This window comes from Cavia porcellus, unplaced genomic scaffold (genome assembly GCF_034190915.1).
Source record: "Cavia porcellus strain 051 isolate PalLab524CR breed Dunkin Hartley unplaced genomic scaffold, mCavPor4.1 scaffold_9, whole genome shotgun sequence".
NCBI lineage: Eukaryota > Metazoa > Chordata > Mammalia > Rodentia > Caviidae > Cavia > Cavia porcellus.
Genome location: NW_026947492.1, coordinates 73,427,851 through 73,949,153, shown reverse-complemented (window position 1 = coordinate 73,949,153; position 521,303 = coordinate 73,427,851). Strand labels below are relative to the sequence as shown.

General features: G+C 39.9%; 4 protein-coding genes, 1 long non-coding RNA gene and 1 other non-coding gene across 17 annotated transcripts; 3 read left to right on the top strand and 3 right to left on the bottom strand.

The window, feature by feature from the left end:
• Positions 1 to 38,578: 38,578 nt before the first annotated feature.
• On the top strand, positions 38,579 to 198,776 carry Dennd2b (DENN domain containing 2B). Of its 6 annotated transcripts, none has more exons than XM_013144181.3 (21): positions 38,579 to 38,673; positions 93,896 to 93,983; positions 145,251 to 145,355; positions 164,126 to 165,385; positions 168,769 to 168,905; positions 176,734 to 176,885; positions 178,721 to 178,936; positions 179,811 to 179,907; positions 180,509 to 180,553; positions 181,585 to 181,769; positions 182,810 to 182,919; positions 183,095 to 183,164; positions 185,782 to 185,859; positions 186,819 to 186,959; positions 190,527 to 190,675; positions 193,939 to 194,116; positions 194,389 to 194,430; positions 195,310 to 195,421; positions 196,013 to 196,252; positions 197,241 to 197,327; positions 197,969 to 198,776. In XM_013144181.3, exons 3-21 carry the CDS (start codon positions 145,276 to 145,278, stop codon positions 198,001 to 198,003), a joined length of 3,414 nt encoding a protein of 1,137 aa, XP_012999635.2. In that variant the 5' UTR covers positions 38,579 to 38,673; positions 93,896 to 93,983; positions 145,251 to 145,275; the 3' UTR covers positions 198,004 to 198,776. The 6 variants fall into 6 exon arrangements, with proteins under 6 accessions (XP_012999635.2, XP_012999634.2, XP_012999636.2 ...); XM_013144180.3 differs by lacking the exon at positions 38,579 to 38,673 and adding an exon at positions 38,976 to 39,120; XM_013144182.3 differs by lacking the exons at positions 38,579 to 38,673; positions 93,896 to 93,983 and adding an exon at positions 94,189 to 94,319.
• On the bottom strand, positions 82,581 to 82,992 carry LOC134477716 (uncharacterized). The gene is made up of 2 exons (XR_010049866.1): positions 82,802 to 82,992; positions 82,581 to 82,727 (listed from the first exon to the last, which is right to left on the bottom strand). It is a non-coding gene; the product is annotated as an uncharacterized LOC134477716 (long non-coding RNA).
• A 4,786-nt stretch (positions 198,777 to 203,562) lies between the features above and the next one.
• Rpl27a (ribosomal protein L27a) lies at positions 203,563 to 206,440 on the bottom strand. Of its 2 annotated transcripts, XM_003462426.5 has the most exons (5): positions 206,203 to 206,440; positions 205,778 to 205,841; positions 205,284 to 205,359; positions 204,526 to 204,700; positions 203,563 to 203,751 (listed from the first exon to the last, which is right to left on the bottom strand). In XM_003462426.5, exons 1-5 carry the CDS (start codon positions 206,203 to 206,205, stop codon positions 203,623 to 203,625), a joined length of 447 nt encoding a protein of 148 aa, XP_003462474.2. In that variant the 5' UTR covers positions 206,206 to 206,440; the 3' UTR covers positions 203,563 to 203,622. The 2 variants fall into 2 exon arrangements, with proteins under 2 accessions (XP_003462474.2, XP_023417452.1); XM_023561684.2 differs by lacking the exon at positions 206,203 to 206,440 and having other exon boundaries at positions 205,284 to 205,375.
• On the bottom strand, positions 205,005 to 205,135 carry LOC111754732 (small nucleolar RNA SNORA3/SNORA45 family). The gene has a single exon (XR_002789395.1). It is a non-coding gene; the product is annotated as a small nucleolar RNA SNORA3/SNORA45 family (small nucleolar RNA).
• A 2,213-nt stretch (positions 206,441 to 208,653) lies between the features above and the next one.
• Positions 208,654 to 264,907, top strand: Trim66 (tripartite motif containing 66). 4 transcript variants are annotated; one of them, XM_063256701.1, is made up of 21 exons: positions 208,654 to 208,814; positions 215,823 to 216,129; positions 230,125 to 230,228; positions 231,722 to 231,869; positions 232,795 to 232,927; positions 233,227 to 233,343; positions 233,693 to 233,807; positions 234,370 to 234,516; positions 236,548 to 236,665; positions 239,240 to 240,144; positions 241,538 to 241,690; positions 253,520 to 254,041; positions 254,194 to 254,386; positions 255,640 to 255,700; positions 256,184 to 256,358; positions 256,680 to 256,969; positions 257,445 to 257,571; positions 257,872 to 257,946; positions 258,427 to 258,579; positions 259,002 to 259,220; positions 259,810 to 264,907. In XM_063256701.1, exons 1-21 carry the CDS (start codon positions 208,803 to 208,805, stop codon positions 259,867 to 259,869), a joined length of 4,134 nt encoding a protein of 1,377 aa, XP_063112771.1. In that variant the 5' UTR covers positions 208,654 to 208,802; the 3' UTR covers positions 259,870 to 264,907. The 4 variants fall into 4 exon arrangements, with proteins under 4 accessions (XP_063112771.1, XP_063112770.1, XP_063112772.1 ...); XM_063256700.1 differs by having other exon boundaries at positions 241,538 to 241,699; XM_063256702.1 differs by lacking the exons at positions 208,654 to 208,814; positions 215,823 to 216,129 and adding exons at positions 223,628 to 223,805; positions 224,338 to 224,506 and having other exon boundaries at positions 241,538 to 241,699.
• Positions 264,908 to 280,411: 15,504 nt separating this feature from the next.
• On the top strand, positions 280,412 to 487,076 carry Stk33 (serine/threonine kinase 33). Of its 3 annotated transcripts, XM_063256698.1 has the most exons (14): positions 280,543 to 280,789; positions 413,118 to 413,187; positions 414,089 to 414,464; positions 415,475 to 415,588; positions 418,589 to 418,702; positions 421,240 to 421,344; positions 425,754 to 425,892; positions 428,601 to 428,689; positions 437,176 to 437,260; positions 442,207 to 442,282; positions 446,309 to 446,421; positions 447,181 to 447,266; positions 467,357 to 467,560; positions 486,242 to 487,076. In XM_063256698.1, the coding sequence occupies exons 3-14, from the start codon at positions 414,255 to 414,257 to the stop codon at positions 486,452 to 486,454; spliced, it is 1,548 nt and encodes a 515-aa protein (XP_063112768.1). In that variant the 5' UTR covers positions 280,543 to 280,789; positions 413,118 to 413,187; positions 414,089 to 414,254; the 3' UTR covers positions 486,455 to 487,076. The 3 variants fall into 3 exon arrangements, with proteins under 3 accessions (XP_063112769.1, XP_063112768.1, XP_003462479.1); XM_063256699.1 differs by lacking the exons at positions 280,543 to 280,789; positions 413,118 to 413,187 and adding an exon at positions 280,412 to 280,532; XM_003462431.5 differs by lacking the exon at positions 413,118 to 413,187.
• The last annotated feature ends 34,227 nt before the right edge of the window (positions 487,077 to 521,303 follow it).

The window sequence follows — 521,303 nt, the reverse complement described above, 5'->3', positions numbered from 1 at the left end:
CGGCCTGCCAGGTCAGCATGGAAGCACAAGCACAAGACTGGATTCCTGGGCCTGAGGAGTTGTGGGTGTAATCACCTCACCCCTCCCACTCTGGGATGGATTCTTAGAGAGCTCTTGGAGTCTGGATCCACTTTTTAAAAATAATGCCCCCAAGTTAAAGTAGGGAACCTTGGTCACCATTTACTCCACTGTCTGGAAGATGCGCACAAAGCCTCGGTGCCACTTGGTGTCTCAGCTGCACCACCTGTGGGCAGCAAAGCCTTGATGCCCAAAAGGGCCCCTCATGGGGTACTGCGGGGTGGGGCTCACTTTAAGATAACCAGCTAGTCACACATGGGCTTGGTGAGTAGTAGTTAGCTAGCTGGCTAGTATTAGACCACGGTTACAACCTCCGTCTACTTTTGTACATTTCCAGCTTTCCTTCAAAAAGAAGGAGTGAAACCCTGCTTTATCCTTGAGGTGATCTTTCACTTCAGAGGTATTCAGAACTTTTCCTTCTTTAAGTGTTTCTCAGTGTCTCCTTTAGAACTAGCAGTTATGTGCATAAGGTCCTGAATAGCCGGTCCGGACAGCTGGTTTGAATTCTGGCTCTGTCACTTTTTTACTACGTGATTTGGGGCAAACAACTTACTTGTTTGAGCCCCTCTTTTCCTCATCTTTTTATATGGGCATACCGATATATCCTAGACTGTCTTTCTAGACTGTCAACTTCTTCAGGGTAAAAACCGTATCTGTCTTGGTCACTGAATTTAAGGTGTATCTAGATTTTTATCTCATCGTAATGGCTGAAAACAGCTATTGAATTGGGTTGTGGTAAGGTTTTCGTGAAATAATTCCTTTAAAATGATTACCATAATGCCCTTCTTCCCTAGAGATTTAGCATTATTACATGACAGGCACTGTTCAGAGAGTCAGGAGAGTAGCAAGTGGATCAGACTAAAAGGAAAAAAAAGTAAGAAAAAATGATGCATGTAAGATCTGTAATGCCAGGACAAAATATTATGACATAAGATTGATACAAATAGAAATTCTGTGAAGCTTAGAAAGTGATGTATATTCAGCTGGGAGGATCAAGAAAAGCTTTGTAGAGCAGGCAGTATTTGAGCTACACCTTGAAAAATAGACCAGGAATTAATGAGAGAAGAGGTAGATAGGATACCTGGTAGCTGCTTTTGCAGCTCAAGGGTGAGACAGAATTTGATCTTCTTCATTATTTATTGATTTCAAGAACCTGGCTCTGTAACTTCTAGTTGTGTCTGTTCAACCATGTGCAGGTTTCTTAATCTTTCTATACCTCAGCTTTGTCATCTATAAAATGAGTATTATAATAGTACATCCCTTCCAGGGTCCTGAAGATCAGATAAATTAGTACATGGAAAGTCTTTAATAGCACTTGGAACATAATAAATGTTTGATAAATATTAGCCTGCATTATCATCTTAAACTTTAGTCTGGTTTCTCCATGTGTTTTCATTTACTTGGTACTGTAACACACCTCACTATGCTTGACCTTTTTCAGTATTCTACTATTCTCTCACGTGTTTCCAGTCATTCTAGCTGAAGAATTAATTTGTCAGGTCTGCTTTTTAAAATCTTTTCATTATTTCCAGTTGCTACAGATTTTTGTTTTTATTTTTAATATTGTGCTTTTCCAAATCTAATAAAGTAGTTATGGTTCATTCTTTCCCAAAAGCCTATAAACTTCTTGAAGGTGAAAACTGTTCCTTACTGGTGCATAACTATTCCAAGGTCCATTAAGGAGTGAAAGCTCAGGGCTAGGGATTTGGCTCATCAGTGTAAGTGCCTGCCTGACAAGCACGAGGTCGTAAGTTAGATCCCTGGTACAAAAAAACCAAAAAGGAGTGAGTATTCAATGCACATTTCTCAAACTTGCTCTGATTTAATTTTCACTTAAACAGATCCTTGTTAGACCAGATAAGAGTTGACTCATCAGCGTGGGGGTGCATATCTGTGATAGCAGCACTCTAGCAGCCATCTGGGCAACTGGGTGACTTAGTGAGACCAGTTTCAAAATAAAAAGGGCTGAGGGTGTAAAATTTTTTAAAATTCTTACCTAGTTGTACTTTTTTCCTTTAACAATATTTTTCTTTTAAATTTTTAAACTTAATAGCTTAATAACAAAACACCTGTGTTCATATGTGCAAGTCGGTATGTTGAAATACTGTTATTGATAATTACTGTGTCTAAAAATATGGAACACTTACTAAACTTGTATACCATACTTGCACAGGGTGCACGCTTATCTCTATCATTTAATGAATGTAATGAATATGTTGTTGTAACTACATTTTCCTACAATTTAATATTAAGAAATGTAGGTGGGGGAAATGTGGTTGGAATGAAACTGGGGCCTAAGAGTGATACTAAATTAAATCTTTGCATTTAAAATTTTTTACTGCTTATAAACAGTTTCAAGTATGTATAATTTCAAGGTTCATTGTATAAACCACAAATTGAGGAAACTCATTTTCTCTTTTAAAAGATTGGTTGGGGATAGTGATGGAGTGTGACCTGCCATCGGGCCCCTTGTTCAATAAATACAGCCCAACTCAGGTACTCCATTGGTGAGTCTTGGGAATGGACCAGTAAATGGGAGGAAAAGTAATCGTAAATGTGTCTGGACCACAGAGAAAATATCCACGTTAGTCTTTCATGATCTCTCTTTTCAAAAAGTTAATTTACTACCACAAAGAATAAAAGAATTTGTGTAGGTTATATGTTTAGGAAATACATAAACTAGAAGAAATCTTTATTCTTGAGATCTGAGGGAGGAAGGAGATTGGGACTGTATTTGAAACTTCTTTGAAGAGAGAAAAACCAAGTCTAGCTCCTTCCTGTGGGCAGGCAGTGTGGGCAGAGAGAGCTAGCAGATCTGCCTCTACCTTTCAAGTGCACCGGCTTCCTATGGGCAGCCAGTACAGGCAGAGAGTACCAGCAGATCCGCTTCCACCTGCCAGCCTGCACCACTGGAAGGCTCCTTCCTGTGGGCAATCAGCATGGGCAGAGAGAACCAGCTGATCCACCTCTGTGTGCCAGTGCCGCCAACCAGATGGTTCCTTCCTGCAGGCAGCCAGCATGGATGGAGAGAACCAGACAGATTTGCCTCTGCCTATTGGCTGCCACCACCAAAGGGCTCCTTCCTGTTGGGCAGCCAGCAGGAGCAGGTAATCTCCATGCACCTGTAGGCTACCATTGTAGGCCGTTGGGTCCTTCAGGTAGCCATCACCTACCAGGAGAATCAGACAAACAGACATCTGTGTGCCTGCCACCATCATGGGAATCCCAGTGTGGACACACAGGCTGAGAGAGGCAGTCACACCTCCATGCACACCTGGTCATTGGGGAAGCCCCAGTGTAGCTGCACAGGTCTGGAGAAGCCCACTTCACGCCCTGATACTCCCTGTAACTTTGGAACTTCTTTGAGGGTCAGAGGAAACCAGGTGCCTGTCCCATTCCCCTACACTGTGGAGGTGCAGTCAAATTAAGAAGTGCATGAGGCCCACAACCAGCTTGTTGGGAGGAACCCAGGAGAATGTCAAGATGAAGGAGCAAAAGGCAATCTCAGACCTCCAGCTCACACAAAACAAGTCTGGGAGATACAGTCATGGAAGAAAATGGAAGTCACACACTTGAAGTCTCTGAGAGGATAGCAACTGCAGTAAAGAAACACTTCATGAGATTATAAAAGCAATCAAATCAAGAAATAATGTCAGAAATCACGAACATACTGAAAGAATTGCTCCACATATCTAAAGAAGACATAGACAAAGAAGAAGAACATAGGAAAATGATGGAAACCTTGAACGAACAATATAGAAAGGAATTACAATGCATGAAACAGATTCAAAGAGATATCCAGGTAATTAAAAATTCAATCAAATTCTAGCAAAACTGCTTGAAAGAGACTGAAGATAGATTTTCAAATCTTGAAAACAGGATTTCAACTAGTGATCATAAAGGAAAGATCTCTTAAAAATAACAAGAAATCAGGAAATAATTCAATAGCTGAAAGATGAGCATAATCTAAGAGTGATAGGTATCAGTGAAGAAGCAGGGGTGAACACAAATGAAATTAAGATGCTATTTACAGAAGCAATAGTAGAAAACTTCCCAAACATGGGGAAAGCATCTGTCATACAAACAAATGAGGCATATAGAACTCCAATTAGCCATAATCAAAGTAAATCTGTACCCAGACATATAATCAATCAAGATCCAAGATTCAGCACAAGAACAGAATATTTAAAGCTGTTAGAGAAAAGAAGTAGATCATCTATAAAGGAAAACCAATCAGAATCATGGCAGACTTCTTAACACAAACCATCAAGACAAGAAGAGTTTGGAGTGAAATGTTTAAAATCCTGAAAGAAAACAACTTCCAACTCAGACTGATGTACCCTGCAAAACTATCTTTCAAAACTGATGGAAAAATAAGATACTTCAATGATAAAGAACAACTGAAGGAATTCATGACCACCAAACCAACTCTACAGAGAGTGTTAAAGGATATTCTAGAGAGAGATAAAGATGACCATGGTTCCAGGAACAGCAGCAGAGGGGGATCGCCAAACAAGACAGGCAGTTGAATGAAGGGGAGAAGTGGGGGGCCAGTAACAGGAGAATACCTTTGCAGAGACAACTAATGGTTGTAACCATTAATGCAGATGGCCTCAGTTCAGCAATAAAAAGAAACACACGGAGAATGTATCAAGAAACAAGATCCATCAATATACTGTATACAAGAAACACACTTAACTGGAAAGGAAATTCATAGACTGAAAATCAAAGGAGATAAAACAATTATTTCATGCAGCAGGAGACCAGAAAAAAACAAACAAACAAAAAAAAAAAACAGGATAACTTGCCCATCAGTCACAGAATGGATAAAAAAGATATGATCTTTTCATACAATAAAGCTACCTAGCTATAAAGTAGAATAATCTCAAGACTCTTGTAAGTAAATGGATGCAACTGGAGATCATGTTCATCGTTGAAACATTTTGAACTCATATGAGTAAACCCTAGCATGAAAACTATAACGAGTTAATGGGATCCAAAAAGCAAAATAGTTATTGTGAAAGTGATAGGGAAGGAAATACCTGGGAGGGAAAAGTGGTAACTACTGTTGATTTCTCATTGTCCTGTCTTGCACTCTTGTATTGTTTTCACAATTTTGTTAGGTTTGTCTTTGTTCTGTCTTGTTTTGTTAGTTTTACTTTGTCTAATGGCAAGGGCAGCTATTTTGAACATAATGGGACGTATTATGGTAATCATGGTTGGTTTCTTACTATCTTATTTTGAAGTCTTATAATGCTTTAATTCATTTGTTTAATTGGTTTTATTCTGTTTTGTGTTTGATTTTATTATGTGTGGTGGTATGAACAGCTATTTTGAAGAAAATGAGACATTATGGTAGTCATTGCTGATTTCCTACCATCTTGTTTTGAAGTTCTTTCATGCTTTTATTCATTTGTTTTGATTGGTTCTATTCTGTTTTATTTTATTATGTCTGATAGTATGGACAACTATTTTGAAGAAAATGAGACATTATAGTAACCATTGTTCATTTCCTGTTAATGTGGTTTTGAAGCCCTGTACTGCTTTCATTCTTTAGATTGATTTTATACTATTTTGTTATGTTTGATACTATTGGGTGTGAAGGTATGGTCAACTATTTTGAAGAAAACAAGAGACGTTAAGGTAACTACTGTTGATATCCTGTTGTCTTGTTGTGAAGCACTGTATTGCTTGCATCACTCTTCCGATTTGATTTATATTGTTTTGTTTTGTTTATTCTCTTTAAAATAAAAAAAACAAGTCTAATGAAGAGCAACATAATTTTTTTTCTATGTGAAGGAAGGTAAAAAATGATTAAAAACCCAGGATGCAGAAGTATCATGCCAAAGGTAGACAATGATTACTTGTACTGTGCATGCCAGAGAATATATAATTCATTTGCTTTGACAGGTGGTATTTTTATTTCTTCAGCAGATTTCAGGGCTTTAGGATCACTACAGCTTTGTAAAGCATTTTCCCTGATTACATCAACTCACTGGATTATTGAGGAGTGAAGGAAACTCATTATCAAGTGTCATTATGTGATTATTAAAATGAATCAAGTTTATGACAGCTAGTTTTCCCAACCTGTTAAAAATTTAATGGAAGTTATAATATTGGTTGCAGAGTAGGAACCATTAGAAAAAAGTTTTGTCATTTTTAAAAATCATAGATTAAAAGAAAAATATTTGGAAGATATAAACAGTTGAAATCCATGTAGCATTTTTTAAAAATTACTTTATTGAGGTATAATGCACATATAAAATTCACCTGTTTTAAGTGTAAAATTTAGTAATTTGTAGTAAATTTATAGTGATGCCAGTATTATGACAGTCTACTTTGGGAACATTTTGATTACCTGAAAAGATACCTAGGGCCCACCTTGTATGATCATTTCTCAGCTTCTGCTTCTTGACCCAGATAACCACTGTTCAGTTTAACATCTATAAATTTGCCTCTCTGTTTTTGGTATTTCATATAAATGAAATTATATGGTATGTCACCCTTTTTGACTGGCTTCTTTTAGTTAACTGTAGCATTTTGGGGGCTCTTCCATGTTGTACCATCTATCAATACTCTGTTCCTTTTTGTTGCCAAATATTCTATTGTATGACTACCCCACATTATTCATTCACCAATTGTTGGCTATTTAAATTGTTTCCAGGGAACTGAGATATAGCTTAAGGGCACAGGCACTTTTCTGGCATGGTCATGAGTTTGATCTCCAGTACCAAAAATAAATAAATAAATAAATAAATAAAATAAACTGTTTCCAGTTTGGGAATAGTCTGATAATGTACATGATGTTGTGTAGGTATGTTTTGGTTTCTCTTGAATAGATACTTAAGAATGAAGGATACAGTTAACATTTTAAGAAAGTACCAAACTGTTTTCCAAGATAGCTTGCATGTTTTATAGTCCCATAAGTGATGTATGAGGGTTCCAGTGTTTCTTTTTCTTTTCTTGTACCGGGGAATCAAACTCAGGACTGCACGCTTGCAAGGAAGGCGCTTATGCTGCTGGGCTAAATCCCCAGCCCTGGGTTCCAGTTTTTCTCTCTAGTACTTTTTTTTTTTTGGCCTGGGAGGTATGTTTCCTGGAATCAAACTCAGGACCTTGCCCTTGTCTTGCAGGCACTGTACCACTGAGCTCTATCCCTACCCCTGTACTACTTTGTGGTATCTCTTATTATAGTGATTCTAGTGAATGTGAAATAATTTCTTATTATGATTTTATTTGTGTGTATGCATGCATGCATGTATGTTTGTATGTGTTTTGCAGTACAGGGCTACATCTCTATCCCTTTTAATTTTTTTGTTAAATAAGATATAGCCTCAATAGGTTGCCCAGGCTGAGCTTGGACTTGTGATCCTCCTCCCTCAGCTTCTCAGCCTGGTAGGATCACGGGGATGCACCACCACACCTGGCTTTGTATTTTCATAATGAGTAATAATGTTACATACTTTTTTTCTTGTAGCTACTAGCCATTCCTATTTCTTCTTTGGTGAAATACCCCTTCAAATCTTTTGCACATTTTAAATCTTTTTATGATGATCTAATTTTATTTATTTATTTTGTGGGAACAAGGAATCAAACTCAGGACCTTGTACTTGCCAGGCAGGTGCTGCAAGCTATATCTCTGGCCCCTTTAATTTTTTAAATTATTAAATTACAAAAGTTCAAATTCTGAATGAGATTTTCTTATCAGATATATGACTTATAAGTATTTGTTCATAGCTTGTATTCTGTCTTTTATTTTCCTTTTTATGTCTTTTATTAACAGTATCTTTTGCAGCATAAGCATTTAAAAATTTTGATTCAACAAAGTCAGTTTATTAATTTTTATATTTTATGGATTATGCATTTGGTGTCATACCTAAGAAGATATTCCCAACCCAATGCCATGAAAAGATTTATCTTATCTTTTAAAAATTTTATATTTTAGCTTGAACAGAAAAGAGGATGCAGAAACAAACTCAAGTTTATGCAACTCTTTGATCTTTGACAAAGAGGTCAAAAACACACCCTGGAGGAAAGGTAGCCTGTTTAATAAATGATGTTAGGAAGACTGGCTATCCACATGTGGAAGACTGAATTTAGACACAATCTCTCACTATGTACTAATCTACAGTAATGTGAATCAAGGAACTAAACATTAAAACAGAAACACATAACCTGCTGGAAGATAAAATAAGTAAAACTCTTGAAGTCCTAAGAGTAGGCAAGGGCTTTCTGAAGAAAATCCCAGTTGTACAGGAACTAGTACCAAGAATCAACAAATAGGATCATAACAAATTAAAAAGCTTCTATGTAGGAAAAGAAACAACCAACAGTGAAAAGACAGCCTACAAAATGGACAAAAAAACTGTCACCTCTTCCTTAGAGGACTAGTATCTAAAATGAGAACCTCAAAAAAGTAAGCCCCCAGAATTAAAGACCCAATCAAACAAAGTGGGCAAGTGAAACGAATAAACACTTCACAGAAGAAATATGGATGACCAATAAATACAGAAAGAAATGCTCAGCGTTATTGGCCACTAAAGAAATGCAAATTAAAACAACATTTACCCTATCTTACCCCAAAAAGAATGTCCATCATCAAGAAATCAATAAATAACAAATGCTGGCAGCGCTGTCGGGGGTTAGGAGGAGAAACTCTTCTGCATTACTGATGGGAATATAAACTAGTACAACCACTATGGAAATCAGTATAGAAATTCCTCAAAAAATGAAAACTAAAAATTCCCTTTAAACAGCTGTTCCTTTTCTAGATACTGCATCTTCCTGAAAAAGTTAAAGACATATTACAGCATACTCATGTTTAATAGCAACTCAGTTCATAATAGCTAAATCGTGGAAGCTATGGGTAAAGAAAACGTGATATTTATACACAGTGAAATAATGCTACTCTGCCATAAAGAAAGATGAGCTTGCGTCATTTGTAGGAAAATGGATGTACTTTGAGACCATAGCATTAAGTGAAATAAATCACATACAAGCTTAAATATGAGAAACCAAAAATACAAATAAAGAGCAAAATATAGATCCATGGGAAATAGGGAGATAGATCTTTCTCAAATGGGAAAGGGACCAAGAGATGGAGGGAGGAGGAAGCAAGGGATGGGAAAGAGAAAGAAAAAGAAATCAAGATGTGCTATGTGTGTGTACCAGCTCCACACGGAATGTAAACATTAAGTCCTGCAAAGCTGTACTACTAAAAATAAAGATTCGAAGCACAAAAAGTTCTCCCTTTTGAGGCGGGGAATCAAACTTTCATTTTGCTTTAATTTTTGTTTCAATTATGACATAAGGGCCTAAATTCATGTTTTCACGTGAGAGCGTCCTGTTGGCTCAGTACCATTTGTCTATAAAACTGTTCTTTTCCTGTTAATTTGTCTGGCACCTTTGTCAAAAGGCATTGACAAAATTCAGCATAAATATAGGAGTTAATTTCTGGACTTTTAATTCTGTTCTATTGCTTTATATGTCTGTCATTATGTCTGTCATGCCACACTGTCTTGGTTATTGTTGGTTTATAGTAACTTTGGAAACTGAGAAGTTTAAGTCAATGAACTATGTTCTTCACTTCCAAATTGTTTTGGTCTTCTCAGGCATTTGTATTTCCAAGAAATTTATCAACTTCTGAATAATAACTGTGGGTGTTTTGGAAGGGATTATATTTAATTTATAGAGCAATTCAGGAAGAATTATAATCAATAATATTGGGTTTTTAAATTTGTAAACAATATCTATCCATAATTTTCTTTAGTTTCAGCAATATTACATAATGTCTTGCATTTATTTTAACAAATTTTCATGCTTTTGTGAATAGAATTGTTTTCTCAGTTCCATTTTCAGATTTATTATTAGTATATAGAGATAGTTGAAGTTTAAATGTAGATTTAGCCTATGACTCATTAGCAAGTTCTAGTAGGTTTTGGTGGATTCAAGAGAATTTTCTATCTATAGGATCATACCTATGGATGAAGAGAGTGAATTTTATCTTATATTCTATTAATATGGTGTTTATATGAGTTGATGTCAGATATTAGGCCAATTTTATTTACCAGGAATAAATCTCTTGAATACATCTGGTGTATATTTGTTTTCATATGTTGCTAATATGTCATAGAGAAAGTTTGTGGTATATTCATGAGGGGTTTTGATCTCCAGTTTTCTTCTTTGTGTCTTTATATGTATTGGTAGATAAGGCCTCATAGAATGAGTTAGCAAATGTTCCATTTTCTGTAAGAGTGTATATAGAAATGGTATAATTCTTAACATGTCTGAGTAAAAGCATCTGGGCTAGAACTTTTCTTTTTTGGAAGATTTCTAATTGCTAATTCAATTTCTATATTTGTTTTAGGTCTACTCCTATTTTCTGTTCCCTTCTAGGTCAGTTTCAAAGGTCTATTAAGGTCTATTCCATAACCTAATCAGTGAAGAGAACATAAAAGAGTTTCTATCACCAAGTTTTTCTTTTCGATCATCTATTCATAACTAAGGCAAAGATTACATATCGAGAGGATATTTGAAGTTAGTGACTGATGGTTATGGAACATAGGGAAGATTCCTGAAGTTGTAGTGAGCTCAAACTTGTTACTTGATGTGTTTTGACTATAGGATTAGACAAAACGAATGTTTTTGTTATCTTTCATATTATTTTGTTCCTGGGTCATGGAAGCTTTGTTTCCTGTTGTAATAGTATTATTTTATGATGATCATTCAAGGAGTTAAACACAAAGAGAGTGCAGGAAATCTGTCCACAACACTAATGACCTAAAAAATCCAGCCAAGGCTCTGGATCCCATGGTAATAACCTGTATGAGTTCAGCTGAAAACCTAGAGCACACAACAATGATCCATGCAAGCCTATCCCTTGGATTTGTGCTAGGAAGGCCCAAAGGTCAGCAGTGGAAACTAAAATGTCTATGCCAGCCAGGTGAAGGATCTGTGCCAGCAGGCCAAGAGCTCCATACTGCAACCAAGAAGCCACATCTAAATAAGGACCAGGGTTCCCCTGAAAAGTAACACAGCCATCCTCAGTGACAATGAGGCCCCAAGTTCCTTCAACAACGAGAACAGCCAAGTTCATATCAGGAAGCTAGATGACAAGTTTCTCCTGGAGATTAAACAGCACACACTTCCCCCTCAGGAGCCAGGGGGCGATGCTCAAAGTAAAGACCAGAGCTCCTCTAAAGTGAACCACAGACATTCTCAACAAGGTCCTGAGCTCCTCCGATGATAATAGCCAAGTTCATATCAGGGAATCAGCACGACAAGCCCCTCCAGAACCAATGGCTTCACACAACAACACTTCGGAGAACCCACAGTGCTCCTTTTCCCTCTCCAGGTCTCCCTTTTATGCTGGCAACCTTCCTCAGGTGGGCCATCCATGCTCAGCACTATGCTGATTTAGTTTAGCTGGTGTTTAAATTGACCACCAGTCACCCATCTCCGATAGCAGGATCGGACATGAGGTGGGTGGGGCAGAGCATGCTCCCTGTGTGACAAAAGAAGAAGGAAGATAAATGGCTGGGATTGGAACTGAGCAGAAGAGGTGATGGATGGAGAAAGAAGGAAGTGCAAGAAGGCTGAGCCCAGATTCTGTAAGGCACGATATATTTGGGTTGATAGTAGACCTTCGTGGTCAGTACCTGGATTATCATTGTCATTTTGCTGTTAAAGACCATAGAAATAGCCACGCATGGTAAGGTGTGCCTGTAATCCCACCACTTGGAAGGCTGAGGCAGAAGGGTTGAGAGTCTGAACCCAGCTTGGGGCTACATAGTGGTAGTGTGTCTCAAAACAAAGAGACAAAGAGACACAAAATAATTACAGCACAGTAAAAGTGAGATGAGGTAAAATGATTAATTTAGTAAAGATGGTCCTGTGATATACAGATATGTTTTGTGATACAGAGTGAGAACACAAAGGAATATACTAGAAAATATTGAGAAAATGTTTTTATCTAATTGGTTCTAGACCTCTTCTCTAGCTAACTTAATCTGTCTACAACTAAACTATTGAATGTGCTTAAGTGTTAAGCATAGTCAATGAGATTATAAAAAATTTATAATTATGCAAAATATTTTGAAAAATTTATGTAAATGTAAGAAAGAATTGCCATTCTGTAAAGGCTAAACATGTTAAGAGTTGCTGTTAAATGAAAATTCCTCATAAGAGAAAGGTTTGGTAAAATCATAATAAAAACTAGTAGAAAGATATGATTTCCTTTAGCACACACAATGTTCAATATATGCATCCTAAGCAGTGAAGTTCATGTATGTTAAAGTGAAGTATAGACCATTTAATTGTACCTACAATTATCATTTAAACACTTTCAATGGCCTTTTCTGCTATTTTGGTTGTGATGCTAGTTAAATGCAGTACATTAGTAAGAAGCCAAAGAGAATGTTTTTCTCCAAAAAAGAAGATAGTCTGTTTATCTAGGTCCTCCAAAAGCATTTCCTGCCAGGCAGTTGACATGTAGCCTTGGCACAATTTCAGGAAACTATTTGCTTCTGTTTACCCTTCCCAGCTACAACATCTCCTAGGAATTGAGATGAGGCATCTCCTTTAACTCTCTGAAATTTTGGAAGCATACTTTATATAATACTTCAGAATTTCTCTTTATATTGGAGCAATGAAAATGCTTATCTTTAAAAAATATATCTGTTTTAGTAATCTGTTAGTAGAAAAGTCAGCATTAAAGTGAGTTAACCTAATCAGCTATACTCAGAGTATTCCTTTCCATAAGGTTGTTGATGTAAGTCTTTCTCATAGAAAACTCAATGGAATTATATCTAACTGTATGAATCCTATTAATTATGGAATAATTGTCCACATCTTCAAAATCCTCCTTCACCATGAAAAAGAATATACCACTGACTTTCTTCAGAAGAGTATGCTCTTCTTTATTTTCAATATATTTTTTCTTTCTGTAACATTTCTAAAATATTTTTGAAGGGGCAGAGATACTATATTTAAAACATAAACTGCTCAAAATTTGTGTTCCTTTTATGGAACCAATTTGTTTCTAGATGTTTTCAATATCATTATATAGTTATGAGTGCAGGAGTATATTATAACTTTATGCTGATCTCAGAATGTATATTATTTTAATTAACTATGTCTGAAAGAATTAGTGGCAAATGTACTACTTTAAAGATGGGAAATGACATACAGAAAGAACTTGATGCACAACTGTAAGCCAATTTATATCTTCTCTGCATAGTATTTATTTTAAATAATTGAGTCATTATTTAATTCTTTTCTCTTTCCAGAATGATTTTTTAAAGATTCTGTAATTCTGGCCAGCACTTGAAATATAGGCTGCAGTGGTTGGAGAAGGAGCCCAAGAAGTTATAATGGAATAAATGGCATTGGAAGAGATGGCAAAATGAATGAATGAATGAATGAATGAATGAATAAACTTTGATTATCTGATTCCAATTGAGAGCATTTCCATGATCCAAGGTCATAAACAATAACATCTGAATGGCAGGAATCTAGCCAAGCATTAGTACCAAGACACAGAGTGCAGAAAGCTGTCATACAAATACCAATGGGATGTGGAGAGAAAGAATGAGCAAATGTCCACCGCCTACAGTCTCCAATTTCAGTACCATCCTCACAATCTGTTCCCTTAGATTTCACTTTGAAACAACAGAAGTCTCTTATTTCTCTTCCTCCTTTCCACCCCCAGTACTGGAGATTGGATTTAGCTCTGTAACTTTTTTTTTTTTTTTTTTTTTTTTTAGCTGCTACAGCAAGAAAGCAAAAACACTGAAATGACACCTGGGATTTGGAGACAGATTTGTCAGTGGGCACTGATTGGAATCATTTTCAAACTCTGGTAGTCTAGAGCTCATATGGGATAAGCAAGTAGGAGGTACAGAGGCAGAATGGCTTGTCAGTTGGTGATTGGTTTATACAATGTGCATCACAGTGAGCGTCCATTTCTTTTTTTTTTTTTTTTCTTTTTTCTTTTTTCCTTTTTTATCGGTACTGGGGATCGAACTCACGACTGCCTGCTTGCAAGGCAGGCACTTATGCCGCTGAGCTAAATCCCCAGCCCCGAGCGTCCATTTCTTTTTTTTTTTTTTTTTTTTTTTTTTATTTAAGAGGAAAAAGAGAAAAACACAAAACAAACCAAAGCGGTGTAAGGGTACACGTAATACAGAACTACAAAAACAAAACAAAAAAAAACAAAACAAAACAAAAAAACATAACAGTAAGAAATCACCTGTTAGTAGATTACATATTATCATCTTGAAAATAGTTCCTCAAATCACAGTATCAAAGAATACAAGGTGGACATTCAAACAGGGAGACTGCAAACAGCTGTGTTCAATGATCCAAAAACATTGATATAGTCAGCTATTTAACACCCCTAAACACACTTGCTGTTATATCCGTTAGAGCTCTTTTTCTTTTTTTTTTCCCTCTCTTTTTTACAACAAATTTTAAACATTTTGGATTTTATTACTCCTTAGTGCTTATTACTAACCAGCATTTAACAGTAATAACCATTAATGTAAATGGTCTCAATGCACCAATCAAAAGAAACAGACTAGCAGAATGGATCAAGAAACAAAATCCAACCATATGCTGTTTACAGGAAACCCATCTAACCCAGAAGGATACTCACAGACTGAAAGTCAAAGGATGGAAAACAATTCTTCATGCAGCAGGAATCCAAAAAAAGGCAGGAGTAGCCATTCTGTTTGCAGACAATGTGAACTTTAAACCAACAATGACCATAAAGGACAAAGAAGGTCACTACATACTCGTAAGGGGGAAACTCCAAGAGGAAGAGATAACTATCTTAAATATATACGCACCAAACTCCAGAGCACCCAGTTATATAAAACAATTATTAACAGAAATGAAAACTCAAATTATCAGTAGCACAATTGTAACAGGAGACCTTAATACACCACTGACACTAAGGGACAGATCAACCAGACAGAAAATGAGCAAAGAAATAACAGAACTGAATCACACCTGTGAACAAATGGGTTTGATAGACATATACAGAATGTTCCACCCAACAACATCAGAATACACATTCTTCTCAGCAGTACATGGATCATTTTCTAAAATAGACCATATATTAGCTCACAGAACATATTTAAGCAAATGCAAAAGAGTTGAAATCATCCCTTGCATATTATCGGATCATAGCGCTCTGAAATTAGAAATTAATGACAAAAGATACTGCAAAAATTCCGCAAACACATGGAAACTAAATAACACACTCTTGAGTAATCAGTGGGTCACAGAAGAAATTAAAGAAGAAATTAAACAATATCTAAAAGAAAATGAAAATGCAGATACAACTTACCGGAATCTGTGGGATGCAATGAAAGCCGTTCTGAGAGGAAAATTTATTGCACTGAGTTCCCACATCAGGAAAACAGAACGAATACAAATAAATAACTTGATGCTACACCTCAAACAGCTAGAAAAAGAAGAGCAAGTCAAGCCCAAAGCCAAAAGAAGAGAGGAAATTATAAAAATCAGAGCAGAAATCAATGCAATAGAGACTAAGAAAACAATCCAAAGAATCAACGAATCAAAGAGTTGGTTCTTTGAAAGAATAAATAAAATCGATAAGCCCATAGCCAACCTTATTAAAAAAAGGGAAGAAAAAGCTCAAATTCATGCAATAAGAAATGAAAAAGGAGAAATCACTACAGACCCAATAGAAATACAGAGGATCATCAAAACCTATTTCGAAAACCTCTACTCTCAAAAGTTTGATAACACAGAAGAAATAGACAGATTCTTAGAAGCATATGAAGTACCAAAGCTAGATCAAGAGGATATAAAACTGTTGAATAACCCAATCTCTGCTAATGAAATTGAAAATGTAATTAAGTCCTTACCCACCAAGAAGAGCCCAGGCCCAGATGGATTCACTGCAGAATTCTACAAGAAATATAAAGAAGACCTAATACCGACACTCCTCAAACTATTCAATGAAATTGAAAGGGAAGCAATCCTTCCTAAGTCATTCCTGGAAGCAAATATTACTCTAGTACCAAAACCTGAGAAAGACCCAACTATAAAAGAGAACTATAGACCGATCTCCCTAATGAACACAGATGCAAAAATCCTCAATAAAATATTGGCAAATAGGATCCAGCAAATCATCAAGAAGATTATACACCATGACCAAGTGGGATTCATCCCAGGAATGCAAGGATGGTTCAACATACGCAAATCAATAAATGTAATCCACCATATCAATAAAGCCAAAAATAAGAATCACATGATCATTTCTATAGATGCAGAAAAAGCCTTCGATAAGGTCCAACACTTATTCATGATAAGAACTTTACAGAAAATTGGAATAAATGGTCTTTACCTCAATATAATAAAGGCCATTTATGACAAACCAACAGCCAGCATCATACTAAATGGCCAAAAATTGAAAGCCTTTACTTTAAAATCGGGCACAAGACAAGGATGTCCTTTATCACCACTCCTATTTAATATAGTACTGGAAGTACTAGCCAGAGCAATTAGGCAAGAAAGAGAAATAAAAGGGGTAAAGATAGGAAAAGAAGAAGTTAAATTATCATTGTTTGCAGATGACATGATACTCTACATAGAAGACCCCCTAAACTCCATTGAAATACTCTTAGATACAATAAATAAATTCAGTAATGTGGCTGGATACAAAATCAATACTCAGAAATCAATAGCATTCCTATACACGAACAACAAAATTACAGAGAGGGAAATAAGAGAAACTGGACTATTCACATTAGCAAGCAAATATGAAATATTTAGGAATTACTCTTACGAAAGAAGTGAAAGACTTATACAGTGAAAATTATAATACACTGAAAAAGGAAATTGAAGATGATCTCAGAAAATGGAAAGACATCCCTTGCTCATGGATAGGAAGAACAAACATTGTGAAAATGGCCATTCTCCCAAAACTGTTATACAGATTCAATGCAATCCCAATAGAAATACCATCAACATACCTTCTAGAGAAATCACTCCTAAATTTCATCTGGAACCAGAAGAGACCTAGAATCGCAAAGGCAATTCTAAGCAGCAAAGACAAAGCAGGAGGCATCACAATCCCTGACTTGAAGTTATACTACAAAGCAACAGTAGTAAAATCAACATGGTATTGGAATCAAAACAGAGCCGAAGATCAGTGGAATAGATTAGAAGATACAACCACAACTACGAACACACTCAACCACCTTATTTTTGATAAAGGAGCCAAGCAGGTTCACTGGAAGAACGACAGTCTCTTTAATAAATGGTGCTGGAAAAACTGGCTCTCCATTTGCCGAAAACTAAAGCTAGACCAATGTCTATCACCATGTACTAAATTAAAATCTAAATGGGTCAAAGATCTGAATATTAAAACAGAAACACTAAATCTATTGGAAGACAAATTAGGTAGAAACCTTGGAGACATAGGAGTAGGTAAAGAATTCATGAACAGGACTCAAACCGCACGGGAAATACTTCCCAGAATCAATAACTGGGACCACTTCTTATTAAAAAGTTTCTGCATGTCAAAAGAAATCTCCAGCATAGTGAAAAGAAAACCCACAAACTGGGAAAAGATTTTAGTGAACTCTCTCTCAGACAAGGGCCTCTTGTCTAAAACATATAAAGAATTAAAGAAACTCAGACCTCCAAAATTCAAAGATCCAATCCAAAAATGGGCATCTGAGATGAATACGCAATTCTCAGATGAAGAAATGCAAATGACAAATAAATGCATGAAAAAATGCTCATCATCATTGGTCATTAAAGAGCGTCCATTTCTTAAAGACAGAAGCAACCAGGACCGGAACAGAAGCTATTACCTGGGCAACTAAGATACTGAAGTATACTTGCTGGGGTAGGGGTGAGGGTGGCGGAACATTTTCTGTTAAATAACTAGAGTCTTGCTAAATTGCCCCAACCTGGCCTTGAATTTACAATTCCTCTGCCTCCTTTTCCTGAACATTTGGGATTACAAGTTTGCATCATCTCACTGTTTCCTTCCACTTTTTATTAGGTTCTAGGCTTAGTTGCAAGACGTGATCATTGCTCTCATACACTGATAGTAAAGCCTTAGGAGGTGAATGGCTCTCTGTTTTTAGGGAATAAGAAGTCAACCAGTGCTGGGAGTGATGGTGAACACTGTAATCCCAGCACTAGGGATACTGAGGCAGTCATTGCTGTGAGTTCAAGGCTAGTGTGAACTGCATAGCAAAAGCCTATCTCAAAAAAAAAAAAAAAGAAGAAGAGGAGAGAAAAGTAGTCAAACAGAGGGAGGGCTTGACAGTTCTGCCTTAGTGGCTGGTGTTAAAAAGGAAAGAGCTTCCACAGCCTTGGGGTCACCCTGCTACCACACACAAGAGTTATCATAGTCTTCGAAATAGTTTCCCTAGTGTAAGAAATGTTAAGAATACATAAAAGTATGTGGTAATCATGATTCCCTACTATATTGTTTTGAAGTCTTATAATGTTTTCATTCATTAACTGGAATGGTTTTATTCTGGGCTGTTTGATTTTATTGTCTGTGATGGTACAAACAGTTATTTTGAAGAAAACAAGACATTATAATAGCTAGTGCTGATTTAACATCATCTTGTTTTGAAGTCCCATCAAGATTTTGTTCTTTTGTCTCCATCAGTTTTATCATGTTGTATCTTATTGGATTTTATTATATGTGATAGTATAAACAAAATTTTTATAGACAAGGAGATAATATAGAAACCATTGTTTGTTTTCTGTTAGTTGGTTCTAAATACCCTGTAATACTTTCATTTCTCTTGAATGATTTTACACTGTCTTGTTATGTTTGATGCTATAGTATATGAAGGTATACTCAAATATTTCAAGGAAAGAAACACTATGGTAGCTACTGTTATGTCGAGTTATCTTGTGGTGAAACACTATGTTGCTTAAATTGTTCTGTTCTGATCTGTATTATTATGTCCTCTTTTATCTTAATCTCCTTTTTTTAAATATAAAAAAAAGTATTATCATGATCTTGTGAACTGGTGACTTTGGTTGTTCCATGACTAATTATCTCTGTCTTGAAACCATGTAGGCTCCTAGACTGTTTTCCCCTAGAACCATCTGATCATTGAGTGACTGCCTTAACCTAGTCCTACAAGTCTAACAAATTTTTAGGACTCCCAGCTATATATATTCTAGAAGAAATAAAGAATAAGAAATGCAGTCAAGATGAAACTAGCAGAATGAGGGAATCTTTTTGGTTAATCCATAAACCAGAATTAGTACTCGTCAGAGAATGAGCTCATCCCTATCCTCCCTATGTTAGAAAGCCTTTAATAAGTATTGGTTGAATATTATATTGGGGATCTACAGATGATGAAAGTAACTAAATAGGAGAAGGAATGAGAGAGCCACTCTTGGCAAATGAATGCATCTTGAGAACATAATGTTAGGTAAAATAAGTCAGACATACAAGTTCAAATATAGCGCAGTTTATCTGACATGAAAGATACTATATATATATATATATATATATACATATATATGTATTAATCAAGGGGTTAGTAACAGATTTAATATATACATTAAGATTTTTTGGCTGACAAGCATTAGTTTTACAATTTGTTTATTTAAAAATTAATTTTATCGGTACATTGTAGATATACATAATAATCACAATCATCATAGGGAATTTGAGCCTGTACATGATATATTTTGATTCTTCTTTTTTTCCATTCCCCTCCCACCCTTCTACGCTTCTTCCCCTCCTATTTACAAAAACTTTATTGTCATTTTTTTCCTTCTCTTTTTCTTCTTTCCCTTTCTTTCCTCCCCCCACTATTGTTCCCCTTCCCATTTGAATATTTTCTTCCTATTTCCCAATACCTATTATACATGTTGGTCCTTATTTACCCTTTTGGTCTCTCACATAAGTGAAACAATATAATATTTAAACATGTGTGTGTGTCCAATTTATTTCACTTAAGAGTGTGGTCATGAGGTTCACCCATTTACTAGAAATATCTCAGGTTTTCCTTATGGCAGAGTAGTACTCCACTGTACACAAAAACTATACCTTCTTTATCCATTCATCCATTGATGGATGTTTCCAATATTTAGCCATTTAGGCTGTTTCCAATATTTATATTATTTCTAATATTGGAAACAGCCATTTAAGCGGTTTCTAATATTTAGCCATTATAAATTGTGTTGCAATAAACATGAATGTACATATTTCTCTGTGTTATGATGCTTTAAATTCTTTTTGGAAGATACAAAGGGGGATATCTGGTTTGAATGAGTTCTCTAGTTTTAGTTTTTTGAAGACTCTCCATACTGATTTCCACAGTGGTTGTACCAGTCTGTATTCCCACCAACAATGGAGAAAGGTTCAGCTTTAGTCACGGGCCCACCAGTACTTGTTATTGGCTAATTTCTTGATAATAGCTATTCTTTCTGCTGTGAGATGGAATATCAGTGTTGTTTTAATTTGCAGCTTGATGAATAGTTGTGGTGAATACTTTTTCATATGTTTGCCATTCACTTCATCTAAGAAGTGTCTATTCATATCAGAAGCCTATTTTTGGATTGGGCCTTTAAATTTGAAAGAAAACCATTTGTTTAGTGTGCACAGCATAGATGAGTGTATGGATGCATAGATAGATACAGACAGACATCTACGGACAGAGACAGACAGAGGAAGATAGGAAGTAGGGAAAAGTTCAAATGCTTCCTCAAATTAAATATTTTAAGAAATATTTCAATATCTATGCTAATTGGTTTCATTTATACTGATAGTTTTAGTTTGTTGAAGAGAAAGTTTAGGTTATTATTCTTTCTCCTAAGAATATTTTTGGCTATGTCTTTTACTGAAGATAATGGTAGAGTAAAGTAACTATTGTTATTCTCTTATTATCTGGTCATGAAAATTTGTTTTATTTTTTCAAACAAAGAGAAAAAAATGCAGCCACTCCTAACATGGACACAGAGCCCATGTGGTTTTCAGGTTTAAAGATGCAGAAATGTCCTGAAGTGAGCTAAAATAAAAGAAAATTACTGATCCTTCCAAGACTATAGAACCATCCATGGCAACACCAGAAATGGAGTTGGTATCTTTATTTCTAGAAGTGTTCTGTGCACACTAACAAGAAATTTATTTTTAAAAAATGCTTGTCAGCCAGAAAAATTTTTATGAATATAAAGTTTAAGTAAGTAAAATTTTGCAGATGCTAGACTCTAATTGATAACTTCCTTATTACTTAACCTGCAGATAATCTCCTTTTATAAAATGCTCACTGTAATAGTGATTATGCAGGGAGAAAAGTCTGTGCTGAAAATGTAGCATAAGATTGTATTCTTTGTTGAGCAAGTTGAAACAGGCTGATCTGTAAGCAATTATTATCTTCATCAAAATTCCTAGCTCTAATATTTTGGCTTCAGTAGCCCAGCACGTATGCCTTCTCAAACAATTGGATGGATTTAAAACACTTATGAAATGTTTGTGCTTATATCTTAACATAAAATCAGTTCAACAGGAAAAAGAAAAAAATGTAACATTTGGCATTAGGCCTTAGTTTAAAAAAGAAAATTGAACCAAGACTAAAGAAAAAACCCACGACACTTAATCCCCCAATGCAAATGAGTATTCTTTATTCATCCTCATAATGCTCATAGTACCAATGCTCGGGCGAAGGCTGCAGATGCATTTCTTTTCCTTACTCTTTAGCCACTTAACATTTCTGGAAAATACAGTAGGGTTGGAGGGTTGGCATGTTTGTGTGTTAGAAATGACTAACTTTTTATAAGGGTGATACATTTTAAAGAGTTCTCTTTGGACGTTTATTTTATTTTTAGTTGTTCCTATTTTTATTTTTAGTTATTCCAAACAACAACATAATATGTTGACCAGGAAACTGGTCAGATGCCTGCTTGGGCGAGCAGCTGATTTCAAACAGGATTAGCTCTCCAAACTGTAAATTTGCAAATGTGCACACGGCTATGAAGATTGCGCCTTTGGACAAGATTGGGAAAGATTAGTTAAAAATAGTAGTTCTTTAAGGTTAAAAACAACCAGGGTATATTTTGAAACAGGCAATTTTTTTCTAGTGGGCTAGGTTTCTGGGGACATTCTATGGTTAACAATCGTCAAGTGTATACTCATTTGAAGTTGCTGTAAATCAATAGCTACTTATTGATTTAACAGCCTGACAGACTGATAAGGATAAATGCATGCTAATAGAAAGATAAATAGCCCATGCCTTCCAAGGGCTCACAGTCTACTAGAGTCAACAGATTAGATGCTGGTGAGCAGCATTTGTGAAAAAGTGTTACAGGCTATGAGCTAAGCATTGGGTACAAGAGAAAGAATAATCTCTTCGGCTGAGGGGCAGGAAGTCAGAGAAGATTTGACTGAAGAGGTGGCATGTGAGGTGGGACCTGTCATACCTGTTAACTTCCATAGTATTTTGGGGAAAATTACAAATTCTTTATGAGACTGAATTATAGTGTCTTAAACCATCCGAGGCATGGTGGTGCATGTCTGTAATCCTAATCTCTGGGAGGCCAAGACGGGAGGGTTGCACATTCAGCCTAGCCTGAGCAATTTGGTGACTAGTGAGGCTCTGTCTCAAAATAAAAATAAATAAGTAGGGGCCAGGGGATTTAGCTCAGCGGCATAAGCTGCTGCCTGGAAAGCGTATGATTGTGAGTTTGATCTCCAGTGCCAAAAATAAATAAATAAGTAGATAAATACATTAACTAATTTACAAGTTTTTAGAAGCTGGAGACATACTTCAGTGTGAAGGCCCTGGGATCAATCCTCAATAACAGGGAAAAAATTGTCTTAAGCCAGCAATAAAATGTCAAGTTTGAAGTATCTCTAGGGTATCTAGGCCAAATATCCCCCAGGGAACTCGAAGTTCAGGTCTAGAATTTAAAAAGCTAGAGATAATAGCCCGACAAAGTCAGCATATTTAATTAAAATTATGGAAGCAGATAAAGTGTCTCAGGCAAGGCTATAGTAAAAAAAAAATGAAGAAGTAAATACAGCAAATCCTTGATTCACAAGCATTTGAGTTTTGAACTTTCATGAGTGTATTATATTAAGACTCATTTTGTTGGATTATGAATGAACCCAATTTAAGAATGTTCTGGGAGAACATGTTTGTAAATCAGGGACTTACCCTATTCACTTACAGGGTGTGAAAAAGAAGAGGTAGCAATGAAACCCACTGAAAAAGAGTGATCATAGAGATAGGTGTTGGCCGTGACAGCACATAGAGCAGGTCAAATAAGAGGGTCTATGTGCTATAGAAAAAAATAAATGAGAAATAAGATAATTGTGGAAGTAAGAATATAGATAGTAGTTGTCTTAGTCAATTTTGTTGTTGCTGGGACACACAGTCAACACTGTGACTTAAGTTTATTTAGGCTCACAGTTTCAGTCCATGCTTGGCCAGCTCCAAGGCAGAAACAACATGACAGAGGGGCCTGGTAGAGGAAAGCTGCTCACATCATGGTGGTCAGGAAGCAAGAGAGAAGGAAGGAGCTGGGGAAGGAAATGCACCCTTCCAGATCAGATGCCCCAGTGACCTTCTTCAATCTATAGGGCCCCACCTTCTCACAGTGTTACAGGGAGTTGAGCTAGTTAAAAAAATTATAGGCAGACAGACAGGCCCAGGCCCTCAAAGAAGTCAGCACAGAGGATCAGATGTCTGATGACTTTGGAGGTGACACACCTTTTGCTGTGGGCCAGATCTCTGGACAGAAAGCAAAACAAACACGAACACATCCTTACTTATAATCCTTAGGGATTAAATCTGGATCACTTTGAGAAGCCAAGAGTCACCATCCCAATCCCCTATAGGAAGAGTCATTGATTTTTAAGAATGCCCAGCTTTCTACATGACTTGCTGCTTCATTGGTTCCCAATTTAATCAGTTTTACCTGAGCTATCAATCTTATTGGCTGAACTTAGCTCTGTCCCACCTCATGCCCATATACCTCCTGAGTTCCCAGTTTTCCCCTATTTTAGACCCGCCTTACCTCATGGTTTTATTCTATAAAAATCTCAAGAAAATACAGAATCTTTGGCAACCCGCTCGGGACCCCTTCTGTCTGTCTCTCAGAGAGAAGCTTTCTTTCTCTCAATAAATATTCCTACTCTTAACCTCCGTTGTTCTTAAAATTCATTCTTTGATTTTAGAGAACATGAACTCATTCTGGACATAGTAGTTCAGAAGTTTTATTCCCCTATATCAGCAGCATACTCAGCTGCAGAAGTCATAACTGGATGAATTCACTGATGAATATAGTGCTCCTGTGATCAGTCACCTTCCAAAAACTCTGCCTCTGAGTTTATGAAAGTGTTGGGAGGGACAGTCTAAGTCTAAACCCCTAGAGATAAGTTGACATTTAAAAAGAATAAGTAGAAGAATTGGAAATGGGGCCAGAGATTTAGCTCAGCAGCACAACACCTGCCTGGCAAGTGCAAGGTCCTGAGTTTGATTCCTCTTACAAAAAAACTGGAAATAAAATATAATTTTAAAAATGAGATGGATAATTACATCAATCAAGAAAGTCTAGTAAGGACCAGGGATATAGCTCAGTAGCATAAGCGCCTTCCTGACAAGTGCAAGATCCTAAGCTCGATCCTCGTACCAAAAAAAAGTCCAACAAATAAATAATAAGAGTTCTAGAAAGATATAGTAAAGAAAATGCAAGGGATGAAAATTTTCAAAAAAAATTTGATGCAAAGGCCATCAGTCTCTGTATTAAAAGGGCCTACCATGCATGGTATTTGAAAAAGGACCAATACCAAGACAAATTACCATGAAATTTCAGAGGAAGGTCCTATAAAAGTATGATGAATCTTTTAAAGATAATTAGTGCTCAAACTACAACCCAGAATCCACTTATTTATCATGAAGTGCCAACACTGCAATTAAACCTGAATACTGTGGCTTTAGTTTAGAAAAACAATTCATACCTTAACATCTTTTATTTTAAAAATAATACATGTATCATAGGTTTTCCGCCACTACCATATATGCTTCTAAAGACAAAAATTATGGATTATATTCTCCAGCAACAATGTTAGAAAGTGTCTAGGTATGTGACCACTGGAGCAATGCCTTCCAAAGTCTGAACTGAAAGTACCTTTTACCTACAATGCTGTACCCAGCCAAACTATCAGTCTAGCAGAAGCGATGGAAATAACTTTGTTCTTCATAAAGGAACAAAAAAAAATTTAGCTCCTAGACACTGTCTCAGAAAACCACAGGAGGAGTTACTCACAAAAATGAGTGAATAAAACAACAAAGAGGAAAACCTGAAGTGCAAGAAACAGGAGATGCAACATAGAGATCATTCTTGAAAAGGAAGAAGCAAGCTTCTCAGACAGAAGGTGGGAGAAGGAAGATACATTTTGGCATGAAAGAGGAGAGCTGAGAAAGTTTACACCTCTGTTTTCTCAGGGTTGAAGATAAGGTGACCTACTGCAAGGGGATAGTTAAACTTTTAGGAACACGCTTGGACAGTTGCTGGGGGGCAAAGAAAAGAATTTAAATCACTAGGAGTGACAGGACTGTTGAGCAAAAATGAGTCTTGAGAGGAGGTTTGTAGTGAAGTTTGTCAATTTATTTTGTATCTTATAGCAAATTATCAGAAATGATGGATGGTTTCTATCACTTGAGTGTTATTTGCTGAGACCGCCTCACTTCAAGATGCTCTGAGGATGTGTTTTTGTCACATGGGTTATTTTCAATAAAATATTTCTTTATAATGTTGGAGTCTCTGCTGGAAATTGTCGATGTCCGCTCCCGGCCGGCAGGAAGGACACACGACAAAGTCTGGTAGTGGACAACCTTTTCTTTTTATTTTCCTTCTCCGTACAGCCTGCCCTGGGTTCTCCCAGCTGAAGCCTCCTCTGGTCCGCTCCCCGCGGCTCCTTTTGTGCTTCAGTCTGCCCCAAAGCCTCTACCGGTCCGCTCTCCGCGGCTCCTTTTGGGCTTTTACTTCCGGGCTTCTACCTGGCTTCTTCTTCCGCCCAGGGGTGGCACCGGTATATATACGGGTACAGTGTCCAATCATGTTAAAGTAAGCAAGGCAAGCTGATTGGCTAACATCATCAGTTGCCAGGCAGACTATATTGTTGAGCGGGTTGTTTACGCGGTAAGCAGGAAACTAACATATTCGATGGGAGGGGTAATCTACCTCAGGCCTCACTCTTTACTACAGGCCTCACGTCCGCCAAGTGAGGCGAGCTATCACAGACGCGGCTCCCAACATCTCCCCCTATTTTATTTTTTATGAATGTGCGCATCGTAGCCCTTCCTGGACTGGGTGCAGAGGCTTATGCCCTATGTGTAGGCCCACCGTAGGTCCTTGGCTTAGACCCTGGTTGGCCATGCCATGGTCTGCCAAGGCCCTGAGGCCCTCGTCCTTTTTCTAGGGCCAGGCACAAACTGGACGGAACCTGGATGCACACAAGCTTGCACTCATTTCCTCTCCGTAAAGAAATCCCCTCGGAGAGAAATTTAGACCTGGGCAGCATCTAACAGTCCAGCGGCTTACGTGCAGGATGGGGTAGGGCCTGGCTTAGGTCGAGTCGTGCTGGGGAGGCACGCTCTTACCCGTCATTGACTCACCTACCCTGCTGTGTATTGTCACCTTATGGAGGAGAATGAGGGATGCCCGCCATATCTAGACTCGGTCGTGGGCCAATTGAGCAAGCCATGCATATGCCTGAGGATCTTCTTGTCCATTTCGGGCTACCGCTATTTCTATTCATCTTATTGGTTGGTCTGTGATGGATCTCCAGTAGGGCAGGTCTGATCTTCAGTCGAGGGCTTTGTTGCCCGTGTCAGTCTCTCCGGTATCCACAGTGGTTCTCGTCCCGGTTCCTGTGGGAAAACACAAACCGCGCCTCGGTTCCAGCTGACCACTGGATCCGGGCCCATCCATTGTCCTGTCATAGATAACCGCGCCTTTGGAGGCAGGCCTTGGCTTACTCCCCCTTTTTGTTTTTTATTTTTTATTTTTTATTTTTATCTTTTTCGTTTTTTTTTTTTTTTTTTTTTTTTTTTATTGGTACCAGGGATCGAACTGGCGATTGCCTGCTTACAAGGCAGGCGCTTATGCCGCTAAGCTAAATCTCCAGCCCCTGTTTCCTCGATTGGCGTTTCTCTCAGCCTGCTCTGCAGAGAACTCTGCGTACCAGGCTCGCCAATCCAGGTAACTGCCCGAGGGCAGACACGCCTTTGCCAGCTGAATCCAGTCCGCGGGGGTGAGGGGCCCAGAAGACAGATTCTCCAGCATGGCAATGGTGTAAGGCGCAGTCGGCCCAAAGGTTGTAACTGCATTTTTAAGTTCTCTAACCTGCTTTATCTCAAAAGGCTCCCATACATTGCGTCCCTGGCCCATAGCTACTTGTACAGGAAATATCTCGTAGGGGCCACTATCTATCCCAGGTGGATGTACCTCATGAGACAAGCGTCCCCCCTGCCAAAGCCGCCTGTAAAAATACCGACCCGCCGGCGGCGGAGCATAAGACAGCAGCCGTGATTGGGCGGAAAATGGGGGCCCGTGCATCACTTCCTGTTCTGGCAAAAGGGGAGAGAGCTCCCAGGCGGCCGCCTCGTGGCGAGGAATCACCTCCGGAAACGGCCCCCAAGGTAAAGAACCCTGTGACTCCTTATCGAGCGACTTAGGCTCCTGACAGCTGGTCTCTTTGGCCTCCTTGCCATTCAACTTTCCCTCGTCCTCGGAGTCAGACGACTCCGAGGCTAGAGCCCCGTCCTCCTCCTTAGCATCCTTGTTCCCCTTAACGGACCCCTCTCGGGAGCTCCCTGACTGGGCCTGCTCAGATACCCTGCGTACTTTTGTAAGCTCTTGAGAGCTTTCTCCACAACCACCCTCGCTCTTAGTGTTGCTACCTAACATGTTTCCCATCTTTTAATATGTTACTCACCGCGTGAGGCCCAAGGAATCCGCCACTTACGCGTGAGCCTGAGGGGAGTCTAAAAGCCCTGTAGGTGCGCGCCACCCAGAGCCCAGGCTTATCCCCAACTCACCTGTCTCGCAGCTCTGTACTGGAGCGTTGTCCACTTCCACGTCTCGGGGGTGATCAGTCCCCGGGCGGGCCTCCAAATGTCGATGTCCGCTCCCGGCCGGCAGGAAGGACACACGACAAAGTCTGGTAGTGGACAACCTTTTCTTTTTATTTTTCTTCTCCGTACAGCCTGCCCTGGGTTCTCCCAGCTGAAGCCTCCTCTGGTCCGCTCCCCGCGGCTCCTTTTGTGCTTCAGTCTGCCCCAAAGCCTCTACCGGTCCGCTCTCCGCGGCTCCTTTTGGGCTTTTACTTCCGGGCTTCTACCTGGCTTCTTCTTCCGCCCAGGGGTGGCACCGGTATATATACGGGTACAGTGTCCAATCATGTTAAAGTAAGCAAGGCAAGCTGATTGGCTAACATCATCAGTTGCCAGGCAGACTATATTGTTGAGCGGGTTGTTTACGCGGTAAGCAGGAAACTAACATATTCGATGGGAGGGGTAATCTACCTCAGGCCTCACTCTTTACTACAGGCCTCACGTCCGCCAAGTGAGGCGAGCTATCACAGACGCGGCTCCCAACAGGAAATCAGAAACTTTCAGTGATTATATGTAGTAAAAATATGTGGTAGTAAAAACCACACACACACCTCTCTCCTTCTCTCTGTCTCTGTCTCTCTGTCTCTCTGTCTGTCTGTCTGTCTCTCTCTTTCTCTCTCTCTCTCTCTCTCTCTCTCTCACACATACACACACACACACACACACACACACACACACGATTTAAAGTGACAGCTTCCAATGCATCAGTAATTTAGGCTTTTTGAGCCCTAAATATCTTGCCTGCGCACATCTATTAGTTGAAACTTGGCTAATGAATATAGAAGAAGCTAAAGATAGTATAGAGTGTAAGTTATCCTAAAAGAAAATTTTTAAAAGGAAGAAATTAGATACAAGAGGTCAGCTTTCCAGGAAAATGGGGCCAGTTCTGTCCTCCACTTCTGGCGTGTCAATCATGTTTCTCAGCATAACAGAAATGTCGGGGTAGCGGTCACATAGTAATAGAATAGATGTAAGAAAACTTCCAACCCCATTTTAGTGATGTTTAACATGCCAAAGTCATAACTGTGACTGTAGAAATGTTAATGCAAATAACCTTTTCATAGCTTGCTATTTTAACAGAAACCCCTTCAGCACTTATCATTCCATTTGTCAGCATTTTATTATGCTATAAACTGGGTGTCCACTGCAGAAGAAAGAAAGTAGAAGTAGGCCCTTATGTCTTACCACGTACGAAAATCAATAACAGTGGATCAAATGTACAGCCCAGAATAAAAAATGGAGGAGAACACTTCAGTATATTGGCCTTGGCAAAGATAGGACCCTAAAGCAAAGGCAACAAAAGCAAAGTTGGCAAGTGGGATTATGTCAAACTAAAAAGCTTCTGATAGCAAGGAAACAACAGAGTGATAATTTTTTCAGACTATGCATTTGATGAAGGATTAATTTTCAGACTATAGAAAGAACTCAACTCAAAACCAAAACCCAAAACAAAACATAAATATCAATTAACAGTGAGTAAATAGCCAAGTGTGGTGGCACATGACTGTAATCCCAGCATTTGGGAAGTTGAGGCAGGAGATTCACCACAAGTTTGAGGCCAGCCTCAAAGGCTGAAAGCGAGTTCAAGGCCTGCCTGGAATGCATGGTGAAACCCTGTCTCTAAAAGACAAAAAGACTAAATAAATAAAAATAAAAAGAGTAAATAGTCTGAATAGACATTTCTCAAAAGACATACAAATGGACAAGTATATAAAAATATTCAACATCACTAATATTAGAAAAATACAAATCAAAGTCACAGGGAAGTAGCATGCTAACCCTAGTTAAAATGTCTATATGATCCAGCATTCCCACTACCAAGTATATATCCAAAGGACCTGAAATCATCATGTCAAAGAGACATCTACACTCATATGTTTATGGTCTTACTATTCACAATAGCCAAGATATAGAATCAATGTAGATATCCACTGAGAGAGGGATGGATAAAGAAAATGTGGCATGCATATACAGAGAAATACTATGCAGCCATCAAGAATAGAATTTTGTCATTTGTTAGAAGTAGATAGAACTAGAAGACATTATGTTAAGTAAAGCAAGTCAGGCACAGAAAGACAAATACAGTACTACATATTTTCATTTATATGTAGAAGCTACAGTTGAATCTCAAAGAGGGACAGATAGAATAGTTGTTGTCAGAGCCTGGTAAGGTGGGGAGGTATGAGAGAGAGATGAAAGGTAGTTAATGGGTACAGAGGTATAGTTGGACAGAAATAAAAACTTACATTTTTAGCATAGTAGCATAACAACAAAAGGTTGTTTTGGTTGACAACAAAAGAATATTTCAAAGTAGCTAATAGGATTTTGAAAGTTTTTAACACAAAGAAATGCTGTATGTCTGATCTGATAGGTATACCAAACACTCTGATTTGATCATTATGTATCATGTATTGAAATGTCATATTGTACCTTATAAATGTGTACAATTACTACGTGTCATTTAAATATTTTTGGTACCAGGGATCGAACTCATGACCTTGTGCTTGCCAGGCAGTGTTTATGCCGCTGAGCTAAATCCCTGGCCTCAGATGTTATCATCTTGATATTGGACTTCCCAACCTGCAGAACTGTGAAAAATAATTCTTTTTATAAATTAGTCTGTCTCATGTTTTCTGTGATAGCAGCACAAGAAAGACTATGACACACATTAAGTAATTACTTCTCACTTTTCTCCAAATACTTGTCAATCACTGCTTTGCTTTTTCTCTGAATTTAAACTGTTCTGGAGAGTTCATATGAAAGGTATCATACAATATGAGACTTCTTGTTTCTGGGTTTCTTTACTTAGCATAATGTTTTCAAGGTTCAATCACACTGATGCATTATTTGTACGTTATTCTTTTTTAATGGTCAAATAAGATTCCATTTGTACACATGGATACAATGTGTTTATCCAATCACCCACTGACAGGCACAGGTTAGGTATATATATTGGCTTCTGTATGGAGCACTAGGAACATTTTTATACACATATTGTTTAAACAACATGTTTTCAGTTCTTTTAAGATTATACAATTTCTCTGTTTTCCCCCATGGTGTCCAAGTTAGTTTTTCCAGATGTTCAGTAAAATCTTACTGAATGAATAAATGAATGAATGAATAGCTTTAGATATATTTTGGAGGAAGTATTTTTGGTAGTAATATAAAGAATAAGAAGAAGGTAATACATTTTAACAAGTTTGATTTCAGCTGGGTGTGGAGGCACATGCCTATCCTCTCAGCACTCAGTGGAGTTTGAGGCCAATCTGGACTACATAGTGAGACCCTGTCTCAAAAACAAGCAGATTTAACAACAAAACCAATTCTGATTTCAAGAATGCTTCTTGGGTGAAATTTAGTTAATTCTGGAAATGGTTAATAAGATTCAAGACTGATAGCACTGATTGATAACTTGCATTTCAAATCAGTGTATTTTTAGATTTTAATTTTTTCCAATCAAACATGATCTTCAGGCTCCTAGGAGAAAGGACCAGTCGGCAGGACACATGAGCGTGGAGGCCGTCTGGGTGAAGCGAGCCTTTCTGAACCTGTTCTCAGTGCCTGAGCAGATAAAGAGCACCTGGCGAGCTTGCTCAGATCCAGCCCTGCCAGAGACACCAGCCAAGCTTCTCCGATGCTTTATTTAAATGACTAGCAAATCGCCCAGTATTTAGAAAAAATTCCAGACATTGCAGAACAAAAACAATAAATGAGCTTAGGTCCTACTATTTTCGTAAGTTGATTATAGAAGTGGACTTATATTTTATGTATTATGTCTTTTGTGGTTTTTGGAAATGGAGAGTGAAAAGTATGCATGGGATCCAGGCAAGGAAATTGTACTGCAGAACAGGGGAGAGGGAGACAGTTCAGTTATCCCTTATGTATTTTAAGAAACTCATAATTTTAGTTTTTCTTCAATTTTTATAGTATGTTGCATCAGTCAGTATTTCCTAGAGAAACAGATGCGAGATATATAAATACAAAAATTTGCAGGGTAGGTTTTCAAAGGCCACTCGCAATCAGGTGTGGAAGCGTGCACAAGGGCTGCCTGCATGCTGGAGACTGAAGCATTCAGCTCAAGGTCAAAGGCCTGGAGCTCTGTTTTGCTCTTTATTGCTATTTTAGATTTCACATGTGAGAGAAACCATGTGATATTTAAGCTTGTGTCTGATTTACTTAACACTATGATCTCAAGGTGCATTAGAAACTAAGAATTTTTAAAATTTTTATGTGAAAGTCGAACAAAATTTCATAACAAGAATAAAAGTAATTAATATACTGTATCACCTTCAAAATGCTACAATACAACACATTGACATAAAAGATTCTCTTACAAAAAGGAAACAGATAATAGCATAACTTTCTTTTTTTATGTTTAAATACTTTAATTTTAAAAATTTTTTTATTTCACTAAAAATAAAACAAAATTTCATAATCAAATAATAAGAAAATGACAATACTTATTACATTGGTTATCATTATCTTTAGAGTAGTTTCTCAAGAGAACAAGACATAAACTTAAGAGATTCTTATGAAAAAGAAACTAGTAACACAAAATTTTCATTTCAGTGAACTAAGATAAAGCAATAGTAAAAATTAAATGAATTAGAATAGATGTTAAAATACTTTAGAAATAGCAAAGTAGGTAATTTAGGGAATTATTTGAATTTTTATTTCCTATTTATCTTCTCTCCTATTTCCTATTTATTGTTCTCTCCTCTCTCTCTCTGTCTCTCTCTCTCTCTATATATATAAAATACGCGTATATACATATATATTCTCATACAACAGAAACCATTTGATATTTAAGCTTGTATACCTAACTTGTTTCACGTAACATTATGTTCTCAAGTTGCATCCATTTACCTACAAATGCCTCAAGTTTATTTTTAGGCAGAGTAGCATTCCATTGTGTATATATACATCTTCCTTATTCATTTGTCTGTTGATGGACATATCTGCTAATAATTTTATATTAAAATAATATAATAATTTTATATTAAAATCTCAATGACAACACTTAAGCACATGTTAAGCACTGAAATCCAGGTGAGATCATGACACAAGATTAATATATATCTTAAAGGATATGGTTCTTCTCTTAAGATCCTTAGCCAGGAGTACTAAGTTAATTTTCCCCTTCAGTTATGCATAGATATAAATAAAATCTGCCTTTTATCCCAATAGAAAAATTTCTGGCTGTGAGACAAAAATGCTTATTTGTGTATACAGAACTTTCTTTTTGTGTTTACATGCTTTTTATAAAATTTTTTTATTTCACTAAAAAGAACCCAAAATTTACATAGGTTATCCCTATCTTCATCATAGTTACTCAGAGTACCAGACATTAAACAAAAAGAAACCGGTAACACAGATGCCAGAAATTTCCTACATTTTTATTGTTTGTCAGTGAATATAGTAACAGAAGGAACTATTCTTTGCAGGGATTGTTTGAGACAGAAATAAAAATCAGGAAGTTATTTACAAACAGATGAGGTATTTTATAATCACATCTGGACGTTAACCAACATTGTTTTCTAAAGCAATTTTGTTGTCTGAAATTGCACATAGAAATACTAACAAGCAAAATGCAGGTTGTAATTCTGTGACTTCTACAAATAGATTGAGGTAGTGGGGGCAAACTCTGCCTTTTTGTAGAGTCCAGAATGATTTTTAACTTTTTTTGTGATCATGAACCTTTTTTAGAGCTATTAAAAGCTATGGACCTGTCTTCCCCAAAATGAATTCCACGCATGTGAACAATTTGGTGTCCCCATGGAATGTCTCTGGGAGCTACACCACCAGCTGCAGCGACTGCCTGAAAACGAGGGATCTAGAAACGTGGAGGAAAGATTTGGGTTTTTTTATATAGTCTTTTTGACTGTACTTGAAGTTTTTAACCAAGAATGTAAGTTGCCTTATACAGTATAAAAAGGTTTTTTTTTTTTAAGTCACAATGTCAAAAATGCATTTTTGGGTTCTGGGTTCCCTATTCCCTCCAATTTTTTTTTGAGACAGGGTCTCACTATGTAGTTCAGGCTGACCTTGAACTCATGGCATCCTCCTGCCTCAGCCTTCCACTATACTTGGCTATTCCTAGCAATTTAAAAAGTTAAGTAGCTTTTAATTAAATACACATTAAGCTATTGGGACTTACAAAAGATAGAGATGTAATCAGTGGCTTACTGGTGCTATTATATTTTAAACAAAATATTGCCAATTCCTCAGTGATCTCTTTGTCTTAGTAAATTTCATCTAGACTTTATTTGGTAGAGCTTTTTGTTTGTTTGGTTTCTTTTGTTCTGGGAATTGAATCCAGGACCAAACACAAGGTAGGCAAGTGCTCTACTAATGAGCTATACTCTTAGTCCTACTGATTGATTAATTGAAATAGGGTCTCACTACATTGCCCAGGCTGGCCAATTACTTGTGATGCCACTGCCTGGCGAGTTGCTGGGATTTTGCCCAGTGGTAGCACTGGGGGTGGGGCCTGTGTTCTGTGCTCAATGCTGTCTTCCTGCCCCACCCCCAGTCCTCCACTTTTCTTTTGGAGATAGGCTGTAAATACGGATGTACCCAAGTAAGTTACTTATTGTGAAGGAACGAACTGCATTATATTTCAGCTCATGTAATAGCTGCTTGATTCCTTTTGGGAAGTCTGTGTGTGTAGTGACAGGGGTGCTTTTCTTTAAAGAAAATTGCCTGATGTAGAACTGATAAAATAAATCCCTTAGAATGTAGTGTTTCTCAATCCTGGAGATTCTAATTCAGTAGTCAGAGAATCCGTATTTCTGACAACTCAGAAGACTGATTTAGGAATCAGCACTTTTGTACACGCCATTATACTTTATTGATTATGAAAACTAGTTACAGGGATTCACACTATTGACTTTCTTAGTTGTTTCTCTGAGAATAAGCCATATTTTATTTGCCTTTTGAGAGGCTTAGAAAATAAGAAAGCACGAAAGCCAAAGGGATTACAGGGCCATCCTTCTGCACCTACGATATCTGTTTCTAAGTGGGCTGGTCTCCTGGAAGTCACAGATCACAGGCATTTGCTGCCACGCTGGTTCAAAGTCTTGAAGCTTATGGAAAAATCTCCAGTGTGAATACAGGGTGGTTTACAAATGCGGTTCTACTCAGATCTGGGGAGAATAGAAAGCAGCACTGGGTTAAATAGTACTTGTTGAGATTATGGATTAGTAACAATAATAATTTTTTAAAAATGTTTTGGGAATATTTCAATCTTTAATATTTAAGTTTGGCTGTTTAAATAAAGCATGTTTTCATTGAAAAATACAGAGGGAAGGATGTTTAGAGTCACAGGATCTAAAAAGATACAGGTCATCCAAGCAACCAACTTTCCCAGTTGCCTGCTTTACAGAAACCTGGTCCTTTGGCTCCTGAGGCAAAAGACGCTCCCACTGCCTCTTTCTGCGTCATACATTACAGGCAGAAGACCCAGGAGAACATAAAATGTCTCAGGAGTGTTAGAGCTGCAAACCTAAAAGTCTTCCTGGAAAACTTCAATCTCTTTCCTGCAAAGAAAACAAAGAAACAATTTCAACAAGGCAACTAGGAAAACGCCAAGACAAAATTCAGGAACCAGAAAGCCCAAACGACTCACCAAGCTTAAGTGCAAGATTTAAAATAGCAAAAGGAAGTAAAGCCCATCTCTGTGATGTCAAGTTCTATTTTGGTATGTAATACAATAGTTGGATTTTAACTTCCTCAAAGTTAAAATATTAAGCAGACCCTTAGCTAGAAGATGTGTTGCCAGGCATCTGTGTGGAGTATAACCATGTAATCAGGGTGCATTGTATTGCTCTACACAAAGAGAATGAAAGCTACTGCTTCTAAAGATTAGGAAACTTTCATTAGACTGACAGAAGACAGTATAGAGGAAATGGCTTGGGGGTGAAGGAGGCGTATGAGAGAGGATGAAAGGAACAGTATTCATGCTATCCAAATTAGAGTCAGGATGTTTATGCTCAAATCTTATCTTGGCTCTGTGTTGAGGGTACTGAATAATGGGGACATGGGAAAGCATCTCTGAAGTCCCTAAATTAGGCATTGAATATACCAAATTTCTCCTACAAGTGCTTTCAACAGTCTCTGTACATTTCTGAATCTATTATTGTGATTGAAGTCCATGGCTGGCTAATGTTAATGTCTGGTTTTTTTGTTGCTATTATTCATTCTGTTGTTTACAAGTTACATGCCTTTACAGGATTGCACCTAATGGGGCATGTTTTTATTTGTCTTCCTAACTGCATTCTTTTGTTTTTGAGGTGGAGTCTTACTGTGTTTCCCAGATTGGGTTGGAACTGGAGCTCAAGTGATCCTCCTGCCTTAGCCTCCTGAGAAGCTAGGATTATAAGCATGTGCCGCCATGCACAGATTTATCTATCTCTCATTTGCTCAGACAGCATTGTGTATTGTGCACTTATTTCATGTTGGGCACTGTGTTAGGTAAGTAGGATGAAGTGGAAAGATAGACGTGGCTCCTGTGAGTTTTTAGCATCTTCTACATAACTGGCCTTGTTTTCCAAATAATATGAACATTAGGTTAATGCAGATTAACCTAATGCAGATTAAAATAGTATTAAAGTGTTTCATTTAGACTATATTTTCAAAAGTTAAAGGATGTTGATTTTCTTTCTGAAAGAGCAGGTCTAATAAAAGTTTTTCTTGGGAATTAAACAAAAGCTCTATCTGTGATTTCCAAATGGAACTGGGAAACAAAAAGAACTATTTGTTCATGACAGTACTCTTACATTGCTTCAGCACACCTACATAAGAGGCAGCAGCAACGGCTGCTGGAGATGAAAATAATTACTGTTTCGGGTCTGAGGAGAAGACAATCTCAACGATTTCCATGGAGTTGACTTTCTTTACTTACCACCAAGAAAAACAGGACTTTGGGGGGGTGGTACCAGGGATCGAACTCATGGAAAAACAGGACTTTAATAGGAACTTGCGGAGCTTCCTTAGAGGGCTGGGGTGTAGGTCAGCGGCAGGCTTCTAGCCTCTCTGTTCAATCCCTAGCACCAAGGGGAACAAAGTTTCTTAAAGAGCTTAGGGAGCTGCTGCAGGTGGAATTGGCCTCAAGTATGGTTTTCTGTGGATTGCTTTCACATTTATGAGTTCTTTCCTTCTGGGATGGGCAGATGGGAGACTGAAGAAGAATGGAGAGATAAGTCCATTCAGGTCTCTGGAGAGGATCACATATGTCAGCAGTGAACTAGAATAGAAACTCACATTAGAATGTGAGTTTGGAGTAAAACTTGTACTGACTTGCCTAGTTTCAAGTTGTCCCCTGTGTTTTCTAGTGCGCCTTTAACAACAGCTGAAATCTCGGGTCTTCCTAGTGTAGAATCATTTCAACCTACCAGGAATTGATTTATTTTTCACAATTGTGTCATACTGCATATAAGGCCAAATATATCCTCTCTCATCAGTATTATGGAAAAAAGTTAATTCTAGTAATTCATGCATAACAGAAATTTTTGGCAAAGAAACAATAGACTTTATCAGTTTGACTCTTGCTGTTATTTGTGTTTGATTATGAACAAGTTAAACTATTTCCAGGATGAATCTTCAAACTCATTATTTTTGATGCTTGCCCCGCAGCTGAGTAAATACCTCCTTTGAGTATGTGACAGTTGCATTGGCTTGGGTTTTGAACTACATCTTGGATTTAGAGTCTGCTTATGTTCATCCACACACATCGAATAAAACGTAAATGTGAAATTCCAAATTTTGGAAGTCAGTTTTCATTGCTGCTCACCAGATTTGTCTATATCAACATCAAGGTCTATTTGTAGTGATTTATGGGAGGAGAAACTGCTTTACATGGCTTCCTAACATCCCACCAGCTTTGTATGGGTTTGGATTTTAAGTGATTTACGTAATTTTCCAAATGAATTGTCACTCTGGGTTAACAATTTCCTTCAGAATTCCACTAAGTCATATTCTCACTGCTAGCATTTCTTAGCATCTTCACAATTATTTTATTATTAACACACTCTTTCCTAGTTTTTTGGTTTTGCAAGCCTCTGGATTTTTTTTTTTTTTAATTCTCAGAATACCCTCAGAGTTTTAAGTTCAGGCCGGGATCCTTGGAACTCTAGTGCTTTCTGAGTTTGCTAGTAGCTGCAATACCCAAGTAGCTTGTTTTACTGTCGTTTGGGTTTGTTGCTCCCCCAGGCAGAGAGCGGGGAGAACGGAAAGAGCTCATCGGTTTGTTTGAAGACCGGCGGCTGTACAGGCAGCTTTTCCCAGACTCTCCCAGCTCCGGCTTTTCATGCATACCAGCAAAGCCGCTTTTTTCCTCCAGTGATTGAAACCATCTGGACGGCAGGGGGGTCACGTGTGTCTGAGAAAATGACATAAAGTTTCAGACCCCCTTGTGCTTTGCTCCAGCCCAGACAATTCTTGGTCGGAGGGTGCCAAGGTGAGCGCCTTCCCGGTGGAGGGCTAACTTCCCATCCTGCTCCCCCCGCCCCCACCTCCCTCGCACCCTCCGCGGTGCGGCTTCCCTGCCCCCCGCACCCGCTCCGCGCACACCCCTCGCCGGGCTCCGGCAGCCCACCCTCTCCGTCTAGGGTGGAGGCACACATCCTCCACGCCCCCTCCCCGCTCCCCTGCAGCCCGGCCGCAGCCCGGGGCGCGGATGCCTGCCCGCCGCCCGCCCTCTGCGGGAGCTGCTCCTCCTCCGGGCTCCGCGGCTCCCTGGAGCGGAGCGGCTGGCGAGGCCGGGCAGCGCAGAGGGGAGCGCTCGGCAGCCGCCGGGAGGTCGCCCCTGGCCCCGGCGTCCTCGCCGCGCCCCGCCCCGCCCCGTCCCGGCGCTTCTAGCCCGGTTCCCGCTGCTCCCCTCGCCTGCGCGCCGTGCTCCAGCTCCGTGAGTATCTGCTTGCGGGCCGCTCCTGGCTGCCGGGGACTTGCAGGGACTACCCGGGGCTGCCCTCCGGGAGGTCGCCGTGGAGGCCACCCCTGCCTTCGCCCCGGTGCAGCCGAGCAGTGGGGGTGGGGAGCTCGAGGCGGGGGTCGGCATTGAGGAGCTGGGGTGAGCCGAACTGGAGGGGTCTGGCCCACGGAGACCCTCGGAGCCTCCAAACTGCTCCTACCTGGGGCTGTTGTAGCTTGTGTGCGGGCTCCTTAACACTCACACATACACACTCACACTCACACTCAAACAAAGGAAAATTAACTTTGCACTCTATTACTTAAGTCAGTTAGCTTTACTTCTGGATGTTACCTTTCATTCTTTTTGCGTTTGTTCCAGTGTGCACTTAGTATTAAAGTTTTTTTTTAAGTGACCCAAGACTGAAGGAACGTACTTAAGCCAATGTTTATTCTCCTTTGTCCAATAATCTAGTAAATGAGTAAGATTCAAAAGGATAAGCATTTTCCAGTGTTTCTGAAGAGAGATTGCTGCAGTTTCCTGGGAGTGTTGTACCAATGTAGTTTATAATTACTGGAACTGGAATAAAACCACTTCTTCACTGAATGAGACAATTTACTATGATACTCCCATAGACCAACCTTTGCGTTTATTTCCATCAAGTTGTTTTTGCTGTTTAAACGGCATGATTTTGGGAATGGTGAAGAGGTCACTAACCCATCTCTGAGACTGGTTTCTTGTTTGTTTTTGCTGCAGGAGATTGAACCCAGGCTCTTTGCACTGAGCTACATCCTCAACCCTTTTTATTATTTTGAGACAGGGTTTCACTAAGTTGCCAAATTGCCAGGCTGGACTCGCAGTTGAGATCTCTTGCTTCAGCTTCCCAATGTGTTGGGCACACAGGCTTGCACCATCACAGCCAGAGTCCCAGGATGGTTTTTGAGCTACTACTTAAGTGCATATACCTCAACTCCCTTCTTAGGGTCAGACCACTAGGATACAATACAAATGACTGTGTTATTGCTTTGTTTTGTTTTCTACAAGTGGTACTTTTCAGAAGATGAATCATTTCAGTGTTTTTTTTTTTTTTTTTTTCCTTTCCAGAAAGAGAGGTTTCTAAAGATTCAGAGATAGTCTGGGTTTTACAAAACTAATCAAAGAGATGAATTTCCATAGTCCGCCTCACATGCTGAACTAAGGGGAGACTAAAACTGCAAGCACACAGTCCTAAGTGATACCAAAAAAGGGGGGATGGGGACTAAGCAAGACCTTAAGAGCAGACTGAACCCATGAAATGAAGCAAAAACTTTTTGGGCTCTGCTGGACTGGCAGTTCCTAGGTGATTAACATAGGTTTAACGTTTCTTTTTATTTGCTCAGTCCTTTTTTTTGGGTCCTGCATATTGAACTCATAACCACAGGCTTGCAAGGCAGGCACTTATGCCACTGAGCAATCCCTAGCTTGCTGAGTAAATATTACCTTGAAAAGACTAACCAAGATATGGGAAGAAATTTATTCAAATATGTATGGGTAGCATTATCCCCTAACTGGAATATAAGAGTACTCATTTTGGGTAGATGACTCCAAACTAACTTTTATCTTCAAAAACTATTTTATTGAACAGTTAGATGGTAACTGGCTTAATAAATAGTAAAGTCCTTGCTCTTGAGTTTGTGGGCTTCTTGGGGAAAAAAGGAGTGATATATGTGTTTCTGATTGATAGACTATAACAATTATAGAAACCCAAGACAAGGGAGCCTCTGAGAAGGGAATTTAAAATGGACCTGGAATCTTGGCTGTGAAACTGTTGGAGAGTTGTTGGGGAGAATCTCAGGAGAATTGAGGACTGGCCATTTGGATGGGAACTGGAGAGAAAAGCAGTGACTGACAGTCAATTCTGTGCATGTGCTGTTCTCCGGCTTTGGTCCTTTAGTATGGTGTCCTGGGAATTGTTTTCCTGGTTTTAAAGATGAGGGAGTTCTTGTTTTAAGGAAAGAAGGACAGAAAGATAAGCGACTTGCTCACCATGACACAGTAGTAAGTGGCAGAGCTGGAATTCCAGTGCCTGGTTGTCTGGCTTTTGGGCTTTTCCACAGCTGCCTTCCACAGTGAGAGTCTAGTGGGAGGTCCAGCTGAAGCCTGCTGCAGTCAGCTTGGATTCTGGCACATAAGCTGGAACTTTTATCTCATGGACATCCTCTAGCTTTCAAAGGTTTTTGAGAAAAGAGTAAAGCAGTGTTTTTAGAAGATTAATGTGACATCTGTGTACAGGAATGTTACATGCACATCACAAGTGGTAGTTCTTAACTAGGAGGTTGTAAAAGGGAATGTAGCCAAGATGTTTGGGAATTTCGGTTTTTGCCCTGTTTACACCCTGCAGTAAGTAGCTTGGTTCACTGGGCAGTGACCGCAGGGGATTTGGGGATCAGGAAAGAGCTGAATCTTAGCGGGAAACGTTAACATGGAATGTATTTGTGAAGCAGCACTGGTGGCTTCTCTCTCATGTTTCCCAATGCTTTGATGAAAGGTTTTTTCCGTAACAGCTACCTGAGAGGTAGACAAATGCTGTAATTTGTTTAAGAGCCTTTGATTGTCTAAATTTTGAGATGCTCCCCCTATTCTTATTTCTTAAAAATACTGTATTTTGAAAGTTGGTAAGACTAAAAAGTGAATGGAGGTTACCCATTTACATAATGAAACCAGTTAAGATAAAATGTATACTTATTTAACTTTTTGTTATGGATAAACAATAGAGGGCCACTGGGTAATTACTGTGTGGGAACCAGAAAGGGATATAAATACCAGTGTTTAAAGATGTGCCATGTTGTCCCACCCCTCTACTTTTTATTTTTATTTTTTTCACCAGTGAATTGTGTTGCTCATATGAACAGCTAGGGAGCTTTCAGGACCATTGAATACTCAAATTTATAGCCAGACCCTTTGATTCTCTGCTGATAATGGGCACAGGAAGGGCTGCAGTGGGTTGAGCCAATGTGCTAGAATTCGTCTGCCACTTTGAATACAATCTGGATTTCTTGCTGTTCCTTATGTAACCTCTAGTCCTTTTCTTCTGAACTTGTTAGTGGTCTAAAGACTTGGTTCATAGGCCGTGGGTATCAGGTAATAGGAGGTTGCACAGAAAACGGCAACTGACAGGCAGAAAATAGGATTTGTCAACTAGAAAAGTTTTATTTTAACCAATGTGAAAGTCAGCTTTTTTTTTTTTTTTAAATAACAAATGCAAAACCAAAGTGTGGTCTCCGTACACATTTTTTTTTGTGTGTCTGCCTTTTTCTTTTTTATCAGTACCGGGGATTGAACTCACGACCGCCTGCTTACAAAACAGGTGCTTGTACCGCTGAGCTAAATCCCCAGCCCCTTTTGCATGTACATTTTTACCCTTAAGAACCATTAGCTCTGGAGGTCTGTCCTTAGGACGTGACTCAGTGTTTAGGTTCTGGACTTTTGAGGAATGTGACTTTTCTTAGTATAGGGAATTAGAAGTCCAAAATATGACTTAAAGTTCCAACTTTGCCATTTATTCAGAGGTTTCTGGAGTTTTATTTCTGAGGGATCTCCTAGCTTAGCCTTCCTTCTAGACCATGCTCATCCCTTATGACCAGACACTGGAAATCATGCCTGGATTAGCACTTGGGGTTCTTCTCCCATTTTGTATCTTGTGACCTCTGAAAGTCATTTGTTTTGTCTGTATCCTTTGATTTAGATTAAAAAGGAAAACTGTGTAGAGTTTCTTTCAGAGAGTGGCAGCTTGTGTTGCTGGTTGGTACATTTTGGGTATGAGTTCCAGTGAGAGTGCTTTCAAGCTTTGAAAGTTGGTTCTCAGAAAGAATCTCTGACAGTGCTATTATTTAAATGTCAGAGGTATTTGATTGCCTTTTTGATGTATTGCTTCCAGAGTTGTTAATGCTTTCATATTTGTTAGACCCTTGTCATTTTTATAATTTATTTAAAAAGTGAGTCAGTGTTTCTAAGATAACTAAAAAACAGGACTGGAGTATCCATTTGGTACTCAGATGTAATGGCCTTAGTATACAACTTTGAGTATTTTAAACTATTCCATTTTCTCAGTATCCTTAAATCTTTCTCAAGGGATTTGACAACCTCCTGGAGGCAATAGTTTCTGAGGTTTCCAGATTGATGATCACAAATTATCTCCTCGTACTAGCAGTCGTTAACCTGTGTTTCTTACTTTTCTGTTTTTCTATACTTCTATGCACAGATGTTCAGAGTAAATGAATTGTCTTTGCTGGACTCCAGTGGCAGTCATCAAATGTGCAGACTATTCCATCTATACCCATCATTTCCTCTCGCTTCTCTGGCTAAATAAACTGAACTTTCTATATTTTCTTGCAAACCTTGCTTTTTTGACCTATGATTATGTTGTATACTTGTTGCTTTGTGTTTTGTTTTATTCAGGAAGTCAGTATTAGACATGTTGCCAATTAGAGCTTTCAGTTTGAAAGGAGTTTTTTTTTGGAATAAAATGTGCTCTTTATCAGCATAACTCATTACGGAACATATGTAAGCTTCAGAAGTGATCTTTAAAAAAAATTATCATCAAAAGAATTTCACCCAAGTCCTTAAAGGGCTTAAAAAGAATCTAGCCTTTGCCAGACAGCATTAAAAGTAACAGACTAGTCCAATTAAGACCTTTCTAGGAGTGTGGGAATCATTTACTTAAACTGAAAGTTAGGATTCTTCAAGCAAATATGATAGAAATAATCTCCTTAACTCTTTGCTAATAGCAAAAGAATTAACCCTCCATTTTACAGGCCTTCTGTGTTAAAAGACTATAGTGATTAGAATATGCTGAGAAAATGTTCCTATTTTGTTAGTGTTTTAGAGAAAGTACTTTGAGTGAGCAAGGGTCAATTTTGGCGACTTTTTTTTTTGTCTTTAATGGAAATTGGGATTTTGAGGGGGGCGGGGTACTGGGGATGGAACCCAGTGCTTTGGCACTAAGCTACATCTTCATCCCTTTTTAGTTTTTATTTTGAGACAGAGTCTGGTTAAGTTGTTCAAGCAGAATTTAAACTTGGATCCTCTTGCCTCAGCCTTCCAGAGTGCTGGGATTACAGGTGTTCAACACCACACTGAGCTGGGATCTTGCATATTAATTTAGCTGGGACAAATCTGAGTCTAGATATTTGTAAGCTCCTCCCACTCCCAATTTATCTTTTAGGGGGAAGTTAACTGGAGCAGCTCAAAGAAAGCCTGTAATCAGGCAGCCATTGTCCTGAGAGGTTTTGTCAGACACGGGTCTTGGGGGAAGTGCTCTGTTACTATATTTGATACACTTTTCTTTTGATGTATGGGATGCTTACTAACTCTCTGCTAGGAAAAAGGACTGTGCTAGTGCTTGTGAGCATCTGTTTATTCTCATTACTTTTCCTGAGTAAACATGCTTAATATTAGAGGTTTGATGAATCAGTAAGATAGTTAAGGGATGAAGTTAAGAAATTACGATGGGAAATTACTTTTTGATGGATGTAGGGTACCTCCAAAATGCTGCTGTTGGGAAATGTCTGTTTATACATCACTGTGGCCTCTGGGTGCTGGGATGACCGCTGATGTGGAGACTCAACATGCAGCGATGAATTTCCTGGTGAGAAAAGATGGTCTAGTCAGTTTTTTCCCCACCATGAATCATGTTAGATTACATTTAATGTTGCTGGAAATCCAGTTAGCTTTTCTTGAAAGTTTGTTCCTGTCTCCCTCTTTCTCTGTCTCTGTTTTGTTTTTTTTGAGACAGGCTTTTGCTGTATTGTTTGGGCTCACCTAGGGCTCACTATGTAGCCCATTTGGCCTTGAACTTCTGACGATCCTCCTGCCTCAGCCTCTCCAGTGCTGGAATTTCAAGCGTATGCCACTGTGTCCAGCTTATTCTTGCCTCTTGAACCAGTGATGAATTCTATGTGCTAAAAGCATGAAAATTCCATACAGTGGGACCAAGTCCAAGGGGAGTGGAAATTCTTTCAAAAAATTATGTATTTGTATAGGAGGGGAATCAAAACTTTTTGGGGACTATAATCTATAAATAGGGACCTAAAGATGAAGAAAACCCAACTCGCAAGTGAGTAGTACTGTGGTGTTAGGGCTAGCATGGATAAATTAGATTTAGGGCCAGAGTCTTCATTTGAATCTTCAATGTCCAATTAATGAGTTTAATCAGTCATGAGGTTTCGGTTCTGCTGTTTTTCCCGAGCACCTATGTTTTGACAGGTCATTGCTGTGCATTAGAATAGTATTTAGGCCATGGTGTTTGTATAGAAAGTGCTGTAAGAATCATGGGAGATGGACACTGTATATTTTGTTTTAAAAAATCCCGTAAGTACTCAGTAATCAGAATTAGAAACAGAATTAGTTGGCACAATAATACCTTTGTTTGTTCAAGGCATTGATTCGTGCAAAAACCAACTCTGTCCCTTTCATATGCCCAGCGCTGTCCACCTTTATGGATCACCTATATGGGTTTCCGTACGTTTGTCACTATTTCTGGTCCCCAGAGGGCGAGGAGTAGCTCCCAGAAAATGAGTGAAGCTCGGATTTGGTTGATACTACGTCAACAGCTGATCCTGGTTGGTCAGCTTTATTTATCACCAGGGCTCCAGGTTTGAGTGAGTGGGTAGAAGAGGGAAGAAAAACAGGAAGTTCCGTGGTAAACAGACCTCTCCTTTAATTTGGGAACATTGGTTTGTTTCGTTTTGTTTTGCATGGGAATCAAACTCAGGACCTCACACTTGCCAGGCAGGCACTGTGCAGTGCCACCCAGCCCAGCATTAGGTATTTTGACCCAGCAACAGAGAAGCTCGGGTTTTATTTTTTTATTTTCATTTTTTAATTTAAGCTCAGGTGGTTAAAAAAAAAGCTAGTTTGTTTGCCTCTGTGTTGACTTGGACCTTTGTGCTGTGGGGAACTTTATCACTGGTGGTCATTTTGTAAATACTCACAGTGACTAGCTCGGCCCTGTGGCTCCTATACCCTCTGGATGAATCCCTGGATCCATGCTTGGATTATTCCCATTTTCTTCTCCCCTTTTTGATGCTGGGTTTTTCTGGGAAAGTTTTGCCTTAAGTGATTAGATTCTTTCAGGGGCATAAGGAATGGTGACATGGTGCAGGCATGGGCGATTTTTGTACCTAGACAAATTGCCAGGAAAGAAGAGACAGAGAAGCTGAAACACACAGCACAAAGATTGGGAAGTTAGGTGAGAAAGTGGTGTAACTGCTTTGGCCTTTGTGACTAACTGGCACGATGAGACTGATCGGTGGGGTGATACGAGAATGTAATTTATAGTTCAGTCACTCATTGAAGAGGAGGATGGTTATTTTTTTCTTTAAAAGAATGTATATTGCAATACATTGATTTCTTTGCAGTTTATATGATGTTATTATTAACATTTACAAACACTTGAGCTTTCCCATTGCTGGGTCAAAATACCTGACGCTTCTTTCTTAAAGGATCAGGTGAGGTTTATTTCTGTTCATAGCTTTTGAGGTTTTAGCACATTTTCAGCTGACTCAAAGGTGGGAGCATCATGGTGGAAGGGCATGGCGGAGATGAGCTGCTCAGCTCATGGCGGGGAAAGAGCTCCAGAGAAGATGAGATATAGTTCCTGAGATTGTGCCCTCTGTGAACTCTGAACTATGAACCATGTCCTGCCACCCAGCCATACCTCCTAACAGCTGTTACAGGTCTGAATTTTATCAGTGGAATAACCCATTAGTGAGGATAGAGCTCTCATAATCTAGTCATTTCTCCAGGAGCCTCTTAACCCAGTCAAGTTGATGATCAAGCTTAATTGGCACATTACCTAAAGAATATAGAAAAAATAAAGTAACCAAGTTCTGAATTGTGAGTTACAAACAGGGACGCAGACTGAGAGCAGATTGTGAAGAGCATGGAAGTGTTTGGTGGTGTCAAAATGTCCCCAGGCTCAATCTTCAGCCCTCTTTCTTCTTAGATGGTCTCACGAATTTAAAATGCTAGAATTCATGGCGTGTTTAGCCTGTGGCAGATTCTGATGCAAGGGTTTTAGGCTGTTAACTTGATCTTCCCTGCAGCGTCATGGTGCATCTTCACTTCACCCTCACTTTGAAAGTGTAGTAACCGAGATGGAGAGCCACCATGTGAAGCCATAGGGTGGCAGCCTGGGTGTCACCCTGGGAGTGGTTCTGTGTGGTCTTCTCATTGGCTCTGATTGCTCTGTTCCTCCTGTTCTTCCACAATCTCTTCTCCATGCAACAACCAGAGCATTTAAACTCTCATATGGAATCATCCCACTTAGAAATCGAATCCAGATTTGCTTCCAAATTCCTATGTAGTCTAATCCTCGGCTCTCTGTCTGCTCTTTGCTCTCCTCCTGTCTCTCCTGTCTGAAAGCCTTTGCCTTGCACCTGGGATGCTGTTTGCCTGAATATTGCTAGTTCGTATCCTCAGTTGATTCAAGTATGGGCTTGAATGCACAACTTAAGGGAGGCCTGCCCTGACCATCCTATGTAAAATTGCTTTGAGTCAGCCTTTGATCCCTGCTTTGTTTTTGTTCCTAAAATTATATATTTGTGTTGCGTCCCAAATAAACTCCACAAGGCTGGGGACTTTGTCCGTGTCTTTTACTGGTGTCTTTACTTTTTAGAGTAGTAGTTTTTAAAAATATATTTGTTAAATAAATGAATAAGTAGTACATTCCCTTTGCTGTTCATGTCCAACAGGTCTTGGATAAAAACAGTGAAGAAGAAAGGGGTATATAGCTCACGGGTATAGGGAATAGGCCTTAATTGGCTTTATGCTTATTACCAAGACTTTGCTGGGATATCTGACTAAGAAAAAGCTCAGAGAATGTTGGTCGACTGAATGCAGTGTGTAATTTGTTCTGGATTCCAGACATAGGAGTTTGGAGCAAAGAGAATAGTATGGGATGGAGCACTTAAGGGAAAATTCTTGGATTTTGCAGGTTTGAAGGAAGGATTGAATGTGGTTGGGTATGTGGGAATTATGATCATTTTTTTTTAAGCTAGAAGGACTGCTAGGTTATCTACTTCAGTCTTCTTATTTATAGAAGGGGAAGCTGCGCCAAGAGCAGGAAAGGATTTATCCAGAAGCACATAGCTAGCTTGTGCCAGAACCATGTCTGGAATCTGAGTGTTTCAGTCCCTTTCCTCCATACAGTGGGGTCATCTTGGAGCATACAAGGTGACAGTACAGCATGAGCAAAGGCCCAGAGGCAGAAAAGATGTTGGCTTGTGTGACATGGAAATTGGATCATCCTCATTGAATCTTCACATTTATGGAAGATCTCTGGGAGGTAGAGTAGGTTGTAGAAGGTGAATCAGATGCTGGAGAATCTTGAACATCACTTTGAAGACTTTAAATTTGGGAGAAGAGAGAGAGAGAAAGAGAGGGAGGGAGGGAAGGAGGGAGGTGAGGTGAAAATGTTCTTTCAGTGAAGACGGAATAAAATCAATTGGAATAATCCAAATATCATAGTTATGAGCCTAATGGCATTTAAGTTTGTTTTTTTTCCTATATTTGGAAATTTGTGGTGGTTTTTAGACATGATGACGTGTAATTCCTAGGTAAGATACCTGAGTTCAGCTTTCTAAGAGAATTTGAGAATAAGAAGCAGGTATTTATCCTGAATTCTGTATATGACTATACATGATATTTTAGGGTCCAGATGATAATTTTGCTAAGAAACTGGGCTATATTAGGATGTGGGATGGAGGGTCTTGTTACAATGGTGAGAAAATAGTGAGGGAAGGTTTGGGGAGGGATGAAAAGAGCAGATGGAAGATGAATGTGCAGCTTTAAGAGGGCTTGGGCCTCTGCTTTGGAGGAGCTGCACTGTGCCTGGGAGCAGACATCCAGGGATCTCAATCTTGAACTGCTTTTAGGACACAGGAGGCTGGTGGAAGTATATATAACTTGCCTCTTGGGCCCACAAATGTTTGGGCAGCTGAGTTATGCTAAAACCTAGGCCACATAAGTTTTCAACCAGAGCAGATGAAAATAGATTGATATAGCCCTTACCAGGCCAGTGAATTGGCACAGGATATGGTACTTAAGCTTTTTCCATCCTCAGGAATCCTTTTCCATCTCTATGGAAAAACTTTGAAAGTCGACATGAAAGTGAGAACACAGACCTTTAAGTAATATCTCATACTAGATCTGAAAGTTGGAGTTGCAGAAAAAATTCTGGAGCATTCAACCTTCAGTAGATATTTACTGAGCAGCACCTACTAAATACTATATACTGAGCTGAGTACTGGAGCATCAATCATGTGATCATATTGAACCATATATTATTGATAGAATATTAATGTTTGGTTCTATTTCATGGGAAGAGTTTTAGGGTCTTATAGTTTGGTACAGTAAGTCCCTGACTTATGAACCAGTTCCATTCTGGGAGAAGATTATAAGTTGGATTTATATATAAGTCTGACTCAAAAAACCCATGGCTTTTCCTATTGCTTCTAGATACCCTGGGCTCTGACTGAGCACTGTACTACTATATGGTACCCACCGTACATTAAACACACAGCAGCACCACTGTGATGATGTTTGGAGACCCGTGAGCTATGTCCTTCATTTGTTCACATCTACCTAATGCAAGGTCTGCTCCTATTTGTGATGGTTCACAACTTGAGTATTCGTTAAGTCAGGAACTTAGTCTGTCTCTATGCTTGTTTGTAGTGCTGGGGCTTGAACCCAGAGCTTTCACACTGAGCTACGTTCTCCAGGGCTTTTTTAAAATTTTGAGAAGAATCTAAGTTGCTAAATTGCTGAGGCTGGACTCAAACTTGCAATCCTCCTGCCTACGCCTTCCAGAGTAGAGTGCTGGGATTACATGAGTGGGGTACCGTTCTCAGCTATGGTTTGGTCTGCAAATCTACAGTTGTTTCAGACTGTTCATTTGTGTTTGTATTTACTTGTTGAATGTTTATTGGGTGAGAGGGAATATTCTGGATACTGAGGTAATTTGGGTGGTAAACAAGAATTGATGAGAGTCCTCAAATAGTTGGCTAGATTTACCTCGAAGATCTGGCAGCCTCCCACTTTGCTGGTGTTCCTAGCCAGAAGGAGAGTGTAGTGACTGGAATGTACCCCCTTTATCTTGTTTGTCCACTGTGGGCTACCCCTCTTCCTCTTATCCCTGCTTTCTGACCAGCACCTTTAAATTTAAAAACCAGGATGCCTGGGGAGTATGGCTCAGTGGCCTATATGGGGCTCTGGGTTTGATCCCCAGCAAAAACAAAATTAATAGTTATGAAAATTAGCTCGTAAGCATTAAGTTTGGGACGCACCATTAGGGCAGTATGTGCCTAATGAAATCTTTCAGTTAGAAATCTTTCCAGGAGAACCTCTGCTGCGCGTGATCTTTCCTCATTCCTGTGCAAGTTGCTTTTATTTGTCCTGTGGATGCAGGGCTTGCCGTGCTTGGTATTTCTCATGTTCCTCTTCACTTCTGTCTGCTTCACTGGCTCCCTTTGGAGCTGCTGGCTGGGGCAGGGTGTCTCGTTTTCTTGGAATGAATGACACAAGCAACGAGATTTTCCCCAATGTGGAAGAGGAGTGAGGCTTTCTTCCGTTTTGCCTTTGGATTGCTGACTGGAGTCAGATCGCTGATTATTTCCCCCTCCTTTGCATGTAGCTTATCAACATAATCGGCTCATTTTTTTTCCTGCCATGTGGTTTTACTTCCTTTTTTCTGTCCTGAACTCCTTTCCCGGCAAATTCATTCTTCAAAGCTCAGCTTCCAAATCAAGCCCTTCTCTGCATTCTGGAGGCAGGATTGTTATCGTTAGTTCCTGGCTCACACATCGTTCTCCTTTACTCATTGCTTTCCTGAGTCAGTGGGTGATGGGGACATTTCCCCTTTGATCGGTTAGTTGAATTTTACACAAGTAGCTCATATTCATTCTGGTAATTAAGAAGTTAAGACAAAAAAACCCCACCAACAATCATTATACAGAGGTAATCACTCTTTACATATAAATCAAATCATATGTCAACACTTTTTTTGAGACAAGTTCTTGCTGTATAATAGTTTACTATGTAGCTCAACCTCTCAGTGATCCGCCTGCCTCAGCCTCCCTAGTTCTGAAATTATAGTTGTGTGGCAACATGCCTAGCTTTATATCAACACTGTAAAAATAATACGCATTCACAAAATGCTAAATATTTATACTGTAATCTCTGTTATGCATATTTAGGTCTCTCTCTATCATTTAAACTACCACAGAAATGCTGTAGTGGGGGAGTCCAGCTCGGTGGAGGAGGGCTTCCCTGTGACCCCTATCATGGACATCTTTATGCCTATATTCTAATGTTGTTCCCCAGTCATTTGGGGATGTGTTTCTAGAAGTAAAATGGTAAAAGAGAAGAATATTTTTATTGTTCTTGATGTGAGTAGCCAGTTGCTCTCCGGAAGGTCTTTTACTGTGTCCCTTTTGCCAGGGTGAGTGAGAGGGCTCATTTTTAGCCATCTTCATCAAACTGAAAATAGTAATACTAGCAAATCTGATAAGACAGGAATGGTGTTATATTGCTGTTTTAATTTGCATTTCTTTGATTACTACTGAGATTGAATATTTTCTCTTGTGTTTAATGGCCGATTAATTTCTGCAGTATGTCTTTTGAGATTTACAGGTTCATGTATTTATTTTATAATTGAGAAATTAAAATTGCATGTCTTTGTGATGTACCATGTGATGGTTTGATTGCTACACATCATGGAATGGCTGAATCAAGCTAAGATACGTATTATCTCATGCACATAAGTTTTTTTATTTTCCTGCTATACTGGGAATCGAACCCAGGGCCTTCTGCATGGTGAGCAAATACTTTACTACTAAGCTACCTCCTCAGTTCTTTAAAACTTTTTATGTTGAGACAGACTCTGGATAAATTGCCCAGGCTGGTTTTCAGATTTCCATCCTCCTGCCACAGCTTCCCTGTAGCTGGAGCTACAGGTGTGGGCCACCTGTACCTGGCCATACTTAGGATAATTTTGTGAAGAGAACATTTGAAACTACTCTTTCAGCAACAGTTGTAAATGGCTCAAGCTTGAACTTTTTACTACTTGAATAGCAAAGTTTGAAACAAAATCGGCTCTGTGTTTATAACTTTGCTTAATAGTTGAGCCATAAATCTGACTTTTTAAAAACCCGTATAGGTGGAGGGTGCGTCATGTGTCACATCTGGCTGTGGGCACAAAGGGGTGACGTCTGCAGCCTGAGTGCTGTTCTTACCCAGACAACATATAGTACTTGTGTTACGCTGTTAAACGTTTGTCACTTGTTTTTTTTTTTTTTTGGTTGTTCTTTATTTGCATAAAATGTCATAGCCATGGATCCAAAATAAGATAATGATAGCCCCAGTAAAGCTAAGAGGAAAACTGTGAGAACTATGAAAATTAAAGAAAGAAATCATTGGGGCTGTGGATTTAGCTCGGCAACATAAGCGCCTTCCTGGCAAGTGCAAGGTCGTGAGTTTGATCCCTGGTACCACCAAAAAAAAAAAAAAAAAAAAAAATAGGGAAAAAAGAAATCATTGTGAAACTTTGAAAGTCCTAGAAAAATGAATTTGTAAGTGTAATTTTGGGGCCTCAGAACCAGTTATTTAGTTTTGCATTATTTCTTATTAGAAAAATATGTTCAGTTCTCCCAACTTTTTGGTGTTTGAACATGGATTTGGAATGAATTGACATGTTAGGGGCTGGGGATTTAGCTCAGTGGCATAAGCACCTGCCTTGTGAGCAGGCAGTCGTGAGTTCGATCCCGGTACCGATAAAAAGGAAAAAAGACAAAAAAAAAAAAAAAAAAAAAAAAAAGGAGTAAGACATATATCACTGTATATGATTTAGCATTATTAACCACAGTCACCATGATATTCAGTAGGTTCAACTTACCCCTCCTTAGTGAAATTCTATATCCCTTGACCAACGTATCCTCAAATTTTCCACTTTTATGTCTAGTAATTACCCTGTGTTCTTGGGAGTTCAGCTTTTTGTAAATTCTCCATAATTGAGATCATAAGGTGTTTTGCTTTCTACGTCTGGCTTGTCTTAACATATGGTCTTCTAGTTTCATCAGTGTTACAGGAAATGACACCACTTGTTTTTATTTTTTTTTTTTTTGAGGCAGGGTCTCATTGTATTCAGCAATGCTCACAGCAATGCTCACAGCAATGCTCCCGCCGTAGCCTCTTGACTCAGCTCCCCCTGAGTGCTGGGATTATAGGCATGTACCACCATCCCGGGTGCCAGCATTTCTCTTTAAAGGGGCAGAATGGTATTGCATTGTGTTTATATGCTGCATTTTCTTTATTCATCTGTTGATGGACACTTAGGCTGGTCCGTATTTTGGCGCCTGTGACTAACACAACAGTAAACATAGGAGTGCTGGTATCTCTCTTTTTTAAAAAAATTTTATTTTGAAGGTAGTAAAAACACAAAAGAACAAGACAGAACAAGGCCAATTGAGACAATGCAGTGAAATTGGCACAGAATTTCACAGCAGGATACAGGGATAGTAGTAATAGGTACTATGGTATATCTTGTTATCTTCACAGTAGTTGTCCAGTCAATTTGGTATAGCGAAATCAAACCAAAAATAGAACATTATCAAACCAGTTGAAAGAGAATATTGAATAGAGCAAAACAAAACAGTGAAAACAGCCTTTGCCTTCAAACAGAAGATAGAAGGAAATCCCCCATATTTGCTATGTTGCATATAGTCATTCTCCCAAGAGATGCTCAGACCTCTGGCCCCAGTTGCTAACGGGGTGGGTGGGGGGATGTTTGATTCTCCTCTTGGCTCACACCAGGGGTGCTTAGCAAGTGATGGTATCTCTTTAAGCTACTGATTTTATATTCTTTAGATATATTCCCAGAACTGGGAAATACGTTACGTCTATTTTTAATTTTTTGGCAAACCTCGATATTGTTTCCATAATGGCTGTATAATTTACATTCCCACCAACAGTGAATGGTACAGCATTTCTTCTTCATCATGTCTTTGCCAACCCTTGTATTTTGTTTTTTATTGATAAGTATTCATACACCTGTTGACCATTTGTATGTCTTCTTTTGAGAACTGACTATTCAGATCCTTTGTCCATTTCTAAGTCAGTTTATTATTTTGTTACTATCAAGTTGAGTTCCTTAGATATTTTGGATACTAATCCCTCATGAAATATATTTTATATTTTATTTTACCAACTATTTTAATTTTAAGGATATTATTTGGTATCATATGTACTACATTAATTTTTCAGTTATTTGTCTTTTAGCTTACTGTTAAATATTTTGAATAATTTCTGTAGTGAAATTCATCAGTCTTAAACGTTTTTTCCCTATAATCTTTTTTTTGTGTGTGTGTATTTTTGAGACAGAATCTCACTATGCAGTTCAGGCTGGGCTTGAACTCACTTTGTAGCCCAGGTTGATCTCAAACTCATGACCATCCTCCTGCCTCAGCCTCCTGAGTGCTGGGATTACAGGGTCCTAGGGTTTTCTAAAAAACATGTTTTCTCTTACCAACATTAAATATCCATTATATGTTCTTGTCTTTTATAGTGTGTTTTTTTTCAATGCAAAGAAAATTGTATAATGGAAATACAAAACTAATTAACAGCCAGTGATGAAAAAAAAAACTGAAGAAAGCAAATTTATTTTGTATCATTTTAAAACATTTAAACTTTTCCTTAGTCTGGAACTTAGAAATAATGGACAATATTTTTGATGCATACTTATGTCAGCTCCTATGTATCAACTCATTTAATACTTTTAACCTTATGATGTCAGCCATATTGGTTTCCCTGTCAGTATCACTATAAATTGACATGCTAAAAGTTGCCCAAAGAAGGGATTCAGGTTCAGGTAGTTACAGCCTAGAGCCCATGACCTTAACTGATGTAATTTATTTTTTTCCAAAGAGTTATACTAGTGTCTGTAGTTAAAGAACCCATGCTTTCTCCAATGTTTTGAAAATGCTAATTTTACTTATATGCTATATTTCTATATATGCTCTATGCATTTAGGTGTTCTGCTAGTCTCTTGTTTTGTTGAGCTGACCACTGTATTTCTGGTGTTGTCTTGTTTTGTGTATCTGGGAAGAACATTTTCTCAATTATGTTTAGTGCCTGGAGAGATTCTTTTGTAGATGTTTAATGAATATTTGCAGAGTGATGTAATGGTTAGGCCCATGAAACTAAAAGGTTTTTAGTTTGGATGGAGAATAATCTATGTCATCATTCTCACTGATCATTGACTGAAATACAGTGGTACCTCGGTTCATGAAAGTTTCTGCTCATGAACAATTTGGTTTGTGAGCAGAGACATTCTGCATAATTTTGCTTCAGTTCAAGAACTCCGTGTCAGGTGACACTGAACCTTAGGAAGAAATTTGATTTGGTTTATGACCAATTTCATTCTCAGCCCGAATCATGGAGAGAGCTAAATTCATGAACCAAGACATCACTGCATTCCTTTCAATTATGAACACAAAAAGTATAACAATTGTAGACAAGAGCATTAATAACTATACTAGTGGCCCCCAAACCATAAAAACAATGTAAGATAATTATACAATTATACTAAATCAAGGTACACTTAGATACATTGTCCATACTGGATTACAATAACATTTTTTCTCTCTTTTTTCCTATTGTCTGTCATATATATATTATTATATATGTCATATATATATTATTATATATATATTATTATATACATATTATATATATATATGTATGTATGTATTTGGGCTTCTCATGTAAGAGAAACCATGACATATTCAAGCATGTGTATCTGATTTACTCCACTTCACATTATGATCTCAAAGTACATCCATTTCCTACAAATGATTGAAGTTTATCCTTCTTTATAGCAGAGTTGTACTTCAATGTTCTTATCTTTTATTTATTGATAAAATATTAATGTTATTTATATAAACAAATATTTATTAATATTTATATTTTTATTTATTTATAGATATAAATATCAAATTTTATTTATCCATAGCGTCTAAGATTTAGCTGTTATAAATTGTGCTGCTATAAATATGGGTATGCATACATCACTGTGACATGATACCTTTAACTCTTGCAGCTTCTCTGGTGTTTGTTATTGGTTGATTTCTTGATGATAACCATTCTTTCTAAAAATAAAATCTCAGTGTTGTTTTAATGTGCATTTCTCAAGTGGGCAGTGATGTTGACCATCTATTCATGTATTCATTGTATTTATTATTTATCTATTCATGTATTCATTTCTGTTGCCCATTTTTGGATTTGGTCTTTATCTTTGCAGGGTCTAATTCTGTTCAGAATGTCTTTGCCTGTGCGTGTGTCTTTAAGAGTTGCCTATTTTATCTTTTTTAAAATTAATTAATTAATTTATTTTTCTGGTACCGGGGATCAAACTCACGACCGCCTGCTTGCAAGGCAGGTGCTTATGCCGTTGAGCTAAATCCCCAGCTAAGAGTTGCCTATTTTATCTTCTAGCATGTTAACTGTTTCTGTTTTAGTATTTAGATCTTTGATCCATTTTGATTATAGTTTAGTGATGTTGAGAGATACAGGTCTAGGTTTGATCTTCAATGTGGGGACACCCAGTTTTCCTAGCACCATTTGTTAAAGAGGCTCTCACTCCTCCAGCAAAAGAATTTGGCCTCTTTTTCAAAGAATAAGATAGCTGAGTGTACTTGGAGTTATTTTTGCACCTGCTGTTCTATTTCATTGTTCTGTAGGTCTGTTTCGCTTTGTTTTGCTAATACCATGCTGTTTTTATTACTTTAGCTTTGTGTTATAACTTGAAGTCTGGAATTTTGATGCCCCGCCTTGGCCTTTTTGCCCAAAATTGTTTTTGCCACTCTAGGTCTTCATGTGAATTTAGTTTCATGTGAATTTTAGAATTGCTTTCTCTAGCTCTCTGAAGAATGCTATTGGTATTTTCATTGGGATTGCTTTAAATATGTATAACAGTTTTTGAAATATGACCATTTTGATTATAGCATGTCTGCCTATCCAAGAACAGGGAGTACCCTTTCATTTTCTGATGTCCTCTTTTGATCTCTTTTTTCAGAGTACTGTAGTTTTTCAGTGTAGGAATTCTCTTGCTTTCTTCATTAGGTTAATTCCTAAATATTTCATTTTTCTTGATGCTGTTGTAAAAGGTATTGTTTCCCTAATCCCATTCTCAGTGAGTTTATTATTGGTGAACAGGAATACTATTGATTTTTGAGTGCTGGCTTTGTGTCTTGCTAGGCTACTGAATTTGGTTATTAATTCTAGGGCCTTTTTGGTGTTTTGGGCGTCTTCTGTGTCAGAGGATCATGTCATTCACAAATAAACTTCTTTCTTTCCTACCCTTTTTATTTTCTTTTCTAGGTCTAATTGCTCTTGAAAATGTTTTGAGAACTATATTGAACGGGAGTGGAGACAGTAGACATCCTTGTCTTATTGCTGATTTTAGAGTAAAAGCCTTTAACTTCTCCTCAGTTAGTATGATTGGGCCATTGGTTTGTTACAGATGGCTTTTTCAATTTATTTTTTTGATACCTTGAATTGAACTCATGACCTCATGCTTGCCAAGCAGGAGTTATGCCACTGAGCTAAATCCCCAGCCCCTCCTGGAATAAGTCTTACCTGGTCATGATGTATGATTTTTTGATGATTTTCTGAATTCAATTTGCTAGTATCTTATTGAGGATTTTTTTGGGGGGGTGTCAGGAATCAAACTCATGACCTTGTGTTTGCCAGCAGCTGCTAAGCTATATTCCTAGCCAAATTGAGGATTTTTGTAGCTATAATCATTAAAGTGATTGGCCTATATTCCTCTTTATTGGCTGGGTTCTTTTATGGTTTTGGAATTGGGGTAGTAGTAGCTTCCAGGAATAACTTTGGGAGTTCTGCTGCTCTTTTATTTTCATTAAAGAGTTTGAGGAATATTGGCATCAGGTCTTCCCTAATGTTCCTGTATAATTTGGCAGTGAATCCATCAGAATCTGGGCTTTTCTAGGTTGATAGCTTTTTTTTTTTTTTTTTTTTTAAATTACTCCTTCTGTTTCATTGTACTAAATTATTTAGGATTTTTGTTATCTTCTTGGTTCAGCTTTGGTAGTTCATATGTGTCTAGGAATTTACCCATTTCTTCTGAATTTTCCATTTTATTAGAGTATAGGTTGTCAGCATGGTTACTGATGATCTTCCAAATTTTAGTAGAATCTGTTGTGAGTTTACGTTTTTCATTTTTAATTGTATACATTTAGATCTTTTCTTATTTTGTTAAGAGTGATTAAGAGTTTTTATATTTTGGTTATTCTTTCAGAAAATAGAATATTCTTTCAGAAAAATAGCCCTCAACTATTCAATTCATTGTTTCTTAAAATGCATTGCATTTTAAGTCTCAATATCATTAATTTCTGTCCTGATTTTTATAACTTCCTTCCTTGTACTACCTTTAGGTTTAGATTATTCTTGTTTTTCTCGTTCTTTGAGGTACATCATTAGGTTATTTGAGCTTGCTTTGTTTTTCTGATGTGGGAATTCATTGCTATAAATTTCCTCTTGGGACTGCTTTCATTGAGTCCCATAGGTCCTGGTATGTTGTATTGTATTATTTGATTATAGAAACTGTTTAATTTTTTCTTTAATTTCATCTGTTACCTGGTGATTATTCAAGAGGGTATAGTTTAATTCCATGTGTTTGCAAAGTTTCTATGGTTTCTTTTTGCCATTGATGCCTAGTTTCAGTGTACTATGATCTGGTAATATGCGTGGGATAATTTTGATTTTTTAGTTTTACTTAAGAATGCTTTATGAGCTTGTAACGATTTGGAGAAAGTCTCACATGCTGCTAAAAAGAATATGTGTTCTATTGTTGAATAGAACACTAGATATCTATTAAAGCCATTTGCTTGAAGTTTTGGTTGAATTATGATATTTCTTTGCTGGCTTTTTGTATGGTTGATCTGTCCACTTTTGACGGTGAGGTATTGGGGTACCTCATTAGTTATATTGAAGTTTATCTGCTATTTCATGTCCATCAGTGTTTATTTTATGAAGTTGGATGTGCTTGTATATGGTGCGTGTCAGGGTTTTTTGTTTGTTTGTTATTTTTTTGGTACCAAGGATCAAATTCACAACCTTGTGCATACCAGGCAAATGCTTGAGCCTGTGAGCTAAATCCCAGGCCCCTATGTTAGTTTTATAATTATTATCAGGCCCCTATGTTAGTTTTATAATTATTATCTCTTTCTGTTGAATTGTTCCTTAACTAATACATAGAAACCTTCTTAGTCTCTTCTGATCAGTCTTGGCTTGAAGTTCACTTTTTCTGAAATTAGGATAGCTACTCTTCCTTTTTTTTTTGGATTCCTGTTGCATGGAATATTGTTTTTCATCCTTTGACTTTATGTCCCTGAGTTTCTTTATGAATTAAATGTGTTTCTTATATATTGCATATTGTTGGCCTATTCTGCCAACCAGTGTCTTTTGATTGGGGAATTGAGACCTTTCATGTTGAGATTTATTACTGAGATGTTACTTATTCCATTGTTTTCCTGTTGCTTATTTCCTTATTTTTTCTCTTTTGTTTAGCCACTCATATGGCCAGATGTAGTCACTCTTCTTGACATATTGGCACTGTTGGCTCCCTTCTTTCACTTCTCCTTCCCTTCCCTTCCCTTCCCTTCCCTTCCCTTCCCTTCCCTTCCCTTCCCTTCCCTTCCCTTCCCTTCCCTTCCCTCCCCTCCTCTCCCCTCACTTTCCTTCCCTTCCCTTCCCTTTTCTTTATCTTTCTTTCTTTCTAACATATCCTTCAGAACTTTTTGTAAGGCTGGGTTGGGTCTTGACTTTCTTGAGGTGCTCCTTGTCATGAAAGTATCTTTTCTTTCAATTTTGAAGAAAATTTTTCAGGATACATAAGCCTGGATTCAAAGTTGTTATCTTTTAGGGCTTGAAGCACTTCAGTCTAAGCCCTCCTGATTTTTAAAGTTTGTATAGACAAGTTTACTGTGATTCTAATGGGTTTGCTTTGATATGTCATTTTTTTACCTTTCTCTAATAGCTTTTAAGATTTTTGTCCTTATGATGGACTTCTGATACTTTCAGTATAATGTGCAGAGAAGTTCTCTTTTGGTCGTGGCTATTTGTGTTTTGCTTCTCTGTATGTTTCTTTCCCTATGTTTGGGAAGTTTTTGCTATTATTTTTATAAACAGTTTTCTTTATGCCATTTGTGTTGTCCTCTAATTTTCACTTATTCCAATTACTTTTAGGTTAGTTTATCTAGCAGCTGTTGGATCAGTTTTTCAGATTCTCTTCTTACTTTTAGGATGTCTTTTGAGTAGTTGAAGGCATCATTGAAGGCACTATTGTCTTCTAGTTCTCAAATTCTGTCCTCAGATTGGTTGCTTCTGCTGCCCTTACTTTCAATGTAATTCTCAATCTCCTGTATTTCTGATTGAAACCCTTCTAAGGACTTAATTCTTTGCTAAACTAGTCATTTATCGTTTGTATTATTTTGTTTAGCTCCTTTTTTAGTGTCTTCTGAAAGCTCCTGCATCAGTTAGACTATTTAATTTTCATTATTTGTTGGATAGATTTTCTGTGATCTCACTGAGTACCTCTTTGATCTGTTTTTAACCTCCTCTGTTATCCTTTCAAGTAATCCAGGTATATGGCTTATGCTGTTGTGCCTTCATTGATCCGTGGATTAGCTTTGGGAGAGCTGGAGATTTGGAGAGGCATTTTGTTGATTTGTCTTCCTCATGCTTCTGTTGTTTGTGTATATGGTTTTGAGCTGAAGTTTGTGGACACTACAGTGTGAAGACTTTTTCCTAGTATAAAGATCTCTCTTTAGTTCTTTTTCAGTGATGTATTTTGGGTGTGGCTAACTATAGTCTTTTGTCTCAGCTCTAAAATCTTGACCACTTTGGTTAATTTGGAGGGAAAGATACTGTGTAATTAGACCAACAACCATGTTCTCTGGGATGTACTCTAATATTGTTGGTGCTACAAAGATAATCTGAGTGTTGGTTTATTACCATAAGAATCAATTATGTACCATCCTTAACTCTAGAGAAGAAATCCACAATTATGGTGTGGACATTAAGACACCTCTGATGCTGACTTATAGCTATTATGTACTAAATTTAGAGCTGTATCTCTGCTAATGCTAGAAAATAATTTGACAGTAATTTTATAGGATTAACTATCAAAAGATTAACAAAGCTTTATAGTTATACTATTAATGGTATAGTTTTGGGAACAGGGAATGCAAGAGAAAAAATTTAAAACTTTATATGATATGAGAAGGAGGAGAGAGAAATGGTACAAAGGATCCAAAGGGAGGAGAAAGATGTTCATAGAGTTAGGTAAAGGTAAAAGAAAAAACTGATGAGACATAGATGATAAAAGAAAATGAGCAAGGAACAGGAAATTATAGATGGAGTAAAAATAGAGAAAAAACAAAGGGTAAAAAATTAAGAGGAGGAGGAAGAAAATAAATTTAAAAAGTAAGAAACAGGAGATAAAAAGCAAGGAAGAAGGACAATAGGAAATCTCCCAAGTTCCTATAAACTTGTGAAGAAGAAAGAGGGAAAAGAAAAAAAAAGAAAACAGAAACAAAACAAAACAGAAAACTGAAAAGCAGTACACATACTCACAAACAACAATAATAACAAACAAAACAGAAAGCCAAAACTAAAAAAGCCAAAAGACAAGCCAAAAAAAAAAAAAAAAGACATTTCTATGTGATTTTGAGTGTGTGGCTTTCTTCCAGGATCTATAATTTTGGAGCAGTGTCCAAGTGGAGACATGGCCCTGTGCATGCTGGCAGATAAAGAAAACAGATCTGGGCATGGTCCCTAGCAGACAGTCGGATTAGGGCAAGGGCACCCTGCTGCAAATGTCAACTCCAGAACAGTTCAGGCTGAGCCTGGCCTCTGGCTGTGGAGGTGAGACCTGTGTCCTTTAGCTTACACCCCTCAGGGGATCTCTTTCCAGCCTGACCCCAGCTCCCTGACCATGGCTGTGTCGCACCCAGTCACAGCAGGAATGTCACGCTGGCAACCCTGAGTTGCAGCTCTCCTGTGGCCGCTCTGAGTCCTGAGTTCAAACAGTCAGCCCTACCCTGGAATAGCATCCAGCCAAGCATTTCCTCCAGGAGATACGGTGGGTGCTTGGACTACAGCCACAGGCTCTCGGCTGTTGAAGGACTCACAGGGGAGCAGATTTCCATAGTTTCATCACTGTGCTTGTTTATGAAGCCTTCTGGGGTTCCTCAGTGTTGACTTGGTCTTTGTGGCTTCAGTCTTCTTTTCCCATAAGCCACAAACTGGGAGCTGGGGAGAAAGTGCACACTGTCCCTTCCCTGCTCTGTGTTGTGTTCTGTCTCTTCAGTTTCTTGGCAGGTTTTAATTTTCCTGTCAGATCCTTCCTGGTTCCTGGGATCTCTATATTTTACTTCCCCAAGTTGTGATTTTTCATTGTCTGAATTCCAGCTCTTGGTCAGGCTGGGTTCTTGTCACTTACCATCCTGCTATTTCTCCTTCTATCATTTCTTGACAGTTTGCTCCTATTAAACTTTTAATTATAGATTTTGGGTCATTCGTTGTAAGACGTCAATCATTTGTAGCTCAGTTCTCTGAGCTGCATTGCCTTTCATGGTTGTCATCTTGTGTACTTTTTAATCTGTTTTCTTTCATTTAATAGTATATGTCTGAGTCATGCATGGTAGTACATATCTGTACTCCCAGCACTAGGGACATTGAAGCAGGAGCATTACCACAGATTCAAGGACGTCCTGGTCTATATAGTGAGTTCAAGGCCAGCCTGGAATACTTGTTAAGATCCTATCTCAAAAAGTATATGTCTGTATTTTGTAACTTTTTCTATACCATGATTTCTAATTTTGTTACACTTGTCTACTCATTGATTTTTATCTGAACCTTGTGTATCTACTGTCTGTTTTTAATTGTGATAGTCTATTTCATCTCTTTGAGAATTGGTGTCTGTAATTCTGTAAGTTGAATAACAAATACAGAGCGTTTACTCCGAGGAAGGTATTCTGTTACAGGCATTAGCTTTGTTCTTGTTTTCTGCCTTAACATGGTCCCACTGGCTTGAACTGCCAATGGCATGACTGTCCCATCATGTGGCTTGTGCAGTGGTGGTAAAAGTGTTACAGAATGCATGGGACAGTCATGTGTGTATACTGGTAATTCAAGCTGCCTGCCAGTGAGAATTCAGTCTCCTTGTGAGCGTGTTAAGCTTTTTATTCCCCTTTAACTGCTTATACCTTTTTGGTATTATTCATTCTTCAGATTTTCCTGTTTGAGCTTCTGTTTTAGTTACTTTTTACTCATCGCTGAGACAAAATACCTGATGACCAAGTTGGGAAAGGAAAGGTTTATTTCTTACAGTTTTTGGAGGTTTCAGTCCACACTCAGTTGGCTCCAAGACAGGCGGGCATGGCTGGACCGCCATTCATGGCAGCTGCCAACAGCAAGCTCAACCCAGCAAAGAGAAAGGCACACCTTCTTCCTGCCGGTTACATCACATCCTGGCTCCACCCCTATGTGGGTGGAGCACTGACACCATCAATCCAAGCACTAGACAATGAACCATCACAAATGAACAATGCAAACTCATGAGGCCTGGGGGACCTAAACATAAACCGTGACAGCTTCCTTTCATAATTTCAGACTATTTTGTTTGTACTGTATTTACTGAGATTTGTGAGAAATCCTTTGTAATATATGATGATCTCTTTTCCAACTCACTATATTAAGGAGTGGAGACACTTTTATTTGATGATGTGATTTTAATCACCTACAATAAGGAGCTAAAAATGAATCCCAGAATGTACATGGGTTCATGGGCCAATCAGAAGCCATGTGGCATGCATGTGGTAAAAATTGAATGGCAGGGGTTTAGATGTAGAAGAACTGTGAGCAAAAGGGTTTGAGCAGGCTGCATGGAGCACAAAGTGCATACTCTTAGATCTTGGTGGCCAAGATTTGGAGGACTGGCAGAATTTGATTTAATAAGGAGGAAGGGACAATGACTACTTGCGAAGAATACCCTCAGATACAAAGGTGGGAAATGTATTTTTGTAAGACCTGTTTCATTTGTTCCTATCTACAGGCTCTCCTCTTCAATGGTGTTTGCTCTGAGCTTCTTAAAGAGTGGTGCCCTGCCTAGTGGCCCCATGAGTCTGGTGTTGTTTTGGGCACTAATAACACTGTCGTTTTTGCCTCCTGGGGATGAAGTGATGGCCTCCTGGCTGGCACCTTGTGGAGAGATCTCCCTCCCCACCTCACCAGTGTCGTCAACTTCTTGAGTGTTGAATTCTCTCTTTGGCTGTTTCTGGGTCCTTCCTGTTTACCATCTCAGCTTGGAAATCCCTACCTTGCCCCTCTCCAGTCCTAGTCTTCCAGGGTGTATTTCCATTAATGTTTAACAGTGATCCAGGCAGTACTCTTTTGTCCTCATGTCCTGAAACTTCCTTGTCTTTGTTGCTGTGTGGCCATAGGCCATATGTGTATGGCTGTGATTTGGAGAGACTCCATTCATTCCTCAGTGTGTTTTTTGATTTTGAGTGCTTCATAATTTATTTAATCTAACTTCTCTTTTCTTTCTTCTTTTTGACACAAGGTCTCACTATGCAGATCAGGCTAGTCATGAGCTCACTTTGTAGCCCAGGCTGGTCTTGCAAGGATCCTCCTGCCTCTGTTTCTGGTGTACTGGAATTACAGATGTGAGCCACCACGCCCAGCTTAATCAAACCTTTCTTGACATACAGTTAAATTGTTTTCAGTTTCTTTTCAAATTGAACAGTAATTATCCACAAATAACCCTAATTCATTATTAAGTTTTAATTTTGATAATGCTACCAATTTGATGGGAGACACATAGACAAATGCTTTCAGACTGAAGAAATTTTCTGTGTCTGACTTTCTGTGTCTGCTTTCCAAAAGTTCGCCTGTCTGATAATACACTTGTTATCTTTCCGGGTTACTTTTCATCCACTTTACAAATGGAAGGCATAGTCATTAACTAATCTTGAGTCTTGCTATTTGCTTACTGTGTGAAAAACTTCAGCTTAACAGACAAAAGCATAATTAGAAATATTTTGGAAGTGAATGGGCAAAATCCTTCTCCAGATAAGATGGTTTGCAAGTCTTATTTTTAACAAAATTTTGAGCATTGTCAATTGGTAGATATTTAAAAATAATTTTCAGTGACAAATCACTATATGATTTGTATATATAACTCTGAAAGAGCTTAAAGATTGACTGATACGGCGATAGCACAGTTTATTTCATCTCCATCTGATATCTGTGTGAACAAAGTTTCTTGAGACTTGCAATTATAAAAATAAAAACTTAATGCATGTCTAATAAAATTTCACTTGTGCCGGACATGGTGGCTCACGCCTGTATTCCCAGCACTTGGGAGGCTGAGGTGGGGAGGATCGTTGCGAGTTTGAGACCAGCCTGGGCTACAAAGTGAGCTCAAGGCCAGCCTGAACTGCATAGCGAGACCCCGTCTCAAAAAAAAATTTTTTTTTTCACTTGTAATCTTTGGTGTATCAACTTATATTGTAGTTATTTTTCTTTTTTTATTAGTACATGTTTGTTTTAGGGAATTGGTGCATGCATGTAACATATCTTGATTTTTTTCAATCCCTTTCCTCTCTCACCCTTCCCCTCACCCCCTTCTCTGTCTCCAAGTGTCTGCCTTCTAGTTTCCTATCATTTCTTTATTTTCTTTATTGATTTATTTTCTTCCATTATCTCTTGGTTTTTATCTTTTATTTATTTGATACTGAGAATTGAACTCACGACCTAGTGCTTGCCAGGCAGGTGCTGTGCTGCTGAACTGTATCTCTGATTTTCAAAGTAGTTTTGACTTGTTTCTTTAATGGCTATTGACATTGAATATTTTTTTTCATGCACTTATTGGGCATTTGTACATTTTCTTTTGAGAAGTGTCTATTCAGTTTATTTGCCCGTTTTTAAAATTGAGTCATTTGTGGGGGGGTAATTTTTTGAACTTTTTGTATTTTCAAGATATTAGTCCTGTCAGAAGAATAGCAAAATTTTCTACCATTCTGTAGATTTTCTCTTCACTCTCTTCATTGTTTCCTTTACTGTGCAAGAGATTTTTAATTGAATGTAATCCTATTTGTTGATTCTTGATATTACTTTCTCCCAGTAGTTTCAAAGTTTCTGCTTTTATATGTGGGTATTTGATCCATTTGACTTGATTTTAGTACAGGCTGAGAGCTGAGGATCTAGTTTCAACTTTGAGCAAGTGGATCTCCAGTTTTCCAGCACCATTTGTGAGAGGCTATCTTTATCAGTACACAAAGGGTGATCAAAATATACGGCGAATTTTAAAATTTAAAAATATTTATTAATGTAAAAGACGCATTGCCATTAACATGTACTTGGGGACTTGAACCACCAGTAATACATATATGACTGTACCATTGGTGGCTTGTACCATTGGTGGTACAAGTGGAGCTAATCACTCATGTCAGTCTTTTTTACTAATAAAGTTAATGAAAAACAGCCTGCTGAGACAGTTATGAATGTACCATTGATGGTTCAAGACACTTGAATTATGGCCCCATCGTGAATGTGTTAAACCGTAAAACACTACCACTAGCTTTGAGCACACATCCCATTGTTCTTGCCACTGTCTGAAGCAGCGCTGGAAGTCCTCTTTCATGAGTGGCTTTATGTAGTGTGGTTAAAAAATGGTGAACGTTGCAACTGAGCGCCATCCCATGGAAAGCCAAGCTTATAAAAACATGAAGGTGTCCTCATCTCCTTTATTCACCAGACTGGAACCATGTGAGTTCTGGCTCTTCTGTAATGCCAAAATGGCCATGAAAGGTGAATGTTTTGAACTGATTTAGGACATTAAAGTAGCATTGTCCATACAACGAGGTATGGTGGTACATTCCCATAATCCTAGCACTCGGGAGGCTGAGGCAGGAGGCTGGTTGTGAGTTCAAGACCAGCCTGGGCTACAAAGTGAGCTCAAGGCGAGCTGAACTGCATAGCAAGATCCTGACTCAGAAAGACAAAAAACAAAACAAAGAACAATGGCATAAATGTGTTCAGAGTGTGGGATAAGGAGTTAATGGCAATGAATCTCTGTGATAAGCTTTTTAAAGAGTTTTAACATTCACCATTTTAAAAAATCTCAATATGTATGTTTTTGCCCTCTTTATCAAAAATCAGATGGCTGGCCTGGGGTTGTTTCTGCATCTCAGTTCTATTCCATTGGTCCATGTGTCTGTTTTTGTGTCACTATTGTGTTTTTCTTACTAGATACTAGATTTGCAGTATAATTTTAGATCTAGTTTTGTGATGCCGCTAGCCTTGCTGTTTTTGCTCAGGATTGCTTAGGCTATTCTGGATCTTTTCTTTCTTTCTTTTTTTTTTTTTTTTTGGTCTTTTTCCTTTTGATCGGTACCAGGGATCGAACTCACGACTGCCTGCTTGCAAGGCAGGCGCTTATGCCGCTGAGCTAAATCCCCAGCCCCTATTCTGGATCTTTTCTGATTTCGTTAAATCTTAGGATTTTTTTTCTAGTTCTGAGAAGAATGTTGTTGGTATTTTAATGAGGATTGCACTAAATCTATAGATTGTTTTTAGTGATACTGCCATTCTTGAACAGGCATTTTCTGTTGTTAAATGTCCTCTTCATTTGCTTTCTTCAGAATTCTGTAATTTTCATTACAGAGGTCTTTTGCCTCCTTGGTTAGGTTGCTTTCTACGTATTTAATTTTTTTGAAGCTATTGTGAATAGAGTTATTTTTATGATTTATTTCTCACTGGGTTCATTATTAGTGGATAAGACTGTACTTTGTGTGTGTGTTCTGTGTATGTTATGATTTGATCAATTGCATGATAATAATAAAAGATTGAAAAACTAGTTCTGAAGAAGAATCATATTTTTGGCCAGGAATTTAGTTCAGTGGCACAAGCGCCTGCCTGGCAAGTACAAGGTTGTGATTTCGATCCCCGGTACAAAAAAAAATCATATTTTTTTTTAATATTTAAGCTTATAGTTGTAGGACAATTAAAATTACATAGATATATTGCAGAGAACTTTCATACATCTGAAACAAATACTAGAATAAAATTCTGAAGGAGGAAGTGAAGAATTAAAATTTCAAGGAGAAAAGGGACGAGTATAAAATTTTATGTTTTTAAATGAATGATGATAGCTTTTAAATCATTGTGACATTTAGATTCTGTTTGATCATTTGGATTCACTTGAGAGTGCATCATAGTTTACATACAAATATTTATAAAATGCCAGTATTGTTTGCCTTTTTATTTCCTTTTTTTTCTCTTCCCTTTTCCTTTTCTTTCTTTTTCTTTCCTGCTGGGGATTGAACCTAGAGCCTTGTGCATGCTAAACGTGCACTGACAGACATCCCCAGTCCAAAATGCCACATTTACAATGGTTCAGAAACTATCTCTACTGCTGTTTATTGTTGCAAAATTTAAACATTAACATATGTATATGGAGGGTAACGCATTTCAAAAAAATGCTTTTAGGGCACATATGATAAACATTTACAGGGGTGTATAGCAGTGCTTGACCAGAGGAAAGCCAAAGATGTTAAGGAAAAGGTGCAAGGGAAATCCCAGGATCAGGCAAAGCCACCAGAAGAGGCGTTTAGGGAGCTGAATCTTGAGGAATCACTGGAGCTGGCTAAAGCAAAACACAGGTGGAAAGACATTCCTGAAAGAGGGGACGTTATCTGTGAAAAGTCTGGAGATATAAAGGAGGACACGAAAACTTTGGAGGAATTGGCAGGAATGGCACAAGCAGGATGGTCATTTCTAGCTGGCCTGGCAGTATCTTTTCATGGCCTGGAAAGAGGAGGCCCCCAAGGTCTGTGGAGGGAGCTCTTGCCAAGAACTGAGCGTGAGAAAGTGACAGCAATCCATTAAGGGTACTTCCTTCTCAGTGGCTGTTTTTTGTATTAATAATCATCTAGACATTCTTACAAATGTAGAGAGTCTTATTTACTTTCAGCTAAGAGAGGAAAATGAGGCCCTGTGGGAGTCTGTTCCTTTACAGATATACTGACTGAGATTAGTCCTATAGAAAAATGCTCAGTTAGTCATTTTTGACTACAGTTTTGGAGTTGAAGTTGGGATTCTTGGACCAGGAAAGGGTTTTTGTCGCAGTCTGTGAATTTGTTACTGGAGGAGCTTTTACAAGTTTTAAACATTAAGTCAACTTAACATATGCATTTACAGAATCATCTTTATTGTAAAGAAGCCTGCTGTATAAGCTTTCTGTATTCCAGAAGAGGTGGTCACACAGTTATTCTTCTGGTCTCCCTTGCTTCCATGGAGAAGGCGCTGTGAAGTAAGACTGTGTGAGTCCTGAAAAATTGATGACCTTTGTTTTGCCTACTTGGAACATTTGCTCAGCATAGTGATGGAGCCCTGATGCAGTGTTTGTATAGAGCAGACTGAACGGAGTCCAGGGTGAGAGGGTTGACCCTGTACCACACAGAAACACGAGGCAGTTGGGTGAGCGCTTTTTCCACATTTTCATATTTTCCGGGATGACACAGAAAGCCTTGCCCTTAGAGAACCCTGAGCCACCTAATAATTCATTCTTCCAGGCTCTTGAGAGGGAGAACTGCATGCCATTAAGTAGATACCCTAACTCTTTCTTATGAGAGCCAAGAAGAGACTTGAGGGCAACCGTGGGAATATGACCAGCAAGGCAAGGTAAGGAATGCTTGCACCACTTTCATTTCTTGGGGGAAAATATTGTATTTGGTGTCATTATTTCTAGCTGTCTTTAAAAAAAGTTAAAAATCTTCAAAAAGCCCAGCTCTTGGAGACGGATAGGAGAAAATGCTATCAAGGAAGAAGTGAGTCAGGATAGGGTTCCTACTATGGGGCACCCAAGACATTTTACTTAACCTCCGCGACTCTCATAGATAGTCTCAGTCAGGAGGAAATCATGCCTCCAAGAGATCCAGTAACTTGCCCCACATCTGAAATTGAACGGTTCATTCGGATCACAAACCTTTCCCACTGCTTTGTGATGCACCCTCCTACTAAAATCATGGAAGAAGATATTCTGGATAAAATTAGGGAACTCATGTACTGTATCCAGCTAACTGTTCTGAAAAATAGTACACTTTCTCTGGAGTCACTGGGGAGAGGAAGAATGCTGCTGGCTAAATAGAGGAACGGAGGGGGAAGGTACCGGGAGTTCTTCAGACTGGCTCCATCTCAGGGGAGGGACTTTAGTGCCATGTGGAGGTCTTGGGAGTGGTTTGGAAAAAGTACACCCTGAATTCACCAGCCACTTACTAGTTATCCTGGGCAAGAAAAACAGGTGAAACACACTATAGGGGTATGGTATTTCAGAAAACATAATTTTGCTTCTTAATTTAAGACCAACATTAGATTCCTAACTTTTAAATTTTTCTTGGGGGGAAAAAGACTAAAACAAACAAATAATAGCACCAAGCCTATTATCATCTTTACAGTCATTAAAGACAGCTAAAGACTTTATAGTCATCTATTATAAAATTAGGTAAGGTTTAAAATATTTTGGATCAAGTAATATCGCAGCATAAATTTCTCAATTATGTTTGACAGTTTGGGAGTTTTTATTTGATACTGCAGTATCAGGGGAAGCTTGACAGTCCAGCTATGTTTTTTATACCAGTTACTGTAGGGGCTCTTTGTACAGATATGCTAATGGTGTATTCTGCGAATGGCGAGAGAGGGAGTGAGAACAGGTTTTTGGCTTTCGGTTCTGTGTTCAGTCAGGAAGAAGCAAGAGCAGCAGTCCTGACTTCTAAGTGGTGCAGGTTGTAGGAAGGGGCTGCAGGGACCGGTGTCCCTTGTTTTATATATAAGTTGAGACAAGGACCTTACTGCTTCAGAACCAGTAGGAATTTATTTGCAAAGGATACTGTGAGTGGTAAAAACTTTCAACATGGCCTGGACCGTATTTAGGAGAACTGCCCTTGTAAAGGAATTATCCTGTTTGGTTCTCCAAGGTAATCTACACAAGTCACAGACAAAGGCCCATTGTTTTCTCCAGGCAGCTGTTTATTGCATTGGGGCTGAGGCGGGTGTGGGGAGACTGCAGGATGCTGGCCTAGGTGCTCAGATGTAGGGGTGGTCCTGTTCTGCCTACTTATTTTGCTCTGTGTCTTATCTTGTGAGAATGTTTTACATACTATGTTTTCCTCTAGGCAGCCACATCTGAGCTCTGCCTTCCACCTAGACTCAGTGCTGTGGAGTTTTGGTGAAAGCTGTGAGTGTTTGGGAACACAAAAAGAGCCCAAGAGCATCTTGGGGATTCCTCAGCTCTCCCAGCCCACCCCTCTGTCCAAGGGAACATCTACCTCCTGCGTTTCCAGGGAGTGTGCTGCGGGAAGTGTGTGTTTTGGCCTCTCTGCAGAAGGGCACTGTCGCTTCCCTGACCTATTTACATTTGTTTGGTCCCTCTGCCCTTGATTAGAAGTGAAGCCTTTGGTGGGGAATTTCCCTGTTCCCATGGAAGTCACTCCTTCCTTTTGTCCACTTTCCCAATTTTTCCAGCTGGGGAATACGTACCTTAAAACATCACCACAGCAGCGGCAACAACCCCCAAATCAAAACAAAAACAGAAGAGAAAACTTCAAAACTTTCTTTTTAACTGCTCGCTATTTAGACTTTGCCCTGTGAGTGGATCCTTTTGATCAGGAGCAGTTCATCTGCTTTCTAAAATCCCTGTCTGCTGGGTGCTGGAACTGTTAGATTCTTTCTCATCTGCCTGTCACTGCTGGAGTTGTCAGCACTGTTCTCTAAGAAAAAGAATAATCTTTCCAGCCTGAGTCCAGATTGCTTGATGAGATGGTGTCTATGCAGTGTCCCTAGTTCTTTGGAATATATGTCCTGACTCTCATGTCGAATGAAAATCCTTGGCTATTGAGAACTCCAGGTTACTTACTGTTCTGCCCTCAGTCTGTAGTTATGGTCCTTGGGGAGGGTGAACATCAGTGGTCACCGGGGTTAGCCGGCTCACCCAGCGCACAGGCACTGCCACCTCTCTGAAGCTGACTTGCTTCCAGGGACTGTGACTCACAGCAGGGGCTGGGGACATCCTCTGCTCCTAGGAGCACTGAGAGAAGGCCTGTCTCAGAGCTCTTTGTTCTTTTGTTAGCCTCTGACACACAGTTCTCATATTAGCCTCTGATACAAACCAAGTATCCTGTTTGCTCTTTGAGGGCCGCCCCCCTTGAAGATTGAACCTAAAGGCTTTTGAACTGAGCTGTATCCCCAGCACTTTACAAACAAACAAACAAAAAGCTTTTTTAAAAGTTGTTTTAAATTTTGAGATAGGTTCTTGCTAAATTGCCCAGGCTGGGCTCAAGCTGCAATCATCTTGCCTCAGTTTCCCAGAATGCTGGAGTTATAGGGCATGTGCACATGCCAGGCTAAGCATTTTTGTTCTTCAAAATCACTAGAAAGCTAAAGTGAATTTTGCTTGTTGGTTAAAACTTTTCTACTCTCGCCACAACTTTTACACCATTTGGAGTGGTTCTGTCTTGGATAATTTATGTACAGCTTTTTCTTTTTTTAAACTGGTATGGTGATTTCAGTTGCCCTAATCTTCCAGACTCTCTGATCTCGGTGCCTTTTCTTCTTTTGGAAGTGCCTTGCTGAGGTCCCTTGAGTTCCCCTCTGGTTTTACTATGATTTTCCACAGCAATGATTTTCTTCTGCCTGTAGTCTGTTTACTCTCTCCTTGATTTCTTAGGCTCCCGTCTCAAACACATGCAGATTCCTGTCTACTTTATCATGTCCTAAGCCTTGTTCCAGCTTCTGTTTGGCTAAAACAGAATTCATTCTTTCTCATTCCATTCCTCCTTTCCTTATTAGAAAGTTAAGCTTTGGCCTTTGAACTTTATTTCTAAGCTGGGCTTCAGTCCAGACCTTGGTATTAATGGTAATCTTTGTTTCCTACTTATATTGCTCCATATGTGATCTGGGTCTTGGGCCTGAAAAATGTTACTTCCACAGTGTCCTAATAGTTTAATTCTATACATCTTAAATCAATTGTTCCCCTTGGTTAGCTTTTTTGGCTATGTTTTCTCCTTAAGAATCCTTTGTCTACCCAAAGGTTATGATGCCAGCCCTCCTGTTTTTTTCTAAACGTTTTCCTTGTTTATTTACATTCACATTATATTTAGAATTCTATTTTTAAATTTAGCTACCTTTATAAAATTCTGACTTCTTTGCCCTAGCTTGCCCTCAGTTTTTGCCTTTCCCCCCTTTTATCACTCAGCTGCTGGCCTGTGCAGTGGCCTTCTTTTCTCTTTCCCTGTGTCCTGTGCCCACTACTCTCCCACAGTCTTCCCTTCTGGCAGAGGTCACAGAGGAAATAGTTAGTTAGTGTCTGCCAAATATTCTGGCCGTGTTGTTTTGCTTAAAAAGACATGCAGATAAACTGTTTTGCTTCTTGGTCTTGGTGCTTTAGGGCAGATGTTTCTCCAATAACAGAGGTATTGTGGTCAGTTGGGGAGAGTACTGGACTAGAGTTCGGAGAATTGGATTCTAATCCCTGCTGTGCTACTAATTTGTGGCGGGATCTTGTGCAACACACATTTTTATGTCCCAATTTCCTTTTTATGATAAAGAAGACAAGTCTTTATGGGTGTGAGTTGGGGAGCTAAAGAGCAGCTTAGGGCTCAAAAAGAGAGTATACGCAAGAGTCAGAGAATTATTGCCAGGGCATGGTTCTTCCACAGGAGAACCAGAAAGGAACTTCAAATGGCCCCTTTTTTTGTGTAAAAATAAAATTCATAGATGTGGTTGCTTTGAACAAGAATAAAATGTGATAAGGTGATGTTCTCTGACAAGGATCACTTCAGGAGATAACCGTGTTGCCCATCCCTGCATTTGCTGTGGGTCCACACCTGTTTGCTGTCACTGTTGGGATGTGGGAGGCTTGTCATTCTGCAGGTTCAGTTCCAGAATTCTTTCTCCCATCTTTTACCTCCTTCACAAACCCAGGAATATTTGAAACTTGGTCCCGATCTTCACCTGGCTTTGATTTCAAATCCCCTCCATGTGTGGAGAATGGTCGTTGGAAGTTGTAGCTTCCAGAAACTGTAAATGTTTTCTAACATGTCCGACTCCTGCATGTCTTGATAGCTTCTTCTGTTCTTGGGCATGTTCCAATTCTTTAGCCCTGGAGGAGATGTGATTTGGTTTCATCCATGAAAGGGAGGTTATTGGGGGATCCTATCACTAAAATCTAGGAAATAAAAGTAGAAGAAGAACTGAGAGATGCTTCTGAAGAACTCTAAGGAGTCTTTGAAGAGGAAACAGTTACACTCCTTGTTAAAGCAAGCCTTCCTTCTCAGCGTACACTGTTCAGATAGAAGAGCTATGTTCTTCCTGTTTTCTTCTGAAATAACTCTGGGATTTAATCAGATCTTGCCTGGTGTTACGGTTTGGATATAAGATATCCCCTCAAAGACTACTGTGTTTAGACATATGGGACTTTTGGTATTGAGAGACCTAACTTTATCATTGGGTTAATCCATTGATGAGTTTATAATTTGATGGCATCATTGAGAAATGCTGAAGATTTGGGAGGTGGGGGCTAGCTGAAGAGAGTAGGTCATGAGCAAAAGACCTTGAGGTTGGTATCTTTGTCCCCAACTCCTCCTCTCCGGCTATCTTTTTCTGTCTGCTTCCTGGTTGCCATGAGGTGAATGGCTTTGCTCCCTCAAGCCCAACCACCATGATGTTTCTGCCTCACCACAGCCTAAAAGTTACAGAGCCTGCTAACCATGGCCCAAAACCTCTGAAACCATGAGCCAGAAGAAGCCTTTCCTCCTTGAAGTTGTTTTTAGTATTTTGTCACAGCTATGGAAAGCTGACCAACACACCTAGTTTAGACTTTTTTTCTTTCCAGTTAAAGATTTGGATTGTTTTTCTCTAGTGCAGAATGAGGTAGACAAGGGTGGTCTCCAAAGTCTTTTGCTACCCTGTGTTCTTTGTAAGACACAATCAGCAGAAATTTTCCAGACTGGGAGCAGCGTGATACCTGTGTGTGGGGTTAATGATTGAGATGTGAAGGTTCTCAAGCTGCTAAAACTTGATAGAGAAAGCCAGGGAACATGGTAGACTAGTTCAGGGGAGAAGAGCTATTGACTTGACTTTGTATAGTTTTAGGTAGGCCTTTTGTGCTATTCTGCAATCTTTTATTTGTTTTAAGTCCCTGTGATAGTCATCTTATCCCATATTTTTGTATCCTAAAAGCCCTGACATTATCTTTATCCTCTGTTACCAGTGAAGGGGCCTTCTACTTTACAGGGACCTTCAGGACTGTGTGCCATAGTACTCTAGGATAGTTCATTTACTTTGGACAGATAGGCACTGCCATCCAGCCACCCCCAAGGAAACTGGCACTAAGCATGGCCTGTGGCCTCTGTTGACATGCTTATTGTGAACGCCAACAACATTTGGTTGAAACGGTGGTTTGATCTGAGGCTTGGTAAGAATTGTGGTCTTGTCTGGCTTTTGGCACTTTTCGCATTGGTCTTAATCCAAGTTGTTCTAGTCAGATGACCCAACTAGCAACTGTCACGTAGTGTCCAGTGTGTCTTCCTGCCACTCTTGTTCTTGATACTCATGTGTCTTCTGGCTTCTACATTGCTTACAAAGATAAGCAATTCAGGTAGGTATTTTTAAAATCTTACTTACATCCTCTTTAACTCTCATCTTTGGTTTCCTTTCTCTCCTGCCTGTTTTGCTTAGTTATTTCACGAAACACCCTCCTTTTCACCATTCCTCTTTGATTCAGGATCAGAAAGCTTGCCTTAGTCATAGCTGCTAAGCATGACACTGTCTGAAGATCAGACATTAGGGAATGAAATTAGATGGTGTGAAGAATTGGTGCGATCAGCATGGCCCTTGAGAACACCTTTAAAAAAAATCCCTACAAATATCCATCTTTTAATTAACCAGGTGGTCCTTCTTCCAGGACTATAATTTGATATATGTGAATATTATTTAATTTTAATCCTTTACATTTATTTTACTAGTATTTGCAGAGGGTATTGTTGCATATCTTTATTATCTATAAACCATATTTCAGCCATGCTATTCAGTAATAAACTTATTAGGATATTCAATACTGTCTTTGGGAAGATGTCTTCATTTTATAAAAGTGACTGACCAGTAAGGACTGTTCAGTGAAATCCTGTTCACTTTTAGACCCTGCTGGTGGGAGGGCTCCGTCTATTCCACTTGGACAGAGAGGAAGCAGAGTGCTTCTGAAGGATGTTCAGAGTTAGGAAAGCCTGGTCCTTCCGGTGCACCTGACTTTCTAGGATGGAAGTGCTGTGCTTGACTTTCTTACGTAAGTACCGCGCACTGACTGATTGCACCACTGGAGCTCTTGTGCTTGACTTTCTTGAGCTCTTTTCTTTTTCTCATTGAGTCACTTCAGGAAATACTTTGGTATAAAGCCTGATGAGGTTTCCTTTACTTTGAAAATCACAATCGAATTATGATGGGATCACATTCTTTAAGCATGTTGGTTAGCAGAGTTAATAGAATTATTCTCTCCTATTTGCATAGGAAAAAAATGTTTTCTTGATATTGTCTCAGGCGCTACATGGAAGGCTTCTACTTTGAATATGTGTGCATTTCCTGTGGGATATATGTGCTGATAACGTATGCAAACTGAAGATGACACAGTGCCCTGTAGGTCCAACTGCTGCATCTCCTTGAGTATTGAACAGTTCAGGAAAATGGAATGACTTTTTAAATAAAACTCTAAACTATGGTAGGTGACTGAACATTTCCAAGGTGAGAAAGTTTATCCAGATGTTTTTACCTGAGAATCAGTGTGTGTCCTATTGTTCCAGCCATAACTGATTGTATCTTTTTTTGTCCTTCCTTCTGGTGGTGGCCATGGATGCTCTTGAGTTCACCACTGGTATTTGAAAAAAGCAGCCTGCATTTGGAGCCAGATTTTGGGACTCAGATCCTGGCCACGGGGCAGGATGAAACTAATGGTTTTTACAAAAATCACAAACCTTCACCTTGGCCTCATTGGCACCAGTCTCTAGGAAACTGAAGTAAACAGCTGCAGAACCTTATTGTGTAATTTTGAGGTGAGAATAGGCGAAATCCCAGAGGCTGGGAGACAGATATGTGGCTACCAGAGAGATGACATCAGCTAGTTTGCTGGTGCCGTGGAGGAAGGGAAGATTCCAGGTGCTTAGCCTTCTTCCTGCATGTGTGAGTGTCTGAAGCCACCCACAGTCCTGTCGGCAGCCAAGGTCTCTGCCTGGGAAAGCCTTGTCTAGTTCTGTGCCTCCTGCTGTCCCCATGGGGACCTGAACTTGGAAGAGGACTTGCAACCTTGGCTGTGGGAACAAAGCTGTGAGGAACTGACAGACGTTTGTATGTATTTTGTGTTAGTGCTAACATCTGACAGAGGCTTGTGAACTAGGGGTTGGACATGAAGTGAGATGGGGACACATTGTCTGGGTTTTAGGGAATTTGCATTAGGAATTGTTCTTTTCTTAACACGGCAAGGAGTCTATGATTTCAGTCTTTTTTATTTTGCTGGTACTGAGGTTTGAACCTTGTGCATGCCAGGCAAGCATTCTACCACTGAGCTATGTATGCTTCCAGCTCTTTTTGTGTATATTTTATTTTGAAACAGTGTCTTGATAAAGTATGTAAGCTGCCCTCAAACTTGTGATCTTTTACCTCAGTTTCCTGAGTAGCTGGGATTGCAGTCATGTGCTAGTACTCCTAGATAAATTATTTTAAAATTAAGATTATTTTACTGTTTTCATTTGATGACTTGATGCAGAAATTGTATATAAGAGGAAGGCATTTCTCATGGCTTCCTTTCTGTGTTCTGCTTCTTTTTTCCCCTATACTTATTTCAAAAGAGGGCCTCACAAAGCAACATTTTGGGTGACAAATTGGGTAGATGACAGCCCCAGGGAAGATCTTCTTTGTGCTCAGCCTTGACTGTGGAGGCGTTTAGGAATTGTGGTGGAGCTTCTTGGGAAGCCAACAGTAGGGCAGGAAAAAGCCTCTGAAGCTCGGTAGAGAGACTAGAGCAGGGTGGCACTGGAGCCAGCAAAGCCCATCTGCTCACCAGCTTTGCTTTCCTGTCAGATGCTGGTCTCCACCACTGCATCTGCCTGCCTCCTCCAGTGGTGGTGGTGGGGTGTTAGAAAATGAAGACTGTTGCATGGAAAGTGTGTGAGACCCCAACTGATACCCAGAGAATCAGGTATCCCCATCCCCAGTCCATGCTTAGGGTCCCTTAAGATCCTTATTCCCATTCAAGTTTGGCCACTGCATGCTGCAGCTCAAAGGTGTTGGGGCTCAGCTCCACTCTATTCCGCCTGGGCATTTCCCTGTCATTCTTTTTCTTTGGCCCCTTAGTTTTAAGACTGACAGACTTTGAGTTGCCAAAGTGCTTGTTTGAGAGCCCAGTGCCTCCCATTCTGGGCCCAGGAAGCTGTGGGTGAGCTCTTGGTTTCCTTCATAGAAGGGCACTTCTGGGAAGCTGTCTGCATTCCTTTCTGCCCAACTTTCTGCCTTGGGGGCTGTGTGGGTGTGGTTGCTTCCCGGTTTGCTCTGTGTGATGTAAAATGCTAAAGTAGTTCCCTGGAGACTAGCTATTGGAGGTGACCAAAAGTTTGAAGGTGGAACTGCCTTTTCCTGCCATTTCGGAGCCAGGAGCTAGCCTTTCACTGAGTGTGGTGTACTGATTCTTTTGAAAACGTTTGCAGCTTCCCTCCCTGGCTCCCTGTGCCTTTGAAGGGAGGGCTGAAGGGAAAGATCAGCACTCAGTTTCCTGTGATCTTCCCTTGGCACTGGAGATGGGTGCAGCAGATGCGTTTTATTAGGAAGGAGCTTAGAGGCGGAGTGAGGCTCTGTCTCCTGGCTGGAGTCTTTCTAGTCTGGCTGTGTTGGCACGTGGAATAGTTTTCGCAGGCATCCCCTTGTCCTAAAGGCAGGGGCTATCTTTATTTGTCTTAAAATCTTTCAGAGGGCAGCAGCATTGGCTCCTGTAAAGCAGAAAGGGCCCAAGAGAGTATAAAAGCACAGATTCATTGGGAAGAGGATGATCCTGGTTGGGGGAAGGTCCTGAGCAAGGATGTCTGTGTGTGTACGTGCTTATGTGTGTATGTTTAGATGTGGAGAGTGGGGTGAACCTTTCTAATAAACAGGAAAGGGTAGTAAATCTGGAGATGGAATGGAGAAGGCTGGCTGCAGACAGTGGGAAAGCTGGGGATTTTTGCAGAGATGTGCCAGAGTGGCTAGAGGCAGGAAGCAGTGGGGAGGTGGGTTTGGGCATGCTTGGTGGTGCCTGCATTGCTAAGTACTGTGGGTGTAATGGCCAAGGACGCCTTCTCGGAATAAGTCTGCTCCCCCACCTGCTCTTCCCACCCTGTACCTATAATACTAAGTGGTTCCTGTCTGTCAGGGAGGTCTTGGCATAGGGTGTTCTGGGGCAAAGGTGCTGAGTCTAAGAGAGTTGGCTGTCCAGAATCCTAGCATTGAGTGCTGCATCAAAAACAAGAAGCTCCTTTGCAGTTGCCAGTCCTCACTTGACCTGTAATAGTGCCTGTGTCCCAGCAGAATATAGAGCCCATCTCTTGGGTGTCTTGTCTCTTTGGGGTTTAAGGACAGACAGATTGATCTTAATTTGAAGCAGAACTACCTCTAGGACCCAGATCTGAAATGCACGTTGGAAGATTACTACTAGTCTTGGCTCTTCTTCAGTCCTGTGTCTGCTTCCCTTTATCTTCCCATCACCAGCAGACATTGTAAGCAGCCACGGCTATCGCAGGGGCCGATCAGGACATTAAGAATGGAGCTAAATATAACCGTCTGCATGCTGCTTGATGTGCTCGGCTGCAGCTGTAGAGGAGAGGTTTACATTTTTGAGCCCGGGATATGCTTCTTTCTACCCTAAACAGAATGGATGAAAGCGGACAGGAAAGGGTGGGAAAGTACTTCAAAGGTTGGTAGGGTATTGATTCCACCCCTCCCCTCTTCCCTCCCACACTCCCAACATTGCCAAGGGCTGCAGGAAAACCGAGATCTTGCTTTCCAGCCACCAGGCAGTTAACAAGCACTTGCTGTGTTTTTTTCAACTTAATGAATATTCTGAAACAAACACTATTCCCTCTGGCTTGAGGGAATTTATAATCTATTGGGACAGACAACATTTGTTAACTACTGTAATTAGTGAATATGGAAGATCTTAACAGTGTTGATTATTAGCCATGATTATATTTATAGTTAATAAACAAGAATTTTTTTTAAAATTGTAGGAAAACTTCTTAGAAGAAGCAGAATCTTTTTCTGGTCTTTAAAAGTTGGGTTGAGCCAAGCATAGTGGTGTATGCCTGTAATCCCAGCACTCTAAAGGCTGAGGCAGAGGGGTCCCCACGAGTTCAAGGCCAGCCGGGGCTACCAAGGGAGTTCCAGATCAGACTGGAATACATAAGAGTCGCAAAAAGTAATTTTGTGTTGACTTCATAAGCAAAATAGTGGTGGGATGTGTTCCGACTGTGGGGAGCAACAGTACCTGGAGAGAAGTGGCACCAAGGGTCACTGATGAGCTGCTTTGAGATAGAAGGTCTGGCAGAACAGAGGCAGAAATTTGAACTGTTTAAATTCTGTGTTGGTGCATAGGAAATGAGAAGTGATGCAGTGAAATGTGACATTTTGTGGAAATCTCTTGTAGCAGGAGATTGGGCAGAATCTCCTGAAGGGCCTGGGAGATTGGCAGCTGGAATGTGGAGGAAACGGGCGGAGAATAGTTCAAAGTGGACTAGACAGGACCTAGGCATAGGGTAGTCAGGATGAACACGCGTGTGTGCACACACACATGCACATGTGTGTATGGAGCTTTTTTTTTTTTCCCTCCTCTGTCTTGCTCTTTTTTAATGTTTTGAAGCAGGGTCTCACTAAGTTGCTAAATTGCCCAGGTTGGGCTTAACCTTGCAAAGTCTGTCTCCTCAGCCTCCCAGAGTGCTGGCATAATAGGATCTACCACCATTCCTGAGTTCTTTTATTCTTTTCTCCTCCATTATTTTTCTTGTCTCATTTCTCATCTTCCATCTCTCTCCCCTTTACTCCTATCAGTCTCTGTTGCCTAAACAACTTCCTGTGTTGAGGAAACCTCCCCTTTTGTTTAGAGAGGACTAGAGTAGAGCACCTTGGAATATTCTGTTCGGTCTGTGTTTCTAGATGTGCCAACTGGCGCTCAGTGATGGAAGCCAGAATCTGGAAGTAGTTCTGGACCCTTCTTCACTTCCACAGCCAGTCATCATGCTCCAGGTTTGTTTATGTCTTCTACAAAAGAACCCTTAGAACTTCTTGTTCCTATTTTCATCAGAGAGAAAGAGAGAGAGAGAGAGAGAGAGACAGACAGACAGACAGACAGACAGAAAGAGAGAGACAGAGATAGAGAGACAGAGACAGAGACAGAGAGATAGGAGGTATCCTAGACAAAGAAAGAAAATTAAGAGAGGACGGTCACCCTCTGTGTCCTCAAAAGCATTTTGCATAGTGTATGGTCCTGCTTCATGGTCTGCGTCCTGACCCTCAGCTTCCTTGCAGCTGCACTGCGGCCCCTGAAGAAAACCAGAGAAGGGCTGCACCCTGGGAATAGGAAATCTGTGCTCTGCCTGGGCCTGGGCTTCTAGATGAGTCTCAGTTAGAAGAGGAAGCAAAAGGTACCAGGTTCACTGTGCACCTTCTAGGTCCTCAGTGTCAGTCTGGCCTTCACTTGCTTTTGGAAGTTCTGGCTCAGCAATGTTAGGAGCAGCACCCTTGCTAAAGCTTCTCTGAATAATAATAAACTGCTGGGTGTGGTGCACAGGTGTGTAGCTCCAGCACTGTAAGAGGTTGAGGCAAGAGGATTGTCCACCCTGGACAATTTAGGCCTTGTCTAAAGATTAAAAAAAAAAAAAAAAAAAAAAAAAGAACTGGGAATGTAGCATGTACTCCAGTGCAAAGGCCCAGGGATTAATCCCCAGTACCACAAAAACAAAACAAACAAAAAACTTCCCCATCCTTATTTTGGTCTGCACTATCTTGGCCTGGGTATCTACCCCAATTTCTATGTCCAGCTACTGGGGACCATTTCTTGCTTTTTCCTTCCTTGAGATAGCTTTGCTGTGGTCCATCCCATTCCTCTCTTTGGTGTGGACTACATGGTAGTAGAAGAGGAGAGTTGGTGGCTTGTAGGTTGTTATCTTGTCTGGATACTGTGTTCTCTCCCTGCCTTGGAGCAGCAGGTAAAGTCATGTGAGCCATCTGTCCTCAGTCTCCTTGGTGAAACAGAAATAGGTGGCTTCAGCAGCTTGCAGAGACTTTGTTTATTGAAATGACAACAAAGCAGAAGCCTCTTTGAGCCTCTCAGTCCCAACCTCAGGTCTCCCACTTTGCCTTTGACCCTCTGGTTGCTGGTGGCTATGCTGCTGTAAGCCGCGTGTAGAGGAGTCTGGAATCTAAAAGGAAGCAGAGGATGTAATTAAAGCACAGGTAACCGGGTAACTCTTGGGAATAGAGAGTCAAGTCTCACCTTGCCAGATTCACCCTGGGTACGCTTCATATCCCCAGCTCTGGTGGCCTTTTCCTGGGAAGAGTTGTGTCATGCATGACCGGGCAGATGTTATCTGCATTATGCTGAGTAGTTCTGGTCTCAGCACCTTCAGTGCTGAAATGGTGGGTGCCCTGTTGGCTGTGATTTGAGGTGAGTAATTGTCCTCCAGTTACAGCCTCTGGAATCCTACAGTCTCAGGACAGAGGAGTCTTCTGCTTGCATTTCAAGGGACAGCAAGCAGCCTTTAACCTTTTGTTATTTTCACTGCACTTTCCTCCTCCCAGTCATTAGCAGCATTAGCTGACCAGTTAGTTCCATGGCACTTAACAGACTGAGGAAGCTGAAGGAGTAAAGGGCTTTCTAAATTCTTTTTTTTCTTTAGAAGGCTAAGGGGCACTTAAGTATGTTCTTTGACTTCCCTGGGAGTAATGCTTAGGAATTCCCCAAGTTTGCTGTTCTTATACTTCCAAACAAGCTTCTTCCAATTTCTCTCTCCCCTTCAAGATTTTAAATTACATTAGTTTTTTCTTTCCATAGTCCTCTTTTTTTCCTCTCATCATCTCACCCATCTTCCTTTCCTTGAATCCTGAGAGGCTCATTTTTGTCCCTTCTCTGTTGATCTCTAAGTGAACAAGCATTTACAAGTGCCTCTTTTTATAAAAGTGGCAAAGTAAATAAGATACATTCGGTGTATGTGGTATTAAAAAGGAGCTAATTATTGGGTAGATTAGAAAGTTCTAGGTTCCTAACCTTGGGTAAAACAGGAAATTTTTAGGATCCTGAAGTTTCTAGTTCTCCTTTGTGACTTAGGGCCACCTTCCATATTCCTAGGCTAAGAACTGGCTTTTGAGGGGCCACTGTTCTTTCTTCCTAAACCCTAAGGAAGAAGCAGTGAGTTTCCCATCATGGGCGGTGAGCTGGTTTGCACACATCCTCACAGGGCCTGAGGAAGCAGCAGTACCGCATTTCTACCATCTAATGTTTCAGACACAGCATTCAAACAGTCCTTGCTCACAATTGCTATCGAATGACAGCTTAGTATAGAAGGTTACAGAGCCACAAGAATTCACTCTAATGGTTAAAAATACCACTTTGTGATTCTGATCATGGGGAACCATGGTTGGGGGAGATGGTGGACAAGAATTGTTTGGATTCCTGAGCTGCTTATTGTCCTTGCTAAAGCTCTGGAGGTCAGGGGCCCAACTGGGTGGTTTTGATGTTAGTAGCTCCAGGGAGGAGAGCAGATCAGGCAGGCTCAGCTGTCCCTTCTTCTCACCTAGCCAAAAGCTGCCCTGGTGATGACTGTGTGGGGACAATAGCGGTGGTTTTCTTCTTCTTCTGCAGGAAGACCTTCAGCCTCATGAACCAGATTCGTAATCTTAATCCTCAGTTTCCACAAACTTGATTTTCTTGCAATATTCTTGCCTGAAATGGTATTCAAGACTCCGTTTACTCCTGGGTCTGCAAATAGACTTACGTGTCTCCTAGAAACACTTTTGTTCTTACAAAAACATGGATCTCATTTGATCTGAGCTTTGTATTTCAAACATTTAAACTCTAAATCATGTTGATTCATCAGTTGACATAGATTGAACCTTTCTTTAGCTTATACCATCTTCCTTTTGTTGTTATGAGTTTTTTTCCTAATCTTAAATATAAAATTTATTATACTTTGCCCTTTAAATTTATTATATCATTGCCAGGCATTGAGAGACCCTGTTTCAAAAAAAATTATCTTTTATATTTAATCTATAGTTCCTATTTGTGAGGGCTTCTTTTCCCTGATTGTATCTAATATATTGTCTTTTCTGCTTAATTTGCCACATGCATACTTGATAAGCATATCTTATCTAAGTCAAGCATATCTTATCTAAGTCACTGATAAAAAGGGTGACCATGAAGGGATCTAGAACAAATGGAAAAAGAAAAAGAGTATCATAGGCCAATATCCCTGATGAACATAGATGCAAAAATCTTCAACAAAGCATTAGTAAATTGAATACAACATACTAAAAGAATCATATAGGATGACCAATTAGGATTAATCCCTGACATGTAAGCATTGTCTAATATATGCAGATCAATAAATGTGAAAAAACAGAAAGTGTCCACATTTCTAGGAGTTTCAGGACTCCTTCTCTGGTTAATAGCAATCCATTTAGGGTAACTATTTGGGCCCAACTTTCTTGAGTTACCTATCTAGCAGTTACCAATGTGTCTGTTTTATCTACAAGATTAATATTCTTCTAGAGTAGAGGATATGGTTCAAAGGTAGAGAACTTGCCTGGGATGCATGAGGCCCTGGGTTTGATTCTCACAAAGAGAGAGAGAATGACAGAGATTGCTTAAGAGATGGAGAGACTTCTCTGAACTCCAAACTACACCTCTGGAATACTTTGATCTGTGGATATATACATATTATAAATCATATAGGTATATATATATCATGTAAACATGTGTGCATATCATTTAAAAATCACTAAACTACTATTTCTGGATCATTATTGCTGAGTGTTTTACATATAGTGTCTTCTTCTCTGTAAAAATTCTGTAATAAATAGTTTAAAGGAGAGTTATGATGTTTTATGATATGACTTACACTTCATCTCCAGTGGTCAGTGCTTCCTTCTCCAGACCCTTGCTGCTCTCTATAGATGCTGTGCTGAAATTTTGCCCATGATACCATTTATTTAACAAATACATATTGAATACTGTCTTAGTTACTTTTTACTCGTTGCTGAGACAAAATACCTGAAGCCCAAGGCTGGGAAAGGAAAGGTTTATTTCTTACAGTTTTTGGAGGTTTCAGTCCATACTCAGTTGGCTCCAAGACAGGCAGGCATGGCTGGGCTGCAGTTCATGGCGGCCGCCAACAGCGAGCTCAAACCAGCAAAGAGAAAGACACACCTTCTTCCTGCCATTACATCACATCCTGGCTCCACCCCTATGTGGGTGGAGCCATCAATCCAAGCACTATACAATGAACCATCACAAATGAACAATGCAAACTCATGAGGCCTGGGGGACACAAACATAAACCATGACAAATACTCATTATGTGCAAGCCAGCACAGCATTATAGCCTGTTAGAAATTAAGAGATGAACAAGAGGTGTCACCTTTCAGAAGAGCCTGTATTTGGGGGCTGGGGATTTAGCTCAGCGGCATAAGCGCCTGCCTTGCAAGCAGGCAGTCGTGAGTTCGATCCCCGGTACCGAAAAAGACAAAAAAAAAAAAAAAAAAAAAAAAGAAGAGCCTGTATGTAATTAAAAATATGAAAGAAACAATAGTTGCTTAGTGGTGGAAGGATGGAAAGCGAAAGAACTCCAAAGAAGGGTCCTGCTGAAACTCACCCAGCCAACAAATTCTAATGGAAGCCTATAGAAGCCATCGTGGTAGTATTATCCTCATATGGATCTTGTCATAGGGATGGCAGATAGGCAATTGATTGGCAGTTTAAATCCTGTCCCTGCTCCTGTTGGAGTGTCTTCCTGAGTTTGAGGTCAAGCAGACAGGTTGCTAGGGGTACCACTTTGAAACTGTGATACAGCGTAAGGCAGGTTCTCACTGTAAGGAATATCACAAGTTGACAGGAGACTGAATTTGAATAAGCTTTGGTATAGTAAAACACAAGGAAGTGACACTGGAGTCTGAACTTTTGGTTCCCGGGGTGCTGGGTAGGGTAGAGAACTCACTGCAACCAGGAATCTCAGGGTGATGGGACAGAGGAGGTGACGGTCTGGTCTTACACTTCCACAGTCTTGCCCAGATCTTGTTCGGACTTTTTTCCTAGGATCAAGGCATTTTCTTGGTTAGATCATGAAAAAACAGTCCAAGTCTACATTCTTCTTATCCCCACATCTCTGCCCCTACCTCCCAGTTTGAACCCAATTTAACCTAAAGCTTCAGTCATGACAAGTTAGGATCTTGGTTGAGCTTAGAGTTCTAAATCAAGTGAGCCTGAAAAGCCCATTGGGAAGGATAAAATGGTTCTTCTACGGTGGGTGAGTAAGTGAGGGTGTCTGGGATATTGCCTCTGTGGTCTACCCTTCCCTGGCTCCAAGCCTGTGTGTGTGGCCTGATGTTAAGATGCTTGAACTTTATAAAGGACAGTGGTCAGGAGCCTGTGGATTTGAGAACTTTCAGGGAATTAACTCATCTGTGAACATTATGGCCAATACTCCATGAGACGGGATGAAACCACTGAGCACCTTTTGCCCTGGGGATCTGAGCCTTGCATTTCTTATTGAGATTTAGAGGTGAGTGGAGGTAAATGGATACTAGAAGGCTGGAAGACTGAAGGAGTGTGGACTCATCCCCATACAAAGATATCCATACCTGGTCCACTAAAGGCTGGGGGGCCCAGGGAATTAGACCTCCACACTGAGGTAGTTCAGAGCCTTTAGGGCGGGATGGGTGGCAGGAGTATTTGGGCAGGGGCAAGGACGCGGGAGAATTTCCTATCAAAAACATGAAGTCTTGAACGTAGAATGGGGTATTTTTTTTTGTTAGGAAGGCTGTATAAGCAAAGTGTGTAGCAAACATACTCCTAAGTATGTTTAGCAGGCACAGCTCCCAGCCAGAGTAAGGCTGGAATTGCCATCTAGAAGGAGTCATTTATTTGGTTGATCTGAAGGGTCTAGGAGAGCCCATGTAGAGACTGTTGGTTTGCAGTGCGCAGACAGTCTTCCGGGTCAGATATCGTCAATTCTTCTGGTCTCTCCAGGCAACTTTGTCTGAGGCTTTTGGCTGGGCAGAGTCCCAGGACATCCTCAGTCCTGTTCCAGGCTAATCTCAGACCATTTCCTCTTTCTGTGTTGAGCACTTGTCTTCTTTTTCCAGCCTGAGTCTCACGTCTTTCCCTACAGGAAAGGTTGCCATTTGTTGGTGATGGTCTTCTATCTGATACCAGTCTGATGACTCCAGAGCCCCAGTACAGGGACTCTGCCAAAAGGGTTGGATATAGATTCTGTATGCCCTGAACGTCAGTAGTCTTTCTGCTGCTTGGACTTAGAAAGCAGTAGGACAGGTGACTGCAATGGCAGATCAAAGCTAGAAGGACACTTAGTGGATAGCTGGTCCAGCCCTCTAATTATGTGGATGGAAAAGCAGAGGCCCTCAGGGAGACAGGTACTATTTCATATCTTGGCCACCCCAGAAAGCTGGAAGCTAGGACTTGGCTCCAATCTGTGGGTTTTATTTCTCTCCTTACACATTGCAACTTGCTGCAAAAGGAAAAGTGTAAAGCCCTTCAGGGCCTTTCAGTAAACGATAGCCAGGGCTCACGCTCAGTGTGCGACAGTTAATTCAGGGAGCAGGGAAAGGAAGCCAGAAGGCACACTGGAGCTGGCTGCGTCCAACTGGCTGGGTCCTGAATTGGTGGGTTTTGGCATCTAGGCTCTGCAGAGGCACCTGAGGTCAGACCACTTAGGTCTCTTTTGAAGCACCTAGCAATACTAAAAGTGTGGTTCTTTGATAATAAGGTAAGGAATGACTTGCCAGACTTTTTGTTCCTATGCTTTCATGTCCAAACTTGCAGTCATCTTTAAAACCCACCAGAAAATACCATCATCTCATCTGATTTAATCTAAACTTCTTTTATCTTATACTCACATGCATGTGTGCACACACACCCTCATACACATTCTATCTTTGTACAATGTAAGCCCATTCACAAACATTCCCTTGACCCATGAAAATAACAGCTGTTTGTTTGTTTGGGGAGTCTTTTCACTGATTTATTCATCCTACTTACATTGGTTGTCCAAAATGAGGAAAATTACTAAGGTCTGTACACCGCAGAGGACTTGAGTTTGTAGGGGGACAGATAGGTAAGTAACAGTGATGAAATGCTATATACACCATAGGAAAGGTATCAGAGCTGCTGTGGGATAGCAGAAGAGAGAAACAGACTCTGCTAGGAAATCCAGACGTATTTCACAGGAACAGGTGATAACTGATTGGGACTTGGAGACAGTAAGAATGTTTTACGGGGGGCGGGGGGGGGGAGGCACCAGATAAGAGCATGAGAGGGAGGAAGAAGAGGCAGGCAGTTTGCAGAGCACTGGCGGTATGCTTCGGTGGTGCCTATGCTGGGGTAGCTGTGGCGGGGGAGATGTGGGCAGCAGATAGAAGCTTACAGGATTTCAGAATCTGGAGGTTATATAGCTTCGTGTGATGAATTGGACTTAGTATTTGCTCTTGATATTATTTAGGGCTTTATTATTTTTCCTCTGTTATAGTAGTTACCAGTATTTTAAAAAAAATAGAGCCCTTTATTCTCCCCAAAGTCATTTTATATCCATCTCCAGATTATCAAACATGAGGGTATTTTTGTAAAGATGTAATTTTTGTCAGCTCAGTAACCTGCACAGTATAGGCGAAGGACAGTGTTTTGGTGCTGAGTGGCACTGACCCCAGAGAACCCTTCACTGTGGGAGTTGGGCCATTCTCCTCACCACTCCTGGTTTGGCAGTGACACAGTGGCAGCGGAGACCCCCACCCCCCAGTGGGTAGGCACTCCAGTAACGGGGGAGGCTGTAAAACCCTGGAGTGCAGCCCTGGGAGACTGACCTTACCAAGAAAGTTCTGGGAAACAAACCACAGGGAGAATTTACAGGAATTTCTGGTTGAGCCCACAGGCAAGGCATATGGAGAAAAGAGAAGTAATTATAGTTTTTAAGTCTATGAAAAAATACAATGAGTGACATGAAATAGCTGTTCTCAGTCTCTCCTTCCTGTCCGCCAGGAAGGAAAGGGTTTCTGTGCATTCATTCAAAAGATATTGATTGAGAACCTGCTGTGATCGGGGGCCCATCCTAAGTGTGGGACTCTAATGATTACAGAATAGTAAAGATTCCTGTTCCCAAGGAACTCTGGGGGAAGACTGGCATTAAGCAAATAATTGTGCAAAAGTATAATTATAAAACATTGTGAGTACTTTGAAGGATAAATACAAGGAATGCTATTTAGACTGGAGGACCCTACGTGAAATGAGAGAGTCAGGTTGAGGACAGATGACCAAGAGTGAGCCAAACAAAGACTGTGGCGTGGAGGAGAGTCCCAGGCAGGATGAAACCTGGAAAAGAATCTGGCACTATTAGGGAACTAAAGGAAGCTGTGTGTGGCTACTGCACAAGGGAAGAAGGGCAGGAAGTGTGCTGCGAGGTAGCGAGAGAAGAACCATAGCTGGCCTTGTAGGTCTGGGAAGGACTGAGACTTTACCCTTCATGTAGTGGAAGGCATCAAAGAGTGTTAAGCAGGAAATGACGTGATCCCACGTAGCACGGTGATTCGACAGCTCTGGGAGTAATGGATTTGTGAGAGAGTGATATTAGGAAATACATATTTTTGTCTTCCCCCTGTTTCCTAGCAGATGACTCCTAAAATCCTTGTTATCTTTAAAGTGATAACTGTCTTCTTTGTATCCTGTTGAGGTGATGGGTGGTTGGGGGTGCCTGGGTTTCCTTAGGTTAGGGGTTGGTTGCCAGGCATTAGAACTTTGGGTCCCCCCACTTCTCAGCTTCAGGGGAAGGGAAAAGGGCTGAAGGTTAATTTGATCATCAGTGATCAGTGTTGTGATCAGTCATGCCTTTCTAATGAAACATCCATGAAATGCTGAAGGACTAGATTCAGAAAGCTTGGAAATAGCCAGATGTCCTGAAGGTCTCATACCCAGATAAGGCATGGAAGCTATGTACACCTCTCTCTATGTTTTGCCCTGTCTGTCTCATCATCTGGGGTTGTGTATCCTTTCTAATAACCTTTATAGTAAACCAGTGTACATATGTGTTTTCTTAAGTTTTGTGAACCACTCTAGCAGATGAATCGAACCTGAAGTTAGTCAAGCACAAATAAACAACCCAGGCCTTGCAGTTGGCATCTGAAGTGGGGTGGGGGGAGGCAGTGCTGGAAACTGAGCCTTCACCTTCTGGGATCTGATCAGTTTCTATTTCAACAACCCAGTTGGTGTCCACTACAAAACTGATTACCTGCTTGGTATATGGAGAGAAAACCTGAAACAAGTGATCACAGGTAAAGTCTTCTGTGGTGATTGCTGAGTGCGGATATAGAGGAGACTGAGCTTGGCTTTTCCTAGAGTGGAAGCTGGGACGACTAGGAGTATTTTGCAGTCATTAAAGGGAGAAATGAATAGTAATGGACTTATGGGAAAAAGGATAGATGACGATACGTGCATTTTGAAAGTAGAATTATTTGGCTTTGGTAGATGGGTTGGATATGGGAAGAAAGAGGTAGCAAGATTGGGAAGATGTCTTTGAAGTTTCCGCCTCAAGTAAACATGTTGACCTCTTAGATAGTAGATAGGATAAGCCTGTGAAATCTTTCATTCAGAAAAGGTCAAACAGAATCCATCTGAACCCAGCCTCACAGGAGCAGCAGAAGGTATCAGCTGCCCTCTGGCCCTGCCAGGGAAAGGAGCTTGTGTATAGTAGCATCACCCAAACAAGGATTCTGCTTCTCCCACTAATGAGCAGGCTTGCACTTTGTTCCTTCCCTCTAGGACAAGCCCTAAGGAATCTCTAACTCCTGCAAACCACTAGGGGGAGCATGGCCTGCGTGCTTGTCTGCCCTTGAGGACTTTGCAAGTTTCAATTAATTACTTTAGTGACTGACTTGTATCAGCTTTAGTCCTGACACAAGTAGCCCTGACTTCTGGCCCCTGTGCTGCTTGAAACAATGTGACATGTGGTAGGTGCTCAATAAGTGTTAGTTGGTTTATCTATTAGACTGTGAATTTTATCTTATCTACCAGTGGGAGAGATGGTCTCTTGTTACTCAGCATGGAGCCTGCAGGAGAGGACTGCGAATGTTGCCTGTTTCAGGGGAAGACCAGAGGGATGGCTCTTCAGTACAGGAGAAGGGGGAAGTTTAGGGATTAATGGCAGTTGCACTGCCCCTGCCTTCTGGTCTTCCTTTGTACTTGACATTCTAGGATCTGTGAAGGATTCCTAACCTGCAGGTTGGTGAGATTGGGTATTTACAGTGGGTGATGAGTATGTCCCCTTTGAAGCTTGAATTGCCTCACTAAAGCAATAGTGTAGCTGTTAATTGAATATGTGCCAGTCTGTCATTTCCTGCTGAATTTTGTGATACTTCTACCTTTGCTTATGGCATATATTTACATTTTAAACTCAAATCATTCAAGATCTTATTTTAAGAATTTTGCAGTATACTGGAGATTAATAAAAAATCACAAGGATTCTGGAAGGAACTGGGTCATTAAAGAGTATTGGACCTCTCTAGCAGTGTTTTGGGGGAACACTGGAAAATGTGTTCCTTGAGCCTCTGTGTCCTCATCTAGGAGGTATGGGCTAACTGCTCCAATGAGTGTTTGTTTGATTTTTGATTTGTTTTTTGTGAGGAGCTGCTGAGATGCAGGGAAGTTCTTACCTCAGTTCCTAATTGAAGGACCCATTTCGACATACAGAATCTTTTCTCCTCTCCTCCTCTCCCCGCTGTCCTCCTCTCCCCTCCTCTTCCCTCCTCTCCTCCCCTTTCCTCTCCCTTCCCTTCCCTCTCTCTTTCTTTCCCCTCCCCTCCCTTTTCCTCCCCTTTCTTCTTTCCACTCACCCATCTGTCTGTCCTAGAGATTGGACCTACAGAGAGCTGAGTCCCAGCCCTTTTTGTTACGGATTTTTTTTTTTTTTAAATTCAAGACAACTTCTCACCAAATTGAACACACTCCCCTCGGGTTTGGAATCTTCCTTCCTCTGCCTCCTGAGCTAACTGGGATTGCAGGCATTTGCCACCATGCCCAGAATCTCTTTTGATGCTTATTCCTGCTCAGTTGATTCCCCAGCTGATCCACTGTATGGGTAGAAACTGGGAGGTCAGTGTCATGCAGATGCCCAGTGAAGAGTCAGAGACTGCCAGGGTCTTGTGACCTTGCCCTGCCTAGTCCTCTTGCAACTGTGGGGGCACTTTGGTTCACAAACTCAATCCTCTTCATGATTCTGGATGAGAACAGAATAAAATTTCACTATAAAGTCAACATTGAACCTAACCATTGAATTTGATTCTGTTTTGGTCCGTCTCATTTTGTGTCATGAATTGTAGAATCAAGTTCGTAAACCAAGATACTACTGTATTCTACTTAATGTATACTAGAGAGTTGAAAGGCTTGCCCTTTTTAGATCTGATTTATTTATTGATTGATTTGTTGTTCTATACTCAGGCAAGTATTTTAACCTTAGTTTCAGATTTTTGTTTATTATTATTAATTTTTTTTTTTTGGTACCAAGGATCGAACACAGGACCTTGTGTTTGCCAGACAGGTACTTGTGTTGCTGAACTATATCCCCGACCTGTTTCAGATTTTTAAAAACACGTATTGAATTAGTATAATACCATTCCTAACTTTCAGGCTTGCTGTGTTGAACAAATATAGATAAGCCAAGATTTGGGAGAGTATTTTAGGAAAGTATAAGGTGATATGTAGCTATAGGGTCGTATATATTCCCAACCAATCTACATCTCAGATGCTGGAAGGATGGTAGTCAGGTCTATCTTAGCAGTATTCAAAAGGATCATCTCTCTTCCCCTGGGAACCCAGTTTTGTATCCTATAACTGTTTATCAGAAAACTAGCTAGTGTCTAAAGTCAAGGGGGCCCTGTACCTTAGTAGCAAGTATACAGAACTAGGGGGTACTTGACTAGTTTTTACCTTAGTTCTTTGCCTAAGACCAGTAGCTATATAACTATGGGTCAAACACTCGATGAATCTCAGTTTTCCTATCTGTAAAATTGTCATAAACCTCTCTGTCCGCTGTATTCAATAGAATAAACAAAGTAATAGTTGTAAGAGAGTTAAGATAGGAGACTACTTGGGGACACTTACAGAACCTGCTGTGTTAGCTTTTTTGGACAACTGTACCCAGGAGGCTGGAGGTATCCGTAACAAACTGTACCCAATTTTTTGGACAACTGTACCCAGGAGGCCCCCAGCAGGGTAGAGGAGGCTGTGTTTGTGTCATGTTTGTTGTCCTGGATGTGACTCTGAACTTGCTCAGGACTCCTACTGGCCCTGACCTAGTGTGTTTCCTCTCCTTTGCAGGAAGATGAGAGACTGCTTAGGCTCCAGCAGTAGTGCCATGAGTCCCTGTACTGGTTAAAGCCATCTCCAAGACCTGACAGGCAGCAAGGTAAGCAGACAGGCCAGTCCAGGCGAGCTCCTGGGATGTGTGTGCATTTCCGCTCCGTCGGCTGCCGGAAAATCCCAAGCAACCAAACAAGTCAAGGCAGTGCATCAGGGTTCCTCCTAGCCTTGCTCCTGGACCCAGAGGAAGGGCTTGCTTCCCCTCCAAGAGCTCCAGCTAGCTCCCTCCCCGCCCGCCCGCGGGGATTCTTCCAAGTTATAAAAAATGAGACACTGGAGGGGAGGAAAACAGATCGGCTCACTGTCTTCTCCCTTTTTCCCCCTGAGCTGTTCAAGCAAGTTCCCAGGAACAGTCCAGAGCCCCTGGCTGACTGGAAGGGAGGTAAGAGGTGTGGAATTCGTGCAAAAACTGAACTGATCAAAAGACAGTGCTGTTTCATAGAAGCCTCTCAGAACTGAGAGAGAGAGAAAGAGAGAAAGAGAGCACACACACTCCCTCATGGTGCAGTGTGAGCTTGCGCCCTGCGCCTTGCGCACCGCCAGGAGGACAGGGTCTCCATGACAACTGGCCTGGCTGGCCGCAGCAGCGCTCTCTCTGCTCACTTGGCTGGAAGGAGCACCGCGAAAGGTCAGAGGAAGGAGCTGTGGGAAGCTCACAGCAGGTATCGGGGCTTAAGCCAGTAGATTTGGGGACTCTGGGCTCTCTGACCGGCTGTGGAGTGAGCCAGACTCTGCCGAGAATGGAGTGGGCAGGAAAGCACCGAGACTTTCAGGTAAGGGCAGCTCCAGACTGGATTGCTCTTCTCCTTTCCTGGCTCTGGTTTTGGGCTGTTTTCTGGGCAGCAGGCGAGTGTCTGTACTCTCTGCTCAGGGTTTGGGGCTCTGGAATGATGTCATGTTCCAACAGTTGGATTCTATTAGCTCCAGGAGGAGGAAAACAGCCAATTTTCTTGACTTTGCAAATCTAGCCGATCTCACTCTTGCTGAACCTGAAGTGTTTAGGCTTCACTCTAGAAGGCATTATTTTACTTTTATTTAGTACAAAACCACAGGATATTTTTACAGGAAGACTTATTTATGTAAGAAAAAAAAATCTCCTTAGCACTGTTTGTAGTTGTTACATGGAAACCTCAGTGTCTTCACAGGGGCTTAGTTTCTTCCAGTGGACACTGTTTTGTCTTTTGGCGGTATGTCTGACCTTTAAAAAAATTAAAAAGCTAATTAAGCCCAGTGAGGAGCCTGTGGTGAGTTCCAAGTCCCTCTGGAGTGGTTATTAGGACCGAAGGACTATCTGCCGTAGGGATTATCAGAGCTGGCGTCTCTCGCCCTTTCTACCTGGTAGCTTGGTAAGAAGTAAGCCGGCCTTCCTCATTAGTAAGGTGGGTCATGGGCTTTCCTGAGTCATGTGGGATGGAGCTGTCTTGGGGTTGGCAGCCTCCACAGGCGGTGTCTTATCCAGATGCTGCCGGGAGAGCTCTTAGCACCGCAGCTGCTAGGAGCTGGGGAAGGAGAGGCACTGTAGATTCCTTTGGTTAATATTTTAATCTAATCACAGGGCATGCAGAATGTACACTGTGCACTCCTTTTACTTTGATTGTCCTAAATTTCGGTAAAATTTGCTCTCACTTTGAGGAGGAATGTGTTGGAAGCTCAGTGTGACCCAGGAAGGAAGAAAGACCTTCCCTAAAAAAGGTGGTGAGGTCATTTGACCATTGGTGATATTACTAGGAGAGTGAATTCTGCAGACAGTCCTCACAGGAGAGACCCTGCAGATGACCTTTCCCTTCAGCCATGTTCTGTCTTAAACTCACTCCCTGGTCTCAGAAAGCTTTGTAGATGCTTTTGGTTTTTCTCAGTGGGATGAGGGAACAGCTGCTGTCCTGGCTCTTGAGATTTTCGTCTTGAACTTTCTGAACAGAATGTCTTTTGTATTCTGGCAAACAATGAGGGGGCCCTCTGATTAACTTCGGGTCAGCTTGCCAATGCAAGCACTGGCCATGTCCTTGATTCTGGCTCCCCACATGTGTACATGTATGCATCAGCATTGTAGCCTGAGGGTCCACAAGGGTGAACTCAGTGGCTCTGAACCTCAGACAAGCTACTTTTAATTTCTCCTTTTGTGACATTCCAGGAATCTTCCATTTGGTTGAAACTTCTGTCTTACTGGAGCAATGTGGCATAGTACTATCTTTTAGGATTAAAGACGGGGATGTAAAGAAGAGATCTTTGAGCCCAGTGGTTCCTTGGGGGCAATGCAAGTCCAGAATTTCAAGTCTTCTCTACTAGCGCTAATGGGGTTAGGGCTTCTCCAGTTTGACCATTCCTGTACTCCCTGTCCCACGCTCTTTCCTCCTCCTTCTCTTTCTACAGGGTCTCCTGTAGTTCAGTCTGGCCTTGACTGTGTAGCCCAGGCTAGTCTCGGTATCATGGAAGTCTTATTGCCTAAACTTCCCGAGTCCTGGGATTTATAGGTATGCACCTGGTCATGTTTCATGTGATATAGAAGAAAGGATAATGAATTGGGGTTGGAAGATGTGAATCTATCTCTGAGTATCCAACTAAATGCAGGATTTAGAATGTTAGTTGTATGATAGAGATAATGATAATAACTACTTCATGGTTGAGAGGAACAAATGGGATAGTTTCTATGAAAGTATTTTCAAGTAAATCAAGTCCTTAATACTATAACAGATTATGAATTGAAACTTAAGTAATGGTGTAGCTGTCTTCTAGAAAGTCACTTTGTCTCTGTGATCTGGTTGCCCCATTTATAAAGTGCATTATAAGGGGCTCGGGATTTAGCTCAGCGGCGTAAGCGCCTGCCTTGCAAGCAGGCAGTCGTGAGTTCGATCCCCGGTACCAATAGAAAGGAAAAAAGACAAAAATAAATAAAGTACATTATATTCTTCTACACTTATAAATCAAAAGGAAAAAATCTTTTAATGTCTGTTTGAGATAGTTAAGGAAAGAAACAGGTCTTTCTTTGGGTCAAAGAGTTTCACTGTAGACTGAGCGTCACAATCCTTCAAGGATAAGGCTTTCCATGGGTCTCTCAGCTCATGTATTACAATATAGAGGAGAGGGATCCTGAGAGAACTTTGCTTTTCCAGTGACTCCCTAGTTACGGTGTCATGCTTTTGACTGGCTAGAAGAGGGGCTGCTGGATGCCAGGGCTGGCTCCCTTGTCCTGCTTGGTTCTCCTGGGGAAACTGTCTTGAGTAGGCAGAGGGGTCAGTTTGAAAGGTTGGGTTCTGACTGGTACAGAATGTTTTTGCTCTGAAGGTCTCGTTAGGGGCTGGGCAGCTCTTTCAGGAACTTGTAAAGCAAACTGTAGGTTAGCGGGAAATAAAAAAGAAAAACAAGGAAGTGGGAATTCCAAGGGCAGTTACCTGGCTGTGTCCTGGGCCTGGGCCAAGGAAGGGACTAGCAGGGGTGGGGAAACTCTGGGCAACCGTGTCCCAGATCTGTCCTCTGAACCTGTAGGACGTGTAATATATTAGGGACACCCTCCTCCTCCCAGCAGTCTCAGCCTTTACCATGGGACAGAGGAAAACCTGGCAGCTGTGCTCCAGACCAGTGTCTGGAGAGAAGCCTCACACAGACCTCAAGTAGGCAGGATTGTCTTTTTGGTTGTTTGATTTTGCTTTGCTTTAGAAAACAGCAGTGTTCGCCTTCCAGGTGACTGACAGAACAATAGCCTCCAAGGCCTGAAAAAGTTGTCCACAGCTTAGGTTGGGCTGCAGCTGTTCCCCACTCCCCATCAGTCTGCTTCCCAGGGCTGAGTCACAAATTGGATCCCTCTCTGTTCCTTAAGGATTAAAAAGTTACATTCCTGTTCTCACTCTGTCTCTCCCCCTTCCTCTGCTGCCCTCTCTGTACACTCTCCTTCTGGGTTCCTTCTCTCTACAATAGAATAATCAGTCACCCAAAGAAGTTGAAACTTTGAAATACCTTGGAGGATAGGCCAAGGGCATCCTCAGCTCTGCCCATGGAATAAAGGGGCTGGGTGAACGGTCTCAGCGAGGCACCTCAAACTGCAAGTATCATGACCTGGAACTCAAGAGGCTGTGCACCACTCCCAACTGTATCTGATTCTAAAAACTACTTTGGGGAGGTGGCCTGGTGCCTGAGGGAGGTGGGAGAGTCTGAATCCATGCCGAGTGGGATCGAGGGAGTGAAGAGTGTGTCTCCTTTCCTTTTGATTCTCTTAGCTGTTAGCTGTCACTGCCCTGGTGACTCCTGATTTCCACTCTTGGGCCCAAAAGAGCACGCAGAGGCAGCCAAGCAAAGGCAATGCATATCTGAGCCCGGAGGAGGTCAGGCAGCAGCCCGCCCTCCCCAGCTCTGGCTTGGCCTCTCTTCTGTGCCTCTTCTCCACTGGCTAGGGGCCTGAGGGTGGGGTAGGGGAATCTGCAGGCAGATAATCGAGTTCTTTGAGATAGAAGAGCCATGCAAAGTGGAGAAGGGGCCAGGAGGGCATGAAAGGAGAAAAAAAAAGACCATCTGGCAGAGTTGGCAGAGATTTCTCTTTAAAGCCAATGGGAAAACTCACATTAGTGTGTGCGTTCTTCTGGGAGTAGAAAGGGGGTCTGTGCATCCCTGATGCTGAAGGGAAGGCACTGTGAGCCCCAGTCTGAGCAGGTGGGCGGGGGAGAAGATGGGGGAATGTGCCTTATGAAAATGTGTGGTATAATGCTGTGCTGATAGAAAAATTGGGGACCTGGGGTTTCTTTCTAGCCATATGCCTTAGAAAACTCCTGGAGATGTACGTGTGTGTCTGTGTGTGCATGTGTGTGTGTCTGTGTCTGTTATTTTGAGGGGAGAGGAGGGTGTTAAATGAGTCCAGACTACCTCATTGAAGAATTTCTCCAAAGATCCACTCTCTTGTTTTCTTTGGTTCCGATGTGATAAGTACACTGTTGGGGACTGTTGAAGCTATTATGGTGCTCTTCTCATCTAAAATTGCCTGAATATTTGATTTAACTGTCCCTATATATGGATGAACTGTATGTATTCAGGGTACAGAACTGCCTTATTTCATAAGGGTTTGTCATGAAACCATCCAGTTTTTTAAAGACCCAGACTCTTCTGTGTGTCCTGTCATCACTGAAGGGGATCATAGGTGAGCTCGAGGTTGACTTACTGGAAGCTGCACTGGGGATGGAAGACTGTTTGCACCTGAAAACAGTGAATTAATTGTACTGAGAGCTAAGGGTGCAAGACCTGGAACAGGTGGAAGATTACTAGAAAAAAACAGGAGAAAGGAGCCAGGCAAGGTGATTGGGGAGGGGAAGCAGGTAGAGGGAATAGGTGGCCTTCACAGCACTGAAGGCCGCCTGCCCCGAGGGGCCCAAGGAGACAGTGGTGTTCAGGTCCTTACAAGCACTGGGGTGGGGTGGAGGGTTGGCACTGAGGTTGACACTCTTAGTTCATTTGTTGTCTGGCTCAGAGGCTGGTGCCGCATACACCCTTTGGTCTGTTTATCCACTAAGTCAGTGAATACAGGGTATCTGGGCCAAGAGCTGGGGAGGATCCAAACAAGTATCAAGCATGAGACGTAACTCTCATATATGTTGTATGAGATGTTCTATTGTCCTGATTCCCTCCCCACTGCGGCCCGCCCCCCCAACCCCCCAGTAACCTCTCTCAGTGTGATTAGGACAGAAGAAATGACCTGCTGAGGTTTGGGGGTTTGGATGGGAGGGTTAGTGACCATCTCATGATTTTAGGCCAAGGAAAAGGAGGAAAGTTTCTCTCATAGACTCTAACTTAAAACTCTGAGTGGCGGGAGTCAGCCAGAGTGCTGGACTTGCGAGGAAGGTAAGCCTTCTCGGCCTGTGTTGCAGCTTCTCTCAGATCCTCAAAGGATTGGGAGAGCATAAGAAAGGGAATAATTAGGGGAAAAAATCTCTAGAAAAACAGCTAGATTTTAGACTCTAGCTCTGCTGAGGAGTGAATATCCAATAGTCTGACCATTGAGCTTTACAGATTTTTAAATGAATTACCCTGTAGTATATTCGTTCAGCCATCAGGGACTGCAGTGACTGTTTAATACACAGTGAGTCTGGCGTGTGTTATGGCACCTGTGGCGGAACCGTTTGTGCTTGTGGCGAGCATCTTCCTTCCAGTGTGCAGTGCAATGATGAGGGGCTGGCGCTTGGGCGTCTCAGAGGCCTTGGTTTAGATTGTGACCTAGGTGTATGACCTTGGGCAAGTTATTCAATCTCTATGCCTCAGTTTCTCTGAGACATCTGTAAAGTGGATGTAATGAGAGTACTTAGCTTGTCCAAGTTATGGTAAGGATTAAATGAAATGATGCCTATAAAGCTGTAAAAATCTGTCTTGGTGCCTGGAACATAATAGATGCTGAATGCTCTCTATTATATAGTAATTACTAATTTTAGAGCAGCATTTTGGAGGGGAAGGCTGGTGTCTCTCATGTTGGGATTACTTCACCAGGAACAAACCCAGTCGTTCTTTTAGAGGTAGTTTTTACTTTTTTTTTCTGATATCAGGGGTTGAACTCATGACCTCGTGCTTGCCAGACAGGAACTCACACCACTGAGCTAAATACCTGGCCCTACTTTGTGTTTTTTTTAATTAAAAAGTTTTTATTAGCATATGTTTGCAGTATGTACAGTTTACATTCATGTTCAGGAGTAGGTACATGGACTCAATGTATCTTAATTATTTTTATTTTTTTCGCTTCCCCTGCACCCCTTTTCCTCCATCTCTGGATTTCTTTCCTGTGTGCAAATGATCTGTCTGTGTTTCCTGTTGTGTTCTGTTTGTCTACCAGGACTCCAGGAAGGTCTCTGTGGGAGTTCTACTTAACCCAGCTTCACAATTGCATCTTCATCCTCCTATGGGGTGCTTACCCTCCACAGAATGGAGGATTTTCCAGAAATTCTGTTTGCCTGACCCTTTCCTGTTGGCCAGTCCATACAGGGGCCCCGAGTCCGGCTTGATCTGAGACCCGAGGCTTGGTGCTCTGGCCACAAGTTTCCTCAGCTCTCCTTCCTCACACACTGTCTGTGGTCCTTGAAGATGCAGTGTAGAGCACAGGATTTGCAGCCAGCTCTGGGCATTCATGGTCTGCCTTTTCCTATTACATAGTCCATGGAATTCTGGTGAATTCCCCTCTGTAAGCCTCATTGTCTTCATCTGTAAGTTGGGAGTAGTCAACTACCCCCTCAAAGGGTTGTTGTTGTAAGGGTTAAATGACTTTTAATATAAGTAAAGTACTCATACTATCAGTAAATGTTAAGTGCTGTGTCTACGTCCTAAGGGTTTCTCTACCAGTACACAGCGGAACACCCTAACCAGGTGGTTAGAGGATCTGAGTTTTAATTCTGGCTCTATTTTAGACTTGCTGCCTGATCTTGAGAGAAGTAATTTGTCTTTTTTTTAAGGTTTCAGTTTCCTCTTCTAGAAAGTAGAGGGTATGGATTGAATATTTCATTGATATTTTGACTTGACCTTTCAAATGTGTAGTATACATCTTGTCTTTCCAACTAGATTTCTAGAAGTTCTATGAAATTGTTTACTCTTGCATACTGTTTATTTCCTTTGTGCTTGAAAAGTATTTGAGTAACCTCATCAACTGGATTCTAGGAAGCACTTTGAATTGGTTCCTATAACTTGGAAACTGGAAACTTCTCAGGTACAAAGGGCTTGATTACAACTTCAAGGAGGCCTCAGCTCTTAGAATGCCAGAAAGTACCATATTATTAAGAAAGAAGGTGTTTTTTGCTTGATAGCTTTTGGGAAATTTTGGTCATTAGATACTTCAGGAACTGACTTGTTCTGCTCTGTGTACTTAGAATTTGTACTGCTCCGTAAAGTGTAAATAAATACTGCCATTACTATTTCCTTCTCTCAATGGAGAAAAGTGGCATTATTCATAGAGTGACCCTCTCTTCTTTAGAGTTGAGTGATCAATTGATGCCCAAAGACACATTGTTAGTGGGGAGCCATCCAATGAGAGTAATATGTGGAGTCCGAACTCTGAGGTCAGGCTGGACTCAGATTCTAGCTCTGTTGCTTACTAGGTTCTCAGCTTTATACATTTACTTCACTTTGTCTATGGCTTGGTTTTTCTTCTGTAGAATCAAGGCAGTGAAAGTACTGTCTCACAGAATTGCAGTGAAACCTGAATGCAAAGTGCTTGTGTTAGTACCTTCTGTGTTGCTGCTGAATAAAGTATTAGCAGTTATTATCTCTATTATTCCCTTGTAAACTGACCAGTGCTTCTTCATGGCTGATCTATGGGGTTTGTTCTGCTAAGAAAGGCGAGACTCTGTGACTTTTCTTTAATGTCTTAGGTAGATAGTATCAGCAGAACGGGGATAAATGGTTTCTGGGAAAAATGCTTTCTGATTGGCATATAGATCAGAGCTCTTATACTTTGCTTTTGTAAAGAAATATATAAACCAGAGCAGGAATCTGGCCAAACCAAAGGAGGATCTAGGCTGAGAGGACCTTCTCTGATGGGTATAATGTGTTATGGCACTGGAGTGGGAACCGGGAAGGACCCTGTGTGGAAGAGCAAGATGGGAGGTGGAAGGGATTGGTAGAAGGCTGAGGCAGAGTAGAAACTCAGAGTCAGAGACATCTAGGTATTGAAGAGTAGCAGATATCTCTGGGCCAGTGGTTATGACTAAGACAGTCTCATCAAGATATATGCTCTGGGCATTGTATCTTCCCATGAGACATCTTGGGAAGCCCCAGTGACACATGCCCAGTGGTAATCACTCTCACAGGAGTGAGGGATCTGAGGAGACTGTAATCTGTTTCTAAAGAGAGCAAGTAGCTCTTTATCTACAAGTGTAATTATAAAGAGATTTCCTTTTCCAACTGCAAGAAACAGGAACTTTTGCTGCCAAATTTAGCAGTGTTTTAAGTCCTTCAAATCTCCTTTGAGTGGTACCAAAGCTCTTAGCTTTGTTGTTATCTCTTGTTGAAATATTGCCTGGAAAGGTCATATCAACAGTGCCAATTTATGGGACTGCTGAACCCACACAAACCTACAGCATAATAGAGAGTTCCTGGGAATAGGTGCTGCTCAGATTTTCTCTTTGAGTGAGACTGTGTATAATTTAAGATTCTTTTTGCTGGGGCTGGGGATTTAGCTCAGCGGCATAAGCGCCTGCCTTGCAAGCAGGCAGTCGTGAGTTCGATCCCTGGTACCGATAAAAAAAAAAAAGATTCTTTTTGTTTTAGAAGACCAAATTCTGTAGATTAAAGTCAAATATTCTGCTGCTTCTGTAGTTTTATTTTAGAGGCGCCCATTGGCGGGACTTAGATTCTATTTGGCAGAAGAATCGCAACTTTGATGATACTTAAGCTATCAAAACCAGACCCCTTGCTCCTGTTGGAGCTAAGTTTCCTTGGCACAAAATCACACCAGAATTGCATCTCTGTTTCATTTACAAGCAATTTATGATCTACCATATGTTCTGATAGAATAATTAAAAGATGGTGAAGACTGCAAGACATACAGAAACCACAATGAAACTTTGTAGTCATTATCTTCAGACAAGATCAGACCAAATATCTGTATACTAGGTTACTTGCCAGAAAGAATGGAAATAGGGAAAGGAAATGGAAGAATGTGACTGGCCCTAGCAGGTACAAAGAACTATATATGGGTTGACAGGAAACTACCTAGGACAGCTGAGATGATCCTGGCAATGGCAGTGACCTTGGCTTGGACTCTTCAGCTTGAGGGACTCAGCTGCTGTGCTCAGAGACTTGAGGCTTTGGAGCCCGGGAAGTACAGAAAGAAGTTCCTTATATTCTTTGCCTGCCTCCCATTCCCATTCACTCATGCCTTTGTGTTTAGATGTAGGAATGGGCTCTGAGTGTGAGTCATCCCTGCTGTTCAGAGTTAAGACCAACTGGGCTGGGAGAGCCAGCTGCAGGGATGTTGGTGGTAAGGAGGGCTGCGGTTTCGTGTACTCTGAGTAAGTGTCCAAGGGGAAGTGGGATCAAGTTAATAAAGAAAACATCTAGAAATTCGTGTTTTGTTTAAATCTCATTAAATGGATTTTTGTGTGTGTATGTGTGTGTTTTTAGACAGAGTCTTATTAGTTCAGGTTGGCCTTGAATTCAGTATGTAGACCGGGCTAGGTGCAAAGTTTTAGCAGACCTCCTACCTCAGCCTCCCATGCAACACCACACTTGGTGAATGGAAATTTTAAAAGCCTTTTTCTTTCTGTTTTTTGTTTTTTTTCCTTTCCCATCTCGGAACCCACAACTGTTTGGTAAATCCAGTAGGTTTTGAAATCAGACTTGTGCAAACTTGTTTTCACATGCAAACGCAAGGTTTGGCCTCACTGGAAAAAGTATAGAATAGAAAACCCTGAGGACTGCAATACCTGGGAGCCTCTATAGCAGTTAATGTTTTGCTAGTAGATAAGCCTGCCAAGACTCTTTGTTGGGGTTCCCTAAGGGTCTATCCTCAGCTTTCACGTCACTTGTAGTCTTTCCTTGGAATCTTATCCTCCACTGTCACTTGGTTGACAAAAAACAGAGAATCCATTTCTGCTTCTCTTTATTCTGGAGGCTGAAGCAGGTAGATTGCCAGGAGTTCGAAGCCAGCTTAAACTACATAGTGAGACTCTGTCTCAAAAGACAAAATCAGAGGGCTGGGAATTTAGCTTAAGCGCTTGCCTGGGACGCACAAAGCTGTGTGGTCAATCCCCAGTACCAAAAACAAAAAAACCAAACAACAACAAATAAAATTTTTAAAAAAGAGAGAAACTGAATTTTCCATTCAGTAAGCATTGAACACTCAGTGTAAAGAGTGTCCATGCTTTTCTAGCTGCTGTTCTGTGTACCTTGAGGGTGTAAAGATAACCAAGAGAACAGAGAGCTTGCAGGAAGTTTAAAGTATAGTGGGGAAGTAGGTCAGTAAACAAGTAAACAAATAAATGAGATAAAGATAGCAAAGAAGTAAAGGAAATAATGATGGTGTAAAAGAGAGAGAGGAAGGCAACCTGAGAGGTTAGAGAAGGCCTCTTTGAGAACGGGACATTTGAACTATGAGTTTAGGGGTGAGAAGAAGCCATGAATACGCAGGAAAATACATTGCTGGAGACCGAAAGGACTGTTCCTATTTTGTAAGACTAGGATTCTACTTTGCTGACTCTCCAGCTTCATTTGTTCCAATAACCACGTTGCTGCTGAAGGAAAAGATCTGTGGTTGGGGAAGATTCCTTGAGAGGATGTTCTTCAGATTACTTTTAACACAGATTTACTGAGCAGAGCCCCTGACATGGGAAAGAACTTGACATGCGGTGTGAACATAAAAGAAGTCATCAGTATTAGGATAAAGGAAGCAAGTGGATGGGGGTATAAGATGCTTATTCAAATAGAGCCGTTGAGCCATTGTTGGGGGCTTAGAGAGTCAGCATAAAAACCAGATATTCTCAGTTTGTGGCACAATTTGGAATAAAGTATGGGAATTTGGGAGGTGTGGCTAGCAAAGAGGAACCACGAATCCCACTGAGAAGAGTCAAGAAAAAGTATTGGTAAACAAATGATCTCGTTTAAGGCTAGGCATGTGGCTACATAGCTAACAGAATTTGAATGGATTTATTCTGTGTAATTCTTGGGATTATGTGTTTTACAGTTTTCTGCATATTTTAGATTTATGGTGTGTCATTAATCGCATGCTAATTCTGTTCTAGGCATCATGTTTTACTAGGCATTTTTGTGTCATTTTAACAAGCTCCCACAACAGTCTGTGAAGTGAATTCATTGGTGTCCAGACCTGCAGGAACTCAGAATAGCTAACTTGTTTAAAAATTTTAAATCTAAGTCCATGAGATCCCAAAGCGTGTTTTTTTTTCTACACCTGCACTTTGATTGATAGACTGTATGCAGCTCCTCCTAAAATACTGTATAGAATAAGGTTCTCCCCACCCAAATTTGCTGTTATTTATTGTCTAGTGTTCCTTTCTATCCAGTGGAAGCTAGAATAGATTTTGAATGTTCATAGAATTGATTGAGTAATTTTCAACTTTCTCTGAATTGAGAATTTGAGATTTTGGCAAAGTTGAGATTTTGCTGGTCCATATAAAAAAACAATATAGGGTGTGTGGCAAAACTTTGAATAGGCAAACTGAGTTTCCATTCTTAATCTGGTCAGGAAGCATGATGTTCCTTCACGTTAACCCTCCTCGAACGTTTAGATGTTTAGATTATGTTTTCTCCTATTTTGTGTAGTGAAAAGATGGCAATTTTGATAGTAAGAAGTTAGAATTTGATTTTTTGGAGAAATTAAGTAATTTGTCAGTAAAAAGCCCTATTTCCTAGTTTAAGACTTCTTCTAGAACTCTTAAGATTGTTGGGAATGTTTACGGGAAGAAAATTTATTGGGCCACAATTTTGACTTCTTGGGAAATTGAATAGTGACTAGTTTCTATTTGTAGATAATTCTTTTTTCTAAAGGGACTGTTCCTGTTTGGATTCTATAAATCAAGACCAGGATTCTGAAATGAAAATGCAGAGTATTTATAAACTCTCATTCCTTGGTGTTCCTCGTGACCTTGCTGAGATGGAACAGTATGCAAAGGGCAGAGTGGGGTAAGACGGAATTGCAGATGTAGCATCAGTTCCACATGCAGAGGAATTTTGTTAAGTAATTGGATTCTACTTTGCTACTTTTTCTCCATCCTCATTTGTTCTAGTAACTACCTTGCTTCTGAAGGAAAAGATCAGTGGTTGGGGAAGATGCCTGGAGAGGATGTTTTCAGATTATTTTTAACACTGATTCAACTGAGAAGACATTAAGTGATCGCCTGCCACGAGCACAGGTGCACGGATGAGTTAGAAGGTGAGGCCGCAAGGATTGGCGGAGGTCGAACCTTAAAGGGCCTGAACATCTAGGAACTGGGGAATCACTGTTCTTTTGAAAATAGGAAAGAAACAGTTGGGTTGGGATTGTAGAAAACAAACCTATGAGACCATGTAGAAGACACACCTGGAGCGGGAGAAATCCTGTCCCACTGATGTAACTGGAGAGGTGATAATCCAGATACTCAGAATTCATTTAGAGCAGAATATAAGGAAAGTGTAGGGCTGAGGGTCTCAACTTCACACCAGACTCCCCAATAGGGCCTGAGAATTTGTAGTTTTAACAAATTTGCAAGTGATGCTTCTGTTACTGATTTGGAACCCCACTTTGAGAACCAGTGCTTAAGAGGCTTGGTACCGGAGATGCGGTAAGAACCAGATGTTTATCGGCTTGCTTTCTTTTACTAACTTAGAATTTCCTGTCTATAAGTGTGTACTTCAGAAGTTCTTTGGTAGCTTGCTCTTTAATATCAACAAAATCTGCTGGAAAGTCTGTGTTTTCACTCACAATTCTTCTCACGGTATCTATATCACTTCCGGGTGAGATTTCCAGGTGTGTGCTTATTTCTAAACAGCTGCTTGTCGGTTTTTTGGAAAATACCCATCTTGGGTATTTGATTGCATTAGTGTAGGTGACATTTAAGCCAGGAAAGCTCCCCCCTACCCTTGACACAGCCTCCTGGTTGGCAGGCCTGTTTTAGGAACTGCAGCAGGGTAGGACTGAGTGTGTTCTGTTGATTAGCCAAGTTTACACAGGACATGCCTGGGAGATTATGTTTGTAGCTCAGGAGTTGAATTTCAAGGGCAAAGTCCACAGTTGGCAGTTGAACCGCTGAAAACACCTGGAAGAGAGGATTGCATTTGGTTCTCACTTACTCGGGCCTCAGCTCTTCCCACAGAGGTCAAGTTTTCTACTTGTTGTAGGCCAAGCAGGTGACCGTGAGATTCTCTAGAAGCAGCATGGCTGCTGGCACTGCCCCTTGCTGTCTCCTTCAGCAGCCCTGGCTTCAGGTGAGTTAGTAAAACTAAACCACCCTCATTTGGTGGCATGCTTGTTTCTGGAATCTTTTTCCCGAACCAGTTTTTCCCTTTTGCGGAGAGGATCTTCATTCCCTACTTTGTGATCAGGGACTTTTGGGTTTTCCCCACGGCTCTCCTTTTCCTTAGCTTCCTGCATGAGTTTAGCACAAACACAGCTTCTGTGTCCACGTGGGGAAGGGCATTACCTGACCAGGCCAGTGACTGCGCAATCTAATCATGTAGGATACACGCGTAAGGCGAGTAGCTCTTGGCCCGAGATAAGCAGCCTGGGGCTCCTGTTGACCTTAGTGCTGCCCCAGGGTTGGGGGATCAGTATGTCCACACAGCTGTGCCCATCCCTGTATACCAAGAACTGGGAGCTTGGTATGGTTGCTTATGTCTGGTCCCAGGGGCTGGAAATTCAGAGGTGAGTTAACTGAGTGCCCATAGTGGCAGCCGGGACTGGGACTCTAGTCTTTCATTTCTGTTGATTTAGGACCTTGTTTTGTACCTAACACGAAGAGTATAGTTTCTGATTAGCAAGCAAGCATGAAGCTGTCTTAGACTAATCTTTTCCCTAACATGTTTTTTTAAAAAAACAACAAAAGCAACCTGTGTGCTAAAAACTTTTATAAAAACGGAGAATATATAAGAAAGAATATGAGCCTCTGCTATAAACGCATGCTCTATGTGTTAGTACTTACAAGAGCTTGCAGGGCCGGGGCAAGGCTTCTTAAAAGATGGCATGTGCTCTGAATCAGATTTAAAATAAGACACAGATATTTACAAGATTGACCTATAAAGGCTGTCCATGGAGTTAAATGTAGAAGAGTGCAAAAGATCTGCCTGAGCAGAGAGCTGAAGGATTCAGCTGAAGGCCTGGAGCCCCCAGCAGTGACCCTTAGGAATCTGCGTCAGGAAGCTGAAGGATCAGCCTTGGATCTGTGCCTGGAGGTCGAAGGGTCAGGAGCTAGAAGCTGAAGAGTCTGCGCTGATAGCAGAAAGGCAGTGGCTGAAGAATATGTGCCCAGAGCCAGCAGAGGACTCCCAAAGGGAGCAGCGGAATCTCTTTGAGAACAGTCACAAGGAAGCTCAGCTGAAACCTTTTCCCCCCTTGGTCTCCTTTTATACCATGTGGACAGCTCTCCTCACTAAAGTGAGTGTTCTGTGCCCAGAACCACGCTGACTCAATTCAGCTGGGTGTTGTGACTCAAGTTGACAGTCATTCAGTTAACCACCACACTCCAGAAACAGAATCATTAATTGTTATACTTTCAAATAACTTGTATGTTAATTTCTATAAAACTTGAACAAAAATTGGAAAACAGAATACATTGATGAGGATGTAGAGAAGTTAGAGCCTTCATGCGTTGCTGGTGGGGAAGTAAAGTGGCATAGCTGCTGGGCAAAACAGTTTGGCTATTCCTCAGCCCAAAATTGCCACGTGACCCACCAATTGCCCTCTGGTATGTACCTAGAAAATCTGAAAACAGGGACTCGGGCACGTGAATGCCAGTCCTCACTGCAGCATGGTCACAGTGGGTGATGTATTTAATGCCCACCATAAAAAAGAACAACATTCAGATACATGTTACAACATAGGTGAGCCTTGAAAACAGTGTGCTAACTGAAATATAAAGTATCTAAAAATGTACAGTCTGTAGACAGAGAGTAAATGAGAGGTTGCCTGGAGCTTGGAGAGAGGCGAGAATGGGAAGTTACTGCTCAGTGGTTGCAAAGTAACTAATGAAAAGGTTTTGGAAATAGTGGTGATGGTTGCATAACTCTGTGAGTGTAATTAATTGTATGTATGCTGACTGAAGTGGCAAATTTTGTATTATGTATTTTCCCACAGTAAAGAAAAAGTATATAATACGTTCCTAAAATTTATAATTTACTCATAATTCACTGTGAGTATTCTCCCTTATCCTTACGTCACTTTTAACAGGAACATCATGTTTCTTCAGCTAAATGTATCATACTAGTAATTTATTTAATCAAGGCCTTAATGATGGACATTTGAGTTGCTTCCAGTTTTTCCTATTATAAACAGTGCTGGCATAAACAGCAGCAAACAGCTGGCTTTGCCCATATGTTCTAGAACTTGTGTTTCCTGAAGCTAAATTCCTAGAAGAGAAGATCTGCTGATCAAAGGATGTACTCATTTATGTTAATAAAGACTGCCAAACTGCTTTCTAAAGAAGTTGCATCAACTTTTCATTCAACAGAATGCAAAGATACCCGATTCCACCACACCCTTGCTGACATGGGTATTATACATTCTTTGCTAATCTGATAGGTAAGAAAGAACTTGTTACTTTATTAGGATGAAATTGTGCAACTTTGTATGCTTCCCAGCGCTTGTTTTTATTCTATTGTGTTTTATTCTGTCAAACTATGTTGTTAGTGATCTGGGTGGGGAGACAGGTCAGTGGCAGAGTGCCTGCCTGACAAGTTCAAGGTCCTGAGTTCATTTCCTGGTAGCAAAATAAATAAAAACAAAATACGTTCCTTTTTTTTGTTGTAGATTTGTAAGAGCTCTTACATGTATGTTACATTTGGTGTATGTGTTGTTGGTATTTTTCCTGTTTTTTCTTGATTTTTTTACTTTGTTTATAATAGTTACTTGCATTTCACATTTTTAATTTTTATTTAAATGGCAAATGTATAATATTTTCCCTTATGTTTTTCCCTCCTTTGTGCCATTTGAATTTGCGTTGTTGTATTTTAACATTATTCATCAAAATTATAAAAGTACTTTGTAATTTCTTATAGGGTTTTATGATTCCAGTTTTTATGTTTTAACTAATTTTGCTTTTTGAGTAAAGTATGGAATTAAATTTTGTTGATTAAAAACTAATAACTTTCTCATATTAAATTCACTTTTTATATAAAATTTATAAACTTTTCACGCCATTGTTTTTAGTGAATTGAGGCTACCTATAGTCAAATTCTTTTAATATTTCCTATTTAGAATATATTATATAACTATTAAAACCATTTTATGTAACATTTATAAAGGTACATGATTCAGTTTCCAGAGGCAAAAATTTTAGTGAGAGAAGCAGATTGAAAATTATATTCATTTTTCCCAATTTTAGATTCCCAATTCTGGTTTTTTGTTTATTTGGATGTTTTTTGTATTATCCTGTAGGTAGAGCAGATTCTTCTTTAAAATTTTATTTTGTGGATAATGATAGTTTTTTAAAGCCTATGGGTAGTTGCATCAGTGTCTCCTGGGAATGTATTACAGTGAATCAATCCTCTGTGCAATTGTGTGAACACACTAGACCTACATAGTGTGACACAAAAGCCTCTCCCTTAAATCATACCTGACCGAAGCCAGGCATTTTAGTCCATGTCTGTAATCCCATACTTTGGAGGCTGAAGCAGGAGTATTGCAAGTTTGAGACTGGCTTAGGCTATATAGAGAGTTCAAGGCCACTAAAGACAAGTTAAAAAAAAAAAATTATACTTAGCTCCTTCTGGCCCAGAGAGAAGCATGTATGGGAACTGATGTCAGTGACAGAGTGATGAAGAGTCAGTCCCAAGGAGTGCTAAGACCCAGAAAGGGTGTGACTCTGGGAGGGGAACGGCAGGCAGATGTGGGAAGATGTGGCTGCATAGAAGACAGATTAGAACAATGTCTGAAGCGAAAGACAGAAGGAGAATGCAGTTTATTGAAGATCTGCTTATATCTCAGGCACTTAATCAGGTTTTATCTAAATGCATTTTTAAAGGTAGCTTTTAGTTCTGGATCAGTGCGCTCAGAAAAGAAAGCCTCATTCAGTGGTCAGAATGTAAGTCTGGAAGTGGCAGTGAGGGTTTAGGAAACTGAGAAGAGGATCGAGTTGGCTTCTTTTTCGCTCTGACAGCCAGGAGCTCGGACAGAAATGTTCATGGAAATAGGCTAAGTAAGGAAGCATGAGGAGAAACTATGCAGATCAGAGCTTCTTGGGCCCCTGCAGCGCCAGCTGCATGCAGACACCACGCACTCTGCACTCTCCAGGAACTTTGTAGTGTGGTAGACAAGGCACATTGGAGGCCACTGCGCTGTAGTGGGGATCTATGCCAGTGAAGATGTGGGCTTTGGAGCAGAGGATTGGTTCAATGGCCAGAGGGGCCAGGGCAAGGACCATGAGGGCATAGTTTCACAAAGAGAGTGGTATTGGTGGGGAATTTGAAGGATGCATGTTTAAATGGACAAGGCAGAAAAGGACATTCCAGGTGGAAAGATTAGCATGCATAAACCAGAGCGGAGGGAAGTAGTGTGAGCAGAGTATGCAGGGAAGGATGCAGTGGTAGTTTGTTGTCCTTAGCTGGACGGAGTGAGCAGAGTCAAGATGAGACCACAGATGCAGGTCTGAGGCAGATGTACTAGTGTCCCGTTTACCAGCCCCCATCCCAGAACATTTAAAGTGGCTTTAAAACACCCAAGTATTTTACTGTTGTATCATGATTCTGGGTGTCTTGCTTGGGTTTTCTCCTGTAGTTTTAGTTAGTGGCCAGAAGCATCTGAAGGCCCACTTCCTGCCTAGTGTCATAGATGGGCTAGGAAAACTCAGGCTGCAGGCTCTCAGTCTGCTTTCTTGCCTTTGAGTCTGTCACTGTCACCCTCTCTTTTTGTTCCCTTTGAGCCCCTTCTTTGGCAGCCTCAGGGTTGCTAGGGTTCTTTGAAGGTGGCTTAGAACCTGAAAGTGGGTTTCACTAGGGAGATCTGTTGAGTGGTTACACGACTGGACTGGTCCATGTTTCTTGGCTTCCGTCTCCCCTAACAGTGGAAGTCACGTGTCCTCACACAGGTCACATTCTGCTAGGAGACAGGAATATGATATTACAGACATGTTTTGAAATCACCAGGACCACACAGAGAAACTTGAATTTTAAACCGTAAAGCAATTTTTCACTGCAGGTTTAACTTACTGCTTCTCATCCTTACAGTATTGCTCCAGCCTCTTAGTAATGCCTGAACTATTATGTGCATGCTAGTTAAATCACATCATTTTCTAGCTTAAATTTGTTTTGGAAGGAAACATTGTCTTACTTTCTTAAGTGAAAATCAATATTATTTGTCCTAACAGAAGGCAATTTTCAAAGTAGATGGAATCAGAACATAGTTCAAAAACTTTGAGTGAATGTGAAAATCCTCCCTTATTGAGATTATCAAGTGTTGGGGAAATAAAATTTTTCAGTATTTTTTCCTTTTGAAGAAAGGAAAATACCGAAATAAGAAGATGGTTTTTAGGAGGCTGCTGCTTAAGTCAAGTAATTGATGATCAGATCGAGGTAAAGAGAGGCAGAAGATGGACAAGCTGAGTCTAAAGCAATCAGGAGGCAGGATTTTCAGGACGTAGTAATGAGTTAGAGCTAGAAGGAGATGTGAAAACATCAGGAATGACTTGTAGAGCCTTGGGTGACTCTGGAAAAACCAGAGAAGAGAGAGTGTTTCATTATGGGTGAAGTGGGAAATGATGAGTTTAATTTTAGACATTTTTTTTTTAAAACATAGATTCACTTTTCACTTTATGGATTTGTCCAATTATTTTGGATACTGTCTTGGTTACCATTCTCTCTCCTTGTTGAGACAAAATACCTGACCTCGAGTTAGGGGAGGTGAGGTTTATTTCTTAGAGATTGGAGGTTCCATACTCAGCTGGCCTGCAAACGGCAGGGTGGCGTGGCGGGCAGCAGCAAACGGCAAGTTGGAACCTGGCAAGAGAGAGCCGGTATGACCTATGCTGACTCCACCCATAGGTGGATGTAACACTCATACCACCAATCCGAGCGTTAGACAACAGACCAATCACAAATACTAGATTAGGTCGTGTCCATGATTGAATGAGGCATGGGGTGGGGCCACAGGAACACAACAGGAATGGTTCAGGTGGTTTCCCTTGTATTTTCTACGAAGTATAAATTAGATAGAGAGGCTTGATTAGATTTAGGGTAAACATTTTGAGGGGGAATGAAATCTTTTACAAATGCTGTGGCAGATAAGAGGCATTTAATAGCTGATTGTCCCACTATTATTGATACTTAACGTAGCTACAGGTTAAAGTACTCCAACCAGATTCCTTCATTGTAAAATTACAGTTTTTATTTTCTGACTATCAGGTAATCTGTAAGTGATCTTTGGCATGGCTCCCATGAAATCTTTCACGTGAATGGCTTTATTTTTAAAAAAACTCTTTATTAGAGGACATGTCAAACATACTCAAAATAGAGCAAATGGAAGACAGACACCCTTATACCTACCTTTGAGCTTCAACGATTACCAACATGCAGACTGGCTTGTTTTATTTCTATCCTTATCCATTCTTCCACCTTTTCCGCTGGACTTTTTGGAAGTAAATTCCAGGTATTGTACCATTTTATCCATAAGTGCTTGAGAAGGTATGTCTGAAAGACCTTCTGGATATGCTTTAGACATGTTTATTTTTGATCACTAATTTTTCTGATCAGCAACAAAAGAAAGGAGAAAATACCAGTGATTGAATTGATTCAGAGTTAAGGCTTCATAAAGGAACGGGGCTAGGCTGTGGCTTTTGATGAATCATGGATGGACCATGAATCAAAGCTTGTATGGGCACAAAGGAAGTAAACAAGGGGAGATCTTAAGGGAACAGAGAGGCAACCAGGGTCAAAGAGCAGTTGTTGGTTAGTAAGAAGGTTAAAAAAAAAAAAAAAGATAGGAAAGGAAGTCTAGGATTTTTGAGATATGTAATCTTGGATGAAAATTAGCTTCCAGGTATGTCCATAGGTATGGGTGACTAATGTGAAAGTGAAATTGAAGTCAGGGAGTCAATCCAGAGATCAGGGTTTCAAATTGTTGTAGATTTTGAAGTTGCCAAAGTGAAGAACAATCTGTTAGAGGAAACAATTTTTTTTTTTTTTCTCTTTTGGTACCGGGGATTGAACTCATGACCTCGCGCTTGCCAGGCAGGTGCTTATGCCACTGAACTAAATCCCCAGCCTGTACCACTGTTAAACCTGTTATATTCTATGATAATGCTTTCCACTGGATGGGGTTGGAGGAAACAAAAGGAGTTGGGAGTTAGTAAAGAAAAAGAAAGGAAGTGTATGCAAGGTGGGGTAAGAGCAGGTAACCTTTAGAGGAGGGCACCCTTGATCGGTTCAGTCATGCCTGTGTTAGGAAAGTTGGCCAGAGAGCCTGTGCTCACTGCTTATCCCTGAGATTACTTTTTATAGTAGCCTTGAATGTATGTTTTCCTAGCCAGCCTTTATCAAGCTTTGTATTGTGTTCTTTATACTTTGCCTGTAGGATCTGGGTGAGGACAGGTAAAGGTGGTGCCTGTCCCAGGGTTTCTTGCTGCTAGTGACCACTTGCCTGTTAAAGTTCTAGAAAACCACTCATGCCAGAACTGGAGAAGGAGTGACCTCTTTTCTGATTTATCTTATTCTGAGCTTTTTTTGGAGGGGTAGTGATACATATTGGGGACTGAATTGAGGGCCTTTGCACTGAGCTACATTCTCAGCCCTTTTAAAAAAATTTTTTTGGAGACAGAATCTCATTAAATCATCAAATTGCATAGGCACGGCTAGAATTTGTGAGCGCTGGGATTAGAAGTGTGTTGCTATTATCCCCAGCACTTATTGTGAACTTTGTCTCTAAAGTACTAGGCATGTGTGACTGCTAGGTAGTACCCATTAAATTCATTGGAAAGAAACATGGGTTTCAGAGTTCTAGAGAATTTTGATCTGAAGTCATGGGTTTGTGGATAAGCCGTAAACATAAGCACTTGAAAGGATAAATGTGCCTGTCAAAGATGGGTATCTCTTAAAAGAACGCTTGGAGGACTGTCACTGTTGAAGGAGAAGCAATGAAAAAAGAAAAGGGAGAAAGGAAGGTTGACTTGGGCAAATAGGAGTGTCTTCTTGATTATAAAGCAAACGGGTCTGTGTCCTGGGGAAGCCCCCAGGTGGGCTGAGCTCTCGCTGTGTTGCTGGACACTCTGTGTGAAGGGGTGACAGACCCACACACTTACATGACTTTTTGAGTTTTAATGTTGAGAGAATATTTTGGTTAAGTCGTGATTTTGGAGTTTGTTTTCTGCAGACTTTGCTAGAGTGTGGAGTGTGTAGTGGTAATGGTAGCTTGGCCTTATGCATTGTCTCCTGGAGGACAATAATCATTATCTATAGATGAAGACTCACAGAATGTAGAACATTTTCACATGCATTACCTTTCTGTATTTGTATTGTCTTTTTAGAAGAAGAAATGAGCAGCTGACTACCAAAATAATAACCCCCCCAACACATTTTTCTATGGACAGTAGAAGAAAGGGGAATCTTGAAATCAGATCTGACTTGGATTCTGACTCCTACTTTTACTAGCTGGATGACTTTGGGCTTTGGTTTTCTTAGTAAAATAAAGTTGATGATATTTACCTCATAGCATTGTTTTAGAGTATTAGAGGAATTAACATAATTAACACATGAGGACAATGCTTTGCACATGGTAGATGACTGATATATGGAAGCTCTAATCCTGTTAATAACAGAGTAACGGATACTTGGCACCAAACAAAAGAAGAGCATGCCAGGATCCTAATCCTACTCTTTACTGAGATTGCTTCCACTCAGGTCTTGGGCAGTCTGCTTAGCGGTCTGTCAAAGCAGGTAGTTTTTTCTTTCTTTTCTTTTTTCAGTTTTACGTTATAATGAAATTTATACTGATATATAAGATGATATTGGATGATGTATTACACAGTCATTCTCATTACCCCTGAATCATTTTTTCTTATTTTTTCGTTTACAAGTTTCCTTTTCATTTTTATACCAGTTCCTGTATGTGTTGATTTCCTATAGCTCTCTTTATAAAGACTGCTAACAAAATTAAAATGCATTGCATAAAATTGCAACTTGGTAAAAACCACTACATGAGGAGCTGGGTTAACGACATCTAGGTTTCCGGTGACCTGACAAACAGAGCTTCAGATGCTTAGGAGCATGGGTGTGTGTCACATCCCTTAGAGGGTTCTCCTTGGCATTTTGTCATGTGTTAGTGATTCAAGGGTCTGAGCTCAATTATGTACACTATATTTCCAGCTGAAGGAAGATCCGTAGACTTTGGGAAAGAAATGAAAAGATTGACTCCAACCACCAAAGAAGAGCCTTATAACTTGTATTCTTGCTTATATTAGAACATTATTTTGTTTAGTTCTCATTGTAGTCCTGGGAGGGAAGGAGACTGACGTAACGTTTTCTTCTCCCTTAGATACCATGCATTGGGCTTTTCTTTCATTTCCCAGCTAGCGGCTGACTCAGTGCTGAGGGATCATGTGAACAAGCCCATCCGATTCTTCCCCTCTCTTCTTCTCTGTCCCTTGGACCATAAATGCTGGGCACAGATTGTGCTCTGCTTCATGGGTGTGACTTTCTCTATCTGGACATGACTGTTATCACTCCTAGTTCACAGTAGCGTTAGACATTTGTGCAGGAAGCTTACATAACAAATAAATCACTAGCTTATGGTGACCAGGGAGAGGTCCTAGTTGGGAGGGAGTGATGTTCTATATGTTTAAAACAAGGCAGGCAGTACCTCCTGATGCATGTGGTGCTTCTTTGTGTCATCTTCGTTAGACAGAATGAGGGGGAAATTTTGCATGTGTGATCTTTCACCCTCTCTTTTTCTTTTTGTAGCAGTGATCCTAGAGAACAGCAAAAGCTGCTATCATCCCAGGCAGTATTTTGGTCTTTTGTGTGGTACCGGGGATCAAACTCATGACCTTGTGCCTGCTAGATAGGCACTTACGCTACTGAGCTAAATCCCTAGTCCCAAGCAGTTTTTAATGTGAAGAGAAACTGGTGAGTTTTCCACTGTCACAGGGGCATATTTAGACTTTGGGGCTTAGAGATGAAGCTTGCTGGAAATGGAGGCAACTGCCCCTTGGCTGATGTTCACAGTCTCAAAGTAGGCAGGGGACTGAATTTCAGTGGACTCTCGTGGCATCTCGGGGACTATGGCTTCTAACAACTGCTCTGCCCTCTGTGGGTTTGGATGATAGCAGACATCACACTGGTACAAGAATACCAGTAGAATGTCTGTGCCAGGCACCCAATACTTCCTGATTAGGTGCATGTTTTAGGTTCATATTTGCCTCAGTGCAAGACTGGCTTGTGATTACCACCTAGCTTACCAGCAGCCATCTTTGCTCAAAGAACAGTGCTGAACCTACATATAAATCTCTAAGCCTTCTTGTACCCCCAGCTCTCATTTTTGTAGAATTTTTGTTACACTGCTGCCTACAGAATCTCCTTCTTTTGCAGCTAATCTTTTTCATCATTCCAGGTAAAGCCCATGTGCTATTGGCAGACCAGCTGCCTTTATTTCCTTTTTCTTTCTTCTGCAAAATTAACTTTATTGCTTTTTTAATAGTAAAAGAAATACATGCTCATTGAAGAATGTATATAAAATACAAATAGCAGGAAGAAAGTCAAGGTCCCATATGATTTCTTAAATTTTTATAGATGCTTCCCTTTTGGCTCTTTTCATGCAGTATCATAAAAAACATTTAAATAAAAAATGTATTATAGTAAAAGACACATTGCCATCAATCCCCCTCAAAATATTCTTTTGAACAGCTTATTCCCATTGCTCTTGGCACTGTCTCTTTTATTGTAGTAAGTTTTAAAAATTTTAAATACTTATTTTGCACTTACGTTTTATAACCTGCTTTTTAAACTAAAATTCTTCTCAAACAGTACATATAAAACTACTTTGTAACGTTTAACACCTTGTAGAATTCCACTGTGTGGGTGAATCGTTATTTATATAATCTCCTATATAATGACGATAGACTTTGAGATTGTTTTTGTTATTTTGCCATTAAAAGCTACTATCTGTATAGCTGGGTGGACATGTTTACCTTCATGATAGTCATTTCTAGAAGTTTCTCTGAAAATGAAAAATACTATATATGTGTGTATATGTATATAATTGCCTAAACTGTATTCCTGTCACGAAGTGCCGTGTGATTCGTGTATACATGTGTGTCATTCAGTTGTCTTCTAGAAAAACATCATACAGGTCGGTAGCACGTCCTGCACTGTGCAAGAGCGCCCAGCTTGCCAGGGTCTGCCCGACCTTGGGAATGGTTTTCTTTGTCATCTTCTCTAGTAAAATAGACAAAGAGTGGTAATGCCCCCACGTTTTCTGCCTTTTCTTTGAACAGTGCTGCCTCCTTATTATAGCTGAGAGCTGGCTCTTCCTTGAAGCCAGCTGTGATCTCACCCCCGTGTGACCCTCCCCAATGAAGCCACTTCCGCTGCCCCCCAACACTCGCTGTATGCTTCCGGACTTGGCCTCCAAGCCCTTCCTGGCAGGCAGCCTGTCCCGTGAGAAGTTAGTCCCCTCTTTGTTTCTGTCCACTCTCCTCATTCTTGGTGCTGTTACTTGTCTTGGTTTTCATATGTCCTCTTTCTGGCATTATTAGGATTTGGGAATTCTGTGCTCTAGGACTTCATTTCATTCCTTTTAAAGTACCTGTAGCATGAGCATGTCTTCATCCTCGATCACTTGGATCAGTTCCCTTTTCGGGATCCTGAACTTCCCATTTCTCTATATGTATATCTGCCTCCTCCCAACAGTTTCTGCAGCCATTCTTTGGTTGGACAGGCTCACTCTTTCTCTCTTTTTTCTTTTTGGTACTGGGGATTGAACTCATGATCATGCTTACCAGGCAGGCACTTATGTCACTGAGTTATATCCCCACTCCCTCCTCACCCCACCTTTTCTTGAGACAAGGTCCTGCTGTATAGTTAAGGTTGACCTTATTTCACTGTGTAGCCAAGGCTGGCCTTGAACTCACAGTGATCCTCCTGCCTCAGCCTCTCGTGGACAGTCTTTTAGCTGTCTGGGAATTGCCTACTTATTATTCTGTTCAGCCTGAATCTCAAAGATTAGAATTCATGTCATGTACTTAATTACCTTAGTTGTCTCCTTTTCCTTCCCGATTATGATCAAACTATTATACATTGAGTACTGCTTCATCTTTTAGGGGCATAGTCCCTGACCTGTCATTCTTTCTCAGAAAGTTTTTGATTCCCCAGAGAAAAACTAAGATACATGAATTGGCTCCTACAGCCTCTAAGATCTTCTTGTTTCTCTCTTTCCAACAGTCTTTCCTTTTAGTCTACTTTCAACTAAGCTGCACCAGCATGAACATCTTGCTTTTATTCCTATGTTGCCTCTAACCTTTGCTCATGTGGTCCTAGGAATACTCCTTTATTTTATTACCATTTGTTCTTTCAGGTCCAGTTCAAGGGTCAACCTCTCTTTGAAGCCTTCTTGATCCTTTAGTTGGAAATAATCCCCCTCTACCTAGCCCACAACATTTGGTCTTTCTAATGGTGTATCCCTAAAGGTACTTAATTCATCTCTGTAATGGCACTTAATATAGTCTTATTGGTTTTTAGTGGATGTGTGTGACTCTGTATCCATCTTACTAGACTATAAGTTCCTGAGAATGGACCCACATCCATTGCACTTTGGTGCATGGCCAGTGTTAAGGGCACTGATGCACACTTTCCCAATGTTTAGTATGTGTTAGTTGAATACAAGTATGATTGTAAGTATGAATAGAAGGAGGAACCACTTACCCTGGCTGGTCAGGAACTGACAGTGTCCCCCTTTTCCTGTACTAGTACATGAGTAAAGAACCAGACTCAAAGTTTGGCCTGACCAGGCAGGGGATAGTCCAAGCTCCAGCCTCACACTGCAGCTGGGTAGGTAAAGCTTGCCCTAGCATGGCAGCAGGAGTCTTAAAGTACCAAGAGCTTCATCTGTGTGTTTTGGGGGCTTTTGGGTTTAAGGGTTTAGGCTGGCTACATTCTATGCACTGTAGGGGAGAGGATTTCAGATTAGTGTAGAACAGAGAAAAGAAATGCTAAGCATGCTCGTGGCACAGGTCTGCAGGGCTAGAGAGCAGGGTGACTCGGAGATGAGGGTTTTATTTTCATCAAGTGAGGCCAGTTTCTTTCCTCCACACCTCCAGGGGCTGCAGCTCAATTAGATACGGGAAAGACACTACGGGCATGATGTTTGCCATTTTTCTTGCCTTGAGACCTTGAGCTATAGTCTAACTCTTTCATTTCAGACGGCCTTCTGTCTCCTTTTATTCAACTCCTGTTTGTCTTTTAAAGACTGGATCACATTTTCTCTCCGACAGGGTCCTGCCTGAGCTGCTGCAGCCCCTTCACCCTAACCATTGTGCTTTAGAGTTTATCAGTGTCCCTCATGTGGCTTCTTTGCTACCGTGTCTTGTCTCCCTGCTTTGGCCTGTGAGCTCCTTGAGTGCAAGAATTATCTGGTTTTTTTTTTTTTTTTTTCTCTCTCGGCTAAAAGCAGTGATCAGTAATTCCTGTTGATTTTATTGGCAGCCTAATAAGGGACCTTTGGAGATGATCAGTAGCAGAAAAGCTGAAGAAGAAGAAGTATATAAAGGGAAACTCAGCTGCTTTCCAGAGTAGGTCGAGGGAGGCAGTGCTCTCTCAGCTTTCAGTGTCCAGGGGAGGAGACTGGGTTTCCTGATTTCTGGCTCTTAAAGATCTGCCTTCCAGTAAAAGTCAGGGTCCAGGCTGGTGAGGCAATGAGATGTCAGGGTGTGGCCTCCAAAGAAGAAGATAGGTGTTAATAGCTAATTTGGGGTGAGCTAGGATACGCCTCCCAGTCCTCCTGGGATGTGGATGCTATAGGCACACATAGTTGATGGGGACAGGAAGGATCCCTCACTGGTCCCTTTGCTGAGCTGGAGGCAGGGTGGGAAGCAGCAAGCCAGTTGGCAGACTTGCCTTTCTGCCTCAAAGTACTTTGTTTCTGTTGCTAACAACAGACATGGGTAGTGTAAATAAAACTCAGAGCAGTCACATCGACACATATGTGGAGACTGAAAATTTGAGTGGTCAGGGGAGGGGCTGAGGTGGACAAGGACTGAAAACATGTAGCTGAGTCTCGGACATGCATTGTGTGTCCTGGGTCCTCTCGCCACCCTGGGTAATGGGCTTGTCAGTAGGACTAGCTGTGTGGGAGGACCATCTGAGGTTCTCGATGCTGCAGGACTTAACGATAAGGTGACTTTTACAGCTTAGGCACTCCTCTGAGGTAGATCTGGTGATCTGAGGGCTCGGGACAGCTTCTCTTCTTTGTCGTGTTTGTTCCTTAGGCATTTACTTACTGATCCCTGTTAGTGCTCACAGGTAGTATACATGGATCAGCAGCAGCTGTGGCCTTGCTAGCTGAACTTAACGCATACAGAAGCCATGGGTCTGTATCCCAAGGATGTGTCTTACATATCAGTAAGCTTCTGAAAGATGTGAGCTTCCTTAGAGTAGACTGAGATGGAATCAGCCTCTCAGCAGTGTTGGTCTAAGTAGCAGAAAGCTGAACAGTTAGTGCTTAATTCAGGTGCTTGAAATTCGGTGGATTGCGATGAGAGTGGTGGTGAGGAAGGCTGTATTCTCCACTGCTGGAAATCTCAATAGGGACAGGTCGGATGTTCTTCCTTCCCTCCACCCTGGGTCTAACAGGTCTCTCTGAGTATGTGTAGAGAAGTGCTGTGATTCTGGGGTGAGGAGCTGAATTGGTATGAATTTAGAGCATTTCCTGATATGCATAGCTTTGAGCACTTTATTTGCAGAGCCCCCAGCACTTGGGATAATTGTCTAAGGATGTCAGTATTTGAAGTAGCTTTTTTTCTTTTTTTTAACCGGGATCGAACTCACAACCTCACACTTGCCAGGCAGGCACTTGCACCACTGAGCTAAACCCTTGGCCCTGAAGTAGCTGTTGAGTGGGCTCTCTTTGCCATCTCATGGCTTTCTTCGCCCATATACCATAGTCCTAAGGAATGTCTTACACATCAGTACCAAATCAATAATAGTTTCAGTCTTTGAGAAGCAGTGAGACTCCACTCCAGGCCAGGGTGAAATGTGAAATAAAGGGGACTTTTTCCTCCGTGTTGAGGTGGCAGCATGTCTCTCCTGGGTTGGGCAAATGGGTTAGATTTGTCCTTTGCATTTAGGCTTACACATCTGCCTTAAAGTTTCATTTTTATTTGGCTGTGCTTGTGGCTTTCTAAGGTAGGCAGCTATTGACAGCTACAGTTGCTGCTTCTATCCAGGGGCTCTAACTCACTGGTGGCTTGGGACCAGATATGAGGCATATATCACTTGGCATTTATTGCTACAGGACTTAAAGGACCAAGGTGCATGTGCATGAGTTATCTATTTTAATAATTTAGAAATTGCAAAATTTTCATAAGCTTTGTTGACTGGGAGGGAGGAAGGTGAGGAGGAGAGAGCTGCATCTTGTCCTATAGAGGCCCAAGGGAGTTACCTCCCTCCCATGTGGTGTGACCCCCATCATCTTTGCAGTTACAGTGGTGTAAAAGTCAGGGAACTCCTGGGGACAAGATTGGTCATTCTCTCTGTTCCCAGGCTTAGAGCAGAGGTGTGAGGCCCTGAAGCTGGTTCTGTGGAGGGGAGATTGACTGAGATTATTATTGAGTAAGGCTGGCCCTAGCTTGCTTAAATTTTATCTGAAGCTGATAATGCTCCGCAGCAGGTTTGATGAATGTTATGTCAGAGAGGATGGTAGTCCTTTGTGCAAAACACTAGGGTCAGGTGACTTCTTGGAAAGGCTGAAGAAGAGACAAGAAGACCTCATCCAACTGGATTTAGTGCCCTCTTACCCAGTCTTAATCTCCACCAATATCTCAGCAAGCCTTTGCATTCTGGAGGTTGACTTGATCTTCTGCACAGTTCAGGTGAGCAGGCAGGTTCGTGCTGAAGCCCCGCCCACCAGCTAGAGCAAGTAGAACTCTGTTTTTCTTACTGTGTCCTCAGTGACTGGCCCAGTGCCTGGCACAGGGAAGTTGCTTGGTCATTGTGGATCAGATGTTTTTCTAGCTTGAGCTTAAGTGGGGGCCTTGGATTGAATGCAGTTTGGATAAACAGAGAGGAAGAGGGGAGCCTTACAATCCTGGCAGTGGTTTGGGCACAAAAACATGGAAGCGGCAGTGGACATGTTTGGAGCAGGAGGAGTCCTTCCTGAAGAGAGAAGTGGAAGGAAATGGGGATGAGGTGGTAGGCTGCAGGATGGTCAAAGACAAAAGGAAGAAGAGAGAAATGAGACTGGCTGAAACTAGAAGAAACTGGTTCTGCTGAGGGGCAGTTAGGGACCCAAAATGACAGAATGATACCCATGTTCCAGAATGTTTACTCCTTAGGACCAAAGAGGACTGAGGATGAGAGAATAAAAGAGAAATAGCTGATAAAACAGTAATACTTAACATGTATTTAGTTCCTGTCGATTGTCTGGACTGTCACTCAGTTGAAGTGTGTTCTGTATAACCAGAGCCCGCTGCAGTAAACTAGGTCTGAAGCAATGAACTGGAGAAAAATTGTAAAGATGACAACATAGTTCGTTTCTTCATTATTTGGCTATATTTGGCTTTTATTTGGTTAAATAAGAAATAGCTCCAAGGACATCTTCTTGGGCTTTGCTTCCTAAAACTTGTCCTTGAAGCCGCTGGGGTTGTTATCTGGCTTGGTTAGGGCTGCTGAGCTTTTGCAAACTCCCTGCCAGGAACTAATGTCCTTGGGCCTCAGCTGGGGTGTGTCCCCAGTCCAGCCATCTGGAAGGTCAGAGAAATTAGCCACTAGAATGTGCTCATTAGTGCTGGGAGGGGTTTCAACCTGTCAGTGGAATCCTAAGCCTGGGAACTGCTGCTCTCACAGGGCTTTCCACAGTTGGAACAGGCTGTTGTAGCACTGAGCGCTCCCTTATTTGGATACTAAATTTTCTGGGTGAGATTGGACTTCTTTGAGTGAGTTTTTATAGCAGCTGACATCCTTATGAGTGATTTTTGAGAAGATAGCATGATACCAGAACCATAACTCTTTTCACCTGACTCAGAAGTTCCAAGCCTTTCACCCATCCACTTAGAAGATTCAAAAGAGTTCTTAAAGCTGTCCATCCACCTTGGTCTCCTTAGGGAAGAAGTGAGAAGCACATCAAAAGCCAAATGCAGGGGAGCTGAGGCTCAAGAGTCCTTCTCCAGGGCTTGGGGGCAACTTCATTCTCGGCCCTGGGGACTTACCTCTTGGCTGTGAGGAACTCAGTGTGTGCATTGATTTGGTGGATTTTTGGTTTATCAAGTTCAAGTGGGGCCAGGGTGGGGCAGGAGAAGGGGAAGGGTAGAGGCGGTGGAGGATGGCAGTGGTGTTATCAAAGGTAAAGAATCTTGTGTGGCAACTCTGAGGGCACATATCTCCCCACCTCTGGGCCAGCTAATCCTACCACAAGCCCAGCTCTGTTGACCTTTGGTTCTGGTTGAATCCTGTAAACCTCAGGGAAGTCGTTCAATGAATGACAGTGACATTGGCTTCTAATGGAGGAAAGGAAAGCAGGAAGGAGAGCATGTTTTTGTCAACAAAGGTGTGCTTTCACCAGTTGGAACTTGCCGTGAGGCAGCCTTCATTCAGCCCTGTGGGTGCTTGCTCTGGGCTTAGAGCCTTGCTGTATGTGAAAGAGGCTGTGATGCGTAGAGACAGGCAGGGCTGAGAACTGAAGGGAGAGCTTCCACCTGCAGTGCTCAAGAACCCAAAGTGGAGGCTGCCTCAACTGAGAACTGTTACTGCCCTGAAAGAAAGTACTTTCAGCAGTGGGAAGTCCTTCCATACAGTATCTTATTTAATCCACACAAAAACACTTTGCGGTTGGAACTGTCATCGCTGTTTAACAGATGGGGAACTGAAGCTTACAAAGATTAGATGGTTCATCCAAAGCTTTGTAGCTAGTGCAGGCTTTTTTTTTTTTTTTTAAACCCCGTATCTCATACTCAGGTTTGTGCTTTTCCCATCATTCCTTATAGAAGAAACCGTGACAAGCTCATATTTTTAATAAACTTTTTATTTTAGAATGGTTTTAGGTTTACAGAACAGTTATAAAGATAGTACAAAAAGTTCCCATAGACCCTGTAAGCCATTAGGGTTTGCTCCTCACTTCTCTGCTCAGTTTTATGAGGATTCATCAGGGGTGGGAAACGGATCTGGAATGAGGACATTTTTTCCAGCTTGGTGATTTTTCAGCTAGGATTTTTTTTTTTTTTTTTTTTTGTCTTTTTAGTTTTTATCGGTACCAGGGATCGAACTCACGACTGCCTGCTTGCAAGGCAGGCGCTTATGCCGCTGAGCTAAATCCCCAGCCCATCAGCTAGGATTTTTTTGAGAGTCCTGCTTAGTGTATTATTTCTTCCCCCGTTCCACTGTCTTAGCTTTGCTGGGCTAGATCTGCTTTTTGCCATGTAGCTTCAGAGTTGAATGCCCTGATTTTTGAACCTTCTTGTGAAGTCAGGTAGTCATTGAGTTTTGGAGAGTTGGGGCAAGCAGGTAGCTGTGGGAGGGTCTTGAGCAGCCTGGCTTCTGTGCACTGTGCTGTCTGAGGGGGTCCCAGAGGGGACTACTCGCCTGTTCAGCTGGTGCCCTGTGGCCTGGAGCCAGAGTCCTCCCGAGGAGAGAGTATCTGTGTGGTGAGCCCTGTTTGTTTGATGCCCTCTTCAGCCTCCTGGTATGGTGCCAGGGTGGTCTGAGGTGGGTGCTGCCCTGGGCCCAGGCCTCAGTCCGCAGGCAAGGTAGTATCTGTGGGCAGCTGCTGCTTTGCTCTGAGTCCCAAGCACATTCTCCATTTAAGGGAAAGGGGTCTGCAATCTTCTTGGCTCTGGGTGTGAATGGGCTGGCCTGCAGTTTGCTCCTGGCCTTTGCTGGATGTGCATTTTCAATGAGATCATTCCAGCATTACATTCCTGTGAAATTGTATTTCACTCAAGACCTGAAGTTGGATTTGTGTAAAAACATTGGCATAAAATTCAGGGCTCAGAGTGGGGCAGAAATGAGAATAAGGATAAAGTTCTTTAGAAGAAGGGGGAAGACAGGAGAGAGAAAACGGTGGTTAGAGAGTTTTGCCCAAAGCTGGTACACTGCAGCATGTCCAGGCCACCTTGATTGCCACCCAGCTCATGGAAGGCAACCGATGTTTGCTGTCCACTGCCTGCTACTGCCAGGCAGTATGGGCTTACAAAAGGCAGGTGGAAGGAGGAAGAAGATGCCCTTAAGGCTCCTGTGTCTCAAGTTGCTGGAAAGCTCAGGTGACTCTTTTTCTTGGCATTTAAGATCCATCCCGTCTTTCCAGCTCATTTTGACCTCTTTCCTACATCCAACTTCTCTTTTTCTCATTCTCATTCTTAATTCTACTACTGTGATCTATTTCTATTCACAACTCTCCTGACACCAAATGTGTATGTTTTTTCCTCCTATAACAGCTGGTTCTCCACAGTATCACAGTAACACACACACACGCGTACACACCCCATATGCTGGCAGCTCACAATTATCTTACTCTGTGTGATGCTTTGTATCCTTCTATCTTAGCTCAGAATGTTGGCTCTTCTTTTGTTTACAGAGAAAACTCCAATTACTGTAAAATTCATTTCAGTATTGCCTTCTTGGAAATCTTTTATGCTGTCATCACGCAGTCACATTCTGGTCCTTTTGTGCTTTCACAGCCCCTTTAGTTCATGCATTTCTTACTTGGTATGTTTTATAAGATAAACCACTGTTTTCCCCAGTACCTGTCTTAGGGCTTGGTGGGAAAAGATAGATATAAATAACTCATGTAGTACAGGCTGCAATAGCCATGGCATGGTGATTAACAGAATGTGAGTAAGATCAGAGGCCAGGAGAATACAGGTAGAATTGCAGAGAAGGTGATGGGTATGTGTTTCTCCATGCGCACAAGTATGGATGTTTGTGGGGTGAGGAGATAGGAAACCCAGTGAGTTCTGTATTTGATAGACAAATTATAGGGCTTGTACTTATCAAAGCTTAGATGAAACTGTACCTGAGCAATCTTTGCAAAGATGCAGCAGAATGGAGGGGAAAGAGCTTGTTGTAGTTATGGGTTGGAGGGTTAGGGTTACAATCAGGACATGGAGTTTATAATATTGTTTTATGATGGTAACCCGGAGTTAACACAAGAAACTGCAGGAAATCTATCCACAACACCAACGATATAGAATATTTAGTCAGGCGCCTGAACCCTACAGTAATGTCCCACAGGAGTCCAGATGAAAACCCAGAGCTCATGACAATGCTTCCCACAAGTCCAGCTGGAGGTCTAGAGCTCACAAGAAGGACTCACACCAGTCTCTTTTATGGATTCGTCTGGGAAGGCCCAAAGGTCAGCAGTGGAAGCCAGAAAGTCTATGCCAGCAGGGTGAAGGAGCTGTGCTGATAAGTTGAGGGTTCTACACTGGAGTGGAGAAGTCACTCAAAACAAAGACCAGGGCTGTCCCGAAAAGCACGACAGCCATCCTCGGTGACACGGAGTTCCTGAGCTCCTCCGATGACAAGCACAGTCAAGTACATGTCAGAAAGCCAGTGTGATGAGTTTTATCCTGGAGACCAAGCAGCACATGTCCTCCCCTCCGGAGCCAGGAAGCAATGCTCAGTGTGAGGACCAGAGCTTCTTCAGGAAAACCAACAGCTCAAACAGCAGCTTGTAGGAGAACCTACAATGCCACAATGCCTCAACGCCTCAATGCAATAACAAATTAACTCCTTTCTTCTCTTTCTCCACTTCTGTGCTGGCAACTTTCCTCAGGAGGGCCAGGTGCTTTCTCAGGAGCACCTACGCTCAGTGCCGTGCTGATGTAATCCAGCTGGCATTAAGTTGACCACCAGTTCTTAACCCATAACAGAGTTCTAGATTTGGAATTGGGGATTCGGGCTGGTGGTATTGATAATAGTGATCTAAGAGGTAACAATCATGACGACAGTGTTGTGCCACTGTGAAGCCAACACCATTCTAAGCTCTTTACAAACATGAACTCACTGGACCTTACAAGTAACCCTGTGAGGTAGCTACTGTGAATTGTTTTCATATGGAAAAACTGATGTCATGATGCTGTCAAGAGCTTCTCAGCCTGGTTCTGCAATAAGCTGAGTGACCTTGAGGCAAGACACTTGGTCTCCCTGAGCCACACCCTCCTTTGTGGAAAGAGGAAAATACTTAGTGCGTTTAACCTCATGGGCTTGTTGGTGGACTCAAAAGAGATGAACTATGGCAGTGTGTTTGAAAAGTCTGTAGCACTCTAAAGTAGTTTCGTGCCTCTGCTGGGAAAGCAGGGAAAGTTGGAAAGTAATTGAAGTAAGGCGTTAAGCTCGCGCTTAGTTTGTATGTGCTCTGAGGTGTGGGCTACCGCTGGCAATATCTTTGGTCATATTTAGAGTCAGGGTTTGAGCTGCCATTGAAAAATCAAAAGCCAGGTCTGGTGGTGCCCACCTGTAATCCCAGCACTAGAGAGGCTGAGACAGGAGGAACTTGCCCTGCAAGTTCAAGGCAAGCCTGGGCTACATGGTGAACTCAAGGCCAGCACAGCCTACACAGTGAGACCCTCCTCAAAAAAGAAAAAAAGGGGCTGGAGGTTTAGTTCCGTGGCATAAGCGCCTGCCTTGCAAGCAGGCGATCGTGAGTTTGATCCCCGGTACCGATAAAAAGGAAAAAGACAAAAAAAAAAAAAAAAAAAAAAAAAAAAAAGCCAAGAGACCAGTTTTAATTTGAATCAAATGTATATGGGACATATTTTTTGTGCTAAACTCGCCTTTGCCTCCTAGCCAGAGAAGCAGGGTAGTGGGCATTTGCAGGGGCCTGACAGTGGTTATTCCCTGGGCCCTTGGAAATAGTGAAGCGACTACAGCTGGTGGCCGAAAAGCTGTTTCATGGGCGGCCTGTGTCTGATCCTATGGCCCAGCCACACACAGCCTTCCAGATTCTGTGGGCGGTTGGGTGTGGCCTTGTTTTTCTCAGGTGAGAAACCTGCGAGGCCTTTCAGAAGTTCACATCACTCTGCATTGCTGCTGCCTTGCTAATAGAGACCATGTCCAAGAAAGTGGGCACTGCTGGGTGTGAGAAGTAGGAGGGAAGGGAACCGAGTAAGGGGAGACCCGGAGGTGGGGCAGTGTGGTGCTTAGCAGTGCCCTGCAAGCAGGATTCTCTGGACCTTCTTCCAGCGAAGCAGGCTCCTCCGTGAGGTCTGAGCTCATAGCGCCTCCAGGCCTGACAGTTGTCTGGATTGACCATGATGTTTGTGTGAATAATTATAGGTCATTGAACAGAACCACTAGTCAGCTACATCCCTCAAAAATGCCTAATTGTAGGCTACAAATATGAAAATATACAAGGGCTTAGATATATATCATACCTCATTACAAAGAGTGGTGACATGAGTCAGCTGAGACTTGGGTGGCTTTTAGTATTGTTGAGAGCAGCTTGGTGAGCTTGTTGGCCAGTCCGGAAGAGGATGGGCTGATACACACCTGTGATGGGGCACTCTGGGAGGCTGAGACAGGATCACAGGTTCAAGTTCAGCCCAGGCCATTCACAGACTTAGTGGGACCCTGTGTCAAAATAAAAATTGGGGGATGTAGCTCAGTGTAGAAGCTTGGGTTCCATCCCCAATACCACAAAACAAAACAAAACAAAACAAAAAACACACAAAACAAAACCAAGAGGGCAGGAAACCCTCCATGTGTGCCAGGCTTCCCAGAGCAAGATGAGGACTTCGGGAAAGCATGGGCTAGGACGGTACCCTGTGTTCACTATGTGCTATGGTCACAGCTTCCACAGCTGTGTGAGTCTGGTCCCTGCAGGAAGGTGGCAATTATCTCCGGAAGCAGTTTACAAGCCACATTCGTGTGAACTCCTAGCTTTTGTGAGTCTAACATTTTGGGGTTCAGTTATCTCACACACTCCAGGAGGCCTGTGACACATAGTTGTTTATAAATTGCTGGCATCCAAGTTTGACCCATAGACTCAGGACAGCTGGGCTGCTGCAGCGAGTGAGCCCCTGTTAGTGCTGAGCATTGGCATATCAGCCGTTCAGCCGTTCTGCTTGCAATTACCTGGACATTGTAGGGAAGGTAAAATGGGTTAGGACAGTGACCTGTGGAGGGAATTTGGGAGCTTGTGAATCCTCTCAAATGGCAGACAGCTGAGTACGGTGGCGTGTACCTTTAATCCCAGCCCTGCTGTAATCCCAGCATTCGGAAGGCTGAGGCAGGAGGAGCTCTGTGAATTCAAGGCCAGCCTGAATTACAGTGACCCCTTGTCTCAAAAATACGTTACATTACAGGACGTACAATACAATGAAAGACAGAAGCTTCTGTGGAGGTGCTTGGAACTTATTAAATACTTAAATGGGTCTGTGACCTTACAATGAATACTGTTACTGTACCTGCAAGTGTGGAGTTGGGGTAATTCAGTGCACATCCCTTTGCCATCAAAGCATTGTGGTATACCTGGTGGATGCTGTGTATTCTGCCCTAAAATGGTATTCTCTCATTGATTCTTTTTTTGTGTGTCATTGACTCCAAAGGAGTTAGCCACCCCTGAAGGGTACAGATTTTCCTTCAGGGAAAATTTAGATAATGTTCTGAATCTGAGGGCAGATTTCCAAACAGGAATTTCAGAAATGTTTTGAGAATGTATTGGAATAAATGCACAGGCCTCTAAGGACCACTTTAAAGGGGATAACCCTTGGTATATTTACTACTGATTATCTTCAGTTATATTTTCATGCCCTCAGTGGTTAGAACCAGGCCTATAACCCTAGCACAAGCTGGGTTGAAGATCTTGGAATGATTTCTTCGAAAATTGTTCTTACAGCAATCAGGTCGTCATACATATGGCTCCTCGCAGGATGGGGAAATTTTAAGTTCTTTTAAAAGTGAGGACTGCAGTATTTTATTTCACCTAACTGAACCATACTTATTTATTGCTGGGTTGAAGGAGCCCAGGTTCCCACAAAACCTGTGTTGGCTTGTGGTGGAATGGGGCCTTTGGCATGTTCCCAGCTTGGTCACTCTGCTCTGGTCTGTCTGGCCTCTGCATGAGGTCTCTGGGCAGGAAGGTGTGACCTAATTCAGATCTTCAGGTTTGTGAATAGCAGCAGTGGTGGGAAAGTTTGCCTAGAACTGTAAAAATCAAAGAATCTTGAATATTGGGTAGAATGTTAAGTGTCACCCATACCAGTCTACAAAGAGGAGGCGGATGCACTAATTCCTTCTGCCTTGCGCGCGCGTGTGTGTGTGTGTGTGTGTGTGTGTGTGTGTGTGTGTGTGCAGAACTGGAGGTGAAATCCAGCCACATTTTACCATGAGTTGCATCCCCATCCCTTTTTGCTTTTTATGTTGGGACAGGGTCTCATTAAATTGCCCAGACTGGCCTTGAACTTGCAGTTCTCCTGCCTCAGCCTCCAACTCATTGAGATTAAAGGCATGTGCCACCACAACTGGCTTATCTGCCTTTTTGTCGGATGCTTTGTATTTCAAGCATGTAACTGAGTGGGTAGTATGAGGTAAGGAATTCAGAAAGTACTTACAGCTTCTGTAGTCTGTTGTCATTTGTTCATCTCTTTGACACATATAAATCAACTCCCGTTACGTGTTACTCTGCATTCTGGGATATTGTAATAACCAACAGTTCTTTCTTCCAAAGTGTGGCCTGTAATTGAGACATCAGGAGTTAACAAGGAATTGTCATCTGAAATTAGATTTCAAAAATAAAAAGTTCTTCCGTTTGGCCTCTCTGGATCTTCTCATTGTCTGAAGTTCCTTTGGGGAACTATGGAAAACACACCGAATCCCTTTTTCACATGAGAGCCTTTCAGTATTCCCAAAGTGACTGTCACCCTCCCCCATGTGGGGCTTCTCTTCTCCAGGGTAAACATTCTCAGTTCCTTTAGTCATTTCTCCTGTGACATGCCTCCAAGTGCCCTCTCAATCCTGGTCACTCTCCAAAGGATGCAGTCCTGTCCCGCTGCCAGTGCGTGGTCCAGAGCACAACACATGTACTTCCAGGGTGTGTGCCAGCCCGGGGCTGCTCCTAGGTCTCCACTTTTCTCTACTTTCTCTGGGCCCCAGGAAAAGAAAAAAAAGGCCTTGTATTTGGCTGGACCAAGCATATTTCATATTTAGTAAATGCTGAGATTGAAAACTATCTTTTTTTTTTTTTTGTCTCCTCTCTGTCCCTTTCGTACCCAGTTGGTGTAGAGGAATCTATACACAGCCTTGCCTTTTTTGAGTCATTGGTCTTCATTACTAGGAAATTAGCATGAAAAAAGCAAATTTCAGTTCCATAACTTTATTCTATTCTTGTCTTTTGCCACTTGCTCCATCTAACTTTCCAGCTAGAAAGACAAAAGTTGTATCCCATGACATCATAACTGTTGGTTATTGTATCAATAGCTGTGATGTCACCAAGCCAGGATTATGACCTCAAGGAATACTGGCAGGAGGGAGTGTAGCTGGCCAGAAACCTCTCAGGGAAACAAATAGGGTATTGTCATGCAAATTGTCACTTGCATTGTCCTTTTAGTGTCTGGGTGTCAGTTGAAGCCCTCTCCTAGATTCCCATACCCCCTCCCTCTTTCTGGATTAATGGTTTGGCCTTATGGACACTGCCCAAGGCTGAGCATGCTGGAAGTCTCCTGCTGGCCAGCTGGCTTCTGGGCTGGCTTTGGGTTTTATTCATGAGGTTGGTGCTGAATAGAGCTTTTCAGGGAGAGAGTTCAGAGGGGAGCCTGGGAGCCTAGGGCAGATGTACGCGGGGCCCTTGGACCCCGGAAGCTGCTTTGCAGCCTCCTCCTCTTCAGGCCAAGAGGCTGTGCTGTTCCCAGTGCTCTGCCCTCACTGCTGCTGCCTGTTGGCTTTGGGCAAGGTTGGGCCTGCTCTGGGAACTCCTTCCTGGCTCCTTGACAGAGATTTAAAAACACTTGTTGCAGGGGCTGCCATACTTTCTCAGTTCATGGGCCTTCATGTTTCAGTGATTTTTTTTTTTTTAATGATCTCCATAAGCCCAAAGAAATAGCTGTTTCACTTATTAAGTACTTAGGTTAAGCAATTTAGTATTTTTGTATCCTTATCCTGACATACTAGGTAGCTATCAAAAAAATTATACACAGAAATTAAAAGGAAGATAATTTTATTTTATTTTTAAATAACCACAGTTCTTTTTTTAAACTCATGGGGATGTACCAGATGCTACACAATGCTGCAATACTACCGCCCTTGTTTCTGATTCCTGTTGGATTTTGCATGGTACTTGCATTTTATCATAGCAGCTGTTGAAAATCCAGCTTCACAAAGAAATAATACCATCAAAAAAAAAAAAAAAAAGTAATGCAACCTAATGCCAAAACTGTGAACTTGTAGGGTGTCTGACAAATGCTGTATATTGCTGTTTTTCCCTCAGAAATTTAAAGTATCTTGGCAGTACTTCTGGGAGTTGACCACAGTGCTCTTGGGCACTTTGGCATGCAGTTTGAAAACCACAGACCTGCAGTAGCACTTGCTCTGTCTGGAGGAGGAATGTAAGGCAAATTCTGTCCCATCGTGACCCTTAAAGGGGCTGGAATCTGGATGGACTGCTCTCTTTGTCTGATTTGTCATCTCCAGGAAGACTGTGCTACTAGGCCTTCTTTGATCAGGGTCCGTATTTGTGAGCCCTTGTGTTTCTCAGTGGGTAAAAATGATGATGAACATCTTCTATCTTGTCTTAATTCACAGCCCTCTGAGCTAGGTGACTTAAAGGAAAATGCGGTTAACACTAAGAAGTCAGGGGCCTGGCACTGGATCTTCTGCCTTATCCTTTTTTACTCTTTATCTAGTTAGAGCTGGGCTGCAGGTGTACCCATGGGATGGAGAGTAGCTTCCTGCCAAAAGATATGACAGAGACCAATGGACTCATATTCTCTCGGGCATCAGTGACAGAGTGTAGTGCCAAACTCTCTAGACCTGAGTTCTGCCACTTACTTATGAAACTCTGGGCAAATTAACCTCTTTGAGCCTCAGTTTCTTCATCCATAGAATAGAGATAATGACAGCTATCTCACACAGTACAGTTATTACAAAGATTAAATGAGATAACCACATGCTTGGATCCAGCAGAGTGAGGCCACAGAGCGGTATCTCTTCTACTGCGTTATTAAATCATGGAATCAAGGACTTTACCCCAAAGGGAAATTGAGCCCTGATGGTTTAAGACAGTGATGGGCAAACCTGTTGAATCTTTCAGTGATACAAAAAGCCCACTGAAGCACACGTGCCATAGATCTTCCTCTGCTGGTCTAAGACTTGCAGTTTGAAAGTTATCCTCTACTACTTCTTGATAATCTTGTTCTGTGAATCTGACATTCCTAAATCTACTGTGCTCTGCATCCTGTGTTCTATGTTAAAACATTAAAGTGTCTGTTTCCAGCTCAACACATTTTTACAACTGAATCCATGTAACCAGCACCCAGACAAACAATATTACCAGTATCTCAGAATCCTCCTCTCATCCCTTTGAGGGTAACCTGTCCCCTCCGTGGTACCCACTATCCTGACTTTGATAGCGCAGATTTGTTTTACAAATAGAATCATCCAATTGTTTCCACATCCATGCTAACAGTAGGTATCTTCTATATGTTTCATTTTATCTATTCTGGTAAACATGTTACAATAGTATCAAACATGTTACAATAGTATCAAACAGTATTAAAGTTTATGTTTCCTGGATGACTGTTGAAGTTATATACCCACTTACAGTATTCTTATGCCTTCTTTAATCTCTTACAAACTCAGTCACTTCCCGCCTCTTCTAGCAGCCCTCTCGCGTATCCATCCAGCCGACCCCATTAGGGGTCTTTCTCCTTGCTCCAGAGTTCTGCGATTGCATAGCTGTCACAGCTCGTGTCACTCCGTACCAGAATCTTTACTTGTCTGTCTCAGGCAGAACTGTGAGCTATTTAAGGGCAAAGATCAAAGCATAACTCAGAAGTGTAGGGGCCTGGTAAGGAAGTCAGTCTCACAGGATTTGAGTAAGTGAGAAATGAAAGCCTTAAGAGCCCATAGCTGTTAGTCTTTACTTTTCCTGTAGTATTTCACAGTCTTTCTTAGTATGCGCCCCTTTATGGTGAGCACGAAGATTTATTGTACCCAGAGGCTGTGCCCCAGATTGAGAGTCAAGTACATCACAGTGCTTTAGCAGGGGCTGATCAGTAGTGTCCAGAACAGTAGGCATCATTAAGGGAAGCCTAGAGAAAAGACATAGCATTTTATAATGGGAAAGTCATTTCAGTCTTTTCAGAGAGCACTTTTCCTTGAGTCTGGGGTGGTGGCAAATGTTACTTGAGGGCTCATTGTATACCAGGGGCCATTCCAGGCACTGAGGATGTAGTAGTGAGCAAAAAGGAAAACATTTGGCCTTGTGGAGCATAATTACATACACATAAAAGTAGAAAAGTAGTGTGTCATGTGGTGATAAGAGCTGCAGAGAAAAAGAAAACAGAAACAAGGGGGCAGAATGCTGAGGACTTAGCAGAGTAGGAAAAGGTTTTCCATACTTACAGAGTAGTCAGGAAAGACCTCATTGTAAAGATGACATTGAACCAAAGCTTTGGAGGAGGTGCGGCAGCCAGCTCTCTGGAGGAATGTGTCCCCATTACAGTAGGAGCGAGGGCTGTGACATAGCAGTGTGCTCAGTGTGTTCAAGGACACAGCAAGCAGACACTGTGCTGGAATGAGAGTGAGGGGAGAGTGCAGTTCTAATGAACTCAGATCCACGAGGGGGACCCAGGTGATGAAGAACTTTGTAAGTCATTGTAAACGTTTGGCTTTTACTTTGAGTAAACGGTTCCTACCTTTTTTGAAGGTCTGGAACCGAGGAGGGACCATCAGGTGCATACTGACGTCCGTGGTGGGTCCGTGTGATGGTGTAACTTTTTGAGGATCTGTTCTGGTTGTTTCTATTTTCTCAATGAAATTGGAAGCAGAATCACCTAAAAATGAGGATGAGTTGGGATGTGTTAAAGTTAAGAGATGGGGAAATGAAACGCTTGGCTCAGAGACTTCTGCTGTTCCCTCTGGGTTCTGAGTATCCTCTGTTTTTCTATATGGCTTCTCCTGGGTCATCATGGTCTCATTGACAGGGCATTTCCTTTATGCTACAGGTGGGGAAACAGAGCTATTGAGACGTGTCTAGTCTCTGTTATTTCCTAGTCCCCTTCCTGAGACGGTGCTGCTTGTGGGTGGAGTACTTTTCTAGACTAGAGGAGGCTTCTTGCCATCCATCAGGGGAAACTGCACCAGACTGGTGAGTCTGTGGAGTGTGAGAATGAGGTCAGGACTCAGAAGCCAAAAGGCTTCAAAGAGACATTGACATTTATTTGTACTGGCTATTTGGAGAAAAGCAGGAAGGAAATATATATGATGTATGTATGTATATGTGTATATATACACTAGCACACACAATATAGCTAATAATAGTACTGCTAATTCTGTTAGTTCATTGAAAGGAACATGTAGTGCTTATATTTGATCGATTTTGCATGCCTATATCCAATTTTGAAGATAACAGTGTACAATAAATAACCATTGTTAATTTCCTATCTTGTTTTGAAATTCTGTATTGTTTTTATTTTCTTTAAAATAAAATAAAAACGAGGACAGAAAACATTCAAGATAGACGGAACTGTGTGACAAAAGATTGGAGACATAAACACTCGTGACTTGTGCAGCAGAAGTGGCTGCTGTAGTAGTTTGATGGGGCTGGTCGCAGGGAAGTCACCAGTGTGAGACAGGGCTGTGGTCTGGCATTATCATTGTCATGCACATGTACCCATCATTCTGTTCTTGAACCAAATGAGGGAAGGCAGTCAGTATCCCCAGGAGCGTGGTTATTTATGAGACAAGACTCCATTCTGCTTTCTCTCTCTCTCTCTCTCTCTCTCTCTCTCTCTCTCTCTCTCTCTCTCTCGTTCTCTCTCTCTCTCTTTCTTCCTCGCTCCCTCTTTCTGCCTCTCTCTCTCTCTCTCCTTTTACTTTTGAAGTGGTGACAAATTATTGGGCAAAGTGAGGAGCGTCATCGTCCCAGCAGAACTAGTTTTATCTGCTTGCTGAGAGCTGGAGTGTTCAGACTGGCAGAAACAGCTGTGTCTAGGTTTTGAAACTATCTTGGAAGCAACCAGATTTCCTTTGGCCTGGAGTTGTCTTAACAAGCTCTCGCTCCAGCTCAGGTTTTTGGGAAGTGTTGAAGCACAGCTGAAAACCTCTGCAGAATCTGTGCTGAAGTGGAGAAGGACCATCTGGCAGGAGAGCGGGACTGCAAAGTAGTTGAGGTTGAAAACACAAATTGAAGGGGATTTTTCTGAGGGGGAGGGCTGGGAAAAAGTTTGTGGGAGTGATAAGTGGACAGCGAAGGGATAGGAAGAGTTTTAATTTTTTTCTGAGTATTATTCAACAGTAATAAATTAGTCTTTTCCTGTAGCTGGCTGAAGGGGATTTCAGCCTTATAAGTATCTTTTAAAAATGCCTCGCAACCCCGACCTCCCAGTAAAATCAACTCTGGTTCCCCTCCACCTGACAGGCTTATTATGCTTTTGACATTTTTGCACAAAGAGCTTTCTGGATGTAGCATCACAGAACCTGCGGCTGAAATGACATGATCTAGGGTCCGAGCAGTAGTGAAGGGAGGAAGGTGGTCTGGCATATTTCAAGCATGGTATAGACTTGAGAAAGCCTTCCTGGTGTCCCTCTAAAGCATCTGATGCCTGCCTAACATAGCAGTGCACTCTTCGCTCTCCTTTTCAGTATAATCTCTTAGGCACAACAGAGCCAGAACTGTTCTGATGATAACCTTCCCTGGATTGTGTGTCGGTGGGGTTAGGGGAAGTATAGCAGAAAGAAATGGGGGAGGCAGTCCGGGGAGACAGAAGAGATAGAAAAAGGACCGTGGCTGTTGCTCAACTCCTGTGCTTAGTCCGTTCCTAGGAGCCTTCTTCCCTTTGAGAGGCAGGCAGGTGCTTGGCCGGGAGAAGAGGCAGGGAGGAGCTGTGCGTAGCTGCTTTTCACAGGGAATGTAGCAGAGGCCTTTCCTGCTTCAGGAAGAACAAAAGATGTAAGAGCACCGAGAGCGATGCTGAAGTGCCATGGAGAGAGAGAGAGAGAGAGAGAGAGAGAGAGAGAGAGAGAGAGAGCATCCTGATGCAGTTGTACTTGTTAGCGCCTTGTGATATGAGTACGGTGTTGGTTCCTGAGACTCTTGGAGGAGGAAGTGGGAGAGGAGGGAAGGAAGGTAGGGCAGGGACAGAACGGAGGCAGAGCCTTCCCCATGTGGGTGAAGAAAGGTACAGCAGGGAGTTCACGGATGCAGGGTCCTGGCTGCACCCAAGTTATCATAGAACTCAAGAACTCAGTGCCCTGGGCCGCCTTTTCTGTCCTTTGGGTTGCATCTTAAGCTGTAACTTCCACACAGGGGCAGATTGCTTAGAAAAAGTAATGTGGATATCTGCAGAAATTCTCTCATCTACTCGAGAGGCTTTCTTCATAAGGTATTGGGACTTCCTACCTGGACTGGTAAAGAAGAGTTCTTGGCAGTGTTTGTGTTTCTGCCCAGTGGATCTTTAACCCCAGTGACATGAAGCTTCCCTTCTTCACTAACACTCTCAGGCTCTGTCACACCTACAGTGACACCTGCACAAGGTACGCGAGGAATATTTACCTGCACAAGGGATGACGGGTGTGTGTGTGTGTGTGTGTGTGTGTGTGTGTGTGCTTTAGAACTGGAAAGTGCATTCTTTTTGAGGCATCCCTGAAACTTGCCACTAGTTTGTCCTTCTTAGGCTTTGGGAAAGCATCTGTAGATCAGATGATGGGGTTGGACTGCATTGCCAGAGAGAGGCTGGCCTGAGCACAAGCGGGGAGCCTTCCAAAGTGTCTTTCTTCTTGCAACAGTGAGAGGCCTGGGTGGGTTTTCCAGCAGCTGAGAGGCAGAGCCCTGCAGAGCTGCAACCTCACTCACCCAGCGAGAGTCAGGTCACCACTAAGTGAGGCTGGCCAGGTGGAGGGTCTGGGTAGGGAGGGTCAGTGCTGAACTGAAGAGGGCTCACATTCAGGTTGACCACTTGGCCAGTGGTTGCTATGCAGAAATATAGACCTTGATGGCAAGTTTTCTAATTTTTCAAGGGAAATTAAAATCTGAATTAATTCCTTAAATGTTTGTAAAAGAATTAAAAAAAATTTTTAAGAAGAAAAACCAAATGGGACATAGCTTTGCTCTTTGTCTTTTCTTAGGATTTGGAATTGAGGACAGAGTGAGGAGATTCTTAGCTATCTTGGTGGGAGAAAAAGTAGTTTTAAGATACAAGAAACCGGAGCACCTTGAAGACTGGTTGGAGCTTTTCAGATGAGCTGTGGCCAGTGCTTTCTCTGGACCTAGTGATGTACCTGCCCCTTTGTCATGGAGAACTAGTAACTGTGCAGGGCAGAGGAAGCTAAGGGGTGTGGAGGGCAGGAGAAGAACCCTGTGTCCCCCTTCTTTTTGCTCAGCCCTGGGCTACCTCTGGGCAACATGGTGAGTAGTGACCTCGCATACTGTCCAAGGCCTCATTATGAAAACCTTGCAGGCATATAAGACCAGCCTAAAATGCTTTCTAGAAATGTAAGCAACTAGTTCCCAACCCACATATCCCATTTGGGAGGTAAAAGTGGGTCTGGGGACTCTGTTCTTTTAACAAACGTCCATTGATATTAAAAGAAGTACCTGGGAGCCACGTGTGGTGGTGCATGCCTGTAATCCCACACTGTGGGAGACCAAGGCAGGAGGATTGCAAATTTGAGCTCATTCTGGGCAATTTAATGAGACCCTACCTCAAAATAAAACATTAAAAAGGGCTGGTTCTATTTATTTCAGTTATTTTTTATATTCTTGTCCATTAAAATGCAAATGACTTGCCTCAAGCACAGTATAATCATTGCCTCATAGATCGGCCCCATTTTTCATCTATACTATTTATAAATTCATTCCCTCATTCTTCATTTGCCTTTGTAATGTGTGGTTCTTTGAATTCCCTTTGGACCAATTGTAACATCTTACTGATTCCTTCATTAACTAATGAGTCAAAAAGAAATCTTCATACATGTTCATTTTTAAAAGTGGGTGGTGGGAATGTAGCTCAAGGTGAAGGCTGTGGATTTTACCCTCAGTCTAGGATGCCTGAATTCCTTAGGCTACTCTGACAAAGGCAGCCTCTTGCAGAAGCATGACATAGGGACATGCGTGTGGGTACAGTTTTGTTCCGCTGCTCTCTTGGTTTCATCTTGACAAGATTTTTCTTTTTTCCTTTTGTGGTACAGAGGAGTGAAGCCAGGCCTTGTGCATGTTCTGCACGCCCTCTGCCACTGAGATACATCCCCTGCCTTTTAACTTTTTTTTTTTTTTGCTTTTTTGAGACAAGGTCTCACTAAGTTGCCAAGGCTGACCTGGAGCTTGCAATCTTGTGTCACCCTCTGAGTAGATGTGATGAGAGGTGTGTGCCTCCATGCCCAGCACGCAAATCTGGAGGGAGTCACATTTCCTCTGCTTGCTGGTTGTTCTGTGTTCTGATAGTTCTTTCTGCTGTGTGGCAATTATGAATCATACTGTTAGGAACATTTGTGTGTAAGTGTTTATATGGATATATGTCTTTATTTCTCTTAGATATATATCTAGGAGTGGGTCCTGCTAGTTTATGTAGTAATTCTGTGTATAACTGTTCAAGGAATTGCCAAAATGTTTTTCAAAGTGACTATGCTTTTTTAAAATTTACAATGAATGTGAATTCAAATTTCTCTAGTCTTCCTAGCACTTGTTATTAATCTTTTTACAGTTATTATAGTTATCTTAATGGGTATAAAGCAGTTTGCCTTGATAATTTTGACTTATATTTCCCTAATAACAGGAAATTAAGTAGTGTTTTATGTGTTGTTGACCTATTGTATCTTTGGATACTTATTCAAATAGTTTATCTAATTTTAATCGAGTTTCTTGATTTTGAGGGATGCAGTACTGGGGACCGAACTCAGGGCCTTTCTTTTCCACAGAGGTATGTCCCCAGCCCTCCTATATTTTTTTACTTTGAGAAAGGTCTTGCTAAGTTATTCATGCAGAACTTGAACTTGCAATTTTCCTGCATCAGCCTCCCAGAGTGCTGCGAAAACAAGAATGCTTTTAATAATCTGGAAACAAGTTCTTTTTTTTTGTCTTTTTGAGACAGAGTCTCGCTATGTAGTTCAGGCTGGCCTTGAGCTCACTTTGTAGCCCAGGCTGGTCTCGAACTCGCAACGATCCTCCTGCTCAGCCTCCGGAGTGCTGGGATTGTAGGCATGAGCCACCACACCCAGCTGGAAACAAGTTCAAATAGCAAATATATGATTTGTAGATAATCACTATGTAGATTGTTTTTTTATTATCTCAGTGGTATTCCTTACAGCATAGAAGATTTGTATTTTGATGTGAACTATGTCTTTTTTTGTTGTTGTTGTTGCTTAGGCTTTTGTTGTCATTTCTAAGAAACCATGCTTAATCCAGTGTCACAAAGATTTCTATGTTTTTGTCTAAGATTTTTTTGGGTTATATTTTAACACTTACATTTGGGTCAGTGATCTATTTTTACTTAATGATTATATGTGGTATGTGATAGGGTTCTATTTCATTCTTTTGTGTCTGGATATCCAGCTTTCCCACTTGTTGCAAAGATTCTTCTTTACCCCTTGACTTGTCTTAGAATCCTTGCTGAAAATCTGTTGCCTATAAATGTGCTTCTTTTTTAAACTCTTGATTCTATTCCATTTGTCTCTATTTATATTGTTCTGTAAGTACCATTATGTCTTGATTACTGTAGCTTTGTAGTATGTTTTAAAAGTAGTCAGTTGAGTCTTCTTGTTTTTCAGGATTGTTTTGGCTGCTCTTGGTTTCTTGCATTTTCATAAAATTTTGGGATCAGATTGTCAGTTTCTATAGAGACGTACTGTGATTTACATGGATATTTTGTTGACTTCATAGATCAGTCCAGGGAGTATTGCCATCCAAAAAAATACTAATTTTTCTGACCTATGAACATGGATGCCTTTCCATTTTTCAAATGTCTTTTAGTGTTTTTCAATGATGTTTTATGTCTTGCAGTCTACAGGACTTGTTAAATTTATTTCTAAATGCTTTATTCTTTTTGCTGCTATTGTTAGTGGAATTATTTTTTGTTTTTTTAAATCACATTTGTAGATTTTTTGTTGCTAGTGCCTGGAAGTAAAGTTGATCTTTTTAACATTGATGTTGATGTTATATTCTGCAAACTACCCTGAACTTAATATGTTAACTGACTTTGCATCACTGTGACAAGCTACTGGAGGTAATCAGCCTAGAGAGAGGTGAGGTTTATTTTGGTTCTCTGTCCATGGTTGACTGGCCCTGTTGCTTTGGGCCTGGGTGGTATATCAGACATCATGATTCCCATTGCGTGCCAGAGGTGGCTGTTCATCTCATGGTGGCCAGGAAACAGAGAGACAGGCAGCAAGGGGCAGAGTAGTCCTGATATCCCCTTCAAGTGCAGGCGTGCCGTGACCACGCGGCAAGTGCTTCCTGTTAGGCCATGGCTAGAAACCAAACTGTCAGCATATTTAATAGACACTTGAGGAATGTACCACTCTCTTACCAGCCTAGTAGTATGTTTGTAAAATCCTTAGGATTTTCCTTTCTCTCTCTCTCCCCTCCCCTTTGTCCTTTTTGAGAAAGGGTCTCACTATGCAATTCAGGCTGGCCTCAACCTCACTTTGTAGCCCAGGCTAGTCTCGAACTCAAAATGATCTTCCTCCTCAGCCACCCGAGTACTGGGATTACAGGCATGTGCCACCATGAGTGGCTTTTCTCGCTCTTCTATCTTTTGAGACAAGGCCTTGCTATATATTTCAGGCTGGCCTCGAACTCACTATGCCATCCAGGCTGGCCATGAATTCATGACAGTCCTTCTGCCTCAGCCTCCTGCATGCTGGGATTACAGGTGTGCACCACCAGGCCTGATGCGATTTCCTACATATAAAATCTTACTGTCTGCAAATAGAGATCATTTACTTCTTCCTTTCCAGTCGGCATGTTCCCTTGAATTTTAGCCTTTTCCTTCTCCTATTTATTTAAAAAATACTGCTTCCAAAGCCAGGCATAGTACATACCTATAATCTCAGCAGGCTGAGGCAGGAGGATCACTGAGTTTGAGGCCAGCTTGAACTGTATGGTGAAACCCTATCATAAAAATACTAAAACAAACAAACAAATAAACAAGCACCATTTCCAAAAGGATGCTGCTTTTATTGTAGGTGATATACTAGCTAACAGTATATGATATAAGTGAATATTTTTTGCTTTGTAGATGTTTGAAAACTTCCATGTATATTAATGTATTCTAACTTTTATTGGAAAAAATTTGGTACTTCTAGCTGACAGTTGTATGAAATCTACTCAAATACCTCTTTATCAGAATAACCTTCCTTGAACATCATGTTTATAATACTGCATCCTCTTCACTCTTTCCCTGTCCCTTTGCTTATTTATTTATTTTTTGTTTACACTACTTTTTGTGTTTGTTTTTCTTCCACAGGGTCTTGCTATGTAGCCCAGGCTGGCCCTGAACTCATTATAAAGCCCAGACTGGCCTCACATTTTTGATCTTTCTGCCTCAGCCTCCCAAATGCTGGAATTACAGGCCTGTAATTCATCACTTATCAGTGGCTAATATTATGTACAGACACTTGGCATGGGATACATGGGTGCTTACTGTCTGCTTCTCCCCACTAGATGTGAGGTCCTACTACTAAATGTGAGGTCCTACTACTAAATGTGAGGTCCATGAGGACAGAGCTACAGTGTTACTCTTTGCTAGATTGTATTTGCCTTCAATGTAGTTACTCAGTAAACAATTTGTTGATGAATGGATGGCTTATTATTTAGAATATGATTAATTTTTTTTAAAGAAAGGAAGTCAGTTTCAAGTTTATTCACACAAAAAATACCAGGTAGTAATTTAGGGGGTATATAAATGGAGGAAAAAATCATAAATGCTGTATGGGAGTTTGAGAAATGCTTAATAAATGAAGAGAGATGAGATTGAGGTAGACTTTTCTTTTTCCTTTCCTTTCTTTTTTCTTTGTGGTGCTGGGATCAAACCTCAGTCATTAAAAAACAAAACAAAACAGGTCATTGTACATTCTAGGCAAGCATTCCACCACTGAGCTACATCTCCAGCTTGGAGGAAAGTTTTTTTTTTTTTTTTTTTTAGGAAATCATTTTCTGTGAATTGATAAATTGTCTCTTAGCTTAGACTCCTCCCTCTCCCAAGCCAGGGGTCTTTTGAGACTCCTAAGCTGTAACACATGGAGTTGAGCGTATGTGGGAAAGTGGTTTCTATCACCTGCCACAGAGCCTCTTGGCAGTTTGGAGGTCATCTGGAAGACATTGAGGTGCTTCTGACTGCCTGTGGAAACTTGGCTTACAGGCTTGTCTTCTTTGCAGGGCTCCGGGTTTGCAGAGAGCCGAAATGACCATGACTGCCAACAAGAATTCCAGCATCACTCATGGAGCCGGAGGCACTAAGGCCCCTCGGGAGACTCTGAGCAGGTGGGTTGGGTAGAGCCACCAGGGGATGGTATTCAGGGAAGCTGAAAGGCCTGGGTTCTAGATAGGATTCTTGCCAAAATGTCAGGAGTGCTCATCGTGACTCAGACAGTCGTCCAGGTCACAGGTCCGGGCCCAACTTCTGACTGTGAGGCAGATCTAGAAATCTTCATAAAACACAGCAAACAGTAACCTGGAAACAGGCTTTGCTCCATGCTGTTGGAGGACCCTAGCATTCCAGGGATGCGGCCTGCAAGTTTGCTGATGCTCTTCTGACGGTAACCTTTTCCCAAGGTGGACAGTTGGGGCCTGGACCTGAGCCAGGTTGTGCTATTGTGGGGAGACTGACCACACTAGGGTAGGGGTGAGTTGGCAGTTAGTAGATTTACACAAAGTCTAAGCAGAAGTATAGATCTTGTAAGAACTTAGGCTGGGCTGAAAACAAAAACAGCTTGGGGAATTTTAGTCATTGTAAACTGTAATTTCTTTCCTGTTTTTATCTTCTTTTTAAAAATGGGAATGTAGGACTGCAGACAAACCATAGATTTTGGAGTCCTGTAGAACTCGGTTCAAACCCAAATTCTACTTACCAAATAGTGAGATCTCATCTTTAAAATTATAATGATAGGCTTGGGATATAGCTCAGGGGCACAGTACCTTCCTGGTAAGCATGAGGTTGTGAGTTGGATCCCCCGTACAAAAAAAAATTATAATGATAATAGTACTTAGCTTGCAAAGTCGCTGTGGAGATTAAGTGAAGTGTAATATGTATCGGTGCTTAGCATAGTAGCTGGCATGAAGCCACTCATTAAATATTAGTTTCCTCCGTATGAGATAGAAACTTCCAGAACCAGCATGTAGATGTACAGTGCTGTCAGTAGGGCTTCTCAAGATTTGGCCAAGGCTGCCTGTGAGGTCCTAGAAGACCCTTCAGGCTGTTTTATTAAAGCCACTTACTTTTCATAGCCCTTTCTGCTGAATCCCCAGTTGGACAAAGTTGTCTTTTGTCCTCAGCCACTGAGATGAGCGACCATGTGAATGCTTAGCTGGGGCTGGTATAAGGCTGGCTCCTTCCTGGATATCTGGGTTGTGAGTGCTAGGCTAAGCCCAGTGGAGTATGGCACACCCAGATCTGGCAGAGGTGGTGCTAGATCAGAACTGGCATTCAGATGGGGCATAGGGTGTAGCTCCTAGGGATGTAGACCCTGGCATACTTGCAGGGCTTGTCCTGGTAGAAATAGTCTAATGGACCAGAAATGGTGGTACATGTCTGTAATCCCAGCTACTTATGAGGCAGAGACAGGAGGATTTCAAATTCAAAGGCAACTTAGCAGGACTCTATCTCAGAACAAAATAAAAAGAGTTAGAGACATGTCTAGTGGGTAGGAATCTTGCCTAGCATACATAAGACTCTGTGTTCACACCACACAAAACAGTCTCCCAGCCACACAGGGTTTGGTGGGCTCCATCTTTCTAGCTATGTAAGAGCTTGGGACTTAGCCAAACAAGTTGAGTACCCACAGCAAGACCAGTAAGAACTGGTGTCTGAACTGAACTCTTCAGATCATTTGTTGGCCAAGACATAAATAGGCCTTAGGTATACCAGAGTCTTGGCTTCCTCCTGCTTGCTCCTGGGTGCCACATGGCTGGGCTTTCACCAGCCTGGTGGTATGTCTCACTCCTCCTTCTTACAGTGAGCCATGTGAAAGGTGGAGGCTGGCAATTAAGGTTCCTACTTTTTTTAAATGTCAGACTATGTGGTTGAATGGTGCTTTTCATAATTTTAAAGAACTAGTTTAACAGTAAATTTAGAACTTGGAGATTATCATACCCAGAAGCCTCCAAATACCTTAAGTATTCATTTTTCATCTTATTTCTACTCTGTGGAGGTCGGGGGTAGAGGGATGCAGGAGAATGTGCAGTATTTACATTATGTTGCAAAACAGAATCAAGTCTGCTGACAGGGTCCCAATTTCTATTTGGAATAAACGCCTACATGTTTCTAAACGTTTTCAGAACTTGCTCTTCCCAACATGCTTGCCATCAAAACATTCCGGGTGGTGTTTGTAAATCTGAACTTTGGATGTGCCTAAAAAAGCATCTTTCCAGCCTCCTTTCTAAGTATTTGCTTCCTTCCTGCCACATTCCCATTTTTCTCTTTATCTCTTTCCTCCCTTTTTTTTCTGGAAATTTGGCCTTTGGCCTAGAGTCTGTGATTATACCTTTCTCTCAGAGATGATCTCTGGGCTGTAGGTGTTAGGTAGACCTTGTGGTATGGTTCTCTTCACTCTCAGCCATGACCTGGGTGTATTCTTTGGGTTGGATTAGGCTGGAAATCACTGACTCTTGTAGAAAGTCATTGTGAGTTTTGAGAGTTCTCCTTGGCACTGGGCTCTGTGTTGGACACTGGGGAACAAAGATGACTCACTTGCTCTCCAGATCATCTAACCTCGGATTGATAATCTTCGTGTCTAAATTTCTTAGTCTGACCTTTCATTAGATGTTTGGCAGTGACCAGAAGTTCTTTTATTATTGCTAGCGTAGGAGCCTGAGGAGGAGTAGACACCTTGGCATGGATCTCCGTATCATCTGCACCACCTCAGGGATACTAAAAGTCATTTGTATCCAGCTTTGAGGAAAGGCGATCTGGGGCGCGGGAATTGATGGGAATAGGCAGGTAGGACCTGGTGGGATTTTCTAGGTAAGTATTTGTAGGGCTTTATCTTTAATTTGTGCAAGCATACACCTGGTGCTACCCTAAAGCCAGTTTGAGTTAAAGATCTTAGGTTTTTAAAGGTGTTTTATTAATTTCTTCCTCTTGTTTCCCTTTGCAGTCGGGTCTTGATTAGGCAGTAACCTACAGGAAGAGAAAATCTGCGCCTTCTCATTTGACCAACAGAGTTTTGTTCTTTGCTGAGCCTTGTTCTCTTGGAACAGACTTCTTTTCCTCTTTGCTGAGGCTGAATGGACGCACTGCCTCACCTTTACTGTTTCACAGGCTGTTTTCACTGCAGCTCACCTGACTTGGCATCAGCTCGCAGGATGGGGGGAAGGGTGGAATTTCAAAGCTCCTGTGGGTTCCAGCCTCCCTGTGTGTTGCTGCTGATCACGTCGGGCGGGTCTAGAAGTGGTTTGAGATTTGCAGACAAGGAAGTATTATGTTGAGAGCTAATTCAAGTGCTTCCATAGGGGTGAACGTGGCCACTTTCTCTCAAGAGGTTTCACTTGTGCAGTCTGATGTGGCAGGCAGGAAGGGAGGGGCTCCTCTCAGAAGATCTGCCTGGTCTGCACACAGTTCCTCAACAGCCTCTTTAACTGATAGCACCTGGGTAGTTGGCACTCTTGGTCGCATGTTTGGGAGCCTTGCTTCTGGTTGAAGTTTCAGGAAACCTAAGTCCCTGAAAGAATGCAGACTTTCTGAGGGCCAGAAGTTTGGTTTCTCTCTGTGTCTAGAACAATGACTGCAAGGTATGTGGAAAGCATTACCAGTCATTGATGGTTTGGTTAAATGGCTAGGAGAACCTTTCATGGAACATAGTCTCTCTCTACTTGAGTCCTTGTAGTACCTTCCTTTTAAAGGAATTGTATCCAAGCTGATATACTTTCTTTAAAAACTTCATAGGTATGCCTGTAACCCCAGCTACTCAGGAGTGTCCTGCAGAGAATCATGAGTTCAAAGCTAGCCTGATCACTTTCTTTCTTTCTTTTTTTGCATTTCATAAAGTTTTATAGCCAGCTGGGTGTGGTGGCACAGGTCTGTAATACCAGCACTCTGGAGGAATGAGGCAGAAGAATCATTGCGAGTTCAAGACCAACCTGAGCTATAAAATGAGTTCAAGGCCAGCCTGAACTGCTAGTGAGACCCTGTCTCAAAAAGACCTAAAAAAATAAAAAAAACCGAAAGCAGCTTTATTCCTTTACTTCTGAAACTGAAAAAACATACTTAACAGTATTCTGAGTATACCATTCCACCTTGCTATTGTTTTCTTATTTATCATACTGTCTTGCTTGTTTACAGTATATATACACTTACATATTTGTTATGGAAATAATCTCTCCCAAGGTTTTGAGCATACTTTTTCTTTCATCCAAATACTAACCAGGCCCTGCTATCTAGCTTCTGAGACCAGATGCATTTAAGATGTTGTGGCTGTAGACAAACTAGTTTTTCTGATGTTAGTGGCTGACATATCTGTTTCTAACCTGATTTTGCAAGTGAAGTTCAGCTTACTAATTGTCTACTGTGTGGCTTTACATGTAATGTGTAAACCAAACTTTTGTTGTTAGTGGAAGATAATCTTAAGGCACCTACATACTAAGCAGTAAGCTAGTTGCTTTAATATGTCATACAGTTTAATCCTCAAAGCAACCTTATAAGGTTAGATGCTACTTTTCACCACTACAGATTAAAAAGCCACACGAGTTAAGATACTTGGCCAGTCTCACACCTATATTAAACATGTAGGATAGCGGAGAGTAAGCATGAACTCAGGATAATGTAAACTTGTATTCTTTCCAGTAATGAGGCACTGTTTTAAGTAGCTATGCTAAAAAACTCACATTTGTATCTTCTTTTTGTCATCATATCCAGTGGTTCTAAGCATAGCTTCTGGAGTCAGATCTTGATGTGGGTCCAGAATCTGCTACATAGCAGCTGTAAAGTAGCATGATATGTAATATACAGCACAGTTCTTGGTAATATGAGAGCACAGAGGTAGAAACTGAGTAGCCTTGCCTGGGACAATCAGGAAAAGCAGACATGAGGACAGATATATCTCACGAAGATTAAATGCAGGAATGTGCACAGTTGTGTATGGAGCACACGGCTGGGGGAGTGTACAATTTTAGCTGTAGTCTTATTTTCAATTTTAGCTATAAGCTCTTTGTCAAAATGGAAGAACCTGAGTGGGGAGTGGTGAAAATTTTCATTTTTAAAGTTCAGAGGGCAGGTAACTCACAGGAAACAGTAAGATTTGCCACTCATAACTACCTGTGTACAGGACTCTTCCATTAAAGCTCAGATCCTGACAGATATAAATACACCACCAAAAAGCTCTGAATTTATCAATGTGTTACACTGCTTATGATGTGAAAGTGTCAGACTCGCTGGAATTCTTTCTTTCTCCTGACTGGTTTTTGCTGCTCTCCTGGTTATTTTGTGGCTGTTGGTTCATTCCAGCACTGCTTTCTGACTGGCTGTTTAACACCTTCACAGCAGTTCTCAGCTTTGCTGCTATGATGGGAAAACACTGACCCCTTTTTAGAAGCTGCTTATGTTCCTGGTGACGAAATCGTGAAGGTCCTTGGAGAGGATACCGAGGCAAAGCCCGCGGCGGCAGCTGCTACTGATTGCTGGCTGTGGTTCGCTTGCATTATTGTTACTGCTGGTTGCAGTGGAAAGTGCTGTTGTTAGAGCTGACAGCCCGAGGCTGGCTTACACCCGGCTTCATCTGTTCTGGCACTTTTGATTTTTATTCCGTGGGCTTCTCTTAAGCAGCATCCTTCTTTTTTTTAATCTTTTTCTTTTTCTTTTCTTTCGTCACCTGTTTCTCTTCTTGTACTAAATCCTTGCTAAGATTTCTTTCTATGTCTTTGGTCACTTTAGCTTCCGGTTCTTGTGGAGCATGAGCAAGGGGGTGTGTGGTAAATGAGGCCCCCAAGCCTCAAGCCCTCTGCAGTGTGGCCTGGGGAGAGGCCAGAGCTGCTGTATCAGTGCCATTTCCTATACCGAAAATGCTGCCTCTGCTGCCTGATAATTTCTAAGAGGTTCTCTGCTGTGGACTTATTTTCCATCTAGTCCGTAGGTTCTTAGAAATGCAAGCTGAGAAGAGATGTTAGAGTTCAGTTAATCTAATGAACTCGATTTTTTAAAAATGAATTTAAGCATTAGGAAACTTAGGTGCAGGAGGAGGGAGTACTCACCAAGCATAAAGTTGATGTTTTCTTTTCCTAGAAAAGAGAAATAGAATCTTTGTTTTAGAACACTCTCAGTGTTCATGATTGCCTGTACAATGTGTAGAGGGAGTGTCTTAGTTACTTTTCTCATTGCTGAGACAATATACCCCATTCCCAAAGTTAAAGGAGGGAAGGTTTATTTAGACCACAGTTTAGAGGTTTCATTTCATAGCTGGCTTCTCCAAGGTAGAGGAGAAAGAGTTCATGGCAGGCAGAAGACAGTAAGCAGCAACCTACACCCCTGTTTCTGTCCCTTGTATTTTATCCAGGCTACCTGCCCTTAGGGCAGATAACACTCACACCCAGGGAGGGTCTTCCTGTTATCCTCTCCTGGAACTGTGCCAAACCAATCAGTGGACTAATTTAGTAGTTACACACCCTTGATCCCAGCATCACACACTTCCAGCCCCATCAGAGAAGCCCCACAAATGACCATGAGGCTCATCTGGACACAAGCCATAGCCTCCCAAAACCATGAACCTTCTTTTATGGAAAAGAAAATTAATTCATCTCTAATACTTGCCAAAGTCCCAATAGTTTCAGGGCTGGAGATATGTAGCTCCGCTGCATAGCACCTGCCTTGCAAATGCAAGGTCCTGAGTTTGATTCCTGGTATAGTAGTTTCACCATTGCTAAAAAGTTCAAGTCCAAAGTTTCCACTGAGATTTTTTGTTTGTTTGTTTTGGCTCTTTAGAGACATGGTCTCACAATGTAGTGCAAACTGGCCTTGAACTTGCTTTTGTGGCCTCAAATTGATGGTTATCCCCTACCCCAGCCTCCAAAGTGCTAAGATTACAGGCATGCGCCACAACACGTGAAATGTCTGAGCTTTAAGGCACTCTTAGCCGAGAGTCCCTGTACAAATGAAAAGGAAGTTTAACACTACCAGCATATAATGGCACAAGCTAAATAGAGCCTTTCCAAAAGGTACAAGTAGGGCGATACAAAGGAATGGAAACAAAGCGAGTCCTAAATCCAGGAGGGCAAACATTAAGTCCTGTAGTTCATGTCTAGCATCTATGCCAATTTGTGGTAAGATATGAATTCCAAAGGGCTTGAGTGGTTCCGCCTCTACAAAACTGCTAGTGGCTGTAGCCGCCACATCTTCTCTCTTGGGCTGGCTCTGTTCTCTCCCTTCAGTTTTCTTCCAATAATCTATGTTCTGGCTTTTCCAAACATCTGGAATCTCCTGGTTTTTCCAAACATTTGGATTCTCCACTGCACCTTTGGTATCACACTCACAGCCTCACACACCACCACCCTGTCAGGGGCACACTCCTGGCCTTCCAGATTTTCTGAAATCTAGGTGGAAGCCTTCCTTTTTTACAACTCTTGCATTTTGCATGTATGTAAAACCAGCCCAATGTGGATGACGCCAAGGCCTGCCACCGGCTGGAGCAGTAGCCAGGCTTACTTCTCTCGTGGCTGGAGGGGTTGAGTGCCTATGAACCAAATACTAAGGTACAACTTCCCTGAGTCTCCGCCATGCTGGAACATGGTACTCTGGGGGCTCTCTTCTCAGAGAAAAAGTCTTTCACTTTTGCAATTTTGCAGCTGAAAAGGGTGGCATCCTGTGGGTTCTTGTGGTGTCTTCAAGCTATCTTTTCTATTGTTCTCTTCTGAAATACTTGGCTTTCTCTTACTAGTCTTTTCAACAACCAATTCCTGTTCTGTTCCTTCTTTGCAGGCTGCACCATTCCTAGAGCTTCCTTTCTGATCAAAAGTGAAATGTTTTAAATCACTCTGCTGGGCTCTTTGCTCTTGATGCCCAACATAAATCTAGCCTGCTAATGCCTCAAAATTAGACTGCCTTGAAATTTCTTCCACAAGATGAGTCTGCTGCTCTTAGTCTCAGCCAGTGTCTCTGGACATGAGCAAAATGCAGACAGACTCTTGCCAAGGAATGACACAGCATCTGGAGTCTAACAATCAATGCAGTCCTTCTTCCCAGGAGAAACCTGAGCCTGGTCTTTACTGAAAGCATGTATATCAGCATTCTCGTTTTCTGAGCTCTGATGAGAATCTCTCATCAAAGGTCAGGGATATAGCTCAGTGGCAAAGCACCTGCCTGCCAAGCGCAAGCTCACATGCTGGGAGGCCAGGGGTCACATGGGCGCTTTGAGTACCTCCTGACAGACGGGACAGTAGGGGTCATCTTCAGTATAGGAAGTGCCCATAGAGAGCTCTTCTGGCATGGCGAGTGGTGGGGAACTGTTGATGTCTTTCTTGATCCTTGTGTTGTTGTATTGTATGCTCACCTTCATGTCTTCATATCATACTGGCATCTCCTTCCTCCAAAATTACTGTCATCCACAATCAGGGCAAACTTAGCTTATGTTTGCAAGGCTTCCTATGATCTGGCCCTGGCCTTTCTCTGAAGTCTTACTTTTCATTACTCTCTAATGCAAACCTCACCCTTCTCCAGTCTAGATGAAAATGCTACTTCTTTTCTAGTGTTTTTCTTCATCACTTGGCTGGAAAGGAGTCCCCTCTCCTCTGCACTTACTTATAGATCTCTTGATATGGAACACGTATCCTTGAGTACCGAGGGAAGGGAAAATAGTCCCACCACCTGTTGAAAGTAGTATTAATGAAAGGATATGTGGGATGGAGTACACTGTGATTGCTGTCTTTGGAAAATAGAGTCTGCCACAGTCTGCCCTCTGGTCGCAGTTCACATCCTTGTCCCCCCCTTAAAATCCAGGTCTCATAATGTTCGGTGAAACAAATGAGACTCACGAGCTTGACTATCACATGATGTCTCTTGTACAAGAAACCCAAAGTATAAATAAAGAGCAAAATAAAAGATGGATAAAGCCATGTGTGGTAGCACACTCCTGTAATCCTAGCACTGGAAAGACTGAGGCAGGAGGATTGTTGCAAGTTCAAGACCAGCCTGGGCTACAAAATGAGCCTGAGGCCAGCCTGATTTGGGTAGTGAGGCCCTGTCTCAAAAAGACAGAAATAAATAAATAAATAATAGATAATAGGAAACAGGGAAACAGATTTTTGCAAATGGGAAAGGGACTCAAAGTGGAGGGAGAGAGGAAAGAGGGAAGGGGAAAGAATTCTATACTTGTACCAACTCCTCACAATGAATATAATCATTACGTACCATAAGCACATACTAATAAAAATAAAGATAAATCCAGATCTCCTCCTGTTAATGGCATCAGAGTCTAGGATCTCACCATCAAAATCAAGTCTGAATATACATGACACTTGGGGGTGCAGTTCTTTTCATTGTGTGTGGAGTTCCTTGAGTATTCTTCTTGCTGTAAAGGTCGATAACTAAAGGTAGTTATACATGGCCCCAAAATACCCTGGTGAAATGCTCAGGGTATGACTATAGATACTTCTTTTCAAACAGAGGGAAACAAGAGGCACCCAGCAGTCACTGCTCCATTATAATTCTTGTTTTTAGTGAGACACATGTTGCAGATTCCTCTTAGGTCTTACTTTGCTGCCTGGGAGTCATTTACCTTGTTTCTGTCTTCTCTCTTTAGTCTTTGTAGGTTCTGCCCTCTGAATTACTCTGACATTTCCATAAAAGCTAAGTCATTCGCACAGGTGAACGATATTTGTTTTGTACAGCTATTTAATGCCTGTAACGTGTCAAGGGTCCAAAGTCTTCCTTCCTTTTTTTTTTTTTAACCGTCTATTCTTGTCAGTCCAAGCTAACATACTTCCTTTAAGAACTTCATGGTGGAATATGCCTGTAATCCAACTACTCAGGAGGCTGAGGCAGGAGGATTACAAGTTCAAGGCTAGCCTGATTAATTTAGTGAGACTTTGTGTCAAAAATTTTTAAAAGGATTTAGGATACCGTTTAGGGGTAGAGCAATTGCCCAGCCTGAGACCAGTACTCAGCACCACCGAACAACAACGGAAACAAAAACTTCCTGGGTTTCTTTAGAATCAGTTTATAATCCACTCTAATAGACACATATAGACCACTTAAAGATAAAGCTCTTCTCTGTGTGGGGGTTCCTGTGAGATCACTGTGGAACAGCAGTTCATATGATTTTTAGAAACCTTATCTGTAGAGAGGGTCTGCAGGGTCAGCTCTCAAGATACTGAGAAGCCTTTTGGCCTGTCTGTAAGGTTCCATGAGGCAGTGCTTTCTAGGGTCCTAACAAGATTTTTCAGTCCCACTTTGTTTCCTACAGATTTACTGAAGGATAAAATATAATAAGCTTCAATATATACAGTTGAGTGCAGATGCATTTTCTTATGTACGTACAGTACACACATACTCAGTAAAACCATCACTGCAGTCTGGAAGCCACTGTTTGTCCTGTCCTGTCCTGTCCTGTCCTGTTTTGTCTTTTTCTCCTTTTCTTTTCTGTGTGTGTGCTTGTTGGAAGGGTACCTGGGGGGTCTGGTACCTAGCTATACATCCCAAGCCCTTTCTTAGTTTCAATTTTTATTTTGGGATAGAGTCCTAAGTTACTAAATTGGCCAGCCAGGATTCAAACTTGTGATCATCCAGCATCAGCCTCCCAGAGGGTTGGAATTACAAGCATGTGCTATCATGCCCAGCTTGAAGCTGTTTCTTTTTCTTTCAGGAAAATATTTTTTATTTAAAGAAAAAAAAATAAGATAAAGGGTAGAAATAATACATAATTTCAAAAAAATAAACAGTAAGAAATCACTAGTTGATAATCTGAGAATTTTTTACCTGTGTAGAGAGACTGGAAATGAAAAATGATTTTATCTTCTGACCCAACAAGCCCTTTCTCATGCATAGGTCCTTTAAGTTTTGCTTGAGAATTGAATAGTTTCTTTTGTAGTTCATCTGTTTTACTGTTGGCAACTAGAAGTCAGAGAGCACCTTTAGCATTTTGTCTACAAATTTCCATGACCAGTTCATCAAATTTGTTAGCTATATTTCCTATTTTCTATGTTATAATAGGTGACAGAATTCCTTAACTTCTCAGCACAATGAGTTCCCCTATTTGTAACTTCTAATAACATTTTCCTTACTTACCTTTAAGTCTCTACTGACAGTACAAAAGTCAGTATTTTAAGGACTAGGGATTTAGCTCAGTGGCATAAGCACCTGCCTTGCAAGCATGTAGCCGATCCTTGGTACCGATAAAAAAAAAAGTCAGTCGATTTTGCTTCGGTAGCATCTCATTTATGCGTACCAAAGTCTGTCGTCTGTTACCAAATAATCCTCTAGGATTCACTAGTGTAATATGCTCATTTTATTATGTTTCCAGATTTATTTATTAGGAATTTAGACAGAACTCTGCAGAGATGATATGTCCCTGTCCCATGGTATCTGGGACATCGCTATAAAGACTTCAAGGTTTAGGGTGATCCGGCAACCAGGGACCAATGTCTCCCGGCTGTGACTTAACTCACATCAAGAGGTTGATACTGGCTGTTGCTGGGACTTCCACTTGCATGCTTACATGTGCCTTCTCTGTGTGCCCTGGCCTTGCTCATAGCATGTGATTCAGGAGTTAGAAGCTCCTTGAAGCCTGGGTCTGAAAGATGGCACATTGTCATTTTCCTACATACTATTATTGGTCAAGAAGTGATACATCCTGGATTTAAGAGGACGTTTTGACAGAAGACATGTTGAAGAAGGTGTGGACTGTGTTCCAAAACCACCACAAGAAACCCTCGATATGGTTTCTTAGAAGTGAATTGGTACCCTCTTGGCTTCACACAATGCCTAGCTCTATCTGTACTGTAGAGCAGCCCACACCAGGGATTTCCCTACCTGGTGTTGCACTCCTGGTGGGGGCTTCTGCACTATTGATGCCCTCTGTATGCATCACTGCTACTCTCGAGAGTAGTTCTGGATTCCTAACCAGAGAAGAGCTCATCAGTCCTTTTTGTGCTTCCTTAGAAATCAGCTAGAGGACAGATGGTTTGGCCCTAGTGAATTCTTTCTGGAGTCCAGAAAACCACTCAATGTATTCTTTGACCCCAGCTACCATTCTGCTCACCCTGGCAAGTTGTGATGGACTCACAGGTCTCTGTGGGTGGTGGCCTGAAGAGCCCCACTCAGAGGCTGAGGCTGCCCCGACCCTACTGGGAACTCCTAGCTACTTGAAATGAGATTGTTTTGGGAAAAGGAAGCCCAAGTTGGATCACCCAGCCCAAGCTGTAAAAAGCTCTGGCTTTTTAGTGGAACTGTTCTGGAGTGGGCTGCCAGCAGGAGTCCCCGGGCAAGCCCTTTCTCTGTGCTGGGGAGCAAACTCCCAGTCTTGCTGATAGGACTCGGGCTGCCTTTCTTCTTTTTCTCCTCGTTTGTGCTCAGATTTTGGACATAGGTAGCACAGTGAAAATGCCCATCCTCAGAGATGGGGCGGTCACCTGGGGTGGAAGGATGCTGATGCCTGCAGAACCAACAGGCTCCCTCTGGGTTGAGCAGCCCTAGACTTGTGAACGGTCTCTCTGGGGCAGTTTTATTTGAAGCAGACTAGATACCTATTAGTATAGATGACACTGTATTGGAAACTGGGTTCCCGCAGATGCATTCTCCTACCCTCAGGGGTTATTCCTAGACTCCTAGGACTTCTCCTCAATGATTCCAACTTGCTCTCTTCCTGGTACTAACATTTCTAGTAATCCTGTGACCAGGAAAAAAAAAAGGCATCTTTAAGCTTGCTAAGTTCAGAAGTGCCTTATTATCAAGGGCTGTAAAGAACATTTCTTCCAAAAAATCCTTCAGTGCACTTGACATTTTGGGCACCCTTGAGCTCAAACACTTCATCATAACAATGTTACTTGAGAGGGCCCACACTAACCCAGTGCTTGGTCAGATGCATAGGATGCAACTGGAGCACGTATTTTGTGCTTTATGTTTCTGTCTTGCATGTTCAAGCAGGCACACATGTTGCTTCCTCTTTACTTGGTTTGCTCTCCATGTTTGTGGTCCTCTGTTTTTCTCAAATTCCCTGTGTATTCTCCCTTTTCTTCTGTTTATCTTACTCCCTGCCTCCTGAAAATCGTTGGTTTTGGCAAGCTGTGTAGCGTGGCATCAGTGTCTGTGCCCAGCAGCCAAACTGGCTGCCACTGACAAGTTGTGGCACACCAGGCCTCCAGTTCCACGGTGGCTGCATCCCCTCGTGACATTCTGGGATTATAAAGCAGAGTGAGATGACAAGAGCAGGGTCTTGTATTTTCTGTTATATTTATTTTTACCATTATGGAGTTATAGTGTTTACTTTTACAATTGGACAGCATTTTAATCACATAACTTGTGTCAAAGGATAGCTAGAGTAAGTGTTTCCCTCATTTTATAAAGAACTAGAGGCTCAGAATTTAGGTGACTTGCCCATGATGAGCGCACCTAAGAAATGACAGAACCAGGACCAGGTCTGTACACTTGTGGTCTGGTACACAGTTTTGGCATTCTGGGAGAGGACTTTGGGGGCTGATAGCCATACTAGGCTTGCTGTATTGTTCTTCAGATCTTATCACCCAGCAAGGGAGGCAGAGAAGTCTGTAGACATTGCTCTGGATAGGCATAAAGGAAACCTAGGTTTTCACTGTTATTTTTTTCTTCATTCAACACAAATATATTATTCAATTTTAAGTGCAGTGCAAAGTTCAGGGGATATCAGGATTAACAAAATATAGTCACAGCCTTCAAATCGATTCACTCATGGTCTAGTTAAGAAGACAGATTAGGAAACAACGTGATGCAGTGAAGTGTTACACATGCCATAATAAACGTTCTTCTGGGCACAGGGGAGCATCCAGAACTGGCCATCTCTGCCTGTGTGAAACAGGTAGGGAGAGAAAAAGCTTAGTTTGATGTGCATGAGGGTGGGATACAGGATTGCTATGTGGGGACAGTGTGAGGTACTGAAGGGAAAAATAAGTAGGGACAGCTCAAGGGGTCCTTGTCAGACATGCCAGTGAACTTGCAGTTTATTCTGCAAATAGAGGGGAGTTTCAAACACAACCAGTTTTGCATTTTTGGAAGGTGTTGGAACATTAGAGGATGGACCGGAGCAGGATTAAGACTGAAGACAAAGAAAGAAACTTTTAATCATCCTGGTCAAAGATAAGATCTCAACCCAGGAAGCAGCAGCAGCAGTGAGGAAGGGAAAGAGCTAAGAGATGTTAGAAAACAGAATTGATAGGATATAGTCATTAAATTGGCCAGTGTGCCGGGGAAGGGACTAGGAGATGCTTGGAGGCGAGGGGGAAACTCTGACGTCTCCTCCACTGTGTGGAATGAGTTCAGAATACACGCAGCAGTACCGGGGGCAGAAGCATAAAGTGGCATGAGGATGAGGTCATGTGACAAGACACCTGACTCAGGTGGATGGCAAAGGTAGGGTTCTGCCATCTAACGCCCATCCTAGATGGGCATTGGTTTCTCACTTTCCATCATTGCTGTTCAAGGCCGTTGCTCCGGCACTTGTGCCCTCTGTGTCTTCTGTTGGCAACTTTTCTGAATCCTGCGGATCATTCCAGTCATCATTCAAGCATGCTGTAATAGCTCCAGGATCCAAATCATCAGGCAGAATGCTTCTGTTTGCCCACATTCCCCTCCAGCCACCACATTTTCCTGTTACTTTTCTGGATTGCCTGAACCGCCCTCTACTTCTATTCCCTCCCTCATTTTCTTGAATTCCTTCCAGTTAGGATTCCCTTTCCACCCACCAAAACTTCTCAGAATCGGTGACCTCCATGTTGCCAGATCTTATGATCATTTCTCAGTCTTTCTCTTGCTCAGTTGTTGGCAGATTTGACCCAGTTGATCATCCCTTTTCCTTCAGGGTCTCAGGCCATCAGTCTTCACGGCTTTCTTCTTTCCTCACAAACACCTCTCTAGATCTCCTTAGCTAGTTTCTGTTACTCATCCTGACCTCAAAACACTGAAAGTCCTAGGATTCAGTTGTTGGACTTCCCTGACTCTGCTGATCTTGTGTAGTTCACATAGTTTAAAGTTAATATCTAGGCCTGCGAATGACTCCCAAGTTGAAATGCATAGTCTGAACTCGGTTCTACCAAGTGCTCAGGCCAAAAATCTTCATGTCATCTTTGACTTTTCTTTGGTGCCTCACACCCTTCATCCAGATTGCCAGCAAATCCTATTGACCCAGTTTTCAAAATAGCTCCATCTTCACTGCTACCATTATAATGAATCGCAATCTCTTGTCTGGATTGTTATGGTGGCCTCCTAAATAGCCGGAGTGCTACTTTTCTTGCATCCTTACCTTCATGCTCTCATCATGCCACTCTTCTCTCATGTGCTTTCTGGAGCTCTTTCTCTTGTAGTGTGCAAGCCCAAGTCTGACTAGCAGCCCATGGGCTTCTCCGTGATGTGGCCTGGGTGCCTTTCTGACTAATCTTCAGCCTACTCCTCCTCTTGTCCTTTCTGACTACACTGCCCTCCTTGCTGCCCCTGGATACCATTGTTTTGAGCTTTTGCCCTACTGGTTTTGTGCCCTGAACATTCTTCCCTTGGATAAACGAACTGCTCACTTCCTTCTAGTTGTGTTCATCTGTTCCCCTGGCAGAAGTTTACTTACCCTCACTGTTAGTATTTTACCCTTTTACTGTCCTTTATTCTGTCCTGGCCCCATAACCATCTCACAGAGTTGGTTTATTTCTTATCTGTTCTAAACAAATAAAGCAACACTGTGTCCCTCCACTAGATTGCCAACTATAGAAAAAGAGACTATTTTTAGTCTGCTGATCCTTAAGGCCAAGAATGATATTATATTTGGAATATATTTGGTGCTCAGTATATATTAGTTGAATGGCTGAGGAGTCAAGATGCATCTCAAGCTCGCTGGGCCTGACATGCTGTGGTCTGGGTGATAGGTGATTTCCTTTATTCCTTGGTTTGAGTTCACAAGGTAGCAAGGAGCTGTCCTGGGAATCTTCAGGAAGTAAAGCTACACTGTCAGTAGCAGACTGGAAGCCCAGACACAGAAGAGGTGTTTGGAGCTGGGGATGTAGCTCAGTGGCATAAGCACCTGCCTGGCAAGTGCAATGTCATGAGTTTGATTCCTGGTACCAAAAGAAAAAAAAGTGGTTGGCTTCCTCAGGCTGTCTGGATCTAGTCCTTGTCATTCTCTTGGCCATTGTTTCCTTTCACCCAACAGGGGGAAAATGATCTTACCCTCACTCCTGGTCTCAGTTTGAGGACTAACAAATAATCAGAGGGCGTAAAACTGAAGCTGATGCATGAGTCTTCTGTTTCATCCATGCCAGCAGATGCTACCTGCATATAAACTCTTTGTCACAAAGAATCATGATGACCCCTATTTTGGCCCTGCTTAAGCTTTTTTGCTGTAGGTGACAGATTTTACTGATCTCTTCCTTAACTGGGAAATAGAAGCTGATATAGAAGCACCTTCTCTCATCTCCGTTTGAGCAAAACTAAAATATAGTCCTTCATGGATCCAAGCACTCATTTGCGTAGGGCCTGGACTGATGACCTCTTGCATCTGTAGTTCTGTAAAATAAATCAGACAGAACCGTGTCTTTTGTTAATTATGAAAAAGTTAGGCTCCAGCCTCAGGCTCCAGCCTGGTACACTGCCTTGCCACAGCCTACTCCCGGGAGGGCTGAGGCTTGTTCTGTTCTACTTCCTCTCTGAGCAGTCTCTAGTCATGGCTTGGCTGGGCACTGAATTTCTCTCATCTGTGCCCATGTACACGTGGGACAGCTCTCATTTGATTTGCCCTTTTAAAAACAACTTAAGCATGTTGAGGTTTCCTGTTGATTGAGGCAGCCAGAGGCTATGACCCAAGAGGGAATTGTTGGCCAATCCCTGACTTTCCAGAGCTCCAGTTTTCTGTATGTGAGCAAGCAATGACAGCAGTCTGGCTTGGGCAGCTGGCTGCCATCCTGAGGGTGACATGGCACTGAGGGGCCTGTAAGGCTGAACTGTTCAGTGCTGAGGGCTATGGCCTGTTGCAGGATGCAGTATTGGCAAAATCCTGCTGCTGTCTTTAAAACTGGTTGTACAGAATTCTTAAAGTTGGTAATGATCATCATAGTAGACAACCAGAAAAGCATGCTGAAGAGCAAGTTTGTTCCTGGTTCTCTCTGGTAAGCTCACTTATCTACTTCTTGCTTTCTTTTTATTCATTATTTACTGAGCACCTTCCAGATACTAACCACACGTGCCTTGACCTAGTAGAAATCATCTGGCAGGGAAGAGGGAGAGATTCCCTGATACCGTGTTCTAGACTAGGGAGAGGGGTGGTGCCTGGTGCCATGGGGTTTCTGTTGAGCTGTATTTGGGGTCCTCAGGGTTCACAGAGATGGCAAATATTACTGCTTACTTGTTACAGAGGCAGCGCTGTGTAGTGTAAGTTCATGTACTGGCTTCACACTTAGCAGCTAAATGATCTTGGATAAACTATTTAACCTTTCTGTGCCTTAGTGTCTTTCATTTGTGAGATAAATATAATAATATCTGATACTCTCATGGAATTTATATGAAGATTAAATGATTTAATAGATGTAAAACCATTTATTTAGAGCTGTTCATAGTATTTGCTGAGATCTGTGTATAGATTTGGATCTGAGAAATGGCTGAGGTTTGCTGACTATAAGGTTACTACTCTACTGTGGATTTACCTAAGGAGTTGGTGTCCTGGCGTTACTGACCTCCTGTTGGAGACAGTGGGAAGGACTCTTTCTTGAGAAGCCCTCTTAACCTTTTTAAAACCCTCGCAGATCCTAATTCTGGTCAGTACCCAAGCTAAAGGAGTGGATTTTATGTCCAGTAGCACAGCTTAGGAGATAGAGAGTAGTTAAGGGAAAAGATCAAAGAACGGGCACATACATATATTGGAGGCCACTTCAGGATGCTCCTGAAAGTTGGTCATTAACGTCTCTTCTCAACTTCTGTTATCAGTGATAGCACATTGCTTTTTCAGGCATAAGTATAATGGGCAAATGGGCAGTGCTACCAATCGCTGCTTTTTGCTCCAGAAAGCCAGTTGTTAGCTAAATTGCAGCACATTTTCTTCCTGCTGTTCTTTTGTTGGAAGATATACAAGAACTAACCACAAAATACAATGAACACTTAAATATTTTTTAAATTATTATTTTAAATATTTTTTAAATTATTAAGATCCTCTTTATGCCAAGAAGAAAAGAGAGCCCATTTAAAATTATTAAGAGTAAAAGACACATTGCCATTAATCCCTCTCAGAATACACCCTACCCCAAACACATTTACCCTGTTATTCTTGTCAGTTTCTAAAGCAGTTCTGGAAGTCCCCTTTTGTGAGTGTCTGCAGGGCTCTGATTTTTAAAAAAATACAGTGAATGCTGCTGCTGAATGCCATACAAAAAAAAAAGACAGACTTACAAAAACATTATGATGTGTCCGTATCCTCCTTATTCACCAGATTTGGTGCCACACAGCTTTCTTCCCCAAATTCCCAATGACCATGAAAGGTAAAAATTTTGAAGGTAGCATGACAGCTCTACTGAAGACACTTATGAGAAGAATCTTCTAAAACTATACCAGAAAGTGGCTAGAAAGATGGAGTCATTGTGTTTAAAGGGTGGGCGTGGAGGAACGCCCATGTATCTTTTACTATAATAATGTTTTTTAAAAATTTAAACATGTGCGCCATATTTTTGGATCACACAGCTCATGGTCTCTGGGGATGGGCTGAGCAGAGCGGCCCACTGACTTTGGGCTGTCCTTGAACCCTGCCTTGAAGGTACATAGCATGAACAGATTACTTTTAACTTTGAGAATACTACAGGAAAGAGACACTGAGCTTTTCTGAGAATAAAGACAATGCTTCTGGTTGTTAGACCACGCACTGTCATTTCATTTTCCCTCTTTTCTCTTTTGCTCCTAGGTCTCAGTCTGTCTCTCCACCTCCAGTTCTGTCCCCGCCGAGGAGTCCCATCTACCCCCTCAGTGACAGTGAAGCCTCAGCCTGCAGGTACCCCAGCCACTCCAGCTCTCGAGTGTTCCTCAAGGACTGGCGCCCACGTGATCTTTCACCCCCAAATCCTCAAGATCCTTCCCCAGATACTTCACCACCCATTTGTCCCCTCAAGGCCACCAGCTTTGGTTATTTGGACAGAAGCCCTTCAGTGTGCAAGCAAGAGGACCGGAAGGAGAATGTCCAGGGTGCGGCTCAGGATGTAGACGATGTAGCTGCTTGCCTCCCCCTTGCCCAGAGCACCCCAGTCCTCGGGCCAGCGGCCGGCCTGCGGAGTGTTTTGTTGACTTGCCCTGGTACTCGCCCCCACAGCCTGGGCATCCGAGAGAAGATTTCAGCATGGGAAGGTCGCAGAGAGACTTCGCCCAAGATGAGCCAGTGTGGAGAGAAGCGGGAGGGCTCTGGGGTGGAGCGCACAGTCAGTGAGGGCTGCCCCAGTCTGGGCTGCCCCAGTGTGGTGCCTTCCCCTTGCAGCTCAGACAAGACCTTTGATTTCAAGGGCCTCCGGAGGATGAGCAGGACCTTCTCTGAGTGTTCCTACCCTGAGACCGAGGAGGAGGGAGAGACACTTCCTGTCCGGGACTCTTTCTACCGGCTGGAGAAGCGGCCAGGCCGGAGTGAGCCCAGTGCCTTCCTCAGGGGACACGGCAGCAGGAAAGAGAGCTCAGCAGTGCTGAGCCGGATCCAGAAAATTGAACAGGCCCTGAAGGAGCAGCCAGGTGGGGGCCTCCCCCAGCTACCCAGTAGCTGCTACAGTGTAGACCATGGGAGAAGGAAGACTGGAGTCTTGGGCACTTTGGAGGAGCCAGCAGGGAGTGTGGGTGTGAGCACTGGCAGCAGAGCAGTAGGACTTGCTGGACGTGGAGGGGAGGCAGGCCTGCCCCTGGAGAGGGAAGGCAGTGGTTCCACAAAGCCAGGGTCCCCTGGAAACGGTTCTAGCCCCCAGCTGCTGCCATCAAAGGGCTCCCCTGATCCCGCCGTGAATCCTGTCCCCAAACCCAAACGTACCTTTGAATACGAGGCTGACAAGAACCCCAAGAGTAAGCCAAGCAATGGTCTACCTCCTTCGCCCACACCTGCTGCTCCACCCCCCTTGCCCTCCACCCCAGCCCCGCCAGTCACCCGGAGACTCAAGAAGGACATGCGCGGTCACCGCAAGTCCCAGAGCAGGTAATGTATGCCCTCCTGTGTCTTGCAGCTGGGCACAGTGCTTTTCTTGTAAAGAAGGATGTAAAAGCAGATTGTAGTGTGGGTCACAGGAATTCTTTATTCTTCTGAAGCACCAAATAATCATTCATTTGGCAATTGTAAAAAATATGATTGTTCTCTTGTTCTTACAGGATACTTGAACAGGCATGCCAAGGTGAAAACTCTTCCTCCCACCGCTGTGTTCTGAACACACTGGCTGGGTTTGGCCTTTGAGTTAAGCTGGTCTGTGTCTCAGGCCCTATTGGCGCTTCCTTAATCCTTCATGGGATGATCAGAGCCACCTTCCTCTTAGGTTGAGAAGGTTGGGAGTTAGAGTTTGTGAGGATGAGTAGTATCTTAGCCTCACTACCAGCTAAGTAGTACCAGCACTGGAAATTAATTTCTTCAAGGGAAGTATCATCAGAACATTGTGTTTTATCATTAACACTGCAGGCAGATTTAGTATGATCTTGCTCTTCTGAGGGCCTCCTAGACATAAGGAAACCCTGGCTGTTTTAAGAGGGGACTCTTGAATCCTAAAAGGAGAGACTGGCAGAAATAGGAGTAGAATAATATTTTACCTGCATCTTGGGCAGGTCCAAGAACTACCTGTTCTGAGCTCACATTGCTTTCCTTTAGGTCAGTCTCAGCATTCGTGATCCTGGACTACAGGGCCATCTCCCCTGAGTAATTTCTAGAGTCTCTGGAGTTGGTGAAACTGGACAGGAATCTGTTCTCTGAATTAGGATAGGCAAAGGCCAGCTTCCTTTGCAAGACTTATTCTCCTAGCCCTTTTGCTTTTCTCATTTAACCCAAGGTTATATGAGCATTCACATTTGTTTTGCTTCCATACTTCAGACTTCACCCAGCTTATTCTACCTCATATGAAAACTTCCTTCCCATATGCAAAGAGCACTAATCAAGAGTTCAGACCCCCCAACCAGAACAGTCCATGGCTAAGCATAATCCCATTTTAAGCACCCTAGAATGCTTACTGGCTTTTTATATTCTTTACCAGCCTGCCAAGAGTGTTTGCTTTGTCCTTACTCGTCCATTTCTATAAATACCCATCTAGAACCTGCTATGCACCAACCCTTACGTTGGTTCAAGAGACCCAGAGGCGAATAAGACATGATTCTTTCATTCAAGGACTTCATGATGTGGTGCACAGATAAACCAGAGCTGTAATACATGCCGTGATCTATGTCATTGTGGATGCTGCAGAGACCCAGAGGAGTTGCATCTAAATTAGGTGGGAGGAGGGGATATTGGGGAGACCCTTTCTGGAGGGAAGAGCAAAGCTAAATGTAGAGGAACAAAAAACAGTCAGCTCGGTAAGAAGAAGGAGTGGTGGGGAGGGTTTCCTCAGCCAAAAGAGTTTACTCATGTTTGCACGTCACATCTGCATGTAGCGTGCACACATACAGACCTTGCACGGTGCAGTCACTTTGTGTAGGAGCTTTACCAACTCCAATCTGTGCTCTTTGAGAAAAGAAAAACAGTTCAGAAGCGAGCTGCTCTTTCCACATGGCTAGATGTTCCCTGAGGGGTGTAAGGTGGTAAGTCTATGTCTTGTTATGCCAAGTGTCATTCTGATATATTTCTTTTTTTAAAAATGCAATCCAATTATTTCTCCTGTTATTCAATCAAAGAAAAAGAAATCTGTTGAGAAATGTGGGGAAACTGAGCTTGGCGGTACGTGACTGTAATCCTAGTACTCTGAGAGACTAAGACAAGAGGATCACAAGATTGAACCCAGCACAGCAACTTAGCAAGATCCTGTTGCAAAATAAAAATAAAAAAGGTGCTAGGAATGCCTGGGTTCAGTCCCTAGTGCCCCTCTTCAAAAAGGTGGAACAATGGACACTATTAACCTTAAAGAGGCAATATGTTGGGGTCCTCAATATATTGTACCTTCCTGGGGGATTTGTGCAAGGAGAATTTGGTGGAACATGATGTGCCTTGTTTGTGGACTTGAAAACCACCTGATAAGATGTTGACTCGCTGTATGTGCCAAGGAAATTGATCTCACACCACCATTTGGGAACCACTACACTTGGCCATTGCATACTTGTTTAATTAGCTGAGAAGCCTGGGCCAAAGACAAATTTGGGAGCCATCGTGGTGTAAGTGGTAGATGTGGTGATGGCTTATGGGTATTTGGCTCCTGGAAAGTACAGAGTTAGGAAAAAAAAATAGAGAAACTTGAAGATGGAAGTCTGAGGAACTGGGGCATTTAAAAAGCAAATAGAAAAAGGAGACTTCTTTCCAAGAACCTGAAAGATAATTGCCAGAGAAGTAGCAGTGGAGGAGAGTGCCAGCCTTCGAGTGTTCTAGTGTGTTGATGCTGCAAGCTAAGGGCCTTGAGGACATTTTCAATCCATGACTTGCATATCAGGACTCTCAGGAGGAGCTGTTCAGTATGCAGGAGAGAAAGGACATCCCTGGAAGAGGGAAGTATTTGTGGATGAGAGGAGGGTGCTCCTGTCAGTGCTCCTGCTTGTCTTCTTCCCAGGAGCCTTGGGAGAGGGAATGTAGCTGGGACTCAACTCAGCCAAGGGGAGCAAAATGGCAGTGCTGCAGACTCAGTAAATGGGAGTCAGGTCTCAGGATGAATGAAATTCTGCACCTGTGAATTCTCCACCTGTGAATGAAATTCTGCAGTGGAGGAAGGGTTATCTTCGCTTGGGAAGGAGCAGGCAGCTAGCTGGAGGGAAGCCACTGTAGATTGTCCTCCTTCCTGTTTCAGCAGAGCACCCTGGCCCAGCTGCTTCCCGGCCCCTGTGATGGCCCAGGTGTGACCTTCCAGTGTAGAGCCCTCACTCCCTGACCAGTGCAGAAGCAGAGTCCTTGCTGGGAGGCAGGACAGGCACTCCTGTGGGAACGACAGAGTCCTCTATAAAAGGGCTATTTTCCAGGGTTGGGAAGCCAGTATAGTAGTTTAAAGCTCAGGCGGTGGAAGCAGGCAGCCCGGGCGAGTCCTGACTCTTTTAGTTCAGTTGTCTTCTTCAGTGCCATTTTGTAAAGTGGCACAATACTTGCTAACACTATTGTGAAAGGTAACAAGATGATACATGTAAAGCTGCCCTGGACACAGGACCAGACACATTGCATGTTTATTCAATGTTTGTGGTGGCTGCAGTAATGGTAGTAGTAGTAATAATACTGTTAGGTATAAGACTCTGCAGGGTCCCAGGCTGGGGCCTTTCTGGCCATGTCTCCTCCTTTGGATGGTAAGTTTGGATTCACTGTGATGTTTTTCTCAGTAGCTGGTTTCATGGAGGCCTTTGGTCTTTGCTGTTGCTTGCCACGCTGTTCTGCAGCAAAACAGCCGGCAGACTGACTCATGCTCTTGTTATCTACAGAAAATCCTTTGAGTTTGAGGATGCTTCCAGTCTCCAATCCCTGTACCCCTCTTCTCCCACTGAGAATGGTACTGAGAGCCAACCTAAGTTTGGATCCAAAAGCACTTTAGAAGAGAACGCCTATGAAGATATTGTGGGTAAGCAGTGGGGGTGGGCGGGGTCGGCCATCTGTGGGGCTACAGAAGAACAGGAACCCAAGAAGCTGCTCATAGGTTCACCTTGTTCTGTTGGGCAGATGGCTGCTAGGTGGGGGAACTCCTGCGAGAAATGGGCCACTTGAAGTACCTTAGCAATGTGGAGCAGAGGGGTGAATGAAGCCTGGCTCTTGGGTCAATGAAATACAGAAGGGCTTGGGAGCACATGAAGGAGTAGAAAAACTCCCTTTTTCTACTTTCAGAAGGTGTGAGAGCCCAACAGGAACTTTCTTTCTTGTGTGTGTGTCCACGTATCCTCAGACAAAGCATTTAATATTATGGGCGCTGGGGTTTGTTTGTTTTGTTTCCTTACACAATGCTGATGGTGATGTGATAATAGGAGCAACACCCTTAACGGTAATCATACTTCCAAGGTTATTGTTAGGACTGAGCTAAGAATAATACGCTGGCAGAGTCGTTGTCTGGTGAGGAGGGCCTGTTTCCTGAGTCAGAGACAGCCGTCATCTCCCAGTGTCCTCACGTGGCTGCAAGGCCAAGGGAATTCTCTGGGGTCCCTTTTATAACAACATTAACCTCATGCACAAGGCCTGTGCCCTCCTGCCCTATTGACCTAGTCACCTCTAAAGGCTCCACCTACCAGCGCTAACACATTGAGGATCAGGCTCTACGGTATGATTGTTGTTTTTATTTTTTGCGGTGCTGGGGATGAAACTCAGGGCCTTGTACATGCTATTCAAGTATTCTATCTTTGAGCTACATCCCCAGCCCTCACCGTATGAATTTTGAGGGGACAGATTTCAGTCTACAGTGAAAGTCAACAAGTTCCATAACCAAGTTTCATAGATGCCGGCAGATGAGACAAGACTCTGCTTCGTGTCTTATTCATACCAGCTCCTCCTGCTCGCAGGTCTCATGGGGCCACCTGGCCCCAAGTGGAAGATGCGTACACTAGGTTTGCGCCTTAGCTAAGGAGCCCAGGAGCGGAGGAAAATGCGGTCTTTTCAGAAGCTGCTAGCTAGCCTGTCCTTTGTCCTTCAGGGAGACATTATCTTTATCATTTCCTAGTCAGGAAACAAATCTGCCTCTGCCCAGGGAGAGGGAGACACTATCTCTGTCTTCCTTTTGCTATATAAACATCCTTGGAAATATAGTCCGGAACTGTCTATTCCTCTTGGCTCAGAAGGCCAACAATGCAATGACACTATAGAGAATTGTCTTCCATGAGCAGGGAAGCACTGGTGACAGACTTGATTTTAAGGATCAACAAAAAATGGATGCCCTAGCATGGGTTGGGTTTATTTTGGACATTCATTTTAATTCTGCTTTCATCCTCTTCAGTGGAGGGCTTTGATTCTGCTCAAATAAAGAGTATGTCTCAAGGCTGGTCAGTGAAGAAGAGAAAAGCTGTTTGCCGTGTGTTCACTGACTTCTGTTTCTAGTAACTATCTTCCTCTGTTGCTGTCTTAGGTCTGGAGCTGGAGGACATTAGCAAAGAGGCCCCCATAGAGAGGACCCTCCAGATTCCCAGAATGTGGGAGAATCTCTCTTATGGAGAGAGAGCCACCTGGTCTCTCATTTGACCCAAGCAGTCACATTCGTAGTTGTCTCCTTGCAGCTTGCTAGGCTGGCATTTCTGGGAGGACAGCAGCTGTGTTCAGACCCTCAGAGGCACTGCCTTCCTAGTGTGTAGCCATGAAAACTGATCCCAGCAGGAGGACTGGGAGTCTGAGCCCTCAAACAGCAAAACAGCTTGGAGGGAGAAACCTTATCCCCTACCCCTGGGAAATGACAGCTTTATTAACCCATAGTCACCCAGAGCTGGCAGAAGCAGACAGCTCCTATCCCTTGCTCTAGCTCATCCATTCAAGAAGCATCAAAGCTGCTCTCGTGTCTTCCTGCTTCCTCATGCAACACCCTAATGTGGAATAAGTCTCTCTAGGGAGTAAGGAGCCACCTGTTGTCCTATCTCCGTCCCATGCACCTCCCTCCCTGCTGTGGATATGTTCAGTTTTTCTCTGCTTGGCCGAAATTGCCATGTATTGTTTCTGACCTCTGCACAGCATGATGGCTGCAGTGGGCAGAGAGGGATGTGGTTTTCTGCCACACTGCAGCACAGCAGGCACCGGCAGGCCTGTGGTCCTCAGTTTTCTGCTCTCTGACAGGGTTTGGATAGCACTTCTGTGCTGCCCAAGAGTTTCCAGTTGGGCTGTGATCCTACAGTGACTGAACCAAGATGACTGAAGGGGATAGATGGTGCCAGCTGTTCCTCCCTCCCTCTCCAGAATCAGTGATCCAGGGTTCTGTTTAGGGCAGAGTTTAGGGAGAAGCATTTTGGGGCATTGTCCTGGAGCAGCAGAGCTCCAACTTAGGTCAGGTTGGAGGGAAGGGGAAAAGGAGGCAAGCGTGGCTGGACCTCTGCCACTTACTCATTAGACAGAATTTCCTCCACTTTTGGAGGTTACAGGAGAAGGAGAAAGAACATAGGAGACCTTGGTGGCTTCTTGGATGGATGGATGAGGTCTAGCTAGGGTTGGGGTTGTACATGGTAAAGTTGGGGTTAAAGCCTCTTCAATGGCTTATCCAGCTTCTGGATTATTGGAGGGCTTTGAATAGGAAATAGAGGAAATGACAAAGCGGGAATGTGTAGGAAAGCAAACAGGGGAGTGAACCAGACATCTGTTTTGTGTATTTGGTTTGCAGATTGGGGTGAAAGTGGGTTTGAGTATTGATAGTCGGAACCAGGTACAGTAGCACAGGCCTGTAATCCCAGCTATTCAGAAGGCTGAAGCAGGAGGGTACCAAGTTTAATTCCAGCCTAGATTTAAACCCTCTCAAAAGAAAATTTAAGAAATAGATGGAGGTGTAACTCAATGGGATGGCACTTGCATAGCATGTGCAAGGCTTTGGGTTCCATTCCTAGGGGAAGGAGAGACAGAGACAGAGACAGAGAGAACCAGCACTAAGGCATATTTTTCCTCTTTTTTATCCATCCCACAGGACCTGACTGCCAAAGATAGAGGGAAATAAATAGCAAGGCTGACCAGTGACTCGGACCTCTAGGAGCCCTCTTAGATCTTTCCCAGCCTGTGCTCTCTGGGTTTAAGATTGTTTCTGACTTTGGCTGGATTAGCCAGCTCTTGTGCTGCCTCCTATCCGCAGGACAAATGGAGCTTTGTTTCGGGCATGTGATGATGCGGCTGTGAGGGAGTAGAAAGCACCCAGGCTAAATCTCCATCTTGGTGACCACTGACCGCACTGGACTGCTGTTCTGTTAGAGGCTGACCACCAGTTGGGGCAGAGATTAAGTCTTCTGTGAGCAGCGGACTTGAATGAGGGGCCCCAGGGGACTTCTCTGGCCTCCTGCCCACATCAGGGGTGACTCCTGGGGACAAGGGCTGGGAGACTGTGGACAGACTGAGATTTTGCCTGCTAATTTAAATAGAATAGTTCAAAAAGAAAGTTTCTGCCTTGCCGCTTCCTGGGGCTGTTAATTCTCACTTGTCTAATTTGCCATCTGCCCCTGGAAGATGCTGCTATTCTACAAAGCCTCATAATTGTTTGCATTCTGAGCCTGACACTGAAAAATGTACCCGAGGAAGCAGCTTGTTAAGGAGTTATGTGGAGTGGCCTCGGCGCCTGACCAAGGAGTCCGGGCTGCATTCCTGCTGAGATTCCCACTCCCATCAGCTAGCTGGGACTGAGGGAAAGCTTCCAGGAACTTCAGTGGGATGGGAGCTGGGGACAGGACCAGCCAGCCTGTACGGCAGAGCCTTTTGAGCCTCTACTCTCTCTGCCTTCTTGTCTCATTCACCTCCAGGCTGGGCAACTGTAAGGAACAGAGGGTACCACCAGGATGGAGGTGGCAGCAGGAAGCAAAGCAGCCAAGAGGTGCAGCCCAGGGAAAGGTGCCGGGACTCTTGGGAATTGGTGCCCAGGTGTGGAGGGTGGGTAACAGCTGGCTTGAGGGGAATTGGGCCCATAAGCTGGCCTTCTCTCTGCTGTGTGAGCGAAAGAAACATATGGGGACCCAGGAGAAACAGCTGGTTGGTCCCAGAGAAGGGTGGGGTGGGGCACTGCATCAGTGGTTAAAGACCCAGAGAGCTGGCAGGGAGCCAGGGCCTGATGGGGCTGTGTTCTTTCAAGAGGGTCAGTGTGATAAGTTTGGGTTGTGACAAGCTTCTTTTAGAAAAGCACAAAGCAGAAATTCTTGGAGATGTATTTGTCCTTATCGCCTCAACAAAGCTGGGAAAGGTTGAGACCTCTGGCTTACTCAGCTGAGCTTGACAAGCTGGTGCTGCTCAGGGGCAGACTTCCCAATAATGGGGCCTACCACTGTGTCCCTCTGCCAGTGCCAGGTGGACTGTCCTGAGCAAGGCGCATGGCAGGGCTGCAGGTGACAGCCTCACACGTGGCCACGCTTCCTGTCTCCCATCCGTGCCTGCTATATTATTGCTGTGTTTCTCCCTGCAGCTCCAGCATCTCCATATGTCCCCCAGGTGCCCTATAGGATGTTGATGTCTTTGCTTTGCTGTTCACTTGCTCGTAGCAAATTCAGTTCAGTGGCTGTAGGACTCAGAGTCTGCTTGGTCTTTGTGTGTCCCCATCCCCTAGGGACCCATCCCACCTAGAAAGATGGACAGGGTAGATGTGTATGACGCAGCTCCAGAAGGGTAGCCAGGAATGACCGGTGAGGTTGGGGCCGGCCTGTGGACTAGGGCTGTGAATATAGAGCGAGCTGAGGCTGGGGAGGCAGGGCTTGGGTGGGGGCCAGCAGTCACTTCCTGGAGACAGAATGAATGGATTGGTTATAGCAAAGGGGAAAGAGGCAGGCGTAGTTTGAGGCCTCCTTGCGAACTAGTTTGCAGAGGCCTTACAGTGCTAGTATGGACAGCCTGGTGTTTCCACCCGTTACTTACCAGGTCATCACTGTTGTGTATCGACAATGTATATCTGTTCTTTGGGCCTTAATACCCTCCTACATCTTTTTCATAGAACTTTAGATTTTCTATCAGTATTCAAAACTGATTCTGGGAGAAGGAAGGAAAGGAGAGAGAAAGGGAAGAATGGAGGAAAAGAGGGTTAAACTTGGACATCGTTGTGTAGCACTTGGAGGCTGTTACAGCCAGGTGTGCTGGCATACATCTTGAATCTCGGCACTCAGGAGTGAAGCAGGAAGATTGAAAGTTTGAGCCCAGTGTTGGCAAGTTAGCAAGACCACGTATCCAAAAAGAGAAGTAGTGGTAGGGAAGGCCCTGGGTTCAATTCCCAGTAACCCTGTCCCCCAGCATGTAGAATATTTCAGGAAGTTTAGAAATATATATATTGCAGTGATTCCTACTGGGCATGATGGTACAAAGCTGTAATCCCAGCACTTAGAAGGCTGAGGCAGGAGATTTCTGGAAGTTTGAAGCTGGCCTGGGCTACATAGTGAGTTCAGTAGGCTAGCCTACACTGTAGAGTGAGACCCTGACTCAGAAAACAAAACAGTGGTTCTCAGTGAGGGGGTCAGTTCATCCTTCTCCCCTCCCTCATTTCCATTCAGCCATTTATCCATCTATGGGGTGGGGTGGTATTGGCAGCATTGGGGACATTTTTGGTTGTTACAACTGAGAGATGCTAGTGTCAGCTGGTGGAAAGAAGCCATGGTTTGCTGCTGAACACCCTAAGAATAGACAGGTTAGCCCACCAGCCCAGAATGTCAGTAGCTTCCTAGAGGTTGGGGATGATTCATTCTAAATGGCCAACCCAAGACTGTTTGGTCGTGACAAGCTCATAATAAATATTCTCTCTGCCCAGATCTGGACAGTGATGCTTTGGCCCTGTTTTACAGGATCAGGAACGTGTCCTGGCACTCTTCTACCCTTCGTCTCCTTTAGCACCTTGTCCCTGTGGTATATATATGTTTTGGGGGGAGCTGAAGAAAACATACAGGGTTCAATGTTTGACTTCTTGAGGCAGGACTGCTGGGCTGGTTCTGCTGAGTCAGGGCCCTGGAATGAAGACAAGTCATTTTAATGGCATGACTGTATTACAGGAAAAGGTCTGCTCCATGGCTGGGGGCTCTGCTTGGTGTTGGGAATCACTTAATCCAGCCCCAAATCTTTTCTTGACCCAACCCTGACTCATACGTTTACAGAGATTTGTGTTGCTCCCATTGCAGTCTATTTAGCTGAGCCTGAAATCCTCCCTTCACCCCACCCCACCTCTGTTAAGGCATTTCCTAAATTCATTGTGGTTTTCATGATAGTGATAAGTGGATGCTACAATTTGGGGTACCCTCAGCCTTTTGAGGAATCTGTAAGCACATAGGAATAGGCCCTCTACCCACCCCCCACGCTTTATCTAAATGAGCTTGCAGTCCCAGTGGTTTCCAGCCCTGTAGCATTGCTGTCTGCTCCTGAGGATGGGGCTGAGCTGCCTTGGAGGAATAAGCAGCCCATCTAGGCATCTGTAGGCCAGGCATAGGACTCTGTGGTCATGCAAGCTGAATCCTGCTGCTGATGCTAGGATGAGCAGTCTCGTTCTTCTTAACGCCATACTCAGAGCCCAAATTCTGGACAGTGGAACTGGAACTGGGAGAGAGGGTGGTGAAGGGAAGAAGTAAACAGAAACATAAGCAAAGGGAATAAGGGTTGTGTTTTCTCCAAATCCCGGTGGACCTTGTCGTTACTGTGCTTCTACTGCTGGGATTAAACCAGGACCGATGTGACTCAGGGTGTTGTTTATTGCATTTTAGAAAAGTCTAGGTGTTTACTGGGGAGTAGGAACAGGAAGGTATAACTTGTGAGTAAGGGTACCTCTCAAAATCTGGTGGTCTTCAGGGCAGGCGATGTATTTTGGACTTTTCTGAGATATTTGGTCCAGACTCCTTCCAAGCTTACACACACACACACACACACACACACACACACACACACACACACCATAGCAGGAGAGTGTGCCAAAGGGGGAGTGATGGTTCTTGCTGAGGTCAGCGGTAGAGGAAATAAATGAACACTATGCTAAGAGACATCCATTGAGCAAATAATTACAGAGCATTCACTACTTGCTAATCACTCTTCTGGATTTGGGGTTTCCTCAGACAGTATTCCTGACATAAAAGATTTGCTGAATAGTATAATAGGTGAGACCAAGGCCTGCCAAAGCTCTGTTCTCTAGAGTTCCTTGAGTTCTTCTATGCCCACCCCTGAAACTGGGTCCCTGGAAGACCCCCTGTGAGTTGCATCAAGGTACAGGTGTGTGACCTCTGAAAGCCTTTGCTGCCTATCTTTTTTTTTTTTTTTTTTTTTTTTTTTTGTCTTTTTCGTTTTTATCGGTACCAGGGATCGAACTCACGACCGCCTGCTTGCAAGGCAGGTGCTTATGCCGCTGAGCTAAATCCCCAGCCCCTTTGCTGCCTATCTATGAGGGGGCTGTTCTCGAAGAGAGTCTGGGGCCAAGGACAGAGTCCTGGGGTTAGCTTTGTCCTCTGACTGGGCACAGGCAGAGGTAGTTTAGCCTACATTGTGCAATCCCTGAATTTATAAAGCAGAAGCCAGACAAGGCTGAGTGGAATTGAACTGGAGGTGGAGGGTGGGGGGTGCAGGAGTGGGGGGTGACGCTCGACTTGTGCACTTGGAGCCAGGATCTGTTTGTAGCCTCCCCACTGCAGACAGGCAGCTGCATGACTCATAAGCTGAAGGGGCCAGGCAAAAGCCATTCTCGCGTTCACAGGAATTTTGCTTGTGTGTGTGTGTGTGTGTGTGTGTGTGTGTGTGTTTGTGTTTCCTTCTCTCCTTCTCACCCTTCTCTAACTTTTCCTTCTGTTCAGGAGAGCTGCCCAAGGAGAATCCATATGAGGATGTGGACTTAAAGAGCCGAAGAGCCGGGCGTAAACCTCAGCAGCTGTCTGAGAACTCCTTGGATTCTCTGCACAGGATGTGGAGTCCTCAGGACAGGAAGTACAACAGCCCGCCCATGCAGGTAATGCAGCCCCAGCATGAGTAGGAGGGCCACAGTGAGGGCCTGTCCTCTTCAGGGGAGGGCCCAGCTTTCACTTAGGCTTTCTCCCTCAGGGACTGTTGGCAGAGGAGGCTGCCTCTGTGTGCAGAGACTCGTGCCATGTTGAAATCCCCCTGGTCTCTTGAGATAGGCTCTTGGGGTACCCTGTCCTACCTTCCTCCTTCACTGCCTGTATCTGCTGCACAACTGAACCAGGAGTCCCTACAGTCTGCTGTCTTACTTTCCTCCTCCCTTCCTGTAAGAAACGGGAAGACACAGCCCTGGTGGGAGTCATAGTATTCTGCATCTCTGAACAGATACAGATTCCCATACCTGATTTGGAGAACCAGAGGAGACACCTGGACCTGCTGTTAGTGGAGGAAGTCAGAATGAATCTTTGAGGAATGGACCCGAGGGAGTCAGAATGAAAGGAAAGGCAAAAAGCCAAAGGGAGATGTTAGATATAACCTCACTCTGATCTTGTCAGGGTGACAGGAAGCAGGAGAATCAGGAAGTGATATAGAGGAAAGAAACTCCCCACCTGCTAGGTGTCTAGTACAAGTCTGTTCTTTAAAATCAAAGAATGAATTATAGGAACAACAGAAGTTAAGAGCAGAATGTATTTATTGGGGAAAGAAAGTTTCTCTCAGAGAGACAAGAGGGGTCCTAAACTGGTTGCCAAGGACCCTGCCTGTTCAAGGGATTTTTGAAGCAAAACCATGAGGTGAGATGGATCAAATGTGGGGGGAAATGGGAAAATGCAAGGTGGGCATGAGGTGGGACAAAGCCATGGCCAACCAGTAAGATTATGAGTATAACTGCTCAGGTAAAATTGATTAAATGGGGGCCAGATGGGGAAGCAAGTCATGGGGCAAGTGGACATGAGACAGAACAGGGCTTCTTCCTGCAGGGGGTGGGCAGTGGCTCTTCTTGGCTTTCCCAAGGTGATTGATACCTGTTTAGAATATCCTTAGAATGTCCTTGTTTATCATTAGGGGAAGTATGTGGATGCATTCTTTGCATCTTTTATCCTGAGGTCTGGCCCTCAGAGGATGTGCCTGTGTCTCCCCACCATTGCAGTGTGTACCGTCCTCTGCACTGGCTCTTTCTAAAGATTTCCAAATGGAGACAGTGTGTGTGGGCCTTGTCAGAGGTGCCTGCCTTCTAGCAGTATGCAGGTCCTCCTGTCAGAATGGTGCCCTGTACTGAAACGCCTCAGCTTAGACGAAGGGCTGCAGAGAGGGACAGCCCAGGACGTACGTTATGGGGCATGAGTCAATTGAGTTTGAGCCCTGCCTTGCTCAACATCGGTAGCCAGAGCCCGGAGCCCTTGTGCTGTCCCTGGCAGAAAGGAGTCACCTGGATCACCCAGTGGAGCAGGCTAGATGTAGGTAATGGCCTCAGTTGGCAGAAGCCTTTTAGGACTGGCCCACTGGGGAGGTGAGGGAGAAAGATTGTCATCCAGGCTCTATAATAATTCTTGTTCCAAAGCTCAGATGGTGCCTGGAGAATTCCTGTTTAGCCTTCTCTTTCTGCTCAGATGAGAGTGCAGAATTCTTAGCCTCTTCTTTCTTTCTTTTTTATTTTTTCCTAGCAGTAGTATATCTTTCTTTTAGGAATTAAGTATTTATCTAGCCCTGACTTGATTAATTAAGATGTGAGGTCTTACAAGCAGCAGCCCAGTGGGTGCAAACTGCAGGATAGGTTGAGGGGGTCAGGATCCCAGCTCCTAGCTTCTTTGCCCAAGTCCCACCAAATGGGTACAGGCCAGGGCATTTATGGTGAGCCCCTCTCCCATGTCCTGTCCCCCATGCCAGCTTTCCCTGAAACCCAGCAGCCAGACCCTACGCAGTGGGAACTGGTCAGAAAGGAAGAGCCACCGGCTGCCACGTTTGCCTAAGAGGCACAGCCATGACGACATGCTGCTGCTGGCTCAGCTGAGCCTGCCGTCTTCACCCTCCAGCCTCAATGAGGACAGCCTTAGCACCGCGAGTGAGCTGCTATCCAGCCGCCGTGCCCGCCGCGTTCCCAAGGTACCCTCCCCACGCAGAGCTCGGGCCGGCCAGGTGGGCAGGCAGGCAGCCAGCTCTTCTCCACCTTGCTTCCTTCCCTAATCTGGGATGCTTTGTCAACTCCCTTTCAATAAATTCTGGGTCTGCACATTGGCCTCTTTTTTATCTGGTTAGTTCCCTCTTCTTACCTATTATGAATGCATGAGCTACTCTTTGGTGCTCAGATGTTACATGAGGAAAAGTCTAGCTGCGACTCCTTATTACTGAGAGGATGTGTAAATGCTGGGGTCTCTTGGTACACATAAACATTTCTAGACCATCAGGGACCTTAGGCTTCTGATATCAGTCTTTCTTTCTGTACTTCTTGAAGTGGAAGAGTTTTCAGCAATGATTCCCACACATGGCAGTTAGGCCCAACTCCCCAACCAAAAGCAGCAGGATTTGGCCAAATGGTATTTTTAGCCTACAAACAATGCTTGAGTATATTGGGAATTTAGCTTCTTCCTGTCAGGGCCCCAAGTTATGGCCCAGCGGGGAAAGGCTAGGATCCTTGTTCCTGTTTTTGCATCTGAGAAGCTCTTTGTCTCAGTTGGTTCAATGACTCTTGGGACCCAGGAGCTCCCATCCTGTCTAGTTTGATCACAGTTCCTTCCTCTGGGAAGCTAAGTTTAGTGTCCTTGTCTTGGGGTAGGGGACCACTCCTAGGGGACAGGATAGATGGGCTGGTAAGACTCCACTTGGAGTCACTTCAGAAGTGACTCCTGGGTTGGACCCAGGAATGGAATGCAGGAAGCTTGTACCAGTAAGAGAAAGGATGGGCTCTTAATCCACCTTCTTGAAAGTAGGGGGCAGCTGATGTTAGGGTTACCTCACTCTCCATACTTTTCTCACCCAGCTTGTCCAAAGAATTAACTCCATCTACAATGCCAAGAGGGGAAAGAAGAGATTAAAAAAGCTGTCTATGTCCAGCCTTGAGACAGCATCACTGAGAGGTAGGCCTTGATGCCTGAGTTGGGTCAGCTGTCTTGGGCCCTTGGGCATTAGGAGTGGGAAATGCAGGACTGGCCTCAGTTTATCCTTGTGTCGACCAGTCCTGGGGTCCTTCTAGGAAAATAGAACCCTGCCAGAAAACAGCTGTAAAAGAAGGAGGGTCAGAGGGGACTCAGCCCTGGGATGGGTTCCTTCAGTCTTTGGGCTTTGAGGCCCTAAGAAGGGAGATGGATGTGGAAATCTGCTTCTGGCAAAAGGAAAGGCCAGAGTTACTGAGCGCCGTGGTCTGTTCTCCATTTCAGTCTTGGCCTGCTGGAGGCAGAGCCCTTGAGTTCCAGGACTGTGGGCCTCTCCGCTCACTCACCTGCCAATTTGGGCCCTTATCAAATCAGGTCATGATAGGGTTTGTGTAGATTGGCATCCACGGGCTGAGCTCCGAGGGGCCCTGGACCCAGGCTTCTTAGCTTCCTCCTATAGATGGCCTGTCCTTGGGCCTGTTACCGCAGCCCGGGCAAGGTACCGATGCTCCAGCTGAGAAAAGTTGGGAGGGGTACCCCAGGAACATTGCTGTGGGGAGACTCATTCCTGCTGTTTCTTTTCCAGATGAGAACAGTGAGAGTGAGAGTGACTCTGATGACAGGTTTAAAGGTGAGACATGGTGCCCTCTTCCTGCCATGGCTGCCTGGACTCACTCAGCCTTCCCTTCTTTTGCATATGTGGTTCTAGTGTCCCACGCTGACCCGGTATGGAGAGGCCAGAGCCAGGCGAGCGACCCAACCACCAAGTGGGAAGCCATAGGGAAGTCCATTCTTACAGCTCAGTCTTACACTGTTTAGTCAAACATTGGTTTCCCGTTGCCAAATTTAAGGCGAGAGAACCTACTTGGACTGTACTTTTCCAGTTGTTCATAGGAACTAGGGTCTAGATTTGCTTGGTAAATGTCAGTCTGGAGGGTCAGAGATAGGGTCACATTACTTCTTCTGGTTGCAATAGTTGTGCCAATAGTGGCATAGTGTGAGATAGTGGAAACATTCCTCTATCTCTAGAGAACTGTTGTGCCACCCATCTCTGCATTTCTAGAGAGGAATATGTCACCTCCCCTCCCCGAAAAGGTTCTGGGACCTTCACATTTCAGGGGCCTTGGACAAATCTCTGTGCTTACTAGGAAACGCTGCCTGGGCCTTCCTAGGTATTTAAAGTATGTGAGAGCTTGCTCCCTCCTTCCTTCCTCCGCTGCTCCTCCAGGCAAGTCAGCCTATGGCAGCAAGTCAACCTATGGACTTTGGACGTAGGGACAGGGACAAAATCCTCCATACAAGGATGCAGCCTTTGTAGATGTTGCTACCTCCTGGTTCCTCCCAATAGATATGACAGGGTGGGTGCCAACGCTGTGTGTTTGGGCTTGCCAGCTCTCTGCTGTCCTGTTGGTCCAGTTCAGCCTCCAGAGGACCAGGCCAGAAACTCCCATGTTAAGGTAGAATCTTCGTGTAGGTATAAACATCTTGTTGCTGCCACTTCTGCCCTCAGTCTTTCTGTGGAGAGCATCAGACAAGGCTTATGCATTTCAGGTGACACATAGAGGCAGAGCCCTGAGTCAGGGGAAGAGTGGGCTGACGGGAGGTCTGTGAGAGGTCAGCCTGCTTGCACCCATCATGATGTGTGACCCACCCTGCCCGCAGCTCACACGCAACGCCTGGTCCACATCCAGTCCATGCTGAAGCGTGCACCCAGCTACCGGACACTGGAGCTGGAGCTGCTTGAGTGGCAGGAACGGGAGCTCTTTGAATACTTTGTGGTGGTGTCCCTCAAGAAGAAGCCATCCCGCAACACCTACCTCCCTGAGGTCTCCTACCAGTTCCCCAAGGTGAGCCCCTTCCAGCCCCTCACCACCCACTCTTGCCTCTGTCTGCCAGGCCCTCATGGGAAGAAGAGACCCTGTTTCTGTCGTGGTTTCCCAGCAGCTGCCACAGCCCTCAGCCCACCTTTGCACAGCCAGGAGGGAAGATGGGGTGTGCCTGAGCCCAGGCTCCTTCAGAGTATGAGAGAACCTCTCGGTGTTTAGAATAACATCCAGCCTGTTCACCAGGGCAGCAGGGTCTTGGGAATGCTCCTGGTCACTCTTCCTGCCTGCCTTTACTTAGCCACTTTATAGAGACCTAATTCGCCCATTTAAATTTTAAAATCCACTGTGCTTTAGTATAGTCGCAGAGCTGTACAGATCATCACCACAGTGAATTTTAGAGCGTGTGTCATGCCCAAAAGAAACTCAGAGCCCACTAGCAGTTCCTCCCCACCTCCCTCACCTACCTCGTCTCTTCCTGTTCCTCTGCTCATCCCCAGCCAGCTTGGCCTCCCTTGTAGTCCTTTAATACTCAAGCCCTTTCTCTCTGCTGTTGCCTCTGCCTGGAATGTTCTATCTCCAGTTCTCTCCGGGGCTGCTGGCTCTGTCTCATTTTTTAGTCTGCTCAAGCGACACCTCTTTCCAAGGTCTTTTAAGAGCCACTGATGTAGCGCTTCCCCTGACCAGGCATCTCTCTTGCATCACTGTGCTTACTCCCTTTGGGCATGCTCAGAAATGCCACTGACTTTCTCACTCTGCTGACCAGAGTGTGCTGGACTAGAGGCCTTGTCCACTTCATTTCCATGCACAGCCCCAGCACACTGACAGATGCCACGTGTAAGGTGCTCGGTTGGCATTTACTGAAGGAGTGAGTGAACGATGTTTCTGTTCACACTCAGGACTCTGCAAAAGTTAGGTTTGGGACAGAGGCTACTGAGAAGCATGAGGACTGGAAGGGGAGCACCAGAGACTCTTAAGAGAGGAGATGCTTCTAAGCCACCCTGACCCCTGTCACCAGGTTCTTTGTCATCTGGTGACCTCTCTCCACATTCCTCTTCTCACAGCTGGACCGGCCCACCAAGCAGATGCGCGAGGCAGAGGAAAGGCTCAAAGCCATTCCCCAGTTTTGCTTTCCAGATGCCAAGGATTGGCTCCCTGTATCAGAATATAGCAGGTGAGGCCTGGGTGGGCAGTGGACAGCTGAGGGGGCTGGTCCTGGTCCCACCTATTCTACAGTAACCTGACCCTTCCTCCCCACCCTGAGATGACAGTCCTTGTCCATAGAGGCTGTTTCTTGGGTCCTCTGGTAACTTCCCTAATCACAGACCTCTCCTTCTTACCTGTTCCAGTGAGACCTTTTCTTTTATGCTGACGGGGGAAGATGGCAGCAGACGCTTTGGCTACTGCCGGCGCTTACTGGTGAGTAGGATGTCTCCATCCTTAGGGGTGGGCCAGGGTGTTTGTATTTGTCTGTGTGCCCTTCTGCACCTTTACTTATGTGCAATTCTATGGTCTTCTTGCTGAGTACTCCCCCAACACACACTTCCACAGATGAAGCTTTCCAGTGACAGAATGGGTCAGAATAGCCCCCTGGTTGGACCCCAGGATCTAGGATTATCTACAAGGAGAGGAAGCAGTGGGTCACCTTCTGAATTGTCATGTGTTTTTTGTCTTTGCTATGCTTTTTCTTTTCATTCATTTTCCTTGGGATTATGGGCTCTGGTTGCTGCTCTCTGGTTGCAGTCCTGTCACCTCTGAAGTGTGTGTATGTGCATCAGACTGGGTAGAAGACAACCTTCCTCATTCCCATACTTGGCCAGCCTGAGGTGGGGAGGAGTCCTGTCCATGGTCTGGTAAGACAGAGTCTGAACAGGGACAGAGGAATAGCTTCTCTAGGGTTTCGGGACAGATACCGTAAACTTAGGGGTTGTGAAAATATAAGTCCTTTTTAAAACAGAAAAACTCTTCCCTTTCACCCTTCCATCAGTCCTGGGAAAGAGCCTGAGACAGAAGCACAGAGAGCCAGAAGACGCAGGGCCAATGCCTGGTCCCTGTTACACTATCCTGGAGGTCACTGGGTTATTGACAGTCTTCTGGGGTCTCCAGACCTCAGAGAAAGAAAGCCTCACCAGATACCAGTCCTGGTAGGAATAGATAAAGGAGATCCTTAGCAGGGTCATATATAGCAGGAACCCTAAAAAGGATTCTGGACCATTCATTCATTCATAAGTACTGATCATGTACCTAGTTAGGGTCAGGCTACTGTAGGTGCTTTAAGCACAAAGAGATGCGTTTCTCATGGATCCTATCTTCAAAGAACTTTAGCTAGTGTAGTAGAGAAAGGCCAAGGGAATAAACTTTTGCTTAGGACCTGTCATGGTCCAAAGTAGATGTTTTAAATATCTAGTTTTGTTTTCCTTTAAAATTCTCATAATACTATTATGCCTGATCTATAGATGAAGAAATTGAGATTCTGAAGTGGAGTGACTCACGCAAGGTCACACAGCCAGTGAAGGACTGCATCAGAATTGACTCCAAGTCTGTTATCATCAATCTGGCACTCACGGATTTCCCCAAAAAGATAGTCTGGGGGAAGGGATATTTGAATATTGGATGCCCTTTGAGTGGGCCTAAGGGAATATGGAGCAGTCCAAATGCCAGGTGGAGAGCCCAGAAGAAGTTAGCATGCCCCAGTCCCCTGGGTCCAGAGTTTTGCAAATGCTGAGTTTGAAGGAGCTTCGATGGAGCAGAGCTGCTGCTTTGCAGTGGGCCTGCTGCCCCCAGGGAAGAGCATGTTTGTCCTGGCGAGCTCAGAGAGGGCCTGGGCTGGGCCCCTGCCAAGGGGGCTGGCACTAACTCGGCATTCCTGCAGATTGGACACAATGATTCTAACCCAAATCCCACATACTTGATTTAATCACTTGGGGCTTTAGGGGAGGCAGGAGAGAGAGGGGAAGAGAGAGGAGTGAGTTTCAGGCCTAATATGGACAAAAACAGATTCTGCCTTCTCTTTAGATGGGTGACGTGTGGCCAGCAGGTTTGGAGACTGAAATAGCCCCATCTGCATTTGCTTAGCAGCCTGCATGAGGGGCCAGCACCTGCTGCTCTGCTCCCTCCCCACTGGGCCTTGCCAGGCGCTCCAGGCCTCTGAGCCCAGAGGCGGCCACAGCGTCCTTCCTGCTGGAGGACAGATGGCAGGGACTTACTCAGCTTGTGTGTGGGGGCTCAGGGCTCGGGGAGCTCACAGTGTGTACCCCTTCTCCAAATGCTACCTTTTTCATCTCTTTTTCTCTATTCTTCACTTTGTAGCATACTTCTAGCCCGTGTCTTTGTGTCTCTTTCCCTTCCTTCCTATCAGAAAGCAGCATGCTGTGAAAGTAAGATAGCAAAACCAGAAGCCAAAACAGACTCTTGGGTCCATAGCCTCTGGAGATGTGATCTTAGGCATGAATTAATGTTTTGAACTTAGTTGTCTCGTCTGTAAAGTGGGGATTGGGGGGGGGATATAGTACAAAGCCTAGCACTTAGATATGGTAAACATGTGATAAATAGTTCCTTTCTCATCATTTGTCATTTTTGGGATTGGACCAAGGAAGGGAGAAAAGCAATTATTTGCACCCTCCCCTTGCTAGGGCCTTATGCTGCATTGCTTACTGTTAAGAATGCACACAAGTTCTCATTACTGTCACATCCACTGGGCCCAGCCTTGGGGATATAAATCTACAAATTGCCCTGCAGCCCTGACTAACTACTTTGTTCTTTGCCATCCACTGTCACAGTGTCCTCCTGGGAAGAAGGGTGGAGCCTATTTAGGGCCTGGCACTTTGGGCCAGAAAACCCAGCAGGGACCAAATTCTGCCTCTGAAGAACGACTATCATACCTTTGGGGACCTGGCTGAACTTAGGTGCGATGTGGAGTCTTCTTCCACTAGGAAGGGCAGTGATTAGTCCTCAGTTCCCCAGGAAACGCAGCCAGACCGTGGTATTCATGCTCTGTGTGTCTGTCTCTCTCTCTCTCTTCCTTGTCCTGGTCCAGCCAAGTGGGAAGGGACCACGGTTGCCAGAGGTGTACTGTGTCATTAGCCGCCTTGGCTGCTTCGGCTTGTTTTCCAAGGTAAGAGGCTCTGGCTTGCTTCCCTGCCCCCAGCTGACAGCTCCCACAGGAGCATCTGCAGCCAGCTTAGATGAGAAAACCACCTGTGAGAGAGAGGGAACATAAGAGCAAGTACAAGCGAGCTCTCAGACTCCCTCCCATTCCCAGGCTGCACCCCCTAGCATTTCCCTGCTCTTTTCACAGCCCACCCTAGGCCCGGAGCAAAGCCAGAGCCCTTGGGGAACCCCTGTGCAGAGAGCCGAGTCTCCAGTGATACCTTCTTTGCCTGGCTACTCTGCTCTTGGGGACTGAAATAGGGCCATTAAGGGAACAGAGGAGCCACTGAGTACTGAGGAAGGTGGGAGCACTAGTGTCTTAGTCACTTTCCTGTCTCTGGGACACAGTACCTGACACCCACAATTTGAAGGAAGAGGGGTTTATTTTGAGGAAAAGGAGTTTCTAGTGTAGTAGGAGACCATAGGATTATTTAAATAAATACTTCTGCATGTACATAGATAACTCCTAAATGTGTTAAGAGCCAAGTGAAAAACACAGGCCAATGTGAGTGTCTAACAAAGGGTCCATGGCACCAAAACAGAATGGCCTGGCAGAGGCGCATAGTGGAGGAGAGCTGCCCACATGGTAGGCACCAGGAAGCAGAGAGAGAAGGGGCGACCTGGAGAGGGAACCCACCCACCAAGCCACAGGCCCAGCAACCCACACTGCTTCCCACCAGGCCTTAGTGCCAAGCAGTACTTTTAGCTTTAATGCCCTCAGGGTCCACTCACCTTCCAAACACAGGAGGCTTTTAAGGAATCTTAGAGGTAAGACCCTAGGTAGGGTGTAAAGATCCTGGCAGTACCATCTTCCATCTCTCAGCTTCAAGCCCAGCATGATCAGAAGCCAGGCGGGACCCTTCTCTGCCCAGAAGGTGGGGAAGGGCTGCTCCTGACACTCTTTCACTGCTGGGGTGGGCACAGGTCCTGGATGAGGTGGAACGCAGGCGTGGGATCTCCGCTGCCTTAGTCTACCCCTTCATGAGGAGCCTCATGGAGTCGCCCTTCCCGGCCCCGGGGAAGACCATCAAAGTGAAGACGTTCTTGCCAGGTTCTGGCAATGAGGTAGGGATTTCTGCTCCTCTTTTCTCTGGCGTGGGCTGGGACAGGACCTGGGCAGGCAAGGTTTCTGTCTATGGGTGGCGCAGAGCATGGCCCCTTTTCCTCCACGCAGTGGCAACTGAAAAAGTGAACCATGGTATTGTAAACGATGCTTGATTCTCAGCTTCTTACAGGGGACTTTTCCTAACCTGTTAAGACTAAACTATATTCCATCGGCCTCCTTTCAAAATATACTTGAGGCCCAAGGTTATAGCTCAATGGCACAGCGCCTTCCTCACAATTACAAAGTCTTGAGTTTGATTCCCAGTTTAAAACAAAACAAAACAAAACAAAAATATTCTGATAGGTGCTCTTTCACAGTCAGGGATTGTGCCAGACTTTGGGGCAGAGTCATTAAGTTAAAGAGGGAAATAGCTTTGCTCTCCAGGAGTTTCTACTCTAGTAGGAGACCTTGGCATTATTTAAATAAATAGTTCTGCATGTAAGTCAGTCATTCCTAAATGTGTTAAGAGCCAAGTGAAAACACAGGACACTGTGAGAGTGTGTACACAGGGTCTGCTTTGGACTTTGGGTCAGGGAAGGAAGTGGCATTTCGCCAAGGAACTAAGCAATAGCACGAGGCACCTGGGTGCAGTAGGAGGTGGGAGACTGCAGGAGGAGGGCACGAGTGGGAGGAGATTACTCCAGAGTGCTGAACTGCCTATGCGAAGGTAGGAGTTGGAAGCTGTGTGTGCTGGTCAAGGAATGGAAAGAGGCTGAGGTGGTTGAAAGGGGGAACGAATCCGGGTAGGTGGGCAGGTAAGAAAGACCAAGCTGGGTTACGCCAAGTGAAGGGTTTCACATTTTGTCTGAAAGAGGGTTATGATTAGATCAGGTAGGCTTGGTTAGAAATAGGGAACGAACGCCCTGGAGTTTTAAAGCTGACTCCTAGTCTTCCAGCCTGAGCAGCGGGGCAGGTGATAGAGCCATATCCTGAGTGGGAGCAAGTGAGGAGGAGGAAGAGCTCAGGGTTCAGCTTCCTACACACTGTGTTTGAGATACCCTTGAGATGACAATTAATAGCAAAGAGTGGAGAGGGAGGAAAAGAGAATCCAGGCCTGGGTCGTCCTCCGTCCTGAGGAACCTCAATAAGCAGAGACCATGCAGTAAATGCAGTAGACGGGTAGCAGCCTAGCGATGGCAGAGGCTGAAAGATGAGGAGAGGGCTGTGGCTGGAGAGCCAAGTAAGGGAGCACCTGAAAAGAATGAAGGGATGACCAGGGCAGTGCCACATCCCAGGTCAGGTGAAACCTTCAGAGGGTCACTCAGCAGTCTGGGTGGAGTGAGTACGGCTGAAGACACCCTCCGACAACTTTCCGGAGGACTTGGTTTGGGAGTAATGAGGAAGGAGCAAGAGGAAAGGAGAGTGAAGCCTGGGGCCTTTATTAAACATGGCTGTTTGGATTTTTGTGGGAATGGCTTCAGAGGATGTAGGATAGGTGGAGACCGTGAGCCTGTCCCTGAGAAGGCACAGATGGTGGGCTCCACAGGAGGCTGGCTTTTGTTAGGAGAAGAGGAGAGGCTGTGAATTCTCATCTGGTAGCATTGGTTTTCTCAAAATAGGGGGAAAAGAGGTCATCCTCTGAAAATCAGAAGTGGAAGGTGTGGTGACACATGCCTGTAATTGCAGCACACAGGAGCTGAGGCGGGAGCATCACTAACAGTTTGAGGCCGGCCTGGGCTACATAGAGAGAGCCTGTCTCACAAAAACAAAACAACCAAAACCAAAACCAAACAACCAAACAAATGAAAGTCAGGCAGTTGGGGTGTGGGCTTAGGAAGAAGGAATGAATGGGTTGTTGCAGAGAGTGGAGGTATGAGTGACCTGAGAAACACAGGTTTGCTGGTTGGTATGAGCATCTGCTGAGAGACTTTCTCCCAGCCCCTTCCTCCCTGTCCCCCACCGGAGACACATCAGGCTGGCCTGATGGGGGGCCTGGAGGGCTGGACAGCTGGCCCCACCCTGCCAGTGACATCTTGCCTGGCAATCCTTCAGATGTGGCCTGGCCGCCTCCTGGGCCTCGTTTGTCATCTCTCCAACTTGGACTGATGACTGATCCTTGAGCCCTGCTTGCTTTCGACCAGGACTCTTCCCACTTTTCTCTGCCGAATCCGAGTCAGGCAGCTGGTGCTCCAAGATGCTTCCTTGGCTTTCTCCACCCTTCCTAGAGCCCTGCCCACCCCTGCACAGAAGTTCATCCCTGCCTCCTGGGTCCTAATACCAGCCTCTGAGCTGTGATCTCCTTGAGGAAGGGATGAATGGAAGGAGGCCCAGGGATCCTGAGCAGCCTGTGGCATTCCCAGTCCCAAGGGGCTGGACACTGGGAACAGAAGGAGTATGATTTGGACTGCAGTGTGATGCTGGCATCTGAGGGAGGACTTCTAAGGTAGTGATGGGGACTGGAGAGGGTGCAAGGGCCCTTGGCATAATTATGGCGGGCATTCTTTGAGCCCACATTCATTGAGCACTTTGGGGTGTCCCTAGCATCCCAGTCATGACTGGACTTTCTGGGAGTCCACCATCCAGTGCGACACTGTAAACAGATCATTGCACCCACTTGTGTCCATCTTGCTGCTGTTTGAGGGTCTAGAGGGATGGATACTGAGCTAGGAGTTAGAATTCCTTTGCTTGCTAAGACCCCAAGGAATAAACAAGATGATGTTGGGGAGAGCCCCTTGAGAAGAGTGAGCTGTGATGCCTCAGGGCTGTGAGAGAGAATACACTTTGCACCCCAGTTCTCTAGAAGCCTGCATGTACCTCTGGCTGCCCACGGATGCTAAGCGACCAACCATGAGACTAAGCAGGCACAGCAGAAGGTCAACAGTTCTTCCTGCTGTCACTGCTGGGTGACCCTCTACCACCCTCTATCCCTGTAACTCTCCCCAGACAAGTGGCTCTTAGAGCCACAGTGCTGACCACGGACGAGGCTTTGGAAGGAAGACAGCTAGGCCTGGCCCTGATGACAGCCCTGCTTTCCGGCAAGGTTTCTGGACTGTCCAGTTCTTTCCTTGTCCTTGGAATGGGACTTAGGGTGATAAAGTCCAGGATGGCAGGACAAACATAACCTCTGGGAGGAAACTTTTGTGCAGGAAAGGAAGAGGATGTGGCAACAGGGACACCTGTGTTCCCAGAGATGGCTGAAATCAGAGTCCTGGGATGCAGAGACATGGCTTTCCTGTGGCCTGGAGCGCTGTGATGAGTTGTGGATTCTGGTTATCATGAGGTTCCCAAGCCTTCCTAGAGGAGACGGGCAAGAGTGTGGAGAGGACCACGCAGACGAGGCTAGATGGCTGCCTTGTTCTCCTTAGCTCTAAGAACAATCACCTCTGAGCCCCCACTTTTGCCTATAGGCTGGGAATTTGAATGCTATAAGAGCTGTGGTCCAAGGGTGTGAGGAGCCCGGAACTTACCGCATAGTAGGGAGGACTCAAGTCCCTCAGAAGGAAAGGGTGAAAAAGGAAACCAGCCTGCAGGTGTTTGGGTGGGCCCGGGACAGTCTGACCTGGCTGCGTCTGCCTACTTCCCCACAGGTGTTGGAGCTGCGGCGGCCAATGGACTCCCGGCTGGAGCATGTGGACTTTGAGTGCCTTTTTACCTGCCTCAGTGTGCGCCAGCTCATCCGAATCTTTGCCTCACTGCTGCTGGAACGTCGGGTCATTTTTGTAGCAGATAAGCTCAGGTAGGGCCCAGTAGGGCAAAAAAGAGGAGAGGACAGGTACACTCACTAAATCAACCGGCGTTGAGGAGCCCTGTCATGTGCCACATGTGGTGTATTGGTGTGGTATGCATGTGTGTTTGCATGCGCATGTGTGTGAGAAAGGCTCACAGACCTTGGAAGGGAGAGTGTTGGTGGAGCAGGCTTGGGACCACACGAGACAGCAAGATTGAGTACAGGGCTTTGCCTGAGGAAGAAGAGGGATGCTTCTTCCTTTGTGGCCATGCATGTCCAGGAACAAATGGAGGAGATGCCTGATGGCTGGTTGAATTTCCCCTAGCAGGAGGCGAGACCACCTTTATGGGATGCTGGGTTGAGGAGGGAGATGAACCAGAGCAGAGGTAGCAAACTCCTGGCATGTGTACTGCCACAGACATGCCAGCCATGTCACCCTAGCATCACCCCAGTGGCTAAGCATCAGATAACAGCACACACAGGGGCAGCGCTGGCACTTCGCCATGAATCAGTGGGTTTTGGATTACCGTTTGGGCACTAGAGGAAGAACAGCAATAAGGAGAGCTGAGCCATCCAATCAGGTGGGTGAGGGATGCCTGGAGAAGGCAGTAGGTTGGAAGGAACCCAAGGGCTCAATGCTCTTGGAGCTGTAGAGAGGGTGAGGGTGTGGAGAGCAGGGTGGTGGGTGGTGGAGTTCATTCAGTCATTCAGACGTTAAGCTTCCTAGTGTGTGTACTCACTGCCAGGTGCTGAGTGAGAGCAGTACGAAGCACTGTGTTTCCTGGCTCGTTCCTGGGTTATTTCCTTCTGTGTGTATGGGGGGGGGGGTGTCATTGAGATGAGCAGGAGAAATGATACTCCATTGTGGCCATAGGGGGACCATGTCAGCTGGGTTTTCCAGAGATGGCCAGCATTTAGAAATGCAGACTGCCACTCACGTGTTCCCATCATAGCCTCAATGCTTCTGGGTCCCAGTCTAGGTGTTCTGCTTGGCTCATTGGGCCTTTGTAAAAGGGCCCAGCCTGACAGCTGGAACAAGCTGGGCGTGGCAGCTCCAAAAGGCCCCTGCCTGCTGCCTTCTGCCTTCTGCCAGTGGCCCCTAAAGCCTGTCGCCTGACGGTGTTTCTCCTGAAGGTTTCATCCCCCCCAGTCAGGGTCTGAGCCTCCTCTTTGCCACCCCCACCACAGGGTAGCTCCCCTAGCACTACTGAATGCAGCTTTTGTTTCCTTTGGTCACAGCTGCCTCTGAGCACATTCTAGGACCATTCTAGGAGGAAAATACCTGAGGATCCTATTCTTGGCCCATTTAAGATCTGCCAGTCTTGGGTCTAAGGAAAGGTGTCCTCCCCATCTGGGTCTCCCTCTGACCGGGGTGGGGGCAGTCTGTGATGATATGGGGACCTGAACTGTGGTTTGCCCAGTGGGCTCAACTCACACAACTCATGTCTTGTTTTTCATGCTGTAGGTTTTGGGGTATGTGCACAGGATGGGGTGAAAATCTGCACTGGGATTAACCTGGGGGGTTGTACATAGCCCCCAGCTCAATGGAGGAGACTGTAGAGAGCCAAGTGGATGCCCCTGACAGTGAGACAGCCCTTTTCCAAGCCCCCAGCTCAATGGAGGAGACTGTAGAGAGCCAAGTGGATGCCCCTGACAGTGAGACAGCCCTTTTCCAGAGGATTTCTTTCTGTTCCCAGAGGAGGAGCTGTCAGGGTCAGGACCCTATGTCTCTGTCTCCAGATCCAGCAGTATCTCAGGTGCCCATAGCACAGCAAGAGTCAGCCAAGGTCCTGGCTGATGAGCATCTGTGAATATCCAGAGGTCCCTCTGGAAAAGAGTCGGTCCTGTCATTGATGGGACCCAGATAAAAGCATGAGATTGTTGCTGGCTTTGGACTTTTACAGCTGATCAGTAAATTCCCCTGATGCAGAGGGAAAGTCAGGTTTAAAAATGAGCTGAGCTGTGTGTCCTTGTCTATAATACAGCCCTCAAAGGAGAGTCTTTTTTTTTTTTTTTTTTTCCAGATGGGGTTCTCATTATTTTCTCAGGCTGGTCTTGATTTCCTGGGCTCAAGTGACTTCAGCCTCCCAAATAGCTAGGAAGACAGATGTGTACCATGGCACATGGCTCTTCAGGGAGGGACTTTGGCTCTTGGCCTGACAGAGGAGGGTTCTTCATGCCAGGTGCCCATACCAGGCCTCAGCACATGGAGAGGGTGTACAGTGGCTTCTGCACTGGCTGGGCACATGAGCTGACCTCCAGGGACTGTCTGCCTGTCCCCAGTGGGTCATCTGGCAAAGACAGCCAGCCCTGTGGCATCCTGGGTCCAGCTGGAGTCCTGGAGACCCCTCCAGGCCAAGAGAGGGAGGATCTAACCGAGGCCTGAGGGGAAATACAGATGTGGGCTCCTTCTGCTGCTAAGAATGGTACAGCCTACTTCAGTTTCTCATTTTTCCTTACTCCCACCTCCCTCAGATCACTGTTGCCAGCTAAGGGGAAGGGGGTGGAAAGAGCAGAGAAGATAGCACATGGCTGGAAGACAGCAAAACTGGGTTAGGTGCTAGCTCTGCTACTTTTTGGTCAAAGTGACCCTGTGTATTGTTGTGAAATACCCAGCTGAGAAATGCAGAGCTGACAGCAGGACCTCTTGACATCCTCCCAGCTCTTGCATGCCATTGATTTGTTGTCAGCTCTTGCCTGTCATACCTTTTGTACCTCTCAGCATGAGCACTACGCATCTGGGTGGCATGTGCATGCGTGTGTGCATGCATGCATGTGTGTGTATTTATGTGTAACATAAGAGTCCTTGAGTGTGCAAGTGTTGATGCATACCTTGTGGCTGTTTCTTGATAAGAGTCCCCAAATGAGGGTAGCACCAGTGTCCTTGACACTATAAGCCATAGGCAGGTGGGAACTTCACCACTTTACAAGATCTGACCCGGTCTCCTGAGAACCTTTAGCATTTTTGTTGCACTGGAAAGTTTAACATCAAAAGATGTCTTTTAAAAAAAATGTTTTGAAGCTGGGCATGGTGACACATGCCTGTAATCTCAGCACTGGGAGGCTGAAGCAGAAAGATGGAAAGTTTGAGCCCCACCTGGGCAACTTTGTGACTTACTGAAACCCCATCTCAAAATAGAAAAAGGGAGTAGGCATGTAATTCTTTGCAAAGACTCCAGGTTCAAACACATCCTGAGTCTGCGCAAACTCAACTACCTTTCCCCAGAAGATGCTGGGCATGGCTCAGGTACTCTTCTCTGTCTGTCCATCAGTACTCTGTCCAGCTGTTCCCATGCGGTGGTGGCCTTGCTCTACCCCTTCTCCTGGCAGCACACCTTCATTCCTGTCCTCCCGGCCTCCATGATTGACATCGTGTGCTGTCCTACTCCTTTCCTGGTTGGCCTGCTCTCCAGCTCCCTCCCCAAACTGAAGGAGCTTCCTGTGGAGGAGGTGAGCCCCTGGGCAGGCTTTGGGAGGGAAGAAACCAAAACCCCACTGTGGGAGGGAAGGAGGGCAGAGGGGAAGGGAGAGAGGCTGTTGGAATCTTCTTTCTGGCCTCTGAGCCTCTCTACCCAGCTCTTATTTCTTTCTCCCCGGGAGGTCTGACCCAGGCTGGAGGTATTTCTGTCATCTGGCCTGGGAACCTGGGGGGTCTGGAGGCCTGGCAGAGGGCACTGCAGAATTCATTTCCTGAGCCACTGCAGCTAATGACTCTTTCTCAGGCGCTGATGGTGAACCTGGGATCTGACCGATTCATCCGGCAGGTAAGAGCACACTGCAGAACCACTGACTGCCCTAGGGCAGGCAATAGTTGGACTCAGGCTCCCAAGAAGCTGTCAGACACTCAATCTTCACAGCCCCAGCTCAAAGTAGGCAGAGCCAAGGAGACCCTGATCTGAGAACCCTAGTCTCAGCAGGATCTGCCTTTCTGGTGACATCACTGGCTTCTGGAGTGCGAAGCACAGGGCCTCAAAGTGCAAAGGCTTGACCTGGGTTCTGTCACCTCAGAGCCACAAGGTCTTGGACAGGCCTCTGAACTTCTCACAGACAGTGTTGTTTGTCTGCGAGGTAGGCATATTGATGTTGATACCTTGAAATGATGGCAGATGCCAAACAGGTCACCAGTGTGTGCTCTGTGATACAGAGGTTTGCAGTCATTGTTGTCAGATGTAGTAAGCCCTTAGCCATGGAAATCCTCCTGCCTCTCTATGGAAGAGCATAATTCAGTGCATCCTTTCTGGGAAAAAGTCTGTTATACATTACTGACAAAGCTGAGAGCATGGAACCAGAATGCACACAAAAGGTTGGCCAACCCCACACCTGAGACACAGACTGGCCAACAGTGTCCCTGCCCTGAGCTCTCTGTCCTTTCTACCTGCAGCTGAAGATGAACTGGGGAGACTTCATCAGGGTGGGAACCCCTGGCTGCTGTGGTCACTTCAGGCAGTGCATGTGTAAACTTGGGCAAATGTCTAACCTTTCTGTGTTTCAGTTCATCATAAAATGAGGTTGATAATAGTATCAGGATTATAGGGGGAGTTAGATGAGATAGTATCTTTAAGCTTTTGAAAAGGACTTAGCACACAGGAAGTGCTCATCATTGTCAGCTGTGATTATTATCACTGTGTCTTTTCCCCCTGCAGATGGATGATGAGGACACCTTGTTACCTAGGAAGTTACAAGCAGCTCTGGAGCAGGCTCTAGAGAGGAAGAATGAACTGATCTCCCAGGATTCTGATAGTGACTCTGATGATGGTGAGGATGGGTTGCCTGGGCAGAACTGCCACCAGTCCCAAACTCTCTGTGCTCTGGTTTAGGGCCTTATGGAACCAGGATTCTATTCTGATTCTGGGCACCAGACTCTTTCTGGCTGCTATAGCTCTGGATGTAGGATGTTGGTCTCCCACTAGTGCCTTTTTGATTCCCAGAGGTTTGGGAGGGAAAAACCAAAGAGATGGCAACCACAGATTTTTCCAGCTCACAGGAAACTAATTAGTCCTCCCTCTTGGGCCTTGCTTCAGTGTGCTTCAGGAAATGGGGGAGGAGGGTCTTCCTGGGAAGCCTGGAAAATCAGTTGGTGAGGAGTATGTGGAAAGCAGTGCTCGGCTTTGACTCCACTTTTGTTCATCCGGCACGTGCTGGCCAACTTCCATACTCAGAGCAGTTTGCAACCTCCAGGAGCACAAGAGCCTTTTAGCAGCCTATGAGCGCAAAAGATAATTTCAGGAACTGATAAAGGTGCTAGCTGAGGTGTTGTTAAGGAGCAGGAGACCACACCAGGGAGAGACTGGGCAAGGCCTTGCAGGCCCCTGACCTGAACCTTACAGATTTTTTTTTGCCTTCCAGAATGTAATACCCTCAATGGGCTAGTGTCGGAGGTGTTTATTCGGTTCTTTGTGGAGACTGTTGGGCACTACTCCCTCTTCCTGACCCAGAGTGAAAAGGGGGAGAGGGCCTTTCAGCGAGAGGCCTTCCGCAAGTCCGTGGCCTCCAAAAGCATCCGCCGTTTCCTTGAAGTTTTTATGGAGTCTCAGATGTTTGCTGGCTTCATTCAAGACAGAGAGCTAAGAAAGTGTCGGGCAAAGGGTAAGGCAGAGGAGCTTGAGGCAGGGGGTGATGGGCCTTCTTATCAAACCGTTTGCCTCTAGCTGAGCTGAGTAACTAGGCCTTATGGTGGGATCTCTTGGGGCTCAGGCCTCCTAACATCCTTTTCTTTTAAGAGGAACTTCCAAGAGTGCACTCTTCTCTTCCTGTCCCATAAGGCCAGGTACAGGTGGGCACATGACTACAGTGGCACTCATCTCCACCACAGGGAAGTCTGCAATTGGTCACCCATCTGCTCCTTACGTGTCCTTATCATAGCAGAGCACTCGATTGAGCAATCTGGGGGCTTCTGGGGACCCAGAGGTTGGGAAGTCCCTTAGAGAGAATCGAGCTAGCTCTGTTAGGTTGCTGGCAGTCCCCTTTCAAGGCAAATAATTATCTTATCTCTAGCTTTTGACAGCTCTTTCCAGGGTTTTTTTCATCTCAAGATTTTCATGTCTAATCTGGGCTTATTATTTATTTTTTCCACTAATATTACACTTTCCCTCTTCCACTAGAATTAGCAATAGTTTAACAAACCTTTTGGGAACAGTGTGGTAGAGGTGCTAAGTGTGGTGGCATATACCTGTAATGCCAGCACAGGAGACTGAGGCAGGAGGATTGCTGTAAATTAGAGGCTAAGCTCTATAGTGGGTTCCACACATTCTGAATTACATAGTGAGTCCCTGTCTCAGAAATCAAAATACAAACCAACAGTAGCAGCAGTAGCTGCTACAGGTGTCCACTCCGGGGCTGTTCTGAAATGTGGAGCAGCTGCCTTAGTGTTATGCAGCTCAGGCCTGTGCTTTGCCAGGCAGGTGAAGGAAGGTCTTTTTGCTATCAGTGGTGAGCGCGTGTTCGGTGCTACTAAAATGTTTTGATGAGCCTGAATGATGTTCCTCCAAACTGTCATTCCTGGTGCTTAGTGTCTGGGCACAGTGGTCCCTGTCACCTAGACCTCACTGTTCTCTTACCTGTTCCTCTTACCCAGGCCTCTTTGAACAGCGAGTAGAACAGTACTTAGAGGAGCTCCCTGACACTGAGCAGAGTGGAATGAATAAGTTTCTCCGGGGCTTAGGTAAGTAGCCTGGTTATCAATGAGACAGATATTCAGCAAGGAGTGAGCACCTAGGGGATCTGTGTCCCAAGGCCTCTAAACGAGGGCTAACAGATTTATGTAAGGACTAGAGACAGAGCTAGAGGAAATCCCTCAGTGAAGGGAGAGAAAGTTTCCAGTGCTCCAGGGACACTGAGCACAGGATTTACCAAAGCACGGGACAAAGAGAAACCTCAGAGTCTCAACCAAGTTAGGCTTTTGGGGATGCTGTCCTTCCCAACGGCCAGTAGGACCAGTGACCTTTCCTCTAGGCCCTAAGTATCTGCAGAAGGGGCAGTGCAGGAGGGCCCTTCCTGTGATGCTGTGCTCCCCCAAGGAGCTTGGCCTGTAAGTCTCAAAACCATAGCAAGTCTCAGTTTATAGGGAAATCAAGGACAGCTTGATTAGGTTAAGTGGCTTGACCAAAGCCACACAGTGATTAACACCAGTGCCCTGATTACGATTACAGTGTTTTCACCAGCTGATCAGAACTATCACAGCTGCACTCTGGTTTTTCTAATGCTTTCTTTCCCACTGAAAAGGGTATGGCTATAAGGAACGGGAGTGGAAGCTGGAAGAGATGTCACTGAAATAGTCTCACCCTTGCCTTATCTGGTCCACAGGAAACAAAATGAAGTTCCTTCACAAGAAGAATTAAACCCCCTTTCCCATAGTGGAATCCAGTGCCTTGCAGAACCTGGAGCCTGGGGAGAGGACCCAGCCTGGGACCCTCTGAACTGCTGTGGCCACTCTGTCCCCACAGACCCCCACCTCCAAGCCAGCCCACCTCTGCCTTCACCATATCCCAGGATACTGTTTGTAAATAATCTGCTGTAAGCTTTCTTAACTGTTTTTGTAACAAGCAAAAAGAATCTGGTAAATATTTGTATATTCCCCAGGGGCTGGGTGCTTTCCTGCCCCGCCTGAGCATGGATGGAGTTTCGCTGGGTGCTTGGTGACTGGCCAATTATGTGCAGCTGACTGTCTCAGCCAAACCACTGATCTTCCCTGGAGGCTTTGGCCTGCCTGCCTGCCTACAGCCCCTGCTGCCAGTCTCAGGCCCTGGAGAGCGGGTGCTGTCTTGTTATGTACAGGAGGACTATTTTTTAAAAAAATCTTAGAGTTTAAAATTTTTTTTCCCTAGTAGTCCCCGACCCCTACGCCTCTCTGGTTTGAAGTGCAAAGGCCATTCAGTCTCCATTTGCAGCATGGATCCAGGCTCTTGGGCCTGGTCCTCCTTGTTTCCCCCACCCACTGAGATGGTCAGTGAGTCATGGGAAGCCCACCTCTAGCCTCTGCCTGTGCTCTCTGGGCCCGGCTCCCAGTCCGTGGTGGGGGCCACGATGCGGTACAGGGCATCCCGCCTTCTCACCCTCCACAGGTGTTCTCAATAAACAGTGTACAGTCATATGGGCCCAAGGGCCCCCCGTATTCCTTGCCTTCATTACTTCAAGTTCTCTCTTCTGCATATGGGCTGAGACAGGTCAGTTGGGGGTGAAACACCATCACTGAAGGAGTTTGATAAAGGGGTCAGCTTCGGTGCGGGTCATTGCCCCCTCTGAAATTGAGTTCTCTGGCTTCAGTTGTATGACAGGTCTATTGTATCCATACAGTTTCCCTCTCCAGTGGCCAACTGTCAGTGTGCCCAGTAGAGGAAAGAATGCTCTTTGGTCCTCTAGCTCCATCATTAGGTGGATCTTAACATTTACCTACTTAGTCTCAAGCTCCTAAGATATCACCAGGTTTCCTGACACTGGTGGGCTGGCTCTGGTGGTCTTATCTCTAGCTCTCTGACTCTTCCATGTCACTCACTGTGAGTTTTTCCCATTAGAACCCTAGGTCTGCATTCAGACACACATGCACTCAATAAAAGAACAAGGAAAGAAGGCTACTTTTACTTTCTACTTATCAAGGCCTTGGTAGAGCAGAGATCTTCAAAGCTACCAAGATGAAGATTTAAACTGGAATTCTCTTCCTCAGTACTGGGGTTGTGTCTAACACGACGTGAACTGTGAAGTCCTTGTTCTTTCTACTGTAGCTGATTTAAATAAGATGATTCCGTCCTAAGTTTTGTTTCCTCCTTTCCTCCATCTCCATTGAGTTGAAGCCTCCATAGGTCCCAGGCTGCCTGCCCATTGTTAGAAGCTGCTACCTGTCTTATCAAGCAGAGATTGTCTTACAGGAACACAAAGTTGTCATCTCTGAAAAAGGCTACTACGTAATTGGCATTGGAATAGCAGGGCAAGAATGAATCTGGGTTTTTGGTTGAGGTCAGAAGACAAAGCTTATAACCAGAAAATCCAGCAACTTATGACCCAGAACTTATCACCCATTTTTAATTTTTTTAAAATCGGTACTGAGGATTAAAACCAGGGCCTTCATACTGAGCTACATCTCTACACTCTGTGGGTTTTGTTTGCTTGACATGTACTCATTAAATTGCTGAATTGCTCAGACTTGGAATCCCCCTGCTTCACCCTCTCAGAGTGCTAGGTTTACAGCCTGTGCCATAAGGTCCTGTTCAAAACTCACTGTTAACTCTGTGTGGGCTTCATTGACAGAGAATTAGAATCCCAAAACTTTATCCTACCACACCTGCCCCACCCTTTTAAAAATTTAATTATTTGGATACTGGAGAGTAAACCAAGGTATCTCTCCAGCCCTTTCCTAAAATTTTGAGATAGGCTTTTGCTAACTTACTGAGTTGCCCAGGCTGGGCCAAACTTGGGATCTTCCTGTCTCAGCCTCCTACAATTTCTGGGATTGCAGATATGTACCACCATTCCTGACATTGCCCCTTTTAAATGTGATCCAAAAAGTCATTAGATGTGATCAGATCACAGGAATACGGGTGTACTTTTTTTGGTAAATTGTTAAACTTTTATAGATCTTTAAAATTCAGTGCATCTTAACCCTGGGGTGGATCCTAAAAAGGCACGTTTCCTTCCTCTCCTGTAGCTGTAGCTCTCATCTCAAGCCAGTACTGGCACACAGTACCTTGGAATGGGGTGCAAGGACGCATACAGTGATTGTTACAGCCAAGACAGAGCTTTGTAGGTGACAGGAGGATGTGGGTCCAGTGAGTCTAATTTGAGATTAACAAAGTGTTCAAGTTTCTGCTTTTGAATGACCATTGGACCCCTAAACCATGGCTTTTCAATCTGTTTCTTAACAATTAATGTAACTTCCCCCTTTACTGTCCTGAACCAAAATTCATAGATAATGTTAACTTCCATCAGGGAAGTCCCATCTCAGTGCCTGTGTCCTGAGGTTAAGAAGGCCATGGGTTATCTCCTGTAACTAGTCATACAATTTTTGGTGCAGAGTAGGCTGTCCCAATACACCATTTTAAATGCTCTGGTAAACTGTAGCCTTATAATACTGTAAGGACCTGTGTTTTTAGAAGACAGTGTTTTGTGACTGGTGATGTATCTCAGTGGTTTAGCCCTTGCCTCGCTGGGTTTAATCCTCAGTGCTGTCCCACCAAAAACGCAAAGAGTATTATTCAAAGTAGTTCAGATTGGATAGTCTGCTAAATCAGGACTCCGAAAAGTCTATAATCATTACTCTTTAAGGAAAAAAAAACCTGCTTTATTTCACATATATAACCTACCTTGTACCTCAAGACTTAGAGGGACACAGCGGCATTATTCAAGACAGTTCAAAGAAACGACAATAAACATTGGGACATATACTAGAGAAAGGGATTAAACACACACCTTAAACTATACCCTTCCTAGGAGTGGGACACCAAAATTATTTCTTAGAGCCAGATAAGGTGGTGGTATGCGTTCCAAAACACCTTTAGTTTTTTCCTGGAGAGTTGGCATAATTTAAGTCATGAAAATGTTCAAACTAGGTAACTCTTCCTCAGTGAGCTTTTGAAAATTTGTCTACCTACATATTGCCATTTAATATGAAACATGCATTTGGAAAAAAAAAAAAAAAAAAAAAAACTCCCCAGCATTGTACCAATGTAGCAATACCCTCACACTCCAAAGCACTTAAGAGCAAATTCCATTTTTTTCCCCCAAAACATTCACAGGCATGTACAATTTTTTTTTTTTTTTTTTAAGCTCAAGGTGTCCCTGAAGATACGCACTCATTACCTTTTAGACAGTCAAAAGTGTCAAAGGTTTGGAAATCCCATGACAGTGTGCAGATACCACACCTCCAGTTCTTGAGTGCACCCTGACCTTAGTTGTCTTCAGAACAGTCAAACTTCCTGCCTTGCCTGGGAGAGAACTGCGCTCCTGCAACAAGTGCTGATCTCGCCTGCCCCCCACCCCCGGAAGTGTGCTTCCGGCCGAGGAGTAAAGCATGGTGAGCAGGAAGTGGTTCTCCAGGCCACAGGCCAAACCTGAAGCCTGGTTGGAGGTTCTAGTTTACAGAGGCCCCATAGTGCGGGCCGACCTCCTCCTGCGGCCAGTGAAGCTTGCTTTCCGCTGGTTTTGGTCCCAAAAGCTCACTAATCCTGCACTGCTCGCTTAGGTCCGTTTTAGAGATTAGAAATCAACTGAATTGAAAATTGAAATCCCATCAGTTTGGAGTCATTCCTGACAGATTCCCCAATTTATACTAGAAACCTTGATTTGTAAATCTATTTAACATATACATTTATTGTATCCTTTAGTTTTTAATTTTAAAAAGCTGAGGTGCCCTATGTGCTAAGTAGTACCATTTTTACAAGTATTTCAAAAGCTTTATAAAAAAGCTGGAAGTACACTTGCTATAGCTCTCCTCTCATTTACCAGAACCTCACCAACCTTGTGAATTACAAGATAGTGGCAGCCTAAGCCTCAAAATGCCAGTGGATGTGGGTTCAGTTCGTCACACAGATCAAGTCTAGAGTAGATTCTACTCTGTAATGCAAGCAGTGGCACCTGTCACTCACGTGGAACGGAACACAAAAATGTAAAGTTTGTCTAAAACCCCATTTATACAGCTGCCCTCCCTAGGGTAGACAGGGTGACATCTGGGGACACCTATTTACAGTATTAGGGACTTGGATCCCCTCCTTCAATCCTGTTTGCAGGCAGCTATGCAAGGGTAAGCATGAGTACACCTTCCCTCCACACCCCACCCTTCATGCCTAAGTTTTGTGGCCTGCTCCATACAAACTCAAGCCCTGGTAACTTCTGGATCCTACACATCTTCGTTCCCCTTTTCTTGATCCTGCCTCTGTACTACACAGCCAGAGTATTTTCTCTGCGGGAACTGTAACACCACTTTCCAAAGTACTCCCTCTAAAAGTCATCCAGTTTTCTATTCCTTCTGCTGGGATCACTTTCTGGCAAACAGTAAGTTAACTGACTACATCTGCTGCATTAATAGTTTATGGCACAAGTCAAACATAATGACTATATGCTTCCCACTTTACTTCAACTACACAATCCTCATGCAGGCATTTTAAGATGAAATCTCAAGAAACTGGATTAGCTCTTAAGTCATGAAACCTCTGGGTAAAAATTTAGGATCATTCTCAACTATGCAAGGGAGCTGAGTGCATTTGAGGCACATCTGTATCCCTGCACTCTGGGAGTTTGAGCACTGGGTTCAACTCCTAGCACTGTGCTAATCTCAAGAGTGCCCACGTTTTTACCTTTCTTCACTAGACTATTATAAAGACGCAAATTCAAACAGTGCAGACCGTTCAACTCAATAGTTTTCCTCTTACAGCACTCTATTCTTATCCGAGTCAATTCAAATTTCTACCCAGTTCTTTGTATTTTATCTTCCACATACTTTTAAAGTTACAACGGTTGTCCCACAAATCATGGTTCCAGCCCACCCTCCAACTGAGACCCATTATGTGGTGCCTTTATTATTTCTTTGCTCAGGATACTAGACTAAGTTTTACCTTGTGTCAAAACAAGTCAAAATATCAGAAAGCTATAAAACTGTGTAAGTCTAAAACTCACTTTAGGGGCCTATGTGTCAAGGTCTCAATCTGGCATATTCTGGTTGTACCTTGTATGGTTCAATCCAAGATGACTAAATCTTCCCTCTCTACTTCCACAAGAGCTATAAACTCCTAAACAATGCCAACAGGCTTTTTGACATGTATTTCAACCATCACTAGCAATCACTTCCACGAGTACAATCTCTCTGATGTACTCTGAGGGGAATCAAAACAGCCTATGCCCTCCATATTCTTAGAATCCATTAGATGGGTTCCCCCCAACACAAAGATATAATGATGATAAAGAACCTGTACTCAGATCAAAAAATGAAAACCATGTGTTAGCATTTTAATGAGCCCCCTTGTCCTGTGGCTTCAAGCCACCAGGACACAGGCCCCCCCAACACCCTTAATCTTCTCCTCAGCTCTTCTGCTGAAGAATTTGGCCTTCACGATGACAGGTTGCTTTGGGAGTTTTCCCTTCCCAAGAACTTTGTAGTAGCCCTAGAAGAATTAAAAAAAAAAAAAGATTTAAACATTGTATGTGTGGCAGGTAATTAACTCCTGGTGGAACTGAGGAGAGGGCTGTCAATACAACTTTCTAGAACCCAGAGGGGCCAGGCACTAATGGCTTCTACCAGCAGATTCTCTGAAAACTCTAGCACACTAGGACAAATGGGGCGTTAGGATGCAACTCTAGTCTTGGCAAAGCGGATCTCTCTCTCCTGCTCATCCACCACCTCATAAGGAAGCACAATCACATTCCCAGCAACCCCTTAGGTCCACACCACCCATATTGCCTCGAGGGCATTAAATAGGTCAGGAATTAACTTCCTAGAGTTTAGGTCTCTTACAGACCACCTCCATGTTCATGGGAAATAAATCTGACATTCGACCAGAACCTTGAAAATTGACAAAAAGTTTGTTTTCTGAGGAAATCTCTTTAGGTAATATAGGGGCCCAAATAATAATACAATTTTATTCTCTAAAGAGCATAAGCCTCAAGACCAGAGCCAGTTACAGCTCAAGCCAAGAAATGTAAACCTGTTAGAATCAGGTCAATGACATTAGGAACAGATTATCGGTTGGAAGGACTCTCGGTGAAAATATAGAAATAAATGGGAGTAGAAAACTATTTTGCCAGAAACACAAAGGTTTTGCCAGAAACACAAGCAAACCATTTGATGGACCTATGTACTCTGAATTTTCACTTGAGAGGGAAAACAGGAAAAAGGGAGTAGAGTGAAGAATAGTTCCATTTATGTGTAATTCACTTACTGATCGTACTACATCGATGATGGGAGCTACTCCAGTCTTGTTTTTGGCAGCATTTACTCGTGTCTGCTCACTGACCAATGTCCACAATTTATCAAGGTTGACAGTTGGGCAGAAGCTCTGGTTTCTCTTTAAGTGGTAATGCCTCATACCAACCTTCCCAAAGTAACCTGGGTGACTGGGAAGAGAAAGCAACCACCTTTGTATTCTCATTTCAATTACACAAGCTGTGTTTATAATCTTTACAGTTCTCTCTCTCCACTGCAGTGTAAACTGTCCATTGATTTAGAAGTGACCAGCACTTGCAAGAACTTGACATTTATTCAATGACACAAATCTTTAGAAACCACCAAATGCTGAAAGGAACCAGCGTAAGTTTTAAGTCATCTGACAGCATTCTATGTAAAAATCTACATATTTTTGTTAAAATGTGTAATTGATGTAAGTGAACAAATCCTAACAATTGCGTAATTCAATCCAAAGCATGTTACTACCCTGGTGACTGACTGTGCCACGAAGTCCACAGCCAGTGAATAAGGTCAGCAGTTTACTCTTCGAGGACTCTAGCACACTGAGGCAATAGTCAATACCCAAGCGTGACTCTAGCCTCGATGACAGATTATCTCAGTTCACATCAAATGTTATCTTCAAGCAAGCCACAGCTAAGGTTTCTAAGAATACTGTTTCCACAGAAATTCTAGGTTATCTCTGTTTGCCACTACCTCCTAGTTATGTCAAAGCACAATCCAAAAAACACTCACTATTTGTCGAAGTTGATCCTGTGGTGATGCATGCCTCCAGCGTTACCCCGACCTCCCGGGTGCTTCCGGTGCTTGCCTGTAGGAATGTAAAACTACATGGCTAACACAGCTTTCTCCAGTCCCTTAACAGTACCTTGAGCAAAAGTAGAGTATTTACCCATGCTTCTGCGCCCTTGTTTATGACCTACAATACCTCCCCCGTTTCAGTATTATCATTCCTTCAATATCCCAAGCTAAAGTACTACTTCTGCGTTCCACATCACGGCCCTTCTGTCAACTTGTTCAATACTGCGCTGTTTAATAGTTTTTAACCAGCCTGATAAAATTTTCTAAATTTGGAGTCCTCGAGGCTCCTCAAAAAGAAAAAAACAAAACAGCTGCCCAATCCAACTGGGTACATAAAGGTCTTACTCGAGCTCACCTTAAAGGTATTTACCTCCAGACTAAACACTCGATACGGTGCCCAAAGCAGACCGGAGGAAGCTGGCACTTACCGATGCGGCCATGGCCGTGGCTCACATGGCCCCGAAGCTTCCGGGTCTTCCTTAGTCTGGATGGCTGTGTGGAAAAATTTGCTTAGCGATAGGCCCCAAGAAATGCAGGGGCCGATACTTGCCAGTCAGATGGGCCCGCAGGCCTTCAGACTGACTTCTGGCGCGTTCGGTAAGGCTGAGGCTAGCGACTGGCCCGAGGCCGCACGGCCCGCTCAGGGCGGCGCGCGGGCTCAGAGGCTCGAAAGCCGGGCCGAACACGCGGCCGAATACGCGGCGCCTCTGGCCCGAGCCAACCATCCTGCTGTGAGAGCGGCCACATGCAACCTGGAAGGCCTGGCCAAAATCGAAAACAAGTGGCCAAGAGGCAAGGAGGAGGAGGGCTCCGCGTCACCACCACCAAGGAAGCAGAAGCAAGAAATACCTACCATGTCGGCGGCCGAGAGAAAAGAGAGAGGATCGCTGAACTCTCGCGAGGTATGCAGCACGGGGGCGGGGCCAATTGCCTCACTTCCGCCAGAGGCCGGCTTCGGGCGGGGCCTCCTTGATCTCGCGAGTTTCTGGCGTACGCCAGCTTTTACTGCTTTTGCTAGCGGTGGTTTTTTTCGCCGGCAGTTAGGTTGAAGTGGTCTTTGCCTGCTGAGTCTACGTGAGGCAGTTCTTAACCCTCAGTGTATCCAAGTGTTGTCTGAAGCTCTTGGTCGCTTCTGCTAGATCTCTGCCACCTCCAGGACCTGTCGCCCACTGTTCTGAATGGGCACTCTTTTTTTTCTCGTTCGTCTTTGTGCCATCATCACGGGCGTTTCCTCCGTGAAACTTCTGGACCCCTTCAGTCGCAGATGCTCACTTGTTCATCTGTGCCACTACGCAATCTAGTACATACCTTATAATTAATTTCATTTGTCTTCCCTACCAAGGGAAGACAAGTTCTTCAAGGGCTCAAGGAGTTTTATGTTTACTACAGGCCAATTTAAGAAGTGAGCATTTCTTCAGTAGGTAGAAAGGTATTGTTCTGTTTAGTTGGTTCCACCAACCAGTGTTCAAGATCCCATCCTCTCAAATTACTCTCTCCCTGTGTGTGGGTGTGATTTTTTTGTGACTCACTCTTCAGTTAATGTGTATTCTAGCTAAATATTCTAAATTCTCCCTGTCTGCTACCCTTCTTTTTCCTGTACAGTCCGCTCCCTAAACGAGTAGTCTACAAATCCTGCCCATTTGCTAACTTTCTATTCACTGTTAAATCCATTTCAATTTGTCATTGGGACCACTACTTCAGGGCTTATTCTTACTAAGGTCGTCGGTAAGCCAATTGCCAAGAGGAGATTTTCCATTCTTTACCATTCTTCATACCACCTTGTTCTTTCTGTTGTACTTTTTTTGGACTTATTTTTCTTAAAGGAATTCTTGACTTTCTCCTACTTCTTTGGCTGATTTTCAGTCTGTTCAGATTCTTCTAACTTTGTCCACAGTTTAAATGTTGATGTTGCTGAACCTTCTATCCTTGTCTTGAAAGGTGACTTCAATTTATGTCTCTAATCCTGATCACCACACCCATACAATCACTTAACTACTGGTTAGAATCTCTTGTGTTCTACAGATAAACATATTTGAAGAAAATCTTCTCTGCTCACTGATATCTTCTTTATTCTAAATCTTGATGAGTGGCACTGTTGTCCAGATAATGATGTCAGAGATACCTGAAATTAATCCCATCCTTATTCCTCTAATAACACTATCAGCATCTTTTTGTTACTGTACCTCTCAAATTGAGACCCTCTTTTTAACCCCCCCCCACTACTGTCTTCATTCAGGCTCTCATTCTGTCTTTTCTCTGGAGTTTTCAGACCCTCTTGTGCCACTCTGCCTACATTCTATCCCTCCTCTAAACTATCCTTCAGTCTACCACCAAATTAGTACTTCCCAAATATGATTTTCATTTTTTTGTGTGATCAAAAAGTTCAATAGCTCTCAAACAAAATACAGCCTACCTACCTTGCCTTAGTTTCTCTCCTTACTTAGCTTCTTTACTACACAAACTTTCTAATGAAGCCTTACTTGGTATCTTTCTTTTCCATTTTGTCTTTGCTTGTGTCATGTCTCATGCCTGGAGTGCCTATTCTCTTCCTGAATACATATTTTCATATCTTGAATATTCCTCAACTTGTAAGGCTATTTTCTATTCTGCTTCTCAGAATACTCAGTGGATGTAGTCCCAACATTTTTAGAGAACCTTGCAACTTACAAATGCATCTTCCTAACTGTTCAGAATTAGTAGCTATTGAGAACCTGGTCAAGAATCCTGATTGTAAGTCTCAAGAATGTGATGAAAAAAAAAAAAAAAGCCAGAGACAAGTATAATATTCCAACAATGGCTGGGAAGTCAATGTCTCTCAATCTGACCTCTCCACTCCCAATGCAGCCACTATTTACTAGCTGTATGCAGTGATAAGTGGGCTAGTAAAGGATTATATTTCATTCAGAAGACTCTGACACCAGAGGGCATAGATAATCTTATGTTTAGAAGTATCTTGACCCAGAATATAGTACTGTGATGACTCAAGAAGGCATAAATAATTCCATGCTTAGAAGAGTCAATGAGAAATCCCAGATGAGTGGTACCAACAATCCCAATTCCTCCTTTCATCCTTCAGGGTAATACACAAAACCAGACACTGTGAATTTGTGGTTCCCAACAAGTAGCTTCGTTTTGTGCGTGAAAATATAGACATAGAAGAATAAGTGACTTGCCAGTTCTGTGTAGCAGTAAGGTACAGAACCTGGCTTTACATTAGTCCTCTGTCCAGTTCCCCTGCTTTTACCTCAGTGGCCACTCCCTGTCTGACCTCACAGCATTATGGTCTTCATTACTGCCTTAGCCTTCACCCCATTACTGCCTGAGACCAGCAGAAGAGAGGTGGGAGAGGGAAAGTCTAAGAAGAGATCATCCTCTATCTGACATCAAAAGTGGCCTATAAGTGTACAGGGAACAAATTAAACTACTCAAAACTACCCCGGGGAAGGTGATCTGATGTCAATGGAGGTAAGCCAGGCGATGGCTTGGGTAGGTTTATAAGGGGGTCAGGAGCAGGGATCAAGACTGTGAAAGGGTGAATGTAGGGTTCTGGGTGCTAGGACACTGCTTCTGAAGTTTCCTCTCATTATAGAGGAGCAACATCTTGTCCTTCAGGCCATCTGGTTGAACAGAAGGCCACCCTGAGTGGGACTAGCACTCTGTATTAGGTTTTTTGTGTTTGTCTTATGTTTTCCTCATTATGGGTTGATTTCCAGGGTAGGAGCTCCCTGGACAGTTGTCTGGCTGTGGTTTTCTAGCCAGCTCCCTCTACTTTGTGAGACAATTATGTGACTTAACCATGTGACTCCTCTGTTGTGTATTCAGTGTGGATCAGTATCTCTAGGTCAACCTGCTTTGAGAGAACAGAGAACTGAGCTTTCTATCTGCAAAGTTGGATAGCAGTCAGATATTAGATATTAGGTGACCTGTCTCTCCCTACCAGGCACATAGAATGTGGCATTAGACATGACACCCAGAGATATGCTCTGTGACATCTGTTCTGAAGTAGAGTGTGGCCTTGTGATGTCTCAGATGCCTTAGATCCCTCCAAGGATCAGGGTCTCACATTTCCCTGTGAAATGAACCCAAGGGAATTGAGGGCAGGCAGCAGCCTGGTGAGGCAGGTAAATGTGGTGCTGAACTTTTCTACCTGGGACTGCACTCCAGCTAAGCTCAGGAACACACTACCACCTTGAGATCCTGGTGGTCTCTCTCCCATTCTCTCCTCTCTGGATTCCTGATTTCATCATCAGTCCTTCAAACAGCAATAATAACATGGTTGTTTCTTGTTTCTTTTCTCTCCAGATTGGGCATCAAGAAGTACTTGTTGCTTTTTTTTTTTCCAAAGTAGATACTGTTAATTCAAGATGGAGAGAACCAAAGTTGCTGTTTTTTTTTTCCTAAGTGAAAATTAAACAAAAACTCAGGAATCCAAATTTATTTTAGAAAGAATTTTTAAAATATATGTAATAGAAAACATAGTATAATATTAAAAATTGTGAAGAAACGTAAATGCACACACTTCAAACCTTACCAGGTTGGGCTCAATGGTGCACACCTATAATCCAGCAGTTGAGAGGCTGAAGCAGGAGGATTGCTGCAAGTTGAGACCAGTCTGGGCTACCTACTGAGTTCAAGACCAACCTGAACTATATAGCAAGATACTATCTCAAAAAAAAAAAAAAAAAAAAAAAAAAACCAACAACAACAACAAAAAACAAACCCAAAACCCAAAAACCAAAAACATCTTACCATCCTACAATAGTGTCTTCATTTCTAACTACTTTTCAGCTCTTGTTTACCTGTTTACGTGGAGATATAGCTGTATGCAAAGTTGATGATCATAGTATATTTATCCTTTTGTAGTCTGATGTTCATTTCATTTCATGACATTTTTTCTGTATCACTACCCAGAGTTCAGGATTATTTTTAACAGCTGAAGAGTAATTCATCTTCAGCATGTGCTGTCACTTATTAAGTCATGTTCTTGTGAACTTGTAAAAAGTTTTGGTTTTATTATATTCTCTGTTGTTAGAGACAAGAATACAAGGAACATTTGTGTTATAGGTTTTTTTCTTCCTCTATTGAATAATTTGTCTAGGATAAATTCCCAGGAGTGAGATTACTGGGTTACAGGGTAAGAACATTTTTATGATTTTTTTATGTTGCTATTTTTTCAAATGGATTCCACCAATTTACACACCAGCAGTATATACAGTTTCCAGATCATTTCACCATCCCTAGACTCAGGATTTGCTTTTTCTGTAGTTTTTAAAATGTGACATTTATGGAGAAATCCTAATCACTAGTGAATCTTTCTTCACACAAACTAAAAATAATCTAGATTTTAGGGTTAGGGATCTTTAGGAATCTTTCTTTTCTATGTTGTGTAGTTTCTTTTTTATTTTTTTAAATCTCACTGTACCAAATGGAAGTTGTATTCCCAAAAATTTTGTTGAAAGCTAACATGGGAAATCCTGCTATTAAACTCAGAATAGCAAAGTGTGAAGAGAGGAATTCCAGTCATTTATTTATTTATTTATTTATTTATTCAAAACTGGGTTACTCCACCACTGAGTTACATTCCCAGTCTTTTATATTTTATTTTGAGACAGGGTCTTGCTAAATTACTCAGGGAGGACTTGAATCTGTGATGCTTCTGCCTCAGCTTCCTGGAGTGCTGGGATTACAGGTGAACTGTAGTCCTTGAGAGAAGTTCATTCAGTTGCATGCAAAAAAGAGAACTTAGTTTTTTAATTTCAGAGGAATAAATTAATAGAAAGTACACAGAAGCTTGGATTCATTTCCTAGTTCTACTTTTTTACTAGCCAAATTATATTGAACAATCAGCATATTCTCTTTAAATCTTAGATTTCTTGTTTTATAATGAGAACAATGGGAGTCATTCTGTTACTCATTCATTTTACAAATAGTGTTTTGAGTACATGTTACGTTCCAGCACTATATGTAAGTCCCAGGCAGTGAGAGGCAGATTCAGTGGTGAACCAGAGAGACAAATTCCTGCTCTAGGGTTGTGTCCCTAGAATTGTGTCCAAGATAAAATAGTAAACAAATAAACCAACAATAACTATGTGCTGCATAGTCTAACAAAGGATATTCAATCAATTTCTCCTTTACTTTTTCTTCCTAAAATGAATACTAAATTTTGACAATAATTTGTTCTTTAGTAACCAAACAAGTGATGTTTGAAATTCCCATCACAACACACAATGATTTGGTCCATCCGTCCTTGGCAAAGTTAAAGTAGTTCAGTAAACACTTTCGTTTCGATCCAGATGTGGTAAGATGTTAACAGGAAGCAGTTGTATGGCAAGGTAGTATTAGAGGTGTGGGTCCCTTGCTTCCATACTTGGTGTTTCATTTAGTTCAGGTTTTCCCATGACTTAAAGCAGAGGTCATGAGTGGGATTTTGCTGGTGCTTGTTTGTTTGATTCAAGGTGGTTTTTATTTTTAAATTTTTATTTATTTTTACAGTACTAGGGATTGAACCCAGGGCCTTGTACATGGTAGGTGAGCACTGTACCACTTGAACTAAATCTCGAGACCCCCTGCCCTCATTTTTCCTTGAGACAAAATCTTGCTAAGTTGTGCAGAGTGGCCCTGAACTTGCAATCCTCCTGCATCAGTCTGTTCAGTAGCTTGAATTGTGGTCATGTATCACCATGCCTAGATCTTGTATTTTTAAATTCATTTGCTATTATAGTTTGGACTTTAAATGTCCCCTAAAAAGTCCCTCTGATAAAGGCCTGATCCCCAACAACGCACTTTTGGGAAGTGATACAACCTTTTAACACACTGGATTTTGTGAAAGGTCTGTGGGTCATTAGAACTGTGCATTGGAGGGGACTGTGGAACTAGGATTCCTCCCTTTCCCTCTCTTTACCTCCTGGCCATGAGGCAAGCAGGTTTGCTCTGCCATACACTCCCCTGCAGTGCCATCTGGTACCCGTCTTTGAGGCCTAAAGGTAATGGGCCCACCTGATCATGGATAAGAACCTCTAAAACCATGAGCCAAAATAAACCGTTTTCTTTATCAAGTGTTTATTTTAGTAACAGAAACCTGATTAACATAGTTGTCAACATTTTAAATTCAAATGAAAACCAGATTACTGGTATTTTGAAAAATGAAGATATGGCAGCACCAGACCTCAAATCAATCAATCTTTCTCTTTCTTTCTTTCCTTTCTTCTCTTTCTTTCTTTCTTTCTTTCTTTCTTTCTTTCTTTCTTTCTTTCTTTCTTCCTTTCTTCCTTCCTTCCTTCCTTCCTTCCTTCCTTCCTTCCTTCCTTCCTTCCTTCCTTTCTGGAGGTACTGGGGGTTGTACTGTGAGGTCTAATTCTAACCCACCAGTTCTCAGAATGTGATTTGTAGATTTTGTGGAGGTTCCAGGAACCCTTTTAGGATGTCCACAAGATTAAAAAAGTTTTTCCTTAATAATAGCAACATGTTATTTGATCTTTTCAAATTGGGTTACCATTTGCATTCATGGGACCAAAGCAATGGTGTAGAATTGCTGGTGCTTTGGACACCTAACTGGTACAAGTGATTGTATCATTGTATCCTTTATTACTAGATACAAGCAATTTAAAAAAAGTTAGTTTAAGCCTGGTGTGGGTCCACCTACTGAGGAGACTGATGGCAGGAGATCAGTTGGGCTGAAGGAGGATCATAGTAGTTCCTACAGCCCCACCCCCCACCACCCCGGCACCAGAGGTGGAATTCAGACCCTTCTGAATGACCTACATCCAAGCTCTTGTTTATTTTTATGGCAGGATCTCACTATTTCACCCAGGCTGGGTTTAAATTTGTGACTCTCTTGCCTCAGCCTTCCAAAGTACTGGGATTATAGCTCCCAACGCGGACTCTTTACAAATAAAAACAAAACGGAATAGCACAACAATAGCAAAACTAGTTTAATTAGAGAATGTCTATGATGAAGTAAACATTTTCTTAAATATCAATACTTGAATATGCTTCTTTTAAATATTCAGTTTGAAGAAATTCAAAGTGTGCAGTTCTTATACTATATATCAAAATGAGAAACTGCTCTTGTGCTGTTTATTGACTTACGAGCTAAGTCAGACTTTTTTCCAAGGGACAGTAGTTTTTCATGAAAGGACAGCTAGCAGCTAACAGCTAACTGTGGTTCCTGAGTATTGGGAATTTGACAGATATTTTCGCAGAACTCAATAGTACTTGTTGCCCATACTAAAATTTAACGAGTTCTGGTATGTTTTTGCTGCTTCCATGAGTTTGACAGCTTTGCAAAACTTAACGAAATTTTTGATGAAATTAGAAGTGATATCAAAGTGTAATTTTTTGTTATTGTGTAATATGTCAATATTTGGAATATCATTGAGCCTTTTTTTTTGCTAAATGACCAGTACTTGGTGTTATAAAATTATGCCTGGTTAAAAGAACAGGTAAAAGCAACAGGTTTTCAACTCCAGTCCAGTGCAAAGTGCAAGACAGATCAGAGATATTTTTAAAGATTGAACCAGGTAGGGGAAAGGAAGAAGGAAATAGATAATATGTAATTAGGTATACATATATGTGTGTATGTATATATATATATTCAAGATAGGTAAGTATACTACTAATCTCTGTTAGTTCATCAAAAAGAACAGTTTGTGCTTTCATTGATTGTTTGATCATTTTTTTCATGCTTAGATCTTGTAACCTGAGCTACTACTTCTAAGATAACAATGTGTAATATATTAACTAGTGTTAATTTCCTACTGTTTTTTGAAATTTTGTATCATTTTTATCCTTTTTTGTTTTTCTTTTTAACATTAAAAAAATAACAAAAAAGACTGAATCCAGGGTTTTTGCACTGTTACATTCTGTATATATATAATTTTGAGACAGAGTTTTGCAAAATTGCCCAAGCAGGGCTGGAATTTGTGATCCTCCTGCCTCAGCCTCTCAGACTACTTGAATTACAGGCATGCTCCACCACACCTAGTTTAGATCACAGAATTTAATGCAACAATGAGGAAATTTCATTGATGCTGTTTCAGTTTCCATGTTACAACTAACATTTAAGAAGCTATTCTTTGTGAATTTCGGTATAGTATCAAGGATATCCACAATTATTTAATAAGGTTATTATAATGCTCCTATTTTTTCCAAATGTATATCTGTACAAAGCTGAATTTTCTTTCTATACTAATAAACAAAACAATATATAACAAGAAGTTCGAGGATTCAGCTATCTTCTATTAAGCCAGATATTAAAGAGACATCAATATAAAAATACGTCATTTTTTCGTAACTAAATTTAGTGAGTTTTTTAATGGTTCCCAAAGACTTTGAACTGAGGTTAATTTTTTCCCTCAAACTTCCATATTACAGACCTCCAAATTGATTAAATGATTTTTATTTTAAGTAGTTAGAAATGTAAAAATAAATACAACTTCCTTTAGGGTTAGCTTTTGTATAGTTGTAAGACCAATATAGTTTGCAATTATAGAGAAAAAGTACAGAACCCAAACAAACACATTAACTCTTAATTTCCTATGAAGATGACATTTTATTAAACTAATTGCCATTGCAAGTGTGGTTCTCATTGCTGTGGCTAATTTGGCAAACATAGACCCCAGTGACGAGGGGTCAATTTCCCAGCTTCCTCTGTTGCCGCTTTCACAAAAGATTGGTGTGCAACAGTGTGAGTTAGACTGCATGTGGCAAGAATCCACCAATGATGGACTGTGCACCTCTCTTTCTTCTCACTTATCTAAGTAATACTGTGTGGCCTGAGCTAGATCTTAAACTTACCACTGTCCCTCAGAACTTTTCCTGGTAGATGGCTGGATAATTCAGAATTGTTAAACCTTAATAAACTCTCTCATAAGAATGAAACAATAATTTTAAAAACTTATTGGAAAAAACACCTAAAAAATCTGTGTGTGCATGGACCTCAGCTTGAGAACATATCAGTGGTTCAGAGGGTGAAGTCTGAAATCAGAGTGACCTGGATTTGAATTTGAGCTGTGCCCTCTGCCATGGGTCTGTACATCCCCTTTCGTGCCTCAGTTTCTTCAGCCTATTCCAAATAAATGGTTGTGCTTAATTTGTAGAAGAGCCACAATCCTTATTTTTAAGATTGGTTGTGATGATTGAAATGTAGTATGGCACTGGCCTAATAAATTTCATATCCTTTTCTGAAGTCAAAACTTGAATCAAGCTTGTCTACCAATAAGGGAATCTGGGGCATTTTTGAGGGTAAACAAACCTTATTAGAAACATACAACCTGGCAGACACCTGCAGGTTTTACGTACCATGGCAGAGAGGCTAGGTTTTCCTTCTGGGTCCAAGGGCAAGGTATGAACCTCTAGCTCCAGGGAGGGGCATGAGCTGTGCTTTAGAGATCCTGTTCTCTGAGCCTTCTTTGATCTGTCCAGGAACTCCCTCTCTCAAAAGAAATGTCACTGTGTTCTGTGCTTCGCTTACAGGGAATAGAGCTTGCTCGGTCTACCCACTGCTTCACGCCTGAGGACGTCAATGGAAAAGGCCCTGTCCTGGTTATGGGCACAGAAACGGGAATGGGCGTTCGGAGAGAGCCACCAGCTGACCAGAAATACTGTTCTAAGAATATAAAGGTGAAAGCTTGGGCACCGACCTGCTCCTTATGTGAGCAGGACCTGCAAGAGACTGGCTCTCGGCTTTTACCCTGCCAACATTTGCTCTGCAAGACCTGCTTTCAGGGCTTGATGCAGGAGCTGGGTCATGTTTCCAGCACTCATGGGACCGTCCCAGAAGGTAAGTACAAAAGCACCACAAGTTCACTGACTTCTAGAGAGTAGGTATCTTCCGGTTTCATAGGCACTGAGTTTCAGGTGTAGAAAGAATTAGAATTTAAAGAACCCAAGGGACACTCAGTGCTGAAAGCAACTCTTTGGGGAATCTGTGAGACAAAGCAAATCCTCTCGATGACTAATATATCTGTTTTGTAAGCTGGGGACTTATCATCCCTGGGATTTCCTTAAATTGGTGGCAGACTGAGAAGTCCATGAAGGTTTTGATTCAAGGTTTGGCCAACTCCACAGAGGGGAGTTTGACCTCCAACGCAGAGGACAAGCAACTGGTTTCCTGCTGTTGCTCAGGAACAGAGTTTGAACTGAATCACACAGACTAATGGACCATTTACTATGTAAGCTACTGCCCAGCAGGGGAGGAGCCTGTGTCTTACTCCTGAATGTCAGGTTTCCTAGGAAACAGTCTCCGGTGAGCTATGAAGCCCTTGGAGATAGAAGTGTGTCCCTCATTTCAGTATTCTAGCGTAGGGCATGTAACTGAGGTACAGTGAATGTCTGTTGATTGACCATGTACAGTAACAAAGTCAAATACAGCAAGTGACAACACTAGACATAGCCACAATCTTTTCTTTTTGTTTTAGTCTCTGCAGTATTTCCAAAGTGATTTGTAGCATAAATCTAGGCTTTCTTAGAGACATTGCTGTGAAGAATAAGTTTTAGTTCTGGATTTTGAGCCCTTTGAACTGTGGGCCAGCAACCTACCTAGTCTGCTGAGGCTCTTAAGGGTTTGGAGCACAGAAAAGATATGGTCTATGATTTTTTTAACTTACAATTTAGACTTTATTCTTCATTATGTTTTTGATTTTGACTTATAAATGTTACTAGTCTACTTATAAATGCAGTAAATTTTAACAATGACTTTTAAAGGTCTATGGTTAATTAATATTTAAACTTATTTACCAACTTGGTTAATATTTGCATTTAAAAATTCAGCATACTTTATGGTTCTTTTTAAGGCTTCAATTATGTAGAAAAATAGGCATTGTTGATTACTTAAAGATTCTTGGAAATACAGTACATTTATAAATATAGTGAACCTCACACGTGGCAATCTTCTAGCACTATTGTGTTACTATCTTGAATATATGTAAAGAGCTCCTACAAGTAAACAGTAAAAAAAAAAAAAAAAAAAAAAAAAAAAACTTGATTAAAAAAGGAGCAAAGGGCTTAAATAGACATTTTTCTAAAAAAGGAAACAAATGGCCAAACAAATACAAACAAAAAATGTTCAATATCATTAATTATGAGCAAAATGCAAACTAAAACTACAAAAAGATGTAACCTCATATCCATTAGGGTGATTATTAACCAACCAAGAAAGCAAGTAAACACAAAACCTTTTTAAAATGACCTTAATTGACAAAAATGCAGAAAACAGCATCCTCATGGTTCCCAGAAAAGTAAAAACCCAATTATGTATGGTCCAGCAATTCTACCTCTAGGTATATGTACTAAAAAGATTCTCTGTCTGTCTGTCTGTCTGTCTCTCCCTCTCTCTGTGGTGTGTGTGTGTGTGTGTGTGTGTGTGTGTGTGTGTGTGTGTGATATAGGGTCTTGTTATAAGTCCAGGCTGGCCTTGAACTGATTTTGTAGCCCAAGCTGGCTTTTAACTCACAACCATCCTCCTGCCTTAGCTTCCCAAGTGCTGGGATTACACATTTGGACCACCTCACTTGGTTCTGAAAAATTTAAAGCAGGACTTTAAAAGAGTTGTTTGTATGCTTGAGTTCATAGTATTTTAGTCGAAATGGCAAATAACAAAGTGGAAGTGACCCAAGTGTCCATCAACAGATGAAATATATAAACAAAATGCATATCCTTATAATTGAAAATTATTCAGCCTTAAGGAAGGAAATTCTGAGCTGGGCAAAGTGATGCACTCCTGTAATCATTACTTTTTGGGCAGCTGAAGCTGGAGTATTGCAAGACTGCGGCCAGGCTGGGTAACTTAGACTCAAAACCAAAAAAAAAAAAAAAAAAAAAAAGGGCTGAGAATGTGAACCAGTGATAGAGCACCCCTGGATTCAGTCTCCAATCTTCAGGACCATAAAAAAGAGGAAATTCTGACACATGCTGCACTTGAATGAACCTTGAAGATATTATGCTAAATGAAATAAGCCAGTAAAAAGAACAAATACTGAGCAATTCCAATTATATGAGATACCTACAGAAGTCAAATTAATAGAATCAGAAAGTAGAATGGAGGCTGCCAGCGGCTGGGGAAATGAAGCATTTTATTTAGTGGGTGTAGATTTTCAGTTTTGGCTGTGTGTGTGTGTGTGTGTGTGTGTGTGTGTGTTTTACTGGGGATGAACCCGGAGGTACTCTACCAGTGAGCTACAATCCTGCCCTTTTTATTTTGAGATGAGGTCTGATTCTTTGGAAAGAATTTTTAGTGCTGCCAGGTTCTTTATTCAACAGAATGGGAGCATGGATTTTCTGGGTTTATCTTTTTCTGCTAGCCTGAGGTTTGAAAAAGTAAAATATGGAAGAGATAGAGGGATGGTAGGCAAACTGAACATGAGTTAAGGAAGAAATAGATTCCTAGCGCCAATCCCTCAAGCCATATGGGACCACACTGCATGGACATGAATCCATTCCTGTAAGTCTGTTTCTTCCAGTTGCTAGGCAGGTCCAAGCAGTTACTGTGTTGAGTGGAAGAGAGGCTTTGCCTGGATGCATGATCTGTCCAGCTGACTTTCAACCCCAGTGCTTCAGTGGAGAATTCTCAGGCCTGTGCTCCTCTACTGGGGCTAGGAAATGAGGGGTGCAGGTGCAGCAGGGAAGATCTGCTTACCCAACTGTTCAGTGCTTCCATTTCTATAACCCTATCACCTAACAGAACATGATACAGAATGGAGACTTAAGTGAATATTAATTGACTAACTTAATCATTGAATCAACAAAGATCCCCTCAGCAAAGATCCCCTGTGGCTGTTGCCTAGAATAGAGCCTTTTTAAACTGAAAACTTTTTATTAGTGTGTATTAGTTTTATAGCATAGTGGGTTTTGTTTTGGTATATTCATACACCATATCTCCTTCTCCTGTTAATGAACCTCTAGTACCTTCCTGACTCCTCCTATGATTCCTAAATTGTTCCTTTCCTTTTTTTTTTTTTTTTTTTTTTTTTTTGCATTACCAGGGATTGAACTCACGACCTCGAACTTGCCCGGCAGATGCTTATGCCGTTGACCTAAATCCCCGGCCCCTCCTTCCCATTCTTTAATTTGGAAATCCAAAACACAATTGTAGGGAGCTACTGGTTGGCAGACAATGTGCTAGGCATCTGTTCCTGTAGTATCTTTTCTAAAGTTCACAACCATCCTACAAGATAGGTATTCTTATTCCCATTTTATAGACAATAAGCCCGAGGACTGGGAAATTTATGGCTTACTGTCTAGCAACTACTAAGTGTTAGGTTGGGTGAAACTCATGTTTACTGTCTCCAAAGCTTGTCATCTACATGGTACACTTTGCTCAGGGTAAAAGTCCTCCTTCATAATTTGAGGAACATCTGTAATTTCCTTTTCTGCCTAGTCAAAAATGGTCCCAGGTCAAATTCTATCTGGAAGGTTGACTGTTGAGTACCAAAGTGATCCTTTAAATAAAAGTAGCAAGATCTGAAAGAACCAGCATCCCTGTAACTGACATTTATCATGTGTTGCGTCTGTGTTCAAGAGCCGCAGGGTTCCTATGATTTTATTTGTTGTTTTATGTCACAGGTAGGAAGAAACAGTTGGATATGTATTTCCTTCACCATATGGGTAAAAGGAACATTACCTTTTTTCTCTTTCTCTCTCATTAAAGCAACCAAATGTCAAGTCATGGCTTAGAAATTTTGATTTTCATATCCAAATTCCGGAATCTTACGTTTTCCATTTTCAAAGTTGGGGGAGGGTACAAGCAAGATGTGAGAACAAGTCTCATCTGGAAGCCACAGCTGTGGAGCTGTCAGGATTCTAGCACTGTCTGACTGGGCAACTGCAGGTGACTTCTGAGGTTGGGCTTGGAGAGCTAAATAACCACTGTGGCCCCATGGTTCCCGAAGCCAGAAGCTACGTAAAGGGGATAGCATTTTCCTTGTACACTGCTAATGCTGAAAGGGGGGAGCAATCACTGTCCCTTGGTGGGCAGGCTTTAGGGGCTTTGGGAAGACCCAAGGAAAAGGAACTGATGCAAGATGTTACAACCTCAGAGTCAGAAAGGGAAATGACTCTTAATGAGCAGCTGGAGGGGCTCTAATGGCTTAGGGTAAGAACAGGAGGCAGGGAGTGAGGCTGGGTTTCAGGCGCCTGGGAGGCAGGTGACTGCTGTTTGCTTACTCAGGGTGCTGAACAGCTTGTCTGACCTTGTGGGGTCTGTTGTGGGCAGTGACCCAAGTCTCCCAGGTGGAAGGCAGGCTGCTGAGGTGGACTGAGCTGGGTGCAGGGCAGATGCAGAGGCTGGAGCTCTGGATCCCTATCAGCCAGGTAGCTTTTTAGTTTGTGAACAGTTTCCTTCCCTTAATTGGTTCTCTGGGGCACTGGGAGTAGCACTGGCACCTCTGAATAGTACTGTTACTGGGAGAGCAATTCCCCTGGTGATGGAAAAGGCAGGTTGTGTTGGGGGTGGTGCTTGCTGATGCCAGTACTACCTGGAAAGCTATGGCTAAAGCAGATTGACCAAGGGAGGGAACTGAAGATGGCTGTGATGGGTGATAGGGTCTTGTGCGGGCTTCTTGTCCCTGGAACTATCCCATCAAGGGGCCAATCATATGAGTGCTATGGTGATCAGAGAGTGGCAAAGTGTTTAAGTTCATCTCCAGCTGCTCACTGTGCAGATGGGACATTGGGAGTCTAGGAAGGGCTAGGATTCTGTTGAAGGTTATCTAATTGGTCGCTCACAGAGTCAGAACAATCCACCTCTCCTAATGGACAGTCTAGGACTTCTGGGCTATAGAAAATGTCACCTAGAGTAGGTTGCTGCCCTTAGTTCCTCCACTGTCTCTTCCCAGGCTCAGTTGGAAATGGGGTCAATAACTTTGCATGGAATGCAAATGTGTTAGTAGCTCAGTGCTTGGATGGATTCTTTGAGATTTACAGTGAAAAGAGATAGGTGATATCTATACCAGTGAGGGCTATAATATGAGTTTAGACTCTTCTTACCTAAACCTACTGCATCCCACTGTGCATTTTCTTTACATAGAAAGCTTGTGTTGGCCATGTTCTGTGGCACACACCTGTAATCCTAGAGCACTGGGAGATTGAGGCAGGAGTATCACAAGTTCAAGCCTACTCTGGGCTATTTAGAAAAAACTAAAACCCCATCTCAAAATTTTAAAAAAGTGTTGCAAACATAGCTCATTGTGAAGGCCCTCAGTTCAGTTGCCAGTATCATTTTTTAAAAAAAGCCCTGTGTCACAGCCAGGTGGTTCCTGGGAGTATGGTGGCTGAAGGGGGATAGATTATGTATTCATCTCCAGCCCTAGCCAGTCACTTGGCTTTCCTGATCAGATTCTGACTCTTGGCTCACATCTGCTGCTGGCCCAGCCCTCTAGACCCTGGACACTCCTTGGTTGACCTTCGTTTATTTTTCTATTCTTTCCCTGGTGATATTTTTCCTGACCTCACCTTACCTATTGCCACTGTGTTATTTTCCCAGATCTCTTTGTTCAGCACTAATCACTCCCTCTTGACCCTGGATTTACATTTTTAGCTACCGAAACACTCCCACTTGCTTGCAGTTCAAAACGGAAATGTCGCATGGCCTTAAAGGCTCTTTCCAACAAGCCCCAAATGAACTTGGTAGTTTCATTTTCTATAATTCTTGTGCATGTCCTAACCTTATCAATATTCCTCCAAAGAGGTCCCACATTTTGACATTTATAATCCTCTTTATGATATTCCCTTTCCCGTAATACCTACCCAGATTGAAGGTCCAGCTCAAATGTGAACCAGTTATCAGAAGAACTTACAGGAGTTGAGAGTGGGCTTGGGAACAAGCAGGATGCTCAGAACTGAATTCCAAGGGCATTGATCCCAAAGTCTAAAACAATTTAAAGAGCTATAGCTTTAGGCCAGGAGTGGGTCAACTTTACCTATAAATAGTAAATAGTAAAAATTTTTGTTTCTACTGGTAGTAAAGATTGTTTCGAAGTTTCTCAATTTTGCCATTGTAGCATAAAAATGACCATAGACAATACAACGAGAGTGACTGTATCTCAATGAACTCTGTTCCATAACCATGTTTCTTATTGACAGAAACAGGCAGACTATATTTCTGACCCCTACTTTAGGTTCTGGGAAAACTGAGTGGGTTTGAGCCTGTGGATGGTAGTAGTAGCTGTCCAGAGCCAGGCAGGGCTAGAACAAGATGAGAGGGAATTTCAGGGAGAAAGCAGTGTTAGGATGAGACACTTGGAGAATAGGGAAAATATTGGGAGTTAATTTTGGCTGACATATGAGATGTTTGGAGGAGAGAAATGGAAACTGTTCAGAAAGGAAGTTCTCAGAGGCATCCTGACAAATTTAAGCTACTCTATTCTATAGACTCTGGGGGCTACTGAGGCTTCTTTTGATCAGTGAGATATGACCATATCTGTATTTCCAAGCATCATTCTGACTCAGTGAGAAGGATGACGGAAGAGACAGGGCTGGCAACAGGAGTGCTTGCATGGGGCCACTGTAGTTATCCAGGCCACTACTGGTTTTGGATTGCTAGTCCTTGATTGCTGGTTTGGATGCCTGAGAATTTTTTTCGGGGGAAACTTGCTAAAAATATACATTTCTAGTCCCACATCCAAGACATTTTTATTTGATAGGCTCAGGATTTCTAAAAAGCTCTCCATACTTGGAAATTATTGATCTGGGCAACACAGGAAGAATCCTGATCTTAGTGGGGTATGGATACAAGAGAAAATAGGACATATGTAAAATGGAATTTGACAACCACCCTCTTCTCTTCCTGTTACACCTGTCTCTGTTCTTGACAGCCCATCCAGTTGACTCCTTTTCTTTAACTCATTGCCTATACCCTTAACATCCTGCTTTAGTTATGTCCTACTGGTTCTCTTTGAAATAACTCCTCTCTGTCCTTTTGTCTGCTTCTGCTCTTATTCAAGATCCCATTAATGCTCAGCAGGACAAGCCTCCTTTTTGACCTCCCTGTCTTCACTCCATCAAGATAATCACAAAGCCCAGCTAGGTCATGCTCCAGAAACTTTCTGGTCTGCCTTTTTCTTTAGAATAAGGGTCAGGATCCTTAGCTTAGTGCTTAGGGCCCTTCCTGAGTTTACTCCGCTGCCAGTCTTTCCAAGTTCCTTCCCCGCCACACCCCTTCATCTGATTGCTCTGTGCTCTTGTAATTATCTTATACTTGTAGTCTTCCTGCCCCATCCTCATGCCTTTCCTGCAACTCAACTCTGTTTCCCTTCCCTTTTTCCTCCCAGCTTGTGTGGGACTGTATCTCCCAAGGAGGCAGAGTTAGATGCGAAGGGACATCCCCCAGGACCTTTGTGCCTTATAAATGTGTGTCTTCTCCATCCGAAGTTCTAATGCTCTGCTTGTGACGGACAATTGGTCACTATGGCAACTGCCTGTGACGTCACAGGATAAGGACTTCAGGTGAAGTGGCAGGAGCAGGTGAGTGTGTAGGAGGCAGATTTTAATGTCTGTCGAAGCCCTTCTTCCCTACACCTCCCTTCACTGCTGGGGGCATGGAGGGGGCTCGGGCTCCAGCTGTTTTTTAAAATGATGCAGTGCTCATGTGTGCCTGGCATCTGCGTGCTGCAGCAGTGTGGGGCTGACAGAGTGTGTCAACTTGAGCTCTGGCTGTGCAGGCACCGCTGCTGCGTGAGCCTGTTATTCCATTCTGGATTGCTATTTTGATACCCAGATTGCATCATTCTTCCTACGTATAAACAGGGGGTCCCCAGGGCCCTGCAGCTACTCACTTCTCCACCAACACTGTTGTTGTGATCAGCTCTATTTAAATGAGCTGCCAGATCGGGGCAGGTTCCAGCCACACATGAGCACTGTCATTTTGGGGAACATGGAGGGCTGAAGGATTTTTGGATGGAATCCTAAAAGGCTGAGAGTGATGGCCTCCCGAGCTGTGCAGAGGGCGACAGAGCTAGTTCCTGAAAGTTGAAAATCTCGTTTTCTTCCTTCTGAGCTTCTATTCCAAGGCACCCAGAGGATTAGGAAGGAGATGCAGCTAGGAAGAGAGTCGCCTCTTTGAGGTCTCCCTCTTGCTGTTCAGTTTGTGAAAATTGCTGCAGAGCCTTCGAGATAAACAGGAACAGGAGGAGTCAACCAAGCTCTGTCTTGCAGGAGCATCTCAGGTGAGCTAGAGAAATGCAGCCCTGGCTGAGGACGCATCAGAGCAAGGAGAGGCTGCAGGCTGCTCCCCCTACCCTACCCAGAACCCAGCTCCCCAGGCTTAGGCCCTGCAGCCCAGCTGGTGCAGCATGGAGGGTGGGCTCCCGGGCTTCATATCCTCCGGGATCAGTGGTGGTCTTACCTGTCGCTCCTCTGATTCACTCTGACTTCTCTCCCAGGCATTGCTCTATCACAGGGCAGCAGGGAGACAGGTAAGCCTGTTGACAATCAGGGGCAAAGTCAGCAGTCACCTTAGGGGGTGTCTTGGAGCACAGTTTGCTTTTCTAACAGAGACTGAGCATTTGAGGAGGGGGAAAGGTGTGTTTCTCAGAGGTGTTGCTGCTGAGTTATGAGGTAGAGGAAGGTTTCAGGGGCTTATGTTGGGGCCTTATTTTATGTTCAGTATTCTGGGGCTGCCTGGGGTGGGAGGGCATGAATGGCTTGGGAGGACAGCTAGGCTGCCAGAGGATCCAACCAGAGTTATTTTTTTTTTTCCTTCTTGCTTTGTGGCTGGCAGAGGCATAGTAAGGTAGTGTCTTACCTGTGACTATTGAAGTAATCAAATGCTGCTCAGTGATTCAAGGTATCACCGATGTTTTGCAAGGTCTGTGTGGTTTTTAGCTAAGTCCCTGCCTCTCTTAGGGTCTCCATTGTCTCTCTCTGTATGGTAGAGAATTGACTAGATGAACACTGAAGGTCTTTCCAGCTCTGTTTCTGTATGTGGGCACTACCAGAGGAGCACTGGGTCCCATTGCTCTATCAAGGTAGATCTTGGGCCCAAACTGAAGTTAACTGGAGTCCTGAGAGCTGAGGAATGAAAGCCCCCCCTCCTTCACCCTCATAGAGCTGCTAAGCATTGGGCTCAGGTTTCTGCACCTGGTGTGGCTGTGCGCACCTGGTAGCCTGAGATGACCCCATGCCAGCTTTCTGTGTCCTCTTTAAGATTTCTTTCCCTCTTTAGTTTTCTGTGCCCTCCAAGGCCCAGGTTGATTCTGCCATTTATCTCTGAAAGGTGGACTACCTGATCTAGGCCTCCCTTTTCTTGCTGTCTGATCAGGTCCTGGGCCTAGCACACACTAGGGCTGAGCAGCATTTTTATAACAACAAACCTCAGGCTACACTCTGGGCCTGGGTCCTTTAATTGAGCTATGAGTCAGGGGAGGTAAACATGTCTTACAACTCAGCATCAATCCCCACTGTGCCTTGGTTTCCGAACAGCTTTCTGTCTGCTGGGAACCTGTCCTTTTCTCTGCAAGAGGGGAAACCCATCATAACTACCTTCAGAGTTTTTCTGAGCTTTCTGCCTGTCTCATCTTCACGATGAAGAGGATGGGAATATCAGAAGTTGGAGCTGCTGGTTCTCAAACTTGGTTGTACTGTACATTGTGGTCACCTGGGGAATTAAAAAAAATACTGGTGTCTGCATTCTACCTCCTGAAACTCAATTTGTGCAGGGTATAGACCAGCCACCAGGAATTTTATTTTCATGGTGCTGAGAATGGAACTTGGGACCTTGTGCATACTCGGTAATCACTCTCCACTTTTCTACTGAGCTACATCTCCAGCCCAACATCAGGATATTTAAATATCTCATGATTCATATTTGTAGCAAAGTTTGAGAACCACTGCTTTACAGAATGCAATGACCTCTAGATTTATTTTTTCTAGACATAAAAACTACATTTCACTTGCCTTTCCTCAAAGATTGTATTTCTTAGAGCTGTAAGTACATACAGCATGGCTGGCTCCCAGCTCCAGCTGGATTGCCAGGGCCCAGAGCTGGGTCCAGGTCATTATAGTCAGATGATTATTATGGAACATTTTATTTATAATCAAATTATCGAGTTAGTTAAAATAAAATTATCTTGTTTATTTACAACCAAGTCAGAAGTATAACACAGTGGAAAGGCATGGCTTTTAGAGGTGTGGGTTCTAATTATACTTCTGCTCTTGCGTACATGATCTTTGACAAGAGACAACTTCTTGGAGCCTTAGTCTCTCCCACTATTGAATGGGACTAATGCCTGTTTTGAGATAGCTTGATGATGAAATGGGATAACACACATAAAGTGAGATAGCGTGAGTAAAACATGGTACAGAAAGTGGTGGTAAGCAGATGTAAATTTGTCTCGCACCTCCTGGGGACCTGAAGTTTTCACTGTCATGACAGATGAGCTGAATGACCTTTGCTTTTAGAACTGTTCTCCCAGGCTTTTAAGTCCCCCGGAGAACCTTTGATGCCTGTGACTTCCTCATTCTGGGAGCAAAAGCTCTGCTTCCTGTGGGGAGAATCAGGTGGCCCTCAACTTCTGGCTCCCTGTTTCTTAGGACTGATGTTCCTGTGTGTGAAATAAAAACTCTTAGACCGTAGATTGAATAATGCAAATAGAAATAAGTACTATATATAAATATGACTTTATGTATGATGTGATTTAAATATTTATTCATAACTAAATTAACAGTAAATACAGTAAGTACATATTTGGTACAGTGTTCTCCATCTCTACTCTGCTGTGGTAGCCCAGAGGGATGATCTCTTACACCTACCTCCTCAACCACCAGTCCTTCTGTCCCCTGACCTTCTGACAAGGATAATAGCCAGGGCTGTCCCTTCATGTCAGGGAAGTAGTTCCCTGTTGTAGGGAGAGGAAATGGGTTGGATAATCCAAATTTCCTTGCTAGTCCTCTTCCCCTTATTTTTAAGATGTAGAAAGTGAGGTTCAGAGACATGGGGTGACTCACACAGGGTTACATAGATGGTGTCAAACGTGGGCCTGGAACTCACTTCTCACAGTCTTTCTCAAGCACCAGATCTCTGCTTTCTTTCTTTTTCATTTTTTAAACAATTATTCCAGGCTGGCTTTTTCTCTCATCCAGAAAACTTCCAGATGGCTTCTTACTACTTACTGTGGCTCTGAATGCAAGGAATACACATGGAATATCCAATACAAAAGAAATATAATTGTCCAATCTGCTAAAAAAATCAGACAACATTCATTAATGCCAATTGTGTGTTATTTTTGTATGTAGAAATGTGAACAGAGAGTGAAAATGTAGTGTGACACTTGTTATATTAGAAGGATGTGCAAGGTTTTGTGGGCAACCTGAGAGGGACTAATTAACTCATCCTGGGGGAAATCAACCCTGCTTCTCAAAGGTAGAACCTTTGAATAGGTTTGAAAGGCTGAATAGGAGTTTATCTGAAAAAGAGGGGCGCAAGACAGTAGCTCAGAAGGAGAGAACAGCATCTTTACAGTCATGCAAACGGTTGTTCTGTCAGGAGGTAACAGGTTTTTGGCTGGCATAGACAGATGAAGCTAGAGATGAGGCAAGATGGCCTTGGATGACAAACTGTGGGTTTTGCCTTTAAGGCCAGGAGAGTTAGAGGATGTGCAAGGAGGCTTTGTTTTGACAATTCAGTTCTTTCTCCGTTAATGAGGATATATTTCAATGATTACTGTTTGGGCATCTGGTACTAGGGAGTTAGAAGTCCTTTGGAAATCACTATCAGAGCAGCATTTCCACCCTGGCAGTAGGTGAGGAGGGTCTCCCCAGGGTTAGCCTAGCAGAAGAGAGGGACAGTCACTTGATGGCTCTGGATGATGTCACTTGCAGACAGCATCGTTATCTACTTCTGGCCACTGTTCTTGACTGGCAGAAGAATCCAGAGGCTGTTTTGTCTTCAAAGTAAATAGCTCTGCAAAGACTGGGGGAATTTTGCTTTAGGGGAGGAGGAAAGAAGAATTGAACTATTATTTTATATGACTAGTGTATTTTGATTTCGTAACAATGAGCTGCTAATAAGTGTCTTTATTAAAACAACTAAACTTAGTTTATGATTCTGTGGATTGGCAATCTATGCCAGGATTCTTTCTGTGGTTCTTTGGGAATTGAATCCAGGGCCTTTGTACTGAGTTTCATCCTCATCCCAACCTCCCTTTTCTGAGACAAAGTCTTGCTAAATTGCTCAGACTGGGTTTGAAATTGAAATCCTCTTGCCTTAGCCTCTCAGGTCTGGGATGATAGGGTTGTGCCATCACACCTGACTCTGGATGTTCTCCTGCGCTAGGCTGGGCTTGGCTAATCTGGCTATACTCTGTGTTTGTCACTTGGGGCCAGCTGGTGTAGGATGCTTCAGGGAGGATGTCTGAGACAACTGAAGCCTCTCACTGCGTGGTCTGTCAGCTTCCAGGATTCTAAACTCCCCAGGATAGGTTTTCAAAAGGTGGTCTTAGAGTTAGTTCTAAGAGCAAAAACAGAGTCATGTAAAACCACTTAGGCTAGGCCTGGATCTTGTTTATTGCCACTTTTGTTGCATTCTGTTGACCAAAGCAAGACATGAGGCTAGCCTAGAAACAAAGGGTACAGTTTTAGGGTAGGATTGTGGAGGAATGAACGCAAGCGAGGGAAGAATTTGTAGTCAGCTTTTCCATCTACTGTTTATTATCACAGAGAGTTGGTAATTAAGGTAATTGCCTTACCATTAATGAGATATGGAGAATCTTTTGAATTTAAAGTTAATATTTATGGAGGACTGTGTTTTCTCAAGTATTATCTAATTTAATTCTTACAGGAACACATACTTACCTTTTTGTTTTCCATATGATAAAAATAAACTACAGGCGAGTTAAGTGAGATTAAGTGACTTGCCCAAGGTCATAGGCTGGTAAACCATGTATTTGGATTTAATTTTGAGTGCCTGTCTATGGCACCTGGCGTTGTGTCATTTCTGTCTATGTCAATGAGCTGAAGCACTTAAGACTGTGGTGGTTCTGATGCAGTCACTGCCATCGTCAGCCCCTTCCCAAGCCATCTTCATGCCGGTAGGTATTGTCCTACTCCTGGGTTCATCTCTTTGTTCTCATTGGGCTGATGCTGTGTGAGTCACTGTCGTCTCCAGGGTGACGGTGTCACACTTCTATATAGTCCAGAAGCTCACTGTGCCATGGAATGTGTTAAAAGACTGTTTTACTTCTCTAGGGAAAGGTATTGAGTCACAGCTGATGTACACTCATGTACATATGGTGTACCCTGCATGGACAAGGTGGGCGTAGCCCAGCAAAGACCTCTGCGCCTCTGAGCACACTGGTATTGGCTATACCAAGAGAAAAATACCTCCGACGCGAGCAGGCCAGGGAGGCCTTGTCTTTCTCTGGCTTAGAGCCCCCTAGCAGCTCTACCTTTGAGATCTCCAAAGTAATCTTGTTACATGGTGGCCTTAATGACCAGAGCTGTGCTCTGAGCTAAACTGACTCTCTGGAACTTGCCAGTGATGGCAGCTGAGCTCTCAGGGATGTAGAGTGAGAAATGGAAGCAGTAGAAAAGTATTTGATCATCAGTGGTAGAACAGAGTTGGGTATGGAGAAGCGTGGCTTGTGGGGGAGGGGAGGAAGGTAGAACTGGGCAGTGACAAGCCTATGATGGGACAGTCATGTTCAGAGTACCTGTGTGGTGACTGCAGGCTGTGGCATCAAGCACAGGTGGCATCGCATATCTTAGTGTTGTGTATTAGAAAGCCTCTATCGAGGCCTTGTGTGATCTGCTGTGTAACCCTGACTCTGTTGTCTTTCTTTCTCGACAGAGATCATCTCCTGTCCTGGGTGTAAGCGAGTATATCTTACCAGGGATGTAACTGAATATTTTTTTCTGCAGTGCTTTTCTCCTGAGCAACCCAAAATGGCTAAGGTAAGTCCTTGTCAGAAATTTGTGAGGTCTTTGGCTGTGATTCTATCCACTTATCACTCTGTCTGACCTATTATTCCCCCTCAGTTTTCATAATCATCAACCCATCTTTCCACCTAGGAAGAAAAAATGTTTGATTTGGGAGTTTTCTATTAACTGAAAATAATATAGGCTTTTCTTTGCATGTCTACTTTTTTGTTGTTTTGTATTTTGTTTTTGTTTTGACTATACTGGGAGTTGAACACACAGCCCTTGCACTTTGTTTATTTTTGAGACAAGGACTGCCAGGCTGGACTCCAACTTGTAATCCTCCTGCCTCAGCCTCCAAGAGTGCCTCCCCAACCTAGCTAGTGTCAGTTCTTTGAGTGGAAGTTGGATGTGTCTTAAGTATTGTTTAATTTAAACAGATACTTTTCTCTCCCTTATACCTCTTACTATGCTTTTATTTTCTTTTTTCTCCCTTGAGACAAAATTCATACACCATCCTAGATTTAAAGGGCTCATTAATATTGGCTATATATAAGAACTACCATATTTTTCCCGAGTTTCTAAATTTTACTTCGTTTACTGAACAGTGTACCCTCTCTCCATTAAGATATGCTTACTCACTACACTTTATTTGTTCACTTATTTTACTTACTTGGTTGGTTCTTATATCTGATTTTTATTGAACATTTATTACGTGCCAGGCCCTTCTGGGTAGCAGGAGGATAAATGTATTGTCCTTCTAAGGAATTAATAGTTTATTTAGGAAAACTTTCAGAATCCCTATCAGTTTAGTGGCCTGTATGATTCAGACATAGTTAGGTAAAGTTCTCCCAGTGTGCTTGGCATGATGCTTTACATCAGCTCTTGCAGGATGTTTGTTGACCAAATGAACACTTAGACTAGAAGCAGATTAGGCATTCTCAGACCAAGCAGACCCCAGGTATAGAAACAGCTCTTAAAGTTGGTCTGTGCTTTCTTTTCCTTGACTATATATGGTCATCTCTCTGTATGTTCCTACACGTTGGGCTTTTCCCCGCTCTGTAAGCCTGTGAAATATTCTGCTTTGGCTGTGCTTTCCCTCCATAACTATTTCCCCTTGCCTGCGTCGTGAATCTCCTTATCATTCAATATCCAAATCAAATGTTACCTCCTGATGAAAGCTTCCCTGACTCTCCTAGAGTAAGTTCCTGTAAACCTCCTTTTGCCGCCTTAGCAGTTTCCCTGTCATTTTTGGTCACAGCATTACCCATTTAATGGGTACCACCCTGACCAGGCTGTGCATAATTTAAGAACAAGTCTCAGCCTCTGCATGGGACTTCTGTGAACACCTCCTGCGGTGCCCACTGCTCTTTCAATACCAGAGTGTGCTTTTTCCTACAAATGCTGCAGGCCATTTTTCAGTGGACAAATGCTCCACAGTAGTGGGAGACATAGCCCTGTAGGGCCAACGTCCCTTAAGCATGGTCCAAAAGAGGTCATGCCAGTAACTACAGACTTTCTGCTTCTAGACCTGCTCTGAGTGCAAGGAGAAGAGGGCAGCACATATCCTCTGCACCTACTGCAACCGATGGCTATGCAGCTCCTGCACTGAGGAGCACCGGCATAGCCCTGCTCCTGGGGGCTCACTCTTTCCCCGCTCCCAGAAGGGATCTTCAGGTACTGCGTCCCCCTCCCCAGCTGCTCCTATGCCCTAACTAATACCACAATGCTGAATTCTAAATTCCCTGGACCGGAGGTGGGTGGGGGGGCTGGAGAGGTTCCCTGGAGAATAGCTCTCAATCCTTTTTTCTCAACTGGCGAAGGTAGGGGTGGTTTGGAGTCTTTCCCAAAGGGAGGAAGTCTCCTTAACAGTCATAGGGGTGACTCACTCTAGTCTCTGACTCTTAGGCTGGGGGTGGGTTGGTGTGGGTGAAGTGGTGCAGGGAGCATAATCTTGAATTCTCACGGAAGCTAAGTTTCTTCTCCCTCCCACCTCTGTTTAGAGCAGTCTGCCTTGCTATTGTTTAGGGACTTGATTAACTTAGTCTGCATCAGAGCTCATCCTCATGTCCATCCAGCACCATCCATTTAAAATTATAATCTTCTGGAAGGTCTTTTCCTAAGGTCCTAAAATGGTAGGAGGGGCTTTCCATTTGTCAGACCTGGAGGAACCAGAGTTCATGATCTATGTGATCTAGCCTGGAGTCTGGCAAGGCTGAGTAGTTGGCTCCAGTCCCCTCATAACAATCCTGATGAATGAGGAGGGTTAGGTTAACTTGGAAGCATGTATTATTCTGCAGAAGATCCATGTGCAGCAGGAGCCAGTAGCTCTCTTGGCCTGTGGCAGATGGTGGGGCATGCTCAGACTTGTATAGATGTACTGTTTCTGGACAGCTGAGCAAATCCAGTCAATCCACGCTCAAATTCCTCCCAGTGCCCTGAAACCTCATCGTCCCAGAGAAGGGTATCTGCTATTTGTAGTATCTCACCCAAACTCTGTTTCTCTGCCTTGTGCTTTGAGGGCTGTGGGCTGCTCCACGGAACATAAATGACAGGCCTATGCAAAACAGAATGAGCCCACTTTCTCCGTCCTCTCTGGCAGGAGTGAATGGTGGTGCTGGGGACTTCGCCTTGTACTGTCCTCGACATACGCAAGAAGTGCTTAAACTATTCTGTGAGACCTGTGATGTGCTCACATGTCATAGCTGCCTAATTGTAGAACACAAAGAACACAGGTGGGTCTGCTGGGTTGCCTGAAGTGGGTTTGGGGGGGAGCTCTGGGTTTCCAAGGCATCAAAATCCTCTCTCTGCCCACGCCACCCTTTAGCCTCTGGGATGAAAGTTTCTCTTTGCTCTTGCTGTGGGGTTTCTCTAGAAAAGGCCTGGTAGGCCAAGGGCCTGTAGTACCTGTGACTGTAATGGTGGTCTCTATGGACCCAGCTGAGACAGTGCACTGTTGGGGATTTCTGTATGGCTGGCATGATCAGGACAGGAGTCAGCTCTCCTGAGCCTTTTTCTTTGTTTCCTCCTCTAGGTGCAGACATGTTGAAGAAGTTCTACAAAACCAGAGGATGCTTTTAGAAAGTGTGACTACACAGGTGGCACACAAGAAATCCAGTCTACAGACATCTGCAAAGCAAATTGAGGACAGGTAGCACAAGCTAGTCCCTTGCTAGTGCTGGGAATGCTCTGTCCTTTGGTATCCTGGGTACCAGGCCAGGACCTTCTGGAGAGGATGTGGGCATATTTCCTAGAAGGCATATGTCCTGGCCTGGGATCATCACTTAGTGACTGAAACCAAGCTGGTTCAGGATGATCAGACTGAGTGTAGGCCAAAAGATATGCTTGAGAAAAATAGATGCTTGAGAAAAATGTGCACAGAAGGTACTGGGGGAGAGAAAGTGCAGGCCTCTAAGCTATTAGCTTTTATGTTTGCTGTCTCTCAGCTCTCATGGTCCTGAGGGAAGGGCTCACTGTGTTTTGTTCCATTGTATTTACAGGATTTTTGAAGTGAAGCATCAGCACCGGAAGGTAGAAAACCAGATCAAAATGGCAAAAATGGTTCTGATGAATGAGCTGAACAAACAGGCCAATGGACTCATAGAGGAGTTGGAGGTATACATGGACAAATGGGTCAGATGGAGGAGTTCTGTGTTCCTTCTGGGTCAGAAGCCAAGCAAAGAAGTCTCAGAGCCTAGGCAGTCTGGGTTACAGTCTGATATGTGGTTTCTGTAGCTCTCTTCTGCTGTTTGTAACTTAAAATATCCTGCCTAATCATGGGAGTGCAACTCTTTTAGAGCTGAGAATCCAGTTTGGACTTCATCAGTGGAATGACTCTTAAGTAGCTGCTATCTTTGACTGTACATGGGTATGGTCTTAGAAGAAAGAGTCACAAAACAACTTCCTTTTTCAGTAGGCTATGCCCAAGAATTGTTGACATTCATATATTTTCTCATTCACCACCCATTCCATATTTGCACTTTAAAATTCGTAGTTTCTCCCACCCATCTTCTGTCCATCAGCAGGTCATGGCAGCACTCCATTTTGCTGTTTGCCTCTTGGAAATGCAGCCTTGTCTGATTCCATCAGTGTCTATGCTGATATATATAGGCCACTACACTTCCCAAGCAAGTCCAAGAACAAGGTCAGGGACTCTGTCTTTTTTCTCTGTGCCCAGGGCATTACTAATGAGAGAAAGCGGAAGCTGGAACAGCAATTACAAAGCATCATGGTTCTCAACCGTCAGTTTGAGCATGTGCAGAATTTCATCAATTGGGCTGTCTGCAGCAAAACCAGCGTCCCTTTTCTTTTCAGCAAAGAACTGGTAAGAAAAGCCTCCAACCTCTCAGTTTGTCCTTTGAAACTTATATATCCTAGGGGTAGTGAGGAAGTTCCTTTATTTTGACGCAAAGAGTTGTAAGATAGTAGCTCCATCTATCCTTCAGACTCAGCGGCTTTGAGTTAGGAGGCAAAAATTATCTTTTATCTCATAGGTCAATGGACCCAGGTACTGAAATGATCCTTCCCTCCAGGCAACTCAGCCACCCAAGTCTGTAGTTCTTTGTCTTAGGTAATGGATTCACGTATCCTGTTTCTGAGCGGTGTGCAGACATCTCATATGAAGTTATTGGGATCTAACTGGAGCAAAGAGGACAGGAGGGATTGAAGACAATTTTGACTTGGGCTTGGGAGGATGGTCATACCCAGGAGGAGGAAGGAGGAGGAAGAATTTTGAGAGAAGTTGATGAGGTTTATATGTGGATATATTAAATTTATGGTTGCTTATAAAACATTTGAAAGGAGCCATCCAAAAGCTGTTTTGACAGGTGAGTTGGGAAATCAGAAGAAAAGTCAAGGTTGGAATTCAAGATGTGGGGAGTCACTGGATACTGATGTATAGTTATAGGAATGTGCATAGAAGAGGATGGCACATCTGGAACACAGGGAAAATGATCATTTTCTACATAAACAGAGGAAGAGGATGGGTGGAAAAGAATGAGAAGCCACGATCAGAAGTTAGAGGAGAAATAGGAGTGTGGTTCACTGAAACTGAGAGTTTCAAATGTGAAGTGGTCATTGATGTCCATACTACATAGGTGAAATAGGATGGGTAATGGTGAGAAACCTTGAGGCTGGAATTGAGGGAGTCCCTGTTGGTCTTTAGGAGGGAATTCCAGCAACGTAGAATAGTTAGAAGCCAGAATGAGGAAACTGAAGATGTTCTCTCGTCTGAGGAAGTGAGGAAGTAGAGATACAAGTGAAAAGGAGGGAAATCAGTAGTTTGTAAATGACACAGTTTGGGGAAAACTTAAGTTTGGCAATAATTTGTATACATTTACATGGAAGGAGAGGTAATGAGAGGGTGGAGAGATGAGTGGGGGGGTGAGCATATTGAGAAGGCTAGAATAAACTGGGTGATCTCAAACACAAGGACACTCCTCTCCTCTTAGAGGGGAGGACAAGAAAGGAGTGGTATAATGTAGCTCAGTGTGGAAATAGGAGGGATGCAAGTTTGGGGCATTTGCTTTCTATGGTCTCTTTTTTTCCTTTGTGAAATAGAAGGTGGTAATAAGAGCTATACATTGGGTGAGTAGTATTTAAATGAAGTGAAGAATTTAAATATAACTGAGGACAGTGGAAGGGAACGGTAACATGAAAGGAAGTGATGAGAAAAAAGGCTGAGGGGGCCTTTCCAGGGTGCTGCTGAGATTAATGATCCCTTCTGTGTTCCTGAGCTGAAAACAGAGGTGAAGATGACTGACATTTTTTTAAAAATCAAAGAAATAAGAGGCCAAGATGTTGGCCAGGCATAGAGGTAGCCACTGTAATCCCAGAACTCTGTGGAGCTGAGGCAGGAGGATCATGGTCTGAGCCCAGCCTGGGCCATTTAGTGACTAAGACCATGGTCTAAAACAAACAAACAAACAGGCTGAGAGTTAGTGATGGAATAGATGAGAGCAACAGCAAAGGAAGATGGCATCTGACTAAAATGGAAGGGTGTTTTAGATGCTGGCTGGAAAGCAGTAATGGGGAACTAAAATAATATTTTCCACATGTAAGGTTTTTAATGAAGGTGATTATAGAATAAAGCCTCTAAGCAGCTGATATCCTGAGCAGAATTACAAACCACTTGAGGCCCAGAAGGGATGTACAGATTCTGGAGGCCCTGATTAGAAGAAAGCAGACAGCTAGGAGGAAGGAAAGGTGCTAAGATGAGAGGAAAGGAGCAGGGGGGATGACCAGAGGCTAAAGAGTTGAGATTCTAAAGCCCTTTCGCCTATTCATAGAGCCCAGGAGAGGAAGTTGTCATTTAGGGACATGACGGCCAAATGAATGACTTTGGTGCTGTTGTCAGATTGTGTTTCAGATGCAGCGATTGCTGGAGACAAGTTGTAACACAGATCCTGGATCCCCTTGGAATATCAGATTCACCTGGGAGCCTAACTTCTGGACCAAGCAGCTGGCTTCCCTTGGTGAGCTAGGATCCACTAGGTGGGCTTTGACCTAAATGCTAAGAATAAATATGGGAAATCTGCTTAGATTACTGGGTGGGTCAGCACACACCCAAGTTAAAGCACTTCCTGAGACCACCAGTGGTCATGGAGTCATTCAGCAAATGCCTTTTTGTGTGAGAGTGGAGAGGATGAGGAGACTAAATACAATGGTAGCATAGGACTTTGTAACAAGATCGGGTGAAATTTGAGCTTTCTATTCTGCCTAAATGTTCCAGTTACCTTGGTTTCATAGCTGGAAAGGGGGCAAGACAGTAGCCCTGTTCTCTAGAATGCTGAATGGGAGTGAAAATATGTCTTTGTGATCACACAGGATATATGTGTGCAGATGCAAGCAAGGCGTCTCGGTAGTAGATTTTGCGTGTATTACAAATCCTTTGGTACTGAAATATTAGCAGATCATTCATGGACTCATGCATTTTTTTCTTCCCTGCTATACAGTTAATAATTTGCTGGCATTTACTCTTTTTTTCTCTCTACTTTTGTGGCTCCTCCAGTTATTTTATTATTTTTTCAGGGTGCTTTAAACAATTTATTTAACTGAAATGCTATACACTAACTTCCATTTATTTTGATACATCTTTTCCCCACGGTGATTCAAGGTGTCTTCAAGCCCATATAAACATTTTATAAATATCTGGCCATTTGGGTATGCACCTGCACAACACCTCACATCTTTCAGCAAGAAAAATATTGAAGAATAAAGACCTGACAGAATTAAATGAGTATAATGAGAACTGCTCCAAATATTTGTTTCTCTGAGGTTAAGGCACCACATAGCTGTTCAATTAAGAAAACCATCCTTACAACACAGGATGATTTTTTATTTTTAAGTGAGGCCTGGAACACTTAGCTACTAATTAGGTGCTGAGTGGCAGAGCTCCATCCCCAGATTGTGCCATGAATTCATAAGGAACAGGTTCCAGCTACACAGGCTCCTGTTTTTGGTTCTCACAAAGTGTGTGTGCTTCTTTGGGTGGTGTAGGCTGACCATTCAGCTGAACTGAGGGTCCCTTCTCTTTAGACTCCTGATTTTCCTGATCATTATTTTTGACATGTTAAAGGAAGCTACTGTGACTCTTTGAGTGTTTGATATGCTCAATATGCACATCAATCCTCATGGCAAGCATCTTGTCCTTAACTTGCTTGTTTACAACAATGCCAACAATGTGCTGGGTAACACTGCAGACTCTTCCTGTTTTGCCATGGTGACATTAGTGTGGCATTCCTTTTTGCACAGTACCCATTCCTTTGATGTGTACAATATCACCTTTTTTTGTAGATTTGCATGTATGTGGCCAAAGGAACAGCTTCATGTTTTCTAAAAGCCCAGAGAACATATATCAGGTTCTCCTCCTCTTTCCCTTTGTATTTGTCATTTTGGCAGATTAGTGGAAGAGGGATGGTGGTTCTGGCAGAAAGGCTGACACTTCTATTTAAAAGTCTGTTAACCTAGGGCCTTTGCATTGAGCTGCATCTCCAGGGGAGTTCTGGGAATCAAACTCATGACCTTGCACTTGTCAGGCAGGTGCTTGTTCCAGAGCTACATCCCTGGCCCTGAAAACTTTTAAAATTTTGAGTCAAAGCCTCACTGAGTCCCTAAATTGCCTAGGTTGGGATCTTCCTGCTTCAGTCTCCTCGATTACTGGTTTTTAGTCTTCAGGTAGAGCAACCTGAAGTTGCGCCTGCATTGACAGCCTAATGGATTTGTTAAACATCAGGCCAACTGCTGCCTTCATTTCAGGCCGTTAGTCCCAATGAAAGTGTTGAACATGGCAATGTGATAAATGATGCAGATTTATTTTCAGCTTCCTTCTTCCCTTTGATTTAAGTCAGCAGGCCTTTGGCCAGCCCTTGATCTGGTTAAGGCCCAAAGGTAAATCATACCACACCCTTTCCCCTTAAGGAGTTCAGTCTTCCCCCGAGGAAGCCTCTTCAGAACAATGAGGTAAGGGAGCCATTATACTGAGAGAGAGTAGATATCATTTCCTCCTGCACAAGGGATCCAGAGAACTCAGAGGGCTTTGCTAGTATCTGTTACAGGGGCTTCCTTGATGTCTTCCACCTTTTTTTCTCAACATACAGTTCCTGTGACTTGTGTGTTTCTTGTTTGTCCCAGGAGTGACTCATTTTACCTGTTGCTAGGTTCCAGCATAATTGCTTCCCCTCTCAATGTTGGTTCTTTTAGTCAGAATTCCTCTTGGGTTGTTGTGCTGACAGAGGAGTAGGTGCTTGTGGAAGGAACCCACGGTTTCTCTAGCAGGATAGAAACAGGGTGATCATCTGGTAAAAGTTAAACTAATGCCTCAAATATCCTCCACCTCTGAAGCAGGTTTATACAGGTGATGCTACTGCAGCATTCTAGACATGGTCTTGGAGATCTGGGGTTGAATTTCCTAATCTCTGTGCCTAGTGCAAGTTCGTTGCATGATGTCCTGGGAGCTTTGGTCCTAGGAGCAAGAAGTTGCAAGGGGGGGTGGATAAAGCAGCAACTGTTGCTTATCTTTGGAAAAATTCTCTGTTCTAAATTTCCAGGATGCATAACCACAGAAGGTGGACAACTGTCCCGGATAGATACTCCTACTTATGGAGGTTTACAGGGGCCACCAACCTTTTATCAAAGTCATCAGTCCCCAGTGGCTCCGCAAGAGGCCCTTAGCCACCCCTCTCACAAGTTCCAGCCTCCAGCACTGTGCTCCTCATCTGTGTGTTGCTCCCATTGCTCCCCAGTGTCACCTTCACTCAAAAGCCAGGTCCCCCCATCCAGTGTACACCCGTCCCATAGCTTTAGGCAGCCCTCTGAGATGGTGCCTCAGCATCTGGGGTCCCTACAATGTTCCACCCTGCTGCCCAAGGAGAAAGAGGTGACCTGCAGTCCTCACCCTCCAAAGCTGCTGCAGCCTTGGTTGGAAACCCAGCCCTCAGTGGAGCCGGAGAGCACATCCCAGCAGCGACCTGGGCAGCAGCTGACTTCCCAGCCCGTGTGCATCGTCCCTCCACAGGACATTCAGCAAGGAACCCAGCAGCCCACGTTACAGACGCCTTCCATCCAAGTTCAGTTCGGCCACCATCAGAAACTGAAGCTCAATCACTTTCAGCAGCAGCCACAGCAGCAGCTGCCCCCTCCGCCACCTCCACCTCCTTTACCCCCCCAGCAGCCACCTCCAACTCTACCTCCACCCCAGCACCTGGCTTCCAGTCAGCATGAGAACGCCCCTGGGCCTGCCTGTTCTCAGAATGTGGACATAATGCACCATAAGTTTGAGCTGGAGGAGATGCAGAAGGACTTGGAGCTTCTCCTTCAGGCCCAGCAGCCCAGCCTGCAGCTGAGTCAGACCAAATCTCCTCAGCATCTTCAGCAAACCATTGTGGGGCAGATCAACTACATTGTGAGGCAGCCAGCACCTGTCCAGTCGCAGAGCCAGGAGGATGCCCTGCAGGTGAGGACCACTTGGGGAATGCACCTTTCCCAGGTACAGTGAGGCACAGGAAGCAGCTTCACCATTTTAGGGGTGACTTTAAGCTCAGTTCTCAGATTTTAGAACTACTCTGGACTTAGCCTCCATAGCAGGAAAACTGCAGGGAACGTGGTGCCTAGTCCCAGCACAGCTCCCCAGAGTGACCTGGGTAGCCACTGGATGACACTGGAGACCTTGTCCATAGATGGCACTTTCTAAGCTGTACTAGACTCCTGCTATTGAAGGGCAGATACATTCTTTGTAACCCCCGCAAACTCTCTTCCTGGGAATTTATGCCAGGCAAAGGGAAAGCTTAAGGAGGCACTTTTACAACACTGCACAGACAGAGTTAAACTTTATTTCCTATCTACTGGGCTTGGCATGTGTTATATATATCATTTATCTAATACTGTTCAATTAGGGTTTATTACCAGTATTTTCTAGATGCAGCAATGGGGGTTAGAGAGGGCAAGCAGTTTTCCTAGAGGTTGTACAATGTCGAGTAGAGCTGAGACCTGGATCTCAAGCATATTCTATAACACTACAGGAGAATATACTCAGTCTCATTTTAGGGGGATGTTGAATACCTCTCCTCTATTTTCTTGGCTAAAAGCCAATTTAAGAAGTATAGTTTGTACCTCTTGTGATATTTTTTGTATTCCACATCTTCATTTTTAGCTCCTGGTTGTCTTTTCTCTCCTACTCCATCTTCATTTTCCCTACCTCTTCTCACTTTTTCTATACTTGTCTCCTGAACATCTATAATCACATGTCTTCAAAGAAGTCCTATAGACTTTTCTCGTTAAAAAAAATGTAAGGCTTCACATTTATGCTTAAGGACTGACAACTTTATATGCTACTTCACGTGTTATCCTCTGAGGCTCAGTTCTTTGGAAAGCATATGGAATAATCCTTGCGATGGCAGAGATGGCTTAGGGTTCATAGAGGACCACAAGCTAAATCTAAATCAAGACTGGATTATGGGGCTGTGGGTAAAGCTCAGTGGTAGAGTAGTTGTTTAGCATGTTTGAAGCCCTGGGTTCAAACCTCAACCCTGCAAAAACAAACCAACCAACAAACAAATAACAAATAAACAACAAAAACTACAACAAACAAACAAAAAACCTGCATGATGCTTGCTAAACTGCTTATGACAAAGTTAGTTTTGAATTCTTGATTTGGGTTCTGCCATTATGAGGTAGTTTTGCAAAAGGTTTAGATACCAGTCTTTTTCATTTTTGAAAACATTGAAAGCAGTTTACACAGAGGTAGTAGTTACAGTGATTAGGGCAGGATAGACACTAGCTAGGCCTGCTGCTGCTTCTACTGCTATTCTCTGAGATAAAACCACCCAAGTTCTTACTTTCTTTGTTAGGTTACAGATGAGCCTCCAGCATCAGAGGGCCCAAAGCCAGCTGTCCCTCCTGACAAGAACACTGCTGCTACCTTGCCCCAGACATCCGGGGAAGAAACTCCTCACAGTGTCCCTGCAGTGGACAGCGCCATCCAGCACTCCTCTCCGAATGTGGTGAGAAAGGTACTAAGGGAGCCTGCTCTCCCTGACGTGGGCCCCACTGCCAGCAGACACCCCAGGCTCCCGGATGAGGACGAGGGGGCGGGGGTAGGAGTGTCGCTGTTCCACCCTGGGGTGCCTGACAGCCCTGACTCATGCCTTCTGTCCTAATGACTCAGCAGCATAGGTCCTTCCCCACCTCCGTTTTCACGCCCACACACACACTTCAGAGACTGGACCACTGGGCCTCATTTGGAGTGAAAAGGAAAGGGGAAAGAACTAATTTGTGGCATATTCTACCTTGGGAAATGTGCAGTGCTTTGTGAGCATTATCTCACTCAACCCTCCTTTCCAACAGTTGTATGAGGCCACTATTGAAAGCTGAAATTCAGGGACCTATAACTAGTAGAAGAGAGGGCTGATGTGTTTTTCTTTTGACAGTGAAAATGGGGAAAATATTTTATGTGGTGCATGCAACCCAAGATTGATTGGCCTTAGAATTTGAATCAGTAAATTTGTTGGATGAGTGGCCAAGAGATGTCTTGTAGAGATAACTGAGCACTTGGGGACACTGAGATCTCTTGAACATGAGCAGTGGGAGGCCTTCTTGTCCACTTGCTTTCCAGCTTGCTGAAAGTTTTTGTTTAGCTTGGCAGGAACCCGGAGCCGGACAACTCCCACATTTCCCCTCCTGCCTCATCCTTGTCTTGCATCAGATTGGAACCTCAGTATTGTGCCGTGTTCTCCACTCACCTGTCCTGGTGCCCATTGGCCCTATTCTGGTTCCGTGTTGCCTTCTCAGGCCTTGTGCCATCAGTCCTTCTGGTGCTCCGCCTAGCTCTGAACCCTCCCAGCTTGTTCCCCCAGGCCGGCAGCATCCTCTGACCTTGCAACCTCAGTTCTGCTACTTGCTCAGTGTACGACTCCTCATCGAGCTTCCCAGCACACAACTGACATACATGTTTTAGATCAGTCAGTCTCAGTGACACTTGAGAATTTAGAAAAGGGTAGCAGAAATGAAATGTTAAAAAAAAAAAAGAAATATTAACTTTATATTTTTGGTGACTCTTGAAAGTCTGGATAGGCCTCTGATATTAATGGCTTTTTGCCTGTTTGGTCCTTCCCTGTTGAAAATAGCTTGCTCTAGAGAGAACCTAGAGATCCTATACAAGGGAAAATTGAAAAATATGGTGAATGTATGAATTAAAAAAGAACTTATTATGGTAAAAAACATACCATTAATCCTCCTTAAAACACTTTCCTTCTCTAGAACATACTATCTCATTGTTCTTGTCACTTTCTGAAGCAGTTATAGACATTCTCTTTCATGAGTGTCTTTATGAGATGTGATCAAAATGTGATAAATGCCCTTGCCAACATCCATCCAATGAAAGGCAAGCTCATAAAAAGATTATTGTGTATATATTTTATTCACCATAATTGACATCATGCAACTTCTGGCTCTTCCCCAATGTCCAAATGACCATGAAAGATAATTGTTTTGAACTGATTCACAAGACATCAAGGCAGCCATGACAGTACAACTAAAGACACCCACAAAGAGGTCTTTTGTGGCTCTTAGAAGTTTAACTTTTTGTAGTTAGATTATCTATTTATGTATTATGTGCACCACCACACTAATGTCTTTGTATGTGTCAAATACTCTGCTAGATTCTAGGCACACATTTGTTGATGAGGTATTCCTATATTTAGAGTCTGGTAAAAGAAATAGGCAACAAAAACAGATTATGATAAAGTGCTGTGGTGGGCATTGGGGTGTGCCCCAGGGGAGCACATAACTCTAGGAGAAGGGCCATTTCCTAGAGGACATGATTTTAACCTGAGATCTGGAGGAGAAATTGGGCCAGTGAAGAGGGAAAGTAAAATAAATTAGTCTAAGGGAAAGGAAACCTAAAAAGTCCAAAAATAAGAGAAATTCTGGAGCACTTAGGGAGCTTTATAGGAGATAAAACTGTCATTCTCTGGGGAATGAGAGTGATTGACACCAAAGTGGTTGCAACACCTTGTCAATTAGGCTTAGAGTTGAGATTCAATCTTGAGGATGTGGTTGGGGACAACGGAAGGATTTCTAGCAAGGTAGATATGGCTTGAGTGAAATATAAAGGGTTGTTTCAGTGGTGGTAAGGGAGACCAGAATACAGAAGGGAAAAAAGGAGATTGAATGAATTCAGTAGCCATGGGAATAAAGAGGAAGCAAGGGTTTCAAAAGTTATGAGATCAAAGTGTTTTGGACTCAGTGTCTGATAGTAGAAGATAAGGCAGAGGAACTTCTTTGACTCAATATCCAGGTGTGTCATGGCCTTGTGGATAGTAACACAGGGAAAAGAACATATTGAAGGGAGGAAGAAGTTGTTTCAGTTTTTCATGTTCTCTCATGGAAGATGACTGGAAGGCAGCTGTTACAGATGTTAGTAGTTCATCTGAAAGTGTGGGATGTGCTCAAGTGATAGTGAAAATCATGCCAAAAGTGCTGTTGCTTATTTGCTGAGGCTCAGTTCTGTTCCTATGCGTGGTGTGGTAGAAGGGAGGTGATCCGCATCCAAGTGTGCAGCCTATGCAGCCTCTGTGACTGAACCACAAGACTCTCTGAGCACAATAGCAGTGAACTTAGTGAGATTCCTAGGAACTCTGTCGTCTTACTCTGAGTTGTTTCTGACCCTTATGAACTGGGGTTCATGTAGAGGTTTGGAGGGGCAGATGGCCTGATATTTTTCAGGTATTTATGGTGTTAATGGCTTTGACAGAAAAAGGACTCTCAGGGTCACGGTGGCCCAGAGGAACCTCTGGGTTGACATAGAAGTACTGATTATATACAAAGTTACTTCCATAGGAAAAAAAAAAGACTTTCTTTTTGAAGGAATTTGTTGCTTTGAAGCTGGGATCAGATAGGGTGGAGGATGTAAAACCTGAGAACACCAAACATGTTAAGTATTTTATCATCAAATAATGATTTGTATAGTATTTTTCTACTTTTCCTTAGGATTTCACATGAATTATTCCATTGTATCTCTTTGTTTATCCTAGCAATACTATGAGGAAGCCACTTTGTTATTTCCCTTTGAAAGATGTGGAAACTGAGACACAGAGAGGTTAAATGACCCACCAAAAGAGATAGCCAGATGAACATGGGCCATGTTAGGATGAGAGCACAGATTCCTGGCTAACCACTGCTCATTAGTAGGCTAAATTTCCTTTCATTGTGTACTGCAGTGAGAGAAATAGGATTCTGTTTGGCCTCTCACCTGCTGGATTTTCCTACCTGTATTGTTTCAAGTAAACTGAGGCCTAGCTAGGGAGTGGTCTGAGAACCCAGCCTCCTTCGGTCTTGGTTATCTTTTTTCTGATAAAGGTAAAGGTGCTTTGGCCTCCAAACATTCCTCCCCCTGTACTGACTTGTGAGTGTCAGGGAAGTCAAAATCTATCTGAAGGTCCCAGACCAGAGGAACTCGTGCATGGCACCAGGCATCTTTCTGTGTGTCCCAAGTCAACTCTAGATTACCACAAGGAAGCCTTTTGTTGGAGCCCAACATCTGTGCAAAGGACTTGGACTTGGTGCTGAGTTCATGGTAAAATGAGCTGTGAAAATTCTTGAAAGGATTTTCTCCAGAACTAAAGTTTGTACTCTCAGAATCAGCCTTCCTTTCACCTTCAGGCTATTTAAAAAAGCATTTTGACATTTGTCCAGTACAAGTTTCTCAGCCTTGGCTCAACTACTTTGAAAAAATACCGTGATTACAGTTCTACAACAGAACCTCATGCCTCCTAAGCGAAACTGGCAGATGTTTTGATGGCTTCTTTTCATACTTCTGACTGGTCAGCTGTTGGACTGGATGATCTTTTCCTTGAAGTGCACTCTATGGAGTCAAAGCATCACAGAGAGTCCTGAGTCCCAGTTCACCTGCAAGAGTGACTTCTCTTCTGCTGCTCATAATGTGACTCTAGGTCTTCTACAGAGGACTTTGAGACCAAAAGGATGCTGCTCGTGGCTTGAGAAGAGTCTGAGATGTACTTCCTGTAAATGATATGGAAGCAACAGGCATTTCCGTGACCCAGATTTTTAAGAGTGATGCAGAATACTAGAGTATAATGACTCAAGTGCCTTTTCCAGCATTATTAAAGCACTTCAATGCCTGAACTCTTCATTTAACTCTTATAATGGCTCAGTGGAATTTAGATCATCCTGTGGAAGAGGGAATTAAGCCTTGGAGATGGAAAATGGCTTGCTTAAACTAATAGTGTAAAAACCCTGGTGTGTGTGAGGAAATACTAGAAATTTTGCCTTGATAGTCTCCAAATACACTGCTATGGACTCAGACAGACCACAGATATTCTTCTTCAGCAATGATCTCTCCCTTGTGGCCTGGTTTTGATAATAACCTGAATGTTCTCAGGACCTTGTAAAGCTTTCCCAGGGTACATACTATGTCCTGATCAGCACCTCCAGAGTGGTATCGACATCTACTCACTCTGATTTACTCAGGAGTTAAGTCAAATACTTCCCAGGTCTGGCTTCCTACATTTGGCACTTGCTAAAAGACCTATCTCCTTATTCTGGATTTTGTTCATGGAGCAGACCTATGATCTTTGCCTACTTATCCTGGTCCATGAGAAAACAGACCTTTGTTCACAGGCCACACGTTTCCTTCACTGGCCTGGGTAAAATACCTCTGGCCAAATTCTCATGAGCCTCCAAGGCTTGGATTTTGAGAGTTTCACTTGTCTGGTTTTCACTTCAAACTAGACTGGTTTCCTATTCCTTTCTTTTTCCTTCTACCTCATACCCTGGGATTCTTTGTTTTTTTGTGTTTCTCAGATGATCAGGGCACTGGGTACTTTTTAGTTCTTTTCTCTACACTATCCATAAACATTCTTCTACTTGAATAATTTGGTCGTTTGGTATATATCAGCATAGTTACATCTATAGGAATAGACTAGGTTAGTACTAGAACTTTTTACTAATAGGAATAGCATTCGCTGTCAATAAAAACACCAACTCTGCTATTAAAAGTCAACGAAGTTAGTCCCTTCCTTACCCATTGTATTCTGCTGTTCAATATCTGCCATTGTTAAACTAGTCCGTGTAATCCTTTTCATTTTGGTTACTGGGAATCGAACTCAGGACCTTGGGCTTGCCAGACAGGTTTTTGTGCCACTGAGCTGCATCCCCAACTCTAATCTGCATAATCTTGAAGCATTTGAAGTGCCCAAATATTTCAAGAATTTATTTCATAAATCTGTTCACCCCTATTATTGTTTCCTTATCTGTTTCTTCAGCCAGAGTGAAGATATTCAATGTATTTCCAAGACACAATTTCTAAGTCATTAGTCCTTTGTCCTACTGCACATTTACACAGAGACCAGCTTGGTGATTTTAATCACTGGAAATAAAACTCTGAAACCAGAAATGAGCAGGCAAAGCTTTGGAGCAGCAAAAACTTTGGAGCAGATGTCACAAAACCCATGTATTATATTGTGTATGAGATGCTAGACCCACATTCAGGTGTCTAGTCAGCATTCTTGATCTAGCAAGCTGAGTTATATGATTTTCTTTTATAGTTTTCTGCATTAAAGCAGTGAGCAGATTAGAAACAGGGAGTCAGGACTGCTGTAATGGCAGCTAACGACAAGGGAAAAGACAGCAAGGAGAAAGGGAAGCATCACCTGGAAAAGTGCCACCGTATGAGCTCACTCAGTGAAAGGACAAACTGAATGCTCCATTCTTAGAAGTTCCTGAAAGCATTACTGAATTACTTAGTAGCTCACCAAAGTTCCTGAACTCATTAGGTTTCATTTACTCCCTTAATTAAGGCAGGGCAGTGTGTAAAGTGTTTTAGTATATTTCCATTCGATATACTGTTTGAAAGCCAATCACTTTTGTTATTGAAAAAGTATGTTTCAGCTGTCTGGAAAATTAACTCATGTGGAACACTACCCTCACTGCACTACTTTATTCCCAGCAATATTGCTGTGCTGTAACTACCTGGAACTTCTATTAAACTCAGGGCTTGTGCATGGAGTGTTTGTTTATTGACTTTGAAATCCCTTTTTACTATAGCACTAACTTTTTAGTGAATAGCACAGAGTTATGAGCAGTCAACAGATTTTCAAGGCCAGTCTGGGATTATTACCTAGTTTTGGGCGTAGTATGAACTTGGGAAATCAAGGTAGTCTTTCTGTGCCTCAATTTCCCTTCCTATTGCAATGAAAGGACAATGCTTTTCTTCCCCCTTTTTCTGAAATTTAACAACATTTGGAAAACATTAGAACACTAATGACAGCACCCTGAACTCTGGAAACAGGTCAAGGTGATGAGACTGGGAGGAGGGAGGGCAGCAGGAGCAGGTCAAGCAGAAGATGGGTTAAGGTAGGTGAACAGAGGAAGAGATTAGAAGTCAGGTGATTCAGGGAGGCCTTGGCTCAGGCAAGATGCTAAGTCAGATGGCAAAGACAGATGAAGTGTGTCTGAGTGTGGTAGTTCAGACAAATCAGCCAGGTGGCAGACTAAGGTAAGGTGACAGAGATCAAGGTAAGAGACAAGAAGACAGAAACAGGGATAGGGATAGGGACAGGGACAGGAGCAGGCAGTTTGGGTACATAAGGGAGGCAAGAGCGAGTTCCTTAGGGTTAGGCTCATTCCCTAAAGATGACCTGAACTCATTATTGGAGTGAATGTTTCTGGCATTTCGATTTTTTCTTTCTAGAAATTAGAATGTAGTGTCACTGTCAACTTGACATATTTTCCTTGCTAACTTGAAAATACATGTTTTCCTACACGAAATCTGAAAGTTTTTTTTTTTTTTTAATGAGACAATGAAATAAAAGTTAAAAGCCTGAAAGTGTGCCTGAGGACTTGCGAGATTTTGTGGCCAGAAGTGCACTTTCACCTGCCCACTTCTCCTCAAACAGTCCCGGTGTGGGAGAGGGTATGGGGGCACCAGTTATCCTCCTGGATGTTAGACACAGTCCCAAGCTTTTCTCTAATCCTAAAATGCTCTTGAAAAGCCCTTTCCTTCCTTTCTGGCCCTGGAGATTCAACCCCTTTCCTTGTCCTGAAAACTGGCCCTGTCCTTTTCTGCACTCATCTTGCAGCCCTGGCAGTGGAGGAGCGTGAAGGCTTTCGACTCTTTGTTTCTGCACATGAAATAAGTGTTTTTTGTTCTACCATTTTAAGGCTCTCATTCCAGAGATCCAGATGAAGTATCAAAAATAACTTACACACTAATAGCTATAATGCCGTCGTGTTGGCATAGCTTAGGTTGGGACTCTGCTTCATGGGACTTTCTCAGAGATCCTTTTCCCATGTAGTTTTCACGGGTTCTGTTTCCCACTACCAGAGCTTCACCCCACCTCCTGACAGCACCGGTTTCCAGTGACCAGGAAAAGTAAATGATCTGAATTGATTCAGGACACTGAAGCAGCCATGATAGTACAACTAAAGACACAAAAGAGAACTGCCTCAGAAAGTGGCACAAAGGATATGGGATAAGGACAATGGGGAATATTTTAAGGGGATTGAAGGGCAATATATCTTTAATTGTAATAAATTTTTAAAAATTTAAACATTCACTATATCTTTCCATCATACCACATATTAGAAAAGAGAAGTTGTTGCAGTGGATATTGTTTTCCAGAGATAAGGAAGCATAAAATATGAGAAAGGCAGCGTAGTGCATGCCGGGGCAACTAGAGTATGCCAAGGGATACAGGCCTGGGCATGTCTGAAAAGCCACTGGCTTCTGGCCCTGGTCTCTTAAACTGGAGTTTATATCTAGTTTTCCTGATTTGGTTTCAGTATTCCTTTCATTCTTCCTCTCGGGGCCCCACCCTCCTGGGGACTCAGACTTTGGAGCAAAGTGGAACTTTCCTTTTATTTAAAATTTTTAAAAAATTTCTTTTTACTTTTATTTAAAATTTTTTTAAAATTTCTTTTTTCTTTAACAAGAAAAATGTTAAATAACAACTTTTTTTTTGAGACATAAAAGATATTTAGCCCATCTGCTTTTAAAACAGAATGAAGGATAGGAATGCTAAGTAGTTGTGGTGGCATATGCTGGTAATCCCTTGGAAGTCTGAGACAGAGGACGGGTCATGAGTTTGAGGCCAGTCTGGCAACTTAGTGAAATGCTGTCTCCAAATCGATAAATCAATAAATAAATCAGTGGAAGAATGTGGCTCAGCAGCAGAGCAGTTAATGTGAGACCTTGGGTCCAATCCCTAGTACCTCGGGGAGAACAGGAAGCATGAGCTTTCCTTAAAGCTTTTATACAATAAAGGAAAGGCATGGGCAGAGAAGAGAAAGAGATGTTATCAAGAAAGGAAAACAAGAAGGAAGACATCAAGAGAACAGATGAGGGAAGGATAAAGAAACTGTAGAAGAGTGCATGGTGGAGTGTTGGGGGTGGGCAGCAGGGGGGTTAGAGGCAGACAGGCCAAAGTTACAGTGTACTGGAGATCTTGATTCTAAATCTACAAAACCCCACCTCAATATTGTTAGTGGTGAAGTGCAAGAATGGTCCTCTTGAGATCAGGAGCATGCCTAGGATGGCTCCTATCACTACTTCTGTCAACATCACACTGGAGATTTAGCTAGTGAAGATTGGAAGAGCAAAAAAAGAAGGAAGACTTACTATTCATATTTGATCTGTGTGCACAGAAAAATCTCAAAGGAAATTCCAAAGCAATTCCATTTAGCAAGGTCTCTGGACACAATGCCAGTATACAAAAATCATTTGTGTTTCTGCATATAATCACAAATAAAGAGAAACAGAAATATATCAAATGATTTTTTTTTATCTGTACCAGGGATCGAACTCTCGACCATGTGCTTGCAAGGCAGGCGCTTATGCCACTGAACTAAATTCCCAACCCATAAAATGATGTTTTACAAAAATATATAAAAAAAACCCTTTCTGTGATTTACTACCTCATTTTTCTTTTTTTTTTTAAATTTCATTTTTCTTAAGTGTAAAATTAGGGCTACAGTTATAATAATAAAAATAATTGTGACAGTAAAAGCAGCTGGAGTTTATTGAATATGTATAGTATCCCAGAAAATATTCTAAATGTTTACATGGATTCTTTCTTTTAACCTTCACAACAACCCTTTAATGGTTATTATGAGGATTAAATGAGGTAAAATATGTAAAACACTTAGCAAATTGCCTTGTGTATAGTAAATTCTCAATAAATTTTAGCTATATAAAATGATGATTATTTTAGGAAAACTCATAGACTCAACTGTTAGTAGAACTAAGCTGCTGTTCATTTGGCATAAGATTTGCAGAATAAACAGTCATGTAGTATTGTTTTGAAATTTTAAGTAGCTCATTAACTCACTCATTCATTCAGGCATTGCTCTCAGGTCTAAGAATACAGTGGGTAAACATAACAGACAAAATCTATGCCCTGATGGAGTTTACAGTTTCATAGGGGAAGCAGAAATTAATCAAATGTCATCACAAACTGTGCTATGAGACTCTAAGTACAAAGACAAGGCATTATGGGAGCCATAAAGCATTCTGGGAGGACTGGCATGTACTACAGAGTGAAAGAAGGCTTTGTTGCCAAATGGCAGTGGAGCCAAGTTCTGAAGGATAAGTGGACCTGGGGGCAAGGGGAGGACATTGTTCCTCACACAGCAAGCCCTCTGTTTGGAGGGCAGGGGAATTGTGAGAGGAGGGGGAGCCCGGCATGCTGCAGGAGCTGAGGGGAGTGTGTGAGGACTGGAGCTCAGAGAACTGGGAGAGAGTTGTCATAGGAGCTGTGGCTGCAGAGATGCACAGGCTGCAGATCATTAAGGACTTGAGACCCTGCTCAGCATTTTGGCACTCATCTTAAGGGACTACAGTACACTGCAGGGTTTTATGAACAGGAAGGATGTGATCAGATGTGTTTTAAATATTTCTGCACCGAGGGGGCCACTCCTGTTGTCCAGGAAGATACAAAAGTAGGTTAGGTGAGGGCACTGTCAGCACAGAGATTAGTGGGTATATCTAACAGATGTGTATGGAAGAAATGATGGGGCCTGACATTAGCTTTGGTAAGCGAGGGGAGTGCCCCACTAACTCCTCCTCCCTAGGATATGACCTGCAGAGCTGAGGGCCTAGGAGTGACATTTACTGAGGCAAGGACAGTCTTTCTTCACCACGAAATAGCTTTGTTAACTTGTTGAAACTTGAGAATGTATTTTAAGTGTTTGTTGTCCTGAAGAAACCTGAATGTCTTATACATCAGGAAAGGAATGACAGATTTGGGACACTGATTCGGGGAACCTAGATATGCTTACTCCTAGTTTTCTCTTTGATCTAAAAATAGTTGAGTTATATGTTTAGGCTTTTTTTAAAGAACAGAGTTGGCAAATTTATAAATTCACAAGAGTTACATTTCAATGCTGGGCTTGGTGTCATATGGCTATAATCCCAACTACTCAGGAGGCTGAGGCAGGAGGGTCACAAGTTTGAGCATAGTCTGGGTAACTTAACAAGAATTAAACAACGAAATAAAACATTAGAACTGCTGACAATCTACTGCCCTTACCTCTGTCGTGTTTTTTTAGGGATAAAAAATTGAGTAGATTCAGTGCTGAAATCTATGCCTTCATTTCATTAACTTTTTAAATCCTTTGTATGTCACCAAGTAGATATATATGAGAAAAAGAATTTTTGGAATTGGAACATTATCACCTCATTCAGTGATTATATAGACTGAGTCATGTTAAGAGCTGCTTCGAACTTCTCTGGTTTGGAATGTCTTTGGCTAGAAAAGACACATAGCTGTATTGTTTAAGGCCTAATCAAATACTAGTGGTGACTGGAATTTATGAACAAATCTATAAGAGGTCCTGTAGTTCATCCACTTTCTCCTGGCCTAGTTGAAACTCTCTGAGTCTTGATATCCCCCCAAGATGAAGCCCTGAGGAAGATCAGTTTGAGTCTTATTAACCACCTGCCTCTTTTATGTAGGAAAAGATTCCTTGAAATGAATAGAAATTACAGTGGTACCTTGGTTTGTGAACTTCTTTTTACAATTCTGTCACAAACTGAGTGGATGATGTTATGGTTTGTGTCTGGAGGTACCTCCAAAGCCTCATGTGGTCATAATGAGGGAGGGGGTTCTTTTCCCAAGGCAGCTGAATCTAGAGCTTGTGATTGGTTCATTGTCTAGTGCTGGGATTGGCAATATAAGTACTACACCTAGGGTAGGTACCCTGCATACAATATGAGAGAGAAAAAGAGGTTTGGTTCTGCCTTTTGCTCCTGTTGCTTGTGGTATCTTTCATCACCATGAACTTTTGCCCCTCTGCAATGCCAAGGAGCCAGCCAATTGTGGACTGAAACCTCTCCAGACTGTGAGCTATATAAACCTTTCTTCTCACAATTTTGGGTGTCAGGCATTTTGTCTCAGCAATGTGAGAAAAATAACTAAGACAGATAAGAACTAAATCAAAGTCTTACTGCTCAACTCTGTTAAGGATGCGACAGGAGGCATGAAATATGGCTGATGGTGTGTGTACACCTCAGGTCAAGTGGTAGACTCTCCCTTCCTTTCTCTAGTAAACACAAACATGTACACATGTACACATGCACATATGCACACACATCAGTGTCCTCAGCCTGTGTCTTCCACTCTGGCATATTGTGACACAGCCTCCTTGGTGTCAGGAATTGGAAGAAGACTTCATATGTTGCCTGAATTCCCAATAGCAAGTAGACTCAGAAGCCAGAGGGGAATATGAGTATGAAAGTTCTTATGGGTGGGTCTCCCCTCTTCCTCCCACCATCCCCAGCTAACAGCCGGTTTTTACTCTTGTCTCTGCTTTTATAGCATTCAACCTCAGTGAGCATCATGGGCTTTTCCAACTCTGTGGAGATGGAGTTGTCATCTGCCAGGCTGGCGAGGGCCCTAGAGCCACAGATCCAGAGTGTGAGCAGTCTGACGGCTGGTGGTCAGCAGGCAGTACCGAATCTGCTGAGTGGCCCTCCACCTACTGTGTCCAGCATGACGAGTGTTCAAACTCACACTATGCCCAGCATGTCCACCAGTCATCTACAGGCCATGCCAGGCCTTGTACGTGGCACATTCCAGTCCACGCCCAACCTGATGAGTGATTCCCCTAAAGCCATCACAGCCTTAGCCAGTGATCCCTCTCAGGCTGGGCCCAGCCTAATATCTGGTCACATGCAGGCTGTGCCAAGTCTGGTGACTTGTCCTCTGCAGTGCATGCCCCCAGTTTCTGACACGCAGCTGGAAACTGGGTCCAGTTCTAGTCCTGGCTGTAGCAGAACTACAGAGAACCTTTGCCACAAGGATGTGACTGATCCCTCCCTGGAGAATTCCCTATGTAAGGTAAGTCTTGGGAAAATGTCAGCTTCCCGTGTCATTGAGGAAAAGGTTGATTGCTGAAGGACTCATCCTGGCCTTGGTTTAATAGTTCTGAGATCACTGATTGCAAAAATGTTTGATTTCTTTGATTCTTATTCATCTTTTACTTTTGAAAGATGGAAAGTGAAGATTCCACTCGCTTCACTGACCCAGTGGAGCAAGGCCCTACTGCCCCTGGTCTGGATGCTCCCAAGGATTTGGCTATTTCCTCTGAACTAGAAGAGCCAATTAACCTCTCTGTGAAAAAACCTCCACTGGCACCAGTGGTCAGCACACCTACAGCTCTGCAGCAGTATCAGAACCCAAAAGGTGAGATATGAATAAGCAACTTATCTCTTGTGTTGACCAGACTTGAGCAAGTGGACTCAGCACTTACAGGTGGGATAAGAGGCCGGCAGACAGGTTCGAGTCTGATATTGGAGTTGGGTAGATCTAAGTTAGGTCCCCAATTTGGTATTTTTATTTGACTCAAAGTGAAATAACTTCCTTGAGATGATTTCTTTCTATGTAACTAAGGCTAGTTAGACTAACTTGAAAGGCTACTAGGACAAATAACTAGTTAAATCACTTGATGCCTTACTTTGTAGTGGCAAGAACTGTCCGTGTATCCACACAAATACTGTTAATTTGTGTTGTGCTTCATGGTAAATGGAATTTAGAGCTTTGGGATATGGCTCTGATTTTCTTCTCAGCTACCCATAACCATTCTCAATCCAAGCTAGGCTAAAGTGTTTCTTCTGTGGGAAGTGGGGACCAATTGGGAGGTTAGAAGTTGGATAATTACTGATTTTTAAAGACTTCTTTAGCTCACTGTTTGATGCATGCTTAATTTGTAATCATCAGCCTAATTTGTATACATTTAATAAATGAGTACAAAAGAAACAATTTTTCTTTTTTTCTTTCACATTGACTGAGGAACCACTGTAATATTAATAGTTTTTATTACACACAATAATATAATTCTGTTTTTTTATGCAATTAAGTTACATTTTTTGGATTCTGACCATATAGAATGCTAGGAAAGTGCTCAGGACCATGCAGGGGGCATGCAGAATAAATGCTAGTTCCTCCTTTTCCCCCCACTACTGCTCTCTGCCCATCGTTGTAGACTGTGCTGTGCACAGGAGGCCTCCCTGGAGCCCTGGTCCATGGAGTAGCAGCTGGATTCTTAGGCAGTGCTGGAATCCCAGTACTTGGCTGAAAAGTCTGAGCCTGCGTAGAATGACTTCTCAGAGCAGACAGCACCAGCATATGGAGAACAAGTGATTTCTGAGCCCATTTTGAAGATGACAAACTGGCTCCTCAGTGCCTGACCTAACACTCACCTCTGAGCAGCCTTTGAGCATTATCTGTGCTCATATTTTATAAAAAGGTGGCCCTCCTCCTCTCTCAGGAAGGAGACATGTGATAGAATTGTCACCACTATGAATGATTCCAGTGTTGATAAGAATTGATGGATGTATGGCCAAAGGTATGAAGAACAGATATGAGTGGAAGGTGTGGGTGACCAAGTATGTTGTCACAAATGCCTGTCACAGGAATTTATTTGGTTTTTGCTTCAGAGTATGAAAATTTTGATCAAGAGGTCCTGGAACTGGATGCAAAGGAAAACCAGAGCATCAGGTAAGAGACTTGGCAACCTTTGATTCTCATCCCTAATTTCATGCCCTGTGAGATTGGCACCAGAAGTAAGCATCCTTGAGTCTTCACCAGAATCTCTTTTCTGAATTTCTTTTAAGCTTGTAGTTTAGAAACTTTCTCCCAGGGCAGGGGTAGGGACCTAACTAGAAGCAGAACTTTGCTCATACCTGTCTTCTTTAGCCCCAGACCTTCTAAAGGGTCATTACTCCTGCATGATGAAGCTTTGTGTGCAGTGTCCACACTTCAAGAGGCCCCCTCTTCTATCAGGGCCTGCACCAGAGAGCCTGGTAGTATCTGACAGGATCTGGCCAGGCACAGCTGTGAAGAGGCAGATCATGGACCTCTATAGGGTCAAATCAAGGAGATCTTGAGTAGTTATCCAATTATAGGATCCTAAATGAGCCTTATTTAGAGGTGGAGCCACAGGAGGCTTCCCTGAGACCCAGATTATCTCTCTTATCACAGGCCCTTCAATAGTGAGTCCAGGATCCCCTATGTGCGATTGGAACGACTCAAGATCTGTGCTGCCTCCTCGGGAGAGATGCCTGTCTTTAAGCTGAAGCCCCAGAAGAACGATCAGGATGGGAGCTTCTTGCTGGTCATTGAGTGTGGTACTGAGTCTTCCAGCATGACCATTAAGGTACCTCTTTGCTTGGCCTTGGCCTTGAATTTTGGGCCAGCTGAGGAAATTTTCTCATCTCTCTACTACTGACAGAATCTTCACTTTAGGGCCTATCCTGAGTGAGTGGAGTTATAGTGTGACTAGACTTTGTCCTCATTGCAAGGGGCCTATGGGATGCTCAGTATGGGTGGGCTATGCCAGGTGGGAGTTGGCTGGCTTGAGATCCTGGATAAATGTGTCTCATAGTAAGTGCTCAGGGCCTGCCACTCCCCAATCAAACAGCCCTCAACCACTTGTCACTACTGTGCCATGATTGCTCAGACCTACCTCTTCTCTTAGGTCAGCCAAGATAACCTGCCTGATGCCATCCAGGCCCCGGGTCTGGGGGGAAGAAAGGTCACTGTCACTTCTCTGGCTGGGCAGCGGCCACCAGAGGTGGAAGGCACATCTCCTGAAGAACACAAACTCATTCCACGAACTCCTGGAGCCAAGAAAGGTCCCCCCGTCCCAATAGAGAATGAGGACTTCTGTGCTGTGTGCCTCAATGGCGGGGAGCTGCTGTGCTGCGATCGCTGCCCCAAAGTGTTCCACCTCTCCTGCCATGTGCCAGCCCTGCTCAGCTTTCCAGGGTGAGGCATGCCCATGCAAGGTGGTCATTTGGCTGGAAGGGTTGTATTAGTATTTCAAGCCATGCCCATGGAGCCAGGGTGGGTTTACTCCCCTCTTCTGGGCCTGCATGAAGCATAGACATATGAGGGACAGGGCCCCAAAGCTGTGTGCCTTCTGCACACAGGCAGTGCATGTTGGACATTTGGTTGGCTCCCCTTTTTTCTCTGTCCTCAGCTTCTTCCTGCATAAAAATTTGTCCCAATACCTCTGCTTTAGGTTTTCCCTACCTGCTATTTTTTTGGGAAGGGGGATTCATTAAATCCTGAATTACTGTATTTCTTTTAAGCTTGTGGTTAGGGAGACATTCCCTCCAGGGCAGGGCTAGGGACTCAGCTTCCCATGCCATTGTCCCTAGTGCCTGCGATGAGGCAGATGGACAGGGAAGGTGCTCTGGGCAATGTGCTGAAGCCTAATGTGGCCTTGCTACCCATGCAGGGGAGAGTGGGTATGTACCTTGTGCCGCAGCCTGACACAGCCTGAGATGGAGTACGACTGTGAAAATGCCCGCTACAGTCAGCCTGATGTGCGGGTGCCTCCTGGCCTGAGTGTATGGGACCAGAAGGTATGGAGGGGTCTCTAGAAACAAGGTTTTCTGTCTGGGGAACTCCATGTATCCAGAAGGGTGAGAGGCATTTCCGGTGGCTATCTTCTGGGCTGTGCCTAATGATTTGTCCTTTGGGAGTGGTGATTTGGTGCAATTCTCTGGTTTGGGACCCTACACTGTGCCTTACTGTAGTGGGTGATACCCTGTGGCGCAGGGTCAGGCAATTATCACTTGTGTTTAAACCATATTTAGCTGTTATTGAGGGACAGGGTGTGGTTGGAGGAACAGTGACACTGTTGCCAATTTTGGTTTTTGCAGAAGTGTGAGAAACTGGTACTGTCCTTGTGCTGCAATAGCCTCAGCCTGCCCTTCCATGAACCTGTCAGTCCCCTGGTAAGGAAAACCTCCCTTTTTCTGCCTGCAACTGTCCTAACTGAGAGCCTGGGCCAGTGATGGTGACGTTTTAGAGCTTTCAATGACACAAACAACCTACTGTGACATGCTTGCCATAGGTTTACCATCAATGGGCTGGGCCACAGGGCAAGATCATAGTGAGCCCAGGGTGGGCTCAAGGAACAGCCCTGGAAGTAGTGAGAGTATTAACTTGGGGATGATCCAAGGGACCTCTCTAGCCTCCTCTTTCACTCTACCACAACTGCTCTTGCACCAAACCTGACCTGTCAAATGACACATCCTTCTTTTCTCTTCTCTTTGTTGTCCTCCATATTTTTACTTTTGCTCTTCCTCACCATTCTCTTTCTTCTATTTCTTCACTTATATTCCAACAACTTCTGTCTTTCCATTTTTCTTATTTACACCTACACATGTTTTTCCCTTCCTCTTTTATCTCCGTTCCTTTTCTCTTCTCCCAAGGCCCGGCATTATTACCAGATTATCAAGAGGCCCATGGACCTGTCAATCATCCGAAGGAAGCTGCAAAAGAAGGACCCTGCTCACTATACCACCCCTGAGGAGGTGGTGTCAGATGTGCGCCTCATGTTCTGGAACTGTGCTAAATTCAATTATGTATGTCTATTTCCCAGTGACCCTAAAACTATCATAACTAGAGAGGAGAGAGGGTGAAGGTGGGGAGTCAGGTTTAGGCCTGGGATACCAGGAGGATTTGGGAACAGAATCCTAGTGCCCACTGTGGTGAATATTTAATTGACAAACTCTCTCCCACACTCAGACCTCAGCAGACTCTTGGAAAGGTAGGGGGACACTCATGACTACATGTGGGTATTTATCTAAGTCACTTCTACTTTAAGAGCTGCTACCAAACATGCTCAGAGGTCTAGGAGAAGATGCCAAGTTCTAGACCTCTCAGGATGAGATCCCAAGACAGCCCAGCCAGGCTTTGTGGTTACTGTATAGCTTTTGAGGGATGGGCCTAGAAAAGAGGGATTCACAGAAACAGGACAGACACACAGTGTTTTCCTCCCCTTCAGCCTGACTCAGAGGTTGCAGAGGCTGGCCGTTGCCTGGAGGTGTTCTTTGAAGGCTGGTTGAAGGAGATCTACCCAGAGAAACTTTTTGCCCAGCCAAGGCTGGAGGACTCAGACTCTGAGGAGGTGTCCAATGAGAGTGGATGTTCCACCCCTCAGGGCTTCCCATGGCCCCCCTACATGCAGGAAGGCATCCAGCCCAAGAGGCGGCGAAGACACATGGTAAAGAATTGCTACAAGCTGGCAGACATGAGGGTGGTGATTGGGTGGCTTGGAATTCAGCGAGGTGCCTGTAACCTGTCCAGGATCATCCAGCAAATTAGCAGTAGAGGTAGGGTGCGGAACCAGCTGTCATAGGTCCCATTTGGAGCTAGTTACATGACCCTGTGATTGTTATACTCATTGGAAGAGATATTCCTGATTTTAGTGCCTGATCTCTATCTGAGTTTGAGGAAGAAAAGATATTTTTAGCCTCTTGATGTAGGGAAGGAAGGAGAAGTATTGCTTGCAGTAGAGAAAACTCCCATGGTCCTATCTGTATAGACCTGGGACATTGATTCATACTATTAAATCACACTGAAATGTATTGCCTGCTTATTATGTGCTAAAATCTGACCAACCATTCCCAATTATTTATGATACTTAGCATACAATGTGTAGTAGCTTCAGTGAGTTTTGCAGTTGGGTTTCTGAGGTAGAATTAAACGCTTTGACTTTGGAAAACCCCGGTCTCCACACTTGCCTTTTCATATGAATAAATGCTTACTTTGGCCTGTTCTAATTTGAAATATGTGTCTATTTTTTCTTTTAGGAAAATGAAAAAGCAAAGAGAATGTCTTTCCGCTTGACCAACAGCATCTCACAGGTGTGAGAGCTGGAAGGAGACTGAGCGCTCGGGTGGCTGGTGTCCTGTCCTGTTGACCATTCCTCCCCATCCTTCAAATTATTCTCTTCAGAATGTGGATGTGAGATGAGTCTTGTTGAGCTGTGTAGTGCTCATTCTTGTCATTTACATTTACAACATTCATTTGGGAGCCACAGTGCATCCACTGCAGAGAAGATTTCAGTAATAAACAAGAAAGAGGGAGGTTTTCCTTATTGCCAGAGAAATCATATTGTAGGACCATGCCTGGTTGGGCTCTCCTAACTTTCTTGGTGAATTCCACTGCTGAAGAAAGCAGACCTTTCTCAGCTTTTATGGGCCAGGGCTCAGGAGCAGTGTATGAATCCGAACTCCTCCTGGCTCAGAAGTGGGTGAAAGATGGAGTGAGGTTTGGACATGTGATAGTCCTGTGATCCCTGGCCCAGCACAGCCAAAGACTGTCGCCGTTTACCATTGCTTGTCCTGTTGGGACAGAGTGCCTGCCTGGCAGAATAATGGAGGCTTCTAGAGGCCATAGGTCTCTGTTGGTGCCTATTTGGTTCTAACGGTTTCCAGGGTATTTGTTTCTCATATTTCCTTTCCTGAAGTTGGCTTGGATGACTGCTGTGCGAGTCCTCTGGGTGGTATGACATTCTTTCCTGAGCTGGGTGGCTGTACAAAGCGCACTTACATCTTGAGGCTCAGATTTCACTTGCATTAAGATGTCAAGTTCAGAGTCTGCTTCTGTGCCACTTACTTTGGGCTAATAGCACTTTTTTGGTGTCAAAAACCTGTCTTCCTAGAAGTGATCATTGTGTTTCTCATTCCAATCCAGGCATCTAAATCCTGAGTTCTTCTTGGGAAAACTGTGAAGCAGCTGATGTCTGCTTTAGGTGCAGAGTTCTCTGGGCATGAGTGACCCAGAATCAGCTCACTCTGCTGGGGCCTTCCCTGCTTAGCGATTCTAGTTATTCACCTCTCCTAGTTCACAGAGCCAAAGATCAGAAGTGAGTCCTCTGACTTGCCTGTCTCCAGGCTGTTCAGAGCCCAGAAAAAGCCAACACTCTACTGGCATCCTTTTATGTTTGAGGTTGGAGAAGGTCATAGGGACCAGCAGTAGTGTAGACATTCCTGGGAGAAGTGCTGTCCTGGGTGGAGAAAGAGAAGGTCAAGAGATAAGAAGCTAGTGTCCCTTGATGAGAGGCAATTTCAGGACTTGAATTCTCTTAGAATAAAGGAAGAGACCTTTTGGAATTAATGGGAACAGAGGCTCAAGGCATGATCCCTGTAGGGTATTTGTAAGGAATTGGCATAGACAGAAAATGGGGGACAGGTTTCCTCCCAAGCAAGGGCGGGGTTGAGAAGAGACGTATTGTTGCCATTGTTGAGGGAGCTATGAGCCTGTCTCTGGGCCAGGCATTTCATTGGCCTGGCCCAGAGACAGCTTTTCCTGGCTCTGTCATACGATGGCTAATTTCAGGGAAGTCTCAGGTCATTTCTTTGATTTTACTGAAAGATGCAGGTTAAGGAAGTTGTTGTTTATATAAGGACTTTGTAAATGAGCATTAAAAAAATCAGAAAACATTTGAGAGTTCATGGTATTACTTATTTCCTTCCCACCCAGGTTGAGAGATCTGCACTTCACAGAAATCTTGGCACTGACTTACCATTCTTTTAGCAGCAATTGCTAAGCTTTCCTAATTAGATAGATTACATAATCTTACTTTCTAGTTTGGAGTAACCAAATCTTCACTGTAGTCTTCAGGCAGTCTCTGGACTCAGGCCTTAATCTTAGGGGCTCACCTGACTTTCTGGTTTGGGTTCTGGCCATTTCCTTTTCAGTTGTTGAATTTTGTCTCTAGCTGGCTTCTTAAGACTGCTTCTGTACTTACCTCATTAATTCCTGTCCTTGCCTGTCTTTCCTTTATGTGATCCATGTTTCCATCACCCCTGAGTGAGCACCATGGTATTGAGCATTGGACAGATGATTCCACAGAATCAGCTGGAGACCATAAATGTGGAGTAGAAATGCCTGGTTAAAAGTTTGACTTTGCTTCTCCTAGTAAGGCTCCCCGTTTGGATGTGGCCTTTTAAACTCAAGGATCAGCTGGTGGGTTGTGGGATGTTAGTAATATGGCAGAGTCCCACATTCCCTTCTGATCAGAGACTTCGTGCTGAGATGCTCCCTTTAAGCACCTGTGCAAGGAGAGATGGGAAGCAAGGATACACTTGAAGGGGACCCTGGCCCATCAAACCTTTCCATGGCATTGCATTTTCCCTGGGTTTCCGTAAATTGGCACCATTTTTTTTAGTCGTGGTTTTGTTTTATTTTGTTTTTGCATGCAGAAGATATAACAAGACATTTTATAAATTAAAAAAAAAACCCCTGCTTGCCAATTAACTGCTTTCAGTGGTTCTTTTCTGGCATTTATAGTGATCTGGCATTGACTTGTTCCTATAGTGGTGGCCCTATTTTGAAGTCAGTTAACTCTTTTGCCTTTGACAGTGTTGTGCCATGGAAATACAGTGAGTCCTGGGTTCTCATGGTGTAGCATGCTGAGTCTTAGAAGAGAAGTAGATTCTTTTATGATTAGAAGTGGGATAATAAAGTGGTTTTGTTGATGCAAAGGAGATTTTAGTGCAAAAATCAGTGCAGATTGAACTTGTGAAACATTCTTCCAGATTGTCAGTTGGTTGACCCTTCCTGACTCCCAGGGATCCCTAACTGCACACCCTGACTGCCTCAGTATCCCCTTGCTGAGTGGCAGCCACCAGGCCCTCCTTAGGCTGTACTTCATATCAGGCCTACCATCAGTCCAGTAGGCTCTTGCTTCCTGTACCCATTTCTGGTGCAGGTCTTTCCCTGGCTCCTAATACCGAGGCCACTCCTTGTTTGTTCCTGGGCTTTTCTTTGCTTCCTGTCTCACACCATGGGATCACCCCACTGCAGTCCTGAGCTGAGCGTGTGATCCGGGCACCAACGGCCACCTGCTGTGCTACCTTTTCTGTTCTCACACTCACTACTGCCAAAATTACCTGTTCCTTTATTCCATTTCTATGACCTCATCTCTCTCTCTTCTAAACTCTTGGTCTTCTCCTGAGCTTCTTCCTCTTTCCAGCCTGAACTCAGGGTCCATCACCAGATGTTCTTATCAGCAGCCTGAACTTTTTCCCTTTTGCTTTTGCTTAAACTATTAGCCCCTTTTCATTCTCTGTATTGGCCTATTTTCTACTCCCTCTTCCTTGCTGCTAAGGAAGACATATTCATAGTTGACAGGCTCAGTATTGATCGAAAATTCTTTAACTTGTTGTTGCTCTTCTTTCTCATCCACGCTGTTCATCTTTGTTCTCAGCAAATGTCTGATCTCATTGTTCACTTCACAGAAGAGAGCTCCTAAAGCAAGACCTTCCTTGCCCCCTCCTGTTGACCAGTGTCTGTGTCTTCCTCATCTCCATCTCCCTTACTCACAGTTAGTTTTCTATTTCTTAAATCCTGCTATTTGCCCACCAAAGCTTTGCTCCCTCGCCTCTGCCTCTGCCCCCACTTCCTGGGAGCTTCAGCACCCTCTCTCCATTAGTAACCCTTACATAGTCTGCAAATAACCAAAGTTCTTCCAAGATTAAAATATTTTAGAATCTATTGTCCCTTACAGGTTTTCTGTGTCAGCCAAGTTTAACTTAAAAATAGTCTTTTTTGTTGTGCTACAATTGTGCATAAAAGTACCAGTGACCACCCAGTTGCCAAATCAAATGAATATTTTTTTGTCCTCAACTGCCTTGAACTCTCCACAGCATTTCACCTCAATCACCACTCCCTCCATGAAACACCCTTTTTACTTGCTTTCAGGATATCACAAGTCTCTGGACTGTCCTCATTCCTCCAACACCAACAGGTTTAGCTCTTTTCAAAACCTAGACAGGGGACATGTTTGTGGCCGTCTGCAGTTTCTACTCTGAGAATTGGATAAGCAGAAAGAATCACAGCTGCTTTTGATTCCTACCCTCTGTGTCTGTTTTCTTTGAGTCCCTTTCTTTTCCTGGACTCAGTTCTTCTCATGCCAAGTATGTTTATGAGTTCCTTCTGGCAGGACAGTCCCTGTGAGTCCTCCTCCCTTTTTCATCCTGTACAGCACACACTACAGTGTAGCCATCTGCTTAGCCATTTCCACCAGCTTAAGAGGGATAGGTAGGCTTTTATAGTATCCAAACCACAGTCTGTCTAAACTAGATTACTAGTCTGGTAGGCAGCTCATCACTGTGATCTCACACCAGTTAGTACATGTATAGTCGAGACCCAGGTCTGTGGTAAAACATGGTTTTGTGTGTGGTTCAGTGCTTCAACCAGAAAGAGAATCCTGATAAGGATACTTACCACTGATAACAAGTGACTGGGGAGTGCGGCCATTCATTACTTGCCTGGGCATAGCTGGGGTCGTAACTCCATTTTGCTGGGTCTTTCCAGCTTATGCAGATCACCACCACCTGCTTGCTCCAGATGTTCCTGGAGCCAGCAGCAGATGTTGGTTACTCAGAGGTAAGGAGGTACAGTGCAAATATATTTGATTTGAGAGTCTGAACACCTTGATTTTGGCTTTGCAAATTATGGGCTATGTGACTTTGGGCTTGGTTTCCTTGTCTAAAGTTGGGGTAGGGGTGTTGAAATACTGATCTCTTGGAGACTCCCTAGCTCTAAAGATCGTAACTAGTTCTCTGTGGCTCAGGCCACACAGGGACTGTAGAACTCTAGGTGTGGGACACAGATAGGGGAGTCCTGATCAGAGCAGGAAAGGGATTCACAGGCCAAATGGAGCTGCGTTGAGGAAAGTTCTCACCAGTTGGTGCTGTTGAACCATATGCCAATCCTCAAGACATACCCTTCCTGGATATCTAGGATGAGTTCCTCATAGACCATTTCCAGGTGTGGCCATTGGATCCAAAGTGGCTGAGGGATATGAGGGAGGAGTATTGTAAGGGGAGGTATAACTGATTTTAAAAGGACCTACACATTTAAAAATAAATAAAAAATAGTACATTTCTTTACCAGCAATTGTGTCCTAGAGTGTTTTTCGGTGAAGATCACTGAACCTACCACATGCTGTTTTTTATTCTGGGTTTCAACATAATTAAGGACACAGGGTAGGTGAGACTTTCCCTCTAGGAAAGAATGCAGCTCTCTTTATTATTGTACGAGTATAAGCTCTTCTTCAAAATGCAAGCAGCAAGTCTGAGGTGGAATTGGGAAAAGTATCATCTGAACCCCTTCCACTTTGAGATGCTAAACACCTGGAGAAGGGCTTTTGTCCCAAGTTTCCCATTCCTAGCTCTCCTTTTGACTCATTCTGTGCTAGTGGTTTCTAGCAATTTTTGTGAGACAGTTCATAAGGAATATAAATAATATGTGTTATTCACTTGGGCAGCATAGAGTCTGAACCCCTTTACTATTTTTGTTGATCTCCTCACCTCAGAAGTCTTGGGTAGTACCAATTATTCCTCACTTTAGAAGCTAAATAGTGATTGCCCAGTGTCCCTTGAAGCTAGGGTACAAGTTTAGTGGCAGTGATTAAAAGAAAGAAAAGAAAGAAGAAGGAAAGCACAGAGGTTTCTCTCTTGTGACAGATTGGTTGTGAGGAGGCGGGGTTTCCATGGCAGCTGTAGCAGCAGTATGAGGTAAAGTACCCGGTACCTGATGGCAAGGACAGTTTCTTCAGCAGATAGGTTGTGCTTGTGATTTCAGGGATTTTTCCTGGCTGTATACCTCTGAGCTTAATTCTCTACCCCTCCTAACAACTCTGAGCTATTTAAAGAATCTTTTAATAAATTCATTTTCTGCTGAGTGCTTAGTTAGAATGAATGTCTGTTACTTGCAGCTGAACACCCTAATGCAGTAAGTTTGAGAATTTAATAAGAGTCATAGTCCCCTCTCCTGAGCGCCAGACTCACACATCCTGAGGTCTACTAGATGCCTCCTCTTGGATGTCTCAGTGTCATCCGATAGAGTAGCCGCCCCCAGTTCCCCGTTGTTAAGCCTTCCTCTTGCATTCCCCATCTCCGCAGCCAGGCACAGTGGAAGGAAATCAGGGCATATGGTATCAGAGAAGCCAAGGAAATTTGTGCTTCAAGGATGAATGAGTATAATCTACTGCTTCAAATGAAACCCAGAAGTCTTCTCTGAGACCCCTAACCATAGACAGCTCCCTTCCCCCTGTCTGCATAACTGTGCTGTATTTTGTCCTTGACTAATTTCGTTAGTGCTAGTTGTTAGTTAGGTCTTTCAGAATAGAGAGCTTCTCTGCTCCCCATGCCTCAGGTTCCACGGCAAGCTGCTAGCTGGATCCACTCTGGAAAGAAAGCCCTGCCCTCCCAGGTTGGTCTGCAGAATGAGCTCCTCTTCCTTTATAGCTACCCTGTGGATTGTTTTATCCCCCCAGCAGTACAGGCGGAGTATCTGGGAAACGAGAGCTTTTCAGGGGCCTGTCAAAGTGAGTCCTGAAACACATTAAAAATGGCAAACCATACACAATGAAACTTCTAATTAAATGTCTCCAGGCAATAGCACTGTTAAACCTTTAATTTTTTTGGGGTTCTGAACCATGGAGCATGGTTTTGAACTCATGATCCCAGGCTGGCGCTTTTATGCTGCTGAGCTAACTCCCCAACCTAAACCATTAATTCTTTTTTTATTTTTTAAAATTTCATTTTAAAGAGAATAAACCAAACCAAAACAAAACATAACAAAATAGAGCAGAGTAAAACAATGAAAATAACACAGGATTTCAGAAAAAGACAGTAGGAAATCAACAGCGGCTACCATAATGTCTCTTGTTTTCTTAAAAATAGTTGTCCATACCTTCACACACAATAAGTTAATACACATCAAAATAGTGTAAAAGCAATCCAAACACAAGAATGAGAGCCTTAAGGACTTTCAAGACCAAACACTAGGAAATCAATAATCGCTACCATGATGTTTCTTGTTTTCTTCAAAATAACTGTCCATACCTTCATACATATTGGAATCAAATAATTGAAAACAGATCTAAAGCCAGTCAAAACCAAGAATAAAAACATTATTGGCTTTGGAATCAAAATGATAGGAAATTATCAATGGCTACCATGGTGCCTCATTTTCTTCAGTGTAGTTGTTCATACTATCACACATGCTAGAATTCTTGTAAACTCTTTAGGTGAAGTTCTAGGCATATAAAACCTAGGCATATATATACATGTATATCTATCCTTTCCATATTAGAGGAAAAAACAAAACAAATAACGTCTATATCTAAGAGCCTCAAATGATAACAATGTAGGCTTTTAAAACAATGTTTGTTGTTTTGCATAGTTATCTTTATAAGTCTTATTTGAATTATCAAATATAGTCATGAAAAATTGATCTAATCCTACAGATGTTATCTGTTTTGTTCCAAGAACTAATAGAATTAGTACTACAATCATCTTAATAATCTTACGTTTATATATATGAATATCTTATTTTATTTCTCTTCCTGCTCTTCTCTTTTTCCCTGAGTTATTTTTTCCTCTTTGAGCAGTTTCTTACCTTTCACAATATTATTGAAGATTTTGTATATTTACTTTTTCAGATTCTTACACTTAAGAATCTGAAAGAGTAAATACAGTATTTACACATGTGAGTTTGATTTATTTCACTTACAAGTATGGTCTCAAGTTGCATCCATTTACTTATAAAAGCCTCAATGTGGTCTTTCTTTATAGCTGAATAGTATTCCATTGTATAAAAGTACCACATCTTTTTTATCCATTCCTCAATTGATGGGCATTTGGGTTGTTCCCAGGAGTTAGCTATTTCAAATCGGGCTACTAGAAACATGGGTGCACATATATCACTGTGATACAATGTTTTTAATTTTTCTGGGAAAATACTCCAAAAGGGGATAGATGAATCTAATGGGACTCCTAATCCTCATTTTTTAAGGAATCTCCACACTGATTTCCACAGTGGCTGCACCAGCCTACTCTCCCACCAACAGTGCAGAAGTGTTTCTTTTCCCCCACAGCCTCTCCAGCATTTGTTATGGTGGTTTCCTTGACCCTGGCCATTCTTTCTGGAGTGAGATGGAATCTGTGTGTAAATCATTAATTCTTAAGAAACCCAATGTAAATTAAATGAATTGCTCTTTACCCAAATAATTTAAAAAGTAAAGTTATAAAATATTTCAAAAATTTTCAATAAAACCCATAATTATTGCAGAATATAGGTACATTTTCATCTTTGATATGTGCTGTATGACTTCCTGGAATAAGAAGTCCTGGTCTATAGAAGAATTTCAGGTCTGTGGCCCTGGAGCTTTGCAGAGGGGAGGATCTTGTCCTATAGACGTAATTCTTGAAGGCCTTGTGTATAGGATATGGTTTGGGAAATGAAATAATGTCACCAATCTCTAGAAGCTGCTGATGGTTGCTAGTACCCGTTATTTTCTTCGTTATAGCAAAAGCCCCTTCCTCCACTTTCTCCAACCTCCTCTATAATTGGATGCTGTCTTTTAAATAAGTTCTAGCTGGCTGATTATGGGAAGCAGTGCTGTGTACATTTGGACATGTTTTATGTGAAATTTTATGTCCTCCAGGTCCTCTTTTTACCCCTTCCTCAAGACAGGACACACTAATCATACTACTTCAATCCCAAGACTTCTGCATTAAGTCATAACCCTGAGAATAGTCATCTCAAACTGATAACGTCTTCTGTTCTTGGCAGAAATGAATGCAGATCTTCTCAGGAGGAAAATAGCACGATGCTCAGGTTTCTCACCCATTAATTTCAACCAAATGACTGACATGAAAAATGAAATAAGCCACTATGACTGAATGTTAGAAGCAATAATGGGCCACAGATGACAGTCTTGATAAAGAGTGGGGAATAGAAAGGGATTAAGAGTTGCAGAGGCTGGGTGATATCTTTTAACATACATTTAGACAGGTGGAGAATCAAAGAGGGAAACATTTGAAGAGATAATGGCTAAGAACTGTTTAGAAGTGATCAGTGAGAGGAATTCATAGTTGTGCCACAAATTATACTAACTGGGAAAAATAGACACTGAAATATATTGTAGAGCAAGTGCCAAACAGCAAAGGCAAAGATCCTAAAAATAATAGAGGGGCAGATAGAAATGTTTCCTTTTAATATTTCTAGTGCTGTTACACTTCTAAGACCATGGGAGGATTGGACTACCTTATACTCTTTATTTTAGGTGTGTTTATAAAACTTGGCCACTGAAATGTGAGTAAAAGTGATATAGGTCATCTTTAGGTCATCTTTAACATTTTTAGAGCTGGTGCTTGATTTTCTGATCTTCATTTTCTCTTTTTCCCTACTGGGGTGCTTCTCCGAGCATGTGTTGATAAGATGTTTAAAACTGGTATAGTGTGGTAGGCTGTGCTGAGATATGGAGAGATGTGCTTTGGACAACTGCCCTTATTTACAGGAGATTTTTGCACTAAGGAATACATTTGTAATGTAAAGCCAGTGAAAGTTGTAGGTTACTGATCACTGCAACACAAACTAGCTTATATTACAAAGAAACTTGATTTTCTTTGGGAAAAAAATCAATAACAAAGCCTTAATATTCAAGGGATGGGTTAGGTGTGTGGCAAAGAAGTTGATATTGGTGATTTGAAAGATGGTGATTCATTAATGCAGTGGAAAAAATATTTGGTAAAACTATAATCTAATAACTTGGGAGGCAAACCATATACATAATGAACTTCAGTAGTGAAGAATAGTAAAATAACATTGGTAAATATGTTGGTTGACATTGTGTTTATTACCTTGCTTTTAAGCAGGAGTGAAAGAAAATAGGGAGCATCCAAAATACTCAGAAAATTGGGAGTTTTCAGGGGAGATTTCTTTTCACCCTGAAGATTGAAAGATAAATTGAGAAAGCCTTTAAAATTAAAATTCAGACTTGAGACAAGGATCAAATTAAAAGTATGGGTGTAATATTCATTGTTAAAATCTTGAATGTATCAAAGTACCTCAGGAGAAATGTAAAATTAAGAGAATTAAGAGTACAGTGTCTATAAAGTCATTTAACTGGATAAGATTTAAAAAAGATTCTAAGGATGTGGCTTTTTCACTGAATTATGTGGAGAAAAAGAAAAAGTAACAGGAGGTGTGGGCCTGAGAGGTAGTTCTCAGAGTATGTGTGGTACAGCTTTTAGCACATGATACTTTGTTAATTCAAGTACATGTTAACACAATGAGTTTTTAAAAAAGTGTTTTGCTTCCAGAGGAACTATGAGTCTAGACTAACAGGACTGATAACTGTTCAGGACCTCAAGTGGCTCTTGGGCTTCCAACCATCTATGACAGAAAGCTACTCACCACTCTACTGCCACCAAGGGTTTATTCATAAATCTCCTATCACGTGGCACACTAAAATGGTAGAAACTCTAAAAGACACAAGCAAGGACTTAGGAGACAACAAGGAGAACATTGGGTGAGACAACTACTTCCAGGGACCACAATCACTGAATAATAATTTTTACCCCAGGTTATGGAGATCACAAAATACTTGCCCAGTTGGATTTTAGAGCTGCCATAGCCAGTGACTCCTGTGTGCATCCCATTCCTCCCTTTCATGTGTGAAAGTTCTTTCTCTATTCTATAATGGACTTTTCAAAAGTTTAACTCATCCTTTGAAAACTGTTTGTTGTCCCTGCTAGACAACATGCCAGAGGATGATGTTTTACTTCATGGACACTCAGCAATCTCTTGCCCCTGTCTTAATTTCTCCAGAGAACCATACATATGGAGTATGAAGTACCAGATATCTGACAATCCTTGGCTCCTTTTCTCTCTTTCTAAAAACTTCCCACGGTTAAGATTGGCTCCATGTCATCCTTTTTATTTATTTGTTTTGGTACCAGGAATCAAACTCATGACTTCATGCATGCTAAGCAGTGCTTGTGCTGCTGAGCTAAATCTTCAGCACCCATATCATCCTTTTTGTTTTAGCTCAAACCTTCTCCTTAGCTTTCTCACAATCTAGAATGGACCCCAAGCACCCTCTCTCATAATCCTGTTTGATTGTCATCATAGCATTTGATACTATGCATATTTACCCTTTTCCTGTATTTTGTTTATGGTCTATATCATCCTCATAGGGTGTAAAGCTTTCCTGAGAGCAGAAATTGTACCTAGATGCTAGAACAGTGCTTACAGTTGTTTAACAAATATTGCTGAATGAATGTGTGACTTAGATCTTTGTCATTCAAATCTTCTATTTTATTGGATACTCTAATGGTCTGTTGAGGTGCCCTGCCCCAAGGGCTTGGTTTTGATCTGATGAAGTCTTGAAAAGAATATGTCCAAGATTCCTCATGAGTTAGCAGTGGTGTCAGAACTAGAACTCAGGCTTGTGCCTCAGGTCTCCACAGACTCTTCTTTCAAAGTGTTTGAGGCTCATAGAGCAACAAACGAGATTCAGTTCATTCGCCTTGTTGCAGTGTACAGACTGTCCTACAGGTGGCACCAACGCCACCCCTTTAGCTCTCGGAAAAATTCAGTGAGGGCTAACACTGGGTGGAAAAGTTTAATGAATAGTGTTCTTACTACTAAACTATTGCCAAGCTATTAGCTTTGGTTAATCTGTTGGCCAACTTTGCATCATAAAACCCTAGATGTGTTTAAGGTAATGTGACTTGCACTCACAACATCTTACAGGTAAGAGAGACAGGGATACCTTGCGATTTAGGAGCACACTCTGGATCAGAGAGCCTGGATGGCACTAATGCACTATGCAGTGTTCATGGACGCGTTCCTCCAGCATATTTGTCTATGAAATGGATTAATAACAGTACTTGCATCATAGAGTTGTTGTGAGGATTAAATTAAAGTACATAAAGCATTTGGAACAGGTGCCTGGCACAGAGCTGGTGTTATCAGGTGAGTTAAAAATACTTGTATTTTATTAAAACAAAGACACATAGATGCATGTGCTTTTCTTGATCCTTCAGGAAGATGTCAACAGATGTTTTCATACAACCACATCAGGGCTTCTGCTGGATGACAGTAGTAGGAATGTGTATTCACTTATAAAAGGCAATTCAGTTTTGAAGAAGTTAAAAAGTGAGCATAAGTGTGGTTCCCTCTTTTTTGTTTGTCTAAGTGCTAAGGACTGAACTCAGGGCTTTAGTGCTTGCTAAGCAGATACTTTGCTATTGAGCTGTTACAGCCCCAGCCCCAGCCCCTTAATTGTGTTTTTTGAATCCATGAAATAAGAAATATTGTTTGTTTTAAATTTTATTGAAATGTAACTAATACGGAATTCACCCTCTTAAAAGATAAAATTTAGTGTCTGTTATTGTATTCACAAAGGTGCGCAAATATCACCACCATCTAATCTTTTTACAAGAGAAACTGCATATCTATGCGTAATCTCTCCCCATCTTCCCGGTTTCCCTGTCCCTGGTCACTGCTTATCTGTTTTCTGTATTTATAGTTTTGCTTATTCTGAGCATTTTACATAGATGTAATCATATAAAATATGGTCTTTTCTATCTGACTTCTTTCATGTAGCATAATATTGTTAAGGTTTACCCATATGGTACTATGTATCAGTACTTCATCATTTCTATGGCCAAATAATGTTCCCTTGTAAGGAGATTCTATCTTTCGTTCATACACCCTTGGTGGCTCTTTTTGTCATTTATTTTTTCTTTTCTTTACTTTTTTTGTAGAATAATAATGTTACTGTAAACATTTATGTATAAATACTTGTGTGGCCAAATGTTTTTGATTCTCTTGGGTGTATAAATCATTTGATTAAAATTTGATTTGAAACTATTTTCCAAGCAACTGTTTTATATTCCTATCATCAGTGTATGAACATTCCAATTTCTCCATATCTTAATCAGTTACTGACTTTGTTATTATAACCATCTTACTGGGTATAAAGTGGTAACTTTATGGTTTTGATCTGTATTTCTTGATAACTGTGATACTGATTTATATGTCTTCTTTGGAAAAACATTCATTGAAGTTCTTTCACATTTTTAAATTGAGCTATTTTTTATACTGATAGTTCTTAATAGTGTTTTAAAATATCCTAATTCCTAGACCATTACCAGATTTTCTTGTATTCTGTGGGTTATTTTTTCGCATTCTTTTTTGTCTCTTTCATTTTTATTGGTACCGGGGATCAAACTCACAACCGCCTGCTTGCAAGGCAGGTGCTTATGCCGCTGAGCTAAATCCCCAGCCCCTATTTTTTCGCATTCTTGACACATCCTTCTAAGCACAAAAGGTTTCATTTTGGTGTTCAATTTATTTTTCCCTTTGGTTGCTGTTGCTTTAGGTGCTGCCTCTAAGAAACCATTGTCTAATTCAATTCAAGGTCATGATGATTTATGCCTATGTTCCTTCTGAGAGTTTTGTAGTTTTAGACTGTATTTAGATCTGTGCCTTCTTTAGCAAGCTTTTGTATATGGTGTGAGGTACTACACAGATATATTTATTTACATATGGATGTGCAGTTTTCCAGCATTATTTGTTGAAAAAGATATTCTTTACCCCATTGAATTATCTTAACACCCTTAACCATAGAAGTATAGATCTATTTTTGACTCTCAGTTCTGTATTTGTCTGTATGTCTGTCTGTATGCCAGTGTGACATAGTCTTACCACTGTAGCTTCATATTAAGTTTTGAAACTGAGAAGTGTGACTCTTCCAATTTCATTCTTCTTAGATTGCTTTGTCTGTTTTCTATTCCTTTCATTTCTATGTGAATTTCAGGATCAGAATGTCAGTTACAGAAAAAAAAGAGACCTAAGCTTTTGACAAGGATTCCATTAAATTTGTAGATCCCTTGGGGAACGTTTGGCTTCACGATGGCAGATCTTCCAGTCCATACATTGCATGTGCAACCCAAACTCTAACTAGTTTTACCTGACAAAGGAGACGAGTCAGGTACTCAAAATTAACTGAATTAATTGCCGAATATTTATGTCATTTTTAAAAAGCCATCGCGGTAAAGTACAGTTTTATTTTGTAAAAGTAAAAAAGTAGAAAGATAATAAATTGCTAGAGTCTACCAGTAGTCAAAAATCTCTTTAAAGGCCAAGTATGGTAGCACACACCTGTAATTCTAGCACTTGGGAGGCTGAGGCAGGAGGACTGCTGTGAGTTTAAGGCCAGCCTGGGTTATAAAGTGAGTTCAAGGTCTGCCTGAACTACATGGTGTAACCTTTTCTCAAAAAGACCAAAAAAACAAAACAAAACAAAACAAAAAAACTCCACTCTTTTAAAGAAAAAATTATTTTTTATATTATACACTTTACAAAGACAAGTGCCCATTTAAGAAATCATAATAACACACAATAATGTAAACATATCTGAATTTGTTTTATAGGACAGAAAAATTTATGGGATATTAAGAGTGTGTGTGAGCTAAATCCCCGGCTCCGATGAAGTGTAATTAATGCATAAATCAACTACTACTTTACTTAAGGAACTGAAGTCCTCTTTCCCCTCCCATAGTCTGGTATTTTCACCAACAATGTCAATAAACCCAGGAACAAAGTGTACTAATTGCTTCTATGTTTTCTTATATTGGCAAACTTCAATTCTGACTTCCTTTCCCGAAATATGGAGCAATTTGATAATTCATTGTAACAATGACGTTACCATAGAGTGTTTAAGTAAACAACATATAATACTTGTTGCCAGTGGTGACTGTTAATAATTACTGGAATAGAATGAGACCAGATTGTTGTGTAGTAATGACCCCTGAAATAGACTGAGCAGTGTCTATTTCAGTGTCCTTGGCAGTGTCTGGGTTTGCCATTTTAATGGTTATGGTGTTGCAATCCATTATTTCTATAAGCATTGAAGATCAGCTATGGCAACTAACCATAATATTTAATTTATATGCCTTGAGCCACTTGAATACTTCAAAAAACTTAAGGCATAACATCAACATCAAAAGTTCTCTAAGAAAACTCAGGATCTGTATGTATATATTTTAGGGAGAGATACACTTTCTTGTTTAGTTTCTTGGGTTCTTCTGTATATAAATGTTAGTGACATTTGCACACTGGAAATGAATATTTGTCTATTTTCAGTCTATTAATCCACTTATTTACCTATCTACCTGTATCGTAACATTTCTACAAAATCTGCCCTCCTCCCTCCTTCCTTCCATGTTCCTTTCCTCCTTCCCTCCCTCCCTTTCTTGCATTAATTCTTTTGTTTACAGATACCACAATTTTTAGTAAATAGCTCTAGTCAGGGTAAGCACTTTAAGGGTAAAGTGACAGACTGTGGGTGGGAATTCTTCAGATATGGAGAACAGGGAAATGTTTTATGAGGAGAAAGTAAAGTAGCTAAATCTGAATGAGGGGAGTTTACCTTCTGGAGCTATGTGGGCAAAGCCTTAACAAGCAGAGGAAACAAGTGCCTCTTTGTTTGAGGCAGCTTATAATAATTTTAATATAATAATTTATATTTTATAAATATAAATTTTATAAATATAAATATAATAGTTTGAAGCAGCTTATAATAATAGTTAATACAATGAAAAAAGATAACAGGGAATGAAGGAAAATGGGAGACCAGGAGAAAATCATGATGCAGCTATGCAAGCCAGGGTTTGACAAAATTATTAAAGTTCAACTATAAATTTGAGTCCTATCTTCGTGGAATCCTTGGTATAAAGGGAGACTTGATCAATCTCACAGTTTGCTTTCTTCATAGGGAAAATGTATGTCAATTTCTCAAGGAGAAAGAATGTTTTCCTGACAGTTGGATTTGAAGTAAGTTTTTTTGCATGGACCTTTCTATATGAGTGATTATATTAATTAGTATGATAGGTCTCCCTATAGATGCTCAAATTTCAATTCCTAGAACTTGTGAACATGTTAACTTTGTACACAAAAGGCACTTTACAGTCACGAGCAAGTTAAGGACCTTGTGATGGGGAGAATAGTCTGCATTTTTGAGGTGGGCCCAATCTAACCACATGGAACCTTTAAAGCCTGGAACCTTTTCCACTTAGAATTAGAGGGAGCTGTGATCCCAAGCATAACCAGAATGATGCAATGCTGCTGACTTTGAAGATGGATGAAGAAGACTCTAAGCTAAGGACTAAGTGAAGCCTATAGATGCTAAAAAAGGCAAGCAAACACATGTAACCCTGTGAGCCCTTGAACTTTGGACTTAAATAAATGCAAGATGATAAATTTCTTTTTATAAAGTCATCCAAATTTTGGGATCTAAAAAAATATAGCCATATAAATCTAATAGTTTTATTTTGGCTCAATAACAAAAACTTACCTACTTGAACTAGATAAGCAAAAGACCGTGTGTTTTGTTATAAAGATCTGGATTTTGAGGGCAGGAATGCAACTTATTTTGGAGAGAATACATACCAAGACCAGGGATGGGAAGTTGAATTATTTTAGTCATTTTTCTTCTTTGTAGATTTTTTTCATCATTCCTGTTGTTTTCTATCTTTCCAGCAGTCTGCTTTTCTGCAATTCTCCAGGCCACATGGTTAAAAACAATGTCTGGAGAACTCCTGGTTTGCTATGCTAATGATGCTGTATGTTTTCATATTAGCTACCTGGAGAGAGGTTGAAATCTCGCAGTCCTAATTCCAAATTCCTGGGAGAGTGATGTTATTGGCTTGCTATGAGTCAGGTAACCTACTGTTGGAGCAATCATCTACAGCCTGGTTACTAAGGGCCCAAGGCTAGTTTTCAGGAAAAAGATACAAGCCTATACTGCTGTTTAAAATGCAATTTGCAACTCAGTTGGTGGTCAAGGAGCCAGTTAATGGGTGGAAAACAACCTTAAAAAATGATAACAACTCTACATGACACAGTTTCAGTAATGTTTTATAAAACTTGATTCAGTTATTGAATACATAAGTACAAGGATAGTGGGTGATAGTGTAAAGCACATTTCTTTTTTATTAGTATATGTTTGCAACACATAATTACATTCCTCTTTGGTGGACAGTAGTCCAGACAGTCTAAAAAACTTTGGGCCTGACAATGTGGTAGGATTGTATTACAGAATACAAACACGATTCCTAAAATAATTCCTCTGTAAATACACAGGTGCCATGAATACTTTTTTTAAAAAAAAAACTGCATTTTTTCCAAACAGCTTTAAAAAAAAATATAATCCAAGAGAATAAGGTTCTATTAGTTATTTGTTGCTATGCAACTTTAAGGAGGAAAGGCTTACTTTTGCCCAGTTTCAGAGGTTTCAATTCATGGTCAGTTGGCAGTAGGCAGAAGCATCACAGAGGAAGGGCACAGGAGGGGAAAACTAGTCACCTCATGGCAGCCAGGAAGTAGAGCAAGAGCCGGAGAGGAATGGGCCATGAACAAAATACAATCTTTCAAAGGCACACTCCAAATGACCTACTTCCTCCAACTGGCCTTGACTCCTAAGAGCCCACTGAGCCATGAACTCATTAAGGACTAACCCATTGATGAGGTCCCACCTCTGAACATTACTGTGTTCGAAATCAAAATTTCCTGCAATATGTGAGTGTCTGCAAGATACTTTATTTTAGCCATAGCAAAGGCTAAAACGTGGCTTGGTACAGGCAGTGTTTCAAGAGTGAGGACAAAGTGTTACAACTTTCTGATGGTCTGGCTCAACCTAGATTAAACTCTAGTCTAGTGGTTCTCAATTAGTTTTGTATCTAATTAACCTGAATTCCTTTAAAATAATTTAATGGGATCTGTTTAATCAAATTTCTAGAAGTGTAGCCTGTCAATCTGTATTTAAATGCAAAATAAAGCACAAAACAAAAATAACTCCTTAGATGCCTTTCATATGTGGTCAGGTTCAGCACACTGAGGATGAGTCATCTGCCTATCCTTCAAATAATTCTCCCTAACTGTAATTTCTCTAAATCAGATTTTTGTTAGGCATCGGAATGTAAACAGTTGAAAGTTACTTCTTGGAAAGAGTCAGGAATAAAAACCTTGAAGACATAGGGGTAAGTAGAAAATTCATGAACAGGAATCCAACCGCACGGGAAATAAATCCCAGAATCAATAACTGGGACCACGTCTTATTAAAAAGTTTCTGCACGTCAAAAGAAATCTCCAGCATAGTGAAAAGAAAACCCACAAACTGGGAAAAAAATCTTAGTGAACTGTCCCTTATTCTGTCTAAAACATATAAAGAATTTAAAAAAATCAGACCCCCAAAATTCAAAGATCCAATCCAAAAATGGGCATCTGAGATGAATACACAATTCTCAGATGAAGAAATACAAATGGCAAATAAATACATGAAAAAATGTTCATCACTATTAGTCATTAGAGAAATGCAAATTAAAACCACACTGAAATTCCATCTCACTCCTGAGAGAATGGCCAGAATCAAGAAAACCACCACTAACAAATGCTGGAGAGGCTGTGGGGAAAACGGAACTCTCCTACACTGTTGGTGGGTACAACCTTTGTGGAGGTCAGTCTGGAGATTTCTCAAAAAGCTGGGACTGGAAGTCCCATTTGTTCCAGCTACTCCACTTCCAGGCATCTTCCCAGAAACTGAAAACATCATACCACAGTGATGCTATAAACCCATATTTATAGCAGCACAATTTGTAATAGCCAGATCTCGGAAACAACCTAAGTGTCCACCAACTGAAGAATGGGTAAAAAAATTGTGGTATTTTTATACAATGGAGTACTACTCAGCTATAAAGAAGGATCACATTGAGATATTTATAAATAAATGGGCGCAGCTTGAGGCCACACTCATAAGCGAAATAAATCAAACATGTATAAATACCGAATAGTTTCCCTAGTGTAAGAAATGGTAAGAATACATAAAAGTATGTGGTAATCATGATTCCCCATTGTATTGCTTTGAAGCCTTATAATGTTTTCATTCATTAATTGGAATGGTTTTATTCTGGGTTGTTTGATTTTATTGTCTGTGATGCTATGAACAGCTATTTTGAAGAAAACAAGACATCACAATAGCTAGTGCTGATTTAATATCATCTTATTTTGAAGTTCCTTGAAGCTTTTGTTCTTCTGTCTCCATTGGCTTTATCATGTTATATCTTATTGGATTTTATTATATGTGAGAGTATAAACAAAATCTTTTATAGAAAAGAAGATAATATAGAAACTATTGTTTGTTTTCTGTTAGTTGGTTCTAAATACCCTGTAAATACTTTCAATCTCTTGAATGTTTTTACACTGTCTTGATAAGTTTGATGCTATAGTATACAAAGTTATACTCAAATATTTCAAGGAAGGAGACACTATGGTAACTACTGTTATATCCGGTTATCTTGTGGTAAAACACTATGTTGCTTAAATTGTTCTGTTCTGACCTGTGCTGTTATTTTGTTATGTCCTCTTTTATCTTAATCTCCTTTTTTTATTTTTATTTTTTAAAAAAAGAAAGTCTGGAATGTACAAGGCTTCATAGCTGCTTGTTTAAGCAGATCCATATACTTCACAGTTCAGTGAAGCAGACAGTAGAGTTTATCTTCTCTTTTAGACACTGTGACACTGACATTCATGTTTGGGTAAATGGCAATTCCATCTTTCCACAGGGGCAAAATAGGGGAGGCAGAGAAAAAATGTTTGCAGGCTGTTTCTTGTTAGACAGTAATCCTGTACAGTAGTGCTCTAGAACAATGTCTGGCCAAGATCCCAAATTTTTACAGTGTAAGACATTGGTGAAGATTATTTATAATTGAAAAAGAAGTTCAAAAGTGAAGTTACCAAGAGTCATCATAGTCATTTTTAGCTTCTGATGAAGAGGACAGAATTAATTACTAAATGAACACCTACTTCTAAACAATAAAATGAATTGACCTGTTCTACCTAGTTATTTACTACCAATCAAATTAATTTTAAAGAACACCTGCCTTAAATAATTAGGCTAGTATCAGGACAGCTGAATTTCTTTCCCACAGCTGTTACAGAGCAGGACCCCAGTCCTCAGAAGCCATTGGTAGTTCAGGTCAATAGATACATTAGCATACAGCTGAAACCTCTATTTTTAGTCTCCTCTGCAGGCTGCATGCATTAGTATGGACCACAGAAATCTGTGGCTAACGCCTGTTCCTGGAGTGTGTCATTTGATCTGTCAGCAGTCTTTTAGGGATTCTGAAGGGGCAACCACTATATATCCCAGAGGAGTGATGCTCTGCTCAGCTTTTTGTCTTTTCAGGCCATCTCAGCACCCGCTGCAATGCAGGGTTTGCAGTCCAAAGGACTGGATGCCCAGGCCTGGGCCCTAAATGCGACTACTGGCCTGAACATCATCTCGCTACAGTGATGTCACTGTATAAAGCTTTACTTTCATGTCATTTATGGCTGGTTCTCAGTGCTCCAGTCAGGATTTTCAGTTTGGTCCCCAGAAGAGCTGCAGGTCCAGCAGCCTTGGGTCCCCCCATATGACACTGGGACACCGACCACTGTTCGCTTCGCGGCTGGCGACTGCGCCCGAGCTTCACAACAAGGAGCCCCCCTCCCCGTACTCCCCCCTCCCCCCGCCGTCCGAGGACTTTGTCCCCGCGCGGCCCCCGTCCACCTCGCCGGAGCCGCTGGCCCGTCAGAAAGTTACTTTCTCCTGGTTCCGGCTCGGCGAACACAGGCGCGAAGTGTGCGCGCCTTCGGGGAGCAGCTCCGCCCGCTGTCTGCCCGGGTGAGTGGCGTTCGGGTCGCAGCTCAGTGTCGGCTCCAGGCGGAGGGCGCGGGCGCCGGCCGTTGCTATGGCAACGCGCAAGGCAAACGGGCCTGGGCCAGCGGGTCCCTCGGGTCTCCCTGGGCCCAGCCGTTGGGAGCCCACTTTCTCCTGTCTTGTATATGGGGTGGGCCCTGGCGGACCGGTTCGTCTAACATCTCACGTCCACTCCGTGCTTGTGAACTTTTTTGAAAGTCTGAAAGCGAACTTGTTATAGGGTAAGTGTGTGGGAAAAGTAACACTGTTTTAGATGTTCAAAAATTGCGAGCCCCGCCCCCTTTCTTTTTAAATTTCCTGGCACATAGTAGGATCTCATTATATGGTAACTATTTCTTCTAGTACTTTAGTGTATTGCATACCGTGGATGCATTTAAGAGGAGAGAAGATGACAAAGTCCCCTACTGGTTTTGCACCTAGGTAATTAAAGCCCTCTGCCTCAATTTCCTAAATGCAGATTAGAATTTCAGACCGAACTGAGCTATGTGTGAAATTTTTTATAAACAGTAAATGTAAAGCACTTGAGAGTTATTCCTAGGGGACAGTTGCTTGCTGTGTGAGATATTCGGGGCTGCACATCCCCAGCTGAGTAGGACCTTTTCTTTGATCCCTGAACAACTCCAGTGTCCAATCAGGGTATTGGAGGCTATGCATCAGAGGAACGCACTCTGGATGTGAAGAACCATCCACAGGTTTGGACCTAAAGCTTTTCTCAATTTGTTCTTCATACTCATACCTTCAAATTGGGGCCGATATGCAGAGATAACACACACTTACAATTTTAGTCCATGAAAATCTGTAATGTTGGTAATTCAGTGAATCATACTTCCTTCTAGCCCGGTTGCAAAAAAGAAATTTTGTCATCTTTAATACCTACCACTCTTCCTTTGTATCCAAATAATCAATTTGTACTCATTTGTTCTCACACCAAATATCAAATCCAAGCACTTATTCCTGTCTCTGTCTTTGTCATCCTCAAGCAAGCAATCATTATCTCTTGCTCAGTTTCATGTGGTAGCTTTCTAACTGGCCTATTCTTCATCCTTTAAATATTCCCATCCATTTGTCGCCCTGCAGAAGGAGTTTTAAAAATAAAACTTTGGTTATGCTATTCACCCTTATACCTGGATTCAAACCCACCATGGCTTCTCATTAAAAGAAAGGGGTAGGACAGAGTGTTTATTTCCATAGAAGCCCCGAAAGCTCCTGACATCAAATGACAAATCCCACAAACAGGTTTTAATTGTGTCTGATAAGTCACCTATTTGTCCCCTAAAAGTTTAGTACCATATACTTTATCATTCCGAACTAGATATTTTTGATAGTAAAGTAAATGCTGTTATTTATACTAGGACAAACGTCTTAATCTGGACATACGTTTACTCTACCGTGGCTTGTTTGCAGTCTTTTTGCACTATTTTTTCCTCGACAGCAGGGACTTTGCCCAGGTTCTTCTACTTGCTGGATTTGCTCTTTCCTTTTCTTTTTAGAAATTCTTGCTTATCTTACATATTTCAGGTCAAGTGTTTTCCCTTTAAGTCTGCCTCTGACTAGTCTGTCAAGGACCAATCTTACTATAATAGGCTCTTACGACAGTTATCTCCCCTTTGTAGCATTTGTCACAAATGCAAATTTAAAATCTGTATGTGTCTGGTGAATAGAATGTAGTTAATAAATACTTACATATTTGACATAAGCATTGTCTCCTTTTATGAAACAGTCTGAAAATGTCAGGTAGTGGTTAGGGACACAGACTTTAGAGCCAGACAGATAGATGATTTAGATTTGAATTGTAACTCTGCCACAATTCCTTGGCTGAAACTTGTGGGGCTAACTGATTTTTCAGGTTATAGAAAGAACATAGTATGGATACTGTATTGTTTCTGATAATGTCCATATGTATTATAGCTTTTCTTTGTAAAATGAATCCACTTAAAGTAGGATAAAGACAATATATACCATTTCTCAACAGTTTAGGTCAAGGTTTGCTAACAAATGAATTTGCCACAAATTTATGAAAACATTGTGTTTTCATAGCTTTTCAGAGTTTTGAATTTCAGCTAAGGATGTTAGTCTGTCTCAGTGTATACTCAAGCTAGCTGTCGCTTCCCTTCTGTGTGCCTCAGACCTCACATCTGTAAGACAGACATGATACTAGTACCTGTCTATTTTGTAGGTTCCATGCTGAGTTGTTTTGAGGAGATTAAAGGAATTAATAAATGAGAACCTCTTAGAACAGTGATGGCAAACCTTTTAGAGCTTTCAACGCTACAAACAGCCTGCTGTGGCATGCGGGCCATAGATTTGCTGCCACTGTCTTAGAACACTGACTGGTCCTTAGGATTTATGTAAGGGTCAGGTCTCATGTCATTTTTATTACCTCCAGAATAACACTATGGATAAAATAATTTATCTGTTGTATACTTATTATTGGTCATTTATACTTCAAGTACCAAATGTAGTAATGAATGTCTTTATACTTAAATCTTTCTTTTACCATTTTGATTATTGAAGATCAATCCCTAAAAATGAAATTACAGAATTAAAGGACAGGAATGTTGTGAATGTTCTTGAACTGTATTACCATACTGCTCTTCAGAAGAACTATATAGTTTATAATCCCAATTGTTAATTTTATGCCCACGTAGGCATTATTTTTTAATTGATAACCTCACAGATAAAAATATTTCCTTATTTTAATCACACTCATCATTATTAATGTGTTTAAGCATCAAACTCTATTTATTGGTATTTTCTGTATAAACTCTTATGGTTTTTCTATTGGACTCTTTCAAAAATATTTTTATTTTTAATTGACCCATAGTGATTATACATATTTATGTGGTATAGTGTGACATTTAAATACATGTATACAATATACAGTGACTAGATAAGAGTAATTGCTATATTTACACCTCAAATATACACCATTTCTTTTATATTTAGGATACTTGAACATTCTCTCTGCTACAACATTAGAAACTGTTTCTCCTGTGTGACTGTATCCCCGTACCCACTCACCATCCTCTCTGTTTTTTTCATATCAGTGTTCAGTTGTTTTATTTCTGTTTTCCTAGCCTACACAGGAGCAAGTGTGCAGGGCTTTGGCTGGGATCAGTACAAGAAGGTATCCCTGGAGCCTGGGGCAGGTTATTACTTGCCTGTAGGCTACCACATCAGGTAGAAAACTGTGTTCAGAGGCTGGGTCTCGGGGAAAAGTTGAGATCAACAAAAGGCTGACTTCCTGTTCATCTGAACCTTCAGTCTAATGGGGCTTGGAAAAAACAGAACAAACAGGTAGGAGTCAAAGGACTAAAGTAGATAACGATGAGAAGCACAAACCTGGGACTGGAGACTAACTTTTCTAACTTTTCTGTGGGTATGTTGCAGATTCTTCTGTGGGGCAGTGCTGGGGAAGCTATCTTGGCCGCACATTGTTAATCTTTGATACAGTAAAAATATTAACCTTTTACTTGCCCTATGGGGCATTTCCCCTGTAGTGGCCTTTTCATTTAGCTTATGATGGTTTTTTATTTTGCTTTATTGATTTATTTAATATTTTTGGTGGTGTTGGGGACTGAACTCATGGCCTTGTGCTGTGTTTTCTTCCACTGAGCTACAACACAGCCCTCGAGGTGATTTTTGATTTATAGAAACTAAAACAATTTGAGGCTTAATTTTTTCCTTTATGATTCATTGCTTTTATATTTAGAAAGTCCTTTCCATACAGGTGCTATCTCTATTTTTTCTACAAATGTTATTTTGTGATGTCTACAAATGAAGAAGTAATAACAATAGGTAAAATTAATGTAATTATTAATGAAAACCCTAGAAGATGATTATCAAAAGGGTGATACAACATCTTTGTGCTCCTTGAAGACAGAAGAAAGGAGATTATGCTGATGTGGGAGGAGACTGAGAAAGACTTTCTCTGATGGTGTCTGCTTTATATCGTGAACCTGTCATATCTTATCCTTAAAAGACTGGAAAGTGTCTTCTGAAAAAGAAGATGTGATCTTGAGATTTTTTTACTCTTATCCACTTGATGATCCTGTATAGTATTTCAAATACCCATAGTTGCTAGATATTGAGAAATAATTTCCCTGGTTGTAATAGAGGCTTAACAGTAGAAAATATGAAATAAAACTAATTGCTGCCTTTGTTGACATTGATAAATTGCTATGCTTTAATATGTGGTTTTCTTTCTGCTGAACTCCAGTATGGATTAGTGAGGCTAATTGTGTTTTGCTTGGATCTATTGTAGGGCTCTAGAATGTGAAGAATGGGCGACTACCTGTTAAATTATATTAATATATCCACTCTTGGTTTATTAACTAAAATAAATTATAGAGTGTATGAGAAACTAATTACCTCACAAGTTCTTGCAGTTTTATTGACCTGAAGTTGTTTTACTGAATAAAGGTTTGTAAGGTGAGGGGCAGTGACTTTAATAATTTATTAAAATACCTTTTCTACATATAATGGACTGCATAAAATTATCTTTCTTAATAACCACTAATGTCAGAGTGAATATCAATCAAGGTGTGATGTTACATTAGAAACAAAGAAAAAAAAAACAAATTTTCTATTGATGAAGATAAATTGATTTGAAAATCTCATTTAAAAAAACCATTAATAAGCCAGGTGTGGTGTACACTTGTAATCTCAGCTCCTCAGACAACTGAGGCAGGAAGATCACAAGTTTGAAGCCAGCTTGAACAATTTAGTAAGAGGCTGTCTCAGAAAAAGAACATATACAAAGTGCTAGCGATGTAGCTCAGTGGTAGAGACCCCAGAGTTCAATCCTCAGTACAGTACTCAAAAAAAACAAAACAAAACGAAACCCCGCCCCCCCAAAAAAAACCCAAAACTAGAAAACTGAGACCAAAAACAAGCTAAAGAATACATCCTATCACCAATTGTAGATTCAGGACTTTCATTCATACTGAGCTATAAACCTGACTCTTTTATTTTTATTATTTCTTAGAGTCTTTCTAAGTCACTAATTGCCCAGGCTGGGCTTGAACTCGCACGCAGTCCTCGCGCCCACCTCCTGGAGTGCTGGTATTACAGGCAAGCATCACCACATCCAGCTCGAGTTGTTTTATTTTTTAATCTAAACCTAGTAAATAAAATTAACTCTTTAGTTAGCAGTGTTAATTATTTAAACATTTATTCAACAAGTGTCTTTTGGGTGCCTGTGATGTGCCAGGCACAGCTGTAGACTATGGCATTACATCTTCATTTTCACATTGTATGTCTGAAGTTTGCTTATGACTCGATATTTTTAACATGTGCTAATGGTGATTTGGAAACTGATAGTTTCGACTCATGTGTTACTCAGGGCTTGCAGAAAATGTTCATCTGGTCTCCAAGGCTGAGGTGTTGGTAACTGATTTTGAATTCTCTCAGGTTTATAGGTTGTTAGTAAATCCAACATACTGTTCTGGGGAATTCAGTTCCTAACTAGCTGAGATTTTGGGAAGAAGGCAAATATTTTTCTTTTGATATTTTTTGTGAAAATCCAATTAACTTTCAGTCTTTTAAAAATTTTAGTGTTTATTTTATGATAATAAAATTGGTATTTATGAAAGTAAACACCAATGCCCAATAGTAGTTCTCAAGTTAACTTCCTCTTCTTCCTTTCTTCCTCTTCTTTCTTATTTCTTGAATGAATAGTGTGGGAATGCTTTTTAAGTCTGAGACAGTCTTACTGCGCTACCCAGGCTGGATTCAAACTTATGGTGTCAAGTGATTCTTTTGCCTCAGCTTCTTGTGTAGCTAGGACCACAGACACATGCCACCATGCCCACCTTTACATCTATCTCATTCTAGAGCATTTTCCCTTCCCTTCTCGTCTCGTCTCGTTGCTTTCCTTTCCTTTCCTTCTTTCTTTCTTTGTTTCTCTTTCTTTCTTTCCTTCCTTTCTTTCTCCATTTTTCTTTTCCTTTCTGTCTTTATCCTTTCTCCTCTCCATTCCCCCATTCCTTCCTTTTCTTTCCTTTTTTTCTTCCTGTCTGTTCCTTGTTTTATTCTTTTCTCTCTTTTTCTCTCCTGTTTTTACCTCCTTCCCTTTCTCTTTCTTTTCTTTGTTTCATTTCCTTCTTCCCCTCCTCTTCCTCTTCCTCTTCCTCCTCCTCTTTCTTCTTCCTGGCCCTCGCTGTCACTCTCTCTCCCAGGGTGTGCTGCATGGTACACAAACACTCTACCTCTGGCCACACCCCCAGCCCTAGAACATTTTTATCATCATTGAATGAAACTTCACACCCACTACCAGGCATTCCTTGTTTCCCTTTTTCCTCCATCTCTGGCAAACATGAATGTTTTTTCTTTCCTTTTGTATTTATCTCTTATTGGAGAGTTACATAAATGGAATCACATAGCATATGGCTAGCTCTTTGTGCCTTGCTGATTAATTTAGCATGATAATTTTCAAGGTTTGTTTCTGTTGCAATATGTAGTAGTACTTCCTTATTTTTTAGCACCACATAAAATTTAATTTTGTGCCTATACCACATTTTATTTATCCACTCATCAGTGGATGGTCACTTGAATTGTTTCCTTTTTGATATTATAAATAGTGCTGTTATGAATATATGTGTGTAAGTTTATATGTGAACATATATTTGCCTTTCTTTTGGGCACATATTACCCTGGAAGTGAAGTTGGTGGTTGTATGATAATTGTATGTTTAACTGTTGAAGAAATTAATTCCCCCAAAATGATTGTGCCTTTTTAAGGCTGCCAACAATATATAAGGTTTCCTATTTCTTTACATCTTTGTCAAAACTTGTTATTGTTTATCTTGTTGACTTATAGCTATTCTACACTATTCTTTGCACTTTGTATAAAGTGTTGTCTGTAGTTGTGAGTTGCGTATTTCTGGTGATGGGCTGGGGGTAGAGTTTGGGGACAGAGCCCTTGCCTAACAGGTACAAAGCTTGATCATCAGCACTTCCAAAATAAATCCTGATGGGGGATGATGTATAGCATCTCTTTTAATGTGATATGGCTTCAAAAATCCATTTATATATCTTCTTTGCTGAAGTATCTACTCAAATTCCTTATCTATTTTTTTATTTGAATTCTAACTAGTAAGACTTTTTGATCTTAGACCTTTGTCAGATATTTGATTTGCAAATATTTTTCCTGTGCTGTAGATGTTTCTTCAGTTTCTTGGCAGTGTCCTTTGAAGCTCAAAAGCTTTTCATTTTAGTTTTAATTAATAGCTCCTCCCTGTACTCTTCTTGGGGAAAACTAGCCTTCATGTATGCAATTATTTCTCCCTTCAAGACAATTCAAACTGGCCCTTGAGACATGAAAGAACATGTCTGAAGTTTCTAAGGTCACTTGCAGGACTTTGTTCTGGAATCCTTCCTGCACTGAATCACTGAAGAACCGCTAAAGGAATCTGTCTTGAAAAGAAGATTGATTGGAGTAAGAAGGGAAGGAAAGGCAGCTGTTTTCAAATGTTTGAAGAGTTTGTTTAAAGTATAGTACAAAGTTCCAAATTTTGGGCTCAAACTCTGTCTTACTAGTTTTTTTTTTCTGCCCATCTAAATTATTTTTGGATTAAAGTAATTCTGTAATTTAAACAATGTAACATGAAGTGACTATACTGATTGGATCTGGAATTGTTGAGGCAGATTGAGTGGCAGCATTTTAGCTTTTTGAGCTCAGCCACCAATGAATTGAAATTGTAATAACTGTATCTATTATACTCAAAATTGAATTAGTTATTAGTAAGCCATTTCTTAGTCCATATTATCTCTGTTTTACAGACTATTTTTTAAATAGGATTCTCTTAATTACATCAAATGTTTCATTCCTAGAATGCTTAAACTGTCTTATTGCTATAATCTGTAGGGAAACTAAAGTCTTAATTACATCCTGTATTTTTTATTTCACTTGATTCTTCAGATGAAATTACAAGTAACTTATTTTTAAGGATATTATTACTCTTCATATAAACTTATTGCAAGTTTAGAGTTTTGGTCATATTATGTCAGAATTACCATTACCTTTACCTGGATAATTTAGGTTGTGAACAAGCACATAGGGTCATTAACTTCTTTTAGAATGAGTAGCTTAATGATACTATGTTCTACTACTCTCCTCCTACTTTTCTTATTGTCTTTTTTTGTGGTATTGGGGAATCGAACCAGGGCCTTTGCACTGAACTACACTCCTAACCCTTAAACAATCTTTTGTAAAAGAAACTTAAAAATTTTCAAGACAGGACCTTCCTGAGTTGCTATTTCCCATGTTAGACTTGAAGTTGTGGTCTGTCTTCCTGAGCTTCCCAGAGTGCTGGGAATGTGTTACTAAGCCTGATCTTATCATAATATCAATTTGCATATTTTGTTTTTCTGCCCTTTTCCATAGTACACATCAAAACATCTTCCCTAGGAAGCAGAGGGGCCTTGAGTTTGGTCTTTTCTCACATACTTGCTTCTCTGTCAAGTGTGGTGGTACACACCTGTGATCCTTGCACTCAGGAGGCTGAGGGAGGAAGATACAACAAATTTGAGGCTAGACTAAACTATATGTGAGACAAACAAAGAAACAAACAAACTTTCTTCCTACTAAGTAAATGCTGGCAATTATTTGTGGAATATGATTTTTAGTTTTAGGTATAATTTTTAATAGATATATTGACAGACTCAATTTTTCCAAGGTAGGGAAGAGGGTGGGAGAGTGATCTTTATAAACGATGTGAAGGAAAATGGATGGTGTTGAGGATGTGAAAAGGATGGATAGCCTCTAGCAATATGAGCAAGGGACATTTGTGTCTTATCTGGAAGTCTAAGGCTTGTTAAAGGCAGGTATATCTGTAAGGACATATGTAGGCGTGCCCTACAGGAAGATTTACAAGCCATGCTTCTGGTTCGATATGAGGAGAGACAGTCTGTCATTGGTGTTCAATAAAATAAACTTCTTGTTGGAAAGTAAGGAATGGGTTGCTTCTTGTTGGAAAACTTTAAACAATGTCCATGTTAGCATCCACCTGATCTTCTGGGAAAGAAGCTCAGTGCTGTACCAGGAATCCTCAGATATTCTTTTCAATTCCTGGATTCTGTGTCTACCTCTCCACTACTGATGCTATAACGTGGCTGTTTCTCCACTACAGGTTTGCTTTAGTGATTTATATGATTGGCTTTATACTCCCAATACTGTCAACCAAAAGGGTGTGGTGTGGTAGGTGAAAACTAATGTTAAATATTTTTTTAGGTGATTTGCAAAGTGCATATGTACACACTTACATACTTTTCATACAATTTAGTTATACTTTTAAAGTTTTTCTGTTCTATTATAAAATAATACCTAGTTACTATATTATAGAGATCTGTGAGATCTCTATAAATATAAAAATAAAAATGATTTTTATTTTATTGACTGATCTTTAAATATACAGCTTTGTTAGGTCTTTAAAATAGAACCAACAAAGAGCTTTTGTGGGTAGTAAGAATTGAAAACTGGTGGTTTTATTGGGAAATTATTTGAGAAAGATCTATAAATAAAATGGTATGGACATTCAATTAGTGTCTTAGATATTTAAGAGTAGGAAGTAGGAGCAATATAGTCATTTTGGAAAATTGTGTTCTCAGAGTCACCTACTAATTGGATTGTAGAGTGCTGTATTAGTGGTTTAAATAGCATCACAATTCATTACCGTTCTGATCAGGGATAATGGATGTACAGGTCAAATGAAATCCATCTTTCTGAAGAGCTGCTAGTTATATGAAATGATTAAATATGATTTTAAAATAAAGCATTAAGTGCAAACCGCTAAGAGTTCAAAAAATACTTACAGGTCCCATGAAAGATTTAGTGCACTTAGCTTTCAAACAGTTTGCTCATTATAGATGAAATGCTTTAAATTGATGCAAGTTATTAAGCTGGTAAGTTAATAAAATGGGAACAGTTTTGTGTCTTCTCTTTACTGTGGATCCTTCAGGGATAGAGTTCTCTTTTAGAGAAGATTTTCTTCTGAAGTGCAAGGCTCTAGTATTTGATCTCTTTTCCTGAGTCAGTGGAGAAAGCTGTTTTCTAGGATGAACCTGAGCTCAGTGTGGGTGAGCTTTGATATGGTATCAGGGAAAAAGGCAGTCATTATTGGGAGAATTTATCTGGTGACAAAGATATAAGTTTTATAGAATCTTTAGAAATTTAATAGAAAGTGCCCAAAGCATTTATGGTTGTGATGGGTTATATCTTGTTCCATGGATTCCTTTGCAGCCCTGGTTATTGGTATTAGAGAATATGGGGAATACTTTAAATTCACTATACAGTGAGATAAATCCTTGAAAATCATAGAGAATAAACAGATTCTCTGTCTCTGCTCAAAACAAATTTTCCAATCTTTTAACTTTATCCTGAATACTGTGCAATGTAAATAGTGATTTTTAACATCAAAATGATTTTTCCAAATACGATTATTTGTATCTGAAAATTTTCGTGTCATACTGTAAAGGGAAAGCGTGGTGAAAGTTTTTTGTTGAGAATATACATTTTATTTTTTCTCCTTAATAGTAAAACAACTGCATACATATTTGCAAGATATTAATAATACTGGCCATGAGTGGGCCGAGGGTTTAGCTCAGTGGTATAAGTGCCTGCTTGGCAAATGTGAGGTCATGAGTTCGATCCCTGGCACCAAATATATATGTATATATATGCATGCCACGAACAAACTATTTTTGAAGAATTTGGGTTTTTTAGACATCTGGTCGGGATGCAGAAAGTTCATTTCTTTTCCTCTTCCCATTTATTTTCCTCCTTTTCATTGCCTCTGTACCTCTGCACAGAATGTGTAAAAAATTTGTAGAAGTCCTTGCCTTATAAGCTTATTTGTAGAATATCAGTAGGATGAGGCTGGGTAGTCATTATCTGTTATTCTTATTAATGTAAAATTTACTGAGTTGTCCAAATTTTGATTTGACTTTTTAGATGCTTTTTCTTATGTCTGTGGGAGTTCTCTACTAGTTTACCTGATAATTTTTGCTTTATTTGTAAAATTAGTTTACTTTTAGTCTTCTTTTCCCTTCTTCCCTCCCTCCTTTTCTCCTTGCCAAGAACACTGAATACCTATTATACACCCTGTGATAGCCTTCAAGTTAAAATGATGATCAATGACTCCACCTCTGTCTTCATGAGACTCTGGTAGAGGATTTGTACATAAGAAATTATGATAGGGCATGACAAATGTATGAGAGCTTTGTATAAACTGCTACAAAATCTGGAGAATGAAGAAACTTATTTGTAAATATGTTAGGGAAAATAAGGAAATTTAGAATTGATTGTTAAGATAGAGATATAGTGGCTGGGGCTCAGCGACATAAGTGCCTGTCTGGCAAATGTGAGGTTGTGAGTTCAATCCCCGGCATCAAAAAAAAAAAAAAAAAAAAAAAAAAAAGAGATATAATTGAGTATTAGTTTCTTATACTATTCACTGCGGCTCAGTGTGCATGAATACTAGGAATTGCTTTTTCATTTCAGTGTGGTTAGAACTTATAGTAGGGCACAATATTGAGGTATTTCATATCTTTTTAAAAAAATTTTATTTAAGGAGAAAAGGAAAGAAAGCAGAAAAAGGGTACAAATTATACAGAATTTTAGAAAAAAATAAACAGTAGAAAATCACTAGATAATGGATTACATATTGTCATCTTAGAAATATTTGTTCAAGTTACAAAATTAAAGCTTATATAGTGGACATTCAAACAGTGAGACCAAACAGTTCTGTTCAATGATCCAACAAAACTCTGTAATATCATTGTCCATCTTATACACTTAAATATACATGCAGTTATATCGTTTAGAGCACTTTCTTTTCCTCTCTTTTGTACAATGACTATTACACATTTTGGGTTTTATTGCTCCCACAGTTCTTATTACTTTTTTTGGAAGAGAGTAAAACCAAATGTGACATAACAGAACAGAGTCGGTCAAATCAAAAGGGTGGACATAATAGATAATGTAAAAACATAATACAAGGTGATCAACAATGGTTACCGTAATGCCTCCCGCTATCTCTAATAGAATTGCCTATATCATCAGTTATAATAAAATTGAACAAAACCGTAAAGAACGAAACCAATAAAACCAAAACATTGGAGACATTACAGGTCTTCAAAAGTAGATAATAGTCAACAGAATGGGCGTCATTTTGAATCCCACTATCTTCACAGCTGTTGCCTATACTTTCGAACCTGGTACTATCAAGCAAAACAGAGTAAAGGAACATCAGTCAAAACAAGATGGTGAGAGCAATACAGGGCTTCAAATCAAGTTAATAGTAAATCAAAGTGGGTTACTATAATATATCCTACTATTTTTTATTTATTTTTCCCTTAATTAAAAGGGTAAAAATAAACAAGTAAATAATAAAATGGAGATTGAAATAAAAGAGGGCATAACAACAAAACAGCGCAGATCAAAACATAACCATTTAAGCAAAATAGTGTTTTACCACAAGATAATCCCGACATAAAAGTAGTTACCATATTGTCTCTTTCCTTGAAATCTTTGAGTATAACTTTGTGTACTGTAGCATCAAATATATCAAAACAATGGAAAACCATTCAAGAGAATGACAGTATTACAGGGTATTTAGAATCAACTAACAGAAAATGAACAATGGTTTCTGTATAATCTCCTTGTCTATAAAAGTTTTTGTTTAAACTATCACATATAGTAAATTCCAATAAGTTACAACATGCTAAGACCAATGGAGACAGAAGAGCAAAAGCTTGATGAGACTTCAAAACAAGATGATACTAAATCAGCATTACCTATTATGACGTCATTTTCTCCAAAATAGCTGTTCCTATCATCCAATCTTCTCTGCCTCATTTCTGTTGAGCTCTTTTTCTGTCATTAGTTATCAGTTTGTCTTCTTCATTTTGTTTTCCTCTCCATTCATTGTGGCCTCTCTGCCACTATTTCTGGATTCTTCATATTTTTCTTTTTTAGAATATCCTGCAGTATTCTCTGTAGAGTTGAACTGGTGGTTGCATATTCCCCTAGTTCCTCTTTATCCTGGAAGCACCTTGTTTTTCCATCAATTTCCAGGGAGAGTTGTGCAGGATATATCAATCTTGGCTGGAGGTTATTATTTTTCAAAGCTTGAATTATTTCCCCCCACGCTCTTCGTGATTTGATGGTTTGTGCCGAGAAGTCTGCTGTAATTCTGATGGGTGTTCCCTTGTAAGTGATCTGTTTCTTGTCTCTGACAGCTTTTAATATTCTGTTCTTATATTAGATTTCTGGAATTTTGATTATTATATGCCTGGGTGTAGCTCTGTTTGGGTTGTAGGTGCTTGGTATTTCGTATCTTTAAAAGTTGTGCTATGATTGATTTTGTTTCCTTGCTTCCAGAGATTCAGCTAGAGATGTGCACTGCTCTTGATGTTTTACCTCTGTATTATCAGAAACTGTTTCTGCCTGTCCATTGAAGACGCTTATTTGGCCATTTCTGAACTATTCTAACCTGATTGCTGGATAGTCATAGTGGCTGGCTTCTGTAGCATATTGAGTGTCTTCCTAAAGTTTTCAACTTTACACTGTTCATTTGGTTTACTTTTACTTTTAAAATCCTTATACTTAATGTTGTTTGCAAAATATTCATAAACTTTTAAAGCCATCTTTGTGATGTTCAGCTATTTAATTGACAAAAATTTAATAAAGCACATGCTGTATGTTTAGTCCTGGAATGAAAAGCTTACAGTTAATGGAGAAGATAGCTAACTCTTCGGCGTCTAGCCAATCTCTGTGGTTATAAAATTGTCAGAAATAGCTGAATGCCAAACATTTTTGGAAGAGCTAGCAAAATTACCAGTGCAAATAGCCAAGTGAAAATAATGACAAAAAGGAATTGGGGATGGCCATAAGTTTTTGACTTCAAATCTACAGCACCATATAAAGACAGAATTAAATAACAATTATTTCTGGGCAAAATATTAATTGTTTTATATACTTGATTTGTTTTAATTTTTATAGTAACTGTTATTACCCCCATTTTATAGAAAGGAACCTGGAGCTTGGGGAACTTAAATAAGGTTAAATACTACTAAATGGCAGAGCAGGGACTTAAACCCAGGTCTTATCCACAGAACCTTTGCATGTAACTATTGGCTTCTCAGTTGTTTTAAAGTTTTATCATATTTTGAGTAGATAATAACTGCACTTAATGTAGAATTTAAAACTAGAAGAGAAAATAGTGAGAAAGTTTTTCTTCTGTTTTCTTAACATTCATTTTCCTTACCTGGAGGTAAATTATAACCCTTTCAGGGATGTTCTGTATGAATGTATATAAATTAAATGTATAAAACATACAATATACCTGCAGTATATTGTACATAAATAAAATCTACTTGTTTTGCATAAAAGTAGAATACCATATGTAATGCTTTGTATTTTAATTTCCTCACTGAAAACATACTGGAGTTTGTTCTAAATAAAAGCCTATCCATTTTTAATTGTTGAAGGGCTGGGGATTTAGCTCAGCGGCATAAGTGCCTGCCTCGCAAGCAGGCAGTCGTGAGTTCGATCCCCGGTACCAATAAAAAGGAAAAAGACAAAAAAATATTTTTAATTGTTGCATAGTATTCAACTGTACAGATATATCATAATCTACTTAAGTGTCCCCTATTGAAGGACATTTGAATATCTTCCAGTATTTTGCTATTAAAAACAATGTCATAACAAATAATTGTATATGTGTAGGTTCATTGTTTATGCCAAATAAGAAACTAGAGGATTGCTGTGAGCATGGTGAAATTCACTACAGGAAGAGTTAGATTTTATTATTAATATAGAAGTTTTTATTCTAAGCACAGATGTACAGTAAATCATAAATATGTGGATGTTTTTCTACAAACAGAGCTCCATATTAGGCACTATATGTATATATATGTAAAGGCCTATAGTTTTCAAAAATGAGAAAAGAGAAGGCTATGGCGTAGTTGATAGGGTTAGAGTGACAGATGTCTGCCCATGAGAAGACATTTACTTAGCAGACTGAAACTTTTATTCCTAAAGAAAAATGACTCATTACTGCATGGAAGAACTTCTTTGGAGAGGTATTGATGCACTGGCCTTTATTAGTATTAAGGTATAATTTTTGGTCAATAATGTTACTATATGAAAATGGCTATAATTGTTCTGCCATTGAGCTTATCCAGAGAATGAGGAAAAGAGAGATTTTAGTATTTATATGTGAAATTAAGAAAACTAGAGTAAACTCTTTTATACAGTGCCACAGAGCTATTAGATGGAATGGATTATAAGTGGTATATGTATGTATATCCTCATAATTTCTGTGTTGGTAGTCACTTTATAAAGTGACTATGGAGGTAAATGTTTATATTGCACAGTATTTTACATGTTTCTGTGCTATTGAGTGAGCAATTACTACATCCAAGAGTGGTTACAAATCTTTAAAAAATATGCTTACGTACTATAGAAAAAGAATATATGACAAGATAAATAAGCACAAGGAAAGTGACATGGCAGAAATAATAAAAATATCTAATTTTATTCTGCTTATAGCTTATCAGTGAAATGTGTAAGAAGTCATATAGACTTTTAAAATTAAGATGGAGTTTGAATTGCTCTTGTAATATTCTTGTTTATTAATAATGCATTCTTTTTTTTTTTTTTTTTTGTCTTTTTCGTTTTTATCGGTACCAGGGATCGAACTCACGACTGCCTGCTTGCAAGGCAGGCGCTTATGCCACTGAGCTAAATCCCCAGCCCCTAATAATGCATTCTTAAAATATCTTTGATTTTTTTCTGGCTATTTTCTTAGTAATTACTGTATTTCTAGAATGTAAAGTAAATAAACTCTAGAATGCAGGCTAAGTCACTTTACTAATGAAAATTTAAAAATCTTTTTTCTAGAAAAACAGCTCCTTTATTTATTTGTATTGTATTAGGAATATAGTTAATGAATGTAAAGAATCATACGACTGTATTGGTACTGCCATGTGAGCTATTAGAGTGCTCTCTGTTAAGTCTATTACTAGACATTATATTGAGACATGAAACTTCCCATGACAGCCTTGAACTCTTAATTCTCTTGCTTCAGTTTTCTCACTAGTTGAGTTCTAGACATATTTTAGGGCTCCTATTCTCCCAAATTTTCTTTTGTCCCAGAGTGTGTGTTCTGCCACCTCTGAGCTCTCGCCTCTGCTAACTACATACTTGCAGAAAGTCAGATTAGACCAGAGTTGTCTAATTGATGCATAAAGCTTCCAGCAGTTTGTGACCCATGTTGTTTGGCTTAAAAGAGTAAGATGATTAGCTACTCAGATTCGTGTAACATTTGGCTATTAGTGTCCTACAGCTTCACTTATTTGTCTGTTTCTCATCACTTACTCATTTTGGCTCTGAGGTTACAGCAGAAACATTTTTAGCATTTGGGCCGGTAGAAGTTTTGTCCTTGCCCTCTCCTGCTTTGTCTTTCTGCATCACCACCTTTCACTTTGTATGTGTTGTGTACTCTTCTTGTTGGAGGAGGAGAAAGCAAAATAAATTAGCACGTATTTCTAGGATTTAATCATACATGTAGCTTATTACTATTTCATTCTGGTAATGAGTTGTGGTATTCCTATGGAATTCATTTCTAAAAACACCATGAAATTAACTGTTGTTACAAAGTTACCATGTGTCTTAGTCACTGGTTTTTGAAAAGTGTTAGTAATAACTTAGCTTCTGATGATATTCTTACAGGTATTTAGAAATAAAATGGAGAGTAATAAGACTTGAGGGTTCACTTTGATGCTTTGAAAAGTTTTCTTGAGCTGAAACTGCTGGAATCTATTTGATTGTGGCAGCATAAATACAGTATTTTACATTAAGCCTCACTATCACTGTGTGTTAGTTGCCAGGTATCATGATTCTCATTTTACAGCTGAGAAGACCAGGGCTCAGAGGTTTACTAGCACGTTTAGGAACACTGAGTGTTCAATAGTACAGAAGGAGTGGGATCTGAATATTTTTTGTCTTTTTTTTTTTTTTTTTTTATCGGTACTGGGGATCAAACTCATGACTGCCTGCTTGCAAGGCAGGCGCTTATGCCGCAGAGCTAAATCCCCAGCCCCTGGGATCTGAATATTGTTCTGCCCATGGGATTAGATTTCTCTGAGTTGCTTTGGTTAAGTAGTTTTAGTTAATGCAGTCTGTTTGAGGTTCTTGGTTATTTATTATTAATCAAGAAATAGGAAAGAACTATAGTGATTTGTATAAAATATCAATTATTTACTTCAAATTGTACTGCATGGTACATTCTAGTTTGTTTCTCACAAATTGTCAAAGTGATACCATAACAACCCTTTACAAAAAGTGATTGCAGGATTGTATAGTTTGTTCTTTGATCCAGAATAATTTTTTATACTTTAAAAACAATGTAGAGTGATGACTTTTAAGTTCTGAGACTTCGGAGACATTTTTCACTTTAAATTAATATATTTAATTTCTACTTTAAAAATTATTTTCCCCCAGAGAATATAATAACATTTTGTTTAATTGTAAATTACCTACTGAAAACCTGAAATTTCACTGCCTATATTAGGACACTTAACTTGCCTCCTTTCAACAGTATAAATTTCTTTCTTTGTTTGTTTGTTTTTTTTTTTTTTTGGTCTTTTTCGTTTTTTTATCAGTACCAGGAATCAAACTCACGACTGCCTGCTTGCAACGCAGGCGCTTATGCCACTGAGCTAAATTCCCAGCCCCCAAATTTATTTCTTGAGTCCTAGTTATAAAATGATGAAAGTTGAAGTATATTTACAATTAATATTGGTATTATATATGTCATATAAAAATTCACTTTATGTAATTCTCTCTTGTTAAGCCTTAGAGTCTTATTTTATTCTTTTTGACCAAAACGAGTTCTTTTTATTTTTTTATTTTGAGATAGGACACTGCTAAGTCACGAAATTGCTCAAAATGAGCCTGAATTTGTGATTCTCCTGTCTCATCCTCCCAGTGTGCTGGGATTATGGGCATGGGCCACTGCCCTTGCCTCTGGGATTAGTTCTTAAACCAAATAGATTAGTGCATGAAATTTGTTGAAAGCAGCTTTTCCCCCCTAACATTGTGATGGTTCCTAAATAAATATGTGATCTATGACCACATCACCCTGACCACACCTGAACTTGTCTAATTTTGGAAGCTAAGTAAGTATGTGATTTTCACCATTTTTTATTTTACATTGTAGAGATTCACAGTTATAAAAAGTAATGACAAGATTCCTTACCCAATTTCCTCTAGCAGTTGCCTCTTATATAATTACAGTACAATATCACAACCAGGAAGTTGACATAAATATAATCCACTCATTCAGATTTCAGCAGTTTTGTGTACATAATTCATCGCTTGCACCACAACCACTTCCTGTTCTCCTTAAGTCCCTAACCCTGAGAAGCTGTGGGCCTTTTCCTCATCTCTGTAGCATTATCATTTCATAAACGTTATACACATTCACCTGAGTATCTTTCATATGCATAGTATCTGAAAATAGAAAAACTACATGAAAAATGGAAAATATTTTTAACATTTGGTTTTAATAATTAGGTATATTAATATTCTCTGGCAGAACCTGTAATCTTCCATTGGTAAATTATAGTCCTTGGTATAAACTGTAATTTTCTTATATTTAAAATGTTGAATTATTGCATCTTTAGAGTTGACTTACTCAGAAATGCTTGTAATTTAGAGTCCTATCTTCTTCTCCTCTGAGACATTTTGATTATTGAGACTAAAGTAGCCCTCAAGTTATTCTCTATCTCATTTTCCTCATATTTTCATTTCTTTTTCCTTCTTGTTTTGGGACCAGGAATCAAACGTAGGCCCATGTGCTTTCCAGGAATGCACTTGTGCCACTGAGCTAAGTACCCGGGCCTGTCCTCATATTTTCTTTATAGCACATTTTGTTATTTATTTGTCCATCTCTTCTTTTTCACCCTCTTAGAATATAAGTTTAATGAGAGTAGGGCTTTGTGTGTCACTTTGTGTTTCTGATGCCTCTAGCAGTATCTCTACATAAAATGTTGCTATAGAATGTCCATTTCATACAATGGGGGAGAACCTTAAAATATAATCTTCTAATTTGAATTTGTTCTAGTGTCCTGATTCTTGTATTTGGTATGTAATGCTGAAGTAATGTTACTAATCATTTTGCTGTAATTTAATCTCCCCAACTCTTGTTTGAAATATTAAATCCCTGGAAGTTAAAGCATTACTTTTGTGTCTTACTCAGGGTTAAGTCATATAATAATCTTGAAAACTGACAAAAGTCTGTAATATGTCACTTGCTTCATTTTTACAGCATTGCTGTTAGGAATTTTGTCTTGTAACAGAGTGTCTTGTTTTGAAGCCAACATTTTTTAGTTATGTGGCCTTGTTTAAATATTCTAACCTTTCTGTGTTTGGTTTTTATAATTTATAAAGTGAAGATAATAACAGAACCCATTTTGTTGAGTTATAAGAATTAAGCCTGATAAGATCCTAAAAGTACCTACACAAATTTCCGCCACATAAAAATATTTGGTAAATTTTGGCTACTACTTGAGTTTGAGAAAGTTAATATCTGATATACTCACATATCAAAATAGGTTAAATAACAAAATTTGTGGTGTATACTTATCTAGAAAGTTATCAATATAAGAATTTAATCTATAATCTGTAAGTGGATTTGAGGCTTATTTCCTCTTGTCTTTATGAACAGCAAATAGTTTGGAAAGTGCTAAAAGGAAATGAAATATTCAAGGCCTAGGAAAGCAATTTCTTGTTTGTCGGTTGTAATTCTTGTTTCAAATGAGACAGGTCATCTCAGAACATGACGTTCTTTTGTTGTCCATGTGAATAATGACCACTAGTATGCATTTCCTAGACACTAGTTAAATGCTGATAGTGAGAAGTAATTAGAAATATTAGAAAGCTACCTCTGATTTGTTTGTTTGTTTAGCTCCCTTTGATCTTCTTTGAGAGTTCTATTTTTCCCACCTCAAATGTCTGATTTCTGGTTGCTTCCCTCAGGCCACCATCATATAAGCATCTGTAAATATAGGGTGTTACTGATTGACTAGCTAGATTGAGTTAGATCGTTAATATCTCTCTCCCCATCTTTAGAACATAGTCAAACTTCTTAAAGCCTTCAAAGCATTCTGTGATTAGTGTCTGCCAACCTCCTCAGCCCCCATCTGTTAAGATGATCACATGGTTTTTCTATTGGAGTTTGTCACTATGGTGAATTATATTGTTTGGCTTGCAGTGTTAAGCTAATCATGAATTCCTAGGAAGGCCCTACTTGGTCACAAAAATGCTATCTTGCTTTTCATTGTGCTGATATTTACATAAACACTATCTGAAAATTTACCATTTTAACCATTGTCAGCCACAAATTCAGGGGCAATAATTAACTTTATGATTTTTTGCGGCGGTCACTACTATTTCCAACATTTTTGTAATCTCAGAAATTTTGTAAAATTAAGCAGTAATTTCATATTCTCCTCTCCAATCTCCTGTAACTCACTGTTTCATGAATTTATTTATTCTAGATGTTTCAGATTAGTGGAATCATCTGATGTTGGTCCTTTTGTGTCTGACCTACTTCACCTAGGTTTTCAAGGTTCATGTATGTTGTCTCAGAGCTTCCTTTCTTTTAGTAGCTGAATGGTATTGTATGGTATGTATGTATGGTGTATATGTTACCACGTTTGCTTATTCACAGTTGAGGTTTTCTACCATTTAGATATGAATAACATTGCAGTGAATATTGGTATGAGTGGGTGTGTTTAAGTCTCTGCTTTCAATTCTTTCATCTCTACCTAGGGGAGGAATTACTGGTTGTATGGTGATTTTATGTTTAGTTTTCCAGGGAGCCACCAAACTTTCTTCCACAGAAGGATACCATTTTAAATTCCTATCGACAATGTATGAGGTTTCAAGTTTTTCCATAGCCGTGCCAACACTTGTTATTTCTGATCTATGAAATTAAAGCCACTTAATTATACTTTTGCATACTAGAGGATTTAATTTACTAAAATTTTGACAATTTTTGCATCTGGGTTCATGAAAGATGCTGGTGTGTAATTTCTCGTGATGTTTTTGGTAGGGTAATACATACTATTATATTAAAAAGTGTTCCTTTTTATTTTTTGACAGAATTTGTAAAAAAAACTGGTATTATTTAATCTTTTAAACATTCTTCTTTAAATGTTTAGTAGAATTCATCATGAAGGCTATCTGGAGTTTTTTTAGTTGAAAAAATTTAACTACAAATTTATGCATTTTTCCCAGTATTTATGTTATTCAGGTTATCTTTTTCTTTTCTTCTAACTTTTTGTTTTGAGGTAGTTATAGATTAATGCAACTTGTACAGGGAGAAATGTACAGGGAGATCCCATGCTTCCTTCCTTCATTCCCTGCATACTAAAACTTGCAGGATTGTAGTATAGTATCAGTATTAGGAAATTGATACCCACAGAGTTTAATCAGAATTCCCTGGTTATGTACGCTTTTGTATGTGTGTGTTGTTTATATAATTCTATGCAGTTTTATCATATTGTAGTTTTGTGTGACCATCTCCACAATGAAGATACAGAACTGCGTCATCCCTCCAAGGGTCCTTGTGCTGCTCATTTCTTCCTTTCCCGTCCCAAATCCTTGGCTAGTGCCAACCTGTTTTCAACCTGTAACTTTGCAATTTCAAGCATACTGTGTTTTACAAATATAACCTTATGAGATTAGCTTCTTTCAATTAACTTAATTCCCTTGAAGTTCACTAAAGTACTTTGTATGTATCGTAGTGTTCTATTTTTATTGCTGAGTAATATTCTATAGTCTGGATATACCACTCTTTACTTAACTGTTTATTCTAAAGGACATTTGAATAGTTTCAAGTTTTTTATTGTTACTAATAATGCTGATATGAGCATTTGTGTAAGTTTCTGTGTGAACATAAGTTATCATTTCTTTGTGATGAATGCCTAAAAGTACAATTACTGGGTCATATAGTAAGTCTATTTTTTTGTTTTAAAACAAAACTGTCAAGCTATTTTTATCAGGCTGACAGTACCATTGTACCTGCCCACCAAGAATATATGAGTCATCCAATTTCTCACATCATATTATTTGCATTTGACACTGTCACTATTCTTTATTTTAATATTCTGATTGCTGATACTGCATCTTATTTTGATATTATTTCACATTTCCCTAGTTGATAATGTTGATCATCTTTTCCTGTGCTGCTTTACCGTTGTATGTTTTCTCCTGTGAAATTTCCATTATGCATTTTGCCTGTGTTCTGATTGGATATTTTTGGGCAGTACTGGTGATTGAACCCAGGGCCTTCATGTTGAACGACCACCCAGCCCTTTAGGTTTTTTGTTTAGTTTTATCTTTTAAATTTTGAGCCAGGGTCATCTTGCTAAGTTGCTGAGTACCCCGAGATGGGCTTTAACTTGAGATCATCTTGCCTCAACCTTCCAGAGTGCTGGGATTATACGTATGTGCCACCCTGCCCAGTACCATCTTTTAAATTCTGAGTTTTGAAAATTCTTTACATACTGTAGATACAAATCTCTTGTCAGAATGTGACCCTTGTTATTCTGTCTTGATTGGAAACAGAAATCTCTCTGCATATAACAGCTTCATTGAGACATAATTGACATAATTAACATGCACTAAACCATAATGCTTGAAGTATACAATTTGATTGATTTTGTTATATGTGTACAACTGTGAAATCATCACTTAAAGATAATGAACATATTTATCACCCTCAGAAGATTTCTTACACCCCTTTTAATATCTCCCTTCTACTTCTTGCCCTCTTCCCCCTTCTCAGGCAACCCTTAATCACTGTAGATTATTTGGATTTTCTAGAATTGTGTATAAATAAAATCATCTAGAACTGTATTGTATGCATTAATAATTCACTCCTATTACTGAGTTGTATGGCACTGTGTGGATATACTACAATCTATCCATTCTCGTGTTGATGGGCATTTGTATTATTTCCAGTTTTTGACAATTACAAATAAAGTAGCTATGAAAATGTTTTCATAAGGATTTTGTAGGCATGTTTCATTTTTATTTGCTAAATACATAGAATTGGAAGTACTTGTTCATATCATGCCTCTATATTTAACTTTAATAAACAGTGCACAACTATTTTTCAATTGTACAGAATCTGACCATGACATCTGTTGTCCCAATGATTGCCAAGGGTGAGTGAACTGATCTGAGAGACTAGGCGGGCATCCCTTTCCTCCCTCAACACTCCACGTGCATCCCTCTCAAAGCTGTGTGTTTGGCTGAAGAGGACGATCACCTCTGAAAGAGGAGGACTGTTCCTCCGTCAAGGGTACAGGAATAGCTGTGCTCTCCTGCAGGAACCTCCAAATGCTGTGCTCTCAAAACAGTCACATTATTTTACTCTCTAGGAGCACATAAAGGTTATTATGCGCCATGTCCTCCTCAATCCTTGATTTTGTCATCTTTTTCCTGGTTGTGTGTGTGAATATCTCATTGTGGTTTTAACTTAACATTTATCTAGTGATTAGTGATTTTGTGGAATTTTCATGTTTGTAGAATATTCACATATGCTTTGCAAAATATCTGTTGTCTTGCCTGTTTTTTTGAAATGGAACATTTTTACTATTAAGTTGAAAGAGTTCAAATTCTTTTTTTATTAATTAAATTTATTGGTACATTTTAGGTGTACATAATGATCATGGTAATCATAGGGAATTTGTACCTGTACATGATATAACTTGATTATTTTTCCCCATTTCTCTACATGCCCTTCAATCTCTCTTCTCCTCATTTACAAAAGGGTTGTTTTATCTTTTTCCTTCTTTTCTCATTTTCTTTTCCTTTCTTTCCTTTCCCCTGTCCTAGTTCTTCCCATTTGAACATTTTTTCCTGTTTCACAGTATCTATTATACATTTGAGTTCTTATTTACATGTTTGGTTTCTCACATCAAAGAAACAATGGAATATTTACAAAAGTGTGTCTGATTTATTTCACTTAAGAGTGTGGTCTCAAGGTGCATCCATTTGTCTCAAACGTATCCTTTATGATTGAATAGTACTCCATTGTATAAGAAAACCACATCTTTATCCATGTATCAGTTGGTGATTGTTTGGGCTGTTTCTAAGATTTAACTATTATAACTTTGCCACTATAAACTTGGGTGTGCATGTATTATCCCCATAGTATGATGCTTTTAATTCTTTCAGAATGATATTAAGGAGGGAAATAGCTGCGTTGAATGGAACCTCCGGTCCTAATTTTCTGAAGAATCTCGACACTAATTTTTACAGTGGTTGCACCAGTTTACGCTCCCATTGACAGTACAGTAGGGTTCCTTTTTCCCCACAGCCCCACCAGCATTTGTTATTGGTTGATTTCTTGATAACAACCATTCTTTCTGATGTGAAATGAAGTCTCAGTGTTGCTGTAATTTGCATCTCTTGAGTGACTAATGATGTTGAACATTTTTTTTCATGTAATTATTTACCATTTGTATTTCTTCATCTGAGAAATGTGTATTCATCTCAATGCCCATTTTTGAACTGGGTCTTTATATTTCGGGGTCCGATTTTTAAAAAAAATTCTTTGTATATTCTAGATAGAAGTCCTTTGAGGAATAGCTGGCAAATTTTCTTCATACACTGTGGATTGTCTCTTCACTATGTCAGTGTTTTCTCTTGCTGTGAAAAAAATCTTTTAATAAGATGAGATTTAAGTTGTTGATTTTTTGGTGATAGTTCTTGTGTGATTTGGGTTTTGTTTATAAAGTATTTTCCTATACCAATATCTTTAAGAGTTCTACCTGTTCTATTTTACAGAAGATTTAGTGTTTCTGTTTTAATATTTAGATCTCTGATACATTTTGATTTTAATTTAGTGCATGGAGAAACAACAGTAGCTTTGTAGTGTAATTTCAAGTCAGGAATAGTGATGTCGCCTGCCTTGCCTTTGTTGCCCAGAAGCATCTCTGCTATTCTAGATCTCTTGTGGTTCCAAATGAATTTTAGGATTGTTTTCTCTAATTCTGTGAGATACACTGTTATAATTTTGATCGAGATTCCATTAAATCTATATAATAATTTTGGAAATATGGCTATTTTCACTATGTTGGTTCTTTCTACCTAGGAGCAGGGAATATCTTTCCGCTTTTTGATATCCTCTTGAATCTCTTTTTTCAGAGTACTATAGTTTTTAGTGTTGAGGTCTTTTACTTCCTTTGTTAGATCAATTGCTAGGTGTTTCATTTATTTGGATGCTATTGTGAAACATTTAGTTTCCCTAATTTTTCTCTCAGGAGTCTGTTCTTCAAGTACAGGAAGGCTCTTGATTTTTAAGTGTTGATTTTATATCCAGATATGCTACTGAATTTGGTTATTAAATCTAGTATTTTAGTGGAGTTTTTGGGATCTTCTATGTGGAGTATCATACCTTCCACAAATAATAATAATTTGACTCTTTCTTATCCCTATTCCTTGTATTTTTCTCCCTTGTCTAATTGCTCTGGCTAATGTTTCCAGAACTGTGTGGAATAGGAGTGGTAACAGTTGGTGTCTTTGTCTTGTTCTTGATTTTAGAATGAAAACTCTCAGTTTTGTCCATTTAGTATGATGTTGGCTGTTGATTTGTCATAAATGTCTTATCAGATTAAGATAAAGACCACCTGTTCCAACTTTCTGCAGGATTTTTATCATGAATGATTGTTGGACTTTGTCAAATGCTTTTTCTCCATCTGTTGCAATGATCATATGGTTTTGTCCTTGGCTCTGTGAATGTATTGTATTATGTTTATTGATTTGTATATGTTGAACTATACCTGATATTTTTGGGATGAATCCTATTTGGTCATAGTGTATAATCTTCTTGATGATTTGCTGTATTTAGTTTGCCAGTATCTTATTGATGATGTTTGCCTCCATGTTCATTAGGGATATTGGCCTATAGTTCTTTCTTGTTTGAGTCCTTGTTGGTTTTGGTATTAGGGTATGGCTTCCAGGAATGAATTTTGGAGTGTCATTTCCCTTTCAATTTCATAAGAGTTTGAGAAGTAGCAGTGTTAGGTCTTCTCTAAATTTCTTGTAGAATTCAGCCATGAATCCATCAGGGTCTGGGATTTTTGTTGGTAGGGTTTTAATTTTATGAGTCAATTTCATTGACTTATATCAGTTTTTTTTTAATAATTTTTATTTTCTTGACTCTGCTTTGGTATTTTAAATGTATCTAGGAATCTGTCCATTTCTGCTGCACTGTCTACCTTATTAGAATATAAGTTCTAGAGGGTATGTATAGATAATGTTTTGGATTTCTGCAGAATCTGTTGTGATTTCATCCCTTTTATTCTGAATTGGATGGATTTGTCTTTTTCCTTTTTTAATAAAATTGGCCATCTATTGATTTTATTTAATCTCCCAAAGAACTGATTCTTTGATTCATTGATTCTTTGTTATTGCTTTCTTAGTCTCTATTGCATCAATTTCTGCTCTGATATTTATCATTTTCTTTCTCTTAACAGCTTTGAGCTTGGCTTGCTTTTTTTTTTCCTAGAAGCTTGTGGTTAATGTTGAATTGTTTATTTGAGCTTCTATGTTTTCCTGATATGAGAATTCACCACTATACATTTCCCTCATAGAGATGCTTTCATTGTGTCCCATTATTCCCGTATGTTGTATTGGCACTATCATTTAATTGTAGAAACCGTTTCATTTCTTCTTTAATTTCATCTGTGACCCATCGTTTGTTCTTGAGGGTATTATTTAACTTCTATGCATTTGTGAAGTTCTTCCAATTTCATTGCATTACGGTCTGATAATATGCATGGGATAATTTCAGTTCCTTTGCATTTATGTAAGCATGTTCTACTAGCTAGTAGGTGGTCTGTTTTGGAGAATATCCTGTGTGCAGCTGACAATATGTACTCTGATGTGGGGTGGAACACTCTGTAGACATCTTCTAAGTCCATCTGTTCAAAAGTTGGTTCAGTTCTAATTTTCATTGCTGATTTTTTTGTCTAATTTGTCTATTTGTGATGGTGGGATGTTGATGTTCCCTATTACAATTTTATTAGTGCTTATTTGATTTTTCATGTCCATATATTTGTTGTATATGGTTGAGTGTGCTGTTATTTGGTGTATATATATTTAGGATTTTTATCTCTTCCTCTTGAATTTTTCCCTTTACCAGGATATAGTGACCTTCTTTGTCACTTTTAATCAGTCTTGGCTTGAAGTCCACTTTGCCCGTAAATAGAATAGCTATTCTTTTTTCTGCTTTCCTGTCCAATGGAGTATTGTTTTCCATCCTTTGACTTTCACCGTACAAATTTCTTTTTGAATTAAATGTGCTTCTTTTTATGGCATATTTTTGGATCTTGCTTCTTGATTCATTCTACCAGTCTGTTTCTTTTTACTGGTTAACTGAGTCCATTAACATTGATGGTTATAACTGATACATATTGAGTTATCCTTGTCATGTTATTTTCCTATGTTGACTTTCTTTTTCCCTCCTTTAATTGTTTGCCTTGCCTGGTAGATTCATTCTATTGTGGTTCATGGAGTTGTAATCCTTGTTATTTCATCCTAGAATGTCCTTCAGAACATTTTGGAGTGCTGGGTTTTAGTGCTCATGAATTTCCTTGGGTTTGTTTGACATTGAATTGTCCTATATCAGTTGAATTTCTTTTTGTTTGTTTTACTTGGCTTGGCTTGAAACACTTCACTCTGAGCTCTCCTTGACTTGAGACTCTCTAAAAGCTTTTTTTTTTTTTTTTTTTTTTTTTTGTCGGTACCGGGGATCAAACTCACGACTGCCTGCTTGCAAGGCAGGTGCTTATGTCGCTGAGCTAAATCCCCAGCCCCAAAGCTTTTAATACTCTGTTCTTGTGTTGAATTTTTGGAGTCTTGACAATTATGTGCGTTGATATATATTTGTTTGATAATGGCTATTTGGATTTCTGTTTATCTGTATGTCAAAATCTTTTTTCCTCCCTGAAAAGTTGTCTGCTGTGTTGTCTGTGAACAGTTTTTTAAAATGTCATTTGGGCTGTCTCCTGCTTTTTATTGACTCCAATCAACCCTATGTTAGTCTTCTTTGTATCATCTAGCAGCTGTTGGATTGATTTCTCATGGTCCTTTGCTATTTTTAAGAAATCTTTATTTTCATGGTTGCTAACTGCAATGTTGTCTTCTCTATCTGAGATTCTGTCCTCATGTTGGCTCATTCTGCTGCATATACTTTCAATGGAATTTTTAATCACCTGTATATCCATTTGAATCTATTTTATAGATTCCATTTCTTTCTTATGTTGGGCATTTACAATTACCACCATTTTCCTCAGTTCCTCTGTTTTTGTTTTCTGTGTCTGGTCTAGTGTCACTAATCATGTCTTTCATTGTGGTCACCATCTCTGTAGTTATCTGAAAAATTACTTTTGATTTGTTTTTTTCTAGACCTTGTTCATCTGTCTTGTTACTTCTGCTGTTACAGCCCCAGAGAGTCCAAGTGGGTGGCTTTTGGATTTTTTTTTCACTTCATTGTCACCTGCTTTGCCTTGATTGAAGTGGACATCTGGGGCTACATCTTCATTGTCTTCTCATTTTCTTTTTTATTTTCTGTTTAGTTTCTGAGTTGATGCTTGTACATTGCCTATGATGAATATCCTTATTGCTAGTATTTAGAACCATTAGAAAATGATTATTTTTCAGGTATCTTTGAGGTGTAGCTAGCTTCTGGTTCCTATGTCTGTTGCAAGATCCTGTCACTTAAATTATTGAGGATAAGAAGTTGCCACCTCCTTTCCAAGCCCCTGGCTTTTTGGCACTGATTGATAGTATTTTTTATGACCCTTAGACAATCTCAGTCTTAGTATACCAGGAAGAAATTGTTAGACAATTATGTCACTTTGGCTAAAGTGGTATAATCAGTAATAACAATAGCATCAATCACAACCTAGAAAATGATAAACTGAGATAACTATTATTTTGCCACTTTTAATCATATGAACTATATTTGTGGTTATATAGCAGAATTTAAAATGAAGAATAAAATATATGTAGTAAATAAGCCTTCAGTATGGAAATTTCACCGTCATGGTAGAAAATTTAAAAAGGGCTGGAGGAAAAATAGAGAAACAGAAAAAGTAGAAGAAATTAGAAGCTAGGCTAGAGGAAAAAGGGAGTGTCACACAAACTTTGAGAAACTGGTATAGAAAATGGGAGGGAAATAGAGAAGGAAGAACTAAAAACAAGAACAGGACAAAATAACAATAAAAAAACCTAGGAGACATGTTCATCTTCATACAAAACAAGAATAAACAATGAAGAAAACATGAAACAAACAACAAGAAAAGAGAAGCAGAAAAAAAAAAAAAAGAAAAAATTAAGATGTCCATTTCAGCGTATGTCTCTGCTGTCAGTGTGGTTAACCCCAGCAAGCCAGCAGTAGCTTTATGGTGTGGTAATGGATACTCCCAGTGAGGCTGCATCTTTATTTCTACTGAAGTTCAGGCTGGTTTCTGGCTAGAAGGCTGGAACTAGACCAGTTCAGCCTGCAGCAGTGCATGTGCCTCTTGTGGGCTTGAACTTGGCTGGGAACCACTAGGTGGAGCCAGAAGTTGTTCTGGGTTCCACTCTCAGTTGATACCTCTCCAAGATGTCTCTCAGCCCAATTGCCTTCTTCTGTGGCAGGTCTGCACCTCAGTAACAAACCAACTGCTGCTGTTTGCTTCCTCCACTGCTCTGTCCCACTGGTGAATTTCTCTGTGGAGGGGTTTCCAGTAGTCACCATGCATGTGAAGGTTTGAACTGGCCCCTCCCACGCAGTGAGTCCTGGCTCAGCGAGAAAGTGCTGCCTGTGGCCTCCTTCTTTATTTCTTGCTTCGCTCTCCCTCTGGGCATCAGTTCTCCTTCAGATCCTTCCTGGGTCCTGGGGACCCACTTCTCTCCTTTTCTCTTTCTCATATTGCTATATTCCACTGTCTGGACACCAAATCTTTAAGAGGTTCTTTCTCTGCTGCTCATCACTCCACCATCTTCCCAAAAGTTCTCCAGGAGTTCTAATTCTGGAACAAATCCTTTTTAGATATATACATTATGAATATTATCTTCCATTCTGTGGCTTGCCTATTTAGCTTTTTAATGGTGTCTTTTGAAGAGCATACATTTTTAATTTTGATGAGGTCTTTTATCACTAATGTTTTTATGTTCTTTATAAGAAATCTTTAATTTATCAGATAGTCATGAAAATATTCACTTTTCTACTAGAAAAATTTTCATTTTAGTTTTTGCATTTATTGTTCATTTAAGATTAATTTTTGTGTATGGTGTGAGATAAAGTTCATTTTCTTCATATAGATATGCATTGTTAAAGTGACATTTGTTGAAGTCTTTCCTTACCTGGTTGAATAAGTTTGCCACTCTGTCAAAAATCAATTGACTTCTCTTTTCTTAGATTGGTTTATCTGTCTTTACCCCAATACCAAATATCTCCATAGCCATAACTTCGTAGTAAATCTTAAAAGATAGTGTGAATCTTCCAACTTAGTTCTTTTTCAAGAAGTTTCTGAAATGTTTTCTTCAGCAGTACATTCTAGAAACTCTTTTCCAATTTCTATAAAGTGTGCAGCTAGTTTTGAGTGTCCCCAAATAAAGCTTGGTAAACTCACACTTGGAGGCCTTCTCCTGATGATACTATTTTAGAAACACTGGGCTTTGTTCTATTTGAACATCTGTGTCTTGTAACTTCTAAAAAAGGAAATTCTTTTAAATCTTTGGGTGTATAGTGTCTTTGTTTATTTTTATGTCTTTTGTATAACTGAATTATTTGTGTTTCAATCTTTATAAGTGTTGATTTACTATAAGAAAAACAAGAAAGGGGCTGGGGATTTAGCTCAGCGGCATAAGCGCCTGCATTGCAAGCAGGCAGTCATGAGTTCGATCCCTGGTACCGATAAAAACGAAACAGACAAAAAAAGAAAAAGAAAAACAAGAAGATAATATGGCACATCATTGATTAAGGTCTGTATATAAAGGATGTGTTAAGAGCATAATATTTTTTCTCTGCTGCTGCATTATATTTCTTAGCTATTAAAGAAATAGATATAGTTTTATGGTGTTATACTTAGAAAAGTATCAAATAGTACAATAGGTAGATTTACTGCCTTTATATTTCCAAGTAAAGATGCATTTTCTTTCCAGTCTTGTTTTTGTTGTAATCACAAAAAACATGGTTTAGTAAGGCTGTATTTGTTAGTGACTTTTAATGGCAGAGAGAATTACGTTACAGTGGGTATGTTTTTGGAATTGGTATCCATTTTTGTAATTATTTTTGAGTTGTGGTTTTATAAATATAATGTTCACAATTTATGATTCCAGTTACATAAATCTCTCCTTTTATTCTCTTGTACTAAACACATGTAAATGTCATGAATAAGATTTTAGAGGAACTTTTATGTCGTTTTAATGGGCTCATGTATATATTGAATAACTGAATTGCAACTTTTAATTTCAGCTTGAAGCGTTCTCACAGTAAAAAATTTATTGAAATGAATCAGGGCATTTTAGGACAGTGATAGAAGGAATAAAAATAGACTCATTTTATTTGAGTGTTCATATTGTTTTATGATAAAAACAGGCCATTTTACTCTAGATGACAATTATTTGTTAGTGAAAAAGTATGCTGGAATTATAGATCATTTTTCAATTTTATGCACATTTCTGTCATCTGAAAATAATTGCTAATTTGGGCTTTTATGGAAAAAGAGGTGAAGATTATATTATTAACTTAGTCGGGAGGCAAAATATTTTTAGTCATTAATCATATATATAGCTTTATAAGTAGTGGGATATTGTAAAAAATATTTAGAATCCTCTAACATAAGCTCAGTAAAAGTAAGTGTAGAAAATAGTATCTTGTGTGATTCAGATAATCTGAGACTGAAAACTAATGTCCTGCATGGCTAGGCGCTAATTTTATGTGCTGTAGACTTGAAGCATAAAAGGGAATCCTGAGCTCGGAAATAGTCCACATGTGCCAGATCTGTAAGCTTGTTTTTGGTTTAAAAGCTAATATTTGATGTTCTTCAGTAGGTCCTTATTGTGATAAAGACTTGCCAATATTTTCCACAAAATATTTTGTAGGTACAGTTACCTGCTTTGAATTCTCCTTGTTGTTCTGTTATATACAGGTAAAATTCATCTATTTTTGGAAGTGAGACTAAATAAATTATTGCTGTGTTGTTTTATTATAGATGAACCCTTAAAGAAATGTGTTCCTATATAAGGACTCTTGCTTTTTTCGTATCTTCTGAAATTATGGTTTTTCTTCTAGCCATAATTTCTTTGCACCACAAATAATAGCACTAAAATTGTGTACCACATAGTATTCTAGATATGTTTCATATTTTGACTCATTATATCTTCATGTTTAACTCCATGAGGTAGGTAATACTAGTTTTCCCATTTCACAGATGGAGAAACAGACAAGTACTACACAACTAAAAAGTGACAGAGATGAGTTAGCTGAGAAGAATCTCTTCTCTTAACTATGTGGTATTCTACCTCACTTGAAATTAATGAGTAAATTTTGTAATCAGTACTTTAAACATGTTAATAATGTCATAAGTCATATGTCATATTTTAGTTCTATTATTAAAACTCTCTCCAGGAAGCTTTCTAGTAATTTTTATAATTTCCACTAGAGGTCAGTCTATCACCTGACAATATAAATATTGTTGCTTTGAAGAGCAAACTTTTCTTTGTTAAAGAATTGTGGAAGAGATTTGGGTAGTGGAAAGATTTTTGAATTAGAAATATAATGAACAAGGCCAGCCTGAACTCCATAGTGAAACCTTACCTCCAAATAAAAGAAACAAACAAAAGAAACAGAATCAAAGAATGATCTTTATAGTAATAAAAGCAGAAACTATTACTAGATCCAGTACTGGTTCAGTGGTTGGGAGAATTCAGTCAGGATACACTGTAAGATGATATCTGTCATTGAAAAGGCCAATGACCTTGATTTTTATTTGTTTCCTCTAAGTTAATCACACATTAACTGTTAATCCAATTTTGAATTATTAGTGCTTTAAATTCTTTTTTTTGGCTAACTTAATTCAACCAGGGATTTAGGATATACCCAGGGAATAATGAAATAGTGAAATGATTTAGTGTTTAGTAAAAATACTCTGATAATTTTGAGGCCATATGAGTCTAAGAGACTTATTTCTCTGCAGTCAAGTTTTAAAAATAACAAGGCACTGAATTAAGATGCAGAAACTAAGAGTCTTTATTTAGAAGCAATATTTTGAGGAAACTTCTATGCTTGTAGAAGAGGAAAGTCTTACTTTGGAGGAGTTAAATGTTATTTGGAGAATCTAGCATTGTCTGTACAGAGTAATTAATCAGTTGACCAATAATGTTAGTTATATGTAAGTAATGGTTCTGGCTACTGTAGGTTAAATAAAACCTTTTAGGCAGCCTTCAAACTAACTGAAACAATTTGACTTGATTTCAAATTTGTCACAGTGGAAATGAATGGCACCCTGCAGAAGAGGCCAGGACAAGAAGGGAAGTTACACAGAGGGGTAGTTCAGCACAGTTTGTAGGTCTGGATAAGTAACAAGTTAAATCTAGGAGGTCATTGGAACAGTAAGGTATGAGAGTAAAATAGAAATGTGCAAAAACAGACAGGATAGTAGAATTCTAGGTAAACAAGTTGCACCTATGACTGAAGGTCTTTGAAGGCAGCAGTAAGGAGCAAATGAACAGGGAGGTAAAAGTTAATGATTTTAGTAAGACTTATTCCTTATTGTGTACTTACTCTGTGCCAGATACTGTATTTTCTTTAATGCATTATCATATTGTTTTTCTTTTAATACTCTTGTGAGGCAGGTTCCAATCTCTTTTTACAGGTAGCTAAGATAACTAAGGCTCAGAGTTTTTATAACTTTCCGGGGTCCTGCCACTTTTAAATAGCAGAACTGAGATTGGAACCCAGAGCTTTGTGACAGTAGCTGTGAAACTCTGCTTCCTGATACAGAAGTTATTCTTTTGTGCCCTACTTTTATGTTTCCTGTAGTGTAGGGATTGCTGAAGGCTTGCATCCAGAGCGGATTAACCTCACAGGTAAACTCCAATTGCAACAAAAGCAGAGGGTTATAACTTCCACGGAGACAGAGGTGGGGAATATTTTTGTTAAAAATGTGAAGTTTATAACCTTTGATACAAATCACTACGAAGACCTGTATTCTCCATGTGACACTGATTAGGTGGTGGTGAATCTATCTGTGTGTGTCTCAGTACTTTGTTGTTTTTTTCCTCTCTCCTAAAATCCATTAATTATCTTACTAGGTGTTCTCTCTTTAGTTTGATTTTTCATAAATGATACTCCTGGAGTGCCCTCTCAAGGACTTTTTAGAGTCTTAATAGGAAGAGTAGTGGGCCAACCTAAAAGGAAGTTTAGGGATCACTAATTTGGTCTGTCAGTGTACTTTGTCACTTTATTTTTATACCTGCAGGCAGCAGTGCTTCTGAGACCTTTTAGTCCTTTAAAGACAGCTTTGATCCTAGATCTCTTTCTGCTTGGGATATGTTTTTGAAGGGATGAGGACAGAATGTCAGCTTTCTTCTCCCAAAGGCACCCATTGCTGAGTTTTCCCTATAATCTAGGACTTTCATCATTTCTTCCATGTTGATGGCAGCACTAGACCTGGGGAACAGCATTTATCTTTTGTTTTTTGACCCAAGTGGCTGGTTAATGGTGAAAGGTCCATCAGCTGAGAATACTTTTAATAAGTCCTTTTTTGTGTGTGGTTGAGCTAAGGTCTATGTACAGTCATTTGCAAAAGTTATGTTCCAAGTTCCTTCACTTTTTCCCCTCAAATTGCTTGAAGGTGATCCTTAGGAAGAGTACGTCCACATGCCGTACAAGGGCAAGCAAATGGAAAGTTCTCTTTAAATAGCTTTTAATCTGTTGGATAAAACTTTGATTTATTTTGACAAACTATTACCGAATTCTTAACCTAGCACTGGGTCCACAAATGCCAGAACTCTTTTCTCAGCAGACTCCTTGCAGTAAGATGCTGCAAGGCCAGAGTGCCTACCGTATTGCATGAGGATTTTTAAAAGTAACCTCCCAAGTGCTAGGATAACAGGCTGATTCTCAATTGGCCTTCCTACAAGTTTCTACTCTTGAGATTCTTACAAGCTACAGCTAAAATCATACTTACAAGTGCAAATCTGATCATATAACTCCTTTATGTAGAACTTATTTACTGCTTTGTTTTGTCCTCAGGATACAGCCTCAAATCTTTAACGTAGCTTATGAATTCTTAAGGATTTGGCCCCTTGGCCTGCCTCACCATCTTTGGCTGAAACAGGGTAGCCCTTCTTCACGGTCCAGCTGTGGATTCCTCAAATCTGCCAAGTTCTTTCTGGATTCTCATTATGGAATACATTTTTTCTTTTCCTAATTAATTGATTATTGTTCTTCTTCTGCTTTTCTTTCTTTCTTTCTTTCTTTTTTTTTTTTTTTTTGGTACCGGGGATCGAACTCATGACCTTGTGCTTGTCAGGCCAGCCTTACACCACTGAGCTAAATCCCCGGCCCTTGATTATTGTTCTTTACATCTGTGCTTGTATAACTCTTTCTGGGAAATTTCAATGCAACGCTTTCCCTTAATAAGTCAGTCGCATTACTTTCTATATGTTTTTATTGCTGGAAAGTTCATATTTCTCTCTTGAGGACTTGGTTTTTCACTTCTTATGTTGTCTAAGAATTTGGGCATTCCAAAGGAGGAGTTAATTCTATGTATCATGTGGGGCATGACTGGAAATCTTGTAAGTATAATAAAGTTGTTGCTAATAAGGCCTGCTGCTATTGAAAAATGGTCCAGCGCAGTGCAAAAGGACAAATTATCTGTGTATTCCTGATGACCTGCCTGAGTTAAGAATGTTCATTTTTACACTTACACACATACAGATTTACATTCATATTATTAGTCATTCTTTACAAAGCATACTCTTGTGGCATGGTAGTTATAGGCTGCGGGACAGGTTCACCTTTCCTTATGACCCTTTGGGCTAAACTGAGCTTGACTCACCAACCCAGACAGCTTGTGCCTTGGGAACACTCCTTTTGTGCCACTGGATCCCCTTTTGCCAGAAGACTTTGATCAAGATCATGTCAAGTTTATCTTAGCAGGTTTCCCTAACTCTGCTAGGTTTCTTTAATGCTTCCCAAGGAGCATTCCCAGAAGTGTTAGGGTTTTGTCTTCCTAGGAAAAAGGTAGTTATTGCTAGGTTATACACTTAAGAAGGGTCCTGTTTTAGCCATATATGTGGTACTTGGGGAGGCACATTAGTTAAGTGACAATTTTTTTTTTTTACAAAATAAAGAAAATGTTCTTCAAGGAGCCCTTTACCTCTCCTTGAACTGAGAAACACCTCTAAGACTCTACTAAATGGTTTAACTTATATCTCTTGGGTACTTTGTTTAATCTCTGCTTGAACAAGTACTGATTCACTCACTTATTGACATGTTTTCCTCGTGATTGTTTATAATAATGGTCTGTATTCCTTACTGTAATTTAAATTCTAACAGGGTAGAAACTGTATTTTCTTCATTGCTATATCATCAGTACTTCCAAAAGTACCTTGTGCATGGTTAGCATGCCATGCGTATTTGATGAGTGAATTATAGGTTTTCCAAAGTACAACTTTAAGAGTGACTATTATTTCTAAGAATTCAGAAGATATTCAGAAAATGAAGACCATATTATCTTCCATGGAACTAATTAAAAGTAAAAGGTAGAATGAAAATCAAAGGGAAATTCGATCAGGAATATGGCACATAACTGAAATCTTAGCACTCAGAGACTGAGACTAGAGGATCCTCAGTTCAAGCTCAGCCTGAGAAACTTAGCAACTTAGTGATTTTAAAATTAAAAAAAAATTTTTTTTAAACTACCTCAGTTTGAGGGCCTTACATTTAATCTCCAGCTTGAAAAAATTCTATAAAACTAGGATATGGCTGAGTTCCAGTTCCAAGCTATGGAGTAGAATCTAAAGATTTATGGTAAAATATGGATTGTATCAAAGGAGAATGCTAAAAGCTGAAACATACTTCTCTACTTTGCAGTGCAAATTTCACTGAAAGTGAGAGGAGCTTGACTGTTCCATACTATGTGGTTTTTACAGTTGGGACAAGCCACAGCAAAAACTGGCGAGCCCTCAGAGGAGTCAGTGCTGTGTCTTAGAACAGAGTATGAGAGGGAGTGGTGAGGCCATGGCAACAGTGTCTTTTTATATTTCTAACCTACAGTGACGTGAAAAAGAAGGAAGGAGAAAATGACAACTTTTGCAAAACTTGACCGGAATCAAATGAATACAAATGAAAGAACAAAAAATTAGCAAACCAAAGTTGGCTAAACCGCTTTATTTTAATCATGCAAATGAAATATATTTTAGATTAAGAATTATTTTGGGAATCAGATTCCAGAAATACACATCCGTATTCACTCAGAGAAATTGAAGGAGGATATAAGATTTTTAAAAACTGGAACTAAGGAAAGCAAGATGGGAAACTCATGGGTTGTGAAGCCTTAGAGTGGCTGCTAGCCAGGTTTTATGCCTTGTTTGGGACATTGGTGTGGCTGATAGTGAAGTCTAAGGCAACACATTGGTGTAGAAATGTGAAATGAGATGTATACTCCTACTTGAGATAGTTCCAGTGGTTTTTGAGTGTTGAGTTCTTGTTATTCCTGAGGTCCAGTTGCTCTTTATGCATTTTTCCTAGAGTTATGAGACTCTAATCTCCTTCAATTGCTTCTGTAAAGCTAGCTGAAGTTAGGATTCTGCCATAAGCCTTCAACTGAGAGTTCTATCTAATACAACATAGATAAAGACAGGCAGAGGACATCCAACATATGTGTAATGCTGTAGAGTGAAAAACCAAAGTAAATGGATGGAAAGTTTTTTGGTGTTTGACATATTAAAGAAATTAGTAGTTTCTTTTTTTTCCAAATCCATTTTATACAAGGATAAAAAGAAAGAAAGAAAGAAAAGAAGATGAAGGAGGAGGAGGAAGAGAAGGAGTAGGTAAAGGGGAGGAGAAGAGGAGGAATTAGTAGATGTAGAGATCAAAAGAACAGAGTTCTACAGAAACTAAACAGGCTGGTCAGTGTTAACTAAACATATACAAATAAAGTTTGTTGTGCTTCATTAAAAAGAGAATTCTACAGGTATTCAGGCAGAAAAATCACATTCCTCAAAGGAGGAAAATTAGACAGGCCTCACACATTATGGTAATAGCCAAAGCTAGGAGGCAGTAACATAGGGTCTCTAGCGCTTTAGTGGGTGTGTATGTGGGAATAAGTGACCCACAGATTTGATATCCAGCCAAGCTATTGTGTGTGCAAAAGATAGTAAACAATAATCTCAGTCATTCAAGGACCTACTTCCTGAAAAATTGCTTCATAAAATGAAATGAATCATCTAAATGATAAAAAGAATTTAGACATGAAAAAGAGATGTGAAATGATTTGTAGGGCATATGGCATCTTAAATATAGACTAAGTAAAATATGAAGTAACTATATATAGTATGAAGCAGAAGAAAATGTAAAGACTTAGAAAATAATAAATAGTGATTTATATACCAGAATATGAAATGGGGGGAATATAGAACAGGTAGAGATATGTATGGGAGCTTTTCATTCATCTTAATGGATAAAGAGTCAATACAAAGAGTCTGAAACTGATGAATAGAAATCTTGGCACTACCACATACCAACCTGAGCAACCTCAGTTAAGTATAAATCTCATGTATTCACAGACTAAATCTGCATCATGGAGCTGAGTCTACCCACCTACTACGGTTTTTGTATGGATGAAATGCAAATAATGTATGTGAGATGGTTAAAAGCCTGGTCTAGAGTAGCGATTCAATAAAAATTACATATTATTATTATTATTTTAAAGAGAAAAATATGGATAATTTTAGAATCTTGAGACCAACAAAACATTTTAATACAGAACTCTCAACCCAGTGACCATAAAGGAAAAGACTACTAATTTGGCTTCATAAAATTAAGAAATGTTACATGGCAAAATCACCATGATAGAAATCACAGAACAAGTACTTAAGTAGAGAAGTAGACTTCTGACATATTTTTCAGAGTAGATATCATTAATATTCAGAGGTAATTGACAAGAAAAAGATAAGATCAATATAAGTGAATATTTTACAGAAGAATACAGGTAATAAAAATTTAAAAAGATAATTAACCTCACTTATAATTAAGGAGATAGAAATTAAGGTGAGATTCTGTTTTTCAGTTATCAAATTGGCAAAGATGAACAGGGTTGAAAATATCTAATAAAAGGATGAGTTGAAATAGACATTCATATCTGTTCTTGAGGGCTGTGTGGCATTTGTCAAAATGGGTAATGCTTATATCATTTATTTTTGCAATACTACTGCAAAAAGTATACTCCACAAGTATATTCATCTTAGTGTATGAAGATATAGGTAAAAGAATGTTTATAACATTGTTTATCCTTTTTTTTGGTACTGCGAATTGAACTCAGGACCTTCTGCTTGCCAGGCGGGCACTATGCCACTGAGCTATATCCTCAGCTCTACAATATCATTTATAATAGAAACAAATTGGATATAATTTACTGGACTGTATGAATTTAGAATGCTTATATGCCTTGGAATGCTATTTAGCCATTAAAACAGAAGATGTATAAATATGTACTATTGACTTTATCTCTTTGTAGTCTCTGCCTACAGAATCAATGAAATATGGATATAAAATAAATGAAAAACAGTTGTATCTGTATATTTTATATATATAGACATATACAGAATGTTCCACCAACAACATCAGAATACACATTCTTCTCAGCAGTACATGGGTCATTCTCTAAAATAGACCATATATTAGCTCACAGAACATATTTAAACAAATGCAAAAGAGTTGAAATCATCCCTTGCATGTTATCGGATCATAGCGCTCTGAAATTAGAAATTAATGGTAAAAGATACCGCAAAAATCCCACAAACACATGGAAACTGAATAACACACTCTTGAGTAATCAGTGGGTCACTGAAGAAATTAAAGAAGAAATTAAGCAATACCTAAAAGAAAATGAAAATGCAGATACAACTTATCGGAATTTGTGGGATGCAATGAAAGCCGTCCTCAGAGGAGAATTTATTGCACTGAGTTCCCACGTCAGGAAAACAGAATGAATACAAATAAATAACCTGATGCTACACCTCAAACAGCTAGAAAAAGAAGAGCAAGTCAAGCCCAAAGCCAAAAGAAGAGAGGAAATTATAAAAATCAGAGCAGAAATCAATGCAATAGAGACTAAGAAAACAACCCAAAGAATCAACGAATCAAAGAGTTGGTTCTTTGAAAGAATAAATAAAATTGATAAGCCCCTAGCCAACCTTATTTAAAAAAGGGAAGAAAAAGCTCAAATTCACGCAATAAGAAATGAAAAAGGTGAAATCACTACAGACTCTACAGAAATACAGAAGATCATCAACACCTACTTCAGAAACCTCTACTCTCAAAGGTTTGATAACAGAAGAAATAGACAGATTCCTAGAAACATATGAAGTAACAAAGCTAGATCAAGAGGATGTAAAACTGCTGAATAACCCATTCTCTATCAATGAAATTGAAAATGTAATTAAGTCCTTACCTACAAAGAAGAGCCCAGGCCCAGATGGATTCACTACAGAATTCTAAGAAATACAAAGAAAACCTAATGCCGACACTCCTCAAACTATTCAATGAAATTGAAAGGGAAGCAATCCTTCCTAAGTCATTCCTGGAAGCAAATATTACTTTAGTACCAAAACCTGAGAAAGACCCAACTAAAAAAGAGAACTATAGACCAATCTCCATAATGAACACAGATGCAAAAATCATCAATAAAATATTGGCCAATAGGATGCAGCAAATCATCAAGAAGATTATACACCATGACCAAGTGGGATTCATCTCAGGAATGCAGGGATAGTTCAACATACGTAAATCAATAAATATAATCCACCATATCAAAGCCAAAAGTAAGAATCACATGATCATTTCTATAGATGCAGACAAAGCCTTCGATAAGGTCCAACATTCATTCATGATAAGAACTTTACAGAAAACTGGAATAGATGGTCTTTACCTCAATATAATAAAGGCCATTTATGACAAACCAACAGCCAGCATGAGACTAAATGGCCAAAAATTTAAAGCCTTTACTTTAAAATCGGGCACAAGACAAGGATGTCCTTTATCACCACTCCTATTTAATACAGTACTGGAAGTACTAGCCAGAGCAATTAGGCAAGAGAGAGAAATAAAAGGGGTAAAGATAGGAAAAGGAGAAGTTAAATTATTATTGTTTTTGGGTGACATAGTACTCTACATAGAAGACCCCCTAAACTCCATTGAAAGACTCTTAGATATAATAAATAAATTCAGTAATGTAGCTGGATACAAAATCAGTACTCAGAAATCAATAGCATTCCTATACGCTAACAACAAAATCACAGAGAAATAAGAGAAGCCACACTCTTCACACTAGTAGGCAAAAAAATGTAATATTTAGGAATTACTCTTACGAAAAAAGTGAAAGACCTATACAGGGAGATTTGTAATATACTGAAAAAAGAAATTGAAGATGATCTCAGAAAATGGAAAGACATCCCTTGTTCATGGATAGGAAGAACAAACATTGTGAAAATGGCCATTCTCCCAAAACTGTTATACAGATTCAATGCAATCCCAATAAAAATACTATCAACATACTTCATAAATCTAGAGAAATCACTCCTAAAATTCATCTAGAACCAGAAGAGACTTCAATTAGCAAAGGCATTTCTAAGCAGCAAAGGCAAGGCAGGAGGCATCACAATCCCTGAGTTGAAGTTATACTACAAAGCAACAGTAGTAAAATCAACATGGTACTGGAATCAAAACAGAGACGAAGATCAATGGAATAGATTAGAAGATACAACCACAACTACAAACACCCTCAACACCTTATCTTTGATAAAGGAGCCAAGCAGGTTCAGTGGAAGAACGACAGTCTCTTTAATAAATGGTGCTGGAAAAACTGGCTCTCCATTTGCCGAAAACTAAAGCTAGACCCATGCCTATCACCATGTACTAAATTAAAATCTTAATGGATCAAAGATCTGAATATTAAAACAGAAACACTAAATCTATTGGAAGACAAATTGGATAGAAACCTTGAAGACATAGGAGTAGGTAGAGAATTCATGAACAGGACTCAAACCGCACAGGAAATACTTCCCAGAATCAATAACTGGGACCACTTCTTATTAAACAGTTTCTGCATGTCAAAAGAAATCTCCAGCATAGTGAAAAGAAAACCCACAAACTGGGAAAAGATCTTAGTGAACTCTCTCTCAGACAAGGTACTTTTGTCTAATGCATATAAAGAATTAAAAAAACTCAGACCCCCAAAATTCAAAGATCCAATCCAAAAATGGGCGTGTGAGGTGAATATGCACTTCTCAGATGAAGAAATACAAATGGCAAATAAATACATGAAAAAATGTTCATCATCATTGGTCATTAGAGAAATGCAAATTAAAACCACACTGAGATTCCACCTCACTCCTGAAAGAATGGCCAGGATCAAGAAAACCAACAACAACAAATGCTGGAGAGGCTGTGGGGAAAGAGGAACTCTCCTACACTGTTGGTGGGAGTGTAGACTGGTACAACCTTTGTGGAGGTCAGTCTGGAGATTTCTCAAAAAGCTGGGATTGGAAGTCCCATTTGTTCCAGCTATTCCACTTCTAGGCATATTCCTAGAAGAACTGAAAGCATCATACCACAGTGATATATGTGTACCTATATTTATAGCAGCACAATTTGTAATCGCCAGATCTAACAACCCAAGTGTTCATCAACTGAGGAATGGATAAAAAAGTTGTGCTATTTCTGTACAATGGAGTATTACTCAGCTATAAAGAATCATTACATTGAGATATTTATCAATAAATGGGCACAGCTTGAGACCATACTCATAAGTGAAATAAATCAATCTTGCATGTGTGAATATCAGAGTTTCCCTAATGTAAGTAATGATTCAAATATATAAAAGTATGTGGTAATCATGATTCCCCATTATGTGGCCTTGAAGCCTTATAAAGTTTTCACTTATTAATTGGAAAGGCTTTATTCTGGGCTTCTTGATATGGGAATATTTGAAGCTATAGTATATGAAGTTTTATCCAAATATTTCAAGGAAAAAGACAGACACTATGGTAACTCCTATTAAGTCGGGTTATTTGGTGGTGAAGCACTAGATTGCTGAAACAGTCATGCTTTGACCTGTATTGTTATATTGTTATGTCCTGTTTTATCTCAATCTCTCCCTTATTCTTTAAAAAATTATTTAGTTATTTCTTATGTTTGTTTTAATTAAGGGGAAAAATTTAAAAAAATAGCAGGATATATAATAATAACTCTTTTTGATTTCCTATTAACTTGTTTTGAAGTTCTGTAATACTCCCACGATCTTGTTTTGACTGATTAGACTCTGTTCCATTCTGTATGATAGTATCAAGTTTGAGGGTATAGGCAACTACTTTGAAGGCAATAAGATTCACTAAGATGCCCATTCTGGTTTGACTATTGTCTCCTTTGGCAGTCCTGTAATGTTTACAAGGTTTAGGTTTTATTGGTCTTGTTCTCTACTGTTTTGTTCAACTTTATAATATCTAATGAGATAGACAATTCTTTTTAAGGAAACAAGAGACATCATTGATAACCATTGTTGATAACCTTGTACTCTGTTTTACATCATGTGCTATGTCTATCCTTGGTTTTGACTGACAGCTTTGTTTTGCCATATTTGACTTTATTCTCTTCCAAAAAAAAGTAATAAGAACTAGTGAGTAATAAAACCCAAAATGTGTAAATTTTGTTGTAAAAAAGAGGGAAAAAAGGTGCTCTAAAGGATACAACAGCAAGTGTGTTTAGGGGTGTTAAATAGCTGACCATATTAATGTTTTTGGTTGGATCATTCGACACAACTGTTTGCAGTCTCACTGTTTGAATGTCCACTTTGTATGCTTTGATACTGTGACTTGAGCAACTATATCTAAGATGATAATGTGTAATCTATTAACTGGTGATTTCTTACTGTTTTTTTTGTAGTTTTGTATTACTTGTACCCTTACACCGCTTTGTTTTGTTTTGTTTTGTTTTTTCTCTTCTTTCTTTTAAATAAAATTTAAAAAAATAGTATAGAGATGATTTAAAGTTTATTTGTTTATTTTTATTTTTACTTTAAAGAGAAAAAGATAAAAATAATAATAAAACAGAGTTTCAGAACAGGCTGGTAGGAGAGTTACAATAATTAATACATTGCATGTTGTTGTCTTCATAGTAGTTATTTAGAGTACAAGATAAAGGCATTCTATTTTGTCCAACCAATATTAGCACAACCCTTTTTTTTTCAACGAACTAAGAGAAACTAGCTGTTTAACTATCTTGTCTATACATATGTTTTTCTTTTTCCCTTTCTCCCATCACAGTTTGTCTTTTCTTTTGAAGAGTTTCTTCCCAATCACAATTATCTTTTGGGCATTTTGGATCTCATTTACGTGTTCAGTTTTTTACACTAGTGACAATATTATGTTTATATGTATGTTTATACATATACATTATCACTTATGAGAATGATCTTGAGTTGCATCCATTTACCTATAAAAGTCGGCAGTTTATACTTCTTTATGGCAGAGTAATGCTCCATTATGAAAAAAAACCACACATCTTTTTTATCCATTCCCCAGTTGATGAACGTTCTCCATTTCTTCTGTGTTTTCCATATTAGAGTATAGGTTCTCATAGTAGGTATTGATGATCTTCTGGATTTCTGTGGACTCCCTTGGAATTTCATCTTTTTCACTCCTAATTGCTTGAATTTGTGTTTTTTTCTTCTTTTTGGTGGGGTTGGCTAAGGCTTGTAAATTTTATTTATTCTTTCACAGAATCAAATTTTCATTTCGTTGATGCCTTGTATTGTTTTCTTAGTCTCTATTGCATTAATTTCTGCTCTTATCTATATAATTTCCTTCCATCTGCAAGTTTGGGTTTGACTTGTTCTTCTCTTTCTAAAAGTTAGAGGTTCAACATTAGGCTGTTTATTTGAGTTTATTCAGTTTTCCTGATGTGTGAGTTCATCACTATAAATTTCCCTCATAGGACTGCTTTCATTGCGTCCCATAAGTTTTGGTGTTTTATCAGCATTACCATTTACTGTATGTACTGTTTAATTTCATCCGTGACCCATTGGTTGTTCAAAAGGGTGTTGTTTAATTTCCATGTGTTAATGTAATTTTTGTGATTTCCTTCGTTGTTGATTTCTAGTTTCACTGTGTAATGGTCAGATAGTATGCATGGGATGATTTCAGTTCCTCTGCATTTAGTTAAACATGCTTTGTCAGCTATTATATGATCTGTTTTGGAGAATGTCTCATATGCAGCTGAGAAGAATGTGTATTCTGATGTTTTGGGGTGAACAGTCGGTAGACATCTACCAAGTCGATTTGTTCACAGATGTGGTTTAATTCTAATATTTCCTTGTTGATTTTTGCCTAGTTGACCTATCTATTTGTGAGAGTGGGTTATCAAGGTCCCCCACTACAATTGTGTTAGTACTTCTTTGGTTTTTCATATCTGTTAATATTTGTTTTATGTGTTTGGGTGAACTTATGTTTGGTGCATAAATATTTATGTTTGTTATCACTTCTTTCACTGTTTTCTTTTAACAAGTACATAGTGACCTTCTTAGCCTCATTTGATCAGTTTTGGCTTCCAGTTTGCATTGTCTTCAAATAGAATAGCTACCTCTGCTTTTTTCTGGGTTCTTGTAGCATGGAGAACTATTTTTCCATCCTTTGATTTTTTTGTGTGTATGAATTTCTTTTTGGAATTTAATGTATTTCTTGAATGCAACATATTGTTGGATCTTGCTTCTTGATCCATTCTGCCAGTCTGTTTCATTTGATTGGTGAGTTGAGACCATTTATTTTGGCAGTTATAACTGTTAGGTATTGGCTTTTCTTTCTCATGTTGTTTTCCTGTTATTTGTTTCCTTTCTCTTCTGTTTAATTGCTTGCCTGCTTGGAGGCTTCTTTCTATTGGTGTTTATATGTTTGTGGTGTTTGTTATCCTTTTCTGGTTTGTTCTTCACAGCATTTTATAGAATTGGTTTGGTGGTAAGAATTTCCTCAGATGTTTTTGTCATGGAAGTATCTTATTTCTCCATCAATTTTGAATGATAGTTTTATGGAGTATGTCATTCTGGATAGAAGATATTTTTCTTTTAGGGCTTGAAATACCTCATGCCAAGCTTTCCTTAATTTAAGGGTTTATGTTGAGAAGTCTGTTGTGATTCTGATGGGTTTTTCCTTTATAGATATGTTTCTTTTCTCTAGCTAATTTTAATATTTTGTTCTTGTGCTGAATTTATGGAATCTTGATTATTAAATGCTTTGGTGTAGACTTATTTTGGCTATGGCTATTTGGCTTTATATATACTTTTAAAATTTGTATGTCAAATTATTTATCCATATTTGGGAAGTTTTCTGCTATTGTTTCTGTGAAGAGGTTTTTAATGGCTTTTGTGCTGTCTCTAGCTTTCTCATTGACTTCAGTCAATCTTATGTTGTTCTTCTTTACTTCATCTTGTAGCTGTTGGGTTGACTTTTCATTGTGTCTTGCTATTTTAGGATATCTTTCTTTTTTGGTCATGTTATTATCTTCTAGAGCTAGTATTCTGTCTTTGCCTTCATTCAATCTGCTGTATGTACATTCAATTGTTACATATACTTTTCATTTTTAATTTCCTATGTTTCTGCTTGGATCTGTTTCACTGATTTTATTTTTCCCTATGTTTGGCGTTCATGGGTTCCATCATTTTTATGAGCTGCTCTGTTTGTCTGTGTCTGCTTTAATGTCTTTCAAATTTTGATCATCATTTCCTTTTGCACTTTAGAGATTATTTTTTCTCTGGCCTCTCCCATTTTTATTTTTCACTTCTGCTGCTATCACTTCATGAAGTTCCATTTGTTGGATTCTGATTTCTTCTATCTTTTTATGCTCTAGGCTTGTCCTGTAGGATAGGCTGGGTATTTGGGATTGAAATTTGTTTTTTCCTCTTGTCATTTTCTATTTTCTATTTTATTTTGTTTTCTGTGTTGGTATTTATAGATTTATTGTATTAGCCTTACCACTGGTGTCGTGGCTAGGAGGTGTCTGTTCCTCTGGATGATGTCTTCTAAATGTAGATGGTTTTTTGGCTTTTATGTCTATTGCAAGAAACTACCTTCCCAATATATAAGACTGAGGACTTGCCCATTTCCTTTGGGCCCATTCTTTTGGTACTGGACTATGGTGATTGTATGACCCCTTAAAACTGCAGTGTTGTCACACAGAGGGGAAAAGTTCAGTTGGCAATAACAATAGCCTCAAGTACAGCCTGGCTATTGAAAATCTGTGATAACTATTAGCCTGAAATCTATAATCATAGGGGGAGGGTCTACAAAGATATAATATAATCCAGTAAGTTTTAGTTTAACTTAGTCCTCATTATAAAATAGGAACTTGTATACAATAATTGTCCATTTAGTATATTTCCCTGTTGTGGGAAGGGAATTCAAGAGGATAAGGGGTGGGACAGAGAGATGAATGAGATTAAATATGGTAGGAGCAAGATTGGAGGGCACAGTATGATCATCCGGTTTTGGCTCATAGTAGGACACAGGCGAGAAGAATTGGAAGACAAGGCCTAGGGGTTTTGAAGTGAAACAGAAAGAGAAGAGACAATGTGTACTCACATGAAAGTATGGCAAAGTCAAGCTAGATAATTGATGAAAGAGAGGAAGAGGATGAGTAGAGTAAAACAAAAAGAAAGGTTAGAGATTACCTATTGGCTTGTATTGCTACTGTTGCATGAGTTATTTCCAGGCCTTTAGTTCCACCTGTCCATCATGTGCACCTTAGCTAAGGTCCTATTGTGTCACTGGCATTCCTGCAGATCTCTGGGTCTTGAGTCTCAACAGTGAAGGGAGGGAGGGGTAGGTCTCAGACTTTTCTCAACAACTGCACCACCCGGGTCAATGGAGGAAGAGAGGAGCCAAAGTCACACTCCTCTCTCCAGCTGAGGCATCCTGGGACAATCTTAAAAGTGTAAAGTGGAGAGTGTACGGTAGATTGTATGAAAATACTACAGCATTTTCTATAAGGGACTTGAACATCACAGATTTTGTTATGGAGAGTGGTCCCAGAAACAGTCCTTCATGAACAGTGAGGGATGATTGTATTCCAATAATGAATGGTAAAATGGTCAGCTTATGAGGTTTAGGAAAACAAGTAAGTTACATGAGAATAAGTATAGTGTGAACTTATTTAATAATGATATACATATTTTACATACATATAAATAGAAAATTTTTAGAGTGTTACACAAGAACCATTGAAAGTAGGTGCTCTTTTAAGCGGGGGGGGGTGAAGATGCTATTGACTTTTATTTTCATTTGATATGCTCTGGACTCTTTCAACTTTTTTTTTTTAAGCAATTATCTTTTTTTTGTACTGGGAATCAAACTCAGTACTTTGTGCTTGCAAGGCAGGCACTGCACTTGCTGAGCTATATCGCTGGCTCTAAATTTTATAATAATTAAAAGAAAATTTAATATTTCACTTGGTGGAAACTATGTGACTTTTGAAGTGCACTTCAAATACTTTAGGATAAAAAATTATTTTGAGTAACTAGCAAAACAAATAAGTTAAACTAAAACTTACTAAAAAATTTAATAAGATCCTACTTTGCATAAACTACAAAATGTGTGAGTTCTCAATGCTTGAGGAATATAGATTATGCTTTGTAAGTGATCGAAGAAGAGGTTCAGATCTAATCTCTGGGAGGTTGGATTTTCTGATTAAAACCAGATGAAATGAGATCTGTTAGCAAACAATATTTTCATTGCATGACCATTGTGATAGTGACCTAGAAACTAGCACCAAAGGCAGGGAAAAATGGTATTGTGAAGGTTGTGAATTTAGCTCTGTCATTCACTAGACGTGTGCTTGGTTTATTCAGAGAATGTGTGAGAAGATGTGTTGATGATAATATTAATATTAACATTAATGTATGATACGGTATTCCTGAACAAAAGTTAGATTTGATCAAATGCTGTTTACTAGTGATGGTTAGAGTTTATGATGCCAATTACTTTTAAAAATTATTTTTTATTAGCACACGCTTGATGCATAATGAATACATTTATCATAGGGGGTTGGTAGTGATAAATATCATATTGTAGTCCTTTTTATTTCTTCCTCTGTCAGTTCTTCCCACTCTTGAGTCTGTATCCTCTTTCCATTCTTTTATCTACCTTTTATTTTGCCCTCTAAATTTCTTTATACTTTTGATTTCTTGTATAAGAAAAATCATGTTATATTTAGGCTTAGGTGGCTACTTTATTTTGCCTAGAATCATGGTCTCAATCCATCTGTTTTCTTACACATGACTCAAACTTATTCTTATTTATGGCTAAATAGTATTCTATTGTATATTTTCTTTACCCATTCATCTGTTGATGCCCATAGGGGCCAGTTTTTAGATTTAGCTATTGTGAGTTGTGCTTCTATAGATATAGGTATGCATATGTCATTTTAATATGGTTTCTGTAACTCTTTTGGGAAGATATCCAGAAGAGGTATAGTGGGTCAAATAGAATTTCTATTTTTAGTGGTTTTTTTGGAGGAATCTCCTAATATTGAGTTTTATAGTGGTTGTATTAGTTTACATGTTCCCCAACAGTGTCCAAGGTTTCTTGTTCCCTACAAATTCACCAGCACTGTTATATTTTGAGTTTATGATGATAGCTCTTGTTTCTGGACTAAGATGGAATCTTAGTGTTGTTTTAATTTGTATTTCTCTAATAGCTGAAGATGCTGAACATTTTTTAAAGTACATATTGACCATTTGAACTTCTTTTGAGAAGTATATACCACTATGCACTTATCATAGTATAAGTAATACTTTTATGAAGAAGATTATACTTTCCTTGAGCCAAGAAGGTCTCAACATTTTGTAGAGCTTGGGTCTATGATTTATAATTACCTATTTGAAAGTTGAGAGTTTGCTGGGGATTTAGCTCAGTGGCATAAGTGTCTGCCTGGCAAGTGTGTGGTCGTGAGTTCGATTCCCAGTACCAATAAAAAAAATCATGACTTTTTCTATTAAGGGCTATGTGATTCTTCAAAATCTTGTGATTCCATTGAACTCAGGACATGTAAGTAATGAAAAATGATTGCCATGTATAGTTGGCACTGGTCATTTGACTCTGAATATGCAGTCAATTCTGCTATTAATGCTTATTTTTTATTAATTTGACTTAATTACAATGTCTTTGATAGATTAAGAAACTATTTGAACAACACTGAATTACACGTTTTTGTCAGGGAGGAAAAACTAGGTGAACACAGAATACTGTGCCCAGTAGAAATGAAATGTAGGACCAACACCCTCATCTGGAGTTACACTTTTCCCTGTGATTTAAAATAACCTTTACATCACTTCAACATTAATTCAAAGGCTACAGCCTTTCTAATGCTCATATCTAAAGAAAACTTTAGATCTTTTTCAAAGTAAGGTGCCATTTTTATGTCTCCTAACAAATTAATAGTGTAAAACTGTGCAGCTGTTTGTATTAGGTTTTTATCTTATATCTCACAAATGTTCATGTCTCTAACTATATTTCTACAATAAATGCTATACTTTGTGTTGAATGATTTCTGCATAATGTCATGAGTTTTGGGAACTTACAGAAAAATTGGTTATACTTCCTCAACAAATCTGTACTGATCTTGTTTTTCCTTTTGTCTTGGTATGTAGTCCATCTGATTTACAGAATCCAGTGGCACAAGCACCTTTGAGTGAATGATGGGAATTGTGTTTTTCCTTTTGTTATAGCTACTTGAGTTAGCTCACAGTTTCTGATTTTTAGCAACTTCTCTAGTTCCTTACTGGCCATTTGTTAGGGCTTCCAAATTCATGTGTACTAATGAATTGGGTGATTTTTCTAAATTACAGTTTTGCAAAGAGCTTCATCTTGGGATAAGATCTCAAATGCATCATGTTAAACTCATTTAAATGTCTCTAGATTTCTGTGACTTTAGGCTCACTAGATTGCTCATTTTATTCATATTTATCATCATATGAAGAAAACCTTATACCAAATTTATGAAATACAAGAGTATGAGTAACTAAAAAAACACCATTTATTATTTGGAAATGAAATGTTTTAAAAAATGCTTAGTTATGTTTCTTTGAAGTTTTTTTTAGCCAATCTTAGTGATAATTTAGATTAAATGCAATTCTGTAATGCAACTTGAGCATTCCTATAATCCCAGAAACTCAAGTGGTGAGGCAGAAAGTTGGCAAGTTAAGGACTGACTGGGCAACACCGGAAGACTGTATAAGAAAAACCGAACAAAACTAGGCAGATGAACAACAAAATCTTTTCATATTTGGTGATGAGTTCTCTTTGAGATTCTGACATGATATGCATAGATCAGGAGTTACAATAAGTTATAATTGCACTCTTGACATCTAATTTACAATGCTTACCTTCTCAGTATTTATTTCAGTTTACTTAAAAGTTGTGGTATGAATTATTTCTGTAAAAATATAGGAGACAGGAATGTACATTTTGACTCAAATATTGGCTTTATGTTTTTTTTTTTTTTTGCGTAGAAATACAGACTTTTATTCTGCTTTTAGGACAAAGACATTTGGATTTAGATTGAAATTTAAAATTTCTTTAAATTTTCTCTTTGAAATAAAGTACCTTAGCCAATAGTACATTTAGGCTTTGGCAAATATAGCAATGAACAAAAATACAGTCCTTCCCCTGGCAATCTGCCTGAGGAGATAGACAAATTAATTAGTGGACAAAATATCTAATTATAAATTGTGATAAGTACTGTGAAGAAAACATATATAAGTTCCTTTGAAAGACAAAAACAGAAGCATTCAATTTGGGCAAGTGATTAAAAAAAGGGCTTTCTGAGGAAGTGACATTTAAACAGACCTACAGGATGAGGAGTTTACCGGAAGGGAAAGGGAGTGAAAGGATTTCCAGGCAAAGGCAGAGGTTTTGTGATATCATTTTATAGTGCTTATGACCTTTTTAGATGATTATATAATTAGTTACTAGTCTATGAGCAAGACAGTTTATAGAGCTGTGTTACTGAAAAGATGCATATAAATTACATTTTTATAAATGAATTCCTGAATTCCTGCAGGCTTATATTATATTCAGTGTGCTATATCAGCTGCATTTGATTGATGTTCAGTTACTTCAATTACTGCTAGATTGATCTTTCTAAAGCACAACTTTGGTGATGCTTTTTCAGAAATCTTTACTAGCTTCCCAATCACACAGTAAAATACAGACTTCTTAGCTTCCTGGTCAAGCCCTTCCAAATTGGCCCAAGTCTCAGTGTCCCACTTCAGGTTTTATTACTCCTCTCTCTGCAGTGCTGTATGTTAGTTACCTCAACTTCTGGGTGAGCACTGTTACTTTCCTATAGGCTCACATTTCCTCACATTGTTTTTCTTCCTTTCCAATTTGTTTGCCTACTTTTAAGAGTATCCAAATCCCATGTATATATCCAGGCCCATCTCAGTTGTTACCATCCAATCTCAGTATTTTTTCTGACCACCTCAGATGAGAATCACTTCTTCTGATTTCTTATGACCTTTTATTTTTGCTATTTTTATTTATCTATTTATTTATTTTTTGGTACCAGAAATGGAATTCATGACCTTGTTCTTGCCAGGCAGGTGCTGTGCCATTGAGCTATATTCCCAGCCCTATTTTTTTTTTTTTTTACTATTTTTAGATAGTTCTTCCCTTTTAAAAATATTTTTAATTGACAAGTCAGTTATATTCATTTATGGGATACAATGTGATATTTTGATACATGTATACAAAGTGGAATTATTAAATCAAGCTAATTGTACTATGTTTTATCTCAATTATGTGCTATTTCTTGGTGAAACCTTTGAAATATACTTTCCTGGTTTGTTTGAAATATATAATAGCTTATTATTGGCTATAGTAACTCAAATGTGGAATAGATCTCTAACTTTATTTCTCCTGTCTCACTGAAACCATGCTTTGACCAATTGCTAACTCTCCATTCCTTTCCTCTTTCTCCACTCCTTAACCTCTGGTACTCGTTGTTTTACATTATACTTCATGTGAGTTTGACTCTTTTAGATTCTATGAATAAGTGAGATCATGTGATTTTCTTTTCCTGTGCCTTGCTTATTTAATGTAATATTATCTTTCTGGTATACCCAATTTGTTTCAAATGACATATTTTTTTCTCTTTAAAGGCTGAATAGTATTCCATTGTGTATATACAAGTGCTCCTTGATTTAGGATGAGAGTTTAAAATACTGTTAAATTTAAAATACATTTAATACACTTAATTTGCCTGAGTATGATGACACATGCATGTAATCCCAGCACTCAGGAGCCTAAGGCAGGGGACTGCTGTGAGTTCAAGGTCAGTTTGGGCTACAAAGTGAGTTTAAGGCCAGGCTGGACTGCATAGTGGAAACCCTGTCTCAAAAAGAGACACCATTATTTAGAACACCATTACTTAATCTATATGCTTGATTTACATTATTTTCCATGCAGTTGAATAAAATCACTAAACAACCTTTTAACAAAGTGCGTCTAAAAAACACTGGCAAGACATTGTTTTGGACTACTAGCTGTGGCTCACTGCCATTATGTAATATTTGAAGAGACTATCATACTTCATATTATTAGCCTGAGGAAAATAAAAGTCAAAATTCAGAATATGGTTTCTACTAGATGCATATAATTTTCACATCATCATAAAGCTAATTAGTGGAATCATGTTCAATTGATTGTCCACATACCACATTTTATTCCTTCATTTGTTGATGTGTCCATCACAATATCTTGCATATTGTGACTAAAGCTGCAGTAAACATGGGAGTTCAGATATCCCTCTGACATACTGATTTCAACATTGGATATACCAAGCACTGGGATGGTTGAATCATTTGGTGATTGTATTTGGTTTTTTGTGACCTCCCTCCAAAGTGCCTGTCTAAGTTTACATTCCCAAAACAGTATACAAGGATTACCTTTTCTTCATATCCTTGCCAGAAATTATCTTTTATCTTTTTGGTGATAGCCATTCCAGCAGGTTGAGATGACATATCATTGTGGTTTTAATTTGCATTTCTGTGATAATTAGTAGTGTTGAACCTTTTCTCCACAATATATTGACTGTTTATATATCTTCTTTTGAAAAATGTTTGTTCAGGAGCTTTGCCTAGTTTTTGGAATTAGTTTATTTTCTTGCTAAAAGTTGTTGGAATTCCTTTTTATTTTATATTACTATAGCTGATTTGCAAATATTTTCTACTCTGTTGTCTCTTTACTTTTAAAAGTGTTTCCTTTGATGTGGAGCTTTTTAGTTTGATGAAATCCAAGATTTCCATTTTTGCTTTTGATGCCTGTCATTTTGGGATTACAGTTTTTAAAAAATCACTGCCCAAAATATTAGAGCTTTCCCTGTATATTTTATTCTAGTAGTTTCACAGTTTCAGATTTTATATTTAAATCTTAATCCATTTAGAAATTTGAAAAAAGTATAGTGGACCCTTGAGATACACGTGGCCTCGTGCAATGAACAACTTGGTTTGCGACCTGAATTTTAGGTTTAACTTACAACCAGAGTCTTGTATTATGACCCAAATGCCAGCCATTTGTGTGATTGTAAACAAAGACTTGTAATGCCAGAAAAGCATATGTAAGTGTCAGTCTTAGCTCAGATGTTCGTGTTTGTGGATGTGATTTCAGTCAGTGCTTTATATAATTACCACAATTACGTCTATCAAAATGGGCCTCAAAATCTAGAAAAGAAGCTAAGAAAGGAAGGGAAGGTAAAGAAATCAATCGAAAAGAAGTAGGAAATTGTAGAGAAATATGAGAATAACATTCCTGTGATCAATCTTGGTGATAGGTACAGCATGTTGAAATCCACTGTCTTGACAATTTTATAAAGAATATATTGTACAGGGAAGCTAGTGTTGCTAAAGGTGTTATTCAAATTAGTAAGTCATGGTCAACAGTGTTAGATGAGGTAGAAAGGCTATTACTAGTGTGGACAAACAAAAGGCAGATGGCAGGTTATAGCCTGAGTCTATAATTTGTGAAAAAGCTAGGGCTATAAACGCAAATCTTGTACAGGATAATTCATCAAACAGCGATAATGGTGAAACATTTGTGCCAGTAAGGGGTGGTTTCCCAATTGTAAAGTGAGAACTAGGGTTCATGTAATTAGACATGGTAAAGCAGCCAGTGGATAAAAGGACTGCTGAAAATTACATACATCATTTCAAAATGATGCCACGGAGAAAAATGGCTTTTTTTCCTGTCAAGTTTTCAACTATGATTAAGCTGACCTTTTCTGGAAGAAAATGCCCAGAGAACAAACATTACCCAGTAAGACAAGAAAGGCTTCACAAGCCTGTGAAGGCTGAGCTAAACTTACTGCTATATACCAGTGTGAGTACAACCTCAAGATGAAGCCTCTCTTGGTTTATCACTCTGAGATCTCTGTTCAGGAAATGTAAAATCATGAAGAATTAACTAGGGATCATGTGGCGATCTAATGCAAAAGTCTGGATAAAAAAAGAGTACTTTTTCTTGAGTGGATCAGGGAAGCTTTCTGTCCTACTATTAAGAAATATCTAGAGGACAAAGGTTTACCACTCAAGTCTCTCCTCATGGACAGTGCTCCTGCTCACCTTGAGATTTGGAAAAATAATTGATTGAAGAATTTCCACAACTCTTAGTTGAGTTCCTCCCACCTAATGTGCAGATTATGGGCCAGCGGGTTATAGCTAACTTTACAAAGCTGTACACTAATTGCATCCAGATGGTCCCAGATACAGATTTAACCCTTAAAGAATTCTAGAAGGAACATTTCACTTTTCTTGTGTGGGATTAATTTAGAAATCCTGGACCAGTGTCTTTCTAAGAACACCAAGATCTGCAGGGAAGGAAGTTTGGCCTAAAATCATATAGGAGAGAGGCTTTGAAGGCTCTTATGTAGTGGAACATGAGCAAAGACTTCAATTGACTCTGCGGTTAAAGAGGTTGTCAGTACAGTAGATTCTGTAGGTGTGCAGGTAGACAGTGTTGATGTTGAAGAACTGTTGGAGGAACACTCAGAGAACTGTCTACAGAGGAACTTAAACTGGGCAATAGAATGCCAACTGAGGAGGTTTCTGAAGAAGAGGGGAAATATCAATAATCAGCGCAGCAAAATTCTTCTGAAAGAAAGGAAATCTTGAAAAAATGGACAGAGCTACAAGCATTTGTGGAGAAGACCCACCCAGAATTGTTCTATTCACTTGCTTAATGACAGTGTCATGTCATGATGCAGTGTTAAAGACAGCTACATACAACCTTAGATCAGTTTTTAGTTCTGTATATATTGAGACCTAGTGAATTAGAGCCAGATCCTAGTGGCCTATAGGTTCTCTCAAGAGATTAGATTCCTGAAATGGAAGGGGACTTTCTGTCCAAGCAATAACCATCTTCTATCTCATTCTCCCATCCTGCAAGCCAAAGATGTCAACTTGAATGGTGAGTACAGTATGGAATTGTTTCTGGTAAACTAGGCACATTTTGTAACATTTAGGTGAATAAAATAGGAAAATTATTAGTGTTTATGGTAAATTACACATATAGCTGCACTTTTTATTATGACAAGTTATTTAAGGGGTACTTTCAAAGGTTTTGAATACATTATGGGTATTCCCACTATTTCTTATGGGAAAAATAGTCTTGATTTACATCCCATTTGAATTACGATCAGCCCTCACAAACGAATTAAGTTTGTAAGTCGAGGGTCCATTAGATCACTATAGCATGTAATAAATATAAAATTTCATTTTTCTGTAAGTGGATATCTGATTTCCCCAACACTGGTACCAATCATGGATGAGGTTGCCTTTTTCACATTGTGTATTCTTTGCACATATGTTGAGTCTGTTGACGATTAATTCATGAATTTATTATTTCTGTCCTTTCTACCCTCTTTCATTGGTTTCAGTATCTGTTTTTATGTCAGTAACATGTTGTTTAGTTACAGTAGCTTTATAATTTTTTTTGTGTGTGTCTGGGATCAAAATCATGACTTTGCATTTGCCAAGCAGGCACTTATACCGCTGAGCTAAATCCATGGTCCTTTATAATGTATTTTGAAGTCAGGGAATATTAACCATCCTCTATCACAGTGTTGGCTATTTTTCTCCCTTTTTGTTTTGAAATTGTTTCTGGTCACGTCTTATCTTTCTAACTAGATTAGTCAACTCCTTAAAATTAAAGCCTACAGGATGAATCTTTGCTTCTCTTACTGTGCCTAATACAATCCATCTCTTACCTATGGTAGGCTCTCAATAAAATTTGTTGAACGAATTTTATAAGCTAATTGTGAGACTTTCCATTAAAAAGTAGTGATCTTTAAATGAATACAATAGGGGGTTGATATGTAATAAATTGTTTCTAATGTTAATGACCCTAAATTATTATTTTCTTACAACAGGACACTCCTTGATTGGGTTCTTTGTATGTCTATTCGCCCATTTCAATGACACAGATTCACCCAGATTATTTTAGATTTATAAATGGTGCCTACATTTCCACTTTAACCTTTCCTCTGAAGGTTTGCATGCTCATCTAGTTGTAAAACATAGTGCAAAGAACAAATCAACATCCTTCATAGTTGTTGATTCCCAGTGGGGAGTAAAAGATTTGAAAGTGTATTTAGGTAATGTACTTATTTTGATTGTTTTGGGTTTTCCAAGTGCATTTAGCTTCAGATGAGTTCAGAATAAACTTACATAGAATTTTCTTATTTGTCAGTTCAGTTGGACTTATATTTCTGATAGACAACTTCTTATTTATAAATTTTTTTTACACTTTTTTTTCTTTTTATCGGTACTGGGGATCGAACTCACGACCGCCTGCTTGCAAGGCAGGTGCTTATGCCGCTGAGCTAAATCCCCAGCCCCCTATTTATAAATTTTTATTAAAAACCATTTCCCTTTGAGAAGGGTGCCCTTCACTTCTGTCTGAATAAATGCTCAAATGACTTAGATTGCTTTTCAGTTTAAAAAACGTAGATAGAACAAGGTCCTGGCCTTAGCTGATGCAATTCTTGGGGTGTTTCTTATTGGAATAACATTATCTCAGGGCAATGTTTAAATACATAGGGCAATCATATATTTTCTCATAGCAATATTTATCTCCTAGGACAAGTACAGTAGCAAAATGATATGTAAACTTTTATGATTGATTTAGTATTCATGACTCATTTAACATTATTTTGACTAGATATTTTTCTTTATAAAATCTATCTTACGGGCCTCTCCGTATGTTTGGAGGACTGTGGATGTCTCTGCAGGCAGGGAGGGATCGCGGGTTCCAGAGGCACTGCGGCCTGTGGTGAGTGCTCAGCACACTCTGCCCAAATCTCAGACTGTTCCGGACCCTCCAGGCTTCTGGGTGCAGCGAAGTGGAGTAGTGGGTTTGAGGCCCCTACATCCGCCTCCCCATCCCGGCTGCACTTGGAGAACTGCTGAGCTTCCGACGGGTGGGCGGGCCCACACTATCCCCGGAACCCAGCCTGTTTTGTTGCCACGCCTAGGCATCGGTGTGCAGAGGAGGGGCTGGTTGGATCTGAGGCGCCTGCATCGGCCTCTCCGTGTGTCTGGAGGACTGTGGATATCTCTGCAAGCAGGAAGGGATCGCAGGTTCCTGAGGCACTGCGGCCTGTGGTGAGTACCCTAAACCGGCTGCGATTGGAGAGCTGTGGAGCTTCCAAGGGGCAGGTGGGTGCACAGTGTCCCTGAGGCCCAGCTTGTCTGGAACTGCGGAGTTCTGAGCAGGCAGAGGAGGGCCATTGGTTCTGCAGGCCCAGTGGCTTGGGGTAGCATGATGCCAGAGTCTCAGTAGCTGCAAACATAGAAGGGGATTTTCAACAGATCCTGAGGAAGCTTTCAAATGACACTTGAAACACAGAAATATAGGAAAATGACAAAACGAAAGACCAAATTACAACCTCAAACCTCCAGCCCATCTCAAGAAACCCTAGGAGCAATGTATATAGAAGAAAATATATGCCATCTGCCTCAAATATCGGACACAATAGCTACTGAAATTGACAAGCAACTCCAGGAAGCTTTAAAGAAATTCAAACTCGAAAATATCTCCCAGATAAAGGAAGAAATGATAAAAGAAATGGAAGAGATTCTGAATATATCTAAAGAAAACACAGATAAAAAATTGGAGGAACTAAACAAAAAGATAGAATCCCTAGACAAGCAATATAAGAAACAAACAGAATACATAATGCAGATGCACAGAGATATACAGGAAATAAAAAACTCCACTGAAAGTTGTAAAAACCGCCTTAATGAAAGTGAAGATAGAATTTCAGACCTTGAAGACAGGATTGCAGCTAGTGAACAGGAAAGGAAAGATCTTTTAAAAATAACAGGAATCAGGAAACAACAATTCAACAACTGCAAGATGATGCAAAGAAGAATAACATAAGAATGATAGGGATTAATGAAAAAGAAGGAGACAACATAAAGGAAGTCAAGAGGATATTTAGAGAAGTAATAGCTGAAAATTTCCCAAGCATGAGATCAGAAACTGACATCAGGATCAGTGAAGCATATAGAACTCCAAATAGTCATAACCAAAATAAAACTACACCCAGACATATAATAATCACCATCCCAGAAATCCATCACAAGAATAGATTATTAAAAGTTGTCAGAGAGAAAAGACAGATCACTTATAAAGGAAAACCTATCAGAATCACAGCAGACTTCTCATCACAAACAATAAAGTCAAGAAGAGCATGGAGTGAAGTATTCCAGATCCCAAAGCAAAATGATTTCCAACCTAGACTGATATATCCTGCAAAACTATCATTCAAAATTGATGGTGAAATACAATACTTCCATGACAAAGAACAGCTGAAGAACATCATGAACACCAAACCAAGCCTGCAAAAAATATTGAAAGACAGTTTACATACACAAAGGAAAAAACCACTAAGCAAAGCAAATAATTAAACAGAACAGAAAGATAAAGATGCAACAGCAGAGAAATAACATTCCTACAATAAACCAGCATTTAACAGTAATAACCATTAATGTAAATGGCCTCAGTGCACCAATCAAAAGAAACAGACTAGCAGAATGGATCAAGAAACAAAATCCAACCATATGCTGTTTACAGGAAACCCATCTAACCCAGAAGGATACTCACAGATTGAAAGTCAAAGGATGGAAAACAAATCTTCATGCAGCAGGAATCCAAAAAAAAGCAGGAGTAGCCATTCTGTTTGCAGACAACGTGAACTCTAAACTAACAATGACCACAAAGGACAAAGAAGGTCACTACATACTCGTAAGGGGAAAACTCCAAGAGGAAGAGATAAGTATCTTAAATATATATGCACGAAACTCCAGAGCACCCAGTTATATAAAACAACTATTAACAGAAATGAAAACTCAAATTATCAGTAACACACTTGTAACAGGAGACCTTAATATGCCATTGACACCAAGGGACAGATCAACCAGATAGAAAATGAGCAAAGAAATAACAGAACTGAATCACACCTGTGAACAAATGGGTTTGATAGACATACATAGAATGTTCCACCCAACAACATCAGAATACACATTCTTCTCAGCAGTACATGGATCATTCTCTAAAATAGACCATATATTAGCTCACAGAACATATTTAAACAAATGCAAAAGAGTTGAAATCATCCCTTGCATGTTATCGGATCATAGCACTCTGAAATTAGAAATTAATGATAAAAGATACTGCAAAAATCCCACAAACACATGGAAACTGAATAACACACTCTTGAGTAATCAGTGGGTCACAGAAGAAATTAAAGAAGAAATTAAACAATACCTAAAAGAAAATGAAAATGCAGATACAACTTACCGGAATCTGTGGGATGCAATGAAAGCCGTCCTCAGAGGAAAATTTATTGCACTGAGTTCCCACATCAGGAAAACAGAATGATTACAAATAAATAACTTGATGCTACACCTCAAACAGCTAGAAAAAGAAGAGCAAGTCAAGCCCAAAGCCAAAAGAAGAGAGGAAATTATAAAAATCAGAGCAGAAATCGATGCAATAGAGACTAAGAAAACAATCCAAAGAATCAACGAATCAAAGAGTTGGTTCTTTGAAAGAATAAATAAAATCAATAAGCCCCTAGCCAACCTTATTAAAAAAAAGGGAAGAAAAAGCTCAAATTCATGCAATAAGAAATGAAAAAGGTGAAATCACTACAGACGCAATAGAAATACAGAAGATCATCAGCACCTATTTCAAAAACCTCTACTCTCAAAAGTTTGATAACACAGAAGAAATAGACAGATTCTTAGAAGCATATGAAGTACCAAAGCTAGATCAAGAGGATGTAAAACTGTTGAATAACCCAATCTCTGTTAATGAAATTGAAAATGTAATTAAGTCCTTACCCACCAAGAAGAGGCCAGGCCCATATGGATTCACTGCAGAATTCTACAAGAAATACAAAGAAGACCTAATGCCGACACTCCTCAAACTATTCAATGAAATTGAAAGGGAAGCAATCCTTCCTAAGTCATTCCTGGAAGCAAATATTACTCTAGTACCAAAACCTGAGAAAGACCCAACTAAAAAAGAGAACTATAGACCGATCTCCCTAATGAACACAGATGCAAAAATCCTCAATAAAATATTGGCCAATAGGATGCAGCAAATCATCAAGAAGATTATACACCATGACCAAGTGGGATTCATCCCAGGAATGCAAGGATGGTTCAACATACGCAAATCAATAAATGTAATCCACCATATCAATAAAGCCAAAAATAAAATCACATGATCATTTCTAGAGATGCAGAAAAAGCCTTCGATAAGGTCCAACATTTATTCATGATAAGAACTTTACAGAAAATTGGAATAGATGGTCTTTACCTCAATATAATAAAGGCCATTTATGACAAACCAACAGCCAGCATGAGACTAAATGGCCAAAAATTTAAAGCCTTTACTTTAAAATCAGGCACAAGACAAGGATGTCCTTTATCACCACTCCTATTTAATATAGTACTGGAAGTACTAGCCAGAGCAATTAGGCAAGAAAGAGAAATAAAAGGGGTAAAGATAGGAAAAGAAGAAGTTAAGTTATCATTGTTTGCAGATGACATGATACTCTACATAGAAGACCCCCTAAACTCCATTGAAAGACTCTTAGATACAATAAATAAATTCAGTAATGTGGCTGGATACAAAATCCATACTCAGAAATCAATAACATTCCTATACACGAACAACAAAATCACAGAGAGGGAAATAAGAGAAACTGGACTATTCACATTAGCAAGCAAAAAAATGAAATATTTAGGAATTACTCTTACGAAAGAAGTCAAAGACTTATACAGTGAAAATTATAATACACTGAAAAAGGAAATTGAGGATGATCTCAGAAAATGGAAAGACATCCCTTGCTCATGGATAGGAAGAACAAACATTGTGAAGATGGCCATTCTCCCAAAACTGTTATACAGATTGAATGCAATCCCAATAGAAATACCATCAACATACCTTACAGATCTAGAGAAATCACTCCTAAATTTCATCTGGAACCAGAAGAGACCTAGAATCGCAATGGGAATTCTAAGCAGCAAAGGCAAGGTAGGAGGCATCACAATCCCTGACTTGAAGTTATACTACAAAGCAACAGTAGTAAAATCATCATGGTACTGGAATCAAAACAGAGATGAAGATCAATGGAATAGATTAGAAGATACAACCACAACTACAAACACACTCAACCACCTTATCTTTGATAAAGGAGCCAAGCAGGTTCACTGGAAGAATGACAGTCTCTTTAATAAATGGTGCTGGAAAAACTGGCTCTCCATTTGCCGAAAACTAAAGCTAGACCCATGTCTATCACCATGTACTAAATTAAAATGTAAATGGGTCAAAGACCTGAATATTAAAACAGAAACACTAAATCTACTGGAAGACAAAGTGGGTAGAAACCTTGGAGACATAGGAGTAGGTAGAGAATTCATGAACAGGATTCAAACCGCACAGGAAATACTTCCCAGAATCAATAACTGGGACCACTTCTTATTAAACAGTTTCTGCATGTCAAAAGATATCTCCAGCATAGTGAAAAGAAAACCCACAAACTGGGAAAAGATTTTAGTGAACTCTCTCTGAGACAAGGGACTCTTGTCTAAAACATATAAAGAATTAAAAAAACTCAGAACTCCAACATTCAAAGATCCAATCCAAAACTGGGCAACTGAGATGAATATGCAATTCTCAGATGAAGAAATGCAAATGGAAAATAAATACATGAACAAATGTTCATCATCATTGGTCATTAGAGAAATGCAAATTAAAACCACACCGAGATACCATCTCACTCCTGAAAGAATGGCCAGGATCAAGAAAACCAACAACAACAAATGCTGGAGAGGCTGTGGGGAAAAAGGAACTCTCCTGCACTGTTGGTGGGAGTGTAGACTGGTACAGCCTTTGTGGAGATCTGTCTGGAGATTTCTCAAAAAATTGGGACTGGAAATCCTATTTATTCCAGCTATTCTACTTCTAGGCATATTCCCAGAAGAACTGAAAGCATCATACCACAGTGATATATGTGCACCTATGTTTATAGCAGCACAATTTGTAATCGCCAGATCTTGGAAACAACCCAAGTGTCCATCAACTGAGGAATGGATAAAAAAGTTGTGGTATTTCTATACAATGGAGTATTATCAGCTATAAAGAAGGATCACATTAAGATATTTATTAATAAATGGGCGCAGCTTGAGACCATACTCATTAAGTGAAATAAATCAATCTCACATGTGTGAATATCAAATAGTTTCCCTAATGTAAGTAATGATTCAAATATATAAAAATATGTGGTAATCATGATTCCCCATTATGTGGCCTTGAAGCCTTATAAAGTTTTCACTTATTAATTGGAAAGCCTTTATTCTGGGCTTCTTGATATGGAAATATTTGAAGCTATAGTATATGAAGTTTTATCCAAATATTTCAAGGAACAAGACAGACTCTATGGTAACTCCTATTAAGTCAGGTTATTTGGTGGTGAAGCACTAGATTGCTGAAACAGTCATGCTTTGACCTGTATTGTTATATTGTTATGTCCTGTTTTATCTCAATCTCTCCCTTATTCTTTAAAAAAATTATTTATTTCTTATGTTTGTTTTAATTAAGGGGAAAATTTAAAAAATTAGCAGGATATATAATAGTAACTCTTTTTGATTTTCTATTAACTTGTTTTGAAGTTCTGTAATACTCCCACGATCTTGTTTTGACTGATTAGACTCTGTTCCATTCTGTAGGATAGTATCGAATTTGAGGGTATAGGCAACTACTTTGAAGGCAATAAGATTCACTAAGATGCCCATTCTGGTTTGACTATTGTCTCCTTTGGAAGTCCTGTAATGTTTACAATGCCTAAGTTTATTGGTCTTGTTCTCTACTGTTTTGTCCAATTTTATAATATCTAATGAGATAGACAATTCTTTTTAAGGAAACAAGAGACATCGTTGATAACCATTGTTGATAACCTTGTACTCTGTTTTACATCATGTGCTATGTCTATCCTTGGTTTTGACTGACAGCTTTGTTTTGTCATATTTGACTTTATTCTCTCCCCCCGCCCAAAAAGTAATAAGAACTAGTGAGTAATAAAACCCAAAATGTGTAAATTTTGTTGTAAAAAAGAGAGGGGAAAAAAAGAGCTCTAACGGATATAACAGCAAGTGTGTTTAGGGGTGTTAAATAGCTGACTATATTAATGTTTTTGGATCATTGATCACAGCTGTTTGCAGTCTCTCTGTTTGGATGTCCACTTTGTATTCTTTGATACTGTGATTTGAGCAACTATTTCTATGATGATAATATGTAATCTATTAACAGGTGATTTCTTACTGTTCTTTTTTTGTAGTTCTGTATTACGTGTACCCTTACACCGCTTTGTTTTGTTTTGTGTTTTTCTCTTTTTCCTTTTAAATAAAATTAAAATAAAACTATCTTGCTTACATTAAATTTCCCCCTTATGTAAGTCGTGGATTCTTTACAGGGAAGCTATGTGAAAATTCCAAATATTTATGATTAACTCTTTTGTTTTCAAAATTTAACTCTGGAACAGAATATGATTCCATGTAAATTAATACATATATGTAAATTATCAGATGGTTTTTGAATATAGAAGAATATTCACTTTATTTAAAAATTATGTACTGTACCTAATGAATCAATTGAAAAAATTTAAAACACTATAAAAAATTGTCCATAATTACTCTTTTGAGGGAATCATTGTTCTAGGTATTTGTAAGTAAAACCAATCTTTATCTAGATAGCAGTTAAGGAGGCATGTAAATCTGGAAAATAAAGACATAAAAAGTTCAATTTTCACTCTGGGAGCAGTGTTCATATTAGATTAATTTAGGGACACCAGAATTGAAACAATTTAAGATGATTTTGAACTGGAAATTGAAAGTTACTATTTAGAAAGAAATAAAGGCCCTACATGCCCCTTTTAATATTTTCTAGTTGCATTATTTACACAAGTGAATATTTTGTAAAGTCAGCTTTAGTTATTTGGTCTTAACTTATAAACTGAGAAAACTCTTGGCTTATCAATAAATGTGAACGCATAACATAATAGTATTTTAATTCATATAGTTTACAAATTATAGTTTTGAGTGTTTAATCATTGAAGGCATTTGAAATGTTTTCATCTCCCATTTTGAATAATGATTGAATGTCGCTCCTCTTTTGGACTCCTAGTAATCATATCATGGGCCACATTGTTAATGGATATGCAGTTTTTCATGTTTAACTCTGTTCAATCATAGAGGAATCTAGTATTCAATAAATTAAGAAACACTTTGAGGGCAAATTCAGTCAGTATTAAGGAATATCAGCTTGATGGAAGTAACACAAAGTTATAAAAAATGGAGACTGCATATTTTTATCTAAATTCATTACCCCACTAAGCAGGTATTTGTTCATTGTTGAACTGTATTTGTTCATGTAGTTGGTATTATTTTAGCTTAAGGCTTCCAGGTCTTGGGACTGTCTACATTTTGGACTGCGTAATTCTTTGTCCTGGGGCTGTTCTGGGCATCATAGGTGTTTAACAACATCTTTGGTCTCTTATCTTCTGGATTCTAGTAGCATCCTTGTTATGGTTAATATATTGTATTAACTTGAGACATTTAGAAGCTTAACTGAGAGACTGGGTGTTCTTCCTTTGTAAATATCCTCATCATGTGCAAAGAAGGGCAAGGAGATTTTGTGAGTGCTACACCTGCCGGAGGTGACCTGTGTACAAGATGAGGCAGGAGAAGAGGCTTGTTTTGCTCCCTTTTGCTCTGGCAGCAGCCTTGAAGTATTGCCTCAGTGCCATGCCACCCTGTCTTGGAGCCAGCTGATTATGGACTGAGACCTCCACAACAGTGAGCTAAACAAACTTTTCCTTCCTTTATTTTGGGTGTTGGGTATTTTGTCCCAGCAACTAGAAAAAAATAACCAAGACAATCCCCCAGCTGTAACCTCTGAAAATGTCCTCAGACATTGCCACGTGGTGCCTGGAAGACAAAGTCACTTCTGGTTGTAAACCACTGATTCAGATGACAAACTTTTCAGAAGAAAAAATTTTGAAATATAGTTTGCATTGTTTCTATATTTCAAATTTGTGCATGTTCCGTATAGCTCAGTCTATCAGTATTTCCTGGGTAGTACCTATCTGTAAAAATGAGTTAGTTTTATAGTAGTGTATGAAACTAGCCGTATGTACCATAGACATACTAAAATAAAAATCCTACATTTTAAAACTAATAGTTAATTTAATGATTCTATAACATTTATGGCATCTTGAATCAAAGAACCTACTATTTCTTTATCTTTTGAAAAGTACTTTGTACCTAAGAAACAATTCTTACACGGAAACCTTTGAATGCTTGTTATTTTTCCTCCTTTAAGAATGATCCTCTTCATCTTTTGTTTTAAAAGCTCTGTAACTTATTGGTGCTGCATAAAAACTCCATTATCACAGAGACTATTCTCTCTGCTTCTCTGCTGCATCTTTTTCTGAAGTTATGAGAGATGCGAAACATATTCTGAAAATTCATTCAAAGCTTTAAAACTTATTATATCCAGGAGAGACAGATTTAAGATTGCTGAGGTTTCTGGTTGAAGTACTTTAAGCAGAAATCTATACTCCATTAGGCACTAACATTGTGACCTTAATTTTCCAGATATTTTGCCCTTTAAATTGAAAGAAGTGTTTTAATACTATTTAAAATCTTTCGGAGGGATTTGGAATATTACAGACTTTAGTTGTGAGACATATGAAACAGATGAAAAGTAAAATGGCGACTAACTTAGGACCAAATTGTTTTGTATTTTCTATTTCAAAAATATAGTGATATAAAGATATGCATGAAAATATGTAGTACACTGAAGTTGGTGAGAAAAGATATTTAATAAAGAGTTGTTCATACTACACTTGAACAAAATTTCTTTCATTGCTTTTTTCTTGGCATTGTCTAGAGAGTGGAGTAGTTAAGTTTTCTGGTTAGGAAATTTACTTTGAATAAAACTATTAAAAAACTGGGTGAAATGAAAATTTACCTGCACAATAGCAACTGAATTATCTTGCTTCAGCAGATAAAGCAGGAAATGTAAAGCTGTATTATAGCACAGAGTCAAAAAATGAGAACTACTTTTTTAAGCTCTCTGTAGAAAAAGAGAGATGAAAAGCCACTTATTGTTTCATTAGTAAATTGGGTCAGTTTTTAAATAATCTGCTCATTGAAAATATACACATTTCTCAAGTAATTGACATAATTCAATTTATATTTTGCAGATAGAATAACTGAACTGAATTCTTTAGGGCTCTTTATTCGCTTTATCTGTTTTCTACTGTAAAATGTTTAGAACCTAAATTGATCATGTGATCTTTTCTTTAGTTTGCGGCACACTGAAGGATAATACATCAAATATTATTTATTAATATATAAAAGCCTAAGTTTATGTTTGTCTTCATTTGTATATTACTTCACTATGAGTTAGTTATAAAGGACATTTTCTAACCTTACCAAGTTCAATTACATATATTCATGTTAATTTAGTGCCACATAGATCAGATGACTCTTAATACCAAATAATTATTCCTTGTGTTGCTAAAGGGCACTGTTAAACATAAAGAAGTAATTATAAATTTATTCTTCAAAACTTTTGCTGTCCTTTTGCAGTACAAAAGTATTGAGTAGTTTACTCTTATTACTATTGATGTTTTTGGGTGCTCTTTTGCTTCAGGCTAAAAATGAGAATATTTCCATTTGCGAATATAGCCTATCTGTGCTCTGAGTTTGGTTGCAAAGAGTCTCCAGGTCAGATTATAATCTCCATGTTGCCTTCACCATATTATTCATTTATGCTCTGTTTGCCACATGATCCCTCACTGCCTCATCAGACCAAGGCAAGAGAGATCCATCATCTCTGCTAAGTGAACAGCTTTTGCGATGCAGCACAGTCTCCAGAGATTACCACTGATCCCTCAGGGAACTGGGGCTTGATAGCAGTGTCAGTCTCTATGATATGGGCTTGGTGAATCTTAATTTTTCCTGGATTTACATTTTTAAAAATCTATCTAAATTTTTATTTGTTCTGAAGGTCATTAATGATTTTTTTATACCAAAGGCCTTTTCTGTAAACTTGGCAAGTAATGCAATAGTGAAATATGTCTGCTGGATTTGATGTTTCTTGGATGTAGTATATTAAGGAAAGAAGAATCTAGACAACTCTTAAAGATATACACCTCAGTTTATATCAGATGCCTTTTGGAAATTTTCCTTTTAGTTTTTATATACCATTCTGGTCAGACAGCAGTGGCTCACAGGCTTATAATTTTCATCTGAAACAGTGAGTTCCTGACCTCTGACTTCTAGGGAATCTTCCTGTTAGGAAATTATAGTTCTATTTGTATTCTCTTTTTAGCATCCTTAAGGGAAGTAGACATCCTGTTCCTTTCACAAAGTCTGTAGAGACAGGCATATATGTGTTCATTCATGCATTCATTCATTTATTCGACAATCATTTGTTGAGCCTCAGACAGTAGTGTAGGAGAGCCACTGTGCAAAATTCATGGGAAACTGCTTATTTTCTTGAGTGCCTTGATTCTTTTTTAAAGAAAAATTCCAGCTTTTGGGTTTTTATTTTAGTTTGTAGAGTAAAATTTTCCATACTTGTCATATTTATGACTGCTAAAATGACAATATTGCCCCTATATAGTTCTCATTTCTGCCTAGGGAGGTGACATGTTTATATAAATAAAAAATATAGCAATAAGTTATCAAGGGCATTATGGTATAATGATTTCAAAAGCATGGGGTCTGGGGATTTAGCTCAGCGGCCTAAGCGCCTTCCTTGCAAGCAGGCAGTTGTGAGTTTGATCCCTGGTACCGATAAAAAGGAAAAAGAAAAAAAAAAGCATGGACTTTGGAGGCAGATTATTTGAATTCATATTCTAGTTTTGCTATTTGGTAGTTGTGTGACATTGGTAAGTTACTGAAATATCAGTTTCCTCATTTGTAAAATGCATAACTATAGTGGTTACTTCATAAGATTGTTTAAAAGAGTGACTATGTATAAAATACTCATTATACTGCCTGGCTTATAGTAAATGATATTTAAGAATTAGCTTTGTTATGTGTATGTATCTCAATCTCAAGAAAAGTACCCCTAATTTATCAGTTGTATTTCCAGATTCTTTCATATTAGTCTAACAGTATACAATAGAAGATCACTCATTATACTAGGAACCAGGAGAATTTCAACTTGAATGATAAAAGATGGTAACAGATATCATCACAGAGATAACACAGATGTCAGAATTATTTGATAAGAATTTTAAGTCAGCAAAGATAAAAATGTTTCAACAAGCTATGGATACACTTGAGACAAAACAAAAAAAATCATAATGTATCAGCAGAAAAGTATAGAGATAGAGACACTAACTAAAATTTTAGCAAAGAAAAAAATCAATATAAAAAACTTACTAGCTTTTAGAATTAGGATTGATTAAATTCTAGTTTAATTACTAAAAAGTTGTAGTTGATGCTGTGTATTACATTACATCTTGAGTAAGTGTTTTTGTCTGTTTGTTCCACTCTTAGTGTAGTTAGTACTGATCAATAGGTTTAGGTGGTATCAACCTGATCCCTACATTGTGAAGTTGCTTTACCAATCTTTCTTCTTAGTGTTCTTAAATTATACAATGATTATTTTATTTATTTCTTTATTTTTGGTGGTATTGGGGATTGAATCCAGGCTGTTGTGCATGGTAGGCAAGCACTCTATCACTGAGCTACATTCCCAGCACTATGCAATGATTTTTGATTTTCATTAAGTTTGATTTTCATTAAGTTTACTGTGAAATCGGTGGTTCTTTCAGTTTGGAAATTCATGTTTCTTACTCCTGGGAAGATTTATTTGTTGGCTTCCTTTTTCCTTTTTCTCTATTTCTGTCTTTGACTCCTGCTATACAAATATTAGACTTTTTGTACCAATTCTTTTAAACTTTTTCATCTATTCATTCCCTTTTTCCATCTTTGTGTCATTTGGAATATTTTCTAAGACATTTCCAAAATTATCTTCTAACTTTTTGTTTATTCCCTTGTTTTTAAATTTTAAGTATTCATTGCACTTAGATGAGAGAACTAATTACATATGTTCTGCTGTATAGCAGGGTATCTATAGAAAACGATGATGCACTGTATATTGTGAAGAAGCTGGAGGAAAGGATTTTGAATGTTTTTGTATTATAAATAAATGACAAATGTTTGAAGAAATTGATGCGCTTCCTCTGATTTGAATGTTATAAAGTGTGTACAATTTTATGTATCAATTAAAATATTTAAAGATTTAAGGTATCTTTTTGGTTTCTGAATTTTTATTGTGGTAGCTTCTTGTTTCTTTGATGTGACATCATTTTTTAACCCTCATAAGATATTTTATATACATGTAATAGTTCTGCACTTGGCCTTCTTTTCGTGTTGATTTCCTTTTCCTGAATTAATTTGTTGTCTTTCCTATAATGTCCAGGTATTCTGTCCTATCTTTTTCATTTCGAAGCCAGTTGGGGTAAAATAGTGGGAATCTACACTCTTTTTTTCTGGGAAACAATTCCTGCGCAATAGTATCTGTACATCGTTTTTCTTGTTGCAAGTTGCTTGTACCATAGAGTATTCCGGAAGCCAAACAAAGAAAGAGAAGTGCCACTCAAAACAATATACTATAATGTTCACTGGAACCACAGATGCCCTAATTGTTTTCTATTTAATTTTATAACATGTGCCTCACAAATGACCAATAGTTTGTAAAACACTGCAGTATCATTCTTAATATTTTTGTGGAGTTGAGAGTATATTTTGAACCTGTTTGGAATTCTGATAAAATTACTAGAATCTCTTTTAAGAAAAATGCATACACACATTTGTTGCATAATTTTCAGGATATTCATAGTTTGTAGGCATATACATTGACTTCCTAATTCTAAAAGTTTTTATGTTAGACAAAATTTGGAATTGCCTTGCTTTGCCTATATATTTCACCCAGTGTGCTTGGACTAATATCATCAACTGCACAGCAGGTATTCTGCCCTTCTTCCCTTCCTGTTGCTGAGGTTTACTAAAACAGGGTATCAGAGAAACTATGTGATAAATACAATTATCAATAAATAAAACCATGAAATAAATATGATTTCCTCTTGCATATACAGGTTAAAAGTCTCAGGCGTTCCTCATTATTCTGGGTATTTCATTGTCTTTTTAAGATTTAGGGTCAGTGCACACAGGACTGAGACAAACAACCACCTATTTCTGATGTGTTAGGAGCCACTGTGTCTTTTGCAAAGTTGCCCAACTCCTTAGCAGGTCATTCCCTTAGCAACTGTGGGCTGATTCCCCAGCTGCTTTCATTTATGGTGAGGAACTTCACTTATTGCCATTCACTTCGCCAGCTGTTCTGTACAAACATCATCAATAATTAGACTAGACCCACAGCTTTGATGAAAGCATTTAGAAAACTCTGACTTTTTGGTGTGAACTTCTTTCCTCCCTTTTACGATTCATGCTCATCCTTCTTTCCATGAATATTGAGTTCTTTCTATGTGCAGGGTTGTTCATGTGGGGAAACAAATGTCTGGCTGGCTAGGCTTGGCCCCCCTTCATTCTTCTGGGACCGTTATCTGTGGCTAGTTTTGTGGCACTATTGATGCCATCTGTGGAAGCCCTGCTGCTTGCTTTCTCCTCTGTTGGATTCTGAATTTAACTGTTTCTTACCCACATGGAAAGCTTTTCTCTACAATTTTTCTTCTGCCTAGGACAACAAACATATACATAAATTTTCTCATGCAATTTTTCTTTTGCCTGGAACAACCAACATTTTTTTCTCCTAAATAATAACATAAATATGCAAATTTTAAAATACAATTTCTGTTGTTGATGTGTTCTGGGCCACTATTTTGAAACTAACTTCATAGGAAAATAGTGTTAATGTGCAAAAATCAGCTCCAAAGTTTAGAGTTAGGATCTTTGAAAGATGTCTTAATAATGGGACATTTTCAACTGATAAAATATAGGTTTATAGCATTTGAAATGTTATTAGTATTCGTTTAAGAGCAGACATCAATCTCAGAAATCTGTATACAAACATGACAAAATTGGTCTGTATTACACTCCAATAAAATCACAAAATGGTTTTATTTTCTCTACATTTTATGAATATGAAACATTTGCATATTATTATAATAACTTCCACAGGCATTGGAACAAAAGCTGATATAGTGTTAATGGTGCAGTTAAAAATTGGTGCATTACATCCATATTTTGTTGCAGTTATCCAACAGTTTTTTGAAAAGGAATTTAAACTTGCATATTTTACAATCAGACTCAGAAAATACACAGTAGGTGTGCTGCAAGTTACCCCTTGGCGTGCTCATGGTAGACATCTCTATTCTACTGCAACATTCTTTCCCTTTGAATTGGGACAGTTTCAGGTCATCTTTAAAATGTAATCCAGGTTGTTGTTGAATGCAAGTAGCATGTGAGATGAAAGCTATTCGTTATATTAATTTTGCACCTTAGCCATTAGAATATTAGTAGGAGATCCAAAAAAATCTGCTGAAGTTTTGAAAGAGGAAAAATATGAGGTAGAATGATTTTGGCGGGTTATGGCACATTTTTTTTTGGGTAAAGGTTCAGATGTTATTAAATTTAGGTTTAGTCTTACTATGTCTCTCACTTCTGCCTTTTTAGTGCAATAGCAGACATAGACTGTACATAAATGAGTATGACTGTTTTCTGATAAAATTTTGTTTGTAAAAGTAGGTAACAGTTTGGTTTAGCCACTAGGGCATAATTTGCTAATCTTTGCTAACCCTGGTACTTAAAATGAATTCTGTGGACAATGTTATTAAAATTATCCGTATGCTTGTAAGGAACGTATATCCTTGGTCCACACATTGTCAGAATCTGGGCGTGGGGCCCGGAACTCTCTAGGTTTACTAGCTGATAAGATGATGCTGATGCTCACTAAAGTTTGAGAGCCCCGATTTAAATAATTGTGACTTTTTCTTTGAACGCTACATAGCATTCAGCAGTGCAACTACCCAGTGCATTTATTTAATGCTTAATCTTTGATAACATTTCCTGTCTCATCTATGACATTAGATCTATTTAAGTTTTCTACCTTTTCTTGGGTCATATATGAGAATTTAGGTTTTGCTGTAAAATTATTTTAGGTTTTGCTATAAAATTATTTCCTCTAAACTTCAAATTTGTATCTATGGTGATTTGTAGACATTTTTACACTTTTTGGTATCAAGATGTGAGTTCATGTCTACACTCTGAATCTAGGCAGGCTTGTGTTTTCTTCAGCTAATAGAGTATGGTAGAAGTGATGCTCTGTAATTTCAAAGCCTAGTTCAGAAAAGTATGCAGCTTTGACCTAGTTCAGGGATGCTCACTCTGGGCAAGTCTACTGCCATTTAAAAAGTCTGATTACTCTGCGTCTACTGTGTTGCAGAGGACACATAGAAGTATCCCTGTTGATAGCCTCAGCTACTAGACAACATTTATTACCAGCCAGTTGAGTGAACCATCTTGGATAAGCTGCCTGACTTCAACTTTCAGATAACTGCAACACCATTGTCATCTCCCTGCAATCCGTGAAAGACCTAGCCTAAATGAGCCCAGATTTTTCTTGACCTGAATATCTACGGGCATAATAATTGTTGTCTGAAGCCACGAAGTGTTATGCAGCAGTTGTGATTGGGACCCCAAATTGCAAGTGCTATTAATTTAGGATTGTCATAATGTCTTGCTTATCTGCACTTAGGATGTCATGCATGATGATTAATCTTTTATTTACCTTCTCAGTTTTCTTTAGTCAGAGTTAAGGGAGGTTCAGTCATTTCAAATAATCAGATTTTAGATTTGATCATTTTACTATTTGAGATATCTTAGTTTCACTGATCAAAGCTTTACCTGTATTCACTTTTTCTTTCTATTTTCTGTATAGTGTTTTTTTTGCTTATTCCTATTAAAGATAAACACTAGGTTAATTTCCCTTTTTATCTTTTTTTCTTTTGTAAAAAAATGCTTTGGAAGCTGTGTTTTCCTCTGTACAGCTTTCATTGTGCCCCATCAGTTTGCTGAGACACATATTCTTCTTCACTGTCTTGTTGAGAATTTTTAGTTTCAGTTTTATTTTCTTTTTATCAAAGCATTTTGGAAAATATTCTAAATGTCTAAATAGTTAAGACTTTCTGTGTGTGTGTTTGTGTGGTGTGCGTGTGTGTCTGTGTGTGGTGTCATCTTTCATTTTTCCAACAGGCAAAACAAATACATATTTCCCTACTACTTCAGAAAATAAAATTATTTTCCTCACCAAGACTTTCTCTTTCTTCCTTGCCAGGAAATTTGACTGCACTTTAGGGTACTTTAAGTTTCTTGTTTCCCCAACACTGCTTTTGCTTTTGCTGACTTCTTGTGCCTGATCTTAAGGCCCCTTTCCCTATACTTCAGTATAAAAAAAATTAGTAATTTTTCGATTACAAACCTTTTATTCCTTACTTGGCACTGACACTGCATATTTTCACTCCCTTTCCAGGTACTATGTGACATTTGCTGCATTCTTTCCTCTGTATATGAAAAGGCCTTTTGTGTTAAGCAGCAGGAGGCCTTTGTACAACTCTTCACCTCCATGTCCATGAGCTTGTCTGGGGCCAGGGTGACTGGAATATTCATATAGAAGCATTCAGCTTTGCCTATTTCTTGGTGAATGTACTAGTTTGCAGTTACTAATGTAGCAAATTACCACAACGTTAGTGACTTAACACAAATGTACTGTCTTACAGTTTTGGAAGTCAGAAATCTAAAGTCAGCTTGATTGGGCCAAAATCAGAGTGTCAGCTTGTATTCCTTCTTGAGACTCTCTGGGAAAATCTGTTTTCTAGCTTTTTCCAGTGTTTGAAGCCATCTTGACTTACGGCATCAAGTCAATTTTTGTATCACTCTGACACTTCTGACATGACACATCCTACTACTGGTAGTTATTCTTCACTTCCTTGGTTCTTATAAGGACCCTTATAATTAGTTAAGATCTAGCCAGATGATCTAGGGCAACCAACCTAAATTCTTAATTTAATGATATCAACAAAGTCCTTTTTGACAAGGAGAGTAATGTAATGCATTCCTAGATTCTGGGAATTATGGTGTGGCTATTTTGAGGAGCCCATTGTTCTATCCATCACAGTGACTAATTTCCTAGGAATCTTAAGTACCATTTTGTTTACGGCACTTTGCCACTAGTCCTTAATATATCTTTTGACTTAGTGTTATGGTTTGTGTCTAGGTGTGCCTCATACAGTCACGGAGGTGGCTGAATCTAGCATTTTTTGTGACTGGTTTGTTGTCTAGTGCTGGGATTGGTGATGTGGGTGCTGCACCCACCGAAGGGCAGAATTGACATACAATGTAAGGGCAGGAAGAAGGTGTGTTTTTTGCTCTTTTGCTTTTCACTCTTGCCTCTTATAGCTGCCGTGAATGGTTGCCCCTCAGTCAAGCCATCCTGATGTGCAGCCAGCTGAGTATGAACTGAAACATCCAGAACTGTAAGAAATAAACATTTCCTTCCTTCATGGTAGGTGCCATGTATTTTGTCTCAACAACGAAAGAAAAGTAACCAAGACAGAATTAATTTTTGTTGTAGTCAGGAGTTGCAGGGAGAATAATTACAGGTCACAGAATTTATAGTATTATTTTATGATTGTCAGCCAGAGTTAAATATAAGAAAGTGCAGGAAATCTGTCCATAATACTAAAGGCCCAGAATATTTATCCAAGGGCCTGAATCCCACTTCAGTATCCTACATGAGTCCCACTGAAGACCCAGAGCCCATGACAATGCCTCCCACAAGTACACTGGAAGTCTACAGCCCACGACAATGACTCATGCTAGTCTGCTTTACAGATATGCACTGGGAATGCCCAAAGGTCAGCGGTGGAAGCTAGAAAGTCTATGCCAGTGTGGTGAAGGAGCTATGCCAGTAGGGTGAGGGTTATACACTGGAGCTGAGAAGTCATGCTCAAAATAAGGGCTAGGGCTCCCCTGGAAAGTACCACAGCCCTCCTCAGTGACAGTGAAGTCCTGAGCTCCTCTGATGATAACAGTGAAGTACATGCCAGGAAGCCAGTGTGACAAAGTTTTCCTGCAGATTAAACAGCACACATCTCCTGTGGAACCAGAAAGCTATGCTTAGTGTAAGGAGAAAAGCCACTCTGACAAGGTCCCAAGTTCTACCGATGACACTGACCAAATTCATATTAGCCATGACAAGCTCCTCTAGGAGAACCAACAGCTTGAAACAGAAGCACTTAGGAGAACTCACAATGCCTTGCTCTTCCTCTCTATGTCTTCTTTTACGCTGGCAACTTCCCTCAGATGGGCCATCTATACTCAGCACCATAATGTTTTAATTCAACTGGTGTTAAATTGACCACCTGTTTTTAATCCATTTTTTTTTTTTTGTATTTTTACCAGTACCAGGGATCGAACTCATGACCACAGGCTTGCAAGGCAGGCGCTTATGCCACTGAGCTAAATCCCCAGCCCTTGTTTTTAATCCATACCACTTAGGAAAGAAAAAGTCTCAATCTAGCTTCTGATTGAGACCCTAAAAGCAGAGATTTTATTCAACTTTTTAGGCCTTACTTAACTATTTGCCTCAGCAACTAAGAGAGATAGTTGGGTTGAAATTTGGAGAGATCACTTCCAGTGACCTGCCTCTTCTGATAAGACCCATCTCTGAACAGCACATTCAGCTCTGAATGCATCAGTCGATTAATACAACAGCAAGGATAGTGCCTCCATGATCCAACCATCTTCCAAAATCCCACTTATGCACACACGAGGCATTCAGGAGACATTTTAGATCTAAACCATAACAGCATCTATTAAAATAATCATGTGACTTTTATCTTTAATTCTGTTAATGTGTGGTGTGTTACCTTGATTTTTATATGTTGAATCATTCTTGTATCCTAAAGAAAAAAGTCTCACGTGGTCATGTTGTATGACTCTATTTTTTTATTAAAAAAACCCAAATGGTAAAAACAATACAGAATTTCTAAAAAAGAAAATTAATATTAGTTAATATATTGCATATTGTTAACTTCAAAGTAGTTGTTTAGGTTACAAGATTTAGGCATCAAAAATGATCAATCAGACAATGAAAACACAAACTGTACTTTTTGATGAACTAACAGAGATTAGTAGTATAGTTATCCATCTTGTATATATTTACTTATACACATAGATGTATAGGTATACATATATATAATCCCCCCTCTTGCTTTTCTCCCTTACCCTATCCCAGTTGTTCTTTCCTTTTCGCACTCTCTTTCTCTTTCATTTTCACAATATCTATTGTATATTTTGGAACTCATTTCCTCTTTTTTAAAATTTACACTAGGCATACAATATGATATTTACACATGTGAGTCTGATTTATTTTACTTGTGAGTATGGTCTCTAGTTGCATCCGTTTACCTATAAAATAGCCTCAAGTTTATCCTTCTTTATAGCTGAGTAATACTCCATTGTATAAAAATACCACATTTTTTTATCCATTCTGCAGAGCAGCCTAAAAGCTCTGTTGAGCATTTAGGTTGTTTCCAAGATTTGGCTATTACAAATTGTGCTACTATAAACATGGGTGCAAATATATCGCTGTGACATGATGTGTTCAATTCTTCTGGAGAAATACCAAGAGGGGGAATAGCTGGTCCAAATAGGCCCTCCAATCCTAGTTTTTTGAGGAATCTCCACACTGATTTCCATGGTGGTTGCACCAGTGTACACTCCCACCAACAGTGGCAGGGTTCCGTTTTCCCCAAAGCTCCACCAACATTTGTTGTTATTGATTTCTTGATGATAGCCATTCTGTTTGGAGTGAGATGGAATGTCAGTGCTGTTTTAATTTGCATTTCTTGAATGACCAATGATGCTGAATATTTCTTCATATATTTATTTGCCATTTGTATTTCTTTGAGAAATGTATGTTCATTTCAGATGCCCATTTTTGAATTGAATCTTTGAATTTGAGGGGCCTGATGTTTTTTCAATTCTTTGTATGTTCTAGATATAAGTGCTTTGTCTAAAGGACAACTGGTTATACTTTTTTTCCATTCTGTGGGCTTTCTTTTCATTCTCTTTGTGATTTCTTTTGGTGTGCAAAAACTTTTTAATAAGATAAGATCTTAGTTGTTGATTCTTTGAAGTACTCCTCATGCAATTTTTGTTTTATTCATGAACTCTTTGCCTACCCCTGTCTCTTCAAAATTTCTACCTTCCTTTTCTTCCAGTATATTTAGAGTTTTTATTTTAATATTTATATCTTTGATCCATTTTAATTTTAGTTTACTACATAGTGATAGACATTGGTCTGACTTTAGTCTTTGGCATGTGGAAAGCCAATTTTTCTAGCACCATTAAATAAACAGACTATCTTTCTTCCAGTGAACTTTTTTGACCTATTTGTCAAAGATAAGGTGGTGGAGTGTCTTTGTAGTTATGTCTGTATCTTCTAATCTGTTCCACTGATCCTCAGGTCTATTTTTTGTGTGTGCCAATACCATGCTGATTTTATCACAGTAGTTTTGTAGTATAATTTCAAATCAGGGATTGGGATGCCTCATGCCTTACCTTTATTGCCCAGGATTATCTTTGCTATTGTAGGTCTCTTCTGGTTCTGAACAAATTTTGGGAATGCTTTCTCTAGATCTGTGAGGTATGATAATGGTATTTTGATCAGGATTGAATTAAATCTGTGTAACAGTTTGGCAAGATGGCCATTTTCATAATGTTGGTTCTTCCTATCCAAGGGGAAAGGATATTTTTCCATTTTCTGATATCCTCTTCAATATCCTTTTTCAGAGTGCTATAGTTTTCAATACATAGATCTTTTACATCCTTTATTAGATTGATTCCTAAATATTTCTTTTTTTGGATGCTATTGTGAAAGATGTTAATTTTCATAATTTCCTTCCCATTTATTGTTTGTGTACAAGAATGCTACTGATTTTTGAGTGTTGACTTTGTATCCAGCTATGCTGCTGAATTTGCTCATTAACTCTAGTAGGTTTTTTGTAGAGTTTTTGGGTTCCTTTATATAGAGTATCATGTCATCTGCAAAAAATGATAATTTAACTTCGTTTCCTATCTTAATTCCTTTTATTTTTCTTTCTTGTCTAACTTCTCTGGCTAACTTTTCCAGAACTACATTAAGTAGAAGTGGTGATAGTGGACATCCTTGTTTTGTTCCTGATTTTAGAGTGAAAGATTTTAGTTTTTATCCATGTAGTGTGATGTTGGCTATTGGACTGTCATAGATGGCTTTTATCAGGTTGAGATAGAGACCACCTATTCCAATTTTCTGTAAGTTCTTTTTTTGTCATGAGTGAGTTTGGTACTGTTTCTGTATCTGTTGAGATGGTCATGTGATTTTTGTCTTTGGCTTTTTGATGTGATGTATTACATTTATTGATTTGCATTTGTTGAGCCATTTCTGAATTCCTGAGATGAATCCCACTTGCTCATGGTGTATAATCTTCTTGATGATTTACTTCATTCTGTTTGCTAATATCTTATTTAGAATTTGTGCATCTGTGTTCATTAGGGAGATTGAGAGATTCTCCTTTTTAGTTGGGTCTTTCTCTGATTTAGGTATCAGAGTAATGCTTGCCTCCAAGAGTGAATTAGGGAGAATTGCTTCCCTTTCAATTTCATTAAAGAGATTGAGGTGTATTGGCATTGAATCTGCTCTAAATTTCTTGTAGAGTTCAGCTGTGAATCCATCAAGACCTGAGCTTTTCTTTGTTAGTAAGTTTTTCTTTATGTTTTCAATTTCAGTAACAGATATTCGATTATTTGCAATTTTTATCTTCTTAATTCAGCTTTGGAATTCATACGTTTCTAGTGATATATCCATTTCTTCTGTGTTTTTCAGCCCATGTGCATAAAGATTTTTTAAGTAGGTATTAAAGATCTTCTGAAATTCCACAGGATCTGCAGGAATTTCACTCTTCTCATTCCTCATGAATTTGAGTTTTTTCTTTCCTTTTCTTGATAAGGTTGGCTAGGGATTTGTCAATTTTATTTTTCCAAAGAACTAACTTTTTGATTCGTTAATTCTTTGTATTGTTTTCTTAGTCTCAGTTGCATAATTTCTGCTCTGATCTTTATAATTTCCTCCTTTCTATGAGCTTTGGGCTTGACTTGCTCTTCTTTTTCTAGATGCTTGAGGTGTAGCATTAGGCTGTTAATTTGTGCTTGTTCTGTTTTCCTGATGTGACAGTTTATTGCTATATATTTCCCTCTTGGAACTGCTTTCATTGCATCACACAGGTTTCGTTATGTTGTATCTGCATTTTCATTTAATTGTAGATATTTTTAAATATCTTCTTTAATTTCATCTATGACTCATTGGTTGTTCATGAGTGTGTCATTTAATTTCCATGTGTTTATGTAGTTTTTCCAGTTTCTTTTGCTATTAATTTCCAATTTCAATGCATTATTGTCAGATAATATGCTTAGGATAATTTTAATTACTTTGCATTTACTTCAGGATGTTCTATGGGCTAACGTATAGTCTATTTTAGAGAATGTCCCATGTGCAGCTGACAAGAATGTGTATTCTGATGTTGTTGGGTAGAACACTGTAAATATCTAATATGTTCATTTGTTCACAGGTTTGATTCAGTTCTGTTACGTGTTTGCTGACTTTTTGTCTAGTTGATCTATCTCTATGTGACAATCAGATATTAAGGTCCCCCATTACAATTGTGTTATTGCATATATATTTGATTTTTCATGTTTATTAGTATTTGTCTTATATAGTTGGGTGCTCCTGTGTTTGGCGCATATATATTTATGATTTTTATGTCTTCCCTTTGAATTTTTTCCCTAGGAAGTATGTAATGACTTTTGATCATTTTTGGTTTGAAGTTCAGATTATCTGCAGATAAAATAGCTACTCTTGCTTTTTTCTGGGTTTCTGTCACATGGACTATTATTTTCTATCCTTTGACTTTTAGTCTATGAGTTTCTTTTTGAGTTAGATGTTTCTCTTGTATACAACATATTGTTGCATCTTGTTTCTTGATTCATTCTGCCAATCTATTTCTTTTAAGTGGTGAATTGAGGCCATTTACATTGATGATTATAACTGATATGTATTGGCTTATATTTGTCATATTGTTTTCCTGTTGTTGGTTCCCTGAATTTCACCTTTGTTTAACTGCTTGCCCTGCCTGGTGGTTTCTTTCTGTTGTCTGGAATTTCCTCAGTTGCTCTTTGCCATGTTCCATGGCATGAATCTTATTTCTCCATTCTTTTTGAGAGATAGGTTTTCAGGGTGCATCAATCTGGGTTGAAAGTTGTTTTCTTTTAGGGCTTGAAATACATCATTCCAAGCTCGTTTTGACTTGAGGGTTTGTGCTGAGAAGTTGGCTGTGATTCTAATAGATATTCCTTGATAGCTGATGTTCTTCTTTTCTCTAAAAGATTTTTGTATTCTGTTTTTATGTTGAATTTCTAGGATCTTGATTATTGTATGTCTGGGTGTAGATTTATTTTGGTTATAGCTATATGCCGCACTTAATATCCGATTTTTTCCCATGCTTGGGAAATTTTCTGCTATTACTTCTGAAAATAGTTTTTAATATCATTTGCATTGACTCCTACATTTTTCTTGACACCTGTCAGAATTGTATTATTTTTTTTGCATCATCTTGGAGCTGTTGAATTGTTATTTTATGGTCCCTTGTTATTTTTAAGAGTTCTTTCCTTTTTTGATAACTATCTATGATCCTGTATTCAAGAGCTGAAAGTCTGTCTCCAGTGTTGTTCAAGCAGTCTTGCCAGCTTTCAAGGGAATTTTTAATTACTGGGATATCTCTCTGAATCTATTTCATGTATTCTGTTTCTTTCCTATATTCTTTCAAGGTGTGCATCATTTCCCCATGCTCCTGCACCTTTTTATCTATGTCTTCTCTAGCCGTGGTGAGCAACTCCTTTATTAAGGTTGTCATTTGTTTCTTTACCTGAAAGATTATTTTGATCTGATCTCCTCTATAACCACATAGATTTTTTTCCTTACCTTACTTGCTATATTTTCAGAAATTTCAGGTGTGTCACTTCCAATGTTTTCTATTTTGATGTCTTCTGTACTTGTTCCAGATGGAATAGGTGTTTGAGATTGCATTTTGCTTTTTTGTTTTGTTTTCATCTCTTGGTTTAAAATTTTGGTGTTTTCAGTTCCAATAGTCTCAACTGTCCATCGTGTGTGTCTTACGTTCCTATTGTGTGGCTGACATTCACCCAGTTGCTGGGTCCTGCAGTGTAGGGGAAGGACCATCTACCTGAATTCCTCCTATAGGACCAGTTGGATGAGTCCTGTATTCTTCATAGGCTTACTAACCTTGGAGTATTGATGTGAACCAACCCTTAGCTCATGTTGTTACGGCCACTTCAGACTGTTCCAGGTCGCCAGACCCACCTGTCCATGATGTGTGCCCCAGCCAGGATCCTACTGTATGACTGGGGATCTTGCAGGGCCTGCAAGTTTTTTGGGGTCGGGGGAGGTCTGGCCAGTGCTCTCACCAGACAACCCAGGGTTCTCTGTATTGAAAAAGAGCTCACTCATGATCTCACTGGCCTTCCACGGTCCTCCAGGTGAAGGAAGGGTTTGCTGAGGTTCTGCTGACCCACTGAGGTCCTCTGCTTGGGGAAGATTCCCTGCATTCCCACTGACCGGCTGAGGTCCTCCGGGTGGGGAAAAGTGGTTTTCAAGGCTCCTGCCAGCACCCAGGTGCTGCAGGTGGTAGAAGGGATCACGGACACTCCTGTAGGCTGCTGAGGTTGTCTGGGTTTGGAGGACAGGTGGCCAAGGCTCCCCTTGGCTGCTGAGGTCTTTTGGGTTGACTCTATATTTTTCTTTATGATTCCTCGTATTTATTTTTTTCTTTTATCAGTGCATGTTTGCAGTACATAATGATTACACTCACTGTAGAGAACTGGTACCTGTACACATCACATTTCATTTTTTTTCACCTCCCTCCACGCTTATTTTTCCAGCAGCAGATTCATTTATTTGTTTTATAAAACACTATAAAGTTAAGTAAAATATATACAGATTGAAAACCATACTAATTGGCCAAAGAACATACAAAACATGTAAAACAGTTGTACCAAGTTAAGGTACACTTTTGGATACATTGTCAGTGCTGGATTATAATACTTTTTCTTATTATCTTTTATTTTATACTTTATATATATTGTTTTTCATATAAGGGAAACCATATATTTAAGCTAATATGTCTGAGTTAATTCACCTAACGTTATTGTCTTAAAGTGTGTCTGTTTTCCTGTAAATGACTCAAGTTTATCCTTCTTTGTGGTAGAGTAATACTCCATTGTGTATCAATAACATTTTCTTTATCCATTCATCTATTGGTGGATATGTAGGCTATTTCCAAGATTTAGGTATTAGAAAGATATATAGAAGGGGAAGAGCTGGGTTAAATGGCACCTCTAGTTTTAATTTTATGAGGAATCTCCATACTGATTTCCATGGTGGTTTTATCAGTCAGTTTACAATCCCACCAACACTGGAGAAGAGTTCTTTTCTTCCACAGCCTCCCCAGTCTTTGTTATTGGTTGATTATCTGATGGTAGCCACTCTTTCTGGAGTGAAATGGAATCTAAGTGTGTTTTAATTTGCATTTCTCAAATGTCCAGCGATATTGAACATTTTTTCATGTTTTATTGACCACTTATATTTCTTCATTGAAGAAGTGTATATACAATTCAGGTACCCATTTTTAATTGAATCTCCAAATATTGGGTATCTAATTGTTTTGGTTATTTATATATTCTACATATTAGTCCTTGAGGAGTAGCTGGAAATTTTTTTCCCATTCTGTGTGTTGTCTCGTCACTCTGTTGGTGATTTTCTTTGTTGGCAAACAAAATCTTTTTTGTTCTTTGCAGGATTTGGGGGTCACATGCTAGGTAAACACTCTACTACTACGAGCTACATTCCTAGTCCTGTATGACTCTTTTAAGGTGGTATTGAATTTAATTTGATACACTGTAGAGGTTATTTGCATCTATTTTCATCAGGGATATTGGTCTATAGTTTTTTCTTGTGATGTCTTTGACATCACATGAATGCTGCACTCATGAAATGAATATGAAAATTTCCCTTTTCTTCATTCTTTGCAGAGAGTTTGAAAGGGCTTTAAATGGTTGGTGTAATTCACTAGTGAAGCCTCTGGCTTTGGGCTTTTCTTTGTTGTGAGGATTTTGATTGTGGTTCAGTCTCCACTAGTAATAGATGCTTTGACTTTTTTCCTTCATGATTTATTCTTGGTAGGTTGTATATTTGTAGGAATTGTTCATTTCATCCAGGTTATCCAGTTTGTTAGCATATTAATTATTCAAAGTAATCTTGTAATTCTTTTTATTTCTGTGGCATCAGTCATATGTTTGTTCTTTTATTTCTGATTTTATTTGTAGTATTCTTTTTTTCTTAGTTTAGCTAAGAGTTTGTCAATTTTGTTTATTCCATATGTCTCTTAAGTTGTTTTCAATATCTTTTGTTTTCTCCCTGATTCAATCTGGATGCAATTTTTTGCTTGTTTTTTTTCTTTGTGAGTTCTTTTTCAGCTCAGTCTACCTTAACATGTGATAATATCCATCTCTTTAGTTTTTAATTTGCATAATTGCAGTTTTCATATCCAGAGTTGTTTTTTAAAAATAGTTTCTTATTTTCTACCAAAATGTTTCTGTCTTTGTCTTCTTGATTTGAAGTGTATGTTGATAGCTTTAATGTGTGGAGCCTCAGATGATGAACTTATATTCCTGGTTTTATTCCTGTTTACTTATCTAATCATGTGCCTTTTTAAAAAAATTAAATTGTGTGCCAGAAATTATATTTGTTGAGTTGTTTGTAGAAGTAATCTGAGGTCCAAAATGATGTCATCTTTCTTCAAAGAAAATTATTTATTTCTGCTAATACCTGGGGACATAAATAGTCCGGGATCAGATTTAGAAACTGAGAGGACTTATGTCTGTTATGACTTCTGCTGCAGATCCTTCAGCCTTCTATCTTGGTTAGTGGGGTTTCCTGAAGTACTCAGTTTGGTGGGCTTTCTCGACTTTGATTCTCAGACCCGTAACTGTAGGAAGCTATCAGAAACGTTTCACTGAGTCCACCTGCTACCTCAGGAAGGGTGTACCGCTTCCCTGGATTGTCATTATTCTCCCTCTGATAGCCTGGTGATTCTTCCTTTTCATGTTAGCTTTTTGATTCTTCCAAACACTTTTTTTTTTTGGTTTGGTCTAAAGTTTTTAGTTGTCTTCAGTAGACTGGTTGATTTGAATTACCTAGTAGTGCACTATCCAAATGTCACTTTCTTTGTATAAATATCCCAATATCCCTAGGCTGAATTAATTATTTTCACAATGGTCTTTCAGGCATTTTATGGTATTTATTACAATGCGATGTGCACTTCAGTTATGCTTCCTCTTTATTCTACCTCTACTCAGCAGCCTCCAAGTTTGAAATCTTCTTCATTGGATTTGATATTTCTAAAAAAAATTTCAGGCCTTTTGTCTTTTTTTTCTTTTCTCTAGGTCATGGGAACATTATTTCTTTAAAGGAAATTCCACACTTCTCAACAGAATCTATAAATTAGTTGAAGTCTAATTTTTTTTTTTTGGCTTTTTCGTTTTTATCGGTACCAGGGATCGAACTCACGACTGCCTGCTTTCAAGGCAGGCGCTTATGCCGCTGAGCTAAATCCCCAGCCCCCTGAAGTCTGATTTTTAAAAACGCAGATTTTTTTCCTCTATGGAGAAATAGTATTCATAATTACTAGGTTCCCAGGCAAACTAGAAAGCTGATTTAATCTACCATTGAGCTGAAATGAATTTTAAAAAGTTATAGAACACATGTAAACAGTGTTTATAGTAATTAATCAAAAATTAAGAGTACTACAACTAAAATATTTATTTATAATAATTAATCAAAAATAAAGAGTACCACAGTAAAAACATTTAAAAATCATGAATACCTTTGTTTTAAAAAAGTAACCTTGATTTAAAGAGAACAAAAATTAAATTGATATGAGGCTTTTGAAAGGTTAACTTGTGTGCACATGCATTATAGAGAGTGATATGCCCTGGATCTATTTGCAGTCTATAGTCAGAACTATAGTTCTATTCTTGGTTAATACAGTAGTATCAGTACTCATGAATAATTCTTGATTTTAGCCACAAATGAAACATGTAGGGAGAGAAAGCTTCTTGAGATATCAGTCAGCATTTACATGTAAGTATACATACATACATAAATACAAGGGGTTTTACTAGGTAAAATGAACTGTACCATACTGATAAAGAGGAGTCAGGGGTTGAGTCAATAGGATAAAGCCACCAGGTTTTGGCTTCTATGCTGAACTGTAGAACGGTTAACCCCGCTAGTTCTCCATGATGCATAGGGCTCTTGCTCATTTTGATAAAATGGTCTTGGGAATGTGGCAAAAGAAAAGTGGCAGAAAGAAAAAAATAGTATATATTAGCACCTTATGTGTATCATTATTCATAAGGCTGCTCCTCATAACTAAGGATCATGTAAGTATTAAAGAATATTTAAATATGTGAATTCTATCACTGGCTTAGTTTTTCCCAATTGGGGTATAATTTACATGTCCTTGAAAAATCTGATGTGAAAAGCAACTTATTTATTTATTTTTATTTAAAGAAAGACAAAACAAGATAGAAAATGGGCAGAATTAGTACATACTTTTAAAGAAAAGAAATAGACAGTAATAAATCACTAGCTGATGTATACATATTGTCCCCCAATAAATAGTTGTTCAAGGTACACAAGTGGAACATATCAATGGAATTTCAACCAGGAAGACTGCAAACAGTTCTGTTCGACTATCCAACAAAAGCTAAGTATTATGGCTATCAGTCCTATACCCTTAGACATGTACGTGTTTATCCATATCTTCATTTATGTTGAGACCTAACAGAGCATATTAGATTAAAATCCTTCTGAACAAAGATTAATAATATTGCTGGATTTCACATCATAACACTCCAGAATCAGGATTGGGTACTACAGTGCCACTTTCTTTCAAAGGTTTTGTTCATTTCATCATGTGTCATCAGATCAGTGCTTATAAACTGTTTATAGGTTTTACATAAGCTTGAGTCTTAACATGTATTTCTATCTTTTCTATGTTAGAGGGAAAAACATAACAAAGCAGAACAAAGCTAAACTTTTTCCTATAGACATATACAACTAAAAAGACGTATAAATCTGCTGTATAAGGAGTTCTATCCTGGTCACTGTGCTGTTTCTTGTTATCATCAACAGAATTGGCTATATATCAATACATAGCAGAATTAACAGAAATACAACTTTATAGATAATATAGAGCTACAAAAACAAGTATTAATCAAATCAGAATGGATATCATAGTGAATCATTGTCATTTTCAGTAGTTGTCTGTACTCCTCAACTTGTTGCCATCAACCTTACAGGTTTTGAATAAAATCTGTCAATAATAAGCAGCAATCAAACAAGCCAGATTTAACTAAGATTGGTCATGATATAACAGTATAAGTCATACATGGATCCTGATTGAGTTAATAGGGAACTAAAGATGTCACCTATGCTATGCCTCACTAGTTCTCCATGATGCATAGGGCTCTTGCTCATTTTGATAAAATGGTCTTGGGAGTGTGGATTTCTAGAATTTTGATTATTATATGCCTGGGTGTATTTCTGTTGGGTTGTAGGTGGCTGGGGTCCTGTATGCCTCGTCCGTGCCCCTCAGATCCAATGCTTGTATACAAACTAGGACAGAACGAGTTCCAACCAAGCAGAGGGGTTTTAATTCCTGATACACTATTAGCTATATCTTCTGTTGGTTTTTTTGAGGACTATTCCTCCCTTTTACTCCCCCAGAATGAACTGTGTATTTTTGGGTCTCCTCAACACTCACGGTTTTGTATTGGGGGGGGCAACCTGCTATTTACTTAAGTGTTTCTGAACTTTCTCACTCCTGGGCTGGATTTCTAATTATATTTCTTCATTTCTTAAAGCCTGTCTGTTCAACCTATCCATATAGACTGGTCTAGTTACCCCTATTACTATCTGGTTCCCTATCATATAGAGTTCCATTTTCTCATGTTTGATTTTGGTCCATATAACCTTCTTCAGGCTAATTATCTTTCCTATAAAGAGCCTCTCGGTGGATCCTATCTCTTGATCCACTCTGCCTGCTATTCTCTATTTTTTTCCCTGAAGTTAGGGAATCTAGGCCATCTATATAAGAAATTATATCCAACCTTCTCTGCATCATTTCTGTTGAGCTCTTTTTCTGTCATTAGTTGTCAGTTTGTCTTCTTCATTTCGCTTTCTGCTCCATTCATTGTGGCCTCTCTGTTACTGTTTTTGGAATCTTGTTATTTTTCTCTTTTAGAATGTCCTGCAGTATTCTCTGTAGAGTTGATTTGGTGGTTGCAAATTCTCCTAGTTCCTCTTTATCCTGCAAGCACCTTGTTTCACCATTAATTTCTAGGGACAGTTGTGCAGGATATATCAATCTTGGCTGGAGGTTATTATCTTTTAAAGCTTGAATTATTTTGCCCCATGCTCTTCGTGATTTGATGGTATGTGCTGAGAAATCTGCTATAATTCTGATGGGTGTTCCCTTGTCAGTGATCTGTTTCTTGTCTCTGATGGCTTTTAATATTCTGTTCTTACACTGGATTTCTAGAATTTTGATTATTATATGCCTGGGTGTATTTCTGTTGGGTTGTAGGTGGCTGGGGTCCTGTATGCCTCGTACATCTGAGTATCCTTACCTTTTACTAAATTAGGGAAATTCTCTTGGATTATTTCTGTGAATAGCCATTGTAGTTCATTTGTTTGTGTCCCTACTTCTTCCTTTACGTTCTTATAGATTCTCTTATCATCTTCTAGCCTTTGTATTATTGCTGTTTGTTTCCTTGTTATTTTTAAGAAATTTTTCATTACATGCTCCCACATTACAAATCTGTCCTCCAGTTCAGATAATCTATCCTTGGTTTCTTTCAAGCTGTTATGCCAGCTTTCAATAGAGTCTTTAGTTTCCTGGTAATCTCTTTGAACCTGCTTCACATATTCTATGTTTTCTCTATTTTCTCCGTCAAACAATTCTCCCTTTTTTTCTCGTCTTCCATTTCACCATCTGTTTTTTCATGGACGGTGCTTAGCATTTCTCTAACTATTCTACTTATATTTTGCTTTACTTCGTTAAATACTTCACGTTTGAACTCATCTATGAGGCTCCAGAGATATCGCTTTATGTCTATTGGTGCTGTGTCTGATACTGCATGTTTTCTGTCCTCATTCTCCTTTGCATTTACCTTTCCTGGATCAGTGTTCTCAGGATTGGAGACTGAGGACCCTTTCTTGTTGCCTCCTCTTCCCATATTTTTTGTTCTTTCCATACAGGCATATATAGGAGGCCCCATCTCTTTCTTTTTTTTTGTCTTTTTCGTTTTTATCGGTACCAGGGATTGAACTCACGACTGCCTGCTTGCAAGGCAGGCACTTATGCCACTGAGCTAAACCCCCAGCCCCGGCCCTGTCTCTTTCTTTGTGGGTTACAGTTTGTTTGAATCGCACTGGCTAGGTGTTCCTGGCCATGGCAGTGTACTAGCGAGACATAGAACCAGGCAGCCTCTGCTGGGCCTGCCCCTCCAGATCAACCTACTGAAGGCTTCACTGCTAGGGTGCACTGTCAGGCGCTGGGACCTGGTTTGGGCTAGCCTACTGGGTCTTAGTCTGCGGCATCACCCAGATCAGGCGGTCCCCATCAATTCTGCTTGAGAGGGGAATATGTGACTGAAGTCACTGCAGCGTCCTGTTCCAGCTAGTCTGCCCAGTCCCAGAATGTCCTCTGTTGGAGCCTCCTTATCTATGGAAGGGTCCCCATTCCTCTCACTCACCACAGGTCAATGCAGGGCTCCCCACCAGTTCTGTGCTCATTTCAGTTTGCCAATTCCCACTCAGAGCTTTTGCATCTCTATCCCTGATGTGCTGATTCAGATGTAGCAGCAGTGGCAGGAAACTCAAATCGCAGTTTCCAGAGGCATGGGTTCCAGCTTTGGCGCTGAGATTTTATCTGTTCTGGTCATAGCACCGAGATTGCATTTCCAGTTGCTTTTTCTCAGCTTAGTTCTTTCCTGGGTTGGCAAGGAATATCACCCCCTGCTTAGGACTCCCCACACTGCACCATTCCTGGATTCTAAGCTGGCTATCTCAGAGAGCCTCCATAGCTGTTGTTATCTATCCGCCATGTTCTCCCCATCTCCAAAGCAACTTATTTTTAAGCATGGGGACAATCAATATATAGAACATAATGCAAAGTTATGAAACACAGTAAAAAGAAAGAAGAATAAGGAAATAGGTGGTGATGTGTCTAAGGCGGGCCACAGACAGATTTAGTCACAGACTGAAAGTGGTTTGGGTCTTACATGTAAGGTTATACTCACTCTGTGAGGGAACAAACTTGTGCAAGAAAAAAAAATCTGAATCACTAGAATATAGTCAAGAACCTAAGAATGAGAGTAGGGTCCGGTGGAGGGACTAAGCTTATATTTTTAGTATTTTATGTGTTGAATTTATAAATTAAAAAAGTAACAATGGTAGGTTCAAGGATCTCATAAAAGTTGAACTTCTGATAAAGTTCTGAAAACTGGCTATCTCTTGCCCTGGGATCCTTCATATCTGTTTCCAAAACGCTTTTCTCTTCAGCTTCTGCCAATAAAAAGCATACCTGTCTTCAAGATTAAGGTCAAATGCTGCTTCCTTTTGTAAAGTTTTTGCTTTCTACCTTTCTGTAAATCATCTCTCCTTTCTCTTAGAGGCAGTAGCATTTACTTTTTGTGTATTATCAAATACTACCTTTGATTACATTCTATAAAGTTAATAGCTGATATTTTTGTATCCCTATCCTCTTCCCACAGGGCCAAACACAGATTATTACATAAATTAATGCCCAATAAATATGAGCTATGAAGAAATTAAGTCACATATGGGTATGTGAATTTCTGTGAGCTTTAGAGAAAAGCATAAATAGCAAGGAAAACTTGGAAAATCAGTAGACATAAGAGACAATCTATAGGCTACTGGCTCCACAGAGGACTACTTTATTGTGAACTTCATTAGTTTGTTTTATCATTGAGCAATATCTACTTAAAGAAGACCTGAAATTTAATCTGAAAATTTTATTTGTAATAACAGATGCAGAAGGAATCATGTACACATTTAACCCCTCATAAACAGCTTGCTTTTATCATTTTGTAGAATTTCCATTTTATGTTTTAGAACTCTTGAATATTTCTTTATGCTGAGGGCAATATCTGAAATATCACTATGTAATAATAATTGAAGGTTATGGGGCCATTAAAACATATTCATTGTTAGTCTCCAGACATACTAGAAATATTTATTTAAATTTTGCTCCTATTTTATTTCAGTATATTTTCGTGCCTCAAATGTGGTTTGATTTCATTGTGAATTTTGAGAAGAAACATTGCTACATATAAAAAGCTATAGAGTCAGGGTTATAGCTCAGTGGCACAAGCGCCTGCCTGGCAAGCACAATCTCCTGAGTTTGATTCCAGGTACCAAAAATAAATAAATAAATAAAATTTTAAAAAGGTATGGAATGAGTTGGGCATGATGGCACATACCTGTAAAACCAGCACTTTGGGAAGCTGAGGCAGGAGGATCACAAGTTTGAGCTCAGCCTGGACAATTTTTGATTCATTCTACAATTGAGCTACAGTAAATATCTACTATATGAAAAAATCATACATCTACTAGTAATAGAACAACATTCAACAGAATACTGTACATTTAACTAGCTTAGGTTTAGAGATATACTATTAAAGGCAGAGGGTGTGTGGAACCAGAGAATGCAAAAGCAAAATTTGGAAAGTTAATCAGTGTAATGTGAGACAAAATTGAGATGGGGATCCCACTGGGAGTAAAATGAAATTAATAGTGATTAAAAAAGTAGTTGCCAGGAAAAACAAACAAGAAAACAAGACAAAAGATAAACAGAGAGCAAAATACAGGAAACAAGATGATGATAAGAAGGGAGAGAACAAAGTCAAAGAGAGAAAATAAAGTAAAAGAGGAAAAAGAAAAATGAGAGAAAAAAAACCCCCAAACCTCTCAAATACCAATGAAGGGACGATAAAAATAACAAAAAAAATTGTTAAAGACTGAATGAAAGAAAAAATTCCTGCATCTGAACAAGTCATTTTTCTCAAGATTTGTAGTCTTGAGAATCAGCCAGTCATGACTTTTTCCATTAGCTTTGGGGCCTATCATTTTTGGTGTGCCCTCCCTGTACCATAGGCCCTAGTCTACATTCCAGACTGTAGTTACCATTCAAGCCAAGGGGTGCTTTTATTCCCATTGGTAGATGGAAAATGTGATCAGCCCTCTGGTCTCTGCTGGATGAATGCCACACTATGGGAGTCCAAGTTGACTGTTGGATTTAAAATCAACAGGCTTGGAATCTGGTTGTTCACTTTTCTCCCTGGGTGCTGTGCTCATCCAAGGATTAGGTCGGTGCTTAGTCCTTGCTTCTGCTGCCTCTGCCAAGGGAAGCAAAATGTGTAGCAGACTTGGAGTTGTTAGATAGTCTTGTTTGCATCAGGAGGGCCATACCAGCACCTGGTGTGGGCCTGTTTGCCTGCATATGGGGGACACTGCACGTTCTGCAGAGACCTGCTTTCTCACCACAGAAGATCACAGCACATCTTGTGCAAGCCTACGCGCTTACATTGGGGAGGGCACTGTGCGTCTGGCACTCTGGCACAGACTTGCTTGCTTGTGTTGGGGGAAGGAGGATGCATTGCTCTTTAATGCTGAGTCTTGTCATCCTCCAGTTATTCTTGGGTCTTCCTATAGGGTTTTAATTTTTTTTTTTTTTTGTATTAGGTCTTCTTTAAAGGTTTGGTAAAATACAATGAATCTGTCTAATTCTGGGCTTTTCTTGCTTGGGAGACTTTTCATACTGCTTTCTTCTTATTGCTCTATTTTTTGTTGTTGTTGTTGTTTTTGGTATACTCCTCATTTGGTGGTCATATGTGCCTAAAATTTTAATCTGTTTCTTCTAGGTTCTCAAATTTATTGGGTATGTTTTCAAAATAGTCTTTAATACTCTTCTAAGTTTTAATGGTATCTATTATAACATCTCCTCTTACATTCCTAGTTGTGTTGATTTAATTCTTTCAGTTTTTTTGAGTTAGTTTGGCTAAGAGTTTATCAGTCTTGTTAATTGTTTTAAAGAATCAACTTTTCTTTTTCTCCTGATCTTTCATATTGTTCTTTTCCAGTTCTGGTTTTATTTTTTTTCCTTTTATTGAGTTTGAGGGTTAAGTTTAGCTTGTTCCTGTTTTTCTAAAATATTGAGATGCTTCATTTACTTATTTATTTAAGATATAATTTTTTGATGTAGGCACTCAGCTATAAACTTCTTCCTTCAAATTGCCTTTTTTGTATCTTAGAGATTATGGTATGTTGCATGTTCAGTTTCATTTAAACCTAGAATTTTAATAAAAACTCATATTTATTTCAAGTACAAAATAATCATTCAAAAATGAATTTTTCAATCTTCATGAGTCTTAATTTATATATTTTCTGTAGTTTTTCTTGCCATTGGTTTCTATTTTCATTCTGCAATTACCTGATAGCATGCAGGAATTATAATTTTTGTATTTGTTAAGACTTGCCTTATGGCCTAAGATATATATGATTTGTTTTGGAGAAAGGTCTATAAGCTGCTAAAAAGAATGTGTATTCTCAGTTGTTGGGTAGAGTGTTCTGTAGATGCCTGTAAGTCCATTTGATCTATGTTGTAGTTTAACTCTGGTGTTTCTTTGTTGATTCTTTTTTGTCTGGATGACATATATGTTGGTAAGAAAGGAATGTTGAAGTCACTCACTATTACCGTATTGTGGCCTGTGTGTCTTTTTATGTTGAGTAGTGCTTGTTTTATAAAATTGGCTATATCACTTCATATACAATTGCTGTATCTTAGTGGAATCTTTACTAATATGCAGTGGCCTTCATGGTTGTTTTTAATTTTATTTAAAGAAAGACTAAACAAAACAAAATAGAAATAATATATATGTTCAGAGAAAAAAGTAAACTGTAAGAAATCACTAGTTGATGTTTACACATTGTCGTTTTACAAATAGTTGTTCAAGATACAAAAATGGAACATGTAAAGTGGGAATTCAAACAGTGAGACTGCAAACAGTTCTGTTCAACTGTCCAACAAAAACTTAGTAACATGGTTGTCAATCCTATACACTTAAACATACATGCAGTTATCCATATCTTCATTTATGTTTAGATTAAACAAACTAAAGCAGGTTAAAATCATTCTGAACAAAGAATAATAGTATTGCTGGATTTCATATCATGACACTCTGATCAGCACTGGGTACTGTAGTGTATTTTTTTAAAAATTTAATTTAAAGAAAGACTAAACAAAACAGAAAATGGGTAGAAATAATATATAATTTCAAAGAAAAAAATAAACAGTAAGAAATTACCAGCTGATGATTACAGATTGTCTTCTTATAAATAGTTATTCAAGATACTAAAATGGAGCATATAAAGTGGGGATTCAAACAGTGAGATTGCAACCAGTTCTGTTCAACTATCCAACAAAAACTTAGAAATATGTTTATCAATCCTAACAACTTAAACATACATGCAGTTAACCATATCTTCAATTATGTTGAGATTGAATAAACCCGAGCAGGCTAATATCACTCTGAACAAAGAATAGTACTTTTGCTGGATTTCACATTATGACACTCCAGGATCAGCACTGGGTATTTTAGTGTCTCTTTTTCTTCAAATTATCTGTTCATTTCATCATGTGTCATAAGATACATTCTCATAAACTGTTTATAGATTCTACACATGCATGAGTCTTAACATGTATTTCTATCCTTTGTGTATTAGAGGGAGAAACAAAACAAAGTAAGATAAAACAAAACATATTCCTATAAATACATGAAACAAAAAAACCATATAAGACCATTGTACAAAGAGTTCTGCCATGGTTCCTGAGTTGTCTCGTTATCTCCAATAGAATTGGCTATATTATCAGACATAGTATAATTGAATATATCAGTACATAACAGTATTAATAAAAACACAACTTTGTATGTAGTATAGAACTTCAAAAACTGGCAGTTATCAAACCAGAATGTGTATCGTAGAGTCTTGTCATCTTCAGTGTAGTTGCCTATACTCTCAGACTTGATACTATCAATCATATTAGTTTTGAATAAAATCTTCTCTGCCTCATTTCTGTTATGCTCTTTTTTTTTTTGTCTTTTTCGTTTTTATCGGTACCAGGGATCGAACTCACGACTGCCTGCTTGCAAGGCAGGCGCTTATGCCGCTAAGCTAAATCCCCAGCCCCTGTTATGCTCTTTTTTGCCATCAAATGTCTGCTTATCTTCTTCATTCTGTTTTCTGCTCCATTCATTGAGACCTCTCTGCCACTGTTCCTGGAATCCTAGCACTTTTCTGTCTCTTTAGAATGCCCTGCAGTATTCTCTGTAGACTTGGATTGGTGGTTGCGAATTTTTCAAGTTCCTCTTTGTTTTGGAAGTATCTTGTTTCTCCATTAATTTCTAGAGACAGTTTAGCAGGGTATATCAATGTGGGATGGATGTTATTTTCTTTCAGGGCTTGCAATATTGTTCTCCAGGCTCTTCTTGACTTGATGGTTTGTGTCAAGAAGTCTGCCATTATTCTGACGGCCCTTCCTCTATAGGTTATCTGTTTCTTGCTTCTAACAGCTTTTAATATTCTGTTCTTATATTGAATTTCTGGGACCTTGATTATTATATGCTTAGATGTAGCTCTGTTTTGGTTGTAGATGACTGGAGTTCTGTATGCCTCATACATCTGCATATCATTTCCTTTTCTTATGTTTGGGAAATTTTCCTGAATTATTTCTGTGAATAGCCTTAGTAGTTCCTTTGTTTGTACCCCTGCTTCTTCATTCACATTCTTTATTCTCAAGTTATAGATCCTCTTGTCATCTTCTAGCCTTTGTATTGTTACTGCTTGTTTCCTTGTTATTTTTAAAATGTTTTCCCTCTCACAATCCCATGTTGCAAAATTGTTCTCCAGTTTGGGTAATCTATCCTTAGATTCTTTCAAGCTGATTTGCTATCTTTCCATAGAGTTTTTAATTTCCTGGTAATCTCTTTGAATCTTCTTCATGTATTCTATATTTTTTATATTCTTCATCAAATGGTTCTCTCTTTTGTTTGCGTTCCTCCCTTCTTCCGTCTGGGTGTGCTTGATTGGTGCTTAGCATCTCTTTTATTAATCTTCTTATATCTTGCTTTACTTGGCTAAATATTTCACTTTTGAATTCATCTATGAAGTCTCAAATATATCTCTTTATCATCTGGATATATCAAATATATATCAAAGAGATATATCAAATATATCTCTTTATCGTCTGCTGGTGCTGTGTCTGATATTGCATGTTTGCTGTTCTCATTCTCCTTTGTATTTACCTGTCCTGGGTCAATATTCTCAGGGTTGGGATTTTTTGTTGTTGCTTCTTTTTCCCATCTTTTTTGCTTCTTCCAGGAGGCCCCAGTTTCTTTATTTGTTGGCTACAATTCGTCTGAAGCACTCCAGCTAGATGACCCTTCCCAGCTGTGTGCTAGTGAGTTGCAGACAGGGATAGTGTATACAGGCCCTTCCCATCCAGGTCGTCAGGCTGCTGTGGCCTGAACTGTATTACTTTGCGCCACCTCCCCTCCAAGTCAGTCAAGCTGCTGTGGCATGCACTGAATTACTTTGCGCCACCTCCCCTCCGGATCAGTCAAACTTCTGAGGCTTCACTGGGTTAGTGTGGTTAGTGTGTACCACCACTATAGGGACTTGATTTTGGATAACCTATTGGGTCTCAGCCAGGTCGCGTGAGCCAGGCCATGCTCACTCCACCAGTCCTGTTCAGGAAGGGAACAAATGACTGAAGTCACTGCTGCCCCTTTTACTTGCCAGTGCTGCCCAGTCCCCGAATGTCATCCACCAGAGCACCCCTTTCTATGGAATGGCTCGACTCCCGTCAGTGCAGGCACCCTGCCAATTCAGCTCTCTGTTCAGCTCGCTGACCTCCAAACTCAATGTAACTGCACCTCCAGTGAGTCAAAGTGGTGGGACCTTGGGTGGCTTGGCAAGTCACAGCAGGACCTTGGCAAGTTGTGGTGGGACCTCGAATGTTGGCAAGTCACCTGCTGCAGCGGGAACACTGAACCTTTAGCTGTTCCAATAATAGCACCGGGACTGTATGTTTGGTGGGTTCTTCTCTCCTTAATTTCTTTTTGGGATGAGAGAATTCAGCTCCCTCTGTTTGGGGCTCCCCACTCTGTATTATGTTGAATTCCAAGTTGACTGTCTCAGGCAGCCTCTATAGCTAGTTGTCATCTATCTGCCATCTTTGCCCAGCCACCTTCTTCCCTTTTTCATACACCCATAATGTGTATTGAATTTTTACAATTTATTGGGAACTAGTCTAACATTTCATATGCATTACTTTATTTGCTCCTCATAATAGCCATATGAGAGATGCTGTGTTATCCTCCATTTACTGATGAGGAAACTAAGGCATTGAACCAGATTTAAATACATTAACATCACAGACTTAATAAGTTGACAGGACTTGAACTTAGGCAGTCTGAAGGTGTAAGATAACACAGCCAGTTTCAAGGATAGAGAGCTAGCCAGCCAACTGGAGGGATGTTTGGTTCAGACACTTTTTCTCAGTCAAGGCTGCTTCCGCTGGCAAGGCTGCAAGATGGACAGTCTTATATTGGCTGTGCAATAGAGCCCTGAAACTACATAAAGTGGAAGATTTACTGAACACTTGCTTTGCTCTTAATATTTTGATGCTCCATTGGCAAACCTTGAGATAAGTAGGCAGATACCTTGTCACTTCGGACAAGTTCATAATTTGAATTGGAAATTTGAAGTATAATTCACTCTATAGCATATCCTGTGGCTACCACAGGAACGTATAAGCAGAAATAGTTCAGGCAGAATAATCATGGAAGAGAGGAATAATTGATGCATACATATATGTGTATTTATACATATAAGTACAATCATGTGTCCCTTAACAAAGAAGGGAACATTCTGAGAAGTGAATCATAAGTTGATTTTGTCATAATATGAACATCATAGAGTGTAGTCACACAAACCTACATGGTGTAAGTAGGTCAATCACTTGACATGACTTCTTGATGCAATCTTGTGGCAGGTGAACTGCTAATATACTCTTATGACAAAAAGGGTTTATAAAATAGTTAATATTTAAATCAGTGACATGGAAATTCATTATCAAATATTTTTATGTACCACATATACTTATATGTGTTATATTTCATGGCTGGTAGTGCAGTAGGTTTGTTTATACTGTCACCACAAACACCTGAGCAAAGCATTGTCCTGTGATGTTACAATAGTTATGCTGTATGCTATTAGACAATAGGAATTTTTAAGTTCTTCTATTACCTTATGGGACAATCATTGTATATGTGGTCTGTTATTGGCCAAATTTTCAATATGGAGGACATGACACTCTCTCTCTCTCTCTCTCTCTCTCTATATATATATATATATATATATATATATATATATGACTATATATAAATATGATTTACCTATATCCAATTTTGCTAACTTCCTGAATTGTTAGGGATTACATGAGATGATTTATGAATGTAAAGTTCTTGGTAAACTGCAGAATGTTTCACAAATGCATATTATATGATGCAAATATGATTGTAAATTTTTAAAATATCATATTTACAAATATATCAGGGAAAATTATACAGTGAAAGTCTTGAAGGAGCTTATTGTAGGCAAAGTAATGCGTGACCCCCTCCAAAGATGTCCAAGCTCTAAATTCTGGAATCTGTATATGTTGTAGAAAAAAGAGATGTTATGCAACTGATTAAAGTTAAGAATACTGAGATGGGGAGAATTTCCTAGATTACTCCAAGTGAGTTCTCTATAATCACATGGGTCCTTAAAACTGGAGAGCCAAAAAACCAAACCAAACAGAAACAAAAAACAAACACACAAAAACAGGAGAAGCTTTTCTAGCTGTAGAGTACCCAGTAAGGAAACAGGTTCTTGCCTAAAGGAACCAGAAAGGAAATTTGCTCTGCCTAGACTTCAGCTCAGTATGATTCTTGTATTTCTAACCCACAAAACTGTGAGGTATGTTTGTTTTGTTTAAGCCACTGAATTTGTTGTGATTTGTTACAGCAGCAACAGAAAACAAGTACAAAGCTCTATAGTACCTCCCCAATTATCAAGAAGAGAGAGTCTAGGAAGATAAGAGTTCTTTCCACATGCTTGAAGAAACAAGTTATTTAACTTTGAGAAGATAGAGCTAATGAGGATACTTGATATCTAGTCTTCAATATTCAAATGGCTGTCATATGGAAAAAGATAAGATTATTATGTTGAGTTGAAAGAATTTAGGTCAAGAATTGAAGTTATGGCAAGGGAAAATTACAGCTGTCAAAATCAGACTAAATAGTTTTATAAAATACGAGCTCCCCTTCTCTGGAAATGCTAAGAAATAACATGCATTTGTGAAACATTTTGCAGTTTACCAAGAACTTTACATTCATAAATCATCCCACTTAATCCTTAACAATTCAGGAAGTTAGCATCAGCTTTCTCCTTTTACGTGTAAGGAAATGGAGGCTAACAGAAGTTCATGGAACTTACTGATGGGCCCACATCTAATAAAGGGCAGAACTGGGAGTTGAGCCTGGTTTAGGCATTACGGGGGCAGTAGTTTTCCTATTATCCTCACTTGATAGATGCCTTCCAAGGTTCCTTCCAACTTTATGATTCATTAACTCTATGAAAAAAATTTTATGGGTAACAAACCACATGGCTTCATTTGAATTTTTATGTTAGCTTATATTACATACAGGCACATATTGGTGCAAATCAAGAATACTAAGCACTGAACAAAAATGTTTTGGAATAGAGATAGTAAATTTCTAGGAAAAAACAGATTACAGTTTATGGTTGTCAAGTGGTATGTTGATAAATGTATAATAGCCACCTTTCCAGAAAAATAAGCCCTGATCTGTAGCATTTGCAAATTCATGGTATCAATACTCTCAACTTGGCTTATTCTCAAGTACCAGCACTGATGCAGAGGTGGAAAGAGGTGAGCTTGGAAAGCATCTAGGGTTGATAAATTCAGGATGGGGCCTCCACCTCCTTCATCACTGTGGCTTGAGCACCTAGTGCAGAGGCTGGTCATAGTAATGCAAGGAAAGTGAATTAAATTGATATTCTTATTTTTAAACAATTAAAAACACAAATATCACATGAGTTCCTCATTGTAAAAAGATAAAAATAAGCTTGAATTAAAAAAATGAAATTTTTTTGCATATACTTTGTAGTCCAAAGTCTGTTTTCCATCCTTGGAGTAGCCATTCATAACAATTTGGGATACATTATATTAGACACTTTCTGATATATCTTCCAACATAAGTATTTATTTATTTTAAATTTTATTTTAAAGAGGATAAAATTAAACATAACGAAACCCAGAAAAAAATAGATTAGGAGAAAACAAAGTAAGAGACACATTTCAAAGCAAGACAACGGGAGATCTTCACTCTCTATCACATTGTCTCTTGTTTTCTTCCAAATAGTTGTCCATATTTTCACATATAATGAATTTATACAAAACAAAATAGTATTAAACTGATCAGAACAGGTTGATGAAGGCATTTTAGGTCTTCTGCCATAGTGTCTTTTGGTCTCTTCAAAATAGCTGTCCTTACCTTCATGTATGTTGAAATTAAACAATACAAAACAGACTAAAATCACTCTGAACAAAGAATAATAGCATTGCTGGATTTCACATTATGGTGCTACTGAATCAGCACTAGGTACCTTAGTGTCTCTTTTTCTTCAAAGTAGCTGCTCATTTCATCGTGCATTATATATTTGATTCTTATAAACTTTTTAAAAGTTCTACATATGCATGAGTCTCTACATTTATACCTATCCTTTCTGTATTAGAGGGAAAAACAAAACAAGACCAAAAAACCAAATTCCTAGAAAAACATGAAACAAAAATGACAAATAAACAACAATTACAAAGAGCCCAGAACACTCAATATAGGCCTTCAAAACAAGGTGGTAGGAGCATAACTAGGGTTGTTATTTTACATAATGATCTTCAATAGTTCCTCAGATCACCGTATAGTAATATGCACAATTGTTCCAATTCTATGAATGTTAGCTATTTTATTCCAAGAATGTATAGAATTTGTAGCACAATCATCTTAGCTATCCTAAGTGTGTTTATATAATTTTAGATATTTTTTCTATTCCCTTCCTTTTTCTTTTTCCTCATTTTCCTTGAGTGTCCTGGCCTGCGGGTAAGTCCACGGAGACTCTAGAGGGGGAGTCGGGATGAAAGGGGACAAGAGATGCGAAGAATGGAGACAAGTCAGAAGTCCAATCAAGTCTTGTTTATTCAAGGAAAAAGTAACAAATATATGGGGTATTGAGGGAGGAGGGAGTTGGGTTCTGAGACGTCAGCAGGTAACTTAGGAACAGTGCAACTGAGGGTTATAGGTTAAATCAAATTTTCAAATTTCCCACGTGCGGGCTGACAAGCATAATCCCTGAATGGGCCAAACAAGCTAGGCAAGGAGCTGCTTAACTACCAAACTTAACTCCTAGAGGGAGTTAGGGTGGTGCGGCCTGCAGATATAAGGTGGCAGCCAATTACATGCTTCCTACACTTGAGATATTACTTTTTCCCCTTTAAGCAGATTCTTATCCTTTCACTGTATTTATTGAATTTTTGTATCTTATGCACTCTTACCATTTCTTACACTAGGGAGTCTATATGGTATTTACACATATGAGTTTGATTTATTTCACTTACAAGTATGGCCTTGAGTTGCATCCATTTACTTATAAATATCTCAGTGTGATCATTCTTTATATCTGAGTAGTACTCCATTGCATAAAAATACCACAACTTTTTTATCCATTCCTCAGTTGATGGGCATTTAGGTTGTTTCCAAGATCTGGTTATTACAAATTGTGCTGCTGTATACATGGCTGCACATATATCATTGAGGTATGATGTTTTCAGTTCTTCTGGAAATATACCCAAAAATGGAACAGCTGAGTCAAATGGGATTTCCAATTGCAGCTTTTTGAGGAATCCCCAGACTGACCTCAACAGTGGTTGCACCAGTCTACACTCCCACCAACAGTGCAAAATAGTTCCTTTTTCCCCATAGCCTCTCCAGCATTTGTTGTTGGTAGTTTTCTTGATCCTGGCCATTCTTTCTGGAGTGAGATGGAACCTCAGTGTTGTTTTAATTTGCATTTCTCTAATGACCAGTGATGCTAAACATTTTTTTATGTATTTATTTGCATTTGTATTTCTTCATCTGAGAACTGTGTATTCATATCAGATGCCCATTTTTGGAATGAGTCTTTGAATTTTGGGGATCTGATTTTTTAAAATTGTATGTTCTAGACTAAAGTCCTTTGTCTGAGGACTAAAGTCCTTTGTCCTTTGTTCACTAAGATTTTTTTTCCCAATTTGTGGGTTTTCTTTTTACTATGCTGGAGATTTCTTTCGACACGCAAAAACTCTTTAATAGGATGTGATCCCAGTTATTGATTCTGTGAAGTATTTCGTGTCTGGTTTGATTGTTGTTCATGAATTCTCTACTGACCCCTGTGTCTTCAAGGTTTCTACCTAGTTTATCTTCCAACAAATTTAGTGTTTCTGTTTTAATATTTAGATCTTTGATCCATTTAGACTTTAGTACACAGTGATAGGCATGGGTCTAGTTTTAGTTTTCAGCATATGGAGAGCCAATTTTTCCAGCACCATTTATTGAAGAGACTATCTTTCTTCCAGTGGATGTGTTTGCCCCTTTTATCAAAGATAAGGTGACTGAATGTGGTTGTAGTTATAGTTGTATCTTCTAATCTATTCCATTGATTTTCAGTCTTTTTTTATTCCAGTACCATGCTGATTTTGTTATGGTAGCTTTGTAGCATAATTTCAAGTCTGGGATTGTGATGCCTCCTGCCTTGCCTTTGTTGCTTAGAATTGCCTTTGCTATTCTAGGTCTCTTCTGGTTCCAGATGAATTTTAGGAGTGTTTTCCCTAGATCTGTGAGTTATGCTAGTGGTATTTTAATTGGGATTGCATTGAATCTTTTTAACAATTTTGGGAGAATGGCCATTTTCACAATATTTGTTCTTCCTATCCATGAACAAGGGATGTCTTTCCATTTTCTGAGTTCCTCTTTGATTTCTTTTTCAGAGTATTATAATTTCCCCTGAATAGATGTTTTACTTCTTTTGTTACATTAATTCCTAAGTATTTCATTTTTTGGATGCTATTGTGAAGGGTGTGTCTTCTCTTAGTGATTTTGTTGTTAGTGTATAGGAATGCTATTGATGTTTGAGTATTGACTTTGTATCCAGCTACATTACTGAATTTATTTATTATACCTAGGAGTCTTTCAATGGAGTTTTGAGTGTCCTTTATATAGAGTATCATGTCATCTGCAAATAATGGTAATTTAACTTCTTCTTTTCCTATCGTTACTCCTTTTGTTTCTCTCTCTTGTCTAATTCCTCTGGCTAGTATTTCCAGCACAATATTGAATAGGAGTGGTGATAATGGACATCCTTGTCTTGTTGCAGATTTTAGGGTAAAGGCTTTCAGTTTTTGGCCATTTAATACGATGCTGGCTGTTTGTTTGTCATAGATGGCTTTTATCATATTGAGGTAAAGACATCTATTCCAATTTTCTGTAAGGTTTTTTATCATGAGTAAATATTAAACCTTATCAAAAGCTTTTTCTGCATCTGTAGAAATGATCATGTGATTCTTACATTTGGCTCTGTTGATATGGTACATTACATGTATTGATTTGTGTATGTTGAACTATCCCTGCATTCCTGGGATGAATCCCACTTGGTCATGGTATATAATCTTCATGATGATTTGTTGCATTCTGTTTGCCAAAACTTTATTGAGAATTTTTGCATCTATGTTCATTAGGGAAATTGGCCTGTAGCTCTCTTTTTTGGTTTCTCAGGTTTTGGTATTAGAGTAATATTTGCTTCCAGGAATGAGTTATGGAGAACTACTTCCTTTTCAATTTCATTGAAGAGTTTAAGGAGTGTTGGCATTAAGTCTTTGAATTTCTTGCAGATTTCTGCAGTGAATGCATCTGGACCTGGGCTTTTATTGTTGGTAAGGATTTACAGTTTCAATTTTGTTAATTGAAATTGGGTTATTCAGCAGTTTTACATCTTCTTGACCCAGCTTTGGTAATTCATATGTTTCTAGGAATCTGTCCATTTCTTCTGTGTTATCGAGCCTATGAGAGAAGAGGTTTTTGAAATAGGTATTGATGATCTTCTATATTTCCATAGGGTCTGTAGTGATTTCACCCTTTTCATTCCTTTATTGCATGAATTTGAGTTTTTTCTTTTTTAAAAAAGGCTGGCTACGGGCTTATCAATTTTATTTATTCTTTCAAAGAACCAACTCTTTGATTCATTGATTCTTTTTATTGTTTTCTTAGTATCTATTACATTGATTTCTCCTCTGATCTTTGTAATTTCCTCTCTTCTTTTGGCTTTGGGCTTGACTTGTTCTTCTTTTTCTGGATGTTTGATGTTCTGGTTTTTTATTTGTGTTCGTCTGTTTTCCTGATGTGGGAATTCACTGGAATAAATTTTCCTCTGAGGACTGCTTTCATTGCATCCCACAGGTTCCAGTAAGTAGTATTTGTGTTTTCACTTACTTGTAGGTATTGTTTAATTTCTTCTTTAATTTCCAATGTGACCCACTGATTGCTCAGGAGTGTATTATTCAATTCCCCTGTGTTTGTGGGGTTTTTGCAGTTTCTGTTGCCATTAATTTCTAGTTTCATGGTGCTATGATCCAATAACATGCATGGGATAATTTCAGTTCTTTAGTATTTGCTTAAGCATGTTCTGTGGGTTAGTGTATGGTCTATTTTAGAGAATGTTCCATGTGCTACTGAAGAGAATATATATTTTAATGTTGTTGTTTGGAACACTATGAACATCTCTAAGTCCATTTGTTCAGAGGTGTAGTTCAGTTCTGTCATTTCTTTGCTAATTTTCTGTCTAGTTGATCTGCTCCTTTGTGTCAATGGCATGTTAAGATCTCTTGTTATAATTGTGTTATTGCTTATTTGATTTTTCATATTTGTTAATATTTGTTTTGTATAGCTGGGTGCTCCCGAATTTGGTGTGTATATATTTAAGATTGTTATCTCTTCCTCTTGAAGTTTTCCCCTAACTTGTATGTAGTGACCTTCTTTATCTCTTTGAATCATTCTTGGTTTGAAGGTCACATTGTCTGCAAACAGAATATCTACCCCTGCTTTTTTGGGGGGGTCCTGTTGCATAGAGTACCTTTGACTTTCTATGAGTTTCCTTTTGGGGTTAGATGGGTGTCTTGTATACAGCATATGTTTGAATGTTGTTTCTTGATCCATTCTGGCAGTCTGTTTCTTTTAATTGGTGAATTGAGGCCATTTACATTAATGATTATAAATGATATATATTGATTTACTTTTGACACGTTATCTTTCTGCTGTTGATTGTTCACCTTTCCATACTGTTTAATTGTTTGCCTTTTTTAGTGGTTTTTTTCTATCTAGAATGTCTTTCAGTATTCTTTGCAGGGTTGGTTTGGTGGTCATGAAATTCTTCAGCTCTCTTTGTTATGAAAGTATCTTATTTCTCCATCTATTTTTAAAAATTTTTATTAAAAGAAAGAAAGAAAAGAAAAAGAAAAAAACAAAATAGAAAAAAACAACAAATAAAGTAGGATACAGAATTTAAAAAGATTAATATCATAAAATCACTAATTGATACATTATTTCTCCATCCATTTTGAAGGACAGTTTTTCAGGGTACAGCAGTCTGAGTTGGAAGTTGTTTTCCTTTAGGATCTGAAATACTTCACTCCATTCTCTTCTCGACTTCATTGTTTGTGTTGAGAAGTCTGCTGTGATTCCTTTGTGGCTGATCTATCTCTTCTCTCTAGTAGCTTTTAATAGTCTGTTCTTATGTTGGATGTCTGGGATGTTGATTATTATATGTCTGGGTGTAATTTTCTTTTGGTTATGGTTATTTGGAGTTTAGTATGCTTCACTGATCTGTCAGTTTCCATTCTTATGTTGGGGAAATTTTTAGCTATTACTTCTGTAAAAAGCTTCTTGTTTGTGTTGTCACCTTCCCTTTCGTTTATACCTATCAGTCATATTGTTTTTCTTTGCATCATCTTGCAGCTGTTGAATTATTATTTCCTGATTCCTTGTTATTTTAAAAAGATCTTTCCTGTTCACTAGCTGCAATCATGTTTTCGAGGTCTGAAATTCTATCTTCACTTTCACTGAGGTGGTTTTGCCAACTTTCAATGACATGTTTGATTTCCTGTATATCTCTTTGAATCTGCTTCATGTATTCTGTTCGTTTCTTATATTGTTCATTCAGGGTTTCCATCTTTTGCATGGTTCCTCTAATTTTTTAACTGTGTCTTCTTTAGATGTGTTCATCATTTCTTTCATTACATTTATCATTTCTTCTTTGGGAAATTATTTCTGATGTGAGTTCTTTTATAGCTTCTTAGAGTTAATTGATTTCAGATGTTATCATGTCAGGAATTTCATTTGTACGGCTTACATTTTCTTCTGTGTCCATGTCTCCTAGACTTACTTGGGTTGGGATGGAAGTTTGAGATAGCATTTTCCTCTTTTGTTTTATCATTTTCTTATATTTCTGGGCTTTGCGCTATGTTTCAAAGCTTCCCCATGCACTGGGAATTACCTGGCCCATTTTTGGCTCTTGGGGCAGACTGCAGGCAGCTGCAGTGGCTTGGAGGTCACTGGGTGTGGCCCAGTTAAGCCTGCAGGGACCTCCCATGTATCCTCCCGGTGATGTGGGCCGTGGGACATGGTCTTACTGCCTGGGAACTATGTTCCAAGGCTTCTCTGTGTGCTGAGATTCAACCCATGCATGTTCAGCTCCTGGGACTGAATTCAGGCCCCTGCTAGCTGCTTGGAGTTCACTAGGCATGGTCCAACATAAGTATTTATATGTAGAATCCAAATATCATCATATTCTATTCATTTTTCTTTTTTAAAAGTTAATGTCTTAGAAATCTGTTGATATAATCATCTTTTAAAAAGCCATACAATATTCTTTGGTATGAATAAATTACTAAAATTTATTTAACTCATTTCCTATAGGTGGGCATGTAGTTGGTTTCCCTACTATTTTTTTTTTTTTTACTATTAGAAGCAATAATTCATGTCTTCATATACACTGGTGAACATTTCTTTTGTGATGATTTCAGTGAATGGAATTGCTAGTTGTCAAGTATGTGTATTTAAAATCACTGTAGAGCTTTGTATTTGTCCTCCAAAAGTGATGTATAACTTTTCCTTCTACCAGCAGTGGAGCTTCATTTTTTATGGACAGAAATTGAGACCATATTTATTGTTTTTGTCTCCATAGCATTCACTTCTCTTTTTCTGATAATCGTTCCCTGATTTCCTTTGGGACACCCATCTCTCTCCAAATTAATGACTTCACTCAGAGCTGCAGAATAGAGCATGTGACTCATACCTACATTTTGAGCACCAATTCTAACGACCCAAGAGAGTAGTTCTGGGATAGGTAAAAAGTTTGGCAAACCAGTGTAATTCTTTCTTCTTGCCATAGTAATTGTTTCAAGAAAGACTCAAACTCTAACTTGATCTAGTTAAATTGAACCCAGGGACTTCTGGGATTTCCATTAGACACTGGAGCTTACTCCATTCTGCTGTATAGGAACCAAAAAGGAGGTGGGTCCAAGGATTCTTATTTTTAAAATTTTGGTACTGGGGTCATCCCCTTTGTTTCCTTTGGTTCTTTTGATCCATACCTTAACCATATTCTCTCCCTGCTTCCCTCTTCTGTATTTTGGAAAGTAATTACTGCCAAGTAGTTCTCAGTCTGTGAGCACACGTAAGTTTTCCTATAAAACAAAATTCTCCTTAAACTTGCTGCAAAACTTTTGTTCTTTCTTTAAAGTTGCTTGGAAAAGTCATTTTTCATTGTATTCTTATCCCATTCCAACTTGTTACTGACCTCTGTCACTTCACTTATATTGATCTAGCAAATGTTTAATGTTTGAACTTCAGCTATAACTTACCATAAAATTCACTTACTTCAAGTATACAAGTTTGTGTTTATATAACCATCGCTGCTGTCTAATTCAATAACATTTTCACTTCCCCCAAAAGAAACTTTGTACCCACTAGCAGTCACTACTCTTTTCTCTAGGCCCTGACATCCATTACCCACTCTCCACCTCACCTTGTGAAAGTAGACACAGGGGAGCATAACAGTACATTCCACAGCACCATATTGTGACCTTTTATCTATCAGTTTTCTATCTTTATGGATTTGCCTGTTATTGCACATTCATATTGCACATATGTCAGTGGCCAAATAATATTCTACTGTGTTTGTATTACTACATTTTGTTTTTTCATTCATCACCTGATGAACATTTGGATTGGCTTTATTTTTTTAGGTAATCCTTATATAATCTGGGCTGGCCTTGAATTTCCCAAGCAGCCCAAGTTGTGCTTGGGTCCATGCATTAGCCTTCCAAGTGCTAGGATCACAGGCATGCACCACCACACTGGCTGTTCCAACTTTTTGTCAGTTACAAATAATGCTGTATGAACATTCATGTATAAGTTTTTCTGGGAACATAATTTTAAATTCTCTTGACTCTACATTAGGAGTGTTACGGCTGCATATAATAACTCTATATTTCATATTTTTTGGGATCTGCCCATGGGTTTTCTGTAGTAACATCATTTTAGATTTATATTAGCATTATAGGGGTTCCAGTTTTTCTACCTCTTCTCCAGCACTGTGGTTACAGTTTTGTTTTGTTTTACTCTGATCATCCTAGTGAGTTATAAAGTAGTATGTCATTGTGGTTTTGACTTGCATTAGCCTAGTGAATCCAAATATTGAGCATCTTTTCAAGTACATATTGGTAATAGTATATTTTCTTGGAAAAATGTCTATTCAAACCTTTGGCCATTTAAAAATAGAATTGTCTTTATGTTGCTGAGTTGTAAAAGTTCTTTACATATTCTGAATACTAGACCCTAACAAGCTATTGTTATGGTTGATGCATTGTGTCAACTTGAGACATTTAGAAGTTTAACTAAGAGACTCAGCAGGGAGCCAGTGTTCTTACTTTGTAATGTCCTCTTTCCCTGCAAGAGAGTAAGGAGATTTTGGGAGTGCTACACCAACCCTGCAGGAGGGGTGCCCAGTGTACAATATAAGGAAGGAAAAGAGGCTTGCTCTTGCCTCCTTTATGCTCCTGCTGCTTTTGCTAGCTGCTGCCTTGAGGTGTTGCCCTTGAAGTGTTGAACACCTTGCTTTGGAGCCAGCTGATTATGAACTGAAACCTTCAAAAACAGCAATCTAAATAAACCTTTCTTTCTCTAATTTTGAGTGTCAGATATTTGTCTCAGCAACCAGAGAAGAGTAACCAAGACAGCTACGTAATTTGCAAATATTTTACCCAATTTAGAATTATGTTGGTAGTATTTTTTACCTTCTAGATAGTGACAGATGTTTTAAATTTTGATTAAGTCCATTTTATCCATGTTTTCATTGGTTGTGCTTTAAGTGCCATATCTGATACACTGTTGTCTATTCAAGGTCATAAGCTTCTATCTCTGTGTTTTCTTGTAATAGTTTTAGTTCTTACATACATATTTTATTTACTTTGAGTTGATTAATACATGAGATCAGGTGGGGCCTGCATTCATTCTTTTTGTGTGTGCGTTTAGATAATCAGTTGTCCTAGTATGTTTTGTTGTAACCAGTATTCTTTCCTTGTTGAATTGTCTTTGTATCTTGGTGGAAAAATCTATTGACTATAAGTTTATAGGCTATTTGTGGAATGTCATTTTTATTCTATTAATCAATTAGTATATTTATACTGTAGGCCACTGTCCAATACCATATTGCTGTTTTAATTACTATAGTTTCTGTTTTTTAAAAAGTGAGATCTCACTGTGTTGTGCAGGCTGACCTCAAGTGATCCTCCCACCTCAGCATCCTGAGTAGCACAGACTACAGCTACATGACTATGTGCCCAGCTTACCTGCAGAGTCTAACCCTGATTTTGTCAAACAGGCACAGAAACATGGGTCTGTCAAACCCACATTTATACTTTAGAATATTTCTATTGATGAATTAATTTTAATTTTATGAGTTTTATTATGTTAAACACTGGGTAATTAAAAAATCACAAAAGTAAAATATTGAATTTTAAATATTTATCTAATGCTTATAAAAACCATCAAAAATTTCAATATCGATCTTTTTGGTGTACAAAGTCTGGAAAAGAACAACACAAATAAATTCTTATATGAACTACAATGAAAATACCAATAGCACATTACAAAAAAAGTCTTCAATTATCCCATCGAAGGCATTTTGCTCACATGACAATAGCACATTCTGTACACATGTATCACTTATACTGACAGCACATGTATTTTGCTTTCCTGGCCTTTTTGTAGGATACACTTGACATCTCAGTGGTATTGCTATTTTGTTAGGAGGTTCTTATTATGTTATATAGGGTCTAGTTAACAGGCACATGAAATATCAATAAAATAAAGTATTAAATTCTTAATATGGATTGTGCATTTAGAGTAGACATCAACATTTTCACATCAGCTTTGTACCTGCTTACAAAACGAAAAAGATAACATCAGTAATAAATTCCTATATGAACTATAGTGAAAATACCAATAGAACTCTATCACAAAAATAAACTTTGCCTCAATTATCACACCCAAGGCAGTCTTCACACATGACAACCGTATGTTCCATGTACACGTCTCGCTTACACTGATGACACGTGTGCTTAGCTTTTCTTTCCTATGTGGTAGTCTTGTCACCTCTCTTTCTGTTTTGTCAGGAGCTTTCTGCTATATTGTACAACATGTTCTTTGCAGGGGTATATCGATAAAAATAAAATCAAATATGTAATGAGTGCTTAGAATAGACACCAACATTTTCATATCAGCTTGCTTACAAAACCTAAAAATAATGTCAAAAATAAAAACTTATGTGAACTGCAGTGTAAACACAAACAAAATTTCATCACAGAATTAATCTTTGCTTCAATTGTCACATGCCAGGCAGTCTTCACATATGACAACTGCATGTTCCATACAAAAATATCACTTACACTGATAGCACATATGTTTTACTTTCCTGTCCTTTCTAGTAGGGGACAGTTGACATACTTTTTGGTTTTCCCATTGTCATAGGAGGTCTTTGTGGTGCCACAGCTGTGTGTTTACCTGTCAGCTCACCTTTGTACTCCACAATTTTTTCTCATAATTCTCTGGGCAGAAACATTCTGATTTTTTTCCTTTTGTAAATGATCTCTTATGAGCTCCTGTCCCAATCCTTTAAGAAAATTTCTGTGTAGTATTTTTTCACTTGCTATTTTCTTTGTAAGCTATCAAATTATTTATGGCACACATATTTAGGACTGAGTAAAACAATCATTGGCCAGTGCTTTCTGTTTTGGGTGACATAGTTGCTGCATAACTCATCAGCAACATCCACACTACCTTTGGTTTTATTGTAGAAAGTTTCCATCTCAGGCTTCCGTTTTGTTGAGGTTTCCCTATCAGTATTTCTGTCGTGGTGAAGTATTGACATCACTAGTACCGGTTTGTTTTTCTTTGTCATGTATGAGGCCAATGTTATAGGTTTCTGAAATCCAAAGATTGTACTATACAATTCTCTGTTTTGAAATTGCAACATTTCATTTGGAATTTCTGTTTTGTTCCTACATACAGTTCTTGCACTGGTCAATTTGTACTCTGTTAGCAAATGTAACATCAGTTGGAAACTGGTGAACCAAGTATCACATCATATTCTTATTAGTTTGGGAGGTGGGAGCAACAAGTCTGTTTACAGCATCATTTGTTTATTACTACAAGAGAAATAAGGACCCGATGATTGCAGTCCAGGATAAATTTCTAAATTAAAGGCATAGTAAGTCTTTGCATCTACAAGGGCATACATTTTTATGCCATATTTTGACCTGTTACTTTTCTGTAAGTCTTTTACATTCCTGAAGTCACCATGAGAAATCCTTGCTAACTACAGCAGACCTTTGAATGCTTTCAGTTCTGTTGGTGAGGTATTGGAATATGGCTATTGATGTATACAGAAAATTTTCCTTGAATTTCATCCTTTGTGTATTTCACAGCATTTTCACAACTTCTAGCATTGAAAGGCAGTGCTGGAATTCTGTCCAATACATTTCATCTCTGCCAAGATATTCGCTATATTTTCAGACCTAGTTCTAACATTGATGCAATGTTCTATTTGGTTATACAGTCATTGCACATTTCAACTAGTCAAATATGTATTCACATTGCTGTTTTCTTTGTCATCTGAATAAGGAGTCTGCATTCCCTGTCTGTCAGTCTATTCTTGCTCCATTTTACTGTAATAGGAACTTTGACTCACATGGCCAACATCCAAGTCGTCATCCTAATTTTTCATCATACATTCACACCACTCTTCTGTTATGAAAGTATGAATTTTACCATCTGAATCATTTTCATCATCTGTGCATTACTAATCTAATGATTCACTTTTGATGTTATTTAAAACTTTTAAATCTGATTTTTCTTGTGCAAGTGCATTGAAATGGGCTACTTCTACCAGAAAAATTAAAAGAAAAGTTTTTAAAGATCAAATTCTGGAGTGGTGTGGGTTATTGGACCCTCTGTGATGCTCAGATAAACATACACCAAACCGGTTACATGGAGCACTGTGTCAGTGACAATCTTGGTTTGACACTTTGGGACATGTGCACACACCTTGTCTTTCATAATATCAAGTAAGTAAACACACAGATTGCTTCTTGTATCTCTCAAGGAAAGGTACTGAGGTGCATGGACAGTTGTTATTATGCTAAAGTAAAAATTTACAGTAGAAAACAAAGGATAGGATTGCTGGACCCAGTGGTATGTTCTGAGGGCTGTGAAGTCACAAAATATAGGTTCTCTAGTTTTAAACAGAAACGTAAGTGGTGAGAGTACATATCCTTGGCTTATTCCTTATATTAGAAAGTTTTCAGTCTTTCCTCAGTAAGTACAATGTTATCTATGAGTTTTTCATAGATGCCTTTTATCAGTGTGAGGAAATTTCTTCTCTCACTGTTTTATTGAGTGTTGTTGCTATGAGAGGGCATTGATGTTTTTGTAAGTTTTTTTCTCTGCATATGGAAGATGTTTATATGCTTATTTTATCCTTTTTTTTGTATTATAACTTATTAATATATGTATCACATTGATTTTTATATGTTGAACTGACTTTGTATTCCCAAGAAAATGCTCATTTCTTCATAGTGTGTGATCTTTTTAAAATGCTGCTGGGTTCAGTTTGATAATATTTTGTTGAAAATTTTTATTTATATTTATAAAGGATGTTGGTGTGTGTGTGTGTGTGTGTGTGTGTGTGTGTGTGTGTGTGGTCTGACTGGTTTGAGAATTATTGTAATACTACCTTCAGTTCTAGTTATTTAATTATTCAGTGGTAGTTTTGCTAGGTTTACAATTCTCAGTTGATTAGTTGATTATTTTTCCTTTAAGAACTTCAAATATATCATCTCACTTTCTTCCAGTCTCCATGCTTTCTGTTGAGAAGTCAGCTGTTAGTCTTATTGAGGAGCCCTCGTATGTGATAAGTTGCTTCTCTCCTGCTATTTTTAAGATTTTCTCTTTATCTTTAGGCAGTTTAGTTGATATTTGTCTAGGTGTTGAGTTTGTAGGATACATAAAATAATATTTTAAAATTAAATTAGAATATTTTAACCATTTTCTTCAAATATTCTTTATACTCCCTTATGTTTCTCTTTACCTTTTGAGACTACTATTTGCATAGTTGTTATATTTGATAGTATGTCACAGGTCTCTGAGGAAGTATTTTTCTTCATTTTTTTTTTACTTTCTACTCCTGAAACTAGGTAATCTCAATTATCAGTCTTACAATTCACTGATTATTTCTTCTGTCTGCTCGCATGTGCTCTTGAGCCTTTCTAGCAAAAATTTTATTTCGGTTATTGTCCTATTCAACTCTAGAATTTCAATTTGATTTTTAAAAAATAACTTGCACCTATGGATAATCTACATTTAATTAGACATTATATTTTAGACATGTTTCCTTCAACTGTCTTTTTTTTGGGGGGGGTACTGGGGATCGAACTCACAACCTTGCACTTGCCAGGCAGGTGCTTAGGCCACTGAGCTAAATCCCTGGCCCTCCTTCAACTCTTTAAACATATTTAAAATAGCTGAATAGCTTACTTCATCTAGTAAGCCCAAAATCTAGGTCTCTTCAGGACAATTTCTATTGATTACTTTTTTGCATTCTCAATGGAACCATGCTTTTATTTTTCCTTTACCCTTTTTATAACTTGTAACTGAAAATTGACATTTGAAATGTGGAAAATCTATAAGCCAGACATTCTTCTTTTCCCTTTTTTATGTTGCTGCAGGTTATAGTATTTATTGTTGTTTGCTCATCTTACTAATTATTAGTGTTGTGTGCCACTGACATATCTGTTTATTTAAGTTGTCAGCTAATGATTTGAAGAGATTTCCGTAAATGCTTGTAGCCAATAAATTACTTAGTCTTTTCTATGAGACTCCACATTTTGGGATACATTCAACACTCAGCATGATAGCTAAATGCTCTACTTTGGTCTTTACTTCCTGCCTGTGCAGAGCCTTATCATCAACCAGATATGACAGGTTAAGGCTCTTGAAATCTTTCCTAACATGTACATAACCTTACGTTTTTGTGCATAGCTTTTTTGATTCTCAGGAAAATACTAGAGCTTTTAAAAACTTCACATGACATCTTATTTTCTAACTTTTACTTTTAAACGTTTGGTTAGTATATTTATTGCCTCTCGCAATATTATCCATTGCTTCAAGCAGCTATAAAATTAAAACACTTGCTTGTAATAGTTTTCAACAAATCTACCCAGAGAGACACCTTTATACCAGTAAGTTCTGAATCAGGTCAAATATGCCTAACTTTCAGTGAAGGCCTCCAGGTAATTAATTGACAGGCAGTCACACAATGATGTTTCTTTGAGAATGAGGATTTGGAAGTTTCAGTATCTTTCTGCTCTTCCCAGTGGCTCCTAGGCTGCATAGATTTGTAAGCTATTCTGCATAGAATTTCAAAGCAATGTCAAGATGAAGAGCAGGAGATAGGCGAGTTAAAATGCCACCAACCTTACTGTTTTTACCAAAATTTATTTTTTTAGATATTAACTCATTCATTTATTCATTCACATTTATATGTACATGATTCCTGGGTTGTTGGACATTTTTGTCTGTTTTCAAAGTTCTGAAAATTCATTCTGTTTTTTTGTTTGTTTTTGTTTTTACATTCCTTTCATGGGCATAATTTTGAGGTCTCAAATCTTCCATTTTTTCTGGTCATACTCCTAGTTTAAGTTTTAAGTTTTCATTTTACTTCAAAGTTTGGGCCACTCATCTTTTTTTTTTTTTTTTTTTTGTGTGTGTGTGTGTGTGTTTTTCCTTTTTATCGGTACCAGGGATGGAACTCATGACTACCTGCTTACAAGGCAGGCGCTTATGCCACTGAGCTAAATCCCCAGCACCACTCATCTTTGATCAATCTTTTCCCCATGAAATGCTCGAGTTGCTGCCTCTATGGACATTATTTTCCATTCTACAGCAAACTAACTTATTATTGTTTAGAAATGACGTTTCTGAGAGCTCTATCAATGGCTCACATATGGTTTCATTCCACATATCCTTTCTGGATCTCACTTATAACCATGACTTCAGTTGTTCTTTCTAGGACACAACTTTTAAACCCAAGTTTCCAACCTAGATTTTTCCTTATCTCTGAACCTGCATATTCACTGCCTCTTAGAGGGGCAGTGTCCTAAAGAGAGTGTTCTAAAGGCAAAGAAAACTCAGCACATCCCAAACTGAACTGATTACCTTATTCAAGATATATTTTTCCATCCTTTCTATCTTGGTTAGTATTCATCGATATTCAACATTTAAAAAATTTTTCACTTCTTCTCATCCAATCACAATCTACATTGTCAAATTCTATCACTCTACTTCATAAGTATCTCTAAAATTTGGTTACTTTTCTTTACCCTAATGCTACTTTCCTGGTTAAGCTAACAATTCATTCTTTTTTTTTCCTTTTGTGGAACCAGGGATTGAACTCACAACCTTGCACTTGCCAAGCAGGTGCTTATGCCACTCAGCTAAACCCCTAGCCCCCATAATTCACTCTTGCTTAAACTACCGTAATACTTTGTTTATCTTCCCATCTCTAGTTTTGTTCTGCCTTTCACATATTGTCTATACTGCAGGGATAATATGCTTCCTAAAAAGCATATCTCATTATGTTCTCCTTCACTGGGTAAAGCGTAGCAAACAATAGATATGAAATCATCTCTATCTTCAGTTCAGGGAGCTTTGTGTACAATGAGAAATGTAGGTAAATTAGTGACTGATTCAGTCAGTGCTTACTAGAGAAACAGATTTAATGCAAGACATGCTAATATATAAGAATTTACAAAATTGACCTCCAGTGATCAGTTAAGTGTGGAAGAGAGCAAAAGATCTATTTATGCACTCAAAATCCGAAGGATCCAGCTAAAGGCCTGAGGTAAAGTATAGTGTTTCATGCGAGTGTGTTTCAGGAGGCTAAAGAGTCTGTGCTGGAGGGTGAAGAGCCTGTTGCAGAAGCTAGAAGATGATGTCCAAGTTGAGGGCGAAGACTGAGGCTCCTCTGAAGAAACAGACTTCCTTTTATTGTTTCCCTTTATACCATTTGGTGATAATCCTCCCTAGGATGGGTGTTCCACCCTCAAAACTATGCCAATCTGGTTTGATGGGGAGTTTCTTACTCAAGGTGATGCAGTCAGTTAACTATCAGTGACCAAAAACAATTCTGAGTACGAGATAACCAGTAGAATATACATAAAGATGGAAGCAGATGCTCAGCTAAGACTCAGAATTTCAAGGAGACAATGTATGAGATTTGCAGAAAAAATAAGAATTATTCAAATGAAGAGAGGAACAATATAGAGGATTTTAGGCTGTGAGAACATGTACAAAAGTCTAGAAAAAGAATAGGATTTCAGAGAATGCAAGAAGTACTGTTTGCTAGAATACTGTGGGAAAGTAGTATGAAATAAGCCTGAATAGGTAAACTTAGGCCATCTCACATGGATATATGGCTTTTATACATCATATTAAAGACTGTTTTCATCTCAGGACTGTTGGGAGCCATTGACGTGATTTTTTGTTGGAAATAAACATGACTAGATTTTTATATTAGCCAGAGTACCCTTGCTAAAGTGGGGAAGGAAAATGCATTGAATAAGAGGGCTAAGTCGCAATCAGTTTGACTAGTTCGGAAGCCGTTGCAGTAATGTGGGCAAAGTATGACAGTGATATGGCTGGGTATATGACATGACACTTGGAATGGTGACAAGTGATTTGAGAAGTGTTTTGGAAACAGAATCAACTTTCATGTTGAATATGGAGACTGAGGGAGAGGGAGGAGCTATAGAAAAGTTATTTGTATTATTCAATTAATAAAAGTATTTTGACATCTACCTATCTGAAACATAAAGTTAATATATATATATATATATATATATATATATATATATGTATGAGTATGTATGTATGTATGTACATGTATTAGAGGTAAAAAAGTAGATGATATTTTATAGTTTTGTTTTTTATATTACTTATGTTCACCATAAGTTCTAAAGAACTGAGCTCCCTAAATAGATGACTATTCACATGGTAGGTTACTATGAGCTTAGTGCATAGGTCAGTCTGTTAATTTCTGTGAGTCTAGTCTTGTATTAAAATCAAAATTCAGCAATTAAAATCTGGTCACTTTTGGTCAACATTTTTTTTTTCTACTGAAAGCATAAAGAGTTGGTTCCATAGGCTGTCATAGACTATATCAGGTAGTTTCTACAGTGGAATTGTTATTGTAAAGCATCTTATATTTTAAATACTTTTCACTCAGTCTTTATTGGTACATTTTATATATACATAACGATCACATTCATCATAGAAAATTTGTACCTGTACATGATGTAACTTGTTTTTCCATTTCTCTACCTCTTCTTCAACCTCTCCTCCCCTCCCCATTTTCAAAAGCTTTTTATCCATGTTTGCATTTTCTATATTTTCTTTTTTGTTGTTTTTTTTGCTTTTCCCTTCTTTCCTTTCCCCTTTCCTTCTCCCTTGTTCCCCTCCCCATTTGAATATTTTCCTCCTATTTTATGATACCTTTTACAGATTTTGGTCCTTGTTTATACTTTTAGTTTCTCACACCAGAGAAACAATGTGATATTTATACATGTGTACTATTTATTTCACTTAAGAATATAATCTCAAGGTACATTAATTTTCCTAGAAATATCTCAAGCATATGCTTCTTCATGGCTGAGTAGTCCTCCTTTGTATAAAAAACCCCACATCTTCTTTATCCATTCACCAGTAGAAGAGCATTTGGGTTGTTTTCAAGACTTGACAGTTACAAACTGTGCTGATGTAAACATGGTTACATATATGTTGCTATAGTATGATGCTTTTAATTATTTTGGGAAGATATCCAAGAGGGGACTAGCTAGGTCAAATGAAACCTCTAGTCCTGGTTTTTTGAGGAGTCTTCACCCTGATTTCCACAGTGGTTGCATTACTCTACACTCCCACGAACAGCAGAATAAAGCTCCTTTTTCCCTATAGCACCACCGGCATTTGTTATTGGTCGATTTCTTGAAAATAGCTATTCTTTCAGGGGTGAGATGGAATCTCAGTGTTGTTTTAATTTGCATCTCTTGGATGACCAATGATGTGGTACATTTTAAAATATATTTATAAGCAATTTATTTAAAACTTTTATAATTTTCTGTTTGTAGAGTGGTGGAGGATCTTTCTCTAGGGCAAAGTCTTGTTGAATTTAGATTCAGTTTGATTTGGTCACTTTTTAATGTCTCCCTAATTAGTTTTTGCTACATGATTGAAAAATATTTTTTAAAATCAAGGTCTTCTCATGTTGCCCAGTGTGGCCTCAAACTCATGAGCAGCTGGCATTACAGGTGTGTGCCACTATGCCTGCTAAAAGCATACTTTGAAATGTAGTGTTCTTTGAATTTGAAGGCCAATTTAAAAGTTTATTACTTCATCATTAACTCATGAAAAGAGAGTCATTGATCATTTTTTTTTTGTGGAAGAGGTTTGGCAGTTCTTATTTTTGGATTTTCATATTCTTCTGCATGGATATTTAAAAAATAATACATTTACAACCACTACTCCCCAAAACATTCTGGTATATGTTGTAGAACATGCAGTTGGATACAGTGTTATTAAACAAAAATGCCTTTCATTTTGAGATGGATCATCAATATTTTTAAGACAGCCGCTGTGTTGCCCACAGCGTCTGGAACTTCTGGGCTCAAGCAATCCTCCTGCCTCAGTCTCCTGATTAACTGGTAGTATAGGTGCTTACCACTGTACTCAGCATCTATTTTTATTTTAGAAAAAGGAAAATTTATTATTAATCTTTTTCAAATGTTATAGAGGACATTTTAAATATTCATATTAGAAAAGGGGACATGTGATTTCATTTTAATTGAAGAGAAATATCCGTTAGCTCCAAAAAAGAAATCCTTTCTATTCTCAGTTGCCTTTAAAAATCTTGAACCTGTCAGTGAAATCATATAGTCTACTAATAACATGCCTAAGGCTTATTGCCTTTTCTTGGGTAACAGTATCAGCAAATTATGTGCTCTATTGATTTTAATCACATTGCTTTTATAGTTCCATTGCAAGGTTTCAGAAACTCATCAAATAAATCTGTGGCTACAGATGGCTCCTTTCTTTGAAAACCTAATCATTTACATATTATTCCTTCTCAATCAGTTGTTATATTATAATATATACTAGCAAGGTTTTGTGTGTAGTTCTGTGGCCTTGGATAGCTAAAATGTTCTCCTTGAGACTGAGTATTTACATATATGAAAAGTAAGATTCTTGTAAATGTGATATTTGTGTGTCTGTTAGCATTCAGAATTTGCATAAAATTAGTTGCTTGTGGGCAACTTCACCAAGCTACTTCCGCTATACTTCATCTGCATGCATCTAGAACAAACTCCTATAAGGTTGTATTAGCAGTGAGCTAACTAGACAACAGTTTGTATTTTGGGATCCATGCGGAACAATATGTGGACCACTAGGTTGAGAGATTGCCACTGATAAAATAGTTTTCTGGTGCTACCATTCATTGAGTTTTGGCAGAACTGTGTGACAATAATAAAAGCCTCCATTTATTAAGAGCTTCAACGATACTGAGACGTCATATACATTATATCCTTTCCCCTAACAATTCTGTCCTGCCATCTGTATACATTATGTGTGGGAAAGCTAAGGTCAGAGATAGTTTAAGGGCTTAGTGAAGAATATGAGCCTTTGTCTAACACTAAAGCTTGGGTTCTTCTGCCCTTAGCAAGAGTATATGGATTTTGTTTTTAAGTTTCTGTATATATAAAGTTGAATAATTATTTCATGTGACTCCTGGAAATTTAATGCTAATAAATTGTTTATAATTGTGGTGTCTTTAGAGTCTCAAATGTTATAACATTTCTATTTCTTAAGAATGATACAATTTATTGATAATAGTGCTGCATTTGAAACAGGTGTATGTAAAAATTAATATTTTATTTTAGGAAAGTTAGGGTGGGAAGCTTCCTCTGCTGTTTTTGTTTCTTTGGCATAAATTATTCCTAAGCCACATATTTTATGGCATCGAAACATTGACTTAGTGAATTTCTCACTAAATTATAGTATACTCATATGGCAATAGATTTTTAATTGATTTATTGGCTGGAGCCTATTTTTTTACACTCTTGAAATTTTTAGTTTGTATTTTCAGCAGACATTGATTCTCTGTGTTCCTCCTCCAGATGAGCCACAACATGGTCACTAGAAGAGTTTGCAGTTTGCTGGTCATTCTCTTTCATTCAACTATGTGGCTGACCTTCGTCAGGGTTGGACATGCCCACGTAGGAGTATTGCATTGTAGTGGACCTTTCTGGAAGCTTTCTCATGACTGACTTTACTCCATTTGTTCTCTGTGCCTGGTTGAATCCCTGTTTTTTTTAGAAAAGATATTCTTGTTGAAATATACTCTTTTCTAGAAGAGCTTCTGCCCTCTCTTCATTTTAACTGAGATCTGCTTTCCTTCTCTTTTTGTTTTTGCTGAGAACCACCTTCGTTGTTGCCTCTGGAGCCCCAGGCACCAGCCCTAGTTGGTGCTAGTGTCTCAGCAGGGCCTTTCTATGATTTGTGTGCCTTGTGAACTTCAACCCATTCTTAAACACTTAGTTTGGCTGTCACTTGCCCTATGGAATGTTCTGTGGCCTTTTCCTGAGGAAGGGAGTAATATTGATATTTAAAACAATAATATGTACCAGGCAAAATGATATACATTTTATAAGCGTTATCCAGGTAACCCTTAAAACAACTGCAAAGGACAGTTACCATTACTGTAGTGTCTTTACTTGTATAGGAGAGAACAGAGCTAGTAAGTGGTAAAGGTGAAATTAAAATTCCTGTCCCTTTAATTCTAAAAATTATATGTTTCACACTAGATCCCTAGTCACTCTTTCTTTTGTATCATTTCTGTGCTGGTATGTATTCATTGTCATCATAATTGTTATTACTAAGGTTTGTGTCTGATAATCTCTTTATCCCTAGCCATCAGTACAACTCTTAGTATATAATGGGTACTAAATATTTGCTGGAGACCTGCTGTCAGAAAGTTAGATTCTCTGTTGGTCTGTCATACTGCTTGGACTTCTGGTATATTCTTTGCTTAATTCCCATTTGCCCTTTGGATAGTTTTCCTGACTAACTTACAGAGCCTTTGTCAGAAGGTATCTTTTATGCTTTCTTGGGTAATGCTGGAGCTGGAGCCAGACTCTTACCTTCTGTTTCGTAAACACTGACAGCCACACCACATTGATACACCAGGAATGATGTTGTAAATGATTGCATTTTTCTTGAGTTTGAGTGTTCTGGTTAAGTGGCTGATTACTAGGATGAAAAAAATAGGCTCTTCTAGAAAAGAACCATCCTTACTTCATGTGCTGTGGCTAGGGAGCCCATTTCTCACATGATTCATTTTTTTGAGAAGGTCTCATTAGTACTCACTAATACATCAGGCTGGCTGGCCTTGAACTCACTATCTAGTCTAGCCTGGCTTCAAACTCATGGTAGTCCTTCTGTCTCAGCCTCCCTAGAGCTGGGTTTATGGGCATATGTCATCATGCCTGACTTCCATGATTCTTTCTTGGTCTGAGCTATAAGTTACATGTTTTGTATGAAGGAAATATGAACCAGTTATTGCTAGTTACACTCTGCCAAAATAGTGATGTTTTGTTGAGTAGTAAGATTATGTCCAATGCCTATAGCTGTGGGGGTGCTGATAAGGTTAGCAGAAACCTTTGGAATTTGAAAGTATGGGCCATCACTGAAATAAATACTTGTGTTCATATTTTTCTAGACTCCTAAAAACAAAAAAAATATCTTGAATAGAAGATAAGTATTGTACTGTAGTTATAACATCTAGTTGAAAAGGAAACATCAAGGATCAGGTAGAAATTCAGCCTGACTGGAGTCCTCTTTGATGCAGAGATTTTGATATTTTGGTACAAAGTAGAGTGAAAGTTGCATTTTGGTGCAGTTGTTTTGTCTAGAAGATTCACAAATACATTTTGACTTTGTTTGCATGTCAGGCCATTGGCTGTCTTGTACTAGGCACTTGTGTGGCTCATTATTTTTTAAATCCCAAAGTACTGTCTCTGTCAATTGGTGAATCGCTTTCAATCAGTAATCCTTATTTAGTGGAGGCCTTGTGCTGGACTTAAGAAAAAACTTAATAGAACATGGTTTCTGCATTGAAGGGATTCATAGTAAAAGAAATAGTTTTTGTTGTTTTTTCTGTTTTATTAAGTTAATATTTCTCTGACACTTAAAAAAACAAGGATTATGGAAACTGTTGGTGTATTGTAGACTGTTTGGTGTTGCCCAATTTGCAGAGGTCTGACCACAGGGGGAAGTTGACAAGATTCCTCTATACTGTGCTTTAGTTTTCGAACATGTTCTTGAGGATAAGAATGAATTTTCTCATAGGGTGTGAAACATCTGAATTGGAACCTTATGTGATTATTAATCATGACATGTCAACTTGACTGAGTTAAAAATGGCCAACGGATTCATAAATTATACTTCTGGTGTGTCAGGGTGGGTTATGGAAGCGTGATCTTGTATTTGATCCTTGGCCCCTTCTTCTCTGGTGCTGTTTTTTTGTTCTGATTCCTGAAAACCATTAACTAAGAAGCTTTGGTTTGCCATATTCTTGTACCATAATGTTTCTGTCTTCAAGCCTGCCTGTTATGGACTAATTCCTCTGAAACTGTGAGCCAAATTAAACCTTTCTTTTTTTAAATTTTAGATGTTAAATATTATGTTGTGCAATGGAAAAACTAATACATGTTATATCACAGATTTCTTAACTAATTTCATGGAAAATTTCTTGAGTCTGGAAAGGTTTTTTCAAAACCTGCTCTTGAAAGATCTGACATATAGCAAGGCACACTGAGTATGAACTTTTATATTACTATATTTTCACATTGTCTCTAAAATAAACTATCCTCTGAATTAATAAGGGAATCGTAGATTTTATTTCCTTTTTCTTACAGTATCTCCTCTTCAACTGTTTGTTTTATAGCCAGAGACACTTTCCTTTAGTACATCTCGTCTTCACCTCAGCTCCTCCTTCCATCTACTACTCACTACCACTGACCTCCTAGTAAAGTCTGGTGGAGGCTTTCCTACAGTGAAACTCTGTTAGTTGGGGTAAATTTGGGGCCTATGATTTGTTCAATCTCATCTGTGTTAGGAAAGCAGGATCCCCGTTATAACATTGAAAATTATAGTAGAAGTGATGTCAACTGCCACTTTAGTTTCTTGACACATCTGCTACATGTCAGATAACCCTAGAAGGAGCGATTTACTTTTATAGCATTTTAGGGTTACAGGAAACCTCAGAATGTCCTAGACAATGCTAAATGTCTTGTATGGCTTCCTTGCCAACTAACCTTCTATGTATCAGGGAAGTGTATTGGGGTAAAGGATTCTGGCTTTAGATTATACGTGGAGAAAAGATATTGGATAACAATATTAAAGAATCGGATTTTTTGTGTTTTATCAAGCCTCTTTGAGCTAAACTTTTTTTTATAACACTTCTGTTCTTACATTAAACTATTGGTATAGTGATACACTTATGATTGCCCCTTCATGTTGCAGTTTGATCAGTGGTAATATTATGCAAACTAAAATAGTAAGAAAACCTAATAGTGCATGTTAACCATTAAACGTTTATAAAAATTTCTGAAATAATGTAAATTTCAAATATACTGTAAATCATTTAATAAGACTTATTTCTTTAATCATGTCCTTAATGGAAATTATAAACAAATATTGAACTTTAAAATATAAGAATACGATCTAGAAAGCTCATTTGGCTCCTCTGTAAGCTCTGTAAATAGCTATGAGCACGCATAGTTAAAAGGTGAATACTCAGTCATTCAGCATGGTCCGCATAATGTCAGATAATCCATAAGGTTTTTCTCCTTCACTTGAATAGAACACATTTTGACTGAATTGACTGACTGTTTAGGTTCCTTGTAGACACAGTCTTAGCAAAGAAAACTAAAAAATTGCTTTTGGGTAAGAAAATTGTAGCTAGTTATATCTCATAAAACCATTCTTGTGTTCATTTTCTTGAGGAAATTGCTGTAAGTGTATTTTCTAGGACCAATATGTAAGAGACCTTTTTATGATTAAGTAAAAGCTCAGAGATTTTCAGTATCAGAATTGTTCCACTGACTTGCCTTAGTTCTGAAAATAAAATGAAAATCTTTAGCCAAAGGAAAGAAAGCTCATGCATTAGTTAAATACTGATGGGATTTGAACTTATTTTATTTGCTTACATTATATCTAATATCTATGTATGTCCAGTCTTTGGGGACACAAAGAAACACTATTATATCAGAAATGGGTTTTTTTTGTTTTCTAATACATCTTTTTATATCTAAAGCTGTTTAAACATAATTCCATGATTTTGTAGAAGAAGAGCTATTAATCTTTGTGTTTACATAAAGATAGATTTGCAAAACTTGATTAACTTTATGCTTCTAAAATATGAATGGCATCTTTTGGCCTATTAGATAGTAGGTTTATTTTAGCAATAAATCTTTTAAATCAATTCAAAAATGAGAAAGCAATAAATGTGAGTAAACATTTGTTCTATCCTGGTTTTTGCTTAAGCTAAAATAATTACAATTCAGCCAGCCAAAAAGAAGTTAAATTTAAAATCTAATTCTTGTCAAGAAATTTTGCATGTAACTATTCAACCTATTGTTTTAGAATTGCTGTGGTAAGAAAGTAGAACATTACTTTGGCAAATGTGGTGGCTGACAGACTGGAGAGCAGAAATGAAACTCCTCAGTGAGTAATAGGAACTCCTATGCTTTCTGAATACAGCTACTGAAAATACCTCTAAGGCAATGGATAAATCAGAAAATGAGAGCAAGAAAGTGCTTAGAAGTTTATGTCAGTGTCAGTGATATGATGATGATGATTTATTGAGAACTGATGAAAAAATTTAAAAAGTGCTTTCTGAACAAAGCTAAGGAAAAAAGAACTGCTTTTAGGTCCCCCCAAAGCCATCTTAAATAGAAAATTTATTCACTCATTTAATAAATTTTATTGTATATATTTGAGGTTTAAAACATAATGTTATAGGATTCTTATGGGTAGTAGTTACTATGATGAAGCAGATTAACATATTTACTATCTGGCACAATTACATTTTTGTGACAAGAGTAACTAAAATCTACCTGTTTGATAAAATACAATACCATTTTTATTAACTCCAGCCCTTATGTTGTGCAGCAGATCTCTAGGTTTGTTCATTCTATGTATCGGTGGTTTTGTAACCTTCAACTTACATTTTTCCATTTCCTCTCCCTCACCATTATGATAACCACCATTTCATTGTCTGTCTGGTTTATCTGAGATATTTTTAAAACTCACATATGAATGAAATTATGCAATAGTTTTCTTTCTGCGTTTGGTATTTCACTTAGCACAATGTTTCCTAGATCCATATATGTGGTGGCAAATGGCACTATGTCCATTTAAAAGGCTGAATCATGTTCACATATCTTATTTTCTTTATCCGTGCTTCTCTCAGTGGACATTTAAGGTGTTTCATAGCTGGGCTATTGTAAATAATGCTACAGTGAACATGGAAGTAAAGGTATCTTTATGAGGTGGTGATATCCTGCCTCCCTCCCTCTCTCTTTTGCCTCTGCTCTCCTCTCCTCTCCTCTCCTCTTCTCTCCTCCCCTCCCCTCCCCCTCCCTTCCCCTTTCCCTTTCTCCCCTCCCCTTCTCTCCTTCCTTTCTTCTCCCTTCCCTCCTTTCCCTTCTCTCCCTTCTCTTCTCTTCACTCCCTTCCTCTCATCTCTTCTTCTCAGCTACTCTCCCCATTTTCTTCCTTTCTCTCTCCTTGGAACCCAGGGCCTTTGCACTGAGCTATATCCCAGTCCATCTTATTTTTTTCAGACATAGTCTTGCTAAGTTGCCTGGGCAGGACTTGAATTTGTGATCCTTCTGGCTTTATCGCTTTTTTTATGTGTGTACAAAGTAAGGTGGTATTTTTAAGTCATATTAATAGATTTGTTTTTAATTTCTTTAGAAACTTCTCACTGTCTTCCATAATGGCTATAAAAATCTACATTCCCACCGACAGCAGATTAGAGCTCCTTTTTTCCCCCATATCTTCATCAACATTTGTTATCTCTTTTTAAAATGATAGTTGTCTCTAGCCATGCATAGTATCACAAACCTGTAATCCCTTACTCTGAGAGGGTGAGGCAGGAGGATTGCAAATTTGAGCTCAGCCTGAGCAACTAAACAACTGTCTCAAAACAAGAGAGAGAGAGAGAGAGAGAGAGAGAGAGAGAGAGAGAGAGAGAGAGAGAGAGACTGGAGATGAGGGTGCAGCTCATTGTGAAAGCCCTGGGTTCATTCTTAGTACTGAAAATATACTAAAACAAGCAGACAACAAAGCCAGCTATCCTTATGGATAGTAGGGTAATATCTTGTTATGGATTTAATCTGCATTGCCCTTATAATTAATGTTGTGAAGTACCCTTTTCACATGCCTGTTGGCTGTCTTATGTTTTATTTGGAAAAATTTTCAGTAGATTTTGCTCATTTTTAAAAATTAGGTTATAACAAAGAGTAGAGGAAGTAATTAAAAATCTTCCAACAAAGAAAATTCCTGAACCATATGGTTTCACAGCTGAGTTCTACCAATCACTCAAAGAATAATTATTACCAATACTTCTTAAGCTTTTCCAAAAAACTGAGCAAGGGAGAATACCTCCAAACACATTTTACAAGGCTTATATCACTTTGATACTTAAGTCAGTCAAAGATACCAAAGAAAAAGCAAACTACGATCAGTATTTCTGATGAATATCAGTACAAAAACATTCAATAAAATATTGGCACAATGAGTTCAACAACACATCAAGAAGATTGTACTTGTGACCAAGTGGTGTTTGCTTTGGCATGCAAGACTGGCTTAACATTTACAAACTGAACAGTGTTATATGTCACACTGGTGGAATGAAAGATAAGAATCACAGGATAATCTCAACAGTGTGATAAACGTTTAGCATTTTTTTCCTGATAAAATAATCTTAGGAGTTTAGGTACAAGAGGAAAGTTTTTCAATATAAGAAAGATGCAAGGAATCTAATCTTATACCATAATCAATGGGAAACAACTGAAATCCTTTTTACTAAGATCTGGTAAAAGGTGCTCTCACCATTTCTATTCAAAATTGATTGAACATACCATCAAGAGATTCTTTTCAGAAAAAGAAATAAAAGGCATCTAAATCAGAAAGGAAGAAGTAATTTAATTTTATTACAACTAACAAGGTCCTATATGTAGAAAACCCCAGGGATTCTATAAAAAATAGTTAGGACTAATAAATAAATTTGGGAGCCTTTTAGGATAAAAATTCAACTCAAAATTGGTATGATTTCTATACATTAGTAATGATATATCTGGAAAAGAAATAAAGACAAAACTGCATTTATGGTAGCATTAAACATCTGTTAATAAATATAGACAGAAGATTTGTACACTGAAAACTAAAAAGCATTGATGAAAGGAATTTAAAAGGTCACAGATACTGCAAATGGAAAGATACCCTATGTTCATGGAAAGAATTAATATTGTTAAAGCATGCATGTTTCCCAAAACTGTATAAAGATTTATCACATTTGTTATCAGAATTCTAATGGCATTCTTCACAGAAATGTAAACAGAGTTCTAAAATTTGTATGGCACTACCAAGAAAAAATCCTCAAATAACTGAAATAATACAAGAAAGAACAAAGTTGGAGTCATCACAATTCCTGATTTAAAATTATATCACAGAGCTATAGTAATTAAAATAGCATCATACTGACATGAAAACAGGAACATAGACCCATACAACAAAACAGAACCCACAAATAAATGCAAACAAGTATGGGGAACTACTTTTTGACAAGAGCACTCAGAAGGCACAATGAGGAATGGGTAGTCTTCTCAACATACGGTCCTGAAAAAACTAGATTTCCATGTGCATAAAAATGAAATTTGGTCAAATCTTACATCATATACCGAAATCAACTCAAAATATATAAAAGATCTAAATGTAAGATCCCAACCATAAAATTTGTGGAAGAAAACAAAAGAAAAGTGTCCTGACAATGACTTTTTTCGATACCACACTAGATGGAGCTACATCAAACTAAAAATTTTCTGCATAACAAAGGCAACAACAGGATGAAAAGGTAACCTAGGACAGGGAAAAATAATTAAAAAGCACATGTCTGGTAAGTGGTTAATATTAAGTATACATATGTGTGTATATTGTAACCCATAGCAGAACAAAAGTAGAAATTTAATAAATTGTAAGTCTGTAAGTATGCTTTTAGGAGTATTTACTTATAATGAAGTAACTCATTAGTATTTAAATAAATCTTTATTATTAACAGTTCTTATACTTTCTTACAAAAAAGTGCCATAAAATCATATTCTTAATGCATGTGTAGAATGATGCCTTACACATCTGACATGAAATGTTTCTAATCCTGCAAAGAGAAAGTAGTATTTTTCCTAAACATAAAGGCTATTATTTACAGATCTGTTCCACTGCTCTGAGTCAGTGATGGTTACAGGCTTTATATTTAACTTGAAATGCAAAGCATTTTCTTCTAGACTTGAAGTTAAATCATGTTGCAAAGTGTATATGGGTACATTCAGAGCTGTCTTTGTGCTGCTACATTTACTTGAAAAACAAGGGAAAACATTTGTAAGAGGTGGGTATATGAATGCGTGTGTGCATATGAATGCGTGTGTGCATGTGTGCGTGCATGTGCATGTGTTCAGGGGCTTCAGGTGCATTCTTTTCTCCCTCTGCCTGTTTGGAAAGAACTTATTAATGCACCTTTCTTTATGCTTGCCATTAGGAATTTTAATGACAGAAAAGTTCTCACTACTCTGATGAGAGCTCATACTTACTGGACTGACTTGTCTATTATTTCTGTCTAAATAACCTTGGAATAACCCGTATACATCACCTGGGATAAATACAAGTTTGACATCTGGTATTTTTTCATTTATTCACAAATGAGATTATCTAGTGAAACTCTTCTCCCTTTTGGGATTTCTGCCATGTTAGCTTTCTGTTATTCTAGTGGAATAAAATGAGCTAGATGGCTCTGCATTGCTTTGAAAGTTTATATGGGAATCATGTGTTCACTAAAAGTGAAAGTGTTCCACTGTAAAACTTGCTGAGTGAAATGATAAGAGCCATAAAGAGAGTAAGGTGAGACAATTGAGTGAACACACCTCTTTTGGATCAAGTGTGTAGAAAAGGCATCTTGAATGAGAAGAGACCACAGTGAAGCGAGGGAGCCGATAACTTTGAGAGAAGAGCAACATAGGCAGAAGAAGAGAGGGCAAAGGTCTTGAAGAGAGATTTGCTTGGAGGAGTCAAGCAACAACAAGTAGACTAGTACATTCAGGGTGGTGGAAGAGAGAGAGACAGACAGGCAGACAGACAGAGAGAGACAGAAATGGAGAGAGACACACAGAGACAAAGATAGAGACACGAAGTGGTAAGACATGAAATTGGAGAGTGAGGAGTCCATTTATGTAGAGCCTCAAATTTTGTTTCCTTACTAACTTTTCCTGCTGTTTTATTTGCCCACTTGGTATATTTTTACCCTTTTTTTAGGACTTTAATAAAGTTTAGGAATATAAGTTTTCAAGTAGGTTTTGCTACATTCCTTGCTATAAATCATATTGTTATCTCTAATTTGTAAGTATAAGATGTTAGTTAGCGCACTGCCACCCTAAACAAAATCAGGATTCTTTTAGTAAGGAATAATGAGATAGTAAACATAGGCTAAGCATAGAAATATCTGTCATAAGATTTATGGGCGTAGCAGACTTTCCTGTGAATTCATGCATCACGAATTGAAAAGTATCCATCTTATGAAATTTAGTCAGCATCTCTTATCAAAGCCCAACAAAAGGTGGCTGAACAGGAAAACTATAGACCAAGTTATCTTGAATGTAATTGTGAACACTCAAAATAAAACTTGTTAGTGCATAAGGTTCATAGTATAAATACAAGAATGCTTTAATATTAGGAAAGATTTTAATACAATACAACAAATCCAGATCCAATAAAAATGTGATAATAAAAATAGATAAAGTTTTGATGAAACATTATTGATTAAAAAACCAGTCTTTGGCACCTAAGAGTAGAAATATATTTCTTTAATGAAGTAAAGATATTTAATGTTCTGTTCTGGCCAAGTTTACCCCAGTTTAAAAAATAGAGGTTTAGTCTAGATATCGCGAATTTTATGAATCAGTGACTACAATAATACTTTTAAAGAGTATCTGAAATACTATGCCATAATACCATAATAATATATTCCTAGTTATTTTTGCAAGTTTCTAAAGGCATTCACTAGTACTGCAGAGTACATTCCTTCCTTCTTCCTCAGCTCATATCTTTCCAACTTGCTTCTATACAGATGAACCTAGTTTGGTAGAATTCTGAGCATCCAGGGTAAAATAGCACCTCCTTATTCCTATTTTTGCAAGGTAAGTATAAAAATGACATTACTTCTAATATTGTCTTTAAATGTTTTTAGAGTTAGGTATTTTCATGAAATCACTTTATTCCTTTGTGAAGTTTGTAATAAGAATGTTCTCTGAGGCCAGGGATTTAGCTCAGTGGCTTAAGGACCTGCCTGGCAAGTGTGAGGTCGTGAGTTTGATCTCTGGTACCAAAAAAAATGTGCTTTGTTAAGAAACAGATTATGGCTTTAAATGTTGAAGCCACAGCAATTTTTTGCGGTAATATGGAGGACTGAAACCATGACCTTTGCAATGAGCTTCATCCCTGGCCCTTTTTTTATTTTTTATTTTGAGATAAATTCTCACTAAGTTACTAAGTTGCCCCTGCTGGGTTTGAATTTGTAATTCTCTTGCTTTAAGCCTCTAGAGTGCTGGGATTACAGGTGTGTGCTACCATACCCAATTGCAATGTATGTTTTACTCCACTATTTTTAGATTTTTGTTTACTACAACCCACAGTGACATTCTATAATATATATTTGTATAATTAAAACCATCATAGAACTTACTAAGCATTTATACAAAATACCCTGATATTATCTATTTTGTTTTACTTTCTTAAAAATTGATATTCACGGGGTTGAGGATTTTGCTGAGTGGCATAAGCGCCTGCCTTACAAGCTTGAGGTTGTAAGTTTGATCTCTGCTATCAAAAAAAATGATATTCACCAAGTTTGATTTCATACTGCACTAGTTTGATTTAATAAGATCCTGTTTAAATGACCATATTTTTCAGCAGGTTTGTGGTCAAATTGGTTATATTAACCTTTCATGCTCTTAGGGAATGCTTTTGATTCAAATTTGTAGTTTTTACTAATTTCTAGGATATGAATTTTCTCAGTGATAATTTCTTTTTTTTCTGCAGCTCTCTCTCCTGTGTGAATACAAGTCTAGAGCATTATAAACCTAAGGACCTCACCAATTCGAAGTTGCAATTCTCATCACCAACCTACCATATCTTTTGTGATCTGGTTCTTTTTCTTGAAAAGTGAAATCATATTTCAAGTTATTTTTGTGGCAGAGTTAAGCAAATGGCTGATAGTAATTTGAATAAAAACCCCACAAGTTACTCCAGCTGTTCTACATCTCAGAGAGATGGACTTTCTTGTGAAGCAAGTATTTCTCCAGTTTTGGTGGTAGAAATGTCACAGACATCAAGCATTGATAGTGCAGAACTTACATTTCCAGTAGATAGACAAAATGAAAAAAATGCCAGCAAAGACACTCCTGTGAAAGATTTGGTAAATATTGAAGATTCAGTGTGTCAACATGATTTGACAACCCATTCTCTTACCCATTCCTTGCCTGAGTCCTTGTTAGCTAATTCATTGCCTTCTTAACTGTTAAAAGAACCTTTCATTCACATAGGTGAACAAAGTTGGTTGTTAGTTAGATGTTTGTTATTTCCAACCGCTGCCCAAATTAAATATTTCTCAAGGTCCTGAGTTACATAGGATCTTGGGTTACACAGAAAAGGACTGGTTTTCCAACTTGAATTAAATTTGAGTTTTTGAGCACTTTCATTAACTGATGCAGAATGGGATTTATGTTTGTGGTTAATAAGATGTATGGTTAATAAGATATAAGTAAGAATATCAAATATATTTTACAAATCAGTTTGCATTAGTTATACCACAACCTTTAGATAAGTAATGGAAGTGATTTGCCTATTTCATCTATATAAAAAAGAGTCAGTGTGGAAACTTACAGTTGTGTGACACAATTTGGAAGGTAGATAGCAGGCAGTTTAAGAAAAGTCCTACCTGATTTATCAAAATTGAAATTACATCTAACTCTTACCTAATGTGATTTGTATTGCAGTATAATGTAGGTGTCTCTGAGTTGTTACTGTGTTACTTTCACTTAAAGAATATTTTGTAAATATCTGACCAATTTATATGTAAGTGATTAGACATTTATTTTGTTTTAAAACAGAGGTGCTTGTGGACACTGAAGTTGCCTTTTCTGTTGATTTTTAAAGAATTATCAAGTAAATTCTGATGTATCTGTTAGGCAGGTTATCAAGTAGATTGCCTGATTCCAGAAGATTGGATTGAGTGAGTTCTTAAGGTCTTATGTAGCTTCATGATCTGATGAAATCATGTAGGATTTAGAATTTGAAAAAGACAGTAGACTATTTTAAAACAGTAAATATCACACATATCAAAATGTATCAGATGTATCTAGAGCTCTTTATTAACAAGAACAGTGTGTCTTAACATTATTTTTTCGAATTTCCTCTTTGTCCTAGCCATTGGGAGCCTCAGTGGTAGAGAGAAAAACATCTCAGCAGCAGTGGGGGCGAGGCAACATTCCGGAAGGAAAAGTCCCTCACACACGGATGCGGGATCGGGCGGCTATTGAGGTATATGGGGAAAGCAAGATGAAGCGATTAGGAACTTGCAGATTTTTTCCCCTAAGCCATGGTTAATGAAAACATTGATTTTAAAATCAGTCTCTAGAGAAGTAGAAAAAGGAGAAAATTTTAACGTTTTAAAGTATTTCAAAGGTTCTACTGAAGAAAATGCGGACTATCTTTTGTTTATGGAAGACCAGTGGATTTTAATTCAAGTGAAGGGCATTTTATTTAGACAAAAAGGAAAATTTTTGGTCAAAGCATCTTGGCTAGTCTTAAAAGCAGTTGTAAAGTCTTTGTGTAGACTTTTGGAAAACGCAGAGGCCAGCAGATTTTAAGTAGCTCAGCCGATCACTCCCATGGCAACTGGCCCTGAAGCTATAGTTTTTCTTGTGAACCCCTCCGGTGTTTTCAAGGTTAGATCAATATCAGCATTATTCTTTCATTTAAAAATTAAAATGTGTTCTTTTAAAATAAGATTAAAGAAAATGTTACAAGCAGAATGTCACAATAATGCTATGTAACTTTAAAAATAGTTTTATGATATATGTGGCAATTTATCTGAAGTGTTCAGGAGAATTCCTGAGAAATTCTGATGTAAAAATTAAAAATTTTACATTTCCTCCCTTTAAATAAAAACCATTTTAAAAGCCCACAAATTTATTACATTTTAAATCTATCTGTAAGAATTATTCTAAAAGCAAAATGTGTTAATTGTGAAAAATTATGAAACTGTGGATAAAGAATTGAAAAGAATCAACAGACAGGTATAACATAACAAATTTAATATTTATTACATTTGTTTTTCTGTGCATTTGTCAGTTTTATTCTATTTTGCTTAAAATTTTTCCTACTTTAAATTATAAAATATTTCAAATGTACGTACACTTGAAAAAAAAAATAACTTTAGCTGATACAAATGAAGATCATATTCCTTTTCCCACATAACATGGACAGACTTATTTTAAATATTTTGAAAATTTAGAAGGATGTGAAGGATATGAAGGAAGGTTTAGAAGGATGTGAACATTTACAAAGATGTGAAGGATGTGGAGGAGTTACAGTCACCCACCATTCTTCTGTCCATGGATAGCTTCTCTTAATATTTAATTGAACATCTTTTGGGATATCAAAATCACTTCTACCTACACATGTTCATAAAGGATTATTTTATACATGCTTTACACATGAAAGTATATCATGAGTATTCTCTAGGTCAATAAAAATATACCTACACTATTAATAGCATCTTAAAATTACTAGAGACAAGAAAAAATTTTCTTCGTATTTACCAGTGTATGATGATATCAAAGCAGTTAAAAAGATTAAATTATAAAAAAAAATTAATGGGTCTCTTCTTATGTTAAAGAACCTATACAGAATTTTAATACTGCATCTAAATTGTGGTATTATATTATTTTAGAAATTAGTGAAAGTTTAATTTTTAAAAGACAAGAAAATGTGGAAAATAGTTATGAAGAGATTTTTTTTCCCTGTGGGGGGAAAAGGGATAAATGACCATTTTAATTGAGATTTAATTCACTTTACATAATGTATAGGTAAGAGTTGTATATAAATGTAATGAAACAAAATTATGTTTTACCTTTCTTTATCTAAGTTTTCTGACTTTTGATTCTTGCTATTGTGCTATTATGTGATACCAGGGAAGAAGGAGGAACTAGGTCTTTTCAGGGATACAAAAGAAATAGTTCCTTGAGGATCTTCTGTACTATCTTGGAAGAAAAAGGGGAACCAAGATTAGCAAGAGAGTAATATAATAGAGTTTGAGGGCCAGCATGCGCATGCTGAACGAGTGAAAAGGAAGGAATAGTCTCCACGGTGCGGGGTTAATCCCGGCTCCCTACAGGATGGAGGTGAGCTGTTGGGCATGGAATCTTCTTTTAGAGAAGAAAGGAGTGTGAGCAGTAGGAATGTGAGAGCCTGGCTTCTCAGTTTCCCAGCAAAGGTGCAGGCGGCTACACAGTGATAGAGTGGTATCCACAGGAGAGGCCTGGTGCCAGACCCTCGGAGGCTTCACCTAGTGACGCGGGCTCGGCCTCTTACGCTCGGTGAGTCTGGAAACTCTGCTCAGTACTCATGAGTCGATTCGGATGAGGGAAGTTGACTCCTGCCACTCTGTTCACGGAAATGAGTTTCCTGTTTTTAATTTTACAATGTGAACCAGAATTCTGCTGTTGGTAAAACTGACATATTCTGTCTTGTAATGTAAAAAGTAAATGATAAGCAGAGAAAAAAAGATAAACAGAAGGATTCTTGGCCTAGATAGTACAATTATGGGTGGTGTTTATTTTCTTTTCAGTACTAATTTGTATTAAAATGTCTACCACATATTGCTTTTTCTAGTCAAAATGAATAAGGCAATAAAAGCAATATCTAGGGCCAGGGATATAGCTCAGTGGCACAACACCTGCTTGCCAAGGTCCTGAGTTTGGTTCCTCAAACAAAGCAAAACAAAACAAACATAATGCAAATAAGGAAAAAGCATCATTTGTTAAACAAGTTGTTCACAAGACATTCAATTATTATATGATTTGGTTTTATAGTATAGCTCTCTGAATTTGGGATAATTTTCTAGGTGAATGTATTATTTATATACAGGTACACAGTCACACACTCATACACACGTGTGTGTGTGTGTGTATTACTATTCTACTTGTGCTTTTGCTCACAAAGATATTTCATTAATATTATAGGTTGGAAGAGATTTATTTTCACACTTTGAAGCTTTTCCTCACTTCACCATTAAGACTTTTGTGGTTTCCCTCCAAAGGGGGACATTAAAAAATTAATCAAAACTTATTTGGGGTTCAGTTCTATTTATTAATATTGAAGCAAATGTATAGCAATGTCTTCTATTTTACTTTGCCCTGGAGAAGAATCTCTCCCTTTGGACCCGATGCCCAATGTTGGTCAGGATTATGTATTCATTTTAAATACCAGATGAATGACAGAGAGGGATAGATAAAGGAACTCTTACTCTGTCCCTAGGAAATCTATACTTTTGGAAGAATACTGGGACAAGGGAGTTTTGGAATGGTCTTTGAAGCTACAGACAAGGAAACAGACACTAAGTGGGCCATTAAAACAGTAAATAAAGAAAAGGTAAGACTTCTTATAAGAGGTTATGCTGAAGACATGGTGCCAGTGCTGAATAAGTGGGAGGACACAGTGTTCACCCTAACATCAGCTCTGTCTAATGCTGGGAGCCAGGGCCTGGACTGACCTACTGGCGCAGAACATTCTCTGCCCGCTTGGAGAGGAACTAGTTCATGAACTCAGTAGGTAAGTGCTGTCTAGAAAAAGCTCATGGAAGGGCTAACATAACAAGTGTAGTTATGTGTCCTGGGTGACTTTAATCATTTTACTTCCAATAAGTGTAATCAAATAGGTAAATTTTGCCAGCGTGAGTTGAACATAAAGGCTGGTACTCTGATGTGTAGGTATAGGGCTGTGGGCTACAGATAGATGTCTTTGGTAGAAGTGCATGCTAACGTTCTGCCCTACGCTGTTTGGATACACAGGCGTTTCTCCTATTTTTCCCTTTCACTCAGCTCCCTTGTTCCTTACCCCTGGGTAATTCTGTTTCTTCAGCCTGCCTGCTTCTTCAGCTTGAGCCACTTTCCCCATGTCTGTGGAGCATACTGTTTACTCATAACCGCTGTATTCCCCACTGCATTTCCTATCAGAGTGGAGAAAAACTGGGCTTCTCTTTAGGCAGTCTATGGCTTCAGATTTTATACTTGGATCATTTTATCAGCTTTAAAAAAATCTGTTTGAGGAAAAAACAAAACAACATTATGGTGCTTCTCAGATCTGTGATGATAAATACAAATTTATAAAACTAAATAGCAGGTTTTATGTATTCCTTAAAATGAACTAAAGCACTGGGCATGGTTGTGCATGCTTGTAATCCCAACACTTGGGTGGCCAAGGCAGGAGGTTTGCCATGAGTTCAAGGCCAGCCGGGGCTATAAGTGAATTCAAGTCTAGCCAGTAGTAGAAAGCAACACCCTGTCTAAAAAACAAACTACAAGCAAAAACAACAACAACAACCAAAAAACAAAAAAACAAAACAAAACAAAAAAAACAAAGAAAATCCCAGACAAACAAACAAAGCAAACAAAAGCAAATTTCTCCCTAAACTTTAGTATGGTAAAATATCAATCTTGAAACACTTAAGAACTTTTCTACAAGTTTTAGAATTCTTTAGAACTATAGATAGCATCCTACAGTGCTAGCTAGAATGCTATTTCTATTGCTTTCTTGATGTCAGGTAGGTTAGAGGTTCGTTTTTACTGTACATATACCTTCTTGAGACTTTAGTAATTAATTAATTAATCTTTCACACCTATATTGATGTTGAGAGTTTATAAGAAACTAATGTAGTAAAATGAAATTTACTTGTCAATATATGAATTAGACATCATATTGTTGTATTTTATAACAATAAAGACATTTGAGGAGAGACATTGGAATAGATTTGGAATAGATATTAGGAGAAATTATGGTAACTTTCCATATCCAGTTGGCCAAAAAAATGCACTTGTCACTATTTGTGGATATCAAGATTAACCCTAAAATATGCTTGCATCCTGCATGGTGGGGTAGAGTAGGATGGTCAGTAGTCTACTCAGGCTGAAATACTAAAGGTTGAAGAGCAAGGCAATTAGAAGCAGGACTGATCCTAGGTAAAATTCTAATTAGATCGTCTTTGTTTTGTGATCAGTCCCTTTTAAGAATCATTACTATTCTCCCAAACTGGGGATGGGTGAAGCATAGAGGACTAGGTCTTTTTGTTTTCTTTTTCAGGGGTACTTTTATATGGAAATGAGACCCATAAAGGAGGACAATGCTTATCCTCAAGTAGTGCCAACTTCAGTAGCAGTAGCCTTGATGATTTTGGTGGGTGGTGGCAGTGGTGTGGGTAAAGAAAGACCCTATAGTAGAACTTCTTAGATGACAGGTAGACAAGCAGTTACCTGTGCTCTGAATGAAGTGTTTTTGTCTTTAGTTTTCCTGTCAGGCATAGTAAGGTTTACGTGTGCTAGGAGATAAAGTTTGGTTTAGGTTGGTCTGAAGACCAGGTCTGAAGGTAAGGTTTCTTTGTCTGCCTTTCTGTCTGTCTGTCTGTTTTGAACAGAGGGAACAGGAAGCAGTGTAATGGAGAGTCAAGTGGAGAGTCTCATTGTCTATAGTCTTTTTGATATGTATAAATTATATCAAAACTAGACAAAACAAAAACATTTTCTTATTAAAAAAAAACTTTTCCAATAGATATCTTTGGAAGATTTTGTTTTATTTATGCTAACATGAAAGAATCAATGTGATTTTGAAGGAAATACCAAATAGCATATTAAAAATTGGAATAATTTTGGGAAGAGACACATGACGTATTGTAGCTAATTTATGCAAACAGGCATGAGATTAGTTGTGATATGAGGGCAAATTAAATAGAATTTGAAATTGAACAAAGGAAAGAAGGGGCATAATTTAATCTGACCATATAATAAACTGCCTGGTATCATTTGAAAAAGAAGCTTTTCAAGAAATATAGAAAACAGTATAAGGTAAAAACTGTTGTATTGAGGAAGGTAAGAGTAATAGTCACCTGTGAAATCTGTGCTTCTTCATTAATTAAGGCTGGAAGCTCTGCTGTGAAGTTACTTGAACGGGAGGTGAACATCCTAAAAAGTGTAAAACATAAGCACATCATACATTTGGAACAAGTATTTGAGACGCCTAAGGTAAAGTTCCATCAGGTGCTGCATTTTGGAAGTTATTATTATTATAAAATGAATTATCATTCCATTCTGAAGCAATCCCTCTGGGCACAGTTGCTCATGTCCTTGGCATGAGTCTGTCACTGGATATTGATGAGAACATTCTGGAGAACTTTTATTATTGATTGTATAATTAGGTGTCTGATGATTAGACTGATGGCTTTTGTAATATGTTCTGGTGGCATGTTGGAAACAAATGTTTAAAATTGGAACAGTTTCATGTATAATTAATAGTGATTAGAGCTTCCTTAGAGATGGCCTTCCTCCTGATTTAGTTCTCTTCATTAGAGTCTATTGGAATATTGTCACACTTCTGAAAGTTTAGCTTTATCAAACTGGCATGATATACTTGGAATTATGTAGAAAATAGTTTATCATCTGTCTTTTCAATATGTTTTATCTTATTTCATCTCTAGATGTTATGATTCTTCTCTGTAAATGGTTGTGATTTTTATCTAGAGTAATTCAAATGCCTGATTTATTTTTCATTCTGCCTCTAGAGTGTTGTAGATTTGGGTCTTTCTCTGCTTGGGAACCCTATAAGGTATTGGTTAGACATGTGGACTCTAGAGTCAGATTGCCTGCACACTGAGTCCTGATTCCACTGCTCATTATCCATGAGACCGTAGACAAGTTAGTAAACCTCTCTCTATCTCATTCATCATCTGTAAAAGGGATTTAATAATAATGTTTACTTAACTTTGGTTGTTGCAAGATTAAATGGGATACTGTTAAAACGTCTGTCTTATTACATGTTAGTGTCCTTTGTTTTCTTTGCCAGTCTCTCTGATAGTAATAGTCAATTTGGGTTATGTCTGATTTATTAAGAGTGCTTGATAACAGTAAAAGACCAGAGTTGTCATTCATGGGAATAGTATATGGAAATGATTCCAAAGCATCAAAAGTCCTCTCTACCCTTTTCAGTCGTAGGTTGTGATTTTGCCCATCCTCCATCTCCTTCTCTTCTCTTTGCAGTGCTGAGTTCAGACTCAAAACTTCATGCAATTAAGTGTGTGCTGCACCACTGTGCTACACCCCAACATAAATTTGTGATTTCTGTTGTCTCCTAACATTCTTTGAATAGTTTTGTTCTTTGTCTCAGTTTTAATCAATGTGATTAGGATGTGTCTTGATACAATCCTCATGTTTCCTGTGCTTGGGATTCATGGAGTCTGTGAGTTTATCGAATTCATCAACTTTAGGAAAATTTTGACCATTATTTCTTTTATTTTTTGTACCAGGGATTGAACTCACGACCTTGCACTTGCCACACAGGTGCTTACACCACTGAGCGAAATCCCTGGCTTTTGGCCATTATTTTCTCAGATACTTTTTGTTTCTCTTTGTGGGGACTCCAAGTACATTTAGAAGATTGTGTGATAGTGTCCACAGTATGCTGGTGCCTCTGTTCATACTTTTCAATAATTTTCTTCCTTTTTTATGATTTCTATTGCTCTGTCATCAGATATAGCAATCTCCTGTAATATTACATGTACTATTAATCTCTTCCAGTGTAAATTTTTATACATATATTCCATGTGTGAACTAGCATACTCAAACTTTCATCCTTCTTAATTACAATGTTTTAATGTCTTTTTTCTAATTTTGTCATGTGTATCATTTCTGTCACTTTAAGTTGATTAAATTTCTTCCCTCCATTATTTTTATGCTTCGTATTCTTAATGATTTTTTCTGTTGAATTCTAGACATTTTGGATGCTGGATATTTTATATTCTTATAAATATTCTTGAACTTTATTTTAACATATACAGTAATTAAGTCACTTGTAAACACTTTGGTACTTTTACATCCTGCTCTAATTTTAATTAGGTGATACTAGAGCAATCTTGATTATTCTAGGACTAATTTTTCTCTGCTACTGAGGTATGACTCTTTTGGGTACATAAACTCTGCCCAGTGTCTCATGAATTGTGAAGTTTTTCACTCTGGCTGGTGGGAATACCAGCCAGAGTTTCTGGATGTGTGTAGGCTTATGTGATTGTTCTCCCTGTTCCTTTGCATGGTTACTTTCCCAGCTTTGGGAAAAGACCATTTGTTGATTAGTATTCTGTTGAAGACATGAAGTAAATCTCTGGAGTTTCCTCTCTTTGACACTGTCATGTGAATTTTAGTTGTCCTGGTCCTGTCGAACTCCCTCCTCCACCTCCTCAGATTCATGGAGGCTGCTGAGGTCTGCTTGGATTTCCCATCCCTGCCCTGTGGTCTGGAAACTTCTTCTCTAGGGGGGGTCTCTTTCTCATTCTCTCTCTCTCCCCCTCTCTTATCACTACTCTATGTAGCCTTATATGTAAAGTCTGAACATTGTTTTATATATTTTGTCCAGTTCTTAAGTTGTTTCAAGCAGAAGTAAGTCTAAACTGTTACTACATCATGGATCTTAGTGGAAATCCAAGTTTAGAAGTTTGAAAGCACAGAAAACCTTCATTTGTGATTATCTTTTTGTGTGTATTGCTCATCCTTGATTCACCTAGGTCAGGTATGCCACTTCTACACTATTAAATCCAAATAAATGTCTAGACTTTTCATTAAAGCCATTTTAAGGCAATCGCTGCCTAATTGGTTATTTTAACACAGATCATTCAGTCTATATTGTGGTTTCTTGTGAATCTAAATGTTCTCCAGATCTATGCAGTTGTTTTTAATAATTATAAAACAACTTATCTTGTAGGTTTGATTGCTATAATTTTGATCAAATTATATATTTTAAATTGACATCAATTTATATTATAACCACTGTTAATGCTACTTTTTCTTAGAAAGAGTTCACATCATTTCATTTACTGATGATCTATAGTGCTGCCAGTGAAAAATAAGATTCAGTTCAAAGGCTTATTTATGTGTCAGACTTTGCAAATACTTTTGTAATTCTAAAGGAGCCTGAATGTCAGTGAATCAGGATTGTAAGTATAGGAAGAAAGGTTGTTAACCTCTTCTTCATACTTTAAGACTTACTGATTGAATACAGAAATTATATTAATAGTACTTCTAACAGCAGAACTGGATCTCAAAATATTAAGAACAAAAATCTAGCAGCAAAGGAATGAAAATGTGGAGGGTAGTCCATGCCTAACAACAACACATATGGAAAAGACCTGCATTTTAGTTACCTGAATCTTGGCTGAATAGATGACTTGATCTCTAAAGAGATCTTAATATGCCACAAACAAGAGGGATTTCATCCAGGCATTCTCACCACAATACCCAATTAACCAGCAAGTCCTGCTGTTTATTCCGCCTGCATATTTTTACATCTTTTTCTTCTCTCCTTTTTTTGTCTCATTCTGAGCCTTACATCTATTTCTATAAACAGAAGTCAGTATAGGACAGCCTATGAGCTAAATCTGGCTCTGAACATTTTTGTACGGCCCATAAGCTGAGTTTTCTACGTTATCAAATCATTGAAAAAAAATGTAAAAGAGTAATATTTCATGACATGTGAAAATTATATGAAACTCAATTTTCCAAGTCCATAAATAAAGTGTTGCTGTCTTGTTTATGGCTGCTTTCTTGCTGCAGCAGCAGAGCTGAGTAGTTGTGAAAGAGACTTTGTGGCCTGCAAAGCCCATAATATTTACTCTTGGGTTTGGCCTTCATAGAAAAATTTTGCTGATCCTTCCTATGCAGTACCATTAGAGTATTCATTTAGAAATGCAAAACTGATAATACTACCATATAACTTCCTGCCTCTACTAAAAGTCTTTAGTGACTTCTTGTTGCATATGGGAAAAGAAATCTATACTTTAGTATGATATCCAAGACACTTTACAAACTGGTACTAAACTGTTCTTAGCTTTACTCTTAACTACCCCCACCCTTCCTTGGCCTATCAAGCTCCCAATGCTATTAACACAGAGATATTTGTCATTCTTTTAACAACCAGTGCTGTTTCATGTTTTAGAGCCCATTTCATGTGCTCTGCCTTTTCTTCTACATTCTCTACTCATAAATCCCTGCCCCGCATTGGCCCTGGCTATAATGTCTCTCCTTAATGAGAATTCTTTAGAACCCCATGACATTAATACTTGGCACATGATATTGGAATTGTAACTATACGGTGGGCTTCTTGAGATATAGACTATTTTGCATACTTTGTTTCCCTAGAAACAGTATGTTCTAGGTAATAGATAAAATATTTTGAAATGTGTAAATTGATGTTAAGATTGTGATCATAGCCAGGGATTTAGCTCAGTGGCATAAGTGCCTGCCTTGCAAGTGCATAGTCGTGAGTTCAATCCCTGGTACCAAAACAAACAAACAAAAAAAAGCAAGATTGTGATCATATATGTAATATGTAACATTTTGAAGATACTCAGATATATAACTTTTTTTTTCTCTTAAATGCATAATGTCAGAAAATGTACCTTGTGATGGAGCTTTGTGAGGATGGAGAACTCAAAGAAATTTTGGATAGGAAAAGGCATTTCTCAGAGAATGAGACAAAGTGGATCATTCAAAGTCTTGCATCAGCTATTGCATATCTTCACAGTAAGGGTAAGAAGAGGACCAGCCCATTCACTGATTCTGTGAATAGAGATATCACTTTTAAGAGTATCTGTATTCAGGATTCATACTTATATAAATAGCACTTGGTAATAAAGAAGACTTGTTATTTATTTTATATTTTACTTTTATTTTTAGATATATTTTAATTAGAAACAAGGCCAGTATATAGTTACACAGCTGCAGTGCAGTTAAACTGTTAAACAGTTACATTATATATGGACAAGGAAGCAGTTATAAACATTTGAAACATTTGAAAAGCAGCTGTTAGTATTAACTGAAAATTAGACAAATAATGTTTACATTCTTTGTGTGGAGTTGCCACAAACATGTTCTAATGCAAATTAAAATTTAAAACCACCAGAAATTAGAAAGTCTCCTTTTGCTCCCTCGTAAAGAGCCGCTTTGCCCATTACTGAATTCTTGGACTTAGCAGTGTCCTCAAAATTCTAACATTTTGATTTCTTTTGTAAGCAGCCTTTTAAATTTTGTTTGCTTCTTTGTTTCTTAGGTTGCATATGAGATCCTTTCTCTATGTTTGAAATTAAAATATTTCTGAGTGTTGATCTTGATTTTCATTGGATAGTAATTGAGCTCAGTCTCCAAACCAATCTCTAGATTTTAAAGAAACATTTCTTTATCTTCAGTATTATTCCCAATAAATTCATTTTCTATGTAAGTTAAAAATTAGATAAATTAATAATAAAGGTGAGATTTCTAAAATATTAATATTAACAGTATTAAAATACATGTCTAGGTCAGTGGTGAAAAGCTTTTAGAGCTTTCAGCGATACAAACAGTCCACTACAGCACACGTGCCATTGGTTTATCACCACTAGTCTAGGCTTTTCTTGTTTTTAGTAATTTTAGACTTTATCTTTTGAGCAGTTTTATGTTCTCAGCAAACTTGTTAGAAGATACAGAGCCTTCCCTGTTGTTCCCACTCCACTAAATGCGAAGCCTTTTCCACTGTTTAACTCCACACCAGAGTGGCACACTTGTTACTGATGAATCCGCACTCAATACATCACTATCACCTAAAATCCATAGATGATGTTAGAATTCACTCTTAACACTAAACATCCAGTGGATTTTAACAAGTGTGTGATGACATTTAGCTGCCATTTTAGTATCATACAGAGGAGTTTCACAATATTTTTAAATCAACTTCTAAATTTTATGCTATTATTCTCATCTCTTTACTATTCTTTGGGCTTACGGAGATTGCTTTGCCTCATGCTACTTCTGTTTTTCTTCAAGGTTATTTTGACTTACATGTGACTTTAGAACTTTATCACTGTATAGGTAAAGAAAAAGTTTGTTCCAGAAAGGTGCAGTGACATAGTTCAGTGTGGTACAGCTGGTACTGGGACCCTGTGGTTCCTTCAGCAGGCACTTCCTGAGTACCTGGTAAACTGTGATTCGTTCTAGAGTCACAGATACTAAATAGAAGGCCATCATTCATCAAGAAACTCTAGCTAGTGGGACCATGAGTATGGAAAACAACTTCTAATCCAATATGCTAATTTCTTTAATGGAGAACCATATACAGTGCAAGGAACACAGGAGTATAAATATACATTTGGTTTGGAAGTCAGGAAAAAATTTAGAGGAAGTAATATTTTATTTGATGGATACAAACTCAGTGAAAAAGAGGGAGGGCTTTCTAGTCAGAGGGAAATAATTTTTGCAAAGGCTTAATATCTTTCCGTAGTAAATCCTTCTATAGTAAACTATCAATCCAGTATAATTCCAAACAAAATTTTAATAATATTTTCATGGAACTTGATAAGATTACGCTAAAATGGGTTAGAATAGCCATACAACAATTAAAAAGAACAACAATAGGAGTAGAAGTCTTGCCCTACCATGGATCAAAGCATATTATAAAGAGGTGTTAATTAAAATATGCAGAATTTATGTAAAAAAAGATCAGCAGAACAATAGAAGCAATAAAAATTTCAAAAATAAGCCTAGGGAATTGAGTAAGGAAACTGTAAATGATTAGGTATAATTTTCAGTCCAGGGCTCATTCAACTACCTTTTCCCACGATTATATACACTGAACTTTTCAATTCTAGAGATAAGATAGCTAGAGCTATGAACTGAATCATGTTTGGCACATGATTATTTACATGAGCATAAAAATCTTACCTGAGCTTCTGCCTTGTTCTATGGAGAATTTGTTTTGGGGATTTAAAACATTTTTTTTTACTATATAAAGAACAGAAAAATGTACACTGATATTATAGAAAAATGTACTGAAACATAGCTTGTATATATGTAGTCAAATTACAATATGTTTTAATTCTTACATTGACAGTAACATATATGTACAGGTAAAGAAATAATTCCCTGTTTAAAGACCTAAAAATATGAGAAATCTTGATGGGCTCCTAAGTCCACCTCCCTTCTGGGAATGCCCAGTCTTCACCAGGGTCCTCCACACCAGCAGGCCACTCATCATGAAGAGCAGTCCACTGGGACAATAGGGGAATGGGTAAGGATAAGGGAGGCAAAGACAGTGGGGTCAGAAATGCAGCGGAGTGTTTAAGAGAACAGAACAAGGATGAATTCTACTTAGTGCCACTTAAAATTGTCACCAGCAAATATTAAACTATTAAATATCCTCACTATTTTTTGTCTTCTTTATTTTCCATTATTCATTCCATTTGATTTGTTGTTTATTTTCTTGATAGATATAGTACACAGAGATCTAAAACTGGAAAACATAATGGTTAAAAGCAGCTTTATTGATGCTAACAATGAAATGAACTTAAATATAAAGGTAAGATATTAGAATTGGTGGTAAGTGGTTGTCTATACACAGTTTAATAAAAATGTTGCAAAATATGTCTTGTAGGATACATTTTGATGGATTTTAAGCAGCTAGGAAATGAGTAGTTTGAGCTAAAAAATAAAAATGTCACAAAGGAGGTTGTAGCTGACAAGGATAATTTTACAAGTTAAGTGGTGCGACAATTTTTTAAAGTACATATTCACTTGAATGGTTCTAAATCATTAGTTAATAGCAAGCAAACAGATGCTCTGAATTCTAATTAATCTCAAAATTATGCCTGGTAATTTAATGTAAATGTGTTACAGATTTAGGGAAAAACACACCTTGGCAGTGCTTTTGATAATTAATGCTACAGTCTGTATTTCTCATTGAAAATTTTCCTAGATATTAATATTTATGTTTTAAGCACAATTAATGTGCCAAGCATTTATTCTTGAAGATTTTATTCAAATTATGTTCCTTAATGTCAAATAAATGATAGGAGTCATTATTTATTACTCAGCACTTTAGTAGTGAATGCTTTCAAAATACATGAATGTGTTAATGTTGGAATAAAGTGTTGCTAGTTTAGTTACTTTTACATTTGCAAAAGCTAAGTCACAATGTAATGCAAAAAGGCGTAAGAGCACTATTGGTTCACACAAGTGAATGTCCTTGAGTATGTCCATGTAAAACTACATGGGGACAGGAATTATGTTTGTCTTATTTACTCTTGGGACCTGGAATAGTGCCTAAGACACTGAATATTCTTAATTAATATTTGGCAAGTGAAGGAATTGAGCGGTCTCCAAAGACCACTTCAATTGGGTTGTGAAATGTTCTATGTATTTGATATCAGTACAGATTTTCTGTAGAGAAAGATGTGCATCATAATGCTTCAAGTGGGGTATTATGAAAAATCATGGAGAATTTGATCCATCTATTTATAACAATATTGATATCACATGTTAACTAGGAGCATTTTCTTATTCCATAAGATACCAGAAACTGAGAACTCTGGAGGTTCCAGCAAGTAGGCGGGCGCACACTATCCCCGGAGCCCAGCCTATTTGGGACTACTGCACCTCACCATCTGTGTGCAGAGGAAGGGCTGGGCGGATCTGGGGCACCTGCATCCGCCTCCCCATGTGTCTGGAGGACTGTGGATATCTCAGCAAGCAGGGGAGCATCGCAGGTTCCAGAGGCCCCGCGGCCTGCGGTAAGTGCTCAGTGCACTCTGCCCCAAGACCCGGACTGTTCGGGACCCTCCAGGCTTCCGGGTGTAGTGAAGTGGATAACTGGGTTTGAGGCATCTACATCCGCCTTCCAATTCTGGCTGCGCTTGGAGAACTGTGGAGCTTCCAACAAGCAGGTGGGCGCACAGTGTCCCTGAAGCCCAGCTTATCTGGAACCACGGAGTTCTAAACAGGCAGAAGAGGGCCATTGGTTCTACAGGCCCAGTGGCTTGGGGTACCTGGGTGCCAGAGTCTCAGGAGCTGCGAATACAGAAGGGGATTTCCAACAGACCCTGAGGAAGCTTTCAAATAACACTTCAAACACAGACATATAGGAAAATGACAAAATGAAAGACCAAATTACAACCTCAAAACTCCAGCCCATCTCAAGAAACCCTAGGAGTAATGCATATACAAGAAAATATATGCCATACACCTCAAATATCAGACATAATAGCTTCTGAAATTAATAAGCAACTCCAGGAAGCTTTAAAGGAATTCAAACTTGAAATAATCTCCCAGGTAGAAGAAGAAATGATAAAAGAAATGAAAGAGATTCTGAATATATCTACAGAAAACACAGTTAAAAAATTGGAGGAACTAAACAAAAAGATAGAATCCCTAGATGAGCAATATAAGAAACAAACAGAATACATAATGCAGATGCACAGCGATATACAGGAAATAAAAAACTCCACTGAAAGTTGTAAAAACCGCCTCAATGAAAGTGAAGATAGAATTTCAGACCTTGAAGACAGGATTGCAGCTAGTGAATAGGAAAGGAAAGATCTTTTAAAAATAACAAGGAATCAGGAAACAACAATTAAACAACTGCAAGATGATGCAAAGAAAAATAACATAAGAATTATAGACATTAATGAAAAAGAAGGAGACAACATAAAAGGATGTCAAGAGAATATTTAGAGAAGTAATAGCTGAAAATTTCCCAAGCATGAGATCAGAAACCAACATGAGGATCAGTGAAGCATATAGAACTCCAAATAGTCATAACCAAAATAAATCTACACCCAGACATATAATAATCAGCATCCCAGAAATCCAACACAAGAATAGATTATTAAAAGCTGTCAGAGAGAAAAGACAGATCACTTATAAAGGAAAATCTGTCAGAATCACAGCAGACTTCTAAGCACAAACAATAAAGTCAGGAAGAGCATGGAGTGAAGTATTCCACATCCTAAAGCAAAATGATTTCCAACCTAGACTGATGTATCCTGAAAAACTATCATTCAAAATTGATGGTGAAATACAATACTTCCATGACAAAGAACAGCTGAAGAACTTCACGAACACCAAGCCAACCCTGAAAAAAATATTGAAAGACAGGTTAGATACACAAAGGAAAAAACCACTAAGCAAAGCAGATAATTAAACAGAACAGAAAGATAAAGATGCAACAGCAGAGAGATAATGTCAACAATAAACCAGCATTTAACAGTAATAACCATTAATGTAAATGGTCTCAAGGCACCAATCAAAAGAAACAGACTAGCAGAATGGATCAAGAAACAAAATCCAACCATATGCTGTTTACAGGAAACCCATCTAACCCAGAAGGATACTCACAGACTGAAAGTCAAAGGATGGAAAACAATACTTCACACAACAGGAATCCAAAAAAAAGCAGGAGTAGCCATTCTGTTTGCAGACAACATGAACTTTAAACCTACAATGACCATAAAGGACAAAGAAGGTCACTACATACTCGTTAGGGGAAAACTCCAAGAGGAAGAGATAACTATCTTAAATATATATGCACCAAAATCCAGAGCACCCAGTTATATAAAACAACTATTAACAGAAAAGAAAACTCAAATTATCAGTAACACAATTGTAACAGGAGACCATAATATGCCATTGACACCAAGGGACAGATCAACCAAGCAGAAAATGAGCAGAGAAATAACAGAACTGAATCACACCTGCGAACAAATGGATTTGATAGACATATACAGAATGTTCCACCGAACAACATCAGAATACACATTCCTCTCAGCAGTACATGAATCATTCTCTAAAATAGACCATATATTAGCTCACAGAACATATTTAAACAAATGCAAAAGAGTTGAAATCATCCCTTGCATGTTATCAGATCATAGTGCTCTGAAATTAGAAATTAATGATGAAAGATACTGCAAAAATCCCACAAACACATGGAAACTGAATAACAGACTCTTGAGTAATCAGTGGGTCACAGAAGAAATTAAAGAAGAAATTAAACAATACCTAAAAGAAAATGAAAATGTAGATACAACTTACTGGAATTTGTGGGATGCAATGAAAGCTGTCCTCAGAGGAAAATTTATTGCGCTGAGTTCCCACATCAGGAAAACAGAACGGATACAAATAAATAACTTGATGCTACACCTCAAACAGCTAGAAAAAGAAGAGCAAGTCAAGCCCAAAGCCAAAAGAAGAGAGGAAATTATAAAAATCAGAGCAGAAATCAATGCAGTAGAAACTAAGAAAACAATCCAAAGAATCAACGAATCAGAGAGTTGGTTCTTTGAAAGAATAAATAAAATCGATAAGCCCCTAGCCAACCTTATTTAAAAAAAGGAAGAAAAAGCTGAAATTCATGCAATAAGAAATGAAAAGGTGAAATCACTACAGACCCAATAGAAATACAGAAGATCATCAACACCTATTTTGAAAACCTCTATTCTCAAAGGTTTGATAACACAGAAGAAATAGACAGATTCTTAGAAGCATATGAAGTACCAAAGCTAGATCAAGAGGATGTAAAACTGTTGAATAACCCAATCTCTGTTAATGAAATTGAAAATGTAATTAAGTCCTTACCTACAAAGAAGAGCGCAGGCCCAGATGGATTCACTGCAGAATTCTACAAGAAATACAAAGAAGACCTAATGCCAACACTCCTCAAACTATTCAGTGAAATTGAAAGGGAAACAATCCTTCCTAAGTCATTCCTGGAAGCAAATATTACTTTAGTACCAAAACCTGAGAAAGACCCAACTAAAAAAGAGAACTATAGACCAATCTTCATAATGAACACAGATGCAAAAATCCTCAATAAAATATTGGCCAATAGGATTCAGCAAATCATCAAGAAGATTATAGTATGACCAAGTGGGATTCATCCCAGGAATGCAAGGATGGTTCAACATACGTAAATCAATAAATGTAATCCACCATATCAATAAAGCCAAAAGTAAGAATCACATGATCATTTCTATCGATGTAGAAAAAGCCTTCGATAAGGTCCAACATTCATTCATGATAAGAACTTTACAGAAAATTGGAATAGATGGTCTTTACCTCAATATAATAAAGGCCATTTATGACAAACCAACAGCCAGCATCAGACTAAATGGCCAAAAATTGAAAGTCTTTACTTTGAAATCAGGCACAAGACAAGGATGTCCTTTATCACCACTCCTATTTAATACAGTACTGGAAGTACTAGCCAGAGCAATTAGGCAAGAAAGAGAAATAAAAGGGGTAAAGATAGGAAAAGGAGAATTTAAATCATCATTGTTTGCAGATGACATGATACTCTACATAGAAGACCCCTAAACTCCATTGAAAGACTCTTAGATCTAATAAATAAATTCAGTAATGTAGCTGGATACAAAATACTCAGAAATCAATAGCATTCCTATACCCTAACAACAAAATTACAGAGAGGGAAATAAGAGAAACCACACTCTTTACATTAGCAAGCAAAAAAATGAAATATTTAGGAATTACTCTTAACAAAGAAGTGAAAGACCTATACTGGGAAAATTATAATATACTGAAAAAAGAAATTGAACATGATCTCAGAAAATGGAAAGACATCCCTTGCTCATGGATAGGAAGAACAAATATTGTGAAAATGGCCATTCTCCCAAAACTGTTATACAGATTCAATGCAATTCCAATAAAAATGCCATCAACATACCTTATAGATCTAGAGAAATCACTCCTAAAATTCATCTGGAACCAGAAGAGACCTAGAATAGCAAAGGCAATTCTAAGCAGCAAAGGCAAGGTAGGAGGCATCACAATCCCTGACTTGAAGTTATACTACAAAGCAACAGTAGCAAAATCATCATGGTATTGGAATCAAAACAGAGATGAAGATCAATGGAATAGATTAGAAGATACAACCACAACTACAAACACACTCAACCACCTTATCTTTGATAAAGGAGCCAAGCAGGTTCACTGGAAGAATGACAGTCTCTTTAATAAATGGTGCTGGAAAAACTGGCTCTCCATTTGCCAAAAACTAAAGCTAGACCCATGTCTATTACCATGAACTAAATTAAAATCTAAATGAGTCAAAGATCTGAATATTAAAACAGAAACACTAAATCTATTGGATAGAAACCTTGAAGACATAGGAGTAGGTAGAGAATTCATGAACAGGACTCAAACCGCACGGGAAATACTTCCCAGAATCAGTAACTGGGACCACTTCTTATTAAACAGTTTCTGCATGTCAAAAGAAATCTCCAGCATAGTGAAAAGAAAACCCACAAACTGGGAAAAGATTTTAGTGAACTCTCTCTGAGACAAGGGACTCTTGTCTAAAACATATAAAGAATTAAAAAAACTCAGACCTCCAACATTCAAAGATCCAATCCAAAAATGGGCAACTGAGATGAATATGCACTTCTTAGATGAAGAAATACAAATGGCAAATAAATACATGAAAAAATGTTCATCATCATTGGTCATTAGAAAAATGCAAATTAAAACCACACTGAGATTCCGTCTCACTCCTGAAAGAATGGCCAGGATTAAGAAAACCAACAACAACAAATGCTGGAGAGGCTGTGGGGAAAGAGGAACTCTCCTACACTGTTGGTGGTAGTGTAGCCTGGTACAACCTTTGTGGAGGTCAGTCTGGAGATTTCTCAAAAAGCTGGGATTGGAAGTCCCATTTATTTCAGCTATTCCACTTCTAGGCATATTCCCAGAAGAACTGAAAGCATCATACCACAGTGATATATGTGCACTTATGTTTAAAGCAGCACAATTTGTAATCACCAGATTTTGGAAACAACCCAAGTGTCCATCTACTGAGGAATGGATAAAAAAGTTGTGGTATTTCTATACAATGGAGTATTACTCAGCTATAAAGAAAGATCACATTGAGGTATTTATCAATAAATGGGCACAGCTTGAGACCATACTCATAAGTGAAATAAATCAATCTCACATGTGTGAATACCAAATAGTTTCCCTAATGTAAGTAATGATTCAAATATATAAAAGTATGTGGTAATCATGATTCCCCATTATGTGGCCTTGAAGCCTTATAAAGTTTTCACTTATTAATTGGAAAGGCTTTATTCTGGGCTTCTTGATATGGAAATATTTGAAGCCATAGTATATGAAGTTATATTCAAATATTTCAAGGAAAAAGACACTATGGTAACTACTATTAAATCGGATTATTTGGTGGTGAAGCACTAGGTTGCTGAAACAGTCATGCTTTGACCTATATTGTTATGTTGTTATGTCCTCTTTTATCTCAATCTCTCCCTTATTCTTTAAAAAAAATATTTAGTTATTTCTTATGTTTGTTTTAATTAAGGGGAAAAATTTTAAAAATTAGCAGGATATATTATAGTAACATTTTGATTTTCTATTAACTTGTTTTGAAGTCCTGTAATACTCCCATTATCTTGTTTTGACTGATTAGACTCTGTTCCATTCTATATGATAGTATCAAGTTTGGGGGTATAGGCAACTACTTTGAAGGCAATAAGATTCACTAAGATGCCCATTCTGGTTTGACTATTGTCTCCTTTGGAAGTCCTGTAATGTTTGCAATGTTTAAGTTTTATTGGTCTTGTTCTCTACTGTTTTGTTCAACTTTATAATACCTAATGAGATAGACAATTCTTTTTAAGGAAACAAGAGACATTATAGTAACCATTGTTGTTAACCTTGTACTCTGTTTTTACATCATATACTATGTCTATCCTTGGTTTTGACTGACAGCTTTGTTTTGCCATAATTGACTTTATTCTCTTCCAAAAAAAAAAGTAATAAAGAACTAGTGAGTAATAAAACCCAAAATGTGTAAATTTTTTTGTAAAAAAGAGAGGGAAAAAAAGTGCTCTAAAGGATACAACAACAAGTGTGTTAAATAGCTGACCATATTAATGTTTTTGGTTGGATCATTGAACACAACTGTTTGCAGTCTCTCTGTTTGAATGTTTACTTTGTATGCTTTGATACTGTTACTTGAGCAACTATCTCTAAGATGATGATGTGTAATCTATTAACTGGTGATTTCTTACTGTTTTTTGATTAGTTCTGTATTACTTATACCCTTACACCGCTTTGTTTTGTTTTGTTTTGTTTTTTCTCTTTTTCCTTTTAAATAAAATTTAAAAAAAAAGAATATTTAAGAAACAAAACAAAACAAAAAAAAGATATCAGAAACTTTGTGGTCAGTGTTGATCCAGAGTCTGTATTTGTTTTTTTGATCAATAAATGTGCAAATAGTTTTGCTTTCAGACCAAGAGTGTTCTACCTTGGGAGAGAAGACCAAGGGCACATTCTAAATATTTCATAAGCAAGTGTTTAATTACCAAGATTTAGAACAGAGCTGAAAGGCTACATTTGCAGCAGCAGGCCTCCAGTGTATTTGTAGTTATACTGTTGTCTTGTGGATTTTTCCTTGTTAATTTGCTTCTCATCGTTTTTAATAGTGTAGTAATTGTTTTAATTAGTGTGCTGTAGAATCACAAAGGAAATAATAGTCAAGAAAAGATAGTATTTACCAATTAAAAATAATTATAAAAAAGAGGCACATTGAGTGCTGATAAAGGATAATTATTTGCATTTATAGTGGTGCTTTAAATTAGAACATAACTTGCATATCAGAAAATAGATAATACATACACTAATGTTGGAATACATTTTACAATGAAAGAACTTCCTTAGAAAACTTTATCTGAAAAATGATAAGTCCTTCTTTCAAGATATAGCTTCCTGTTTAGAATGGGCGAATGTAATGAGAGGGCATGAACAGTCTACCTCGTGGGCATTGGCTCAGGAGTTGAGGAGCCAAGCTCTTCTCTATTGAGTGTCTTCTCCAGAAAGACAGGTGGGTAAGGAGGAAAGTCAAGATTCTTGCTGGTACCACAAGGAAAGTCCTCACTCCAAGAACATCTGAGTAAATGTGATTGCAGGTGATGACAGAACTGTCTTCAGAATGACAGACTCAGGACAGGAAAATGGGTGACTATGTTGTGTTTCTTCTCCTAGGTGACTGATTTTGGCTTAGCAGTACAGAAACACGGTGGGAGTGAAGCCATGCTGCAGGCCACATGTGGGACTCCTATCTATATGGGTAAGCTAGTATACTTCAGAGGATTGTTTTCTTTGTTAAAAAAAAAGAAAGGAAAAAAGTCAAGCTAATAATGGATATGATTGAATGATTTGATTTTGTTTTCATGACTTAATGGCTACTGATCAAGGAACTTTTTTTTAGGTCAGATAATTTCAGCTGTAGCATTTTTCTCATGGTTCCTTCTCTCAAGGATTTTTGTAAATTTTGTTGTTTCTCTAGGTTCTTCTTAAGGTCATTTTATGTCTTTTAGGTGATCATACTCCAGACATTGTTTTCATTGAATTATTCAAAATCATTTAAAATTCTTTTAAATTTTTGTTTTATTTCATTATCAACAGTTTACATGAAGACTGCTGATTAAATGTATGTTGTAAAGTACTCTATTACCATGTTTCTAAAAATGACTTTTAGCAGCTTTTATTAAAGTTTATTTAAATGCCATAAAAGATGTTCAATGATTTTTTCATATAGAGTTGTACAATCATTATTGTCCTCCAGTTTTAAAATAATCTTAGCCTAAAAAGTTCCCTCATGCTCATTTATAATCAATCTCATTCCTGTCCCTGTCCCTAGGAGCCATTAATCTTTCTAGCTTTGCCTTTTTTTTCTTTTTTTTGAGGTTTGTGAGGATTTTTTTGGTGTGTGTGTGGGGGAACTCTTTAGATTTTCCTCTTTTTTTTTTGACATTTCTTGTAAATGGAATCATTCACTATGTAGTCTTTTATGTCTGCCTTACTTTCACTTACCTATTATAATAGTTTTGGGATATATTCATGTTGCGACATTCATCTGTAGTCTGTTCCTTTATATTTCCAAATAGTTATCCATTTCATGGATATGCTGTATTTTATTTACCCACTTATTATCTAATGAACATGTGGATTGTCTCCAGTTCAGGGCTATTTTTAAAATGATACTGTGAACATTGATGCACAAGTCTCTGTGATGACACGTGGTTTCATTTTTCTTGGTAGCTACCTAAGAGTGAAGTTATTGAGTAATGTAGTAATGAACCTATGTTTAATGTTTTAAGGAACTGCCAAGTTTATTTTCCAAAATAGCTGTTAACCTTTCCACCAACAGTGTGTTTGGGTTCCAGTATTTTATGTCTTTGCAAAATGAAGATTTCAATTTTTTTATATCCTTGTCAACTCTTGATATTAACTGTCTTTTTTAACTTCCTTAGTGAATACATATTTATTGTACCCATTGAAGAGATCATATTTCTCTTTAATTTTATTAATGAAGTAATTACATGAATAGAGTTTTAGGGATTACACTATCCTTAAATTTTGAGATTGAACCACAGGTGGTTTAATATATTATCTTATTCAATTCATTACCATTTTATTTAGATGCTTTGACTGCAACTTTCTTTGTTTTGTGCTGCCCTTGGCTTTTTCAATGTTAGAGTACACTAGGTTCATTCAAATTTTTTTAAAATTCACTGTATGTTCATGAATAATAAATACTGCATATTAACTAGTTAATAGTTTGGCATTTTCCCTTAAAATTTTTTGGTCCCATTACCTTTGAGGATATGTTTCTGTTTTATATTTTATTTATAGTAAATTATTCAAGTTTTCTACATCTTGAATAATTCTCGTAATTTATGTTTTTATAGAAAATGTTCATTTCATTGATATTTTAAGCTTCATTGGCATAAATATGCATATTGTTTATTTATACTCTTAGATTTTCCTGTATATCTTGGTAAGAGCCCTTTTTAATCCCTGATATTTCTTAAGAGGGCAACATGAGGTGGTAGTAGCAATGTGGTCTCTGAAGTCACCTGGGCAGCCTACAAGTCAAGATCTGTCTGTACTTGATATATGCTTTTGTCAGTTTCTACTTCTGTATAACTAAGATTATGCCACTCATTTATTAAAAATTTGAGGACCTACATTATGCTTGACACTTGTATGTATTGGAAATAATAGTAAACAAAAGATAGCAATGTTTTGCCTTCATAGAGCTTAATATTCCAGTGGTACAAATATTGAACAAGATAAAATAATAAAATAACTAATTTGTTAAAAGGAAGCACAGAGATGGGGCAGGGGATTTAGCTCAGCAGCATAAGCGCCTGCCTTACAAGCAGGCAGTCATGAGTTCAATCCCTGGTACCGGTAAAAAGGAAAAAGACAAAAAAAAAAAAAAAAAAAAGAAATTATAAAAAAAGGAAGCGCAGAGGACAAAAAATAAAATAAAGATGATGATATGAAGTATTTATGATAATATCTTTCTTATTGGTTGGCATTAGAATTAAGTGAGAAAAAAATGTTTGTATAGAGATTAACAGTGCCTTGTATTTAGTGCTCAATTTTCGTTCTTATAATAATACTAAAAATTTTAAAAATCAAATTTGTTAGTTAAGAAAGTTTATTGACTTTTTCAATAACCTGCTCAATTTTCAGTCTTCTAATGTTCTATGAATGCAATTGAAAGCTGTGTATTTATCCATGAACCCTTCCTCGACTTTCCTTTGCCTTACAATGTTCTAATTCTGGCTCATCTCTTACGACACAGTAATTTTAGTTTTAGTTTCTCTCTGTCTCTCTCTCTTTTTTGTACTAGGAATTGAACTCATGACCTTGTGCTTGCCAGGCGGAAGCTTATGCTGCTGAGCTAAATCTCTGGCCCCTAGTTTTAGTCTTCTTAAATTCAATAATTAACTAGAACTGAATTTACAATTTTTCCAGGTGATTGGGATGTTTTATGTGATAATGAGTATGTGCTAGTTTTCCTAGATTGCTTCCATTCATCTTTAAGAGATAGTTACTAACATCATCTATCACCATAGGGCTTTATATAATATAATTTACATATAATAAAATGACACATTTTAAATGTAATGTTCAATGGGTTTGATAAATTTATGCACTCAAGTGATCAACATCCCAGTGAAAATAAAGAGCATTTCTGTCTGCACAGGAAGTTCCTTTTTGCCCTTCAGTCAATTCTGTGCATGGGTCCGAGTAACCACTAATGATTTCTGTCACAACTCAATTTTGCTTGTCTAGAAGGTTATATAAATTGTATCTTATAGTTTATACTCTTTTGTATCTGTGTTCTTTTCTGTCCCACATAATGATTTTGAGGGTTTATGCATGTGGTCATATCAGTAGTGTATTAATTTTTATTGCAGAAGAGTATATGTAGTTCATTGTTGTTGGGCTTTTTCCTGCTTGATGAATCAAGTTTTTAAATTGTGTTATCTTATTTGGGAAAAAGCTACTTTAGATTCTGTTCATATCCTCTTGTTGGCAAAAGACATCTGGTCTGTAGTTACATGGGGAAAATATATCCAAGCACCCTGAGTTTTATGCCTGCTTATTAGTTGTCTACACTGATAACAAGTGAGTGAACAAGAGAGAAGACAGATGGTTTGTGGAGCTTTGCTGACTTCCTAAATGGCTCCTTGGCACAGTTATTCTGGCTTCTGCCTCCCTGAGGGCTGGGATGACAGTGCAAGTAGAAATGCCCCTGATAATTAAGAACATTCTGAAACAGTGAAGCCGGGGAATTCCTACCCCCTGCTGTGTGATGCATCAATATGGCAAGCCTTCGCTGAATCTAATCACAGAATTTGCCCTGTGGTAGACACTCAGCCGTAAAACAACTTATACTTTAAGGATTTAGATTTAAAGATATTTAAGTGAAGTGAAAGAATACAGTTATAATAGTTACTTAAAGGAAAATGTTAATTAGTGAATTTCCAATTGTTTGGAGACAGATTGTTGTTAATTTTAGTTAAGTCTTTTCTTATGCTTATCTTTTGACTTCTTTTTGTTGTCTTTTTATTCCTTTAATAATAGGTACAGGGAAAAAAAGAAAGTGAAATCGTATTTTCTTTTTGTAATTATTATAAAAGGTTATGTGTGTGTATGCATCTGTGTGTGCATGTGTGGGGGAAATTAAAACTTTTTAAAAAAGATACATGGGAGGCTTTCTGAAGCTGTGTGACTTTAGGCAACTCAATATATGTCAAGCTTAGCTTTTAGTGACAGAGGGAGTCAAATGCCTACTACTTAGTTTATAGGATTATTAAATTCATACAAACAAAAATTTAAGCAAAAGTACTTCCGAAATTTTGAAGTTCTATTGAAATACATACATGCACTTTGTTTATAACTTTTCTTCTTTCTTTGTAAAGATAACTGCTCCTTAGCTATAGAATAAAAATGAGCATTTTTCCATAGTGTCTTATGTGTCTTTAAAAAAGTCAGCCATTGTAAAAAAAATCTAATCTTTATAAAATGTACTACCTTAAAGTTAAAAGAATGGTGCCCCATTGAGAAGGTTGTTTCAGGGAACTCTACTGTGAATACTTTTGGAAAGCAAGGAGCCAAGAATCAGGGAATTGCAAACACTTGGGACCTAGTCCCATCCTGGGAGGTAGCTTTTTGATCTAGTCTTTTAGAGGCTATCTTTGTCTTGGAGTTTTCATTTAGAAAACGTGGAAAATAATTTCTATTTTGTCATGGGAGTGTTGTGATGTTGTTATTATTATTCTTTTACTAAAGAGATATATAACTATTTTAGTTTCTCTGTGAATTCAAATTTTACATGTGCTTGTTTTAAATTATCTCTACTTAAGGCATATTTTCAATCTATTTTGGGGCAAGGGCTGAGATATTGTCTTCTATAACTACACAATCTTTGCAAAATCACTTCTTAACAATTTCACAGGAATAAAAAGTAGCACATTTAGTTGTACATTTTTATGCCATTGTTCCATTAGAAGCTAAATGATAGGAGTGAGGATACAGTGACATCAATTGTTAAGGCCTGTACATTATTCATTTAACATCTGCTGCTGGTTCTTTTTTCCCTATAGGGGAATAAATTACAACACACCAGCACATTTTTCATGCTTTGTGTTTAAGTATTTAAAAGTCATTTATTGTATTATTAACATTATTTTATTTTTGCTTATTTGGCAGCACCTGAAGTTATCAATGCCCATGACTATAGCAGGCAATGTGACATTTGGAGCATAGGTGTCATAATGTACATTTTGTAAGTACCCTGCTAAATGTGCAGTTGAAAATGAATGGATAGTCTCTGATAGTGGAAGGACATGGATTTTAGATTAAAACTGAGCAATATATTTTTTAAAGTGATTAAAAAACCAATTGAGAAGTTGTTCTAAAGCTCTGTTATTAGTTGTCAGATTCATCCCTAAGGTATTTTTAATACTGTAAATGTAAGCTTTCAGCTTTGCTTTTCATTGATCTATAAATGTAACAATATGCTGTATGGTGAGAGCAAAGTGAAAACTGTCTTTAACACCTTCTTGATTCTTTGTTGCAATCCAAAAGCTTCTTTGTATTTTTCCATGAGATTTGTACACATCAGGTACTGCCACCTGGCTCTACAGCTGCCCATATGGGCACATGTGGGGAGTGGGCACTAACTAGAGAAAGGTTTCTCTAGGGTCTAGGGATGTTCTCTACCTTCCAGTTCTCTTAATGATAATGAAAACATAGTAATTCTTTTTATTCTCTTTCACTCTTATGAGCAGTCAAATCTTAAGTTTTCTACATTTTTATCCTTTGAAATGTTCTTACCTATTCTTTCATTACCCTTTGTAATCCTCTTCTAAAATCTTCCATGGTCTTACTATTCTCCCTGTCTCTGGTTACCCTTCCCAGTTCAGTTATTACAGTGCTGTCAGGATTGCCTTTCTAAATCACAAATCTGATCATACTACTTCCTGATATCTCTGATATTTACTTCTTGTTACTGAAAACTATCAGAGCAACCTGTCATGACACAGCTTAGCTAACCTTTCATGTCCTAACTCTAGTGTGCCTTACCAGGCTTAGGCTAGGTGTGTCTTTCTGTACACCTACTCTATTCTGTGACAACCTAGGCCACTCCACACACCTCATTTCTCAGATATCCTCTGCACTGCTTGCTGTTGGTGTGTGTGTGTGTGTGTGTGTGTGTGTGTGTGTGCACATGCACGTACGCTTCTCTTCTCTACAAATCTACCTCCTGGGTAGACCCAACTCAAACATTAAAGCTGTTTATTTCCCTAATGTCTGTCCTACCCCAACATAGTTATTACATTTACTATATATTTTCCTTCTACAGTCCATACAAGATTTAAGGCATCATGCAAAAATACACAGGAAAGTTATATTTAAATGAAAAATAATAACGTGGGACTATTTAGTCAGGAAGGTCTACATATGTTCACACTTTGATGTGTGAATAATAACACAGTGTAAAATGAGTTTATATTATACTACTATATTATTATGTATACTGTGTCTAGTTAAGTTCCTGAAAAACAGGTATCTTAGGTTATTTATCTTTGCATCCTTGGCATTTGATACACTAATAGGTGCATATTTGGTACTCCATATGTTTGTTAAATTGAATTAAGTGAATTTTCTAAGAGTTGTTCTGAAAAGTTAATGACCTTTATTCTGCCTCTTGGTAAATATGAGTATTTTTTGTTTATACAACATTGCTTTCATGGTTGTATTGAAGATTTCACTATGCAGTATGTCATTTCATTGGTTTCTAAATATGACATCACAGTACTTACATTTTCACCATTTTGTGAAATGAAATATGCAGGCAGTAGAAATTGGATAATGTGTTTGTTGCTGTAATTCAATTGGTCAACACACCTCACTGGCTAGATACTATTAAGTATAAATGTAGTCATAATATTTTTGATCATTGTTTTGTACTGATTAGAATCCCAGTGCAGAAATTCTGAGCCTCCATCTTTAATTATTTAAAATTGTTCTTTTATACTTTCAAGACTTTTTAGGTGATACAAGTCAAATATAGTATGTCTAATGAAATATTACAAAATTCAGGTGCTGTTTGATATTTTCTTAGTTTGAATTTGGTGTTAAGGAAAGTAAGTGAATTACAATTTTCAAATCTTTCTCTTAAAGATGTAATTTAAATTTTTCTGCTCTATAGTGTGGCTCCATATCATCATAAGAGCATCTTTGTTTCTTTACAGTATACTCTTAACTTAGCTAATCGATGTGTATTCTTTATTCTGTCTGAGGCCAGAAGTGTTATAGATAATTTCCTTTACCAAGAGTTACAAGCATATTACTTTCTCTAGGGGAGGTATTTTTTGTTTCTCAGTTATGTTGGATTCATTTCTACTTAATTGGACAATGATAACATACTTTCTCAAAGTGAAATTAAAGTAAATATATATTCTCTATGGTTACTATCTTCTGTTGTTTAGATTCCAATGAATGTATCAGAAAATAATAGGAAAGTTTTAAGAGATATTTTTCATGTCTTAGATTCTTTTTTCTAGATGTGAGAGAAAATTGCTGTCATAAAATTCTGTATACTGCTGAGTGACCAACCATTAGATACATTTTGTATAAATAAAATTGCAAAGATAGAAAAAAAGTGGAATTTAAAAAATACAGCCCTTGAGCTATAGTTGCATGATCATCAGGCAATGCAGAGGCAGCCAAGAAATTGTTAGATGTACATATCACTGGTTGATAACAGACTCAATGAGCTGGGCTTTTGCTGGCCGGCACTTGTTATAATATACAGTAATTTCTATGAGGCAATTTTTTTGCCTTTTTGTTTTCTATGGCCTTTTAAATTGCGGTTTTAAACTAAACATTGGCAATGTAAGATGAGAGAAGAGCATGATGTCAGAATGAGTTGTAGAAATAAAGTGTTAAGGGTTTGCCTAACAATTTGATAAGTACTGATCTCCTAACAAGAACCTGCTGGTAATTGAAAAGGTTTATTTTCCAGCCTACTTTCATGAACTACTAGGATGAAAGTAACTTTATTCCCTGGGAAATCATCATCATCATGATGAAAATTATTTATCAAATTTTGATTTACTGAGAAAATGTTTCTAAGTTATATTTTTAAGTAACATGAAAAATATAACTGAGGAAAATCAGTAAAAATATGTTAAAATACTTGGAGGTTATCATACTAAGAATAGCAGTTTGGAAAGTGGAGTGGAATTATGCCATTTTATTCTTTTAATAACAACGTGTGAAAGTATCCGGAGATTTGAAGAGCAGACATACAGAGTTACCTCTGTAATGACTCTAGTTCCAGTTTTTATCTGATTGCTATTAGGTGCATCTGGGTGTTGTTTACAGGGGTGCCCTCAGATGTGGGTGCTAACAATGATGACGATGGCTAACATTTGTTAAGAATATACTCTGAAGAACTGGACTCAACTTTTAAGCGTATTCTTGTGGTTTTGCCTTAGATCACTTGTTGAGGCACTAGTTTCATGGGCTTGCCATGTTCTTAAAATATGTGTAACTCCTTGAACAGGCCCACTTTATACACACTGCTCATGGTTTTATTGATGCTGTGTATTCTCGACTTTCACCCTTTCAGACTGAGGGATCAAGTCATCATCTGTGTTCTTATCCTGATCTTCATTTTGTACACCACTGTTTACAAGGTTGTGACCACTTTAATGTTTTTTTTTTTTTTTTTTTTTTTTTTTTGCTTTTGCTCATAGCATGCAGAAATTTTCAGGGTTATTCTGTTTTTATAATTAGTTACATTTGTATAGTATTTTACCATGGATAAAAGTCTCACATAGTCATTCAAGTCTGACCATTCTCATTAGACTCTGGCAACTCTTACATGTTTCCATAATTGTGGTTTGTATTATGTATTTATCTGAAGCTATTGTCTTATCCTTGCTTACACCACTTATATTGTAGACTTGAACTCAGATGCCTTCCTGTATTTTAACTCAATTTAAGCTTAAATGTTTTCCTGCTCATAAGAGCTTTGAGTCATTTGCAAATCTAAAGTTTTCAATGTATATATGTATACTTCCTCTACTAGGGCATTTCTGTTTTGAGACAAGAACTGAGCATGGGTTTTAGAAACACCATTGCTTCTATTCTTACATGTAGAGAAGTATTCTTCTCTTCCAGTGTTTCGCTTAAATATGAAGTATTACTGTTCCAAATATTACAGAAATTTACCTTTAACAGCCTTATTTTGATTAGCTTTTATATATTGAAACAAAATCATTGCCTAAAATTTATCTAGATTATGTGGAGAACCACCCTTTTTGGCAAACTCAGAAGAGAAGCTTTTTGAGTTAATAAGAAAAGGAGAATTACGTTTTGAAGATTCAATCTGGGATTCTGTAAGTGATGGTGGTAAGTGTAGATTGTTTATTATTTAGTAAGGAAGTTGGCCAGTACTAAGATCATTTTAAGCATCTGTTTGGTCATTGTATCAGTCAGCTTTTCTGTTGTTGGGACATAAGTCTCAACATCCTCAATTTAAAGGAGGAGAGATTTTATTTAGTTTCAGGAGATGCAGTACATGGTTGGCAGGCTCCAAGGCAGGAGCATCATAGTGAATATGGGTGGTGAAGCAAAGCTACTAAGTTCATGGAGGCCGGGAAGCAGAGTGCGGAGCAGCACCAGGAGAAGGGGCAGGAACCAGATACAGTACCAAGGTCATGCCTCCATGACTTACCCGGACACACCCAGAAGTGTGTACCACCAATGCCCTTGGTAGTTTCAAGTCCAGTCATATTGAAACAGGCAAACACAACCACCACACTCATAAAATTACTTCGGAAACAGGCACCATCTACTTGTGGAAACAGCAGTATCTTTACTATGTTTTTTCATAGTCAAAAACTCAGCCAAACCAGAAAATATGTAGTAAAACTAAAGAGGAAGTTTTCTGATTATCTAGCTAATTTTTACTATATACCATCTAACTAGATAATTCATACAATAAAACTTCACTTTAAACTTAACCCTTATTTATTAGGCATCCATTGCTGGTACTTGACATCTTCCCTTCATGTTACATAGACTTAATCCTAAATAAATTATAAAACATGTGATATCAATAGTAGTTAAGAGAAATAAAGATTTTCAGGATTTTTCTCTTATTTTCAGCTAAAAGTGTTTTGAAACAACTTCTGAAAGTAGATCCAGCTCACAGAATCACAGCTAAGGAGCTACTAGATAACCAGTGGTTAACGGTAAGTCACAGTAATACTTTTTCCCCCTTCCTTTCTGACATGGTGCCATTGCTGATTTCTTTGCTATTGGTGTTGTAGTTCTTATAAATTGTCTTCTTAAAATAGTCAAGTTAAAAAAGGTTAACAAGAATCATTGCATCCCGTAAGTTTTGGTATGTTTAATCGGCATTATTGTTCAGTTATACACACTGTTTGATTTCTCTTTAATCACCTCTGTGACCTACTGATTGTTCAGCAGAGTGTTGTTGTTTAGTTTCTAACTGTTTATGTAGTTTTTGTGATTTCTTTTGCTGCTGATTTCTATTTTCATTGCACTATGGTCAGATTAATATGCATGGCTTAATTTCAGTTCCTCTGCATTTACTTAAGTATATGCTATGGGATAATATGTGGTCTATTTTGGAGAACACCCCATGTGCAGCTGAGAAGAATGTGTATTCTAATGTTGTAGGGTGGAACATTCTGTAGACATCTACCAAATCCATTTGTTCACAGGTTTGGTTTAATTCTGATGTTTCTTTGTTGGTTTTTGTCTAGTTGATCTATCTAATTGTGATACTGGGACATTAGGGTCCCAAATTATAACTGTGTTAGTGCTTATTTGATTTTTCATCATGTTAATATTTGTTTTATGTAGTTGAGTGCACCAGTATTTGGTGCATATATATTTATGATTGTTAGCTCTTCTTGGAGTTTTCCCTTAACAAGTATGCAATGAAATTCTTCATCTCTTTTGATCAGTCTTGGCTTGAAATTCACATTGTCTGCAAATAGAATAACTATCTCTGCTTTTTTCTGGGTTCCTGTCACACGCACTACTGTTTTCCACTCTTTGACTTTTGGTCTTATGAATTTGTTTTTGAGCTAAATGTGTTTCTTGAATACAGCATATTATTTTTGCTTCTTGATCCATTCTGCCAGACTGTCTTTTTTTTTTTTTTTTTTTTTTTATTTAAGAGGAAAAAGAGAAAAACACAAAACAGAACAAAGCAGTGTAAGGTTACACATAATACATAACTACAAAAAAAAAACATAACATCTTTTGATTGGTGAATTGATACCATTTACATTGATGATAATAACTGATAGGTATTGGCTTGTTTTTCTCATGTTATTTTCCTACTGTTGGGTCCATGTTTTTCTTCTCTGTTTAATTGATTCCTCTGCCTCCTTGCTTCTTTCTATTGGTGTTCTTGTGATTGTGGTCTTTTTTCTCTTTCTAGTAAATTCTTCAGAGCATTCTGAAGAACTGATTTGATGGTTATGAATTTCTTCAGTTCTTTGTCATGGAAATATCTTATTTCTCCATCAATTTTAGAAGATAGTTTTGTGGGGTACATCAATATGGGTTGGAGTTTGTCTTCTTTTAGGCCTTGAAATACCTCACTCCAAGCCCTCCTTGATTTGAATGTTTGTATTGAGAAGTCTGTTACAATTCTTTTGAGCTTCTCTTCATAGGTGATTTGTTTCTTTTCTCTAACCACTTTTAATATTCTCTTCTTGTGCTGAATTTCTAGAATCTTAATTATTATGTGCCTTGCTGTAGATTTATTTTGGTCATGGCTATTTGGATTTCTATATACTTCACTTACTTGTTTTTCAAATTCTTTATCCATGTTTGGGAAATTTTCTGCCATTATTTCTGTGAAGAGGTTTTTTTTTTTAATGGCCTTTACACTATCTCCAGCTTTCTCATTAACTTCAGTCAATCTTGTGTTGTTGTTCTTTGCCTCATCTTGCAGCTGTTGGAGTGATTTTTCATGGGCTTTTGCTATTGTTGTGATATCTTTCTTTTTGTCGTCCCTAACCACAATCCTCTCTTCTACACCTGATATTCTATTGTTTCCTTCATTCAATCTGTTGCTCAGACTTTCAGTGGAGTTTTTAGTTGCTTGAATTTCTGTTTGGATCTGTGTCATGGATTCCATTTCTTTCCTATATTGGTATTCAAGGTAGCTATCAGTTTCCTAAGCTCCTACTTTTTTTTTTAATCTGTGTCTACTCTAATATCTTTCATTTTGGTCAACATTTCATGTTTTACCTGAGAGACCATATTTTCTATATCTTCCATTTTTTTTTTTTTTTTTACTTTTGCTGATAACATTTCAGGAAGTTCCAGTGGGTGGTTTCTGATTGTCTCTATCCCTTTTTTGTTCTGGACTTGTCCTGAATGGATTGTAAGTCCAGGGTAGAGTTTGCTTTTGCATCTTGTCATTATTTTTATTTTTTTGCATTGATGCTTGTAGATTCCAGATGGCAGAGTTTTATCACTAGCATTAAAGCTTCTCTTAGAAATGTCTCTCCCTCAAGAGTGTCTTCTAGATGTAGGTGGTTCTTGGTCTTTGTGTCTATTCCAACAACATAGCTTCTTAGTTTATTATGAATAAGAAGTTGCTGTCCATTTAAACTGAGCATTCAGTTCATTGGTCCTAACTGTAGTGTTGATTATGACCCCAGACAATCATAGTGTTGTCTTCCAAGGGAGAAAAACTGATTATAACATTATAACTGATTATAACATCCTAGCTAAAGTAGTATGGTTAGGAATAACAATAGTATCAAGCACAGCCTAGCTACTGACAAACTGTGGCAACTGTTAACCTAATACCTGTAACTATAGGAGCAGGTTTTACAGTTATCTGACAAAATCCAACATATTCCAGACACTTATATGTAATGATTTTCCTTTAGCAAAGTGATTTTACTGTGTTGCACGAGGGGGGAAATTTAAGAGGCAAGGGGGATAAGATAGAGAGGAGTAATTAGAGGGAAAAGGATGAGCACTTAAGTTTGAGAAACTGGAGAACATGGGAGTAAAAAAATGAAAGGGAAAGTGAATAGTATTGAGGTGAACCAGAAAGAGAAGAACACTGTTTTTTCACATGAAAATACTGTAAAATCAAGAGAAATATTTGAAGAAAGAGAGAAAGAAGGTGAATAGAAGAAAATAAAAAGAAAGTTAAGGACCTAAATAGTGAAAAAAGGAAGAAAGAAAAAAATCAACCAGACAGAAAAAGGGAAAACCAATCAAAAAGAAAGGAAAATAGTAAAATACCACAGTTCTGTGGTTGTGTCCAAGTCGGATCCTAGAAATGTGCTGAGCACTCTGGCGGAGTTTGCGGTAGGATTTGTGCTGGGATCGGGCTGATTCTGACCCCTGGATGTGGAGGCTGGCCTTCTGTTGCTGGAGTTCTCCTGAAGCCTTTTGATATAGAGTGGCAGCCCTGCCCACTGTTTCTGTCCTGCTTGTCTGTGAGCTGGAGCATAACACTGGTTCACCTAACTTATAAACTGCTGATTCATATTCTCACTGTTGTTTAGGACTTTCCCATGTCACTGATTCAGGCTGCCAATGTGTGTCTGTGCCAGGGGCCTGCTGTCTGCTGGTCCTGCCTGCTCGCATGCCCAGAGTTTCCTCTTAAATGGAGAGGGTGCCGGGGATTGAGCTCAGCAGCATAAGTGCCTTCCTGGCAAGCTGAAGGTCATGAGTTCAATCCCAGGTACAAAAACAAAGTCATGGTCCTGAAATAGAGAGGATATGGCATTCCTCATGTCCTTCCTCTTTCCTGGTGATTGGAATGCAGATGTAATGTCTGGGGTTGGAGTGGCCATTTTAGACCACCAAGTGGAACCTACTATCTGGGTAAGACAGAGCAGCCTGATGCAAGAAACCAGGGCTTATAGCTCATACAGTTGTCACACTAACCTTTGGGTGCACATCTCCAGCCTTGAAAAAATATAAGTGGCAGACATTGTGAAACACCCAGCTGAACCTAATCCCAGCTAATACAATGCTCAGTAAACAATCACCAAATGAGTGTATGGTTTTGTGAATGAATAGGTCTGTAGATACATCAGAAAAGGTTTGGAAACTGAGACTGGAGATTACTAGAGACGTATGGGGATATTACTAAATATTAGTCTATAAAAAATTATAGATCTGTTATTTTCCAGACACTGTATTAGTACTGGGTATACATTAGATAATTACACTTGAAATGTAAATTAGCATATAATTATAGTCTTAAAATACTATTGGCTATTGGATCTATGATATATAAATAGAGAATTATATGTATATTGAGGTAGAATTGTTGAGAGATGACAGTGGCTTCAACAATGTGGTAGCAATAGAGATGAAGAGAGATACACATGAAATGCATTCTTTTAGAAATGTAAATGACAAAACTTGTCAATGAATTAGTTGATATATAAGAATAATGGAGGACTTATTATGATATCTAGATTTTTGGTAGGATAACTCTTTGGACAGTGGTGCCATTTACTGAGATACAGAAGACTAGAAAAGAATAAATTTTGTGGTTGAGGTTGGTAAACCAACTTATACATCAGATGTGATAAATTTGAATTACCTATGTATCTTCCAAGTGAAGATATCAAGTAGATGATTGAATGTGTGAGTTGAACTGGAGAGTTCTGAGCTGGAGATATAAATTTAAGAATCCTGAATATGGAGATGCATGTGTCTTAGTTACTTTTTACTCATTGCTGAGACAAAAATACCTGAAGCCCAAAGTTGGGAAAGGAAAGGTTTATTTCTTACAGTTTTTGGAGGTTTCAGTCCATACTCAGTTGGCTCCAAGGCAGGCAGGCATGGCTGGGCTGCAGTTCATGGCAGTTGCAAACAGCAAGGCAGAAACAGGCAAAAGAGCAAGACACACCTTCTTCCTGCCCTTACATCACATCTTAGCTCCACCCCTATGTGGGTGTAGCACTGACACCATCAATCCAAGCACTAGACAATGAACCATCATAAATGCACAATGCAAACTCATGAGGCCTGGGGGACACAGACATAAACCGTGACACCATGTAAAGCCATTTGACTGAAAAGATAAATTAGGAAGAAAATATAGGGAGGGAGGAGAAGCAACCCAGCAACACACTCTAAAACATTACAACATGTAGAAGAGGCTGAGGTAAGTTTAGACACCATAAACAAGTAGTGGTATCACTCTTTTAAAATCTCTGATTTCCCTTTGACAATTTCTAATTATTGCTTTGAATAACATTTTCTTTTCTGTAAGGGCTCAAAAACATAGTCTTTGTAAGAAAATGGATTATATCTGCCCTCTTCTGTGAATATCTTGATCTCTCATAGGATTCTGTGCAGTAATTATTTCTGGCCTAAAGTAATTGTGCAAATGAGTTAGCAGCTCGATCATTGCAAAAATGTACTGAGTAGATTTGTAGTACAGGAAAATGAAAAATTGTAAAACAGATGGTGTGCTTTAGATTTTTATCTCTTTTCAGCATCACACAACATTCGGGCTTGGCCATTTAATTATTTGTTTTCTAATTAGCAGAACTTTATTTTTGGCTTTGGTCATTTTACCAGAAGTCTCCATTTTTGATCCTCAGTAACATTTGTCTCTTGTGAAGTCTTTGCCAAGTGGATAGAGAAGTGACAGATATTGTGTACTATATTGGACTATCCTAAGGAGTTCACTGTATGAAATTTAGAATACTGGCATTTTACAAACTTCTGAAAGGCAAAACTCTTTTCTTCTTAACCACTTGAAGTCTTCCTATAATTCATCGGCTTTATTTGAAATAATCTAAAGAATGCACGATGGTTCTCGCAGTGCCTCATTGCTTTATAACCAGAGCCTATCTTTTGCAATACCTAACACCTAGTAACAATTTTATTCAAAGAGCATTAATGGGCAAAAAGTGTCTGTGGTTTAGCTTATGTATTATACATTTTGAATCATGACACATACTGTATTTGAAAAGTGTTCTGAGAAAAATAATTGTTTCTCAATGTACGTTTAAGTGAATGGAATGTCAAATACATACATTTTGCTACCCTGAATTCAAAAGTTAAATGTTAGTTGTAAAGAAAAGTGAATCTCCTAAAAAGGAAGTTTGATAACTCCCAATGCCTATTTTTTGTATTTGTTTTTTTTTAAATTTTTTTCCACTTTACTATCACAGTGGCTGAGAAGATAATTGCTTCAGATTAGATAACTGTAGTCGCTTTTTGGTATTCCTCTTAAGTCCCCTGGTGACTGGTAACAACAAAAATTTACATTTTTCCGCAAGTTTATGAGGGATTTCTTATACCCACTTGTATTTTAAAATTAGTAGTATAAATTAAGGTAATACTTTTTCTTCTATGGCTTGGTAAAATGTAGTTCCCAATTTTGAATTTTATTGGTACTATTCATACTTTAAGTAATTCCTTCAACACACTTTCTTATGGCTACCATGTTCTAGCCCTATGTTAGGTAATAAAATTTGGTTAAAATCATGTTAGACATAGTCTTTGACATAAAGAACTTAGAATGTAAATTAAAAAGAACTTACATTATAGTAAGAGAAGCAAGCTATATATGAGAGCAAATGCAGGGGAAAAATGACAAATGTCATGAGAAGTTGCCGAATGATCAAAGATACAGAGGCAAACAAGGTGAAACCAGAAAGTTCAGTTGACTGTCAAATAATATACAGGAATAAAAAATGTGAGAAATGAGAATAGGAAAGGAAAGAAAATCATGAGAGAATTTAAATTTTAAGTTAAAGAGTTTTAACTGTTCCATAGTAAAGAATGCTCTTTGAAATGAATTATTCTTATGGTGCATTGATCTTGCAAGGTGGTTTATTTCAAATGAGGATATAGTCATTTAAGTGTCTATTGATTTTAAGAACTATCTTTTATTTTTAATGCATCAGATTACAAGAATATAAAGATGAATTAAGCACAATCCTTCCCCTTGAATCCTACTGCAGTTACAGTCTTCAGTTTGCTTTATAGTCACACTTTGTAAAGAAATTTGTAATCAAGGTCTATGTTCAAATTTCAGAACAATATTTCCTAATATATGGACAGGGCCCTGGTTTATTAATTTACAATTTTTTTCAGGTTTTGGCCATTAGCTTTTGACCCTTAGCCTTGATATATACACCTACAGAAGAGGATGAAAATTTTCGGATGCCTAACTGTTGGCCATTATTGCTTTCCCTCTGTATATTTTCATCCTAAATATGTTAAGACTCTCACTTTTATTTTACTAAATATTATTATTAAATTCTGAATTATCTCATGTATTTAAAAGAGCTCATACTTAATGAAGCCTTTAATAAAAATTATTGTCAGGAAGAAGCTCATTATTAGCTAGGACACTTGAGGATCTATTCAGTAGTCAGCTATTTATGTATACTAAAAATGCAACAGATGTTTACTGAATAACTACTGTGTGCTGTGGGAACACAAGGGCCAGTCTGACACAGTAACACAGGTTATATAGCTTATAGCTTATTAAAGGGTTTAAAACATAGGCAGAGAATGATAAATCCACACAAATGCCACACAAATGTAAAGTAGTACTGCTAAATTTCTAAGAAAAGAGGTCTTGTTATTCTCCTTAGAGGACTATGAGAGGTGATTAAAAATGAAAGTGTTAGTAGGGGTTGGGGTAGTTTTAGAGGGTGTTTCTAGATTTCTTATGTCCTGAAAAAAAGAATTAAGTAGTCAAGGCAAGTGAAAATGATGGTCAAGTTTTAATAAAGGTAGGACAAGAAACAGGCCCTGCAGAGTGAGTTTGGGTCATGTAAAAGTAGGAAAAGAAGTGCACCCTATGTCATGAGGGTGGGCCGCCAAGCAAGAGAGATTACAGTAGCAAAAATTCACTGTGAACCACCCTTTTTATATCACCCACTGCTTAGGGTGGTTGGCCTCAGGTCTAGGTCATCCTATTGAAAACCTACTTGCATTCTCATGAGAAGTTCATGTGCAGGGCTTTGGGAACTGTTCTACACATGTGTTGTGGGATTTTCTAATTAACAGATCATGCTTATTTTCCCAGCCAGCTTTGCCACACCCTAATCTCCTGTCTTGAAATAATGTGATCTAGAAAAAAAGGGATAAACAGAAATTAGTGTCAGAGTTAGGGTAAAAAGGAGAGAAATCTAAATAGAAAAAGTTACAAAGGTTTAAATAAAGATAAAAATGTAAAGTATATTTAGAGAGTAGTTAGTAGTTTTCTTTTTCTAGATCCATAAAAGCTATGTAAGGGAATAGTGGGAAAGTAAGCTGAAAAAGCAAGTGAGAGTTATTTTTCTGTGGACCTTGACTGTGAATACATTTGACTCACTTGGCAGTGCATTTGGCAAAAGTCTATGATCGCAAATGAGCTTCTGTGAATTTCCTCTTTTGTCCTTCTAATGCTTGTGGCTGATATGAGTGGGCTTTGATGCTATGAAAGTCAGGATTATGAACATGATTGACTTGGAAGAAACCGCCTAGGGGAGCACAATTTTGGGTGTATTTGGATGGGTCATGGACATGTGATCTTATCTTAAACTGACAAAAGCCATTCTGGACAAACCTACTGCCAGCATCAAACTAAAAATGAAAATATTGAAACACTGCTTCTAAGATCAGAAACAAGACAGGAGTATTCACTGTCACCACTCCTGTTCAATATAGGACTCATTTTAGCCAGAGCAATTAGACGATAGAAACCAGTAAAAGGAATTTGAATAGGAAAGGAAGAAGTTAAACTATCCTTATTTGCATTATCCTTTGCATAGACAATCTAAAAAACTCTACAGAAGACTTAGAACAAATACAGCAAAATGGCAGATACAATCAATCAATAGCATTCCTGTACAGCAGCAATGGACCTACTGAAGTCAGGAAAGTCAGGAAATGAATGTCATTCGTAATATTACAAATGTCATTCGTAATATTACAAAAATTAAATACCTAGAAATTAACCTAACCAACTGTCTTAGTTACTTTCCACGATGCTGCAAAAAAAAATATCCAACACACAAAGTTTAAGAGGAAATGTTTAGGTAGCTCATAGTTTGTGGAGGTTTCAGTCTAATGCAGAGGTATCAGTCCAAGGTGACACATAGCAGAGGGGCAACTGTTGATGGGAGCAGTGGAAGACAGAAAAAAGCAACCAAGGGAAGAGTGGGAGAGAAGACTCTTTCTGTCCCTCATAGTGTATCTAGGCTACTTGCCTTAGGGTATATATAGCATTCACACCCATAATCCTATCATAATCTTAGATTCAGCTGCTTCCAAAAAGCACCCCCCATCATATGAGACATCCAGACACAAACCATAACAACAAAAAGACCTCTATATTGAACACTTCAGTGCTCTAAAAAAGTTGAAGAGGACATCAGAAAATGGAAAGTCATTCCCTGTTCTTGGATAGGCAGAAGCAATATTTTCCAGATAGCCATATTACCAGAAATGATACATACATTTACTACAATCCTAAGCAAAGTACCAATGGAATTTTTCACAGAACTAAAAAAAGAATTCCAAAATATATATGAAATCAGAAAAGACCTAGAATAACAAAAGCTATCCAGAGGAACAAGAGCAAAGCAGGAGACATTATAGTCCTGGACTTCAATTATATTACAAAGCTACAGTGATAAAAACAGTATGTTACTGACATAAAAACAGACATGCCTGTCAGTGGAACAAAATGGTGGATGCATAAATAACTCCAGGCCCATTTAGTCATCTAATTTTTGGCAAAGAGGCCAATAACAATACCTTTTCTGGAGAAAAGAGAGCCTCTTTAACAAATGGTGCTGGGAAAACAGATTATCCATGTGCTAAAGAATGAATTTACATCCATATATCTCATCCTGTATTAAGATTTAGAGATACAGGGTAAAGAAGCCCTAAAATGCTTCAAGCTCTGCACAATGGAAAATTCTGCTCACAACTCAGAACACCAACATGCTGAGAGAAATGCAAACAATACACACCAGCTTGGTAGGGTTCATTTGGGAACAAAAACTCTATTGGCAATAGGAATCAAGACCATGTGCATTATGCTGTGCAGAAAATTTGTCTACATTTTATTCATGTCCTGAGGTTTTATGGGAGACTAAGGTTAAAGGTATCAAACTAAGATAGTAGAAGAGGTTTCAAGGCAGTCCAATGTTCAGGCTGTAACATGAGTGTTTCTTGCCACTTTTAGCAAGATTTACAGTGAGAATCAAGACCAAAAAGCCCATTTTAAAGGTTTTCAATTTTTTTTGTAAGGAAGTGCCTACAAAGTTAGAGGAGAGGAGAGCATGGTTTCTAAATAATTGGCATTAAAAAGAAACCACGTACTTTGTGTCCAGACACTCCAGGGTGCAAAATGGTTAAAGTTTCATTTGAGAAGAGAACTGCTGAGCCTGTCACATGAGAAAAGCTGCTTAGGGCATTGATTCACTGAGATTCATTTCATAGTGTTCAGGTATACAAGCCCTCAGAGGCTCAGCAGCCATGATCCAGATGGGTTCAGCTACTGCTCAAGCTGATGCTAGATCCCGGTGTCCTCTACATGGTGCTGGGAATTGAACTCAAGGCCTTGTGCTTGCCAAGCAGGGACTGTGCTGCTGAGTTATAACCCCAGATCTATGGTGCTGATATTATAAGCATGCAGAATGCAAGAATTGTGGGATCAGGGAGACTTTCACCAAGGTTTCAGAAGGCCAAGGAATTTAGGCAGTGTGCCCCTGAAAGCACAATGCATAAAACTGTGAAAACAAAGCCAAAAGTACAGTAGAGACCTCAGGAATATAGAGAAGCTAGGAATGTAGAGTATCTGAGGAAAGATCATGCAGTAAGCAAAGTTACCCTGAAGACAGCCATGAAAGCTTCATCCAGCAGTGACATAGTGGTGGGACTGTCAAAGCTCTTTGGAGTTCACATCTCACCACACTTTGCCCAGGTGCTGGATATGAGGCTACTGGAGTTGATGTTTGGTCTTCTAGGTTTCAGCTTTTTTGGTCCCATTCCTATCTATTTTTCTATTTTGGAATGAGAACATTTTCCCTGGGCCTTTGTATGTTGAAAATACTTAATTTTCTTTTTTAATTTTTATCAGGGCTGATGGGTAAGAATTTGTCTTAAGTCTTGAAGGATACTTTAGACTGCTTTTGAGCGGGCTTGGAACTATTAAATCATTGGTGCCTCTTAGATACGAACTAAATGCATTTTACATAAATAGATGTGAATGAGGTCTTTGAAGACCAGGGACACTATGTTATGGTTTAGCTCCAGATGCTCCCTCAGATTTTCCTGTATTTGAATAGAGATCTTTTGGAAGGCAATTTGGAATAGAGCTCTTTTGGCAGGTAAGTTTAGTGGCTGAATGAGCTATTGGGAAGTGGGTCCTAGTTGGAGTAAGCAGGCGCTGGAGGTATGACGTAGCAGGCTATGATCTCTCCCTGGCTCTTCTCTTCTCTTCTGCTTCCTGGTTTCCACGTCATGAGCAGTTTTCCTTTGCCTGGGCCCTACTATCATGCCGTTTTTGCACTGGAGCCAGCCAACTGTGGACTGTAAGCCTAAGCCAAAGTAAACCTCTCTTCTCTTCAAGTTATTGGGTCAAGTATTTGTCCCAGAAATGAAGGAAGTGTCTAAGATGCTGTATACAATGTAATATAAGAAAACTAGACCAAAATATTACGATGAAGGAGTACTATTTAAATTACTAATATAGGTGTAAAACCTAAACAAAATATTAGCAAATTTGATCCAACTATGTATATGAACAGATAATATATCATAACCAAGATGAGTTCCCCCAAAGAATAGAATGATGGTTTAGTTTCAGAAAAAACTATAATTTTTAATCCTCAATAATTAATTTAAAGCACTAAAGGAAAAAAGATATATGATAGTTTCAAAGGAAAAAACACATAATAAAGCTAAATTCATTCATAATGAGAAATAGAAAACTTTCTTGATTAAAGTTACTTCAAATATTCTGAATAGGAAATATAAGAAGCCTATCCTTTGACAGAAAGAATAATCAAGGAAGTCAACTTTCAATATTTTTCCTCCTCACTGTTAACCTTAGTCAAGTTAAACAAGGAAAAGAAATTCAAGATATGAGATTTGAAAAGCAGAAATAAAATTTTTACTTACAGTAATCTTCAGATAAATTATTAAGAATAGGAACAGCTGATGAAGGTAGTTAGACCTCAGATTAAAGTTAATTGCATTTCATTTGCTAACAAATAACAATAGAAGTCATAATAATAATGAAGCCACCACGTGAATTAGTCACAAAGAATGGATAAATCTAGAAATAAATGCAACATAAGATTTAAACAACCTATTTTTTGAAAGTTATAAAATTTTATCAAAAATCATTTTAAATTTAAGGATATGCTACAATCGTGGATCTGAAGACTTATTATAAAAAATTTTCCCATACTGTTGTATATATTTATACAAAGCAAATCAAAGCTGCACAAACTTCTCTGACCATATAATGCATAAGAAGAGTGAAGTTTCAAAAATAGCCACGACATTTCCGAAGGTTTTGCTATAGTGGATATTAATTAAGGATTGTGAAGCTCAGTTAATGAGCAGAGTGTGGTAATGGTGCTAAACTGACCAGCTGACCAATATAATAAGATAGAGGGTACAGACACATTAGTGTGTATCTGGAACTTTTATGACAGTGGTGATATGGAAGATCAGAGGGAAAAGAGGGTCTGTTCAATAAATGGAGTTGGAGTAGATGGTTATCCATATGAGAAAAATGAAACTGGATTCTTATCTCACACGATAGGCAAAAATCAACTCTAAAGGAATCACAGACATACTAAAAACCCAAAATTTGTATCCTTCAGTGAAAAAGTGTTAAATGTCTTCTGAGATATGTGGGAAAGGATTTCATAGATAAAATATTGGGAGTATGAACATAAAATAAGTGATAGGCTAACTTGGGTAGGCGCTATTAATTCTGATAACTTCTGTGTGTAACACTATGCATTAGGAACAGTTGATAGTTTATAAGCCAGGAGAAAGCCTTAACACAAATAATCTACAAGGGATTAATAGAATGGAAATTATAACTCTTATCAGTCAATACAGAGAAGACAAGCAACCTGGTAAAAAATGGACAAAGACAGGACAGACACCAGAAGGAATCGTACTGTATTTTTTCTTTTTTTTCTGTGTTTTTTTTTCTTTTTTAGTACTGGGAATTGACCCCTGGGGCCTTTATACTGAGCTACAGCCTCAGTTCTTTCTTCCTTTCTTTCTTTCTTTCTTTCTTATTTAGTTACTCATTCACTTCCTTGTTTACTTATTCATAATTTTGAGACACGGTCTCACTACATCTCCCAGGCAGGGCTCAAAACCTTGCCTTTTTGCATTAAGATATATCCTCTGCCTCTATCTATGTATCTATCCATCTATCTGTCTATCTATCACCTATCTACTTGTTTATTTATAATATTGAGACAAGGTCTTGCCCAGGCTGGGCTTGAACTCCTACCTCAGTCTCCCAGAGTTCTAAAATGAAAACTGTGTTCACCACTCCCAGCTTGAGTGTTTGCACATGCATGTCATAAGACAGATGCAAAGTTAATGCAAGAAGAGTATTGCCTTATCTGAAATGCTTGAGTCCAGATGTGTTTCAAATTTGGGATTTTTCCTCAGATTTTAGAATATTTACATACATATAATAAGATAACTTGGAGATGGGAAGTCTAAACATGAAATCCATTCCTTATATATATCAAAACCATACCTTATGTATGCTCCTACCTGAAGGTAACTTTATAATATTTTCTAGCGTCTATGCAGTTTGATTGCAACCTGTCACATGAGTTCAGTTATGAAATTTTTTACTTGGGGCATCAGGTTGACACTCAAAAAGTTTCAGATTTTGGAGCATGTTGGGCTTTGGGTTTCTGAATAAGGGATGCTCAACTTGTAGAAATATATAAAGGAGCAACACCCTAGAATCAACTCAATTACTCTCTCATTGAAGAATGAATAAACAGAACAGTTTAATAATAGAGTATTACATAGCAGTGAATGTGATTATGCTAATAATATCTACAAAACCATGAAATGTTTTAAAATATAGGTTAGTGAAGATGTAATTTACTTACTACAAAATACACAGATTTTAAGTATTTTTTTGTGTGTGTGTTTTTCTTTTTTATCGGTACCAGGAATGGAACTCAATGACCACACACTTGCAAGGTAGGCGCTTATGCTGCTGAGCTAAGTCCCCAGCCCCTGATTTTAAGTATTTAGTGTGATGAATTTTTGCGTGTGTACCTTTTGGTAACCAGAGTAATATATAGAACATTTCTGCTCCCTTAAATAGTTCCCAAGGTAATGAGGCAATTTCCTATGTTTCCCTTCAGCAGCTTTTTATATTTTCAAATTTAAATTTTTGTTACATTCATGAATTAATTTTTATGTCTGTTGTAACTTGAGTATCAAGGTTCATTTTATTTCTCTGCCATAGCTATAGAAATGCAGTTTTGTATGAAAAGAAAGCACCATGGCTTGATGCTCATTTTATGAAGTTAAAACACTTAAAGAAATATTTGTATTTGAATAATTACAAATGTGGTAAAAATATAAAAAGGAGGCAAGGGAAATAAACTAGCAAGATCCTGGATAGTTATCACCTCAGTTGATAGATGGCAGGAAGACAGAATGGAAGAAAATCATTGTATCAGAAGAGGAGTGCAAGTGTTATGTGTTTTCTAGTGTTCTTGTTGTGTAGTTACTTAATAGGTACTTTTAAGATTACAAATAAATAAGTATTAAATCTTTGCATAGGTTAATGATAAAAATATGGGAAGGCAAGGATATTCATTTCAATGAAAGATATTTAATTTCCTAAATGAAATAAATCATAAAAAGTGATTTTAACACTTTACCATCTGAAAATTTAATTTGGTCTTTCTTCTATTCTGTTGCAAGCAAGGAAATAAAAAATTCCCCCTGTAAAGGATTTTATACCAATTCACTGAGTTCATTTGTTTTCTGAACACCAAAATAAGAATTGATTGTTCCTGGTCTAGAGATTTTTATGTAACATTTAAGTATGATTCAAGGTGGGTGAGAGTTATGGGTTTTGTTTGTTTGTTTGTGAAGTGGAAAAAACTTACTTTAAAAAATATGGAAAGTATTACTGCAAAACCTTGCTCAAGCAGATGAAGGAAATTGAGGGACTTGAAATTGATTCCCTGGGAGCTGTATCCATCCACACATCCCTTGGAAAATCTTCATGGACAGCCAGGTGTTCACACACTCCAGTCTGACAAATGTTGCTTTGGAACTTATTGAATTTGAAGGCTCAGCTACATCTCCAACTAGAAATTTTTGGCAGGCAGTTGGCAATGTACTTGTGGAATAAGGTAATTTAATTTCTTAGGCTCTTTCCCCTCAGTGAATAGGCATATCAACACCAGGCTTATCTACTCACACTGTTACTGTACTTGTGGGGGAAAAAATTACTGGATGACTTTCTTAGGAAAAATTAAAAATGGCTCCAGTAGAGTTGCTAGCCTTTGTGGTTGCTGCTACTATGATATGTTGTTGCTTTGGGCTCATTGAAGCTAACAGGGACATGTTTGGTGATTTCACTGAGTACTTTCAGTCTTTTGTCTGGAGCTTACATTATACCTGTTACTTACCATAACTTGTATTATTAACCTGATAGAGGTAATAGTTGACATTATGCATGGTAGATGATTTAAATGGTAAAAAAAATAGGAAAATTATTTTTGTGCATTTACTTTCATTAAAGATAATTATTAAATATCATATATCTTTTCAAACACATTCTGTACAGTTTTATGTATACATATTGCACAAATAGATTCACATTATGTAAGCTATTCTTTTTCACTTAAAATACAGGGAAGATTGTCTTATTTTTTAAACAGCAACATTGTATTCCAAACTACAAATGCACCATTATTTTGTGAATAGTACTCTTTGAATATGGAACATTTAAATTGTTTAAGGCTTTTTCTATAAATTAAATTAAAGTTCTTAAAAATATACCTTTGCATACCATGTCAGCATTATATATAGGGTAAATTCTGAAGAATGGAATTACTGGTTAGAGAGAACATGCATTTTGCATTTTGATAACTTATTCCTAATCTGTTCTCTCATAAGCAGCTAGTAAATAAACTGCTTGTTTCCCCACACTGTTTTGAACACATGGTATTATCAAACTTAAATTTATGTCCACCTGTTATGTGAAAATTGGCACCTCATTGTTTGGATTTTATTTTGTGAAGTTGAATATCCTTTTATATGTTTTCACAAGGTGTTCTCTTTTTATTGAAAAATTTGCTCCTGGTAATATTACAAGTGAAATATTCTAGCTGTTTACAAAAATAGAAAATGACTGTAAGCTAAAAAAGATCCGTAATGTTCCCTTTAACTGCTTATTTTGTTTCATATCTTCTCAATCCAGCTCATACATATCACTGTTTCATTAATCCATTCATTCATTAAAAGTCTTTATTATATATGTTTTTTATAAAACACTGGTAGGTTTTTGCTAAAAGAAATATGATTGGGTCTGCATTTGTGGAGCCTGTCTACTAAGAGATTAAATCCAAATCTTAGTGTTAGACCAGTGTTTCTCCCTGGGTAGTTTTTCTAATTTTTCAAAATAAAATTATCTCAATGATATGTTGAGAAAATAAATTCAAATGTATTAATTAAAAGTCTGAGTCCACTGGTGACAGCCTCAGATTATTACTATTTTTATTATGGCTATTACTGCAGCCAACAAAGGGAGATCAAAGGATAGTGTTTTAATGTTTAATAGCTGTATAACTCCAGTGACTTCTCAATTTCACCCTGTTTTTGTTTTGTTGGTTAATTTATAATTTCTATCGAATTGGAAAACTCATGACACATGGATATTGTCCACTTATTTTTGCCATTTTCCCACTTATTAGTTGTCTACTAAGTACATGGTGCAATTTCTCTTCCCGCCTCTAGCAAACAAGAAGTTGGTGCTGTGTTACAAGATTTTAGGCAACAAGGAGAGCAGGAACTCAAAACCACAGAGTCCAGATCCAGACTTGATATCACAAGTGAATAAAGAAGGCTAAGAGTTAAAATTTCTAAATAGTAGTGTTTTTGTGGTGATCATACCCCTATTGTATATTTTTTGCTCTTTTTTGCAATGTCTTTGAAATGAGAAATAGGGCGATTTCTCTGAGTACCAAGGCAGTATAGTTTAACCACTTAGAGTGTTAAGCACCTAACTCTGAGGCACTGTGTTTGTATATATGATTGAGGCATTTGAAAGATAACTAGAGATGCAGATTCCAGATGACATCCCTTGCTTTTCATGGCATTTCAGGATGGTAAAAATGATAATGCAGGTGAAAACGGTCAAAATTATCTTAATAATCAGTTGGGAAAAAAATCTATGTTAAAAACTATTGTTTGTAAATATATAGGAAAATAAAACAAAAGTAAGTAGTACACCATAATCTAGAATATCAGAGACACAATCAATTAAATTTACTTTTTTGGTAAAAAACATATCAAAGTTAGTGTTAATGGTGCTTACTTTATTCCTGTCATATAACTTTCCATGTAGAGGAAGTATCTATTTTATGCCTTGGCAGATTTTCACAGTGCTTGATAAGCTTGGGTCAGGTTCCAGAATCTTTACTTTCACTGTCATGAAGTATTTGTGAAAGTTCTCTCTACACAAAAGGGTGTGTTTGCAGGCACCACTTCCTCTGGAGCACCTTCATCGTTTCTACAACAACTGCTTTCTTCACCTATGTTGACAAATTTTCCTCTGTTAACCCCCCTTGGCTATATATCTGGACTCTTTAATAGCAGCATCGTTAACATTCCCACAACCACCTATTTCTTCTGGTATTGTAGTAACCTTTGATTCTCATCTCACTTCTAGCATTATCATTTTTTTATTTCTTTGCTGCCCTTTTGTCTTTGTCAGTCAGTTCCTGGGAGTCAAGGAGGCAGCGCAACTGCAAACCTACCTAGTTAATTATCTCTGTGCGAAATGAACAACAGATGCTCAGTGTCCAATGACCAACAAATTTAGAATTAACTCAGTTGGTCACACTCATACATATCTGTTTGACCCAGCACTGGCAATGATGTTTGAACTTTATGTAGTGACAGTTAATATACCATGGTGTCTGAAATTTAAGCTCTGCTATGGAGCCATTTGTGATATTTAACTAAATCATGATAACTGAAATTCATGTACATCAAGACTTTGCAAAGCAAGGACTATCTAAATAAATGGGCTTTTTTATTGAACTGACTGCATGTGAATTCTGTAGTAATAATTTTGTTGGGCATGACAGTTGCATATTTAACTCATTATTAAGGCTTCTTAGAGGTACCTTACAGAACATAAGCATTTACTTCAGTTTGTATGTCAGGATAAATTAGACAGTATTGTGGTAACCAATGACCCCCAAATCTCAGAGTTATAAATTGACTGTGAGGAAGAATGGGGCTGTGTTTTACTTTATCTTTATTCAGGAACTCAGGCTAAAGGAAGATCCATCTCTTTGTTTTTGTAACTACCAAAGTAAGAATTGGGAATGTGATGAATTGCACATTGTCTCTTGAAGTTTTCACTTAGAAGTGATACATAGCATTTCTAGTCATATTTCAATGGTTAAAATAAGTCACATGTTCATGTCCCAAAGTATAGAAAAATTAAATTCTACTATTTGCCTAGAAGGAAGAAACTTTGATGAGTAGCATTAGTTACTATTATAGTACCCAACAGTTAACCTGGGAAAAGCTTTTTGGGCAAGCAAGGCCACTGAGGACTGGGATTGCAGACACAGATATGTCAGATCGTCTATGCTAGTGCAAGAATCAAACTGAGGCAGAGTTGTGTGTGTTACATTCCAGAAGCCTGGATACTATGAGTTTGTAATGTTAGAGTCAGAGATTGAGGTGACGACGCTAATAAGATGTAGTGGAAGATAGATGGGTCAAGCCATGCTTATTCAGATGAGAGCTCTGAGATCGTCTGCCATTCTAGATGATGTCAACCCTCTCCTGGTTGCTGTTTCTGAATCTCCATCTGTGCTTTACTTGAGCTTAAGTTGATTGTATCTTTGGGAGATCTGAGGTTTGTGACAGAGATGATTCTGAAATTGAACCTTGGAGGGAATGTAGACTGCATCTTGGCAGAAGGAATGGCAAAGGCATTCTTCAGGAGGGTAGAGGCTGACTGAGTGCAGTCTGTTTAAGGTGGACTCGCGTGCTCTGAAAGTGTCAAGGGTATTTGCCTTCCTAAAATAGGGTAAAATAGAAGAACCAAAAGGAATTAGTCACATCATGATTCTCATTTATTATTACCATTTCATACTTCCTGTGTCTCTGCCTTTAACTACCAATATATTTAGCTCGATAAACCCTCAAAGGTTTATTAGGATGCTACACCCTCAGAACTTGTCTCAAGGATTTCTGCAATGTTTATGCTTGCCACCAATCTGTCTACATATAAGATTAATTTAGAATTGCTCCATTTCTGTGCCTGCACTTGAACTTTTCATTTTAATCTAAATATGGTCAAAACTTCTTCCTAAATTTTTTCTAATAGGCTGAGATTGGAACAAAAATTTTTAAAACATAGTCACACAGGAACTATTTGGGCCTGTATTCATATTCGGGTATTTCTTGGCACATTAAATAGGATGGTACATTTGGAAAAATAAGATTAATATATGGTTAAATTTGGTTACGTATAGTCATCTCTGGGATAAGAACAGTATACTGGCTTAATTATGATCAGATGACCGCATTATATCTAAATATTCCAGCCAAGGGCTTTGAAATCAAGTACTGACATTTATAGACATAGTAGTTAACTTAAAATTTTCTACCTAGACATTTTGGCATTGTAAAGACTTACTCTTAACATTAGATCCAATAGTCTTTGGGCAACTTCTTCTATTTTTTTCAGCCTCCCTGTCAGTTTCTAAGAACTATGCTCTAAGAGATTTTTGGCTTCCAGGATATTGCTGAATGCAGGGTCCTTTATGAAAGTGTGCTGTATAGTTTTTTCAAGACAGAATATTTCCCCTCTGAACTTTAACATGTTGTAAATGATGTTGTGCAAGTGGTGTGATCCATGGCAGGACAGGGAGCATGTTCCAGTGGGCATCAGTTTTGTATTTATTCAGCACTATAATTTTTCCATAAGACTATCACTGAATTTGCAAAAATGTATTACTAGAAAAATAACAATCTTTTCAATTACCTAAGCTATTTATAACATTGAAATTTATTGTTAACATAGGGCAATACACTTTCTTCAGTGAGACCAACAAATGTACTAGAAATGATGAAAGAATGGAAAAATAACCCAGAAAGCGATGATGAAAACAAGAAAGAGGAGAATAACCAGTCCCATCAAGAAAAGTTGGAAGATTTCCAACAATGCAGAAATGTCCCTGCTGTCAATAATACTTCAGATGGAAAGGAGGAAAAACCTACAAAACAAGTAGGAAGTAAAATTGTTTCATTTATTCAAACTGTAAAACACCCTTTATAATACTGGGGCCATTTTTTGTAATGTTTGTTTGTTAATTTATAACAGAGGACCTGCATCACAGAAGCAAGTAACATTCTTTCTGCCCCAGAGGCTGTAGTAATTTAGCAATATGGCCTACTTGTTTAAAATCAGTTATCCTGAATGGCAGAGGCCTGCAAACTTTTTTGGCAAAGGAACAATAAAGGTCGGACGTCCGTCAAGGATACTTAATCTGTAGTAACTGTTTTAGGCTTTGTGGGTCCTAATGATCTTTCTTGTAACTACTCAACTCAATGGCATGGTATAAAAACTGCTGTAGTCAAACAAATAAGCATGACCACGTTCCAGCTAAACTTAAAAAAAAAATACATAAACAGATGGCATGCCAGATTTGGCCCATGGCTCCAAATGAATAAGTTCTGTAATTTACTAGGCTACAGAATTTGAAATTGCTTTATATGTTACCTAAAAAAAGAAAATTATTATGTTACCTAAGTATTTCTAATTCTATAATAATCTAAACTTTGTATAGGTTTACCATTTTACTTTATTAGATCTGAGTATAGTTTTATCCTTTTGGTAAATGTAGTTTATTAACATTTTTGTTAGGTTGTAGTCTGTTAACTTAATACCCTGATAAAGTTTGCCCAAACAACCACACATCTTTTTTTTCTATTTGTGAAAATATTTTTTTTGTATTTTTTCTTCTTTGTGCCCTGAAATTTAATTAATATAGTTTAGCTTTTGTTTGAAATATGTGGCCTGCCAGTGGACCGTGTTCACCTCAAGACCGCTTGTGAGGAGTTGCTCTTTTTCAGTTTCCTGCAGCCTGAAGACAGGCAGAGTGTGAACAGGCGCTGACAGGGTGAACCCTGAATGAGACTCAGCAACGTGCAGCGCATACCACGAACCTTGTCCAAAATTGCAGAAGGGGATCTAGTGATTGATTGGCTGATTTTGACTGACTGTTTGGGAACTTTTTCATCACTGAGTAGTAAGGGTGTAGATTGTAAGATTAACATAATGCTTTATGTATTTTGAAATAATTGTATTTTTACCATAACACAAACATAAACTTGTTGAATTCCCTTCTTATTGTCTAGTGTGGTAACAACTCCTATATTGGTTAATCATGTGTATTTTATATTTTCCTTAAAAATAGTATCCTAAAACTCCATATTTGCATTTCTTGTTCAACATAGTTGGAAGATTTTTCTGTTACTGACTTTGCAACATAAATGTATATAAGCACATACATACATATATATGTATATTAAACCATATACACATTTTACACAAGCATCTATATAGACATACATATGTACACACAAAAAATGCTTGTACATACAAACTTTTTTATAGTCTTGAATTATTATATCTCTCAAAATATTGCTGTGAACTAAATGTGTTCCATTGCTCTGGTATAACTTCCTCATCCTCTCGGACTTCCTGCAAATCACAAAATTATGTGCTGTTCTTAATTATAGCTAGGTAACAGGGAAATTAAAATTTGACTGGTTTATGGATGCTAGAACTATAACCAGTGGGTTGAAAATTTAAGAATATGGAAATTTCAAGACTATAGGTTGAAAACGTCAGAATACAGATTTCTATCAACAGCAAGAATTTTGTCCGTAATCAGGGCTTACCGGCAATGGAAATGGCAGAGCCACTGATAGCAAGCCCGTATTTCTAGTCACTGAAAGTTTTTAAGGAGGCTTTAGAAAACTGTTCGTTGTAAGTGCTATTGTGGGGATTCTTGCAAAATGAATCGAAATTTGCCTTCATTGTTCTCCAAGGAACTTTGCAATGCTTAGGTTTGGCCTATGATATCTTGGGAGGAATACTTTGCAGTGTTGGAAAATTTTTCTGAAAATGTTGCTCCTTTAAAAAATATATTTCCTATGTGTTTAAACACATGGATTTTAATAATTTTTGAGTATATTATATTAATAATTGTATTATTACAATTGAAGTTAAGTTTATGTTAGATTAGTTCGGTGTTTCAAACCTTCATTAACAATTAACAGCAGGGTATAAAAATTCCGAAATGAGTGAAGTAACATCACCAGGATGGCTGAACAGATGATCCGAGCCTTCCCCCACCCCCTCCCCAATACAGACAGAGCAGCTTGCACTTACCCACCAAAAACAGCACTTTGGTTAAACCCCCAAAACTTGGGAATAAGACTTGTGTGCTCCACAAAATTGAACAAAAATTTGTATTGGTTGGGTAAGAGAAAAACAGCCTTGCTTTGGAGTACATCACCCTCTCTTCTTCTCCCAAAGGGACTGAATGTCACATAGAAATCTCAAGGACCTCCACGACCACTGCTTCTACAGAGGAAAAAGAGAACACTGAAAGCAACTACCTGGCTTCCTTAGCATTCTGAAATGCGGAGCCTGTTCTGTTCATGACTGGTGGGGAATTAGGAGAAAACTGAACAGCTAGACCACCCAGGGCCAGACAAAAACAAAGAAGGAGATAGAGACCACAGAGACCAGTATATAATGTGTATTGAAAACATAGCACACCTGTCAGGAGTGACCTTTGATCGGCTACTAGCTGAAACGTAGCCAGTTGGCAAAGCTGATCTGAAAGAAGTGTAACCAGCTGCCTCTAGCTCCTGGGTTCTTGTTTGGGGGCAATAAGGATCCAAACCTACAAAACAGCAAGCAGCAAGTGGCAGCGAATGGTCAAACGTGTTTATTAGAAAGACTAAAAGAGGTCTCTGCTTGTCAGGGAGGGGTTTCCATAAAGCAGTTAAACAGTAGATGGTTAAGTCCATTTGCTTTTTATGTCCAGTCAGTTTGCTACAGTTAATTATTCTGGACCTCTGGTATGTTAACTTGCAGCCCCAACTTTTAGTTTTCCTAAAAAGATGAACTGTTCAGGACCTGTGCCCTATCTGCCTAACTTTCCCTATCTCCTTGCTTCAGAAGCACTTCCCAGAAGAGGTGGGAATGCTACTTGGCTTGAGTCCCTAAATGTCAACCTTCCAGGTACATTCTTCCTCTGTAAAGCAAAACTGCCCAAGGAAGGAGAACACCTCAACAGCAAGTTCTGAAACCTAGCATGCCACCCTTAGGACACCTCTAGACTTCCCAGAGTGGGATTAAACCAATGCTGCACGTAATAACCAGGCCCAGTTTTGCCACACCTGGGCCTTCTGTGAAGACACCTCTAGACCCTGTCCAGGGAAGGATACTAGCAAAACTGTGAATTGCAACCACTAACAGACACTGGCTCTGCTATACCTGAGAGTTTAGGCAGCATTCCTCCTGGCCTCAAGGACCACCTGCAGAAACCACCCAGGGAGGAACAAGGCCACCACCAGGCTAAGAAGCACACCTTGTGGCCCAAGTGGATTAGTTGCAATTGCAGTGCTTACCTAGGAGCTCAGTCTAACCCCAACCACGGAGCACAGCCAATGATCTTGCCAGATAGAGGAACAAAATCAGCTGCCACACCTCAATAGAAAACAAAGGCAAGGAGCCTAACTTCCTAGAGAACCTGAGAGCAAGCTTTGATGGCCTAAAGACTTTACCAGTTATGAGGTATGCTTAGTAAGCCCCAAAATAACCACAAGAAAACCTATAATATATAAGACAGTAAAAGTGGAAGAAACATACAAGGGCCTACAAAAATGTACAAATGAAGCAATAAAGATGGCAGTATTAAATTCCTTCCTTTGAATAATTAGCTTGAATATAAATGGATTAAAATCTCCAATGAACAGGCTGGTAGGCTGGCACTCAAGAGGCTGAGGCAGGAGAATCACTGTGAACTCAAGGCCAACCTGGGATACAAAGTGAGTTCAAGCCCAGCCTGAACTGCATAGTGAAATCGTATCTCAAAAAGAAACAAAAAGGCCAATGGCATAATGCTTCAACTAACTGCTCCCTACAAAAGGCATACTTCACCAGTAAAGACAGGCATATACTACAAATAAGTGGATGAAGAAGGATCCTCTATGCAAATGGAACTAAAAAGGAAAAAGAGTAGACATAGTTCTAGCAGATAAAATAGACTTCAAGTTAAAAACTATAAAAAGAGAAAAAGAGAGTTTTTGTCTAGTGATAAGGGGTCAAAGCAGTAAGAAGATACAGTAATATAAATATGTATGTACTCAATATCAGCTCCTAGCTGCATTTTATATATTTTATAAATATATAAAACAAATATTAATAACATAAAGAAAAAACAGACTGCACTATAATAGTAATAAGAAATTCAGTTTCAATTTCATCAATGACAGAGTGTCTAGACAGAAAATCAACAAAGAAATATCAGATTTAAACTCCACTATAGATCTACTGGCCCTGCCAAGGTATTTAAAGATATTTTGCCAAACAGCTACAGAATACACATTGTTTTCAATTGCACACATTTCTCCAAGATAAGTCATGTATTAGGTCACAAAATAACTCTTAACAATTTAAAAACTCAAATCATATCAAGTACTACCTTTTATGACAATAATGAAACTAGAAATCAATAAGAGGTACTCTGTAAACTTGTGAAAATGTAGAAATTAAAACAATATACTCCTAAACAACCAATGGATAATTGACAAGATTAAAAGGAAATTTTAAAAGTTTCTTGAAACAAATGAATATCTCAGCACAATGTACCAAAACTTATGGAGTTCCACAAATTAAGTTCTAACAAGAAAGGTCATACCAATAAACACCTACAACACAAAAAGGAGAAAGAGCTCAGATAAACAGCTGAACAATGCAACTCACAAAACTAGAAAAACAAGAAAAGTGAAACCCAAAATTAATACAAGGAAAAAAATAGTATGAGTCAGAGCAGAAATAAACAAAATATAAACTTAAAAAAAAAAAAGAAATATCAATGACAAGGTTTCTACCACCATTCCCCAACTCTACTTCCAGGATACTGGAATTACAGGTATAAGCTACTATGCATGGCTAAGAGTTAGGTGTACTAACAAACAAACGGAAAGTTCGTAAAATCAGGAATCAAACTCTTATTACATTACAGCTGATACCACATAGATACAGAAGATCCTTTGAGACTACTCTGAACAGCTATACCAACAAATTTGAAAGCTTAGAAGAAATGGACAAATTCCTGGACCCATATACACTGCAAAAGTTAAAATTCAAAAAAATTGGAAACCTGAGCAGATCTATCAATGAGATATATCAATAATTTTAAATAGTCCTCATTAAGAAAAGCCCAGTAGGCATGGTTGTGCATGCCTGTTATCCTAGCACTCAGGAGACTGAGGCGGGAGGACTGCTGTGAATTCAAGACCAACTTGGGCTACAAAGTGAGCTCAAGACCAGCCTGAACTGCATAGCAAGACTCTGAAAAAAAAAAATATATATATATATATATATATATAAAGCTAAGACCCAATGGCTTCATTGCTGGATTCTACCAAATATTTAAAGAATTAATACCAATTCTTCATAAAATATTTTTAAAAATTGAATAGAAAAGAATTCTTCTAAACTCATCCGGTGAAGCCAGCACTGCCTTGCTTAACAAAACCAAATAAGGATACAACAACAACAAAAAAGGAAATTATAGGACAATATCCGTGATGAACATAGATGCCAAAAAAAAAAAAAAAGCTTGACAAATGCTAATAAATTGAATTCAACAACACATTGAAAACATCATTCACTGTGATCAAATGGGATTCATACCAGCAATTCAAGGATAGCTCAACATAAGCAATCAATACATGTGATGCACTACATTAAAGGAATTAAGCACAAAATCCACATGATACAGAAAAGACATTTGATTCAAATTCAACATCCTTTTATAATAGGATCTCTTACTCTTAGTAAGTTAGATGCAGAAGAATTGTGCCTCAGCATAATTAAGACCATCTATAACAAACTCACAAGTAGTATATTGAATGAGGAAAAATTAGCAGTTTTTCTTCCAAGATCTAGAACAAGTGTGCCTACTGTACTAGTCGCTTTCTGCTTGCTGAAAAAAGGCACAACATCCTTAATTTAAAGGAGGATGGACAGGTTTATTTGGTTTATAGTTTAGGAGATTCAGTCCATGATTAATAGGCTCCCAGGCAGAAACATCATGGCAGAAGGACGTGTAGAGCAAAACCTCTCAATTTATGTCAGCCAAGAAGCAAAGGAAGGGAACAGTGGAGAGGACCATAAAGAGTACCCAAGGCCATGCCTCCATGGTCCCACCTCGACATGGTCATGCCTACGGTGGTGAGGCATTTCCTAATGCAGTGGCAACTGAAATATCCCAACCGCTTTCATCACTTCTGTTCAATGTAGTACTAGAAATGATAGGCAAAATAAATAGGCAAGGAAAAGAGATATAAGGCATCCAAAAATAGAAAGGAGGAAATCAAACTTCCCTTATTCGCAGATGGCATAATATTGTATAAAGAAAACCCTAAACATTCCTGTGTAAAATTGCTAATAAATGAACAGAGAGAATTGCAGAATACATAGTCAACACATAAAATAGAAGAAAGGATTTTAGTTATACTCACTGTAAAAAAATTATAAAGTTAAAGATGCTAGATATGCTGATTACTATGAGTTGACCATATTCAATAAATATGTGACTCAATGCATCATATTGCAACTTATAAATATGTATAAATATTGTATTATGTATCAATCAAAAAAATTCTGAAATGATTGCCAAAAATAGAGTGTACCGTTCGGTTCACAGAAAATCCAAATACTAATTAATATTCTTAAAAGTGAAATTTTAATTTTATTCAAAATTTTAGTTTTAATAAAATTTTCTATGAAACTTGAAAAATCACGGGAAAATTCTGTTTAAATTAAATTACATAGACACTTTGGTGTAATAAATATGAATACTTTATGCCTAGTAAACTAATAAAATGTATAATTACTTTTCCACTAGAATATTTAAATTTGGTTTCAACTTAAAGGGAGGTTCCCCAGTAACTTGTGCTTTCCACTGAATCACTACTCTCTCTTCTGAAGACTTTCATAAATCTGTGTAGAGCTTCTGATTTTGTATTTTTCACAAGTTAGGATAAGTGGAAGAGCCCTTGAGAAACTAGCAAAGCAAGTAAGTAAGAATTTATTTCAAGCAAAAGAACATTCAAACTAAGCACCCTTCTCCTTCCCCAAATAACAGTACCTGGCTTTCATATGTTTTAGACATTGCAAAAAATACTGTCTACATTTTATTGTTGATGTTTGGACTAAAGCATTACATTGTGCTTTTAAAGTTTTACTTCAGATAGGTGACATTTGTTTAGGTTCTTTCACTTCTGCCTTTTTAAGATAATGATACTGTTTGAAAACAGAAATATTCTCTCCTACATGCATTTTGTCATGATGATGTTTTGTTGTTAGCAACCTTCTAGGTTCCTGAAGATGGAGTTTAATCAGCACTGTCAGCCAGGCCCAAATTTTGCTCCTATACCATTTGCTCATCTTCAAATGAGATAGTTGGTGGTTCAAAGCTTATCATAGCAGCATACTTTTCAACATGAGGCCCTTCATGATTTCTGATGTGAACTGCCATATTTTCATTATCCATAATTTCAGAAAGCAATTGGAGATACATGAGTATGTGGAATGAATGTACTTTGATATAATCAAGGAGAGAAGGCTAGAACTCTTGATTCTTGCTTCATAATTGAGAAATCTTTGTTGTCAATTTGTTCTTTAATAGTTTTGAATGATCTTATTTAATGAAAATGAAATATTTTTGTGATTATTTTCTTTTTTTATTTAAAAAATATATTTAAAAAAGGGGAGATTAAGATAAAAGAGGACATAACAACACAGGTCAGAGCAGAACAATTTAAGCAACATAGTGTTTCACCACAAGACAACCCAACATAACAGTAGCTACCATGGTGTCTCTTTCCTTGAAATATTTGATTATTTTCTTTTGTGATCATTTTTTCCTTGCTTGAAAATGTTGCCTAAATAGTATCACAGGGGAGAGTACTCATAGAAGATAACTTTAGTCTAAGAACTAGAAAGGCAAGATAGCTTAGAAACTAAAAAATTCTTTTCATAAGTGATAATGTGGTTATACAGATTTTCTCCAAAGACAGGAAATGTTTAAATTTAAATATTTAAGTTAAGCAATTGAACTATGATATGTTGATAATGTTTTAATGAGGAAAATTCAATTTTCTGGGTATTTTAGTTGAGTAGGATAAAATTCTATTTTCCTAAAAGATTAAGTTTTAGCCTTCTGAGTCCCAATGAATCAATGAAAATGTGAAAATTTGAGGATACTTAACACAGTTTTAGTACACTTTAATATTTCAGTACTGAAGCGCTGCAATGTGGCATATGACCCAAGCACAGAATTTAAAATATCATCCCGAGTAAAAGCATGAACTCTGGATCTAGGCTTTCTGGATTCAAATTCTAGCTTCACCACTTACAAGTTTTATAACATTGGGCAAATCTGTAGGCCTTCATATTCACATTTGAATATGAATAGTAATATAAGGCTAAATAATATAATGTATATAACAGCACACAGTTTTGTTAGCTATTATTACTTTGATTATATTACTAAGTAATTCATCATTATATTACTATGAATATTCTAAAATCATGAGTTTTTTTCTCTGGCAAGATCAAGGCTTCTTTGAGTGTAGATGTGAGAATGAACTAATAAACCAAGAAAACTATTTTCAAAGGAATGAGGTGATACTTCTAACCTTACTTGCCCCCTGAGTCTTGCGAGGTTCCTAGAAAACACTGGTAGATTGAATTAGCAGTCTGTCCTTGAAAGGGGTTTGTACATTCACACCCTTTGTGTGTGCAGCTTCCCCTATGGAGGAAGGCTCTTCTCTCCTCCTGCTAGTGTTGGTATGGTTGTGCTTTGACTGATGGACTGTAATGTAAACAGGCCTTTAAAGGGTTTGCATGATTTAACTTGTTGTCCTGTATTTCTTCCGAAAGCCATGAGAACATGACCTTAGAGAAAGGTCGCTGAATTATGAAGATTTTTGGAATAGACATGAACTCAATCCAAAGCCTGAAGTCTACCAAGGATACAACCTACAGCTCATTAAAGAAAAAAATAAATATTCGTTGATATAAGATAGTAATATCTTTGCAGTTGTTTGTATAAAGCTCTGCAGAAAAGAGTTAATATAGAAAATGTAAACTTTTTTTGCCATGCTGAGGATCGAACCTGGGGCCTTGTGCATACTAGGCAAATACTCCCACTGAGCTATATTCCTGCTGAAACTGCTGTCCTTGAAAAGGCTTATTTACAAAGTCTGCTCTGGGCTGGCATCTGGGAACTAGGGCTGCAGACAGTTGCTGCCATTGTACCTTAACTATTTGTGCAAATAATATGATTTTTTTTCCCCAAAAGCTGCTTTTAGTGGAGGGCAGTATACTTTTGGCATGTTCAGACAGAGGCTGAGTACATGATGAGCCTCCAATAAAAACCCCGGGTGCTGAGTCTCTAATGAGCTTCCCTAGTAGACAACATTTCACACATGTTGTCACAGTTCACTGCTGGGGAATTACAGGCATCCTGAGTGATTCTCCTGGGAGAGAACACTTAGAAGCTTGTGCCTGTTGGCCCTCGACTTTGCTGTAAGTGCTTTTTCTTTTTGTTAGTTGTGCTTTGTATCTTTTCACTGAATAAATCATCATTCTGTAAGTTCTCCTGGTCAGACATCAAATTCAGGGTGATCTTAGGGCCCTCTCAAATATAGTTGAGTAACTACCGGTATAACTGACAAACATAAGGACAAATAAGTAATTGTGCCCACATAAAAGGTGGCATACTGTTGCTTGATCTAATGCCATTGTATTATCAGTTGCTGGTTTGGATTCATAGTCTCCTATAAACAACAGATCTTTTGTTCTAAAGGGCTTTTTTTTTTTTTTTGTCTTTTTCCTTTTTATCGGTATTGGGGATTGAACTCACGACTGCCTGCTTGCAAGGCAGGCGCTTATGCCGCTGAGCTAAATCCCCAGCCCGAGGGATCTTTTGTCTTTACTTCTACTCTACCCAAGAACTTCCTCTATAGGAAATGTGATTGGAAAATACAGTGTATGTTAAAATTTTAAAGTGTTTCTTACTGTAGAAGACACAGTGCCATTAATTCTCTTCAGTTATTCTTGCCATTTTCTGAAGCAGTTCTGTAAGTTCTTTTTTTATAAGTGTCTTTATTGTAGTTTTGCTGTCTTGATGTCCTGAATTTATTCAAAATACTTAGCTCTCATGGTCATTTTGGGGAAGAGCCACAAGCTGCACAGTTCCATGTCTGGTAAATAAGATGACGAGAACCTACAATAATGTTTTTACAAACCTGCCTTTCTTTTGGGTGGGGCTTAGCAGCAGCATTCACAATATTTTTGATCATGCCTTGTAAAGACATTTTATAAGAGGCCTTCCAGAGGTAAGCATAATGTAAGGAGTGTGCTTGAAGTAAGTTTTTGAGAGGCATTATCTTTTATCTTTGACAAGGCATCTTTTACTGAAATATCCTTTTCTAATTTAAACATTCACTATATATTTTAATCGCTTATTTTAATATTAAGGTTTCACACTGGCTTAGTCACATTCTTATAGTTGGAGGATGTATCCGTAAATCCCTTAAATCATTTCCCTACCTACCCAGGCTTAGCTTTCGTTCAACTCCCCATAGCTGTTTGGCTATGCTATTCATGACTTTTTCCCTCAGAGGGTGAATTAATTACAACAAATAATGCTTCAGTTCCAACATATAGTATATTAGATCATTTCATCTCTTACTCTGCTTTTATCCTATAATTGTCATATGTATTATGTATATATAATTATAAACCCCACATAAAGTGTTTTATTTTTGCTTTAAACGACCTTGTATATTTTCAAGAAAGCAAGAAGAAAAAATGTCTTTATATTTATTCAGCTATTTGCCATTCATGCTGCTCTTCTTTCTTCCTGGAAATCCAGGTTGCCATCTGTTGTCATTTTGTTCAGCCTAATAAACTTCCTTTGCATTTCTTGTACCACATGTCTATTGATGATGAATTTTCTTTTATGTGAAAACATCTCTACTTTGCCTTAAATGTTTGAAGATATCTTTTCTGTTTATGAGATTCTAGGGTGACAGGCTTTTGTTTTTTTCTTCTCCACACATTAAAGATGTCCCAGTACTTTTGACTTTCTACTTTTCTGTGGGTCAGAATGCTTTTTCCTTCTAGGTATTATGTCACTTTTCTCTAGATGCTTTTAAGATTTTCTCTTTGTCTTTGGTTTTTAGCAAAACTACAATGATAGTCAAATGTTATTTTTTACATTTATCCTGCTTGGGGTTTGCTAAGCTTCACGAATCTGTAAATTTGTATTTTTAGCCATGTTTTGGAATTTTGTCCATTTTTTCTTTTGCTTTTTGTTTTCATTTTCTTGAGATTGCAGTTACTGAAATATGGGGTGGTCTGATACTGTTCTATAAGTCCTCTAAGGCCATATTCATTTTTTCTACTGTTCTTTACATTGTATACTTTGTATTTATCTAGCTTTGAGTTTATGACTCAACATCAATAAATTAGAAAATCTATGAAATGATCAAATCTCTTTAAATTGAATCATATTTCTATATTTATTTTATAAATAAAATCAGTAATTAGGAACTTCCCTATAATAAAACATCATTCCCAAATTATTTCACTGGTTAATTCTTTTAAATATTTAGAGAAGGAAGAAGAGAAAATTTGTAAACTCTTAAGACTATTTCCAACTTGATTTAATAGGCAAAACAACATTAATATGAAAGCATGATCAGTATCTTTCATAAACATAGGCATAAAAATTCTAAACTCTGTATTAGCAAGCTGAAAATATATGAACATAATAATGTATTATATTCAAGAATACAATACATCTCAGAATTCAACTTTGAATTCACTTCCAAAAATCAGCCAATGTAATTTGCCATGTTAATAAAATAAAGGAGAAATGCCATATCATTACCTCAATAATTTTGAAAAGAAAGCACTTGATGAAGTTTTACACTTTTAACAACTGAGAAATCCTTAGCAGATAGGGAATAAGGGAAATTTCTTTTCCATCATAAAGGAGTTTACAAATAGACCAATAAAACCTAAACTAACATTTTAAATGGTTAAATTAGTGACTGTTTTACCCACTGAAGATAAGAGAAAGGCAAAGGATTCTTACCCTCTTCTATTGAACATTGTACTAAAGATCATAGCCAATACAATAAGTCAAATAAAAGAAATAATATTATGTAGATTGGAAAGGAAGAATACGACTTTATTTGCAGATGACATGATAGTTAACATAAAATTCCAAGGAATCAACAAAAAGTGAATTAAGGACATTTTAGGACATGAGATCTAAATAAAAAAATAAATTGTACCTTACCAATTAACAGTTAGAGAAACCAAAAACTTCAAGTGCCACTTATAATATCACAAAACATAGAACCATGATATACCTAACAAAATATGTAAAAATCTACTCAGGCCCATAAAATGTTACTGAGTGAAACCAAAGAAGACTGAAATCTTTGGAGAGATACACTATGTTCATGGACTAGAATATTTTGTATGTGAAGAAGTCACTTCTCTCTAAATTGACATGAAAACCAATCTCAACTGAAATATCAAATACTTGCGTGAGTGGTGATTCTGAAATTTATTTGGAAATACATAAGATCAACCCCATTTTAACCCCTACTTACATAGCTACAGTAGTCAATATAATATGTTATTTGGATAAGGATAAACAAATAGATAAATGGATCAAAATTTAGGGTTTAGAAATAGGTTCATACTCTTGGTGATTAGTTAATTTTTGACAGATTTCAAGGGAATTCAATGGAGAAGGAATAGTCTTTTCAAAAAATAGTGCTGAACTGAAGGACAGCCTGTATGAGAAAAATATAAATAAAAAAGGAACTCTGATCCCCTGACTAAAACTGAACACAAAAAGTACAATAATTACATGTAAGTCTAAAAACTAAACTATAAACTCCTTGGAAAAAAACATATCTTCTATCCAATGGTTAATCAAATATTTCTTAGAGCATAGAAAACACTTCTTAAAATTGACAAAGTTGGCTTTATAAAAATTAAACATATCTGCTCACTGAAAGCATATGAGATAAAGAATAGGGAAAAATATTAGCAAGAAATATATCTGATGAGGACTGGCATCTAGGATGTAGAGTTCTTACCATCCAATACTAATCAGGCAGCTCTATTTTAAATATTATCCAAAGACATGAACATTTTTTCAGATCAGAAGCTATACAAGCAGTCAACAAACATAAAAGATGCTCCACATCACTAGTCATCAGGAGAATGTAAAGTAATGCCATTGTGAGATGTCACTACATACTTTTCCAAATGGCCACATTAAAATAGTGGCAAGTGAAACATTCCTATGTTGCTTGTAGGAATGCAAAATTGTGTAATCCTTTCAAAACACAAGTTGGTAGTTATCTATAAAATTTACTTGCCATTTGCTCCACAATCCTAAATTCCCAGAATGATTTGTAAATTCACAAAAACATTTGTAGCTTATGGTTTATATAAAAGCAGTTTTATATAAGAGCAGCCCCAAACTAGAAGCAAGCCAAATGTTTTTTAAGGGAAGGCTGAGTACACAAAAAGAGGTATATTCACACTCTGGACTATCATTTGTCAAGAAAAAGATGAGTTGCCAGTACGTGGATGAATCTCAAAACCTTTATAATAACATAAGAATCTAGAAGCATCTCAATAAAATTTCAATTAAAATGTAGCTTAAAGGATAGCTTTTTTGCTTATAGCTTATAGAAAAGCAACACTAACTTATGTGTAAAAAATCAGAACAGTAGTAGCCTCAGGATAAAAGGATTGGAGTGTGGTATAAGGGAACTTTCTGGGGAATTTTTCTGTTTTTTGTACACTTGAGATGTGTTTGTTCTACTGTATATAAGTTATACCCTAGCTACAGAGAAATTCACGTCGTTCTCTAATTTGCACATTAGATTTTATTTTTACTTACTCCATATGAGACCCAGACCTTTATGTGGGTAACACTGTAAAAGAAGTCTGTATATTTGGAAATTTATTTCTCTTTTCATTGCTTTACTTTCCCTTTCTTCTTCCTTCTGAAAGCCACAGGAACATGAGGTAAAGTGAGTGACCGTTGCAAGCAAAACTATAGCAGAACACTTGTACCAGAATTTTCTCATTTGGACCTCATGAAGGCCTGTAATTTGAATGTGTGACTCTAGAAGTGGTTGCTATGGTGATAAACCACTTTACTTAAATAGCATGTATTTTACTCAAAATTCTGAGAAATGGTAACAGTTTCCAGTAATCATGCACTGGTATTAACTTGCAGGGATATGCCTAGAGCTTACAGGTTTTGCATCCATTATCACCAGATTAGTTCATCAGGTTAAAGTTATGCCAGAGAATAATGAAATATATGTATTTAGCTCAACTTCTTGTTACATATCTTCCCTTGCACACATGGAAACCCCTTTTCAAGATTAATAATATGAGCTGGAGAAATCAGGCCAAGAGTACTGAATTACAAAAGGCTAAAACTGGAGGGAACTTTGTAATGTCATCTTTTCCATCACTCTGTATCCACTTGATGACTTCAACAGTCCCAAATGGTACAAATTTATCAAAGGTGAAAAACAATTGAAATGCTGCTTGGGGCAGTCCCTGCTGTGACATCCTAACTGACTGCAACACTCAAGAAGATACTTAGCTCCACAGTGCTGAATCTGCCTCCTCCATATTAGAGTGTGTGTGTGTGTGTGTGTGCATGTGTGTGTGTACATACTGTTATTCTTTATCTTTTTAGACTGAAGATCTCTCATATAAAGAAAACTCCATCCCTTAATCATATTAGTAGCCTATTCCTAGATCTTTTCCTAGTCTCTTTCTATCTTTTCAGGGTGGTTGCAGAATTTCTGGTATGAATTCATCATGGTTTTATATAAGGATAGAATTTTTTTTCCTGATATCTAAAATGCTTTCTGATAATAATGAGGTTTTCTTGCCCGTTCGGCTATGGTACTTTAGATGCAGCATTTTTAGATCCTCTCGTGGACTAACAAATAAATGGTCAACGGTCTCATGATGATCGTTTAGGATCTTTTCCCCAGAACTGAATATTGAAATTCCTCCGTCATTTGCTTCCTCTGTACAGTCTTGTGGGAGCTCTTCCCTTTCTGTTTGTCTTTCATGACCTGTAAGATCTCATAGCTTTGGCAATTTCACTTTCATTCTTCTGTCTTATTGCTTATAAAACTGCAAAATTGCATCAGTGACAGCACAGATCCCTGAGGAATCCTACTAGCAATGACAGAGGAAAAGGAGAAACCCAAAATTTAGATAATCTATAACCTAGCAAAAGAAATCCCTGAAAATTTTAAGATTTGTTCACAGTCTTAGGAAAAACTTAGAAGTTGGAATTTACCTTTGCCATTTATATTCTAAGGAGGTGGGAGGTGTGGCTGTTTGTAAAGAAAAGTACAGCTTGACCTAGAAGGCACATGGTGGCCATTCTGCGTCTGTGCTCTGCCTATGCCAGAGAATAGTTTCCATGAGGGATTCTCGAAAGGAGACTCTCAGATGCTTTTGAAAAACTAACCGGATTCAGTTTTAAAGGCATGCTAAGTGTAATGCATCTGCAAATGAACAAAGAGAAATGCTAAGGCACACACTTGCACACACACACAATTTCCGAGGTTAAATTCATATTCAAAGCTCCTAAGCATTTGCAGTAAACATTTACAAGAAGGTATTTGCATTGACGTTACCAGGAAGTGAAGGAATAAATACTGTGATTTGTTTTGGTGCAGGCCAATTTTGAGGCTTAAAGTATTATGGTTGTGTGTATTAGTTTTAACATATATTAAGCACAAATTGACAAAGAAATAAGAAAAGAAGCACTCTCATATGCCAAGAGCAGAAATATTAATTGGTGTAACTTCAATTTAAGACAATATGATATCTTTCAAAATTATGAAGTCCTTGTGACCCAGGAAGCTTACTTCTAAATATATATACCCTGTAGATACAGTGACATGTGGAAAATGATACAAGTCCAAGGCTGTTCACAGCCACATTACTTGTGCTAGTAAATGACTAGAAACATTGTAAGGGGACTGCCGGATAAAATGGTTAAACAGGAGAATTACTGCCCAGTAAGAAAAAAAGGATGAGCACTCTTTTTATGAATTAATTTTCTAGATGATCATCAGTTTAAACAATCAAGGTGTAAAGAGGTGCTTAGTGGGCTACTATTTGTGTCAAAAGAGTGAAAGAGAGTATATAGAGAGTAGGATAAAGTCGAGCCTTATGAAAGGGCCATTATTAGATAGTTTTTGACCTGCATCCAATGGCAGTGACAACCAATTCCATTTGATTGCACTTATTTGCCTGCACACATCTGAAGTCTCTCTAGAAGTATATTCTGTAAATTGACAGCTTGGTTACCTTTGCTGGGGAGAGCTGAGTTAACTAGGGAACAAGGAGATTTTGAACATAGTAACCTCTAAGTCATGGCTATGTACTGCCTATTTTAAAAACTGCTAAATTTATGAATAAATGAATGTGACTGGAGGAGTATAATTTTCTCATCTTGCTACATAATGAAAAGAATATCATGTTTCTATACCAAAGTAATGAAACGCTTTTGTTTAGCTTGGCTTTTCCTTCCTCCTTTTCAGAAAATTCCAAGAATTAAGATATTGTATCCAAGAAGAAAATATGAGCCTATGAAGGTTTTTTTTTTTATTTTAGGAAAAAAGTTTGCATTACTATCCCTATCCATAAAGACTATTTCTGAGTGTTTCTTCCTAACAACTTCTCAGTCTACCTTAAGGATTTAAGTACATTAACAAATGGAACAATGGATAAGAATGAAAACATAAAGCAGATATAAACATGAGCTCATTAAAAAGAAAATGACTGAAGCTCTCTTCCTGTTTCATAGAATTGTAGTGGACATATTGAAAACTATTCTTTCAACTGATTTGATAATAACTCAGAATGCAAATAGAAATATCAAATAAGAGAGAGAGAGGGGGTTACACGTGGATTCAACCTTAAATAAGATTTGTATATAAAGTTAATTAAATTTTATGAACTAAAATTTCCAAGTAGGTTCCATGACTTAGAGACCAGAATTACTCTAAAGAAAGCAGCTTGTCCTGAGGCAGATCTAGAACCTGAGGAATGTTTCATCCTCAACCTGTTGATGAATATAGAAGTTTTCACGAGACTATATAGCCCGTATTGGCGGGAATTTTGAAATTTTTCTGCTTCTTGAGACAACACAAAGAAATGACTCAGTTTTCTTCAAGGAGAAAACATAACAAACAGAACCATTTAACTTTCAAAATATATACAAATTAATTTTTCAGTTACAAAATGCTTATTAATTATCGATTCAAGAGTCAGCACGCACTGCTATAAAGTCAGAATGAATGACGCTCTTGACAGGCACACATTTAAGGGCTTACTGCAACTAACAGATGTCAAGTAGAGTCTCCTTGGCATGCAGCTAACAAAAGTACAAACGACCTGACGCTGTGCTGCAGCCCTGGGGAATCATTCATTCATAGAGCAGGTACATAGTAATTGTCTATATGTAGAACACAGTCATTATATCACAAGAACTTAAGTGACCAAAGAAACACCAGGTTAATTTATTCTGCATTATGTGTAATCTTTTCACATTTTTTGAAAATTGTTAACTAAATTATTAATCCAAATGTATACTTTTCTATCAACTAAATTTGTGAGCCCTTTCCTAGTTCATTCTGTGTAGTGACAGCTTGTTGGGTCTGTACGTGCGTGGTCCTATCTAGCTTTGTAGGCCTCCTGGGATGTTCCATGCTCTTTAAGAACTTACTGTCATTTAGTTAAAAGTGGTCATTTTTAAAATAAACATAAGGTCAAAGCGGACCCTCCGTTTCTCAGGATGGCAGTTCTCAGTTCCTCCTCTGCTGTGGAGTGAGGGACCTGAGAATGTACAGTTGCCTGTTTAAACCCTTCCACTAGGACTTTCATGGCCAACCTCTCAGTGCATTTTTGCACTCACCCCTCGAGGTAAACTTGCACATACTATTTTGTCCACTATAGCATGAGAGGCTGAGGCTCAAAGAGCTCTCCAGACCTGCTGAGTATTATGACTGGAAACAGAAGCCAGTGCCTGGAATGAATGCAGAATTGTAAGAATGTGAGTGGTCGGTTTGCAGCGGCTTCAGACCCAGGCTAGAGTAAGCACACCATACTTGTCGGGGTATCAATACATCTGAGCTTGTCAGGAAATTTGAAAGATGAAATGAATACAGTTGTATCCAAGTGTGTTTTCCTTGCTGAAGACCTTTCTGAAAAACTTCCGTTTTGCATGGCAAAGGACTTGAAATTGAGGCTAAACGGTTTGCTCCAGGGACTAAATCAGTCAATTCAGTATTTGAAAGTGCTAAAGGTCATGTGTGTATGCATGTGTGTGTATGTTTGTATTTATTAAAACTTCACAGTGTGATGAGTGTGTGTCCCAAGTCCAGAAAGTGCTACAGTTTGCCAGTCTTGGACATCGTTGTAGTTCCTTGCGTCTTTGAGTTGATATATTTGTGTGTGTGTGTCTGAAAACTAACCTAGGCCTTTTGTTTTATTTTTTAGGACACTACTTATGAAAAGAAATCACCTTCGACCAGTAAGAAAACAGATACAAATGATTCTGACTTGTCCTCTTTAAGTTCCACATCTGGCAAACTCCTTCCACAAGAAGTCAAGGAAGAAGCAGAGAAAACTTCGGTGACTCCAAGCCAAGGAGTAGGAACCAAATTCACTACTAAATCCGTTGCCTCCTTTCGAGCCAGAAAAAAAACCTAATGTTCCCACCAGTGCTGAACAAACAGCACCAAAACAAACTGCTCTTCCCAGTGCTAACAGGAAGGGTGAGGAAGGGAAAGGATGGCGCTACCCTGAGCTTTCGGCCTCTTGGTCCGTTGAGTCCCGACTTGTGTCTGCGTCAATTTAAAATTGAAGCTAGTTATCTCCAAAGCAGCATAAACTGCACGGAGTGTTAAAGCACAGCCACCAACAGGCCTGATGGCCGTGCAGCTAAAATCAACTCAAGATGTATCCAAGGATTGTTTCAGGAGGCCGATGCCCTCAGTGCAAGGCTGTGGCAATACTGTTTTATTTCAAGGTCTTATGTTTAGGCATGGTTATTTATAGGGGAAAACAAGAGGCCAAGTCTGGTAATAGAGGTTCCAAATAATGATTTGCACTTTGCACTAGAAGACATTGTTAGAAAATTACCAGTAACTTTGCCGTAGGCATTGTAGCAGGAGTGCTTCAGTCCTTCTCATGTGTTCTTGTAATTTTACGTTACTACAATTGTTTGAAACAACTCACTTTAAGCATAAGAAAATTTTGTAACTGCTTGCCATTAACTTGCTGCTAAATTCCCAATGTATTGATTCAATCAATAAAAATCAGATGTTACCTATGCATGTTACTTTTTATGTTACTAAGAAGTGAATATGGTAAGGTCCATGGTAAGGTCCATACATGACAAAGGTTGGCCTGTTGCTGCAATGGTAGCACATATCTCTGGGGAAGGACAAGAGGCTGGGTACAGAAAAAATACATCATTTCTCTTGGTATTGTGCGTATCTTCTTTCCACTTAGGTAAGCGGTTTTGCACTGGAGGTTAAGCAGGATAAATTAATGCTTCTGTGGCCTTCCTAAAGAAATTTTAAAGAAACAATTTGCACTTGTTTTTACATTTATAAAAATAAACACATTTCGTTGCAATCCCCCCACCATGGGCTTGTCAGTTAGGCCTCCAGAATGACCCGCACCTAGCCAGCTGAGTACTCACGAGTTGCACATAAATCCACTCAAAGGTTAAAGGAAGTACATGTGCTTCTTGTGATTAATTTAGGAGATTCTGCTTCCCTTGAAGGAAGCTGCTAGCCAAATTTGTCTGGTATAAATTTTACGTTTTATTTTAAAATTGGAATTGACATAGCTTCAACATCTTCCTCCCTTTTTATTATTATTTCTAGTGCTATCAGAAGCCCACAGAGCATTTCCTGAGTTGAAAATATGCTTTCAGGGCGTGGTGCACTGGTTGGTCCACAGAGAGTGTGTCTGTCCACACGGTGAGAACCTGGCTCCCAGGCCAAGTGGAGCTGTCCCATCCCCAGAAGCAATCCCGAGGCTGTGGTCCTGCCACCCCTGATACAGAAGGACCCAAGGCCTGGTGGAAAGCAGGATGCTGGTCTCCTTGTAGAAAAGCCAACCAGGACAGTGGCTTTGACTCTAGGCCTGAAATGGGATGTGCCTTGTATTCAAAGTGCCCTTCCTTCCACAGTGATCACTTCTCTTGTGGTTAACACTTGTCAAATCAAATACTATTTTCATTTCTCATGGCCCTAAATTAGAATTCTGCCAGTAATCTTGAGCAAAGGTATAGAACTAACCACTGATTGAAAATTGAAGTAATTTTATAACATTTTAATGTGTCTGCACTTTTTCCTACCACATACCAGGGAAGGTTTCTATTATGAGATGCATTCTCTTAGCTCCTCTAATAATAGAAAGTATACTATTATGTACCATTATATGTATAGAATAACTCTGATAAGAAATTTAGCTTACTTTAATTTCTACAGATATTATATCTGTGTGTTGTTTATTTGTATGAAATACACTTAGATCAGGCCTTATCTAAGGTTTGTTTTCCAACTGATATACCTCTTTAATGACTGGAGGTATGCAACTTTACTCTCCATTTATTCCATAGCTGTGAAAAAATAGCCCTTCCATTTCAGCCTGGTTTGGCCCAACCAACAACAGTCTGTGTGATGCCTCCTGTTCTGCACGCCTGTGCTTTGCCATAATGCAGAAGGTCGTACACTGTCTAGGACAGTCCAGAGCAGATATTGTTTCCACGGAATGCAAATGTTGATTCGCACTCCAACTTGGAATAGCAGGTAAGTCAAGGCAGACATAATAGGAACACAGGACTGGAGCTTGTCCCCAAGCTCTTCTGGGGAACACAGCGGATGATATTTGAGAAGAAAGAAAAACAGTTGGGTTGGGGAAGCAAGATGAAAACACAGTATAGTTCATAGAACCAAATGCCAGCACACAGTGGCCAACCCCGGAAGCAGGAGGGGGGGAAGCGTTGTTGCTGTAACAGCTTGCCGCTCCAGGCTGGTCTGAGGTAAAATTGGTCCCCTTCTTAGCCTGTTCACAAGCAAACCAGAAGAGAGACTGAAGAAACAAATGTCCAGGGGAATGGAAGCTGAGAGGCTATGATTTGAGGAGTTGGCCAAGGAGTAGTCCTTACATTTTGATCAAGTAGGAATGTTATGTGGTGTTTGGGGGAAGGGGAGAAAAAATAAAAACATTTTGGGCTTATCACTGCAATGCTCTGTTTAAATAATTCTATTTGACTCCAAAATGTAAGTTCCAGGTTAGACAGATCAAAAGCAGCCAGTCTTAAAAATGAAGCTTTTTAAATTCCAGTCCTGCTGTTGGAATAGAGAATAAAGGCTTTGTTCAAACATGCATTCCCAGCAGTAAGTAGGGCTTTGAAATTGGCCAAGGAAGTTGTGTCCTATAATGGCTGCACTTGGCTGGAGACCAAGAAGCTGCTGCCTCTGGGAAATGACCCTGGCTGGATGTTTTCCATCTGTGCCTCCAGGACCACTCTGCCTGTTTTGCCCTGTCTGCTCAGACACTGATCTTTAGGGACTGTATTGTCAAGCACCCCTTGGCCCTGGATTTGTTGACATTCTGTCAACACAGGCACCGGCAGGAGGTTAGAGGACGGGAGAGCAAGACCCAGGCATTGATTCCCCCAGTGCCTCCCTCGCTGGACTGCTAGATTTTTGCTGTACCCTCCTTTTCTGGGCCAATGTCCCCCTACCCTCTTTCTTACCGCTATGTCTATGGCTTCTTCATGCCAAGACCAATGCTAGTGCCCTGTGTACTGCATCTTCCTCTGTGGGTTTCCCTAAGCCCTCTCAGTCCCTTTATAAGTTCTCTTCATTGAACTTGCTCCTGCCCCATGTGAATGTACATCTCTGTCTTCTGTCACCACTCGGAGTGATTAGACCCTTCTCTGTGAGCTCTGCATTGTTCTTGACCCAGGACAGTTGGTCCCTGGTTGCTAATCTACCACGAAGGTCACAAACCTAAAAGAGTTCCTCCTGAAAGCATGATGGCCTTGGATGCTCTCTGGGAGCTGCCGGGAGTACAGGGACAGATCCTGGCATTGGAACCCAGATGCAGCAAGGTAAATCCAGCACTGCCCAACTGAATTGGAAATTGGAAATGGTCTAAACCCAGAAGGTTTTCATGTAGGTCCTAAATGTCAGCCTAGGCTTTGGGAGCCTAGGGAAGCAGTGGGATAGATGCCACGTGGCCCAGGAGGGAACTGCCTCTCCACTTCTCAGCTGTTGATGAGGGCCACCGAGAGGCTTCCTAGGGGACCTGTGTGCAGGACAGAAGCTTGGACAGCCTGAAGACAGGGAGTCTCCCTGGGCTTGGCCTTTGTTCAGCTCTAGAAGCACTCAAATTACTTAACAAAAGCATTTTAAAGTAAAATCCCCACTATTCAAAGATCTCACATAGTTCAGCTTTACTCTTTGGGATCCTGTATTTTTCTGAGTCAGATGACTTCGAACTGATTTTGACTTCTCTTCAGGGTATTATTGTCACTTAATTCTCCTTTGTGAACCAATTTTCTTTGCCTTTGTTCTTCAAGGGAAGGCCGTGTTCAGTGGCCGCCTGCACTTAGTGTGTGCCCTCGTCAGGTACTAGCCTAATCAGCTCAATACTGTTCTGTGTCCGTTCTCTGCATTTCCCTAAATTACCAGACGTTGTCCTCAGCAGGAGTGGCCCTTCAGCCTCCAGCCCAGCAGTGGCACACAGCTGGTAGAGTGACGCTGGAAAACCAAATAGGTCCACTGCAGGGTTACTGCTGCAATCTCAGAGACTTTCCTCTCCCTGCTGCATGGGGCCACATCACTTATATTAGCTGCACTCTGGAATGCAGGGTGAAGACCTCAGTGGACCTCCAAATAGGTAGTGATTTCTGGCCTGGCCCCAGTCAGGGCCACAGATGTATAGCCCCCTTACCCTGTACAGCAGCTTTAGGCCTGTCCCTCTCCTGATGAGAGTCTACAGCTATTTCATGGTATTGATACCAGGGTTCCAAAGGTCCTCTGCCCTTGGGAGTCCAAAGCACAATCATTCTTTCTCTCCATTCAATATAGTTTAGGAAAGGCCTTGCTCATCAGCATAGAAAGTTGTTTTCATCCCCTGGAGCGATTGCAACATCAGAAAGGCAGCATTTCCAGTGCATCCAGGGACAAGATGAGCACAGTGGAAGTTGCAGAGAGACTGAGCCCCTCCCAGAGCTCTGAGGAAGAGGCCCTTGTGTGGAGGTGGCAATAGGTATGGCTGAATCCAGGTACTGGTTTACACTGAATTAACCAACTCCACAGTCTTCCTGTAAGCTGGATTTCAGGCTGTGTTAGTGTTAGGGATCTTTTATTTAAGCTGTCTCTGGAGTCATGATGCAATAATAGCAGCAGTATTGACAGAGTGCTTTCCACATGCCAGACACCGTGCTAAGTATTTTACATGTCTTGCTTCTTCTAATCCTTACAACCTATGAACTTGGTACTATTATTATCTCTATAGAAGAACAAATAAGGCACAGAAAGATTAAGAAATTCATTCGAAGTCACAGTGCCAACGAGAGCAGAACAAGGAGCTGAACCCCACTGCTGGGCTTGAGTTTGTCACTATGGCACTGTATACCTCTCAAGGCATTTGTAGTTTTTATTCCCTCCTCTTTAGGCCTGAGGAGGGAACATCTATAAAGTTTGATCCCAGGATTGCAAAAGGCCAAGGGGTTCTTGAACACATCTGTCTCTCTCCCAGCAAGGGGTGATTATGACAAGTTTGGGGCTTGAAGTTTCAAATGGGACTGGGATTATTTTGCATGTTGATAAATTTGAGTAAAAACTCAGCCACAGTGAACAGGAAAACTTCATTCCAAAGGATTTAGCATGATAAATACAATTTTCAGTACTTCCACTGGCCATTGTCTGGAGTAGTCTTTGAACATTTAGCCAAAGATAGAGGCTCCATGTCCTGCTCAGACCAAATTGAGCATCCTTTCTGTGCAGACCTGTTGGGCTGTGTCTACCAGGAGCTAGGTGCTGCACCTCCCATCACAGGGCACAAGGGTTAAGAATCCCTGTTTCGGTCCTGTGTTTCTTCATCCGGTGATGTGGGCAGCTGTGTGGATGACTGAGAAGCTGGAGCTGTGAGGGCCACTGCTGGAGCTGTTCTCTGTCCCCTCACTTGTGTGTTTCTAGCTTTTGGCATCATTGCTGCTTTATGAAAATGTCCAGCTCAAGGATGTTTCCCCCTGCCCTATCGACATCCTCCTGGCTTAGGGGCGCACGCGATGTGTGCAGGCACAGGCTCATTTGTGGTGCAGGACAAGGGAGACTTCCACTCTGGGATGAATGCAGCAACCAAGGCTGTCACCCTCCCTCCCTTGGTCACCCATCTCTCAGTTGTCACTGACTCCTTGGTCCTGGGAGAAAAGAGGTGGTTCTCACTCCTGATCCTCACTGCTGGCTTGGGATATTCGAAGAAACAGCTTCTGATGGGAAAGTTCCTAAGTATACTGCATGGGTAATTTTTTTTTTTTTTAACAAGAGTTGGTTTTCTTGAGAAGCAGGTGCTTGGTGTTAACTTCACTCTCCTTTCCACAGCAGTACAGAAACTTATCATGAGACCTCAGCCATTCAGCCACTTAACATTCTTGTGAATTCTCTGCCCACTGGGATGGCACCTGTCCCCAGAATGTTGTGGTCTCTGACCATAAAACATTGCAGTGTACCCTGATGTGTGTTAAATTTCTTCAGGATGTCTTACCTACAGAATGTCCTATTGTTTGGGGGGAAATGATGATGTGGTCACTGCCTAAATATCCCTCCTCCAGGATGACCAGTATCAGGCCCTGTGGCACCAGTGTGAAGGACAGAATTGCACAGATGATTTTCACCCAGTAGAATTAGATTGAAGACTCAGTCACTCATTCAAGAAATACTTATTTACTACCTTCTATGTGCCAGACATTGTGATAAGCAGTAGATATAAAATAATGTGGAGTCAAAGTCTTCGCCTTTAAGGAGCTGTTTGTCTTGGAGATGCAGGGTCTGATGATAACAATCTATATAAATATGTAAAAAGATTCTGTTGTGATTAGATCTAGGGACAAAATGTACAAAATATTGTAATAGAAATACCTTGGAGAGCCTTTCTCAAGAAGCTTGAAACCAAAGAAGAACCAACCATGTGAAGAACCAGGAGAAGAATGTTCTAGGCAGAGGAAACAGAAGGAGTTCAGTGAGTTCCAGGACTTGGACCAAAGGCCAGAATGGTAGCGATGGGGTGAGGCAGGGGCCAGGCCCTGTGAGCCCTTGGAAACCACATTTATTCTAAATTACAAGAAACCATTGATGGGTTCTCAGCTGGGCACAACATCTGACCTAATGTTTAAAGAAAGCACTTCTCTGTCTTCTGTGTAAGGAATAACTAAGAGGAGAAACAAGGAAATGGGTTAGAAGACATCAGGTGGGGTGGTGGCAGAGAGATGGAGAAATGGGTCTCTATAAAATACCTGCTGGAGATAGAACTGATGGGTTAGATATGGGCTAGGGATAACTTCTGGGTTCAGTACCAGATTGATGGTGGTCTTGCATGCTGGGAAGAGCAATTTAAGGGCCAGCATTAGAATGAAGGCTTCTATCTGGCCCTATGAAGTTTTAGATGCCTAGCTGACTTCAAATTAAGGATGGCTCCCTGAGAAAAGGCTGGACTGGATTGAGGTGGATGGAAAGAAAAGAGGCCTAAGGCTGTGGATGTGAGGAGAGACCCAGAGTCCATAGAGAAAGAGTTCTAATACTTAACAGGGCTCCCAGAATGCCAGGCACTCAAGGGCTAGGCAGTGACTGTTCTTTGACAAGAACAAAGAGGAGAACAGAGTGGGTATGGCATGAACACCATTGGGAGAAATATCCCTGAGAAACGTGGCCAAATGTCCTTCTAGCTGATTAATTGAATTGGAATGTCTCAGATAACAAGCCCTCAGTAGCTACACCGTAATACCACAGTCTCCCATCAGCAATAAATTAAAAGATAGTGGATCATATACTTCCTCCAAATCCAAATTCGTAGGACCATGTCTATCTGAACTGTTTCCTCAGGAACCTGGCCAGTGGACTTTTACTACCATGACATGTTTCTGGGACTACCTCTCAGGGCAGATGAATTCCACTCCTGAAACTCACAAGTACTAGCACATTCTTCACTTTACCAGACATATGCTCCTCTCTGGTGCCCCTTGAGCCATATAAAGGCTGTTCCCACCCGTACATATCAAAGCTGTTCCCTCTAGCCTGGTTCATCTGGGTCTTTTATCAAGTGTGGCCCATACCCCAGTATGGGATGCCACGCCTCTGTCATGTGGCCTCTCATGTTCCTGTTAGCAAGGATTTGTGGCAATTTGGCTTGAGTTTACTAGGACAGGATTTAATGACAATGTGTCCCCGAAGCATCCTTATTTTCCTATCAGTGACCTTCTGGAAGACTCCTGGTGACCACTAAAGAGCACTTTCTCTGTGTGATGCCTGCACAAGTGACAAAGAGTATGTTGATGTGCCTGGGTCAGAGCCCTGCGATTACCAGGGAAGATAGACTCATTTTCCTTAAGTGTCTGTCTTGCTAATTATGCACTGAAACATATGGAGAGGGAAGAAGATGCAGAGTGAATTACAGGCCTGCTTGCCAGAGGATGCATTAGTGGCCTGGTCATTGTGGAAGAGTAGTAAGAAGCACAGGGAGGCCCAGCCACCGTGGATGGCACCTGTCCCCCTTCCAACAGGGTGAGTCGTCTGCGTCTGTGTGTCCTGGACGCCCTGCCTCCTGCTCATAGGCACTGTAATATCCATGCCTGACTGGAACGGCTCTGGGCCCTCGTGCAAAACTTGCTGTAATCTGAGTGGCTTTTCAGCAGAGACTCCGAGCTACACACAGACATCCCAGGAGTGCTCACAGGTGTCCTTGTCCGCACATGGTTGTTTGCCTGGAGCAGAGGCTCAGATGTGACCCTCAAACCCAATGTTGCTCCTGATGTCTTTGTCTTTCACTTTTTCTCCAGTGCTTTGCCTTTCCTGGCTGCTCTGGTGAACCAGGGACTGTGGTGGCTGGTACCTAGAATGATGCCGTGTGTCCAAAGTGATGAGGGCAAGGCCAGACCCCAGGCATCTATCCTGACACAGCATGACACAGCAGCCTGGATTCTTTGTCCTCTCTTGTCCCTCACTTCACGGGGACTCTTACATGGTTTGGCTGCATGGAGTGGAGTGAATGTGGATGGCAAGGGAGAGCTGGGGTACACAGGATGTGGGGTGCAGGTGAGAGCCAAATAGAGGACATGGGTTGGAGGTAGGGAACTTCAGATATCACTTGGGTTTTCCTGGCCCCACTTTTGTTGACTCTGAGTAAACCTGCCATGCAATCAGCCCACTTTCTATCTGGACCCCAGAATAAAGGAATTTACAGGCTATATTCAAACTGTCAAGAAATACAAAGTAAAGAACATATTTGCTTAGGATAGTCACCATGGAGGGAGAGAGAGGAGGGCAGGAGACTCTCAGCTGACCTGGATTTCTTGGTATAACCTTTATCAGACATGTGAAAGTCCCCAAACCTGCCTCTAGGTGCTCAGAGATTTAAAGTGAGATGTGTTTTAATTGGCCATTGTGGGGTTTGTCTGAGACAAAAGTATGCAGTAGTCACCGCTGCCCCCAGACAGCTAGGACAGCGGCATCGACCCCAAGACTTCAGGGTATCTACTAGTCAGTCTTGACCTATCGGGACAGCACCTCTGTTGCTAGTTTTTGCTTTGGGTGTGACATGGTTGGAGGAAAATGGAGGATTTTACAAGGTGCAAAGAGATAGTCAAGTCACTGGAGTTGATTAAGGAACAAATTTAACCAGGTAATGGGACAAGTAGGATAGAACTAGGAAAACAGTTCAGAGTCTGCTTCCAAAGTCAGAGGAGCGTTCCTGCCCTGTCCCTGCTAATGCTCCAGGTTTAGGCAACACTGAGGACTGCAGGACCCAGCTTGAGCTGAAGGTTCTAAATGATAGTCTCTGTCCTTCAAACACACAGGTGAACACATATGTGTGCACCTGCTGACCCTCACTACCACATGGACAGATCACAGATTGTCCATTTGACATATGTAGACTCATGCAAACTGGCATCCACTTCTGCTTTTCCTCCCAGGACCCAGGATCCCAAGGCTCCACCAAGATGTCTGTTCCTGGGAACTTCACCCTGCTGGGTGTTGCTCACAGTGGTGTCTGGGTAGGAAGCACAGCTCTAAGGGTTGATGGTCCTGGTGCCCCATTGGAGCATGCAGAGGGTGGCTGGCTCAGGAAGGAGGGAAGGATCACATACATTTGTCCTTCCAGCAGTCTGGAAATCCTAGTGGCCCAAATGGCCAGGGTTTAAGCTGTGTTTTCCAAGCTAGGTTTCCTAACTCTTGTTGACAAGAACCCCTGAACCCCAAAGCTTACCCATTTGCTTCTCCCACTATAAAAATGATTTGCAAATAAATAAGTTGCAGAGAGCTTGCAACTGGAAGAATATAGGACCTGCCTATTTGCTATTTAAAGAATAAAAGCTTAAACATGTTATCAAACAATTCTCTGTGAACTTGAAAACCAACTAGTAGGTCTATTATTTCCCTGTGGTGGTGCATTATTTGTTCCTTATGTAACAAATACAAGGGGAACATCACCAATAACCAGTTTCTTCTCATAGTAGCAATGGGAAGTAGTGAATAATGTGCACCTCCGAGGTAACCATAGGATGTAAATGTGTCTTGTGTGAACCGATGGAAATGCCACCTTAAATGCTCTTAGCAGGAAAGTTATACTCTGGAAACCCTGTTGTTACTGATAAGTGCTACTACACGTGGCAGGGTTGACCGACGAGCAGCTAAATGGATAATGATGAAGCTAAATTAATAGGAGTCTGTAGTTAAAAGGCAGAATAGCAGCTAATTAAAACTACAGCCACTCAGGATAGCTGCCCTTCAAGCCCTGCAAGTGTGCATTGATGGGGAACTCTGTCGTAGGTGAGTACTGCCAGATGTCTTAGAAAGGTTTAGCAATGCAAGCATGTTAGTAAATTTAGTCAATAAAAACGTTAATTATTAAAATATACCTATAATTCCAGAACTTGGGGGCAGGAGGATTATAAGCTTAAAGGCAATCTGGACAATTTAATGACTTAAAAAAAAACCTGCCTCAAAACCAAGAAATAAAAAAAAAAAAAAAGGAGTTCAGTGTGAGGACTCTAGGTTCAATTCCTAATACTGAAACAAATTCATTCTCTGAAAATAGTATTTGTCAAAACTTCACTAGGAAGGGAAACATACTTTCTTGAAAAATACACTAAGTCCCTGGTTTAAAAAAAGAGAAGCATCCAGGACTGAAGCTGGGTGGAGCTATTGAGAGAGAGAAGGCTGTAGGAAAACAGATTGAAAGCAAGAAGACCACTTAGGATGTTGAAGTCCTCTACTTGTAATGTGACCACTCTGTGTAAAAAGTCACTGTTATGGGCTGAATGAATGTTTGTGTCTCCTCCCCCTATTTCTAAATTGAAGCTCTAACTCCCATTGTGCCTGAGGCCAGGCATTTAGGGAGATAATGGGCCCTGTTTCAGTAGGATCAGGGTCCTTCTAAGAGGAGACACAAGAGAGCCCTCCTATGGATTCCCCCATCCAAGTGTGAAGACTCAGTTTGAAGATAGCCGTCTACACAGAAGGAAGCAGGCCCTCAGCAGGAGCAAAACCCCCCGGAGTCTTTGATCTTGGACTTCTAACCTCTACAAGTGTAAGTGAATATTTAAAGTTTAAAAAATTTTGTCAGAAATCACACGTTGCATTACAGATATTCCTCAACCGACCTGCTTAACCACTGTTTGGACTTATTATCTGCTGCTCAAACTTACCACCACCCATCTTTTTTTTTTTTGTAAAGTTCTGTTTATCGTGTTTATAGAGCCTCAATATCTTTTTTGTGCAGCACACCTTACTTACGCAGTGCTGTAATGTTTGCTGTATAGGACTGTCATTTTAAGTACTGTTTTGCATTGTAGTGCTACATGTAAATTGTGCAAAGGAAAGCAAAGTCAAATCAAATTGGAGTTTCCTTTATTTCTATACTCTGCATATTAAATGTATATATTATATATAATTCCTCATTTAATAATCTCTTCATCTACCTACTCACAAGAGTGTCTGTAATCCCCTTCAGAATGCTCCCCCTTTGCTTCAGACCCTCGAAGTTTTATCATTCTGACCGCGTTCTGAAGCAGTTCCCAAGGTCCTCCTATGCTTGGTCATAGTTGCCTCCATCCCTAAATTGATTCAAAATGTTTACCCTTCATGGTCATTTTGACTTTGGGTCAGAGTCAGCAGTCACACAGCCCCAGATCTGGTGAATAAGGTGGAGGACAACACACTGAAATGTTTTTATTTGACATAAATGGTCATAAACATTTGATCAGTAAGTGGTAAACTATGATGAACATTTACATTTTTTAAATTACAGTAAAAGACGCATTGCCATTAGTGCCCCTCAAAATACTTTCCCTTGCTTCAAACACACCTATTCCATCATTTTTGGCAATGTGTCTTTTACTACAATAAATTTTTAAAAATGTAAACATGGACAGTAGGAATCATTCAATCAGCCTTTTGAAGGGCTTTAAGTCACCAGATCTGTGGCGTTTTGCTATGGCAGCTTGAGCAGAAGACACTTCCCTGTCTCTAAAGATCCTTCACCTCCCAGGTCTGCAAGCGCCTGAGGCGGGGAAGGGGTCGGCACTGTGGCTCTCAGAGGCCCCTGGGAGGACTGAGGAGGCCCTGAGGGCAGTGAAGGTTGAAGGAACCCAGAGGCAAAGAGAAGCACCAGAAAGTCAGCCAGGGGACTCAAAGCAGCCTGGCTCTGGACTCCCCCAGGCTGTGTGGCTCTTGGAGGGAGCAGGCCTCTGCTGCGGGTCAGGGGTGCTCTCAGGAGCTGCCCCCATGCGTCTCTGAATGGTGCCAGTAAGGAGGCTGGAAGACAAGAAAGGACAGGGCTGAAGTAAGAGGCAGGGGAACCTCCGGGCCCCTAAACTGCGGTCAGCTGCAACCTCTTCTTTGAGAACCAACGCCCCAGGAAGACCTCAGCTTGACTGTTTTCAGCTCAGTATAAGCTGTGCTCTTCTAGGGACTCTGCCCTCAGCATGTGGCCTGAGTCTTGAGGCCCCCTGGGAAATGTTGGCTTGTGACTGGGTCTGTCCTGGGGCAGCAGAGCCACTGTCATTTGTTAGTGCTGCTGCAGGTGGCGGGTCCCTGAGGAGAGGCCGTCTCGGCCATTCCCTCCTTTTGTGCCGTCCTCTTCTCTCCAGTGAGGCCTGGGCCCAGCCCTCACACTTCCACAGCTTCTATGTCTTCTCTTTGTCACTTTATTGTTTTGTGCCCTGCTCCCCTCGGCTTCTGCATCATCCTGTGCCTTAACCCAGGGTCTCCTGGGCAGTAGAGGTGGGGGTGTCCTGTGTCACAGAGGTGCCTGGGAAGTGCTGTCTCCGTGCGGTCTCTCCCACCAGCAGTGTGACTCTGCATCTCCTCTCCAGAGCCTAGAGTCCATTCCCCAAGTCCTTGTGTCTGGGCTGTCCTTGTGACTTGCTGTGGTCACTGGAACAATGTGCCTGGGCATGGACCAGTTCTGAGCTTAAGCCTCTGAAGGCCCATGAGGTCTCCACTCTGTCTTGCTGGAGAAAGGCCAGGTAAGCTTCCCGGAGGATAGGGGAACATGTGACATGAGCCAAATTGTCCCAGCCACGATTGCAGTTGTGTACGAGGACCCTACCAGGTCAGGAGGCACCCACATACCCCAGTTGAGGTCTGTCATATGGGGCCCTGGGAAGGGGACTGTGGGCTCTCAGTCACTGGAAACAGGCACTGTGCAGGCCAACCTGGGTAACAAATTCCCCACGTGAAGCAGCTTAGACCTCAGCAGTGTTTCCCTCGCAGCTCATGAGGCCAGAGTCCAATCCAGGTGCTTACTGAGCCATCCTCTCTCTCTGAGGCCTCCAGGGCAGGCCCTTTCCTTCTTCCTACAGCTTCCAGTGGCTTCTGGTGTTCCTTGGCTTGTGGTGGCATCACACAGCCTTTCCCTGCATCTCTGTGTGTCCTTTCCACTGCTTTCCAGTCATTAGATGTTGGGATTCCTCTAAATCTAGGAAGATTTCAGCTCAATCCTTAGCTAAAGGTACCTACAAAGACCCCATATACAAATAATGTCCCATTCTGAGGTTCCAAGGGCACGTGAATTTGGGGGGTACTATTCAGAGACGCATCTATTCCCTACCTCTGCTCCCTGACTACAAAAATCTAGCTTTCCACATGAATTCAGAAGCGGAGTCACCAAGCGGGCCTCCCTGGATTTCCCACGCTCTGGAAGCTCTTCTCTGCCCCTCCTAGGGGGGAAAAAGCTGTCAGCTCCTCCTAGCCATGGTGCTAATTAGCATATGGCAACTGGATTTTCTGATTATAAATAAGGACAGAGAGAAGAGAGAGAGAGAGAGAGAGAGAGAGAGAGAGAGAGAGAGAGAGAGAGAGAAACTCAAACAGTACAGAAAACTGTAAAAGGAAACTTTTAAAAATCCATTTGAGATTTCATCGCACAGAGATATCCATTTCTGTGCTTCCTTTTTCTCACCCTCTCAAAGAATAGAATTTTACATAACTGTTGTATCATAAATGCCGCTCAGTAGCCTGCAGTCTTGCCACAGCTCTGTGTAAAGGTCGTTCCCATGCCAGTCAGGGATACGGTGGTCCTTATCCCTGGTAGTCTGGGGCCACTCAGCAGCCCTGACACTGACAGGCTGTCCAGGACTTGGAGAAACAGCTCTGACAGATCCTCTTCTGCAAGTTGCTCGTTTAGGTGATGCCCGCCTTTCCATCAATTCCGGAGCACTGAGGTGAAACGGCGTGCAAGTACCTTTCTCCTCTCCCTCTGGCTGCCCTGCACCCTGGCTGGCTGGGACTTGCTTGGGGTGTGGATTTTCCCCCATCCTAAGAGGAATAGGAAGCCACTTGCAAGCAGGGAAACAACCAATCAGACTGGGGCGTCTTGAGGGCAAGCCAGGCTTCTATCAATGGGACAGGGAGCCCGCCCCTCCGGCAGGGCTTCAGAGTTGCAGTGGTTAATTAAGGATGGATTGAGAAATCTACAAACACCCAGAAATGACTGACGTGTGCTAATTTCTCCTTTAGTATTCACAGTGACGCTCTGTTAATTAAGAAGAGCAGGAGGTGGGGGGCGGGACACGCAGCGGGCCTGGCGTTCTGGCATGGCCCATTCTGCAGTTCTCTGGGTAAGGAGCAGGCGGCCAGGAACCACCTGGCCTCAGGAACCTCCCTGACCAGGAGCAGCCTGCGTAAGGGGTGGGGTCTAGGCTTCTGTTTGAACTTCAGTAGCTGAAAGCTATGAGGGGGCTGGGGACACATGAGGCCTGCTTGGGGGGCTGGGGCATCCCGTTTCTCTAGGAAAGGACTAGGGGCAGATGGACAGCGTCCTTCCCCCATAGCTGATGGAGAAAATGAGGCTGAGCTGAGGGTGCCAAGGCAGGTCCACTTACTTGTGTGGTGGGAGGGGGATCTTCCGGTCTCCACTGTTTGGTAGCTGGGGAAGGAGTCTCACCAGGCTGTGCCCTCCGCCGCACCACCTTCCTCCGCTTCACTTCAGGCCCCTTGTCCTTCCTTCCCCCACCCCTAAGAAGCTAGGGATGAGCCAGCGGTCCAGCACAGGGCCCACTGGACAGGTAACACCCAGAGTCAGCCTGGGTGTGGGTGTGCACACGTGTGTGTACATGTGCAAGTATGCCCGGTGTGCCTGGGTGATGATGACAAGCATGTCCCTCATTGTCTCATCTACAAATGTGGTGTGTGCGGCCTTGTGTGTGTGCAAATGTGTGCTTGGAGATGCCTGTGGATATAAGTATCTGTCACTTCCGATCCTGCTTGTACCCTCTTTCAAGCCCCTTGGCTTTGAATAAAGCTTCTCCGGTCTCTAACACATTTTCCTCATCTGTAAAATGGGAATAAGGATAATAACCACTAGTCTATGAAGATGATATAAAGTGTGTGACATACTTAGACAGGCATGTGTAAGTGCAATGGAACTGCATTTGCTCCTGTTCTGCTCAAGCTGCTCTTTTATCCTGGAACTTCCTTCCCCTCACTTGCTAGACTCTTATTCATCCTTCAAGACCCAGCAGAAGGCTAGGAAACATCAGGTCCATAGTGCAGAACAAGGAGACCTGTCTGTAGAATCCTCAGCTCAGGGGCAGAACCTCATCCCCTAAAGAAGCAGAGAGGAGACTTTGGCGCCCTACCTCACAGTCATGACACACACAAGTAAAAACATATCGCCTTGGGCTTGTGCACATGGACAGTGATGCAGGTAGATGTAGAATGCATGCTCATGTGCCTACATGCAGGGGTGCACACGTTTTGTGTCCTCAGCATTCACAGAGGTAGGCGTCACGCGGCTGGCCTCTGAGCACAGACACGCTCACAGTACACACAGATTTAAATCCTCCGTCAGGATCAAATAGAACATAAAGTCAAAACTTATATAGACATACTTTGCACACAGATAAGGCACACAGGTGGGACAATATCCAGTGCTTTGTTCACACTTAAAAATGTATACTTTATATACATATTTTATGTATACTCGGGGCAGGCACATGCGTACGCACATGTAACAGTCTCTGTCTGAAAGACGATTCAGGTAATGAATACGTGGGCACATACACATGTGCACACATACTGTACAGTCTGAAATCGAGGCCACAGATTCTCCCAAGCCACACAGACAGGCTTATAACTGTCATTCTGGGGAGACTCACCCTGAGCCAGTCCCCTCCCTTTAACCTTCAACGCTGAAGGCTGCATAGGACCCACAGATGGGGAATTAATTGGTGTCATTAACATGTGGCAATGATAATGACTTCCCATCGATCCCTGTGGCAGATGCATGGCCGCCCCGAGGTGGAGCTGGGAGCTCAGGATTGTGGTCCGGAGCTCCCACAGCACCCTGGACCTTGGTGGCCGCACCGGCAGCCCCTGTTCTTCTGCGCAGATCATGGCGAGGCCGCACCTTGCAGGCTTCTTTGTGGCCCAGAGAGGGGTGAGAAGTGAAAATCCGGGGGGCATGAGCGACTTGCCAGGAGTCACCGAGGCTGTCGAGATCACCAGGACTCGGCACCTCCCAATTGGCTTTCCTCCTGCTCTTCTTCCCTGTCTTTTCCCTTCTGTGGGGAGCCACTCTGTCCCTCCCTGTCCACCAGGTACCAGCCATCTCCCTGGGGCTCGCTCTGTCCCCACTCCTCCGTCCCTTGAGGTAGAGGGTTTGGCTGTGGACAGAGTTGGGCCTGGGCTGCTGGGACAAGGATGAAGCCCAGAGGTGGCCTCAGGAGGAAAGATGGGCCAGCAAGCTCCTCCTCCTCCTCCTGGAAGCCTCCCTGGTAGCCACCTACAGGCCCCGTGGGATTCCTGTTCCGGTGGCCCACAGCGTTCACTGCACGCAGCCCTTGCAGTGGGGTCTGCCCCTTCCCCATTACGCGGACAGATTTCTTCCAGCTGCTCTTTCCAGCCACTTCAGACTGAGCCCAGAACAAACAGGGGCACCTGATGGCTGTTGAATAGACAGAACTAGACCAAGACAGAGAGATGGATGAGAAGGCGCCAAGAGTGTAGGGGATCATCAGATCCAGAGCCAGCCTTGGGGAAGAGGGGTCAGGTGAACCCCAAGGGCGTGGGCTGGTGCCCCGTGGTGGCGAGACTGGATTCTCCCTCAGAGAGCTCAGGGTCCCCCTTCCTCTCTTGGATCAGGCTCCCCACCTCTCTCTAGTTCCTCAGGAAGGGAGCCAAGGAAAGGTAGCTGTGAGCCGGGCTGGGAAGCAGCCGCATGCCGGTGTGGGAAGGGGACTTTTTATGGAAACCAAGGGATGGGATTGAGATACTGGGGAGCCAGACACAGGCACAGAAGCGAGCTCTTTTCCAGCAGCCCCCTAAAGCCCAGCCTGGGTCAGGCCCCTAGAGACACCCCTAGACTGCCTGGCTGCACTGAATTTGTTACTGTCACTGCATTTCCAGGGCTTCTAATGAGCTGCTAATGAGCTGTCAGCTAATTATGAGAATTAAATGGGGCAGCATCGGGCTGAGGGAGATTTTGTGGAGGAGCTTCCAGGTACCAAGGGGGAGGATTTGGCTTCCACCCTCGTGTGGACAGGAAGGTTTTTGCCTCTGAAAGAGGGAAAACTCCAACAGGCCCAGAGTAAGGTGAGTGCCAGCTGCATCACTAGCAAAGTGTGGTACTCTGGGTAGCTTTTGGAAGGGCAATATGGCCTCATAGGGTGGCTGAGGGGCCCAAGGTCTGACTTTCTGCATGACCTTGGAAATTTTCTTGGGGTCAGTTTTTCCGTCTGTAAAATGGGTCTGGAGGAGGAAATGGGCCAAGCCAGGTGATCCCTGCAGGCCTGTCCTGCACCTCTGCCCAGTCAGGACTTTTACAGATTGGCTCAGGTGCCCCCAACTCTATGAGGATACAGGCTTGCCTGGGGCCACAAGAAAAACTAGTCAACCCAAGTAGGAAAATCTTCAGTCCACAGAGATAAATGTATATCTTGATGAATACAGGTGCAAGAATGCTCATAGAAATATTATTCCTAATACAGCCGTACTGGAAACAGCCCTGATGGCCCTCAACAGAAGGGATAAAGAAATTGTAACATTATATAATGGAATACTACACAGCCAGGAAAAAGAAATATGCTGCTATTACACAGGCCATCTTCATATTATGAGGTTGTAATATGCATGAATTTCAGTTACTATGTTTAGCCAAATAATACTTCTTTCTGAAAAAGACATTGAAATTTCAATCATCACAGTGAGTTATTGAACTGAGTAATGGTGTGAAGCATAAACTTCCCTGCCAGCTCTTTATTCCATATGTTCTATGTAAATAGCAGATGTCCGGCATGAGCTGTGACCAATGACATTACTTCCTTCAATGCCTGCTGATGATGGACACAGAGTGTCTGCTGTTCATATCACGCACAGATAGCAAAGTGTGTTCTGTGCTGCCTCCTGACTCCCAAGTTAGAAACCCATGTGACATTTTACACAAACCATTAATCAGTAGAATGCTTATTTCTTAGTAAAGAAATGAGAGACAATCATGCTCAGAGCAAAGTTTGAACAAAAGGGAGCCTGAGCACTGACTTGGGAGCATGTGGACACCGCTGTCCTGTGTAGTGCGTGGCGGGGGAGCGGGTGAGTGAAGGCAGCTGCGACACGGGACACAGAGATGTCCGGAGAGAACCACACTCACGCAGCACGTTGCTGGAACTTTCAGAGCTAATTCCCAGCTGGACACGCACAGGATAAAATGTTGGCAGCTGACCCAAACCTGGCAAACAGCATGACGATTTGCCGTGGCACAGGGGACTTGCTCCCGGGCTGTAAGATACACAAGGGCTGCTGCAGTCACTCTAAAGGGCTTTGTGTACAAAAGCACAAAACATTTTAATTCTTCTTTTTTTTTTGTACCGGGAATCAAACTCAGGACCTTGTGCTTGCCAGGCAGCACTGTGCTGCTGAGTTATACCCCAAAACACTTCAATTCTTAATGATTTGGGTGTTTTAAATTCAGTATATCAAAGAAGTATTAGTGCTAGTTTTTAAATTTAATGGTAACAGGGACAGAGCTTTTGTGTTTTTAAGTTTTTAAAAGTCTTAAGCCGGAGCCTAGAGATGTCTTTATACGGTCTGTTGGCCATTTTAGAACTTGGACAGTGAAATGGTCATTTCATTAGAAACAGCTTGAAATAACCTGTGGCCCTTCGTGAGCAGCTGTGAACGTGACAGGCTATGGCAGCCCAGGACGGGAGCCACCAGTGTTTACTGGGACCCGCGCCATGCTGGGACCTGGAGCCCAGGGAAACCAAGCAACCCCTCCCACACTGCCTGTTTTGTTTTGTTGAACTTCAATATACATGAAAGTATGGACAGCTATTTTAAAGAGAACGAGAGACTCTACGAAGGTCATTAGTGACTTCCCTATTGTATGGTTTTGAAGACCTAAAACACCTTCCTCATTCTGTTCAGATCAGTTTTTTTTTTATTTAAGGAGAAAAAGAAAAAAACAGAAAAAGGGTACAAGTAATACAAAATTTAAAAAATAAACAGTAAGAAATTACTAGTTAATAGGTTACATATTCTCATCTTAGAAATAGTTGTTCAAGTTACAGAATTGAAGCATATAAAGTGGACTTTCAAACAGTGAGAGTACAAACAGTTTTGTTCAATGATCCAAAAAACACTCAGTAATATGGTTATCTATCCTATACACTTAAACATATATGCAGTTATAACCTTTAGAGCACTTTCTCTTCTTTTCTTTTGTACAATGAAAGTTACACATTTTGGGTTTTATTACTCCCACAGTTCTTATTACTTTTTTTGAAGAGAGTAAAACCAAATGTGACATATCAGAACAGAGTCAGTCAAAGCAAAAGGATGGACATAATAGATAATGTAAAAACAAAATATAAGGTGATCAACAATGGTTACCATACTGCCTCTTGCTATTTTAAAAGAATTGGCAGTTATAATAAAATTGAACTAAACAGTAAAGAATAAAACCAAAGCATTGGAGACATTACAGGACTTTAAAAGAAAATAATAGTCAACCAGAATGGGCGTCATAATGAATCTTATTGTAGTCACAGTTTTGCCTATACTTTCGAACTTGGTACTATCAAGCAAAGCAGAATAGAGGAAAACCAATCAAAACAAGATGATGAGGGCAATACAGGATTTCAAATCAAGTTAATAGGAAATCAAAGTAGGTTACTACAATGTATCCTGCTATTTTTTATTTATTTTTCCCTTAATTAAAAAATAAAAAGAAAAAAGTAAATAATTTTAAAAAAGGGGATTGAGATAAGAGGGCATAACAACAGAACAGCACAGGTCAAATCATAATCATTTAAGCAAAATAGTGTTTCATCACAAGATATCCTGACATAAAAATAGTTACCATAGTGTCTCTTTCCTTGAAATCTTTGAGTATAACTTCGTATAATGTAGCACCAAACATATCAAGACACTATAAAACCATTCAAGAGAATGACATTATTACAGGGTATTTAGAACCAATTAACAGAAAATGAACAATGGTTTCTGTATAATCTCCTTGTCTATAAAAGTTTTTGCTTATATTATCATATATAATAAAATCCAATAAGATACAACCTTTTAAGACTGATGGAGACAGAAGAATACAAGTTTGATGGGACTTCAAAACAAGATGATACTAAATCAGCACTAGCTATTATGATGTCTTGTTTTCTCCCAAATAGCTGTTCCTACCTTCCGATCTTCTCTGCCTCATTTCTGTTGAGCTCTTTTTCTGTTGTTTGTTGTCAGTTTGTCTTCTTCATTTTGTTTTCTGCTCCATTCATTGTGGCCTCTCTGCCACTATTTCTGGATTCTTTGTATTTTTCTTTTTTAGACTATCCTGCAGTATTCTCTGTAGAGTTGAATTAGTGGTTGCAAATTCCCCTAGTTCCTCTTTATCCCAGAAGCACCTTGTTTTTCCATCAATTTCTAGGGACAGTTGTGCAGGATATATCAATCTTGGCTGGAGGTTATTATCTTTCAAAGCCTGAATTATTTCCCCCCACGCTCTTCATGATTTGATGGTTTGTGTCGAGAAGTCTGCTGTAATTCTGATGGGTGTTCCCTTGTAAGTGATCTGTTTCTTGTCCCTGATGGCTTTTAATATTCTGTTCTTATATTGGATTTCTGGAATTTTGATTATTATATGCCTGGGTGTATTTCTGTTGGGTTGTAGGTGGCTGGGGTCCTGTATGCCTCGTACATCTGAGTATCTTTACCTTTTACTAAATTAGGGAAATTCTCTTGGATTATTTCTGTGAATAGCTTTTGTAGTCCATTTGTTTGTGTCCCCACTTCTTCTCTTATGTTCTTAATTCTTAAGTTATAGATCCTCTTATCATCTTCTAGCTTTTGTATTGTTGCTGTTTATTTTTTTGTTATTTTTAAGAAGTTTTTCATTTCATGCTCCCATATTACAAATCTGCCCTCCAGTTCAGATAATCTATCCTTAGTTTCTTTCAAGCTGTTATGCCAGTTTTTGATAGAGTTTTTAGTTTCCTGGTAATCTCTTTGAACCTGCTTCACATATTCTATGTTTTCTCTATTTTCTCCATCAAACAATTCTCCCCTCTTCCATTCCACCATCTGTTTTTTCTTGGGTGGTGCTTAGCATTTCTCTAACTATTCTGCTTATGTCTTGCTTCAGGTCATTAATAACTTCATTCCTCAACTCGTCTATGAGGCTCTGGAGATAGTGCTTTATATCTATTGGTGCCATGTCTTCTATTGCATGTTTCTCAGGATTGGGGGCTGAGGACCCTTTCTTGTTGCTCCCTCTTCCCATATTCTTTCTTCCTTATATTTAAGTATGTATAGGAGGCCCAGCTTCCTTCCCTGTTAGCCACAGTCTGTTTGAATTGCGCCGGCTAGGTGTTCCCGCCCACTGCAGCGCACCAGGGAGACACAGACCTGGGCAGCCTATGCCGGGCCTGCCCCTCCAGGTCAGCCTACCGAAGGCTTCACTGTTAAGGTTCACCTCCAGGTACTGGGACCTGGGTTGGGCTAGCCTACTGGGTCTCAGCCAGCGGCGTCTCGCAGGCCAGGCACTCCGCACCAATCCCGCTTGAGAGGGGGATATGTGACTGAAGTCACTGCAGCTTCTCGTTCTGGGAAGTCTGCTGGTCCAAGTATGTCCTCCGCTGAAGCCTCCTATTCTATGGAAGGGTCCCCAATCTACTCACTGCAGGTCGATGCAGGACACCCGGCCACTCCAGCTCCCAACTCCATTCACTGCTTCCCACTCTCAGAGCTTTCGCACCTCTCTCCCTGCCGTGCTGACTGGGACGCAGCAGCGGCTGCAGGAAATTCAAATCGCAGTTTCCAGTAGCGTGGGGTCCGGCTTCCGTGCTGAGACCTTATCTGTTCCTGCTGTATCACTGGGATTGAGTTTCCAGTTGGTTTCTCTTAATTTAGTTGGTGCCTGGGTCGGCAAAGAATATCCCCCCTTGCCTGGGACTTCCTGCCTGGCACCATTCCTGGATTTCAAGTGTGGTTTCTCAAAGAGCCTCCAAAGCTGCTGCTATCTATCCGCCATGTTCTTCCGGACTCCTCAGATCAGTTTTATACTATGCTATTTTGTATGAATTCTCTGTATTTGAAGACATGAACAGCTATTTGGAAGAAAACAAGAGACAATATGACAGATAGTGAAGATGTCAGGTCATCTAGCTTTGAAATCTGTATCTCTTACATTGCTTTCTTATGTCCTATTTTGCCTGTTTTGTTGTGTTTAATTTTACCCCCTTTAAATAAAAATAAAAAAGTTTTTTAAAGTCACAGTGTAATCATAATTTTCCCCCCGGATTCCTAAGATCACTTTGTATGATTTCAGCCTGCACAGCTGTCGCGTGTCCCACCACTGCCCTGCGAAACGAGGACCACAAGCACCCACCCACAGCAGCCTGGATGAATCTCACCGACCCTGTGCTGAGGGAAAGAAATCAGACACCAGCGACATACACTGTGTAAGTTCAAAGCAGATGAAACAAATGTTTGGGGGTAATGTTACATACGTGTACCAGGTCCCTGCGAGGAATGTAATCATTTTGTCCTGCAAACATACACCAATATAAAAAAATAAAAACTGAGGGAAAACATCTATGGGAAGTCTGCTCAGGGTGCTGATGTGTTTTAGATCTTGCTTTGGGTGGTGGAGACTCCAGGTTTCTATGTGTTCCTTATGCCCCCACCCCAATCTTTGAGTTGTACACTTGAGAGATGTGTGTACTTTACTGTATATAAGATACTCCTAATACATTGTTTTTTGTCGTTGAACACAGGGCCTTTTGCATGCTAGGCAAGTGCTACACTGAGCTACATTCCCAGCCCAATATATATTTTTAAAAGTGGAGAAATTCTGTGACTGCCGTGGGGTCTTAGGTGGCTCCATCTTCTACTAGATAGGAGTGGCTTCTTCTCCTTCACACTTTTTCCTCATCTGTCTTCTGTGACCCTGCTCCCGACTTTTCTCTCTTCTCTCTGGCTCCTCTTTTGCCCCTGGTACCTGGTTTCTATGTGTTACTGTTGTTCTCTCCTCACTTATTACCAGCTGGGCTCATCCTACCTGAGGATGTTGATAACCTTGGAGGCCAAGCTCACCTGTGTCATTCACATGAGGTCAGTGGCTTGATGTGTCACCTCAGCTCCTTATGCTATCCCAGGAAAGAAGAAGCAGGAGGAGGAAAGGAGGGAGAGCAGGGAGGAGGGACACAGCCTTGGAAGACATTGTTCAAGGCAGAAGGTTCTCAGGGAGGATTTAGGCCTGATCCCAGCTCTAGGGAAGCGACACCCCATTTACACTTTCCAGCGACCCAACCCATCTCCCTGATGGAGTCTGGAACTCCATACTATTAGCCACAAATGGCATTTTGAAATGGCTTTTTTTTTTTGGGCAAACCCCAAAGACATTGCTAAGATTTACATTTTCAAATATATGCTGACCTTTTTTTCCTCTTTCTTTGAGTTCATTTGTCATCAGTGTATAATTGAATCAATATATTTCCCGATCAGCCCCAAGATTGAATAAGGTCACGGGGAGCCGTGTGTGGGCATTAGACATCATTATTTCACTGCGAACGAGCGGCCATGGCACGGAGCATTCCAGGCGCCAAATGAAATTCTATTAGATTCTATTACACTTTTACAATTATAGAGACGTTCCATTATTACAAGGGGAAATGAAGTCATAATAAAAAAGCCCAGAGGTGTATTACAGAGAAATGGGCACACTATTTTTCTAGTTAAAAACTTGATGGAAGGAGCTTGACTGGCTTTTGGTTGCCGAGATGTGACCTTGTTCTCAAAGCCAAGCCTGTGCTGGCTGGGAACCACTAGAGCCAGACTCACTATGCCGGGTCATCCTCCGAACTCAAGTGGATTCAGCTCCTGGGCCCCTGGGAAGCACAGTGCAGCAAAGATGTCCCACTGGGCCCACAGAGGCAGCCTCAACATGGAGCCAGCCTGGGGGAGCACCCCAGAGCGTGTAGGGGCCAGCATGTGAGAGGCGGCATCGGCACAGTGGAGCACAGGCGGCTGCCCTGCTGAGACCTTCTTGTAGGATGTGGTATCCCGCAGTGACGTGGGACACATCTGCACTTTGGGGTGCCCACTCTCTGCCTTAGGGCACTCCTACACCTCCTGTGCTACTATGGGTGTTGCTGCCACTCCTGACTCCTCCGAGGAGAGTTCCTCCAGCCTTGGAACAGAGAGGAGATAGGTAGGGGTGGGTGGGTGTCTTCTGGGGCTTCCTGGAGAAGCAGAGCAGACAGACCAGGCCTTGAAGGGTTGGAAAGATGTGGGGAAAGGGAAAGGGATCTGAGACAACAGTCCCACAGTTCGGCCGGAGCAGAGACCCGACAAGGTGGGGAGGGCAGCAAGGATGCTGCAGGGAGAGCATGTGGCCCAGGGCCTGGAGGAGAGGCCTGGCCTCAGTTTCTAGCCTAGAGTGGGGCACGTGTCTGTGGACATCCGTGGGTCAGGAGGGCTCCACTCAGCGCTGAGGTGTTGGCTCCCCAGCAGGAGTTGGCTGTGAAGTAGAAAGACCAGAGGCTGGAAAACACTGAGACACCACAGGGAGCCCAAGGAGGGAGGTCAGACACCAGGCCCCAGCCCCAGGCTGATGTGGGAAGAGGACAGTGATAGAGCCGCTGGGGAGTGGGTGAGGAGCCTCCCGTCCCTCAGGGCCTGCCCAGGCACTGCTGTCCTGGGACAGGTGGGCGGCTTCGCAGGTGTTCTAGGCCCTATAATGGATAGGATGATGCGTCAGGATTTTTTGTTTCCCTCCCCTTAAAGGTGTGAGTTTCCCTCCCACAGACACTGGGCTTAGCTCTGTGTGGTAAGCAGAATTCCACAGATGGCCCCTAAGATTCCCGACCCTGGTTATTCAATGAAACTCTGATCCAGGTGCTGCTGTGAAATGGTCTTACAGAAGTAACTAAAGTTCCCATCAGCTGACTTTAAGATGCAGAGGTCATTGGTTTGAGTCCACCAGGTGAGCCCTCTAAAATCAGAGAAATTTCTCTGGATGGTAGCAGAAAGGAAAGCCAGAAGGATTCAAAGCACAAGAAGGACTTGTTAGGCACTATTAGTAGATAAAAGACACAGGAACCACCTGACAAGGAATGAGGGTGACGTCTGGGCCATGTGTCAGTACTCGGGGACATGGATAGCCTTGCAGTGGCAGCAATAGGAATGACTTTGGAAAAGGAGTCCCAGCTCCAGATAAGACAAAACCAGTCGACACTTTGATTCTACTCTGGGCTGAGAACCCATCACATGGAACTTCTATGCACTAGTGCATGGGTATTTTTTGAAACCAGTAAATAAATGGTAATTTCTTCTGCAGCCATAGAAAACTAATACAACCTGGGACTTCTCTTGGAAGGCAGAGGACTGAGGAGCACATGCCCAGAAAGCTGTGGCTCCGCTACTGGGCCCAACAGAACCCTGCAGCCCTGTATGGCAGACCCGCCTCCTGCAGAGGAGTCAGAAAGAAGACAAACACTGTGGCTGCTGGCCCCAGGGTTCTGGAGGGGTTTATCATGTGGCGATGTCGCAGATGCGTTGCAGACACCTTCATGTGAGCCGCCGCCAGGAGCAGGCTGGGACAGGGGACGCTGTCTGAACCTCTGGCAGGGGTTCAGCGCTAGAGGCAGAGGCCTGTGCTGAGTAAGCCCAGCCTGAGCATTCAAACGTCAGCAGTGTCCTCCTCTAGCCGCCCTGAGCATCTGCGCACCCTTTGTATCAGCATCATTTCCTGAAGTCACCATGCACTGCCTCCAGTCTGCCTGGCGACGGCTCCTCTGCACACCTGGAGTCCTCTGGCCTTTGCTGCTAGGGATATCCTTGTCTCCGCCCAGCCAAATCCACCCAGCATGGACCCTATACCCCCAAAGTGGTTGGTTCTTTTCTTTCCATATCCCAGATGTCACAGCTGCTTCTGGCCTTCAGATTTTCTACCGTGTCCCCTCAAGAACCCTGCGCTTGCCAGGAAACACTTTTCCAACAGGGGAGGTGGGGGTGTGGTTAGAGGGCACAGGAGAACAATAGAACCACCCGATCTTTCCAGGAAACTTTCACTTGCAAATCACCATTCTATGGCTTTGCTCCGCTGCCACCTGCAAACAAGGAGCTGGGTGAGGGCCTCGGGCCAGCATGGACCAGCACAGGCAAGTTCTTTAGCCAACTGCGCCTGGACCGCTCAGAACATCGCTTAGGATTTGGGCATCTGAATCTCTGTTTTGTCAGCTTTGAGCCTTAGCTAAGACAAAGACTTTCCCCTCCTCTTCTAAGATTTACTTTGAAATAACTTCACCTTGGCGAAAAGTGGTAAATTGGTAAATTTAGTACACATAACTGTTTGTTCCCTGAGCCATTTGATAACAAGGTGGCTACAGGAGGTCGCATCACTCCCCTTCTGTGCTTGCAAGTTTTTCCTTCACTATTTCCTCCCTCAGTACAGCAGCAAAACCTGCAAAGTGTCACAGATACACAACTGTAGTCTGACTTTCAAGTTTCACTGCTTGTTCCAGTGATGTCCTGTGTAGCAAAAGGATCAACTTTCGGATATGTCCCATTCAGTTGTCATGTTTCTTTGTTCTCCTTCAACAAGGGACAGTTCCTTGGTCTTTCTTCATCTTGCACTTTTGAAATGAAATGTTTTTGGTAGATTGCCCTCAACTCCAGTCAGCCTAACTTTTCTCAGGATCCGATTCCTGGGGGCAGGTGTCTGCTGGTGGTTCATCTTCCTCCCTCCACGCAGGATACAAGGTGCTGTCCACAGGCGTCTCCACCGTAAAATTACCTTTTCCTTTGTAATTAATAACTGTCTTGGGAAGGGCTTTGAGACTATGTAAATATCCCACTCCTTATTAAAATTTCAATTATTCATTCATGTCAGTATGGATTCATGGTTTTCTATTTTTTTCAGGTTATAAACTGCCAAAAATATTATTTATCTTGATGTTCAATTTGCCCCAGGTTTGGGTAGTGGAAGCCCCATCAGGCTGGCATCGTGTCCTTCTGGTATGTCCCCATTATTCTTTTTATATATTCTTACTTTGGGAAAATAAGGTGTCCCAGGCTGGCCTTCTATTTTTTTGCCACAGGACTGGAATCAACCATTTCTCGAAGAAGCCCTGGTTCCTTGGAGTGAACAAGCATATTCAGGAGGATCCAGGAGCTGGGTGCGGGGTTTTGCTTTGGGTGTTGCTGCTCAGTGCACTGTGCTAGGGAAGGCCTGAGTGTGGATCTATTGATCCAGAGATCACAATCATATGTATCTTATTGCTTTGTCTAATCCATGTCTACACATGCATCTCAACTTAAAATGGGGCTACAGCCTGTTTCCTGCTTCCACCCAGCCTGGCTCCAAAGAGTCTTGTATTGAATATTATCAGTCTGAGAAATAATCAAAATCCAAACTATGGTTTTTACTGAGTGCCTATTGCTTTTTTATCACCCTGAAGGTGAAAATATCATAGTGGGGGATGATCCATATAGTGAAAGTCAGGACTTCACATTGATACCTGGAATTATAACCCACAGTTCTTGCTTTGAAAGAATCTGATTTTGGATCCTATGTATCACATGATTCATGAAGGTCTCCTTTTGCTTGTGGTCAGTCCCTTCCTCTCCAGAAAGAAACATGGATCCTATCAGCTTTGATTTTTTCATATAGGATCCACCCCGAGTGTGATCAGTGCCCTGGCTCCGCCACCCTTCCACATGGGTGTCCTCCTCACCCCGTCTGCTCTGGCTCAACATGGTGGATACCCCTTGTCTAGCTGAGGCTCTGGGTCACTGTGGCCCCCTGGCCTCTGGTACAAACACTTGCCTTAAAAGATTTTGGATAAAAATTTTTATAAAAAGAAGGAAAGGAAAAGAAGACTGAATATCACCTGTCGGCTCCACGAGGTAATGCCTTCTGCAGAGCCCAGGGTGTGAGACCAGTGAGTGGCTTTGCTTGTGCTCAGCTTTCCTCCTGTGCCCTCTTCGTGCCTCAGCCTCCTCATCTGTGAAATGCAGCTGAGCAGAGCAGACTTCAGATCCTGCTCCTAGCCGGAGCAACCTACCTCATCTAACACCTACCTGGTGTCCCACCCGACAGAGTGCCAAGGCAGAACTGTTGGCTCCAAAATGTCTCTAAGCTCTTCAGGTGTGACCAGGTGGGATCCTGGCCCATTCCCAGGACAAAGATGCCCTTCTTTGGGCCTGGGCACTGATGTCTGCTGGTGTGAGTCTTCCCTGTTGATTCAGGCTGCTCAGCCTGGCTCTGTGACCTCTTGAAGGCATCCTGCTATTTGTAGAAATGGAGAAGCCTGTATCTGGGGACAGCCCTATCACAATGGAGGACACACAAACTGGCTCTACAGAACCAAGAGAAGGCTTCCTTGAGCTAGAGCTAGGAAGAGAGGCTGAATGACTCCAGGAGCCTGGCTGAGGAGGGGACTGAGTACCGAGGGCCATATAGGCTCTGAATCTGGCTTCCCAACACTAACATTTCCTGACCTTGATTCCTATGGACCCGCAGGCATTTTGTGGGTCCCCTAAAGTTACAGACCTGGTGAGCAATTCTTCTGAACCGATGGCTCCACCTCAGGGACCCCAGCTTCCAGGATCAGTGTGTATGGCTCAAATGTGTCTGGACAGGGAGTCCCTTTGAAGGTTATAATCTGTAATTCCCTGCAATCCCTATGGGATTCCTGGAGGAAGGCTGCAGGCCTCTTCTTCCTCCTTAAGTCCTCTCCATCAAGGAAGGAGTTTTAGGGCAGGAGGCCCCTCAGGTGTTGGGCTGCCCCTGGGCACCAACCCCTGCCCAGTCCTCGGTCCTGGGCCCAGGTTTTGGCTGTGCAGAGGTCTAGAGCTCCAGGCTAATTGTGAATTAGGAGCCCAATTATGCCCGGCACAATTGGCTCCGTGCTGCCTCCTCTTCCCGACAGACATGTATATTAATAGTTGGCACTTATTGAACCAAATATGAATATTCATCTTCATTTATATTTCAAGGCCTTTCCTCCTGGAGGCCCGCAGGGCTGCGACCAGCTCCAGCCCCATCATAGCGCTGACAGCTCACACTCCTGGGCCCTGACTCCTGGCTTGAGGGCCGCCGGGCGGGCTCCCAGCTGTCCACAAACACTCATTAGGGGGGTTGGACCCAGCGAGCTGCGGAGAATATGTAATCATGCTGCGCGCTGCTAATTAGGGAGCTGATGGGGCATTGAGGGCGAGAGGACGAATTCTTTAAACAGAGGACGGGAAACTTGAAGAGCTGTAATTACTTGGAGCAGAGTTCATTTCAGAACTTGGGAGCCAATGAGTCTGATGACAGCCTTGTGTGGAGGAGGGCGGAGAGGAGGTGTGAGCAGCTGGCCTGGGTACCAGGCATGGAGCTTGGGCTTGGGGGATGGGTTAGGCTGTGCCTCCTCCTTTATTTTGTATAATGCAGTACAGTTGTGTGATTCCCCCCCCCACACACACACACACGCACACTGAAGGGAAACTTCCTCTGCCTCAGATCCAGGGGCTTCCTTGGCATCATGGGTATGCTAGGTGCTTCCTGCTCTACCAAAGGCCTTGGATCATCACTGATAGCCACCACTGCCCTAAATGGTGGGATACGGCCCAGCTATCTGATGGCTGATGCCCTTCTTTTCCAGAATCTGTGGAACTGAGAGACCTTAGACTCCCCAGACTGGAGCCAACAGGAATAAAGCACAGTTAGGGGTTTTTGTCAATGGCATGCTTACAGTCTCACTGTGTGTCACCTAAAGTCTTCAATCCTTTAGAGGAAGTGTGCTCTCCTGGGGCTTCTCCTGCTTCAAACCTGTCTCCAGTTCCGATGATGTCTATTCTGTCCACCAGGGGTCTCCTTTAAATCTGTCTGGATCCCACCCTCCTCTCTCAGGAAACCTCTGTCCTCCCTCCCCAGTGCAGCTTCTCCCTCACTTTTTTCCCCTGCCTCCCTGCCTTGGTAGGTGGAGAGGATAGGGTTAGTCGTTCCTCAGGGTCTCCGGCAACTGTAAAAACCTATGCAAGATTTTTCTCTCTCCTGCATAGAGCTGTGCTGTCCAGTCCTAAAGCCATTGACCCCATGTGGCTCATTAATGAAATAGAATCACAAGTCTAGTTCCTCATTCACAGAAGCCACATTTTTATGTGTAATAGTTACTATGGGGTGTCATAAGCCCGAACTGAACCCTTGTGGTCTATCAAGCATGCGGTACAACTTTGAGCCCAGAACCTCCAGGAATATTCTCTCAAGTGCCCTCGGGGCCTCGGAGCACTAGCTGTCCTCAGGGAGTGGGGACAAGGGCCTGGTGGGAAAGGTGGCAGAAAGACCCCACCCCACCTTCCTCCCACTCAAGCCTTAGAAGCTGCGATTAGCTGCTGCAGCTCTCTTGAGCCTGGAGCCAGCAGTTTCCTCCTCCCGGAGCTGGAGCTGCAGCTCCCAGAAGCTTTGCACCTTTCTCTTCGAGAAGAGATCAGAAGCCAGCACTCAGGCTGCCCCCAGCTGGCTCCTCTCTAGGCATGAAGTCCGTGCCTAGTCCTGCCAGCCCGGGATTCCAATTATGGAAGAGAAGCTTCAGCATGCAAAGGCCATCACCAGCCAGCAGCCCACCCAGCCCCCTTCCCACTAATCAGGGCCTATCCAATGTGGAGCATGCTCTGTAGAGCTCCCCTTAATTCTGCTAGCCCCAACTGGTGCTCTTCAGAAGAGGCTCAGCCTTTTGCCTCAGCAAGTTTGAAGCCATCTGGACAGAAGATGGCAGTGCCATGTTCATAATGTTCTACTCTTTTCATGCCCCCAGGGGAGACTGCTCAAGCTGGTGGGGTTGAATATGATGTGGGTATTCCAGGGATATGTCTCTGTGTGAGTCATCCCTCCCCACCAAACCCAGGCTTGAATTCAAAGTACATTCTGAACTGTTTAGAGACAGGGTCTTGTTAAATTGCTAAGTTGCTCAGTCTGGTCATGAGCTTGCAAATTTCCCACCTCAGCCCCATAAACTGCTAGGAGTATAGGCTTGTGCCATCATACCTGGCACAAGCTTCTGTGTGAGTTCTTATATGCACCTGCTCTAGTCTTCCATAAAGGTTAGGCTTCTGGCTTTAGGTACAAGAATGTGAGTTCAGGCCCAGGCAGGAATAAGGAAGGGAGATGAGGCCTGGGATTAAGCTTAGAGGTGGGGTGGGATGTGAGGATTCCTGAGGCAGTAAAGGCCAGCCCTGGCAGGGCTATTTCTCAGCAATATCGCCTCATCTTTGGAGCTTGTCCACAGAGAAAGTGTTAGCAAGGGAGGAGGGGACGTGGTTATACAGCTGCCCCCTCTTGGCATGCTGCTCTGCAGTTCATGTCCATAACTTTGGTAGGTATGCAGGGCAGGACCGGCACTCTTATTCTGCAGAAGGGGAATGGATCTGTGCAGTGCCACACTGTCAGAGGCAGTGTGGTCTGACCCTGTCTCCCTGCTCCCCGACACAGGAATCCTCCAGCAGATAGAGGTGCCGGACTAGCTAGAAGAGCTAGAGCTTCACTCTGCCCCAGGACGGCCACTGCTATAGCGGTCACACTTGATTTCCATAGCCCTGGACTTTGAGCTTCGGCTCATATTTTATTTCATTTTAGGAAAATTAGCATATGTGATTTTGAGCCATCTTAATGCAAACTACTTGAAAACTACTCCAGAAGTATGCCATTCATCTGCAACAATAAAATGGTACTAAACATTCTCCAAGGAGGTCCCTGCAGCTGAGACAGCCAAAACAATAGGAGAAAGGAGAGCTTGGGATATAGATTAACACATCTAATACAGAAGGATTTCATTCTGGTTGAAGAATGTAAAGTTCAGATTTGGGGGGCTTTTTCTAACACAGCTTGGGCTCCCATGGCATCTCTTCTGGGGGGTTCACAGGGTGACTTAGCCTAGGTTGACCCTTGAGATGCCAAATTTTTGGCCTAAAGTTTAGATGGCTGGGTCTATTTGCATCCTGTCCTAACCTGTTGCAGAGACTAGCGGATGGGGTATGGGGGGGGGTCTTGCAGGCTCCTGCAGGCCCACAGGGAGGCCTTAGGGAGCTGGAAACAGAGCCATAGGGGGAGCTGCTGCTGGGCCAGAGTGAGACAGCTGTGACCCTACTGGACAGACCAGAAGCTGAGAGACTGGGCCTGAATGTCTGCAGAAGGAAATGGCTCACTTTTCCTTTCTGTGTTACTTCTCCCCTGCCCACTGTCCTCCCAATTCCTCCCCATGAGACTTTGCAGGGTCATGGGAACAGCCTTAGCAGGCGTCTGGCATCCTGGTGACACAGGCCGGTTGTGAGCCCTGAGTTCTATAGCCCTCTCTTTGCTGCTTAGCCCTGTGGGTCCAGCTCTTGGGAAGAGCTGTGGACACAAAACCCCAAGTTGTTTTGCATTTGGCCTGGAGCTATTGAGGCTGCATTTATGTGTGTGGGAATGAGCGGCCCTGATAAGGACCTTGAGTGACTGCTCCATGTTCCACTAAGAGCGCTCTGGGAGGGGACTCCGGGCATTCACATAGCTGTGAATAAAATAGGCTCTGCTATTGCTCCCTCGGGATGCCTGCTGGCAAGGTGGTGTGTGGGGAAGGATGCAGGCATTCCCGGGTCCCTGGCTGAAAAACTTTATAACAGCACCAAAATCTCACCCAAACCTAGGATGGTTATTAACATATTAATTAATATTTAAAAACTCATTATGCCTTGATGATGGCTTCCTTAATCTGCTTTTATATTAATTGCAGCCACCCAGGAGCAATAACCATACTTATGTGGCAAAATGGAGTCATTCTACTTAATTACAGAGGAGGTTTTACAGGCAGTCTTCAAAGTCCACAAACAGAGCTGATGGGATGTCTTCTTTTCAGATTTTCTTTCAAACAATGCTGTGATGGTTAGAAGATTTTTTTATATTGAAATAAAATCTCCCCATCAGTACCCTTACCTTCTTACCTGTTACACCTTGATACGGCATCTCATACCCCCAGCTTTGGGGCCCAGGAGGGCCTGTCCTGAGGCTGTGCACCTGGGGAGTGGGACTCTAACATCCATGCAGCATGTTGGGCTTGTCAACATGGACAGTACCACAAGCTAAAGTCCCCAGCCTGGCAACCTTCTTCTCTTTATGGCAGGTATTATGGATTAAAAACTGGTGGTCACCTTAACACCAGCTGGATTACATCACCATGGCACTGAGCATAGATGGCCCACCTGAGGAAAGTTGCCAGAATAAACAGGCATGGAGAAGGATAAGCATGGCACTGGTGCATTGAGGTGTTGAGGTGTTGAGGCTTTGAGGCATTGTGGCATTGTGGGTTCTCCTACTTGTTGCTGTTTGAGCCATTGGTTCTCCTGGAGAAGTTCTGGTCCTTTCATCAAGCATTGTTTCCTGGCCCCAGAGGGGAAGACATGTGCTGGTTGGTTTCCAGGATGAATTCATCACGCTGGCTTCCTGGCATGTACTCGACGATGCTTGTTGTTGGAGGAGCACAGAGCCTCCATGTCACTGAGGATGGCTGTTGTGCTTTTCAGGACAGCCCTGGTCTTTGTTGTGAGTGTAACTTCTCGGCCCTGGTCTTTGTTGTGAGTGTAACTTCTCGGCTCCAGTGCAAAACCCTCAGCCTACCAGCACAGCTCCTTCACCCTACTGGCATGGACTCTCTAGCTTCCACTGCTGACTTTTGGGCCTTCCCAGCAAGGTCCATAAAAGAGACTGGTGTGAGTCCTTGTGGACTCTAGACCTCCAGCTGCTCTCACGGGAGGCACTGTCGTGAGCTCTGGGTCTTCATCTGGACTCATGTGGGACATTTCTGTGCGAATTAGGCCCTTGGCTAAATATTCTTTGTCTTTAGTGTTGTGGATACATTTCTTGCATTTTCTTGTGTCAACTCTGGGTGACCATTATAAAAATATTATTATAAGCTCCATGTCCAGATTTTAATTGTTCTCTGCACAACCCCTGAGTAAAACAGTGGGTTCTGCCTCTGAGCCCCAGGCTGATGTGCTGGGGCTCTGTCCTTGGTGGTCTCTGGAGGGTGGGCTTTCAACTCTCAGTCACCTGGAGTGATCCCGCCAGGCTCTGGCTGCCTGTTCCTGAACCATGCTTCCCTCACAGGCCCATGTCTAAAGGCCTCAGAGAACTACTGCCCACTAGCTCTGCCCCTGCCCTGGGTCGGTGACAGCTGTAGAGATACCTCGTGTTCAGCTTGTTTGGACAGAGGCCACAGCACACCTGCTTGTATCCTTCCTGCTGTCCGGGCAGGTGTCAGTCGTCAGTCTCTGAGAATTCAGAGCCTGTA

Coding starts and splice junctions, on each gene's coding strand:
- Dennd2b (XM_013144181.3), top strand. CDS start 145,276: ATGACCATGACTGCCAACAAGAATTCCAGCATCACTCATGGAGCCGGA. Junction 168,906..176,733: donor CGCCTATGAAGATATTGTGG/GTAAGCAGTGGG, acceptor CCTTCTGTTCAG/GAGAGCTGCCCAAGGAGAAT. Junction 194,431..195,309: donor CTGACCGATTCATCCGGCAG/GTAAGAGCACAC, acceptor TTCCCCCTGCAG/ATGGATGATGAGGACACCTT.
- Trim66 (XM_063256700.1), top strand. Junction 232,928..233,226: donor GTAGAACACAAAGAACACAG/GTGGGTCTGCTG, acceptor TTCCTCCTCTAG/GTGCAGACATGTTGAAGAAG. Junction 255,701..256,183: donor AAGGAAAACCAGAGCATCAG/GTAAGAGACTTG, acceptor CTCTTATCACAG/GCCCTTCAATAGTGAGTCCA.
- Rpl27a (XM_003462426.5), bottom strand. Junction 205,360..205,777: donor CCACGGCCATGGCCGCATCG/GTAAGTGCCAGC, acceptor ACATTCCTACAG/GCAAGCACCGGAAGCACCCG. Junction 203,752..204,525: donor TCATCGATGTAGTACGATCA/GTAAGTGAATTA, acceptor TAATTCTTCTAG/GGCTACTACAAAGTTCTTGG.
- Stk33 (XM_063256699.1), top strand. CDS start 414,255: ATGGCTGATAGTAATTTGAATAAAAACCCCACAAGTTACTCCAGCTGT. Junction 414,465..415,474: donor ACACTCCTGTGAAAGATTTG/GTAAATATTGAA, acceptor TCTTTGTCCTAG/CCATTGGGAGCCTCAGTGGT. Junction 446,422..447,180: donor GGATTCTGTAAGTGATGGTG/GTAAGTGTAGAT, acceptor TCTTATTTTCAG/CTAAAAGTGTTTTGAAACAA.